Here is a 490,170-nt window from a genome sequence, read left to right as displayed (position 1 = left end):
TCAGGTGATCCACACACCTCGGCCTTCCAAAGTGCTGCGATTACAGGCCATTAGCCACCATGGCCAGCCTGAAAGTAGCCCTTTCTAAGGGATTCTTTTCACAGAAGTCCAATCCTTTATTTTATATTTTGGATTCTTCTTTTGTGTCCTTTAGTTTCAAGTATATGCCTGATAATTCTATCACCTGAAGTTTGGAGGCAGCTAATCCTATAGTTTGTTGTGTCTGCTGGTTCTCACTCATGGTGGGCTGTTTCCTTGGGTGTTGAAATTGTAGGTTGAGAGGCCAGGCGCGATGGCTCACGCCTGTAATTTCAGCACTTTGGGAGGTCAAGGCAGGTGGATCACTGGAGGCCAGGAGTTTAAGACCAGCCTGGCCAACATGGTGAAACCTCATCTCTACTAAAAAGCACAAAAATTAGCCTGGTGTGGTGGTAGGTGCCTGTAGTTCCAGCTACTTGGGAGGCTGAGGCAGGAGAATCTGTTAAACCCGGGAGGCGGAAGTTGTGGTGAGCCAAGATTGCACCATTGTACTCCAGCCTGGGCTACAAGAGCAAAATTCCCTCTCAAACAAACAAACAAAAATCTCTGCCAGCTTGGACAACATAGGGAGACCCTGTGTCGATCAAAAATAAAAAAATTAAGCCAGGTGTGTGGCTTACGCTTGTAATCCCAGCAATTTGGGAGGCTGAGGCAGATGGATCACCTGAGGTCAGGAGTTTGAGACCAGTCTGACCAATATGGTGAAACCCGGTGTCTACTAAAAATACAAAAATTAGCCCGCTGTGGTGGTGTGCACCTGTAGTCCCAGCTACTTGGGAGGCTGAGAAAGGAGAATCGCTTGAACCCGGGAGATGGAGGTTGCAGTAAACCGAGATCACGCTACTGCACTCCAGCCTGGGTGACAGAGCAAGACTCTGTCTGAAAAAAAAAAAAAAAAAAAAAAATTGCCGGGCGTGGTGCCTCACGCCTGTAATCCCAGCACTTTGGGAGGCCGAGGCAGGTGGATCACCTGAGGTCAGGAGTTCGAGACCAGCCTGACCAATATGATGAAACCCCGTCTCTACTAAAAATACAAAAATTAGCTGGGCGTGATGGCATGTGCCTGTAATCCCAGCTACTCAGGAAGCTGAGACAGGAGGATCACTGGAATCCAGGAGGCAGAGGTTGCAGTGAGCTGAGATAGCACCATTGCACTCCAGCCCGGGCAACAAGAGCGAAACTCCGTCACAAAAATATAATAAATAAATAAATAATTAGCTGAGCGTGGTAATGTACACCTGAGGTCCCAGCTACTCAGGAAGCCAAGGTGGAAGGATCGCTTGAGCTCGGGAGGTAGAAGCTGCAGTGAGCTGTGATCACGCCACTGCATTCCAGCCTCTGCCACAGAATAGACTTTGTCTCAAAATAATTTTTATTTATTTTATTATTTTTATTTTATTATTTTATTATTTTTATTTATTATTTATTATTATTTTTTTTTTTTTGCGACGGAGTCTCGCTGTTTCGCCCAGGCCGGACTGCATTGGCACTATCTCGGCTCACTGCAAGCTCCGCCTCCTGGGTTCATGCCATTCTCCTGCCTCAGCCTCCCGAGTAGCTGGGGCTACAGGCTCCCGCCATGGCGCCCGGCTAATTTTTTGTATTTTTAGTAGAGATGGGGTTTCACTGTATTAGCCAAGATGGTCTTGACCTCCTGACGTCGTGATCCGCCCGCCTTGGCCTCCCAAAGTGCTGGGATTACAGGCGTGAGCCACCGCGCCTGGCCTCAAAATAATTTTTAAAAATGAAAAATAAATAAAGACCAGGAGCCATAGCTCACGCCTGTAATCCCAACACTTTGGGAGGCCCAGGCAGGTGGATCATGAGGTCAGGAGTTCAAGACCAGCCTGGCCAAGATGGTGAAACCCCGTCTCTACTAAAAATACAAAAAATTAGCCGGGCATGGTGGTGGGCGTCTGTAATCTCAGCTACTCAGGAGGCTGAGGCAGGAGAATTGCTTGAACCTAGGAGGTGGAGGTTGCAGTGAGCTGAGATCGCGCCACTGCACTCCATCCTGGGTGACAGAGCGAGACTCCGTCTCAAAAAAAAAGAAAAAGAAAAATAATAAATAAAACCAAACCTCTGCACTCCGTGATTCATCATGAGAGAGATAATGATTCAAATGAAATATATTGCTATGATGACTGTTTCCAAATTGCTAACATAGTTTATGACCAATTTTTGGTTTGTCAAATTCATAATCTGTGAATGTGACCTTATATGGTAAAAGGGAGGTTGCGGTTGTGCTGACCTTGAGGATCTGAAAATGAGACGATAATCCTGGAGTATCTGAGTGAGCCCTAAACCTGGTCTCCAGTGTTCTTTTTTTTTTTTTTTTTTTTGAGATGGAGTCTTGCATTGTCACCCAGGCTGGAGTGCAGTGGCACAATCTCATCTCACTGCAACCTCTGCCTCCCAGGTTCAAGCGATTCTCCTGCCTCAGCCTCTCAAGTAGCTGGGATTACAGGCACCTGCCACCATGCCCGGCTACTTTTTTGTATTTTTTTAGTAGAGACGGGGTTTCACTGTGTTGGCCAGGCTGGTCTCGAACTCCTGACCTTGTGATCCGCCTGCCTCGGTCTCCCAAAGTGCTGGGATTACAGGCGTCAGCCACCATGCCTGGCTCCAATGTTCTTATAAGAGGAAGATTGGATAGGAAGACAGAGACAGGCCATGTGACACTTGAGCCAGAGGCTAGCTGCCAGCTTTGAAGGTTAGGGAAGGGGTTCCGAGCCAAGGAATGCAAGGTATGCAAAGAATTTGGCTCTAGAAACTGAAAAAGACAAGGAAATGATTCTCCCGTGGAGCCTCCCTGGAGATCATAGTGCAACCTAGCAGGAAGGGCCCTCCCACTCCCCCCAAACCCCACTTTAGTTTTTTTTTCCTCTAGTGATTTGCCTTTTTTTTTTTTTTTTTTTGAGATGAGTCTCACTCATGGTTCACTGCAACCTCAACGTCCCAGGCTTAAATGATCCTCCCGCCTCAGCCTCCCAAGTAGCTGGGACTATAGGCACCACATCCCACTAATCTCTCTCTCTTTTTTTTTTTAATTTTCCATAGAGACAGGATCTCACCGTGTTGCCGAGGCTGGCCTTGAATTCCTGGGCTCAAGTGATCCTCCTGCCTTGGCCTCCCAAAGTGCTGGGAATATAGACATGATTCACTGCACCCAACCAACATTGGATTGATATTCTCTTAAATTCTCCAACTTTTTCTCCCATTAAGGGACATAGTGCTGTTTATTAGATGGGTAATATCATAGATAATTCAACTTGGACCATGGAGTTCATTCAAATTGTGTATCTTGACAATTTTAGTATTGGCTGATGTAACATGACAATCTAGGAGCGTATTTCCTTGGTATTTAATTCATGTTCTGCTTGGTTTAGCAATTTTATAAACCAGCCTAGGCCTTGCACAGTGGCTTATGCCTGTAATCCCAGTGCTTTGGGAGGCCAAGGCAGGTGGATCACCTGAGGTCAGGAGTTCGAGACCAGCCTGGCCAACATGGTGAAACCCCGTCTCTACTAAAAATAAAAAAATAAAAAATAAAAATAGCCGAGCATGGTGGTGGGTGCCTGTAATCCCAGCTCCTGGGGAGGCTGAGGCAGGAGAATCGCTTGAAACCGGGAGGCAGAGGTTGTGGTGAGCCAAGATCGTGCCACTGCAATCCAGCTTGGGCAACAAGAGTGAAAATCCATCTCAAAAATAATAAAATAAAATAAAATAAAATAAAATAAAATATAAACCAGTCAGTTTCTTCATTAGAGTTCTGGAAATTCTTACCCAGTCCAAACAATATGATCCTAAAATTTATCAGAAACCTATACTCAGGCTGGGTACAGTGGCTCACGCTGGTAATCCCAGCACTTTGGGAGGCCATGGCGGGCAGATCCCTTAAGCCCAGGAGTTCAAGACCAGCCTGGGCAATGTGGCGGAACCATGTCTCTACTAAAAATAAAAAAAATTAGCTAGGCACGGTGGTGCGCACCTACAGTCCCAGCTACTCAGGAGGCTGAGGTGGCAGGATCACTTAAGCCTGGGAAGTTGAGGCTGCACTGAGCCATGTTCTCACCACTGCACTTCAGCTGGAGCAATAGAAGTGAGACCCTGTCTCAAAAAAAAAAAAAAAGAGAGAGAGAGAGAAAAGAAACTTTTATGCAACAGTGCTTGTCAGGGTCCTTCCATCCTTTCTCTCTTTCTCCCTTTCTCTCTCTCTCTCTGTCTCTTGCTCTCTTTCTCTCTTTCCTTCTTTCTTCCTTTCTGAGACGGAGTCTGTTGCCCAGGATGGAGAGCAATGGCGCGATCTTGGCTTACTGCTACCTCTACCTCCCAGGTTCAAGCCATTCTCCAGCCTCAGCCTCCCAAGTAGCTGGGACTACAGACATGTGTCACCACGCCCAGCTAATTTTTGTATTTTTAGTAGAGACGAGGTTTACACCATGTTGGCCAGGCTGGTCTCCAACTCCTGATCTCAAGTGATCCGCCCGCCTCGGCCTCACAAAGTGCTGGGATTATAGGCGTGAGCCATCACTCCTGCCATGGAGCTGACTTTTTTTTTTTTTCGAGACAGAGTTTCACTCTTGTTGCCCAGGCTGGAATGCAATGGCGCGATCTCGGCTCAGCGTTAACCTCTGCCTCCCGGGTTCAAGCGATTCTCCTGCTTCAGCCTCCTCAGTTGGGATTACAGGCATGCGACACCACACCCGGCTAATTTTTGCATTTTTAATAGAGATGAAGTTTCATTGTGTTGGTCAGGCTGGTCTGGAACTCCTGACCTCACATGATCCACCTGTTCCAGCCTCCCAAAGTGCTGGGATTACAGGCGTGAGCCCCCGTGCCCAGCCAGGAGCTTTCTAAACAAAATAAATAAGTAAAATATTCAGCATGTCACATGGTTAAATGAGCTCTCAAGAACAATAAAGCAGGGAAGGGGGATATAGTGTGTGTGTGTGTGCGTGTGTGTGTGTGTGTGTCTAGGAGGTAGATTTAATTTGGTGGTCAGGAAGCCCTCATTGAGAAGGAGACTTTTTTTTTTTTTTGAGACAGAGTCTTGCTTTGTCACCCAGGCTGGAGTACAGTGGCATGATCTTGGCTCACTGCAGCCTCTGCCTCCCGGGTTCCAGCAATTCTCCTGCCTCAGCCTCCCGGGTAGCTAGGATTACTGGTATGTGCCACCATGCTTTGCCAATTTTTGTATTTTTAGTAGAGACGGGAGTTCACCATCTTGGCCAGGCTGGTCTCGAACTCCTGATCTCAGGTGATCTGCCCACCTCAGCCTCCCAAAGTGGTAGGATTACAGGTGTGAGCCACCATGCCGGGCCGAGAAGTTGACAATTGAGCAAAGAGCTGAGGGAGGTGAGTGTGTCAGCCACATGGCTATCAGGGGAAACAGCATTCCAGGCAGACAAAATAGCCGGTGCAAAGGCCCTGAGATGGGATGTGCTTGTTATGTTTTAGAGACAGCAAGGAGACCAGCATAGCTGAAACAAAATGAGCTGGGGGAGAGAGAGGAGGAGATCAGAGCAGTAAGGTGGGTTGGTATGGGGATGATGAGCAGTAAGCTAGTTACAGAGGACTCTGTAGGTGACAGTAAAGATTTTGGATCTGGGCTGGATGCAGAGGCTCACGCTTGTAATCCCAGCACTTTGGGAGGCTGAGGGAACAGGATGGCTTGAGCCCAATACCAGCCTGAGCAACATAGCGAGACCCTGTCAGTAACAAAATATATTTTCTTCCTGTAGGAGATAGAAAAGTAAACATAAAAAAATTTATGTAAATAAATTAAGCTGGGCACAGTGGCTCACGTCTGTAATCCCACCACTTTGGGAGGCTGAGGTGGGAGAATTGCTTGAGCTCAGGAGTTCAACCAGCCTGGACAACATAGTGAGATACCCTCGTCTCTACAAAAAATTTTAAAAAATTAACCAGGCGTGGTGTCGTGTACCCGCAGTCCCAGCTACTCAGGAGGCTGAGGTGGGAGGATCACTTGAGCCCTGGAGGTTAAGGTGGCAATGAGCCAAATTCACACCACCATACTCCGGGCTGGGACAGAGCAAGACTCTGTCTTCAAAAATACAGCCGGGAAGGGTGGCTCACACCTGTAATCCCAGCACTTTGGGAGGCTGAAGTGGGTGGATCTTTTGAGGTCAGGAGTTTGAGGCCAGCCTGGCCAACATAGTGAAACCCCGTTTCTACTAAAAGTATAAAAATTAGCTGGGCGGTAGTGGTGCGCACCTGTAATCCCAGCTACTAGGGAGGCTGAGGCCAGAGAATTGCTTGAGCCTGGGTGGCAGAGGTTGCGGTGCGCTGAGATTGTGCCACTGTACTCCAGTCTGGGCGAAAGAGTGAGACCTTGTCTCAAAAATAAATAAATTAAGAATTAATTAATTTAAAAAAGAGATTTCGATCTGCCCCTGCCTTCCCCTCCAGCTGCCCTTTCTCTGCTCCCTGTGCTCAACTCAGAGCTCCACCCCCACAGGCTTCCTTGCAGCACTCACAGGCCTCAGCTTTCTTCTGGCCTAGAGCTTTTGTGTATGATGGTCTCTCTCCCTGGAACACCTTTCTCACTTCTCTCATCCATCCTCTCTTGCTGGTTGATCTCTTCTAATTATTTTCTGGCTCTACTCAAACCTCGCTTCTTCCACGAAGCCTTCTCTGATCACTTGGCCAACACTCACACCCCACAGTTGACAGTAGACATCCTGTCATGATAAGTCTTTTTTTTTTCTTTTTCTGGGACAGAGTCTTGCTCTGTCACGCAGGCTGGAGTGCAGTGGCGTGATCTTGGCTCACTTCTGCCTCCTGGGTTCAAGCAATTCTCCTGCCTTAGCCTCCCGAGTAGATGGGATTACAGATGCATGCCACTATGCCTGGCTTTTTTTTTTTTTTTTAGTAGAGATAGGGTTTCACCATGTTGACCAGGCTGGTCTTGAACTCCTGACCTCGTGATCCATCTGCCTTGGCCTCCCAAAGTGCTGGGATTACAGGCATGAGCCACTGCACCCAGCCCATAATCAATCTTTATGGTGACTTGAAGTTTTCCTTCACAGCACTTTTGTACTTGTGATTATACACGTGCGCACACGCACGCACACACACACACACACACACACACACACACACACATTTGAGATAGGGTTTCACTCCTGTTGCCCAGGCTGGAGTGCAGTGGCACAATCACTGCCCATTGCAACCTCTGCCTCCCAGGCCCAGGTGATTCTCCCACCTCAGCCTCCTGAGTATCTGGGACTACAGGTGCACGCCACCGCGCCCAGCTAATTTTTGCATTTTTTGTAGAGACGGGTTTTCACCATGTTGCCCAGGCTGGTCTCTAGCTCCTGAGCTCAAGCAATGTACTCGCCTTGGCCTTCCAAAGTGTTGGAACTACAGGCACGAGCCACCACTCCAGGCTGTAATCATATATTTATTTGTATATTTAATATCTGTTCTTTGAGGCCAGGCCTGGTGCCTCACCCCTGTAATCCCAACAATTTGAAAGGCTGAGGGGAGAGGATCACTTGAACCTGCGAGTTTAACCAGCCTGGGCAACGTGGTGAGACCTCGTCTCTAAAAAAATTAAAAAAATAAAACTTAGCTGGGCTTGGTGGTGCACACCTGTGGTCCCAGCTACTCGGGAAGCTGAGGTGGGAGGATCGCTTGAGCCCAAGAGGTGGAGGCTGCAGTGAGCTGTGACTGTGCCACTGCACTCCAGCCTTGGCGACAGAGAAAGATCCTGTCTCAAGGAAAAAAATCTGTTCTTTGAGGGCAGGTGCTGAGGCTGTCATGGTCACCTTTCTGTTCCCAGGGGCCAGCACAGGATCAGACACATGGTAGATGCCACATAGCTATTTGTTGAAGAAACAAACAAAAGCTGGCATTTATGTTTTATTAGTTATTATTATTAATATTTGAAATGGAGTTTCGCTTTTGTTGCCCAGGCTAGAGTGCGACGGTGCCATCTCTGCTCACTGCAACCTCTGCCTCCCAGGTTCAAGCAATTCTCCTGCTTCAGCCTCCCGAGTAGCTGGGATTACAAGCATGTGCCAGCACGCCCGGCTAATTTTGTATCTTTAGTAGAGACAGGGTTTCTCCATGTTGGTCAGGCTGGTCTTGAACTCCCGACCTCAGGTGATCCACCTGCCTCAGCCTCCCAAAGTGCTGGGATTACAGGCTTGAGCCACCGCGCCCGGCCTGCAAAGCCATTTCTAACTCTTGGGCCCAGAAAGGATCACCAATTTCCCTGTCATTCTCCGTTAGACTATTCGCTACTGAGACGATTTTTTTTTTTTTTTTTTTTTTTGAGACGAGGTGGAGGGGCGGGGGTTCTCGCTATCTTGCTCAAGCTGATCTGAAACTCCTGAATACTCAGACAATCTTGGCAGGCGCAGGAGGACCAAATTCTAGTGAATGAGATCGAGTCTCTCGGCTCTTTCCCTTCCATGTTTTCTTTTTGATTGGCCCTCGACGATCCTCAGTGACGCCTCCCGCACCGCCTCTCCCGAGAGTCAGCAGCCCTCGCTTTTCCGTGCGCACGCGCAGTATCCCGATTGGCTCTGCCCTAGCGGATTGACGGGCAGGTTAGCCAATGGTCTCGTAATGTAGGTGGAGCGAGCCCTCGAGGATGCCCACGACCCGGCCTCTCGCTGAATATTCATGAGGGAGGCGGGTCGACGCCGCTGCACAGTCCGGCCGGCGCCATGAAGTGAGAAGGGGGCTGGGGGTAGCGCTCGCTAGCGGGCGCGGGGGGTCTTGAAGATGGGGTCATCGGTGGGCGCGCCTGGGTCCCCAAGGGGGCGAGGGGAGGGTGAAGGGGTGGGACGGGGGCAGCCGCAGGGAGCAGCAGTGATAGCGAGGAGACGCTGAGGGGGCCCCGAGGTTCCTGAGGACCTGAGGGTTACCGGGGGCGCCGGGCCCGTCACCCTTCTCTGGGCTCGACGACCGGGCACTGTGGAGGCGGGAGAGGGGCTGAGGGGATGGGAACTGACCCAGCAGCCCCTGCCGCCAGGCTCAACGTGGACGGGCTCCTGGTCTACTTCCCGTACGACTACATCTACCCCGAGCAGTTCTCCTACATGCGGGAGCTCAAACGCACGCTGGACGCCAAGGTGGGTGGCCGGTGGGCCCGACCCGCCCACTCGACCGGTGGGGCTGCCACGCCTGGGCCTAAGACAGATTGCAGGACTTCTGGATTTTAGAAGTCCGAGGTCCCTGGGAATCCAGGACCCCATAATCTTCCGTTATCTAAAACAATAATGGTGAATAGGCTGGGCGCGGTGGCTCGCGCCTGTAATCCCAGAGCTTTGGGAGGACGAGGCGGGCGGATCACTTGAGGTTAGGAGTTGGAGACCAGCCTGGCCAACATGGTGAAACCCCGTCTGTACTAAAAATACAAAAATTAGCCAGGTGTGGTGGCGGGCGCCTGTAATCCCACCTACTCGGGAGGCTGAGGCAGGAGGATCGCTTGACGCCAGGAGTTGGAGGCTGCAGTGAGCCATGATTGTGCCACTGCATTCCAGCCTGGGCAATAGTGACACTTGTCTCTTAAAAAAGAAGGGAGAAAAGTTCACTATATATCAGCTACTGTGCCAAATATTTAACCTGCAATTTCTCACAATCCTCATAGTCATGTTATGAGGAAGGTTTTATTATTAGGCCCATTTTATTTTATTTATTTATTTTTGAGATTGAATTACAGGTGCGCGCCACCACATCTGGCTAATTTTTTGTATTTTTAGTAGAGACGGGGTTTCACCTTGTTGGCCCAGCTGGTCTTGAACTTCTGACCTCAGGTGGTCCACCTGCCTCAGCCTTCCAAAGTGCTGGGATTACAGGTGTGAGCCACCACGCCTGGCTTTAGGCTCATTTTAGAGATAGGGATACTGAGGTCTGGGGAGGTGAAGGTACTTGCCTAAGACCACTCAACAAGGAGGAGGCAGAAGTGAGGTTCAAACCCACTGCCCAATCTTAACTGCTGCTGTGTTATCCTGCTGTTCTGAGTTGGTGGCATTGGGGGCCGGGGAGAGTCCCCAGAGTTTGTGTGCCCAAGGTTCTGAGACCCTGTGTGTTGCCCCTCTGGTCCCCAACATGCAGGGTCATGGAGTCCTGGAGATGCCCTCAGGCACCGGGAAGACAGTGTCCCTGTTGGCCCTGATCATGGCATACCAGAGAGTGAGTGATGCGCTGAACCCGTAAAGGCAGACAAAGGAAGGGGCGGGACAGGGACTGAGTCCGCTTGTTATCGGCAGGCATATCCGCTGGAGGTGACCAAACTCATCTACTGCTCAAGAACTGTGCCAGAGATTGAGAAGGTAAGCTGGGACTCATCCTGGTGCTCCAGCCCCACTGTTCCCTAGGCGCTATTGGTCCCCCTGGCGGTGGCCGTCACCAGCTTTCGGGGGTGTTTGGGAAGCTGGGGAAGAGGCTGGGACCTGGCAGGGCAGGGGTTTGTGCCTCCAATGAACGCAAGCTCCCCCTGCCCCCCAACTTTGGAGTAGGTGATTGAAGAGCTTCGAAAGTTGCTCAACTTCTATGAGAAGCAGGAGGGCGAGAAGCTGCCGTTTCTGGGACTGGCTCTGAGCTCCCGCAAAAACTTGTGTATTCACCCTGAGGTGAGCACCTGTTCCTTCTCCTTGCCCTTAGCCCAGAGGTAGAGGAAACTCTTTCGTCCAACCACAAGTCCTGGATCCCCAGGCCATATCTCTTGCAAAGGCATGCAGTGGCTACACACAGAATTCCCGTCTCAGTGGTCAAATTCTCATTCATCGTGGCCCAGGCAAGCACACTTCCTCCAGGGAGTCTTCAAATTCTACCCAGGCCTAGGAGAGGTTAAAAAGGCAGCTCTTAGAGTCTCTGGCAGGCCTGGTTTCCTGGCTCTGAAACTTACTAGCCGGGTATTTATGGAGAGGCATTTTCTGCCACCTGGGCCTCAGTCTTCCTTTCTGTAAAATGGGGATAATTATGTAGCTGCTTCATAAGGTTGCTGATGATAAAATTGGGTGAAATGTTGCAGCCGATGCCCTTAGCATGTACAAAGAGCTAAAAGAATGTTAGAAATTCTCATGATAGGCCAGGTGCGGTGGTTCACGCCTGTAGTCCCAGCACTTTGGGAGTCTGAGGTGGGCAGATCATTTGAGGTCAGGAGTTCGAGACCATCCTGGCCAACACGGCGAAACCCCATTTCTACTAAAAATACAAAAATTAGCCGGGGGTGGTGGTGTACACGTCGGTAATGCCAATCGCTTGTACCCAGGAGGCAGAGGTTGCAGTGAGCTGAGGTCATGCCACTGCATTCCAGCCTGGATGACAGAGTGAGACTCTGTCTTAAAAAAAAAAAAAAAAAAAGAAATTGTCATGATATTTATATGCATAATGATATATGACAAATACAATATTAGTTATCATTAATTATGCTATAAAATCATTGTACTTGGCTGGGCATGGTGACTCACGACTATAATCCCAGCACTTTGGGAGGCCGAGGCGGGTGGACACCTGAGGTCGGGAGTTTGAGACCAGCCTGGCCAATATGGAGAAACCCCGTCTCTACTGAAAAAAAAATTGAAAAATTAGCTGGGCACATGCCTGTAATCCCAGCTACTTGGGAGGCTGAGACAGGAGAATCGCTCGAACCCCCGAGGGGGAGGTTGCAGTGAGCCGAGATCGCGCCACTGCACTCCAGCCTGGGCAACAAGAGTGAAACTCCGTCTCAAAAAAAAAAAAAAAATTGTACTCACTGTGTGCCAGGCACTGTTCTGAATACTTTACATGTGGTAACCAACAGAATGTATATATGTGTATATATTATACTTACATATATATGTGTGTGTATATATGTTTTTATATGTGTGTGTGTGTATATTTTTGTTTTGTTTTGTTTTTGAGATGGAGTCTCACTCTGTCACCCAGCCTGGAGTGCAGGGGAGTGATCTTGGCTTACTACAAGCTCCGCCTCCCGGGTTCAAGCAATTCTCCTGCCTCAGCCTCCTGAGTAGCTAGGATTACAGGTGCCCCACTACACCCGGCTAATTTGTGTGTTTTTAGTAGAGACAGTGTTTCACCATGTTGGTTAGGCTGGTCTCTAACTCCCGACCTTGTGATCCTCCTGCCTCAGCCTCCCAAAGTGCTGGGATTACAGGCATGAGTCATCGTGCCCAGCCTTATTTATTATTATTATTTTCGAGATGGAGTTTCACTCTTGTTGCCCAGGCTGGAGTGCAGTGGCGTGATCTCGGTTCACCACAACCTCCACCTCCGAGGTTCAAGTGATTCTTCTGCCTCAGCTTCCTGAGTAGCTGGGATTACAGGCACCCACCACCACGCCCGGCTAGTTTTTTGTATTTTTAGTAGAGATGGGGTTTCATCATGTTGGCCAGGCTGGTCTCAAACTCCCACACTGGGCCCACAGACTATATATTATATCACATTATTTGTAAGAATATGTGAGAAATAATACATCTAGTGGATGACAAAGAGCACAGGCCTCGGTGACTGATGAAAGGGGAAATGGAGAAGGAAGGGCTGGCTGCCTTGGAGCTTTCCTTTTGGCGTAGGAAAAGGATTTGTTCTTCAGAAAGAGCCTTAGGCTGTGATGGTGCCTTAGAGGGTACAGAGCAGGTCAGGGGTAAGGGGAGTCCCAGACTGTGTGGAACCTCCTTTGATTCTTAGGCCCTGCCAGGGTTCCATGTGTTTTGGCATTTCCAAGGATGAAGTAGTTAACTTCAACCTATATGCTAAAGATTTTTCAGGCTTATTGTTTTAAAATATTAGTTTTGGGCCGGGCATGGTGGCTCACACCTGTAATCCCAGCACTTTGGGAGGCTGAGGCGGGTGGATCACCTGAGATCAGGAGTTCGAGACCAGCTTGATCAACATGGAGAAACCCTGTCTCTACTAAAAAGACAAAATTAGCCGGGTGTGGTGGCACATGTCTGTAATCCCAGCTACTTGGGAGGCTGAGACAGGAGAATCGCTTGAACCTGGGAGGCGGAGGTTGTGGTGAGCCAAGATCGTGCCATTGCACTCCAGCCTGGGCAACAGAGCAAGACTCTGTCTCAAAAAATAAAATAAAATATTAGTTTTGGCTGGCTGGGTGCAGTGGCTCAGCCTGTAATCCCAGCACTTTGGGAGGCTGAGGTGGGAGGATTGCTTGAGACCAGGAGTTTGAGACCAGCCTGGGCAACATAGCAAGACCTCATCTCGACTAAGAAGACAAAAATTAGCCGGGCATGGTGGTGCACACCTGTGGCCGCAGCTACTCGGGAGGCTGAGTGGGGAAAGGATCACTTGAGCCTGGGAGGCCAAGGACGTAGTGAGCCGTGATTGGGCCACTGCATTCCAGCCTGAGTAGCAGAGGGACTTGTCTCCAAAAATATTTATGTATAACTTGTAGTTGTAAGAATGTAACAATTTTACTACTCTTTTTTTTTTGAGAGGGAGTCTGGCTCCGTGGCCCAGGGTGGAGTACAGTGGCATGATCTCGGCTCACTGCAACCTCTGCCTCCTGGGTTCAAGGGATTCTCCTGCCTCAGCCTCCCGAGTAGCTGGGATTCCAGGTGTGCACCACCACACCTGGCTCATTTTTGTATTTTTATTTTTACTTATTTTTTTGAGATGGTGTCTCACTCTGTCGCCCAGGCTGGAGTGCTATGGCACGATCTCTGCTCACTGCAACCTCCACCTCCCGGATACAAGCGATTCTCCTGCCTCAGCCTCCCGAGTAACTGGGATTACAGGCATGTGCCACCACGCCTGGCTAATGTATTTTTAGTGGAGACAGGGTTTCACCATGTTGGCCAGGCTGGTCTCGATCTCCTGACCTCGTGATCTCCCCACCTCAGCCTCACAAAGTGCTGGGATTACAGGCGTGAGCCACCGCGCCCAGCCCAATTTTACTACTCTTGTATCCCTGCATTAAGTTCCCACGCGTCTTAACTAATAATGCAACAGACTGAGGTTCAAGTTGTCCAAAACCCCAGCCAGCTGGGAGGTGTGGAGACCTGGGTTTGAAGAGTGGTTGGGTTTCCACCCTGTCTGGGTGCTAAGATGCCCCACACCCCCAGGTGACACCCCTGCGCTTTGGGAAGGACGTCGATGGGAAATGCCACAGCCTCACAGCCTCCTATGTGCGGGCGCAGTACCAACATGACAGCAGCCTGCCCCACTGCCGCTTCTATGAGGTTCCTGGAGGGCAGGGCTGAGGGAGGGAGGCAGGACAGGTAGCCTGGGGCAGGCAGCCTCCCTGACCCCTGGCACTCTTGTCCCAGGAATTTGACGCCCATGGGCGTGAGGTGCCCCTCCCCGCTGGCATCTACAACCTGGATGACCTGAAGGCCCTGGGGCGGCGCCAGGGCTGGTGCCCATACTTCCTTGCTCGATACTCAGTGAGGAGGCTGGTGGGATGGGCAGAGGGGCGAGTGTGAGGGTGTGGGCTGCCCGCCCGTCTCCTGTCTGCCCATGTCTGTCTGTTGCTTGCTGTGAGTCTGCCTGTCTGCATCTCCCTGTTGGTGGGTGCCCGTATCTGTTGGTCTGTCTCTAGCCATCTGCTCATACTTCTGCCTGGCCTGTGTCTGCCTGTGCAGGCCTGTGTGGGAGTGACGGGCCAGTGTGGCCAGGGGTAGGGGTAGGGGTTGGGGTGGCAGGGCCCTGGTAACCCTGCTCCCCGGCCCCCCAGATCCTGCATGCCAATGTGGTGGTTTATAGCTACCACTACCTCCTGGACCCCAAGATTGCAGACCTGGTGTCCAAGGAACTGGCCCGCAAGGCTGTCGTGGTCTTCGACGAGGCCCACAACATTGGTGAGGGGGGCGCCAGGGGCCAAAGGGATGCCAGCCCCTCTGAGTGAGGCCCCTGCAGGCCTGCCTGAGCCGGCTCTCTCCCCCTTCTCCAGACAACGTCTGCATCGACTCCATGAGCGTCAACCTCACCCGCCGGACCCTTGACCGGTGCCAGGGCAACCTGGAGACCCTGCAGAAGACGGTGCTCAGGTGGGGCCGGGGACGTCTGGCGGTGGTGCCCGCCCTGCCCCTGGGACCCTGGCCCCTGTCTGACTTGTCCCCAGGGTTGCCAGCCCCCTCCCAGCCCCAGCTCATCTCCCCGCAGGATCAAAGAGACAGACGAGCAGCGCCTGCGGGACGAGTACCGGCGTCTGGTGGAGGGGCTGCGGGAGGCCAGCGCCGCCCGGGAGACGGACGCCCACCTGGCCAACCCCGTGCTGCCCGACGAAGTGCTGCAGGGTGAGCCCCGACCCCCCGCTGCCCCCCAGTCCCTTTCCCGCCTCTCCGTGGCCGCTGATAGCGTCTCCTCGCAGAGGCAGTGCCTGGCTCCATCCGCACGGCCGAGCATTTCCTGGGCTTCCTGAGGCGGCTGCTGGAGTATGTGAAGTGGCGGCTGCGTGTGCAGCATGTGGTGCAGGAGAGCCCGCCCGCCTTCCTGAGCGGCCTGGCCCAGCGCGTGTGCATCCAGCGCAAGCCCCTCAGGTGCGGCCCCAGACAGCGCGCGGGGTGGGGGCCCGGCAGGTCCCGGTTATGCAGAGCCGTGTCCTCCACGCCTGTAGCCCCAGGTCACCATTGCAGCATCAGGAGTGAGTGAGCTGGGCGAGGCACGTGGGACCTTGTCTGGTCTAACCTGGGAGGTCCGGGAGCAAGGTTGGAGCTGATCCTGGGTCCGTGCGTCGGGCAGGGGCCTGGCAGGCAACACCTGGCTGGATTGGAGAATCTACCCCACCCAAGAGAGTGGGAGCACCATTTACAGAGGGGCGGGCTGGGGGAGGAGCCAAGGAGGGTGGGAGGTGAGAGCTGGGAGCTAAGCCAGGCCACAGCGGCAGGGAGGGAGTGTGTTGAGAATCAACTGGTGGGGGCCTGGACAGGGGCTTCTGCTGGGAGCAGAAACCAGTACCAGGGCCTCGCAGGCTGGGAGCTGGAGGAGGCGTCCCCGGCCCATGTCTCTTCCCACCGATGCCTCTAATCTTCCAAACCTGAGGGCAGGGGCGTCCCCATGGAGTAGTCTGGGCGCATTTTGGGGGAGTCAGTCTCTTGAGGCACAGGGCAGGCAGAGAATGACCAAGGGATACGAGGGGGCTTTTCCTTTGGGTAAGTCATGGGTCTTCTTTGAACTGCAGTTTCCTCCTTTGTAAAATGGCCAAGGAGTCGGGTCTTTACTTCACAGGGTTCTTTGGTGGGTTAATGAGAGAGCAGCGAAGCCAATCACCTACCCTGCCCTGAGCACTAAGGAGGAGCTAAGCCCTTTATGTTCCTTACCTCAGTTGCACCCCCAGTACAGCATCCCCACCCTGCAAACGAGGACACTGGGACTCCCAGAGGGGAAGCCTTTGCCCAGAGCCACACAGCACTGTGCCCGGTAGTTGGGGCTTGAAGCCAGGCCTGTGGGCTCCAAAGGCCCTGGCTGCCCTGCCTCTGTGGGTGAGGCCACCTTCCATGTGGGTTTGCCCATCTTCCCCAGGATTGGAGACTTGTGAGGGCAAAGAGGGGATCTCAGTCACTCAACACACATTCCCCAAGTGCCTGCTTCATGCTGGGGACACAGCCGTAGAGGCTCCATGGCCCAGTGGAGGGGACAGACTCATCCCCAGCTAGCGACCAGCCGGGGTAGGCGCCTAGGGTTAGAGGAGCCAGGCTGGGAGGGCTGACGTGTGGGAGGCAGGTTTGCAAGTGTGACTGCCCACCTGGCTTCAAAGCCAGCTGCTCCATGACCCTGCCTCGGCTCTGCCTGTGTGTGATTGTGGCCGAGTGGCCCCGCACATGCATGAGTGTGTGGACGCGGTATCCATGGGACTCTGTGGGATATGGGTGTTGACTGCATTCCTCTGTGAGCCCATGGGGTTCCGACACCGTGTGTGTCCCCATAGGTGCGTGAGAGACAGTGGGAGAGGCTCTGGGTGTGAATGCGTGACCATGTGGCCATGCGGGATTCATGCCATGACTGGGGGGTTCTGGGTGTGATTGTGCGTCTCTTGTTTTGATCAGAACCCACTTAGGGCCAGGTGCAGTGGCTCACACCTGTCATCCCAGCACTTTGGGAGGCTGAGGCAGGTGGATCATGAGGTCAGAAGTTCAAGACCAGCCTGGCCAACATAGTGAAAGTCCGTCTCTACTAAAAGTACAAAAATTAGCTGAGTGTGGTGGCAGGCACCTGTAATCCCAGCTATTTGGGAGGCTGAGGCAGGAGAATCATTTGAACCCAGGAGGCGGAGTCGAGATGGTACCAGTGCTCTCCAGCCTGGATGACAGGGCAAGACTCCGTCTGAACAAAGAAGAAAAAGAAAAAAAGAACCCACTTAGAAGGTCGTGCTAGCAGGTGTGACAAGTGACCACATGACTCTGGAGTGTCTGATTATTGCTCTGTCTGTGCCATTATGCGGCAATGGCTATTTGTGACATGCAGGTGTACAGCGTGGGGGTGCAAGTTTCCAAAACAGGCCCAGTGCCCACCCTCACTGAGTGCTCATTGTCTGGGGAGACAGGCACGTGACCGTCGTGATGGCGGAGGCAGGGCTGCTGGTCCTGCTCATGCTTCTGTCTGCCCCCCGACCCCGTCTCTCCTCCCTGCCAGATTCTGTGCTGAACGCCTCCGGTCCCTGCTGCATACTCTGGAGATCACCGACCTTGCTGACTTCTCCCCGCTCACCCTCCTTGCTAATTTTGCCACCCTTGTCAGCACCTATGCCAAAGGTAAGCTCACCTTTTTCTGTCCCTGCTGGGCCTCCTAGCAGCTGGAATCAGGGTCCCAGCAGGGTCTAGAGGGTTGTTGGCAGGAACTTGGACACACAGGGCTTTGTGGGGCTTGGCTTGGAAGTGTGGGCCCTATTTTGAAGGCAGTGGGGAGCCATACATAGTTCTTGAGTAAGCCTTGTGCTCAGATTTACATTTTCACAGACTTCCTCGGGCTGCAGAGTGGAGAAGGATGGCATGGGCAGTGGTAAGGGAGGAGGCCAGAGAAATTCTATGGGGTCAGCTCACACTAGAGGGCACGGTAATGAGTTGATCTTTGTGCTCCTGAGGGCACTGGGGAGTCATGGCAGATTCTAGCAAGCAAGGTGCCAGGTCAGATTTGTGCTTTTTTTTTTTTTTTTTGCTTTTTTTTTTTTTTTTTGAGACGGAGTCTTGCTCTATTGCCAGGCTGGAGTGCAGTGGTGTGATCTTGGCTCACTGCAGCCTCTGCCTCCTGGGTTCAAGCAATTCTCCTGCCTCAGCCTCCCGAGTATCTGGGACTACAGGCGCATGCCACTATACCCAGCTAATTTTTGTATTTTTAGTAGAGGTGGGGTTTCACCATGTTGGCCAGGACGGTCTCGATCTCCTGACCTCATGATCCACCGGCCTCGGCCTCCCAAAGTGCTGGGATTACAGGCGTGAGCCACCCTGCCCGGCCCAGAGTTGTGCTTTGGAAAGATTTCTTCTGGGTGCTGAACGCAGTGGCTCATGCCTGTAATCCCAGCACTTTGGGACGGTTAGGCAGGCAGATGACCTGAGGTCAGGAGTTCGAGACCGGCCTGGTGAACATGGCGAAACCCCATCTTTACTAAAAATACAAAAATTAGCTGGGGCCAGACATGGTGGCTCACGCCCGTAATCCCAGCAGTTTGGGGGGCCAAGGTGGGCAGATCACTTGAGGTCAGGAGTTTGAGACCAGCCTGACCAACATGGTGAAACCCTGTCTCTACTAAAAATACAACAATTTGCCAGGTGTGGTGGTGGGCTCCTGTAATCCCAGCTACTTGAGAGGTTGAGGCAGGAGAATTGCTTGAGCCCAGGAGGCAGAGGTTACAGTGAGCCAAGATTGTGGCACTGCACTCCAGCCTGGGCAACAGAGCAAGACTTCGTCTCAAAAAAAAAAAAGGCCGGGCGTGGTGGTTTACGCCTGTAATCCCAGTACTTTGGGAGGCCGAGGCGGGCGGATCTCGAGGTCAGGGGATCAAGACCATCCTGGCTAACATGGTGAAACTCCGTCTCTACTAAAAATACAAAAAAAGTTAGCTGGGCGTGGTGGCGGGCGCCTGTAGTCCCAGCTACTCAGGAGGCTGAGGCAGGAGAATGGCGTGAACCCAGGAGGCAGAGCTTGCAGTGAGCTGAGATCGTGCCACTGCACTCCAGCCTGGGCGACAGAGCGAAGACTCCGTCTCAAAAAAAAAAAAAAAAAAAAAAAAAATAGGCCTGGCATAGTGGCTCATGTCTGTAATCCCAACACTTTGGGAGGCTGAGGTGGGTGGATCACCTGAGGTCAGGAGTTCGAGACCAGCCTGACCAATATGGTGAAACCCCGTCTCTACTAAAAATACAAAAATTAGCTGGACGTGGTGGCGCGCACCTATAGTTCCAACTACTCATGAGCCTGAGACAGGAGAATTGCTTGAACCCGGGAGGCGGAGGTTGCAGTGAGCCGAGATCACACCAGCTGCACTCCAGCCTGGGTGAAAATGAGAGTCTGTCTCAAAAAAAAAAAGAGTTCTTCTGGCAGGGACTAGAGGCAGGAGACTGGGTGGCAGGCAGGGACCTGAGCAGGAGGGGAGGGGCCTTGGCCAGGATGTGGCCATGGGGAGAGAGAAAGGTATGGTTTGGAGAGAGATGTGGGAGGTAGAGAGGCTGGGATGTGGGGAGCGTGGTGCCTGGGTTTTGGGACCAGGGACAAGAGGAGTAGAGGCTGATCAGATTTTCATGTTACGAGAGAGGGACATCATTCTGGAGGCTTTATGGGCCGGTGTTCCCTCCCCATCCTCAGCGTGAAGCTGACCAGGGGCTCAGTCTGCCTCCTGGGGGTTTCTCCTGTACCCAGGAAACCAGATCGGGCCTCATGTCCTGCGGCAGGGCCTGACAGGAGGATGGAGATCTGGGCCCTTGCCCTGGGGCTGGGTAGCGAGGCCGGCTGGCTGCTGCTTCTGCCTCTGTCTCTCTGTCCTGCCCCATCTTCCATCCCTACCTTTGTCATTCTCTACCCACTATTTCCCATCTGCCAACACCTCATGTTCTTTCACCTGGATCATCCTTCCTCATCTTCCTCATCCCCCAACCACCTCCCCCTCATCCTTAGGTTCTCAGCTTAGTAGAGATGTCTTGTCCTCCAGGAAGCCCTCCCTGACCCCCAGACTGAGTCAGGCCCCTCCTCTGGGCACCTCTGTCCCAGCACTGCCCACTCTCAGTCATCACTATCTGAAGACAAGTCTGTCTCCTACTGGACTGCGAACCCATGCGAGCAGGGGCAAGGCTGGCTTGGTCACCACTGTGTCCCCAGCACAGAGGACTTGATTTTTTTTTCACTGTGTGAAACCGAATATGTAAATTCATTCATTCATTTATTTCTTCAACAAATAGGCCAGGCTCAGCACTGTGGAAGCAGCAGGAACCAAAAAAGATCTCATCCCTAACCCCCCAGAACTTATATTCCAGATGGGAAAACCAGTAGCAAAGATGCAGCCAAATAAACAAGGAAATAATTCCAGAAAGTGACAGTTATCATGAAAAAAAATACATTGTTGTGTTGGAATATGTCTGCGTAGAAAAGGTGGCTGGGGAGGGCCTCTCGGAGGGGCTGACTTTTGAGCAGTCTCAGATGACCAAATGGAGCCGCCTTGGGAGGTTTTCCAGGCCACATGGGACCAGCAAGTATAAAGGCCCTGGGGGGACTGAGCCTGCTGATTTTTGAAGGTCAGGCACCAGGCCACTGGAGGCATGTGGGGGCCATGGGAGGCTTCTTGGGGCGGGGAGGTGACATGGCTGGACTCAGGGACTCAGGTTTCCCTAGGGTCCCTCTGGCTGCCGTGAAGCGAGCAGGGGATGATGGGTCCAGGCAGGAGGTGATGGTGGCTGGCCCCGCGTGGGGTCGGGGGCAGTGGGCGAATTGCAGGTAGGTTTTGGAGGCAGAGCTGCCCGGCTTTGCTGATGGCTTAGGTAGAAAGGTCGTGGGAGGCCAGGCGCAGTGGCTCATACTTGTAATCCTGGCACTTTGGGAGCCTGAGGCGGGTGGACCACTGGAGGTCCCCCATCTCTACTAAAAACGCAGAAATTAGCTGGGTGTGTTGTAGGGGTTGTCCCTATAATCCCAGCTACTCAAGAGGCTGAGGCAGGAGAATCAATCACTTGAACCCAGGAGGCAGAGCTTGCAATGAGCCGAGATCATGCCACTGCACTTTAGCCTGGGCGACAGCGCGAGGCTGCATCTCAAAAAACAAAAACAAGAAAAAGTCATGGGAGAAAGCTTGAGGCTCTGGCTCCTGGCTTTGGCGTGGGTGCTGGGCGGCCCATGCGGTGCTGGGAGAGTGAGCAGTGGGCGGGGCTGTGGCGCTCTCTACTTGGGATCCTTCGTGAAAGTTTGCACAGGTGTGGGCCCGAAGCAGACAGGTTGGGGTGTATTTTGGACTCAGATGCCTGGTTTGGGGCTTAAGCAGTCATGTTTGGTCGCATTTACTCCCAGGCAGTATGGGGTGGAGAATGGGGTGAAGCGAGGGAGCAGGAGAGGGAATGACTGAGTGGGTACAGCTGTGGCTGTAGTGGGGTAATCTCACCCCTCCTTGCCTGCCCTCTGCAGGCTTCACCATCATCATCGAGCCCTTTGACGACAGAACCCCGACCATTGCCAACCCCATCCTGCACTTCAGGTGGGACCCTGCCCGGTGAGGGTGTGAATGCTCTGTGGGTCGGGGGCCCAGCCCCCCGGGCCCTCACTGCCCTCATCTCTCTCCAGCTGCATGGACGCCTCGCTGGCCATCAAACCCGTATTCGAGCGTTTCCAGTCTGTCATCATCACATCTGGGGTAAGGACCCTTCCCCGTCCCCTCCTAGTCCCTGACCTCCCTCCATGGGCCTCCTGGTCCCTGCCCAGTCCTGCTGAGATCCCTCCCACTGTCCCGCCACAGACACTGTCCCCGCTGGACATCTACCCCAAGATCCTGGACTTCCACCCCGTCACCATGGCAACCTTCACCATGACGCTGGCACGGGTCTGCCTCTGCCCTATGGTGAGTGGGAGAGGCTAGGGCTGGGGCCGGGAGGGGAGATGGGGGCAAGGGGCTGCCCTCCTTCCTTGGCTTCCCCCACTGCTCAGGCAGGAGAGCTTTACAGCGAAGAGGCTGGGTTCGGGATTCAGACAGACTTAGGCTTGATTCTGCTTCTCTGTGGGCTCGACTCTCAAGCCTCAGTTTTCTCATCTGTGAAATGGGAATGTATCCTCCCCGATCTCCCAGGGTGGTTGAGAGGATTGAGAGAGAGAACTGGGATAAACCACTTAGGTCGCCCAGGGCCTGGCACAGGTAGGCGCTTAGTCAGCATCTTAGCATCTTGCCGAGTACGTGGTCTGGCTGTGACCCAGGTAAGTGAGCCTTCCTCTCCGTCTCCGTCTCTGTAACACGTGCGTGTCCACATGAGCCCTCAGTCCCTTATCTGAAGTCCCCAGGCTGGATGTGGTTTTTTGTTTTTGTTTTTGTTTTGCGACGGAGTCTTGCTCTGTTGCCCAGGCTGGAGTGCAGTGGCACGGATCTCAGCTCACTGCAACCTCCGCCTCCTGGATTCAGGTGATTCTCATGCTTCAGCCTCCTGAGTAGCTGGTACAGGCATGTGCCACGATGCCCAGCTAATTTTTGTAATTTTAGTAGAGACGGGGTTTCACCATGTTGGCCAGGCTGGTCTGAAACTCCTGACCTCAAGTGATCCGCCCGCCTGGTCCTCCCAAAGTGCTGGGATTACAGGTGTGAGCCACTGCACGCAGCCATTTGTTTTGGAATTCAGAATTTTCCAGCCTTTAGAGACAAGGCATATGCTGTGTGGTGTGTGATGCCCACAGTGGGGTCTGGGCGGCTCCCCCGAGTCAAACTCCCATTTCGGCAGTAAAAGATTGGGAAGCATCACACTAAGGAGTAAGTCAGGCCTCTGGAGAGACTCGGGGCAGGGCAGGTTTTGCTACTTCATGAGTTTGTGCCAAACTTGAAAAAGAAATGTGTTCAGAGCTTTTGGCTTTTGGAGTTGCCTGTCAGAGGTTGTGGACCGGTAATGACCCCCACTGCATGGTGGTTGTGTGAGGTTGCCGGCTGGTGGGATGCCCGCCGGCATGGCGAGGGGTGTTCTTCGGGATCCGGCTGGCCCAGGGCCTGGGGCTGGCTAGAGTGTAGCTGCTGTTGGAGAGTGTGGACAGACTCGGGTCCGGTTCCATCTTTGCCACCTGTTTGCTGTGTGACCTTGGGCAGGCAACTCACCTTCTCTGAGCCCAGGTCATTTGTGCAATGCAGATAACAGGGTTGCTGAGGGTTCATTCAATGACATTGTGTTTATAAAAAGTTTAGAGCAGACTGGGTGTGGTGGCTCATGCTTGTAATCCCAGCACTCTGGGAGGCCAAGGCGGGATGGTCACTTGAGGCCAGGTGTTCAAGATCAGCCTGGGCAACATGGTGACACCCTGTCTCTCTTTAAAAAAAAAAAAAAAAAAAGCTTAGAACAGCACCAGCAGGTGGTCAGCACTCACGCTGGAGCAGTTGCTGCTGCCTCGCTTATCGTGACCTCTGTTGCTCTCTTCAGATCATCGGCCGTGGTAATGACCAGGTGGCCATCAGCTCCAAATTTGAGACCCGGGAGGATATTGGTATGCTGCCAGTGGGGATGGTTTCTGTGGGTTCCAAGAGGGGAGGTGTATCAGTCAGATGGGCTGAGTCATGCTGCTGTAACAAATATCCCTGGCCTTAGTTGCTCAGCCCAGAGCTTCCTTCTTGCCCGTGGTACACGTCCACTGTGAGCTGGTAGGGGCCTGCCCTGTGTCTCCTCACCTGGGAACCTCCACCGCTGGGTGTGTCAGAGGCAGCATGATGTGACAGGTGGGATCACAGTGGTCACAGTGAATTGTGCACTGGTTCCTAAGGGTGCTCCCCTGGAAGTGACACATGGCCTTTTTTTGAGACAGAGTCTTGCTCTGTTGCCTAGGCTGGAGTGCAGTGGCATGATCTCGGCTCACTGCAGTCTCTGCCTTGCGGGTTCAAGCGATTCTCATGCCTCAGCCTCCCGAGTAGCTGGGATTACAGGCCTCTGCCACCACGCTGGGCTAATTTTTGTATTTTTAGTAGAGATGGGGTTTCGCCATGTTGGCCAGGCTGATCTCAAACTCCTGACTTCAGATGATCCACCCGCCTCGGCCTCCCAAAGTGCTGGGATTACAGGCGTGAGCCACAGTGCCCGGCCCCTTCTGCACTCATGTCATTGGCCATGGCAAATCACATAGCCAGGTGTGACTTCAGGAAGTGGCAAGGAGGGTCCTCAGACACGCCCGGGAGGAGGAGGAGGGGGATATGTGTGAAAAGCCTGACAGGCAGCCTCAGTGGGGTTTCCAGAAACTCCTAGTTCTAAGACAGAGAAGGGAGGAGGACTTGGGCCAGGAGAGGGCCCAACCTCTGACCCCTTGCAGCTGTGATCCGGAACTATGGGAACCTCCTGCTGGAGATGTCCGCTGTGGTCCCTGATGGCATCGTGGCCTTCTTCACCAGCTACCAGTACATGGAGAGCACCGTGGCCTCCTGGTATGAGCAGGTACGCCTGGCCACCCCCTCCCTGCACCTGCTTTCCTCAGTCCCTGGCACTGCACCGCTATGTCAGCTTCATTCCTCTTACACTCTGATGGTGACAGGTTTCCTGTGTGACAGGAGAGTGCGTGCAGCATATAGGAATGGGGTGTAAGCAGCACACACCCCCATGCCCCGCCCCCAGTACATCAGGCTGAGAATGCAGATATAAGCCCCAATGTGGGCCCCTCCCTCAGAGGAGTACCCTGTGGCAGAGTCACCCCCACGTTCTAGGTTCCTTGCTTCTCTGCTGCTTTTGGGGTTACCCATCCCTGTTATCCTCCAGCACAGATGGCCTGGTGGGGAGGCCCAGGTAGCAGGCGTGGCTCTAGCTGGGTTAGAGGAATTCTAGAGAATTAAGGCTGGACCGAGACTCGGGGCGAGCCTCTCAAGGGTCTGCAGGAGCCCCTTCAGGGAAGCAGGTAGAGGAGGTTGTGGGGCATTCTGGAAACAGGGCTCACCACAGCCAGGCCCTGGGTGACCAGCAGGACATGGGTGGGAGGGGAGGCCACTCTGCACTTTGTGCCTCTGAGCACACCATGGCCGGGCTCTCAGGAGTGGGTGAAAGCACTTTGGGGTGAGGTGAGTGAACTTGGCTAATCCAGGTATTGGAAAGGCGCGCATGGGAGGCGGGAACGTCATCCTCACAGCCAGGACATTGGCCTTGTGCTTCAATAGGCGGCTTCCACGCGGCAGGAAAGGTGACCCAGTCCCCACAGCCCAGGTGCCTTTTGTGTCCTACTTAAGACACCTTTGCCTACCCCAAGGTCATAAAGAGAGGCTCCTTTGTTTCCTTCTAGGAGCTTGTGGTTTTAGCTTTCACATCCAGGTCTATGAGGTACCTCAAATTCATCTTTCTATGTGGTGTGAAGTAGGGGGTCAAGGTTCATTTTTTGGTTCCATTTGGAAATCCACTTGCTCCAGTAAAAGCTCTCCCCACTAAACTGCACAGGTGGCTGTGTGTTTCTGGACTCTCCATTCTGTCCCACTGGTCTGTCCTTGCATTGGTTCCACACTGTCTCTATTGTAGTGTCATATGGGAAGTCTCAGGGCAGCCTCTGATTGGCTCTGCCTGCCTCACAGTCAGCCCCTCCACCAATCGCTGGCAGGGGTTGGGGTGCCCTGATTGGCCACCCGCTTGGGCCACATGCCTGCCCCACTTATCCAGCAATGATTGGTTCCCCACCCAGATCACTGTTTCCCCAAAGAACTGAGGTTGGACAATTCCACCCTCCCTCACCACATCTCAGATGAACCAGCTGAGGCCCAGAGAAATGGTGATGTGGGAGTCCCCAGAAGAGTTGGATGTAACCAGGATGGCTGTGCCCTGAACCCACCCTCTGCCACCCCCACCCTGACCTCCCTGGGTCCTTCCCCAGGGGATCCTTGAGAACATCCAGAGGAACAAGCTGCTCTTTATTGAGACCCAGGATGGTGCCGAAACCAGTGTCGCCCTGGAGAAGTACCAGGAGGTGGGTGTGCGAGGCCAGTGTGGAGGGTGGGGGAGGTGGCTCCGAGGAGTGACCTAACTTGTGTCTCGGCCTCCCCACCTCAGGCCTGCGAGAACGGCCGTGGGGCCATCCTGCTGTCAGTGGCCCGGGGCAAAGTGTCCGAGGGAATCGACTTTGGTGAGTGGATTGGGCTCTTCCTCCCCAGGTGTCTTCCCAGAGCTCTCTGGAACACCTGCCCGCTCTGCTGTCTGCTCCCGCGGGGAACCACCCACCCACAGCCTAGGTGCACAGAGGGGCCCTCCCCTCTGTCCCTAGGCACCCGGCGGGAACACACCCTCTCCCCCCCACTCAGACACAGCATCCTGGGTCGCGTGAGGCTGTCCCTGTCCCACCAGCCACACTTGTAACCCCCCTCGCCCCCTCTCCTCTGCCCACCAGTGCACCACTACGGGCGGGCCGTCATCATGTTTGGCGTCCCCTACGTCTACACACAGAGCCGCATTCTCAAGGTGAGTAGCTCTGTCTCCCAGGGAGTCCCACATTGTTAGGATCAAGGGAGGAGTGGCTCCCCCACCTCCCCAGCTTCTCATCCTCCGTATCTGCAGGCGCGGCTGGAATACCTGCGGGACCAGTTCCAGATTCGTGAGAATGACTTTCTTACCTTCGATGCCATGCGCCACGCGGCCCAGTGTGTGGGTCGGGCCATCAGGGGCAAGACGGACTATGGCCTCATGGTCTTTGCCGACAAGGTGCAGCTTCAGGGGTGCCCCTGTGCTCCCATCCCAGGCTCCAAGAACCAGGCTGTTTCCCGTTCATTTCCCAGGTGGGGTGGGTCGCAGGGTGGAGAGTGGCCCAGGCTCCCCGAATGACCTTCTGTCCCTGGCCTGCGCTTCTGCCCACAGCGGTTTGCCCGTGGGGACAAGCGGGGGAAGCTGCCCCGCTGGATCCAGGAGCACCTCACAGATGCCAATCTCAACCTGACCGTGGACGAGGGTGTCCAGGTGGCCAAGTACTTCCTGCGGCAGATGGCACAGCCCTTCCACCGGGTGAGGCCTGCGTCCCCCTCCCGGCACCCTCCCAGGCTGAGCTTCTCCTCCAGAAAGTCCCCTTGGATTCTCCCCACTCCCCACCCTCAGCCTGCCTGTCCTCCTGCCCTCAGCAAAGAGAAGTTTATCGTGCATCTATGTGCCAGGCTCTGGGGGGTAGGGGGAGATTCGAGGGGCCACAGATGCCAGCAGGTGGCCCAGGCAAGGCAGGGTGAGAGAAGTTGGGGTGAGGAGGCATTGGGCGTTTTCAGGAGAGACGGTGCTGGCCTGGAGAAAGCCGGTCCTTCTCCGACTCCCTGGCTGGCTCCTCCCTCAGCCCCATCTTATGTTGACAGGGATGGCCCGCTCTGGATTATACGGACATCTCCAAATTCAAACATCCTGTCCCTACTGGCCATTCGGAGGGGGGTGGTTGGGGAAGTGCAGCAGCTGCCTGGGCCCCTGCCCAACAGTGCCCCCCTCTCCCTTTCCTCTGTTCTCTGCAGGAGGATCAGCTGGGCCTGTCCCTGCTCAGCCTGGAGCAGCTAGAATCAGAGGAGACGCTGCAGAGGATAGAGCAGATTGCTCAGCAGCTCTGAGTGGGGCGGGTGGGGCCATAAACAGTTCCTGGTGACTCCTGAGTCTTGCCTGGCTCCCAGCGGCGGCGGTGCTAGAAGGTCTTGTCAGGTGACATTTCTCACTGTCACGTCCACAGCCTTTAATCGCAGGAGAAGGCAGCTATCCACCAGGTACCCAGAGGCAAGGGGGGGCCAGGAGATGATAGACCCCTTCTCACCCCACCAGCCCATCCCTCCTGCACTGTTCCCAAGAAGCTGCGGCCAGTGCAGTTCACTGGACGTTAGTGGGGGCTCAGGTCCTGGGTGCTGGCGCTGAGGGTCCGAGGGGCCTTGTCCAGGTGCCAGCTGGGAAACTGGAGACAGGCACAGGGGATGGGTGGAGGGGAGGTGAGGGGCAAGTGTTACGTCCACCCTCCAGCTCCAGCCTGGCAGCCAACTATCCAACCCCCTCGCCTCTACCCCAAGTAAAACCCATCTTTGCTCCTGTCCTGGGTCTCTTCTGACACCAACCCACCACCTGCTGACTCCAACACTGGCCCGACCGCCCTGCCTTTACCTCATCTCTGCCCCTACCCCCAGGGCCCCCTCTATTTTTGACCCAGATGTCCCCCTCACCTGAGTCCCAGGAGCCCTTGGAGCATCCACGTTCAGTGTGTTGAGTGACATGGCTCTCTTCATTCTGCAAAGAGGGCAGCAGGGAGGAAATGAGTGAATCCAGGAGTGGCTCCCCTCCACGAGGGACCTTTCCAGCACAGGGTTTGATCTGTGTGTATCACAGGGGAGATGGGAGCCATGGAAGGTTCTTGAGCAGGATGGGGGTGGGCTGTGGATTCTGCTGATGTCAGGGCTCTTTTGCTGACCTGATCAACACTCACCCGGCTGCTCCTGCCGCCGCCTCGCCTCGGAGCCGGGAGACCAGCTTCTCACTTCCTCGCCTGATAGACTCACGGATCTTGGAGAGTGAGCTGCTGCGGCGAAGGGCCTGGGGAGGGGCCGGGGATGCTGCTCAGTCCCCCAGGCCCATGCAGTCCCCACGCCCACCCCAGGAGCCGAAGCACAGCCCATCCTCACCTGTTCTGCATCGCCAGCTGTGCCTGTGTTGGGGGCACCTAGCGGGAAAGATGGGGGATACTGAGATGGGGACATAGAGAAGCCACCAGGAGGGAAGACGGGCTAGGGGCTCACCGAGAGGGGCGGGTAGGTCCTCCTTGTGGAGGATTTCTTTGTACAGCTCTTCCGCTTGTTGATACTTGTTCTGTTTCAGGTAGGCTGAGGCCTGCGGAGAAGGGAGTGTCGGGTGATCTTGGCTGTAGTCTGGGAACTTTTCGGACCCCAGTTCCCAACACTGCATCCAGTCCCGCTTTTTTTTTTTTTTTTTGGTAGAGACAGGGTCTTGGTATGTTGCCCAGGCTGGTCTTGAACTCCTAGCCTCAAGTGATCCTCCTGCCTTGGCCTCCCAAAGTGTTGGGGTTACAAGCGTGAGCCACCACGTCTGGCCCCACTTTCTAATGTGCTGACCTGGCCATATCCTTCCCCTGCCTAAAGCCTTGCCCTGGGGCAGAGTGCGTTTGGAGCTCGGCCTTACTTCCTGCCCTGGGGATGGAGGACAGGCAGCCTCCTGTTTCTGAGCCTGTCTGCTGTACTTTGGGCTGGTGGCATGGCCTCTGTGCCTCAGTCTTCCCACACGCAAAGTGGAGCGACAGCTCCCACCTCATAGGGACGCTGTAAGAACTAGCGATGTGGGGACCGGGCTAAGAGGGGAGCCGGCCACAGTGAGCTCAATACTCAATAAATGTCTGCTGCTGCCATCTGTGCCTGCCAGCTTCCCCTTCACTGGCTGTCCTCTGGCTGCCGTGGACTTACGCGTTTCCTGATTCCGTGTTCTGTGCTGAGCCAGCTCCTGTGTCTGACACTTGCTCCAAGGGCCCGGCCTGGGGGGCCCCCCCACCCTCACATTGCTCACCCTGTATCCAACCAATGGGTGCCTCCCCAGGGCAGGACCCTCCACTCTTGGCCCACTCTGAGCCCCAGGGGCCTCACCAGGTTGTTCTTGGTCTTGGCCACGTTGGGGTCATGGGGCCCGCCCAGTGCCTCATAGATGCTCAGGGCCCGGGCATAGTGCCGCTCCACATCCTCAAACTTGCCCTGGTTCTGGCACAGCAGGGCCAGGTTGTTGAGCTGCTTGGCCACATCTGGGTGGTCAGCACCCAGGACCTGGGGGCCAGGGGTCACAAGTCAGAGGGATCATACAGGATTGGTGGGACACGTGACATCACTGCTGTATGGTGGTCATGAGTTGGGGATTACGGGGTCAAAGCAGAGAGTGACCTGAGAGGTTGGGGGCTGGGGACACAAGTTATACCATCTAACGGGATTACCAAGGTCAGAGGTCATGGTGGTCCAGAAACGTGGGGCACAGGGTGAGATGGGTAGGTCAGGGTTGGGCTTGTGCTGGTGGCCATGAGGGGTTGGAAAGGCTATGGGGGGACCCAATTGGAGGGTGATGTGTGAGGTAAGGCGAGAGGTCAGTTAGGGTCAAGACCAAACTGGGATCTCAGAAGGTCCAGGGTGATGGGTTGGGTGATCTAGGCTCCAATTGGGGTCTCCCAATACCAAACGCAAGGGGCCCGAGGGTCAGGGTCACGATGTAAGTGCTCAGGATCCATGGGGAGGGCTACATGGGACAAGGGGTTCCTCGGGGTTGGGTGAGGGGGATGGGACCTTCTCTCGGATCTCCAAAGCGCGCTGGCACAGGGGCTCTGCCTCCCGGTAACGCCCACGCTTCCCATAGAGGACGGCCAAGTTGTTGAGCGTGGCGGCCACCTGCGGGGTTGGGGGAGGCACAGGTCAGGGATGGGCAGGTATGGCCCCACTTTGACCCCACTTCGTCTCCCTGGGGCCCCACTCACCGCGGGGTGCTCAGGGCCCAGCGTCTGCTCCCGGATCTGCAGGGCATCATGGAGAAGGTCTGTGGCTTCTTTGTACTTGTTCTGGTCCCTGTGGGGGGCCCCAGGAATGGAGGGGGTTAGCCAAGGGTTGGGGCAGCTGCAGCCACAGGGGCTGGGCCAATCCTGACAGGCCCAGGGAACCTGGCTGAACCAAGCATGGGTGGCACACTTTGGGGGCCTTTTGTGGGCCCCTCCATATTTTGCAATTCTCTAACACTGGGCCCTGTACCCCCAGACCTCTGCCAAGCTTCTAGCCACCCCAGGTCTCCTGCCTGCTCTGTTGGGGTCCCTGGTGTCCGTGCTCTCTGACTCCTCTCTGCCTGGCTCAGTGGCCCCCCCAGATCCCTGTCCCACTCCCTCTTTGCCGTTCTCACAGCAGGAGCCTTCCCTTCCTTTCCCATTCTTGCTGTCCCCTCCCCTGACCTCCCTAGGTGCTCCATGGTGGCAGAGGGGGCACCAGGATCCTTCCACTTGCACCCAATGGGTCCCTGCCGTTCCTGCCCCCAGCCATGGCTGGCCGCAGTGCTCACCGGTACACCAGCGCCAGGATGTTGAGCATGGTGGCCACGTCAGGGTGGCAGTGGCCCGAGCTGCGCTCCAGGTCCTCCAAGGCCTGGCGGCACAGAGGCACCGCCACCTCATAGCGGCCCTGCCCCGCGTACTGGATCACAAGGTTATGCAGGGTCCGAAGGCGGGCAGGGATCTCATAGCCACCCTGCTGAGCAGCTGCTGCTCCTGCGGCCTCAGGACCTAGGTGGGGCGGGGTGGGCTCTGGGTCACTGCAAGCCTCCTAAGTCTCCTGCCGCTCCAGCCTCGCATGAGGGGACACCTGCCTCAGAACTGCCGGACTGCCTAACTGGCCCCTGGGACTATGGGCCCCCACCCTAACTTCTGAGATAGGAGTCACTAGCATCTAACCAGCTGGTGGGATGCATCCTGGCCTCCGGACAGAAACACGGCAGCCCACCTGCCCTGTGGGATGTGAATACGGGGCCTGCCAGGCTCATAGCGGCTACCCTGTCTTTGTGGCTCCCAGCCTCACCTGCACTGTCACATTCAGGGTCCTCCTCACCCTGCCCTCACCTCCCCATCCCCTGCTCAGAGACTTTGGGGTCCTGCAGCTCAGAGCCCCCTCCCCACCCTGGCCTGCCATCCTCTGTGGCATGTACTCCCAACACCCACCTTTCCTCTCCTCCTCCTCGCTGGGGAACAGGGAGGCCAGGCTGTCTCGGCGAGGCGGGGACTCAGACTGCTGCAGAGACAGGAAAGTGGGGGGCCGGGGTGGTGGGGGCTTGTTTCAGAGACTGGGGCCCTGGATCTATCTAAGGGTTTTTTTTGTTTTTTGTTTTTGAGACGGAGTTTCGCTCGTTGCACAGGCTGGAGTGCAATGGTGCGATCTTGGCTCACAGCAACCTCCACCTCCTGGGTTCAAGCCATTCTCCTGCCTCAGCTTCCGGAGTAGCTGGGATTACAGGCATGTGCCACCACACCCGGCTAATTTTGTATTTTTAGTAGAGACGGGGTTTCTCCATGTTGGTCATGCTGGTCTCGAAATCCGGACCTCAGGTGATCTGCTCGCCTCGGCCTCCCAAAGTGTTGGGATTACAAGCGTGAGCCACTGCACCCAGCCTATCTCAAGGTTTGAGGGAGGTGGTGGTCACGAGCGTCAGAGGCCCCCTGGGGGTCTGGCGAGGCTCGGGGGCTTCGTGGAGTAGCTAGTGGGGGTGTCTGTGGAAGTTCTGGTGGGTCTGGGGGCTCTGTGGAGGGTTGGGGGACTGTGGCATTCTAAGGAGGGTCTTGGGGACTGTGGCATTCTAAGGAGGGTCTGGGGGACTGTGGGATTCTAAGAAGGGTCTTGGGGACTGTGGGATTCTAAGGAGGGTCTGGGGGACTGTGGGGCTCTATGAAGGGCCCAGCACCCCCCGCCTCGCCCTGCCCGTGGCACCTGGCTCTCCGCCGGTGGGTCGTACTGTCGCAGCTGCCCCAGGAACTCCAGGTGGCGCTTCTCCTCCTCCAGCTGGGCCACGGACTCCTCGCTGGCCCGAAGCCGCCGCTGCGTCTCCTCCAGTTCCTCCCGCAGCCACACATTCTCCTGGGCCAGCCGCCGGGCCTGCGAGCGCAGCCGCTGCTTCTCTGCCTCCAGTGCACCCACATGTGCCGACAGGGCCAGCAGCACCTGCCCGGGGTGGGGGTCCCAAGTCGAGGTTGGTTCCTACCCTGCCAGACGGCCCCTGACCCAGCCCAGGCCTCGAGTCAGGCCGTAGCACCCCACTACTATGCACGACACCCCCAGATTCTGCAGAGACTCTGCCAACATGGCCCCAGTGCCCTCAGAGGCTCCCAGGGGCCCCTCTGATTTCACCCCCAAACTTGCCCTAGGACCCACAGTTTACTGAAGAATGCCATCTGGTTCAGGGGTCCCTGTCACACACAAGGACCCCCTAAAGCTGCCAAGGGACTCCATCTCTGACCTGGAGCCTCCCCTTCCCAGGCCTGGTTCCCCTAGGCCTCCCCCTGCCGCGGATGTGCCTCTCTGCCATACTTTTTTCTGTTGTTTTTTGGGACAGTCTCTCTCTGTCGCCCAGACTGGAGTGGAATGGCACGATCTCCACTCACTGCAACCTCCGCCTCCCAGGTTCAAGCGATTCTCATGCCTCAGCCTCCTGAGTAGCCGGGATTACAGGAGCCCTCATGCCCAGCTACTTTTTGTATTTTTAGTAGAGATGGGGTTTTCCCATGTTGGCCAGGCTGGTCTTGAACTCCTGACCTCAAGTGATCCGCCCACCTCGGCCTCCCAAAGTGTGCCCCTCTGCAATAGTGAACCCCTCTCCCAGTCCCCTACATACCTGTCCCCCTCATACCTGGCCCTCCCTCCGCCCTCAGCTGACCTTCCCCCAGCTCCCCACCTGGCCCCCTCATACCTGGGCCTCGCCCAGCCCCAGCTCGATGGCCTCCAGCGAGTGGCTCACCACCTGCTGCTTTTCCTCCAGCATCTCCAAGCCGGTTGCCGGGCCCTGTCCCGCCAGGGCCTCTGCCAGGTGCCCAGACAGGCCATGGTGCTCTGCCCGCAGCGCCTCCAGCCCCTGGACCACTTGCCGCGTCTGCCGCACCAGCTCCTCAGGGCTCAGGCGCTCTGGGCCCAGCCCTGCACTTCCAGGAGCGGCTACCTGCACAGACATTGCTGCTCCTGGGGAGCAATGGTGAGGAGTTTGGGGAATCATTGCCCGGGCCAGTCAGTTGGCCCCCAGCCTCTATTCGCATAATGGCCATCAGGACCCCTAACTTCTCCCCATCCTGGCTCTTCCCTGCTCCACCCATCCTGGCCAGCCCTCTGCCTCCACACCCTCTCCATCCCAGTCTCCACACCCATCCCAGCCAGCTCTCATCTGGAACAGTCTTGTCTACCTTCGTCTGTCCTCCCAACCCAGGGTTCTGCCCTGAGGACAGTTCCCAAATCCTACGTGTAATTAACCAAGAGAAAGCAAACAGCTAGCCTGGGGTCCCCCATCTGCCCTCAGCTCACCTGGCCAGACTTCCCCACCCCAAGGCCCTTGGATCCCCTGGCCCAGAGCTCCCGGTTGGCCGTGTGACCTGGGACCAGAGGCACCCTCCTCTGCCGGCAGAGTGAGGCGGGGCGTGTGGAGGCGGCAGCCTCTGCGTGAGCTCATTCTTAGGGTGTTTTTGTTGGGAACCAGTCAGACCACTGGGGGTGGGTGGGGTGGGAGGAGAGGGCTGAGGGGCCAGGGCCCCCAGAAGCCCAGGAGGCCTCTAGGTTTGGGGGAATGAGGATGGGGCCATGTGTTGGCTCCCAGGCAACAGATGGACCCTGGGGGAACAGGGGCTCCGCCCTCCTCCATCGGACAAGCTTAGCCAGCCCAGGGCCTGTCGGGACACACGTGTGATAGGTGTGGTCCAGGGATGTCACACTGGCCATGTGACAGCTGAGAGTCTGAAGCCCAGCTCATAGTGGGTGGGGGCCCCCCTCTATGGGACTTCATGTGGTTATATGTGGGTGACAAGGTCACAGAAACTTAGCTGGTGGTGCCTCTGGGGTCCTCATAGACACACAAACACACTCCTCAGAAACACCTCACACACCCGCACCCTCCCTTCTTAAAGACACAATGCAACATACACATTTTCCTCTCCGAAATACAATTTGACACACACACGCACTCTCCCTTCTCTCCAATACAACATGGGGCCAGGTGTAGTGGCTCATGCCTGTAATGCCAGCACTTTGGGAGGCCAAGGTGGGCAAATCACTTGAGGCCAAGAGTTCAAGACCAGCCTGGCCAACAGGGTGAAACCCTGTCTCTACTTAAAAAAAAAAAAAAAAAAAAAAAAAATTAGCAGAGCGTGGTGGCGCATACCTGTAGTCCCAGCTAGCTACTTGGGAGGCTGAGGCAGGAGAATTGCTTGAACCCGGGAGGCGGAGGTTGCAGTGAGCCAAGGTCGCACCACTGCAATCCAGCCTGGGCAACAGAGTGAGACTTCATTTAAAAAAAAAAAAAAAAACACGGTGCACACACGCACCCTCCCAGAAATACAGTTACACTTACACACACACACACACACACACACACACACACACACACACTCCCTCATTAGAAACACAATGTAGGCCGGGTGCGGTGGCTCACACCTGTACTCCGAGCACTTTGGGATTTTGGCTGAGGCAGGAGGATCACTTGAGCCCAGGAGTTCAAGACCACCCTGGGAAACATAGTGAGACCCCATCCCTACAAAAATAAAAATAAAAAAATTAGCCGGGTGTGGTGATGGTGTACCTGGAGGCTGAGGTAGAAGGATTGCTTGAACCCAGGAGGTTGAAGCTGCAGTGAGCCATGATAGTGCCACTGCACTCAGCCTGGGTGAAAGAGTAAGACCCAGTCAAAAAAGAAAGAAAAAAAGAAAGGACAGCATAATATACATTCTCCTCTTAGAACACGCACTCACTTTCTCCTATTAAATATACAACTCAGTAAAAACATTTACATTTTCCTTTTAGAAATACAACCTAAGACAACACACTGACTCAGGCACACACATATACTATTCTTTCAAAAACAATCTGTATACACTCCCAACACACAGGTATATTCTCTTAGAAATAAAAACCAAGCCTGGGCGCGGTGGCTCACGCCTGTAATCCCAGCACTTTGGGAGGCCGAGGTGGGTGGATCAGTTGAGGTCAGGAGTTTGAGACTGGCCTGGCCAACATGGTGAAACCCCAGCTCTACTAAAAATACAAAATTAGCCAGGCATGGTGGTATGCGCCTGTAGTCCCCAGCTACTCATGAGGCTGAAGCATGAGAATTGCTTGAACCTGAGAGGCGGAGGTTGCGGTGAGCCAAGATCACGCCACCGCACTCCAGCCTGGGTGACAAGAGCAAAACTCCGTGTCAAAAAGTGATAATATTATTTAAAAAAAAGAAAGAAAAGCCAACCCACGCAGAAACTAACTCTGTCTCTCCCACTCCCCAAATCATTCACATTCAGACCATCTCCTTGCACTTGACCATGACACTCGCTGTCCCCCGAACTCACACGGCTCCCAAGCAGCCAACTCCCCACAATGTGCCCAACGCACCTCCAGATGCACACACTCCCAAGATTCACTGTGGATCCCTCACCAGTTTCCCTACTTCCTCTCCCTCCCACTCCAGGCCTGGCCAGCAGGGACTCCCACACTTACACGCCATGCACACACAAGTACTCAGATTCAGCTCCACTGTCGGAACAGAGAGCTGTGAATACGCGTGGAGGGATGCCACGTTCTCGCACACTTCACTCAAGCCACTGCATCCACCATAAGCAGCCCAGCGGTTTTTGCACGTGTTGTACACGCACGATCACATACAGTAAGGGTCCTGTACGTTTTGTGCACCACAGACTTGATGGTCATTGATCTCTCCCTCTCTCTAGATATATGTATGTGTATATATGTGATGTATATATCAACCTTTTAAAAATTTAATTTTATTTTTTTGAGACTGAGTCTCACTCTGTTGCCCAGACTGGAGTGCAATGGCATGATGTTGGCTCACTGCGATCTCCACCTCCCCAGGTTCAAGCGATTCTCCTCCCTCACCCTCCCAAGTAGCTGGGATTACAGGTGCCCGCCACCACACCTGGCTAATTTTTGTATTTTTCTTAGAGACGGGGTTTCACCATGTTGGCCGGGCTGGTCTCAAACTCCTGACCTCAAATGATCCACCCGCTCCCCCCTTGGCCTCCCAAAGTGCTGGGATTACAGGCGTGAGCTACCGCGCCCAGCCAACCTTTTTTTAATTTTTAAAAAACTAAACTATGCCCAGCTAATTTTTGTTTTTTGTAGAGACGGGGTATCACCATATTGCCCAGGCTAGTCTAGGATTCCTGGGTTCAAGCAATCCCCGCCGCCTCAGCCTCCCAAAGTGTTGAGATTACAGGTATGAGCCACTGCACCCAGCCAATCTGTGTGCTTGTGTATATCACACCATACCTAGTCTCACACCTCACACACAAACATCATAAATGGTTGAACTCATAACCACACAGGTTCAAGAGTCATCCTGACAACCACAACCATTCTTCACACAATTTTGCCGATGTAAAACCTCCCTCTATAACCTCAGACACAGCCTTACACACACCACTCCACAGCCAGATTGACAACCACAGCAACAAACACGGCTCAACCACAGCCATCCAGCACTCGGGCTGTGTCCCAGACACACAGCAGCTCCCACACTCACACAGAACCCCGGGTGCACAACCGCACAGCTGATAATCATAGGCACAGTCCCACACACTGATCCCTGACGCGTACCCCCTTTTCCATCCTGTCACCCGCTTGGAGGAGCATCCCACTTAAATGTCCACATCTCCACTCCCATCTCCCACAAACTCTCCATTGCACACCACTGCCAGCCACGGTATCAATGCCGATCACACTCTCTAGTTCCTCTCTACACACACACACACACACGGCTTCACACACCTCCACACCTCACTCATCCAACCCCGAGGTTCCACGCGCACCGTCCCATGAAACAGCTCCACTTCTGGACACAGTTCCGCCCAGCCCCATGCACCATCACAGTGACACACAATCAAAAGTCAATCATAGTCACCTATCACTGATCCAGTGCCACACTGTCCACCACGCGCACGCACACACACACACACACACCAACAGGCAGAAAGACAACCACAGCCGCACAACCTCTTGGTCAACAACCACACCTAATCCTACAACCAGTTCCACTCCCTGCCATGAAGACAGCCACACACATGCACATCAGGCCAAGCAGAAAGTTGACTACAGTCGCACTAGCTCTTGGTCATAAAGTGCTACCAGCAATCCAATTCTACACACACACCATTCGAGTCAGAGGTCACCCACGTTTTCACATTGCTAAAAGTGTCACATCATACACACAGTCCCGTCATAGGGTTACACGGAGGACAGTCGCTTTCACCTTCATACCCACAGCCTGACACACTCTCTTACACGCAAAGCCACACACACACACACACACACAGGCAGGCAGGAGACTCCCATCGTGGCCCAGCCCCGCAAGCCGCACCAACTTACCCTGGCCTGCCCAGCCCCGCGCACCAGGCTCACCCGCCGTCACAAGGGCCCCCTCCCTCCCCCTCCCAGACCCCGCCCCGTCCTCGCTGTTTACCTGCGCTGGGGTGGGGGGCATGCGACCCCAGCCAGGCCTCCAGATCCCGGAGAGCCCCAGGACGGGGCAGGGGGCATCCGGGAGCCCCAAGGCCCTTCTCCGTCTCAGGGCGAGCGGGCCCAGGGTTGCTCCAGGCCCCATCCTCACCCTTTGCCCCCGCCCCCCATCATCGCGGCTCTCCGAGAGTCCCGCGCCCCACTCCCGGCACCCACCTGACCGCGGGCGGCTCCGGCCCCGCTTCGCCCCACTGCGATCAGTCGCGTCCCGCAGGCCAGGCACGCCCCGCCGCTCCTGCTGCGCCGGGCGTCTGGGACCTCGGGCGGCTCCTCCGAGGGGCGGGGCGGCCGGGAGCCACGCCCCCGCAGGTGAGCCGGCCACGCCCACCGCCCGTGGGAAGTTCAGCCTCGGGGCTCCAGCTCCGCGGGAATGGCAGAACTTCGCACGCGGAGCTGGTAACCTCCAGGACACCTCGAATCAGGGTGATTGTAGCGCAGGGGCCTTGGCCAAGCTAAAACCTTGGAAACTTTAGATCCCAGACCGGTGGCTTTCTTGCAGTGCCTGCCCCAGAGCCTTTTCCTTGGTTGTGTGGCCTGCTTCGATCTCTCTTCCCACAGATCTCATCGTCTTTAGGTCTCTTCTCAAAGGCCACCTCCTCCAGCAGGCCTTCCCTGATTGCCCCCTTCTAAATGGCACCCTTCCACCAAAACATTACATACTCCTCTTGATTTTGTTCACAAAACTTTTCAGGGCCTAAAATTATTTTATTTATTTATTTATTTATTGAGAGGGAGTCTCGCTCTGTCACCCAGGCTGGAGTGCAGTAGCGCGATCTCGGCTCACTGCAACCTCCACCTCCCAAGTTCAAGCGATTCTCCCATCTCAGTCTCCCGAGTAGCTGCGACTACAGGTGTCTGCCACCACGCCCGGCTGCTTTTTATATTCCTAGTAGAGACAGGGTTTCGCCAGGTCAGCCAGGCTGGCCTCAAACTCCTGACCTCAAGTGATCCTCCCGCCTCGGCCTCCCAAAGTTCTGGGATTACAGGAGTGAGCCACCGCCCCCGGCCCCTAAAGTTATTTTATATAACATATATCACATCATTATGTTATGTTTTATAATATATATTATGTTATTGGCAAGGGAATGTGATATCTAAGAATTGGGCTCAGGGTTCAAATTTGATTCCGGCACTTACTTGCTGTGCAGGCCTTGGGCAAGTAACTTAACCTTTCTGTGCCTGTTTCCCTAGTCAATAAAATAGAAATAGTCTAAGGCTTTGAGAATTGAATGTTAACTAATACAGGGACAGTACTTTTTTTTTTTTTGAGACACAGTCTCGCTCTGTTACCCAGGCTGGAGTACAATGGCGCTATCTTATCTTGGCTCACTGCAACTCCTGGGTTCAAGTCATTCTCCTGTCTCAGCCTCCCAAGTAGCTGGGATTACAGGCGCCCGCCACCATGCCCAGCTAATTTTTCCATTTTTAGTAGAGACGGGGTTTCGCCATGTTAGCCAGGCTGATCTCGAACTCCTGACCTTAGGTGATCTGCCCACCTCGGCCTCCCAAAGTGCTGGGATTACAGGCGTGAGCCACCGCGCCTGGCCAGGACAGTACTTTTATCAGGGCCTCGCACATAGAAAGTACTTAGTAAATACTCGCTACTGACTGTATATTATGGGTTCCTTTTTCTCCTCTACTATGTCAGCTCTGAGGGCAGGGCTGTATATTGTCAGCACTGTTATCTTCAGCAAGAGCCTGATGCAAAGTTGGTGCTCAATAAATTGTGACTGAATGAAGGAATCAAGTCCTAGAATAGTAAGCTGGCCAAAGCTGGGAGGACACGATTCTAATATAACTTGAGGACGGCGCAGTGGCTCACACCTGTAATCCCAGCACTTTGGGAGGCCGAGGGGACTGGATCACTTGAGGTCAGGAGTTCGAGACCAGCCTGGCCAACATGGTGAAACCCTATCTCTACTAAAAATACAAAATTAGCCGGGTGTGGTAGCGCACGCCTGTAATCCCAGCTACTTGGGAGGCTGAGGCAGGCGAATCGCTTGAACCCCAGAGGCAGAGGTTGCAGTGAGCCGAGATCACACCATTATACTCCTGCCTGGGCAACAAGAGCGAAACTCCATCTCAAAAATAAATAAATGCATACATACATACATGGCTCAATGCGCGCGGTACCCCGGTCACTGCACTATGAAATGCTTCCAGCAGAGGGCGCTGCTGGTCCGTGGACCAAACCCCAGACTCGGCACAGCTCCGCACTCCCTCCGAATTGCAGCCAACGTGCCCTCTCCTTCCCTGTTGTCTGAGCCCCAGTGCTGATGCTTCCTCCTCCAGGAAGCCCTTTCTTATTTCCCAGGTTTCCAGCCTCTTGGGCTCCCACATCCAGCCCTGCCAACTCTGGGTCATCAGTGTGGGGAGACAGGTCAGTCCCATATTAGACTATGAGCCCCAAGAAGGGAGGAGGAGGCCAGGGGCCATGTCAGTCTCCACTGTGTCCCCAGTGCCACCTAGCACAGGCCCAACGCAGAGAAGGCATTTGGGAGAATAGGTGCTGATTGAATCATGGAAATAAAAATTCAAACTCATATCCTAACTACTCCAGCATTTTTTTTTTTTTAAGACAGTCTTGCTCTGTTGCCCAGGCTGGAGTGCAGTGGCACGATCTTGGCTCACTGTGTAACCTCCGCTTCCCAGGTTCAAGCGATTCTCCCGCCCCAGCCTCCCAAGCAGCTGGGATTACAGGCACCCGCCATCATGCCTTGCTAATTTTTATATTTTTTTAGAAATGGGGTTTCCCATGTTGGCCAGGCTGGTCTTGAACTCTTGACCTCAGGTGATCCACCCGCTTTGGCCTCCCAGAGTGCTGGGATTATAGGCGTCAGCCACCATGCCCGGCCTACTCCAGCTTTTTTAAAATACAGAAGTCACTCTGTCACCCAGGCTGGAGTGCAGTGGCAGTCATAGCTCACTGCAGCCTTGATTTCCCGGGTTTAAGCAATGCTCCCTCTTCAGCCTCCCAAGTCCCAGGTAGCTGGGACTACAAATGCACCACCATACCCAGCTACTTTTTGTTGTTTTTTGTAAAGATGGGGGTCTCCCTATGTTGCCCAGGCTGGTCTTGAACTCCTGACCTCAAGCGATCCTCGTGCCTTGGCCTCCCAAAGTCCTGGGATTACAGGCATGAGCCACTGTGCCAAGCTCCAGCTATTTCTTTCTTTCTTTTTTTAATTAAGACAGCATCTCACTAGGAGTGGTGGCTCATGCCTATAATCCCAGCACTTTGGGAGGCCTAGGAGGGCGGATCACCTGAGATCAGGAGGGCGAGACCAGCCTGACCAATATGATGAAACCGTGTCTCTACTAAAATTACAAAAATTAGCCGGGCTTGGTGGCATGGGCCTGTAATTCCAGCTTGTCAGGAGGCTAAGACAGGAGAATCACTTGAACCAGGGAGGCGGAGGTTGCAGTGAGCCAAGATCGCGTCATTGCACTGCAGCCTGGGCAACAAGAGCAAAACTCCATCCCCACCCCCCCACCCCCCCAAAAAAAAAGACTGTCTCTGTTGCCCAGGCTGGAGTGCAATGGCGTGATCTCGGCTCACTGAAACCTCCATCTCCCAGGTTCAAGTGATTCTCCTGCCTCAGCCTCCAGAGTAGCTGGGATTACAGGTGTGCACCATCATGCCCAGCTAATTTTTATATTTTCAGTATAGACAGGGTTTCACCATGTTGGCCAGGCTGGTCTCGAACTCCTGACCTCAGGTGATCTACCCGCCTCGGCCTTCCAAAGTGCTAGCTCCAGCTATTTCAACAGCACAGGATCGAGGGGCAGCAGAGCCTTCCCCATGCCCCCCATTTTTTTGGCCTCACGACGCTGGACATTGGATCTGGATCTGCCACACGCTTACCACAGGCAGTGCAGGGACTGGAGCCAGGCAGCAGGGACAAATCTCAGCTGGGTCATTTGCTAGCTGTGTGACCCTCTGAGCCAAGAAGTAACCTCTCTGGACCTCAGATTTCTAGTCTGTCAAACGAGACTCACAGGATACCCTACTTTAAGGCTGTGGTGAGGATTAGTGTATAATCCCCCAGAAAAGGCTTAGAACAGGGTAGCACCCGGTAAATACTATGTGTGTTGGGGGAGGGCAGGGGATGGAGCCGGGCGGGGAGCCAGGCAGATCTAGGTTTAAATCCTGGCCCTGCCATTTCTAGTCCATGTAAACCGGGGGAACAATGATCTCTGGCTGAGCCTCTGTCTCCTCGTCTGTAAAATGGGGATGATCACACTCATCACACAGCATGGAGGTGAGACTTAAATGAGATAAAGATTGAAAGAAGAAGAAAGTGTTAACTAAGGAAAACCTTTCTTGCTTTTGTCGCTGCTGTTGTTTTTCTTTTTTTGAGACGGAGTCATGCTCTTTCTCCCCGGCTGGAGTGCAGTGGCACAATCTCGGCCCACTACAACTTCCGCCTCCCAGGTTCATACAATTCTCCTGCCTCAGCCTCCGGAGTAGCTGGGACTATAGGCGCGTGCCGCCATGCCCAGCTAATTTTTGTATTTTTAGTAGAGACGGGGTTTCACCATGTTAGCCAGAATGGTCTTGATCTCCTGACCTCGTGATCTGCCTGCCTCGGCCTCCCAAAGTGCTGGGATTACAGGCATGAGCCACCACACCTGGCCAGGAAAACCTTCCTTTAGGCCAGCCCTGTTCCAAGTACTTTTGCACAACGCCAACAATGGCTGATGTTTGAGTTCTTACCCCAGACTGGCCCTGTGCCAACTCCTGTACACAAATTGTTAATCTTCACACCAGCTGCGATGATTCACTCCATTCCACAGGTGAAAAACATGAGGCACAGAGAGGCTGAGTAACTTGTCTTAGGTCACACAGCCAAGGAGTAGCAGAGCCCCAGAATCTTTGTAGCTGACCCCCCAAGGTAGGCACTATTACCAGCCCCACCTAAAAAAGAGGAAACTGGCCGGATGTGGTAACTCATACCTGTAATCCCAGGGCTTCAGGAGGCCGAGGCAGGAGGATTGCTGGAGCCTAGGAGTTTGAGACCAACTTGGGGGACGTAGGGTGAACCTATCTCTACAAAAAAAAATTTTATTTATTTATTTTTTTTGAGATAGAGTCTTACTCTGTCGCCCAGGCTGGAGTGCAGTGGCGTGATCTTGGCTCACTGTAACCTCCGTGTCCTGGGCTAAAGCAATTCTCCTGCCTCAGCCACCTGAGTAGCTAGGATTACAGGAACCACACCTGGCTAATTTTTTTTGTATTTTTAGTAGACATGGGGTTTCACCATGTTGGCCAGGCTGGTCTCAAACTCCTGACCTCAAGTGATCTGCCCACCTCAGCCCCCCAAACTGCTGGGATTATGGGCGTGAGCCACCGGGCCCAGCCTGTTTATTTTTTTGAGATGGAGTCTTGCTCTGTCGCCCAGGCTGGAATGCAGTGGCACGATATCAGCTCACTGCAACCTCCGCCTCCCGGGTTTAAGCAATTCTCCTGCCGCAGCCTCCTGAGTAGCTGGGACTACAGACATGCGCCACCACCCCTGGCTAATTTTTGTGTATTTTTAGTATAGACAGGGTTTCACCATGTTGGTTAGGCTGGTCTCCAACTCCTGACCTTAAATGATCTGCCTGCCTTGGCCTCCCAAAGTGCTGGAATTACAGGCATCACCCACCTGCCAAAAAAATATTTTAAAAAAAATTAGCCATGTGTGATGTGTCACACGTGGTCTCAGCAACTCAGGAGGCTGAAGCAGGGGGATTGCTTGAGCCCAGGAGTCTGAGCCTGCAGTGAGCTATTATCATACCACTGCACTCCAGCCTGGGTGACAGAGTGACAGCCTGTCTCAAAAAATAAATAAAAAAGGAAACTGAGGCTCAGAGAGGAGAAATTGCTTGCATATCCAACAAATACTCCACCCTATCCCTTAAGGCCTTAGTTTGCCACGTCAGGAAAATGGGTACACAGGGTGGGAGCTTTTCTGTTTTCACCTTCTGGCCATTATTTTTTAATTTAAAAAATAATGGCCAGGAGTGGTGGCTCACGCCTGTCATCCCAGCACTTTGGGAGGCCAAGGCAGGTGGATCACTTGAGGTCAGGAGTTTGAGACCAGCCCGGCCAACATGGTGAAACCCCATCTCTACTAAAAATGCACACAAAGGCCGGGCGTGGTGGCTCAGGCCTGTAATCCCAGCACTTTGGGAGGCCGAGGCCGGCGGATCACGAGGTCAGGAGATCGAGACCACGGTGAAACCTCGTCTCTACTAAAAATACAAAAAATTAGCTGGGTGCAGTGGCAGGCGCCTGTAGCCCCAGCTACTCGGGAGGCTGAGGCAGGAGAATGGCATGAACCCGGAAGGTGGAGATTGCAGTGAGCCGAGATCACGCCACTGCACTCCAGCCTGGGGGACAGAGCAAGACTCCATCTCAAAAAAAAAAAAAAAAAAAAAAAGGCACACAAAAAATTAGCCGGGCATGGTGGCACGTGCTAGTAGTCCCAGCTACTCGGGTGGCTGAGGCAGGAGAATCACTTGAACCCGGGAGGCAGAGGTTCCAGTGAGTCAAGATCGCACCACTGCCCTCCAGCCTGGGCGAAAGAGTGAGACTCCATCTCAAAAAAAAAAAAAAAAAAAGGAATGCAGTCAGAAAAAACGTTCATAGACATAGAGAATAAAAGACCACAGAGTGAAAGTAAGCATTCTCTCTCCCTGATCCCCGGACACCCTTCGCACAAGTAAATCTGATGACCGTTTCCAATATACTTCCAGAGATATTCCATGAATATGATCGTGTGTGGATGTACGAGTGTGTGGGCCCATTTAAGAAAAGCACACCTGATATAATCCTTACCTGTGGAGGACGACAAAATGATGGGCCTTGAACTTTGGGTGTGGCCATGTGACTTGCTTTGGCCAATAGCAGAGGGGCACAAGTGACAGTCGTGTCAGTTCTGAGCTTAGGTCTCAAGAGACCTTGAACATTTCTTTTTGCATCTCAGCATCGCCATGAGACGGGCTTCCCCTGAGAGCTTCCTCTCCCCTCAGCCTGCACTCCACAAGGTTCCCATATGAAGCAGAACTTCCCATCCGAGCCCGGCCTGGATTGGCCAACTCTCAGCCAACCCCACATCCATTTTAGAGCTATTGACCAGGCATGGTGGCTCACACCTGTAATCCCAGCACTTTGAGAGGCCAAGGCAGGAGGATTGCTTGAGACCAGGAGTTTGAGACCAGCCTGGGTAATATAGCAAGATCCCCATCTCCACAAAAAAAAAAAAGTTAAAATGAGCCAAGTGTGGTGGTGCACACCTGTAGTTCCAGCTGCTCGGGAGGTTGAGGTGGGAGCCCCAGAGGTCAAGGTTGCAGTGAGCTATGATGGCACCACTGTATTCCAGCTTGGGTGAAAAAGAGTGGGGCAAGAGGTGAGAACCTGTCTCCAAAATAAAAATGTACCAAAATAAAATGTAAAAAACCATGAACCAAAAATAAAATGTAAAAAAATAAAAATAAAATGGCCAGGTGCAGTGGCTCATGCCTGTAATCCTGGCACTTTGGGAGACCGAGGTGGGTGGATCACCTGAGGTCAGGAGTTTGAGACCAGCCTGGCCAACGTGGTGAAACCCCGTCTCTACTAAAAATACAAAAATTAGCCGGGTATGGTGGCAGACGCCTGTAATCCCAGCTACTCAGGAGGCTGAGGCTGGAGAATCACTTGAACCGGGGAGGCGGAGGTTGCAGTGAGCCGAGATCACGCCATTGCACTCCGGCCTGGGCAACAAGGGCGAAACTCCCTCTCAAAAAAAAAAAAAATTAGCTTTTTTTTTCTGATTGCAGCGCCACGTGGTGAGGGTCTCTAGTTCACGCTCGCAGCCATGCGGTCCGAGGGCCAGCTGCAATCTGTGCAGGTCTTCGGTGGCAAGAAAACAGCCACAGCTGTGGTGGACTGCAAACGCGGCGATGGCCTCATCAAGGTGAATGGGCGGCTCCTGGAGATGATCAAGCTGCACACACTACAATAGAAGCTGCTGGAGCCAGTTCTCTTTCTCGGTCTCAGCAAGGAGCCATTTGCTGGTGTGGACATCCATGTCCCTGTGAAGGGTAGTGGTCACGTGGCCTAGATTTATGCTGTCAGTCCATCTCCAGAGCCCTGGTGGCCTATTACCAGAAATATGTGGATGAGTCTTCCAAGAAGGAGATCAAAGTCATCCTCATCCAGTATGACCAGACCCTGCTGGTAGCTGATCCCCGTCGCTCTGAGTCCAAAAAGTTTGGAGGCCCTGGTGCCCGTGCTTGTTACCAGAAATCCTACCAATAAGCCCATCATGACGATCAAAATTCACCTGTATAATAACGTTTTTGAGGGATTTTAAAATTTCAAGAAAAAAAAATAAGCTGGGTGTGGTGGTACACACCTGTAACCCAGCTACTCCGGAGGCTGAGGCAGGAGAAACGCTTGAACCTGGGAGGTGGAAATGGCAGTGCGCCAAGATCGCACCACCGCACTCCAGCCTGGGCCTCAGAGTGAGTCAAAAAAAGAAAACAAAAAAAGTTATTAGGCCGGGCACGGTGGCTCATGCCTGTAATCCCAGCACTTTGGGAAGCCGAGGCGGGCGGATCACGAGGTCAGGGGATGGAGACCATCCTGGCTAATGCAGTGAAACCCCGTCTCTACTAAAAATACAAAAAATTAGCCGGGCGTGGTGGCGGGCGCCTGTAGTCCCAGCTACTCGGGAGGCTGAGGCAGGAGAATGGCGTGAACCCGCGAGGCGGAGCTTGCAGTGAGCCGAGATTGCGCCACTGCACTCCAGCCTGGGTGACAGAGCGAGACTCCGTCTCAAAAACAAACAAACGAACAAAAAGTTATTGCATTTTGGGGTAGTCTGTTTCAATAAAAAGAAAAAGGAAAAAAGAACGAAGCAACAGAAGACAAAGCAGAGATTTATCCAAGACAATTCACAGAGTGGGAGCGGGCTGGAGCACCTCCCCAATTAGGGTTGTCTTTTTTTTTTTTTTTTGAGACGTAATCTCGCTCTGTTGACCAGGCTGGAGTGCAGTGACATGATCTCAGCTCACTGCAACCTCTACCTCCCGCGTTCAAGCGATTCTCCTACCTCAGCCTCCTGAGTAGCTGGGACTCCTAGCACGAGCCACCACGGATGCGCCACCACACCCGGCTAATTATTGTACTTTTAGTAGAGACAGGATTTCACCATGTCGGCCAGGCTGGTCTGAAACTCCTGATCTTGAGTGATTTGGCCGCCTTGACCTCCCAAAGTGCTGCGATTACAGGCGAGCCACCACGCCAGGCCTGCCAGTTAGGGTTTTTATTAAGATAAAAAGGACCCGGCAACACCCCTAGGTGCCCTTCAGAGGCCTCCAATTGGTTACACTCTATGAAGGATTGGCTCATGACCAATCAGAGCCCAAGTGGAGACCTGGCTTGCAGTCAATCAGAGGCTGGAGTGGCTTATTATCATGGGAGGGAGAATATAGCCTGTATGCACCTGTGGCTCTCCTGCCTCTATGAACTGACTGCACCTGCTATCCCGTTGCTTATGCAAACTGGCTGTACCTGATGAACCCCCAGTTACCCTAATTCCCTATTCTCCTGCCACACCAGCACTTTGGGAGGCTAAGCCTGGAGCCCTGGAATTGGAGGATGCAGGCTCACTTGAGGCTGGGAGTTCAAGACCAGCCTGGGCAACATAGCAAGACCCACCCCATCTGTACAAAAAGAAAAAAAGAAAGAAAAAAAGGAATCCGAAGAGAAAAAAAGTTGAGCAAAAGAAATCAGACAAATGGGCCGGGTGCGGTCACTCCTGCCTATAATCCCAGCACTTTTCAGGCTGAGGTGGGCAGATCACAAGGTCAGCAGTTCAAGACCAGCCTGACCAACATGGTGAAACCCTGTCTCTACTAAAAATACAAAAATTAGCCAGGCGTGGTGGCACGTGTTTGTAATCCCAGCTACTCAGGCAGCTGAGGCAGGAGAATCGCTTGAACCCAGGAGGCAGAGGGTGGCCCGGCCTTCTTCTTTTCTTTCTTTGAGATGGAATTTCACTGTTGTTGCCCAGACTGGAGTACAGTGGCACTATATCGGCTCACTGCAACCTCTATCTCCCGGGTTCAAGAGATTCTCCTGCCTCAGCCTCCCAAGTAGCTGGGATTACTGGCATGCATCACCACGCCTGGCTAATTTTTTGTATTTTTAGTAGAGATGGGGTTTCACCGTGTTGGTCAAGCTGGTCTCGAACTCCTGACCTCAAGTGATCCACCCACCTAGGCCTCCCACTGTGCTCAGCGAGAACATTTTCTTGGAGGAGAGAGAGACATTCACTGGGAGGGGACATGAGAGAGTTTCTTTGGGAGCTGGTAGTAGTCTCTATTTAGATCCTGGTGATGCTTATTCACATGTACACGAATATAAAAGTTCATTGATTTTAAGATTAGGGCACTTCACCCAATAGAAATTATGCCTCAATAGGCCGGGCACGGTGGCTCACACCTGTAATCCCAGCACTTTGGGAGGCCTGGGTGGGTGGATCACGAGGTCAGGAGTTCGAGACCAGCCTGGCCAACATGGTGAAACCCCGTTTCTACTAAAGATACAAAAAATGAGCCAGGTGTGGTGGTGTGCACCTGTAGTCCCAGCTACTCTGAAGGCTGAAGCAGGAGAATCGCTTGAACCCGGGAGGTAGAGGTTGCAGTGAGCCGAGATCGCGCCATTGCACTCTAGCCTGGGTGACAGGGTGAGACTCCGTCTCAAAAAAAAAAAAAAAAGGAGGGAGGGAGGAAGGAAGGAAGGAAGGAAAGAAAATAAATTATGCCTCAATAAAAAGAGTAAATTTGGCCGGGCGCAGTGGCTCATGCCTGTAATCCCAGTACTTTGGGAGGCCGAGGCAGGAGGATCAAGAAGTCAGGAGTTTGAGACCAGCCTGGCCAACGTGGTGAAACCCCGTCTCTACTAATAATACAAAAATTAGCCAGGCATGGTGGCACATGCCTGTAATCCCAGCTACTCGGGAGGCTGAGGCAGGAGAATCGCTTGAACCTGGGAGGCAGAGGTTGCGGTGAGCCGAGATCCGCCATTGCACTCCAGCCTGGGCAACAAGAGCCAAACTCGATCTCAAAAAAAAAAAAAAAAAGAGTAAATTTGAGAAAATAAAATATGAATAAGTGTGAACATCCATACACTCCAAATATAACAGTTCCAATAAAAATACATTTGAAATGATAATAGAATATAAAAACAGGCCAGGTATGGGCCGGGTGCGGTGGCTCACGCCTGTAATCCAAGCACTTTGCGAGGCCGAGGCAGGTGGATCACGAGGTCAGGAGATCGAGACCATCCAGACTAACACAGTGAAACCCTGTCTCTACTAAAAACACACAAAAAATTTAGCTGGGTGTGGTGGCAGGCACCTGCAGTCCCAGCTACTCGGGAGGCTGAGGCGGGAGAATGGCGTGAACCTGGGAGGCGGAGCTTGCAGTGAGCCGAGATCACACCACTGCACTCCAGCCTGGGCAACACAGCGAGACTCCGTCTCAAAAAAACAAAAACAAACAAAAACAAAAAACACACCAGGTATGGTGGCTTACACCTACAATCCCAGCACTTTGTGAGGCTGAGGCAGGAGGATTGCTTGAGGTCAGGAGTTCAAGACCAGGCTGGGCAACATAGCAAGACTGTGTCTTTACAAAAGATACAAAAATTAGCTGGGCGTGGTGGCACGCATCTGTGATCCCAGCTACTGAGGAGGCTGAGGTGGGAGGATCGCTGAGCTCAGGAGATGGAGGCTGCAATGAGCCAAGATCATACCACTGCATTCCAGCCTGGGAGACAGTGAGATCCTGTGTCTAAACAAACAAACAACATCAAGAAAAAAACAAAACAAAAAACAACCTGGGATAAAGCTAAAGCAGCACCTAGAGGGAAATGTATAGCTAATTTGATAAAATTGATTGATCTGGGGCTGGGTGCAGTGGCTCATGCCTGTAATCCCAGCACTTTGGGAGGCTGAGACGGGCGGATCACTTGAGGTCAGGAGTTGAAGACTAGCCTGGCCAACATGGTGAAACCCCATCTCTATTAAAAATACAAAAATTAGGCCAGGCGCAGTGGCTCCCGCCTGTAATCCTAGCACTTTGGGAGGCCAAGGAGGGCGGATCATTTGAGGTCAGGAGTTGGAAACCAGCCTGGCCAACATGGTGAAACCCTGTCTCTACTAAAAATACAAAAATTAGCCAAGCCTGGTGGATGGCAGCTGGAATCCCAGCCACTCAGGAGGCTGAGGCAGGATAACGGCTTGAACCCGGAAAGCAGAGGTTGCAGTGAGCCGAGATCGAATCAGTGCACTCCAGCCTGGGTGACAGAGCGAGACTCCATCTCAAAGAAAAAAAAAAAAGATTGATTGGTTTGGAGACTGGGGCAGGACAAGTTGGGAGCCATGAAAGACGTTATTTCATTCACCACCCACTACCCTATGGACCAGACCCTGGTCAGCTGATTATGGGGCTGCAGGCTGGCCTGGCTCTCCAGGAAGAGAAAGGTGGAATGGGCAGGGTCTCAACTCCCCAGCCCTGGGTCTGGCCTTGATTTACAACTTGTCTTCTATGAATCAAATGGCATGGTAAATGGCCCAGTTTGGGAAAGGGATTTGAGGAGTGCATGGGGGAGGGTATTGCAGGTGGTGGGCCATGGGGGTGGAGTGCTGCCCTCCCGGAGTCTCTCCTGGAGGTGGCAGCCTCTTCCTGAGGGTAGGGACAGAGACAGATGAGATGCTTAAGAGTAAGACGGGGTTTGAGGGCAGGGCTGCCTTGGGAATGCAGGGAGAAGAGTGTAGACTGTAATTCCAGTTATACTGGCTGTGACCTTAGGTAACTCTCTTGCCCTTTCTCGGCCCCAGCGTTCGTCCTCTGTGAAAAGGGGGTTCGACATGAAGAAGTGGGGATCAGGAAGAGATGAGGAAGACAAGCTCCAGGACTGACAGCTTAGTCCAGTCTTGTTCTGCTACTTCCCTGCTGTGTGACTTTCGATAAGTGTTGCAACCTCTCTGGGCCAGCCTTACTTTCCTGATTTGTAAAAACGGCAGTACCTTCTAGACTCCCAGAAGAAAAGTAAATTAAAAAAAAATTGGCAGTACTCACTTCATAGGACTGTTGGAAAATTAAACTAGTGAATACCCATTAAAGTGCTTGGACCCTGAAGTCAGATGGCTGGGGTGATGGGAGATGGGTTGGGGAAGTGGGTACACTAGAGCCTGATGACCTAGAAAGAGGCTGACAATACAGTCTGACATCGGGGAGAAGCCTGGAAGTTATTTCCACCAAAGCCTGAATCCATTCTTGGCAGCCTTGTACCTATTTGATTCCCAGTTCTGCCCCCTTCCAGCTATGTGACTTTGGGCAAGTCACTTAACCTCTCTGAGCCTTATTGTTGGGGACGTTAAATAAGTCAACATATGTAAAGCACTTACCACAGTACTTGACATATAGGTGTATTCAATAAAAGTTAACTGTCAGGGCCTGGAGTTGGTGGTGCGTGCCTGCAGTCCCAGCTACTCGGGAGGCTGAAGTGGGAGGATTGCTTGAGGCTTGGAATTGGAGGCTGCAGTGCACTATGATTGTGCCTGTGAATAACTACTGTGCTCCAGCCTGAGCAACATAGCGAGACCCCATGAAGAACCCATGTCTAAACAAACAAACAAACAAAAGCTTCTTTGTGGAGTGGCTGTTTAATGTCCATGATAACCTCCTTCTAGCACATTCTCCTGTCAATGAAGAGGCTGGAAAGCTAAAGACTAGATTTTCCAGAGGGAAAGTAGGAAAGTAGTTCTGGGGCCCGAGCAGTGTTCCTTCAGCCCTTCCAACGATTTTGTCAGTGCCTAATACATGATAGTACGTACAGTCCTTTTTTTTTTTTTTTTTTTTTTTTTGAGATGGAGTCTCGCTCTGTCGCCCAGGCTGAAGTGCAGTAGTGCGATCTCGGCTCACTGCAACTCCGCCTCCCGGGTTCACACCATTCTCCTGCCTCAGGCCCCGGAGTAGCTGGGACGACATGCGCCTGCCACCACGCACGGCTAATTTTTTTTTTTTTTTTGTATATTTTTGTAGTAGAGACAGGGTTTCACCGTGTTAGCCAGGATAGTCTCGATCTCCTGACCTCGTGATCCGCCCGCCTCGGCCTCTCAAAGTGCTGGGATTACAGGCGTGAGCCACTGCGCCCAGCCAATAGCAGAGTCCTTTCTATTTAAGCTGGGTAGTGGTTACTCTCGCCTACATCTGCCAGATACAGTTACTATTATTTATTTAGTCAACAAATACTCATTTACCTTGAGGGCACTGGGGAGCCATGGCAAGCTCTGAGGAGGGGAGGTCAGCAGGTAGGGTTTAGGTGGGAGTGGCACAGACTGGGACAGGAGTCCAGGGAGGAAGTTGGGTCAGGAGGAACAGCGGAGGGGGTCTTGAGCTAGAGTGGGCAGTGGAGGGGCAGCGGTCGGATTGACAGTCGGGCTCTGGGGGGTGGGATGAAGATACGTGATGAGGGTTGTAAAGCTCCCCAAGGCCAATTGTTTCTTTAAGACTCAAAGCAGAGGGAGCTCACGGCACAAGGTCCTGCTGGAGCGTTTGATTGGCTCAGCCCAGGTCACTGGCCTGGACCATTGCTGCAAGGGATTCTGGGAAATTGAGTTTCTGGCATCTTTGGCTTCTCCAAAGGAGGAGGGCTTACAGTGGGGAATCCCCGAACATAGAAAGGGCTTCTGGCACTGTGTGGCTAAAAAGAATGTGCAATGGGCCCGGCAGGGTGCCTCACGCCTGTAATCCCAGCACTTTGGGAGGCCGAGGCGGGTGGATCACCTGAGGTAGGAGTTTGAGACTAGCCTGGCCAACATGGCGAAACCCCTTCTCTACTAAAAATATAAAAGTTAGCAGAGCGTGGTGGCCCATGCCTGTAATCCCAGCTACTCGGGAGGCTGAGGCAGGAGAATCGCTTGAACCTGGGAGGCGGAGGTTGCAGTGAGCTGACATCGCACCATTGCACTCCTGCCTGGGTGATAGAGCAAGACTCCGTCTCAAAAAAAAAAAAAAAAAAAAAAAAACCCTCCCACAAGGTGTGGCTGGGCCGTGCCACCCAAAATGTGTGTGGCATGGATCCAGCCTCTTCCCTGCTTATGACCCTCAGTGCCTCCTGTCAATCTCACAGTGGGATGATGATGATGATTTTTTCCATTTAATATTTTAAAAAATTATTCTAAAAAATTTTTTGTAGGTATTTAGTAGGTGTGTATATTTATGGGGTATATGAAACGTTTTGTTCTTTTTTTTTTTTTTTTTTTTTTGAGATGGAGTTTCACTCTTTTTGCCCAGGCTAGAGTGCAATGGCGCGATTTCGGCCCGCGGAAACCTCTGCCTCCCGAGTTCAAGCAATTCTCCTGCCTCAGCCTACCGAGTAGCTGGGATTACAGGCATGTGCCACCACCCCGGCTAATTTTGTATTTTTAGTAGAGACAGGGTTTCTCCACGTTGATCAGGCTGGTCTTGAACTCCCGACCTCAGGTGATCTGCCCACCTCGGCCTCCCAAAGTGCTGGGATTACAGGCGTGAGCCACTGCACCCGGCCATGAAATGTTTTGATACAGGCATGCAACTTGTAATAATCACATCGTGGAGAATGGGGTATCCATCTTCTCAAGCATTTATCCTTTATATTACAAACAATCCAATTATACTCCTTTATTTTAATTAATTTTTGTGTGTGTGAGACAGGGTCTCACTCTCTTGCCCACGATGGAGTGCAGCAGTGGCTCGATCACAGCTCACTGCAGCCTCGACTGCCTGGGTTCAAGCAATCCTCCTGCCTCAGCCTCCTGAGTAGCTGGGACCACAGATGCACTCCACTACGCCCAGATAATTTTTGTAGTTTTTTTTATTTTTTGTGGAGACGGGGTTTAGCTATGTTGCCGAGGCTGGTCTCTAACTCCTGGGCTCAAGGAATCCTTCCTCCTTGGCCTCCCAAAGTGCTGGGATTACAGGTGTGAGCCACTGCACCTGGCCTATTACCCTTCTCAGGCTCTGGAGTCCATCCTTCTGCTCTGTCTCCCTGAGTTCAATTGTTTTTTGTTTTGTTTTTTTTTTTAGACACAGTCTCGCTCTGTCACCAAGGCTGGAGTGCAGCAGTGCGATCACAGCTCACTGCAGCCTCACCTCCCCAGGCTCAAGTGATCCTCCCATCTCGGCCTCCTGAGTAGCTGAGACTATAGGTGTGTCCCACCATGCCTGGCTAATTTTTGTATTTTTAGTAGAGACAGGGTTTCACCGCGTTGACCAGGGTGGTCTCGAACTCCTGAGCTCAAGCAATCCTCCTGCCTCAGCCTCCTTGTTTTGATTTTTAGATCCCACAAATAACTTGTGATGTTTGTCTTTCTATACCTGGTTCATTTAACATTTTCTTTTTCTTTTCTTTTCTTTCTTTTTTTTTTTTTTTTTGAGACTGAGTCTTGCTCTGTCACTCAGGCTAGAGGGCAATGGTGCCATCTCAGCTCACTGCAACCTCCACCTCCTAGGTTCAAGCAATTCTTATGCCTCAGCCTCCTGACTAGCTGGGATTACAGGCGTGTGTCACCATGCCAGGCTAATTTTTGTACTTTTAGTAGAGATGGGGTTTCACCATGTTGGCCAGGCTGGTCTTGAACTCCTGGCCTCAAGTGATCCACCCGCCTCTGCCTCTGCCTCCCAAAGTGCTGGGATTACGGGCCTGAGCCACTGTGCCCGGCCCATCTAACATTTTCACTGTCAATCACAATGGGATTAAAACTCCTCCCACAGCCCCTAGGGCACCATGGGTCTGCTCCTGTCTCCCCTCCAACCTCATCTTCTTCCTCCCACTCTCTCCTTGGCCCCATCTGCTCCAGCCCCCTGGCCTCCTTCCTGTCTGTCCTCAGATGTGCCCAGCCATTCTCACCTCAGCGCCTTTGCACCTGCTGTTCCTCCCAGAGCCGCACATGGCTGGCTCCCTGTTCTCCTTCAGGTCTCTGCTCAGATGTCATCTTCCCAAAGAGGCCTGCCTCGACCTCCCCTGCTGCTGTGCCGTCCCCTCATCTGTGACCCTCTTGCACTATCACCTCCAGGACGGCGGGGGTTTTGTGTTTTGTTGTAGCCTCAGGAAGTGCCTGATAGATCCCTGTTTCGAGACCAGTTCCATTTAGTTTTCTGGGCCTCAGTTTCCGTAACCGTGAAAGAGACCCTTGGCAATCTGAGCTTGCTGGGAAAGGGGGGAAAGGGCTGGGCCCCATGTAAATATTTCTAAAGCACCCCTCTCCCCTCCCCGCTCAGATCAGGAGTCTGAGGGAGAGGCACAGAGGCTCCCTTTCTCTAAGCCAGTCCTCACCTGCCTAAGAAGATGTGAAGGAGACCCAGGAGACCCTGGGATAGGGAGGAACCCAGAGGGAAGGGACATTCTTTTCTTCGTCGCAATCCTGGGAGCTCCCTGGAGGAGGAGACCCGATCAGCCTGCAATCCTGGCGCGTCCCAGGAGGAGAAAGCGGCTTCCTCTATACTGTACTCTCCTCCACAGAACCCCCTTCTCAGCCCTGGAAGTCCTTGCTCACAGCCGAGGCGCCGAGAGCGCTTGCTCTGCCCAGATCTGCGCGAGTCTGGCGCCCGCGCTCTGAACGGCGTCGCTGCCCAGCCCCCTTCCCCGGGAGGTGGGAGCGGCCACCCAGGGCCCCGTGGCTGCCCTTGTAAGGAGGCGAGGCCCGAGGACACCCGAGACGCCCGGTTATAATTAACCAGGACACGTGGCGAACCCCCCTCCAACACCTGCCCCCGAACCCCCCCATACCCAGCGCCTCGGGTCTCGGCCTTTGCGGCAGAGGAGACAGCAAAGCGCCCTCTAAAAATAACTCCTTTCCCGGCGACCGAGACCCTCCCTGTCCCCCGCACAGCGGAAATCTCCCAGTGGCACCGAGGGGGCGAGGGTTAAGTGGGGGGGAGGGTGACCACCGCCTCCCACCCTTGCCCTGAGTTTGAATCTCTCCAACTCAGCCAGCCTCAGTTTCCCCTCCACTCAGTCCCTAGGAGGAAGGGGCGCCCAAGCGCGGGTTTCTGGGGTTAGACTGCCCTCCATTGCAATTGGTCCTTCTCCCGGCCTCTGCTTCCTCCAGCTCACAGGGTATCTGCTCCTCCTGGAGCCACACCTTGGTTCCCCGAGGTGCCGCTGGGACTCGGGTAGGGGTGAGGGCCCAGGGGGCACAGGGGGAGCCGAGGGCCACAGGAAGGGCTGGTGGCTGAAGGAGACTCAGGGGCCAGGGGACGGTGGCTTCTACGTGCTTGGGACGTTCCCAGCCACCGTCCGATGTTCCCGGCGGGGGGCCAGCTGTCCCCACCGCCAGCCCAACTCAGCACTTGGTCAGGGTATCAGCTTGGTGGGGGGGCGTGAGCCCAGCCCCTGGGGCGGCTCAGCCCATACAAGGCCATGGGGCTGGGCGCAAAGCATGCCTGGGTTCAGGGTGGGCATGGTGCCCGAGCAGGGAGGTGAGAGGCTCAGCTGCCCTCCAGAACTCCTCCCTGGGGACAACCCCTCCCAGCCAATAGCACAGCCTAGGTCCCCCTATATAAGGCCACGGCTGCTGGCCCTTCCTTTGGGTCAGTGTCACCTCCAGGATACAGACAGCCCCCCTTCAGCCCAGCCCAGCCAGGTACTGCACGGGGCGGGAATCTGGGTGGGGGCCAGAGTAGGGGATTTCTGTGGGTGCTAGAGGCTTGGCTTGGGAAAGGGCCTGTGTGTCACCCCTTGCCCCACCAACATCCTCCTATACAAAGGCAGGTCGGTGCATGGGAAGGTTGACCCTTGTGTGTCTGGGAGGCCCCTCCATCTGTGAGGCTGCCTGAACCCCGCACTGGGACCTGTGATTTCTGCGGCACAAGTCTTGGGTTATGGGGAGGGATCCGAGATGAAAGGGGTCCTGACAGCTGCCAACTGTCACCCCCTGCAAGGGGCTGTTGAGCCAGGCCTGTGTTCATTACAGTTTGTCGCCAACACTGGCGCCACAAGCCGTGGGAGGTGTGTCTGTCGCCTAGCAGAGTCTGCAAGAGCAGGTGTCGCAGGCTTTCTTTGCGTTTGCTACTGTGTGGGTCCCTGTGACCTTGTATCTGACTTAGTAGTGGACACATGAGTGTCCTGGGCATGTCCTTGAGTTTGGAAGTGTGACTGTGTGACTCAGTTTACAGTGTGATCTGGGGAGTCTGCGGTGGTGGGGGTGTGTGGCTCTGGGGCTTTCTGCTTATGTCTCTTGTTGGGGGGGGGGTCACCACCTTGCCTCAGTGCCCTCTCCTGGGGTGTCCCTGGCAGGGATTAGGGGGGCATCCTCTGAAGGAGGGGGTCTGGGCTGCCATCCCAGGATGTCCTTGAGCCCCGAGGCCTGGACCCGTGTCCTCCCAGCCACCCTGGCCCACCTGTCTTGGGCCTGCTGACTTGGTGCAAGCCGAGCCCCGGAATGTGGGGGTAGGGCGGGGCAGCAGCTGGGGGTGGGATGGCAGGCAGTTGCCAGATTCTAAAAATAACCAACCACCCTGGACAGCAGCACCCAAGGTCTTTGGCGGGTCCCTGTTCCTCTTCCCTGGCTTCAGCTCACCGTGGTCCCAATCTCCCTCCCACAATCCCACCTGCTTCCCATCCCCGTCTCCCACCGCTGCTGGAGGCCCCTTCTCCTTTCTGGGTCCCTTCTCCTTTCTGGGTCCAGTGAATAAAATAACAATAGGACCTGGCGCAGTGGCTCACACGCATAATCCCAGCATCTTGGGAGGCCGATGCTGGAGGATCACTTGAGGCCAGGAGTCCCAGACCAGCCTGGGCAACATAGTGAGACCCCATCTCTGCAAAAAAGTAGTAATAACAAATAACAATAATAGCAGCCACCAGGGTTCCAGGCTCCAACTCCATGCCAGGGCCTGTGCTCAGCCAACCTCATGGCCAAGCTCAGAGGATCCTGGCAATCCTATGGGGCAGGCTCAGTTCACAGGAGACAGAGGTCCAGAGAGGCCTAGTGACTGGCCTGGGGTCACACAGCAGGGAAATGGCATAGGTGGGATTTGAACCTGCCTCTGACGACCCAGAGGCTGAGCTTTTCTTCCCTTCTGAGCCCTGTGGGAGAACTGTCAGCAGGCAGAGGTGGGGGCAGCCACCCAGCCCTCCCCCGACCCAGCCCTTTGTCTTTGGATTGATAATCCAAGAACCTGCTCACATACTCCCAGCAGCACCCTCACCTCCACCTTCTCACCAGCTCCTCACACGAACCTTTAAAATAACAACAACAGGCCAGGTGCCGTGACTCATGCCTGTAATCTCAGCACTTTGGGAGGCAGAGGTGGGCGGATCACTTGAGTACTTGAGTTCAGGAGTTCAAGACCAGCCTGGCCAACATGGCAAAACCCCATCTCTACTAAAAATACCAAAAAAAAAAAAAAAGCCAGGTGTGGCACACGCCTGTAGTTGCAGCTACTCAGGAGGCTGAAGCAGGATAGTTGCTTGAACCTGGGAGGTGGAGGTTGCAGTGAACTGAGATTACGCCACTGCACTCTAGCCTGGGCGACAGAGCGAGACTCTGTCTCAAACATAATAATAATAATAATAATAATAATAATAATAATAGCAGCTAAGTGAAATAATGCTTATTGTGTACCAGGCACTGTTCTGAGAGCTACACCTGTATTCACACATTTAATCCTTTCAACACTCCCATGCGGCGAGTGCTGTTAGGATCCTCATTTTCTAGATGAGTAAATTGAGGCACAGAGGTTAAGCAACTTGTCCCTGGTCACACAGCTGGTTGTAGGTAGCAGAGCTGGGAATCAAACCCTGGGCTGATTCCAGAACCTACACTCTTACCCACACAAAATATTTTTCCAGCCTCCGGGAGGGGCCCGTTTTCCACCTGGGGAAATTGAGTTTCCAGCAAGAATGACTAGTCCAGGCTCACCCAACTGGGATATGGCAGAGCCAGGCCCTTGATCTAAGACTCCAGATGCCTTCCTGCTGAGACACAGGGGCTCAGAGAGAGGATTTCTCTTGCTCCAAGTCACACAGCCTGCCTGACCCCACTGTGCTAGGCGGGGCACAGTGGCTCACGCCTGTAATCCCAGCACTTTGGGAGGCCGAGGCGGGTGGATCACTTGAGGCCAGGAGTTCGAGACCAGCCTGGCCAACCAGTAGAGATGGTGAAACCCCATCTCTACTAAAAATACAAAAAAATTAGCCGGGCATGGTGGTGTGCGCCTGTAATCCCAGCTACTCAGGAGGCTGAGACAGGAGAATCGCTTGAACCTGGGAGGTGGAGGCTGCAGTGAGCCGAGGTCTCGCCACTGCACTCCAACCTGGGTAACAGAGTGAGACTCCATCTCAAAAAAAAGAAGAAAAGGCCGGGTGCAGTGGCTCACGCCTGTAATCCCAGCACTTTGGGAGGCCGAGGTGGGCAGATCACAAGGTCAGGAGATCAAGACCAGCCTGGCTAACATGGTGAAACCCCGTCTCTACTAAAAATACAAAAAATGAGCCGGCGTGGTGGCGGGCGCCTGTAGTCCCAGCTTCTTGGGAGGCTGAGGCGGGAGAATGGTGTGAACCCAGGAGGTGGAGCTTGCAGTGAGCCGAGATCGTGCCACTGCACTCCAGCCTGGGTGACAGAGCGAGACTCCGTCTCAGAAAAAAAAAGAAAAAGAAGAAGAAAAAAGATGCCAGCTAATCTTCAATCTTCCCCTCCTGCCCTGCCCATCAGGTCTCCTACACCGCCACCATGCCATTCGGTAACACCCATAACAAGTTCAAGCTGAATTACAAGCCTGAGGAGGAGTACCCCGACCTCAGCAAACATAACAACCACATGGCCAAGGTACTGACCCTTGAACTCTACAAGAAGCTGCGGGACAAGGAGACTCCATCTGGCTTCACTGTAGATGATGTCATCCAGACAGGAGTGGACAACCCAGGTGAGCCTCCCCAGTGGAGCACTGAAGGGGCTACATGGGGGCTCTGGAGGCTGCCGGCCATGCCCCAATCCCACCTCCCTTGAAGCGGGGGGCCTCAGTTTTCTCATCTGTAAAATGGGGCTGTTGTGGGAATCAATGCATTAATATACGTAAAGGCTTGGGACAGTGCGAGGTACCCAGCAAACCACGCAATAAACATGCACGAGAATAATGTGAGATCCCCAAGGAGGTCGGTTCACCTCCTGAACCTCAGTCTCCTCATCTGAAAAATGGGCGCCCACGTTGTGAAAATACAAGTCAATGGCTGTGCGGTGCTTAGAGTGGCGCCTGGCACCAAGTGAGTGCTCAAGCTCTGACAGGGGGGCCAGGTGCAGTGGCTCATGCCTGTAATCTCAGCACTTTGGGAGGCCCAGGTGGGAGGATCACTTGAGGCCAGGAGTTTGAGACCAGCCTGAGCAACATAGCAAGACCCTGTCTCTACAAAAAATACAGAAAAATTAGCCAAGTGTGGTGATGAGAGCTTGTGGTCCAAGCTACTCAGGAGGCTGCGGTGGGAGGATCGCTTGAGCCTGGGAGGTGCAGGTTGCAGTAAGCCGAGATCGCGCCACTGTACTCCAGCCACAGAGTGAGACCCTGTCTCAAAAAAAAAAAAAAAAAGGAATCTGACAGGGGATGTTATTAATGTTATGGTTGTTTCTCAAAGGACATTGCAAGGCGAAGAGAGCTGGGAGTGGAGGGGAGGCTCTAGTGCCCCTCACGTCCAGCTCACTGTGTGATGCCGGGGAGAGGCCCCTCTCTCCTGGCCCCTGTTTTTCCACTGGGAAATAAGAGGGTCTTTCAAGTCTCTTACCCTCCTGACCCTCTGTGGTACGGTGGTAGCCTGAGATCCTAACATTTCAGGCTAAGATGTCATGACGTTGGATGCTAATGTTTCCGAGGTGCTGATGCTTTTAGCACCATGTACCCTCTGAAGCTCCCCTTTCTCCTTTGACCCCGCCCCCAGCATTCTTTCTTCTCTCCCACCTTGACCCCTCCCAGCCACCTTGACCTCTCCCAGCCTTCCCTCCCAGTTCCCACCAGTCCTGTCTTCTCTTTTTTTTTTTTTTTCCTTTGGAGACAGAGTCTTGCTCTGTCACCCAGGCTGGAGTGCAGTGGTGTGATCTTGGCTCACTGCAACCTCCACTCCCTTGGTTCAAGCAATTCTCATGCCTCAGCCTCCTGAGTAGCTGGGATTACAGGTGTGTGCCCCACACCCAGCTAATTTTTGTATTTTTAGCAGAGATGGGGTTTCACCCTGTTGGCCAGGCTGGTCTCAAACTCCTGACCTCAAGAGATTCACCCGCCTCACCCTCCCAAAGTGCTGGGATTGCAGGCATGAGCCATTGCGCCCAACCCTTATTATTCTCAATTCCCACCCAGAGGTATTGAATGTACCCGCCCCCATCCCGACACACATGTCCACACAGTCTCCACTGAGCCCACGAGCCCACGCCCTGTTTGCTGGGGACAAGCAGCTCTGACCTCACCCCCACCCCTCCAGGTCACCCCTTCATCATGACCGTGGGCTGCGTGGCTGGTGATGAGGAGTCCTATGAAGTTTTCAAGGAACTCTTTGACCCCATCATCTCGGATCGCCATGGGGGCTACAAACCCCCTGACAAGCACAAGACTGACCTCAACCATGAAAACCTCAAGGTCGGTGTCTGCGCAGGAGGAGAGGGCCGAGGGGTGAGGAGGAGAGAGATCACAGGAGAAATGGGGGGAGACAGAGAAATACAGAGACAGAGAGAGACACAGAGGTGTGGAGAAGCAGAGAGATGGAAAGAGAGAGGGACATTGGGAGGCTGAGGTGAGCGTATCACTTGAGGTCAGGAGTTCAAGACCAGCCTGGCCAACATGGCAAAACTCTGTCTTTAAAAAAAAAAAAAAAGGGCTGGGCACGGCGGTGGCTCACACCTGTAATCCCAGCACTTTGGGAGGCCAAGGCGGGCAGATCACCTTAGATTGAGAGTTTGAGACCAGCCTGACCAACATGGAGAAATCCCATCTCTACTAAAAATACAGAATTAGCTGGATGTGGTGGCACATGCCTGTAATCCCAGCTACGTGGGAGGCTGAGGCAGGAGAATCGCTTGAACCTGGAAGGCAGTGGTTGTGGTGAGCAGAGATCGTGCCATTGCACTCCAGCCTGGGCAACAAGGGCGAAACTCGTCTCAATAAATAAATAAATAAATAAATAAATAAAATAAATTAGCTGGGCATGGTGGCGCGTGCCTGTAATCCCAGCTACTCAGGAGGTGGAGGCAGGAAAATCTCTTGAACCCAGGAGACGGAGGCTGCAGTGAGCTGAGATCGTGCCACTGCACTCCAGCCTGGGTGACAGAGCAAGATTCTATCTCAGAAAAAAAAAAAAAAAAAGGAAAGAGAGAGGGACAGAGAGACACAGAGACAGCCAAGGAGACACAGACAGCCAAGGAGACAGAGAGACAAAGGAGAGGGAGAGGGAGAAGAAAGGCACAAAAGCATGTAGAAAAGGAAGAGGCATAGCCGGGCACAGTGGCCCACGCTTGTAATCCCAACACTTTGGGAGGCTGAGGTGGGCGGATCATAAGGTCAGGAGTTCGAGACCAGCCTGACCAACACGGTGAAACCCAGTCTCTACTAAAAATACAAAAATTAGCTAGGCATGCTAGTGTTCACCTATAATCCTAGCTACTCAGCCTGGGTGACAGAGCGAGACTCTGCCTAAAAAAAAAAAAGGGGGGGTAGAGGCAGAGACACAGAGGGAGACAGAAGGGAGCATCAGAGAAGGCAGGAGAGACAGGGAGAGAGAGACACACGCAGTTGCAGTCAGACACAGACAAGGAGAGTGGGAGAAAGGGAGACAGGAAGAGAAACAGAAATGGGCAGAAAGGCTGAGTGCAGTGGCTATACCTGTAATCCCAGCACTTACGGAGGCTGAGGTGTGAGGATCACTTGAGGCCAGGAGAGTTCACGACCAGTTTGGGCAACATAGCAAGAACCCGTCTCTGCCCCAAAAAAAGAAAAAAAAAAAGCCTAAAAATTTAGCTAGGCATGGTGGTTCATGCCTGTAATCCCACCACGTTGGGAGGCTGAGGCAGGAGGACTGCTTGAGCCCAGGAGTTTGAGACCAGCCTGGGCAACATAGTGACAACCTGTCTCTATTTTTTTTTTTTTTTTTTTGAGACAGAATCTCACACTGTCACCCAGGTTGGAGTGCAGTGGCTCGATCTCAGCTCACGGAAACCCTTGATCCCCAGGTTCAAGTGATTCTCGTGCCTTAGCCTCCTGAGTAGCTGGGATTACAGGTGCGCACCACCAGGCCCAGCTAATTTTTGTATTTTTAGTAGAAATGGGGTTTCATCATGTTGGCCAAGCTGGTTTCGAACTCCTGACCTCAGGTGATTGGCTCACCTCAGCTTCCCAAAGTGTTGGGATTACAGGTGTGAGCCACCGTGCCCAGCCCCTGTCTCTATTTATAAAAAATTTATTTTAAGTTAGCCGAACATGGTGGCACATACCTGTTAGTCCCAGCTACTTGGGAGGCTGAGGCAGGGGAATTGCTTGAGCCCAGGAGTTTGAGGTTGCAGTGAGCTATGATGGCACCACTGCACTCCACTCCAGCCTGGGCGACAGAGAGAGACCCTGTCTCGAAAAAAAAAAAAAAAAAAAAAAAAAGGAAAAGAAATATACGAAGATGGGGAGAGAGAGGTATAAAGAAAAACAGAGATAGGAGAGGGGAGAGAGACAGAGAAGGGAGAGACAGAGCCCAGGTATGGGTGGCGGGGAGAGGCTCCACACACCCAATCAGTGAGGACGCAGAGGGCAAAGGAAGCAACAGGGAGACTGAGGGGAGCATCTGGGGGAGACCTGGGCTTGCTGGAGAGGGCAGAGGATCTGCCTGGTCCTGATCTCCCACCCCCTCTCCAGGGTGGAGACGACCTGGACCCCAACTATGTGCTCAGCAGCCGCGTCCGCACTGGCCGCAGCATCAAGGGCTACACGTTGCCCCCACACTGCTCCCGTGGCGAGCGCCGGGCGGTGGAGAAGCTCTCTGTGGAAGGTGAGCGCCCCTACCCCGTCCACTGCTGGGGTCACCCAGCCCTGGCTCTGTTCCTCCATGGGCAGGTCCTCGGGTCTCTTTGGGCCTCCGCTTTCCAAAGTAGGGGAAGAGCTTGGTAAATCGTGGGGGCTTGGGGAATGGTGCGGGCTGTCAGCATTACCTGCTGTGTTGGAGATTCAGGGATGCTGTCCAGACTCGACGGCCCCTGAGAAGACCTACGCAGACACCTGGCTGCCCCCAGCGTCCTGCTGTCTGTTCATCCAGCACACATTTCCAGGGGTTCTTGCCCTGTGTGGGGAGATAGGGGTCCCTCACTGTTCTCACAGAGTGTTCAGCTGGTGGGGAGACAAGAGGAAATACAGAAACCCACAGATGAACAAGATAATTCAAAAGTGCCATGAAGCCAAGACATGGGTGTGGTGGAGAATGACCGAAGGGAGCCACCTCAGAAAGGAGGAGTTGAGGCCGGGCACAGTGGCTCCCACAGCAGTGTGGGAGGCCTAGGAGGGAGGGTCGCTTGAGCCCAGGAGTTCAAGACCAGACTGGGCAATACAGCAAGACCCTGTCTCTACAAAAAATACAAAAATGAGCCAGGAGTGGTGGCACACACCTGTCATCCCAGCTACTCAGGAGACTGAGGTGGGAGGATCACTTGAGCCCGGGAGGTTGAGGCTGCAGTGAATCGTGATTGTGCCACTGCACTCCAGCCAGGGTGACAGAGTGAGAACCTGCCTCAAAAACAAATAAAAAGAGGCCAGGCACAGTGGCTCACACATGTAATCCCAGCATTTTGGGAAGCTGAGGCAGGTGGATCATTTGAGGTCAGGAGTTTGAGACCAGCCTGGCCAACATGGTAAAACCCCATCTCTACTAAAAATACAAAAATCAGCTGGGTCTGGTGGCACACACCTGTAATCCCAGCTACTTGGGAGACTGAGGCAGGAGAATCGCTTGAACCTGGGAGGCAGAGGTTGCAGTGAGCTGAGATCACGCCACTGCACTCCAGCCTGGGGGACAGAGTGCGACTCCATCTCAAAAAAAAAAGTTATGTTTATCCTATACTGTAGTCTGTTAAGTGCACAATAGCATTATGTCTAGAAAAAAAAAAGTACATACCTTAATTTTAAAATCCTGCTAAAAATGTTGTGATCATTTGAGGACTCAGCAAGTTGGAACCTTTCTGTTGTGTAGGGCCTTGCCTTGATGTTGATGGGCTGCTGACTGATCAGGGCGGTTGTCGTTCAAGGTTGAGATGGCTGCGGCAATTCCTCCCTCCCTTCCTTCCCTTCCTTCCCTCCCTCCCTTCCTTCCCTTCCCTTCCCTTTTCTTCTCCGTCCTTCCTTCCTTCCTTCTTTCCTCCCTCCCTTCCTCCCTTCCTTCCTTCTTTCCTCCCTCCCTTCCTCCCTTCTTTCCTCCCTCCCTTCCTCCCTTCCTTCCTTCCTTCTCTTTCTCTCTCTCTTTTCAAGACAGGGTCTTGTTCTGTTGCCCAGCTGGAATGCAGTGGTGCAATCATGACTTACCATAACCTCCAACTCCTGGGCTTAAGTGATCCTCCCATGTTGGTCTCCCAAAGTGCTGGCATTACAGGTGTGAGCCACAGTGCCTGGCCAGCAGTAATAGTTTGAAAAGAATCTCTTTTTTGAGATGGAGCCACATTCTTGTCGCCCAGGCTGGAGTGCAGTGGTGCAATCTTGGCTTACTGTCACCTCCACCTCGTGGTTCAAGCAATTCTCGTGTCTCAGCCACCCAAGTAGCTGAGATCACCGGCATGCGCCACCATGCCTGGCTAATTTTTGTATTTTTAGTAGAATCGGGGTTTCGCCATCTTGGCCAGGCTGGTCTCAAACTCCTGATCTCAGGTGATCTGCCTGCCTCAGCCTCCCAAACCACTAGGATTACAGGCGTGAGCCGCCGCACCTGGCCTATGAAGCTTTTGATTTAAAGTGAAAAATGTTGACTCTTCCTTTCACTTGAACACCTCGAGGCCATTGTAAGGTTATGAATTGAACTGGCCTGATTTCAAAATCATGTGTCTCAGGGAATACGGAGGCTCAAGGAGATGGGGAGAGATGAGGGAATGGCTGGTCAGTGGGGCAGTCCGAACACACACATTTATCCATTAAGTTCACCCTTTTATATGGGCAAGGTCGGTGGCACCCCCCAAAATTAAAACAGTAACATCAGAGATCACTGATTACAGATTGCCATGACAGATATAGTAATAATGAGAAAGTCTGCAGTACTGTGAGAATTACCCACATGTGACACAGAGACACGAAGTGGCACATGCTGTAGGAAAAATGGCTCCAATAGACCTGCTGGACAAAGAGTTGCCACAAACCTCCAATTTGTAAAAAACACAGTATCTGCAAAATGCAACAAAACAAGGTATGTCTGTATATTATATGAATATGTATAAGATATATAAATATTATAGATTTATTGTACATATGCACAAACACAAATTCATTATACACATATTTTATATATGAATATACAAATAAAAACACAATTTTTTTTTTTTTTTTTTTTTTAGACAGAATCTCACTCTGTCACCCAGGCTGGAGTGCAGTGGCAAAATCTCAGCTCACTGCAACCTCCACCTCTTGGGTTCAAGTGATTCTCGTGCCTCAGCCTCTTGAGTAGCTGGGATTACAGGCGTGTGCCACCATGGCCGACTAATTTTTGTATTTTTAGTGGAGACGGGGTTTCACCATGTTGGCCAGGCTGGTCTCAAAATCCTGACCTCAAGTGATCTGCCTGCCTTGGCCTCCCAAAGTGCTGGGATTATAGGCATGAGCCACTGCGCCCGGCCTACAATTTTTTTTTTTTTTAAAGATTGGGGTCTTGGGCCGGGCGCCCAAGTGGAGAAACCCCGTCTCTACTAAAAATACAAAATTAGCCGGGCATGGTGGCGCATGCCTGTAATCCCAGGTACTTGAGAGGCTGAGGCAAGAGATTCGCTTGAACCCGGGAGACGGAGGTGGCAGTGAGCCAAGATCGCGCCATTGTGCTCCAGCCTGGGCAACAAGAGCAAAACTCCGTCTCATAAAAAAAAAAAAAAAAAGATGGGGGTCTTGCTATGTTACCCAGGCTAGACTCGAACTCCTGGGCTTAAGTGATCCTCCTGCCTCAGCCTCCCCAGTATCTGGACTACAGGCTCGTACCAGTGCACCTGGCTACCATTCTACTTTATAATAATTTTTACTAATGGCCTCTCAAAGTCCTGAGACTTCAGCCATCTGTCTTGCCAGCCATTAGGAGCAGGCACCAGCACACTGTGGCCTGCAGGTGGATTGGATGTGAGGGTCCCTCCGGGGAAGGGGTGGGTCTGTTTTCCAGATTGAGCACATGGGGTGGCCATTCCTGGGGGCCTGGACAGATGGCAGGAACAGATTTTGGGGAGCCGTCACAAGTGTGGGTTTAGACACAGGGTTCAGGTGCCTTTAGGACATCCAGGGGGCCAAGGCCCAGGCCCGTTAGGAGAAGCAGCAGGGGGAACCCTGGGCCTCCACACCCTGGTTGAAGTGGGACAGGCTGCTGACCACTCCCTCGTGTGTCCCCATAGCTCTCAACAGCCTGACGGGCGAGTTCAAAGGGAAATACTACCCTCTGAAGAGCATGACGGAGAAGGAGCAGCAGCAGCTCATCGATGACCACTTCCTGTTCGACAAGCCCGTGTCCCCGCTGCTGCTGGCCTCAGGCATGGCCCGCGACTGGCCCGACGCCCGTGGCATCTGGTGAGGCCCCTCCCCGCCCCCTGGCTTCCTCTTCCCCCAGCCTCCTCCAGTCCTGCAACGGCCCTCCTCACTCCTCCACCAAAACCAAGGCCATATACATAATTATTATCTTCTAAATGCCACAGAAAATGATCTTGCCTTCCGCCCCTGCCCATCCTGTGGTCTGTGTGTCAGATTTTGGGATATCTGGACCGGAGAAGTGGTAGTTAAAAACTTAGACTTGGCCGGGCACGGTGGCTCACACCTGTAATCCCAGCACTTTGGGAGGCTGCAGCAGGAGGGTCGCTTGTGCCCAGGAGTTCTAGACCAGCCTGGGCAACATAGGGAGACCACGTCGCTACAAAAATTAAACAAAAAAAAAGCCATGCGCGGTGGCTCACGCCTGTAATCCCAGCACTTTGGGAGGCCAAGGTGGGCGGATCACGAGGTCAGGAGATTGACACCATCCTGGCTAACATGGTGAAACCCCGTCTCTACTAAAACTACAAAAAAAAAAAAAATTAGCCTGGCGTCGTGGCAGGCGCCTGTAGTCCCAGCTACTTGGGAGGCTGAGGCAGGAGAATGGCCTGAACCCAAGAGGCGGAGCTTGCAGTGAGCTGAGATCGTGCCACTGCACTCCAGCCTGGGCGACAGGAGACTCCGTCTCAAAAAAAAAAAAAAAAAAAAAGCCAGGCGTGATGGCGTATACCTGTGGTCCCAGCTACTCGAGAGGCTGAGGATCAGTTGGGCCCAGAGGATTGAGGTTACTGTGAATCATGACCGAGGTACTGCACTCCAGCTACCCATCTCAAAAATAAGAACTCAGACTTGAACCATACTCCCTAGGTTCAAATCCCAGCTCTACCATTTACTAGCTTTACTAGCTTTGTGACCTTGGGCAACTTATTTTATTTTTCTCTACCCCAGTTTCCTAGCTATAGGATAGGGATCACAATAATTTGTAGTTTCTGGTGTTCTTGTGAGGATTAAATGAGTTAATTTATGTAAAGTATTAAAAGCAGTGCCTGGGCCGGGCGCGGTGGCTCACGCCTGTAATCCCAGCACTTTGGGAGGCCAAGGCGGGCGGATCACGAGGTCAGGAGATCGAGACCATCCTGGCTAACATGGTGAAACCCCGTCTCTACTAAAAATACAAAAAATTAGCCGGGCTTGGTGGCAGGCGCCTGTAGTCCTACTTACTCGTGAGGCTGAGGCAGGAGAATGGCGTGAACCCGGGAGGCGGAGCTTGAAGTGAGCCGAGATCGCATCACTGCACTCCAGCCTGGGCGACAGACCAAGACTCTGTCTCAAAAAAAAAAAAAAAAAAAGCAATGCCTGGTATACACTAAGTGTTCAGTACATCTTGGTTATTCGTCTTATCTTTATTATAAAGTATTATTTCTAGACTTGTTTTGACTCTTTGAATCCCTGATTCAGATAGTCAAAGATTTAGAGAACCTAGGTTTCAATCGATGACGGGAGCCTGGGTGCTAAGATATACAGATGGGATGATTCTAAGATTTCAAGATTTTAAATATTTTTAGGTTTTAAGATTCCACTCATTTATTTATTTATTTATTTTGAGATGGACTCTCACTCTGAGGCCCAGGCTGGAGTGCAGTGGGTCGATCTCGACTCACTGAAACCTCCATCTCCCGGGTTCAAACGATCCTCTCACCCTCCGCCTCCTTAGTAGCTAGGACTACAGGCATGTGCCACTGTGCCCAGCTAGTTTTCTTATTTTTGGTAGAGACAGCGTTCTGCCATGTTGCTCAGGCTGGTCTCGAACCCTTCACCTTAAGTGATCCGCCCACCTCAGCCTCCCAAAGTGCTGGGATTACAAGCGTGAGCCACCATGCCTGCCCTCAGGTTTTTTTTTTTTTTTTTTTTGAGACAGGGTCTTGCTCTGTTGCCCAGGCTGGAGCGCAGTGGTGGGATCATAGCTCGCTGCAGCCTGGACCTTTCAAGGTCAAGTGAGCCTCCCGCCTCAGCCTCCCCAGTGGCTTGGACTACAGGCATGTGTCCCACCATGCCTGCTAATTTTTTAAATTTTGTAGATATGTGGGTCTTGCCATGTTGCCCAGGGTAGTCTTGAACTCCTGGGCTCAAGCAATCCTCCGGCCTTGGCCTCCCAAAGTGCTGGGATTACAGGCATGAGCCACCACACCCAGCCATTTCCAGATCTTAATATTTTATGTTCTTTTTTTTTTTTTTTTTGAGATGGAGTCTCGCTCTGTCGCCCAGGCTGGAGTGCAGTAGCGCGATCTCGACTCACTGCAAGCTCCACCTCCCGGGTTCTCGCCATTCTCTTGCCTCAGCCTCCTGAGTAGCTGGGACTACAGATGCCCGCCACCATGCCCAGATTTTTTTTTGTATTTTTTAATAGAGACAGAGTTTCGACGTGTTAGCCAGGATGGTGTCGATCTCCTGACCTTGTGATCCGCCCGCCTCGGCCTCCCAAAGTGCTGGGATTACAGGCGTGAGCCACTGCACCCAGCCTTAATATTTTATGTTCTAGGATCCTGCTTCTGAGATGCTAGGATTGGGAGCTAACACACTACGATGGGAAGATTTTCTGGTCCTGAGACCAGATGTAGGATTTCCAAGTGTTATCAATTCTGATCCCAAGCTTCTGTTTGTCAAACATCCTGAGATCCCAAGGATCTATAATAATACTGTTCAAAGACTTAAGTCCCTAAAAGTCCTTGATCCCAGGATTCAACGTTTTGCAGATCCTGTGACATTAGAGTCTACAGGTTTAAGCTTCTGCGTTTTGAGGAGGCAGATGCCACCCACCTCCCACCCCTCAGGCCCTCTTCCCCCATCGGTGGGCAGATGTTTTGGGGGAGGGCTGGGAATGGGGTTCCCACGGGGCTGACACCTTGGCCTCTTGCTGCGGCACCTTACTCTAGGCACAATGACAACAAGAGCTTCCTGGTGTGGGTGAACGAGGAGGATCACCTCCGGGTCATCTCCATGGAGAAGGGGGGCAACATGAAGGAGGTTTTCCGCCGCTTCTGCGTAGGGCTGCAGAAGGTGGGTGTCTGCCCTTAGCTGCTGACTTCTGACTCCACCTTGAACGCCCCACCTGCTTTCCGAGGCCCCGCCCCTTCCCCTATACTAAGCCCTGCCCCACCCATTTTCCAGGGCCCTGCCCCCCGGACCTGGCTCCACCCCATGCCAAACCCCGCCCCCCAAAACTAGCCCCACCCGCTTTTCAGGGTCCCGCCCCTGGACCCAGCTCCACCCTATGCCCAAGCCCCGCCCGTAAGGATCCGCCTTCAGGCCGGGAGCGGTGGCTCACGCCTGTAATCCCAGCACTTTGGGAGGCTGAGGAGGGTCAGGAGTTCAAGACCAGCCTGGCCAACATGGTGAAACCCCGTCTCTATACTAAAAAATAAATAAATAAATAAATTATCCAGGCGTAGTGGCGCGCGCCTGTAGTCCCAGCTACTCGGGAGGCTGAGGCAGGAGAATCGCTTGAACCTGGGAGGCAGAGGTTGCAGTGAGACGAGATCACGCCATTGCACTCCAGCCTGGGTGACACAGAGAGACTCTGGAAAAAAAAAAAAAAACCGCCTTCAAAGCGTTCCTAGTCCCCGCCCCTCAAAATCCTGCCTTGGTCCCCATTGTCTAGCCAGCACCCTCGGAATCTCCTACCTCCCTGTTCCCCTCAGAATCCCACCTCCACCACGTTCCCACGCCCTGTCCCTCCGGACCCTGTCCATGTTGCGGGTGCATTTGGGGGTGCCTGCCGGCGCTGACCCCTGGTCCTCTCTCTGAACCTCAGATTGAGGAGATCTTTAAGAAAGCTGGCCACCCCTTCATGTGGAACCAGCACCTGGGCTACGTGCTCACCTGCCCATCCAACCTGGGCACTGGGCTGCGTGGAGGCGTGCATGTGAAGCTGGCGCACCTGAGCAAGCACCCCAAGTTCGAGGAGATCCTCACCCGCCTGCGTCTGCAGAAGAGGGGTACAGGTACGGCTCCCACATCCTTTGCACCACGACGGAGGGGGAGCGAGGGCCCTTTGCAGGGATGGAAGGAGAGGTGCGACATCCCTGCGAGTTCTGGGGATCCGGCAAGGGCTGACCCTCTGTGAGCTTGCATTTCTTCCTCTGTAAAATGGGTGTCAATATGCCTATGTGATAGGAGTCAATGTGGGATTTTCATGATTATATAATATGCATTGCACATGCCCTTGGACCTCCCTCGGGGCCTCAGTTTCCCCATTTATAAAGCGAGGAGTGGTCAGGATTCGACCCTAGGCCGCCTGGCTCCAGAACCCACTCTCTTACCCACTATACTATGTTTGATAACTGAGTGGCGTGGTACCCCATCTGAAGCCAGAGACTCGTGAGCTCACGAATGAACAGGCATTACCTGTGTGCAGGTAACCTGTTACACAGTAGGCACTCACTACATGCGGCTGTTGCATTTGGCACGGGGGCCACGTCCCAGCCCCTCTGCACCTTCGCTGCCTCTTCACGCCCCTGTCCCTTGCTCCCACAGGTGGCGTGGACACAGCTGCCGTGGGCTCAGTATTTGACGTGTCCAACGCTGATCGGCTGGGCTCGTCCGAAGTAGAACAGGTGCAGCTGGTGGTGGATGGTGTGAAGCTCATGGTGGAAATGGAGAAGAAGTTGGAGAAAGGCCAGTCCATCGACGACATGATCCCCGCCCAGAAGTAGGCGCCTGCCCACCTGCCACCGACTGCCGGAACCCAGGCAGTGGGAGGGCCTGGCCCACCAGAGTCCTGCTCCCTCACTCCTTGCCCCTGTCCCTGAGTCCCACCTGGGGGCTCTCTCCACCCTTCTCAGAGTTCCAGTTTCAACCAGAGTTCCAACCAATGGGTTCCATCCTCTGGATTCTGGCCAATGAAATATCTCCCTGGCAGGGTCCTCTTCTTTTCCTAGAGCTCCACCCCAACCAGGAGCTCTAGTTAATGGAGAGCTCCCAGCACACTCGGAGCTTGTGCTTTGTCTCCACGCAAAGCGATAAATAAAAGCATTGGTGGCCTTAGCTTTGTGCGATAGTTATTGAGGGAGGACGTGCAATTGGCCACTGTGTGGTCTCAGGGTGGTTTGTCCTGTCTAGGCATGTACTAAACATGTCTTATCCCGGGTCTAAAATGAGGCAAAGTTAGGTCACAGAATCTAGTCCAAAAATTAGAAGGCTCTATGGGGAATCTGAGACCCAGAGAAACACTGAGCCCAGTGTCACTCACCCAAAGCATGGGCCCTTTCCAACTATGGCTTTGAATTAGTCATGCTCAGATCTCAAACACGAGGTCCACGCTGGGGAGGAATGCAGCCAAAAGAAATGTCTGAAACTTGAATTTAGCCCAACGGTCTCCAGTTTTGAGACCTCCCATGCAGCTCATCACATCTACCTATATTCTGCTTCCCACTGGCCTCCTTCTGTCCCGTCTGACTTCATCCCTCTGTAGCTGCTGCCAGTCCCTTACTTTCTCAAGAACCTGCCATGGCTCCCCATTTCTCCTAGAAAGCTTTTCTGTTATTTGCAACTCAAGGCCACACTGAAATGCATACCATTTGCTGGAGGCTCACCTTTCCAGTTCTTTCCCCATTACTCCTCTGATTCTTTCACACCTGACACCCTCCAATTCCCACCTCAATGTCTTTGACCAAGCTGTTTCCCTCTCCAATCTGTGAGTCTGAGAATCCCCATGAAGTCTTTAGGGATAGGCCTTTTGGAGAACTCAGTCCCAGGAAGGAACAGGAAAGAGGCGTGGTAGAGCAATTGGTGGAGGGAGAAGAGTTAATAGAAGTCAAGCAGTATCTGAACATGCATTGGGTGTTGGACACGTCAATCACCTCCACCCAGTCAAACAGGCCAATGTCTACGTTAACAAGGACACAGTCGGTGGGCCCCAAAAGACAAACGTTTTAGGGAAAAAAAAAAAGAGTGAGGTGGGAGTAAATGGAAGAACCGACAAAGCCCTCAGGAACCTAAGGTGCTTTTTCAAACCTCAAGAGTCACAGAGATTAAGGGCCCTTGTAGTTCAATCTGCCCTCTGTTTTACAGAGGGGAAATTGAGGCCTAGGGATGTCCCCAAAAGTTCCCAGGGAGATTACTAGAAGGAAGGTTAGGAGAGATTCTAAACATTAAGGTATGCAGAACCTGTGAGATGCTGTGATGTTCTTTACTGTACTGTCCCCAGTTGAAGATCCCAGCTCCACACCCAGAGGCTACATAGACCACACACGCCAGTGGGGACCTTCTGGGCCAGCCAAAGCCACAGTCCAGACACCTGTTACCAGGTCCTGCCCACTTTGCCTCACAGGACTCTCTTAAATCTATCTGCGCTCTCCCCATCTGTCCAGCCCCGACCTCTTTCCTGATCTTCTGACCTGTCAACTTCCCTCCCTTCCACCCTGCACATAGCACAAACCCGCCCATCTCTACCCTGCCTACAACCTTGCCATGGCTCCCCCAGTGCCCTTGGAAGAAAGCCCAGGCCCCTGTCCATAACCTTCAAGGCCCTACTGACGCCCCTAGCCCCATACCTCACAGCAATTCTACACTTACCAAGTCACATGCCATTTGTTGAGGACCTGTCCTCTCTCTTGCTCCCTGGCCCTTGTACGTGCCATTTGCTGTGCCTAAAACGCACTCCTATCCATGTCTAGCTGGCTCCTTCTCCTCCAGAAAGCCCTCCCTGGCTGAGGCAGGCATCACCTCTGGACTCCCCTATACCAGCCCTGCCCAGTCGCTGCCTGAGGACACATCTGCCTCCTCCATTGGACTGTGAGCTCTATGAGGGCAGTGTTGGGGCTGTCTTGATTACCACTGTGTCCCCAGCACAGAGGATGCTCTCAGGAATTGACCAAGCCTCTTCCCTGAAGTTCCCTGAACTTCCATGGCTCCCCAGTGCCATGGGGAGAAAGTCCAGCTTATTCATTTTGGCCCCAAAGGTGCTGTGTGAATAAGCTCCGCCCTTCTGTACTGCACAGACTTCAACCACTATAATCTGTCCCGCTCCCATGCCTTTTCTCCTGCTCATGACACTTGACCTTCCTTTGAGGAACCCCTACTAAGTGCAGCTCTGAGTCTGGCCACTCTAGAGTCACAGTGATTGGTTTAGAGAAAATCACATGGCCCATTTGGGCCAATGAGAGTCTGCCCTGGGACTTTTGCTGGGAAACTGACAATGAGGGTCTTTCTGCTGCAGAAAGCTGGAGGGATAGAAACTTCTAACTGCTGAAGTCATCTGTGCCATCAGGAAAGGAGCACTTACTTGATAAAAATTACTAGAACTCAACTTATACTGAAAAAATAGATGCAATGGCCTGATGCCTGGATCAAACCTACCTGAAGCCAGGTGCCCCTGGACTATTAAGTAACATAAACCAACAAATACCTTTTTGCTTAAGCAGCGTAGATGGATTATTCGTCCTAATACAGCATTTCTCTTGCTGATTCTCCATCCATGCCCAACACAGCAGCCACACTGAAATTACCCAGTTCTCTGAAGATATACCACATACTCCCACTTCTGGGCTTTTGCCCAGGGCAAACTCAATGCCTAACTAACTCCTACTCATCCTTCAACACCCCATTTCAGCATTAATTCCTCTAGAGCATCTTCCCCAATGACCCCACCCTGCCCACTTTCTCTTCTGGGCTCCCCAAGACAATGGTTTGTCCAGTGTCTGTGTCAGAATCCCTGTCTCCCACAGACAGAGCTTCATGTCTCTGTGTCCAGCACTGGGCCTGGCATGGAGTAGGCATGGGTCAATGATTGTTTATTGAATAAATTTACTACTGGAGTAAGAAGTGGCTTAGAGTCCAGTGTAACATGGTGGCTGGGAGTGTGAGTGGATGAATGGGGGGCCCGATATAGGAACTGGGGCCTCGGGGATGAGGCCGAGTTCCATCCTGCCTTCTTCCACGACCATCCTTACCTTCCCACCCCCACCGCTCCCATTCTGCAGATGAGAAAACCGAGGCTCCGAAAGGAAAAACCACTGCCTGGATTCCCACGCCTCTTCTTTAACTCATTTGCAGGTGAGGGCAGGGAAGGAAAATCCTAGGGTCAGCATTGGGGAGGGGGGGACTCTCCTAAATTTATTGGGCAACAGGCTGCAGGTGAGGGGGCTGACAGGAGGAGGGTCGGGGTGTAATAACTTAAAAACCGTAGGTGACAGCGGCAGCTCCTCAAGAGACCTTTGCAGAGGGGAGGGTGTGGGGTATTTACAAGGATTTGTACAAAGTGCCCCGCGCCAGCCTGGGGCAGGAAGGGGGGGTTTGAGCGTGAGGGGAGGGGAGGGGAAGGAATCTGCCTCTCTGACCCCCACTCCCAGTCCCCCAGATTCTCCAGTCTTTAGGCTCAGCAGCTCTCCCTGCCCCTGCCCAAGGCCTAATTTTGAGCTGTTGGGAGGAATGGAAGATTTCCTCAGTTTCTCTCCCTGCCCCTGCCCTGTCCCCAAAGTCTCCTCAGGTGCCCTCTTGGTAGGGCGAGGGAGGACAGGACTGGCTGGAGGCTCCAGGAAGGTGCCAGCTCCCCCCGCTGAGCCCCCTCATCCTTCTTCTGTGCTGAGCGGCCCCAGAGAACAGCAGAGGGGACAATCTTTGCCCCCAAATATAATTCAGGGAAACTGAGGTGATGATAAAGGGAGAATCCCCTCCCTGGCCCCTTCTCCTCCTGTAGAAGTGAAGGGGACAAGGGAGAGGAAGAGTAAGGGCCCTGGGACCGTGGTGGCTCAGAGCTCGAGGTCGTTGGAGATGCGGGTGACGAGGGTGCGGAAGGCCAGGGCGGTGCCCGCCACACGGCGGAAGAGAACTCCCCGCAAGCCTGGCCGGGGCAGCTGGCAGACCTCCACTTCGAAGTGGGACAGGGGCTCGGGCCCGCCCGCACCCCCGTGCAGGCAGGCCAGCAGGAACGGCTGTGGCTGGCGGCAGCGGCAGCGGGCGGCTGCTGTGGCCTGGCGCAGAGCTGCCATCAGGGCCTCAGGAGGGCGCGAGCTGGTCAGCTTCACACTCCAGGGGAATCGGAGCAGCCGGGGGGCGGTTTCCGTTTGATCCCAAGGTAGATGGCAACTGAGGCGAGAAGATGTCAGGGGTCAGAGATGGGAGCGAAGAGGAATGTGGTGGAGGGCTGAAGGGACAACTCTTCCCAATTCGGGACAGATTCCTAGCCATCCCCTCAAAAAACATCTTCCCCTGTTACCCCAGCGACAGTTTCAACTGGATACAGAGCTGCCCAGCTAGAGACCACACTTTCCAGCCTCCCTTGCAACCAGGTGTGACCTTGTCTGTAAATTCTGGGACATGAGCAGAAGTGAGGTGTGCCATCCACATTAGTTCCTTCAAAGAACCTGCATGTGCCAGGCTCTCCTGTCCCACATCTCCCAGGAGCTGGACTTAGCAGTGGCACAGGCCAGCCTCAACTGTGAAGATGACAAGGGCTCCAGGGAATCGGGATGCAAGAACCTGGGGACCTGAATGACCGCATAGATCACAGTGGCCTTACCAGCCTGGCTTGGCCACATGGTTTGAATGTTTGAATGAGAAATTTCTTTTTTCTTTTCTTTTGTTTTTTGAGACGGAGTTTTGCTCTTGTTACCCAGGCTGGAGTGCAATGGAACGATCTCGGCTCACCACAACCTCCACCTCCTGGGTTGAAGCGATTCTCCTGCCAACTACTACAATCCTGAGTAGTTGGGATTACAGGCACGCGCCACCACGCCTGGCCCCAGCTAATTTTTTTATTTTTAGTAGAGACAGGGTTTCACCGTGTCAGCCAGGATGGTCTCGAGCTCCTGACCTTGTGATCTGCCCGCCTCGGCTTCCCAAAGTGCTGGGATTACAGGTGTGAGCCACTGCGCCCGGCCTTTTTTTTTTTTTTTTTTTTTTTTTTGCGACAGAGTTTCGCTCTTGTCGCCCAGGCTGGAGGGCAATGACACAATCTTGGCCCACTGCAACCTCTGCTTCCCGGGTTCAAGCAATTCTCCTGCCTCAGCTTCCCAAGTAGCTGGGAGAACAGGCACCACGGCCAGCTAATTTTTGTATTTTCAGTAGAGACGGAGTCTCACCATGTTGGGCAGGCAGGTCTTAAACTCCCGGCCTCAGGTGATCCACCTGCCTTGGCCTCCCAAAGTGCTGGGATTACAGGCGCGAGCCACAGTGCCCGGCCACTTCTTAGTTTTTTTGAGACAGGGTCTTGCAATGCAGTGGTGCAATCACAGCTCACTGCAGCCTCGACCTCCTGGGCTCAAGTGATCCTCCTGCCTTGGCCTCCTGAGTTGTTGGAATTACAGGCATAAGCCACTGTGCTCGGCCTCTGGGGGCTTTTTGATTGTCACATGTCTTAGGATGGGAGCACTGCTGGCACTGACTGGGTTGGGGATGGGGTAGGTCAGGGATGATAAACATTCTCCAATGTGCAAGAGGGCCCTGCACAACAAAGAAACGTCCCGCCTGAAGTACGAGAGTGCTGCTCTACATGAGCATCCCAGGGCTAGCCTCCCTTGTTCCGGTGGGGCCGCCCCTCAGCTTGGGTGAGCACGACTCAGCTCTGCCAATGAGAGCATTCTACTTCCCAGCCACTGTGCTTGGGTCAAGGGTGACCACATGACCAGGTCTGACCAACCAGAGTACTTCTCCTCTCTGGCTGCAGGCATTGGTTTAGGAATGAGCATGTGACCAAGTCCCAACCAATGAGAGTCAGCCCTGGCAGTTTGTTGCAGCTGCTGGGAAGGCTCCGGTTTCCACTTGGGTCTCTAAACCGGGAACTCAGACAAAACCAGGGCTTGGCAAACTCCAGTGCTGTCTACTTTTGTAAATGAAGTTTCATTGGAACACTGCCATACCCATTTGTTTTGTGTTGAATATGACTGCTTTTGCACTACAATGGCACAACTGAACAGGCGTGACACAGGGTGCCTGGCCCTCAAAGCCTAAAATCTTCATGATCTGGGTCCGTACAGATGTTTGCCTCCTGCTGGCCCTGAGCTGCCAGCAAACATTGTGCCATGACTGGATGAGAGGCAAAAGGAGGTGGGGGCATTGACCAGAAGAGGAGTTGAGTTGTGGATGGGATGAGGCTTTTTTTTTTTTTTTTTCAGACGGAGTTTCACTCTTGCTACCCAGGCTGGAGTGCGATGGCACAATCCAGCTCACCGCAACCTCTGCCTCCCGGGTTCAAGCGATTCTCCTGCCTCAGCCTCCCGAGTAGTTGGGATTACAGGCATGCGCCACTACGCCCGGCTAATTTTTGTATTTTTAGTAACGACGGGGTTTCTCCATCTTAGGCTGGTCTCAAACTCCCGACCTCAGGTGATCTGCCTCCCTTGGACTCCCAAAGTGCTGGGATTACAGGCGTGGGCCATGGCACCCAGCCGGAGGCTGAAGTTTAAGATGGTCAAGGGAAGGTGCTTGGGGTGGGGTGGGAATGAGAGGAGCTGGCAGAGAAGGCTGGGGCCACAGGGCATTTCAGGAAGTTGGCCTTGCAGGATGAGACTGGGGCCCCATCTAATGCCCTGGGGTAAGTGTCGGGAGGTGCTGAGGCAGGAGAGGGGAAGTGGCAGTCAGGGGTAGGCCCAAGCACTCACCTTGTGACCTCAGGTCCCCCGATTCTCTCAGGTTCGTCTGCGACCCTAGGGAAGGGGAGGGGGACAGAGTGTCTAATCTGGACATAGGGAACCCACCTCCCGCAACCCACTGCCTCTGGGACTCCAAGCAGCCCCTGCCTCAACCCCAGTCCCTCCGGGCTGGTGAGGGCCTGGAGTCAGGATTTGATCTCCTTGTCCATCCCCATAACGGGGCTCATTCTGAAATGGTTAGTGCAGGTCACAGGAAAGATACTGAAGAATGTGGAAGATGAAAGGGAGGGGAGTGGGCAGAGACACACTCTTACATAGAGAAGTGGCCACAGAGAGAAAGAGAGAGACACACGCATGTGTGCACACACACACACTCCCTCGCTCACATATACATTCATGCTTTGCTCAAACAACACCTCCTTCGTGAGGCCTGCCCTTTTTTCTTTCTTTTTTTGAGACAGAGTCTCACTCTGTCATGCAGGAGTGGCGTGATCTCAGCTCGCTGCAGCCTCAACCTCCCAGGCTCAAGCAATCTTCCTGCCTTGGCCCCTGAAGTAGCTGGGACTACAGGCGCGTGCCACATCTGCTGTTTGTTTTTTGTTTTGTTTTGTAGAGATGGGGCTTTGCCACATTGCCCAGACTGGTCTCAAACTCCTGGACTCAAGTCATCTGTCCAAAGTGCTGGGATTACTGGCCTGAGCCACCTCATCCAGAGGCCTGCCCATTTAATGCTGCACCCCATCCCTTCCCCACACCCCTTATTCCCCTCCCTGTTCAATTTTTTTTTTTTTTTTTTTTTTTTTTTTAGAGACAGGGTCTCCCTCTGTTGCCAAGACTGATGATCATAGCTCACAGCAGCCTTGACCTCCTGCGTTCAAGTGATCCTCCTGCCTCGGCCTCCCAAGTACATGGGAATACAGGTGCAGTCACCACGCCCGGCCAATTTATTTACTTTTTTGTAGAGATAGGATCTTGCTACGTTGTCCAGGCTGGTCTTGAACTTCTGGGCTCAAGTGATCCCCTCGCCTCAGCCTCCCAAAGTGCTGTGATTACAAGCATAAGCCACCAAATTTGGCTCCTACTCTATTTTTCTTCTTAGTTACTTCGCACTACCTAGCAGTCTATATAGTAAGTATATTTTACTTATTTCCTTGTTTTTTGTCTAGATCCCTTAGTAGAATGTTGGGTCTGCCAGGGCAGGAGTTTTGTACATTTTGCTCACCCTCTACTACAGGGCCTAGGACAGTGCCAGGCACACAGTAGGGGCTCAATGAATAATAGCAATTAATAACTAATACACATGTAAAGCACTTTCCAAGGCAATGTTCTACGCTCAGTCCATACATCACTTCATTTAGTCCTCACAATAACCCTAGGAGACAGGTATTGTTATTACTATACCCATTTTACAGAAGAGGAAAACGAGGCCCAGAGACCTTGAGTGACTTGCTCAAGGTCACTTGGCAGAGCTGCCATTTGAACCCCCGAGTCTGGCTCCATAGGCTGTGCTTCTGTGAGTAAATGAACAACCAGACCCCACGCACAGACCCTCACATCCACAGAGCCCCCTCCCAATGCCCGCACACACAGGTCAGACATGCAGGCAGGGAGGCAGAGCCAGCGAGAACAGGGCATGGACGGGACTTACTGATCTTGGATCCCTGGGGCAGAGAGGCGCCCGAAACACAGCGGTTAGAGTTCTGCCGTTTAGAGGGATCGAGGGTAACCCTGCAGTGTGAGGAGGGAGGTGAGGGGTGACAGGGGAGGAGGAAAGGAGGAGGAGGAGGAGGAGGAGGAGGAGGAAAGGAGGAGGAGGAGGAGGAGGAAGAGGAAATGTTGAGGTACAGGAGACAGAGCAGAGTAGAAGACAGGTTAGGTCCCATCAGCCCCCCGCCCCGCCCTGCCCCTGCCATCCCGCGGAGCTCACCTTCGGGTCAGTTTGGAGGTCAGCTTGGTGAAGAGGTTGGTGGTGGGGCGGGGCCGCCCGGCGGGCAGGGGTGCGGCCTCATGGGCCAGTGTGGGAGAGGCAGGGGGCCCATTCTGCACACCCCCACCACCCCCGCCCCCTGCCCGCCGGTCCCGGACCTGGCCACCATGGAAGGTGCTGCGGATGGTGGAACCGCGTGCCAGGCGGCTCCGCTCCCCTGATGGGGGTGCCAGGCTGTGACTGGAGGGGGAGGCAGGGGGCACCCGTGGGGTGCCTGAGCTGTGGGCAGAGACAGACAAGTCAGGGTGGGGGACTGAGGCAGGCCAGGGCCCCAGTCCCTTTGATTCTTCACATTCCTGTCCTGAGACCAGGGGCTGCAACCAGCCTGGAACTCAGAGACAGGGCTGCAACGTACAGTTGTGCAGGCTGTGCACTATACAATCCTAGCATTATTTTACTGACTCTCTCCTCTCCTATTACCCCTCCTTCAAACTGTCCCTTCTTCAAACTCTACCCGCTCCAAATCATCTCCTACCACAACTCTCCTCTCTCTAAACGCAGCAACTGAATAGATGCACAGACATTTTTGGGTGACTTCCTTGCTATTTGCCGAAACCTCAGGAACCAAATCAACTTGGCAAACACTTTGCTATCTGAACTCTCATCATCTAAAATCAGGAAAGGGATAGATGTAAAGGTCAAGGATACCTGTATTCACTATGGTAATCTGGGCAGTGGGGGTTCCACTGTCCCAGGACCCTCCTCCAGCCCCTCGGACCCTCCTAGTCAACAACAGGGGCCAGACCTCCATCTCCTGAGTTCAATTCTCCTGCCTCACCCTCCTGAGTAGCTGGGATTACAAGCGTGTGCCACCATGCCTGGCTAATTTTTTTTTTTTTTTTTTTTTTTTTTTTTGAGACAGTCTCTCACTCTGTCACCTAGGCTGAAGGGCCATGGGGCAATCTTGGCTACTGCAACCTCTGCCTCCTGGGTTCAAGTGATTCTCCTGCCTCAGCCTCCTGAGTAGCTGGGACTATAGGCATGCAGCACCACGCCTGGGTAGTTTATGTATTTTCAGGAGAGATGGGGTTTCACCATGTTGGCCAGGCTGGTCTCAAACTCCTCACCTCAGGTGATCCACTGGCCTTGGCCTCCCAAAGTGCTGGGATTCCAGGTGTGAGCCACTGCACCCAGCCCAGACCTCCAATTTCTATCCTCCCAGGGACTCCAGGCCCAGCCTGGATCTCAGAGAAGAATCCTGATTGTGGCAGAGGCTGTTACTTCTCCCTTAGAATCCATCCTCCCTGTTTCACTCTTGGTAACCAAACCCCTAAGAGTATGAGCACTGCACATGGCCACCCAGCCAGAGACTACATTTCCCAGATTCTCTTGCAGCTAGGGATGGTCATGTGACCATGCTGCGTCCAATGGGATATAAACAGAAGTGCTCTGTACCATCTCTGGGTGACACCTTTACAAAGAGTTGTTGCTTATCCCCTACTCTTTCCCCACTTCTTGCTGATTGGGAAATGATGGCTGCTGGTGCAGCGGCCTCAGTCCCAGAGCTGGAAACTCATGTTGGGGCTGGAAGAACTTACCTGGGTCCTTGGAGGACCCTCTGGACTAAACCTCCTTTTTATTTAAATTACTCTACCCTGGGATCTCTTTGTTTTTATTACAGCAGCTAGCTGAGTCTATACTTTTTATTTTTTGTTTTTAAATTTTTTTTTAATTTTTGATTTTTTTTGTCTCAGTCTGTAATTTAACTGTTCCACTGTCTCTTGAGCAGAACTGGAAGGCCATGTATTACAGTGATTACAAATAAGATTCTGGAGTCAAGTCTGGAATCTGCTTCTTGACTTACCAGCTGTGTGGCCTTGGACAAGTTACTTAACCTCTCTGTGCCTTATGTCCTCAGCTGTAAAATGGAGATATTAGGATCTACCTCACAGAGTTGTTAGGGGCACTGAGCCAGGCAACAGACATAGAACCCTGGCATGTAGCTGCTGCTTCATGAATATTCACTATTGTTATTTGATAACCACCAAAAAAAAGCACTCTCAGTCACTGAATGAAGGCCTCCTAAGCATCAGACCCAGTGCCAGGTACAGGACACACCTGATCTCTACTGCATCTCTATAATGGGGCCTGGAAGTGGACAGCATCAGCCCTTTTTTTTTTTTTTTTTTTTTTTTTTTTGAGACGGATTCTCGCTGTGTGGCCCAGGCTGGAGTACAGTGGCGCAATCCCAGCTCACTGCAACCTCTGCCTCCCAGGTTCAAGCGATTCTCCTGCCTCATTCAGCCTTCTGAGTAGCTGGGATTACATGCACATGACACCGTTCCTGGCTAATTTTTGTATTTTTAGTAGAGACAGGGTTTCACCATGTTGGCCAGGCTGGTCTCGAACTCCTGACCTCAGGTGATCTGCCCACCTCGGCCTCACAAAGTGCTGGGATTACAGGTGTGAGCCACCATGCCCAGCCAGCATCAAGCCCATTTTACCGAGGAGGAAACAGAGGCACAGAGATTTACCCGGTCATTCTGCTAGCAGTGTGAGCACAGAGGTAAGATTCGAACTCAGAACTGAGTATTCACAGAATCGTGACTTTTTTTTTTTGAGATGGAGTCTCGCTCTGTTGCCCAGGCTGGAGTGCAGTGGCGTGATCTCGGCTCACTGCAAACTCCGCCTTCCGGGTTCACGCCATTGTCCTGCCTCTGCCTCCAGAGTAGCTGGGACTACAGGTGCCCGCCACTGCACCCCGCTAATTTTTTTTTTTTTTTTTTTGGTATTTTTAGTAGAGATGGGGTGTCACCATGTTAGCCAGGATGGTCTCGATCTCCTGACTTCTTGATCCACCCGCCTCAGCCTCCCAAAGTGCTGGTATTACAGGCATGAGCCACCAAGCCTGGACAGATTTGTGACTGTTAACTACCCCATTCCTCTGCCCACACCCAGTGGGAACACCTGCACCCACTAATCAGGTGCATCCCAGAGTGTGCCCTGGTGTTGGCCATCAACCTGCCCTACAGCCCTGGTGGGCGGCAGTGTCCTCATCCTGGAGCTGGCCCCATTCTAGCTGGCCTTGACCTGTGATGTGAACCAATCCCTTCCCTCTCTCTGCTCCAGCCAGTCTGAACTGGTTTCTCTCCCTTGCCAGCTGGAAGAGACCTCACAGACTCAAGCCAACAAGCTGGAAAACCAGCCAACCAGATGATGCTGAAGCTGTGACATTCTGGGGCTTCTCTCGAGTTCTAAAAATGGATCATTCAAAAAATCAATTCAGGTTCCCAAGGTTTGTAGGCGGAGAACAGGGCCAACTGCTTTCCTGGTGCTTAAGACTAATTAATTAAGTGGGGAGGATTTTCAGGGGGGTACATGGGTCGATTCTGCCAAGGGCAGGGCAGATACACTCACTCTCTGGTCCCCATGGCACCAGCCTCCAATGCCTATCATCTCAGATCAAGGGAGGTCCTGTTCATCTACCCCCTACTTCCCACCCCTCACCCTGTTGCTGCCCCCTCCGTACCTGTTTTCTTTCCCATTTGGCAACAGTGACGGGCGCTCAGCCCCCGGGCGTTCTGTGCAAACGTAGGTGTTTCTGCGGGTCATCATGCTGGGAGGGAGGTTGTTCTGCAGGAGACACGGCCAGGAAGGGAGTGAGGGGGTGAAGACATGCCCCTGAGCTTCTCCCTCTTCCCTTCTCTGCCCTCCCCATCGATGAATAAGTCAGGGGCTTGTGTGGGAACCCAGGGTGAGTAGGAGATGGTGAAAGGTCCCAAAGATGTGAAAGGTTCATGAGTAATCCCAGCCACCGAGGCTGAGTCAAGGGAGACCCCTGGAGACCAGAGAAGAGGGGGGCACTGAGGGAAAACGAGGCAGGGAAGGTTTCCAGGGGGCATCCTTGTCCACCACTCTTCTCCCAGCAATGCCCACCTTCTTGAGGTCCAGCCCAGCCACACCAAACGTTTGCTAATGTACTTACTCATGCCACATTCTGTCACTGTGCCTAGCCTGTGCACTGACTGTCTCACCTGTTAGAACATTACTCCTACCTTTTCCTCTGACTCACTCCTACATATCTTTCAGGTGTCAGTTCATAATCTACCACCACCCCCGGCCCCAGGCTGAGTCACGTGCCTCCTCCATTGGGCTCCCACAGGCCCCTGGGCTCCCCACTGCAGCTTCAATCACTTTGCTGTCAATGTCTGTTCTCATATATGTCCCCATCCCATACTGGGCTGTGAGCTCTGGGAACACAGGGAATATCAGGATTATGCTGCCTCATAAACATGTTAGGAAGAGAGCCCTCTTTTTCTATTCTCTGGAAGTTTGTCTAAGGTTAGTGTTATTTCTTCTTTAAGTGTTTGGAAGAATTCCACTGGTGGGAGTCATCCAAGCCAGAAATTTTCTTTATAGGGAAGGTTTTCAGTTACGAATTCAATTTCTTTAACAAGAATATAAGACTGTTCAGGTTTTCTATTTCTTCTTGTGTCAGTTTTGATACAGTGTGTTTTTAAAGTAATGTGTCCATTTCATCTAAGCTGTTAAATTTATTGGCATAAAGTAGTTCCTAATATCATCTTACTATCTTTTAATGTTAGAACAAAGTTCCCCTTTTCATTGTGGATACTGGTGATTCATGTTTGCTGTCTTTTTTCCTTAATTGATTTTTACCAGGGGTCCATTCGATTTTATTTATTTATTTATTTATTTGGACAGAGTTTCACTCTTTTTGCCCAGGCTGGAGTGCAATGGCATGATCTCAGCTCACTGCAACCTCCACCTCCCAGGTTCAAGTGAACCTGCCTTAGTCTCCCGAGTAGCTGGGATTACAGGCGTGGACCACCACATCCAGCTAATTTTTTGTATTTTTGGTAGAGATGGGGTTTCACCATGCTGGCCAGGCTGGTCTCAAACTCCTGACCTCAAGTGATCCACCCACCTCAGCCTCCCAAAGTGCTGGGATTACAGGCATGAGCCACCACACCCAGACTGATTTTATTAATCTTTTCAAAAAACCAACTTTAGGTTTTGTTGCTTTATTGTACCTCTTCCTTCTCCTTCACTGATTTATTCTCTTTAATGCCTCCTCCCTTCTACTTTTTTTGAGATGGGGTCTTGTTCTGATGCCTAGGCTGGAGTGCAGTGGTGTGATCATAGCTCACTGCAGCCTCGACCTCCTGGCCTCAAGTGGATCCTTTCACCTCAGCCTCCCAAGTAGCTAGAACCTCAGGCATGTGCCACAACACTTAGCTAATTTTTATTTTTGGCAGAGACAGGGTCTATGTTGTCCAGGCTGGTCTTGAACTCCTGGGCTCAAGCAATCCTCCTGCCTCAGCCTCCCGAACTGCTGGGATTACAGGCATGAGCCACCACTTCTGGTCCCTTCTACTTTCTTTGAGGTTTATTTGCTTTTCCTTTTTTACCTTCTTAAGGTGTGGGTTTCGTTTAGCAATAACAATAGCTCTCATTCACTGAGTGCTTACTGTGCCGGTATGTGAAATACTTCACGTATGAGATCTTACAAGATCCTCACAATGACCCAGGTTCTTTAATGAGCCCATTTCACATAGTGAGATATTGAAGATCAGAGAGGTGAAGTTACTTGCCCAAGGTCACATGGCTCATTAATGTAATTCAAACTCTACGTGGCTTCAGAGTCCCGGCCACTTTCTCAAACTGCCTCCACCCTTTTTCTCTTTTTTAAGAGATAGGATCTCACCATGTTGCCCAGGCTGGTCTTGAACTCCTGGCCTCAAGCAATCCTCCCACCTCAGCCTCCCAAGTAGCTGGGACTACATGTGTGTGCCACCATGTCCAGCTCTGCCTCCACTCTCCTGTTCCTATGTTGAGGATATTTTCGTACTTTGCTGTTCTTGGGAACTCAGATGCAGAAAAGCCAAGTCCTACATTTCCCAGAATCCTTTGCAGCTCAGGTTCTGCATATAAGTTGGGTTCTGCCAATCTTTGCATTCATGAAGATTTGGAAGGTGGAAATGGGGCAGCAGCTGCTCTCCTGCCTGCTTTGACTTCAGCTCACACAGGCAAGGCTATGAGATGAAGGTCTTTGCTTCAGCAGGGCCCCAGTGCCTATTGTCCAGCCCTCTGGGCATCAAGAAGCTCTTCTGATGGAGGATGAAGTTTTTGAGTCTTGGGTTACAGCCATGACAATGTGGTTGTTTTTTTTTTTTTTTTTTTTTTTTTTTTTTTTGAGACAGAGTCCCACCCTGTCACCACCCAGGCTGGAGTGCAGTAGGGCAATCTCAGCTCACTGCAACCTCCGCCTCCTAGGTTCACGCCATTCTCCTGCCTCAGCCTCCCGAGTAGCTGGGACTACAGGCGCCCGCCACCACACCCAGCTAATTTTTTGTATTTTTAGTAGAGACGGGGTTTCACCGTGTTAGCCAGGATGGTCTCGATCTCCTGACCTCGTGATCCGCCCGCCTCAGCCTCCCAAAGTGCTGGGATTACAGGCGTAAGCCACCGCGCCTGGCCCTAATTTTTGTATTTTTAGTACAGACGGGATTTTGCCATGTTGGCCAGGTTGGTCTTGAACTCCTGACCTCAAGTGATTCACCGCCTCGGCCTCCCAAACTGTTGGGCTTACAGGCATGAGCCACCATGCCCAGCCTAACAATGCACTCTTGAATTCACCAGTGCTGGGGCAGCCTCAGAAGGAGCAGCTCCCTTGGTGGGTCAGTTCTGTGGTGTGGTTATGACTGTTGTTCCTACAAATCCCCCCCATTGTCCGCTCCTCCAGTCCTTCCTACAATTTTCTTTTCTTTTTTCTTTAACCACCTCATCCTCTCCTTCTTTGGCCCTGCCGCTCCCATCCATTCTCTGGGTTGTGGATCATTCTCTGACACATGGGCCTCAGAGGCTGCCATGTGAAGCTCCAGGTCTCGGGGCTGGGGAAGAGCCAAGGGGCATGAATTTGTACTTATCCGGAATACTCAGGACACACAGGCATCCCGGCCTCCCTCCTGTGCCACCTGCCTGAAGTTGAGCTGATGCCTTCAAGATCTGTTTCCCCAAGGAAACCTTCTGGTGTAAGGTAGCCAGTGAGCTGTCCTCAGGTGCACCCTCTCCTGGCCCATCCCCACGGGGTTCCCTCACAACATTCCACTCCCCTCCCTGTACTGACCCTGGGCTCTGCACAGCCCTGGAGTCCAGGGCCCTGAACCTGGGCTAGCAGTCCTCACAGGTGGTGGCAGGGTCACAGCTGGCCAAACCAAACACAGCCGGTCATTGCCAGTTGCTGCTGGCTACTGCTGGTCATGCCCAGACACTGCTGGTCAAAGCCTGTCACAGCCAGTTAAGGCTGGTCATGGCCAGTCACCAACAGTCAGGGACAGTTAAAGCTGGTCATAAGTGGTAATAGCCAGACACCACTGGTCACAGCCAGATACCGTTGGCCAAGGGTAGTCACAGCCAGTCAAGGCTGGTCAAAGCCGGTCACAGTCAGTTGCTGCTGGTTAATACTGGCCATGGCTGGACACTGCCAGTAAGCTGGCTGCCACTGGTAACGTGGACACTTGTGGTCAAAGCTTCAGTGAGGCCCTGTCAAGCATTGCCAGTGAAGGCCAGTCACAATCAGTCAAAGCCGGTCAAGGCTGGTGAATGCTGGTAACAGCCAGACACCACCAGCCACCACAGCTGGGTGCCTCCTGATGGTCAGGACCTCTGGAGAAACACCCCTACCTCGCAAACAGCCATGCAGTGAGACCTTAGTTTGCCTTGGGTGTTTAGAACCAAAATAAACTGGAAGTACCCAGGGGCACCAAGAGCACTAAGAAGAAGTTAAAAAGATGAATGTTCTCAAGAACGTACAAGAAAAATTAGTATTTAAACACTTTTTTTTTGTTTGTTTGAGACAAGGTCTCCCTCTGGAGACTCCCAGGCTGGAGTGCAGTGGCACGATCTTGGCTCACTGCAACCTCCGCCTCCTGGACTCAAGTGATCCTCCTCCCTCAGCCTCCCAAGTAGCTGGGACTACCAGCACATGCCACCACCACACCGGACTAATTTTTCTATTTTTTGTAGGGAAGGGGTCTCACCATTTTGCACAGGTTGGTCTCGAACTCCTGAGCTCAAGCAATCCACCCACCTCAGCCTCTCAAAGTGCTGGAATTACAGGCGTGAGCCACCATGTCCGACTAAAAACTTAATTTTTATGACTTTTTGTTTTGTTTTGTTTTGTTTTGAGACGGAGTCTTGCTCTGTCGCCCAGGCTGGAGTGCAGTGGCGTGATCTCGGCTTGCTGCAACTTCTGCCTCCTGGGTTCCAGCAATTCTCCTGCCTCAGCCTCCTGAGTAGCTGGGATTACAGGCGTGCACCACCACGCCTGGCTAAGTTTTGTATTTTTAGTAGAAATGGGGTTTCACCATGGTGACCAGGCTGGTCTCGAACTCCCGACCTCATGATCCGCCCACCTTGGGCCTCCCAAAGTGCTGAGATTACAGGCATGAGCCACTGCGCCCAGCCAACTTATTTGTTAAAGAGCAAAATCTTATGGTAAAGGATAACTACGAGTATTTTGTGTCTGTGTGGGTGGTGACCCATGCTTTTTTCTTTTTCTTTTTTTTTTTTGAAACAGAGTCTTGCTCTGTCGCCAGGCTGGAGTGCAGTGGCACGATCTTGGCTCACTGCAACCTCTGCCTCCGGGTTGAAGTGATTCTCCTGCCTCAGCCTCCCAAGTAGCTGGGACTACAGGCATGCGCCACCACAGCCAGCTAATTTTTGTATTTTTAGTATAGATGGGGTTTCACCATGTTGGCCAGGTGGTCTCGATCTCTTGACCTCATGATCCACCCTCCTCGGCCTCCCAAAGTGCTGGGATTATAGGCGTGAGCCACCGCGCCTGGCAGGTGACCCATACTTTTAGAAGTTTAGGCCCACAATTGGCTCAGACTCACACCTGTGTGCACCCTGGTCAAGGCTGGGACTTGACTGGTAGTAACCTGCCGTGACCAGCCTCGAAAGGCCAAGGGCACAGCCACGTGGGGCGGCTACTGAACATGTGCAGAGCAGAAGAGCAGGGAATGGGACCGAATGTAGATGCCGGAAGAGCTGAGGAGCTGGGGAAGCTGCTGCTGCTTCCCGAGGCTTTTTTTTTTTTTTTTTTTTTTTGAGACAGTCTTGCTCTGTCACCCAGACTGGAGTGCAGTGGTATGATCTTGGCTCACTGCAACTTCTGCCTCCTGGGTTCAAGTGATTCTCCTGCCTCAGCCTCCAGAGTAGCTGGGACTACAGGTGCATGCCACCATGCCCAGCTAATTTTTTGTATTTTTAGTAGAGATGAGGTTTCACTGTGTTAGCCATGACGGTCTCGATCTCCTGACCTCATGATCTGCCCGCCTTGGCCTCCCAAAGTGCTGGGATTACAGGCATGAGCCATTGCGCCTGGCTTTTTTTTTTTTTTTTTTGAAATGGAGTCTCACTCTGTCACCTATCCTGGAGTGCAGTAGCGCAATCTTAGCTCACTGTAGCCTCCGCCTCCTGGGTTCAAGCGATTCTCCTGCGTTCAAGCGATTCTCCTGCCTCAGCCTCCCAAGTAGTTGGGATTATAGGTGCCCACCACCACGCCCAGCTGATTTTTATATTTTTAGTAGAGACGGGGTTTCACCATATTGGCCAGGCAGGTCTCAAATTCCTGACCTCAAGTGATCCGCCCACCTCTGCCTCCCAAGGTGCTGGGATTACAAGCGTAAGCCACTGCGCCTGGCCTGATTTTTTAAATTACTATTAATATTTTATTTATTGATTGATTGAGACAGGATTTTGCTCTGTCACCCAGAATGGAGTGCAGTGGCGGGAACACAGCTCCCTGTAGCCTCAACCTCCTGGGCTCAAGTGATTCTCCCACCTTGGTCTTTCAAGTAGCTGGGACCACAGGTACATAACATGATGCCTGGCTAATTTTTTTGATTTTTAGTTGAGATGGCGTCTGCTATGCTTCTTGAACTCCTGGCCTCAAGTGATCCTCCCGCCTCGGCCTCCCAAAATGCCAGGATTACAAGCATGAGCCACTGTGCCTGGCCCTTCCCACATTTTTAAAAGCACTTAAGTTTCCTGTATTAAATCCTTTCTGCCAAGAGTACGTTCTGCACTTCTTTGACACAGAACACTAATTTATACGCTAACATCAAATGTTAGTGTATAAACTGAGCTCAGGCAAACAGAGGCACTCGATAAATGTTTGTTGAATGAATGAATGGGTAGAAGAAGGAGTTGGTAAGAAGGAGTTCCGTCTGGGGAATGAGATGAAGGCAGGGCCTGAGGAATGTGGCCCAGGTGGTGCCCCCAGCCCTGCCCCCCAGCCCTGGTCACTCACGGGGGTGCTCGTGCTGTCCTTCCGCCGCTCTGGGATCTCTGCCTTGTTGGGGTTGTGGGCGCTGCTGACCATGGGGCTGGAGGGGGGCAGCCCTCGACTCCCACTCCCCGCGGCGCTGCAGCTCGCCTTCCGGCCCGGCAGCCGCTCCTCCTTCAGCTCCGCCTCCCCCGTGCTCGTCGGGCTGCGTTTGGGGTGCAGGGGTGCAGGGGATGGGCCACCTGGGGGAGGGGGTACCGTTTAGAGCTGGCATCACCACGGAAACCCAGAACTGACTCTGGGGGATCGTTGGAACCTGAGAATTCCTCACGTGGGCTGCAATCTCTGTGTGGGCCATTCTGACAATATCTGTCAAAATTACCTCAAGATTACCAACGCACATATACTGACCTAGAAACTCCAAATCAATGACATCATGCACATACAGGCCATTCATTGCACCTTCTTTTTTTTTTTTTTTTGAGACAAAGTCTGGTTCTGTTGCCAGGCTGGAGTGCAGTGGTGCGATCTCCGCTCACTGCAACCTCCACCTCCCGGGTTCAAGCAATTCTCCTGCCTCAGCCTCCCAAGTAGCTGGAATTACAGGTGTGTGCCACCCCACCTGGCCTGCACCATTAGACTGGGAACAGCCTAAATGCCCCTTAGTAGAGGAATGACTAGATAAGTCAAGGTATTTCCACAGTGGAAAATTATGCAGCTATAAAAAAGAATAAGGAAGCACTTTATGCACCAGTACAGAATGATCTTCATGACGGACTGGAAAGTAGAAAAGGCAAGACAAGAGATGGGTCAACAATGTGTTATCATTTGTCTACAAAAGCAAAAAAGTGTGTATCTATATCTACTTGCTTATATATGAATATCTCCAAAGGACTATAACTTGTTTCAAAAGGGGAGAATTTATTGTTTTTATATATCTTTAGTTTCCTTCTTTTTTTTAATTTTTTTACTGAGACAGGATCTCACTCTGTTGCCCAAGCTGAAGTACAGTGGTGTGACCTCAGCTTGCTGCAACCTTGGCCTCCTAGGCTCAAGCCATCCTCCCACTTCAGCCTCCCAAGTAGCTGGGACTACAGGCACACACTACCATGCCCACCTAATTTTTGTATTTTTTTTTGTAGAGACAGGATTTCGCCATGTTTTCTAGGCTGGTCTCAAACTCCTGGACTCCAGTGATCCTCCCACCTTGGCCTCCCAAAGTGCTGGGATTACAGGCGTGAGCCACCGCACCCGGTCCCATATTTATCTCTTTACATGTTTGTTTATGAATAAAATCTCTCCAAAGGAATTCATATTAAAACCCATAACAGGGCCAGGCGCGGTGGCTCACGCCTGTAATCCCGGCACTTTGGGAGGCTAAGGTGGGTGGATCACAAGGTCAGGAGATTGAGACCAGCCTGGCTAACATGGCGAAACCCTGTCTCTACTAAAAATACAAAAATTAGCTGGGCGTGGTGGCGTGCGCCTGTAATCCCAGTTACTTGGGAGGCTGAGGCAGGAGAATCACTTGAACCTGGGAGGCAGAGGTTGCAGTGAGCAGAGATCACACCATTGCACTCCAGCCTAGCAACAGTGCGAGACTCCGTCAAAAAACAAAACAAAAACAACAACAAAAAACCGTAACAGTTGCTGTATTTGAGAAACTGGGAGCTGGGGATATGTGTTGGATGAAGACTTTTTCACTATCTATCCTTTCCAAACTAACACATTTTCAAGGATGTTATTGTATGAACAATTTCAAAAGCAACACAAAATAATTCTGGTCTCTTGGAACATCTTAGGAATCTACTGTTTTAGAACCCGGGGGTGAAAAGTGATCTCAAACTTGAGAGGGTCAGAAGGTCTGCTTGTTACATCCTCAGGAGCGATACATGCTCAAAAGTCCCAGAACCACAAGCTGAGAGCTCTACAATGACAATGACAGATACCTGGCACCTGCCAGCAATCCCTCTCTGAGAATCCCTGGAACTCAGGTCTCAGTGTGGGGAGTTCTGAAGGTTACCATGTTCTAACCATATGATACCAAAGTCACAAGCTCCTTAGGAACTTTCTGGGCACACCCTGTCATTTTACAGGTGGGAAAGACAAGACGCAGGGGCAGGGAATGGTTTGACCTCCAGCAATGGTGGGGGTAGGGCAGAAGCACCACTTCCCGTGTGGGGCTCATGCTGGGTCTCAGATTCCCTGACACCTCTCTCCTCCCTCACTTCAGTGTGGAGGGGTGGCCAGAGCGCAGGCTTTCAGCAGCCACTTTGTGCAATGTGTCCTCCTGTGCCCCCATTACAGCGGATTAATCCCAACTGGACTCGATATCAGAGCTCCATCCTGATCCTGATGAGTGGACCAAGGAGACTCTAGCTAACACTTGGGCTGGATTCTTTTTTTTTTTTTTTTTTTTTTTTTTTTTTTTTTTTTTTTTGAGACACGGCAGTCTGGCTCTATCGCCCAGGCTGGAGTGCAGTGGCACGATCTGGACTCATTGCAACCTTGGCCTCCCAGGCTCAAACCATCCTCCCACCTCAGCCTCTCAAGTAGCTGGGATTACAGGTGCACACCACCATGCCCAGCTAATTTGTTTTGTTTTTGAGACAGAGTCTTGCTGTTGTCGCCCAGGCTGAAGTGCAATGGCACAATCTCCGCTCACTGCAACCTCTGCCTCCCGGGTTCCAGCAATTCTCCTGCCTCAGCCTCCCAAGTAGCTGAGATTACAGGTGCTCACCACCACACCCAGCTAATTTTGATATTTTTAGTAGAGACAGGGTTTCACCATGTTGGCCAGGCTGCTCTCAAACTGCTGACCTCAGGTGATCCACCCAGCTCGGCCTCCCAAAGTGCTGGGATTACAAGGCAAGAGCCACTGCGCCCAGCCTAATTTTTGTATTTTTCTGTAGAGATGAGGTTTCATCGTGTTGCCCAGGCTGGTGTCGAACTTGAGAGCTCAAGTGATCCACCCAATTCAGCCTCCCAAAGTGCTGGGATTACAGGCGTAAGCCACTGCACTCAGCCCTGGGCTGGATTCTAAAACTGAGATGTAAGAAATCTAGGAGCAGGCCAGGCGCGGTGGCTCATGCCTGTAATCCCAGCACTTTGGGAAGCCAAAGCCAAAGCAGGTGGATCATGAGGTCAGGTGATCAAGACCATCCTGGCTAACACAGTGAAACCCCATCTCTACTAAAAATACAAAAAATTAGCTGGGCGTGGTGGTGGACACCTATAGTCCCAGCTACTCGGGAGGCTGAGGCAGGAGAATGGCATGAACCCGGGAGGTGGAGCTTGCAGTGAGCCAAGATTGCGCCACTGCACTCCAGCTTGGGCAACAGAGCGAGACTTTGTCTCCAACAAAAAAAAAAAAGAAAAGAAATCTAGGAGCGGCTGGGCACAGTGGCTCACGCCTGCAATCCCAGCACTTTGGGAGGCCGAGGCGGGTGGATCACCTCAGGTCAGGAATTCAAGACCAGCCAGGCCAACATGGTGAAACCCTGTCTCTACTAAAAATACAAAATTAGCTGGGCAAGGTGGCTTGTAATCCCAGCTCGGGGGCCTGAGGCAGGAGAATCAGTTGAACCTGGGAGACTGAGGTTTCAGTGAGCCAACATCGCACCACTGCACTCCAGCCTGGGCGACAGAGCGAGACTCTGTCTCAAAAAAAGAAAAAAAAAAAAAAGAAATCTAGGAGCTGAGAGATCTAGAAAAAGATAAGGTGAGATATGTAAGACAGAGAAAAAAAAGATTAGACAAGCAGACAGCCTAGTACCTGTCCCAGAGTAAGAACTTCACCCCTGCAGACAAGCAGGGCTGTAAAATGAACAGAGTTGGAAAACACTCTGAAAGTTCCTCAAACTATTATTAAACACACGGTTACCAGATGACTCAGCAATTCCACTCCCAGATATGTACCCAAGAGAAATGACGGCAAAACACAGCCACACAAAAACACGGATACAAATGTTCACAGCAGCATCATTCACAACAGCCAAAAAGTGGAGGCAATCCACGTGTTCATGAATGGATAAACAAAATGTGGTCTATCTATGCAATGGAATATTACTTGCCAACGAAAAGGAATGAAGTGCTGATACCCATATCATGGATAAACCTTGAAAACTTTCTGCTAAATGAAAGAAGCCAGTCACTGAAGGCCACACATCGTGTAATTCCATTTACCTGAAATGTCTAGAATAGCCAAATTCATCGACACAGAAAGTAGATTAGTAGCTGAGGGTGGAAGGGGGATTGGAAGTTGATTTTTTTTTTTTTTTTTTTTTGAGAAGAAGTCTCACTCTTATCACCAGGCTAGAGTGCAGTGGCGCGATCTCAGCTTACTGCAACCTCCGCCTCCCGGGTTCAAGCAATTCTCCTGCCTCAGACTCCTGAGTAGCTAGGATTACAGACGCCTGCCACTACGCCTGGCTAATTTTTGTATTTTATAGTGGAGATGGGGTTTCGCCATGTTGCCCAGTGGTCTCGAACTCCTGTGCTCAGGTGATCTGCCTGACTCAGTCTCCCAAAGTGCTAGGATTACGGGCATGAGCCACCATGCCCTGCCTGGAAGTTGATTGCTAAAGGTTGTGAATTTTCTTTTTGGGGTAATGAAAATGTTCTGAAATCAGTCATCATGATAGATGTACAATTCTATAAATATATTAAAGCCACTGAATTGTGCACTTTTTAATTTATTTTTTGAGATGAGGTCTCGCTCTGTCACCCAGGCTGGAGTGCAGTGGCGCGATCATGGCTCACCACGACCTCGATCTCCTGGGTTCAAGTGGTCTTCCTACCTCAGCCTCCCAAGTAGCTGGGACCACAGGCGTGTACTACCACACCTAATTTTTAATTTTTTTGGGGGGAGGGGCGGCGGAGTCTCGCTCTGTGGCCCAGGCTGGAGTGCAGTGGCATGATCTCGGCTCACTGCAACCTCCACCTCCCAGGTTCAAGCAATTCTCTGCCTCAGCCTCCCGAGTAGCTGGGATTACAGGCACCCGCCACCATGCCTGGCTTTTTTTGTATTTTTAGTAGAGACAGGGTTTCACCATCTTGGCCAGGCTGGTCTTGAACTCCTGACCTCGTGATCCGCCCACCTCGGCCTCCTAAAGTGCTGGGATTACAGGCGTGAGCCACTGTGCCTGGCCAATTTTTAATTTTTTTGTAGAGACGGGGTCTTGCTATGTTGCCTAGGCTGGTCTAGAACTCCTGGGCTCAAGCAATCCTCCTGCCCTCAGCCTCCCAAAGTGCTGGGATTACAGGCGTGAGCCACCATGCCCGGCCTGAATTGTGCACTTTAAATGGGTACGTTGTTTGGTATATGAATTTTAACCTTAATAAAGCCGTTAAAAAAAATAGCAGAGAGGGTTAAAATTTGATGAGTGTGTGGGTGAAGGGACCTCTCAGAAGTCTCCATGCCTAATGGGTGCTGATGGTGGTGTGTATCCATTTTTTTTTCTTTTTTTAATTTTTTTGAGATGAGTTCTCTCTGTTGCCCAGGCTGGAGTGCAATGGCATGATCTCGGCTCACTGCAACCTCCGCCTCCCAGTTTCAAGCAATTCTCCTGCTTCAGCCTCCCGATTAGCTGGGATTATAGGCACGCACCAACACGCCCAGCTAATCTTGTATTTTTAGTAGAGACAGGGTTTCACCATGTTGGCCAGGCCGGTCTCAAACTCCCAACCTCAGGTGATCCACTCACCTCGGCCTCCCAAAGGGATTACAGACATGAGCCACCGTGCCTGGCCCAGATTTAAACTCAGACTCTGTATTCATTTTCTGCAGCAGATGAGATGTCTGTCAGTTGCAGAATGTGGGGTATAATCAGCTGTCTGCCCAGCTCTCTTCCAGAGCCTCCTTTACTTCAGTGTGGAGGCAAAGCCAGAGGGCAGACTCTCAGCAGCCACTTTGTACAACGTGTCCTCTGTGCCCCAGTTACAATGGATTAATTCAAACTTGACTCTGATATCAGAGCTTCATCCTGGACCAGAGATTCCAGCTGCCATTTGGACTGGTCTCTAAGGTAAGAAATTGGGGGCCGGGTGCAATGGCTCACACCTGTAATCCCAGTACCTTGGGAGGCTGAGGTGGGTGGATCATGAGGTCAGGAGTATAAGAGCAGCCTGGCCAACATGGTGAAACCCTGTCTCTACTAAAAATACAAAAATTAGCCAGGTGTGGTGGCAGGTGCCTGTAATCCCGGCTACTCAGGAGGCTGAGGCACAAGAATAGCTTGAACCCAAGAGGTGGAGGTTGCAGTGAGCCAAGATCACGACACTGCACTCCAGCCTGGGATACAGAGTGAGACTCTGTCTCAAAAAAAAAAAAAAGAAAGAAAAGAAAAGGCTGGGCACAGTGGCTCACACCTGTAATGCCAGCACTTTGGGAGGCCGAGGGTGGATCACGAGGTCAGGAGTTCAAGACCAGCTTGGCCAACATGGTGAAACCCCGTCTCTACTGAAAATACAAAAATTAGCCGGGGGGTTATGGCAGGCAGCTGTAATCCCAGCTACTCGGGAGCCTAAGGCAGAAGAATCGCTTGAACCTGTGCGGCAGAGGTTGCCATCAGCCAAGATCACACCACTGCACTACAGCCTGAGGCACAGAGTGAGACTCCATCTCAAAAAAAAAAATCGGGGAGCTGGGACATCAGGAAAAAAGATAGGATGAGATAAGTGAGAGACAAAGGAAAAACCACACAAGCAGAGAGGAAGCAAGACAGAGAGTGTCTGCTCTGGGTCTGGCTGCTTTTCCGGTTTTAATCCCTTCCTGAGCCTGGCTGTGCATTCCTGCCTCCAAGTTCCATGCAATGCCCTGTGTCTTTATAAGACATTCCTCCCTCTCTGAGGTTAGCTCCAGTGGGTTTCTGTTGCTTGCCAATCAGAGAACCCTGACGTAACTGTAAGTCTGGGCCTTGGGGAGAAGGAGGGTGTGTGAGGGCGTGGGGTTGATACTCACAGAAATCGCTATGCCTGCGCTGGCGGTGGTAGGTGGAAGAGGAACTCCGCTGCCCTTTGCTGTGGCTGGTGCCTTTGCTGGAACTTGTTCCGTTGGTGGTGTCGCTGGGCGCCCGCACCCGTGCCAGGGCCAGCCCTGGGGCGCCCCGGTCCCCACCCTCCTGTGAGAGGATGACAGATGAGGCTCTTCTGCACCCCAAGTCCCTCCACCCAGGCATCACGCGTCCCCAAGGGCCCCTGGCGCCCCCTGACCTCAGTCTTCCTGCCCAGCAGGAGGTAGGTGGCGGTCACTTCGTTGTACTTCTGGCTGGTCAAGGACTCTTTGATTTCTTCCCGTGTGTAGCCCATACCCACCATCACCTCTGGGAGGGGGGGATGGAGAGAAGTTTCAGACTCCCAGAAACTTTAACTTCCATCCATTTCTCTTTTTTTTTTTTGAGACAGGGTGTCACTCTGTCACTCAGGCTGGAGTGCAGTGGCACGGTCACAGCTCACTGCAGCCTCGGCCTCCCCAGGCTCTGCTGATCCTCCCACCTCAGTTTTTGTATTTTCAGTAGAGACAGGGTTTTGCTATGTTGTCCAGGCTGGTTTGAAACTCCTGGGCACAAGCAATCCACCCACCTGGGCCTCCCAAAGTGCTGGGATTACAGGCATGAGCCACTGCACCTGGCCCACTTCCACTCATTTCTGTGTCATTCACCGGTGTCTGCTCTTTGACCTGTCCAGTACCCATCCTCCCTTCCCAACAGCACATTGATTTCCTTTGAAAGAACATTCTTTCCGCTCAGATCACGTGGATGGCTCCCCTGCTCCAACCCTAAGGCAGGCGAATAACCCAGGTCTGGCTAATTAGTGTGTTCTACACCCAAAGCCACACTGACTGCTTCATTGAAGGCATGTGACCCAGATCTGCTTGCCTCCTGGAGAGCAGCCTGGGAAAAAGCTACCACAGAAAACATTCCCAACAACTGTCTCTGAGCACCTGGATACAACTGTGCCTGAAGGCTGCCTACTCTATTCATTTTAGTTATGTGGCAGAATAAATCATCACTATTAGGTTAAACCATACAAAATTGGTGGTACTGACAATTTTAAACCAAAAAAAATGGCAATTTCATATGGTTCAACTTTTTGTTGTGTTCAACCTACTAATATAATTAGGTTGATGCAAAAGTAATTCCGGTTTTTGCCATTTAATGGTAAAAACCGTAATTATTATTATTTTAGATGGAATTTTGCTTGTCGCCCAGCGTGGAGTACAGTGGTGCAATCTCAGCTCACTGCAACTCTGCCTCCTAGATTCAAGCAATTCTCATGCCTCAGCCTCCAGAGGAGCTGGGATTACGGGTGCCTGCCACCACACTCGTCTAATTTTTGTATTCTTAGTAGAGACGAGGTTTCATCATGTTGGCCAGGCTGGTCTCGAACTCCTGACCTCAGGTGATCTGTCAGCCTCAGCCTCCCAAAGTGCTGAGATTATAGGCGTGAGCCACTGTGCCTGACCTTTTTTTCTTTTTTTGAGACACGGTCTCACCCTGTCGCCTGGAGTGCAGTGGCATGATCATAGCTCACTGCAGCCTCAAATTGTTGGGCTCAAGGGATCCTCCTACCTCAGCTTGCTGAGTAGCTGAGACTACAGGTGCACACAACCACAACTGGCTAATTTTTTATTTTTATTTTTTGTACAGACAGGGTCTCCCTATGTTGGCCAGGCTGGTCTCCAACTCCTGGGCTCAAGTGATTCTTCTACCTCGACCTCCCAAAGTGCTGGGATTACCAGCATGAACCACCTCGCCTGGTCTCTCTTTATGTCTTAATATCAAAGCGAACATGGGCCGGGTACAGTGGCTCACACCTGTGATCCTGGCAATTTGGGAAGCTGAGGCAGGCAGATCACCTGAGGTCAGGAGTTTGAGACCAGCATGGCCAACATGGCAAAACCCTGTCTCTACTAAAAATAACAAAAATTAGCCAGGCATGGCAGCAGGCGCCTGTGGTCCCAGCTACTTGGGAGGCTGAGGCACAAGAATCTCTTGATTCTGGGAGGCGGAGGTTGCAGTGAGCCGAGACTGCACCACTGCACTCCAACCAGGGTGACAGGATGGCTCTCCCTGACCCTCACCAATTCTCTTGGTGTCCCCGAAGTCCTCCTCGGGCTCTGTGTATGGCTTCAACTCCTCACCCTCATAGCCGATGTTGATCCATTTGTCTTTCATGATTTGCTGCAGGCATCAGGAGCAGGGAAGGGGGAAGACAGGTGTCAGAAGGAACCAGAAATCCTACAGCTTCTGCCCTGCCCCAAACCTCCGAGGCCTAACACCCAGAATTGCGGGCTTCCTAAGAGATAGCGCCTCCTGGGCCTCTCTCTCCCCCACGTCCCCTGCCGGAGCCTCCTGATGCCACCCTCCCTCCTCCGCATCATCTGGGTCCCTGGCACCCTGTAATCATCCTAGGAGCTCATTAGCTAATTACTGGCAAGGCAGGGAGTGGGTGAGCCTGTCGGGGGGGTGGCGTCAGGACAGGCCTGGGAGCTTTTCCCTGGACGGCCTGTCTACCCCCACTCACCAGCAGCAGATCTTCGGTGGGCACGGGAGAGGAAAAGTGTGTCAAGAAGGCTTTTGTGGGTGGGGGCAGGCAGAGTTTAGGGGAGTCAGGAGACGAGAAGGGCCCCCGCTGGCTGTGAGGCTGGGCTCACCTCGAGAGTACAGCGTTTAGCTGGGTTCAGCACCAAAAATCTCCGCAGGATGCTCTCACAGTCTGTTGACATGTAGAAAGGGACCCGGTACTTCCCTCTGAGGACTCGCTCCCGCAGCTCCTGCAGGGATGGGGTTACTGGAGGAGGGGGTCTGCTCCGCCCCCCACCTATTACACACACACACACACACACACACACACACAACCTTTGTCCCAACCCCTTTGATAGAAGTGACAGAAGCTCTGAGTCCCAGCCCTTGACGAGGTAAGCAAAACCCCATTCCTTTCTCCTGACCTCAGTTCCCTGCCCATAAAATGGGAACATCATACGGACGCTGCAATTAAAAAAAAAATTCTTGGCCAGGCGTGGAGGCCAAGACCGGAGGATCGCTTGAGCCCAGGAGTTCAAGAACAGCCTGGGCAACATACGGAGACCTCATCTCTACAAAAAATAAAAAATGACCTGAGCATGGTGGTGCACACCTGTAATCCAAACACTTTGGGAGGCCGAGGGAGGAGGATAGCTTGAACCCAGGAGTTCAAGACCAGCCTGAACAACCAGCCTGTCTCTACAAAAAAAAAAAAATTTAAGCTACATAACTTTTCATTCAGAGGAAAACTTGCAGAGAAAGTTTATTATCTGGCCAGGCACGGTGGCTCACACCTGTAATCCCAGCACTTTGGGAGGCCGAGACAGGCAGATCGCCTGAGGTCAGGAGTTCGAGACCAACCTGGCTAACATGGTGAAACCCCATCTCCACTAAAAATACAAAAATTAGCTGGGTGTGGTGGTGGCTGCCTGTAGTCCTAGCTACTTGGGAGGCTGAGGCACGAGAATCACTTAAACTCTCAGGAGGTGGAGGTTGCAGTGAGTTGAGATCACGCCACTGCACTCCAGCCTGGGTGACAGGGCGAGATTCTGTCTCAGAAAAAAAAGGAAGTTTATTCTCTAAGTCAGGTAAGAGGGAGGTAGGTAAGTGAGTCAGCCACTGGGGCCTCGGTCTCCTTATCCGTGAAAGGGATTACAGGACCCACTTCACATGCTTGCTACCAGGGTACAGGTGAGTTAATATCCATAAAAATGTGGCCGGGCGCGGTGGCTCACACCTGTAATTCCAGCACTTTGGGAGGGTGAGGCAGGCAGATCGCCTGAGGTCAGGAGATCAAAACCAGCCTGGCCAACATGGCGAAACCCCATCTCTACTAAAAAAAAAAAAAATACAAAAATTAGCTGGGTGTGGTAGCAGACCCCCGTAATCCCAGCTACTCGGGAGGCTGAGGCAGGAGAATCACTTGAACCCAGGAGGCGGAGGTTGCAGTGAGCCGAGATTGCGCCACTGCACTCTGGGCGGCAGAGCAAGACTCCATTTCAAAAAAAAAAAAAAAAAAAATCTGTAAAATGCTTACCACATGCCTGGCCCAGAGCCAGAGAGCGGTATGTAAATATGAGATTCACTCAAGGGGAAGGAGACCCTACTGCCTCTCCTGCCTTCTCGTCTCTCCCCTCCCCCAGCCATGCCTGCTGTCCAAAGAGACACACTCCTCAAGGCCATTCATGGATTTATCTGCTGGCTTTCTCTTTAAGGGCCTTTTATGAGAGGCCCTACCAAAGCTGCGAAAAATAAGATAAATCCATGGCTTGGCAGACCAGGGGGAGCTCTTTCCATCTGAATAAAAAACCGCAATAGGCCAGGCGTGGTGGCTTATGTCTATAATCCCAGCACTTCGGGAGGCCAAGGTGGGAAGACCGCTTGAGCCCGTGAGTTTGAGACCAGCCTGGGCAACACAGCAAGACTCTGTCTCTACAAAAAATACAAAAATTAGCCAGGTGTGGTGGCACATGCCTGTGGTCCCAGCTACTCGGGAGGCTGAAGCAGGAGGATTGCTTGAGCCCGGGAGGTTGAGGCTGCAGTGAGCTGTGACTGCACCACTGCCCTCCAGCCTGGGTGACTGAGACCTTGTCTCAAAAAACAAACAGACAACAAAAAAAACGAAGGGAGGCAGAAAACAGGTAGGAACGAATTGAGCGTGGAGGGTGAACAGGACTCCTTTAGGACAGAGTCCTCTGCTGCAGCATTCTCCTAAAAGGGCTGAAAGATGCCCATGCCTGGGGAGCCTCTGCAGATCATAAAGGGCTATTAATATTTAATTTGGATCACTTTCAGGACACTTACCCCTTAGCAGGCAGTGTTCTAAGTGCTTTATGCATATTACATCCATTTTCACAACGCCGCGAAGCCCGGTTATAACGCCCACTTTCCAGACGAGGAGGTTGAGGCCTGGAGGGGTTTGGTCACTTGCCCCAGGATTGCACAGCCAGAAAGTGGCAGGGCCTTGGCTCTGGGGCCTGTGCTGTGTGACCACCATGCCACACTGCCTATCACGTGATGGGGAAGAAGAAGCCATCAGGCCACCACTGCCACCTCCAGCGCAGCTCCCAAGCATGATGCTGTGGCCAGATGCCAAGCTCCAGCGAAGGGCTTAACATATGCAGACGGGCTGCAAGCAGATGCTTTTTTTTTTTTTTTTTTTTTAAAGAGACAGGCTCTTGTTCTGTCACCGAAGCTGGAGTGCAGTGGCGTGATCATAGTTCGCTGTAGCCTGGAACTCCTGGGCTAAAGCAATTCTCCCACCTCAGCATCCCAAGTAGCTGGGACTACAGGCATGCACCACAATGCCAGGCTAATTTAAAAGATATTTTTTGTAGAGATGTGGTCTTGAAATGTTGCCCAGGCTGGTGTCAAACTCTTTTTATTTTTTTGAGATGGAGTCTTGCTCTGTCGTCCAGGCTGGAGTGCAGGGGCGCAATCTTGGCTCACTGGAGCCTCTGCCTCCCAGGTTCAAGTGATTCTCCTGGATCAGTCTCCCGAGTAGCTGGGACTACAGGCACGCGCCACCACGCCTGGCTACTTTTTGTATTTTTAGTAGAGACAGGGTTTCACCATGTTGGCCAGGCTGGTCTCAAACTCTTGACCTCCAGTGATCTGCCCGCCTCGGCCACCCAAGGTGCTGGGATTACAGGCATGAGCCACGACACCTGTCCTGAATACTCTTAGTGTCTTCATCTTACAGGTGGGGAAACTGAGGTTCAGAAAAGGACATGTCCAAGGTCACTCAGAAAGGAAATGACAGAGCTAGAACCTGCCTCTTCTCAGCTGTGTGCCTCCTTTGCGCAGCAAGGCCTGGGGTGCCTGGTGGGGACACCAGGATGGCAGAAAGTGACAAGGACCTGGGGCAGGTAAGACACTGGCCTGGCCCTTCAAAAAGGTCTCTTAGCTTCATGCTTGAGGCTCAGAAAAATTATTCTGTGACAACACCTCCCCACCCCAGACTTCAGCTATGGCCGGAGTGTCAGAGGCTGTTTTGTTTGTTTGTTTTGTTTTGTTTTTTTGAGACAGAGTCTTGCTCTGTCATCCAGGCTGGAGTGCAGTGGTGTGATCTCGGCTCACTACAACCTCTGCCTCCCTGGTTCAAGCAATTCTCCTGCCTCAGCCTCCCGAGTAGCAGAGATTACAGGCGCATGCCACCAGGCACAGCTAATTTTTGTGTTTTTAGTAGAGACGGGGTTTTACCATGTTGGCCAGGCTGGTCTTGAACTCCTGACCTCAGGTGAACTGCCCACCTCAGCCTCCCAAAGTGCTGAGATTACAGGCCTGAGCCACCGTGCCCGGCCAGAAGGCTGTCTTGAATGAGCACTTTGCATCCCTGATCTCAGCCAGTCCTTAAAAATCACTGCCACAAGGTTGGTATCATCTTTTTTGTTTGTTTGTTTTGAGATGGAGTCTCGCTCTGTTGCCCAGGCTGGAGTACAGTGGCGAGATCTCCGCTCACTCCAAGCTCCACCTCCCGGGTTCATGCCATTCTCCTGCCTCAGCCTCCCGAGTGGCTGGGACTACAGGCGCCTGCCACCACGCCCGGCTAATTTTTTGTATTTTTAGAAGAGACGGGGTTTCAGTGTGTTAGCCAGGATGGTCTCGATCTCCTGACCTCGTGATCCGCCCGCCTCGGCCTCCCAAAGTGCTGGGATTACAGGCGTGAGCCACCACGCCTGGCCCACAGGGTTGGTACCTTTATGATCTTCATTGAACAGCAGGTGAGACTGAGGCTTAGAGGGGTTGGCTATTTGGCCAAGGCCACTGTGAAGAAGGGACTCCCTCCTCTTCATCACTCAGGGTTCCGCTTTGATGGTCTGTCCTCTGCAAGTATTTCCCTGACTTTACAATTTCAGATCACAGTACGTGCTCCTCACGGGCAACGCAGAGCAGGACAGAGAGTCCCAGCTGCAGAATTCCTGCCCCAATGCACCCCCGATTCCAATCGAGAGGAAACACCAGGCAACCCAAATTGAGGGACGTTCTGCAAAATTAACTGGCCTGAACTAATCGATAATGTCAATGTCATGAAAGACAAAAGAGAGGCTGAGAACTGTTCCGGATGAAAGGAGACACAAGAGATGGCGCAGCTAAATGCAACGCAGGGACCCGAGTGGATCCCCGACTGGGAAAAAAAAATAGCTGCCAAAGATATTCCTGGGATGATGGATGAAATCTGAGTATGGGCCATGGCGTAGAGGCCAGGATTATACCACTGCTGTATTTCCTGTATGTTACCGTCAACAGGAAAAAGCCCCTGGTCTCAGGAGATAACCCGCTGTCGCCTTTAGGGATAAAAGGACACAGCGTCTGCAACTAACTGTCAAATGCCCCATGAATGCCGATGAGGGCAGCAAAGATCACGTGCAAATACAGACAGATAGAGCAAATGTGGACACAGGCCAGCGATTGTGAAGCTCCTGAAACATACCATGTGTTATTTGCTCTACTGTTGCAACTTTTCCGTAGATTGGCAATCGTTCAAAATAAAAAGTTCAAAGGGGAAAAAAAAAAAAGCAAGCAACAACTCAGCCCACACCTCCCATCCCCTTACAGTATTTCCCCCGGCATAGCACAGGCCAGCATCTGATATCATATCTAGTTTGCTTATTGTTTTGTTAGCTGCCTGGCCCCAGTAGGAATGTTAGTCTGGGAAGACAGGAATTGTTTTGTTTGAAGCGAAGTGCACAATTCGATGGCTTTTAGTATATGCACGGAGTTGCACAATCATTACTACATTCAATTTTATTTATTTATTTATTTTTTGAGACAGAGTCTCGCTCTGTCACCCAGGCTGGAGTGCAGTGGCACAATCTTGACTCACTGCAACCTCTGCCTCCCAGGTTCAAGCGATTCTCCTGCCTCAGCCTCTCCAGTAGCTGGGATTACAGGTGCCTGCCACCACACCCGGTTAATTTTTGTATTTTTAGTAAAGACAGGGTTTCACCATGTTGGCCAGGCTGGTCTCGAACTCCTGACCTCAGGTGATCTGCCTGCCTCGGCCTCCCAAAGTGCCGGGAATATAGGTGTGAGCCATCAGGCCGGCCACTACATTGAATTTTAGAACATTTTTCATCACCTCAAAAGAAATTCAGTACCCTTTAGCAATCAACCTCCAACTTGCTCCTCCCCCCCCAGCCTCAGGCAACCAGTAATCCACTTTCTGTCTCTATGGATTTGCCTATTCTGGACATTTCACATTAATGGAATCATACACTCTGTGGCCTTATGTGACTGGCTTCTGTCACTTAGCACAATGTTTTCAAGGTTCACCCACAGCGTAGCATATACGAGGGCAGGGTTTGTTTTTTAATTTCTTTTTGGAGACAGGGTCTCCCTCTGTCACCCAGGTTGGAGTGCAGTGGCACGATCTCAGCTCACTGCAGTCTTGATCTCCCAGGTTCAAGTGATCCTCCCGCGTCAGCCTCCCAAGTAGCTGGGACTACAGGCGTGCGCCATTATGCCCGGTTAATTTTTGTATTTTTTGTAGAGACAGCGTCTCCCTATGTTGCCCAGGCTGGTCTTGAACTCCCACGCTCAAGTGAGCCTCCCGCCTCTGCCTCCCAAAGTGCTGGGATTATAGGCATGAGCCACCGCACCCGGCCAAGCAGGAGTTTTTGCCTCTCTTGTTCTCGCCTTACATGCAAAGCCCAAAACAGAGCCTGACACAGAGAAGTGGGCCATAAATATTAGCTCAGTGAACGGATGAGTCAGGATTTGAACTCAAGCCTATCGGCTGCAAAGATCATGCCCTTAACCCCAGCATGGCAGTCCATTCGGCTGGCCTCACTGCAGAGGGGACTTGAATCCTGCCCATCCCCCGTCTTCCCATGAGAACTCAGGCCAGTCCCACCACTGAGGCCCTCTGCAGGGGAGGTGTGGGGGGGATAGGGGCCTGACTGTGGGGAGGGGCTGATGCCCCTGCACCCAGCCCCTCCCGGTACCTTGAGGTTGTGCCCATCGAAGGGCAGGGAGCCGCTGACGAGGGTGTACAGGATGACTCCCAGGCTCCAGATGTCCACCTCCGGCCCGTCGTACTTCTTGCCCTGAAACAGCTCCGGGGCGGCATATGGGGGGCTCCCGCAGAACGTGTCCAGCTTCGATCCCAGCGTGAACTCGTTGCTGAAGCCAAAGTCAGCAATCTTGATGTTGGCCTCGGCATCCAGCAAGAGGTTCTCAGCCTGCAGGGAGAGAAGGAGAGGGCGGAAAGTGGGACTCAAGGCCAAAGCCCTTCATGGACGTGGGAGGCAGACAGGAGCACAGGCTCTAGGGCTGGCCCACAGGGATCAACTCTTGGGTCTGTCCTTTACTCTCTACCTGACCTTAGGTAGTAACTTTACCTCGCTGAGCCTCAGTTTCCTCATCCATAGAATGGGGATAATCTTAGTTCCTATTTCATAGCGTAGTTTGAGAATTATGAGTTAATCCACATAGAAAACCTAGCACAGGCCAGACATAGTGGCTCACGCCTATAATACCAGCACTTTGGGAGGCCAAGGCAGGTCGATCACCTGAGGTCAGGAGTTCAAGATCGGCCTGGCCAACATGGTGAATCCCCGTCTCTACTAAAAATACAAAAATTGGGCTGGGCACCGTGGCTCACGCCTGTAATCGCAGGACTTTGGGAAGCCGAGGTGGGCAGATCACCTGAGGTCGGGAGTTCGAGACCAGCCGGACCAACATGGAGAAACCCCGTCTCTACTAAAAATACAAAATTAGCTGGGCGTGGTGGCACATGCCTATAATCCCAGCTACTCGGGAGGCTGAGGCAGGAGAATTGCTTGAACCCAGGAGGTGGAGGTTGCAGTGAGCCGAGATCATGCCATTGCACTCCAGCCTGGGCAACAAGAGCGAAACTCCGTCTCAAAAAAACATAAAGATAAAAATTAGCCGGGCATGGTGGTGTGCGCCAGTAGTCCCAGGTACTCAGGAGGCTGAGGCACAAAAATTGCTTGAACCTGGGAGGCAGAGGTTGCACTGAGCTGAGACTGTGCCACTGCACTCCAGCCTGGGCAACAGAGTGAGAACTTGTCTCAAAAAAAAAGAAAAGCTAGAACAGTATTTCATACCCAGCGAGTACTATGTAATATCACTATTACCCCATGTGGTCTGCAGATCTAGGGGTCTTCAGGTAATCTCCTGCCCCTCTTGGAGCCTCAAGTTACCCAGCAGAAACAAAATAAGGCCTGATTGCTCAAGACCCAGGAAAACGAAAGCAATAATTTAATCCTGGTTGCATATCTACCATGCACTGGGCTCTGTGGACTATCAATTATAACAGTGTCCGTCTGCATAACGTGAAGGTGAAACGACAGACTCTCGGAGAATTCCAGCTGCAAATCCCAGCTCCACCACTCACTCGCTGTGTGAACTTTAGGTGGGTTACCAGACCTCTCTGTGCCTCAGTTTCCTTGTATGTAAACTGAGGGTGATCTCAACACCTGCCTCAAGCGTGGTTGTGGGTTTAAGCGTAAAGTGCTCACAGCGGCCCCTAGAACGCAGTCAGTGATCAGTAAACATTTCATGGCCGGGCGCGGTAGCTCACGCCTGTAATCTCAGCACTTTGGGAGGCCAAGGCAGGCAGATCTCCTGAGGTCAGGAGTTCGAGACTAGCTTGGGCAACATGGTAAAACCCTGTCTCTACTGAAAATACAAAAATTAGCCAGGCGTGGTGGCGGGTGCCTGTAATCCCAGCAACTTGGGAGGCTGAGGCAAGGAATCGCGTGAGCTGAGACTGCATCACTGTACTCCAGCCTGGGCAACACAGCGAGACTCCATCTCAAAAATAAGTGAATAAATAAATAAATAAACGTTTTGTATTGTTATAAAGTTTTGTCTATTTTTTTGCGGCATGCGGTCTTGCAATTGCCATTTCACAGGGGAGGAAACAGAAGCTGTGGGAGGCCACAACTCATGCCCATTGCAAGAAAGCAGCACAACTAGAATCTAAACAAGGCCACCCATTTCCACAGTGCACGGAGGAAGAAGCCTCCAGCCTTCTGACTACAAACAGAGGCACGGCTCCACCTTTCAAAATGTCACCCGCGTCTGGCCCATCCCAACTGCGGTCCTTCCCTCGCCCAGGTCACCAGCATCCCTGGCTTCCTCCCAGGTCTCCCTATGTCTCCTGGTTTATTTCTGGACCACTCTTCCCCAGCTCCTGCCCCAATAAAGGCCCAAACCCTACAAAGACACACCACAGAGCTCCTCCCTAAACCTGAATGTAATAGCATCTGGCTTGCTCAGGGCTTACTTTTTCTTATTTTTTATTTTTGAGATGGAGTCTCACTCTGTCACCCAGGTTGGAGTGCAGTGGCACGATCTCGGCTCACTGTAACCTCTTCCTCCTGGGTTCAAGCGATTCTCCAGCCTCAGCCTCCCGAGTACCTGGGACTACAGGCGCCCACAACCACATCTGGCTAATTTTTTTATTTTTAGTAGAGACGAGGTCTCGCCATGTTGGCCAGGCTGGTCTCGAACTCCTGACCTCAGGTGATCCGCCCACCTCGGCCTCCCAAAAAGTGCTGAGATTACAGGTGTGAGCCGCCACGCCAGGCCAGGGATTACATTTCTTTTCCTGCCATTTGAGGCTCCGCAATCCAGCCCCAAAGTCACATGGGTTGGTCTCCTTGGTTGGTACCCCTGGTGTACTAATACGACCCCAAAACTCGTGTTAGCTGCTTTGGGGACCCTCCACCAGGGGACGTACGACCTCCAGGTGAATCATGGAAGCCTCTAAGGTGCTGCCTCCAGGGCCGTGTGGAGGGACACCCTAGCCCAGTGGAAGGAAGTGAAGAGAGGGTTAGCACTTGAACCTCTACAGCAGTTTGTTTTTTGTTTTCATTTTGTATTATTTTTCTTTTTTTCAGATGCACTTTCTGCTTTTGTATTTTTTGTTGTTGTTTTTAGAGACAGGGTTTTGCTCTGTTACCCAGGTTGGAATGCAGTGGCGTGATCATGGCTCACTGCAGCCTCAACCTCCTGGGCTCAAGGGATCCTCCTGCCTCAGCCTCCTGAGTAGCTGAGACCACAGGCATACAAGCTAATTTTTTTTCTTTTTTTTTTTTTTTTGAGATGGAGTCTTGCTCTGTTGTCCAGGCTGGAGTGCACTGGCGCGATCTTGGCACACTGCAACCTCCACCTCCCAGGTTCAAGCAATTCTCATGCCTCAGCCTCTCAAGCAGCTCGAATTATAGGCACGCGCCACAACGACCACCTAATTTTTGTATTTTTAGTAGAGATGGAGTTTCACCATGTTGCCCAGGTTGGTCTTGAACTCCTGGCCTCCAGTGATCTGCCTGCCTAAGTGCTGGGACAGGTGAGAGCCACCGCGTCCAGCCAAGCTAATTTTTTACAATTATTTTTTGTAGAGATCAGGTCTTGGGTGTGTTGCCCAGGCTGTTCTCGAACTTCTGGGCTCAAGCAATCCTCCCACCACAGCCTCCCAAAGTGCTGGGATTATAGGTGTGAGACTGCGCCTAGTCCTCCATAGGAATTTGACTGTGGAATTTCTTTAGAATCTAATAATAGCTTTTAAAATGGGGTTTGTGGCTGGGCACAGTGGCTCACACCTGTAATCCCAGCACTTTGGGAGGCCAAGGCGGGCAGATCACCCGAGGTCAGGAGATTGAGACCAGCCTGGCCAACGTGGTGAAACCCCGTCTCTACTAAAAATACAAAAATTAGCCGGGCATGGTGGTGCCCACCTGTAATCCCAGCAACTCAGAAGGCTGAGGCAGGAGAATCTCTTGAGCCCAGGAGTTCGAGACCAGCCTGGACAACAGAGTGAGATCCCTTGTCTACAAAAAAATCAAAAATTAGCCAGGCTTCGTGGCTCACACCTGTGGTTCCAGCTACCCAGGAGGCTGAGGTGAGAGAACTATTTGAGCCCAAGAGGTTGAGGCTACAGTGAGCTGTGATGGAACCATCACACTTCAGTATGGGCAACAAAAAAACAAAACAAAACAACAAAACCAACCCAGTCCTTCCTCACAGATAGTTCCAGAAGCACTTCCTTAAAGCACCTAGGATGCCACCTAGCACACAGGTGCTCACAAAACGACAGTCAAGACAACCGGATTTGAGCCAACCAAACGGTCAGCCACCTGGTCTTGGAGCGCGAGGCCTGAGACATGCAGCGGAAGGTGTGGAATGCGGACCCTGGGGCCACAGGTACTCGAGGAGGCTGCCTGGCTCAGCTCCTACAGGTAGCTGGGCTGGAGCCCCGTTGAGTCCCTTCCTGCCTGGTACTGGCCAAGGTGGCTTTTCTCTCAAAGCCTCTTCTCAGACTGGACACGGTGGCTCACATCTGTAATCCCAGCACTCTAGGAGACCGAGGCAGGTGGATCATCTGAGGTCATGAGTTCAAGAGCAAGCCTGGCCAACATGGTGAAACTCCGTCTCTACTAAAAATACAAAAATAGCTGGGCATGGTGACAGGCGCCTGTGACCTCAGCTACTCGGGAGGCTGAGGCAGGAGAATCGCCTGAACCCGGGAGGCGGAGGTTGCAGCGAGCTGAGATGGGGCCACTACACTCCAGCCTGGGCAACAGTGTGAGACTCCATGTCAAAAATAAAAATAAAAACGAAGCCTTCTCAAGTTCTCAGATTCCCGGCCAGGTGCCGTGGCTCATGCCTGTAATCCCAGCACTTTGGGAGGCTGAGGCGGGCGGATCACAAGGTCAGGAGATCGAGACCATCCTGGCTAACACGGTGAAACCCCGTCATAAAAAATTAGCCGGGCTTGGTGGCGGGCGCCTGTAGTCCCAGCTACTTGGGAGGCTGAGGCAGGAGAATGGCGTGAACCTGGGAGGCGGAGCTTGCAGTGAGCGGAGATCGCGCCACTTCACTCCAGCCAGGGCGACAGAGTGAGACTCTGTCTCAAAAAAAAAAAAAAAAAAAAAAAAAGTTCTCAGATTCCTGTGACTCGGGGACCCTGTGGGCAGAGTGACTCTGGGGCTCTGCAACCTAAATCCTCAAGGAGTCCTGAACGTCCTAAGGTCGGAGAATGCCAAGGTCCGAAAGGCTCTGAGAGCGACAAACCCCTTATCATGTCCCAGCGTCCTTATCCAACAGCCCTGTAGCATCCAGGGCCATTTTGGGACACTTTGTTTCTCCCTGCTTTGTTCACTCCTCCTGTCCCCTCCTCCCCATCCGCTCCCCCATCTGCTGGCCTTGTTTCTGCCACAAAAGCTTGGGAAAGGGTCAAGGGGGTGCTGGGTGTGGAGGGAGGAGCAGGAGGAGAAAAGGGCTGGAGGAATTTGCTGGAGGCCACGGGAACCATGGAGGGGTGGGGGCAGGGAGAAGTCTGTGGGCTGAGCTGTGGTCCCTGAGATCACAGCGGGTCGGGGGCTTACCTTCAGGTCCCTGTGTACAATATTTTTCTGGTGACAATAGTGCACAGCTGAAACAATCTGGGAGGGAGGGGGAAGGTTGGTTATTTGTGGCTCCCAAAACCCTCAGCCTCCCTCAGTGGACTGTGAAACCACTCACAGCTGGGCCCCAGGCCTCCCCAAGGCACAGCCTGAGATCTGGGGCCTCACACCCTGATTCAGTCACAGCAAGAGGTGCCCGTGGAACCTGGGCAGACACACGCCTCCCCCAGGACACCCCCATGCCCAGGGACGTCGGAACCAAGGCATGGGGACCAGCCTCTCTTGACCTTCACATCTGGAAACTCCCATGAGGATATCCCATACCTGTAGATAGACAGGCCGCCCCAACTCACCAGGGCTCATGGCCCTTGAGTTCAGGACAGCAGCGTCAAGGCAGAAACACCCTCACACCTGCACATCTTCCTAGCCGACATGCCCGGCACACTCACACCTGCACATCTGCTTACCCCACATGCCCCGGCACCCTCACACCTGCATCTCCTCTTACCCCACACACCTGGCACCCTCACACACGCACATCTTCTTACCCCTCACGCCCCAGCACCCTCACACCCGCAACTCCTCTTACCCCACACCTGGGCACCCTCACACCTGCACATATTCTTACCCCACACCTGGCCCCCCCACACTCTTACACACCTGGGTGTCCTCACTACCACACACCTGGAAACCCATACATCTGGGCACTCGCACACCCGGGCACCCACATACCAGCATGCCCTAGTACCTACAAGCTTACACAACCACCCCTCAGCCCTCTCTTGCCCATCTACCTGGGGTGCCCTACACCCTCTTCCCCACACACCTACATACCTACATACCTGGGCACCCACATAGCTACTGCCCACACATCTTTTGAATCACACTCCGGCACACTCACACCTGGCACCCTGGCACCTTCGTGCCCCCATCACCCACACACCTACGTGCTGGGCACACCCACATGCCCTACACATGCAACACCTGCCCACCGGAGCGCCTTCATGCCCAAACATCCTCTCACCCACCCAACAGGGCACCTGCAAACCTACATCCGGATGCCCTCACATCTGGGCAACTATATGCCCAGCACACCCAGCTCTGCACCTTCACCCCTGCCCAGACTTAAGCCCCGCCCCCAGGTCACTGGACAGCCCAGACCATGCCCAGCTCTCAGACGCCCTCCCAGGGACCCAGGCACCCAGTCAGTCCCACCCTCAGCCCTGCCCCAACCTGTCGGAACTTGGCTCGAGCTTCCTTCTCCTTCATGCGGCCATGCGACACGAGGTAGTCAAACACTTCTCCTGCAGGGCAGAGGCCGAGCGGGGTCAGGGTCAGGTGCAGCGGCAGGGGGAGGTGGCACAGGGGCAGGGCGGAGAGGGTGGGCGGCTCACCAGCACTTGCGTACTCCATCACCAGGTACAGCGTCTTCTCAGTCTCAATCACCTCAAAGAGCTTCACTATAATGGTTGGGAACAGTGTAGGGCATTAGGGAGAAAGGGCCCCTCCTAACCTGTCCTCAGTAACTATGCAAATGTGCCAACCATAACACCCCCACCCCAACTCAACACTCAATGGCTCCCTACTGACAGCAAGATTTTCCAAACTCCTCAGCCCCCTCTACCACCCTTTCCACTTTCGTTTTTTTTTTTTTGAGACGGAGTTTTGCTCTTGTTGCCCAGGCTAGAGTGCAATGGCGCGATCTCTGCTCACCCTCCCAGGTTCAAGCGATTCTCCTGCCTCAGCCTCCCGAGTAGCTGGGATTACAAGCATGCGCCACCATATCCGGCTAATTTTGTATTTTTAATAGATAAGGGGTTTCTCCATGTTGGTCATGCTGATCTCGAACTCCCAACCTCAGGTGATCCACCCGCCTCGGCCTCCCAAAGTGCTGGGATTACAGACGTGAGCCACCGCGCCCAGCCACCCTTTCCATTTTCTCTCTCACAAGAATGTCAGCTCCATGAGGCCAGAGATTTGTGTCTTGTTGTCTTCCCTGTTGTGTCCCCAGGGTCTGGCACATAGCGGCCACTCAATCAATAATTACTGAGTAAATGAATGAATGAATGAACAAATGCTGCAGCCACATCCAGGCGGAGCTAAACTCCGCTTCTCTCACTAAAGACCCCTCACTCCCGCCTCTGCCCAATGATAATGACAGTGAGGATGTTGATGCTGGTGGAAATAATTGGATCAACTCCCATAGCTCAGCCCAAACTAAGCATTTTGGATGCATCATCTTTGTCAATCCTCACAATGACCTGGTAATAGGCCCTCTTATCACCCCTACTCCAGAAGAGAAAATAGAGGCTCAAAGAGGTTAAGTGACTTGCCCAAGGTCACACAGCAGTGATGCAACTATGAGAAACCAGGTCTCTAACTCTTTTTCTTTTTTTTTTTTTTTTGAGACGAAGTCTCGCTTTATTGCCCAGGCTGGGGTGCAGTGGTGCGATCTCAGCTCACTGCAACCTCTGGCTCCTGGGCTCAAGCAATTCTCCTGCCTCAGCCTCCCGAGTAGCTGGGATTACAGGCGCCCGCCACCATGCCCTGCTAATTTTTGTATTTTCAGTAGAGACAGGGTTTCACCATGTTGGTCAGACTGGTGTCGAACTCCTGACCTCAAGTGATCCACCCGCCTCAGCCTCCCTAAGTGCTGGGATTACAGGAGTGAGCCACTGCGCCTGGTGGGTCTCCAACTATTCTAACCACTGCCACCACCCCCAACTCCTTTGCAAGTGTTCCAGTTGGTGGCCTGCCCCTGCTCCCATACCCTCCTCACCGATGTTGGGGTGGTTTAGGCCCTTCATGATGCGGACTTCTCGGAACAGCTGGGCGTGGCCAGAAAGGAAGACAGAGGAGAGTGAGGGTGGGTGGCTTGGGGGATCCTTTCCCCAGCCGGGCCCCCGCAGGAGGGGTCAGGTGGGTCACCCGGCTGTGCCGGAAGCCTGGCTCCTGCTCTCCCCCGTCTCCCCAGCCTCACCTTCTGCAGGCTGCTGGGATTCAGCTGGGTTTTGTCGATGATCTTGATGGCAACCTAGAGGGGGAGGAAAGGAGGAGGGACGGTCAAGGTGCCACAAGCCCCACTGGATATGGTGGCTCAGGCCTGTAATCCCAGCATTTTGGGAAGACCAAGGCGGGAGGATCACTTGAGGCCAGGAGTTCGAGACCAGCCTGGTCAACACGACGAAACCCTGTCTTTACTAAAAATACAAAAATTAGCCAGGTGTGGTAGCAGGCACCTGTAATCCCAGCTACTCTGGAGGCCGAGTTAGAAGAATCGCTTGAGCCTGGGAGGCAGAGGTTGCAGTGAGCCAAGATGACGCCATTGCACTCCAGCTGGCCCAGCTCAGATCACCCTGGGATATCCTTCCTTTGCCCCCTCTCCCAGAAGAGCCCTCACTCTGGGCCATACCCTGTGGATGGGGAACTCAGGGCCTCAGGGCCTTTGCACAAGCTGTCCTCACTGTCTCCACTGCCACCCTCACTTCTGCAGAGAAATATCCTTATTCCACAGCAGGGCCTGGCTGACGCTGCTCCAGAGCTGCCTGAGTGGATGTGGGCATGGACGAGACCTTGAGGGGATCCCTTTGTGAGGGCAATGAAGATCACTGGCCCATCACATCTTTGTTTTGAACAAATGAACAGTGGAATAAATAACAACTGGTTAACATGCACTAAGCCCTCACTACAAGGACTATGCGCTTTACAAATGAGAACTCTTAATCCTCACAACAACCTGTGAGATAAGTGCTAGGATTATCCCTCCCATTCTCCGCACCCACCCCACCCCCCCGCCCCCTTTTCTTTTGGAGGCAGAGTCTCGCTGTGTCTCCCAGGCTAGAGTACAGTGGTGTTACAGTGGTGTGATCATAGCTCACTGCAACCTTGACCTCCTGGGCTCAAGTGATCCTCCCACCTCAGCCTCCCAAGTAGCTGGGACCACAGGCACATGCCACCAACATTTGGCTAACAGGATTATCATCATTTTACCAACAGGGAAACTGAGGCACAGAGCTGTTTAGTCATTTGGCCAAAGTTATATGGCCAGTAAATTGTAGTAAGTTGTGGGCCAGATTTGAACTTATGCAGCCTGATGGAATCTACCTCTTAAACACAACTTTTAAAACAGCTTTGAGATACATCATGGGGAGGAAATCAGAATGTCATTGAACTCTCCTTATACTTCTTTTGCAGTGAAACTTTTTTTTTTTTTTGAGACAGAGTTTCCCTCTTGTTGCTCAGGCTGGAGTGCAATGGCGCGATCTTGGCTCACCGCGACCTCCACCTCTCAGGTTCAAGGGATTCTCCTGCCTCAGCCTCCCGAATATCTGGGATTACAGGCATGCGTCACCACGCCTGGCTAATTTTGTATTTTTAGTAGACACGGGGTTTCTCCATGTTGGCCAAGCTGGTCTTGAACGCCGAACATCAGGTGATCTGCCTTCCTGAGCCTCCCAAGGTGCTGGGATTACAGGCGCTCGCTGAGCCATCGCACCCAGTCTGCAGTGAAACTTTTATTTTTAAAACAGAGATGAGGCCAGGTCCCTCTCAGAAACCCCTGGAACCAGATCCACATATAGGGAACCATGTGTTCTTCATGGAAGAGAGAGCCCCTTAGCTTTTCTCATATTCTCACGAATGTGTTTTTAAAAATTTTATCAAACACTTTTTATGCCAGTATTGAGACGATCATATGGTTTCTCTTCTTTAATCTGAGAATGTGGTGAAGTACATGAATAAATTGTCAAAGGGAAAAGAACTTTGCATTCCTGAGATAAAGCCAGTTTTGTTATCACACAGCTTTCTTTAATTGATTTGCCAGGTTCTGTTTGTTAATATTTTGTATAAGATTTTTGTACCTATGTTCACCAGATTGGCCTGTAATTTTGTTTCTTGTCTGGTTTTGCTCTTAAGGACAAACTAGCGCATAAAAACCAGTCAGGCAGTGGCAGTTCTTTCTTTAGTCTCTGGAAGAACTGGCATAAAATGTGAACATCTGGTAGGATTTGCCTGTAAGACCATCGGGGCCTGGTGTCTTTTGCGTGTATGGTGTAGACAGCGTGAGGGCAGGGGAGAGCCCATCCAAGACAGGATAATTCATTCCAATCATTTCTCTGAAGTTGAAGGAGGGGTGGGGAAATCATGAAATCACCCACCATTCCTTTTCCTCTAAGTGAGTTAGAGACCTCATATCTAGGCTGCAAAGCCTGTGTGGGCCCTTTTTGCAATAATGTCACCATACTCAGCACAGATGCCTGCTCTGGAAGAGGAGGTGGGGAGAGTGAGGCTGTGTGTAACTGAGAATACAACATAAATAAACCTGCTGTGTTCTCCAGATCACAGGAAGATTTCAACGAACCAAAGTCCACCCTTAAAACAGAGAGGCAGCTCAGGTTTATTTATTTTTTATTTATTTACTTTTTATTTATTTATTTATTATTTATTTTTTGAGATGGTCTTGCTCTGTCACCCAGGCTGGAGTGCAGTGGCACAATCTCGGCTCACTGCGGCCTTCGCCTCCTGGGTTCCAGTGATTCTCCTGCCTCAGCCTTCCAGGTAGCTGGGCTTACAGGCACCCACCACCACACCCAGCTAATTTTTGTATTTTTTTTTTTCAGTAAAGATGGGGTTTTGCCATGTTGGCCAGGCTGGTCTCGAACTCCTGACCTCAGGTGATCCACCTGCCTCAGCCTCCCAAAGCGCTGTGTTTGTAGGTATGAGCCACTGCACTCGGCCAATTTTTTTTTTTTTTTTTTTTTTTTTTGAGACAAAGTCTCGCTCTTATTGCCCAGGCGGAATACAGTGGCGCGATCTTGGCTCATTGCAACCTCCGCCTCCTGGGCTCAAGCAATTCTCCTGCCTCAGCCTCCCAAGTAGCTGAAATTACAGGTGCCTGCTATCACACCAAGCTAATCTTTATATTTTTAGTAGAGACGGGGTTTTACCATGTTGGCCAGGCTGGTCTTGAACTCCTGACCTCAGGTGATCCACTTGCCTTGGCCTCCCAAAATGCTGGGACTATAGGAGTGAGCCACCGCGCCCAGCCTTTCTATTTTTTTTTTTTTTTTTTTTTTTGAGACAGAGTCTCGCTCTGTCACCCAGGCTGGAGTGCAGTGGCATGATCTTGGCTCACTGAAACCTCTGCCTCCTGGGTTCAAGCGATTCTCCTGGCTCAGCCTCCTGAGCAGCTGGGATTATAGGCATGTGCCACCACGCCCAGCTAATTTTTGTATTTTTAGTAGAGACAGGGTTTCATCATGTTGGTCAGGCTGGTCTCGAACTCCTGACCTCAAGCAATCCACCTGCCTCAGCTTCCCAAAGTACTGGGATTACAGGCGTAAGCCACCGTGCCCAGCCCTCTTTTATTTTATTTTATTTTTATTTTTTGAGATAGGGTCTCACTCTGTTACCCAGGCTGGAGTGCAGTGGTGAGGTCACACCTCACCGCAGCCTCAAACTCCTGAGCTCAAGCGATCCTCCCGCCTCAGCCTCCCAAGTAGCTGGGACCACAGGCACACACCACCGCACCCAGCTAATTTTTTAAAAAAATTATTTATTTTTTAGTGGAGACAAAGTGTTGCTATGTTGCCCAGGCTGGTCTCAAACTCCTGAGCTCAAGGAATCCTCCTACCTTGGCCTTTCAAAGTGCTGGGATTACACGTGTGAGCCAACGCATCCGGCCACAGCTCAGGTTTATCTACAAAAGCCGCATGCATCCCTAGCAACGCACACATTGGACTGCCTGTGATCTGAGATTTCCCGGCAATTTCAGGGATACCTGAAATTAGTTCTCTTTTCCCATGGGGGTGGTTCTGGGAACATCGGAGATATTGTGACCTGTCCCATAGAGAGTCGAGAACTTACCTGAGGCCACAAAGCAAACCCAGGGCCAATCCTGACCTCTATCGACATACACCGAAGACCTGGTCCCACAGGGACCTGCCCCGAGCCCCACCCTGTGCCCATACTCACCTCCCGACCAGTGAGGATGTGCCGAGCCAGCTTGACTTTGGCAAAGTTGCCCTTCCCAATGGTCCTCAGCAGGCGGTAGTTGCCCACGTGGGGCTGCTCCTCGGGACAGGAGGCGATGGAGTTCCGGCAACGGGCACCCAGTGAGCGGCTGGACCAGGACGGGCCTTTGTCCGAGGAGCGGCCACTGCCCAAGGTGCCATGCTGGGCGGGGGAGATGGAGCATGAGCTATCCAATCCCACCTTCTGTGGAACCCGTGGGCTAGTGCACTTAACTTGAGGCCTGGCTACCGGCCCCTCTGTGGCCCTTTTCAAACTCAGGCCCCAGAGAGCCAAGCATCCTTCATCTTTCTCTACAAAAAGACGCCTCCAGGAACAAAAGCCCCCATGTCCCCCAAAGCTGCAACATCCAGGGCCCCAGGCATCACACCCCTTCTTCAACCCTCACTGCAGTCTGACTACCCCCAACCTCCTTGTCTTTTTTTTTTTCCTTGGGATGGAGTCTTGCTCTGTCACCCAGGCTGGAGTGCAGTGGCACGATCTCAGCTCACTGCAACCTCTGCCTCCCGGGTTCAAGCCATTTTCCTGCCTCAGCCTCCCGAGCAGCTGGGATTACAGGCGTGCACCATCATGCCTGGCTAATTTCTGTATTTTTAGTAGAGACGGGGTTTCACCATGTTGACTAAGCTGGTCTCGAACTCCTGACTCAGGTGACCCACCTGCCTCGGCTGTACAGATTACAGATGTGAGCCACCGCATCCAGCCCCAACCTCCTTTTCTAATTACACACATACCTCAGAGATATCGCAAGTTTGGTTCCAGACCACCACAATAAAGCAAATACTGCAAAAAAGCAATGCACATGAATCTTTTGGATTCCCAGTGCATATAAAAATTATGGGCCAGGTGGCCAGGTGCAGTGGCTCAGGCCTGTAATCCCAGCACTTTGGGAAGCTGAGGTGGGTGGATCATGAGGTCAGGAGTTCGAGACCAGCCTGGCCAATATGGTGAAACCCCATCTCTACTAAAAAAATACAAAAATTAGCCAGGCATTGGCACACGCCTGTAATCCCAGCTACTCTGGAGGCTGAGGCAGGAGAATCACTTGAACCTGGGAGGCAGAGGTTGTAGTGAGCCGAGATCGCTCTACTGCACTCTAGCCAGAGTGATAGAGTGAGACTTGGTCTTAAAAAAAAAAAAGGCCAGGCATGGTGGCTCACACTTGTAATTCCAGCACTTTGGGAGGCCGAGGCGGGCAGATCACGAGGTCAGGAGATTGAGACCATCCTGGCTAACACGGTGAAACCCCATCTCTACTAAAAATACAAAAAATTAGCCAGGCGTGGCAGTATGCGCCTGTAGTCCCAGCTACTTGGGAGGCTGAGGCAGGAGAATGGCGTGAACCCAGGAGGCGGAGCTTGCAGTGAGCCGAGATCGCGCCACTGCACTCCAGCCTGGGTGACAGAGCGAGACTCTGTCTCAAAAAAAAAAAGAAAAAAAATATTATGGGCCAGGCAAGGTGGCTCACGCCTGTAATCCCAGCACTTTGGGAGGCCAAGGCAGGTGGATCACCTGAGGTCAGGAGTGTGAAACTTGCCTGGCCAACACGGGGAAACCCCGTCTCTACTAAAAATACAAAAATTAGCCGGACATGGTGACGCGCACCTGTAATCCCAGCTACTCAGGAGGCTGAGGCAGGAGAATCGCTTGAACCAGGGAGGCAGAGGTTGCAGTGAGCTGAGATCGCGCCACTGCACTCCAGTCTGGGTGACAGAGTGGGACTCCATCTCAAAAAAAAAAAAAAAAGAGAGAAAGAAAAATTGTGTTTACATCATACTGTAGTCTACTGAGTGTGCAATAATAGCATTACAGCTATAAAAACAATGTACATACTTTAATTTTATAATACTTTCTTGTTAAAAGATGCTAACAATCATCTGAACCTTCAGTGAATCACAATAAAACAAAATCATTGACAAGGCAGGAGGATTGCTTGAAGCCAGGGAGTTTGAGACCAACCTGGGCAATGAAGCGAGACACCCGTCTCTAGAAAAACTTAAAAAAAAAAAAATTAGCTAGGCATGGTGGCATATGCCTATAGTCCCAGCTACTCAGGGGGCTGAGATGGGAAGATCGCTTGAGCCCCAGGAGGTTGAGGCTGCAGTGAGCTATGATCATGCCACTGCACTCCAGCCTGGGCAACAGAGCAAGACCCTGTCTCTAAAAAAAAAAAAAAAGGAAAAACATCACTGATATCAGATCACCATAACAGCTATTATAATAATGATGAAAAAGTTTGAAATACTGTGTGAATTACCGAAATGTGACAGAGACACAAATTGTGCACAGGCTGTTGGAAAAATGGAGCCTACAGGCTTGCTCAACACAGGGTCGTCAGAAACCTTCAATTTGTAGAAAACACAGTATCTGTGAAGCTCAATAAGGCAAAGTGCGAAAAAGCAGGATATGCCTGTCCTGGAGCCTGGATCAACTCCACAATATTTTGCTCTAAATGAGGCTGCCCTCAACCCCAATCAACGCTGACCTCAATCTGGACTCGAGGCTCCTCCTCCACCACCACTGGTCCTGACATGCTATTTTACCCATCAACCGTCCCCTCTCCAGCCCCCAAATTCTACTTCAAACCCAAATGTCAACATTTGATTCCCAGTGGAATGCCCCTAACATTTGATTCCAATCACTGTTACCCCAGATTGGACTCCAAACATTGTAACCAAGTCTTATTTTTTTTCTTTTTGACACCGAGTTTCACTCTTGTTGCCCAAGCTGGAGTGCAGTGGCCCAACCTGGCTCACTGCAACCTCTACCTCCTGGGTTCAAGCGATTCTCCTGCCTCAGGTTTCCCGAGTAGCTGGGATTACAGGCATGTGCCACCACACCTGGCTAATTTTGTATTTTTAGTAGAGACGAGGTTTCATCATGTTGGCCAGGTTGGTCTTGAACTCCTGATCTCAGGTGATCCACCCACCTCGGCCTCCCAAAGTGCTGGGAATACAGGCCTGAGCCACCATCCCCTGCAGGGTAACCAAGTCAACCTGAGACCTGGTTGAATCCCTGTTATCCTCCTTCCATGGGAAACATTGTTGCTTCTGCCACCCCCTGAAACACCCAGGGCTTGAGAAGCGCCCTGACTTGCTGTCTCCCACACCATGGCTTCTCTCCTCCTGATGTTCTGTTCCTACTGTCCTGTCCCTCCCTGGCCTCTCTCCCCCGCAGGTCACCTGCCTGCTCTGAGCTGCCCTGGCCTGATTGGAAGCCCCAGGGACTGTGTCTCCCTTTCAGGGCTGGGGCTCAGGGTGCCTGAGGCCTCCCGCCAAGGCAGTTCTGCCTGTGCCCTTCCGGCTGGGAGTGGGAAGCAGGAGGACAACAGGAGGGGAGGAAGAAAGGCCAAGAGGCTGATGGGCTGGGGGCCCAAGTCTCTGAGAAAGACACTGCCGGGCCACTTGATAGCAACGAAAACTAACATTTAATTAATGCTGGTCATTGATGCAATATGAGGCCATTACCACACTATCATCTCCATTTTACAGGTGGGGAAACTGAGACCCGGACCCACGATCTGAACCCAAACAGTTTCCACCAGTATTTTTTTTTTTTCTTTGGCAGAGTTTCACTCTTGTTGCCCAGGCTGGAGTGCAATGGCACGATCTCAACTCACTGCAACCTCCACCTCCTGGGTTCAAGCAATTCTCCTGCCTCAGCCTCCCGAGTGGCTGGGATTACAGACGCCCGCCACCACGACCGTCTAATTTTTGTATTTTTAGTAAAGAGGGGGTTTCACCATGTTGGCCAGGCTGGTCTTGAACTCCTGACCGCAGGTGATCCGCCCACCTCGGCCTCCCAAAGTGCCGGGATTACAGGCATGAGCCACCGCGCCCAATAGTTTCCACCAGACTTGATGCTCTTCTCTGTCACAATACCACACTGCCTCTCACACCGGAACCTTTTTTTTTTTTTTTTTTTTGAGACAGGGTCTTGCTCTGTTACCCAGGCTGAAGTGCAGTGGTGTAATCAAGGCTCACTGGAGCCTCAACTGCCTGGGTTCAAGCAAATCCTCCCACCTCAGGCTCCTGAGTAGCTGGGACCACAGGAGTGCACCACCACACACAGCTGATTTTAAAATTTTTTTGTAGAGATGGAGTCTTGCTATGTTGTCCGGGCTAGTCTTCAGCTCCCAGGCTCAAGCCATCCTCCTGCCTGGGTCTCCTAAAGTTCTGGGATTATAGGTGTGAGCTACCACGCTGGGTCATGAACCGTTTCTACAAAGCAGCTCATGCTATGGACCAAGTCCTGTGTAAACAGGTAACTCGCCTACACTTAATTCCTGCAGTAGCCCAGGGAACGACTCCATGTTCCAGCAGAGAAACTGAGCCTTGGAGAGGGAAGGTGCCATGTGAAGGTCACACAGTCCATTCACAGGGGCAGAAAGACAACCTCCCCACGGCTGGGCAGTTCCAACCACCACGGCCAGGGCTCTAACCACGCGTCCGCCACTGCCTGCCGTGCCCTCACCCTGGCCTCCAATGTGGGTCCAATTATGATCTGCAGTCTTCAGACGGGGACACCCAGGCTCAGGCAGGGGGAGTCCCTCCCCCAAGGTCACAGGGCAGATGGAGCAGAGTGCTGGGATGCGAACCCTGGCCTGCTGATTCCTCCTGAGTGCTGAGCCAGGCTTCCCCACAGGCCCAGGCTTCTTCCCAGGAGAGACCAGGAAGGCAGGTGGAGATCCTGGAGATAAGGCCTCCGATCCCCACCGAGATAAGGACCTGGAGAAGAACCCCTGTCAGGTGGCGCCAGGGCAGCCAGCTGGAGGTGGGATGGCACCACGCTGAAGGCAGCATGGCTGAGGGACCCCTGCGAGGGGCAGCTGGGGCAGTGGGTGACAAAGCCCCTGGGGGCCGGGGGTGGGAGCTAAAATTGGCCTGCACCACCAGCTGGCCTGGCTCCCTCCCGCCCGGCTGGCGCCCCAACACCCGGGCCTGTTGCTAGGGAACCTGGGGAGGCTGGCCCCCTGGTGGGGGGCCCTGGAACTTGGGGTGGGGGAGCATGACCCCACGTGGCTGTAGCCATGGTAACCAGGTAACAGGAGAGGGGGCTGCAACCTCCCATTCCAGAGGCAGGCAAGTGACTCCCCACCAGGACTGACAGGCAGGTCTTAGTGACAAGAGTTGGAGGAGAGAAAAGGGGATTAGCCATCCTCAAATCCGCACCATGCACGCATCTTAACAACCCAGGGAACAGCAAGTCGTCATTAGGCGTTCCACTTAACAGACAAGGAAACCAAGGCTCAGAGAGGTAAGGTTACTTGCCCGAGGTCACACAGCTAGGGAGGGACAGAAACAGGATGTGAACCCAAGTTTATCTGAACAATTAAAGTAGCACTAATAACCACAACAGCCACGACACATGCCAGGCCCTGTGCACCTTAGTCACATCACATCGCTGGCTCCTGCAAACATCCCTAACAGTGGGGGGCCATCATCAACCCGATTTAGAGATAAGGAAACTGAGGCTGCAAGCTGGGAGTGAATCTGCAGGCTCACTCAACAACTAATAACAGCCCTGAGCTGAGAATCCACGGGCTGTCTGACTCATACCCACAGCCACAATAGCAGCTGGCATTTGTGGAGTGCTTCCTAGGTGCCAGCCTTCGCCTGAATCGAGTAAGCCTTGGAGGCACTCAAGCGGTCACCCCTATTTTCCAGGGCAGGAAACTGAGGCTCAGAAAGGGAGAACTGGTTGTCTGAGGACACAAGGCAAACCAGCTGGCCATGTCAGCATTGGAACCCAGGACTGTGGAGCCCCTGGCACCTCACTGTAGATTGTAGTGACCAACGAACAGAGGTGGTAGGCATTTCATTAGACTCCAAATTGGAGTTCTGGCCCATAGTGATGATGCGGGGTGGTCTCTGTGAGGGAGGGATCTGCAAGATGAGGAAGGGACAGATATAAATCTCTCTGATGGTGTGTGTGTGGGGTGGGGGGGGGTCTGTCGGAGGTGAGGGAAACAGGGGGAAGGGGAACAGGGACCTGGCAGAAGGATTTGGAGAAAGGCACAAAGATCCCAGGTGGGGAGAAGTCTAGGATTGGGTGGTGGGCAGGTCTTTGGAAGTGATCAGTGATCAGAGACACAGGAGATGGGGAGGGGCCTCTCTGGGAAGCAGTGTAGGGGCGGGGGCACCTGGGAATGGTGGAAAGTGACAAAGCCATGGGGGCAGTGGAAGTCAGAGGCCAGGAATCCCTGGGTCTTGGGGAAGCTCCTAGGAATCAGAGAAGGGGGTTTCTAGGAGAAGTCCTTGAAACCAGAGAAGGGTCTGAGGGGCCTGGAAGTATGGGGTAGGAACTTCTTGGGCAAGGAGCAGCCCAGATGAATAAAGGCTGAGCCCTGGGGAAGGTCAAGGGGTCTAGAAATTTGGGGAGAAAGCTTCCAGCAGATTGACCCAAGGGAAAAGGGCTTGAAGCCAGGGCAAGATGAGAGGCTTCAGGTCCAGTTTTCTGGAAGAAGGATCTGGGGCCAGGCCCTGTAGCTGAGGAAGGCCTCTGAAGCTGAGGAGGGGGCTTCCTTGGAAGGCCAGACTCCCAGCAAGGAAGGGGGAGGCCCTGGGGCAGGAGAAAGGACGGTGGTTTGTGGGGAAGGGGTCTGAGTTTGGCCTAGTAGGGGGTCCAGAGGTTGGGGGTTGGGGAAGGGGCTGCCTGAAGCTGAGAAGTTGATAGAGGGCGGATGAGGCCTGGAGTCAGACTGGTCCAGGGCCTAGAAATACCAGCCTGGGTGAGGTGAGGGCCTGGAAGTTGGAGGCCAAGGCTTCCTGGGAGAGGAAGAGACCAGAAAGGGTCCAGGTGGCATCTGGGGGCCCCGGGGTGCTGGGATCTAGGGACAGGGCTGCTTGGAAGATGGGGACCAGGCCTGGGACGGGAGAGACCTTGAAGAAGCCAGAAAAGGGCCGGGGCCCAGGAGAGGTGGAAACCAGCTTCCTGCCAGGGGCTGCCCACAGGCGCCCTGGGTGCGTCCTGGAGGGGCAGAGGGCTGGGAATAAGAGGAGGGGGGCTCCTGGGGAGCCGGCACCCAGCTCCAGACAGGGAAGGCCGGAGCCAGAGGCAGGACTGGGCCAGGCCCTGCTGAGAGTGCCAGGGCCGGGCCTTGGGGGGTCAGGGGCCCTGCAAATCCGGGAGGGGGCGAGGTGTCGGACGCGGACGGCCTGGAGGGGAAAGGGCTTAGCACAGGCAAGAGAAGGGAGGGGCTCCTGGAAGCAGGGGAGGGGGCTTCCTGGAGGGAACAGACCCGAGCGGAAGCGGTCTGCACGGGGACAAGAGAGGGGTCCCGAGAGAGGGGCGCCCCCAGGGGTCGGGCTGGGCTGGAAAAGGTGGGGAGGGTGGAGAGGCCTGGAAGTCCGGGAGGGGTCGAGAGGTGACGAGCCGGGTCGGGCCCAGGAAACGAGGGTAGGGGCCCGCGGGGCGAGGGGTACAACGGGGAGAAGGGTTTGGCGGCTGGACCCAGCCAGGGCTCCCCAAGGGGCCGGGCCCCACTCACCGTGTCCGAGTTCCGATCGTTGCCCGGGGCCAGCACCGTCCGCGAAGACATCTTCTCCGGGTCCCGGGGGGCAGGGGCGGCCGGGTGGGGGGGGCGGGGGTCCCAGGGTCCCCTCTCTTCCCCTCCCCCCCCGCCGGCCTGGGGACGCGAGCTCAAAAGCTGGACGCCGAGAACGCCCGGGTCCGCGCGGCGGGAGAGGGAGCAGGGCGGGGGAGGGGAAGGGACGCCGAGGGTCCTAGTGGCCCCGTGCAGCGGGGACCCCGGGCGCCATGGGGGCGGCGGGCAGGCGGGCGGGCGGGGGCCGCGGAGGGGGCGCGGAGCCGGCCCAGGCGGCGGCGGAGGGAGGCGGTGGAGGGGCTGGGGAGGGAGGAAGGGACGTCAGGGGGAGGGGCGGGCAGGGCGGGGCGCCGGGACCCCGCCCCCCGCCGCCGGCCCTTAAAGGCGCAGGCCCGGGCTGGTCCGGGGCGCCGGGGGCTCCGGGGGCGGAGGCGGGTCTGGGCGCGCCGGCGGGGAGCGTGTTCTCGCCCGAGACGAGAGGCGGACTGGAGAGGAGAGAAGGGGAGAGAGAGGCCGGGGCAGAGCGCCAGAGACGCAGAGAGAGAGATCGAGAGACGTAGAGATAGAGAGACACAAAGAGAGAGAGACGAGTTACAAAAGGGTGGAGAGAGAGGCGCAAGGAGATGAAGGAAGAGCCAGATGACAGAGAGAGAGACGCAGGGAGACAGAGACAGAGAGACCCAGAGACGCAGAGGGACAAAGACTGAGAGAGACCCCCCACACACACACACAGGGAGAGACAAAGAGGTACAGAGACGCAGAGATCTGTGAAGAGATGGAGATAAAGGGACTGAGCCAGAGAAGACCCCAGAAGCGCTGCCCACATTGTCCCTCCCCCTGGCCCATTCTCTCCCCAGTTGGCGGGGGTGGGGAGCGGGGGAAGCTCTCCCCTCGGAGGCCTAAGGGTGGGGTGGGTGAAGGGGATGGTGTGCGGGGCTTGGCCACTGCTGAGGGCTCAGTGACCTCCCTAGTCAGGCTGCCTCCACTCACCCACATAGCTCCAGACCCCCAGGTTGGGGCTGCAGCATCCACTCCTTTGCACCCCAGCTGGGGTGTGGGGACCCTCTCTGTCCACCTGTATGACCCGGGGCAAGCACTTGCCCTTTCTGGGCTTCACTTTCCCAGTTTGTAAAGTGAGAGGAAGAATCCGTGTGTTGCTCACTGGCAGGTGCGAAGGAACCCTGTGCAGGTATTCGCCTGCAGGGCACAGCCACTCCCCATGCGGGCAGGCTGAGACCAGAGAGGACAAGAGCCTCTCGGAGGCCACACAGCGCTGTGGGGACCATCCATGCTCTGTGGACCAGGGTGGGATGAAAGAAAGACAGGCATTACATAGTCTTGGCCTGGGAGTCACATGGTTTTGGGAAGGGGTCTGTGCCCTGCCTTCTTCTATCTGAGGCTTATTTTCCTGAGCCTCAGTTTCCCCTTCTAAAACAGCAGTGTGCTGGATCTGGCTGGAGCGAGCTGATTGTTATGTCTCAGGAATTTTGGAACTGGTTGTTAAACACAGCCATTATTAAAAATTAAATTATGCAAACATACAATTAAATTACATTAAAGGTACAAGTAATACATACTCATCACGTCCTAATTATCTTACTACATTTGCCATTATCTGTGATCTTGAGGTTACTTACGTCTATTGTAGCTGCACAGTAAAATTACTATATAATGGGGGGCAAAAATGCCATGTGATATCACCTTGGTAGCTTGAAATTAGCCACAGTGGGAATATTTACACCATGGAAATTGGCAAATGCTACAAATTAAGGCTCCACACCCCCACCTGCAGAGAGCTGGGGGTGTTTTGTTTTGCTTTGCTTTGTTTTGTTTTTGAGACAGGGTCTCACTGCATTACCCAGGCTAGAGTGCAGTGGCACGATTATGGCTCACCGCAGCCTGGACATCCCCGGCTCAAGCAATCCTCCCAGCTCAGCCCCACCAAGTCACTGGGACTACAGGTGTGCACCACCACGCCCAGCTAATTTTTTGTAGCCATATTGCCCAGGCTGATCTCCAACTCTCAGGCTCAGGCAATCCTCCCACTTCGGCCTCCTAAAGTGCTGGGACTACCCTGCACTCAGCCAAAAGCTGGTTGTGAAAGCACAGCACTGCTTGATACTATGAGCAACACAGACTCATGGCAGTTGCCCTTGTGCCAGGCTCTGAGCAGTTTCTCCTTTCTGCCACCCCAGGAGGTAGGGAGCATCTTTATCAATCCCATTTACAGATGAGGAAACAGAGGCCCAAGGAAGGGAGAAACGTCACACGCTGAAGGTCACACGGCAAATTAGTGGCAGGGCTACAATTTGAATCCAAGTGCTCCCAAGTTCCAGAACTTGGACCCTCTCTCAACCACTGTGGTTTCCTGTCGCCGAAAAATAATAGCAGCAACCTCAGGCTGCTACTATTTTTATTTGTCAATTTGTTTATATTTATTTGTTATTTTAATTTGTTACTGCTAACAAATAAATGAGAATCTTTGAGTAAAGTGCTTCACAGGGGACCAGATTCAAAATTCATATGTGGGGACATTATTATTACTATTTGGCAAATATGGCCCGAGGAGCCTCAGGGACAGTGGCAGAGAGGGTGGAGTTCCGGGGTAGTGTTCTAGACGTACTGTGATCCCAAGGACGCCGCAGGGTGAAAGTGGGGGTCTTGGGGGTAGGCTAGAGGGGCTGAGCGCCCCCAACCCGTTCCCTGCATTGGCGCTGAGAGCTGCAGTTCTACCGTGCACCACACGGGGGCAGCCGATCACCTCCCTACACGCGCCCCACACACTCCAGGGTCCACCCCTGCCCTCCCTTCCCCAACAGCGTCCCCACCCCATTTCCCAGATGTGGGGGGACTGAGGCTTACAGAGAGGGAGGCTGCAAAGTGGATGAACCTTGAAAACAGCATGTGGCCAGGCGCGGTGGCTCACGCCTGTAATCCCAGCACTTTGGGAGGCCGAGGCGGGCGGATCACGAGGTCAGGAGATCGAGACCACGGTGAAACCCCGTCTCTACTAAAAATACAAAAAATTAGCCGGGCGCGGTGGCGGGCGCCTGTAGTCCCAGCTACTCAGGAGGCTGAGGCAGGAGAATGGCGTGAACCCGGGAAGCGGAGCTGGCAGTGAGCTGAGATCACGCCACTGCACTCCAGCCTGGGCGGCAGAGTGAGAATCCGTCTCAAAAAAGAAAAAAGAAAACAGCATGTTTAGCGAAAGAAGTCAGACGCAAAAGACCACTTACTGTATGCTTCCATTCATATGAAATATTCAGAGTTGGCAAATCCATAGACAGAAAGTAGATTAATGGTTGCCAGGGGTTGGAGGCTGGGGAATGAGAAATGACTGCTGATGGGTACCAGGTTTCTTTTTGGGGTGATGAGAATGTTCTGGAATTAAATAGTGGTGACGCTTGCTGCAACCTTGTGAATATACTAAAACCTACCGGACTCTGTTTGAAAAGGGTGAATCTTACGTATGTGAATTGTATTTCCATAAAAAATAATAATAAATTTTAAAAAGGGGGCTGGACGCGGTGACTCACACCTGTAATCCCAGTACTTTGGGAGGCCAGAACGGGAGGATCACTTGAGCCAGGAGTTCGAGACCAGCCTGGGCAACATAGTGAGACCCTGTCTCTAAATTAAAATTAAAAAAATAATTTTTAAAAAGGAGGGGGACGGGCACGGTGGCTCACGCCTGTAATCCCAGCCCTTTGGGAGGCTGAGGCGGGCAGATCACGAGGTCAAGAGATCGAGATCATCCTGGCTAACACAGTGAAACTCTGTCACTACTAAAAAAAATACAAAAAATTAGCCGGGCGCTTGCAGGTGGCAAGCGCCTGCAGTCCCAGCTACTCGGGAGGCTGAGGCAGAAGAATTGCTTGAACCCAGGAGGCGGAGGTTGCAGTGAGCAGAGATCACGCCACTGCACTCCAGCCTGGCGACAGAGCAAGACTCCGTCTCTAAATAAATAAATAAATAAGGCGGGGTGGAAATCCTGCACGATCCCAGCACATGATGGGCCACTGCTGACCATGGGTCCACGGTGCAGAGGCCGAGCTGGGGGGCAAGGCCTGTTCCTCCGCCTCCCGACCTGGTCATCCAGCTAGCCCTTCCTCCACAACCTATGTCTGGTGAATTCATTCCTTCAGCTGGGGCATTCAGACCTTTGAATCTTAACCCTTGGATCCAGGAGGGAGCTGTGATCCCTAAGCCCAGCCCCCGATCCTAATGTTGACCCCAACCCTGATCCCCGCCTGGACTTTGCCTAGGCCAGTGATCACGCATCCCCCTCAGGCTGTGCCTGAGCACTTGAACACAGTTTATCTTATTTATTTATTTATTTATTTGTTTGTTTGTTTGAGATGGAGTCTCACTCTGTCTCACAGGCCGGAGTGCAGTGGCACAATCTCGGCTCACTGCAACCTCTGCCTCCTGGGTTCAATCGATTTCTTCCCTCTCAGCCTCCCGAGTAGCTGGGATTACAGGTATGCACCACCACACCTGGCTAATTTTTGTGTTTTTAGTAGAGGCAGGGTTTCATCAGCTTGGCCAGGCTGGTCTCAAACTTCTGACCTCAAGCGATCCACCCACCTTGGCCTCCCAAAGTGCTGGGATTATAGGCATAAGCCACGGCAAGCAGCCCAGTTTTATTTATTTAAAAAAAATTTTTTTTTCCTTAATTTTTGAGACAGGGTCTCTCTCTGTCACCCAGGCTGGAGCGCAGTGGCGAGATCATGGCTCACTGCAGCCTCCACCTCCCAGGATCAAGTGATCCTCCCACTTCAGCTCCCTTAGTAGCTAGGACTACAGTGTGCCACCACACTTGGCTAATTAAAAAAAATTTTTTTTTGTAGAGACGGGGTCTTGCTATATTATCAGGCTGGTCTTGATCTCCTGGGCTCAAGCAATCCCCCTGCCTTGGCTCCCAAAGTGCTGGAATTACAGGCATGAGCCACCACTCATGGCCCTAGCCTTTTAAAGTAACCCTGACTCTCATACCCAACCCCACCCAGCACCAGCTCCAGCCCCAGCCGTCACTTCACTTGGCATCCCAACTCTAGCAGGAAGTCCATCTCCAAACCCACTTCCAACCCTCAGCTTCATTTAAATTCATTTAAATCTTGACTACTGAGGGCCAGGCACGCAGCTAGGCTTATAAAGATGAACAGGATCAACAAAGTGAGCTTTGCTGAGTTTATCTGCAAGGAATCCAGTTGCATCTGATAATTTCAGATTGTAGAAGGTGCAATAAAGAAACTGACAGTCTGGGCACGGTGGCTCACGCCTGTAATCCCAGCACTTTGGGAAGCCGAGGCAGGAGGATGGCTTGAGGCCAGGAGTTTGAGACCAGCCTGGAGAACCTAATGATACCCGTGTCTCTACAAAAAATACAAAAATTAGCTGGGCATGGTGGCGCATGCCTGTAGTCCCAGCTACTCAGGAGGCTGAGGTGGGAGGATCTCTTGAGTCTGGAAGATCCAGGCTGCAGTAAGCTATTGTTACGCCACTGCACTCCAGCCTGGGCAACAGAACGAGACTCTGTCTCAGGAAAAAAAAAAAAAGAAAAATAAATTGACAAAGCAGAGTGACGACTCTGTGAGACGGGACAGTGGAGAACAGAGGAAGAGACGTGGGGCTGGAACTGGGATGATGAAAAGGAGGGCCTCATGCAGAGACCTGGGTACAGGGGCTTCTAGACAAAGAGAACCACAATTCCAAAGCCACTTCCAGTGCCCTCCTCCGTAGGTCCCCCTCCCCAGCCCCTGGGCCCAGCAAAACTTCCCTCCTGGTCTTCATCCCGTGGCAGGGAACTCTAGAGAGATGCGTGCCTGCCCCCCGGTTCTCACTCTAAGGCCTCGGGGCTTGCCCATGCTGGAGAGCAGCTCTGGGCTGGCGGCCAGCTTGGGGTGTCTCCCCGGGGCGCCCAGGATGGTGTTGTCACCTTGGGAGGCGTGAAGAGCATGCAGGCGTGGGCGGATTCCGGCCTGGAGCGGGGGTGAGGGTGGGGGCCCGGCTGTGGGCCTCGGCCTTCCCAGCCCAACCGCAGCCTGGCCTAAAAGGGCAGACAGATAATGAGTCCTTCCCGCCCCTGGCCCCAGAGAGGGAGGGGTTTCCTGACAGGAAATTGTCCTCCTCCGAGCACCCCCCCAACTCAGATCCAAGCTCTCAGCAGTCCTGGCTGAAGTAGCCTGGGGACAGGACAGCAGCGGGAACAGAAGGACGGGCAGGAGGACAGAGGTGAGTGTGCTGGGGACAGGGGGAAGGGGTCCCCCTTCCCCAGGGCAACTGGGAAAACAGTTGCCCTTAGTTGCACTGGACCAGAGCTGATGAGAACCTGTACCTTGAACCCAGCAGAGGCTGGGGGCAAAGAGAGAATCTGGGGCCTGACTCCAGGGGGGTGCTGGCGAGAAGGCAGAAAGGAGATGAAAATGAGAGGAGGGTGCAGGGGAGAATTTGAGGACTGGCGGGGTCCAGAAAGGGTGCAAGGGAGCATTGGAAACCTTGGTGCCACCAAAGGAGAAGAGAGATGAGATGACATTGGGTTGAATGTCCTGCGAGTCTGGGTGGGAAGACTGAGGCCAGGAAGGATTGAGTATTTGTTCTATCCCAAGAGATGGGGTCTCGGAGATGGGAGACAGGGACCAGGTGGGGATTGAGATCAAGCAGGAGAGACCGAGATCAGGTTGGGATTGGAGATGTGGATGAGCTTGCAGTGGTCTGGGCTGATGACAGGATTGTGTTTGGGGTCAAGGACTAGATTGGGGTTGCACTGGTTGGGGTTGGGCTTGGGGACATGCCATATAGAAAGACCGTTCTCTAATACAGACGCTGAGCGTTGGAGGTGATGGATTCCGCAAACCGAGGTCAGGGCCGCTGCAGAAGGTTAGGGACTCCAGGGAAAAGGCTGGCAGTGAGGAAGAGGAGGAGGGGCTCAAAGAGGGAAGCTCTGGTGGCCAAGACATCCTGCGGGCCTGAGAGGCTGGGGGCTTGAGGGATGCCTCGGAAGTGAGTCAGGGGCTGGGCACTGGGAGGCAGACAGAGGGTTGGAGGGGGCAGGATGTCAGCACCAGTTTGCAGAGGCGGGTGTTGGAGCCAGGAAGGGGAAAGACGTCGGAGACAGTTTTGGGAAAATGTTGCAGCCAGGTTTGGGGATGTTGGATCCAGTTTGGAGGCGATATTGAAGCCAGGTGGGGGAAAGTCAGATGTAGTCTGGGCAAGGTTGACTTCAATTGGAGGGAAATTCGAGCCTGAAATTTTGAGAGGAAGATGGAGACAGTTATGGGGTGGAGGGGGGATGATGGAGCCATTTTGGGATGAGGCATGTGGATGCCAGTTCAGAGGATGAAAGAGAAATCAAGGCTGGGTGTGGTGGCTCATGACTGTAATCCCAGCACTTTGGGAGGCTGGGGCAGGTGGATCGCTTGAACTCAGGAGTTGACCAGCCTGGGCAACAGGGCGAAACCTCATCTCTACTAAAAATACAAAAATTAGCCAGGTGTGGTGACTTGCACTTGTACTCCCAGCTACTTGGGAGGTTGAGGTGGGAGGATTGCTTGAGCCTGGGAAGCAGAGGTTGCAGTGAGCCGAGACCATGCCACTGCACTCCAACCTGGGTGACACAGTAAGACTGTCTAAAAAATAAAAGAGAAGGACAGAGTGCGGTGGCTCACACCTGTAATCCCAGCACTTTGGGAGGCTGAAACAGGCGGATCACAAGGTCAGGAGTTCCAGACCAGCCTGGCCAATACGGTGAAACCCCATCTGTACTAAAAATACAAAAATTAGCCAGGCGTGGTGGTGGGCACCTGTAGTCCCAGCTACTTGGGAGGCTGAGGCAGGAGAAATCGCTTGAACCCTAGAGGTGGAGGTGCAGTGAGCTGAAATCGCGCTATTGCACTCCAGCCTGGGTGACAGAGCGAGACTCCATCTGAAAAAATAAAATAAAATAGAAGAGAAATGAGTGCGCAAATAATGTGTGTGCATGGGGGAGTATCTATTGCACACAGCCATGGGGGCTCCAGGCAAGGGGTCGTCATGGTGACTGCCTCCTGTGGGGGCGGGGGCCCATGGAGACTGGAAGGAGGTCCGAGAGCGTTTCTAGGAACTGGAGGGTTGAGAAGCAGCAGCTCAGGGGTTGAAACAGGGAAAGAAAGAAGGGGCCTCCCCATCATGGAAAGGGGTGCTCTTACTCATAGCCTAGGCAACCCAGGCCTTTTGCACACCACCCTCTTCCCAGGCCTCCTGTCCACCCCCGCACGTCTGCATAATCCTGACCCTGTCCTGACTTGCTCAGAACCCTGTCGTGGTGACAAACAAGCTACAGGTCCAGCAATAGAAGAACAAGTGAACATCTGACCCTTTACACAATTCATACAGTGGAATATTACAAAGCACTTAAATGAACTGGAGCTGTATGGCTAGACATGGATAAATTCTCACAAGTTCATAATGTGAGCAAAAAAATAAATTTTAAAGCAAGTTGCAAGATACAAATAGTATGATACCATTTATAGAGAGTTTGAAACCATGTAGAACAGTATATTATTTCTGGATACAAGTCTATGGAGCATGGGATAAAAATCTACTTGGACGGGTAAACAGCACATTCACTCTGGATGCTGGATTCCTTAAGAGAAGGCCAGAGTGAGTGGGACCAGGAGAGGTGGCAGGAGGAGGCTGCACGCATTTTTTTTTTTTTTTTTTTTTTTGAGATGGAGTTTCGCTCTGTTGCCTAGGCTGGAGTGCAGTGGCACAGTCTGGGCTCACTGCAGCATCCGCCTCCTGGGTTCAAGTGATTCTCCTGCCTCAACCTCCCAAGTAGCTAGGACTACAGGCACCCGCCACCACACCCAGCTAATTTTTGTGTTTTTAGTAGAGGCAGGGTTTCACCATGTTTGCCAGGCTTGTCTCGAACTCCTGACCTCAGGTGATCCTCCCTCCTTGGCCTCCCAAAGTGCTGGGATTATAGGCGTGAGCCACTGCGCCTGGCTTGTTCTTTAAAACAAAAATCAGGGCAGTGGACGGTGGCTCACGCCTATAATTCTAGCACTTTGGGAGGCCGAGGAGGGAGGATTGCTTGAGGTCAGGAGCAGGAGTTCCAGACCAGCATGGGCAATATAGCGAGACCCCATCTATAACAAAAAATTAAACAATAAAATTAGCAGGATGTCCCCGTTGCTTGGGAGGCTGAGGTGGGAGGATCGCTTGAGCCCAGGAGTTCGAGGCTGCAGCCAGCCATGATCACGCCTCTGCATTCCAGCCTGGGCAACAGAGTGAGATCCTGTCTCTAAAGACAAAAGCAACAACAAAAACCTGAACTAAGAGAGCAAATGATTGTGTGAGCTGTGGCTAGGATTGTAGGCACAGAAGTGTTTATTAAGCTTGTCTTGTGTACTTTTCCGAATGTTTGAACTATTTCATTGTTTTAAAAAGCACCTATCTGTGGCTCTGCAGGGCTCTTGGAAGAAAGCCTGTCCCTTATCAAGGAACTTAAAGCCCTGCGTGGCCTGCTCCCTAGTAACCTCTTCCAGCTCAACTCACCCTCCTCCTCCCCACACAAGGAATGAACTGTCTTGCCACTTTCCTTCCTTCATTTCCTGTTTAGCACCCATTCCCTGAGTGTCTGCCCTGTGCTGGGAGCTGGGTACACAGTGGTGACTGAGACAGCCCCAGCCCTGTCCTGCTGAGGTTTGCAGTCCAGTAAGGGACACAGATCTGTCCCCAGACAGGGATGACCCAGAGCAGGCAGAGGTGAGGTGTGGGAACCCAGGGACTGTGGGAGCCTGAGGGTCACAGAGGGCTTCCTGGAGGAGGGGGCATGGGGCTGAGTCCTGAAGCGTGAGTCCTGAAGTCCTGACTGGAGCATGGAGAACAGGCGTCTATGTAGAAGCACCAGCAGATGCTGAAACCTGGAGGTTCCTGGGGTAAGGAGGAGGCTACAGGACAGCACTAGTGATGTGTGCAGCTGCCAGAGCATGAAGGCTGTGGCGAGAGGCCTCAGCTTTGTCCTGAAGATACTAGGGAGCCATGGAAGGCTTAGGAGATGGAGAAGAGCAGGTTTGTGCTTTTTCTTTTCTTTTCTTTTCTTCTTTTTTTTTGAGATGGAGTCTTGCTCTATCGCCCAGGCTGGAGTGCAGTGGCGCCATCTCGGCTCACTGCAATCTCCGCCTTCCGGGTTCATGCCATTCTCCTGCCTCAGCCTCCCGAGTATCTGGGGCTATAGGCGCCTGCCACTGCACCCAGCTAATTTTTTGTATTTTTAGTAGAGACGAGGTTTCACCGTGATCTCGATTTCCTGACCTCGTGATCCGCCTGCCTCGGCCTCCCAAAGTGCTGGGATTACAGGCGTGAGCCACTGCACCCGGCCTGGTTTGAGCTTTTTCAAGGTCCTCAAAGGTGGACTGGAGGTGCCAAGACTAGAGGCTGGGGACCAGGGAGGAGGCCAGGGCAGGGAAGTGGGCAAGGGTTCCGCTTGGGGTAGGGGCTATGGGAAGGGAGTGAAAGGAGGGAGCGCAGACTGAAGAGAGGCTTAGGAGATGGAATGGGCAGGACTCAGGAAGCTGTAATGGCAGGGATGGGGGCTGCCCTGGCCACTGCTGTGTCCCTAACGCCTGCACAGGGCTGGGCTCATGGCAAATACCTAGTAAGTTGTTTTGTTTTGTTTTGTTTTGTTTTGTTTTTTGAGACTGAGTCTTGCTCTATTGCCCAGGCCAGAATGCGGTGGTGTGATCTCAGCTCACCGCGACTTCTGCCTCCTGGGTTCAAACAATTCTCCTGCCTCAGCCTCCCGAGTAGCTGGGATTACAGGTGCGTGCCACCACGCCCAGCTAATTTTTTTATTTTTTTATTTTTAGTAGAGATGGGGTTTCACCATGTTGGCCAAGCTGGTCTCGAACTCCTGACCTCAGGTGATCTGCCTGCCTCCACCTCCCAAAGTGCTGGGATTACAGGCATGAGCGACCACGCCTGGCCTTAAGCCATTTTAAAAGCATACAATTAAGTGGCACTTAATGCATTCACAGTGTTGTACAACCATCACCTTTATCTAGTTCCAGAGTGTCTTCCTTTCCCCAAAAGGAAACCCTGCATCCATTAGCAGCCACTCGCCATTCCCCGTTCTCTCCAGTCCTATTGTCAGTCTCCTTTCTGTCTCTAAGGATTTGCCTAGAGACCTGCGAGGTGATTTGCACCTGTAATCCCAGCACTTTGGGAGGCAGAAGTGGGTAGATCCCTTGAGGCCAGGAGTTTGAGACCAGCCTGGGCAACATAGCAAGACCCTGTCTCAATTAATTAATTAATTAATTAATTAAGTGGGCATGGTGGTGCACACCTGTAGTCCCAGCTGCTGAGGAGGCTGAGGTACGAGGATCATTTGAGCCCAGGAGTTTCAGGCTGCAGTGAACTATGATGGGGCCATTGCACTCCAGCCTGGGTGACAGGGTGAGTCCCAGTCTCAAAAAAAAAAAAAAAAAAAAAAATTAGGCTTTGCCTATTCTAGACATTTCCCAATAAGTTTTTGCTGAAGAGATGAATGAGGGAGAGATGACAAGGGTACAAATCAAACGGGAGAAATGAAGGGGATGAGGGGGTGTAGGCAGGTGCTCAGGAGTCTGCCCTGGACGTCTGGGTGGATGGTAGGGCCTGAGTCCCCATATCATCTTTGCCCTTGACTGACTGTGTCATCTTGGGAGGGAGCCTTCCCCTCTCTCAGCCTGTTTCTCCACGGAGTAGGAGGATCAACTTAAGATAGAGAATATTCCAGGCCAGCAGAGGTGGCTCACGCTTGTAATCCCAGCACTTTGGGAGGCTGAAGTAGGTGGATCGCCTGAGTCAGGAGTTCAAGACCAGCCTGGCCAACATGGTGAAACCACGTATCTACTAAAAATATAAAACTTAGCCTTGTGTGGTGGCACGCGCCTGTAGTCCCAGCTACTCCGGAGGCTGAGGCAGGAGACTTGCTTGAACCTGGGAGGCAGAGGTTGCAGTGAGCCGAGATTGTGCCACTGCACTCCAGCCTGGGTGACAGAGTGAGTGAGACTCCATCTCAAAAAAAAAAAAAAAAAAGAGGCAAGGCGCAGTGGCTCACGCCTGTAATCCCAGCACTTTGGGAGGCCGAGGCAGGTGGATCACAAAGTCAGGCAATCGAGACCATCTTGGCTCACACAGTGAAACCCCGTCTCTACTAAAAATACAAAAGTTAGCCGGGCGTGGTGGCGGGCGCCTGTAGTCCCAGCTACTCAGGAGGCTGAGGCAGGAGAATGGCGTGAACCAGGGAGGCGGAGCTTGCAGTGAGCTGAGATCGTGCCACTGCACTCCAGCCTGGGCGACAGAGCGAGACCCTGTCCCAAAAAAAAAAAAAAAAAGGCCCCATCTTATAAGCTTGTGCAGATCAAGGGCTTATTAAGTGCTCAGGCAAGTGTCTGGTACGCTCACCCCAAAATGCTCGGTACACAGAGGCACCGTCATCCACACCACCATTGTCATCACCATCGCCCATGGTCATTATTTTTTTCCCCAGGTCCCCACCTGTCAAAATGCCTATCCTGAAGAATCTGGGAGTGTCAGACCCTAAGGTGCCCCGGGCGGGGACCCTGCCCCTGAGGTCCTCTCGGAACCCCTTTGAAGAAGTTTCAGGGCTGGAGGAAGAAGAGGCCGGGGAGCTGGGGTCCCTCCCCAATGGAACATCTTGTCGCCGCCGCGCCACCCTGGAGAAGCTTGCGGGCCTGGCCCCCTTCCGGCTGGGCTGGGCCCCGGGCCGGCGGGCAGGCAGCCCTGGGGATGGGCAGCCCCGCTCTTTCTTGGGCCGTGTGCTGGTACCAGGGATACGCAGGAGCTCAGCAGATTTTGGCCTCCTGGCCCGGCTGCATGGGACCCGAGCCCACGGCGACGAGGAGGCAGCGGGGGAGGCTGCCCGGAGACTGGCCTTCCTGAGACTGGGGCGTGGATCCAAGCCCCAGCGTGCGTCCCTGGCTGAGAGAGTGGTGCCTGCAGGCGAGGCAGCTCCAGAGCCCCCACCCAAGGTCCCAGAGCCCCCAAAGATGAAGGAGCCATTGTCAGGTGAGTCCAGAGCCCTGACCCTGTCCTGGGAGAATCCCAGTGCCCATGTCCATCCCCAGCCCTGGTGGTCCCAGGCTTCATACTTAAGCCCATCCCAGCTACCACCTGTGACCCCGACCTGCAATTCACATGTCTAACTCACATCTCCCACCTCCACGCCAGCTCCAGCCCGTTACCACTGCAGTCCTAATCCCTGTCGTCAACCTTTCTCTTCAGTGCCACCTGTTAATATATGCCCACCCTCAATCTTTGCCTCCTCCACCTGCCGTCTTCAGCCCTACTCCCATGTCTAAAGCCAAGGGAATACCTGATTTTGGTCCCATCTCTCCCCCTTCTCTTTCTATCCCCAATTTCTTCAATTTCTTTATTTTATTTATTTTATTATTATTATTTTTTTGCCTCTGTCGCCCAGGCTGGAGTGCAGTGGCGCAATCTTGGCTCACTGCAACCTCTGCCTCTGGGGTTCAAACAATTCTCCTGCCTCAGCCTCCCGAGTAGCTGATATTACAGGCATGTGCCACCTGGATAATTTTTGTATTTTAGTAGAGATAAGGTTTCATCATGTTGGCCAGGCTGGTCTCAAACTCCTGACCTCAAGTGATCTGCCTGCCTCGTCCTCCTAAAATGTTGGGATTACAGGCTTGAGCCACGGCGTGTGGCCAATTTCTCCTTTTTATGAGGACACCACTCACATGGGATTCGGGTCTGCCCTGTGATCTCACTTTAATTTGATTGCCTCTGTAAAGACCCTATTTCCAAATCAGGTGACATTCTGATGTACTGGGGTGAAGACTTCACATATCTTTTTTTTTTCCCTGGGGGGACGTAATTCAATCCCTAACACCACCCTGTCTTCATCCTCAGTCCCCATTCCTACTCCAAGCCCCAGTGTCTTCCTCAGTGCCTTTTCTGTTCTCACCCCACACTTATTCCAAGCCCACCATCAGTCTCTATCTGAGACACATCCGTATGCTTCTCGTACAGCTCATCCTTTCCTCCAAATGCCATCTAATTTTGGAGACAAGGTCTCGCTCTATCACTCAGGCTGGAGGCTAGAGTGCAGTGGTGCAATCATGGCTCTCTGCAGCCCTGACCTCCTGGGCTCAAGCAATCCTCCCACCTTAGCCACCAGAGTAGCTGGGACTACAGGCACACACGATCACACCTGGCTAATTTTCACATTTTTTCTAGAGATGGGGGTCTTGCTATGTTGCTCAAGTTGGTCTTGAACTCCTGGCTTCAAGTGATCCTCCTGCCTCAGCTTCTCAAAGTGCTGGAATGACAGGCATGAGCCACTGCGCCTGGCCTAAACGCCATCTTTAATGTCATTGTCTATGTCCAACACCATGGCAACCCCCAACTGGTCCAGCCCCGTTTCATCTCCCATTCTTCCCCATGTTCACCTTCCACCCTTTTAAACTCTTTTGGTCTCACTCTTAACCCCCAACCCCAGGCCCCTCTCAGCACCCACCTTCCACCCATTTCCCTCTGGCGACCTCCTTTTTTTTTTTTTTTCCTTTGAGACAGGGTCTCACTCTGTTGCCCAGGCTAGAGTGCAATGGTACAATCTCAGCTCACTGCAACCTCCACTTCCTGGGTTCAAGCGATTCTCCTGTCTCAACCTCCTGAGTAGCTGGGATTACAGGCATGCATCACCATCTACGCCTGGCTAAATTTTTTTTGTATTTTTCGTAGAGATGGGGTTTTGCCATGTTGGCCAGGCTGGTCTCGAACTCCTGATCTCAGGTGATCCACCCGCCTCAGCCTCCCAAAGTGCTGGGATTACAAGCATGAGTCACCGCACCTGGCCATCAACCTCCTTATTCAGTCCTATTTGAGTTCCTAGTTCTTCCTCAGCCCCCAGTTTCAATTCCAACTCCAAACGCAACCTCCTCTTCATCCCTAATCTATCTTCACCCCCTATCCTGAGTCCCAGTCCTAAACCCCCATCCCCAACCTCCATTTTCAGTTCCATCCATGTTCCTATTCCCAAGCCCAACTCACTTCCACAATTCATCTTCAAACTCACATCAATCTTTTTTTTTTTTTTTTTTTTTTTGAGATGGAGTCTAGCTCTGTCATCCAGGCTGGAGTGCAATGGCAAGATCTCAGTTCATTGCAGCCTTCGCCGCCTGGGTTCAAGCAATTCTCCTGTCTCAGCCTCCTGAGTAGCTGGGACTACAGGAATGCACCACCATGCCTGGCTAATTTTTGTATTTTTAGTAGAGACCAGGTTTCACCATATTGGTCAGTCTGGTCTTGAACTCCTGACCTCAGGTGATCCGCCCACCTTCCAAAGTGCTAGGAGTACAGGCGTGAGCCACCGCACCCGGCCTTCACATCAATCTTTATGTCCTTTCCATCCTCAGCTTTCACCTACATTCCCCTCCCCCACCTCTCCAACCTCATCCCTACCCAGACCCCAATGTCATTCTTGCCTCTTTCCCATTTCTGTCCAGACTCCCACCTGACCTCATCCTAACCCTAAACTCCCTCATCCCAACCCCCACCTTCACCCCATCCTCACCTCTGGCCCTATCCCCATCCGTGTCCCAATCCCCATCTTAATTCACCGCCACCCCCAACCCTGCCTTTATCTCTGCTCTCGTGCCTGAGCCCTGCTTTTAGCCCCGAGGCCCGAACTGCTCCAGGGCTGGGGACCTCAGGAGAGCCTCTTCTGTCCTCTGATGCCCTCCACGTTCTGGCCAGAGGCTATTTCAGCCCCAGCTCCCTGGGGACTGGGAGGGCACTGGAGGGAGGTGAGGAGGGGGTGACTAGAGCCCCGCCTTCTGGAAACGGATGGGCAGAAATAGCGCTGGCCAGGAAATAGTTTCTCTGCCAGGGAGGAAGTGGAGGGGGGTGGAGGTGTCGAGGGTAACCCTGGGCTGCCAGGACCCTCCTTCAGCCTCAGAGGCCTTCCAGCCCCACGACTCCCCTTTCTCGAGGCAGTCTGAACTCATCAGAGGGCCAGATCAGCCCACAGCCATCCCCACCCCAAAAAGACCCCATCAGTGGTCCCATATCCTCTCCCCATCTCCAAGCCACCACCCTGCCCCTCCTACTCCCACCGGCTGCCTCCATCTCTCTCCCCCTTACGTGGCTCCTCTCTCAACCCTCTCGCCTCCTCCGACCCCTCCTCCATTTTTCCGCCCTGCAACCTCCCCAGATCCCTTCCTCAGTCACAGGCATTTTTCTTTTCCCTCTCTCTATTTTTTATTTATTTATTTTTGAGATAGAGTCTCGCTCAACATGTTGCCCAGGCTGGGGTGCAGTGGCGCGATCTCGGCTCACTGCAACCTCTGCCTTCCGGGTTCAAGCGATTCTCCTGCCTCTCGAGTAGCTGGGATTATAGGTGTACGCCACTACGCCTGGCTAATTTTTGTATTTTTAGTAGAGACGAGGTTTTGCCATGTTGGCCAGGCTGGTCTTGAACTCCTGACCTCAAGTGATCCGCCGGCCTCGGCCTCCCAAAGTGCTAGGATTACAAGCATGAGCCCCTCACCCTGACCCCTCCCCTACATCCTTCACTCAACATCCTTCTTTCTTGCTCTTCTCCGGGCTCTTCTCTGCCCCCACACTTTCCGGCCTCCTGTAACCCTTTTCCCCTCATCTCTCTCCCCTTCCTAAGCACCCCCAACCCCGCGTCCGGCATCGCCCTCCTCCCCCCGCGCACTGCTGACCTCCCGCTTTGCTCCCGCAGTGCTGGAGATCCTGAGCCTGATCCAGCAGCGCGAACTAGCGCGTGCGGACGAGCACATCCTGGAGCTAGAGGCCGAGGAGCTGGCGCCGTCGAGGGGCGGCGCGCCTGGGCCTCCCAAGGCCGAGGGCGCTGGCGGGGGCCGCCGGGCGCGGGACGTGGCGCTGCTGTACGAGGCCCTGCAGCGCGAGCTGTGGGCGCTGGTGCGCGAGACGCTGGCGGGCCCCGGGCCGGGAGCGTGCGCCGGGGCGGGCGCGGTGGCGCAGCTGGGCCAGGTGCTGGTACAGGAGGAGGCGGCCGACGGGCGTCGGGGGCCCGGGGCGGCCCGCAAACTGCGCGCACGCTGGGCCGAAGCCGTGGCGCGCGCGGCCCGGGAGCGCCTAGAGGCAGCGGCTCCCGGGGCGCCCGGGGGCCTGGCCGGGCAGCTGGAGGCGCTGCGGGCGCGGCTGCTGGAGGATATGGCCGTGGTGCGGGGCCGACTGGCGCCCGCCTACCCCGCCGGCCTGGGCGCCTTCGGCGTCTACCTGCGCGGCTACCACGGGGCCCTGGCCGAGTGGCTGGGGGCCTCCGCCCGTCGCAGGCTGCCGCTGGCCGACCGCTACGCGCTGCTGCACTGGCACAATCAGGTCTACCCCAGGTGAGCTGGACTCAGTTGCCCAAGGTCACGTGAAACCCTCAGCCCTACCCCCTAGCACTGGCTTCTTCAGACCTTAAGGACCTTGGGACAGCTGACCCTACAGTTCTAGCACTTTAACACCATTAACCCATCCAGTCGTCAGCACCGCTGACAGTTACAATCCTAGACTCTCACTGCTACCGAGGCTTCCGGTTCCAGCACCTTAGTACCATGGACGCTTGCAGTCCTAGAAGAAGAGCTCCGGCACCACTGTGGTCCAAGAACCTCAGCGCTCTGTCGACACTTACACTCTAGATCGCCTCGCTGTCCACCCTTCCAGTCCCCGAATCTTAGCACCATTGATTCCTCTAGTCCTAGAACCTTCGCGTTGCTACTTTTCCGTTCCTAAAATCTCAACACCATTCATTCTTCTAGACCTACATACAACCTTAGCATCATCGACAGTTACACTCCTAGCATCTAAGTAACACTGATGCTTCCAGTCTTAGAATCCTAGCATTCCCACCCTTTCAGACCTAGAACCTATTGGCACCATTGACTCTTCCAGTTCTACAATTTTAGCACTATCGACAGTTTCAATCCTAGTAGCTCAGCACGGTGGGCCCACCAGTCCAAGAACCTGGGCTTCATGACACTTACGCTACTAGAATCTTAGCTGTTCACCCTTCCAGTCTTAGAGTTTTAGCACTGTTGACCATTCCTTCCTAGAACCATAGCCCCACTGACCCTTCACCTTAATACAATGACACTTAGAATTCTAGAATCCTACACTGCTTTCTCTTTAGAGCCTAGGGCATTAGTACTGTTGACGTTTCCAATCTTAGAACTTAGAATGTATGGCGCAACCATAGAAGCTTAGTACCAATGAAGCTTTGAATCCTAAACCTTAGCCTCATTCCCTCTTTTGGTCTTAGAACCTCAACACTGTTGATCCTTCTAGTTTTAGGACTTTATTTATTTATTTATTTATTTTGAGACGGAGTCTTGCTCTGTCGCCCAAGCTGGAGTGCAGTGCTGCAATCTCTGCCAACTGCAACCTCCGCCTCCCGGGTTCAAGTGATTCTCCTGCCTCAGCCTCCCGAGTAGCTGGGATTACAGGCGCCCACCATCATGCACACCTAATTTCTGTATTTTTAGTAGAGACGGGGTTTCACCATGTTGGCCAGGCTGGTCTTGAACTCCTAACCTCAGGTGATCCACTTGCCTCGAACTCCCAAAGTGTTGGGATTACACGCATGAGCCACTGTGCCCGGCCTAATTTTTTTGTATTTTTAGCAGAGGCGGGGTTTTACCATGTTGGCCAGGCTGGTGTCGAACTCCTGACCTCAAGTGATCCACCCACCTTGGCCTCCCAAAGTGCTTCGATTACAGGTGTGAGCCACCACGCCCAGGCCAGTTTTAGGACTTGAGTGCTGTTTGCCCCTTGAATTCTATAAGGGTAGCGCCCAGAACCTCAGTACCATGGTCCCTCTCAGTCCTAGAATCTTATTACTGTTGAGCCTTTGTGTCCTAAAACATACCCATTCTTGTGGCCGGGGGATGGACTATGGTGATTAGCCACCTCCAGGTCACCTGTCTACCCCAGAGAAAAGGGAGTTAGCCACATCCAAGCCACACGTTGGACAGTGAAGGGGGTGGGTGGTTCTTCCAACAAAATCAGGATGCTGTCACTGGAAGACTGGGAAGGCAACAGATACCCACATTGACCACATAGATCTCATTTGGGAATGTATGTCAATAATGCTCTCATGTTATCTGTAAGGGATGGAGGCAGGATAGGGAGTCCGGAAAGCTTCCTAAAGTGGTGGGAACTGGGTTTGGTCCAATTCGTAGGGCGATGGTGTTTATAATTGAAAGGATGCCATGAGCCCAAGTCTGGGGTGTTTGGGGGTGGATATTGATGATATCACATAGCTCCAGGCATGTAAGCTCGTAGAAGGTGGGGAGAGAGGGCTGGACTGGGGAAGCCTCCAAGGCCAGGTAAGGCAGCAGGGCCTCAGAGCATAGGTGCAAAGGGAACTTCTGTCTGGTGAAATGGATCATGGGTGAAGCCTTGCATGTCAGATCTTCAAGCCTGGACTTGACCCCTAAATATCATGCCGGGACACCATCCATCAGGGAGCTGACTCAGAGAGCTGGAGCCGGGGAAGCAACAATTCCAAAGACTTCCTCTGAGGGATGAGCAGAGACGACTTAGAGAGAGGAAAGGAGTGGCCCAGGGTCACAGAAACAGTGGGTAGGAGGGTGTGGGGAAGGTTCCAACTGCCCAGCCCCACTTTTCACAGACCTCCTTTTCTCTCACCCCCATCCCCAGAGAGGTCCTAGGGCTGGTGGACATGGCCGCCCTGGAGAATGGGGAGCTGGGGCCCCTTCTCTCCCCTGGCACCCTGCGGGGTTTGGAGGATGAATGCGTCACAGATGTTAAGGTACCTGGAACTTTGCATTTTGGAAGCGGGAGGTGCTGTGGAGGGAGGGGGTCACAGTGGGCTTGGGAAGCCTGTCCCCTCCACCTTTCACTCTTTCCAACTCCCTTTTCCCTTTACGAACTTCTGAGTTCTGTCCATGTGCCATAGACACAAAGGCCGCTGTACAGAGACACTTGGTAAAGGTTCAGTATATCTGGACACTTCAAACCTTAGAGTACAAGAAAGTTAGTCACAGAACTACAGCTCACAGGCCCAAAGACTCACAGAAGTATAGCATCAAAGATTTTTTTTTTTTTTTTTGAGGCAGGGTCTCGCTCTGTTGCCAGGCTGGAGCATTGACCTCCTGGACTCAAGCGATCCTCCTGCCTCAGCCTCTCCAGTAGCTGGGACCATAGGCACGTGCCATCAGGCCTGGCTGACAAAGATCTTCACATATAAGCAGGGCTGGTAATAAACATGGTTAATTACTGAACCTGCACAGACACCGCTGAGCAGAATGGCCCAGCCATGCACGCCCTCCCCGGCTACAGTGATGTTTGCTGTCTCAATTCCAGTCTTACTTCCAGCCACAGAAATCAGTCAATGCTACTTAAGAGCCTAGAACCATAGAAAAGAGATCTGGATCCTTAAACTCATCGAATTGAGGATTATACTTTTTTATTTTTTTAATTACAGATGTCTCCCTCTTTTGCCCAGGCTGGAGTGCAGTGGCATGATTACAGCTCACTACAGCCTCGAACTCCTGGGTTCAAGGGATCTTCCCACCTCAGCCTCCTGAGTAGCTGGGATTACAGGCACACACCACCATGCCTGGATAATTAAAAAAAAAAATTTTTGCAGAGACAGGGTCTTGCCATTTTGCCCAGGCTAGTCTCAAAATCCTGGCCTCAAGTGATCCTCCAGCCTCAGCCTTCCAAAGCTCTAGGAGTATAAGCATGAGTCACCCCAGCCGAGACAACACATTTGATCAGAGAATCAGAGATGTGAGAACCTTTGCAGCCCAGCCTTTGGAGTTCTTGAAACACAGAATCTGAGAATCTTAAACTAACTGTTTGGCAGAACCTGAGAGCAGAGTCTTGGGACCAAAAGACAATAAAACATAGACCCTTGGCCGGGCGCGGTGGCTCACACCTGTAATCCCAGCACTTTGGGAGGCTGAGGTGGGAGGATTTCTTGAGGCCAGGAGTTCAAGACCAGCCTGGACAACATAGCAAGACTGTCTCTGTTTTAAAAGTTTTGTGGCCGGGCACAGTGGCTCACGCCTGTAATCCCAGCACTTTGGGAGGCCGAGGCGGGTGGATCACGAGGTCAGGAGATTGAGACCATCCTGGCTAACACGGTGAAACCCCATCTCTACTAAAAATACAAAAAATTAGCCGGGCATGGTGGCGGGTGCCTATAGTCCCAGCTACTCTGGAGGCTGAGGCAGGAGAATGGCGTGAACCCGGGAGACGGAGCTTGAAGTGAGCCGAGATCGCACCACTGCACTCCAGCCTGGGCGACAGAGCGAGACTCCATCTCAAAAACAAAACAAAACAAAACAAAACAAAACAAAAATGTTTTGTAAAACATTTTAAAAGTTAGCTGGGTGTGGTGGCACGTGCCTGTAGTCTCAGCTACTCAAGAATCTGAGGCGGGAGGATTGAGTCCAGGAGTGTGAGGCCGCAGGGAGCCATGATGGCACCACTGCACACCAGCCTGGGGGACAGGCAAGACGCGGCCTCTAAAGAAAAACAATATTTAATATAAATAATACTTCATACATATCATAATATGTAATAATAGGATTTATATTTAATATAAATATTAAATATACATTATTTATGTATACATATTAACATATAAATGTGTATATTATAAATAACACACAATAATATATTATATTATAGCTTTATTTATAATGTACACATGTGTACATTAATGTACATATATATATATATATTTTGAGACGGAGTTTCACTCTTGTTGCCTAGGCTGGAGTGCAGTGGCACAAACTCGGCTCACCGCAACCTCCTCCTCCCGGGTTCAAGTGATTGTCCTGCCTCAGCCTCCCAAGTAGCTGGGATTACAGGCATGCACCACCATGCCCGGCTAATTTTGTATTTTTAGTAGAAAAGGGGTTTCTACATGTTGTTCAGGCTGGTCTTGAACTCCCAACCTCAGGTGATCTGCCCATCTTGGCCTCCCAAAGTGCTGGGATTACAGGCATGAGCCACCGCACCTGGTCACATGTATCTATATTATTTATAATATATTATTTATAATATGTATTATTGATTTCTATTTAATATTTATATGTTAACATAGATTACATATTTCATGTACTATAGTATATAATACATACTAATTATTAATATATAAATAACATATGAATTATTAATATATACATTATATAGCTTATACTAATATTTAATATATAAATATATTACATATATAACATATATTTAATACATAAATATATGTATATATTTAATTATACACACACATACGTGCACACACACACAATTAAGCCCTTGCTTAGTAGATGGAGGAAGCTTAAAACCATGGACTAATTTTATTTTATCTATTTATTTATTATTTTTTAATTTATTTTTTTGAGATGGAGTCTCACTCTGTCGCCCAGGCTGGAGTGCAGTGGCATGATCTCGGCTCACTGCAAGCTCCGCCTCCCGGGTTCATGCCATTCCCCTGCCTCAGCCTCCTGAGTAGCTGGGACTACAGGCGCCCACCACCACGCCCGGCTAATTTTTTGTATTTTTAGTGGAGACGGGGTTTCACCGTGTTAGCCAGGATGGTCTCCATCTCCTGACCTCGTGATCCACCCGCCTCGACCTCCCAAAGTGCTGGGATTACAGGCGTGAGCCACCGCGCCCAGCCTATTTTATTTTTATTTTTGAGTTGGAGTCTCACCCTGTTGCCCAGGCGGGAGTGCAATGGCATGATCTCCACTCACTGCAACCTCTGTCTCCCAGGTTGAAGCAATTCTCCTGCCTCTGCCTCCTGAGTAGCTGGGATTACAGACAGGCACCACCACGCCCAGCTAATTTTTGTATTTTTAGTAGAGACGGGGTTTCTCCATGTTGGCCAGGCTGGTCTTGAACTGTTGACCTTAGGTGATCCGCCAACCTCAGCCTCCCAAAGAGATTACATGCGTGAGCCATCGCGCTTGGCCAAACCACAGACTTTTAATATGAAGTTCCAAACCACAGAGTTAGGAGTGGGAAGGGCTGCAGAAGTTTTCTGGCTCAGCCTCCCTCCCCAGCATCACCTTGACAAGCTCATAGGTAGAATCCAGAACTGCTTGGGGTTAAGGGCTAGGGGATTGTGGTGGGAGAAAGAGATTAAAAAAAGACCTCCAGGCCGCCCCCAACTCCTGCCTGTCTCCCCTCTCCCTACTGTAGGCTCAGACCCGGGCTGCCCTTCTCCGTGTGCTGCAGGAGGACGAAGAGCACTGGGGGAGCCTGGAGGACCAGTCCAGCAGCCTGGCCCAGGATGTGTGTGAGGTAGGAGGTGGAGGGAGGCTGGGGGATGGGCTGGATGGAAAGTGGGACCTTGCCCCTCCTCACCTCTTCTTGTCGCCTGGACCTCGCAGCTGCTGGAAGAGCACACAGAGCGAGCACCCCGCATCAGCCAGGAGTTTGGGGAGCGGATGGCCCACTGCTGCCTAGGCGGGCTGGCAGAGTTCCTGCAGAGGTAGGGGAACCTGGGAGCACAGGTTAGCTCTGCTGGGGGTTGGGCATCACGGCCTGGGATCCAATAGAGAGAGGAGAGATGAGAGGAAATCACCTGAGGACAGGTAGAGTGCCACCGCAGGGATGGTGGCTTTGGCAGGCTGGGTGCCCACGAGGGACCCTGACCCAGTGGCGCCCTATCTGTCCCCTTTCCTCCCACCAGCTTCCAGCAGCGCGTGGAGCGATTCCATGAGAACCCAGCAGTCCGGGAGATGCTACCTGACACCTATATCAGCAAGACCATCGCCCTGGTCAACTGCGGCCCCCCACTGAGGTGAGGGCATCCATGGTGTGATGGAGGGAGGACCAATCCAAGGTGGAAGCTGACCTGGGATGCCCGGATCCTGGGTGGGGATTGCAGAACTGACTCAGGGGAGTCTGAGCATGGGACCTTAGATGCATAAAATCTGGGAGTCCTTGAAACAGCCATAGCACCACAGAGCATCCGAAGATTGGAGTGTTCGAATTACAGAAACCTAGACGCCGGACTCAAGACTCTAAGAATGACAGATTTTGGCTGGGCGCAGTGGCTCATGCCTGTAATCCCAGCACTTTGGGAGGCCGAGGCAGGCGGGTCACGAGGTCAGGAGATCGAGACCATCCTGGCTAACACGGTGAAACCCCGTCTCTACTAAAAAATACAAAAAAAATTAGCCGGGCATGGTGGCGGGCGCCTGTAGTCCCAGCTACTCGGGAGGCTGAGGCAGGAGAATGGCGTGAACCTGGGAGGCGGAGCTTGCAGTGAGCTGAGATCGCGCCACTACACTCCAGCCTGGGCGTCAGAGCGAGACTCCGTCTCAAAAAAAAAAAAAAAAAAAAAAAAAGAGAGATGGGAGTCAGCTGGGCACGGTGGCTCACACCTGTAATCCCAGCACTTTGGGAGGCCGAGGCGGGCAGTTCATCTCAGGTCAGGAGTTCAAGACCAGCCTGGTCAACATGGTGAAACCCCATCTCTAAAAAAATACAAAAATTAGCTGGGCATGATGGCAGGTGCCTGTAATCCCAGCTACTCAGGAGGCTGAGGCAGGAGAATCGCTTGAACCTGGGAGGTGGAGGTTGCAGTGAGCCGAGATCCCGTCACTGCACTGCAGCCTGGGTGACAGAGCGAGACTCCATCTCAAAAAAAAGAAAATAAAAGAGATGGAGGTCTCTCTATGTCGCCCAGGCTGGTCTCGGACTCCCAGGCTCAAGTGATGCTCCTGCATCAGCTTCCCAAAATGCTGGCATTACAAGCATGAGCCACTGCGCCTGGCCATTCCCATTTCCTATCATTGTAGCAGTCTGTGTTCTTCCATTGCTGAATGGAGAACAGTCTGGACCAAGCACTTTCTGCCTAAATCACAAACACTGGGCGCTTGACCCAGCAGATCCTCTAGGAATGCACCCTTCAGAGGCCAAAAGCTCATGGGATATGACATATGTGCAGGGTTCCTCCCTGGAAAAAATGGAACCAACTGTCCATCTATCGAGGGCCAGTTAAATAAATGATAGGACAGCTAAGCAGTGGAATCCAGTTCAGATGTTAAAAAGGAGCGTGAGAACTCTTCATGCCCTAACGGAAAAGTCTCCAAGCTGTTGAAGGAAAGGGCAGAAGTGGGTATACTATTCTACCATTTGTATTACAAATAATAATAATCATAATAAATGGCCGGGGCAGGATGCAGTGGCCCATGCCTATAATCCCACACTTTGGGAGGCCAAGGTGGGCGGATCTCTTGAGGCCAGGAGTTCAAGACCAGCCTGACCAACATGGTGAAAACCTGTCTCTACTAAAAATACAAAAATTAGCCAGGTGTGGTGGCAGGTGCCTGTAGTCTCAGCTACTTGGGAGACTGAGGCAGGAGAATCACTTGAACCTGGGAGGTGGAGGTTGCAATGAGCCGAGATCGCGCCACTGCGCTCCAGCCTGGGCAACAAGAGCAAAACTGTGTCTCAAAAAAAAAAAAAAAAAGAGAAGAGTAAGGGTACAGTTTCAGAGCTGTAGACCATTAGAACCCCAGACTTGGCTGGGTGCGGCAGCTCACGCCTGTAATCCCAGCACTTTGGGAGGCCAAGGCAGGTGGATCACAAGCTCAGGAGATCAAGACCATCCTGGCTAACACGGTGAAACCCCATCTCTACTAAAAATACAAAAAATTAGCTGGGTGTGGTGGTGGGCGCCTGTAGTCCCAGCTACCCGGAAGGCCGAGGCAGGAGAATGGCATGAACCTGGGAGGCGGAGCTTACAGTGAGCCGAGATGGCGCCACTGCACTCCAGCCTGGGTGACAGAGCAAGACTCTGTCTCAAAAAAAAAAAAAGAACCACAGATTTTTAGAATGGAGGCCTCCACACTCTCACCCAGAAAGCACCAAGAGAAACTGAGACCCGAAGACACAGAGACCCCCTTCCCTCCCCCAATATACCCTAGACCTCCTAGCCATCCCTCAGCCCCCCAACATCCATGAGTCCCCTGACATCCCCAGACACCCCCAATCCCCAGACACCCCCAACCTGTCAAGCATCCCCTGACCCCTCTCCAGAGTCCCTGACCTTTCTCAGCCCCCCATCTGACCTGTCACCCCTGTGCCCCTCTGATCTACCTAAGGGAAGACAGGTCTAGGCAGTTGGGCTGAGATGTTGGGGTCCCTCAGTTTTGGCTCTGTTGATCCCCACAGAGCTCTGGCCGAGCGCCTGGCCCGGGTGGGGCCCCCAGAAAGCGAGCCGGCCCGGGAAGCATCTGCTAGTGCTCTGGACCATGTGACCCGGCTCTGCCACCGTGTCGTGGCCGACCTGCTGTTCCAGGAGCTGCAGGTGAGTGAGGTGGGAGGCCAGGGTTGGGGCCCATGCCAGGACAGGGAAGCGCTGCCCCCCACCATCCTCCAGTTCCTTTTAGCCCATGGCTCAGTGTTTGGGAAGCAGACAGGGGCGGGGGGCAGGGGCAGTCAAGGCCATGCCTGGGCTGTTGGTGGAGTGGAGAGGGTGCACCCACCGGGATAACAGAGGGCCATCAGCAGGAGGGGGCTTGAGGTTTGGATGGAGCCCCTCCCCACTGAGGTCCCCCAGATCCCTGCTCAGGCTCTCCTAGACCCCAGAGCCCCATACACCCATCTCCTGGTCCTCGTGCCCGCCCTATAGGGGTTCGGTGCAAAGGTGGGTGAGTGAATGTGGTAGGGGGGTGGGAGCACTGAGGAGAGAGACTGCAGGGGGAGTGTGTTCCTGGCCGTAACACAAGCTCAACCCATGTTATACAGTGGAACACTCCCCTTCTCTCTGCTCAGAATCCTCCCACAACTCCCAGCTCACGCAGAGCAAATGCCAAAATCCCACTGTAGCCCCCACAACCCGGCACAATCAGCCCCTTCCCTCACTACTCTCCTTCTCAGACCTCATCTCCTGCCCCTGCCCGCCACCCTCCCCCCACTCCTGGCTCTCCCACTAATCCCACTCCAGCCACGCCAGCCCCCTTGCTGTCTCTTAACCCAGCAGGTACATTCCTGCCTCAGGGCCTTTGCACTTGCCCTTCCCTCTGCCTGGAATGCTCTCCCTCTCACAGCCACATAGCTGCCTCTCACACCTCTTTCAAGTCTTGTTTTGTTTTGAGACAGTCTCCCTGTGTCGCCCAGGCTGGAGTGGAATGGCACAATCTCAGCTCACTGCAACCTCTGCCTCCCAGGTTCAAGCGATTTTCCTGCCTCAGCCTCCCTAGTAGCTGGGATTACAGGAATGCACCACCACGCCCAGCTAACTTTTTTGTATTTTTAGTAGAGATGGTGTTTTACCATGTTGGCCAGGCTGGTCTCAAACTCCTGGCCTCATGTGATCTGCCCACCTCGGCCTCCCAAAGTGCTGGGATTACAGGTGTGAGCCACCACGCCCTGCCTCAAGTCTTGACTCAAATGTCACCTCAGTGCGACCTTCGCTGATTGCCCCATTTAAAACAGAAGCTCTGACTGGGTGCGGTGGCTCACGCCTGTAATCCCAGCACTTGGGAGGCCAAGGTGGGCGGATCACTTGAGGTCAGGAGTTCGAGACCAGCCTGGCCAATATGGCAAAACCCCGTCTCTACTAAAATTACAAAAATTAGCCAGGCGTGGCAGCACACGCCTGTACTCCCAGCTACTCTGGAGGCTGAGGCAGGAGAATTGCCTGTACCCAGGGGGCTGAGGTTGCAGTGAGCCAAGATCGCACCATTGCACTACAGCCTGGGTGACAGAGCGAGACTCCCTCTCAAAAAACAAAAAAACAGAAGCCCCTAGACCAAACCCCCCTCCCGACTCCCTGCTGTTTTTCTCCAAAGCACTTACTGCCACCTGCCATGCTATAGCGGTTGCCACCACGCCACCACGCTAATTTGTGTATTTTTAGTAGAGATGGGGTTTCACCATGTCGGCCAGGATAGTCTCGATCTCTTGACCTCGTGATCTGCCCACCTTGGCCTCCCAAAGTGCTGGGATTATAGGTGTGAGCTACCTCGCCCTGCCTATTTATTTGTATTTCTGGTAGAGACAGGGTCTCACTATGTTGCCCAGGCTGATCTTGAACTCCTGGGCTCAAGCGATCCTCCTGACTTGGCCTCCCAAAGTGTTGGGATTACAGATGTAAGCCACCACACCCAGCTTGCTATCTTAAATATACAGACTTTATAGCAACAGCAAACACATTCTCAGGACTCACTGTGCCAGGTGCTTAAGAGTATCGGCTCGTTTAATTCTCACTGCAGTCCTATGAGATGGGTTGTAGGTTCATTTTACAGGTGAGGAAGATGAGACCAGCAAGTGGCAAAGCCCTTTGCGAATCTACGGTCTTAGTCTATAAACCACTATGTATGTTTGCTTTTTTGTTTTTGTTTAATTGTTTTTGAGACAGAGTCTCGCTCTGTCACCCAGGCTGGGATTACAGGCATGAGCCACTGTGCCTGGCCTTATAAACCACTATGTATGTTTTGAGGGAGAGAGAGACACAGACAGAGAGAGCAGAAGCAAAAGAAACAGGGAGAGACTGAGAAAACAAGATAGGTGAGGGAGGAAGGAAAGGAGAGAGACTGGGACAGAGGGACAGAGGGAGAGACATCAGAACCAGCTAGAGATAGACTGTGCGTGGTGGCTCACGCCTGTAATCTTAGCACTTTGGGAAGCCAAGGCGGGCAGATCACTTGAGGTCAAGAGTTTGAGACCAGCCTGGCCAACATGGTGAAACCCCGTCTCTACTAAAAATACAAAAAATTAGCCAGGCGTGGTGGCAAGTGCCTGTAATTCCAGCTACTCGGGAGGCTGAGGCAGGAGAATCGCTTGAACGTGGGAGGCAGAGGTTGCAATGAAATGAGATTATGCCACTGTACTTCAGCCTGGGCGACAGAGTGAGACTCCGTCTCAAAAAAAAAAAAAAAAAAAAAGGAAAGATAAAGAACCAGCTAGAGACATGAAGAGACAGGACACAATGCTGTGCTCGCATGCCTGTGTGAGTGTGTGAACGGCTGTAGGCTTTTGAGGGAGTGTTTGTGTGTGTGTGTGCGCCGTGTGCATGAGTGTGCATGTGTATGTGAGCATCAGCCAGGGTGGGGACCCTGGGAGAATCACCAGGGCCCAGGCATTATGTGGGTTCCCTCATGCCTTGCTCCATTTTTGGAGGTTCAGAAAACAGAGCTGGCCGGGCGTGGTGGCTCACACCTGTAATCCCAGCACTTTTGAAGGCTGAGGCAGGAGGATCGATTGAGCCCAGGAGTTCGAGACCAGCCTGGGCAACATAATGAGGCCTCTTCTCTACAAAAAATAAAAAACAATAAGCTGGGTGTGGTGGTGGGTGCCTGTAGTCCCAGGTACTTGGGAGGCTGAAGTGGGAGGATTGCTTGATCCCAGGAAGTTGAGGATGTAGTGAGCTGTGTTCACACCATCGCACTCCAGCCTGGGAGACAGTGCAAGACCCTGTCTCAAAAAAAAAAAAAAAAAAAGCCCTGCTGGGCACAGTGGCTCACACCTATAATCCCAGCACTTTGGGAGGCCAAGGCAGGCAGATCACAAGGTCAAGAGACCATCCTGGCCAACAGGGTGAAACCCCATCTCTACTAAAAATGCAAAAATTAGCCGGGCATGGTGGCACGTGCCTGTAGTCCCAGCTACTCAGGAGAGTAGGCAGGAGAATCACTTGACTGGGAGGCAGAGGTTGCAGTGAGCCGAGATCGCGCCACTGCACCCCAGCCTGGCGACAGAGCGAGATTCCGTCTCAAAACAAACAAACAAAACCCAGCAACACATTAGATATGGTGGCTCTCACCTGTAATCCCAGCACTTTGGGAGGCTGTGAGGTGGGAGGATTGCTTGAGTTCAGCAGTTCAACACCAGCCTGGGCAATATAGTGAGACCCTATCTTTCAAAAAAAAAAAACAAAAAAAAACAAAAAAGAAAACTGGGCTGCTGTCAGGGTGAGAGAGCAGGTGCTGAGGCTGAGCTGAAGAGGGAATTAGATGCCCTCCCATGGATACCATCTTGGGGATATCTCCGAACTTCACATGCCCTGTGTCTACCCAGACTGCAGCCTCTCCCCTGACCCTCCCCCCGCCCCTGTCTCAGGGAGAGACCCACGGCCTGCCCATCTCCAGGGTCTCTGGTGTCCTCCAGATACCTCCCTTCCCTCCCCACAGGTGGTGGTCACTCACTTCATCCTATGAATTCTACCACTTGGATTCTCCTCTTCCCCTTCCTCACCCCCTTTCATCCCCTCCCTATCTCCACTTTCCCCTTTTTTCCAGCCTCCTCCATCATTTCTACCTCAGTCTCGTCTCCTCCCATCTCGGTAAAGCACAAATCTGACCCTCTCCCTCCCCAGCTCAAACTGGCCATGGCTGCCTAGTGCCCTCAGGAGAAAGCTAGGGCTTCTCCCCAAGCCCAGGAGGCCATGTGCAATCCAGCCCTGCCCCAGCCTCACCTCTCCCCTCCCTGTCTTATGCCTGGAATAAACCCCAATGCCAGCTTCAGGGTCGCACAGCTTCCCTCACCCCCAAAACACACACTTCGAAAGGCCCAATCTTGGTTTAATGCTCTTCTGTCACTGTCTTAAAGTTATTATTATTTTTTGTTTTGGGCAGGGGGAAAAAGAGTTTTGTTTTTGTTTCTGTTTGTCTTTTTGAGATAGAATCTTGCTCTGTCACCCAGGCTGGAGTGCAATGGCATGATCATAGCTCATTGCAGCCTCAACCACCTGGGCTTACATGATCCTCTCACATCAGCCTCCTAAGTAGCTAGGACCACAGTGTGGGCCACCATGCCCAGCTAATTAAACAAAAAAAAAAAAATTATAGAGAGGGAGTCTTACTATGTTGCCCTTGGCTCAAGCAATTCTCGAGCCTCAGCCTCCCAAAGTGCTGAGATTACAGGCATGAGCCACTGTGCCCAGCCCTTAATTAATTAATTTATTTATTTTTGAGACGGAGTTTTGCTCTTGTTGCTGAGGCTGGAGTGCAATGGCTTGATCTCGGCTCACTGCAACCTCCGCCTCCCAGGTTCAAGAGATTCTACTGCCTCAGCCTCCCGAGTAGCTGGGATTACAGGCGCCCACCATCACGCCTAGCTAATTTTTTGTATTTTTAGTAGAGATGGGGTTTCACCATGCTGGCCAGGCTGGTCTCGAACTCCTGACCTCAAGTGATCCACCCGCCTCAGCCTCCCAAAGTGCTGGAATTACAGGTGTAAGCCACCATGCCTGGCCCCTTAATAATTTTCCAATGAGATCCGCCTGGCCAAAAGACGGTTTTTAAAATGGTGAACTCAATTCATTTGGTGCATTTGCAAGGTGCAATACTTTCCTTCATTTACCAGTGGAAGAAGTTAGAAATTAACTTCCCCCCAAAATCAGCAAATGGCAAACACATTTCCTTGAAAGTCACAGTCGCATATACAGCGCATTCTAGAAAAGAGGGGGCAAGACAGGTTCCACCCACTTTCACAAGTTTCGTCAAATACCGGATCTACTCAAGGGTGGAGAGAAAAGGCAACTTTCAAAAAGGAGGATGTTATTAACTGAGGCATTTACTATACTCCTTCCTAAGAGCTCCAGATGGGGAACATGTTTTCTCAACCAGATCTAGGAAGTGGAATGTGGAAGCAATCCGTCCTCCTTCCCTTAAGGGCTGTGCATAGTTAATGAATTTTAAAAATATGTCTTAAAGTTCTTATTTTTCTCTTTTTTTTTTTTTTTTTTTTTTTTGAGACGGGGCCTCCCTCTGTTACCCAGGCTGGAGTGCAGTATCATGATCATATTTCACTGCAGCCTGAACTCCTGGGCTCAAGCCATCCTCCCACCTCAGCCTTCTGAGTAGCTGGGACTACAGGCACATGACACCATACCCAGCTAATTTTTATTTTTTTAAATTGATTTACTTATTTTTGAGACGGAGTCTTACTCTGTCGCCCAGGCTGGAGTGCAGTGGTGTGATCTCGGCTCACTGCAACCTCCACCTTCTAGGTTCAAGCAATTCTGCTGTCTCAGCATCCAGAGTAGCTGGAACTACAGTTGCACGCCACCGCGCCCGGCTAATTTTTGTATTTTGGTAGAGACAGGGTTGAACTCCTGACCTTAGGTGATCCACCCGCCGCAGCCTCCCAAAGTGCTAGGATTACAGGCGTGAGCCACTGCGCGCAGTCCCAGCTAACTTTTAAATGTTTTGTAGAGATGGGGTCTCGCAATGTTGCCCAGGCTGGTCTCAAACTCTTGGGCTCAAGAGTTTGACTTACCCTCCTGCCTTGGCCTACCAAAGTGCTGGGATTACAGGTGTGAACCACTGTGCCCGGCCCTTAATAATTTTTAAATGAAGTCCCCTGTTTTCATCAACCACACTGACCTTTTCGCTGGTCCTCTCCCTGACATGCCCATCTGAAATCTGAACTTTCTTAATACTCACTATTTTCTCCCATTGAGCCACTCCCCCTCCCCCATCCCTCACTTGGCTAAGGAAGATCATCACCAGGGCCTCAGTTCCGGTGTCCCCTCCTCCAGGAAGCCCTCCATGGCTCCAAGCTGAGTCAGGCATCCCCTCTGGGCTTCCTAAACCCCTGGGTTCCCGAGTCCCAGCCTTACCAGCTTTGGGTCATCACTACCTGGGGACCAGTCTCTCTCCCCTTCTGGACTGTGAGTCCCAGGATGCCAGGGCTGGGGCTATCTCTTCCCCTTGTGTTCCCAGCACCACACAGCCCTGGTTCAACACGGAGCAGGGTTGCAGGAACTTATTCCTAAGTGAAGAGGGAGGGTGGGAGGGAGGAGAGCGTGACCCCCTACTCTGTCCCTGCCAGCCACACTTCAACAAGCTGATGCGCCGGAAGTGGCTGAGCAGCCCGGAGGCCCTGGATGGCATCGTGGGCACGCTGGGTGCCCAGGCCCTGGCCCTGCGCAGAATGCAGGACGAGCCTTACCAGGTGCACCTGCCTGAGGGGAGGGGAGGTGGGGGTGGGGGAAAAGAGGGGAGGAGGAAAGGGGAAAGGGACGGGAAGAGGGGAGATTGGGAGGTTGGGAGAGCCAAGAACGCTCCTGCTGGAGGAAACCCCTCTAAGGTGGGGAGCGGCTCCCTGTGGATGGGAGAGGTGGCCCCTGCCCGGGGTCTGCGGGGAGGCATGTGCGTGGAACTGGGGTGTAAGGCGGGGTGCAGACTGAGTCAGGGCCCCTGAGAGTGGAGCTTTGGGAATGGGGAGAGGCTGGGATGGACCACCCTTTGGGGACCGGCAGAGGCTGTCCGCGGGCTAATTAGGGGGCCAGGGAAGGCATCCTAGGATAGCTCAGGGGCTGGGGACTGGGGCGTGGGCACGGGAAGGGTGCCCATGGGTGCCCGGAGTGGATGTGGGCGAGTGGGGCGGGGGTGGCCTTCAGACTGGCGGGATGGGAGTCCGTGGGGCATGGCTCACACCCCTCGGGTTTCCCTCCTCCGCCTCCAGGCGCTGGTAGCCGAGCTACACCGGCGGGCGCTGGTCGAGTACGTGCGGCCCCTGCTCCGTGGGCGCCTGCGCTGCAGCTCGGCGCGGACCCGCAGCCGCGTGGCCGGCAGGCTCCGGGAGGACGCGGCGCAACTGCAGAGGCTGTTCCGGCGGCTGGTCAGTGTCGGGACGCGGTTGGGGGTGTTTCAGAAACCAGGACAAGGCTTGGCTTCCGAGAATCTCAGGTCCCAAAAGCCAGGGGGAGAGGGGCAGAGCTCAGGACAGAAACTCTCACCCAACTTCGGGTCAATAGCAACCAGTAACTTTGACCCACACCCTTTGCACTTAAAACCTGGCTTTCTTGCTCTGAGAACTCGCCTCTGGGCGCTTTCCTCGGCTGTTAAATAAGGCGAATAATGGTCCCTATCCATTGTTTTGAGGATCAGATTGGTTAATTCCTGTTAAGTGCTTTGGACAGTGCCTGGCTCAGAGTTAAAACTCGTTGCATTACCAAAATTATCCGGGTGTGGTGGCTCACGCCTGTAATCCCAGCTACTTGGGAGGTTGAGGCAGGAGAATCGCTTGAACTAAGAGGCGGAGGTTGCAGTGAGCCGAGATCCTGCCACCGCACTCCAGCCTGGAGGACAGAGTGAGACTCTGTCTCAAAAAAAAAAAAGAAAAAAAAGACTCCATGAACGTGCAGAGAAACTACATGCAACAGAAACACAGAAATCCTAACATTTCTAAACCCTGGAATTAAAAACCGCCAGATCTTATTTGTACCCAGTTGTATTCAGCTGGGCTGGAAGGGCCTCATTCAGTCGCTCTTCTTGGAGTTCCAAGCCCGGAGTCCTTGGAATGTTTTCTTTGGAAAATTTTTGAGATAATTGTAGATTCACATGCAGATGTAAGAAAGAATGCAGGGAGCTTCCTTGTACACTTTATCCAGTCTCCATCCCCGCAAAGGCAAGATTTTGCAGACGTGGAAGAGGTTTGGAGATGTTTCCCAGAGTTCCAAATTACCTGCAAAACTGGGAGGAGATTATATTATGGATTTTTCTCAAATGTGGCCATAGTATGTCTTCTGCTACATTTTATTTTTTATTTTTATTTTTATTCTTTATTTTTGAGACAGAGTCTCGCTCCGTCACCCAGGCTGGAGTGCAGTGGTGCAATCTCCGCTCACTGTAACCTCTGCCTCTCGATTTCAAGTGATTCTCCTGCTTCAGCCTCCTGAGTAGTTGGGATTACAGGTGTGCACCATCACGCCTGGCTAATTTTTGTATTTTTAGTAGAGATGGGGTTTCACCATACTGGCCAGGTTGGTCTTGATGTCCTGACCTCTAGTGATCCATCCGCCTCGGCCTCCTCCCAAAGTGCTGGGATTACAGGCTTGAACCACCACCCCTGGTTTCTGCTACGTTTTAGAGATGGTATAACAAGCCAGGAGGGGCAGGAATTGGCAGGGTCAATCTTGGGAGGGTGTGAGCCCCGCGCCCTCCCTCCCCTGCAGGAGTCCCAGGCCTCGTGGCTGGACGCCGTGGTGCCCCATTTGGCTGAAGTCATGCAGCTGGAAGACACGCCCAGCATCCAGGTGGAGGTGGGAGTGTTGGTGCGCGACTACCCAGACATCAGGTGAGACACCCCGCCTGGGCCAGGGCTCGCCGTGCCTGGCCGAGGTCTCCTGGCGGCCTTGGCATCCGTCCCTGTGTTTCCTGCCTCCTGGGCGAGGGAGGGAGCCGGCGAGCGTGTCTGACGGCCGTTTCCTGCTGGAACCAGGGCATTATTAATAAGATTTCCCTCCTTCTCCTGCCGCCGCTGCTGCCTCCGCCGCCACCGCCACCAGGGCTCACAAACAAACAGGCGGTCACAGGAAGCCCAGGGCAGGGGGGCGCAGGGCTGCCCGGAGGCAGGAAGGGCCGGCCCGCAGGGGAGCCGCGGGGGACTCAGGGACACACAGGGCACACGGGCGCACACGCACTGGGACAGCGGCAGGCGCAGGCGGCATTCAACTCCTGCCAGGTCACTTCCTTTGTAGGTGACCTTCTCGGAGCCTCAGTTTCCTCATCCGTTCCATGGGGATAATAGTATTCTCGTCATAGGGTTATTAGGGAAATTTATCATCATCATCATCATCATCATCATCATCATCATCATCATCCATGACTATAGTAACAATTCCAGTTCTCACTCAATGAGTTCTTGTTTCAGACCTAAATAAGCATCTTACATGCCAACTTTTTTTCTTTTTTTTTTGAGACAGGGTCTCACTCTGTTTCCCTGGCTGGAGTGCAGTGGCACAATCACGGTTCACTGCAGCCTTGACCTCCTGGGCTCAAGCAGCCCTCCCACCTCAGCCTCCTGAGTAGCTGGGACCACAGGCATGCACCACAATGCCCAGCTAATTTTTTGTATTTTTTGCAGAGATGGGTTTCACCATGTTGCCCAGGCTGGTCTCGAACTTCTGGGCTCAAGTGATCTGCCTGTCTCGGCTTCCCACGAATGGGGAAGTGTGAGCCACCGTTGCCCAGCCCATGCCAACTTTATAAGGGGTATTTTGTTGTTGTTTGTTTTGTTTTGTTTTTTGAGACAGAGTCTCACTTTGTCGCCCAGGCTGAAGTGCAGTGATCTCAGCTCACGGCAACCTCTGCCTCCCGGGTTCAAGAGATTATTCTGCCTCAGCCTCCCAAGTATAGGCATGTGCCACCATGCCCGGCTAATTTTTGTATTTTTAGTAGAGATGGGATTTCACCAAGTTGACCACACTGGTCTTGAGCTCCTGACTTCAGGTGATCCGCCTGCCTCTGCCTCCCAAAGTGCTGAGATTACAGGCGTGAGCCACTGCGCTTGGCCTATAAGTAAGGGGTATAATTAAAGCTATTGAAATATCACGCCTAGCAAGTGGCAAAGGTGGAACTTGAACCCAGGCAGTAGACTGGCTCTAAAACTAGTACACCAGATCGGCCGGGCATGGTGGCTCACGCTTGTAATCCCAGCACTTTGGGAGGCCGAGGTAGGTGGATCACCTGAGGTCAGGAGTTCGAGACCAGCCTGGCCAACATAGTGAAACACCGTCTCTACTAAAAATACAAAAATTAGCCAGGTGTGATGGCACACTCCTGTAATCCCAGCTACTCGGGAGGCTGAGGCAGGAGAATTGCTTGAGCCCAGGAGGCGGAGGTTGCAGTGAGCTGAGATCGCGCCACTGCACTCCAGCCTGGCCAACAGAGCAAGACTCTGTCTCAAAACAAACAAACAAACAAACAAACACACAAAAAAACTAGTGTACCAGATCAGCACACCACACCACCATGTGACAGTGCTGGATGGTGGTGGCAGTGGTGGTGGCTGCCGGAGCAACGCCAGTCCCTGCAGTGCTATTTGGGCAGACACATTCTCAGACATACTCAGAGAAACAGAACCCCAGAAAAACAAGGAGTGAGGCATGAGCGGGTTTCAGTTTCAGCACTGAGGGTGAGGGTCCTGGAATTGATTCAGGGTGGTCAGTTCTGATTCTGGGGGATAAGGTCATGTCCTTGGGAAGGCACATATTCCTGGAGTCCCATGGGGTCCCAAGAAGTCCCAGTATTCTTGCTGATGTGGAGTTTCTGAACTTGAATATTGGATCATGAGTCAGAACTTGAATCTGTAGCTAAGTTTGAGAGTTTGCTAGCTGGGTTGGGTTTAGGGGGTTGAGCTTGAAATTAGGAGGTACCTAGGGCTGAGGATTTAGGGGGAGTGGGGTACAAGGTTTCTTTCTTTTTTTTTACTTTTGAAATGGAGTCTCGCTGTGTCGCCCAGGCTGGACTGCAGTGGCGCGATCTCAGCTCACTGCAACCTCTGCCTCCCAGGTTCAAGGGATTCTCTTGCCTCAGACTCCTGAGTAGCTAGGATTACAAGCGCCTGCCACCACACCCAACTTTTTTTTTTTTTTTTAATGTATTTTTAGTAGAGAGAGGGTTTCGCCATGTTGGCCAGGCTGGTCTCGAACTCCTGACCTCAGGTGATCCACCTGCCTTGGCCCCCCAAAGTGCTGGGATTACAGGCATGAGCCACGGCACCCAGCTGAGAAGGTGAATTTTAATCACGAGCTGAGGCTTGGGGTGAAAAGGAAGATCCCAGGGCTGGTTCTGGGGTTGGTTGTAAGGGGGATTTGGAGATGGTTGGAAGTGAAGTTCTGGAGGGAGCTGGTATGAGGTGAGGGCCTGGGCAAGGGAGCTGATTGGAGGGAAGGCTCTGGAGGGGACACAGAGGCCCCAGAACTCAGGCAGTTTCTGGGATAGGTGAGGAGGTCAGGTGGGGTCCACGGGTGGGTTGGGTGTGTGTCTAGAGCTGGGGATCTGCATGCACCTGTCTGTTCCTCTCCCCACAGGCAGAAGCACGTGGCAGCCCTCCTCGACATCCGTGGCCTGCGCAACACAGCCGCCCGCCAGGAGATCCTGGCCGTGGCCCGGGACCTGGAACTCTCTGAGGAGGGAGCCCTGTCACCCCCTCGGGACCGTGCCTTCTTTGCAGACATCCCTGTGCCCCGCCCATCTTTCTGTCTCAGCCTCCCTCTCTTCCTGGGCCGCCTCCCCCTCTCCCGGCTGGCCAGGCCCAGTTTGGCCTGTCTGCCTCGGCCCCGGCCTCCGTCTCTAGCGCGACCTCGGGCCCAGCGCTGAGGGTCACCCAACCGCCTGCCTTAGTGACCCCATCTATGCTGCTGACAAGCCAACCTCCCGTACGGCGCCCCTCCTGACTCCCTGCCTGGGACCACACACCCCTGGGATAGAAAGACCCTTAGATGTCTTCTCACCCAACCCCAAACTCCCTGTACAGAAGGGAAACAAAGGCCAGGCACGGTGGCTCATGCCTGTAATCCCAACACTTTGGGAGGCTGAGGCCGGAGGATTGCTTGAGCCCAGGAGTTCAAGACCAGCCTAGGCAACATAGTGAGACCTGCCCCCTATCTCTACAAAAAATAAAAAATTAGCTAGGCACGGTGGTGTGTGCCTGTAGTCCCAGCTACTGGGAAGGCTGAGGCTGGAGGATTGCTGGAGTTCGAGGCTGCAGTGAGCTATGACTGTGCCACTGCACTCCAGCCTGGGCAACAAAGCAAGACCCTTTCTCAAAAAAAAAAAAAAAAAAAAAAAAAGGTAGGAGGAAACAGAGGCCAAAGAGACAAAGCATTTTCCCAAGGCCATGAAGCCTGTTCCCAGCACCTCCCCTCCTGCCATAGCCCAGAGTGGTGAGTGTCGTTCTGGAAGTCTCTACAGAAATATCCCAGCTCCCCCGCCCCTTTCCCTCACCTCAAGGTCTGGCCCCAATCCAATGTATTAAGGAACGTTCGATACTTAGAATAAAGAGGTTTCTATTTAACACAAGGAAGGGCTGAGTCCTGAGTGTGTTGTGGGGAGGAAGGACCGGGGAAGCAGGGCCCCGGGCCAGTGGCTTCTCACACACCCAAGGCCGGGCTGGGCTCCAGCTCCTGGGCAGGGCAGTGGAGGTAGAGGGAGGCTGCGTGTGCTGGGAGCGACGCCAACCCATGTACACCTCCTGGCTGTGTGGCTCTGAGGCCAGGCCTTCGCCACTCTGAGCCAGGGTCCCTCGTCTGGTCAATCTCAAAGTGCCTGTCCATTCCTGGTCCTGGTGGCTCCATCTTGGCACACCCTCCCCATCCATCCTTAGCCGGGAAGCTGCCCTGTCAGGAGAGGAAGGAGGTTGGGGGCAGGGCTGGCGGCATCCAGGGCGCCCTCCTGGGTTGACGCAGGAAAGTCTCGGGGTGGGAAAATTTCCAGCCTCTCACCCCCAGCCCCGCCGGATCCTAGTCCCCACGGAGACCTTGAGGTCACCTCCCTGCTGACTCCTGCCCCTCTGGCCTGGGCTGGACAGCCCGTGATGGATGTTTCCTGACTTGTGGGATTTTTTGTGTGTATCTGGTTTTTTTTTTTTTTCCCTGAGAAGTCAGAAAGAGGAGGCAGCCAGGGGTTAGCACTGGGGCTGGGTTTGGAACTTCACGCATGCACATTTGAACTTGGGGAGGTAGAGACGAGGGACTGTCGGAGCCCAAGGCTGTGCGACCCGAGGCAGGAAGTTGCCCCTCTCTGGGCTGAGGTTCCTGTGCCTTTCTGGGGGAATTGCTTAAACTCTCTTTCCCTAGGCTGAGGCAAGAATGTCCTGAGGGTGCACCTTCCTCACTTTGCCCTCTGAAAACGATATTTTCTTTTTTTTTTTTTTTTCAGTCAGAGTCTTGTTCTGTCGCCCAGGCTAGAGTGCAATGGCGCGATCTCAGCTCACTGCAACCTCTACCTCCCAGGTTCAAGCAATTTATTCTCCTGCCTCAGGCTCCTGAGTAGCTGGGATTCCAGGTGCCCCCCCTCCACCACCACCATACCCAGCTAATTTTTGTATTTTTAGTAGAGACGGGGTTTCACCATGTTGGCCAGGCTGCTCTCCAACTCCTGACCTCAAGTGATCTACCTGCCTCAGCCTCCCAAAGTGCTGGGATTACAGGCATGAGCCACTGTGCCCAGCCCGAAAATGACACTTTTTATGTTGCCAATATGCAAAAGAGCAAGAGAGGAGTTGAGGAATCAACAATATTGTGCAGTCCATAGACATTTATTATTTATTTTTTAGAGACAGGGTCTTGCTCTGTTGTCCAGGCTGGAGTGCAATGACACGATCATAGCTCACTGCAGCCTCTACCTCCTAGCCCAAGTGATCCTCCCGCCTCAGCCTTCTGAGTAGCTGGGACTACAGGCTCGTGCCAGCACACCCAGCTAATATTTTATTTGTTTTGTGAAGACAGAGTCTCACTATGTTGACCAGGTTGGCCTCAAGCCATCCTCCTGCCTCATCCTCCCAAAGTGCTGGGATTACAGGCATGAGCCACTGCCACTGCCCTGTAGGCGTTGAATTAAACATACAAGAGCCTCAGTTTGTCAATGTACTTTTCAGATGTTGGTCCTCCATTGAAAAACAGCTTTTGGCTGGGCACAGTGGCTCACACAGCAGTTTGGGACACAGAGGTGGGAGGATCGCCTGAAGCCAGGTGTTCAAGGTTGCAGTTGGCTGTGATTGTGCCTCTGCGTTGTAGCCTAGATGATAGGTGAGACCTTGTCTCATTAAAAAAGAAAAAAAAAAAAAAGTGGCCAAGTGAGGTGGCTCACACCTGTAATCCCAGCGCTTTGGGAGGCCGAGGTGGGCGGATCATGTGAGGTCAGGAGTTCGAGACCAGCCTGGCCAACGTGGAGAAACCACATCTCTACTAAAAATACAAAACTTAGCCAGGCGTGGTGGCGCATCTATAATCCCAGCTACTCCAGGAGGCTCAGGCAAGAGAATCACTTGAGCCCAGGAGGCAGAGGTTGAAGTGAGCCGAGATCATGCCCCTGCACTCCAGCCTAAGAGACAGAGCAAGACTCCATCTCAAAAAAAAAAAAAAAAAAAAGTTAAAATAGTAAATTTTATGTATATTTCAGCGCAATAAAAAAATTTTAAATAAAGAAACCTCATACTCATTTGTAGTTAATATCCAATCTCCCTAGTAACTTTCTAGCCCTAAGCAGACACTAATCTCTCTGTCTCTATTAATCTACCTATTTTGGACTTTTCACATTTGGAAATACATAACGTAGTCTTTTGTGACTGATGTTTTTCATGTGCATAATTTTGTTTTGTTTTGTTTTGTTTTGTTTTTGAGACGGAGTTCTGGCCAGGCACAATGGCTCACGCCTGTAATCCCAGCACTTTGGGAGGTGGCTGAGGTGGGCGGATCACGAGGTCAGGAGATGGAGACCATCCTGGCTAACACAGTGAAACCCCATCTCTACTAAAAATACAAAAATTAGCCGGGCGTGGTGGCGCATGCCTATAATCACAGCTACTTGGAAGGCTGAGTCAGGAGAATCACTTGAACCCAGGAGGCAGAGGTTGCGGTGAGCCAAGATGGTGCCACTGCACTCCAGCCTGGGCAACAAGGGCGAAACTCCGCCTCAAAAAAAATAAAATAGGCCGGGCATGGTGGCTCACGCCTGTAATCCCAGCACTTTGGGAGGCCGAGGCGGGCGGATCACGAGGTCAGGAGATCGAGACCATCCTGGCTAACACGGTGAAACCTCGTCTCTACTAAAAATACAAAAAATTAGCCGGGCGTAGTGGCGGGCGCCTGTAGTCCCAGCTACTCGGGAGGCTGAGGCAGGAGAATGGAGTGAAACCAGGAGGCGGAGCTTGCAGTGAGCCGAGATTGCATTACTGCACTCCAACCTGGGCGACAGAGCAAGACACTGTCTCAGAAAAAAATAATAATAATAAAATAAAGAAATAGAACTACTCTCTTCGAAATTTTCAAGTATACAATACATTGTTATTAACTGTAGTTGGTCAGGCGCAGTGGCTTATGCGTGTAATCCCAGCACTTTGGGAGGCCAAGGTGGGCGGATCACTTGAGGTCAGGAGTTCAAGACCAGCCTGGCCAACATGGTGAAACCCCATCTCTACTAAAAATATAAAAATTAGCCGGGCATGGTGGTGCTCGCCTGTAATCCCAGTTACTCAGGAGGCTGAGGCAGGAGAATGGTTTGAACCTGGGAGGCAGAGGTTGCAATGAGCCGAGGTAGCACCATTGCACTCCAGCCTGGGCGACAGAGAAAGACTCCATCTCAAACAACAACAAAAAACAAAACTGTAGTCACCATGTTGTGCAATAGATCTTCTGAACTTACTCCTCCTAACTGAAATTTGTATCCTTTGAGCACCGTCTCCCCAGTCCTCCTTTTCCTCTTTTCTAATTAAGCATTTAAAAATCTATCAATGTCTTTCTAAGCATTACTTTATCTCATGTCATGTATTTTGATATGTTATTTTTTTTTCATTGAGTTTTATGTAGTTTATACTTTCTCTTTTGATTTCTTTTTCGACTTCTGGGTTATTTACTTTCCAAATACTTGTGGGCTTTTTTTTTTTCTTTCCGAGATAGAGTTTCACTCTTGTTGCCCAGGCTGGAGTGCAATGGCACAGCCTCAGCTCACTGCAACCTCAGCCTCCTGGATTCAAGTGATTCTCCTGCCTCAGCCTCCCAAGTAGCTGGGATTACAGGCACCCGCCACCACACCCAGCTAATTTTTGTATTTTTAGTAGAGATGGTGTTTCACCCTGTTGGTCAGGCTGGTCTCGAACTCCTGACCTCATCAGGTGATCTGCCCACCTGGGCCTCAAAGTGCTGGGATTACAGGCGTGAGCCACCACGCCCGGCCAAGGGTTTTTATTTTTTTGGAGATATCTTTATATTACTGATTTCTGTTATGGTCACAAAACATATTTCATAATATTTTAACCTTCTAGCTAGATCTTGCCTTTTTATTTATTTATTTATTTATTTATTTACTTATTTATTTATTTAATTAATTTATTTTTTGAGACAGAGTCTCTTCTGTGGCCCATCCTGGAGTATAGTGGCACAATCTCAGCTCACTGCGACCTCTGTCTCCTGGGTTCAACCAGTTCTCATGCCTCAGCCTCCTGAGTAGCTGGGATTACAGGCACCTGCCACCAAGACAGGCTAATTTTTGTATTTTCAGTAGAGATGGGGTTTTACCATGTTGGCCAGGCTGGTCTTGAACTCCTGACCTCCAGTGATCTGCCCACCTCAGCCTCCCAAAGTGCTGGGATTACAGGAATGAGCCACCACACCCGGCCTAGATCTTGCCTTTTTATCCAATCCCTACCTTTTAATGGGAGTGTTGAATTTCTTTACATTTATTTGTAATTATGGAAATAATTGGGCATAAGTTTACCATCTGGCATTTCGTTTGTCCCTTCTGTTTTTTTTGTTGTTGTTGTTTTTCTCTAGTTACCTTTTTCCTGCCTTCTTTTAACTTAATTCAATACAATTTTAATATTCCATCTATCTGCTTTATTCTTTTGTAATTTTTATGATTACTAAACTGATCATTTTGTATTTGTATTCTTTTTATTACAAAGTTGTAATCATAAAAATAATACAAATACAAAATTATTATTTTTATTTTATTTATTATTTATTTTTAATTGAGACAGAGTCTCACTCTGTTACCCAAGCTGGAGTGCAGTGGCGGGATCTTGGCTCACTGCAACCTCTGCCTCCCAGGTTTGAGCCATTCTCCTGCCTCAGCCTCCTGAGTAGCTGGGATTGCAGACGCCCGACACCACGCCCAGCTAATTTTTGTATTTTTAGCAGAGACAGCATTTTGCCATGTTGGCTAGGCTGGTCTCAAAGTCTTGACTTCAAATGATCCACCCGCCTCGGCCTCCCAAAGTACTGAGATTACAGGTATGAGCGATGGCACCTGACTGATTATTTTTATTTCTAAGAGATTATAGATTCATAAGAAGTTACAAAAAGAGAGGCTGGGTGTGGTGGCTCACGCCTGTAATCCCAGCACTTTGGGAGGTCAAGGCGGGCAGATCACGAGATCAGGAGTTCGAGACCAGCTTGGCCAACATGGCAAAACCCGTCTCTACTAAAAATACAAAACTTAGCTGGGCGTGGTGGCAGATGCCTATAATCCCAGCTACTTGGAAGGCTGAGGCAGAAGAATCGCTTGAACCCAGGAGGTAGAGGTTGCGATGAGCCAAGATCTCGCCACTGCACTCCAGCCTGGGTGACACAGCAAGACTCCATCTCAAAAAAAAAAAAAAGTACATGGTGGTCTTGTTTGCCCTTCATCCACTTACCTGATGCTAACATCTTATATAACTGTAATACAACATCAAAACAGGACATTGACATTAGTTCAATTCTAAGACCTTAATCTTCCAATTTCACTGGTTTTACTCACTCCTATGTGTACCTGTGCACACGTATGTGTATGCAGGTGTATGCGTGTGCACCTGCACATTCCTATGTGTAGCACTAGGCAAAAATTTTTTTTAATTTTTTGAGATGGAGTCTCGCTCTGTCTCCCAGGCTGGGGTGCGGTGGTGTGATCTCAGCTCTCTGCAACCTCCACCTCCTGGGTTCAAGCAATTCTCGTGACTCAGCCTCCCGAGTAGGTGAGACTATAGGTGTGCGCTACCATGCCCAGCTAGTTTTGTTTTTTTTTTTTTTTTTGAGACAGAGTCTTGCTCTGTCACCCACACTGGAGTGTGGAGTGCAGTAGCACTTGAATGTAGACTGCGAGAAGTTAAAGATGTGGACTATAAACTCTACAGTGACCATTAAGAAAACAAGGCAGGCAAGGCGCGGTGGCTCACGCCTGTAATCCCAGCACTTTGGGAGGTCGAGGCGGGTGGATCACCTTAGGTCAGGAGTTTGAGACCAGCCTGGCCAACATGGTGAAACCCCATCTCTACTAAAAATACAAAAATTAGTCGGGCTTGGTGTCGGGCACCTGTAGTCCCAGCTACTCAGGAGGCTGAGGCAGGAAAATCACTTGAACCCGGGAGGCAGAGATTGCACTGAGCCGATATCGTGCCACTGCATTCCAGCCTGGGCGACAGAGTGAGACTCTGTCTCAAAAAAAATAAAATAGCTGGGCGCGGTGGCTTACACCTGTCATCCCAGCACTTTGGAAGGCTGAGGAGGGTGGATCACTTGAGGTCAGGAGTTCAAGACCAGCCTGGCCAACATGGTGAAACCCTATCTCTACTAAAACAAATTAGCTGGGCATGGTGGCAGGCGCCTATAATCCCAGCTACTCTGGAGGCTGAGTGAGGCAGGGGAATCACTTGAACCCAGGCGGCAGAGGTTGTAGTGAGCCTAGGTCGTGCCACTGCTCTCCAGCTTGGGTGACAAGAGTGAAACTCTCAAATAAATAAATAAATAAAATAATAAAACAAAGAGCTATAGCTAATAAGCCTACAAAAGAGATAAAATAGAATCATAAAAAAATTACTTGATTAATCCAGCCAGGCATAGTGGCTCACGCCTATAATCCCAGCCCTTTGGGAGGCCAAGGTGGGAGGAATCACTTGAGCCCAGGAGTTCAAGTCCAGCCTGGGCAGCACATGAGACACCATCTCTATTAAAAAGAAAAAAATTAACTAGGTGTGGAGGCACACGCCTATAGTCTCAGCTACTGGAGAGGCTGTGGTAGGAGGATCACTTTTGTCCAGGAGTTTGAGGCAGAAGTGAGCCATGATCACACCACTGCACTCCAGCCTGGGCAAAAGAGTGAGATCCTTGCTCAAAAAAAAAAAAAAAAAAAAAAAAAAAACTTGATTAATCCAAAAGAAGGTGGAAAAAGAGAACAATGACCAGATGAATCAGGAAAAACCATGAAAATAATAGATTTTTTTTTTCTTTTTTTTTTGAGAGTTTCACTCTTGTCATCATGGCTGGAGTGCAATGACGGGATTTCAACTCACTGCAACCTCCACCTCTGGGGTTCAAGCAATTCTCCTGCCTCAGCCTCCCAAATAGCTGGAATTACAGGCATACACCACCATGCCTGGCTAATTTTTGGTATATATTTTTTTTTACTAGATACGGGGTTTAACCGTGTTGGCCAGGCTGGTCTTGAACTGCTGACCTCAGGTGATCCGCCCGCCTCGGCCTCCCAAAGTGCTGGAATTACAGGCGTGAGTCACTGTGCCTGGCCCCTAATTTTTATGTTTGTAGAGACGGTATCTCAGTATGTTGCCCAAGCTGGTCTCAAACTCCTGGCCTCAAGCAATCACTCTGCCTCTTTTCTCCATGATAACCACTCTAATACGTGGAGAGTGACCTTGTGGTTTTCATTTGCATTTCCCTAAGGACTGAGGATGTCGAGCAGCTTTTTGTGTACTTGTTTGTCATCTGCATATCTTCGTTAGTGAAGTGTTTATTCAAATCATTTGCCCTTTTTAAATAATTGGGTTGTTTTCTAGCTATTGACTTTTAAGAGTTCTTAAAATATTTGGATACTAGTTGTTTATCAAGTATGTAATTTGCAAATATTTTCTCCCACTGTTTGGCTTATCTTTTCATTCTCTTAATAATGTTTGTTGAAGAGCAGAAGTTTTTAATTTTGATGGAATCTAATTTATCAAGGTTTTCTCTTATGATCATGCTTGTACATAATGAACTTTTGCATCATCTAGGGTCACAAAGATTTTCTCCTATGTTTCCTTGTAGAAATGCTAAGTTTTGCATTTAGTGATGTGGTCCATTTTGAGTTAACTTTTGTACAGAACGTCTTTCTATTTAAAGTGTATTTTGGCCAGGTACAGGGCTCATGCCTGTAATCCCTGCACTTTGGGAGGCTGAAGCGGGTAGATCACAAGGTCAGGTGTTTGAGACCAGCCTGGCCAACATAGTGAAACCTCATCTCTACTAGAAATACAAAAAATTAGCTGGGTGTGGTGGTGGGCACCTGTAATCCCAGCTACTTGGGAGGCTGAGGCAGGAGAATTGCTTGAACCCGGGAAGTGGAGGTTGCAGTGAGCTGAGATCATGCCACTGTACTCCAGTCTGGGCGACAGTGCAAGAGTCCGTCTCACACACACACAAAAAATTTCTTGTGGGCAGCATAGAGTTGGGTCATGCTTTTTCATTTAGTCTGAAATCTCTGTCTTATAATTGGATGTTTACATAATTTAGAGTCAATGCAATTATTAGTATGGTTAGGTATAAATCTATTATTTTCAGCCAGGCATGGCAGCTCACACATGTAATCCTAGCACTTTGGGAGGCCAAGGCGGGGGGACTACGTGAGGTCAGGAGTTTGAGACCAGCCTAGCAAACATGGAGAAACCCTGTCTCTACTAAAAATACAAAAAAATTAACCGGGCATGGTGGTGCATGCCTGTAATCCCAGCTACTCAGGAGGCTGAGGCACGAGAATCGCTTGAACCCTGGAGGTGGAGGTTGCAGTGAGCCAAGATCATGCCACTGCACTCTAGCCTTGGTGGCAGAGTGAGATTCCATCTGGGAAAAAAAAAATTCTGAATATCTTGAGACTGCCATGCTATGCAGAAGCTGAAGCTGGGCATGGCAAGAGGCTGCATGGAGAGAGAGATAGATAACTGGTCAGCCGCAGCTGATCTAGCCATCCCAACTGAGATGTCAGACATGTAAGACGCCATCTTGGATTTCCAGCCCAGCTGAGCCTTTGGATGACTCCAGCCCCAGCTGCCATCTGAATGCAACTAGTTGAGAAACTCCACCCAATCATTGGCTCATTTGGCAGGGTGCAGTGGCTCACACCTGTAATCCCAGCATTTTGGGAGGCTGAGGCACATGGATCACCTGAGGTCAGGGGTTCAAGACCAGCCTGGCCAACATGGTGAAACCCTCTCTACTGAAAATACAAAAAAATTAGCTGGGGCGTGGTGGTGGGTGCCTGTCATCCCAGCTACTCGGGAGGCTGAGGCAGGAGAATTGCTTGAACCCAGGAGGTGGAGGTTTGCAGTAAACCGAGATCACATCATTGCACTCCAGCCTGGACAACAAGAGCAAAACTCCATCTCAGAAAAAAAAAAAAAAGGCAAAACAAAAATCAGCCGGGTGTGGTAGCCAGCACCTGTAATCCCAGCTACTCGGGAGGCTGAGGCAGGAGAATTGCTTGAACCGGGGAGGCAGAGATTGCAGTGAACCGAGATCGCGCCACTGCACTCCAACCTGGGCGACATAGTGAGACTCCATCTCAAAAAAAAAAAAAAAAAAAAAAAGAATCGACTGGTTAAACCCACTTAACCCACTGAACCATGAGATGTCATATTTGACTGCTATTTTAAGCCAATGAGCTTTTGGGGTGGTTTGAGATTTTGGGATGGGACTGCTATTTTAAGCCAATGGGCTTTTGGGGTGAGGTGCTACCCCAAAATGCCACCCCTCCCACATCTCCTGGCAGCAGTCAGATGGCAAGGAGAGAGAATCTGTGCATTTGGGGTAGGGAGAGCTCAGTGACTGATTGAGGCTTTGCATTGGAACTCAGCGCTGTTCTATTACAGTGGAAAGCACCATGGGGCAGAAATCAGACACCACCCACGGAGGGAGCATTTAAATGATCATTAGACAGAGGGAAATCATCCATTCTAGTGGTGAGAACCTGAGTTATGGCATGCCTAGCCACTGCGGGCCAAAGTGCTCTGGGACCCTAAATCAACTTGAGGCTGGGCGCGGTGGCTCATGCCTGTAATCCCAGCACTTTGGGAAGCTTAGGCAGGCGGATCACGAGGTCAGGAGTTCGAGACCAGCCTCACCAACATGGTGAAACCCCGTCTCTACTAAAAATACAAAAATTAGCCGGGAATGGTGGCGCACGCCTGTAATCCCAGCTACTCAGGAGGCTGAGGCAGGAGAATCGCTTGAACCCAGGAGGCAGAGATTGCAGTGAGCCGAGAGCACGTCATTGCACTCCAGCCCGGACAACAGCAAGACTCCATCTCAAATAAATAAATAAATAAATAAATAAACTTGAAAGGCAGTCAGGCCACAAGGACTGCAATTTCTGGGCAAGTCCTGGTGCCTTGCTGGGCTCAGAACAAGTGGACCTGGAGGGCATGAGGCCCACTGAGACATTGGCTGAGGCAGCCAAGGGAGTGCTTGAGCTCCCAAGCCCCAAACCCCAGGCAGTATAGCTTGCAATTCCGGGAGAGACTCCTTCCTTCTGCTTGAGAAGAGGAGACGAAAAGTCAAGAGGTCTTTGTTTTGCAACTTGGATACCAGCTCAGCCATAGGAGGATAGGGCACCAGGCAGAGTCCTGAGGCCCCCATTCCAGGCCCTAACTCCTGGATGACATTTTTGGACACACCCTGGACCAGAAGGGAAGCCACTGCCTTGAAAGGAAGGACCCAGTCCTGGCAGGATTCATTACTTGCTGACTAAAGATCTCTTGGGCCTTGAATAAACATCAGTGGTTGCCAGAGAGTGCTCACCGCAGGCCTTGGGTGAGACCCAGTGCCGTGCTGATTTCAGGTGTGACCCAGCGCATTCCCAGCTGTGGTGGCCCTGGGGAAAGACTCCTGCTTGAGGAAAGGAGAGGAAAGAGTAAAGGAGACTTTGTCTTGCATCTTGGACACCAGCTTGGCCACAGTGGGGTAGAGCACCCAGCGGCTGCTGGCATCCCCAATTGAGGTCTTGGCTCTTGCACAGCATTTCTGGACCTGCCCTGGGCCAGAGGGGAGCTGTCTTCCCTGAAGGAAAAGACCCAGGCCTGGCAGCACTCACCACAAACTGACTGAAGAGGGCCTGGGCCTTGAGTGAACATCAGCAGTAGCCAGGCAGTACCCGCCATGGGCCTGGAGCAGTGGTGGCCACAGAGAGAGACTCCTGTGTGAGGAAAAGTGAGGGAAGAGTGGTGTATTAGTCTGTTTTCATGCTGCTGATAAAGACATACCTGAGACTGGGTAATTTATAAAGAAAAAGAGGCTTAATGAACTCCCAGTTCCACGTGGCTGGGGAGGCCTCACAATCATGGCAGAAGCTGAAAGGCACGTCTTTTTTTTTTTTTTTTTTTTTTTTTAGATGGAGTCTCACTCTGTCGCCCAGGCTGGAGTGCAGTGGCACAGTCTGGGCTAACTGCAAGCTCTGCCTCCCAGGTTCACGCCATTCTCCTGCCTCAGCCTCCAGAGTAGCTGGGATTACAGGCACCCGCCACCACGCCCAGCTAATTTTTTGTGTTTTTTAGTAGAGACGGGGTTTCACCATGTTAGCCAGGATGGTCTCGATCTCCTGACCTCATGATCCACCCGCCTCGGCCTCCCAAAGTGCTGGGATTACAGGCGTGAGCTGCCATGCCTGGCCAAAAGGCACGTCTTACATGGTGGCAGGCAAGACAGAATGAGAACCAAGCCAAAGGGGTTTCCCCTTATAAAGCCATCAGATCTCATGAGACTTATTCAATACCACAAGAACAGTATGGGGGAAACTGCCCCCATGACTCACTTATCTCCCACTGGGTCCCCCCCATAACATAGGGGAATTATGGGAGCTACAAATCAAGATGAGATTTGGGTGGGGACACAGCCAAACCATATCAAGTAGAAAAGACTTTTTCTTGTGGCTTGGGTGCCAGCTCAGCCACAGTAGAATAGAGCACCAGGTAGATTCCTAAGGTTTCTGTCTCCAGGCCCTGGCTCCCAGATGGCATTTCTGGACCTGCCCTGGGCCAGGAGGGAACTCACCATCCTGAAGGGAAGGACACAAGCCCGGCAGGCTTCACCACCTGCTGGCCGAAGAGCCCTTGGGCCTTGTGTGAACATTGGTGGAAGCCAGGTAGTGGTTGCCACGGGCCCTGGGTGAGACCTAGTGGTGTGTTGGCTTTGGGTCTGACCCAGTGCAGTCCCAGTGGTGGTGGCCACAAGGGTACTTGTGTCACCCCTCCAGCAGCCCCAGGCAGCTCCGTACAGAGATAGAGAGACTGCGTTTGTTTGGAGAAAGTAAGGGAAGAGAAGAAGAGTTTCTGCCTGGTAATTTAGGGAATTCTCCTGAATCTTAACCAAGACCACTGAGGCAGTACCTCTAAGATTCCTTTTTTTTTTTTTGAGACAGGGTCTTACTCTGTCGCCCAGGCTGGAATGCAGTGCTGCAATCTCCACTCAGTGCAACCTCCACCTCCCATGCGCAAGTGATTCTCCCGCCTCAGCCTCCCAAGTAGCTGGGACTACAGGCGCCCACCCCTACGCCTGGCAAATTTTTGTATTTTTTGGATAGAGACAGGGTTTCACCATGTTGGCCAGGCTGGTCTCAAACTCCCGACCTCAGATGATCCGCCTGCCTAGGCTGCCCAATGTGCTGGGATTACAGGCGTGAGCCACTGCGCCTGGCCAGCACCTCTAAGATGCTGCAAGAATCACAGCATTACTGAGCCTGGGGTGCCCCCTAATGCAGATACAGCTGCAGTGACCAAAAGTTTAGTTCACAACACTCAATTTCCTGGCAAGCCTTCCCAAAAAGGATGGGTTCAAATAAGCTCAGACTACAAAGACTACAATAAACACTGAACTCATCAATTCCCAGGCATTGACGAACATCCACAAGCATTGACACCATCCAGGAAAACATGACCTCACCAAGTGAACTAAACAAGGCTCCAGTGACCAACCCCATTGTGACAGAGCTATGTGACCTTTCAGACGGAGAATTCAAAACAGCTGTTTTGAGGAAGCTCAGTGAAATTCAAGACAACACAGAGAAGGGATTCAGAATCCTATCGGATAAATTAACCAAAGAGATTGAAATAATTTTTAAAAATTAAGCAGAAAGGGGCCGGGCATGGTGTCTCACACCTGTAATCCCAGCATTTCAGGAGGCCGAGGCAGGTGGATCATGGGGTCATGAGATCAAGACCATCCTGGCTAACACGGTGAAACCCCATCTCTACTAAAAATACAAAAAAATTAGCCGGGCATGGTGGTAGGCGCCTGTAGTCCCAGCTACTCGGAAGGCTGAGGCAGGAGGATGGCATGAACTCGGGAGGCGGAGCTTGCAGTGAGCAGAGATCGTGTCACTGCACCCCAGCCTGGGCGACAGAGCGAGACTCCGTCTCAAAAAAAAAAAAAAAAAATTAAGTAGAAAAAATTCAACTGACACACTGAAGAATGCATCAGTCTCTGAACAGTAGAATTGATCAACCTGAAGAATTGGTGAGCTCAAAGACAGGCTATTTGAAAATATGCAGTCAGGCCGGGCACAGTGGCTCATACCTGTAATCCCAGCACTTTGAAAGGCTGAAGTGGTCGGATCACCTGAGGTCAGGAGTTTGAGACCAGTTTGGCCAACATAGTGAAATCCTGTCTCTACTAAAAATAGAAAAATTAGCTGGGCATGGTGGTGCATGCCTGTAATCCCAGCTACTCAGGAGGCTGAGGCTCCAGAATTGATTGAACGCAGGAAGTGGAGGTTGTAGTGAGCCAAGATTGCACCACTGCACTCCAGCCTGGTCGACAAAGTGAGACTCTGTCTCAAAAAGAGAAGAGAGGAGAGGAGAGGAGAGGAGGAGAAGAGAAGAGGAGAGGAGAGGAGAGGAGAGGACAGGAGAGGAGAGGAGAGGAGAAGAGAAGAGAACAAAAGAGAAGAGAAAAGAGATGAGACAGGACAAGACACAGCCAGAGGAGACAAAAGAAAAAATAAAAAAGAATAAAGGCCAGGCGCAGTGGCTCACACCTGTAATCCCAGCACTTTGGGAGGCCGAGGCAAGCGGATCACGAGGTCAGGAGTTTGAGACCATCCTGGCCAACATGGTGAAACCCCATCTCTACCAAAATACAAAAAATTAGCCAGGTGTAGTGGCAGGCACCTGTAATCCCAGCTACTCGGGAGGCTGAGGCAGGGGAATTGCTTGAACCTGGGAGGCGGAGGTTGCAGTGAGCCAAGATCGTGCCACTGTGCTCCAGCCTGGTGACAGAGCAAGACTCCATCTCAAAAAAAAAAAAAAAAAAAGAATAAGGCACACCTACAAGATCTAGAAAATAGCCACAAAAAGGAAAAATCTGAGTTTTATTGGCCATAAAGAGAAAGTAGAGAGATTGGAATAGAAAGTGTATTAAGTGGGATAATAACAGAGAACTTTCCAAACCTAGAAAAAGATATCAATATTCAAATACGAGAAGGTTATAGAACACTAGGCAGATTTAACCCAAAGACTACCTTCAAGGCATTTAATAGTCAAACTCCCAAAGATCAGGGATAAAGAAAGGGTCCTAAAAGCAGCAAGAGAAAAGTAACAAATAACTTACAATGGAGGCCGTGTGCAGTGGTTCACGTCTGTAATCCCCAGCATTTAGGGAGGCTGAGGCGGGTGAATCACTTGAGGCCAGGAGTTACAGACCAGTCTGGGCAACATGGTGAAATCCCGTCTCGACTAAAAATACAAAAAAAATTAGCCAGGCATGAGGCCAGGCGCAGTGGCTCACGCCTGTAATCCCAGCTACTCAGGAGGCTGAGGCAGGAGAATCGCTTGAACCTGGGAGGTGCAAGTTGCAGTGAGCCGAGATTTCGTCACTGTACTCCAGCCTGGGTGACTGAGTGAGACTCTGTCTCAAAAACAAAAACAAAAACAAACATACAATGGAGCTCCAATACGTCTTGCAGCAGACTTCAGTGGAAACCTCACAGGCTAGGATAGAGTGGCACGACATATTGAAAGTGATGAAGTTGGCTGGGTGCGGCAGCTCATGCCTGTAATCCCAGCACTTTGGGAGGCTGAGACAGGTGGATCACCTGAGGTCAGGAGTTCAAGACCAGCCTGGTCAACATGGCGAAACCCTGTCTCTACTAAAATACAAAAAAGTTAGCTGAGCGTGGTGGCAGGTGCCTGTAATCCCAGCTACTTGGGAGGCTGAGGCAGGAGAATTGCTTGAACCTGGGAGGCGGAGGTTGCAGTGAGCCGAGCTCGCACCACTGCACTCCAGAACCTGGGCAACAAAGCAAGACTCTGAAAACGAAACAAAACAAACAAACAAAAAAACCCCTTCCCCATATGGTTCTAAGTTAGAGTTGGCCAAAGGAGAAAATTGCATGAAAACTGGAAGAAAGAAGTTTAGTACAGTATTTTTCTTGGACGGTTGCTCTATTTAGATGGGGGAAGAGACAGACGTAGATGCATTAGGGGGTTCCCATTTGCTCTCGCTCTGCCCTGCAGGGTGAGACAGATGCAAATGTTCGGGACCTTGTTTCCCCCACACTCCTGTTTATCTCTTCTTAATTTTCTGCCCTGCTAACCACCAGTGACCTCGGGCTCAACACCAGATGCAGAGGCAACAGCCTTCCATGACTCTGATAGTTGGATATGCCTGACTTCCCAGATTTTCCTGCAAACTCTGACTTGTTCCCCTGTCTAGTGCTTCAGGAGGGCTGGCTAGAGATTTTTCATGGACTCCCTAACTCTCCTTTCTAGATCTCTTTTTTTTTTTTTTGAGACGGAGTCTCGCTCAGCCACCCAGGCTGGAGTGCAGTGGTGCAATCTTGGGTCACTGCAACCACCGTCTCCCAGGTTCAAGCAATTCTCCTGTTTCAGCCTCCTGAGTAGCTGGGATTACAGGCACCAAACATCATGCCTGGCTAATTTTTGTATTTTAGTAGAGACGGGGTTCCACCATGTTGGCCAGGCTGGTCTTGAACTCCTGACCTCAGGTGATCCACCCGCCTCGGCCTCCCAAAGTGCTAGGATTACAGGGGGAGCCACCACACCCAGCCTCTAAATCTTCTTTTTTATTCTTTTTCTTCTTCTTCTTTTTTTTTTTTTTTTTTTTTTTTTTTTTTTGGTGGTGGTTGTTGTTGAGACAGAGTCTCACTCCATTGCCCAGGCTGGAGTGCAGTGGCATAATCTCAGCTCACTGCAACCTCCACCTCCCGGGTTCAAGTGATTCTCATGCCTCAGCCTCCCGGGTAGCTGGAATTACAGGCACCTGCCACCGCACCCAGCTAATTTTTGTTTACTTTGTAGAGACAGGGTTTCGCCATGTTGCCCAGGCTGGTCTTGAACTCCTGAGCTCTAGCAAATCTTCCCACCTTGGTCTCCCAAAGTGCTAGGATTACAGGTGTGAGCCACCGCACCTGGACTTCTTTTTCTTTTTTTGAGATAAGGTCTCACTGTGTCACCCAGGCTGGAGTGCAGTGGCACGATCATAGCTCACTGCAGCCATAAGGGTGTAAAGGAAAGAACACCCCTCAGCCCCCTCCACTCCCAGCATCCCACCCACCTGCTGAGGTCCCACTTGGGTCCCTGTGCCCAGGAAACCCCGTGGGCCCCTGTGGGACCATGCCCCCTGCAAGAAGCCATGGCTTCCGAGCACTTCCCCACTCAAACTCTTCTGAGTCACTGATCTCTCTCAGACACTTTCCTAAAATTGATTTCTTTTTTTTTTTTGAGACAGTCTCGCTCTGTCGCCCAGGCTGGAGTGCAGTGGCCCCATCTCGGCTCACTGCAAGCTCTGCCTCCCAGGTTCACGCCATTCTCCTGCCTCAGCCTCCCAAGTAGCTGGGACTACAGGCGCCCGCCACCATGCCTGGCTAATTTTTTGTATTTTTAGTAGAGACAGGGTTTCACCGTGTTAGCCAGGATGGTCTCGATCTCCTGACCTTGTGATCCACCCGCCTCAGCCTCCCAAAGTGCTAGGATTACAGGCGTGAGCCACCGTGCCCGGCTAAGAGTTTTTTCCTTTTCAATTCTCTCACTTACCCAAAGACCCCTGCCTCCTGCTCATCAAATTCACTCCCATTTCCCTAAATTCCCTCAGGAATATTCCCCTAGCACCTCCTCCATGGCAGGTTCAGTGCTGTGGGACACTGAGGACGACCCAGAGGGGTCAGACCTACCCTGACCTCAGACCTCCTAGCTCAGCCTCACCTGGACCATGGACACCATGTTGCATTATATTTGAGACAGAGTCTCGCTATGTCACCCAGGCTAGACTGCACTGGTGCGATCTCAGCTCACTGCAACCTCCATCTCCTGGGCTCAAGCAATTCTCGAGCTTCAGCCACCCAAGTAGCTGGGATCATAGGCATGTGCCACCATGCCTGGGCAACAGAATGAGATCCTGTCTCAAAAAAAATTAAAAATTAAAAAATAAAGTAGCACCTAACAGAATTTAAAATGTACTCACCCTTTGACCCAACAACTCCACATCTGGAAATGTGTTTCTTTCCAAGATACCCATACATGTGGGAAATGAATATATTCAAAGATATTCTTTGCCACACCATATGTAGTCACAAACAATAGGGAACACCCTGAATGATCATCAATAGGGGAATGACTAGCAGATGGCTGGGTCACCGTATAAGTAAACAGAATGGCTCAGCTGTTTTTCATTCTGATTAGAATGCTCTCCAAGACATATGACTACTTGAAAAAGGCAGGCTGGGCACGGTGGCTCACGCCCGTAATCCCACCACTTTGGCAGGCCAAGGCGGGTGGATCACCTGAAGTTGGGAGGTTGAGATCAGCCTGGCCAACATGGTGAAACCTCGTCTCTACTAAAAACACAAAAATTAGCCAAGCGTGGTGGTGCACACCTGTAGTCCCAGCTACTCGGGAGGCTGAGGCAGGAGAATCACTTGAAGCCAGGCGGCGGAGATTGCAGTGCACTGAGGTCATGCCATTGCACTCCAGCCTGGCCAACAAGAGAGAAACTCTGAGGAAGGAAGGAAGGAGGGAGGAAGGGAGAGAGGGAGGGAGGGAGGGAAGGAGGGAGGGAGGAGAACAGTAGGCTTCCATGTAAATTAAATATACATTTGTGGCTGGGCCCTGTGGTTCATGCCTATAATCCCAACACTTTGGGAGGCCGAAGTGGGCGGATCACTTGAGTGCAGGAGTTCAAGACCAGCCTGGGCAACATTCCAAAACCCCGTCTCTGGTAAAATTACAAAAAGTAACTGGGCATGGTGGTGTGAACCTGTAGTCCCAGCTACTCGGGTGGCTGAGGTGGGAGGACTGCCTGAGCCCAGGAGGTCTAGGCTACAGTTAGCCATGACCGTGCCACCGCACCTTAGGAAGGTGGCAGAGTGAGACCCTGCCTCAAAAAGAATAAAAAATTGGCCAGGCGCGGTGGCTCACACCTGTAATCCCAGCACTTTGGGAGGCAGAGGTGGGTGGATCACCTGAGGTCAGGAGTTCAAGCCCAGCCTGACCAACATGCAGAAACCCCATCTCTACTACGTGCTGGCACATGCCTGTAATCCCATCTACCGGGAGGCTGGGGCAGGAGACTCGCTTGAACTGGGAGGCGGAGATTGCGGTGAGCTGAGATCATGTCATTGCACTCCAGCCTGGGCAACAAGAGAGAAACTCCATCTCAAAAAAAAAAAAAAAAAGTATAACACACATACCAGAGTGCACAAATTTTTAGTGTGAACACAAATCTTTAATTTCCACTCCTATGAAGAAATACAATATTGACAGTGGCTCAGATGCAACCCCTCATGCAGTCATTACCCCTTGCCTCCTCCCCAGTTAACTGCTGTCCTGACCTTCAACACCCCTAGCATGGTTTTGCCTGGTTCTGACTGGAGATAAGTGGAATCATACGGTATGTGCTCTGGCTTTGTTGGTGGAACATTATGCTTGTGAGATACATTCATGTTGTGTACAGCAGAAGGTCATTCGTGTTCATTGCTATAATGTCTGTTGTATGAATGTAGCATGCTTTACTTACCCAGTCACCAATGGATTAACATTTAGATTGTGTCTAGTTTGAAGGTACAAACAATTTATCTAAGCACACTGTCTTTTGGAACACCTATGTGCTCATAATAAACAAGAGGGAAATAAATGGAACGATCGCGGGTGTATTAGTCTGTTTTTATACTGCTATAAATAAATACTTGAGAAATTGGCTGGGCGCGGTGGCTCATGCCTGTAATCCCAGCACTTTGGGAGGCTGAGGCAGGTGGATCACCTGAGGTTAGGAGTTCGAGACCAGCCTGACCAATATGGTGAAACCCCATCTCTACTAAAAATACAAAAATTAGGCAGACATGGTGGCACAGGCCTAAAATCCCAGCTACTTGGGAGGCTGAGGCAGGAGAATTGCTTGAACCTGGGAGGCAGAGGTTGCAGTGAGCTGAGATCGTGCCACTGCACTCTAGCCTGGGTGACAAAGTGAGACTCCATCTCACTAAAAAAAAAAAAAAAAAAAAAAAAAAAAGGCCAGGCGCGGTGGCTCACACCTGTAATCCCAGCACTTTGGGAGGCCAAGGAGGGCAGATCACGAGGTCAGGAGATCAAGACCATCCTGGCTAACACGGTGAAATCCCTTCTCTACTAAAAATACAAAAAAATTAGCTGGGCGTGGTGGCGGGTGCCTGTAGTCCCGGCTACTCGGGAGGCTGAGGCAGGAGAATGGCGTGAACCTGGGAGGAGGAGCTTGCAGTGAGCCGAGATCGCGCCACTGCACTCCAGCCTGGGCGACAGAGCAAGACTCCATCTCAAAAAAAAAAAAAAGACCCCATCAGCTCTCGTGAGAACTCACTCACCATCACGAAAACAGCATGGGGGAAACCACCCCTATAATCCAGTCACCTCTGACCAGGTCCCTCCCTTGACATGTGGGGATTACAATTCCAGGTGAGATTTGGGTGGGGACACACAACCAAACCGTATCAACGGGGTATGCATATTTCTAATCTTAGGAAGTACTGCTAAACAGTGTCTCCAAATTGTCCAAATTTTTATGTCCTCCTGATGGAGAGCAGGATGCTATCCCCATACCCACAATGGGGCTGAGGAATGGGGGTGCTAGCTGATACTGTCCATACCACTCACACTTACATAAGATTATCAGCCTCTCCATGAAGCTCTCCCCTGATTATTATAAATGTCCAATCAGGCTCAGACTTCTGAAATAGTTTATTTCAATTGCTCTTTCCAGTTCAATGGTGGCTTCAGTGGAGGAAGTGACCCTTACAGCTTCTTGTGTGATGCTTATATATATACATATATATATGTATATATGTGTGTGTATATATGTGTATATGTGTGTATATATGTGTATATGTGTGTATATGTGTGTATATATGTGTATATATGTATATATGTATATATGTGTGTATATATGTGTGTATATATATGTGTATATATATGTGTGCGTATATATATATATATATACAGTTTGTTTGCGTGTTGTTTCGTTTCTGTTTTTTTTTTTTCTTTTGAGATGGAGTCCTGCTCTGTTGCCCAGGCTGGAGTGCAGTGGTGCGATCTCTCCTCACTGCAAACTTTGCCTTCTGGGTTCAAGCGATTCTCCTGCCTCAGCCTCCAGAGTAGCTGGACTACAGGCGTGCGCCACCACGCCCGGCTAATTTTTGTATTTTTAGTAGAGACGGGGTTTCACTATGCTGGCCAGGCTGGTCTCAAACTCCTGACCTCAAATGATCCACCCACCTTGGCTGCCCAATCAACATATATATTTAAATAACTATGATTAATATAGTCAACATATTAAAAAATCCCAATTGACAATTTACTCAGTAAATGGAGATTTTAAAAATTCAAATTCTAGGGACTTTGGAGTTCCTAGCTAGTACCAGGGAGGGCAGTGGTAACCTTGCCTTCCAAAACTTTGGAGCTGTGCATTTGGATTGGTCTGGTGGTGCCCAAGCGATGGGTGAAGACACTTACCTTAGTTTTAGCCATCTCAGCAGAAGTGGCTTCCCCTGGTAGTATACATCAGAAGATTTAAAAAGGCAAGAAAGACACTCCCTGTTCCCCTTTTTGGAGTCAGACATTAAAAAAAAATCTTTTCCAGGTCACTGGCTGATCACAGAAAAAATGGAATAGGCCAGGCACAGTGGCTCACACATGTAATCCCAACACTTTGGGAGGTCAAGATGGGCGGATCACTTGAGGTCGGGAGTTCAAGACCAGCCTGGCCAACACAGTGAAACCCTGTCTCTACTAAAAATATAAAAATTGTCTGGGGGTAGTGGTAGGTGCCTGTAATCCCAGCTACAAGGGAGGCTGAGGCAGGAGAATTGCTTGAACCCAGGAGGCACAGGTTGCAGTGAGCTGAGATCACACCACTGCACTCCAGCCTGGGCGACAGGGCAAGACTCCATCTCAAAAAACAACAACAACAACAACAAAAAAAAAAACAGAAAAAATGGAATAGAAACTTCAGTGACTACACAGGAAAAGGAATACACATTTTGCAAAAACAGTTTTAAAAAGTCAAACGGATGGCTCTAGCCCTTGACAAGCAAAACCCAGCAATCTCCAAGGAAAGGGTGAATCCAATTTCAATAATTAACATATTATAATACTCCAAAAGTCCAATTTTCAACAAAAATATTACAAAACATACAAAGAAACGGGCAAGTATGGCTTATTTATAGTAAAAAAAAGTTCTTTTGACAGAGACCATCTCTGAGGAAGCACAGACATTGGAATTACTAGTCACAGACATCATCGACTGTCTTAAATATGCTTTATGAGCTAAAGGAAACCATAGACAAAGAATAAATGGAAATCAGGAAAATGATATACAACCAATATACAAACAACATGAGAAAATCAATAAAGAGATAGCAATTATGAGGAGGCAGGGGAAGATGGCTGAATAGAAGCCTCCAGTAATCATCTCCTTCAGAAGAACAACCAGCTGAACAACTATCCACACAAAAAAGCACTTCATAAGAACCAAAATCAGGTGAGCGAACATAGTACCTGGTTTTAACTTCATATCACTGAAAGAGCCACTGAACGGGGTAGCAAAGATAGTCTCTTTTTTTTTTTTTTTTTTTTTTGAGACGGAGTTTTGCTCTTGTTGCCCAGGCTGGAGTGCAATGGAGTGATCTCGGCTCACAGCAACCTCCGCCTCCTGGGTTCAAGTATTCTCCTGCCTCAGCCTCCTGAGTAGCTGGGATTACACGCGTGTGCCACAACACCCGGCTAATTTTGTATGTTTAGTAGACACGGGGTTTCACCATGTTGGTCAGGCTGGTCTCGAACTCCTGACCTCAGGTGATCTGCCTGCCTCAGCCTCCCAGAGTGCTGGGATTACAGGCGTGAGCCACCGAGCCTGGCTTGAAATGTCTTCCTCACACTGGAGGAGATAAGCGGGAAGAATAAAGAGGTCTTTGTTTTGCACCTTGGATATCAGCTCAGCCACCGTAGGATAGCGCACCAAGCAGGGTCCTGAGGGCCCCATTCCAGGCTCTAGCTTCAAGGTGATTTCTAGAAACATCTGGGCCAGAAAGGAAACTGCTGCCTTGAAGGAAATAGCCCAGTCCAGGCAGGATTCATTACCTGCTGACTAAAGGACCCTTGAATAATCAGCAGCAGTACCCAGGCAGTACTCCGTGTGGGCCTTGAGTGAGACTCAGAGACACACTGACTTCAGATATGACCCAGCATATTCCCTGACGTGGTGACTACGGGGAGAGGCTCCTACTGCTTGAGGAAGCGGGAGGGAAGAGTAAAGGGGCCTTTGTCTGGCAGCTTAGTTACCAGCTCGGCCACAGTGGAGTAGAGCACCAAGTTGGCTCTTGGGGGTCCCTGATTCCAGGCCTTGGCTCTTGGATGGCATTTCTGGACCTACCTTTGGCCAGAGGGGAGCCCACTGCCCTGAAGGGAGAGACCCAGGCCTAGCAGCCTTCACACAAGCTGACTGAAGAGACCTTGGTCCTTAAATGAACACCAGAAGTAGCCAAGCAGTAGCTGCCATGGTCCTGGGGCAGTGGTGGCCACAGGGAGAGGCTCCCCTGCTTGCAGAAAAAAGAGTGGGGAAGATTTTGTCTTGTGGCTTGTGTGCCAGCTCAGCCACAGTAGAACAGAGTACCAGGTAGAGTCCCTAAGGTTTCCAACTCCAGGCCCTGGCTCCCAGATGGCATCTCTGGGCGCACCTTTGATGGGGGGCTCACACCACACTGAAAGGATGAACACAAGCCTGGCTGGATTTGCCGTCTGCTCCTTACAGAGCCCTAGGGCCTTCAGTGGACATAGGTGGTACCCAGGCAGTGCTGACCACGGGCCTTGGGGGAGACCCCGTGTTGGGCTGGCTACACGTCTGACCCAGCACAGTCCCAGCACTGGTGGCCACAGCAGTGCTTGTATCACCCTTCCCCCAGCTCCAGGCAGCTCAGCACAGAGAGACTCCATTTGTTTGGGAGAAAAGGAAGAAGACAAGAATCTCTGCCTGATAATCCAGAGAATTCTTCCAGATCTTATCCAAGACCACCAAGGCAGTGTCTCTACAAGTCTCCAAGGGCCACGGCATTCCTGGGCTTGGGGTGCCCCCTAATGCAGATACAGCTGCAGTGACTAAAGACTTAGATCGCAACACACAAGTCTTTTCAATACCTGGAAAGCCTTCCCAAGAAGGATGAGTACAGACAAGCCCAGACTGTGAAGACTATAATAAATACCTAACTCTTCAGTGCCCAGAAATGTATGAACATCCTCAGGTAACAAAACCATCCAGGAAAACATGACCTCACCACAGAAACTAAATAAAGCCGGCCGGGCACAGTGGCTCATGCCTGTAATACCAGCACTTTGGGAGGCCGAGGCAGGCAGATCACCTGAGGTTGGGAGTTCAAGACCAGCCTGACCAACATGGAGAAACCCTATCTCACTAAAAATACAAAATTAGCTGGGCGTGGTGGTGCATGCCTGTAATCCCAGCTACTCGGGAGGCTGAGGCATGAGAATCGCTTCAACCAGGGAGGCAGAGGTTGTGGTGAGCCGAGATCGTGCCATTGCACTCCAGCCTGGGCAACAAGAGCAAAACTCTGTCTCAAAAAAAATTAAAAAATAAAATAAAAAATAAACTAGGCTGGGTGCGGTGGCTCACGCCTGTAATCCCAGCACTTTGGGAGGCCGAGGCGGGCGGATTGTGAGGTCAGGAGATCGAGACCATCCTGACTAACATGGTGAAACCCTGTCTCTACTAAAAAAACAAAAAATTAGCCAGGCGTGGTGGTGGGTGCCTGTGGTCCCAGCTACTCGGGAGGCTGAGGCAGGAGAATGGCGTGAACCTGGGAGGCAGAGCTTGCAGTGAGCCGAGATTGCGCCACTGCACTCCAGCCTGGGCGACAGAGCAAGACTCTCTCTCAAAAAATAAAATAAAATAAAATAAAATAAAATAAAATAAAATAAAATAAAAGCATCAGTGACCAATCAGAGAGAGACAGAGATACATGACCTTTCAGACAGATAATTGATTAGCTGTTCTGGGGTTGGGTGCAGTGGCTGGCGCCTGTAATCCCAGCATTTTGGGAGGCTGAGGTGGGCAGATCACTTGAGCTCAAGAGTTCGAGACCAGCCTGGGCAACATGGCAAAACCCCGTTTCTACAAAAAAATACAAAAATTGGCCAGGCATGGTAGTGTGCACCTGTGGTCCCAGCTACTCAGGAGGCTAAGGTGAGAGGATGGTTAGAGCGCAGGAGGTGGAGGTTGCAGTAAGCCAAGACTGTGGCACTGCACTCCAGCCTGGGTGATAGAGCCAGATCTTGTCTCAACAAGAAACAAACAAAAACTATATATATGGGTGGGGGAGAGAGAGAGAGAGAGAGAAGGAGGGGTCTGTTTTGAGGAAACTCAACAAAATTCAAGATAACACAGAGAAGAAATTCAGAATTCTATCAGATAAATTAAACAAAGAGATTGAAATAATTAAAAGAATCAGGCAGAAGTTCTGGAGTTGAAAAATTCAATTGACAAACTGAAGAATGCATCAGAGTCTCTCACCAGCAGAATTAATCAAGCAGAAGAAAAAATTAGTGGCTGCGCATGGTGACTGATGCCTGTAATCCCAGTACTTTGGGAGGCCAAGGCAGGAGGGTCACTGGAGCCTAGGAGTTTGAGACGAGGCCAGGTTACATAGCAAGATCCCCTTCTCTATCTTAGAAAAAGAAAAAAAAAGAAATAATTAGTGAACTTGAAGAAAGGCTATTTGAAAATACACAGAGGAGACAAAAGATAAAAGAATAACGCATACCTACAAAATCTAGAAAATAGCCTCAAAAGGACAAATCTAAGAATTACTGGACTTAAAGAGGAGGTAGAGAGAGACAGAGGTAGAAGGTTTATCTAAAGGAATAATAACACAGAACTTCCCAAATCTAGAGAAGGATATCGGTATTCAAATGTAAGAAGGTTATAGAACACCAAGCAGATTTAACCCAAAGAAGACTACCTGCCGGGCGCGGTGGCTCATGCCTGTAATCCCAGCACTTTGGGAGGCCCAGGCGGGCGGATCACCTGAGATCGGGAGTTTGAGACCAGCCTGGCCAACGTGGAGAAACCCCATCTCTACTAAAAAATACCAAAAAAAAAAAAAAAAAAAAAGCCAGGCATGGTGGCACATGTCTATAATCTCAGCTATTCGGGAGGCTTAGGCAGGAGAATCACTTGAACCCGGGAGGTAGAGGTTGTGGTGAGCTGAGATCGCACCATTACACTCCAGCCTGGGCAACAAGAGCGAAACTCCGTCTCAAAAAAAGAAAAAAAAAAAAAAAAGAAGACTACCTCAAGTCCTTTAATAATCAAACTCCCAAAGGTCAAGGATAAAGAAAGAATCTTAAAAGCAGCAAGAGAGAAGTAACAAATAACATTCAATGGCGCTCTGGCTGGGTGCAGTGGCACATACTTGTAATCCCAGCACTTTGGGAGGCCAAGGTGTGTGGATCACTTGAGGTCAGGAGTTTGAGACAAGGCTGGCCAACATGGTGAAACCTTATCTCTGTTAAAAATATAAAAATTAGCCAGTGGGGTTGGGGAGGTGGCAGAGGAGGGGATGGATGGTTAATGGGTACAAAAATAATAATTAGAAAGAACAGCCGGGCACAGTGACTCATGCCTGTAATCCCAGCACTTTGGGAGCCCAAGGCGGGAGGATCACCTGAGGTCAGGAGTTTGAGACTAGCCAGGCCACCATGGTGAAACCCCATCTCTACTACAAATACAAAAATTAGCTGGGCAGAGGCAGAGGTTGCAGTGAGCAGAGATCACGCCACTGAACCCCAGCCTGGGCAACAGAGCAAGACTCTGCCTCAAAATAGTAATAATAATAATAGGCTGGGAGTGTTGGCTCATGCCTGTAATCCCAGCACCTTGGGAGGCCAAGGTGGGTGGATCACCTGAGGTCAGGAGTTCGAGACCAGTCTGACCAACGTGGTGAAACCCCGTCTCTACTAAATACAAAAATTTAGCCAGGCATGGTGGCGCGTGCCTGTAATCCCAGCTACTTGGGAGGCTGAGGCAGGAGAATTGCTTGAACAAGGGAGTCACAGGTTGCAATGAGCCAAGAATGCACCATTGCACTCCAGCCTGGGCAACAAGAGTGAAACTCTGTCTCAAAAAATAATAATAATAATAATTAGAAAGAATGAATAAGATCTACTATTTGACAGCACATCAGGGTGACTAGTTGTACATTTTAAAGTAACTAAAAGAAGCCGGGCGCCGTGGCTCACACCTGTAATCCCAGCACTTTGGGAGGCTGAGATGGGGGACTGCTTGAGGCCAAGAGTTCTGTACAAGCCTGGTCAACATGGCAGAGACTATCTCTATTAAAAAGAAAAAAAATAATGAAAAGGGTGTAATTGACCAGTTGCGGTGGCTCATGCCTATAATCCCAGCACTCTGGGAGGCTGAGGCAGGCAGATCACCTGAGGTTGGGAGTTCGAGACCAGCCTGGCCAACATGGTGAAACCTTGACTCTACTAAAAATACAAAAATTAGTCGGACATAGTGGCACACACTTGTAATCCCAGCTACTCGGGAGGCCGAGGCAGGAGAATTGCTTGAACCCAGGAGGCAGAGGTTGCAGTGAGCTGAGATCGCGCTGCTGCACTCCAGCCTGGGCGACAGAGTGAGGCTCTGTCTCAAAAAAAAAAAAAAAGTGTAATTGGATTGTAACATAGAGTAAGTGCTTGAGGGAGTGGATACCCCATTTTCTATGTTGTAATCATTACATATTGCATGCCTGTATCAAAACATCTCATAATATACCCCATAAATATATACATCTACTATGTACCCACAAAAAATTAAAAAATTAAAATAAAGTGCACGGGAGGGTATGCATAGGTTATGTGCACATACTAGGCCATTTTGTATTAGGGTCTGGGGCATCAGTGGGGGTCCTGGAAGGAATCCCCCACAGGTACCCAAGTGAGGACTTTACCTTTGTATATTACGCGAGTTTTCCAACAGAGGGCAGTAAAGAGTTGGAGGAAGAGGTGCCAGGTGGGCTAGGACTCTGTTTCACTCTGGCGACATTCTCACAGTCGAGCGGCTTCCTCAAGCGTCCCTGCGCATACAGCATGCCACATTGTTCACTGGGCGAGAGGGAACAGGCTGTGTCACCCCAACAGTCCCAAGGAGACCAGATGGGGCCAGGTGAAGGGCGATCACAAAGGGCCCTGGGTCAGTGTGCGATGCCTGCAGCTTGGCGGGGCTCCCCAAGCAGGTGTGGGGACATACCCAGCATCTCAATCTCTAGGCCCTGCAGCTCTGCCTTAATGGCCCCAAAGATCTCCAAGCCTCCAGCGAAGTTGGCCACAATGACTCCTGTGGTCCTGCTGTGAAGCCGCTCTGGAAAGAGAGGTGTTGGGGAGTCAGGCCCTTAACCGAGGTCACCCCCAATCGTGTCCCCTCCCTAGCCCCTGGCCCTGTCCCTCCCATGGCCCCAGCCCCCATCCCTGTCCCAGTTCCATTCTAGATTCTGCTCTTGGCTGGACATCAGCTCCAGCCCCTGACCCTGACCCTGACCCCTGCCCCAGTCCCTATCCTGGAATTCTCCCAGCCTGGTCCTCCTGGCCTCCACCCATCTCCTTTGCCTCCTGCTCCAACTAGCTCAGGTTTCTACTGATGAGGATGATGTTCAGACCTCTCCAGTGGAGCTGCAGGGGATTCATTCATTAAGTCAACAAATAGTGACTGCCTGCTGACTGCCTGTTATACAATGTTGCTATAGGCACTGCCCATACAGAGCTGAGTGCGAGAGAGAAAAACAAAATTGCAAAGGCTCTGTCTGGCAGCTTAGAGGACAGCCCAGAGTCCAGTATTACTCGGTGAAGTGGCCAGTTGTCTAAGAGCTCAGCGAGATGGACCCAGGACCAGATCATAGGGCCTCCAATGTCCCAGTAAAGACTGTGGTGTTGAGGCTGGGTGTGGTGGCTCATGCCTGTAACCCTAGCACTTTTTTGTTGTTGTTGTTGTTGTTGAGACGGAGTCTCACTCTATCGCCCAGGCCGGAGTGCAGTTGCATGATCTCTGCTCACTGCAACCTCCACATCCCAGGTTCAAGTGATCATTCTGCCTCAGCCTCCTGAGTAGCTGGGATTACAGGTGCGTGCCACCACACTGGACTAATTTTTGTATTTTTAGTAGAGACAGGGTTTCACCATGTTGGCCAGGCTGGTTTCAAACTACTGACCTCAGGTGATCTGCCCGCCTCAGCCTCCCAAAGTACTGGGATTACAGGCTGGGCATGGTGGCTCACTTTAGGAGGCCGAGGTAGGAGGATTGCTTGAGCCCAGGAGTTCAAGACCAGCCTGAGCAACGTAGTGAGATCCCATCTCTAAAATAATAATAATAATAATATACGATTTGGCTTTTATTCTCAGTGACAACAGAAGTCCAATAATTCAAGTGTTTGCCACTTCCTTCATTCATATCTTCATTCAAAATGTGTTTACTGTGCACCTGCTCTTTGCTAGTGGTGCTGGGGACACAGAGTGACCAGGACAGACCCAGTCTCACCCCCTCCCATGCACCCTCCACTCAGTAGCCAGAGGTTTCTTTTTTTTAATTTTGAGACAGAGTCTTGCTGTGTTGCCCAGGCTGGAGTGCAGTGGCGCAATCTTGGCTCACTGCAATGTCTGCCTCCCAGGTTTAAGTGATTCTCCCGCCTCAGCCTCCTGAGTAGCTGGAATTACAGGTGCACACCACCACGCCCAGAATGATTTTTGTATTTTCAGTAGAGACGGGGGTTTCACCATGTTGGCCAGGCTGGTCTCGAACTTCTGACCTCAGGTGATCCATCTGCCTTGGCCTCCAAAGGCCTGGGGTTACAGGCATGAGCCACCGCACCTGACCCATCTAGGTATCTCTTGCTAAAGCACAAACTTGTCCCTGCCTCTCTCCTGCTTGGAACTTGCCTTGGCTCCCCAGGGCCCTTGGGACAAAGCCCTGCTCCTCATTCTGGCCCTGTGTGGCCTGGCTCTTGACTGAGTCTTCAGCTCTCCCTCCTGCCAAAGGCCCCTCTATAGCAGTCCATGCACAACAGACAATTCATCTCGCCCAAACAAGCACCCCCAGGATTTTCCTGCCTCTGGTTCTTTGCACATGCTATTCTTTCTGCCTTGAATGCCTTTCCCCTTGAAATGTGGTTAGCAAATATTTGTGGAGTGGGTGTTATTAGCATGTTGGTGCATGTCTGACCCTCTCATCCTGCACATCTGAGGGTGATGTGTTATGTGGGACCGAGTGCCCATCATCTTTGGAGGGAGGCTGTGCCCGAACGTCTCAACAGCTCCATGCATCTGAGAGGCTGATGCCGTGTGATGGTGTGAAGGCCATTCATTCATTCAACAAACAATTTGCCCAGTATCTACTCTGTGGTTTCCCTGGGTTAGCTGGCCCTGGCCAAGACAGCCTCAGCCCCGTCCTCATGGGGCCAACAGTCCAGTGGGGGTGACAGACCAGTTCCCAGGCAGTGATGACCAGAGTGGTCATCACTACCCAGTGACTTGCAACTAGCCACAAATAGTCTCTCTTACCCCAGTGTTGCCCTTCCCCTTGGGGGCTATCTCCTCCTCCCTTCTTACCTGCTGCAGGACAATGGTCTGGCTTTTCTCCCACCTTTCCCCTGCATCACGACTTCTCCCTCTTCTGAAATACTCCCAGCAGCATACAAACATGCCATGACCCCTCCTATCTTCCCCATCTAGGTACTTCCCCAGTCGGTCCCTCCTTCCCTCCCTCCCTCCCTTCGTTCCTTTTTTTTTTTTTTTTTTTTGAGACAGAGTCTCGCTCTTTCACCCAGGCCAGACTGCAGTGGCGCTATCTTGGCTCACCGCACGCTCCACCTCCCGGGTTCACGCCATTCTCCTGCCTCCGCCTCCCGAGTAGCTTGGACCACAAGCGCCCGCCACCGTGCCCAGCTAATTTTTTGTATTTTTAGTACAGATGGGGTTTCACCGTGTTAGCCAGGATGGTCTTGATCTCCTGACCTCGTGATCCACCCACCTCGGCCTCCCAAAGTGCTGGGATTACAGGCGTGAGCCACCGCACCCGGCCCCTTTTTTATTTTGAGACAAGGTCTCACTCTGTTGCCCAGGCTCGAGTGCAATGGCACAATCATGGCTCACTGCAGCCTCGACCTCCTGGGCTCAAGCGATTCTTCCATCTCAGCCTCACGAGTAGCTGGGACCACAGGCACACACCACCACGCTCAGCTAGTTTTTGTATTTTTTGTAGAGATGGGGTCTCGCTATATTGCCCAGGCTGGTCTCAAACTCCTGGGCTCAATCAGTGCTTTCACCTTGGCTTCCCAAATTGCTGGGATTACAGGTGTAAGCCACCATGCACTGCCACTTCCCCATTTCTTACCATCCCACCCCTTCACTCAACATTGCAAAGAGGATGGTCTCTGGCTCTCCTTCCACACCCTCTTGTACCCTCTCCAATCAGATTCCCATCCCTGCCATGCCAAGGTGGGAAGATCCATTGAGGCCAGGAGTTCAAGACCAGCCTGTGCAAAATAGTGAGACCCCACCGAAAGGAAGGAAGGAAGGAAGGAAGGAAGGAAGGAAGGAAGGAAGGAAGGAAGGAAGGAAGGGAGGGAAAAAGAAAGGGGCTGAAAGCCAGGCCTGGCTAGTGAGCTGGAGTTTAAGGAGTGAGGGAAGCTGTGTGCTCCAGGGCTGGAAGTCCACCATGAGACCACTAAGCTGCCACTCTCCCAGGCAGCTCAGCTCCTCAGGGACTCTCGCTAAACTCATTGAAAAGGGAAGTCCTGACCAGGCGTGGTGGCTCACACCTGTAATCCCAGCACTTTGGGAGGCAGAGGCAGGCAGATCACAAGGTCAGGAGTTTGAGACCAGCCTGGCCAATATGGTGAAACCTCATCTCTACTAAAAAGAAAAAAAAAAATAGAAAAACTAGCTGGGCATGGTGGCACGTGCCTATAATCCCAGCTACTCAGGAGGCTGAGGCAGGAGAATCGCTTAAACCTGGGAGGTGGAGGTTGCAGTGAGCTGAGATCTCGCCACTGCACTCCAGCCTGGACGACAGAGTGAGACTCCATATCAAAAAAAAAAAAAAAAGAAAAAAAGAAAAGAAAAGAAAAAGAAAAGGGAAGTTCTGGGAGATCATCCTCTTTGAATTGTGATCCACTCGCCCTAGGTGTGGAAGGGGAGCTGGAGGCAGTGCTCAGGAGGGAGGAGATGCTGGTTGATCCGCACCTACTTTTTTTTTTTTTTGAGACAGAGTCTTGCTCTGTCCCCTGGGCTGGAGTGCAGTGGCGCAATCTTGGCTCACTGCAACTGCTGCCTCCCGGGTTCAAGCGATTCTCCTGCCTCAGCCTCCCGAGTAGCTGGGATTACAGGCATGTGCCACCATGCCTAATTTTTATATTTTCAGTAGAGACAGGGTTTCACCACGTTGGCCAGGCTGGTCTCGAACTCCTGACTTCAGGTGATCTGCCCGCCTCGACCTCCCAAAGTGCTGGAATTACAGGCGTGAGCCACTGCACACAGCCAATAATACAATTTTTTTTTAAAGTTCACCTTTATCTGGCCCCTTCTGGTACTGCACTCAGCACCCCCCTGCCCCACAACCACCCCACACTTCTCCACTCTAGGTGGAGAGCAGAAATCATCTTCTTCTGTTAAACAGGTTATGGTCCCTTTCCCTTCTGCCTCAGGGCCGTTGCATATGCTGTTCTGCCTGTCTGCAACTCTTCACCCTACTCCCATTTCACCTACTTCCACCTTCCGGGCTCAGCTCCAGCACCACTCATCACTTCCTCTCTCCTGCCCAGATTAGGTCAGGTGGATCCCGCTCCACCTTCGTAAAGCTCCTTTACTTCTTCATTGCTCTAATCATGGTGCCAAGAAAATTGTATCTAAATTATAAATTATGGCTGGGTGCAGTGGCTCATGCCTGTAATCCTAGCCCTTTGGGAGGTCAAGACAGGAGAATCCCTTGAGCTCAGAAGTTCAAGACCAACCTGGGCAACATTGTGAGAGCTCGTCTCTATTTTATTTTTTAAAATTAATTATTTTTTATTTATTTTTGAGATGGAGTCTCACTCTCACCCAGGATGGAGTGCAGTGGCATGATCTCGGCTCACTGTAACCTCCACCTCCTGGGCTCAAGCGATTCTCCTGCCTCAGCCTCCCGAGTAGCTGGGATTACAGGCATGTGCCACCACGCCTGGCTAATGTATTTTTAGTGGAGATAGAGTTTCACCATGTTGGCCAGGCTGGTCTAGAACTCCTGACCTCAGGTGATCTGCCTACCTCGATCTCCCAAAGTGCTGGGATTAAAGACATGCGTAACCGCGCCTGGCCTATTTATTTTTGAGACAGAGTCCTGCTCTGTCGCTCGGGCTGGAGTGCAGTGGCACGATCTTGGGTCACTTCAACCTCTGCCTCCAGGGTTCAAGCGATTCTCATGCCCCAGCTCCCTGAGTAGCTGGGATTACTAGCACGTGCCTCGGCCTCCCAAAGTGCTAGGATTACAGGCGTGATACATCGCCCAAAATTTTTGTATTTTTAATAACTACAGGGTTTCACCATGTTGGCCAGGCTATCATCTCTATTTTTAAAAATTAAACTATAAATTATGATTACTAGAACTATCTGTGAGAACATCTTATTACTGTTTCTCCCACTGGACTGCGACCTCTGTGAGGGCAGGGACTGGGTGCTATACCCCTAGCCCCAGCACAGGTCAGGTACCCAAAACGTGTGTGTTGAATTAATAAAATACGAGTAAATACAGAATGAGGGCAAAAATCTAGGGCCCCTGATTTCCCAACTACAGCTTCACCTTCCATAAGCCAGGCATGGAGGTCTCGGGACCCCCATTCTCAGAGAAATCAACCAACTCACCCTTAGCTTAGATAGGGAAACAAAAGGAACTAACCATAAGGGTAAATGCTTAAGAGTTTTAATCAGTCCGCCATAAAAAGCTCCTCCCCATTCTCCATCTTGGGGGCTCAGATCTTGGCTTCGGGTTGAGATAAGGGACAGGGATATCAGGCTGGGAGAGGAGAGTAAATATGAATGCGGCTGAGGGACCAGAGCTGGGATCGGAAGAAAACACAGGTGAAAAGGAGCAGAAAGAGACTGCTAACCCCAGTCCCTGAGCCAAGTCAGAAATCTAAGTCCTTTTATAGCATCCAGGAGCCAAATGTAGTGAAATCCACACATCATATCGTTCTTATCTACAAAGTGCTGTCATCTGGCACCAAAAGCACCAGGACTGGGCTGAATTGGGCCCGAAGTGCCTGAAGGGTGTCACTTTAGGTCTGGAGAGTCAAGAGGAGATGCCACCTTGGCCTACAGAGTTAAGAGCGAGCATCATCTTGGCCTGGAGGGGTGTGCAGGAAATGCCACCTTGGTCCAGGGAGTTGGGAGGAAGATCCCCTGCCTTGGGTTAAGAGGGGCCATCATTTTGGGCCTGCAGAAGGAAGGAAACCATGGGGAGTCCCCAGACCCCAGGATCAGGGAGGTGTAAGTAGGATGGAGACAGTAAAAGAAAGCAAAACCTATCCCACGACACTGCTGGACTTGGGAAACAGAAATCAGGCCGAGAGGGCGGGGCTAAGCTCAAAGGGGAGGAGGCAGGAGGCAGATGGGAGAACAAAAAGTGGAACCAGCACACGGAACCAGGGCCAAGCTTGGGCAGCAGAACAAGGACCCAGCTGGCTAGGCGCAGTGGCCCACGCCTGTAATCCCAGCATTTTAGGAGGTGAGGCGGGTGGATCACCTGAGGCCAGGAGTTCGAGACCAGCCTGGCCAACAAGGTGAAACCTCATCTCTACTAAAAATATAAAAATTAGCCAGGCGTGGTGGTGCATGCCTGTAATCCTAGCTACTCGGGAGGCTGAGGCAGGAGAATCGCTTGAACTCGGGAGGTGGAGGTGGCAGTGAGCCGAGATCACGCCACTGTACTCCAGCCTGGGAGACAGTGAGACCCTGTCTCTAAAAACAAAACAAGGACCCAGCCTAGGGTGAAGGCAGTTCTGGAAGTGGAGCTAGGATGGGAGGCGTAGCCAACTGAGTGAAGGAAGATGGCAGGGAAGCTGTGCCACATCCTGGGTTCTTGTGGGAAGAACGGGAACAAGCTCCCCACCATAAGCAGAAACCAAACTCAGAAAGGCAGAGCAGAGCCCAGTGTGTGGTGGCTCACACCTGTAACCCCAGCACTTTGGGACGCCACAGTGGGAGGATTGCTTGAGCCCGGGAGTTTGAGACAAGCCTGGGCAACATAGTGAGACCTTCTCCCCTCTTCAAACCGACAGAAAAAAATTAACCGGGCAACTGGACGTGGTGGTGCAGGTCTGCAGTCCCAGCTACTCTTGAAGGCTGAGCTGGGAGGATCACTTGAGCCCAGGAGGTCGAGGTTGCAGTGAGCAGTAATCCTGCCACTGCACTCTAGCCTGGGTGACAGATAAACACCCTGTCTCAAAAAAAAAAAAAAAAAAAAAAAAATGGTGAGCCCCCAGGGTGGAAACAGATTAAGGAGCAACTATGTATCAAAGGCTGGAGCCAAGCCCCAGGGGAAGGCTCAGAACCAGGCGGCAGGGTTAGGATCGGGGGAGGAACCAGATCTAAGGGTAGTGGGGCCCTGGTCTCCACAGTAGGGGTTGAACTATATCCAATATAAAGCATTATCCAAGGGGACCGGATTAGCCCCCATGGGTGACACCAAGATGGGAGCAGGGGTGGGGGGTGATAAGAGACACAGGAGACAGAGTCAGGTCCCAGAGGCAGCAAGGCCTACCCCCAAATTGCAGTCAGGTTGGGAAGTAGAATCATGGCTAGGCCCGCGGCCCCGGGTCTTGCTCAGGCTCGGTCCCTGGCACGCCGCGGATGTCCGGCAGCAGGCGGCAGCCAGCCACGATGTCCAGACGCTCGGCCAGCGCACAAAGGTCCCCGCGCGCCAGGCGCACGCTGTGGGCCGCCGCCAGCCCCGCCGCCTGGGCTGCCGCCAGCCTACTAGCCAGGGCGGCCACGTCGCGGCCTGCACGGCGGTAGACACCGCTCACGGCGGCCGCCACGTCGTGGTCCAGCCGCGCCTGGCTCTCCGCCAGCCGAAGTTGCAGGAGCGAGCGCGCGGGGGCGGGCGCCGGGGCCTCCTCCGTGCCCCAGGCCTCCTCCGCCGATTCCCGCTGCACCACGAGTGGAGGCAGGTCCCTCGGCGCGGCCGTCGGTTCCGGCTCCGGCTCCGAGTCGGTCTCCGCGGCTTCCCCAGCCACCCGCAGCCCTGTGGGGCGGCCGCGCGTCGGGCCCGAAGGACCCAGGTACAGCTCCTCCTCCTCCGACGAGGACGCAGAGCGCTCGGAATCCGTCTCGGTCGCCTCCCCCGGCACCACCGTCTCCGGCCTCCGCAGGGGCCTCCGCCGACGACCCTGGGACGCCATGGCACCGAGCTAGGGGAGAAGAGCGAAGGGACTGCACGTGAGACCGGCGCCGCGGTGGGTAAAAGGCGCAGGTCCTGGATTCCCAGCCCCTTCGCTGATTCTCTTAACGACTTGGTGTCAGCTGCTCCCCGTCTGGGCCTCAGTTTCCTCTTCTGTAAACTGGGTGATGATGGGGGTTACTGGACCCCAGGCTCTTCAGCGTACAGATGGGGAAACTGAAGACCAGCTCGAACAAGGATCTGGGGCCCGAGTTCCCGGAGTCCCAAGCCGAGCTCTTTACGAATTTGCCTCCTAGTAGAGGCCACACCCTCCACCTGGTCCACCATGCCAATCTCAGACCCGGAAGCACACGGGCCCGTGAGGTGCTCGGGACCAGCGCCAGAGTCGCAGAAAGGATGACAGTCCGACTGGACTCTGCTGGGGGCACTCATGGGATGGGAGAAGCGCTAACGCCAAAGACCGTACCCGGCAGCTGACGCTCGGAGCTTGCAAGATCCGCTTCCTAGCCCGAGTGCTGCGTTCTCACCGTGGCAGCTGAAGGGCTGCGATTTCAACCAATAGGGGAGCGGATTGGGCGGGCATTAGCGGCCAAGTCACGTGGATTCGCCCGGCTACCAATCAGGAAGCAAGTTCTCAGCATCAGCTTTGAGTGAGCGTGTAGAAGAGTCACATGAATGGAGGAACCGCCAATAGAGAAGCAGCTGGGCCGGCTCTTCCAGGTTGTGCGACGAGGAAAGTCTGGAGTGGACAAATAGGGATTTTAAAAGCCGAGTATGTCACGTGTAACCAGTAATTTGGCCAATAGGAATGCTCGAGAACCCGGAAATAGGGAAGGGACGGCAGTAAGTGCAGAAGATGTTGCCACCTGTGGCCAGAGAAGGCGTAGGCCCGCCCCCTAGTGTCCCAGGCTCACGCGCACACTGCTTGAGTCCGGGCGGGGAGGCGGGGCTAGTCTAAAACACCAATGGAAGCGGGAGTAGGAGGGCTCGCGCCGTGACGCAAGAGGCGTGGCTTACCAAGCCTGGCCAATGAGAGCTGGAAGCGCTGGGCGCATCTTTAGGCGCGCGAGGAGGGGGCATGGCGGATACTGTGTTGTTTGAGTTTCTTCACACGGAGATGGTGGCTGAGCTGTGGGCTCACGACCCCGACCCCGGCCCGGGGGTGAGCGCCGGGCTCCGTGGGGAGGAAGCGGGGGCCACCAAGGTAACGCCTCTGGGAGAACGGAGGGCGCGTCAGGCGTCCGGGTTCGAACCCGGCCCAGCCCCGGCCTTGCAGGGCAACGTCTGGCCCTGGCTTCCTCCTTTGGAAAGTGGCGTTCGCGACGGTGCCGGCTCGGGGTTATTGCTAAATTGAGCGCGATGATTCAGGGTAAAGCACTTAGCTCAAGGCCTGAGTAAGCGGCTAGTAATCAAAATAATGCTGTTATTGGGCGTGTGCTGAGGACTCGCCTCCCCCACTTACTAGGTGTGCGACCCAATGACTTAATCTTTGTGTGTCCTAGTTTTCTCTTTTGTAAAATGAGTATCATAACGTACCTAAGCCTCAGCGTGGGACATTTATTTATTCGACACCCACTTATTGAGCGTCTGTTGTATTCCAGGCACCGTTCTAAGAATCCCTTCCTTGTGAAGCTTACATTTCACTAGGGGAGTCAAATAATAAAATGAAATATGCCGGCTGGGCGCTGTAGCTCCCAGCACTTTGGGAGGCCGAGGCCGTCGGATCACCTGAGGTCAGGAGTTCAAGACCAGCCTGGCCATGGTGAAATCCCGTGTCTACAAAAATTAGCCGAGCATGATGGCGGGTACCTGTAAGTAATCCCAGCTACTCGGGAGGCTGAGACAGGAGAATGGCTTGAACCTGGGAGGCGGAGGTTGCAGTGAGCCAAGATTGTGCCATTGCACTCCAGCCTAGGCGACAGAGCGAGACTTGTCTCAGGAAAAAAAAAAAAAAAGAGAGATAATGGGGTTTTGCCATGTTGCCTAGGCTGGTCTTGAACCCCTAGGCTCAAGTGATTCTCCCGCGTGGGCCTCCCAAAGTGCTAGGATTACAGGCGTGAACTACCGTGACTGGCCCGGGACTCGTGTGTGTGTATGTGTGTGTGCACGCGCATCCTGCTCGGTCGCCCAGGCTGGCTGGAGTGCAGTGATGCAGTCATGGCTCACTGCTGCCTCGACCTCCTGGGCTCAAGCGATCATCCCACTTCTCAGCCTCCCAAGTAGCTGGGACCACAAGCGCTGCTGGCGCCACCACACCTGGCTAATTTTTTGTATTATTATTATTTTTTTTAGTAGAGACGGGTTTTCACTGTTAGCCAGGATGGTCTCCATCTTCTGATCTCGTGATCTGCCCATCTTGGCCTCCCAAAGTGCTAGGATTACAGGCGTGAGCCACTGCACCCGGCCAATTTTTTTTTTTTTTTTTTTTTTTTAGTAGATACGGGGTTTCACCATTTTGGCCAGGCTGGTGTCGAACTCCTGACCTCGTGATCCACCCGCCTCGGCCTCCCAAAGTGCTGGGATTACAGGCGTGAGCCACCGCGCCTGGCCATGTAAGACATTTTTATTGGCTCTGGTTTCCTTCCAGGGTTAGAAGCCCCAGGGAGGATGTTGCTTGTTACCATCTTGATGTACAGATATAAACCTGTCATAAGTTTAAAACATCATAAATCAAAAATGCATTTAGCCAGATGTGGCGACTTGCACCTGTAATCCCAGGTACTCAGGAAGCAGAGGTGGGAGGATCACTTGAGGCCCAGCATTCAAGACTAGCCTGGGCAACATAGCAAGACCTCACCTCTAAAAGAAATTTTTATTTTTATTTTTATTTATTTATTTATTTATTTATTTATTTATTTATTTATTTATTTTTGAGACAGAGTCTTGCTCTGTTGCCCAGGCTGGAGTGCAGTGGCGCAATCTTGGCTCACTGCAAGCTCCGCCTCCTGGGTTCACGCCATTCTCCCGCCGCAGCCTCCTGAGTAGTTGGGACTACAGGTGCCTGCCACCACACCCGGCTAATTTTTTTTTTTTTTTTTTTTTTTGTATTTTTAGTAGAGATGGGGTTTCACCATGTTAGCCAGGATGGTTTTGATCTGACCTCGTGATCTGCCCGCCTCGGGCTCCCAAAGTGCTGGGATTACAGGTGTGAGCCACTGTGCCTGGCCAAGAAATTTTTAAAATTAGCTGGGCGTGATGACACATGCCTATACTACTAAGAACTCGGGAGGCTGAGGTGGGAGGATTGCCTGGGCCCAGGAGTTCAAGGCTGCAGTGAGCTATGATCATGCCACTGCACTCCAGCCTGGGTGATAGAGTGAGACCCTGTCTCTAAAAAAAAAGGGGATTACTCAGTGAACCATCAAAAATTTTTGCCCTCTTGGAGCTTTGTCATCATTGGAGGAGACAGACAAGTAAATGAGTAAAGTATCTGGTACATTGTGTAACTGCTATGAGGAAGATACAGCATGGCCCAGGGAGTATGCATCAGCCTGGGGGTGGGTAATAATGTCCCAACACTCCATATCCTTCCTGGCTTTCAAACGAGAAACCCTGGAGTCCCAACACCTGCCTTGTCTCCCTCACCTGCAGCCCTCCCCCAGGCTCTGCCCAGTCGGTCTAAATACCTTTCTCACGTGGCCCCTCCTCTGCCCTGGTCCAGTGCTTTCCGCTCTCCTGTGAAATGAGCCTCCTCCCTTCTCCCAGCCCATTCCACCTGTCACATCTTCACCATGCTAACAACTATTAATCCTTCAGATCTTAGCGTAACAATCCCTTCCTCAGGGATGCCTTCCCTGAGCCCCCAGTCAAATTTGGATCTCCTTTATACATTCTCCTGGTCTCCCTCTCGCACTTTTTTCTTGGTAGGATTCATCATAATAAGGATGTATTTGATTTTTTTTTTTTTTTTTTGAGACGGAGTCTCGCTCTGTCGCCCAGGCTGGAGTGCAGTGGCGTGATCTCGGCTCACTGCAAGCTCCGCCCCGGGTTCATGCCATTCTCCTGCCTCAGCCTCCCGAGTAGCTGGGACCACAGGCGCCCGACACCACACCCGGCTAATTTTTTTTTTTTTTTTTTTTTTGAGACAGAGTCTCGGTCTGTCCCCCAGGCTGGAGTGCAGTGGCGCGATCTGGGCTCACCGCAAGCTCTGCCTCCTGGGTTCACGCCATTCTTCTGCCTCAGCCTCCCGAGTAGCTGGGACTACAGGTGACTGCCACCACGCCCGGCTAATTTTTTGTATTTTTAGTAGAGACAGTTTCACTGTGTTAGCCATGATGGTCTCGATCTCCTGACCTTGTGATCTGCCTGCCTCGGCCTCCCAAAGTGCTGGGATTACAGGTGTGAGCCACCGCGCCTGGCAATTTTTTTTTTTTTTTTGTATTTTTAGTAGAGACGGGGTTTCAATGTGTTAGGCAGGATGGTCTCGATCTCCTGACCTCATGATCTGCCCACCTCGGCCTCCCAAAGTGCTGGGATTACAGGCGTGAGCCACCGCGCCCGGCTGATTTTTTTTTAAAGAGAGTCTTGCTCTGTCACCCAAGCTGGAGTGCAGTAGCATGATCATAGTTCACTGTAGCCTCACACTCCTGGGCTCAAGTGATCCTCCCACCTCAGCCTCCTGAGTAGCTAGGAGTACAGGTGCACACAACCATACCCTGCTAATTTTTAAATTTTTTGTAGAGATAGGTTTTCACAATGTTGCCCAGGCTGACCTTGAACTCCTGGGCCCAAGTGATCCTCTGGCCTCAGCCTCCCAAAAACTCACACCTGGGATTACAGGTGTGAGCCAGCACGCCCTGCCAGGATGCGTCTGAATTGTGTATCTGTATGATCTTTGATTCACATGCATCTCCCCCAGCTGGAGTGTACTTTGTGCGGGATGGGCCTGGGTGTGTATTGATGACCACTGGACGTCCTGGCTCGTAGTGGGTCCTCAGCGTGGACGTGTTGAGGAGGTGAATGCAGAGCCTGTGCTGTGGCAGGTGGGGATGGGTGGGGACTGGGATTCATTTGGCTCATGAGCAGTGCTAGCTCTTCCCTCCCTCCCCTCATATGAGTGCTTCCTGTGTGCACTCATGGCTTCTCACTCTTGATTTCATTTGATCTTCTGATGACCCAGAGAGGTTGGCATGGTCCTCCCCGATTTACAGATGAGGCAGCGGAGGCTTTGATGGACGGAGTTCCTTGCTCTCAAGTGGCAGAGTCAGGAGCGCGACCAGGCCTCCCACTTCCAAAGCCTGTGCTGTAAACTCTCACTTGCATTTCCCAGCATTTGCCCTGGGAGGGATTTTAATGGGTTTCTGTGGTCAAGCGAGTGTGGGAAACTGGCTTACTCAGCTCTGCTCACCACCAGCCTTTCAGAGCACACGAATGTGCCTGGGACCTTGGGCAGGGGTTCCCTACCCAGCTGCCACTACATTCCGATGCTGGAGTCCCACACCAGAGACTCTGACGAACCCGGTTGGGGTGAGGCCTGAGTGTCAGGCCTCAGAAAGCTCCCAGGTGGCTCTCGGTGCAGCTAGGGGTGAGAACTGCATCGTTTCCCCTCACTCCTTCCTCCTGGGGAGCCCCGTTTTTCAGGGGGCCTGTCATGAGAAATGGCTTCCTCAGTCCTTTCTCTTTATTGGCCCCACCTCCTCTCTCCATTCCTTCTCTTTGGCCCAAAAGGGTTCCTCTGAACCAGACAGGCCTCCCGTTTCCTGAGGGCGTCTGTGCAGTACTTGCACAGTGTTGACTGCATTTAGTCCTCAGGACAGCCCTCCCGATTCACAGAGGAGGGACCCTGTGCTTGGGAGAGGAAGGGATTTCGAGGTGGTTCAGCAAGACTCAAAGGCAAAATTAGAACTCAGGCTTCTGGCCCCAGGGCTTCTGGGTAGCGCAGGCCGCCTTTCCCACCAGCTTCAGAGCTCCTTGAGGACAGGGATGGTGGCTCCTTCATCTCTGTCCCCACAGCACAGGTGCCCAGGAGCCACAGCCAGTGTGTAGGGCTTTTGTGACCTCCTATCCTGCCTGGTATGGTGGTTATTTGTGGCCATTCTCCTGGGCTGTCACAGGTTGTGAACTGGAGGACCGGCCAGAGGGGCCAGGAAGGCCTTTGTTCTCTAAGCAGGAGAAGCCCTTGGAGGAAGCAGCGTGGCTTTTCTACCTCAGAGGCTTTGAAGACAAGAGAAGCCTTTGGGCAAAGAGAGGATTCCCCTGAGTGCATGTAGTAAAGAGCTAAGGCGCTGTCACCCATTGTCTGAGACCAGGCCCGAGGCGCCCTGAGAACAGCCCTGCTGTGCCAGGCCTCCATCCACCACACCCCGAGAGTGCACTTGGGCAGCCCCTTATCTGAGGAGGGTGTGGGGCAGGCGGAGCAGCTGTCAGATAGGTCCCTGCCCGGAACACCGTCCTGAGCATCTGCGGCTGGGAGCTCCAGCAAGGCCCTCCTGGGAACTGGGGCTCCATCCCGAAGGCAGTGGGAGCCATAGCCGGGTTTAAACTGAGGTGCGCCTGGCTCAGATTTACATTGTAGAAATGTCTCCCTGGCCACAGGAATGGACTGGATGGAGATTGGCCTGGGAAGGGCCCCGCTGTTGCAGGAGCTTAAGGCAGTGGCTGTGGTGGGCTCAACCTTCCGGGCTGGGCCAGGGGACAGGATGGGGAGTTCTGAGTGGGCAGAGGCAGGATCTGGACTTGCTCAGGACGCCTTGCTGGACCAGGGAGGAGAGTTGAGGGCGACAGCGGGGAAGTCCTGCAGGCTTCTCGCACCCACCCCTCACTCACCCGTCTTGTGTGCCAGCACTTCTCTCTGCGTGCTTTTCTTAACCAGGGCTGCTCCTTCCCTGGGTTCCCCACCACACCCCTGGGCCTGGCACAGAGTGGCTCAGCAGGTGGGGGTTGAACAGGGTCAGCCTCTGCCCAGGAGCTAGCAGGTGCCTAGAGAACAATCGAGGGGTAGGGCAGACACAAGAGACAGGAAGGGATGGAGCACACGGCCCCCACCTGCCTCCCTCCCAGTTCAGGGCAGAATGTTCTCTTAAACGTTCCCAAGTGTCTAAAGGGGCTTTGGTTTGCGTTTTCCATTCATCCTCCTTGGAGCTCACCCCTTGGCTTCAGTCTGGACGTGTGGATCTTCCTTTAGCTCAGGACATTTTTCTCCTGTGATCTCTCTGATGATTTCTTCTCCTGCATCGTTCCCTGTATGTCCTGTAGGCACCGCAGGGAATATTAGACTTCCTGCATCTCTTCCAAGCATCCTGTAGCTTTTCTCTCATTTTTTCCTCCCTCCTGTTTTTCTTCTGGGAGGTGTTATCTGTCTTACAGGTTTCTCTGTTATTCAGTTCCCTTGTTAAAAAGTGTTGATTTTGGCCACCATATTTGTTCATTTCCAGGAACTCTGCTTTGTGTCTGATTGATCCTTCCTGTGTGGTGGATGTCATTAGCACCAACACTGATAAGACTTCCCTTCCACCTTTCCTTTCATCCGGTCTGTGTGTAAACTCAGCAGAGGCAGGCGTGGGGAGCCCCAGAAATGCACCGGCTCTGGGCTGGGCTCTGGCAGATTCATATGAATGGGAGAGTCTCTGTCTGGCCAGCCCTTCTGTTTTGTTTTGTTTTGTTTTGTTTTTTTTGAGACTGAGTCTTGCTCTGTCACCCAGTCTGGAATGCGGTGGTGTGATCTCAGCTCACTGAAACCTCTGCCTCCCGGGTTCAAGCGATCCTGGTGGCTCAGCCTCCTGAATAGCTGGGATTATAGGCGTGCGCCACCACACCCGGCTAATTTTTGTATTTTCAGTAGAGACAGGGTTTTGCCATGTTGGCCAGGCTGGTCTCAGACTCCTAACCTCAAGTGATCCTCCCGCCTTGGCTTCCCAAAGTGCTGGGATTACAGGCAAGAGCCCCCGTGCCCAGCCCCTTCTGTTTTTAAGAAAGATAAACCCCTAACCTCTGAAGAGCTTTTGCAGTGACATGGGTATGGACACCACCAGGTCTCGCTGTGATGAGGTGGGTGGAGGCTTCTCCCTTCCTCCTCCGCCCTTTCTTCCCTGTCTCCTGCTCCTCCTCGGCCCCTCCCTTTTGCTGTGATTCCCCACAGCCCTTTTCAGTTCAGCAGGGATCTGAATGGCCCCTGTCCAGGGCTGGGTACAGTGGGGCCAGCAGTCACACAGCCGTGTATCCAGCTGTTGCCACCTGCCAGTCACACCACCACTGTGAGCAGGTACTGCCATTAGCCCCATGGCACATGTGGGGAAACTGAGGCATGGGATGGTTGGCTAATCTGCCCAAGGTCACAGAGCCAGTGAGTGGCGGGGCCGAGATTCACGCCCAGGCAGTGTGAAGTTCATGAAGGGAAAAGCTGAACTTGCTGGAACCCCTTCAGACTCCACGCTCCTGGCCTGGCTGAAGGACCCTGCTGACTCTCTCCCCCAGCTCACCCCTCCGGGGGCTGCCGTCCTGGCTGTGACCTGGGCCTGGTGTGCCTTCACAGCCCACTCCTGCTGTTGAACTCCTCCTCTTCCCTCAGGCTCAACACAGTCGGGGTGCTTCCTAGGGGTGGGAATGCACCCTCGCAGCACACCTGCCTCCCTCTTGGCAGTCGCTATGAGCATAGTGAAGCCGGCCATTGCACCTTTGCCCATTCCCCGGGTGAAATGCCAGCTCCAGCAGGGCAGGGACTGAGTCTGTGGCCCACTGTGGCTGGCATTCAGGCAGCGTGGCCTGCGTTGACCCTCAGGTTGGCTGCACTTGCCTGCAGGGGAAAATGCCCCCTCTGCAGCCCACTCTGAGGGCCCCTTCCCTTCCCCGCCTCTCACCCCTGCCTTGGCACATGCCCTTTGCTTGGAATACCTGCCATCTCCGGCCCCCTCCTGGAGGGCAGGCTCTGCACTGCACTGCCCGGGCCCCTTGCACTCAGTCTCCCAGCCCTTCCCAGATTGTCAGTTGGCATCATTTGGGCACCTGTCAACCCCGCCAGGCAAGGTAGGTGAGCTCCTGGAGGACACTAGGAAATGTCTGTGGCATGAACGAGGGAGGGACATAAAGGAGCCCTTAGCGAGCGGGGACACAGACGTGTTCCACCAGAGTGCAGCCTGGCCTTGCCTCTGGGAGCTTTGCTGTGGACACAGACGTGTTCCCTCAGAGTGCAGCCTGGGCCCTGCCTCCAGGAGCTTCGCTGTGGGAGGAGGTGACACGGGAGCCGCAGCTACCAGGCAGCGAGCTCTCGCCCGGGCTGTTCTAGGTGCTGGCTACAGGAGCCCACAGAACAGACCCCCTTCCTTCCTGGGGTTCTCCTCCAGCCAAGGGCTTCATCCCTCATTGGCTGGGGCCATCTCCTTGTTTGACAGACGTGGAGGCTGTGAATGCAATAAGTAAGGCTCCCAGAACTGCCTTGAAGTACTCAGGTTGCCTTTACCAACCCTTACTCCTTGTGAGGATCCCGGAGGTAGCTGCCATTAATATTCCCCTCCTTTGGGCTGGACGCAGTGGCTCACACCTGTAGTCCCAGCTACTTGGGAGGCAGAGGTAGGAGGATCACCTGCACCCAGGAGGTAGAGGCTGCAGTGAGCCAAGATCGTGCCATTGCACTCCAGCCTGGGTGACAGAATGAGACCCTATCTCAAAAACAAACAAAATGACCCTCTTTTTTACATGAGGAAACTGAGGCACAGATATTCAGCCATTGGCCCAGGTCCCACACCTGGTAAGTGCTGGGGCGGATCTGGACCCAGGCGGTGGCTCTGCGCCTGCGCCGCTGGTAGTGCTGCCATGAAGGACCCACGGGCAGGGGTCTCTTCCCACTCTGTCTGTCACACACACCTGCCCGTCTCCTGCAGTCATCGGCCCCTTCCCTGAGCCTCTGCTGTGTGGCCGGCCCTGCTGTACCTGAGGACACTGGAGGAAAGCAGATGGTGACACCAGAGGGAGACAGTGCAACAGGAAGCCGTGTCGTTGTCACCCACGAGGGCGAGGCCTGGCAAGGGGCCAGGCAGAGGAAGGGCCACCTTGGCTTCAGATATGGGCGACCTCAACTCAGGCCCCCCCGCCATTCCCAGCGCTCCTCACCTCCATGAGGCCCTCAACAGCTATGGCTGTCACCCCACCCACCCTCCTATCTGGACCTGCTGGGGTGTGAAAGACAGTCCCGTGCTGAGGGTGCCTTGGATGGGTTCTTCTTAACCTCAGAGCCCCAGTTTCCACCTGGAATTACAGCCTCCTGTGAGGCTGGAAAGGTGAAACAAGAAGGCTGTAGAAAATGCCTGCCACACAGTATGCCGGTCCTGGAATAACATTTTGTTGTGACATTGATGAGGAAAAAATATTGATTCCCGGGACCACTGTCTGGGTGATGGTTGTGGGTTCTCCCTGTGCTGGTGCAAGTTCCTCTGGGCTCTCCTTTCCTTGTGCATCCTTGGGATGTGTCCGCTGGGTGAGCTCCCGGGTCTCCGTGGGCCCAGTGTGAGTGAGTGTGGGCCCGTGTGCGCCCTGTGATGGGATGGCGTCCTGTCCAGGGTCCATTCCTGCTTTTGGCCCTGCCAGGACGGGCTCTGGCCACCCAGGACCCTGAGCTGGAGGAAGCGAGTAAATGTCTTACTGGTTTTTTGTTTTCTATTTATTTTTTAAGACAGGGTCAGGGCCGGGCACGGTGGCTCACGCCCATAATCCCAGCACTTTGGGAGGCCGAGGCGGGTGAATCACGAGGTCAGGAGATCAAGACCATCCTGGCTAACATGGTGAAACCCCGTCCCTGCTAAAAATACAAAAAAATTAGCTGGGCGTGGTGGCGGGTGCCTATAGTGCCAGCTACTCAGGAGGCTGAGGCAGGAGAATGGCGTGAACCCGGGAGGCGGAGCTTGCAGTGAGCCGAGATTGCGCCACTGCACTCCAGCCTGGGCGACAGGGCGAGACTCTGTCTCAAAAACAAAACAAAACAAAAAAAAAAGACAGGGTCTTGCTCTGTTGCCTGGGCTGCAGTACAGTGGCATGATCATGGCTCACTGCAGTAGCGACCTCCTGGGCTCAGACGATCCTCCTGCCTCAGCTTCCCAAGTAGCTGGGACACGGGTGCATGCCACCACACCTGGCTAACTTTTGTATTTTTTGTAGAGAAGGGGTTTCGCCATGTCGACCAGGCTGGACTCGAACTCCTGGACTCAGCTGGGCGCGATGGCCCACGCCTGTAATCCCAGCACTTTGGGAGGCCGAGGTGGGCAGATCACCTGAGGTTGGGAGTTCGAGACCAGCCTGGCCAAAAGAGAAGAAACCCTGTCTCTACTAAAAATACAAAATTAACCGGGCGTGGTGGGTCATGCCTGTAATCCCAGCTACTGGGGAGGCTGAGGCAGGAGATTCACTTGAACCCGGGAGGCAGAGGTTGCGGTGAGCTGAGATCGTGCCGTTGCACTCCAGCCTGGGCAACAAGAGCGAAACTCCGACCTCCCAAAGTGCTGGAATTACAGGAGTGAGCCACTGCGCCCGGCCTAATCTTTCTTAAACGTATGTATAGCTCACATTTATTTCAGTGTTTAATATTTCAAGTGTTTTCATCCTTATTTAGAAGTTTGGTGATGTGTTTGTACCAGAAATATGGCATTGGAACTTCACTCTTGTTTATGTTAATTAACCTGCGTGAAATTGGTTTCATCATATGTCATTTTGCTTAAAGCCGTAGTTTCCAAGAGCCTGTTGACAGCATTAGGTAAGGACTTACGGTGTCCTTTGTTGATGCACGTTGTCTCATCAGCCAGTCTGTTAAGCACCACCCACATGCCAAGCCCTGTTTTGGCTGCTGAAGGCCGGATGTGAATTGGTCAGCCTGGGTCCCCACCTTCACAGAGCTGTGTCCTCATCCAGTGACAGTGGGCAGGGCTGGGGACGCAAGCTGGGAGGGAGGAAGGGAAGGAAGTCAGTACAAAGGCTCAGAAGTCTGAGTGAATGTCCTGAGGGGGCAGAGGAGAGGGTGAGGGAGGGATGGAGGCAGCTGGGCCCGCAGGCTGCAAGAAGCCTTCCTCGGACACGCTCTCCAGGCTGGGAGACCTGCTCCAGGGCTGGAGCCAAGCAGAGAATTCGCATCCCCATTCGGATGGCTGCGCTGATGGTGCAGCCCTGGAGGGAGGAGGCGCGGTAGCTGCCATTCCCAAGGGAAGGTGGGGGTCAAGGGCAGGAGAGGGAGGGCTGCAGGGCTCAGGCCTGGTGACTGCAGGCTCCTGAGAGCAGCCAGCAGGAGGGTGAGCTTCCTTCAGCTCAGGGCTGCACACCTGCCGCCTCTGTTCCCCCACTTCTGCTCTGCCAGGCTTTCTCTGAAAAACCTGGCGCCTCACGCTCCAGCCGTCCTGGGATTTCTGGTGCCCCCCAGTCTGGGCCTCCTCCCTTCCTCTGCTTGCAGCAAAACACCCGAGTGAAAAAAAAAAAAGATCCATGGCCAGGTGCAGTGGCTTTTGCCTGTAATCCCAGCACTTTGGGAGGCCAAGGCGGGCGGATCACTTGAGGCTAGGAGTTTGAGACCAGCCTGGCCAACATGGTGAAACCCCATCTCTACCAAAAATACAAAAATTAGCTGGGTGTGGTGGCACACAGGCCTGTAATCCCAGCTACTCGGGAGGCTGAGGCAGGAGAATTGTTTGAACCCGGGAGGCGGAGGTTGCAGTGAGCCAGCATCGCACCACTGCACTCTAGCCTAGGCAACAGAGTGAGACTCTGTCTCCAAAAAAGAAAACTCGCCAGGCGCGGTGGCTCACGCCTGTAATCCCAGCACTTTGGAAGGCCAAGGCAGGCAGATTGCCTGAGCTGAGGAGTTCGAGACCAGCCTGGGCAACACAGTGAGACCCTGTCTCTAATGAAATACAAAAAATTAGTAGGGTGTGGTGGCGTATCCCTCTGTAGTCCCAGCTACTCTGGAGGCTGAGGCAGGAGAATTGCTAGAACCCGGGAGGCGGAGGTTGCAGTGAGTCAGAGATTGGGCCACTGCATTTCAGCCTGGGCAATGAAGCTAGACTCCATCTCTTAAAAAAAAAAAAATCCATGAGCATCTCCTCTCCTCCAGCCATGCCCTCCACACACACAGGCACGTGGACAGACACCGAGTGCAGCCCTCCTACCTGGGGCCTGCCTCCGCCAGCACAGTCCCCTCCTGTATGGACCCTGGCCTACCCTCCAGACACTACATGGCAGCCACTGTCCTTTGCGAGCACCCAAACGAAGATCTGCCTGTCCCGAGCTTCCACGTGTTCCCCAGGGATCTTGGCCAATATTATAAGGCATGATGATCATGGTTGACCTCCACAGCCCCCTTTCCTGTGGCCCAGCCTCCAGCCCTTGGGCAGGTCACCTGGAGCATCTTGGTGGAGTCGCAGCGCCCACTTCCCAGGGCATTGTGAGGGTTCGCGCTGAAAGCACGTGCAGCCTGTCATGGGGGTTATCAGGAAAAGTCATGGAGGAGGAAGGGAGCCTGGGGAAGACCCCCATTGTTTCTGAGGGAAGGGGGAGCTGGTTCTTGGGGGCTGATGATCTGGGGATCCAGAGAGCCTGCAAGGTCTGCAGAGGTGGGTGAGGGAGCCCCAGCACCCTAGAGGCCTGCCCCTGCCCTGGCCGGGCTGTGCCAGAGCCCCTCCCTGCTCACCCCTGAACTGACGAGCACCAGCAAGTTGGTCTTCGGGTCCCCTGGCAGGTCCCCCCCTGGGTGGCCCCGGGTTCGAGGTGGCTAAGGGCCCCTGAGCATCTCTCCCCTGGCCTTCTAGGGACAGAAGATGAGCCTGTCGGTCCTGGAGGGTATGGGGTTCCGTGTGGGCCAGGCTCTAGGCGAGAGGTGAGCGCGGCCCCTCCTGCTCTCCCCCAGCCTGGCTGGCAGGGCTGGGCAGGCCCCGGGCGGGGAGGGTTGCATTGCTCCATGCGGGAGTCGGGCCTGTCTTCCTCCCTCTTCCTGGCCTGGCCCCACGGCCTCAGCTTGGTACTGCCCCACCAGGCTGCCCCGGGAGACGCTGGCCTTCAGGGAGGAGCTGGATGTCCTCAAGTTCTTGTGCAAAGACCTGTGGGTGGCCGTGTTCCAGAAGCAGATGGACAGCCTGCGCACCAATCACCAGGTGGGAGCACCCCGGCCTGCCCGTCCAGCTCCCTCCTGAGGGCAAGACCAAGAGAGTGGGAGGGGAATCCCCGGCGCCAGAGCAGCGGCTGCCGGGACCCGCCCAGAGCTTTCCCACAGGCGGCCGCAGCTCTTGCTCTGTCTGATCCTCTAAGGGAAGCCAGGAGGCTGCGCTGGGGCATAGGGGGTGTTTCCGGAACTTCTCCAGCCTACCAGGAGTGAGCCATGCATGGGCAGAAAGCCCCTGGTGGCTGCCTGCCCTCCCTGCAGTGTGATGCTGCTTGTCCCAAGCTGGTCTAGTCCCCCAGTGACACCCAGGCTGTACCTGCCCTTCTGCATCTTCCTGGGCCGGGTCCCCAGCTTTTCTGCACAACCCTGGGAGGCGAGGGCAGGACCCACACTCCCCAGGGCACAGGCACCCACTCCAAGTTTGGAAGCCCTGGGCCCTACCAGAGCACGGGAGGCCAAGGCTGTGACTCCAGTGGTTCTCAGGAAGGGGGCCTTCCCAACCTCAGCCCAATCTAAGACCTGGGTTCCTGCTTACCCTCCCTGCGCTTCAAATGTACAGGCCCCGCCCCCACCCACCAGCCTCTCCTCTCCCCCAGGGGACCTACGTCCTGCAAGACAACAGCTTCCCCCTCCTCCTCCCGATGGCCTCTGGCCTGCAGTATCTGGAGGAAGCGCCCAAGGTATGGGGGGAGCTGGGGCCTTGTCCACACCTCCCTTCCTCCTGTTTACCCAGCCCCATCCCACATCAGGCCTTTCCCCAGGCCTAAGGGGTGCCCCAGACCTCGGGTGCCGGCCTCCCCTCTCTTCCCATGCTGGTCTGTGTTCCCTCCCCAGTTCCTGGCCTTCACCTGCGGCCTCCTGCGCGGCGCCCTCTATACCCTGGGCATTGAGAGCGTGGTCACCGCCTCTGTGGCAGCCCTGCCCGTCTGTGAGTCATGGGGGCTGGGGGGATTCTTCTCATCCCTTGAGTTGCTGGGGGCTTCAGAGTTCCAGCCCCACTCCTGTGTGTGTGCCTGGGAGGCAGGCCCAGGTTTAAGTCACCTGCTCAGCCACACGGCCGGTGCAGGCCCATCTGTGCCCCTGGCTCCGTGACGTCACCAGCCCTGCAGAGAGAACTGTCTGGCGGTTTTGAACATCGTTTCCCAGCATGGGAGCCGAGGTGGACGCAATAGAAATTATCCTCACTGATCCTTCGATGGGGGGGACGGCAGGCTCCAGGGAACTTGCAGCCTGCCTGACTGGGTGTCCTCTGTCAGACAAGCTGGAGCCCCATTCCTGCCTGGGGACAGCCTGCCCCACCACCTCCCCCACCTTCAGTTATTTTGCCTCTGCCGGTTCCCCAGGCCCACTCATGGGGGCCCCCGGGGCCCCCGTGGGGTAGGACCGAGCAATGCATACCACAGAAGCCCGTGCCGGGCGCTTCCCTGGGGCCACATCCGTGGCCCTCATGCTCCTGGTTACTCACACAGCTCAGGGATGCGGCCCCGTGGGCAGGAGGAAACAGCCCAACCTAGCCACTGGGGTGTCAGTGCAGGACGGGGGTGAGCGCCTAAGAGCCGTCCAGGTGCCCTCTGCCTCCCCCATCCCATCCTCAAGCCTAAGCCAGGCCTTCTCTTCCAGGTAAGTTCCAGGTGGTGATTCCGAAATCCTAAGCCCGCCTCGCACCCGCTGAGCCGCACTGCCGCCCCTGGCCTCACCGGCCTCAGGAGACGGTGGGGCCGCTGCATTTCGGGGTGGTCTTGGGAATCCCAGGCCCTAGGGGTCACATTTGCTCAGGAAGTGGGTATCAAATTGAGGTGGGGGTGTCAGAGGAGGCAAAGGGGTCCCAGCTGCGGTCAGGACTGTGGTGGGATTCCCGCCTCGGCAGCGTCACTGCCCAGCAGCTGCTCAATAAAGGCTGTGTGTGTGGAATCTGACTCAGCAGTGGGGGAGGATCTGTGGACCGACTGTCACAGGTCCTGCAGGGGAGTGGGTACCCTCTCTGGTTCCCATGCCCCTCAGACCTTCCCTCCCCTGCCACATCCCCCTCCGCTCCCTCCCTCCCCGTGCTCCTGGCAGAGGGATGCTGGCCTCCGGCACGGGCGGCCTTACTGGCACCTCTGCCAAGTCAACAAGTCTGGGGCTGCCCTCTGCCCGGCGATGTGCACGGAACGGAGCATCTTCCTGGGGAGCAGGGCTGGGAGTGCCCGGAGTGTAGGCCAGGGCGGGCTGGGGCTGCCAGGGCTGGGGATGCATGGGGTAGGGGGAGGCCAGACACCCCCATGGACACACGCGGCCCCTACGCACTCCTGCTGCCCGTCCCTGGGCAGAGTGGCCCTTATGCTGCCCCCTCCCACCCCGCTCGCATCTGTAGCATCTGGGGACTCCTGGGCTTCGCCGCCCGCTGCCTGACATGGGTAAGTGCCCCAGGCTCAGAGCTGCCCACCGAGGCTGGGGGTGAACCCCAAATGGGATGAGAAAGGGGCCCCTTGCTAAAGAACCTCCCCTGTAGAGTGGGGTCCAGTCATCCCATCAGGCCCTGCCTGGGTCACCCCTTCCTATTCCACCTGGCTGAGTGTAGCTGTGTCCTGTGTCTGCCTCTGCAGTGCTGCCCGCCTGGCCCACTCCCCAAACGCCTGCTCCCCCTAGTGTCCAGCAGCCTCCTGGCCACTGTGCTCCCAGCCCGGGGCAACCTCGTCCTGCGGAGACGGCTCGTTTACATTGGGCCACACTTCATGATCGGGCCGGGGGTGTGGGGGGTTGGCACGGAGGCCCACTGCAGATGCCCACGCTCAGATGCCAGCCCCGCCTCCCTGGTGGGCCAGGGAGGAACCTTCCCAGAGCAACCGGCTTGAAGGGTGGGGGAGGAGACAGGGGGTCCCAGGTCACAGGAAGGGCCCTGGCTCTGGCCATAGGGAGCAGTGTTTGGTCACCTGGGCAGAACCCAGGGCTGGGTGGGTTCCCTTTATCTTGTCCTGGGCACTGTTCTGGGGCTGCCTCCCCCATCCCCATCGGAGCACCCCGTCTGTCAGGGAAGCAACTGTTGACCCCGTTACGCCAGCAGCCACAGGGAGCCAGGGCCCCAGAGAGCCGAGGGGCCTTCAGGGCATCTCCTGCCCAGCCTTACCCCGGCCCTCACCCCTCAGAGGGCATCTGTGGGGAGGCAGTCACTGAGTGCTGGCCCCGAGGGCAGGAGACAGAGCCTTGGCGAGCCTGGGAGTAGCAACCACTGTCTGCTTCCAAATCCCCGCTCTGCCTCTGTGTGCCCTGGGGCCGAGGACTTCACTTCTCTGGGCCTCAGTGTCCTCATCTGTGAAGCGGGCATCACACCTGGCCCCCTGGGTGGTGGAGAGGAAGATGGGGCTAGGGTGTAGCGAGCCTTGATGTGTGTGCTGTTGCCCTCGTCCTATGGACATCCATTTAGAACAGCGCCAGGTAAATGGGTCAGCACAGCCCCGGGTCAGGCGCGCCAGGCCCTGAGCTGAGGGGACTCCCACCCAGTGCCTCCCTCGCGACAGCCACGAGAGGCAGGTGCCCACTCAGCAATGAGGAAGCCAAGGCTCGGAGAGTGAAGTCACCTGCCCAAGGTCACATACCTGGGCCACGGAGGAGCTGGCATCCCAGCTCCCTGTCCCCCCCACACCAGCAGAAGTGCCTGGGCCTGTGGCTGCCTTAAGGAGATTGAGGCAGTGCTGCGGGATGCATCTCCGTTCCTTACCAGGGATGGGGACACAAGACTGAGTCCAGTCGGAGTCCCAGTCCTCGAGAGCAGAGAGCACTGGGACAGGCAGGCGCTGGGGAAGGGGCGGGGACAGGCAGGCAAACCGGTCAGGCGGGCACTGGGCTGAGGCCTCCATCTGGATGGGCCTGCGCTGACAGTCCGGGCTGGTGTGGCAGCTGCTCGCGGGGCAGGCAGCTGGGGCTGTGAGGCCACCGTCAGGTACGAGTGGGACTGGGACGGGGGGTTGGGGAGTGGTGGGCAGGCTACCAACCCTCAGCACCCCAGTTTCCTCTGCCCCTCAGCCTTTCCCTATCCCTGTCCCCCACACAGCATCCTTCCCTGTCCTGCTTTCGGCTCTTCACATTGGAAACGCGGTACACCCATCTTGCCTGAGTTTGCTGAGCCTCTCCCCAAATTGGACCACCGCGATTTCATTGCTCCCTCACAATTCCCCCTCCACCGTATCATTCAATGCCCACAGGTACCCAGCTCTGATTTTCACTCACCCTGCTTCTCATCTGCTCTCCAGCTCACCTCACTAGCTCCATGTCCTTCCAAAGCGTGCCAGCCTCCCACAGCGCCCACACCTTAATGACCCCTTGGTCACTCAGCCACCACACCGGACCCCCTATTTCCCCAGCCCATGTCTGCTCAGCACTCCCCAATGTCCTAGCCTCTTGGAAACTCCCAGGAGCTTCCCAACACCCAGCCTCAAATTAACCCCTAGCCACCCCCAGCGGTTCTCCGTTCCCTCCTCTGGCCATCCCTCCTTATCCTGCCCCTCACTGTACCCTGAAGGCCACCTCTACCCCCTTCTCCCAAGTGACCTAGGAACCCAGCATCTGGGACTTGGCCTTTCCCCTGTCCAAGCTGTCGGGCAGGGCAGGGACCCTGACCTCAGCTCTCTGCTGTTCGTGCCCCAGAGGCTACGCCAAGCCTGTGTGCTCCCTCCTGCCTCAGGAGCAGGCCCCCAGCACCCAGCTGCCCGGCTGCCATGCACAAACATTACAAAGTCCACTTCGCCAAGGATGCCCAGAGCCCCAACGGGCACTACTTCTGGGACCCAGAGTTGGGGCACCGAAAAGGTACGGGTTCAGTTTGGGGGCGGGTGATGGCCGACAGAGGCCTGTGAGGAAGCCAGAGTGAATGGAGGAACAGAAGGGGAGCTGTCATCCCCAGGAGAGAAAAGCCACTTGCACTCCACCCAGAGGCATCTGTGTAGCAGCAGGGCCGGGACCCAGGACCGGGACCACAGGGCCTGCGGGCCCAAAGATAGGAGCCTGGGCTGGAGTTGGAAGCAGGGGTCGCCTGGCCTGCCCTTCCCCGTCTCCAAACCCTGAGGCCTGTGTGGATGGCCCCCAGCCTGGAGGGGAGCAGTGTGCTGGGAGTGAGGGGTAGGAGAGGGAGCCCCCCCACTGAACATGTCTGGATGAGGCTGGGCCCAGTTTCTGGTGGTGACCACAGGTGATCTTGTTCAGGGTGGGGAGGGGGCAGCGCCCTCCCACTGGGGCTGATTCAGCTTCCTCAGGGCTAGGGCGAGGGCTGGAGCTTCCCAGGTCACCACCCTTCCTGCCACCCTGGCCCGAGCTGGGGACAAGGTCCACCCCCCACCCAAATCCCTGGCCTACCCCTCTCCACGCCACCACCCATCACTCCGGCCTCCCTGGGCCAGCCAGGGCCAGCTCCCAATGGATCTTCTCAGTTTCCCTAACCCCTGCACTGGCGGCACCCCCCAGGGATCCAGGAATCTGCTGTGGCAGGCACCAGCCTCCATTGAAGCCCCAACCTCAGGCGTCCTCTCTCTGCCCCCAGCTGAAGTCCAAGCCTGCACCTTCCCTGCTCCCCCGCCATGGGACAGCACAGACCCTGGGTCCCTCCCCTGCCCATACCTCCCCCGCACATAATCTGACTTTTTGAGGGGTTTCTGGGGCTCCCAAGAATACTCTGGCCCCCAGGTTCTACCTGAAGACTTGGTCTGGCTTGTGCCGGTGCCCCCGGGGGTCGGGGACACAGGCCCAGTCACCCCCACTTCCTTCCTTCCAGGATGCTGTCATCAGTGGCGCCAGGACTCAGCGGCCCTCCGAGCCCATGGGCCCTGTCGACCTTCCCCCCAGTCACACTGGCAGCTGGCCTACCACAGCCACCAAGTGGGTGGCAGTGGCTGGCGCCGGGGCCTCCTGCCCTCCGTCCTGCAGCAGCAGCGGCAGCCCCAGTCCCAGCCCTCACCTCCCAGCCCCCTGCGGCAGCGGCTCTGCCCCATTCACGAAGCCCAGAAGGGGCTGCCTGCAACCTCCACTGTCCCCAAGGAACCTGCCAGCGCCCCTCAGGCGCCCACCTTACCCACCACGGCACCGGCCATGGCCAGGAGTGGCCCAGCTCTACCCTCCGCGGCTGGCGTCCTCCTGAAGCCCAGCGAGCCCACTGATGCCCGGCCCCTGCCCGCCCCAGCGGCCTGTGGCTCCTTCACTGCCTACAGCTCCGGTGCTCACCCTGGCCTTCTTGGGGGCCCTGTCCCCACTCCTGCCGCCTCACTTCCCACCTGCTCTCCTTGCTCCCTGCCTAGCATCTTGCACCTGCCCTCTTCATCCACACCCTGTTCCCTATCTAGGAGGGGTGCGTCCCTGGCCATGGGGCTCAGGCTGGCTGCCTCAGCTTTGCCTGTTGGGGTCCAAGGCTTCCAGGCCAGGCCTGCCCCGTGCCTCCATCCTGCGCCAGGCAGTGAAGGCCTCCCTCTCCTTCCCCCTTTCCCTCTGCTGACACCCTGGCTCTGCTCTGGTCTCTTCTCAGCTCCCTCCTCTGGCTCAGCAGGCTACAGGGTACATGGGGCAGGGATGGTGAGCCCTGGGTTGTTGGCCGGCTCTGGCGTTGGGGAAGACAGAGCTAGGGAGTAGCCTGGGGAATGGAGAGCAAAGGTCAGCAATGGGAGGACCCACTTGCTTGCTCTCTCCCTCCCTCATTCACTCCACGACTAGGTATCCAGCACCCTGAGCGTGCCAGACCCTGTTCTAGGGGCACAGTGGGGAGTGGGATCAACAGACATCTCTTGTCTTCATGGGGCTCACATTGCATTGCAGCTGGGGGCAGGTACAGGAAACATGGAAATTTAAAAGTGGCTGGGAGGCCAGGTGCAGTGGCTCATGCCTGTAATCCCAGCACTTTGGGAGGCTGAAGCTGGTGGATCACCTGAGGTCAGGGGTTTGAGACCAGCCTGGCCAATATGGTACAACCCTATCTCTACTAAAAGTACAAACATTAGCCAGGCGTGGTGGCTGGCGCGTGTAATCCCAGTTACTCAGGAGGCTGAGGCACGAGAATCACTTGAAACCGGGAGGTAGAGGTTGCAATGAGCCGAGATGACACCACTGCACTCCAGCCTGGGTGACAGAGCAAGACTCTGTCTCAAAAAAAAAAAAAAAAAAAAAAAAAAAGTATGGCTGGGTGCACTGGCTCATGCCTGTAATCCCAGTAGTTTGGAAGGCTGAGGCAGGAGGATCGCTTGAGGCCAGGAGTTCCAGACCAGCCTGGGCAGCATAGTTATGCCCTGTATCTACAAAAGATAAAATAAAAAATTAGCCCAGCATGGTGATGCACGCCTGTGGTCCCAGCCACATGGGAGGCTGAAGAAGGAGGATCCCTTGAGCCCCAGAGTTCGGGGCTGCAGTGACTTATAGTTGTGCCACTGCACTCCAGCCTGGGTGACAGAGCAAGACCTTGCCTCGAAAAGTATGCCACTCGGTAACAACCACACTAGGTAAAAATAAAGCAGGGACAGGAGATGGGGGATGTCAGGGTTTGCAGATTTAAATCGGGTTGTCAGACTGGGCCTCATTAAGGCAGCGTTTGAGCAGAGGCCCTGGGGAGGCATGTTCCCGGGCCAGCAAGGAGCCAGTACTTCGGCTTTTGCCCAAAGGAGGCAGGAGCCGAGGATGGATGTGAGCTGACAGGATCTCCAGGAGAATGGGCTATGGGAGGAGGACGGAAGCAGGTGGCCGAGGGAGCAGGAGATTGCAAAAATCCAGGCGAGAGGTGCTGGCAGCCTGGCCGGGGTGGCGGCAGCAGAGGTGGAGACGGCTGGGTTTCCAGGTCTGGATTGAAAGTAGAGCAACAGGGACTTTAGGTCGGGCACAGCCCTGTCACCGGAGCCTCAGGGCTACGATGTCTATTTCACACACAGGGAAGTAGAGGGTGGATGAGGTGGGGCCACCCAGTGATCTGGCAGAGCTGGAATTAGACCCGCCTGCCCACACCTCAGTAGACCTACTCCTGAGTCTGCTTCCTGGCCTCCTGGCTCTGCCGCCAGGCGTGGCCCATTTCCTACAGCCCACCAGGCCTCTCTGAAAGTGGCTGTATTACCCCCACTGTGCACCACAAGGCTGGCCCCATGTGTCCCCCCAAGACTGAACCCTACCTTTTTGATACCCCATTTCCAGGTCCAAGAAGCAACCCTCACTGGGGGACAGGGTGCCCTCTGCAGAGTGGATGCTGTAGTGCCAGTGCCTGGTCCCCAGGGCCCTAAATGGCCACTGGAGACCATGACATTGACCAAGGGCCCGGTGCTGGCCAGACCCTTTGGCATTCCTGCTCCCTGGTGTCTCTGCTGCCCCACTCTTCAGAGGGAACTGAGCCTCTCAGAGGTGGCTCTCCCTGGGGTCTGCAGACAAAGGCGGTGGGGCTGGGACTGGAGCTCCAGTCTGGTCATCTCTCTCCCAAACCTGGGCTCAGGTGGGATTAGTGACTTGCCAGCATGATGGACAGGAAGGTGGGAGGAGCCTGCGGTCCAGGGCCTCTCCGTGCTCTGGCCGGGCCAGCAGAGCAGGCAGGAGTGGCCTGGAGTCCTGCTGATGGTGGAAAGTGGTGTCTTGGCATCTGAGGGCCTCGTATCCCAAATAAAGGCCTTTGGGATTTTCCCGGGGGAATCACGGGCTAGTGACCAAGCAAGCCTGGTGACCTAGGGCCAGGAAAGCTGACTTCCCGCAGCCTCAGCCTCTGGTGTGTGGCTGGGGGGATTCCAGCCTCCCAGCCTCAGCCTGGTGGGACCCAAAGGGGCACAGCTCGCCCTGGAGGTGAGGGCCACTGATGGCCACAGAAACCTCCACTGCAGGGTTTGACCTGAGTCCCCTTTGCACAGGGTGCCAGGGAGGGGCTGATAGCGGGGGCCATGGAGGGCAGATGGGAGGAGGGTGGTGCCTGGCCAGTGGCCCTGACTCAGTGTCCCCACTCCCAACCACCAGACATCCTGACAGAGGATGACGTCTACTGCAGCTGCCTGGCCAAGACACTCTGCCACGTGCCGGTCCCTGTGACCGTGGGTTTCTATGCCCCTTTCGGCTGCCGCCTGCACATGATGCTGGACAAGATCACGGGTGAGGAGCTGTGTGTGTTTGTTGCGGGGAGGATGAGAAACAGGGCCTCTGGTCCCCGCCCAGCTCCAGGCTTCCCCCAGATCCCCCCACCCCTGTGGCCAGCCTGCCCCAGCCCAGGCCCTCCCCAAGCCCACGCCTCTACCCCGGGCTCTGCTTCTCTGGCCTCCTGGCTGCCCCCAAGTTTTACCCTTCCCTGCTTCTGCCACCAAATCCATTCCAAGGACTCTTTCTGAAGGACAGATCTGACCCTGTCCCTTCTGTGCTTGGTGCCTTCCATGCTCCCCAGCACCTGAGGCAGAAAACCCAGGCTCTTTATTGAGGCTGCAGGCTCCTGCCAAGCCCCTACTGGCCTCTGTGCCACCCAGACCCACCTCTTAAGGCTTGGTGGTCACAAAGTACCTGATACATAGATGCCAGCTGAAGACATGAACTGGAACCCGCCAGGTTCCCCAGCAGCTTTTTTTTTTTTTTTTTTTTTGAGACGGAATCTTGCTCTGTCTCCAGGCTGGAGTGCAATGGTGCGATCTTGGCTCACTGCAACCTCTGCCTCCCGGCTTCAAGTGACTCTCCTGCCTCAGCCTCCCAAGTAGCTGGGATTACAGGTGCTCGCCACCAAGCCCAGCTAATTTTTTGTATTTTTAGTAGACGGGGTTTTACCATGTTGGCCAGATGGTCTCGATCTCTTGACCTCATGTGATCCGCCTCAGCCTCCCAAAGTGCTGGGATTACACATGAGCCACTGCACCTGGCCTTTTTTTTTTTTTTTTTAAATGGAGTCTCACTCTGTCGCCCAGGCTGTACTGCAGTGGCGCAGTCTCAACTCAATGCAGCCTCCACCTCCCGGGTTCAAGTGATTCTCCTGCCTCAGCCTCCCAAGTAGCTGGGACTACAGGTGCCCACCACCAAGCCCGGCTAATTTTTGTATTTTTAGTAGCGATGGGGTTTCACCGTGTTGGCCAGGCTGGTCTTGAACTCCTGACCTCATGTGATCCGCCCACCTCGGCCTCCCAAAAAGTGCTGAGATTACAGGCGTGACTCACCGCGACTGGCCTCCCCAGCAGCTTTGATCTGGATCAAGCCCTGCTGGAGCTCAGACCTCAGCCCCACGTGGGGCCAGAGGGGCTGGGACTGACGTTCCTCCTCCGTGTGCCCAGCCCTGGTGCAGGCCCAACAGCCTTTCCTTCCTGTACTGACTGTCTATTGAGCACTCACTGTCCTGTCCTGTGTTGTCACAGGGTCCCGGGAGGAGAAAAGATGAGGATATAAAGAACAGAGAATCCCTACTCCTCCTGCTGGGTGCTGTAGACACTCCTGCTCATTCACTCTGTGACCTCAGATTTCTCATGATCTATTGTTCAGGCATTCCCTAAGCACCTTCTGGTGCCCAGGGGACACGTTGACCAAGACAAGCAGGACCCTGCCCTTCCGGCGCACAGTCCAGCAGGGGAGAGAGACTTGTCCTCAGACAGTGATGACCCAGAGTAGGAATGGCTGAGGGCCCCCGACCCAGCCTGGCGATCAGGGAGGGCTTCCTGCAGGAGGAGCAGTAAGTCAACAAGATAAGACCAAGGCTGTATCCTGCTGCCTAGCATAGCTCCTCCTCGGCATTTCATTCATTCATCCCTTACACCGACCACTTGTCCCCTGCCCCACTCTCAGAACCTTCCCGGTGCCCTCCACACCCTCGCTCCGCCTCCAGCCTCTTGCCCATCCCTGGCTCTTCCTCGTATCTCTTTTTGCCTCCTCCCATCTCTCCTCTGCCGGCTCTACCTCTGCCCATCCCGACCCCACAGCCTGGCCTTCAGACCGCTTCCGGTCCAAGCCCTGCTCCAGGCCTCTCCACGCCCCCGCTTCTGCACCGGCTTCCAGCTCTTTAAGGAGCGGCCGCGGCTCGCTTCCAGCCCCTCGCCTCTGTTGGGCGCCCCTCGCCTCTCCAGGAGCGCTCCGCCCTGCCCGTACTAGGCCCCGCCCGCCCCGGCGGGTCTACGGCTCACGCGGCTCCCGGGCTCCCTTCCCGCAGCGCTGATGCAGCAGGAGGCCGCGCAGCGCGAGAGCGAGGAGCTGCAGCACGTGCAGTGGCGGCCGCGTGCGGTGAGCGGCTGGGGCGTCCCGCAGCTACTGTGGTACCTGGTGTTCCTGCAGCCCATCATCACCGAGGTGCACCTGCGGCGCAGGAACGTGCAGTTCCTTTTCATCCGCTTTAGCGCCTGGCAGTACGCGGGCACCGACAAGCTGTGGGCCGGCCTGGTGACCACGTTGTGCGAGGGCATCCGCCACCACTATGGCGCACTGCCCTTCAGCGTGTACTCGGTGCTGGGCAACAAGCCGGCCACCAGGCAGGACTGCTGCCAGAGCGAGTGGCATTGTCGGCGCCGCGTGTGCCTGGGGCTGCTGGCGCTGCTGGCGGCGCTGGGCCTGGGTGTGGGGCTGCTCTACTTGTCGCTGGGCGGCCACGCGCTGGGCCACGGCAGCCCGAGCGGCAGCCTGCTCAAGGTGTTTGGCGGCGCGGCCACCACACTATCGGGCTCGGGGCTGCTCATGGCCGTGTACTCAGTGGGCAAGCACCTGTTCGTAAGCCAGCGCAAGAAGATCGAGCGGCTGGTGTCGCGTGAAAAGTTCGGCAGCCAGCTGGGCTTCATGTGCGAGGTGAAGAAGGAGGTGGAGCTGCTCACCGACTTCCTGTGCTTCCTGGAGATCTACCAGCGGCGCAGGCTGCGCGTGGTGCTGGAGGTCACCGGGCTGGACACGTGCTACCCGGAGCGCGTGGTGGGCGTGCTCAACGCCATCAACACGCTGCTGTCCGACAGCCACGCGCCCTTCATCTTCATCCTGGTCGTGGACCCCAGCATCCTGGCCGCGTGCCTAGAGAGCGCGGGCAACATGAAGGGCACGGCCGACAACGGCTACCTCTTCCTCAACCGCACTGTCACGCTGCCCTTCTCTGTGCCCATTATGGGCCGCCGCACCAAGCTGCAGTTCCTGCACGATGCGGTGCAGAGCCGCGACGACCTGTTGTACCGCGAGATGACGCGCAAGCCGTGGCTGCCGGGGGACGCCGGGGGCGAGAGCGCGCAGCTGCTGGCGGTGCAGGCGCAGGCGGGGACGGAGCGCGGGCAGGGCCGCATCGACGCCGAGGCGGCGCGGCGAATCCAGGAGGCGCTCTTCTGCCTTCACGACGAGCGCGACTGCCTCTACGAGTACGTGCCCGACAACGTGGTGTCCATGCGGCGCATCGTCAACACCGTGCCCATCACCGTGCGCCTGCTGCAGCTGCAGCAGCAGCAGCAGCAGGGGGACTTTGGGGGCCCCACGCCGCGCCAGGCGGTGGCGTGGGTGGTGCTCGCCAACCAGTGGCCGTGCCGCCTGAGCTGGGCGCTGCAGTGCCTGGAGGACCGGCAGCAGACCGGGGGCGCGCCCGAGGGCCGCGCGCGCCTCTGGGACGTTTTCCGCGACAACAGCCGCGAGCTGCACACCATGACCAAGGCGTTGCAGAACGTGCTCGACCTGGACGGCGACCCCGAGCTCTTCGAGCGCTTCCTGGGCGCCGACTTCCCCTTCACCGTGGCCGAGGCGCAGAGCCTGCTGCGCTGCACGGTCAACCTGGACCACTCCATCCGCCGGCGCATGGGTCTCATCCGAGCCGTCAGCGCGCTCAAGCCGCCCAGCCCGCCCAAGTCCCCTACCCGCGATACCCCCCACGCTGCCCACCGGGCCAACAGCGCCTCCAGGGCGCCCCTGTCGGGCCGTGCCTCAGGGCAAGCCGGCGAAGGCCACCACGCTGGGGACTTGGCCCACAGGGGCAAGCTATGGCCGGTGGCCTGTGCGCTCTTCCGTCCAGGGCAATCCAGCCCAGGTGGGCCTTAAATGGAGGACTTGGCGGGCAGCAGGAGGCAAGGGTTCCTCCATCTGCCCAGATGGGAGAATAGGGGGCTGGACTGGGGCCGCAACCCAGGGTCCGAATGAGCCCTGTGAGGCCCACACCCCCAGGTGAACCTGAGCCAGAGCCGTGGACATAGCTTCCAAGGAGTGCGGCCACGAGCCGGTGCCAGCATGAGAGCAGGCACAGAAGGACCAGTGAGGAAGTCAGGGTATACATGCAATAAATGGAGGTGTTGAGAGCCCGGAGTTGCTCTCCGCATCCTGATCTGACCAGGGACCAGGCCTGCCCCATCTTGCCACAGGGCCTGCCCCATCCTGCTAAGCCCACTTACTCCTCTGCACCATGCTGGCCTCCTCATCTGGCATCTCTGTGGCAGGAGAGGCTGCGGGGGTGGTGGGTGAGGCTGCAGAGATGACAGGTGGATGGGCCGGGTTGACTCAGGCAACATGGAGCGCCCAGGCCTCAGGGAATCCCAGTCCTTGTCCCCATGCCCTAGCTTGCCCCTCTGTGAGTAGGGCAGGGGCTGGCATTTCTGAGGATGACCTCGGTGACCTCAGCAAGCTGCTCCACCCCTAGGGTGGCTCCATTCTCAACGTAATGGGTCAATTAGACCTCGCTGGCACCTCAGCCAGCTGGAGTGGGTGGCACTAACCTCCCCCAGACAAATAACTGTCCACAGGGTACCTGCCTTACGAGTCACTCCAGGGCCACTGGTTAGTCACTGACACTGAAGCCACTGCATCAGCCCCCTGATGAGGACAGGGAAGTTGGGCAGAGATGGGGACATACAGGGCCCAAGCCACAGCCATCCAGGAGGGGTTACACTAGGGCTCCCCACCTTCCCTCTGGGCAGAGCCCTGGGCTGGGGGTGGGTGTCACTCCTCTGGGCAGTTCCTGATTCCTCACTGGTCAAATGTTCAGCCACACGCTCAGGCCCTGGGGTGCCTGGCCCAGTTCCAAGTGTGTGCCGGCAGGGGCCACAAGGGCCAACACTGAACATACCCTGGGATGAGGCTGAGGGTGTGGCTTCTGAGCCAGGGCCCTGAGGCTGGTGGAGGGGACAGCCCCCGAGGAACCTGAGAGCTCTGCAAAGGCACCCACCCTCAGGCCATGGGACTGGGTCACTGACCTCACAGTTCTTTAGTTCCAAGGCTGGGCATAGCATCCAGGTCTGGCTGCAGCACCGGAGTTCTCTGGCCACAGCAATTGTCACAGGTGCATGCAGGTCAGTGGGAGCCCTCCAGGATCTTCCCTGGGGCTGGGCAAGCAGAGGTGCTGTTTCCCATTCCTGGACTAAGCTGGTAGGATACGCCTGGATCTCCTGGGAGCTGTTTCCCAGCAGTCAGGGAGAGCTGGCCTCAGAGGGAGAAGGATGGGGCCTCGTGACACCGTTAAGTCTGTTTCTGTAGATGTGTGGTTGGGGTCAATATATCCCTGTAGCCTCCCTTAAGCCAGTTTCAGTTGGGTTTGTTTCTTACCACCTGGAATCCAAGCTGAAAATAAATTTTCACTCCTGTTACCAGGAGTGGGGTGCTGTGAGAGATGCTAACGTGTAGACTTGGCTGGAGGTGGGGGCAGGACTGAAGCCCCCCATGCCTCAGTAAGAAGCTGCATCAGCCTGGCCAACATGGTGAAGCCCTGTCTCTAATAAAAATACAAAAAGATTAGCTGGGCATGGTGGTGCATGCCTGTAATCCCAGCTACTCAGGAGGCTGAGGTGGGAGGATCACTTGAACCCGGGAGGTGGTGGCTGGAGTGAGCCAAGATGGTGCCACTGCACTCCAGCCTGGGTGACAGAGCAAGACTCCGACTGATTAAAAAAAAAGCCGCAGCCTCTGTTACGTGGTACAAGCTGTGGCCAAACTGTTGGTCACTGTATCTTCACGTGGAGCTGCTATGAGAACTTGCACCTGTGTAAAGCCACGGGACCGTTGTCACGAACAAAAAGGGAGCACGGCTGACCTGTGCGCCTTTCCCAGCAATGAGTTAGGGAGCAGGTTTCCCTTCTCCACTCCCTTCCCCCATCTGCCCACTTGATCCGGGATCCTTGAGGCCCTGGGGAGCAACAGAGCCCTAAGAGCTTCAAAGGGGCCTGGGTCCAGGAATAACTTGGTGAAGAGCTGCCTGCCACTCTGAACATCCACATGTGACAATAAACATCTCCTGTGTTAGGACATTGAGATCTTGCATGAAACAGACCCCCTACGTCTTCAGCAAAGGCTACCAAAACGTGACAAGCTCGGGTGACACTTGGGTGGCTGAAGGGAAGGGGAAGACAAGATGGCAAGGGGGATCCTCTCAGCCTCCAGCCCTCGATCTGGGACCCTTCAGAAAATCCGGAGCGCGGCAGGCGGGGGTGTTGTGGTAATGGCTGTGGTTTCTAGAGCTGCTGTAACACAGCCTAACAGACCACGTGCCTTTGAAGGACAAATGTATGTCTCTCGCTTCTGGAGGCTAAAAGTTCCAGATGAAGGAGGGGCTCTCTGTGCCTGCTCCCCACTCCTGGTGCATTGCTGGCCATCTCCGCACTCCCTGGCTTGCAAAGGCATCACCCCATCCTCTGTCTTCACGTGGCAGTCTCCCTGTGCCCAAATGCCCCTTTTAATAAGGACACCAATCAGACTGCAGCAGGGCCCACCCGAGTGACCTCATTAAAATGAGTTAAAACTTGATTACCTTTGTAAAAACCCTATTTCTAAGTGAGCTCACATTCTGGGGTACTGGAGGTAAGGACTTTAAACATCTTTTTTTGGCCAGGCACGGTGGCTTACGCCTGTAATCCCAGCACTTCGGGAGGCCGAGGTGGGCAGATCACGAGGTCAAGAGATTGAGACCATTCTGGCCAACATGTTGAAACCCTGTCTCTACTAAAAGTACAAAAATTAGCTGGGCGTGGTGGTGCACGCCTGTACTCCCAGCTACTCGGGAGGCTGAGGCAGCAGAATTGCTTGAACCCGGGAGGCGGAGGTTGCAGTGAGCCGAGATTGCGCCACTGCACTCCAGCCTGGCAACAGAGCGAGACTCCAGCTCAATAAATAAATGAATAAATAAATAAACAAACATCTTTTTTTGTGGGAGACACAATTCAACCCCCAACAGGAGGAAAGGCCCAGTTCCTCACTCCAAGCTCAATTTAGTGAAAGCAAATCAAGGGACAGGCTGGGAAGAGGATCCCTGTCCCTCCCCTAGCATACCCCACATGGGGTGGGGAGGCAGACGGCCAGTGGGCTGGGTGAGACCCCAACACAGCTGCCTCCACAGAGGCTGAGACCATGAGCAATGGCTAATATCGACCAAGGGCCTCTGAAGATCTTTGGGGCACTGTGCTGACCCAAACCAGGCGAAGGACAGAGGTCTCTCGGTACCTTGATGCAAACACCTCACATGCCCCGGCCCCTCACCAAGACGGGCTGGATCCACAGTGGCCAGGAGGGGGCCCCTTCTTCCCTTCACCCATGGCCACATCGCACATTAGCAGAGCTGGGGACAAGCTGGCTGTGCAGGGATGGGAAGAGTGCTGCGGGCTGCTGGCGGCTGTTCTGTGTAGCTTCCCTAAGTCCCTCGCCCAAATAAGAGTCCTAGCCGTGGCTGACCTGGGGAGCAGTTAGGACACTTACAGCTGCAAGGGACCAAACAGCAAACCAGCAGTGGGTTCCTAAGGTGTTCCTCCCAGAGGCCAGGGTGGCTGGGGGCAGGGGACTCCCTGGTGTGTGCAGGAGCTGAATGACACCAGGGCTCCAGCCTGCGACTGTGGTTCTCGTGATGTCACCACAACGCCTCCATCCATGTCAGCCTCCCACACGGGAAACAAGGGGATGGGTGGCCCAGAAATGCTCGTTTAGTAATTTTTTTTTTTTTTTGAGACAGGATCTCACTCTGTTGCCCAGGCTGAAGTGCAGTGGTGCAATCACACCTCACTGCAGCCTCAACCTCCTGGGTTCAAGCGATCCTCCCAACTCAGCTTCCTGAGTAGCTGGGACTACAGGCACACGCCACCACACCCAGCTAATTTTTGTATTTTCTATGGAGATGGGGTTTCACCATATTGCCCAGGCTGGTGTCAAATTCCTGGGTTCAAGCAATCCTCCCACCTCAGCCTCCCAAAGTGCTGGGATTACAGGTGTGGGCCACCACGCCCGGCCTGCTCCCCCCTTTCCTAAAGGGAAAAACAGACCTCTCAGAAATCCGCAACAGCCCCCCCATGGCCCCCCAGGCCCCTGCTGGCAAAGGGGAACAAGCCGCCCACCAGGCTCCTGCAGTGCTGGCTGGGCCCGGGGCATACTCCCACCTGCACAACACCCGGGGCTGCCAGGGACAGGCTGGGATCTGTTCCTGTTGAGCGATGGGCGACTGGGCAGAGCCACTCCATATCCAGCATCCTGAGACCCTAGACCTGAAGCCAGGAGGTATCTGGGGCCTGTCTCACCCTGCAGAAAGGATGGGTGTAAACTGGCCTGGCTGGGAGGTGGCCGTACGAGACACCAGAGCATGGACGCAGAATAGACGGGACTGTGGGGGAAGACGCAGTAATGCCTGACCAGTGCCCTGGCAGATGCTCTGTAACCAGGAGCTGTGATGGCCTCCACCCAGCCCACCCCCAGCAACCACCTCCAGGATCCGCACGAAGCAGACGTTGGGCAAAGTGAACCCAGCCCCAGTTTATTAGAAAAGGTGTGAACAGAGTTGCACCGACAGGAGTAGCCCCAGCCCTCTGCCCACCCTCACCCACACCCGTGCCACTCGCCCCCAAAGGGCTGTAGTGCCTCTCAGGGCGCAGCCTCCAGTGGCCTGGACAGCAGGGTCCCGGAGTGCCGGCTGCTCCCGCCCCAGCTCCCTGATAGATTTATTGCACTTGAGAAAAAGAAAGCTCTGATCCTCTGCTCCCATCCCCCCACCCTGCCCGGCCTGCGCTGTCTGGGGCTGTTCTGCGCATCTCAACCACCACCAGCACGCACCGCCCCTCCGGCACCAGGCTGCCTGCCTGGCCCTGTGCCCGGGGCCACAGGGGACCATCCCACCACCACCCAGGACGCCTGCCCTCCGCAGGGCAAGCCTGGCCCCTCCAGAACAGGCGCCTGATGTCCTTGGAGACCTCCTCCTCCTCCTGCTCCCCCTCCTCCCATTCACCCCCAGAGTCTTCCAGTGGTGGGCTCATAAATAGAAGTGCTTGAGTCACGCGCGGAGGGCCACTCCCTGTAGCTCCTGCACCCCTTGTAGTGTTGCTGTGGGGGGAGGGGGGCCCCAGAATGGCCCCCACCCCTGGCATCCTGGGCCTCAGGAAGGCTGGGGGGAAGGTGAGCAGATTCTCATGGCTCTGGCCTCAGCTCATCGCAGACCGACCGGAAAAAGGGAACTTGGGAAGGAGAGATTGGGGGAGAGACTGTCAGAGCCAGAGGCTCTCTCAGCTCCTCCCGAGTGCTGTGGGCCCCGGGCCTGGCCTCACCTAAAGTGTCACAGTGTCTCCTGCCCGGATTCCTGACTGGCTTCCAGAAGCAGCTCCTCGAGCTCCTTCTCGTTCTTGGAGCAGCTCAGTTCTGTGTGGGAGGACGGGCCAGCAACCCCGTCAGGCGGGTGGGGCAAATACAACCTGTCCCCAGCCCGGCCCCAGCCAGACCCTCAGGGCCTGCAGAGTGCCCAGAGACCGCTGAGATGGTCAGGCTCAAGGCAGCACACTTTACATGCCCCACCCCAGGAAGAGCTCCCAGGACCCAAGGGAAGCAGGGTGGAGATGAGAACTAAGCCCCACTTTGCTGGCCCCTGCGAGAACCATTTTAAAGAGGGGGAAACTGAGGCCCACAGCAGGCAGGGGCTTGCCTGGGGTCACATACAGCACCCAGGGCCCCTCATCACCTGCCCTAGGGCCCCTCTCACCGTGCTCCAGGCCGCAGCTGCCCCCCTTGACCTCAGGCCCCGGGGGCGGCTCAGGGGGCAGTGCCAGGGCGAACTCAGGCTTCAGGCCGTTGGGCAGTGGTGGCCCTGACCGAGGCGGCTCCGGTGGTGGCTGAGGCTCAGAGGACCCTGTGTCCCGGGTGTCAATGGCCCCGGCTGGTGGTAGGGAAGGTGAGGCGGGTGGGGAGGGAGGGGGTGGGGGAGAGGGAGGGGTGGGGGACGCAGGGGGCTCTGCCCTCTCGGGTGGGCTCTCCACCCGGGTCACCACAAACACCTTGTGGCCCCGGCCCGGGCTGGACACGGAAATCCGCTGCTCAGTGGGTGTGGAGGGGCTGCCTGGGGGACTCCTGTCCCCAGGGCCCAGGGAGTCCGTGGGGGGCACCAGGGCAGGACAGGGGGTCTCGTCCCTCTCCCCTTCCTCTTCCTCCTCTTCCTCCCCATCCGAGTCCGAGTCTGAGTCTGAGTCCGGGCTGGGTGCGGGGCTGGGGGCCCCGTTCTGCACCCCAGCGGCGGGCTCGTCGTCGGGCTGGGGCTCGGTGGCGGTGGTCTCAGGCATGGAGGCCGACAGCTGTGGCGGCTGCTCCTTCTCCTCCCTCTCCCGCGCCAGCACCAAGTTGCGCTTGCAGCCGTTCTGGATCTCGGCCAGCAGCGCCTTCTGCGTCTCGATGAAGCTCTTCACCTGTGGCGGGAGGGCCTGGCTAGGGCTCTCAGGCCGGCCCCACCACCCGGCCTTCCGCCCGCCCTCCCGCCCGCCCCAGGGCTGCAGGACCGTCCCCTGCTCACCGCCTCCTTCTTGGGCTCACGGTCAAGGTCCAGGCGCAGCAGTGAGTGGTTCACCTTGAGGGCCAACGACAGTGCCATGAGCCCGCCTGTCTTGATCTCGTTCTCCCGAAGGTCCAGTCTCAGGAGGCGGGGGCTCTCAGCGATGAACTCCGCCACCGCCACCGCGCCTGGGGGGGCACCGCAGGGGCTGGCCACGGGCCCCACACCCGGCTGGCCGCCCGGCTGAGCCCACCAGCCCGCACCCTGGCCCGGCCCCGTACCCTACCCTCGCACGTGAGCTTGGTGGAGGCCAGCCCGAGGCGCAGCACGCTGCGGTTGCTGATGAGCCCGTTCTTGAGGTGCCGCACACCCTCGTTCCCGATGGGGTTGTGGCCCAGGTTCAGCGTCTCCAGGCTCTGAGTGTGCGGCTGGAGGGAGGGGGTGTGAGGGTGAGGAGGAGGCCGTGATGGCGGAGGAGACCCAGGAGGCCAAGTCAAGAAAGAAGCCGGGAAGAGAGCCAGGCCCGGGCGCTCCTTTTCCTTCGCGCGCCTGCGTGAACACCGGCGCCATCCTGCCCTGCTTCAGGCCTGGCCTGAAGTCCCTCCTGTGCCTGAAGTCTCCCCAAATGCCAGGTCCCCCGTCCACTCCCAGCTCCCCAGGCACCCAGTCAGTCCCTACCCCCCACAGCCTGAGCCCCTGGCCAGGGCCTGGACCTTGAGCGCCCTGAAGCCCCCAAGGAGGGCGGCTCTTATCCCGGGGTTTGAGCACACGAGTGCTCGCCCTGAGAGTCTCTGTACCTGAGTGGCTTGCTTTAAGCACCACGTAAAAACTGAAAACCAGGCACGGTGACTCACTCATAATCCCAATACTTTCGGAGGCCGAGGTGGGGGGATCACTTGAGGTCAGGAGTTCAAGACCGGCCTGGCCAACATGGTGAAACCCCGTCTGTACTAAAAATACAAAAATTAGGCCGGGCGCGGTGGCTCACGCGTGTAATCCCAGCACTTTGGGAGGCCGAGGAGGGTGGATCACAAGGTCAGATTGCGACCATCCTGGCTAACATGGTGAAACCCCCTCTCTACTAAAAAAATACAAAAAAATTAGCTGGGTGTGGTGGTGGGTGCCTGTAGTTCCAACTACTCGGGAGGCTGAGGCAGGAGAATGGTGTGAACCCAGGAGGTGGGGCTTGCAGTGAGCGGAGATCGAGCCACTGCACTCCAGCCTGGGCGACTGAGACTCCGTCTCAAAAAAATAAAAACAAAAAATAAAAAAATTGGCTAGGCGGGGTGGCGGGCACCTGTAGTCCCAGCTACTTGGGAGGCTGAGGCAGAAGAATGGCTTGAACCCAGGAGGCGGGGGCTGGAGTGGCTGCAGTGAGCCTAGAGGGCGCCACTGCACTCCAGCCTGGGTGACAGGATGAGACTCGGTCTCAAAAAAAAAAAGGAGAAAATGAAAGAAGGGCTCCTCCTCAGGGAAAACAGGCACAGAAGCTGAATGAGGAAGCAGGTGGGGCTGACTTTAAATCGTCTTGAACCTGCAGGATGGGCAGGACAGGAGCCGTCAGCTAGAGGCAACTGTGCTGAGAGCTGGAGTGGGAGGTGGCAGCGGGGACCGAGGTGCCTCCCTTCCCTGCCAGCCTGACTCACCAGTGTCATGCCCAGGAAGGCCATGCCTGTGTGCGTGAGCTGGTTGTTCCACAGCACCAGGGTCACCAGCCCCTTCCTCTGCTCCTTGAGGCCCTCGCAGATGTAGGCCAGACCTGGAGGAGGCCGGCAGTCAGAGCCCCGTCTGGGGTCCGGGTGCTTCCTGGGGAGGGGACTGCAGGGTAGGAGCAACCCCCTCTGCTTAGGACCTCCATGGAGGCCCCGCAGGCCCAGGCCTTGCCCTGCAGCCCTGCCTCGGCCTGGCACCCCTGGGCACACATCTGTGACCCCTGGGCCTGGGTGCCTGGATGACAGCCTACCCCAGATGCTTCTGATCTTTGCTCAAATGTGACCACCTCTGGCCCACCTCACCTCACAGCCAGCTCACTCCCACCCACAGTCACCACTGTCTCCCTCCAATGCAGATCCCACCATCTGACAGGCTGGAGATTTCACTCATCTTATCTTTGTCTCTCTAGACTGGAGTACAAACTCCCAAGGGCAGAGCCCTGTGTCTCCCTCCAAGCTGAGCCCAGGGGCCGACAGCCATGGCCCTTGGCAGGTGCTCAGTAGAGTGGGGTCTGGGCCTGCCACCTGGGGACACAGTGACCCACCCCACCCCTCCAGGATGCAACAGGAACGCCTCCTTTGACGGCTCCCCATTCTCTGCTCAACCCCCCAGCATCAAACACCAGAGCTCCTCCCACTGCACTCACTGCTCCCGCGGTCTGGACCCTTTCCCAGGCTTCTCACAAGGCTGGTTCTGCTCCCAGCCTCCGGATGGAAGCCCAGAGGCCCCGCCCCACGGTGGTCTTCCCTCCTCTCCCATCTGAAAGCAGCCTCTAGCTGACCCTGTTATGGCAGCAACACTGCTTTCTTTTCAGATTGTAATTATTCACTTCGCCTCATCCTGCGGCTGTCAGCTGAGCTGTCCCCTCCTCCTGGAAGCCCTCCCTGGCCCCCAGACTGATCGGACCCCGCCTCTGGGCTCCATCAGCCCAGTCCTGCCCACTCTAGGTTGTCACTGTCTAGGGCGGGTCTGTCTTCCTCCTGGGAGCCCCAGCAGGACAGCGTTGGGGTGGTCTTGGCCATGTCTGTGTCCCCAGCACCACCTAGCGCAGGGCCGGGCAGAGTGGGTGCTGGGTGACGGGTGTGGGTGGGGTGGGCCACTGCACCCACCCGAGTCCAGCACATGGTTGTTCCGGAGGTCCAGGATCTGCAGGGAGCAGTTGAACTTGAGCAGGTTACCCAGCTGGGCTGAGTCCTGCAGGCCGTTGAGCTTGTTGTCCGCCAGGTACAGCTCCCGCAGGTTCATGTTCATCTTCAGGGCTGTGGCTGGGGACGGGGAGGGGGCACGGTGACTGGGCAGGCCCCTGCCCCCCCACAGGCTGCACATCCTGCTCACCCTCCCGGGCTTGGGGCTCACCGAGCAGCATGAGGGGCCGCCCCGACAGGCTGGCGTTCTCCAAGTGCAGCACTGCCAGGCTGCTGCGGATGCGCAGGGCACGGGCCACGAAGGGCGCCGAGTGGTCCAGCAGGGGCGTGTTGCGGGCGTCCAGGTACTGCAGGCAGCTCGTCTGCAGGGGCAAGAGGACAGGGGTGAGGCACTGGCTCAGGCCTGCCCCAGCACTCCCTGGCCCCAGGACCTGTGCCCCCATGTCTCAATGAGCAACGAAGCCACAGCTGTCGTCTGGCTATGTCACCTTGTTTTACAATGGGGGTAACTGTGGCTGGGGAGGGAAGGCTCAGCCTGGGGTCCTGTGGGTGAGCGAGGCAGGGCTGGTGGCAGCCAGGATCTCCAACTCCTGTGTGGCTGGGAGGTTACCAGATAGCCCCGTCCCCTCCCTCCACCCAGCCTTCACACAGGAGTGACGTGGGGATGGCGACCATGGCCACCTCCAAGGGGATGACATTACAGAAGGATGACATTACGGAAGGGAGAAGTTGGAGGTCATGAAATGCCTCGCAAGGAGAGAAGGGGCCAGGGGGCCTGGGGGCCAGGACACCTCTCGGCCCTGTTCTCCTGGCCTGAGGGCCAGGCCCAGCATCCCCACAACAGCCCACACTCAAGAGCTCATGCAGTCAGAGCCTACGGGCCATGCCCTTAGAAAGTGCCTCCCCGTGCTGGGAGCCTGAGCTGCCTCTTCCTGGAAGCCGAGAGGCGCCCACCTTGCGCATCATGTGGGCGGCCGCCTGCCAGCCCCGGGTGCCGATGTGCTTGTTGAAGGAGATGTTGAGGTGGGTGGCCGACTCGTAGTACTCGATCATGTCGAAGAGGGCCGAGGCACCCTGCGCATAGAGATTCGGGGGCTCAGCCTCAGCTCTGGGCTGCCCTGGAGGAGAGGCGTGGGCCCTGACACCGGGCCCCACCGAGAGACGATGGGTCCAGGGTCTGGAGAGAGCCACACAGGAGAGGAGGACAAGCACGGACAGGGCCCCGTGAGCCACGGGGACAAACCCTTTCCTTCTCTGCTGTAGTCAGTTTTGTTTTCTGTCACTTGCCCTCCAAAGTCCTTGACTGACGTGCTGAGTGACCAGGACAGGCCTTGGTGTTCCTGAGCCTGGGCCTCAGTTCTCCAGGTCCCCTGCCCCTGGATCCCGACACCTGGGGTGCCTGGGGACTCCCAAGGCTGAGGAGGTGAGGGCCCTTGGGCCTTGATGGGAGGCTGCTCTCAGAATGCTTCCCAAGCCCACCCCGTAGGAGCTGGACCCTCCAGCGTGGTTCCTGAAAGGGCTCCTGGGGGCCACACGCCTGCCCCTCAGCCCAGCTCCCTAAGGCTCTCCTTGCTTATGAGGGTGGGCCATAGGTGCCCCAACGCGCCCTCCACATCCACTCTGGTCATATTGGATGTCTCCTTCTTGCCCTGCAAGAGGCCCCGCCCTTGCACCACCCCTCAGCCTTTGTCTAGGGGACCCCCTCCTCCTGCAGTGTCCTCTCCCCACCCAAACCTCGAAGGGGCCCGGGAGCTCAGGGAGCCGAGTGGGCGGTGGCAGGGCCGCTCACATCTTCATCCAGGTTTGTCTGCTCCAGGTCCACGACCTTGAACTGCAGCCTCTTGAAGACCTCTTCCAGGGCCTCACAGGTCTTGTAGTCAAGCTTCTCACCTGGGGGGAGACAGCAGCCGTGCGCATGTCTAAGACAGTGCACCTTTGCATGGCTGGAAGGGCCCTCTGCCCCCAACCTCCCACCCCCCACCAGGCCCAGCCCCTGCCCTGGCTGAGCTCAGCTCCAGAAGCCGCTAACCCCAGGCAGGTCCTCAGACCCAGCTCTAGGGAGCCCCTGACCTGCCCATGACCCAAGGGCTCTCAACCCCTAGCCAGACACACACCTTTCAGGTCCAGACAGTCGAGGCGGTGCCCGAGGTCTGTGAATTCCTGAGAAAGTAGAGTGGGGTTAAGGCAGGAAGACACTTGAACAGGGGGGCAGCCGAGGCCCCCAATAGCTGCTATGCCTGAGGTCAGGCAGGGTTCTGGGGTGGGGTTTGGGCGAAGGCACTGAACAGAGGCTCAGAGGCCGCCCACCAGCTGGAACCTGGGGCACAGGGCCTTAGACAGCGAGAGAACTCTGCACCCACACAACTGAGGACCAGCCAGCACTGCAGCCAGGCAGGCCTGGGTGAAGCCCCTTGCCCCAGCAGGACGGAGTGAGGGAGTGGGCCCAGCATCTCTGGGTATGTACCAGCAGAGGAGGGAGTCTGTGCAAAGGCTGTGAGGCAGGAAATGAGCCTGGGAAGATGGCAAGGCTGGGCACAGGAGGCTTCTTGGTGAAGGCAGGGCCTGGAGCCCATCACCCAGTCAGAGCCCACCGCCCCGCAGATGCCAGCACCCGCGCTCTGAGCTTACACACATCACCTGCAGGGTGGGTGCTGCAGGGCTGGTCTGAACCAGGCCGATGGGGTCCAAGGACCCACCCTCTCAGCCACCACACTGAGCAGCCACCCTTCCTGGGACCTGGCAAGCCCCTCTTCTGGAATGTTCCAGAGAACCTACCCTAACCCCAGTGAACACTGATGGACAAGGAGCGTGGTTGCTACCAGCACAGCTGAGGGTACAACAGCCCGAGGACAGGCAACCCTGGAACCCTCGGAACGAGCGGTGCTTCACTGACTAGGCGCCAGGCCAGGGCCCACAGGAGAGGTGCCGAGGGAGGGGGCTGGGGGACCGGCAGGGTGGGAGAGCGACCAAATGGAAAACCAGCAGGTGCCCCTCAATAGCCATCTTGCCAACGCACAGAAAAGGCCAGGAAATGCCGAGTGGCCAGCAACGGGGGTTCCCGAGGAGGGGGCCTTGGGGCAGGAGATAAGAGGTGGATTTGGCTTTTCAGATCTGTAGTATTTTTATTTTTTTAAATCTGAGGATATGTGTTATTCCTGTAATTCTGACTTTTATGAATATGCTGGGCATGGTGGCTCATGCCTGTAATCTCAGCATTTTAGGAGGCTGAGGTGGGCAGATCACCTGAGGTCAGGAGTTTGAGACCAGTCTGGCCAACATGGCGAAACCCCGTCTCTACTAAAAATACAAAAAAAATTAGCTGGGCATGGTGGCGTGCACATGTAATCCCAGCTACTCGGGAGGCTGAGGCAGGAGAATCACTTGAACCCAGGAGGCAGAGGTTGCAGTGAGCCGAAATGGCGCCACTGTACTCCAGCCTGGGAGACAAAAGCGAGACTCCATCTCAAAAAAAAAAAAAAAAAAAAGAATACATAAATTTTGTAATTCAGACTCACAAGAATCATAGATATGCCTCTTCCCCAGGGAACAGCGTTTCTTTTGGGGCTGACAGACCTGAATGTCTTACTTTATAGAATTCTGTGCTCTTCAAATTTATGAAGAAACTGATTCATTCTCTAGCTGAGCAGCAGGCTTTCAAAGATGTATTCACGAACACCTGGGGCTGGGGAGTGGGAGGCCCTCTCCTGCTGGGGTGGTTCCACCCTAGGGCCCCCCTTGACACCCACACCGGACGCACCCACCCTGTCCCGCCCATACCTGCAGCTGCCTGAGGAGCTTGGGGATCTGCCTGCAGTTCAGCTTCTGGCAGGCCTGCTTGTAGGCGCCGATGACCTCGTCCACGGTCACATTCTGGGCTGCAGGCACAGGGGACCCAGGCCTGTGACTGTCCACACCCCAAGTCCTTCATGGGGCTCCACCCACTCCCGCCCTAAGGCCTCTGCCCATACTGCCCTCTTCAGCCCTCCCCCAACAACAGGCTGCCTGAGCTCTGTCCTCCCTTTCAGGCCCCCCGCTGGTCACTGCCCGAGGTAAGGTGCCCTTGGGCACCCCCACCCCAAGTCAGCACTGCCCTCCACGCCTCACCTCCGCTCCAAGCACCTTCACACAAATACACAATGAACAGCACACAATCTTTCTACACATCAGCCACCTCCCCTACTAGCCCGGGAGCCCAGGAGGACAGGACTGGGGCTGTCTTGGTCACCACCATGTCTCCAACACTGTCTCGGTGTTTTGTTTGTTTTTGAGACAGGGTCTCACTCTGTCGCTCAGGCTGGAGTAAAGTGGTGAGAACACGGCTCACTGCAGCCTTGACCTCCCAGGCTCAAGCATCCTCCCGAGCAGCAGAGACCAAACGCTTGCACTGTCATGCCCAGGTCATTTTTATTTCTGGTGGAGATGGGGTGTCACTATGTTGCCCAGGCTGGTCTCGAACTCCTGGGCTTCAGCAATCCTTCTGCCTCAGCCTCCCAAAGTGCTGGGATTACAGGTATGAGCCACTGTACTTGGTCCTTGGTTTGTTTGTTTTTTTGTTTGTTTTTTGTATTTTTGGGTGAAAGAATGAATCCTCACTTCAACCCTATGAGGAAACCAAGCTCAGAGAAACAACCTTGCCCAAGATCACACAGCTGGTATATATGCGAGTTGGGCTTTGAACTCAGCTCTCAACTACAATGCCACGTGCCTCTCAGGATCCCCACTCCCAAAACACTCTCAACAGCTAAACATCGCCGTACGCTATTCAGGGCCCGGCCCCTTAACGCAGGACGCAGAAGCAGTTGGAAGAGACAGGCCTGGTCCCGGGTGTTCCCAGGCTAACAGGCAGTGGCTCCCAGCATGAATGAAGGGACGTAGCCCAAACCCAACAGCTGCAGCCCCGGTCCCTGGAGGGCCACAGCCGCCACCACGCGGAAGGGAGGGCTGGGCTTTCTATCTACACAGATTTGCCTTTTCTGGACATTTCATTAAAATGGAATTGAAACTGTGTGGCCTTCTGCAGTTGGCTTCTCTTACTGAGCATAATGAGCGTGAGTTTCAGTCCCTTTATACCGCTGAAGAGTAATTATAGGATGTGCTGCGTTGTGTTTGCCCATTCACCAGCTGACAGGAATTTGTACTGTTTCCAGTTTTTGGCTATTAGAGCTTGGATTTTACCTCAGGGTGACCAGCGGAGAAGGAAGGAAAGGCTAGGAGCAGAAGAGGGAGAGGTCAGGCCTGGCCGTTAGATCTTCGGGCCAGCAGATATTGGGCATGGAGATGCCACAATGGGCAGGGAAGGGGGCCAGGAAGAGGGCTTGCTGGCAGCTTCTTGGGGGGGGCCCCAAGAAGCCATTCCGCTGCTGCTGGACGCAGTGGGAGTCCCCGAGAGAGCTCCCAGTCCAGTAATATCTCCGTGTGGACTCCTCCTCCTGCCACCCTGCTAGGCCAGGGGCTCTGGACCCCTGGCCTCATCAAGCACTGCCCCATTTTCTAGGGGAAGAAACTGAGGTCCAGGTAAAGTATGGTGTCTCCCTGGGACTAGGTGGCTGGTCCAGAGCAGAGTCTAACATCAGACCCTGGGACTCCTCTCTGGCCACTGTGCTGGGTGGCGGTGGGTTGCTGAACTGCGGTGCTGGAGGAAAGAAGCCGACAGAGGCCAGCCGCCAGCCTCCCCAGAGGTCAGGCCTGGTCCCTGCCTGGGCACTTCCTCCTCCTTGGGGGTGGAGGCCTGGGAGGAGCTGCAGGGGATCAGCTGATGGCAGGTGCCCCTCTTGCAGACAGAAAGGGAGCTGTCTGACAAAGGCCCATGTGCTTGGTGACCCTGGAGCTCTAGTGGGGACTGGAGCTTGCCTTGCCTGGGAAGGCAGCCCCCAGGACTGCAGCAGCTACCCCAAGCCATGGACAAGCCCATGCATGCCCCGGTCTTAACCATTTGACCCCCAAAGGGCCCACGAACTTGAGGGGAGACACTTATCTCTTTATTTTCATGAATGGAACTGAAATTTAGCATTTCCTTCTTATTAACAGAGGCCAAAAGAGAGAGAGAAAAGAAACAGTGTTTAGCAGACCTTGAGACTGACATGAAAAGAAACGACAGATATTTTCCCATTGCATCAAGTTACTGCAGATTCTGAATGCCCATCACTACTCTGAGACTGAAGGCCTTATTACAGCTGCTGCTACATCCTATCGCTTCACACGTCAATTCAGTGAGGAATAGCATTTAGCTAATGATATTCCAACTGGCATCCTTTGCAATCCTATTTAATGTTTCGCCTTAAAAATCATCATTCCGGTCTCCCTCTCCCGTCTCCCTCTCCCTCTCCCGTCTCCCTCTCCCTCTCCTTTCCATGGTCTCCCTCTCATGCCGGGCCAAAGGTGGACTGTACTGCTGCCATCTCGGCCCGCTGCAGCCTCCCTGCCTGATTCTCCTGCCTCAGCCTGCCGAGTGCCTGCGATTGCAGGCGCGTGCCGCCACACCTGACTGGTTTTCATGTTTTTTTGATGGGGACGGGGTTTCGCTGTGTTGGCCGGACTGGTCTCCAGCTCCTAGCTGCGAGTGATCCGCCAGCCTCGGCCTCCCGAGGTGCCGGAATTGCAGACGGAGTCTCATTCACTCAGTGCTCAATGGTGCCCAGGCTGCAGTGCAGTGGCGTGATCTCGGCTCGCTACGGCCTCCACCTCCCAGCCGCCTGCCTTGGCCCCCCAAAGTGCCGAGATTGCAGCCTCTGCTCGGCCGCCACCCCGTCTGGGAAGTGAGGAGCGTCTCTGCCTGGCTGCCCATCGTCTGGGATGTGAGGAGCCCCTCTGCCTGGCTGCCCAGTCTGGAAAGTGAGGAGCGTCTCTGCCCGGCCGCCATCCCACCTGGGAAGTGAGGAGCGCCTTGTCCCGGCCGCCATCCCATCTAGGAAGTGAGGAGCGTCTCTGCCCGGCAGCCCATCGTCTGAGATGTGGGGAGCGCCTCTGCCCCGCCGCCCCATCTGGGATGTGAGGAGCGCCTCGGCCCGGCCGCGACCCTGTCTGGGAGGTGAGGAGCGTCTCTGCCCGGCCACCCCATCTGAGAAGTGAGGAGACCCTCCGCCTGGCAACCGCCCTGTCTGAGAAGTGAGGAGCCCCTCCGCCTGGCTGCCACCCAGTCTGGGAAGTGAGGAGCGTCTCCGCCCGGCAGCCACCCCGTCCGGGAGGGAGGTGGGGGTCAGCCCCCCGCCCAGCCAGCCGCCCCGTCCGGGAGGGAGGTGGGGGGCTCAGCCCCCCGCCCGGCCAGCCGCCCCGTCCGGGAGGTGAGGGGCGCCTCTGCCCGGCCGCCCCTACTGGGAAGTGAGGAGCCCCTCTGCCCAGCCAGGAGCCCCTCTGCCCAGCCAGCCGCCCCGTCCGGGAGGGAGGTGGGGGAGTCAGCCCCCCACCCGGCCAGCCGTCCCGTCCGGGAGGGAGGTTGGGGGGGTCAGCCCCCCGCCCGGCCAGCCGTCCCGTCCAGGAGGGAGGTGGGGGGCTCAGCCCCCCGCCCGGCCAGCCGCCCCGTCCGGGAGGGAGGTGGGGGGCTCAGCCCCCCGCCCGGCCAGCCGCCCCATCTGGGAGGGAGATGGGGGGGTCAGCCCCCTGCCTGGCCAGCCACTGGGTCTGGGAGCTGAGGGGCGCCTCTGCCCGGCCGCCCCTACTGGGAAGTGAGGAGCCCCTCTGCCCAGCCAGGAGCCCCTCTGCCCAGCCAGCCGCCCCGTCCGGGAGGGAGGTGGGGGGGTCAGCCCCCCGCCCGGCCAGCCACCGGGTCTGGGAGCTGAGGGGCGCCTCTGCCCGGCCGCCCCTACTGGGAAGTGAGGAGCCCCTCTGCCCAGCCAGGAGCCCCTCTGCCCAGCCAGCCGCCCCGTCCGGGAGGGAGGTGGGGGGGTCAGCCCCCCGCCCGGCCAGCCGCTCTGTCCGGGAGGGAGGTGGGGGGGGGTCAGCCCCCCCGCCCGGCCAGCCGCTCCGTCCGGGAGGGAGGTGGGGGGGGTCAGCGCCCCCTCCCGGCCAGCCGCCCCATCCGGGAGGGAGGTGGGGGGGGTCAGCCCCACGCCCGGCCAGCCGCCCCGTCCGGGAGGGAGGTGGGGGACTCAGCCCCACGCCCGGCCAGCCGCCCCGTCTGGGAGGGAGGTGGGGGCGTCAGCCCCACGCCCGGCCAGCCGCCCCGTCCGGGAGGGAGATGGGGGGGTCAGCCCCCTGCCTGGCCAGCCACCCGGTCCGGGAGCTGAGGGGCGCCTCTGCCCTGCCGCCCCTACTGGGAAGTGAGGAGCCCCTCTGCCCGGCCACCACCCCGTCTGGGAGGTGTACCCAACAGCTCATTGAGAATGGGCCATGATGACGATGGCGGTTTTCTGGAGTAGAAAGGGGGGCAAGGTGGGGAAAAGATTGAGAAATCGGATGGTTGCCGTGTCTGTGTAGAAATAAGTAGACATGGGAGACTTTTCATTTTGTTCTGTACTAAGAAAAATTCTTCTGCCTTGGGATCCTGTTGATCTATGACCTTACCCCCAACCCTGTGCTCTCTGAAACATGTGCTGTGTCCACTCAGGGTTAAATGGATTAAGGGCGGTGCAAGATGTGCTTTGTTAAACAGATGCTTGAAGGCAGCATGCTCATTAAGAGTCATCACCACTCCCTAATCTCAAGTACCCAGGGACACAAACACTCTGCCTAGGAAAACCAGAGACCTTTGTTCACTTGTTTGTCTGCTGACCTTCCCTCCACTAGTGTCCTATGACCCTGCCAAATCCCCCTCTGTGAGAAACACCCAAGAATGATCAATAAAAATAAAATAAATAAATAAATAAATAAATAAATCATCATTCCAGGCCAGGCATGGTGGCTCATGCCTGTAATCCCAGCACTTTGGAAGGCTGAGGTGGACGGATCACTTGAGGTCAGGATTTCAAGACCAGCTGGGGCAACATGGTGAAACTCAGCCTCTACTAAAAATACAAAAATTAGCTGGGTGTGGTGGCACGCTCCTGTAGTCTCAGTTACTCGGGAGGCTGAGGCAGGAGAATCACTTGAACCTGGGAGGCAGAAGTTACAGTGAGCCAAGATCGCGCCATTGCACTCCAGCCTGGGTGACAAGAGCCAAACTCCATCTCAAAAAAAAAAAAAAGGAAATGCAAAATTGGAGGAACTATCAGAAGCATAAGAAGAATTCACAAGACACACAGAGCAGCGCCGCCCATGGACTTTGTGCCAGGCGCTTCATCCAGGAACGAGCGCATCGACTCTGTGAAGCAGGGAGCCAGGCCAGGCCCACCCTAAGCTGTCCTCTGTGGCAGCTGAAGCCAGGGTTCAAGTCCTAGCCCCTGGCTCAGGAGCTCTGCAGCCACTCTCAACTCTCCACATTTCAGCTTCCTCAAGCTTTAAACGGGGAAGAGAAGCGTAGCTGTTTTACAGGGCGGGTGAACTAACGGAACTAAATCGTTTGTGGAGGAAGTCCAGCCCGGGCCTAGCACTGCAAACGCTTAGCAGCAGCTCATGTCACAGCATCGCCAGGGTCCAGGATCAAGCTGGGGGTGGACACTGCTGGGGCGAGGAGGCTGGCCCAGAGCTGGCTGTGGCATCAGGGTGGATACCACCATAACCCCTGACACAATGGCAGCTGGTCTCATGCACAAAAGTGCTTGGGATGGCACCTCTTCTTTTTTTTTTGAGACAGAGTTTCACTCTGTCGCCCAGGCTGGAGTTCAGTGGCATGATCTCAGCCCACTGCAACCTCTACCTCCCTGGTTCAAGTGATTCTCCTGCCTCAGCCTCCCGAGTAGCTGGAATTACAGGCACATGCCACCACACCTGGCTAATTTTTGCATTTTTAGTAGAGATGGGGTTTCACCATGTTGGTCAGGCTGGTCTCGAACTCCTGACCTCATGATCCGCCCACCTCGGCCTCCCAAAGTGCTGGGATTACAGGCGTGAGCCACCGCGCCCAGCCAAGATGGTGCCTCTTCTTTGTTCCAAGAGCCTCTGGGTGAGCTTGAGGCCCAGTTTCTAGGCTGGCAACCTTCACTCCCCACACAGCAATCAGACCACACCTTCAGCTGGGCACCTACAGGGTCTGGAACCAGGTCCGGCCTTGCAGGAGTCACCACCAGAGCCAGAGACCGAGGAGGTCACATCCGCCCAAGTGCTTACAGAAGCGCCGTAGAAATGCACTTCTACTAAAAATACAAAAATTAGCCGGGCGTGGTGGTGGGTTCCTGTAGTTCCACGTACTCAGGAGGCTGAGGCACTCTCAAGTAGAACCGCTTGAACCTGGGAAGTGAAGGATGCAGTGAGCCGAGATCGTGCCACTGTACTCCAGCCTGGGCGACAGAGTGACTCTGTCTCAAGAAAAAAAAAAAAAAAAGGAATGAGCACACCAAAACTAAGATTTTACAAACACTATTGCTTAGAAATGAGGCCAAATGTATTCAAATAAAAAAGAAACCAATCTGTTAATAAGAAAAAGAAAGAGCAGCATGGGCAGATCAGAGAGGAAGTTCGCGATGACAGCACTCATACCCGCCAGGCCCATCCCCAGCACTTCCAATGCAAATAAACACAGTTTCAATTCCCTGATCACTTCCATCACGGGAGTATTAGTATCCTTCCACTTTAGAGAGAAGACTGGGCACATGGCTCACGCCTGCAATCCCAGCACTATGTGAGGCCAAGACAGGAGGATTGCTTTAGGCCAAGAGTTTGAGACCAGCCTTGCCAACAAAGCCAGTCTCTACAAAAAAATTTCAGAAAAAAAAAGAGAGGAGAAAACTGCGGCATGGGGCAGAGGTGCGATAACTTGTCCAAAGTTGCAGGGAGAGCAGCTGGCTGGCCCAGGACGGGCCCCTACACACACCTGTCCATTTAAAATGGTGTGAGGAGGTGGCTAAGTAAGAAGAAAACGGCAGCGTGAAACAGTTCATGAGCAGGCATGGGTCAAAATAACTGACTCTGGCGTACTGAGCACTAACCACATGAGAGATGCTACCCGAGGCATTTCACACCCAGTTCCTCCGTATCTGCACTCAATGCGGACTCACGAGGGGAGGTGATGGGTCCACCACGTCTGACCACAGGGCCAGCTTGGACCCATCTGACTCTGCCATGTCACAGCCCACATGACCCCACGATGGACATGGAAAAGGTCACGTGATGCCCAGTGTCTCCTTTAAGGCGGCAGGAAGCAGGTGATCTTTGTCAGTCACTGCTTCCCGGCAGAGTGACTGAAGTCTCATAAAGGGGTGGGTCCCCAGGATCCAGGGGAGCATAGCCACAGGACCCCTATTCCACAGGCAGGGCCAAACAGCCATGGCAGGACTGTAGTTCATTCAAAGGCTTTGGTGTAGGGCCTGGGCTGGAGCTCAGAGCCAGGTTCCAAAGGGAAGGGCTACGCAGTGGTTAGGGCATAGCTGTGGCCCTCAGGGATGGGGCTGGGATCTTGGCTGTCTCTCTCACACACTCAGTGACCTTAGGTGGGCTTCACAGCATCTCACAGGTCCCACCTGAGATATAGAGTCTTGCAATATGGTTAAGAACGTGAATTCTGGGCCGGGCGCGGTGTCTCACGCCTGTAATCCCAGCACTTTGGGAGGCTGAGGAGGGCAGATCATCTGAGGCCAGGAGTTCGAGACAAGCCTGGCCAACATGGTGAAACCCCGTCTCTACTAGAAATACAAAAATTAGCCGGGTGTCGTGGCGCATGCCTGTAACCCCAGCTACTCAGGAGGCTGAGGCAGGAGAATCACTTGAACCCGGGAGGTGGAGGTGGAGGTTGTGGTGAGCTGAGATCACACCACTGCACTCCAGCCTGGGCAACAAGAGTGAAACTCCTTCTCACAGACACACAAAAAGAACATGAGTTCTGGGGCGAGACTGACTGGAGTCAAATCCTAGTGCCCAACTCAAACTCTTGAGCAAAGCAATGTGACCCGTGCCTCAACTGTTTTATCCCTAAAATGGGGATGAGTGTAACTAACTCCCAGGGTCGTGTGGCGAGTGAGTGAGTTAGTAGGGTCCCTCCCTGGAACCAGTGCTTAGCACACACATATACATGCTCACTTGGTCCAGGGGTAGTGGCTCATGCCTGCAATCCCAGCACTTTGGGAAGCCAAGGCAGGAAGTTCCTTTGAGCCCAGGAATTCGAGACCAGCCTGGGCAACATGGGGAGACCTTGTCTCTACAAAAAACTAAAAAATCAGTTGGGCATGGTGGTGTGTGCCTGTAGTCCCAGCTACTTGGGAGGCTGAGGCAAGAGAATCACTTGAGGCCAGGAGTTCGAGACCAGCCTAGGCAACATGGTGATACCATCTCTGCCAAAAATTTAAAAATTAGCCAGGCGTGGTAGTGTGTGCCTGTAATCCCAGCTACTCGGGAGGCTGAGGCGAGAGGATCACTTGAAACCAGGAGTTCAAGACCAGCCGAGCAACAAAGTGAGACCCTGTCTCTACAAAACAAACAAAAAATACAAAAATTAGCACATGCCTGTGGTCGCAGTGACTTGGGAGGCTGAGATGGGAGGATAGCTTGAGCCTGGGAGTTTGAGGCTGCAGTGAGCTGTGATTGTGTCGCTGTACTCCAGCCTGGGCAATAGAGTTAGACTCTCTTAAAAAAAAAAAAAGAAAAAATACGTAACTGCTCCTTAGCTTTTACATTCCTGTTGTTTTTCCAGCATGCAGTAAATCCACCATGTGCACACAAGTATGTGGGGGTGGGCACGTGTGTGAGTGTGGGTCTCCAGGTCAGGGCTCAGATGAATTTGCTCAAGTTCAAGGCTCTGAAGGCCCATTAAGCAGGGACCAGAATTCAAGTGGCTGTCAGAGAGGAGGACAGGTGTGTTCAAAACACATGTGTTTGGGTGTGTGTGTATTTTCTACAAAGCAGGCATGTGTTGGGGATGGATCTGCAGAGGTAACGGCTTGGAATAAGAAGACCTGAGTTCCATCCCTGGCCTGCCGAGGCTGTGTTAAATGACCACAGCAACCTCTTTCCCTCCCTGAAAGGGACACCTGTGGGGTCGCAGGCAACAAGGGACGTGAGAGCACCCATGAAGTAGCTGGCACCAGTGTCACAGTGTGGCTTAGTCAGCAGGAGACACAAATGGAGAAAAAGATGATGATGGTGGTGGTGATGGTGGCAGCCACTTCCCGGTATCAGAAACTTACTCTGTGTAATGCATAGTGCTAAGCACTTTCTAAAAAACAAAGGGGTCAAGGTCTTGCTATATTGCCCAGGCTGGTCTTGAACTCCCAGGCTCCAGCAATCCTCCTGCCTCAGCCTCCCAAAGTGCTGGAATTACAGGCGTGAGCCGCCTCACCCAGCTCCTAAGTACTTTCCATGCACAATTTCACTTGGCCAGCTCAGCACCCCTATGATGCTGGCATAACTAGACCTCCATCTTATCAGGGAAGCAATCTGGGAGAAGAAAAGACACCTGCCCAAGGGATGGAACCTGGAAGTGGCAGGACTGGAACACACCCCAGGACTGTCTTGACCTGAAACCAGAGCACAGCTTAACTCTCGGCTCCCTTGTCTGGCCTGAGGAGGGGGAAGGGCCGGGGCGGAGGCAGGGTGTGGGCAGCCCTGGGTGGGATGGTGAAAGGCATGAGCTCCAGGGAGAGATGATGCTGTGCAGCAGCTGGCGGGCAGGGCCTTGCTGCTGCAGGGATGGGGCTCTGCCGCTCGCCCAGCAGGAGGCAGCCAGCTCCCCAGGGAGAGGATGAAGGGCAAACAGAGCTTGCCTCCCACTCCCGCCGGCTGTGGCCCTCACAAAGGGACAGAGAGAAACCTGACGCCGGGCATCAGGTGACAGGCAGAGAGATGTCTGTCTGGCATTTGCACACAGGTGCAATGGTACCCACGAGATGCAAGGACAGGTTGGGCATCAGGGGGCGGTGATGACTCACACCATCCGTGCCAGCCTGGAGCAGGGCGGGGGAAACAGACACAGTCATCCAAGTGGGAGTCAAAACACCAGGAAGCAACACTGTGCGGGCTGGGGGACACAGTGGGAGGGTGTCAACTCTCAGAGGAGGGATGGGGAGGGAGGAAGTCCAGACAAGCCTGGAGCAGGAATATTTAGGGCTGCTCCGTAACAACCATGCTACCTCTGGCTGGAAATGACCTTCCCATGCCCCAGTGTCCACCACATGAAATCGGGACGTCTGCAAGCCAGGTTCACAGAGCACCAGAGTCAGGAGGTCCTAGCTAGGGCCCAGGGGCCCAGATTTTAACAGGCCCCCATATGACTGTGATGGCAACCAGGCTCAGAATAACCACGATTTGCAATGCAGGCGTTATTTTGTTATTTTGGAATGAACAGAAAGGAGCCAGGGTGAGCTGGCCTTGAAAGGAGTGTTCCCAGAGGCCCCACCGGGCTCAGGTCTGGGTCTTCATTCAGGAGGCCCACTGCGCAGTCCCTGTGCAAACCCGTGGCAGGCAGCAACCACTGGGGCAGGCTTAAGTGTGACGGTGGGAGCAGGCTCGGCGCCAAAGCACACCGGGAGGGGAGCACTGGGGATGATGTGGGACGGTGACCCCGTGGACCCTGGTGAGGACTTCGCTCTCATTCTGCAGGAGACCGGAGCCACTGGGGGCGAGGGGCAGAGCAGCGACAGGATGGATTCAGGCTCATGGGAAGATTGTATTCTGCAGGAGTGGGGTCCCCTGTAGTATTCACGGGGAGGGGACCTGATCGTGCAGGTTGGCAGCCAGGAATGGCACACCAGATTGCCTGTAAGTGCTCTTCCATCTTGGATGGTGACAGCCTCACCTGTCCCTGGGTTTTGGCAGCTGAGCCCCCGCTAGTGCTCCAGCTCCAAGAGGGGTTGCGGGACACAGGTGAGTCAATGCCTGCAGCCCAGGCATCCCCCTGCTTGGCACCCTGCTGGTTAGGTCCTGTGCTGCCTGGACCCCACAGAAGCCCCCCAGCCACCCCGAGACATCCTTTTACTATCCCCTTTTCAGAGTCAAGGCTCACAGAGGCAAGAGTACAGACTAAAAGGCCCAGGTCTGCCTTGACTATTATTGTTTTTTTCCATATTAAACTTGTAGTTTTATTCAGGTTTGATTTTAACAAATGTGTTGGGGAGAGAGACCGCAGGGAAGGGTAAAGCCCATGGGGGCAGGACCCCTCCCCCCTCCTCCTTTTCCCTCCCCATCTAAAGGGGTTTGGGGAGAGGCACAGGTACGGCAGGGGGCTGGCCTTAGTCTGCGGGGGTGGTGCTTAGGGTATAGGACCATGGGGAACAGGGGACCAGACCAGGGGTAAGTGGGGAGGGCACAAGGACCATGTGCCAGAATCCACCGCTTTCTGATTCCAGATTGAGTTCTCAGAATGTGTCATCATTAAGTGATACAGGACCGTATTACTACACAACTCACACATTAAGGTGAAAGAAACCAACATCACCAGCCCCTGAGCAGCCTGGCCACAGGCTGTGCTCCTGGTGACTGTGCTGACTCAGAAGGCTCCCATTCTTGAGGCTTCCGGCAGATAATCAGATAATCGATAGGACCTGGTCACTGCTACATGCACAGAGATGGGCAGGGTGGAGAGAGAAGCTGGGAAGAACCTGGCTTCAAGCCTGGGTGACTGGATAGCTGGTGGGGTCCCAAACCAGTAAACACCGCAACACATGGAAATAGAGATGTCATTTTCTTTTAAGAGCATGGAGGCAAGTATTATTTACATAATCTCAAAAGAGAAAAGAAACACTTATTGTGGTATTTTCCAGAATTCTCAAGCCGGGGAGGTAGGGCGAGGGTGCAATAAAGTCACACCTGGAAACCAGGCCTGAGCTCTTGTTCACGACAATAAATAACCACCAACATGGCAGAGCCCCATTCCCCCACAGCATGGGGGCCTCGAAGCCAGGCGCCTGGGTTCCAATACCTGCTCCGTCGCCAACAGCACAGAGCAGTGACTGCCCTGGGCCTCTCTGCTGCATCAACAGCACCTTCCCAGGGAGGGCTTGGTGAGCTCACCCAGCCTGGCACTCAGCACCCCAGGGCACACAGGAAGGGCCCCTGTCCCTGCCCTCCAGAACCGTATGTTACAGTTGCTGCCACCACTCTGTGCCTGCCACATGCACCTACCCCACAAGGGGGCACCATCACCATTGTTCCACCTCGCAGGCTCCGCAGGGAAGGTCCCAGTTGGGAGTCTCATGGCGGGTGGGTGACCGGCCCATGTGGGACAGCGTCTCAAGGAGCAGCCTGGGAATCCGGTGCTGGGCCTCTCTGCAGGACTCTCCATGCTTGTCAGCCCCCATGACTTGGGCACCATCCACCCCTATCTGGATGGTGGGCTGCACACCCTTGGGAAGGAGCCTGGGGCACAGGGGATGTGGTCCACCTTTCCTGAAGCCTGTGCACTTGCAGCAGCCCCACAAGTAGAGATTTCAGGTCAAGTGAGAAACTCATCCCACAGGGAGCTCTGCCTTGGCGTGGGGTCTGGGAAAGGACGAAGAGGTCTGAGGCCAGAATGGCCCACTTCTCTTCCTGTCTTCCCCTGGGTGGACCAGCCTTGGTCACCCAATCTCTCTCACCCCAGGACCCTGGATAGGCCTCTTCACGTTACCTTGACTCCCCGCTGTCCTCCCCAAAGGTTCTAGGAGTGGATAGGTGCCCCGTCCCACAACCTCTGTTACAGTGATCGGTCAGGGACAGGAAGGTTACAGAGCCAGCCACAGCCGGTCCTACGCCCTAGGGTGGTTAAGACTGCATCCCATTTCTAGAGCTACTGGCAGCCATCCCTGCACCCATCAGGAGGGAACAGCCTTCCGCGAATGAAGCCAGCTCAGAGGAAAGCCAAGCATGGTAGGGCGTGCCTGTAGTCTCAGCTACTTGGGAGGTTGAGGTGGGAGGGTCACTTGAGCCCAGGAGTGCAAGGCTGCAGTGAGCTATGATTGAGCCGCTGAACTCCAGCCTGGGCGACAGATGGGGACCCCCCCAAAAAATAGGTTTTGGGAAATGTTTACCAGATGAGAGGCAAGATGGAATTCTCCTAAATTCGAAGCCTGAAGCAGAATGGTTGAAGCAAAAAGAGGAGATTTGTTGTCTTATGGATCTGAAGGGTCCTGAATAGTGTGGTGTCAGGCACAATATCTCTTTATCAAACAATATCTCTTTAATCTCTGAGCTTGGCCGGGCACAGTGGCTCACGTCTGTAATCCCAGCACTTTGGGAGGCCGAGGTGGGCGGATCACAAGGTCAGGAGTTCAAGACCAGCCTGGCCAACATAGTGAAACCCTGTCTCTACTAAAAATACAAAAATTAGCCAGGCATGGTGGCACGTGCCTGTAATCCCAGCTACTCGGGAGGCTGAGGCAGGAGAACTGCTTAACCCAAGAGGTGGAGGTTGCAGTAAGCCGAGATGGTGCCCCGTGCACTCCAGCTTGGGCAACAGAGTGAGACTCTGTCTCAAATAAATAAACCACAAGCATCGCCCACCCTCTCCCCCCAACCAGGGCTGTAGTGCGAGCAGGGAAAAGGATGGCAGCTTCACCAAGGCCAGCCTCAGCTTGTTCCTGGCCAAGGGAGCTAGGTGAAGGGCAGGGGCTCCCCGACAGATTGAGGGGGTGGGAAAAAACAAAATAAAACATCAAATACATTGTGTAGGAAGAGTCCAGCCTACAGAAGCCTCTACCACGCTACAGAGGGAATGGTCTTCTGAGGCCACACCTGTGGGAGCGGACAGAGGGAGGTTTGAACCAGAGCTGTCTGTCCTGCATCAGTACCCTGAAGCCCTCAGGCCCCGGCTTCAAACCGGACAGACAGGTTGTGGGAGCCTAGAAATGCAGCCTTCTCGAACTTCAAGACAGGGAGGCTGCCAGAGAGACTGTCTTTCTCTGTTGGGTTTCCAGGACGTGGAGAGCGGGTCCTGCCCTCAGCAAGGATGCGCTCGTAGGTTTCTTCCTGGTGCCTGCAGGAAGACCCAGCCTCCAGAGGCCCTTCACAGGTGCCAGTGCTGGGCGGGAGAGGTGTGGGCACCCGGTCCAGCCTGGGGTGCACTCACCCCTGGGACAGCCCCCAAATGCCTCCAATAGGCAGTGGCCCAATCCCCCACAAGCCAGCTCTGTCCCAGAGCCTTCTGCACAATCAGTGAGGCAAATCCAGGGGCAGTGGCAGAACAGCATCAAGGCTATGATGGAGGGAGGGAGGGAGGGAGGGGACATGGAGGCGGGGAGGATGGCCAGGCTGGGATCAGCTGCAGCGGGAGGCATCTGGAAAAGTCTCAGAGATGACAAAGATGCAAAAGGCGTCTCTGGCAGGGGGAACTTTGTGAAGAAAGTGCAGGTGCAGGCGGCTGCCTGATGCATCTGGCAGTGAGCTGCACAGATCGGGACCTGGAGTGTGAGACGAGAGGGGTCAGCAAGGAGGCTGGAGGGGTCAAGGTCCTGCTTATGGAGCACGGGAGGCAAAGCATGCACATGGGAGAGCTGCATGGCCAGACCTCACTTGGGGGTGCTGGGGAGGGGCTGCTACAGTCATTGAGGTCCTCATCCTTGCCAGTGGCAGAGCCATCTGGACACAGTGCCTCAGGGTCTTTGCACCTGTTACCCCCTGCCCAGAGCACCCCTCTTCCTCACACCCCAATGGCTCCTTCCCTCCCTGCCTGCAGGTCTTCACTCCCAAGTCACCTCCTCAAAGGCCTTCCCTGGCCACCCTCCAAAAAGTCAGCCCCTTTATCACTGTGAATCCCTGCTTCCTTCTCTAGGTGGCACTTCTCATGACCCAGCAGGAAGCGTACTGATCTGTGCATTTATGCTATAATGAGGGGAGAACTCTTACCCCTTTTGTTCACTGAAATATCCCCAGAAGGGTCTTTACTGGGCACACAGTAAGTGCTCAATAAATATGTGTTGACTGAAGGAACAGGAAGGTGGGGCTGGGGTGGGTCTCTGGAGTCAGCACAGGTGTGAGTCCCCAACTCAGACAGGGCCAGCTGGGTGAACTCAGGGAAGGTCCCTTCTTGTCTATGGCAGGCTTTTGGGTGCCCTGCACTCAGGCAGCGAAGGTGTGCACGTGATGAGGTCACCAATGGGTGTGCTCAGCCCAGAGCCAGCCTGGGGCAAATGCCTTCTACGCACCTTCACTAGGTGTCCAGTTCCGTCCTCTGCTCCCACAATGCCACAGCCTCAGTTGGGGGGCAGGGGAGGGACAGAACCACACAAGGCTTCCTGGGGCCTGAAATAGGGAGGAGGAGGCAGAAGAGCACCCACAGAGCTTTCTGTGGGAACCCCACACCCCCAAGGCCTCGCTACCTCTGCGGATGCGCTGCTGCACGTCTCTATCCCTGCAAAACCACACGTTTACACTGCCCACATGGAGACCATCCTCACTCCCGCCTCCAAGCCCTTCCCCAGGCTGCTCCACACAGAATCAGAGTCTGATCAGTCATGTAAGCCCAATGCAGTGGGCTTCCCAAGGGCAGGTATTTCTTAGGGGAGTATCTTTACTGAAGGGGGCCCCAGGGCAGCCTGATATGTAGTCAAACCCAGATCTCTAAGTCCAATCCTGGAGCAACCACAGAATGACGCCCGTGGAGGCCCCAGCACCCCACCGCGGGCATCCAGAGGCCCCTCAAGAGCAGGGCTCACACCAGCCCCTGGACTCCCTGTATACACTGCACACAGCTGCCTACACACCTCTCAGGTCCTTGCGTGAGGACCCTGTATATTCACTGCGTGGCACTGGTCAGGTTTCCTGGGTAGAAAAGGCTCTTCCTGCCTCTAACCTTCTTCCTGTATTTGGGGAGCTCCCTACCTAGGGAATCCAGTGGCCTCAATCCCGCCCATGCGAGGGCCCAGCTGTCCTCCTGCCTGGTGACATCCTCCCCACACATTCCCTTGCTACAAATCCTGCAGGGGTCTGTTTCTGGGCTTACAGCCGAGGGCCATGGCTGACACACGCACTGCCTCCCATGGCAGGGAGACAGACGCCCTGAGGAGGAAAGTCCCTCATCCCAGAGTGTGAGTGTGAACGCAGGTCTGTGCTTCTGACCCCCTCTTCCAGCCACTGCCATGCATTTCCCAACAGTAATCATCCCCACGCTCTCCCACCACTCCTACAATCCCCAGTGGCACTCAGCAGAGAGGCATGCGGGAAGAGAACAAACACTGCTTGGGGCCCTTCTACCGTGCTTTACCAGTGGAGCCGTAACTTTGCGCCCACTCCCAAAACTAAGCGATTGACAAACTCCATCTCGTTTCCACTTCCTAATGGCCCTGAGAAATAGAAATTATCTCCCCAACTTTCCAGAGGAGGCTTAGAGATGAGAAAGGACCTGACCAAGGACATGGTTCCCTCTCAAAGGCAATTTGGCAAGACCAGTCAAAAGTACAAATGTGCGGGGCACAGTGGGTCACGCCTGTAATCCCAACACTTTGAGAGGCCAAGGCTGAGGCAAGTGGATCACCTGAGGTCAGGAGTTGGAGACCAGCCTGGCCAACATGGTGAAACCCCCGTCTCCACTAAAAATACAAAAATTAGCCAGGTGTGGTAGCGGGTGCCTATAATCCCAGCTACTTGGGAGGAGAATCGCTTGAACCTGGGAGGCGGATGTTGCAATGAGACAGCGCCACTGCACTCCAGCCTGGGCAACAGAGCAAGACTCCATCTCAAAAAAAAGTATACATGCATATACCCTTTGATTAGCAATTACACACCTGGAGATTAATCCTACAGACATACTTGCAAAGATGAAAAATCATACATGTAAGGACAGTCACTGCAGCAGCTTGCGAATGCAGAACCGGAACCAACCACAATATCCACCAGCAGGGACCGGCTAGCTCCCCAGAGTTCATCCACGCAGTGGAGCCCTGCTGCCACAGAGAATGAGTGTGCGCTCTCTTAGCCAACAGGGAACAGGTTTCAAGACACAAATGAAAAAAGCAAGGTGTAGAACGGTATGCTCATGAATGCTACCCCTTATGCAAGAAGCGGGGAAAGTCGGGTGCGGTGGCTCACGCCTCTAATCCCAGCACTTTGGGAGGCTGAGGTGGGCGGATCACAAGGTCAGGAGATCGAGACCATCCTGGCTAACACAGTGAAACCTTGTCTCTACTAAAAATACAAAACATTAGTCGGGCGTGGTGGCGGGCGCCTGTAGTCCCAGCTACTTGGGAGGCTGAGGCAGGAGAATGCAGTGAACCTGGGAGGAGGAGTTTGCAGTGAGTGGAGATCGCGCCACTGCACTCCAGCCTGAGCGACAGAGCGAGACTCCGTCTCAAAAAAAAAAAAAAAAAAAAAAAAAAAAAAAAAAAAAAAAAGAAGGGGGGAAAATAAAAAATCTGTGCTCATCATTTAAAAGCAAATGAACACAGAGATGGAGTAGCCAGTGAAGCAGCCGGGAACCAGGAACAAAGAGGGACCCCAGGCCCTTCTCCGGGCTTCCTGGCAGCCCCTAAAGCCCCTCCTGGGGCGGCGGCCTCCTCAAACAGGAAGGTTGTGCGGGGTGCTGGGGGGTGGAGCTGGCTCTTCTCTGAGCACCACACCCAGCCACCTCTCATGTGCGCAGAGCCACAAGAGAGCACAGCCCTACCTGGCCACTTTCCCAGTGGTCTGATCCTGGGCCTGGGGCAGATGACAGGGGAGGACAGAGGGTGCCGGCTTGGGGCTGAGTGTTCCCACTGTTTCACAAGCAATGTATAGGTAAAATGATAGCTATCTTAGAGCTGCTGCAAAATAATGCAGGTGAGAGTGGCATGGAGATAGGCGGGAACAGATTGGCCATGTAGTCATCAATTCTGAAGCCAGAAAGTGGGTCGGTCCATCAGACTCATTATACTCCTACTTTCTTGTGTCTGAAAATGTCCATCAAAACACAGTTAAACGGGCCAGGCACCGTGGCTCATGCCTGTGATCCCAGCACTTTGGGAGGCCAAGGTGGGCAGATCACCTGAGGTCAGGAGTTCGACACCAGCCGGGCCAACAGGGCAAAACCCCGTCTCTACAAAATACAAAAATTAGCCAGGTATGGTGACACATGCCTGTAATCCCAGCTACTCAGGAGGCTGAGGCAGGAGAATCGCTTGAACCTGGGAAGCAGAGGCTGCAGTGAGCTGAGATCGTGTCACTGCACTCCAGCCTGGGTGACAGAGAGCAAGACTCTGTCTCAAAAAAAAAAAAAAAAATTAGACGGGTGTTGTGGCACGTGCCTGTAATCCCAGCTACTCGGGAGGCTGGGGCAGGAGAATCGCTTGAACCCAGGAGGTGGAGGCTGCAGTGAGTGAGATCACACCACTGCACTCCAGCATGAGTGACAGAGAATGAGACTCCGTCTCAAAAACCAAAAAACAAAACAATAAGTTAAATGAGAAAAAAAAAAAGCAGCAGCTGCTCAGAGGCGGTGGCCCACAAGGAGCCCAGAGGCGGCAGGTGGGCCGGGAGGGAGGTCTGGCACCAAGGCCGGTCTCTCACGACAGAATTAATTATAAAGCCCAGCCCAGCTGTGGAGGCAGCCACCTGGGTGGCTCCCTGGGGCCCGGCCAGCAGGTGCTCAGTGAACGTGGGCTAAAGGAAGGAAGGAACTTGGACCTCATGCCCACCCCTGAGGGACAGGACAGCCAGATGGAGGGTTGTCAAAGGAGAACTCTGAGGCACACGGTGAGGGGTGGCAGGAAGCTGGGGCTCCTGGCACAAGTCCGTAACTGTGGTGTCCCAACGTTCGGCAGGGAGTCCACCGACAGCTGTCATTTACTACGCAGTTATCTCAGGCAAGCCCCTTTATGTACCCGAGCTCCCTGAAACCTTAGCACATCCCTGGGAAGGGGATATGGCCGGGACCCCCAACCCAAGACAAAGAAGAGGAGGGTCAGAGAGGTCACATCCCTGAGTGACCACACAGGCCACACACTGTGGGGATCCTCCTCTTTCACTGCTGAGCCACTGTGACCTTCAGAGTCAGCCTCCTAAATGAGAGCCCAAAGTCAGCTCCGTGGCCACACACTTGCCTTCCAGGAACAACATCCTCAGATGCCCTGTGACACAGGTCACAGGCCCCGGGCTTCCCACCCACTCTGCACTGGGGAACCCTCTCCCCCTGCTAAACTGGGAGCTCCCCTGGGCACTCATGGGGACAGCGGCTGGGTGCCGGGAGGCCTGGACATAGAATAGGGCAGTGACACAGGCCAGCCTGAGGGGAGGGCTGCAGCTACCTCTGCAGGCAGTTGGAAGCCCAGGCGGGGACTTCTGGCTGCTGAGCCTGTGCGGAAAAACCTCTGCCTGTGACTCCTTGGGAAAAATGAAGGGACGCTGGTGGTGAGTTCTTCTTCCCAGGGAACAACCGCCGGGCACCTCCACCCCCAACAGCCTCTCAGTAACCCAGAGGCCTGAGAAACGCGGATCACGCGGGGGCTGGAGCTGTAAGGCTGAGGAGGACACCTTCCCCAGCAGCCTCGGGCTCATCAGCTGAGCCACTGAGTCAACAATGCCAAGGACGAGCACTGGCTTACGGAGCCAGCCTCCTGCCAGGTGCTGCTCTAAGACTAACTCCACGGCCTCATTCTTGCAGCCCGGTCTACCAGCTGCCCTAAGCCTTTGCTCGGGTAGCCCCACTGGCCTGTCCCTGCCTTGGGTGGGACGGCTGGGACAATCTCCAGGCTAGGTTTCCCACCGCCAGTCAGCGCTTCAGAACTGCATGCCCATGGTAGGCACACAGAAGACCTGGTGGGGACCTGCAGGGAGACTCCCTGAGATCACCTCCCACCGTAGAAGGAAAACCCACGTCCTGTGCAGTCCCCGCCATTCAGACCCAAAGCAGGCGCACAATTAGCTTAGGAGACCGTGCCGAGGAGCGGGCTGGTTGCTGCCACAGACTTTCACTCGGCACCGCCTGTCCCTGCACTGAGAGTAAAACCTCAATTCCTCAGCCCAGGACAAGGCCCCCTGATGCCAGCCCTCCGCCGGGGCTCACCCTCGGCTCGCCCACGCCTCCTCAGCCACTCTACAGGCTTTGTGGTTTGTTCCCGCCTCCCGGTCTGCAACTGCTCTTCCCTCCCTCTGACAGCTTCCCTCCCCTCCTGCAGCTTAACCCGCAGCTGACTTGCCATTCAGATCTCAACTCGAAAGTCACCTCCTGGCCAGGCGCGATGGCTCACACCTGTAATCCCAGCACTTTGGGAGGCTGAGGCGGGCGCATCACTTGAGGTCAGGAGTTCGAGACCAGCCTGACCAATATGGTGAAACCCCATCTGTACTAAAAATACAAAAATTAGCCGGGTGTGGTGACACGTGCCTGTAGTCCCAGATACTTGGGAGGCTGAGACAGGAGAATCGCTTGAGCTGGGAGATGGAGGCTGCAGTGAGCCAAGATCGTGCCACTGCACTCCAGCCTGGGCAAAAAGAGCGAAACTCTGTCTCAAAAAAAAAAAAAAAAAGTCACCTCCTCTGAGAAGCCTCTCCTGACCCCTTTCTGTAGCAGCAGCCCCATCCCCATCCCCCACACCACGCCCAGGCAACACTCTGCCTCCTCACTGGACACATCCCAATCTCTAAGGATCTACTTGCTCGTTTTCTGTCCTAGACCAAGGGCTCCCTGAGTCTAGGGACGTCACTGTGGTGTCTGTCGCTGTAACTCTATGAATGAACGAATGCACCGACTCACTCTGGGAAATGAAGACAACGTCCACCCTTCCCTTCTCCCCAGAGAACCACGGGCTGGAGGGAAGGGAGCCCGCAATGCGTCCTGGAAAGTTAGCCTGCTCAGGGGAGGCTGGGATGGCCGGTCCTTCCCTCTCAGACCCCCGTGCCCTCCTCAGGCCTGCTGAGAGGCCGTGAGTCCTGCAGTTTCCTGGGTGAGAGGGGCTCTTCTCTGCCCTTCCCGGCAGGGAGGCACCACCATTCAGCCAGCGGGTACCGTGGCCACATGCTGCAGGATGGCCAGCTGCAGGGGGCGGGCTGGGCTTACATAACCAACAAGGAGCCAGGCCTCCAGACCCCAGGCCTCAGGCAGGGATGTGGGCAAGGCCTGCCCACTCCAGTGAAGGGCGCAGATGGCAGGTGCCACAGGCCTGCCTTCCCTTCCCCTCGTCCTGACCTTCCCAGCTGCCTGCCGCAGCTGAAGATCCTGTTACAGAAACAGATGCGGTCAGAACACACTCCTGGCTTTCCAAGTCTCTTGGGACGGAAGGAACAAGGCAGATTGGGCGCACCTTCCCTTATGCCACAGCGCCTCACACACAGCAGCTGCATGTAAAGTCAATGGCAGGCTTGGATGAAAGGGAAAGTCAAGGCCTTAATCCCTGGGTCCCCAGTCAAACAGTGTGCTAAGCACCCGAGTCCCCCCATGTGACACACAACTTTTTTTCTTTTTGAGACAGAGTCTCACTCTTGTCACCCAGGCTGGAGTGCAGTGGCACAATCTCAGCTCACTGCAACTTCCGCTTCCTGGGTTCACGCAATTCTCCTCCCTCAGCCTCCCGAGTAGTTGGGATTATAGGCACCCGCCACCACACCAGGCTAATTTTGTATTTTTAGCAGAGACGGGGTTTCACCATGTTGGCCAGGCTGGTCTGAACTCCTGACCTCAGATGATCCACCCGCCTCGGCCTCCCAAAGTGTTGGGATTATAGATGTGAGCCCCTGCGCCTGGCTGCAACTTTTAACGATAAATAATTATTACGAGCAATGGCAAGCACTTACATATACTACCTCATTTACTGTCTTCAACAACCCTAAGATAGGTAGGGTTTATTATCCCCATTTCAAATGGGGAAACTGAGGCCACAGAATCAGTAAAAGTCAGAGCTGGGATTCGAGCCTGAGCAGTCTATGGCTCCACAATCCTCACTCTTAGCCAAACCCTTGACCTTTCTGTTCATGCCACAGTTTGGGGTACAGCTATCCCTCCCCCATCCTTTCCAAAGGAGGAAACTGAGGCGCAGGGAGATGGAGCATGTGCCAAGGACACACGGCACAGGCAGGCCTGACTTCAAAGCCCACTTCATCTGGTTGGTGGACCCCATGCCTCACCCAAGAGTTTAAGGCGTTCAATATCCTGACCCAAGCCAGGTACTTACCCACCAGCCTCGCCACTGTCTCCTCTGTTCCAGCCTTGGTTTATTTCCTTCCAGACCCTTCTCTCAATCTGCAGTGGTGCTGTCTGCTGGTTGGCCAACTTGTTTCCCACACCTCCCTCTCTCTGGACAATAAGCCTGGAAGGCAGGGCCGGGCTTGCCTTGCCACTGCTGTGTCCCCAGTACAGGACTGTGCACTGAGCTCAATACTCGCTGAATGCATGCCTGAACCACTAAGAAAACACAACCAATCCTGTGGTGGAGACTAATAACACTCTCAGAACACAAGTGCCCAAGACTGTCCCCTAGCCCAGGGCTTTCTGCTGGGATGTGTAGGGGGAGTTAGGGGGTTCCTTTATGGCCTCCATAAGCCCCCCAGCTGGAAGGAGCTTCCCAAAGGGATGTACACATCTGAGGACACTAGTGACTTTCTGCCTTGTGATGTGAATGCACCTTCTGAAAATTTAATTTTTTATATTTTGTGGAGATGGGGGGGTCTCACTTGTTGCCCAGGGTGATCTTGAACTCCTGGCCTCAAGTGATCCTCCTGCCTCGGCCTCCCAAAGTGCTGGAATTATAGGTGTGAGCCACTATGCCCAGCCTGTGAATGCACCTTCTAAACACATGTAACAGCAACCTAGTGAGGGCGTGGCCTTTGCAGTCAGACCTTGTATTTGGGGGTGCCTATTTGGGGTGTCTGCAGAGCCTCCTTCTCTAAAAACTGCCCTCCACCCCAACAAGTGTGGGCTGGCCCTCTACCGCCCATTTGACAGGGAGGATGTGGGGTCCTAGCTAAGCCTGCATGAGCTGCCCGGGTCAGGGGGCTGGACTGGGTGGTCCTGTTCCAGACACCAGGAGGGCTGGGCTTGTGTGGCCCATGGCCAGCCTAGTGGTAGAAGTTCTGAAGAGAGAAAGAGGAACAAGGAGTGCATGTGTTCCAGAGAGCAGGTGGCAGACCTGGTTCCTGCCAGCTTTCAGGACCCCTGGGAACAGGCAAAGCCTGGCCTCCATCCAATGAACACCCTCATTCACCTCCTGTGGCCCCAGGTGGATTCTGGCCCTGATAACTCAACAGACCCCAGTTGACACAGGCAATGGCTCTCGACCCTTCATGGCTGAGTCTCCTCATCTGCAAAATGGAGCCAATGAGACTGAGACTGACACACAAAGACTTCTAAAAGCAGCCACTGAACTCTCTTGTGTAAAGCGTCTAGTGTGGGGCTGGCGCGTGGCAAACGGAAGCCCCGGTTATTGCAGAGGCCAACGCCTCAGCAGCCCCCGGGAGAGTGGATGCTGGATGAGCAAAGAGCAAGCAGAGCCACCAGCTCCAGCCAGGGGCCCCCAGTCACCACCCCACCTGCTGCCTCCACCTGCCCCTGGGCTCTGAAACGCTGACCACGCCCACTCCTGTCTGCCCTGAGACAAATATTTACCCAGGGCTGGGCACCTCATGGTGCCGAAGTGAAGAGCTGGGGATAAATAATCACCAAGAGTGGTGAGGCGGCGGAGAGAACTCTCTGAGGGAGCTCACAGGGTGGAGGGGAACGCAGACTCAGGGACAAAGGCAGCGATGGCCCACGGCTGACCCTGCCTCCTCAAATCAGAGGCAGCACTGGGGCCAAGTAACTCTGTTCCTCAGTCTCCCCATTTCCAGCTTTGCCATGAAGAGTCAAGAGGACAGGAGGCAAAGCTCTCTGAATGCCTGGTGCCTGCAGACAGGCTCTGCTACCATCGTGCAGGGCAGGGGCTGGGCTCTGGCTGCCAGGAGTGAAGTTCAGATTTGCCACTGACTAGCTGTGAGGAGCTGGATCTCTCCTTCATTGGTAAAATGGGGCAGCAATTCCACCTACCTCGTGGGATATGGATGGGATAAAACCAGCTGATGCACGGAGGGCTCAACGCCATGCGTGGCACCCAGTGGGTGTTCCACCAACGCGAGCTATTATGATTCCTGTTACGAATCTACAGGCCCACGGTGGCCCCCATACAGCCCTAACTGCTCTGGCACTGCATGAGAAGGCTGGCCTTTTCTACTTTTTTTCTAAGGGTAATGCCCATCTTCCTGCCCTCACCCTCTTCAGAAAAGACATGCCAACACTTGAGCTCCCAGAGGGCCGGGTGGGCCTCACATTTCTCTGTGAGGGCCCTGCCGGCCGCACATCCCCAGCCCTGCACACTATGGAAGGGGTGTGTAGTTAGGCACTGACTCTTCTCTAAGTTGTCGAGGGCAGGAGCTGTGACCCCTCCCTCTGCCACAGAGCCCAGCACAGGTAAAGGAACCTTGAACACTCAGGCATTAGGGAAAGTATGAGGCTTTGGGCTCACATGGCCTTGGGGTCCAGGTCCTACTCCAGAAAGTCCTGGATACCAGAATCCATTTCTTCCTCTTAACCCCAACTGCCTCAAGCTCATCAGTACCTGCTTCACCCAGCACCTGCTTCACCCAGCACCTGCTCTGTGCCCCGGGCAGGGTCATGCTGGAAACAGCGTCCAAGACAACCCTAATCCTGGTCTCTGTCCACACAGGAGTCCTGGTCCAGTCGGGAAGGCAGACCCATCCCTAGACAGTGACAAGCCAGAGTAGGTAGAGCTGGGGCAAAGGAAACCCCTAACCCAGACTTGGGGTTGGGGGCATCCTGAAAGAGGGACCATCTAACACCACTGGCCACTGGAGGGCAGGGACTGTGAGTCTTGTTCGCATTGCCCCCCAGAACATAACTACACTAGGCACACAGCTGCTGCTCCCCTAAGCAGGTGCTGAAGGAAAGACAGCCAGGAAGGAGACTCTTGGAGAACAAGCAGGAGTCAGTCAGGTAAAAGGTGGCGAGAGCCACTTCAGAAAGATTGGCATTACCTTGAGAAGCCAAATGTACTCATCAACTATGACCAGCCATTCTGCTCCTAGCTCCAGACTCTAGCGAAAGTCTTGCTCACGCCCCAGGTGAAATGTATCAGAAGGTAATCCCACGCCTGTAATCCCAGCACTCCAGGTGAAATGTATCAGAAGGAATCCATGCCTGTAATCCCAGCACTTTGGGAGGCCGAGGCGGGCGGATCACTTGAGGTCAGGAGTTTGAGACCAGCCTGACCGACATGGTGAAACCCTGTCTCTACTAAAAATACAAAAAAGTTAGCCAGGTGTGGTGGCGGGAGCCTGTAATCCCAGCTATTTGGGAGGCTGAGGCAGGAGAATCGCCTGAATTCAGGATGCAGAGGTTGTAGTGAGCCAAGATTATGCCACTGCACTCCAGCCTGGACGACAGAGCGAGACTGTCTCAAAAGAAAAAAAAAAAGAAAGAAAAGAAAAACCAAGACCCAGGAATTTCCTCACAATACCATGTTTATGAAACTCAAAAACAGGCAGAACGAAACACCATGCTTTTCAGCATGCAGACATGGTTGATAAAACTTTTAAAAAGGCCACCTGATGACCCTTTCCCTTTTTATTGAACCTGACACACCTGTCCCTCACCCATCCACCCCCTCCCCCGGCAAAAAATAAAAAACACAGAATGACAATGACAACAGTCAGGACAGTGGGCTCCCTCCACCCACCCAGAGGCAGAGGTGAGTTAATGGCAATGTTCTCACTCTGAAATTAGGAGGGAGGCTCACAGGTCTTCAACATATTACACTTCAACAACTTACATGTACATTACACATACATATTCCATATGCCAAGAAGATAAATGGGCTGGGCAAGGTGGCCCATGCCTGTAATCCCAGTACTTTGGGAGATCGAGGCAGGCAGATCACCTGAGGTAGGGATTCGAGACCAGCCTGGCCAACAAGGCAAAACCTTGTCTCTACTAAAAAAATACAAAAGTTAGCTGGGCGTGGTGGTGCGCACTTGTAATCCCAGCTACTCAGGAGGCTGTGGCTGGAGAATTGCTTGAACCCGGGAGGCAGAAGTTGTGGTGAGCCAAGATTGCACCACTGCACTCCAGCCTGGGTGACAGAGTAAGACTCTATCTCAATTAAAAATAATAATAATAATAATAATTAAAAAGCAGAAGGGAGGGAGAAGAGTGTTGCAACAGACAGAACAGCATGTGCAAAGGCTCAGAGGAGACAGAGCTCTTGGAGCCTCGGGGAACTGAAGATCACTGTCAGGGTCAAATGAAGCATACAGGCAAGACAATCCGGCAGAGGACTCAGCAGAGCTGGGGGCACCGAGGTGCTTGACAAGGGTTTGCTGAGTCATTTAGTGGCTCAATGCTTCCTAGCGCTGCCACCCACCCAAGTCCTCAGTAGGTGACAGGGCCAGGCTCAGGAAAGGGGGCCTCTGAGGAATGCCCAGCGCTCATCGGTAGACATTCAGTCCTGCCAGAACCAGGCAGGCTATTTCGGGCCACCTGCCTCAGGCTTCTGGTCATGGGTACCAGATGGCCATCTGAATTCAGAGGCTTTAGGAGTGCTTTAGTTTGGAATTTTAGAAACTGTAAGCCGTTTACTGGTCCAGCAAAGGCTCCAGTGATGGAAACCAGGTGCTTGGAATTTCTTACTGCCCACCCTCACCTTCCTCCTTCATAACAAAAGGGTAATGCCACCAACCCTCAGAGGTCTGTTTGGGAACTAATGAACATATTTTCATTCATTCATTCTTTATGCAACAACCTGGGCTAGGCAGACAGCCATGAACAAAACAGGGCTGGTCCCTGCCCTCAAGGACTGTGAGGAAGGCAAACAAATCACCTAAAAATTTACCAGTTATAAGAAGAAAATGCATATTATAGGGAAAAACACAGGGGATACAAATTCAGATTTGGAGGAATAGTTAGAAAAGACCCATAAGAGAAAAGTACATTTCGACTGAGACCTAAAAGATGAGTAAAAGTAAGAAATGTGGCCAGGTGCAATGGCTCATGGCTGTAATCCCAGCACTCTGGGAGGCCAAGGCAGGAGGATCACTTGAGCCCAGGAATTTAAGACTAGCCTGGGCAACACAGGGAAACCCCGTCTCTACAAAAAATCCAAAAATTAGCCAGGTGTGGTGGTACGTGCCTGTGGTCCCTGCTACTCAGAAGGCTGAGGCGGGAGGATCACCTGGGCCCAGGAGATCTAGACTGCAGTGAGCCATGACCACGCCACAGCACTGCAACCTGGGAGACAGAGCAAGACTCTGTCTCAACAAAAAAAAAAAAAAAGAAAAAGAAAAAGGGAATTCATTAATTCCTTCAAATATTTATTGTTGTCTATTCTATGCCAGGCACTATTCTAGGTGCCAGGCTACACTGGTGAACAAAACAGCCAGACATCCCATCTCAAGAAGCTTACACTGGAGGGGGACAGGAGGCCATAAGCCAACAGGAGCCACACAAAAGTCCAGGCCATCCTTCCAGACAGAGGGAAGAGTCGGTTCTGAGGACCCTCCAACAGGGCAGAGGGGCAGCAGAGCTGAGGCTGCAGATGCAGGTGGGCGACAGATCCTCAGGGCAAAGAACAGTATTCCTGAAGAGTCAGGAAGCTACTGGAAGGAAACAGCACATGACATACAGGACCCTCATACAGAGGGTGCTGACGACGTGGTGGCCATGGCTGTGGGAGACGAGGGAGTCCAGGCTCCTGCTGAAACTTGAGGCTCCTGGGACTTGCTGAGCCTCCATAGCTGTGGTGGGCTGGATGTGTCCAGGGACCCAGGCAGGGCTGCCCTGGCTTCTGCCATCTTCAGCAAGTGACCAATGACCCCAAGTAGCAGTTTCTTATCTGCAAAAATGTGGGGCACCAGCGGGTTCACCGAGTCACTCAGCCTGGTGCTCAGCAAATGGGGCTGGAGTTGTGGTTACAGTGGACCTTCTGTAACCTGCTAACCCTTTTCCCAGGCCGGGCCTCCACTAAAGCACCCTCTCTCCTACACTGCAGGGCCTCCAAGGCCTGGGCTGCCACTGCCTCCTCTGCCCTCTCTGAGGGCCCCAGCCCTGTGTTTCTCCATCCCAAGCTGTTCACACTGAGATGGGGCTTTGCTATGATGACTCAGTGAAATAGCAGAGGAGAAAGTGCTTCTCTTTAGTGTCCTGCACCCCTGTCCCCCACCTTTCCTGCAAGGCAAATGATAAATGAGGACAAATATATCTACACAATGAAATTACATCTATCTTCAATAGAGGAGTCCTTATAAAGGTCCCAAAATAAAAATAGGCAAAGGGCATGAAGAACCAATTCCCAGAACCATGTAACATGTTAACAATAAACAGGTTAGGTCGGGCGCAGTGGCTCATGCCTGTAATCCCAGCACTTTGGGAGGCCAAGACAGGAGGATCACTTGAGGCCAGGAGTTCGAGACCATTCTGGGCAACATAGCGAGACCTCATCTCTACAAAAAACAAAAAAGGCCAGGCACGGTAGTTCACGCCTGTCATCCCAGACTTTGGGAGGCCAAGGCGGGTGGATCACCTGAGGTCGGGAGTTACAGACCAGCCTGACCAACATGGAGAAATCCTGTCTCTACAAAACATACAAAATTAGCCGGGTGTGGTGGTGCATGCCTGTAATCCCAGCAACTCGGGAGGCTGTGGCAGAATCGCTTGAACCTGGGAGGCGGAAGTTGTGATGACCTGAGATCGCGCCATTGCACTCCAGCCTGGGCAACAAGAGTGAAACTCCATTAAAAAAACAAAAAACCCACAAAAATACAAAACAAACAAACAAAACCGAAGTTAACTAGTAGTCAAAAGAACGCTCGCTAAAACAAGGCACCATCTTAACATCAAGGCACCCACATGCAAATAGTATTCATTCAATCATTAAAAAAAAAATCTGGCCAGGCGCAGTAACTCACGCCTGCAATTCCAGCACTTTGGGATGCTGAGGCAGGCAGATCACCTGAGATCAGGAGTTTGAGACCAGCCTGGCCAACAGTGAAACCCCGTCTCTACTAAAAATACGAAAATTAGCCGGGCGTGGTAGTGCGCGCCTATAATCCCAGCTACTCGGGAGGCTGAGGCAGGAGAATGGCTTGAGCCTAGGAGGTGGAGTTTGCAGTCAGCCAAGATCACGCCACTGCACTCCAGCTTGAAGGACAGATCGAGACCCTGTCTCTGGCCATGGTTTAAACCTCAAAAGCAGAAAAAAAGAGAGAGACCCTCTCTCAGAAAAAAATCTAAAGCTACAGTGGTGACTATGACGACAGAACCCTAGCCCTCAACACTCACTGTCCAATGTGGGCACAGCCAGTATCTGAGACTTCCAATGTTCCTTCCCTTTGACCTGGTAAAATCACCTTCTAAGAATTTTTTCTAAGAAGGCTACCCGTGGGATGAGCATGAAGATTTATGGACAAGGACGAACATCACTGCATTATTTATGCAACTGAAAACTGGAAAGGACCTAAACGCTCAGCAATGCGGAAATGGCTAGAATGAATTACAACAGCCCAGTGATGTACTTTAAATCATGCTTTCTAAAAAAACGGAAAAATGAAGTGCAGAAGCAGGATATTCAACTGTATCTACAGTATCCTCACAGCTTTATTTTTATCTAGCTGTGGCTGTGAATCTAGCCAGAGAGAAGAGACGGGAAGGAAATGCACTGGCATTACACGCTGAAAACATCCCAGGTGGTGCAAATCGCTCAGCTGAGAAGTCCTGCATCCGGGATATACGTATATAGAACTCTCACAACTCAATAATGAAGGGACAAACAATTCATTTACTTATTTTTTATTTATTTATTTATTTTTGAGACAGGGTCTCCCTCTGTCACCTAGGCTGGAGTTCAATGGCAAGACCACAGCTCATTGCAGCCTCGACCTCCCGGGCTCAAGCAATCCTCCCACATTAGCCTCCCAGGTAGCTGGGACTACAGGCATGAGCCACCAGGCTTGGTTAATTTTTTACATTTTTTATAGAGATGGGGTCTCACCATGTCGTCCAGGCTGGTCTCGAACTCCTGGGCTCAAATGATCTGCCCACCTTGGCTTCCCAAAGTGCCGGGATTACAATTGTGAGCCACTGCGCCTGGCTCCCCTTTTTTTTAATAGAGACTGGGTCTTGCTATGTTGCCCAGGCTGGTCGCGAACTCTTCGGCCTCCCAAAGTGCTGGGATTATAGGCATGAATCACTGTGCCCGGCCAGCTCAATTTAAAAATGGGCAAAAGAACTAAAAAGACATTTCTCCAAAGAAGATACACAAGTGTTCAGCAAGCACATAAAAAGATGCTCAACATCAGCTGGGCACGGTGGCTCATGCCTCTAATCCCAGCACTTTGGGAGGCCAAGGTGGGCGGATCACGAGTTCAGGAGATTGAGACCATCCTGGCTAACATGGTGAAATCCCATCTCTACTAAAAACACAAAAAATTAGCTGGGCGTGGTGGCGGGCGCCTGTAGTCTCAGCAACTTGGGAGGCTGAGGCAGGAGAATGGCGTGAACCTGGGAGGCGGAGCGTGCAGTGAGCCGAGATCACGCCACTGCACTCCAGCCTGGGTAACAGAGCAAGACTCCATCTCAAAAAAAAAAAAAGCTCAACATCATCAGCCATAAGGAAATGCAAATCAAAAGCACAACGAAGCCTGAGCAACACGGTGCAAACCCATCTCTACAAAACAATTAAAAATAAGAAAATCAGCCAGGCACGGTGGCTTGTGCTTGTTTCTAGCTAATCTGGAGGCTGAGGCAAGAGGATCACTTGAGCCTGGGAGGTGGAGGCTGCAGTGAGCTAGGATTGCACTACTGCACTCCAGCCTGGGCGACAGAGGAAGACCTCATCTCAAAACAAACAGGCCAGGCGCGGTGGCTCACGCCTGTAATCCCAGAGCTTTGGGAGGCCGAGGCGGGTGGATCATTTGAGGTCAGGAGTTCAAGATCAGCCCAGCCAACATGGTGAAACCCTGTCTCTACTAAAAATACAAAAAAATTAGCTGGGCATGGTGGCGCATGCCTGTAATCCCAGCTACTTGGGAGGCTGAGGCAGGAGAATCGCTTAAACTTGGGAGGCAAAGGTTTCAGTAAGCCAAGATCCTGCCACTGTACTCCAGCCTGGGCAACAAGAGCGAAACTCCATCTCAAAAAAAAAAAAAAAAAAAAAAAAAAAAACAGCTGGAGGGGTGGCCAAGGAGAGCAGCAGGAGCCTGGACCCAAGTGCCAGGGCATCCTTGGGTAAGTGCCGCCCCTCTCTGGTTACCCCTCTACCCCTGAGATGAGGAAGGGGCTGGTGCCAGCCCTGGATTCTTTTGACTGCGCTGGAAGGCAGTAAGCACAAGCACCTGGACCTAACAGCTGGTGGGAGGACATTCAGTCAGATGGGCCCGCCTGTTGGTGTCTGCTCCACCCCAGGACCAGACAGGATCAGGCCACTGTCAGACTTGGGCACTCTAAGCCGGGCTCCATGAGGGCGCTGTCCGTGGGCTCTGCCAGCACCAGCCCCAACTCCATTTTAATGGAACAACATTTACTGAACACCTGCTCTGTGCCTGGAGCTGTGCAGGAGACACAGCAGGGACCGAGAAAGCCCCGGCCCTGACCCCCTGGGACTTGTCCAGCGGGGAACACAGGTCCAGGCACAGCAAGGAAGGCAGCCCTCCAGGGAAACGGGAACACTGACTGTTCATTGTGATCACAGTAGGCAGAACCGGGCCAGGAAGCAAGGATCCCAAGCCCGAGACAGAAGGGGATTACAGAACACGGAGTGAGAACAGAGTCATGGAAGCTTGGCGGGGTGGCCGGTCGCCCCTGACACCTGTGACACATGGGTCACAGGGAATGGGGAATTAGGTCACCTGCCACAAAGGTACAAGGCAGATCAATTATCAGAACCTTGCCTGCCACCCCGTGACAGGGAGGAGGTCCTGGGATCCAATCACTCCCTAAATGGTGCGGTGTCCTACATGGAGAGATGGGAAACACTGACGCGCAGTGGGAAAGGACCCTGGGCACCATCCTGCCCCACAGAGAGGGCAAGCATCATGGCCTATGACCCCCAGCAAGTCAACAGCAAAGACGGGCCTGTTTGCCAGTCCTGCGCTGCCATTCCCACCAGGCTGGCAGGGGGGATACCAGAGGCAGGCTTGGTACTCCCCTCCCTAAAGCTCCTCCTCCTCTCTGCCCACTTCCTTTTCTGGACCAGGGACTATGCGAGGGTAGGGACTGTCTGAGCTGCTCATGGCAAGGACTAAGACCCAGCATTGCATGCCACTTCCTTCTCCACCTGCCATATTGCGCTCCTGCCCAGAGCCAGGCCCAGTGCCCCGTGGTCTGGGGCACTGGGGAATACAGTGGCACCAAACCCAACCCACCACTGCCTAGTGATGCTTCCAGTCCAGGGCAAGAGTATCAGCAGGCCCGCAGATAAGCAGATCGCTGGCCACCTGACCGGGAGCCCATTAGGAGGGCCAGGAAGGAAGGGTTTGCTGGCACCTGAAAGATTAGTGAGAGCCACCTGTGTGGGTGGGTGGGGCCGGTCTTCCAGGACAGGATGTGGGGAGCTGCCTACGTGTTCTAGGACTGAAAGGAAGCCACGATGGCTTGAACCCAGCAAGAGCATGGAAAGGTGATCTCGGTCGTGGCCGGCGATGGTGGCAGGAGCCAGTATACCTGGGCTTCATAACCTGTTGCAGGGACACTAGATCAGAGGGAAAGGCAGCAGGGAGGTCACAAAGTGTGATGTGAAACAGGAATAGCAAAGTCTGCTTTTTCAAGAATGCTGTGGCTGCTAGGTGGGGAGCGGGTTGGAGAGGGAGCAGGAGAGCCATTGGGAGGCCCCTCCACCTGGCATGGCGGGGACAGCAAAGTGGAGGCAAAACAGACGCTGGTTGGCAAGGAATGAAGGAATGAATGCAGGAAAAAAGGACTCAGTGAACGAAATCTTCCTTCCCCACACCCCATGCTCCCTGACTGTCCTGAGCCCCAGTGCCTGGGTTACAAAGGCTTTGCGGCACCCGGCCTGGGTGCTCATAAGCAACCCCACTTTGCCCGGAGTCCTTAAGGTTCCTGGAGGCGTTCAGTGGTTCCACCCCTCACAGGAGCCAGATGGACAGGATGCAGCCCTCTGCAGCACTGGTCTAGGGAGGGGAGATGGGCCCGAACAAATAACAACAGAGCGAGGAGGCGCCATGGGAACCCAGACGAGTGGAGCAGAGCTTTGTCCGGGGATTAGAGAAGGCCTTGCCCAGAAGGCAGCACGGGAGGGGTAACGGGAGTTGGTCAGGAAGGGCAGGGGACTACTGAGGGGTGTGCAGGGCAGAGGCGCCTGCGTCTAGGCGTGGGAGGGGTAACGGGAATTGGTCAGGAAGGGCAGGGGACTAGCGAGGGGCGTGCTAGGCAGAGGCGCCTGTGTCTAGGAGGCTGGGCGTTCTTTGGGAAAGGCCTCCCACACCAGGCCCACAGGTGTGGACTTTGTCCTGTAGTTACAGTGGAGCCCTGGGGGCTTTCTGAAACAGGACAGAGGATCAGAACCATTCAAGCTGCCGGGCTATAACCCAGCTCCTCCTCTACTACCTGTGTGGCCTTGGCACCTCTGTGAGCCTGTTTCCTCCTCCAAGATTAACGATGCATGTAAAGAGCTTAGCCCTGTTAAGCGCTCCATAAATGGGAGCTTTGAGTACCATCACCTCCATCACTACCACCAGGAGGCATGACCCCTGCAGAGTGTCACTTCCCTGCGGCTCGCTTTCACCTTTCGGCAGCCCCACTCTCCCACCCTCCCTCCCTGTTGTCCTGGGGAACCAAGCGAGTTCAGCTGTGACAGTGCTTTGCTTTGCAAAAGGGAAGACTGCACAGGACGCGAGCAGTTCTCCACTACATCGCTGACAGCAGCTGGTGAGAGCCTCGGAGACCGTGGAGAGAGGGAGGGGTGGGTGTGAAGGTGGCACACGAGTCCGACCCCGGCAGGTCCCAAGCGCCAGCTTGCTAGAGGAGCCCGCCCACCTAACCAGGGAACACATTCCCAGCTGGAACCCAACCAGCCCTGAGGGGAGCATCCGACTGCAGGGCTCCCGACCCAGGCTTCCGCTGCGAAGTGAGATGGGCGCTGGGCAAGTCACATGAGCTGTGCGGATGTCAGCAGACACTTCCAAACCTCCCCCCCCACCTTGAGGCAACCGCTCAGTACCAGCTGCCTAGAGGAAGGGAAGGGGTGAGAACAACTTCTGAATGCCTACTGTGTACCTCCATCCACCACCAATTCATCCAGTGTGAGACCCTGCGGAGGGCCAGGCACCATGAAGGGTGCTGGGGACACAGGTGAGCCAAGACAAAGATGGGTCCTGCCTTCATGGACCTTCCTACTTAATGTACGAAACATAGCCAAGCATGATGGATCTCTCGAATTCCTTTTGGCACCCAGCCTCTGAACCACCTTCTTGCAATTAGGGAAGCCCCTCCACATCTCCCACCTCCTCTTAGCTGAAACAGCAGACCCCAGCCTCCTGTGTGGCTCCAGCCCAGGAGCCTGACGTGGGCTCAGCCCTGGAGGTGCTGCGGCGGCTATGTAACAGGAGCGGCATCAGCTCCACACTGGATGCAGGGTGTGCTCCTGCTGGCGTGGGCCCCAGGCCTGGCTCTCTGGTCTTCCCAGAGAGTCTAAAAACTTTGAGAGAGTCCTCATCTGGCAAAATGGCTTCACAAATGGGGAAAATGGTCCAGGGAGGTCAAGGGACTTGCCCAAGGCCACATAGACCAAGTGTGGAGGAGCCGAAATCACACTCAGGCAGATGATCCTACCCGCTGGTCATCTAGCCCCACCTGCCTAACCCTTAACAGCCGGGGGAGGCAGGAACCAGTCAAGTTCAAGGCAGTGACCACCTCACTCAACTTTCCCATGTCCTCATGAGCACCTGCAACAGCCAGCTACTGTTCCAGCTGCTTTCCAAGTAGAGGCTAATTTAATCCTCAATCCCCATACAAATGGAGACACTGAGGCAAAGAAGCTGGGTGATTTGCCCAAGGGCAGAGCTGGGACTGGCACCCAGGGGGCTCCCGTGCTGCCTCTCAGGTTACTGCCATTTCACAAATATGGAACGAGGCCCGCTGCAGGCTCCAGAGTCTCCTCCTGGAACCCTTGGGCCAGATGTGTTTTAGAATCAGAATTTTCTGGATTTTATAAGACTGATCGGACACCGATATTGCGCTAAGCCACCAGAGGGGTTTGGGATGGTCTGTAGTGTTTTCTGGATCTGGGTACTGTGAGACCTGAAGGGACTGTGGAGGTGAAGTCACTGGAGAGGTCACCGGACTTCACAGCCCACACGCCTCCCACAGCCCACGCAGGGGCAGGATGTCCCAAGCAGGCCAAGGACACGCTGGCTGGGGGAGCACGAGGGAAGGGACTCAGATCCAAGGAGAGAAGGGAAGGGGAATAACAGTCACCTCAGAGGTGCTATGGGAAACAGTGGCATCGGCAAACCTGCTGGTGGAGGGAGGGCTCCGAGGAATCTGATGAAGAAGTCAATGAAGTCAAGTGTCAGCTATCAGCCAATATGAGGCTATGCCAAGCCTACAGCCTCCGGGCTCCTGGCTCACGGCCCCTCCCTGGCCTCCCTGTCTCAGTCTCACCCTATTCATGTCACCCCCACCCAGGGTTCTGTTAAAAACACCCACCATGCCCCTCCTTTTTTATTTTGAGACAGGGTCTCACTCTGTCACATAGGCTGGAGGGCAGTGGTGTGATCACAGCTCACTAAAGCCTCGACCTCCTGGGCTCAAGTGATCCTTCCACCTCAGCCTCCTGAGTAGCTGGGACTATAGGCACATGCCACCATGCCCGGCTGATTTTTGTATTTTTTGTAGAGACAAGGGCTCGTCATGTTGCCAAGGCTGGTCTTAAAACTCCTGGGCTTGAGTGATCTTCCCGCCTGGAGCTCCCGAAGTGCTGGGATGACAGGCGTGAGCCCCCCATGCCCAGCCCAGGCCCCTTCTTAAGCCCTCTGGGGCTCTCTGCTAGCACAGCCCATAAGGCCCCACACAGCAGTCTCTCCTGCCTCCTCCAGCCTCACCTCTGACCAGCCTGCCTCTACCTCAACTAAGTATGGCTTTTTTCTGTTCTTCAGACATACCAGGCTGGTTCTCTCTGCCTTCCACCCCTGGTGCACTCCTCCCACTGCTCCTCACCTGGCTAACTGCTGGATTTCCTTGTTGATGTCCTTTCTAGGAAGCTGCCTCTGCCCTGCCCTCCTGCACACCCTGTGGACCCACCCTAATCTGAGTCCTCAGAAGCCTGGTTTGCTGAGAATTCTTTACTGTGTGTCTCCCTCACTTGACTGTGACCCCCACAGAAGCATGGACTGGGCCTGTCTTCTGCCCTGACTCGTAACACGTGGCACGGCCACACCATGCTGAATGCATGACTGGTTACGGGGTCACCAAGTCACTCACGCAGCAAGAATATACTGAGCGCCTATCACATACCAGACACTGAGTAGCACAGGAAGAACACGTCCCAGAGGCCAAGGGTCAGAACAGCAGGCAATGCTGAGGACAGAGGAGCAGCACAAATCTCCAGGGACTCAAGCTGTCCACGAACCACAGTGACCCCCTCCTGCGTGCCCACCAGGCTGGGCCCTTACCCCACCTGTTTCTGTTTCTCATCCCTGCCACAACACCGCAAAGCCAGCACTGTCGCCTCTATTTTATAAACGATTCTGGGTTATAGATGAAGAGACTGTATGGCACGTTGCACCAAATGCGGCCACTTGCGTCCAAGCACTCAGCCGCCACACAGGGGTTATTACTGCGCAGGCTTCGGCGCCAGGCTGGCTGCCTGGATTTGAATCCCAGCTCCACCACTTACCCACTGTGTGACCTCAGGAAAATTACTTTACCTCTATGGGCTCCATTTCCTCATCTACAAATTGGGGCAAACGGCACCTACCTCCTGGGGTGGCTGTGATATCTAAATGCGATAATACACAAAAGGCACTGAGACCAGTGCCTGGTACAGGCACATGGAAGGCAATGACTGGTGATGACTAAGGTCAGCCAGAAGGCAAGAATTTAACCCACCCTGCCCCCATGCCCCACTGCAGCAGGCGGCCGGCCCAGCTTGAATTTCTGCAGTTACCTTAAGGCAGGCATTTCAATGCTCACCTGTTAATTTGCTCCAAAAAAGGCTTTGAGGTCAATGCCAGCCACCCCTGAACTGAGGTCTGAAGGCAGGCTTGGGACTGAGTGATGGATGGCGGAGCAAAGCACACAGACAGCCAAGCGAGGTTTTCAGAACCACCTGGGGAGCTTTTGTAAAAACAGGTTTCTGGCCTCCGTGCTCAGTGACTGCTCCAGCTGCAGTCCGTCCAACACAGGGCATTTGGCCCCACAGTTCTTAATCCTCTTGGAGCCGGATGCCTGTGAAGGTTCGCAGAGCCCCAGTACTCGCTCCCAGAAACAAGCGCACACGCTCTCCCGCTGACGCACTCAAGGCTGGTTACCGAGTGCCAGCTGGGGGCCAGCTTCGCGCTCTTCCGGGAGTCAGAATGGGTGCTAAAGCCTGTCTGTAGGTCCCTGAGGAAGAGCTCTCGTCCTGGCACCAACTGGATTAACTACCACAAAAAAGTTTCCTGTAAATCCCACCATGCGGTGTTTGATCCCAGGAAAACACCCCAGTCCTTCGGACATGTGTCCCATGCCCGAGCCCTCCTGTGTGCTAGACTAGGGTCACAGAGGTGACTCATACACAGTCTTTGCCCTTGAAGGGGGAAATAGATGCGAGCACAGATAATCACAGGCACAAAGAATCAGGCAGCCCAACTGCATGTACAGGCACAGAGAGCGGCGAGTCACAGTGTGCAAAGGGCCTGAGAGGGCAGAGGACAGGCACCAGCACAATACCACCACTAACCTGATCGTGCTCCAACAGGGCAGGGGGCTGGGGTGGTGGAGCCCCTGCTCCAGAGGAGACTCAGGCTCAGGGAGGAGCTGCAACTTGTCCAAAGTCATCAGCCAGTGTAGGCAGAAGCTGGAACTAACATGGCCAGTTAGTTAGTTCTAACATGGAATCTTGGTACCCCTGCTGCCTCTCCTACTAGTGGGCTGAGACATGCTGATTTAGTTTTAGCTCAGAGAGATTGGACAAATTGTCCACGGTCACACAACTTGGCAGAGACAAAGTCAGGCCTGGAGGTCAGGGACTGCTGGGGCACCCAGCCTGGAGGAGTGGGCCTCTGAGGGAAAGCAGGGACGCTGACGTGGGACACTATAGGGGAAAGAGGAGTACAAATACACAACACGGGCAGGAAACAGAAACAAAATGTTAGGGCTATAGGTGGGGGCAGAGGAGTGGTGATGACAGGAATAACAAGGGAGGCATTTGCTGGGCATTTACTATGGATCAGGCACTGTGTTATCTCACTTAATCCTCCCAATCACCCTATGAGGACATACTTCTGTCAGCTGCATTTTAGACACAGAAAAATCGAGGCAGAGAGAACAATCGCCAAAGTCACGTGGCTGCTCAGTGGCAGGGTCTACTTGCCAACTCCAGCAGCAGGAGGTGGAGCTGGGCCCAGACGGAAATCTGAGCAGATGCATCAAAGCACCCGCCTCGACCCTGTTCCCTACTCCCCAGCAGCTCCACCACGAATGCTAAAGCAAGCTGATTCTCTAACCTGGGGCCTCTTTCCACCACTGACAGATGCATGTCTACCTGTCCAGCCTGCTTTTAGGACTGAATCTGCAGCACGGGTTTCAATAGCCAACAGTATGGCATTTCCATGCCCTAGGATCCGCATTTAAGAACACCCTGCCCCTACCCCTCCCGCCGCCTTCCAAAGCTCAGGTGGCCAGAGATGGTAGCATGCTTGGGCCCCCTCACCCTGCCCTGCAGACACCTTGACTTCATGCAAGTTGCTTCCTAGTGGGCAAACCCCCAACGCACACACACTGGAGGACTGACGGTCAGGGAGCAGGGAGTGAGTCACCGGCAGGACTGGAGGAGGGGAGATGAGTCTCCCGGACTGTGGCTGGTGTCATGTGCTCTCATCACAAGTCCCTCTCACATGCCTATCTTTCCAACCCCACAGAGTTCAGCTGGGACTGAGGAGACCAGCCGAGCCTCAGGTCATTCCTGCAGTTTGGCCTGATGGGTTCCTTGTGTAAGTCTGGCCTTGGCCTTCAGAAGAGCTGAAGGGTCTGCCACAACATGATGGGGTGCAGTGCAGCCGGCTAGCTCGCTCCCCACGGGCACCCACGTGCCCAGCCTGGCAGTGCTGAAGTGGCCTCTTTCACTCACGATTCCCAGCCTGCCTCCTCCCCGAGCTTCCCTGCCCATCTACACACACCTGGCTGTGGCTTGCTGAGGAGACCTGCCCCTAGCAGGTTCACCCTATCCTCTGACATCCTGGTGGTCTGCAGGGCAGGGATCACTGGCCCTGTTTCACAGGTGAGGAAACACAATGCTCTGCAAGAACCCATGCTTGCCAGAGGCCACAGAGCACACTGCCGCCCCACTGGCATCCCCACGCCAGGCTGCTCAGGCCCCTGACATTCAGCTACATGTCACTCTGCTAGGTGGCTCTCAGACACCACCAGGCCTCACAGGCCCACAGGCGCTCATTCAACAACTGAGTGTCCTTGAGGAAAGCGGAGAAGAGGATGGACTCGGCCTCTGCTCTCCCATTCCAGCGCAGGAGAGAGACCACCACCAAGAAAACAAGCACGCAACAGAAGAACATCAGACGGCCATTCACGTAATGAGGAAACAGCAGCCCCAGCAGGCGGAACCCCACTGTGGGAGATGGGAATCCGGATAAGCCTGGGCAGGCTCGAGACCCTCCCTCACAATCCCCCTCCTCCAGATCACCTCATCTCCAGGAATCCCCACACCCTGGGCCCCTGCAGGGCCTGAGGGAGCGCTCACCCTCAGGTAGACACCCCCCACAGCTCCCACCCGGCTGGGCCACCACTCTAGCCCCAGGGGTGAGGCTCTGCTGAAGGAGACCCCTGCACTGGGGTGCCCCCAGTGCTGCTTCCTCCTCACCCAGGGGCGCTCTTCCACCCCCTGGCCTAGGCAGCGCTCCAGCTCTAGCACGGCACAACAGCTTCCGGATAACTGAATCTCCCCCATTCAGACCTGTCAGCTCTTCTGTCACCCCTTGGCCTTGGGGTCACGCCACCCTTCCACTAGATCCACAGCTCAAATGACACCCCCTGTCCCTCCCCACAGCTTATGAGATTGATGCCAACAAATCTCCTACCTCTGTTCCAAGACCAAGCAACCCCTCCCTGCAGTCCTCCAGCCCCAGACCCTCTGGGCCTCTCACTTGGGCCTCCCCTTAGGCCCACTTTCTGTACCATGATTCCTCTTCACCCTGGCGAACCCTCCACCTCCCACAGCCCCATGGCCAGTGAACCACTCCACTGTCCTCCCCAGCACGGAGCCTATCCCCTGCTCCTTGCTGTTTCCAGGCCCTTGGGTTTTCTGTCCTGCAAATCCCTTTGTCCAAACTCACCAACTTCACCAATGACCCCTCCCCTGCCCAGGCCCAAGATCATCCAACTCCTCACTGCCAAGCCAACTCCTCAAGCCCTCTTCCCAAACAGGATGGACCAATTCTTCCAGTCCAGTCCATGTCATCACCTCTGCAGCTCAGACGCACGGACTCCTCTAGAGTGTGAGTCCCAACCAGGCCTTACTGCCCCTCTCTCAACCGCTGGAATGAGAGACTCCCCCAGCCTGGAGAGTGTTACCCACTCTACCCCTTACCCAGGACAGACCAACCGGCACCCCTCCTCTAAACTCCTCCCAGCCAGGCTCCAACTGCCCCTCTTTTCTTGACAGATAGCCTTCTGCCTCTCCAGTTCTTTCACTGCCTCTTCAAGACTGCACGTGAAAACAAACAAACAAAAAACAAATCTGCCTGGATGACAGCTGCTATTTATGTGGCAGAAATTTATGAGGACTATCTTACTTCATCTTCACAACTACCCCATGGTAAAAAATTAGCACCTCCATTTGCACAGAAAGAAAGAGAGGCTTGGAGAGGAAAAGTGGCTTACTGAATGAAAGCCAAACCTGTTCTGGGAATCTGCAGACCAGAAACTTTACCCCCTAACGCCCAATCTGTGCCAGACTCTCTTGCTGCCCTCACCCTGACCCTTCAGCCCACAAACTGACCATCTTCCCCCTCGCACCTCACTCCAGGCCCACGCATTGACTGCCATCTCTCCCCTCTCCTGGAAGCCTCTGAAGCAGCCACATCCAGGCCCCACCCCATGCATGAACTCCTCCACACCAGCCCAAGATGACCAACACTGTCTTAATAACAATGACTGCCATCGAGAACACTCACCCTGGCCGATTCCTTTCCATATGTGACTTCATCCAGTCCTCTCCTAAATTCCATGGCAAGAGTATTGCCACCTACTTCACAGATGGGAAGACTGAGGCTCAGGAGTTAGGTAACCAGCCCCAGGTCTCAAACGATCTGACCTGGAGCCTCTGCTCTTGAAACACCCTGCTCTGCCTCTCCAGGTCTTTCCCCTTCCTGCTCTGGACTGGATATCACGCAATAGCCAGGGGGCATTCTGACTGTGCCCCGGTCCCGAACTAACCACCTATCCCTGGGGCCTAGAGCCCAAGGACTTGGCTGGCTCCTAGTGCCAAAACTCATTTTTTTTTTTTTTTAAGACCGGGTCTCTGTCACCCAAGCTGGAGTTCAGTGGCGCAATCACAGTTCACTGCACTATCGACCTCCTGGGCTCAAATGATCCTCCCACTTCAGCCTCCTGAGTTGCTGGGACTACAGGCGTGCACCATCACACCTGGCTAATTTTCGTATATTTTGCAGAGACACGGTTTCACCTTGTTGCCCAAGCTGGTCTTGAACTCCTGGGCTCAGGTGATCTGCCCACCTTGGCCTGACAAAGTGCTGGGGTTACAGGCATGAACCATGGCATCCGGCCCAAAAGTCTTAATTTAACCACTGCCTCTTTAAGAATAACTAGCCAGCCGGGCACGGTGGCTCATGCCGGTAATCCCAGCACTTTGGAAGGCTTAAATGGGCAGATCACCTGAGGTCAGGAGTTCGAGACCAGCCTGGCCAACATGGTGAAACCCCAACTCTACTAAAAATACAAACATTTTTAGCCAGGTGTGATGACAGGTGCCTGTAATCCCAGATACTCAGGAGGCTGAGGCAGGAGAATTGGCCTGGGCAACAGAGGGAGACTCCGTCTAAAAAATTATAATAAGTAGCCAAACTGTCATTCATGATGGACTCCCTGTGTGTTCAGTTTCCAGTTACCATGTTTCCCACCCTCACATCAAAGCCACCAATTCCTCCATTGTCCACAGACTGGCAATAGTTTCTCCCCTTGCCCAGGGCCGGCAGATCAGCTTCTACAGAACCACGGCCACCACAGCCAGTCTGATCCCTCACTTCATGGGCTCCACCCAAGGGGGACTGACAGACTTCTCCAGCACAAAATGGACTCAACACTACCCTGCATGTCCCAAGCGACTTTCCACCTTCCCAGCCCTATGGCTCCAACACACTCCTTTCAGCTCCAACACTGACCTGACCCTCTCCAGTGGGCTGGCCCTCTCTCCCAACACTTCAAGTAGCCAAACTTTTTCATCTCTCTCACCTGCTACTGGCCAGCAAATCCAATTCCTGACTTGATAACATCCCCTAATTCTTTTTTTTTCTTTGAGCCGGAGTTTTGCTCTTGTCACCCAGGCTGGAGTACAATGTCGTGATCTTAGCTCATTGCAACCTCCACCTCCCGGGTTCAAACGATTCTCCCTGCCTCAGCCTCTTGAGTAGATGGGATTACAGGTGTGCACCACCATGCCCAGCCAATTTCTGTATTTTTAGTAGAAACGGGGTTTCCCCATGTTGGCCAGGCTGCTTTTAAACTCCTGACCTCAGGTGATCCACCCACCTTGGCCTCCCAAAGTGCTGGCATTACACGCCTGAGCCAATGCACCCGGCCATCCCCCAATTCTTTCTCAGGAAGGAACAAGAGGACCCTTCCGTAGCCATGTCCCAAACATCCTCTGCTCCTGAATGACTGACAGCCTTCCTTTTGCTTCTCTTTTTTTTGGAGGAGGAGGCGGCGGTAGGCGTTGGCTTTTCTTCTTAATACCACATTGCAGCAGGCGGCGGTGGCTCACACCTGTAATCCCAACACTCTGGGAGGCCAAGGAGGGAGGACAGCTTGAACCCAGAAGTCCGAGACCAGCCTGGGCAATGTAGTGAGACCTTGTCTCAATAAAAAAGAAAACATAAAAACCACACTGCCTCTTTCTCCCTCACCCAACCACAAATTGACCACCACCTCTGCTCCTCTTCTGGGACCTTATCTTGACTCCTTTTTACCAAGTCCTCTATAGCCACAGTCCAAGTTTATAGTCTCCCTCTTTCCAGCCAAGAAAGTGGCCAACACGACCACTCCTTGCCCCAAGGCTTGCAGACCAGCAACTTAACCTCTTTTTACCCCCATAGACCCATCAAACTCTTTCAACTGCCCTTTCAGGCCCAGTGTTGACCCGCTCCTCCTCCCAACTGCTCCTTCTCTCCTTCTCTGGTGGAACTACGAACGCAAAGGCTGCCACACTCTACATCTGACAAAACACCAAACTTTCTTTAATTGCTCATCGTTTTAAACCCTAAAACGATCACCATCTTTGTCTCGGGTGGGTGGGGTGCGGCAGAAACCAGATACTTTTAACCTTCCCAACTCGATAGCCACCCCCTTTCTAACAGATCCGGTTCTAAACTGACGACTGTCCCCTTATTCACCATTAGGTGCAATCTATTGAACGCCACCTCGAGCCGGGCCCTGCACCGATCCCTCCCGACTCCCGGGTCCCTCTCGAGCCCGCCCCCGCTTCACCCGCGGTAGCTACCATGTCTCCAGGGGTCTTTGGGCTCCACTGCTCCAGACACGATATCCTCGTCGGACGGGAATGTGACGCGCTTGGCTGCAGCCTTGAGGCGCCCATCGGCGGGGGGCGACGCGGGGCTGGGAGACCCGGCCTCAGCTGGGGCCTCTTCAATGTCGCCGTCCGCGCCCGGCACGGGCGGCGCCTCCTGCGGCGCGATCTCCATAGCCGCCGCCGCCTCCTCACGGGGGCCCCGGGGACATGCCCCGGGCCCCGGATTTGTCTCTCCGGGCCCGCCCGCCGTCCCGGGGCATGGGCTCCGCCGCCGCTTCAGGCGCCGCCTCCGTCCGCTCTCCTAGTGGTCGTAGTCGTCGCCGCCGGGAGCCCAAGCGCGCCTCCGCCGAGCCCCGCGCGCGCCTGCCCGTTCGCAGTCACACTTTCGCTCGAGGCTGGCGAGCCCGCCGCTTACTATAAGAAGCAGAAAATCGATTTCAGCGACTTGCAGGTAGAGTTGTCCCGCGGGTGACATGAAGAGAGAAACAAAGGGCAGGAAGGGCCACGGAAAAAAGAAACGTGAGCAGCGAATCTGCAGAGCCGGAACCGCAGACTATGAGGGGCGGGGCGAAGTAGACGCCGTCTCCAAGAGCAGCGCGCAAGCGCGAAGCTGAGCCCACGCCTTCCTTCCGGAGTCCAAATAACGAATATTCAGCTCCCGCACATTCGTCAAGAGCCCAGGGTATGGAGTACATAGAACTGAAAACACCTGGCGGGGCGCGGCGGCACACGCCTATAATCCCAGCACTTTGGAAGGCTGAGGCGGGAAGATCGCTTGAGTCCAGAAGTTCGAGACCAGCCTGGGCAACATAGCAAGGCCCCGTCTTTACAAAAAAATTAAAAATTAGCAAGGTCTGGTTACAGGAGCCTGTAGTTCCAGCTACTTGGGAGGTGGGAAGATCGCTTGAGCCCGGTAGGTTGAGGCTGCGCTGAGCTATGATCGCGCCCCTGCACTCCGACCTGGTAGACAGAGCCAGACCTTGTCTCAACGAAAGGAAAGAAATGGGCCGGGCGCGGTGGCTCACGCCTGTAATCCCAGCACTTTGGGAGGCCGACACGGGCGGATCACGAGGTTAGGAGATCGAGACCATCCTGGCTAACACGGTGAAACCCCGTCTCTACTAAAAATACAAAAAATTAGCCGGGCGTGGTGGCGGGCGCCTGTAGTCCCAGCTACTCGGGAGCCTGAGGCACGAGAATGGTGTGAACCCGGGAGGCGGAGCTTGTAGTGAGCCGAGATCGTGCCACTGCACTCCAGCCTGGGCGACAGAGCAAGACTCCGTCCCCCCTCCCCCCCAAAAAACGAAGGAAATAAATTAAAACATTGAGGCTAGACTAACTGATGAAGAGTGGTAACGGCATGAAGAAGTCGAAAAGAAAGGCGGATAGGAGCTGCATTCAATATATGAGTGCAGTTGATGGATGCTGACAGGGATACTCTGGAGACGAAGTCTCGGCCCCTTCGCTAGTCTCTAGTCTTCCATTTGCTCGCTGCAGTTACATCAACAGCTCTCTGTATCGGGGTAGAGTTGCATAAAATACAACTTAAATTACAATGCTAAAATAAATATGAGCCCATGAGCGGTATCATAGGCCTGATTTTAAAAAACAAAACCTAGGAGAAGGTAGAAATTCCAAAGGCGAGAGACGAATCTGCCAATCTAAATCCTGGGTGACAAGGCTGGTGGATCACCGAGGCAAGAAAGAACCAGCGTGAGCTCAAGCCACACCCCTAGGCTCAGACCCAACGCTTGACATTCGCCGCCGCACTTTCGCCACGCTTGCCGAAGCGCACCCGGCAAACTAGAGGAGGCGGAGCTGAAACCATAAAAGGGAACTAGGGCGGAGCGAGCCGCGTCGTCGCCAAGGCAACTCGGGAGCTAGGTCCGGGCCTCCGCGGAGCCGGCGCTGCGAATGGACTGATGGCCGCTGACGCTGCTCCTGGCGCGGTTCATCATCGGCCGCCGCACTTTCGCGACTGAGACGAAACGACACTCACCTTTACTTAATGGAAGGCTTCGCTTACATCCTGAACTTAAAGGAACTACAGAAAGGGACAGAAACTGCTTTCTTTTTAAACAATGCGCTGAAAGGTTACTAGTGACAGGAGGCTTAGTGAAGCGCGTGATGTGAACGGCCACGCTGCAAGGCTGGAGAGAAAAGAGGAGGGAGTGAAGTTGCACCCTGATCGCGAATCCTCGGCCTTTTATCAGGGGCGCCGCCACTCGGGGTCCGACCATTCGCCTCCAACGAGAGGACAGCGAATCTGCTGTCGTGTGCAGTCCGCAGCAACCACAGGTGGGGCAACAGGAGGAGCGCTTGGGCACGACCACGTGACCCAGCACGAGCCACCGCCCGCCCCAAAATGAAATCAAATCCTAATCTCCCAATCCCGGCATGCCGGTCACTCCAGCCTTTCCAGGAGACTTGCGGCCGTGCAGCCCCTACACCTTTATCTGGACTCCTGTCCTACTTGGCCCAGCTCCACTGGATTCAGCCCTTGGATAACCACCCTACCAGCCCCTAAAGATGACTCCATCCCCGTCGGTATAGTTAATTAAAGAAAAACAGGAGTCGAATTTTCCTGGGGTAACTGGTTCTTTAGCAGGAGGGGAGCACTGGGGAGTATCTTCAGGGTGGCTGGACTTTGCAGCCTCTTTAATAACTTCCCCCTGTGCAGGTTGTATCCTTTATCACCCCACCCCGATGCCCCGGTCTTCAGGAAATGGCAGCAGGCCCGTATTTCTGTAGGGTTCAGAGTTCTGTGAGGTAGAGCATTCCTTCCAATGGGATCTTAGAATTCCTAGAGTTGCAGAGTTTTACTGACTAGACCCAGGAGGTCTCAGGAGTCCAGACTTGCTTAAGGCTTGGCTCAAAATTCCAAGGGAGCTCATAACTCCATGGTGCCCAGAGTTCCTGGCTCGGGAACATTGGGAGGCCTGGGATACAGTCCCTTAGCCTCAAGCAGAAAAGTGAACACAATATCTTTATGGCTTGAAGGTATATGAAATAATGTCACTACATCGGAGTAGCGCCTCTGCTTGCACACCTATGGGAGTCTGCAGCTGTGACACGTAGAAGTTGGCCACATCCAGGTCGGTGGCTCCAAAGTGGGCGGCCACACGCACACCCTCGTGCAACGTGAAGCTCACCTGATGACCCACCATGGCCAGCAGGCTGCGGAGGTAACGCTCCCGAAGGGCGGCTCGTGCCCGCTGCTCCTGGGATTCCAGGGATTCTTGAGCTATGGGACACTCCTGGATTTCAGGAACCTCTGGCCTCAAGGGGGCTCTGCGTCCGTCAGGGGCAAAGCCACGGCAGAAGCCATCAGGGCCCCGGGGCAGCCGGAGCACAGGCACGGGAATGTTCACTGGAGTTTGCATTGTCTTGGCTGTTGAGTGAAGAAAAAAAGCAGGAAGTCATTACATGGTAAGCATGGGGCTAATGGAGGAGGCAGGAGTGGAAGCAGAGGCTGGTCTACCAGGCAGCTCCACTTCACCTGTCCCAGACCGATCCACCCTCCTCAAATCTGTGCCATCGTCCCCCAGTGGCTTGGATCAGAAACAAAAGTGTCACATCCACAAAAACATGAGCCCCATGAAGGCAAGGACCTTTGTCTGCTTTTATAATGGCTTTATCTCAACTTATAGGCAATAAATATTTGCCAAAAGATGAACCTGGCCAGGCATGGTGGCTCATGCTTGTAATCTCAGCACTTTGGGAGGCCAAAGCAGGAGGATCACTTTGAAGCCAGGAGTTTGAGACCAGCCTGGGCAATATAGCGAGACCCCATTTCTAAAAATATATATATATTTTACATTAGCTGGTCTACTCAGGAGGCTGAGGGAGAAGGATTAGTTGAGCCCAGGAGATGGAGGCTGCAGTGAGCTGTAATTGTGCAACTGCACTCCAGCTTGGGTGACAGAGTGAGACACTGTCTCTAAAAAAAAGAATAAACCCCAGCTTTCTCTCACACACAACCCACCCAATCCATCAGGAAATTCTATCTTCTAGATAGATTCCCACTCACACATGAGCTAGCTTGAAAGGGCTCCCAGTGGCCAAATCTGGAATTATTTGAACAATACAATAATGATAGTTACAGATTATAACCCACTGGATAAAACAGAAATCCAGAATCCATACCGATAATAAATAAATGAATAAATAAGGAAGAGAAGGAAAATATAATCCTTACTGTAGACTGGCAAGTAAATAAATATAAAAGGAATAGATGCAAAAATGTGTGGATAGGGCCGGGTGCGGTGGCTCACACCTGTAATCCCAACACTTTGGGAGGCCAAGGTGGGCGAATCACTTGAGGTCAGGAATTCGAGACCAGCCTGGCCAACATGGCGAAACCCCGCCTCTACCAAAAATACAAAAATTAGCCGGGTGTGGTGTCATGCGCCTGTAGTCCCAGCTACTCGGGAGGTTAAGGCAGGAGAATCATTTGAACCCAAAAGGCGGAGGCTGCAGTGAGCAGAGATCGCACCACAGCACTCTAGCCTGGGCGACAGAGTGAGACTCTGTGTCAAAAAAAAAAAAAAAGAAAAAAAAAAAAGCATGGATGGGAGTTTGATGAAGTATAAGGTATCTACATAGTCTTAACAGACTTATAAGATATTCATTCACTGTAAAGGGCAAACACAAATTTATATTGGAGGAACCTGGTATGCACCCCCTTAACTTAGTGATCAAAGCCAACATCTCCAGGAATGGGACACTAAGAAGGCAGGGCACCACTTCTGTGCTATTCCTTTTCTTTTTTTTTTTAAATTTTAAAGAGACAGGGTCTCACTATGTTGCCAAGGCTGGTCTTGAACTTCTGGCCTCAAGTGATCTTCCAGCCTCTGGGCCAAACAAGGACAACAGGGATAGGCATGGTGGCTCATGCCTATAATCCCAGCACCTCAGGAGGCCAAGGTGAGAGGATTGCTTGCGTTCAGGAGTTCAAGAGCAGCCTGGGCAACATGGTAAGACCTCGTCTCTACTAAAAATAAAAAACACTAGCCAGGCATGACAATGTACTCGTGGAAGTCCCAGCTACTCAGAAGATTGAGGTAAGAGAATCACTGGAGCCCTGGAAGGTTGAAGCTGCAGTGAGCTATGATCGCGCCACTGCACTCCAGCCTGGGCAAGAGTGAGACTTTGTCTTAGAAAAAACAAAAACAAAAACAGCACAACTAACCTGGGCTCTTCAAAAATATTAAAGTCATAAAAGACAAAGAAAGGCTGAGAAAAAAATTGTATAAGGCTGGGAGCAGTGGCTCACACCTGTAATCCCAGCACTTTGGGAGGCCAAGGTGGGCAGATCACTTGAGCCAGCCTGGCCAACATGGTGAAACCCCGTCTCTACGAAAAATACAAAAATTAGCCAAGCATGGTGGCGGGCACCTGTAATCCCAGCTACTCAGGAGGCTGAGGCGGGAGAGTCACTTGAACTTGGGAGGCAGAGGTTGCAGTGAGCCGAGATTGCGCCACGGTACTCCAGCCTGGGCGACAGAGCAAGACTCTGTCTCAAAAAAAAAAAAAAAAATTATATATCTATATATACACACACACACATATTTATTTATTCACAACCTAACACTTCTCACCTCCTCCACTGCCAGCATCCTGCTGCAGCCACAGACACTTCCTGCCTGGAGTACTGTAGTCAACTCCTCACTGGGTCCCCGGCTTCCACCTTCACCCCCCGCCGTCTGCACCCCAACACCCTGTTAATGCCTGAGTCAGATCATATCCCTCCTCTGCTCGGAGCCCTCTTGTGGCTTCTGTCTTAGCTCTGGATCCTGCCGGCACCCTCGTGGTGTACCACGCTTGCTCTCCCCACCCCAGCCACACAAGCCTCCTCGCTGATCCTCAGGCGCGATGCCTGGCAATCCCTCCTTGGGCCCTTGCACTTTCGGTTCCCTGTATCTGCCTGTATCTCCTTTCCCTCCGTGAGTTTCAAGGTGGCCACCTTGCTTTTCCCACTGCTGGATCTCCAGCCCCCAGAAAACTGCCTGCCATAGAGACCAATGAGAATTCATGAATGAGCTGGGCATGGTGGCTCATGCCTGTAATCCTAGCACTTTAGGGGCTGAGGCTGGAGGATCACTAGAGGTCAGGAGTTCGAGAGCAGCCTGGCCAACATAGTAAAACCCCGTCTCTACTAAAATACAAAAATTAGCCGGACGTGGTGGCGCGTGCCTGTAATCCCAGCTACTTGGGGTGCCTGAGGCATGAGAATCACTTGAACCCGGGAGGCAGAGGTTGCAGTGAGCAGAGATTGTGCCACTGTACTCCAGCCTGGGCAACAGAGCAATACTCTGTCTCAAAAACAAACAAACATTGGCTGGGCGCGGTGACTCACGCCTGTAATCCCAGCACTTTGGGAGGCCAAAGCAGGTGGATCACGAGATCAAGAGTTCAAGACCAGCCTGATCAACATGGTGAAACCCCGTCTCTACTAAGAATACAAAAATTAGCTGGGCATGGTGGCATGTGCCTGTAATTCCAGCTACTCATGAGGCTGAGGCAGGAGAATCGCTTGAACCAGGGAGGCAGGGGTTGCAGTAAGCGGAGATCTCGCCACTGCACTCCAGCCTGGGCGACAGAGCAAGACTCATCTCGAAGAAAACCAACAAACAAACAAAAAACAAAATGAATGAAGAGTGGAGATCCCAGGCCGGTTTAGCTGTGTGACATCAGTAAGAGACAGTTTTCTCTTCCATTGTATGGAAAAATAGCCCCAATTGCTGCCTATGCTGTTATCAGGATTCAACAGGCTCCTGCCAGACAGGGCCTGGCACATTCTAGGTTCTCCATAATAGTGAACTGCTCTTATTGTTAGTATTGCTGTGTGACCTGGGATAAATGGCTTGACTAATCTGTGCCTCTGTTTCCCCATCTGTAAAACAGAGCCCTAACTCACAGGGCGGGCATGGGGACTAAATTACCTAACTAACCTACCATGTTTGGCACATGTCTGGGACATATGAAGCGCTATGCTATGATGTTGAATGTATATAGGGAAATGCTGGCCTTGTGGGTGCAGACCTGAGAGAGGAGGACCTAGGTTTTAGCAGCTGCACCACTCCCTGTGGCTTGGTCCTCTCCTCTCTAAACCTAGTGAGGACTAACTGAGCTGAGTGACAAGTGTTGGGTACCCAAGACCCTGGGGCCAGGCACAGAAGGGAGGTGATTGAAATTGTCCTGTTTCTTTTTTTTCCTTTTTTGGAGACAGAGTCTCACTCTGTCACCCAGGCCGGAGTGCAGTGGTGCCACCTCGGCTCACTGCAACCTCCGCCTCTCAGGTTCAAGAGATTCTTGTGTGGCCGGGTGCGGTGGCTCACGCCTGTAATACCAGCACTTTGGGAGGCCAAGGCAGGCGGATCACGAGGTCAGGAGATCGAGACCATCCTGGCTAACAAGGTGAAACCCCATCTCTATTAAAAATGCAAAAAATTAGCCGGGCGTGGTGGCAGTCGCCTGTAGTCCCAGCTACTTGGGAGGCTGAGGCAGGAGAATGGCGTGAACCCGGGAGGCGGAGCTTGCAGTGAGCCAAGACCACGCCACTGCACTCCAGCCTGGGCGACAGAGTGAGACTCCGTCTCAAAAAAAAAAAAAAAAAAAAAAAAAGAGATTCTTGTGCCTCAGTCTTCCGAGAAGCTGCGACTACAGACACACACCACCATGCCCAGCTACTTTTTGTATTTTTAGTAGAGACGGGGTTTCACCATGTTGGTCAGGCTGGTCTCGAACTCCTGACCGCAAGTGATCCCCCCCACCTCAGCCTCCCAAAGTGGTGGGATTACAGGCGTGAGCCACTGTGCCTGGACTAACTTGTCCTTTTTCTTATTAGGCTCTTCCTGTTTCTGCACCTGAACTGTGAGCCCCTTGCAAGACAGGACCCTGCAGATAGACCAAGGATGTGAACCAGGGCTACTCAGTCTGGACACTATTGACATTTGGGGCTGGATAATTATCTGCTGTGTTGTGGGGGCTGTCCAACGCATAGGTGTAGGGTTTGAGCAGCATCCTAGCCTCTGCCTCCTATTAATAGATGCCAGTAGCATCCCATCTTCAAGTTGTGACAGCCAAAAATGTCACCACTGGTGAACAGTGAATTGGTGAATGTGAATTGCATCTCAATACAGTTTTTTTTTAAAGTCTCCATGAATTGCCAAACGTCTCCTGATGGCCCCAAATGAAACACTGATGCAGACAAACAGGTCACAAAGAGGGAGGAAGGAATAAAGATGGCTATAGAAGACATGAACATAGGCTGGGCACAGTGGCTCTCGCCTGTAAACCCAGAACTTTGGGAGGCCGAGGCAGGCGGATCACCTGAGGTCAGGAGTTGGAGACCAACCTGGTCAACACGGTGAAACCCTGTCTGTACTAAGAAATACAAAAATTAGCCGGGTGTTGGCCGAGACCCTGTCTCTACTAAAAATACAAAATTAGCCTGATGGTGCATTTCTGTAATTAGTGGTGGTGCATGCCTGTAATCCCAGCTACTCGGAAGGCTGAAGCAGGAGAATCACTTGAACTCAGGAGGCAGAGGTTGCAGTGAGCCAAGACTGCGCCATTGCGCTCCAGCCTAGGCAACAAGAGTGAAACTCTGTCTCAAAAAATAAATAAATAAATAAAATTAGCTGGGCCGGGCATGGTGGCAGGCTCCTGTAATCCCGCCTACTCAGGAGACTGAGGCAGGAGACTCTCTTGAACCCGGGAGGCAGAGGTTGCAGTGAGCTGAGATATTGTGCCACTGCACTCCAGTCTGGGTGACAGACTGGGACTCCATCTCAAAAACAAACAAACTCCCCAAAAATTAGCCAGGCATGGTGGCACACGCCTGTAATCCCAACTACTCAGGAGGCTGAGGCATAAGAATCGTTTGAACCCATGAGCCAGAGGCTGCAGTGAGCTGAGGTCATGCCACTGCACTCCAGCCTGGACAACAGAGCGAGACTCTGTCTCAAAATAAATAAACAAATAAATAAATAAAATTTTTAATTAATTAATTTTATTTTATTTTATAGAGATGAAGTCCTACTATATTGCCCAGGCTGGTCTCCAACCTGGGCTCAAGTGATCCTCTTACCTCAGCCTCCCAAAGTGCTGGGATTACAGGTCTAAGCCACCATGCCCAGCCACTAAATTTTAATTTCTTTTTTTTGTGAGATGGAGTCTCGCTCTTGTCGCCCAGGCAGGAGTGCAGTGGCGCGATCTTGGCTCACTACAACGTCCGCCTCCTGGGTTCAAGCGGTTCTCGTCACTCAGCCTCCCAAGTAGCTGGGATTACAGGCGCCCACGACCACGCCCAGCTGATATTTTTATTTTCAGTAGAGACGGGGTTTCCCCATGTTGGCCAGGCCAGTCTCGAACTCCTTACCTCAGGTGATCCACCCGCCTCGGCCTCCCAAAGTGCTAGGATTACAGGCGTGAGCCACCGTGCCCGGCCTAAATTTTAATTTCAGAAAGCAAGAAGCAGCTGGGCACGAGGTGGCTCACACCTGTAATTCCAGCACTTTGGGAGGCTGAGGCAGGTGGATCACTTGAGCCCAGGAATTTGAGACCAGCTTGGGCAACATAGCAAAATCCCGTCTCTAGAAAAATAGAAAAATTAGCTGGGCAAAGGGTGCGCTCCTGTAGTCCCAGCTACTCAGGAGGCTGAGGTGGGAGGATCTAGTGAGCCCGAGGAGGCTGAGGCTGCAGTGAGATGTGATTGCACCACTGCACTCCAGCCTGGGAAGAGTGAGACCCTGTCTCAAACAAAAAAAGAAAAAAAAAAGAAGAAGAAGAATTGGAAAAGAAAATGTGAAAAAGAGCTCTCCCTGGGAGGCATCTAAACCTCATCACCCACTCTGCATAATTAGCTGCCAAATCTTACTGATCTCACATGCCCATAGGTGGCCCAAATAGAATCCTCCTTGGCAAAATTGTTCTGGGGATGGGGTCTCACTCTATCCCCCAGGCTGGAGTGCAGTGGTGCAATCTTGGCTCATTGCAACCTCTGCCTCCTGGGTTCAAGCAATTCTCCTGCCTCAGCCTCCTGAGTAGCTGGGATTACAGGTGCGCGCCACCATGCCTGGCTAATTTTTGTATTTTAGTAGAGACAGGGTTTCACCATGTTGGCCAGGCTGGTCTACATCTCCTGGTCTCAGGTGACCCACCCCCAGCTCAGCTTCCCAAAGTGCCGGGATTACAGGCGTGAGCTACCGCGCCCAGCGGGCAAAATATTTTCAATTTTAACTTTATTTTATTTTTCTTCTTGGCAAAATACGTAGCAGAGGTCTGCGAACCTTCTCTGTAAAGTATTTTACTGTCACTGCTCAACTCTGCCACAGTAGCACAACAGCAGCCATAGACAATATGGAAACAAATGAAAATGGCTGTTCTTCAACAAAACCTTACTTACTGGGACACTGAAATTTGAATTTTATATCATTTTTATGCACCAAAGAAAAGTTTTCTAGCCAGGTGCGGTGGCTCACAACTATAATCCCAGCACCTTGGGAGACTGAGGCTGGAGAATTGCTTTAGCGTAGGAGTTCAAGACCAGCCTGGGCAATATAGCAAAACCCCATCTCTACAAAAAAAAAAGAAAAAATTAGCTGGGCATGGGTAGTGTGCGACTAGAGTCCCAGCTACTAAGGAGACCGAGGTGAGGGGATCGCTTGAGCCTGGTAGGTGGAGGCTGCAGTGAGCCATAACTGTGCCACTGTACTCCAGCCTGGGTGACAGAGTGTGAGACCCTGTCTCAAAAAAAAAAAAATTCACTCATCCACATTATCTAGCATTGTTAGCACATCATCTGAGTGCCTGCTCTGTGCATGACCCACATTGGGCGGTCTTGGAAACACGTCTAGGACTGAGAGCCCAGTTCCGCCTTTGTGGGCTCACAGTCCAGTAGGGGATACAGACCTGTCCTTAGGCAGTGATGACCCAGAGTGAGTAGGGCTGGAATGAAGGAGTCCAGAGGAGACACCTGACCCAGCCTGGGGGATAGAGGGTAGTTTCAAGGGAGCCCAGGAAAGATCCCTATGATAAGATTACGTTTGAGCATAGACCTGAATGAAATTAGGAATGGAGCCATGTGGAGATTCCAGTCAGAAGAAGAGCAAAATGCAAAGATCGTGGAAAGGGTGGCTTTGGGGCGTAGCAAGGCCAGTGTGGAGGAGGTGGGGGCAGGGACAGAGAGAGTGCCTTGTGGGCTATGACAATTTGGGTCTCTACTCTGAGACTGAAGCCGCTGGACAGTTCTGAGTGAAGGATGGGCAGAATCTGGCTTAAGGTCCTTAGGATCCTCTGCCTGCTGCATGGACAATAAACGAGATTGAAGAGAGACACTAGGAGCGCAATGAGGAGGTCACTGTAGTGGTCCAGGTGGAAGAAGATGGTGTCTAGTATGGGCTGGGGACAATGGTAATGGGGAGAAGTGGTCAGATTAGGCTATGTTTGAAAGGTCGAGGCTGGGCGCAGTGGGTCACGCCTGTAATCCCAGCACTTTTGAAGGCTGAGGTGGGTAGATTGCCTGAGGTCAGGATGAGACCAGCCTGGTCAACATGGTGAAACCTCTCTCTACTAAAAATACAAAAGTTAGCTGGGTGTGGTGGTGCGTGCCTGTAATCCCAGCTACTCGGGAGGCTGAGGCAGAAGAATCGCTTGAACCCAGGAAGCGGAGGTTGAAGTGAGCGGAGATCGTGCCATTGCATTCCAGCATGGATGACAGAGTGAGACTCCATCTCAAAACAACAAAAACAAACAAAAAAAAGAAAGGTCAAGAGCCCTCGGTGATGGACAGGATAAGGGATATATAATTTGAGGGAAAGAGCAGCCAAGGGAGACTCCAAGGTTTTTTTTTTTTTTTCCTGACAGGGAAGACCACGTGAATGGAATTAAGGGATAGTTGCATTTTCTAATTTTTTTTTTTTTTTTTTTTTTTTAAGACGGAGTCTCGCTCTTGTCGCCCAGGCTGGAGTGCAGTGGCATGATCTCAACTCACTGCAACCTCCGCCTCCCGGGTTCAAGCAATTCTCCTGCCTCAGCCTCCCAAGTAACTAGGACTACAGGCGCGCACCATTGCACATGGCTAATTTTGTATTTTTAGTAGAGACGGGGTTTGGCCACATTGGCCAGGCTGGTCTCAAACTCCTGATCTGCCTGCTTCAGCCTCCCAAAGTGCTGGGATTACAGGCATGAGCCACCGTGCCCGGCCTTGCATTTTCTAATTTTTTAAAAAGCACATTTACTTATTTATTTACTTTGAGGTGAGGTCTCGCTGTATTGCCCACGCTAATCTTGAACTCCTGGACTCAAGATATCCTCCCACCTCAGCCTTCCGAGAAGCTGGGATCACAGGCCCACGCCAACACGCCCTACTTGCATTTTTTATTTTCTCTGACCACTGTCACTCCAATTTAGTCAGGCCTCACCAGCCCCCAGGGTCTTTCCTGAGCCTAGATTAACACTTGAGTTTCAAGAGAAACCCCCTAGTCTCTAGGGTGAGTACTTACTAAATGACTTAGATAGGATTAGAGTGGCCAAAGAATTCTGTTAAATCCCTGGATAAAATGAAATTAAGGGAGGGCCAGTATAGGGCCTTGTTTTCTCCATCAGGAAAAAAACAAAACAAAACAAGGGAGATTTGGTCATATTGATGCAATCCCCATTTTTGTAAAGTGGCCAGTGAAGCTGGCAGGTCAAATCTTTCCTCGGGCTGGGTGCAGTGGTTCACACCTGTAATCCCAGCACTTTGGGAGACTGAGGGAGGCAGATCACCTGATGTCAGGAGTTTAAGACCAGCCTGGCTAACATGGTGAAACCCTATCTCTACTAAAAATACAAAAAAAATTAGCTGGATGTGGTGGCACGCGTCTGTAATCCCAGCTACGCAGGAGGCTGAGGCAGGAGAATCGCTTGAACCAGGGAGACGGAGGTTGCAGTGAGCAGAGATCACGCCTCTGCACCCCAGCCTGGGCCACAGAGTGAGACTCTGTTTCAAAAAAAAAAAATCATTTCCTTGGTGCGAGCTGGAGGGTGGAGGAAGAGGGAGCAAACTCAGGCCCTCACCCGTGCCCCATGTAGAAAGACAGACTGTGGAGCCAAGGTGTGACCTGATAAGAAACTGGTTTAAGAAAGGTCACACAGGGTGTGCCCAGGAGGGCAGAGGCAGGCGTTATCCATTGTCCCTGGTGACCTGGCCCCAGAGGCCTTTATCCTTTCAGTCTCCAAGGCAAGGATTCCCGAAGGTTTCAGGGAAAAATGCCCAAGCCCATCCCCCACGACTTGAAAAACTAGTCTGTTAGATTCAAGAGCCCAACACTTAGGTCAATGGCAGGGGCAGGGGTTTCACAGACCTCCCTCCTGGTGGCCTCGGTGCTCCAGAGAAGAGATCAGCTCAGTGGACAAACATTTGCCCAACTCTTCACAATTGCCAGGGTGTGGAACCAGCTGAGTTGTCAACAGAGAAGCCGCCAGACCTAATTAATTAACCAAGGTGTTGACGTGTCCACAGACACACACACACATACAGACATCATCGGCTGCTGAATCTTGATGCAAATTAGCTAAATGGGGCCACCCGAGAGGGTCAGAACCCCAAGCACAGAATCTCTCCCCTCCCCTTCTCCCCTGGGGCCGGTCAGTTTCCTTTCAATTCCGCCCTGACCACCCATTGCTCTCCTTTTCTTATACTAAGTAGGTCCTCCCGGCCCCCAGGCGTCCACTCCCCACACCGCCCTGGGCGTTCGGACTGGACCTTCTTCCCACCTCCAGGCTCAGACTGAGCGAGCGATTCCGCTCCAGGTAAAGCGGGATGACTGCCACCGATGCTTCTGTTATCGTGGCCATTTATTATTTTCCGGAAGGGAAGTTTTTCTCCTTTTCCCTTCTCCTCACCCTACCCGCGTGGGGCATTCCCGCTGCCGGCGATCGGGATCAAACAGTCCCTGATAGGGGCGTCTGGGCCTCCAGCCGGCGCTGCAGGCGCGGTCCTGCCTCTTTCCGTCACTCAGGGCGTTGCACTGGGGTGAGCGTCCAGAGCTGGGGCCGGGGAGAGGGAACCTGATGGCGACCCCCCACCACCTTGTACTCACCGAGGTCCGCGTCTACTGGTGTCCCCACTTCCGCCGGCGCCCCCGCTGCAGAGGCCCGGGCAGGCCGCAAGCCGCGGAGCCTGGGTTCCGCCCGCGCCGCCGCCACTGCCCCACGTGGTCGCGGGCTGGCTCGCAGGCTTGGAAGCCAGCACAGCCCGGGTCGCCACCTGGCCCGCGGCTTTGCGGGGCACTTGGGACCGATCTTCCTGCCTGCGAGTTGGGGGCGTCTGGGATGCCCATTTTAGGCAGGAAGAAATTGAGGTTCAGAGAGGGGAAGACTTCCTCCCTGCTGGGTTAAGGGCAGAGCTCGGTCTTTGCATCCCCATCCCCCTACACATACCCACTCCTAACCCTTGCTTCCAGTGGGAACCCCCGCTCCTCTACAGGAAACCTGGAGATCATGGTTTCAGATGCCGCATACCAAGAAAGTAGCTGGGCTGGATCAGAGGTGGTCATTTTTCCCTCCAGCTCTCCCTGCAGTCCCATTTTACAAAGGGGGAAACTGAGGCCTTGAATGGAGAATATGAACCTCCCTATTCCAGGCCCAGTCAGAATTCACTTTCTCCTTGCGGGGTCCTATTTACGCAGGGATCCTGTGGGCCTTTGCTTTCCACTAGATCACCAAGGCCTAGTGCCAGGTACACAATTTGGTGCTCTGCAAATATCTGTTGAAAGAATATCATCAGACACATAGTAGGTGCGCAATAAATATTTGTTGACTTAACTATGAACGAGTAGGGGTTGTATTTATGAACAAGACAGACTCCCATCCTGCCTCCTAGAACCTACGTTCTAGTGGGGGTAGAAGGGACAGAATAGGGTAAAATGAGCAAATATGTAAGCAAGATCCTTCAGGTTTTGATCGAAGTGATATATAAAGAATAAAATAGGCCGGGCACGGTGGCTCACGCCTGTAATTCCAGCACTTTGGGAGGCTGAGGCGGGTGGATCACCTGAGGTCAGGAGTTCAAGACCAGCCTGGCCAACATGGTGAAACCCTGTCTCTACTAAAAATAGAAAAATTAGCCGGGCATCTGTAATCCCAGCTACTCCGGAGGCTCAGGCAGGAGAATCACTTGAACCCGGGAGGCGGAGGTTGCAGTGAGCTGAGGTCGTGCCACTGCACTCCAGCCTGGGCAACAAGAGTGAAACTCCATCTCAAAAAAAAAAAAAAAAAAAGAGTAAAATAAGGGCAATGGGATAGTGGGTGGCTGGGTTGCCATGGAACTTAAAATTGGGTGGTCTGAGGCTGAGTGCAGTGTCTCACACCTGTAATCTCAGCACTTTGGGATGCTGAAGCAGGAGGAGCGCGTCAAGCCAAGAGTTTCAGACCAACCAGGGCAACAAAGCGAGTCCCTGTCTCTATTTAAAAATAATTTTTTTTGAAAAATTAAAAATTACAAAAAAAAAAAAAGGGTGATCAGAGGAGGCGGCAGTGAAGAAGAAACCACCTCAGATAACCCTCTAGTTCCAACCTGCCCTACCTCCTTTGACAGATGGAGAAAGTGAGATCCAAGAGGGAACTGGGGACAGATGGAGGTCATGGAGTGTAATTTGCAAGGCCTTCAGCAGGGTGGGGCTACTTTAGATACTGTTGGTCAGGGCCCTCTGCTCTCAGGAGGACAATGGAACCCAGACCTGAATAACAATGTGCAGAACTCCAAGAGATCAGCATCTGAAATCAGCATCTGGGCTGAGGACAGCTGGGGGAGGACAGGTTCTTGCCCTGACCTCAGGGGGCTTGCATTGGGTGGGGGAGAGGACAGTCCACAAGCCGTTCTATACTGTCATGCAGTCGGTGCCAGGAAGAAAAGAATACTCATCAGGGATTGAGGGTGGGGCAGGGTGTCGATGCCACTTCAAACAGTGAGCAGACAGAACTGCTTAGGGGAGGGAAGTTCAAGGAGGCGGAGTGGAGGCAGGTGAGCTGCTTGGCCATTTGGTTTTAATGGCAACTTCTGGTCTAGGAACAGAGTCGATGTGTATGATTACAGTCCTCCTCTGCTCAAAACCCTCCTAAGGCTCCGGTCTCAGGAAAACCAAAAGACCTTAAAGCGATCAAAAGATTGCTTGGATCTGCCCCCATATTTTCACTGAACTCAATCCCCAACCAGTATTGCCTCTCCCTTTCCTTGTAATTTCTCAATGCCCAGGCCCACTGGCTGGGCTTCCTTCCCTCCAGCCTCAGCTCCACCATGCCCTTTCCCATCATAGGGGAGAAAATTGAATCCCTCAACCCCAGTAACCCTCTCCGTCTTTCCAGCTTTCTTTTGCTCCATGGCACTGGTCATCATGAAGGGCCATCTATATTTTAAGTAATTATGTTTATAGTGTCTTCCCCCACCGTCTAAACTCCGTGCAGACAAAGATTATCGTGTTTATTCCCTCCTGTATTCTCAGTGCTTCAAACAGAGCCTGGCGCACAGGAGGCACTCAGTGAATGCTTGCAAAATGAATTTTTATTGTAATGCATTTAATGAAATAGCCCAGATTACTATCAGGCACCTAATAAGAAACGTGACCGACTATTTTTCTCGCTTGGGGGTGCGTGTGGGCATGCCGTGTCTCAGTTTCACCCGCCCTAAAATGGGATCAGGGATAGCTGTTTCAATGCCTTGTGGGAACTCGGTGTGATTAAATTTGGTCACTAAGCCAAACGCACGGGACACTGCCTAGATTGAGTTAGGCCGCCGTCAGGGCCCCAGCAGGGCGGCTCGGTCCCCTCCCATGAGCCCCGCCCTGGTAGGCGGAGCCACGGGCCCGGCCAGCACGTGTAAGAGTTCGCGGCGGGTCGCCGCAGTCACTCACCTGAGCGCGCACGGTCCGCGCGTCCTCCGCTCGTGCGTCCTCCGCCCGCCCGCCCGCCTGCCTGCCCGCTCGCTCGCCCGGCCCGCGACTCATGTCCCGCCGCAAGGCCGGCAGCGCGCCCCGCCGAGTAGAGCCCGCGCCCGCCGCCAACCCAGACGACGAGATGGAAATGCAGGACCTCGTCATCGAACTCAAGCCCGAGCCAGACGCGCAGCCCCAACAGGCCCCAAGGCTGGGGCCCTTCTCCCCGAAGGAGGTGTCCTCGGCGGGGCGGTTCGGCGGCGAACCCCACCACTCCTCTGGCCCCATGCCCGCCGGGGCCGCCCTCCTCGCCCTCGGCCCGCGGAACCCGTGGACCCTGTGGACGCCGTTGACCCCGAACTATCCCGGTGAGCACCCCGGGCCCTGGGCCCAGCCTCCCTTACCTTTGACCCTCGGGTGGGACCCTTCCCTTTGGGCATGGGCCCCTCGCCCTGCCTTATCTCCTTCGCCCCGTCCTGCCCCTCAGGCCCCCTTCTGACCTTCGGTTTCCCCTCTCCTTCAGCACCCTCAGCCCCCATCCTGGCCCCACCCCACGCTCACCACCCGCTTCCTCCCTGCAGACCGCCAGCCCTGGACCGACAAACACCCAGATCTGTTGACCTGCGGCCGCTGCCTGCAGACCTTCCCGTTGGAGGCCATCACTGCCTTCATGGACCACAAGAAGCTGGGCTGTCAGCTCTTCAGAGGCCCCAGCCGCGGCCAGGGCTCAGGTGAGTAAAGCCGGGTGCAGTCCCCCTCTCAAGTTCAAGGGCTGGGCTTCCTGCTGGAAAGGGGCTGGGCTGGACGGCAGGGCACTGAGCACTACTTCCCCTTTCTCGCTTCCCATCGAGTGCAGCCTAGGCGTGGCCAGGGCCTGCCCGTCCCTAGGGCAGGGACCAGTGGTGGCGGTGGAGGGGGGGGGGGCGGGGGGGGACTGGGCAGGGAAGGAGGGCCGCCTACAGGGTGTGGCCAGCCCCAGAAGACTAGCCCGGGATTTTGCCCCCCACACACACACCCCAACCTGGTTTCACTTCTCCTTCCCCTTGGCCAGAAATAACTGGCCAGGTGGCTGGACCAGGGTGGCAGTAGGAGGGGACCTCTAGGGAGGGCAGCGGCCGGGGGGAGGGGGAGTGGAGGCCAGCTGGAATGGGGAGGTTGCCACCCCCTCCTGTCTCTCTCTGTCAATTCTGATTGAGGTGCTGGTACAGCTGAGTGTTCAGAGCCAAGGAAGGGGCTTCTGGCTTCCCTCGGTGATGGAATCTCCCAGCCCCGCGTGCTGGGAATCCCCTGGTTTGAGCGAGCTCCTGGGTGCTGGACACCTGGGTTCCTTCTCTTGGGAGGGAATTAAAATCCTTCACATGGCGCTTGACCCTCGGTGAGCTTTTGGTCAGTGTTGGCTGCAGGGCTTAATCCAAACCTAGTTTCCAGCCCCCTGGCCCTTGCCCTTCTGAGACTTTTGAGAAGTGGAATTATTTAGGGTTGGGCCAGGGAGGGTCTGGTGGTGGGAGAGAGGAGGGGCTTGTGACTGATTGGATCAGCTTTAGAGCTGGAGCATGGAGAGTGGCCTGGAGGAGCGAGCGAGGGGCTGTGATGGAATCGCTGGAACAAAACACTGCAGGGCTTGGAGAATCATGGGCACCTTGGTTTCACAGGCTCTGCTGTTTGAGCGCTTATGTGGACCAAAGCTCTCAACCATTCCCCAAGCGAGGTCACAACCACCCTTGAAAGGGAGGGGATCTCTAGGGTCCCTGAATTCTAGCAACTGAGGCACACAGAGGACTATGTCTTGCCCAAGGTCACACAATTAGGGAGCAGAGAAGTCTGAATTTGAATGCAGGCCTGTGCTCTTGACCCAGGACTGGTTGTATCACAAAGGTTGTCCCATCCAAGACTCTAGAATTTGAAAAATGGAAAGGCTAGTTCACCTAGGAAGTGTCCACTGAGAGTACCCCGAAGGTCCAGATAGAAATCCAAATTCAGGTTTGGGGGCTCAATTTGAGATCCATGCAGAGGGTGGGGGACCCAGGTCACTACCACCTCTTTACTAGGTGGCCGCTAAGCTTTCTTTGTAGCTACCCCATTATTTTGAGGTGGAGTCTTACTCTGTCACCCAGGCTGGAGTGCTGTGGTGCAATCTCAGCTCACTGCAACCTCCGCCTCCCAGGTTCAAGTGATTCTCCTGCCTCAGCCCTCCAAGTAGCTGGGACTACAGGCGTGCACCACCATGGCCAGCTAATTTTTGTATTTTTGGTAGAGACAGGGTTTCACCATGTTGACCAGGCTGGTGTCTCAAACTCCTGACCTCAGGTGGTCCACCTGCCTTGGCCTCCTGAAGTGCTGGGATTACAGGCATGAGCCACCATGCCCAGATATCTCAATTACTTTAAAAATTATTTTTATTAAACCAAAAAATTTTTTTTTTTTTTGAAACAGAGTCTCGCTTTTGTCACCCAGGCTGGAGTGCAGTGGTGGGATCTCAGCTCACTGCAACCTCTGCCTCCTGGGTTCAAGCGATTCTCCTGCCTTAACCTCCCAAGTGGCCGGGATTACAGGCGCGCACCACCACACCCGGCTATTTTTTATTTTTACTAGAGACAGGGTTTCATCATGTTGGCCAGGCTGGTCTCAAATCCCTGACCTCAAGAGATCAACCCGCCTCAGCCTCCCAAAGTGCTGGGATGACAAGTGTGAGCCACCGTGCCCGGCCTAAACCAAAAATCTTATTCAAAAGCCTCTGCTCCCAGCCAGATATGGTGGCTCACGCCTATAATCCCAGCACTTTGAGGGGCTGAGGCGGAAGGATTACTTGAGGCCATTAAGTTAAAGAATAGCCTGGGCGGCCGGGTGCGGTGGCTCAAACCTGTAATCCCAGCACTTTGGGAGGCTGAGGCGGGCAGATCATGAGGTCAGGAGATCGCGACCATCCTGGCTAACACGGTGAAACCCCGTGGCGTGGTGGCTGAGGCAGGAGAATGGCGTGAACCCCGGAGGCGGAGCTTGCAGTGAGCCGAGATCGCGCCACTGCACTGCAGCCTGGGCGACAGAGCAAGGCTCCGTCTCAAAAAAAAAAAAAAAAAAAAGCCTGGGCAACATAGCAGGGCCCCGTCTCTTTAAAAAATACTAAATTAAAAATTTAAAGCAAAAAAAAAAAAGCAAGCAAGCCTCTGTTCTGCCCTCTCCCCCTCCCCCAGTAGTCTGGATTGAAATCCCAGCTTCACCCCTTACAAGCTGTGCAACCCTGGGGAAATGCCTCTCTGTGCCTCAGTTCTCCTGTCTGGAAAATGGAGATCTTATTTTCCTGTCCTGAGGGAAAGCTGGGCTATGAGCCATGGCTCAGCACCTAGCATGTAGGAAGCGCTTACTGAGTTAACATAACTTTTTAAAAGATTTTCAAACACATGGCCCAGCACAGTGGCTCATGCCTATAATCTCAGCACTTTGGGAGGCCGAGGTGGGTGGATCACTTGAGGCCAAGAGTTCGAGACCAGCCTGGCCAACACGGTGAAACCCCCATCTCTACTAATTAGCCAGGCATGGTGGCGGGCGCCTGTAATCCCAGCTACTCTAGAGGCTGAGGCATGAGAATAGCTTGAATCCGGGAGGTGGAGGTTGCAGTGAGCTGAGATCGTGCCACTGCACCCCAGCCTGGGCGACAGTGAGACTGTCTAAAAAAAAATGGTTTTCAAACACAAAGCCTCAGGTACTTAGCACCCACTCCACAGATTTTTCGTGTCCACCCCTCCTGAGCATCAGCTTCCTGGTCCTTCCAGGGTGTGTGTGTCTTGTTACTGCCAAGTCCTTGGCCCCTGCAGGAGTGCCTATCCCACAGAAGGTGTCCAGCTGGCAGCTGTGAACTGCAATCCCCGTGACTCCTTCCTCTCCACACTAACACTCTGCCTCTTTTTCTTACCAGAACGAGAGGAGCTGAAGGCCTTGAGCTGCCTGCGCTGTGGCAGACAGTTCACAGTGGCCTGGAAGCTGCTGCGTCACGCCCAGTGGGACCACGGACTGTCCATCTACCAGACAGAATCAGAGGCCCCGGAGGCCCCGCTCCTGGGCCTGGCCGAGGTGGCTGCAGCCGTGTCGGCAGTGGTGGGGCCAGCAGCTGAGGCCAAGAGCCCCCGTGCAAGTGGCAGCGGCCTCACCCGGCGGAGCCCCACCTGTCCTGTGTGCAAGAAGACCCTCAGCTCCTTCAGCAACCTCAAAGTGCACATGCGCTCACACACAGGTGAGCGGCCCTATGCTTGCGACCAGTGTCCCTACGCCTGCGCCCAGAGCAGCAAGCTCAACCGCCACAAGAAGACCCACCGGCAGGTGCCGCCCCAGAGCCCCCTCATGGCCGACACCAGCCAGGAGCAGGCCTCTGCGGCCCCTCCGGAGCCGGCTGTCCATGCTGCTGCCCCCACCAGCACCCTCCCGTGCAGCGGTGGTGAGGGGGCTGGAGCCGCCGCCACAGCAGGTGTCCAGGAACCCGGGGCTCCTGGCAGTGGGGCTCAAGCCGGCCCTGGTGGAGACACTTGGGGAGCCATCACCACGGAACGAAGAACTGACCCTGCAAACAGCCAGAAGGCATCACCCAAAAAGATGCCCAAGTCAGGGGGCAAGAGCCGCGGGCCCGGGGGCAGCTGTGAGTTCTGCGGGAAGCATTTTACCAACAGCAGCAACCTGACGGTGCACCGGCGCTCACACACCGGGGAGCGCCCCTACACCTGTGAGTTCTGCAACTACGCCTGCGCCCAGAGCAGTAAGCTCAACCGCCACCGCCGCATGCACGGCATGACGCCTGGCAGCACCCGCTTCGAGTGCCCCCACTGCCATGTGCCCTTCGGCCTGCGAGCCACCCTGGACAAACACCTGCGGCAGAAGCACCCTGAGGCGGCCGGCGAGGCCTGAGCCCAGGAAAGCCCCCCTCACTGTCCCTGGTACCGCTGCCAACACCCATTGACCTCCTCGTTTTTGCCCGCCTTCTCCAAGTAAATTTTCCCTTTTATTTACACCCGTCTGGACTCTGGCTTTCTTGGGGTGCATAAGGTGGGGCAGGAGGCTTCCCCTCCGTGGGGTGGACGGCTGGACAGACCGGTTTGGAGTGAGGGGGTGAGGGAACGGCCAGCCCCCAGTGCCTGGGGCGCAGCAGGATTGGCACAGAAAGCTGCGCTCCCAGTTCCTAGTGCGGGCGAGGCCAGGGCAGGGGCTGAGGCGAGGGCGGGGAGAGGCCCGGACCTGTCGCCAGAGGCCCTGGGCAAAGGGGCCCATGTGGGACATGCTGGGCCGACACCCTATGTCCACATCTGCGGGCAGGTCTGGGCCCTCTCCCTTGGGACTGTGCCCTGGCCTCCTGAGCAGGCCTCACTGAGCCATGGCAGGTTCTGATGAACAGGGGCCTGCCACTTAGCCATCAGATGGGGGCAAGATGTCCCACACAGGCAGCACTGGCATCTGGCCTGTAAACCCAAGCGCCCTCCCAGCTGGCTCTGCTGGCCCATGGGCCCTGGGGTGGGAGAGCCCTGCACCAACCACACAGATGACACTGAGACAGGTGATGGGAATTAAATAACTTTTGACTTTATTTCACTAGAGATAAAACCAGCAGCATCACAGCTTGAGCCCCTTACCCACCCCCTTGTCCTCCCCACCCCCCACTCTTCTGCCTAATGTCGGTAATGGGGGCTTCGGGATCGGGACCTTGAGCGCCTGGAAAGAGAAAGGGAGGGGCCGTGAGGATGGGGCATACACACATCCACACACCTGGGGCCATGGATGCTTCAGTGGTCGGGGCACTTGTCTGTGGAGGGAAGGATGTTCCCCAAGGGATGAGACCAGCCCCTCCAACTGGAGGTGGGTACAGGGTGAGGCTGGAGGAATGACAGCCAGGACCTCCCATCAAAGGACAAGTGTTACTTCCAAGAAAGTGGAGGGTCATGGGCTTCCTTACCTTCGAGAAGAGCTGTATTCTCGACCTGGAAAGAAAAGAACAGGTGAAGAGCGAGCAAACATCCAGGGCCAGGGCCTCTTCCTTGACCTGGGGTGAGGTCCTCAAAACTGAACTTCAGGGGTTGTCTCCAAATGAGGGGACATTTCCAGAGAGTCCAGTGGCTGCTATCTGTGCCCCTCACCAGCCCACGCCGGAATGAGCACTTCTAATTGCTGCAATCACCTTGTGACTAAAGCAATGTGTGTGTGTGTGTGTACGTATGTGTGTCACCATGTTGGTCAGGCTGGTCTCGAACTCCTGACCTCAGGTGATTGATCCACCCACCTCAGCCTCCCAAAGTGCTGGGATTACAGGCGTGAGCCACTGCGCCCGGCTGTACTATGGTTTTTTTTGGTAACCCTGCTTGACACTTTTCTTTAAAGCCCCAGAGCCCTGCAGCCTGGTGGGGACACTCACTGTATCGGGGGGAGGGTGAGCGGCTCTGCCGGCTGTACTGGCGTTCCCACTCTTCTCTCTCCTTCTCTCGGCGTTCCCGCTCCCTGCAAAGGCATGGCATGAGCATCTGGCTGGGAACACTGGACACACTGAACTCAGGGAGGGCAGGTGCTTCCAACACCCTACTCCGAGGAAGACAGTAAACCAAGGGGGCCGGTACTGCCACCAATCCCCACTTGGAAAGGGAGCCCCAGGTTCAGAGGGACCCCAGCTGGCGGGGCTGACTGGAATCCCAGCCCCTTCCTAGGAAAGCCTGGGGAACAGAGGGAGGCAGGATAGTCCCATCATTTCCTGCCGCACTGGGGCACCTGCACACATTGAGTGTTGAAATGGTCTCCGTCACAGTGGCCAGGCTTGGCAACCCAATGGCTACGTCTACTGGGTGCCTCCTCCGTGCCTGGCCTTGAACTTGTCAAATCCTCCCAACAGCCTGTGAGGTGGGACAATGACTGTATCTCCATTTAGGAGACAAGCAAACTGAGGCTGGGACAGGAGAAAGACCCATGGCGGTGGGTGAGTGGGGAAGGGGTATCAGGAACAGCTTGCCAGGCCAAAAAAACAGCAAAGGTGACTGGCACCTGGAGGCTGGAAGAGCTGGGAGGAGGTCGCGGTGGCGGGAGGCAGGTCGAAATGGAGGGAGGAAATTCAGGGAGAGGAGCAAGAGAGGCGGCTGGGCACAGCCCCGAGGCCCAGGCAGGGATCTCTGCCTTTCATCCACCCACAGGGAGCTGGGCAGGGCTTGAGCCAGCAGCCCATGGTGGGAAGGCCAGGCAGGCCAGGAGGTGTGGCCATGGGACAGGGAGGGGCAAGGTCTTACTTCATGCGGATCTTGCGGGCCATGGCTCGAAGCTCGTCTTCCCGCTCCTGCAGCAGACAGGGCTATGAGGACATGGCCAGGCCAGCACCCACCCACCACCCCAGCCCTCCCTTTCCCACTTCACCTGCCGCTCATGCTCCTGCTGGATCATCTTTTCTTGTGCTGCCTTCTTATCCGCCTTGACTGTAGAGAGAAAGAACAGGGTGGCTGAGGGGTTCCCTTAAGAGCCCCACTCTCTTTTTTCTTTTTTTTTTTTTTGAGACAGAGTCTCGCTCTGTCGCCCAGGCTGAAGTGCAGTGGCGTGATCTCGGCTCACTGCAGGCTCCGCCCCCCGGGTTCGCGCCATCTCCTGCCTCAGCCTCCTGAGTAGCTGGGACTACAGGCGCCCACCAACATGCCCGGCTAATTTTTTGTATTTTTAGAGAGACGGGGTTTCACCGTGTTAATGGTCTCAATCTCCTGACCTCGTGATCCGCCCACCTCGGCCTCCCAAAGTGCTGGGATTACAGGTGCGAGCCACCGTGCCCGCTAAGAGCCCCACTCTCTAAAATGAGGAAGCTGAGCTCAGACAGGTCAACCTGACTGCAGAGGCCCCAGCATAGCGGCAGCGGAGCTGATGCAAACCCATTCCTCCCCAGAGCACCTCCGTGCCTGCGTGGCCTCTCTAGGGAAGGGCCAGGCCTCCCAAAGTGGTGCTGGGTCTCCTTGCTCCCACTGCCAAGGGGAAGAAGAGCTGTGAAACCCTGGAGGGACGGGGCAGAACATACACTGCCTGTTCAGCGCCTTCTGCATCCTCAGTTTCAGCTTCTCCTGAGGCGTCAGCTTGGGCTGGGGAGGGGGGAGAAGAGGCGGGAGAGGGGGTGGGTGTCCCAGAGCTCCCACAACCCACCTCAGCCAAAAGCCTTGGGCTTTGTGCGGGGGGCGGGGGGAGAATGACGTGGGGAGGAGGGGCAGGCTGTGGACAGCCCTGAGGCTCCCAGAGGTTCAGTGACAGGTGGAGCCCCAGTGTACAGTGAGGAGGGGAGAGGGACATGGTTCTCACAGGGGCAGACCCTTCCCCTCCCCTCCCTGTCCCTGGGGCTGGATCTCCCAGCCCACCCGGGCCCCCCTGCAGGCCCACCGGGCCCAGCTCTTGGGCACTGCTGCTGACGGGAATTAGACGGGCGAGTTCCAAATTCTTACTGACTTTGGCAGCTCCTGTCTCTTTACCAGCGGCAGGTTCGGTCCTGGGTGGGGGCAGGGCCAGAGGACATGGTTGGGAGGGGGAAACGGCAGCTGCCACCTCTGACCCCAGCCTCAGCACTGCCCTCAGACCAGGCAGCCAAGGCATGGGCCTCAGATGCCCCAGGGTGCAACCATGTCCCTCTCAGACCCCACAGAACCTGTAAGACAGGGACCTGTCCCCCTCTGACCCTCACCCAGGACAAGGTTCTAATTGTGCAGATCCTCCAGGATTTGGTGTGTCCTCCTCAGACCCCCCAGGCCAGGGCTGTGTCCCCCTGAAATCCACCCTCCCAGGCCAGGGCCATACACCACCCCCCAGACCTCCCAGGGTAGGGCTAAGTTCCCCTCAAAAAGGAAACAGTGATGTTCACCCTCCCCACCCGAAATTGGCAGCCCTCTTCCTCCAAACCCGCCCCGCTCACTTTTTCAGCTTCTCGCCCACAGCAGGGGACGCGGCCGGCCTGGTCAGCTTCTCTCTTGCGGGTGATGGCGAGGGGCTCTGGCTGCGGCTGCGGCTGCGGCTGCGGCTCTGGCTGGGGCTGGGGCTATGGCTGCGGCTGCGAGTCAGGCTGCGACTGCGGGACGGGCTGAGGGACCAGCTGCTGCGGCTGCGGCTACTGCTGTGGTGCCTGAGGCCCCGGCCGCCCCGCCTGTAGCGGTCCCCTGAGTGGGAGCGGCTCCTGGGGATGCAGCAGGGCGGGAGGAGGACTGTGAGGCTCCAGGGACCCCAACCGCACCCCACCCTGGGTCCGGATCCACAGTCCTCCTTCCTGCAAGGCCCAGGGTGACAGGCTCGACTCTCCTCTCCTGCTACTCTCCCTCCAAAATGTCCCAGAGCGGCATTCCGGCCTCCCTCCAGCTACAGAGATGGCGCTCTAGATACACTCAGCCTAAGGGCAGTCCTGCCATCATGAGCCCTGCCTGGCCCACGTCACCTCTCCCTCACTAGACACCCGCTTGCTAACTTCCCGGGAGGTGAGCTCTGGGAGGGATGGCTGGCTCCCCCTTTATGAGACGTGTCCAGCTCAGGCACAACAGTGTTCCACGGTGACCTCATCTACACCCTCACCCACCACCTCATCCTGCTTGTGTCCAGGATCTCGACAATAGTGGGGACCACCCCTTGTCCTCCACCAGTCTCAGCACAGACCTACAAGTTCCAGTCTGGGGATGCGGAACCCCATCCTCTCCCTGCTCAGGACACTGGTGGGACTCTCCACCCAGTGCCCACTCTCAGGCTGGCATGCAAGATGTGCCCAGGTCCCACCTGTCCCCCAAGCCTTTCTCCTGTCATTGCTCTGGGTAAGCTACAAGGAATATATGACCTGGAAGCCAATTCTGGGCCACACGCTGACTCTGCTTGGGCTCTTTTTTTTTTTTTTTTTGAGACAGAGTCTCTCTCTGTCGCCCAGGCTGGAGTGCAGTGGTGCAATAGCTGGGCTCACTGCAACCTCTGCCTCCTGGGTTCAAGCAATTCTCCTGCCTCAGCCTCCTGAGTAGCTGGGATTACAGATGTGCACAACCACGCCCGGCTAATTTTTGAATTGCGTTTTTATAAAATAAAAATTTGTTGTCATTATTAAGAAAACAAGGGCCAGGCGCGGTGGCTCACACCTGTCATCCCAGCACTTTGGGAGGCCAAGGTGGGTGGATCATGAGGTCAGGAGTTCAAGACCAGCCTGGCCAACATAGTGAAACCCCGTCTCTACTAGAAATACAAAAATTAGCCAGGTGTGGTGGCGCATGCCTGTAATCCCAGCTACTTGGGAGGCTGCGGCAGGAGAATCACTTGAACCCAGGAGGAGGAGGTGCAGTGAGCCGAGATTGTGCCACTGCACTCCAGCCTGGGTGACACAGTGAGACTCTGTCTCAAAAAAAAAGTAAAGGAAACAAGAGCTATCCTCTAAAAATCCAGACCCTCAACTTCTCCTGAGAACTAGAAAGACTGGGTGACACTAGACCTGCTGCTGAGCGGTCAACGCCCCGACTGGAGGGAACATGTGCTTGCCAGGTCAGCAGGATCTCTACCTGGCCCCTCTACTTTACCTGCCAGACCCTGAAGGCAGCTGACATGGTGATCAGTGCCACAATAACGCAGGTAATGATGCTGACGATATTAACGGCACTTAGCCAGCACCAGCCCTGTCCTAAGCACCTTACATGGGTTTACCTGTTACACCTCTAACAGCTCAGAGAAGCGGATGCTATTACCACGATTTTACAGAATTAGAGGCCCAGGGACTCTACACTCAGGCAGGTGCCCTGCAGTCTATGCTCCTACCAACCCAGCGTCGCTGCCCTTCCCAGGGCAGCCCTGACCTCAACAGGCAAGGGGACCGGAAGGGGGTGGACCAGTCCCCAGGTGGCTTTATTTTCTAAACCATCCCTAGAGCTAGCCTCTCACCGTGTCGTCTCCAAAATGAAATGTCTTTTTTTTTTTTTCTTGAGACGCAGTCTCACTCTGTAGCCCAAGCTGGGGTGCAGTGGCACAATCTCGGCTCACTGCAACCTCCGCCTGCAGGGCTGAAACGATTCTCGTGCCTCAGCCTCCTGCATAGCTGGGACTACATGCACGTGCCACCACGCCCAGCTAATTTTTTTTTTTTTTTTTTGAGACGGAATCTCACTCTGTCACCAGGCTAGAGTGCGGTGGCACGATTTCAGCTCATTGCAACCTCTGCTTCCCGGTTTCAAGCGATTCTCCTGCCTCAGCCTCTCAAGTAGCTGGGACTATAGGCGTGTGCCACCACACCCAGCTAATTTTTTTTTCAGTAGAGACGGGGTTTCACCATGTTGCCCAGGGTGGTCTCGAACTCCTGAGCTCAGGAGATCCGCCTGCCTCGGCCTCCCAAAGTGCTGGGATTACAGGTGTGAGCCACCACGCCAGGCCAAAGAGCTGTCTTGATTTTTTCCACCCGCTTCGCTTCCCCATCCGCTCCTGGCCACACAGGGACGCGCCCCTCCCCCTCCGCAAGGGGTTTCCCAGCCCTCAAGGCCCGGACCCGTCCCTTCAAGCTACAGAAAACCCTGGAGCGTCCATGCGCTTTCTACTCCCCTCCACCTGGAACCCCTGACAGCAAAAACAGTCTCCTGAGGAGAGAGAGATGCACAGTCTCCTCTCCACACCCTGTCGTGGAAAACAGCGGCTGGGATCCACCTCCACTGCCACCAGAACGCGCACGCAAACACCCATGCCTTGCCCTTTCCAACCAAGGGCTTCCTGCCGAAGAGCAGTGGCCTGTGCCTGTCCCCTTAGATGGGGTGTTCTCTGAGCTGGACGGCCAGGTTTCCTCCCTCTGAGCACCTTCTCCCCAAGATCGGAGACCGCGCCCCCCCCCGCCCCTCCCACCTCCACGCCCAGCCACACACACCTGCTTCTGCGCCGGGGCCCGTAACCACCACGCCGGGCGGGCGAGCGGGAGTACCGGTGTCCGTCTCGGGAGCCCCCACCTGAGTGCCGCCGGCCACGGCTACGGGACCGGGAATATCGCCGGGAGCGGGAGCGGGAGCGGGACCAGGAGCGGGACCGGGAGCGGGCGTGGCGGCCGGAACGGTAGTAGCCCCCACCACGGCGAGAGCGGGAGCTGGAGCGAGAGCTGGAGCGGGAACTGGAGGTCCTCGAGGCAGAAGAGGAGGAGGAGGAGGAGGAGGAGCGGCGGCTGCAGGCGGGGCACGGAGGGCCGGTCAGCGCAGGCCTGAGCCGCGGCCCCCCTCTGCCCCGGGTACCCCCCATGGTGACCGGGGCGTAGGGCGGGCGGCGTGAGCGTTACCGACCGGGCGCTGGCATTACGTCCCGGGGCGGGGCCGCCAGGCTGGGGAGGTGCGGGGGGCTTCCCTGTGGTGACTCCTGATGCTGCTGCGGCAGCAGCGGCTGCGGCTGCCTCCTCATCGCTGCCCCCAAAACTGGTGATGAACGTGATCTTCTCCTCGCGGCCCGGGGTCGGGGAGCGGGAGCGGGAGCGGGACTCTGAGCTGGACTCCGAGGGTGACCTGCGGGTAGGGAGGAGGAGGCTCACTAGCTCAGGCTCCCGGAGCCTCTTCGGGAACAGCACACACAGCAGATCAACAGCAGCGCCAGCGCGGGCCACAGCGACCCGGGAAACCAGGCGGGTGGATGGAGCCTGGAGGGCAGTGGAGACCCAGCTCTGGACAAAGACTTGACTCACAACCATGAAGCCTTCGCTAAATAACCAGGAAGGACAATGACACACAACTGCTCTGATTTTATGTGGCTATGAAAAATGGATGAGCAGGCCGGGCGCGGTGGCTCACACCTGTAATCCCAGCACTGTGGGAGGCCGAGGCAGGCCGATCACTTGAGACCAGGAGTTTGAGACCAGCCTGGCCAACAAAGCAAAACCCTGTCTCTACAAAAAATACAAAAAAAATTAGCCGGGCATGGTGGCGCGCACCTGTAATTCCAGCTACTCAGGAGGCTGAGGGCACGAGAACTGCTTGAACCTGGGAGGCAGAGGTTGCAGTGAGTCCAGGTCACGCCACTGCACACCAGCCTGGGCAACAGAGTGAGACTCCATCTCAAAAAAAAAAAAAAAAAAAAAAAAAAAAAAAAAAAGATAAGCAGATCTCTGTACAAAACACAGAAAAGTTTTACTCAAAAGATACATGGATAATCTGGGAGGAAAAAGCAAGTTCTAAAACACTGAGTGTGGTGCAATTCTATTTTAGTAAAATAAAAACAAAGTGGCCAGGTGTGATGGCTCATGCCTGTAATCCCAGCACTTTGGGAGGCCCAGGTGGGAAGACTGCTTGAGGCCAGAACTTCAAAACCAGCCTGGTCAACATGGTGAGCCCCATCTCAATATTTTAAAGAAAAAAAAAAAAAACCTGTTTTTTAATATATAAAATTTTAAAAATAAAAAGAAAGTATCTGATATTCCTGACACTCCCATGTGTGGAGCACTAACCTACACCTTTTATTTCCCCAGAAGCCATTCACACCTTATCTCATCTAACCTCGACCCACAGCCCCATGAGGAAGATCCCATTCCCACCCCCATTCCGAAGAGGGAACTGGGCTTCAGAGAGCTATGGAGCTTGGATGAGGGGGAATGGGATCAGACTGAGCTTGGTCCCTCACAAAATCCCTTCTCCAACCACTCTTTCATCCACGAGACAACGACCTGTGCCCAGCGGTGCTACTGAGTGCCCGTTATTTCCCACTGGCCACTTCTGGAAATTGAGATTAAAGTGACTTGATTTCTCAGTCACACTGTTTTGCCATATTTGGTCATTTTTACCACAAGGCTGCACTGTATTTAAATCAGAAAAATAAAATAAAGAAGCTTCAAAGATAAAGAAAATTTTATTGGCCGGGTGCGGTGGCTCACGCCTGTAATCCCAGCACTTTGGGAGGCTGAGGTGGGTGGATCACGAGGTCAGGAGATTGAGACCATCCTGGCTAACACGGTGAAACCCTACTAAACTCTACTAAAAATACAAAAAATTAGCCAGGCCTGGTGGCGGGCACCTGTAGTCCCAGCTACTCGGGAGGCTGAGGCAGGAGAATGGCGTGAACCTGGGAGGCGGAGCTTGTAGTAAGCCAAGATCGTGCCACTGCACTCTAGCCTGGGCGACATAGCGAGACTCCGTCTCAAAAAAAAATTTTTATTTAAAACTGGGAAAACAAGACAGTGATCTGGAAAACACAAAAATGATTCAGACCCAGAACATATCATGCAGTCTGTGATCTTGGGGTGGCCTAGCAGGGTGAACCTCCCATCCCCTCCTCAGCACCCCTGTCCCCATCAGGAGGCTCCCTGTCTGCTATTCCCTGGTCCTCCAGAGCAACTTACCGCTTATAGGGGTCATAGGTGGGGCTGTCTCGGCGGGCATAGCTACAGAGAAAAGAATGGGGTGGGACAAATTAGGGCTTAAGATCTCAGCGGTCATGAATTTGGGATAAGCCCGCCAACCTGAGGACCCAAAGCTAGGTACCTGGCACAGTGAGGGGGCTGCTGACCAGGTTGGGGGCCTTCCCTTGATTCCTCCACCCACCCCCACCTCAGATCTGTCCAAAGCATGAACTTAAGCCCCACTCCACAATGTCCTAGGCCCATCATGACTCTGAGGAACTTGGACTTCAGCAGCTCTGGTTCTGCTTGGCCTCCTGACCCTAGAATGAAAGCATCCCTCCTCCCAATCCTTGTCTCTGGCTCTCACTGGGTCCGGGCTTACTAATGATGATGATGATGATGATAAGATTAAAATAGGCTGGGTGCGGTGGCTCACGCCTGTAATCCCAGCACTCTGGGAGGCTGAGGTGGGAGGATCACTTGAACCCAGGAGTTTGAGACCAGCCTGGGCAACACCGCAAAACCCCGTCTCTACTAAGTATTTTTTATTTTAATTAGCTGGGCGTGGTGATGCATACCAGTAATCTCAGCTACTAAGGAGACTGAGGTAGGAGGATCGCCTAAGCCTAGGAATTTGAGGCTGCAGTGAGTCGTGATTACACCACTGCACTCCAGCCTGGGTGACAGAATAAGACCCTGTCTCTGGGGGAAGAAAAAAAAAAGAGAGACTATCACAGCTGAGGAAACTGAGGCCCAGAGAGGTGAAGTCACTTGTCCAGCATTACGTAGCTCATAAAGGAGGAAACTGGGATCCAAACCCAGGCCCTATGGCCACCCAGCCTGGGCATTCCTGCACTACCCTCTGTGTGCCTCTGTGCCACCGCTGACAGCAATGACGATTGGTGCTATTCTTTAAGGAATGTTTCCCATACCAACCGCTGAACCTACAAGTTGTTTAAGCCTCACAGGAACTCTCAATCACTCTCCTTTAAGAGATGTGGCAAAAAGAGGCATGGGTTTGCACAGGGCCTCTCCTCAAGGCCTCCTGACCCAGGCTGGGCTTTCCTCTCCAAGCCAGCCTGCCTCATCCAAACCTGTCCCAAGACCTCCCTGTGGGGACTGCCCAGCCCTCTCTCCAGGTAGGTGGTAATGCCTTGTTTTCCAAAGGAAAAAATTGAAGCTCAGAGAGTTCGGGAAGTCACTTGTCCAAACTCCGACACAGGAAGAAGCCAAGCAGCAGAACTGGGTGAGAGTCCAGGGCAAAGCCTGTGCCCTCTCTGCCGCCTTGGTGAGAGCCTTATGCCGCCTGTGCATGGGCTCCTGGGAGTCTGGCAAGGGCCCCCAGTCCAGTAGGGTGAGGGGAGGGGCTGGCAAGGAAAGGAGTCCACATGGCCCTCAAGGCCGTTCCTACCTCTAAACCTTCACAATGGCCATGCATCGCCCCACTAGAAAGACTCCTTTCTCAAGTCAAATGCCTGCCTCCAAAGAGCTTTCTCAGGCCCTAAGCCCCCGCTCTCCTCCCCCAGATGCCAGCAGGGTGGGGGTTCAGGGAGAAGCCCTACCTGGGTGGGCTGATCTTGCGACCCCTCAGCCGCTTCTCCCGAAACTCTCTGCGCTGGCGTCGAGAGCGGCGTCCCTGGAGTAGGGTGGGTGCCAGGTTGGTGAGGGGGTGCCCTCCCTGTGACACACCCCTGTCCCCTTCCACTCCAGCCCAGACCTCACCGAGTACATGGCCTTCTCCTCCTCAAGAGCCTTGGCATGCTTGATGGCCTCTGCCTCCTCCTTGTCTTTCCGGAGCATCCTATAGAGGTGGGTGAGAATTAGGGTGGAGGATGCGGCAGGCCACAGGGTAAGGAGGACACAGACTGAGTCATCAGAGAAAGTGAGGGACCTGAGTCACCCCATGCCAGCCTGAGTTATCTTTCATTCAATGCCACTTATCAAGCACCCTCTGTGTGCCAGGTGCTATCTTAGGTATCAAGAACTCAGCACTGAAAAAAAAAACAGAAATCCTCACCTGCACGGGCTTACATTCTAGGAGAGAAGATAATGAGCAAGGGAATAAAATGTGTGGTCCATTAGATGGTAGAGCAAAGGCAGAGGAAGCTGCAGTTTTCAAGAGGGAGCTCAGGGAAGCCACACAAAACAGGGTATCTAGAGAAAAACCTGGGGGAGCAAGCTGCAGACGTCCGAAGCGAACAGCAGACAGAGTGGCCCAGGGGCTGGCCCAGGCCTCTGCACTTGAGGAGCAAGGAGACCGTGCAGGCTGGGCAGCGGGGGATGGTGGCGGTCGAGAGGACCAGATGGGTAAGACCTTTCGGCCATGGTGAGGACACTGGATGTTCCTGAGGGAGGTGGGAGCCACAAAGGGCTCTGGGCAGAGGGTGCCGTGCTCAGGCTCCGTTTCTGGTTCACTGCCCAGTGAGCTGGGACCATTCTGTGTGGTCTTGTGAGCTCAGCAGGGGGTGTGGCTCAGGGTAGAGGTACAACCAGCAACTGCCAGGATAAATAACCAGGGAATGAAGCCTCTCCACTAGAGGGCACTGTCCCCCAGCCTAGGAATCCCCAGAGCTTCAAAGAGTCAGATTCGCCCCAGGTCGCACTAAGTAGGGCAGGCTGGGTGACTTGGGTGCAGCCTGTTTCTGCACAGATGAAGTGGGGCCACGACCACCATAGGCTCAGGGACCTGCATGTGTAAAGTCCTGGGCCCAGGGCCAGGCACACAAATGCTCACAAACAGGATGGCTGTCAATACCGGGAGTAATAGTGAAATGCCAGGGTGGGGCCCACAGAATGGGTAGGGGTGTCAGCAGGCAGGCCTCACCTGACGAAGTCACCGTCGGCCATGCCATAAGTCGTGGCCTGTTTGTTGAGATCTGCCACCTGCTCCTGGTTCAATTCATCCACGTCCACCTCCACGTCTGCACCAAGAGAAGGGCTGTCAGGAGCCACGGCCGAGCGAGAGGACAGGGAAGAAGGGGCAGTGCTCCAGGAGGCGGGGATGATGGGGCGCCTGCCAGACTGAAGGACTCTTCAGGAAGGGATGGCATCAAGTCTGGCTCATCTTGGCATCCCCTAGGCTGGCACTGGGCTTGCCAGAGGTGAGCACAACACACAGTGGACAGAGGCAGCTCGGGGACAGGGCTTGAAGGGGCAGATGAACGGAGGAAGGGAAAGAGAAGGGAGAGATGGACGGATGGGTGGAGGGATGGATGAAGGGATGCAGGGATGGATGGATGGATGAATGGAATGGAGGCAAGGAAGGAAAGAGGGATGGGTGGATGGAGGGAGGGAGGAATGGATGAGTGAGACGTGTGGTGGGGTTGACGTGAGAGGGAGGACTGAACAGGGGCGGAAAGATGGCGGCTGGAGATCACGGTGGGTGGCAGGCAGGGTGTGGGTCACAGGTGTTTGGAAGCAGGGCGTGTGATAAGCCAGAGGAAGGAGGGCTGGGCGGAGGTCAATGTGTGGCTCTACAGAGTGTGAATAAAGAGCCAGCTACTGGGCTGAGCGCGGTGGCTCACGTCTGTAATCCCAGCACTTTGGGAGGCCGAGGCAAGTGGATCACGAGGTCAGGAGTTCAAGACCAGCCTGACCAATATGGTGAAACCCCCGTCTCTACTAAAAGTACAAAAATTAGCTGGGCGTGGTGGCGTGTGCCTTTAGTCTCAGCTACTTGGGAAGCTGAGGCAGGAGAATCACTTGAACCCAGGAGGTGGAGGTTGCAGTGAGCCAAGATCATGCCACTGCACTCCAGCCTGGTAACAGAGCAAGACTCCATCTCAAAAATAAATAAATAAATAAAAAGAGCCGGTTGCTGGAGTAAGAAAGAACCAGGATGAGAAAAACAGAGAGACTTGGGGGTGGTTTGATCAGTGGGAATCCAGAGGGGAGGTGAATGGCAGAGAGGAGGGTGAACAGATGCCTGGCGGATGGGGGCTGACTCTGTAAGAGGATGAATACTTCTTTTCCAGAGGAGGGAAGAGAGCAGGAGAGAGGGGCAAAGGCAGAGAGAGGCCGGCCCAAGTGGAGGAGAATGGAGCCAACACCTAGGAGGGGAAAAGATCATAGAAATAGCAGCCTAGAAATGAGAGATGAGTGAGGCAGAGGAAGGCCGGAACGGAGGAGGATAGGAGTGAGACAGGGGCAGCAGGAGGCTGGTGTGCCCTGGGGCCGGGGAGGGAGAGAGACACGGTTCGTAAGCACGGGGTGCCCCACAGAGGGTGAGGGACGAGACACAGAAACGATGCCCAGGGACTGCAGGTGGGGAGGGCAGAGAGGGGACCCCACCGATGTCGGGGATGACCTCATCTTCGTCCGAGTTGCTCTCCTCCTCGGCTGCTGACTCCTCCTCCTCTGGCTTTTCTGCCGCCTTCTCTACCTCGGCCACCGTGCTGTCCTCGTAGGTATAACCGATGGAAGCCTTCTTCTCTGCCAGCCTGAGAAAGGGGAGCTGGTGAGCCAGGGCCGTGCCCAGTGGAGATGAGGGCCCCAGGCTAGCCCCACACACCAGCCTCGAGTGCCACGGCCTCCTCCCCTCAGGCTCTCCCTCAGCCTAGGACCCTCTGCTCCTGCCCACACCCAGCTCCTCCCTCTTCCTCCACATCTGAGCTCTAGGGCCCCACCTGCCAAGAAGTCCTTGACTGGTACCCTAGGGTGGGTCAGCACTGTCCTGAGCTCCCCAGCCCTGCCTTTGTTGGGTCATCTCTGTTGGGGAAGGTCTGTCTCCCACCTAGACCATGAGTCCCACAAGGGCGCAGCCCAGAGTCCTCCTGAGCAGCCAGGTGCCCCAGCTTTGCCCTGAACAGAACAGGGCCTGAGCAGGATCCTGAGGCTGGGGCCGTGGACAAGGGCTGAAGTCTCCAAGAAGCTCCCAGTACAGTCCCATGGGACCCCTCCCAGTGGAGGAAGGCGGCAAGCAGTCAGGGGTAGCAGGAGGGAAGGTGTCACTGAGGGAGCTGCCCAGCCCCGAGCCAGGGCTCCAGGCTACCGTGCACCAGGGCAACAGCAGCTGGCCTGGAGGAGAGCTAAGCCCTGCAGAGGGAATAGCGTGTGTGAGGGCAGGAGGCCTGCGCTCATCAGACTGAGGTGGAGAAGAGAGAAGTGAGACTGCTTGGCCACTGCTCCTCAGAGGCAGCTGCTCCAGGATAAGGCCCGGGTCTCCCCAGCTACTCCTTGAGGGACGCGGCTTTAAGAAGCCTCTCTCCAGAGTGACATCAGCTAGGGCTGACTGCAAGCTCACTACATGGCAGGTGCTGGAATAGGTACTTCACAAGCCCCATCTCCTGCATGCCTCCCAACTCCAGGCAGTAGGGCCTCCTGCCAGCCCCATTTTACAGGGAAGCACAGCAAGGCTCAGACAATTCCCACTCAGGGCCTCACAGCCAGGACTCAAACCCAGGGCTGTCTCACCACAGGGCCTGCACCTCCCACCACTTCCCAAGCTGAAAATGCAACGCAGAGCCCTCGGCAAGCCGGGGCCCCCTGACAGGGCTTCTTCCTCTACACAGTTATTAATTGAGCACTGACTGTGTGCTGAACACCATCCTTGGTTTCGGGGAGACCCTGGTGAACAGGATGGAAGAGGCCATGCCTGGCTGGGGCTCCCAGCCCTCCTGCCTCAACCCCCTGCACCCCAGACCCCGACTCACTTCTTCTTCTCATCTTCGCTGGGTCTCTGGAGGCCTCCGTACAACTCGTCAATGTAGATCTGGTACAGGCACTGCTCCTCTGAGACTGCAGCAAACAAGAGACCCCAGGTCAGAGTGGGTTGGGGACACTAGGAATTCAGTGGGGGAACACAAGGGTGCGGTGGGGCAGGAAGACAGGTGCAACCCCAGTGCACCTTGGGGGGCAGTCACCACTTCCAGATAATCAAACTATGTCTGGTGGGACACAAGCAACTGCAGCAGAGCCTTGGACACACGACCTTGGTCAAGGGACTTAACACATCTGTGCCTCAGTTTCCTTTTCCGTAAAATGGGACCACGGGCAGAGTGAGTGCCTGGCCTGGTACTTGGGCACTCTACCACCATTCTCACTGTTTCTGGAGGCCTCTGGCTGGACCCTTCAGAACCATAACCTGCTCCTGAGTGCCACACGCCATTCTGACTGCACAGGTCACTCCACTGCATGCCTCTCTGTGGCTCATTTTAAGTTAGGTGTGGGCTGGGATGACCTGGGCTCTCCTGCACCCCCAACACCCAGCCTGGGGGACTCAACAATGTACCAGAGCCTTCCTGATCTTCCCTGCAGTGAGACACGTGTCCCTGACTCGCTGTGGGACAGTGGGTTGTAAGTCCCCTTCCTTCCTTCCCTCCCTAGGCCTCAGTTTTTCTTTTCTTATTTTTTTAAGACAGAGTTTCACTCTTGTTGCACAGGCTGGAGTGCAATGGCGCGATCTTGGCTCACTGCAACCTCCGCCTCCCGGGTTCAAGCGATTCTCCTGCCTCAGCCTCCCCAGTAGCTGGGATTACAGGCAGGCGCCACCGTGCCCGGCTAATTTTGTACTTTTAGTACAGACAGGGTTTCTCCATATTGGTCAGGCTGGTCTCGAACTCCCGACCTCAGGTGATCCACCGCCTCAACCTCCCAAAGTGCTGAGATTATAGGCATGAGCCACCATGCCCGGCTGGCCTCAGCTTTTCTATCTGAACAAGAGGTGGGCAGGCTGGCAGGCCAGAAGGGGATGTAGCACGGCCCTTCCTTGTTCTAGCAGATACCCCAATTTCTACTTGTTGTCTCCAAAGCCCAAAAGAGGCCCTGCTGACCCTGTCTTGCACAAGCGCCCTCGCTTTCCCTGCTCCAGCCACACGGGCCTTCTCTCTGCCCCTCCAGTGTGCCCACAGTCCTGGCTGACACAGGGCTTTGCACAGGCTGCTCTCAGCCTGGAATCCTGTGGCCTATCCGTGCCTCCCAGGGAGCTTCTATCCAGGACTTCTGTCCTATTTTTCTCAGAGAATGGCACACTGTCTGTCACATCACCTTGGTTTGCAATTGGCATCACTGACATTGAGTATGGAGCTGCTGCCCTCTCCCCTACCATTGCCACACCGCAGGTGTTCAATGACTGTTTGTGGAAGTGAATGAATAAATGCAGAGTGAGGCGAAACTAAGGGGAACCCTGGCTCTACCACCAGGAAGCCATGTGGCCTGGAATGATGGCAAAAACAGTATCAATTATAACACATGTCCCTGATTCTAAGGCCTCAGTGATCACTAGAATTTTGGCAGCCTCTGATTTTAGAAAATCAAAAAAGCATCTATCTTAGAAATAAACAAATACTGGACTAGCAAACCCACATGGAGGGCTGACTGTGCCAGGCTCGGTGCTGGGGTTTTATACACATCATCTCACTCAACTCTTACAACCACCCCATGCAACAAAATCAACACCACCACCCTTCTCGAGGAGGAAGCCGAGACCTGCCAGGTGGTAAGGGACAAACCCAGCAGAGAACTCCATCCTTCCCTTAACTCCACGGGGAATCCCAAGAAAGGGAATCTCAAGTCCTTCTTGGTAGGTGAGTTAGGAGCTTTCCATCAACAGGGAGCAGTGGTTAAGGACACGTGGAGAATCCCAGCTCCTTGGACAGGGTGTTCCCCCTCGACATTCTTGTCTGTAAAATGGGGTGACGGCCAGGCGTGGTGGCTCACGCCTGTAATCCCAGCACTTTGGGAGGCTGAGGCGGGTGGATCACGAGGTCAGGAGTTCAAGACCAGCCTGGCCAAGATGGTGAAACCCCCGTCTCTACTAAAACTACAAAACTTAGCCGGGCATGGTGGCATGCGCCGGTAATCCCAGCTACTTGGGAGGCTGAGGCAGGAGAATCACTTGAACCCAGGAGGCGGAGGTTGCAGTGAGCTGAGATTGCGCCACTGCATGCCAGCCTGGGCAACAGAGTAAGACTCAATCTCAAAAAAAAACAAAAAACCCCAAAACGGGGTGTCACCCCTACCTTGCTAGGTGGTTGTGCAGATGTAATGATAATACAGACAAAAAAGCCCAAGTCTGTTGGGGTCCAAACCTCCCTGGGCAAGCCCAGAGCAGCGAGAAGTTTCCCTGAGCCTCTGTTTCCTCATTTGGAAAATGACAATGGTGATAAGGCTGGGCTGGGAGAAAATTCCTGGACATACATGAACACTTGGCAAATTGTCAAATGCTGGCAAATATTCATTTAAATCAAGGAGAAATTTCCTTTTTAGAGCTCACAATCTGATCTGTGCGGGCAGAGTAAAATACACAGAGGTAAAAAATCTGTTCCTGGCTGGGCATAGTGGTTCATGTCTATAATCCCAGCAATTTGGGAGGCCAAGGCAGGAGGATCACTTGAGCCCAGGAGTTCAGACCAGCCTGGACAACACAGTGAGACCCCATCTTTCTAAATGCTTTTAAAAACGTATTCTTGGCTGGGGGTGGTGGCTCACACCTGTAATCCAGCACTTTGGGAGGCCAAGGTGAGCAGATCACCTGAGGTCAAGAGTTCGAGACCAGCCTGGCCAATATGGCGAAACCCCGTCTCTACTAAAAATACAAAAAACTAACTGGGGGTGGTGGCGGGCACCTGTAATCCCAGCTACTCAGGAGGCTGAGGCAGGATAATCACTTGAACCCAGGAGGCAGAGGTTGCAGTGAGCTGAGATCACACCACTGCACTCCAGCCTGGGCAACAAGAATGAAACTCCGCCTCAAATAAATAAATAAATATAAATAAAATAAAAAAATAAAAATAAAAACATATTCTTGCTATTTTCTCTATTTTTTAAAGAAAAACGGACCACAGAGTCAGAAGGCATGGTATATGGACGTGACTCTGCTGGGAACAACCCATTCGGCAGACATCCCCTATACCAAATCTAGAAGGGGAAAGAGATGCAGGCAAAGTGAGTCTATCGTAGAGCTGGAGCCGGAACCCAAGGCCCTTTAGTAGAAAGTATGTGGATAAAACTTTTCTTCCCAAACCTATCTAGGTCTTCGAGGCTCCAGGCTCAAACCCCACACCCCACTTCCCCCTACAGATCACTCACTGCCGGCAAAGTCGTTCTGCACCAGGCCTCTGTAGCGCTCGTAGTTACACTTCCGTTCGTCCGACTCCTGTTCTGGGGAGCTTTAGGGAAGGGCGAGACCTTGAAATCAGAGAGAAGGAGTGGATCCCACCCCAAGCCAGCAGGAAGGGAAATGAGGCATCCCCCTCAGGCTCAGGGCGGTACCAAATAGGATCGGCTCCTAGGAAGGTGACAGGCAGGCTGGGAAAAGAACAGGGGCTCCTGGGTATGACACTGTGCCTGGCAACCCCCTGGGAGGTGGCTTACATGGTGGTGAGCAGAGGGGGGGCGTAGTCGGGGATGTGGTCCAGGTGGGCACGGACATCGAATCTGTCAATCATGTTGTTGGTGTCCCCCTGCCAGGGCATCCTGAAGTGGGAGGGGAGCAAGAAAGCAAGAACCTCAGGGTCCATACTGCCCAGGACACAAAGCACCTGCTCCCTGCCAGCTGAGGCTTAGAAGCCTGGCCCTCAGCCTGCTTTGGTCCCCATGCCATGACCCTCACCTCAACCCCCAGCTCTCAGTCCCTTCTGTTGCAAGCCTCCCTGAATCCACATTCAGGCTCCTGGGACCTGAAACAGGCCAGTCATCTGACTGCCCCTGGGGACACCAGGGCCCCATTTCTCAGAACCAAGCAATGGTGGGGAACTTGAACCAGGTCCTAGTGGGTATTTGAGGGGCGGGCCCCAGGCACCCTGAGACAGCTCGGGTCTGGCAACCTACTCTCTGCTTCCTCTGGGCCTCTGGCCCTGGCTCCACCCATTTCTAAGTCCTCCAACCATGACTGCTACTCTGGGGCCTCCACCCCAACCCCTGCTCATTGTTCTTACACCCTGTGACTATCACCTTCATATGCGGGTCACACCTTCCCTGCCTCTGAGTCCCCAAAGGTCTGTCCATACTTCAGTCTCTGCTCCACACTCTACACCACCCCAGGTCCATTTTGACTCCCAGACTTCAGACACTCCCCTGCCTTCCATATCAGTCTTACATATTAACAGGGCTCTCAGCGGCCAGGGCGACTGCAGAATCCAGGTGCACCTTGCAAGCTCGGCCATGTACCTGCAGGAACTGGGCTGGGTCCTTCTTCTGCAGGGGTAAACAGGACTGAGGTCACCACCCAACAGAGCTCCAAACCCCACCCCCTCACACACAACCGAGCTTAGCAGCAAGCTCACTTCTTTTTTTTTTTGAGATGGAGCCTCACTCTGTCGCCCAGGCTGGAGTGCAGTGGTGCTGTCTCGGCTCACTGCAAGCTCTGCTTCCCAGGTTCACGCCATTCTCCTGCCTCAGCTTTCTGAGTAGCTGGGACTACAGGCGCCCGCCACCATGCCCGGCTAATTTTTTGTGTTTTTAGTAGAGACAGGGTTTCACTGTGTTAGCCAGGATGGTCTTGATCTCCTTACCTTGTGATCCACCCGCCTCAGCCTCCCAAAGTGCTGGGATTACAGGCATGAGTCACCGCGCCCGGCCTGCAGCAAGCTCACTTCTAAGGTCAAGTGGGCCATACCTCAGAGGTGAACCAACCTGCTAACCTTTAGAAATAAGGGAATTGGCTAGGCATGGTGGCTCACGCCTGTAATCTCAACACTTTGGGAGGCCAAGGCAGGCAGGTCATCTGAAGTCAGGAGTTCCAGACCAACATGGCGAAACCCAGGCTCTACTAAAAACACAAAAAATTAGCTGGGCGTGGTGACACATGCCTGTAATCCCAGCTACTTGGGAGCCTGAGGCAGGAGAATCGCTTGAACCTGGGAGGCAGAAGTTGCAGTGAGCTGAGATTGTGTCACCGCACTCTAGCCTGGGCAACAGAGCAAGACTCCATCTCAAAAAGAGAAAAAAAAAGAAACTGAAGAAATAAGCTATTGGTTCCTCTCGAGGTGGTGGCCCAATCTTCTGCATAGCCAGTACGAAGACCTCGCTCTCTAAAATATCAGCCCCCTTAACTCTTCACCTCCCATCCTCAGGGCCGTTCATTTAGAGACTGGTGTGGACACTTCAGCCTGGACCAGACTGCATCCGCACATGGAGAGATGACCAACATCATTAGCCATCAGGGAAATGCCAATCAGAACCACAAGATACCACTTCACCCGTACTAGGCTGGCTGACATGGAAAGGACAGACTGTAACAAGCAGTGGGTCGGGCACAGGGGCTCACGCCGGTAATCCCAGCACTTTGGGAGGCCGAGGCAGGTGGATCACCTGAGGTCAGGAGTTCGAGACCAGCCTGGCCAACATGGTGAAACCCTGTCTCTACTAAAAATACAAAAAAATTAGCCAGCCATGGTGGCAGGCGCCTGTAATCCCAGCTATTTGGGAGGCTGAGGCAAGAGAATCGCTTGAACCCAGGAGGTGGAGGTAGGTTGCAATAAGCAGAGATCACACTGGTGCACTCCAGCCCAGGGGACAAGAGCGAGACTCCATCTCCAAAAACAAAAAATAAAACAAAACAAAACACAAGTAGTGACAAGAATATAGAGAAATCAGGATCTTCAACTGGAGTGCAATGGTGCGATATCAGCTCACTGCAACCTCCACCTCCCAGGTTCAAGCGATTCTCCTGCCTCAGCCTCCTGAGTAGCTGGGATTACAGGCATGCGCCACCATGCCCAGCTAATTTTGTATTTTTAGTAGAGATGGGGTTTCTCCATGTTGGTCTGGCTGGTCTTGAACTCTCGACCTCAGGTGATCCGCCTGCCTTGGCCTCCCAAAGTGCTGGGATTACAGGCATGAGCCACTATGCCTGACCTACTACTTGTTATAGTCTGTCCTTTCCATGTCAGCCAGCCTAGTGTGGGTGAAGTGGTATCTTGTGGTTCTGACTGGCATTTCCCTGATGGCTAATGATGTTGGTCATCTTTCAATGTGTGGATGCAGTCTGGTCCAGGCTGGGCTCTGCCTCCAGGAGATTTGCTGACACATGTTGGGCCGCACCCCACCCCCCACCCCACTCCCAAACACTCAGCCCTCACAGGTGCTGGCCTGTCCCTCTCTGACTTCTTCCCTCCCCTACTCTGCTCCAGGCACACAGGCCCTCACCTCACGCCATTCCTTGGGCATTCCAGATGTGCCCCGTGCTTCTGCTCGGACCTCTGCGCTTCTGCTCCCCCGTTTATTTCAGATCTCCTCCTAAAAGCCGTCCTCAGTGACTCTATCTAAATAGCTCCCCACTTATCTACCCCAGCTCCTTCACTCTGTGGCTTTATTGAGAAGTAATTCATATACCACACAATTCACTCACTTAACTCCACTTGTTTTCTTTTGAGCACCCGCTACCACCTCCCACTGGACCTAATATTCATTCATCACCTTTCTCCCATGTTAGAACGTAATTCCCAGGAGGCAGGGCTCTGTTTTGGCTGCTATATCCCTAAAGCCTAGAACAGGGCCTGGCCCACAGCAGGCGCTTGAGAACACCCAATGAAGGAGACAGGAATAATCCTTACTAACAGATGAAGACTCTGAGCCCCTTCAGGAAAAAAACACCAGCTCCAAGTTTCCAAGCTCCTGCACATCCTCACTCTGTCTCCATCTCAGCCCTCAGCCGGCAGATGAAAAGGTGCAGTCCGGGCTGAAGGAGCTGAGTCACTCACTAGGACCACAGCTAATACCTGGCTAGTTTCAACCCCGCACTCACTATGTGCCAGGTGCTGGGCTGCTGTGACTCTCATTTCACACCTAAAGAAACTGAGTCTAAGGAACACTCAAGACCACAGGCCCAGCGAGGTGGCGCTGCTGGAGTCCAGCTACTCATGCTGCACCTCGCCTGCCTCCCTCGATTCCTTAGCTGATTCCTCAGCTGGGGCCACACAGCGCACCCAGCTCCCTCTGCCCTGGGACAAGCCAGCCAAGTCCAAGGCCAAGATCCCATCATACTCCTGAGGCTGCTCCAGGCCAAATGCCCAGTTCCCACAGCCAGGACTCATGGGACACTGTTTGCAGGACAGAATTTGGCAGGTACAGGGAAGCTACTGGCAGGGTCAGCTTCACAGAAAGGAATAAGCACTGAGCCAGGAGTAAACACCTGGAGTCCAGAGCCTGGTTCTGTTGGGAGATTCTGGAAAAGTCAATGAACCCTACTAAAAACCAGGCACTGTTTTATGTGCACTGTCTCACTCGAATGTCCCAACCATGGAAGAAACATACTATTCTTTTTCTTTTTTTGAAACAGAGTCTTCGCTCTGTCACCCAGGCTGGAGTGCAATGGCGCAATCTCGGCTCACTGCAACCTCTGCCTCCCAAGTTCAAGGGATTCTCCTGCCTCAGCTTCCCGAGTAGCTGGGATTACAGGTGCCCGCCACCACGCTCGGCTAATTTTGGTATTTTTAGTAGAGACGGGGTTTCACCATGTTGGCCAGGCTGGTCTCGAACTCCTGACCTCGTGATCCGCCCGCCTTGGCCTCCCAAAGTGCTGGGATTACAGGCATGAGCCACCACGCCCAGCTGGTACTATTCTTATGCCCATGTTACAGATGAGTAAACTGAGGCTCAAAGCCATGGGGTCCACCTGCCTGACATTAGGAATAAGCAGAACTAGGATTTAAACCCAGATGGGCCTGACTACAAAATCTGCTTCTTTTTATTTATTTGCTTTTTAAGAGTAATTTTTTGTTTGTCTGTTTTGAGACAAGAGTTTCACTCTTGTTGCCCAGGCTGGAGTGCAATGGCATGATCTCGGCTCACTGCAACCTCCGCCTCCCGGGTTCAAGCAATTCTCCTGCCTCAGCCTCCCGAGTACAGGCATGCACCAAAATGCCTGGCTAATTTTTTGTATTTTTAGTAGAGACGGGATTTCACCATGTTGGCCAGGCTGGTCTCGAACTCCTGACCTCGTGATCCACCCGCCTCGGCCTCCCAAAGTGCTGGGATTACAGGCATGAGCCACCATGCCCAGCAGGTACTATTCTTATGCCCATGTTACAGATGAGTAAACTGAGGCTCAAAGCCATGGGGTCCACCTGCCTGACATTAGGAATAAGCAGAACTAGGATTTGAACCCAGATGGGCCTGACTACAAAATCTGCTTCTTTTTATTTATTTGCTTTTTAAGAGTAATTTTTTGTTTGTTTGTTTTGAGACAAGAGTTTCACTCTTGTTGCCCAGGCTGGAGTGCAATGGCATCATCTCGGCTCACTGCAACCTCCGCCTCCCGGGTTCAAGTGATTCTCCTGCCTCAGCCTCCCGAGTACAGGCATGCACCAACCTGCCTGGCTAATTTTTTGTATTTTTAGTAGAGATGGGATTTCACCACGTTGGCCAGGCTGGTCTTCAACTCCTGACCTCAGGTGATCTGCCTGCCTCTGCCACCCAAAACGCTGGGATTACAGGTGTGAGCCACCACATCTGGCCAAGAATAATTTTTTTATTGTGGTAGAAAACATTTACCATCTTAACATTTTTAAGTGTACAGTACAGTAGTAGTAACTACATCCACCCTGGGGTGCAACAGAGCTTTAGAACTTTTTAAATCTTACAAAACTGAAACAAAACTGAACTTCCCCTTTCCTCCTCCCCCCATCCCTGTCAACCTGCACTGTATTTTCTTTTTCTGAGGGTTTGACTTTTCTTTTAGGTTTTTTTTTCTTTACCAAAAATACAGAAGGTTTCACGAATTTTTGTGTCATCCTTGCACAGCGGCCATGCTAATCCCTGTATCGTTCCAATTTTAGTATATGTGCTGCCGAAGTGAGCTCCCTTCCTCCCTTCCTCTCTCTCTCTGTTTTTTTTTTTTTTTTTGAGATGGAGTCTTGCTCTGTCACCCAGGCTGGAGTACAGTGGTGTGATCACAGTTCACTGCAGCCTGGAACTCCTGGGCTCAAGCAAGGTTTAACTATTTTAGATACTTATCAGCGGATCATACAATACTGTCTTTTTGCGACTGGCTTATTTCACTTAGCATAACATCTTCAGGGCTCATCGATATTGTAGCATAGGACAGGGTTTCTTTCTTTTTTAAGATTGAATAATATTGCATTATGTGTAGAGACCACATTTTCTTTCTCAATGTATCCCTCAATGGACATTTAGCTTGCGTCCACCTCTTGGCTATTGCTAATAATGCTGTAATGAACATAAGTGTATAAGTACCTCTTCAAGATCCAAAATCCACTTTTTTTTTTTGGAGACAGAGTTTCGCTCTTGTTGTCCAGGCTGGGCTGCAATGGCGTGATCTAGGCTAACCACAATCTCTGCCTCCCGGGTTCAAGCCATTCTCCTGCCTCAGCCTCCCAGGTAGCTGGAACTGCAGGCATGTGCCACAACGCCCAGCTAATTTTGTATTTTTAGTAGAGATGACGTTTCTCCATGTTGGTCAGGCTGGTCTCGAACTCCTGACCTCAGGTGATCTGCTTGCCTCAGCCTCCCAAAGTGTTGGGATTACAGGCGTGAGCTACCGCGCCCGGCCCAAAACCAACTCTTAACCACTGGATTATCCTGTCTCTAGGATCAGATTGTGTCAGAGGAGTTCATGAAGTTATTCATTCATTCATTTAACTGTTAAGCAGACCTTGTGCTAGGGTATGGCAGTAACTAAGATAGCCCTGGCCCTGCCCTCATGGGCTCACAGTCCAGTGTGGGACACAGACTTGTCCCCATACAAGGACAACCTAGAGTGGACAGCGCTGAGATGGGGGCCCACAGGGGGAACACCTGACCCAGACTTGGGGGTCAGTCTGGAGCTTCCTGGAGGAGGCGACGCCTGAGCTGCGACCTGTTTACTTCTTATTTCCGTATCAACAGAGGATTCTGTTTCTTTATCCAAACCACTGATTAAAAAGGAGAGTTGACAAGGACAGAAGCAATGACAGAACCAGAGTCTGCTTGGGACTGAAGACAGGGAGAGAAAGCAGGCACCAACGACAAATCAGGAAGACAGAAACCAACTGCATCTGGACATACTCATTCAGCCTGCCACAATCTACTGCAGCTTCACTGACACTCGCTCCACAGCCTCTGCTCTCGGCCCAAGACTGAGATGAGAGTCCCCTCCTCAAAGCAGCCATCAGCCACGGCCCAGCCATACTCCACAGCTTGGCAGCCCAGATCGGAATGCAGGTCACGTTCACATACAGGGACAAAGGCCGCTTGTACAGGCCTGCACCACAAAGCACCCATAGACATTGGTTCTTTGAGCTCTTCCCCATTACCCAGTGAGAGGGGTTGGTCGTCACCACTGTCCTGAGGGGGAATACAATGCAGCAAGCTCCCCTGCTAACAGGGAGGGGGCCTGGAGTCTCAGCTCCAGCCTTCCTTCCTCTGCACCATCCCTCCACCTGGATCCAAACTCCAGCTCTATCAGCAACAGTAATGTCAATAACAAGAGCTAATATTTACTGAGCGATAGCGACGCTGGCCAGGCTGCTCTCAGTGGTCCATGTGTCCAACACTCCAACAACATCGAAGGACATGCTCTTGTCTCCACTGTTAGTGGCAAACCATTAATTGGCAACCAACATCTATTCCCTTTGCTACAACAGTAACAGAACTCCAAATATATCTGGTCAGGGCGACCCAAAATAAAGTCTACACCTCTTAGCCTTCCTCACAGCTGTTCATAAGACTACTTCCTGGTCAGCAGGGGAGGAGTGGAAATGTTACGGGAAAACATCCAGAAACTTTTTTTTTAAAGACAGGGTCTTATTTTCCCACTCAGGCTGGAGTGCAGTGGTACAATCACAGCTCACTGCAGCCTCCACCTCCTGGGTTCAAGAGATTCTCCCACCTCAGCCTCTTGAGGAGCTGGGACCACAGATGCACGCCACCATGCCCGGCTAATTTTTGTATATTTTGGTATAGACAGGGTTTCACCATGTTGTCCAGGCTGTTCTCGAACTCCTGGGCTCAAGCAGTCCTCCTGCCTCGGCCTCCCGAAGTGCTGGGATTACAGGCGTGAGCCACCGCACCTGGCCTAGAAACTTTCTCAACAAATGGCATGAGCGCTTTGCCCCTTTTCCTCCCTTTTTCCTCCCTGCTGGATAGAATGAAGACATGATGGCCAGAGCCTCTTAGACCTTGATGCAACACTAGGAAGAGAAGCTGTGCCCAGGAGAACAAAACAGAAGCGGCTTAGGTCCCCGAGCTAACTGGCTACCTCTTGGCTTTTCTGTGCTAAGAAATAAACATCTATCTTGTTTAAGCCACTGATGGATGCTCTAGGTTTGTTAGAGCCAAAGCTGATTGTCCATGTGACATCCTTTCACATGTGGAAGAGGAAATGGGCTCAGGGAGGCAGTCACTTGCCCACGTCACACTATAGATAAGTGGGATCGCTAGAATTTGAACCCAGAGCCCCATGACTCCCAAATTCTAAGGACTAACCATGATGGGATCTCACCTCCTGGCTGTGTTGCCTTGGGCAAGTCACCTCACCTTTCTTTTTTGAGACAGGGTCTCACTCTGTCACCCAGGTTCCAGTACAGTGGTGCAATCACAGCTCACTGTAGCCCCACCCTCCCAGGTCTCATCTTGCCTCAGCCTCCCAAGTAGCTGGGACCACAGGCGCATGCCACCAAACCTGGCTAATTTTTTTTTATTATTTTTTGCAGAGATGGGGTCTTGCTATGCCTCATCTTTTTGAACCTCTATTTCTGCATGATAAGGCGCAGGTGAAAAGCTTAGAGAGGTTAAGGGTCAGAGACTGGGTTATAGTGCCAGCTCTGCCCTCATGCTATGTGACTGTAAGCCACGTATCTCTGTGCTCCAGTTTTGTCCTCTGTAAAATGGAAATAGTAAGAACCACCTCCTAGTCTTGGGTGTGGCTTTGATGAAGCGGAGACACAAGCCAAGTAGTTAGCACAGTGGTTACCAGAGAACTGCTCAACAGCGTTAGCTGTTATCGTGGCATCACCTTTAACACAGGCATGATCAATACCTACCTCGCAGGCCTGTTCAGAGGACTACTATGCCAAGCTGGTGAGCACTGGGTCTGGCGCACCATGGGCCCTTAATAAATGGCAGCTAGGCTGGGTGTGGTGGCTCACACCTATAATCCCAGCGCTTTGGGAAGCCAAGGCAGGCGGATCACTTGCAGTCAGGAGTTTGAGACCAGCCTGGCCAATATGGTGAAACCCTGTCTCTATTAAAAATGCAAAAATTAGCCGGGCGTGGTGGTGGGCACCTATAGTCCCAGCTGCTTGGGAGGCTAAGGCAGGAGAATTGCTTGAACCCGGAAGGCGGAGGTTGCACTGAGCCGAGATCGTGCCACTGCACTCCAGTCTGGGCGACAGAGCCAGACTCCATCTCAAAAAAAAAAAGGTAGCTATTCATTCCTGAGTGCTGTGTTCCTAGGCCACTTCTGGGGCCTCAACTATGATCAACAGAGACCCAGGCCTTGCCTTCATGATCACATCTTTCTGACACTATCGGAGATGAGTTCTCCGTTTAGCCCCGTGGTTCCTTCCTGGGTGGCAGAGGTAAGCAAGGAGCTCTCAGAGCTTCCTCTTCTCTGCTGAGTGGAAGTAAGAGCGGTCTCTGTCTCACAGGTGACTGTGGGGATTCAAAAAAAATCCTGCATCTCTCACATGGCCTGGGGGTGCCTGCGAAGGATCAATTAAATGGTTAATTACTATTGTTAATATTGTTTTATTCATCTATTCTTTCAAACCATATTTGATGGACCCAACCCTAGGGTACAAACGTGACCCAAATATAATTAGTCCCCAGTCTCACAGAGCTGGGTATGTGCATATACGTATGAATGGATAAAATTTTTTTTTTTTTTTTTTTTTTTTTGGGACGGAGTCTCGCTCTGTCGCTCAGGCTGGAGTGCAGTGGCGCTATCTCGGCTCACTGCAAGCTCTGTCTCCCGGGTTCATGCCATTCTCCTGCCTCAGCCTCCTGAGTAGCTGGGTGTACAGGTGCCCACCACCACGCTCAGCTAATTTTTTGTATTTGTAGTAGAGACGGGACACACACACACACACACACACACACACACACACACACACAAAGTATTCCTTATCTGAAGTGCTTGGGATCAGAAGTGCTTCAGATTTTTTCAGATTTTGGAATATTTGTCTATTCATAATGAGATATCTTAGGGATGGCACCCAAGTCCAAAGACCAAATTCATTTATACTTTATAAGCACAGCCTGAAGGTAACTGTATACAATATTTTAAATAATTTTGTGCATGAAACAAAGTTTGTGTAAAGTACTTATATGTGAAACTTTCCACTTATAGTGGGGCATCATGTCAGTATGCAGAAAGTTTCAGATTTTGGAGCTAGCCGGGCGTGGTGGCTCACGCCTGTAATCCCAGCACTTTGGGAGGCCGAGGCAAGCAAATCACTTGAGGTCGGGAGTTCAAGACTAGCCTGACCAACATGGTGAAACCCTGTCTCTACCAAAAGTGCAAAAATTAGCCAGGCATAGTGGCACATGCCTGTAATTCCAGCTACTCAGGAGGTTGAGTGAGGCAGGAGAATAGCTTGAACCTGGGGGGTGGACGTTACAGTGAGCTGACATCATGCCACTGCACTCCAGCCTGGGCGACTAAGCAAGACTCTGCCTCAAAAAAAAAAAAAAGATTTTGGAGCATTTTGGATTTTGAATTAGGGATGTTCAACCTGTGTATGCGTATGCGTGTGCGTGTGTGTATACATACATACATATATATATATATACATTTTTTTTTTGAGATGGAGTCTCACTCTGTTGCCCAGGCTGGAGAGCAATGCAACCTATGCCTCCCGGGTTCAAGCAATTCTCCTGCCTCAGCCTCCCGAGTAGCTGGGATTACCATATACTCCTGTATTACTGCCCCAGCCTCTTCCCTGGTCTGCTGGCCTCCAGTCCTGGCTCCTCCAGTCTGTCTTCCCTAGAACAGTCCAAGAGGCCTTTCTAAAGCACAAAACTGACCCTGTCCCTTCATTGCTCAGAGCACCTCTATGGCTCCTAAGTGCCCTTGAGAGAAAGCCCAGGCTCCTCACCACCTCCAGCTAATTTTTGTATTTTTAGTAGAGACGAGGTTTCATCATGTTAGCCAGGCTGGTCTCAAACTCTTGACCTGAGGTGATCCACCTGCCTTGGCCCCCAAAATGCTGGGATTACAGGCGTGAGCCACCACACCAGGCCCATGTATGTGTATCTTAAGTGTGTTAAATTCCACAAAGGGGAAGGAAAGGGAGCTATGATTATGGCATTTTTAGAGGACACCTGACTGAGCTTGGGAAACAAGACTTCTCTGAGGACTGAGATCTGACAGATAAGCAGTAGTTAACCAGGTATGGGAAGAGCTCATACAAAGGTCCTGTGGCTGGGGAGCGCTTGGGTCAGTGGAGGAATAGCAAGGAGGCCAAAATGACTTGTGCAAAGGAACAAGGCAGAGTGTGGGATGGTGTGAGTCTGGAGGAAGGGCAAAGGCCAGGCCATGCAGGACCCTAAAGGCCACAGTGAGGAGCCTGGGCTTTCTCTCAAGGGCACTTAGGAGCCATAGAGGTGCTCTGAGCAACGAAGGGACAGGGTCAGTTTTGTGCTTTAGAAAGGCCTCTTGGACTCTTCTAGGAAGGACAGACTGGAGGAGCCAGGACTGGAGGCCAGCAGACCAGGGAGGAGGCTGGGGCAGTAATACAGGAATAACTGGGAAAGGTCTATATAAATGTCATCTGACAGGAACACTGAACCTAGAAAACAGGTGCCATTTCAAGCTGGGATCCCAAGGATACACAGGAGTTAAACAGGTGAGGGGGGGTAATACAGGCCAAAGCCCTGTGGTGGCAGAAATAGAAAGCCAGTGGAGCTGTCCAAGTATGAAGCTGAGTGGTCAGACCACAAGGGTCTTTTAGGCCAGGGATAGTTTGGTCTTCCCCGCAAAAACAACTGAAGCATCAGACAGGAGAGGGAAGTGGTCAGGTTTCACTTAATATTCACTCCTTTTTTTTTGAGACAGTCTTTTTTTTTTTTTTTTGAGACAGAGTCTCGCTGTCGCCCAGGCTGGAGTGCAATGGTGCTATCTCAGCTCACTGCAGGCTCCGCTCCGCCCCCCTCCCCGGTTCACACCATTCTCCTGCCTCAGCCTCCCGAGTAGCTGGGACTACAGGCGCCCACCACCTCACCTGGCTAATTTTTTGTATTTTAATAGAGATGGGGTTTCACCGTGTTAGCCAGGACGGTCTCGATCTCCTGACCTTGTGATCTGCCCACCTCGGCCTCCCAAAGTGCTGGGATTACAGGCGTTGAGTCTTGCTCTGTCACCCAGGCTGGAGTTCAGTGGCACAATCTCCATGCACTACAGCCTCCTCCTCCCAGGCTCAAGCAATTCTCGTGCGTCAGCCTCCCAAGTAGCTGGGACTACATGCACACACCACTAAGCCTGGCTAATTTTTGTATCTTTAGTAGAGATGGGGTTTCACCCTTTTGGCCAGGCTGGTCTCGAACTCGTGACCTCAGGTGATCCACTTGGGATTACAGGCGTGAGCCACTGTGCCAGGCCAACTTAATACTCACTCCTATTGTGTGCCAAGCCAAATCTCAAGAGTGACTGAGCTCTTCTGGGAATGGGGAACACAGCAATAGGCGAAACAGACATTCTGGAGGTGGCCAGTCTAACGTCAGGACTGCTCTGAGGGTTACAGAGACTTCCCTTTTTCTTGCTAACACCGGATCGGCACTGGGAGGCCACATCAAACGACACAGTATGCTACAACAAACGGAAGCCCTTGGGATCCCACCAATGATTATCCTCAAGAAAAGATTAATGAATATACTCCTGAGGAAATGAGCCTCTTGTCTTGACATACTTCCAAGCCCAGATTTTACCAGGATGACCAGCTGTGCCCCCCAACCCAGCGTCCCTCACCCCAGACAAAAGGCCAGTTACTCACGATCTTTTCATAATACTCCCGTCTCCGCTCCGCCCTCTTCTTGTAGTCGACCATCATGCCTCGAAGCTTCCGCTCATGCTTCCGAGCCTCGTGCCACATTGTGGTGAGGCCAAGCCTGGGGCCTCAACCTGAGGGATGAAGGGACCAGGAAAGTCAGATGGTCTGTGAAACCCGTATGGGCAGAATCAAAGTCATCTAACAAGTTGGTGGCAGAGTCGATCCCAAACAACACATCTCTTAGCTTCAGGGAGCAGAAGTGAAGCTGCAGAACAGTATGCCAGATGTTCAAGTCCATCCCTAACAACTTCGATCTAGAAGCTTGGGCATTCTGAAAAACCCTTAGGTGATTCTGAGGTGAGCATCACTGGGAAAGGGGTGTCCTAGATTCCACGCGCTGGAGTCGGGAATGAAAGGTTTTGAAACATCAGCAGTGTTTGAAGTAGGGTCAGAAGGCAAACCCTGAGCACTTAAGGCTGGAGCTCAAGAGAAAGAGAAGAACTGAAAAGGCTCCCACTAGGGGCCATGCGTGGGGTTGGGTATGAGTCTGGGTGGTAGAGGGATAAGGCGAATAAGGATGAAGGCAGGTGGAGGAAATCGGAGAAAGCTTTTAAGGGAACAGTGCAGTTGTATGAAGGTGGAGGTCGAGGACAGGTGAAGGGCGTGGCGGAAGATGAAGATGCTAGAGGGAGTGGGAACACGGGGAGGGAGTGTTGCAAAGAGACCAGAGTGAAGCTGAGGTCTAAAGATGGGATCTAGATGGCGGGGTGGGGAGAGCATCCAAAGAAAAAGAGCGTAGAGCCTGAGAGAGGCGGAGCTGGCTGACAGGAGGGCGTGGGCTGAGCTTGGGGGCAGGGCTTGCGGGAAAGGGCGGAGACCGAAGGTTTGGACGGGGCTTGTGGATCGCGTCGCGGCCTGAGGATTTGGGCTGGGTTTTTTTTTTTTTTTTTTTTTGACAAGGGGGCGGGGCCTGTGATAAGCTGCTGGGCCGAAGGCCGAGTTCGACGCGGCAACTTCTGGCCCACAGCCGGGACACGGGCTCGGCCTGAGGCCCGTCAGGCCGAATGGGGTGAGGGACGAGCGATCCTCGGGGCCGGGACGCAGCAGAAGCCCACAGCAGCATGGGGAGAGCCTGAGGAAAGGGAGAAGCTGGGCTGAGGCCTGCCCGAAAACCGGGAGGTCGAGCCGCAGCCTGCACTCACCGGCTGGTCGCCGCCTCCCACCGCTGCGCTCGCGCGCGGCCCGCACCGGAAGCGGAAATGAAAGGCCGCGCTGGGGGGAGGGGGCGGAGCATGGTGGAGGGCCGCGCAGCGCACTTCCGCCGACGAGAGAGGCGGGTCCTAGAGTCGAGAGGGGCGGGATCCCGAGGAAGAAGTGGGAGAACGGAGAAGGGAAGAGCTTGGATGCTTTATCTTTTTATCTTTTTTATTTTATTTATTTATTTAATTTTATTTTTTTGAGACGGAGTCTCTCTTTGTCTCCCAGGCTAGAAGGCAGTGGCGCGATCTAGGCTCACTGCAACCTTTGCCTCCTGGGTTTCAGCTATTCTCCCACCTCAGCCTCCCGAGTAGCTGGGACTACAAGCGCGCGCCACCAAGCCCGGCTAATTTTTGTATTTTTAGTAGAGACGGGGTTTCACCATTTTGGTTAGGCTGGTCTCAAACTCCTGACCTCAGGTGATCCACCTGCCTCGGCCTCCCAAAGTGCTGGGATTACAGCCATGAGCCACCATGCCCAGTCTTATTTTTTATTTTCATTTTCATTTTTTATTTTTTTGAGACGCAGCCTCGCGCTGTCGCCCAAGCTGGAGTGCAGTGGTGCGGTCTTGGCTCACTGCAACGTCCACCTCCTGGGCTCAAGCGATCCTCCCACCTCAGCCTCTAGAGTAGCTGGGATTACAGGCGCGCAGCACCACGCCTGGCTAATTTTTGTATTTTTTGTAGAGACTAGGTTTCGTCATGTTGCCCAGGCTGGTCTCAAACTCGTGAGCTCAAGCGATCCTCCTGCTTTGGCCTCCCAAAGTGCTGGGATGACAGGCCTGAGCCCCCAGCCTGGAGGCTTTCTTTGCTACTAAGGGACTAGGGCGTTTCCCAAGCGCGGAACAGACGAAACCCCGGAGGCTCAAAAACTCATCTTTATTGGGAAGACTCTGAACAACCAACCTACCCCCCACCTTCAGGTCTGGGCAGGGAGGGCCAGGAATCTGCCCCCTCCTCCCATATGTACAATCTTTTCCGAATCCTACTGGAGAAGGTGCCCCCACATGTGGGGACAGAGGCAGCTGTAACAAGCTAGTGCACGGGAGCCATGTCCCTTTTCCTCTCCGGACTCAGTTTCCTCATCTGTAAAATGGGCTCAAGGGGAAACCCGTGCAACGGAGCTTCTCGCCAAGGCTGAATATGTCCACTTCAGAAGCATGAGGAAGGGCCAAGGGGATGGGGGTGCTAGACATCTCCACCTCCCTCCCCACCCAGTGCCCCTCCTCTGGCATCGCGGGGCTACGTGGCTTCAGGCCCCGGGGATAGGAGGCCGCCCCCAAAGGCCGCCTCGCGGTACTGATTGGGGAACATGTTGCTGCCCACAAGGCTGGCGGTGCCTCCATCCCCGGGGCCCGGGGCCTGGTACGAGTCCAGTGTCAGTGGTTCAGGGCCGGGGGTCTCCCCAACCACGGCCCCGGCACCTCCGCTGCACACAACAGCGCTAGCGTGTGGCGGTGCCGGGGGCAGCAGGTCCAGCATGGTGAAGAGTGTGGGGGCCGTAGGGTCGTAGGCAAAGCCATCGTCCAGGAGGTCAGGCCCGCCAGGGGGCTCCAGGCCGGGCAGGGACACGGTGCCAGAGAAGAAGTCAGGGTCTGGCAGCAGGGCTGACGGCGGGAGGAACGGGCCTACGGGGATGAAGACAGAGAAGTGTAGTGTGATTTAGGGCCAACTTCTGATCAGGCCCTAAATCAAATGCCCTACTCCCTGCAAAATGTGATAGCAAGGTGGCCTTTTTTTTTTTTTTTTTCCTGAGATGGAGTCTCATTCTGTCACCCTGGCTGGAGTGCAGTGACGTGCTCTTGGCTCACTGCAACCTCTGCCTTCCCAGTTCAAGTTGATTCCCCTGCCTCAGTCTCCTGAGTAGCTGGAACTACAGGCCAGGCATGTGCCATGCCCAGCTAATTCTTATCTTTTTAGTAGAGACGGGGTTTCACCATGTTTGCCAGGCTGGTCTCGAACTCCTGACCTCAGGTGATCCACCTGCCTCGGCCTCCCAAAGTGCTGGGATTACAGGTGTGAGCCACCAAGCCTGGCCTTAGGTGCCCTCTTAATCCCAAGGAGAATCCGTGTGGGACTATCACCATTCTCAGATAATAAGTAAATTGAAGGCCAAGCGTGGTGGTTCACACCTGTAATCCCAGCACAACGTGACGAGACCCTGTCTCTACAAAAAAATTATTTAAAAGTTAGCTGGGTGTGGTGGTGCCCGCCTGTAGTCCCAGCTACTTGGCAGTCTGAGGCAGGAGGATTGCTTGAGCCCAGTTTGAGGCTGCAGCGAAGTATGATCACACCACTGCACTCCAGCCTGGGCAACAGAGCAAGACCTTATCTCTAAAAATAATTAATAATAAGTAAACTAAGGCACTGAGGGAAAGTAAATGGAAGGCTCACACAGCTGTTGTGGAACTGGGGTTGAAACCATGCTCCTACACAGCTGTGGAGAGTTTTCCCTGAGAGTGAGAAAGGAGAAGAGGTTCCAAAGCCCCCCAACATACAGAGACAACCCAAAAAGTGAAATCTCCAGACCATGGGAGACACAAGTTGGGAAGTCACCAGTCCCAAAATTGTCAGAAAAAATAAATGTCATTCTCAGGCATAATGGGGACTTAAGAAAAAATAACAATCAAATCAAAAAGTTTCATTATAAGAGGGATTCTCAGGCCAGGCATGGTGGCTCACGCCTGTAATCCCAGCACTTTGGCAGGCCGAGGCAGGCAGATTACCTGAGGTCAGAAGTTCAAGACCAGCCCAGCCAACATGGCGAAACCCCTTCTCTCCCAAAAATACAAAAATTAGCCGGGCATGGTGGTGGCCACCTGTAATCCCAGCTACTCAGGAGGCTGAGGCAGGAGAATCACTTGAACCTAGGAGGTGGACATTGCAGTGAGCCGAGATTGTGCCACTGCACTCCAGCCTAGGCAACAGGGCAAGACTATCTCAAAAAAAAAGAGGGACTCTCTTTTTGGAACAAGACAAACCTTAGAGACACAAGGGACCATTTTCTAGCCTTCCTTGCAGCCTGATGTGATCATGTGACTAAGGTCTGCTAACTGGAACGTGGGCGTAATGGCTGGAGCTACAACAGCCACCTTGCACCATGAGTTGGCGAACTGAAAATGGCAGAAGCCTCGGTCTCTCGATGATCATGCAGTCACCAGACCATCCCTGGAACACCTACCTATGGACTGTTTTTTGTTTCTTGTTTTTGAGACGGAGTCTTGCTCTGTTGACAGGCTGGAACACAGTGGCACCATCTTGGCTCACTGCAGCCTCCACCTTTTGGGTTCAAATGATTCTCCTGCCTCAGCCTCCCAAGTAGCTGGGACTACAGGCATGTGCCACCACATCCAGCTAATTTTTGTGTTTTTAGTAGAGATGGAGTTTCACCATGTTGGCCAGGATGGTCTCTCTCTCTTCACCTCGTGATCTACCTGCCTTGGCCTCCCAAAGTGCTGGGATTACAGGCGTAAGCCACAGTGCCAGGCCTGTTTTGTTGTTGTTGTTGTTGTTTTGAGAAGGGTCTCATTTTGTTGCTCAGGCTAAAGTGCAGTGGTGCAATCTTGGCTCACTGCAACCTTCACCTCCTGGGTTCAAGTGATTTGTCTGCCTCAGCCTCCGAGTAGCTGGGACTACAGGTGTGCACCACCACACTCGGCTAATTTTTGTATTTTTAGTAGAAACAGGGTTTTACCACGTTGGCCAGGCTGGTCTCAAACTCCTGGACTGAAGCAGTCCACCTGCCTCAGCCTCCCAAAGTGCTGAGATTACAGGCATGAGCCACTTTCAGTCCCTACAGACTATGTATGTGAGACAAGAAATAACGTTCTATCCTGTTGAAGCCCCTGTTATTTTGGGTTTTGCTGTAAATGCAGTTAAATGTGATCATAGGTGGGATGCAGTGGCTCATGCCTGTAATCCCAGCACTTTGGGAGGCTGAGGCAAGCAGCTCACCTGAGGTCAGGAGTTCAGGACCAGCCTGGCCAATGTGGTAAAACCCCGTCTCTACTAAAAAATACAAAAATTAGCCAGGTGTGGTGGTGCATGCCTTTAGTCCCAGCTACTTGGGAGCCTGAAGCAGGAGAATCGCTTGAACTCAGGAGGCAGAGGTTGCAGTGAGCTGAGATCATGCCACTGCACTGCAGTCTGGGCGACAGAGCGAGACTCCATCTCCAAAAAAAAAAAAAAAGAAAAAAGAAATAGATCAAATTTTAAAACACCACTGAGCTAAGTATGTACTGGGCCTTTTTAAAGGAGTCCCTGAGGCTCTGAGAGGTAGAACAACTTAATGAAGTTCACATAGCAAGGAAATGGCCCAGAAGAGATCAGAACTTTCATTCTGTCTCCAGAGCCCTCATTCTTTCTACTCTATGTTGCTGGCTAAGTGCTGAGTGACTCGCCTTGTGGCTGCTCTTGGAGGGCGTGAAGAGGCCAGAAAAGCAGGGCTGCCACGTACCCTCTGCCCACCCAGGGGACAGGGGCTTATGTGTAGCTGGGACCCACCTGAGCCGTGGTTGGGCAGGAAGTGGTCCAGGATGGCCGGCTTTTTCTTCCGCCGTTTGCTCTCGATGCCATGGGGGTCTGAGGGAAGGCAGAGATGAGGACCCCTGTTCCCCGACAGCCCTTCCTCCCCAGCCTGGGGTGGGACAGGGCAGTGGGGTCAGCTGTCCCCTCCCCAGAACCTGGGGATGGGGGTGGAAAGGGGCAGAGGGCACACACCAGAGCTGTTCAGCTCCCCAAGGACGTCGGGCATCCCCCGTTTCCGCTTCTTGTCCACGCCGTAGCTGTCTGTTAAGGAGATACCAGGGACACACAAGAAGTAATTCATCAATAATAATTAATTCCTTTATTTATTTATTTATTTTTAGAGACAGTCTTGCTCTGTTGACCAGGCTGGAATGCAGTGGCACGGTCTCGGCTCACTGCAACCTCTGCCTGCCAGGTTCAAGTGATTCTCCTGCCTCAGCTTCCCAAGTAGAAGGGATTACAGGTGTGCGCCACCACGCCCAGCTAATTTTTGTATTTTTTTAGTAGAGATGTGATTTCACTATATGTTGGCCAGTCTGGTCTTGAACTCCTGACCTCAAGTGATCTGCCTGCCTTGGCCTCCCGAAGTGTTGGGATTACAGGTGTGAGCTGCTGTGCCAGGCCTATTTTTTTTTTTTTTTTAAAGATGGAATCTTGGCTGGGCGTGGTGGCTCACTCCTGCAATCCCAGCACTTTGGGAGGCTGAAGTGGGCGGATCACCTGAGGTCAGGAGTCCGAGACCAGCCTGACCAACACGGCGAAACCCGGTCTCTACTAAAAATACTAAAATTAGCCGGGCACGGTGGCGGGTGCCTGTAGTGAGTCTTGCTCTGTTGCCCAGGCTGGAGTGCAATGGCACAATCTTGGCTCACTGCAACCTCTGCCTCCCGGGTTCAAGCAATTCTCCTGCCTCAGCCTCCCGAGTAGCTGGGACTATAGGCGCCCACCACCACGCCTGGCTAATTTTTGTATTTTTAGTAGAGACGGGGTTTCGCCATGTTGTTCAGGCTGGTCTCGAACTCCTAACCTCAGGTGATCCGCCTGCTTCAGCCTCCCACAGTGCTGTGATTACAGGCATGAGCCACTGCGCCCGGCCTACACACTGGCCTCTTTGTTGTTCCTGGAGCACCCCAGGCACAATCCGGCCTCAGGACCTTTGCACCTGCTGTTCCAGCTGTTTAAAACACTCTTCCTCCACTCTCAGTATTTCCCTAGAAAACTTCCCTGCTTAGTCATCCTCCTGTCCTCAGCTCAGCTGTCCCCTCCTCCAAGAAGCATTCCCTGACACCTACAGCTGGGTCAGGTACCCCCTCTGGGCAATGCGAGCCCTTGAGCACTTCATTCCAGTCCTGCCCACTCTGGTCATCACTCTGTAGGGACAGGCTGTCCCCTATCCTCAGGACTATAAGCCTCATGAGGACACAGCTAGGGGCCGTGCTGGTCACTGCTGTGTCTCTAGCAATACCGAGCACAGGCCCGGGCATGTGCAGGATGCTGAGGGGAGGAAAGATTAAATACTCTCCAAATGTCACAGGACAGCTACTATTATTTCCATTTTGCACAGAAGAATGAGGCTCAGAGAGGCCAAGGTCACACAACCAGTAAGCAGCAGAGCCAGGATCTGAACACTGTCTTTGTAGCTCTGAGCCTGCATTCTAGTTCTGCCTCTTTCCCATCCCCACTGGGGTCTCCCCAAGGCCAAAGACCTAGTCTCCGAGGTGGTGGGTCACCCTGGGTTGCTGTAGTTACCATGGTCGCGAGGCAGGTACGTGAAAGGCAATGGCTCGCTGCAGACCCCATCGGTGAGCCGCTGCAGGAAGACGTTGACTGTCACGGGCTCGACAATCTCCAGGTCCTCGTAGGGCGGCGTCTTGAACACAATGGCAATCTGGCGGTGCACGTCGGCCTGGGAGAAGTCAGCCCGACCTTCCCAGGAGGCCCTGCTGAACACCACTGATATGTCCTCTGGCAGGAAACGGGGGACATCAGCTAAGCCAGGACATCTGGGCCACTGTGCTCCCAACTTGCCCAGCCTCCCCTAAAATCAAGACTAATATTCCCCCTTTTTTAAATTTTTTTTTTTGAGAGTCTTGCTCTGTTGCCCAGGCTGGAGTGCAATGGCACGATCTCGGCTCACTGCAACCTCTGCCTCCCAGGTTCAAGAGATTCTCCTGCCTCAGCCTCCTGAGTAGCTGGGATTACAGGCGCCCGCCACCACGTCTGGCTAATTATTTGTTGTTGTTTTTTTTTTTTGTGACAGAGTCTCGCTCTGTCACCCAGGCTGCAGTGCAGTGGTGCGATCTCGGCTCACTGCAGGCTCCGCCTCCCGGGTTGACGCCATTCTCCTGCCTCAGCCTCCCGAGTAGCTGGGACTACAGGCGCCTGCCACCACACCTGGCTAATTTTTTTATTTTTAGTAGAGATGGGGTTTCACCATGTTAGCCAGGATGGTCTTGATCTCCTGACCTCGTGATCCACCTGCCTTGGCCTCCCAAAGTGCTGGGATTGCAGGTGTGAGCCACTGCACCCGGCTAATTTTTTGTATTTTTAGTAGAGACGGGGTTTCACCATGTTGGCCAGGCTGGTTTAGAACTCCTGACCTCAGGTGATCCGCCCACCTCGGCCTCCCAAAGTGCTGGGATTACAAGCATGAACCACTGCGCCCAGCCTTGTTTTTGTTTTTTTTTTTTTTTGAGACAGGGTATTACTCTGTTACCCAGGCTGGAGTGCAATGCCATGATCTTGGCTCACTGCAACCTCTGCCTCTGGGCCTTGAGATCTTCCTACCTCAGCCTCCCAAGTAGCTAGGATTACAGGCATGCACCACCACACCCGGCTGATTTTTCTGTATTTTTTGTAGGGAAGGGGTTTCGCCATGTTGCCCAGGCTGGTCTCAAAGTCCTGGATACAAGCAATCCTCCCACTTTGACATCCCAAAGTGCTGGGATAACAGGCGTGAGCCACCGTGCCCGGCCTCTAATATTCCTAAAAATAAAACTAATCACCAGGCACGGTGGCTCACGCCTGTAATCCCAGCGCTTTGGAAGGCTGAGGTGGGTGGATCACTTGAGGTCAGGAGTTCGAGACTAGCCTGACCAACATGGTGAAACTCCATCTCTACTAAGAACACAAAATTAGGCCGGGCATGGTGGCTCACACCTGTAATCCCAGCACTTTGGGAGGCCGAGGAGGGTGGATCACCTGAGGTCAGGAGTTCAAGGCCAGGCTGACCAACATGGTGAAACCCCGTGTCTACGAAAAATACAAAAATTAGCCTGGCGTGGTGGTGTGCGCCTGTAATACCAGCTACTCAGGAGGCTGAGGCGGGAGAACCACTTGAACCCGGGAGGCAGAGGCTTCAGTGAACCGAGATCGTGCCACTGCACTCCAGCCTGGGTGACAGAGTGACGCTCCATCTAAAAAAAAAAAAAAAAAAATTAGCCGGGTGTGGTAGCACACATCTGTAGTCCCAGCTGCTTGGGAGGCTAAGGCAGGAGAATCACTTGAACCAAGGAGGGAGAGGTTGCAGTGAGCCGAGATTGTGCCATTGCACTCCAGCCTGGACCACAAGAGCAAAACTCCGTCTCAAAAAAAAAACCAAAAAACAAAAAACGAATCATAGTGGCAGCTAACTTTCTATTGAGTACCTATTATGTGCCAGTCACTGTTTTATCTATATATGTGTGTGTGTGTGTGTGTGTGTGTGTGTATATATATATATATATATATTTTTTTTTTTTTTTTTTTTTTTTTTTTGAGACGGAGTCTCGCTCTGTCTCCCAGGCTGGCGTGCAGTGGCACGATCTCAGCTCACTGCAAGCCCCGCCTCCTGGGTTCATGCCATTCTCCTGCCCCAGCCTCCTGAATAGCTGGGACTATAGGTGCCCGCCACCATGCCCGGCTAATTTTTTGTATTTTTAGTAGAGACAGGGTTTCACCATGTTAGCCAGGATGGTCTCAATCTCCTGACCTTGTGATCTGCCTGCTTCAGCCTCCCAAAGTGCTAGGATTACAGGTGTGAGCCACAGCGTCCAGCTTTTTTTTTTTTTTTTTTTTTGAGACGGAGTTTCACTCTTGTTGCCCAAGCTGGAGTGCAGTGGCACGATCTCGGCTCACCGCAACCTCTGCCTCCCGGGTTCAAGCAATTCTCCTGCCTCAGCCTCCAGAGTAGCTGGGATTACAGGCATATGCCACCACGCCCGGCTAATTTTATTTTTGTTTTTTTTTGTTTGTGTGTTTTTGAGATGGAGTCTCACTCTGCCTCCAGGCTGAAGTGCAGTGGCATGATCTCGGCTCACTGTAACCTCCAAGTCCCTGGTTCAAGTAATTCTCCTGCCTCAGTCTCCCGAGTAGCTGGGATTATAGGCATGTGCAACCACGCCCAGCTAATGTTTGTATTTTTAATAGAGACGGGGTTTCACCACGTTGGCCAGGATGGTCTCGATCTCCTGACCTCGTGATCTGCCCGCCTCGGCCTCCCAAAGTGCTGGGATTACAGATGTAAGCCACCGAACCCGGCCTTGTTTTATGTATTTTTATATATATTATCTCATTTAATCCTTATAACAATTTAAGAGGTAGGTAGAATTAATATCCCCCTTGCCAGGCACGGTGGCTCACGCCCATAATCCCAGCACTTTGGGAGGCCGAGGCAGGCGGATCACGAGGTCAGGAGATCGAGACCACCCCGGCTAACATGGTGAAACCCCGTCTCTACTAAAAATACAAAAAAATTAGCCGGGCATGGTGGCAGGCGCCTGTAGTCCCAGCTACTCAGGAGGCTGAGGCAGGAGAATGGCGTGAACCCGGGAGGCGGAGCTTGCAGTGAGCCAAGATCGCACCACTGCACTCCAGCCTGGGGGACAGAGCAAGACTCCGTCTCAAACAAACAAACAAACAAAAGAATTAATATCCCCCTCATGTCCAGGGATCCTCAAGATCACCCTCAGGTGGTTCAGTAAGAAGACTCACAAGACAGCATACAGTCATACTCACAGCTATGATCTGTTATGGCAAAAGGATACCAGGCACAGTCAGCAGAGAAAAAAGGTGCCTGTCCAGGCGTAGTGGCCCACACCTGTAATCCCAGCCCTTTGGGAGGCTAAGGCTGGCAGATCACTTGAGGCCAGGAGTTCAAGACCAGACTGGCCAACACAGCAAGACCTTGTCTCTACAAGAAAATTAAAAAATTAGCCAGGCATGGTGGCGCACGCCTGTGGTCCCAGCTATTTAAGAGACAGAGTGAGAGCCTGGTTCTTAAAAAAAAAAAAAAAAAAAAAAAAAAAAAAAAAAACAGAAACTGAGGCTTGAAAGTGTTGAGACATCACACAACTGGTAGCAGAAGAGTCAGGATTCATGATGCTACTCTGCCTGCTATTTATTTTTCTTGTCTTACTGCATCGCCTGTCATCACAGTACCTCCATGTACTGAGGCTTTATATGTGTCAGTTACATATAGATTGCCTCTAAGTCACACAACAACTCTATGAAGAAGGTACTATTAGGTACCTTATTGTATAAAGGCGAAAATGAAGGCACAGAGAGGTGAAGTCACTTGTCCAAGGTCACACAGCCGGCAAGTGTTAGAGCCAAGATGGAAACCCAGGAAGGCTAGAACTCTTCACTACCAACTCTGTTATAACTTGGGGAAGTTACTAGATATCTCTGGAACCAGTTTCTTCACTTTATTTTATTCTATTTTGAGACAGAGTCTCGCTCTATTGCCCAGGCTGCAGTGGCACCATCATAGCTCACTGTAACCTCCAACTCCTGCACTTAAGCAATCCTCCTACCTCAGCCTCCCAAGTAGCTGGGACTACAGGCACATGCCCCAACATGCCTGGCTATTTTATTTCATTTTTTGAGACAGAGTCTCACTGTGTTGCCCAGGCTGGTGTGCAATGGCATGATCTCGGCTCACTGCAACCTCTGCCTCCCAGGTTCAAGTGATTCTCGTGCCTCAGCCTCCCAAGTAGCTGGAATTACAGGTGTGTTCCACCACACCCAGCTAATTTTTGTATTTTTAGTAGAGACAGGGTTTCACCATGTTGGCCATGCTGGTTTTGAACTCCTGACCATAAGTGATTCGCCCACCTTGGCCTCCCAAAGTATTGGGATTACAGGTGTGAGCCACCACAGCCGGCCTAATGCCTGGCTATTTTTTAATTAAAAAGAATTTTTTTTTGTAGAGATGGGGGCTTGCTATGTTGCCCAGACTGGACTCAAACTCCTGGGCTGAAGTGATCCTCCCACCTCAGCCTCCCAAAGTGCTAGAATTACAGGCATGAGCCACCAGCCCAGCCGGTTTGTTTTTGGTTTTGATTTTTTGAGACAGGGTCTGTCTCTGTCGCCCTGGCTGGAGAGCAGTGGTGCAATCTTGGCTCACTGCAGCCTCCGCCTCCTGGGCTCAAGTGATCCTCCCACCTCAGCCTCTCAAGTAACTGGGACTACAGGTGCACACTACCACACTTGCTAAATTTTTTATTTTTTGTAGAGACGGGGTTTCACCATGTTGCCCAGGCTGGTCTCGAACTCCTGAGTTCAAGTGATCTGCCCGCCTCAGCCTGCAAAACTGTGCTAGGATTACAGGCATGAGCTGCTGTGCCCAGCTGTCTGTTTTCTTTTCTTTCTTTTTTTCTTTTTTTTGAGACAGAGCTTTGCTCTGTGGCCCAGGCTGGAGTGCAGAGGCGTGATCTCGGCTCACTGAAACCTCTGCCTCCCAGGTTCAAGTGATTCTCTTGCCTCAGCCTCCCGAGTAGCTGGGATTACAGGTGTATGCCACCACAACCAGCTCATTTTTGTGTTTTTTAGTAGAGATGGGGTTTCACCATGTTGGGAGGCTGGTGTCGAACTCCTGACCTCAGGTGATCCGCCCACCTTGGCCTCCCAAAGTGCTGGGATTGCAGGCATGAGCCACTGCGCCCAGCCCTCATTTTTGTATTTTTAGTAGATATGGGTTTTCACCATGTTGCCCAGACTGGTCTCAAACTCCTGAGCTCAAGTGATCCACCCACCTCAGCCTCCCAAATTGCTGGGATTACAGGCTTGAGCCACGGTGACCAGCTGTCTTTTTTTTTTTAAAAGCCTGTTTGAGGAAGGGCCATTTGAACAGAGATGAATGAAGTGGAGTTGCTTCTCCTGTCCTGTTTGCTTTACCCATAGCGCTTATCAGAACCACCGTAAAGCGTTCATTTATGCAATTCCACCCTTAACATCAGAGTCCTCTGGACATGTCGTGAGCTCTGTGATGGCACCGCCTAGCTTGCAGCATGGGTCACCACAGACGAGTCTCTGTCGTCCTACGCAGACGGGTGAGAAGGCGACTCAGGGAGTGAATGAACCCATCAGCTGTGTCTGACTGCAAAGACAGCGTTCTGGACCCTTGCACTCTGGTGCCCTGGTTAACCAGCTCTTTCTCATCCTTTCATCTTCCCGGGCTCCCTGGCTACCCCTCCAAGTTGCCAGACCCCGCTCTGCCCAAGCTTGCTGCCCCAGGCCCCTCACCTTTCTGCACCTTGTCGCAGAGCAAGTAGAGCTCCTCGCCACCGGTGCACGGCCCGCTTTCCTTGTTAATTCGGCAAATCCGCAGCTCTGACGTGTTTGTGGATTCTGGGAAGGAGCAAGAGGAAGAAGTGTATTAAAAAAAATCCCGAGAATTCAGTCACCAAAGCCTTACTGGGCACCCAGTGGGTGCCATCCCCGGGGCCCTGGAGACGTGGGGAATTGAAAAGGCAGGGCATCTGATCCTCATGGAACCCATAGTCCAGGTGGAGAAAGAAGTCACTCGGACAGGAGGGGTTAACGAACAGTCGCCGGCCCTCAAGCGGAAGCCCGGTGAGTGTCTGTCCAAAACGAAGATCTTTTGCCGGGCATGGTGGCTCACGCCTGTAATCCCAGCTCTTTGGGAGGCCGAGGCAGGTGGATCACTTGAGGTCAGGAGTTTGAGACCAGCCTGGCCAACATGGTGAAACCCTGACTCTACTAAAAATACAAAAATTAGCTGGGTGTGGTCCCAGTTACTCAGGAGGCTGAGGCACAAGAATCACTTGAACCCAGGAGACAGGGGTTGCAGGGAGCTGAGATTGCACCACTGCACTCCATCGTGACAGAGGAAAACTCCGTCTCAAAACAAAAAACAAACAAACAAACAAACAAATAACAAAACAAAAGAAGATCCTTTGCTAGGCAAGGTAGCTCACACCTGTAATCCCAGCACTTTTGGGGGCCCAGCCAGGAAGATCACGTGAGGCCAGAAGTTCAAGACCAGCCTGGGCAACATAGCAGACCCCCACCTCTCTCAAAAAAGAAAAAAAAAAAATTGCCAGGCATGATGGCTCACACCTGTAATGCCAGCACTTGAGGGGCCGAGGAGGGAGGATCGTTTGAGCCTAGGAGTTCCGGACCAGCCTGGGTAACATGGTGAGACTCTAGCTCTACAAAGTTTTAAAAATAAAACTTAGCCAGGTGTGGTGGCACATGCCTGTAGTCTCAGCTACTTGTGAGGCTGAACTGGGAGGATCACTTGAGCCCAGGAGTTCAGGCTGCAGTAAGCTATGACTGCACCACTGCATGACTGCCTAGGCAACAGAGTGAGACCCTATCTCTAAAAAAAAATAATAAAAATAATTTTTAAAAAATGTTTAAGGGAGACCCTCAGACCTCAGGGAGAGTTGATGGGGTCCCAGGTGAGAGAAGGTTCCTTGAGGAGAGTTTGATAGACTGTAATCATGTAGTGGACACCTGTTGTTTTCCCCATCTAGTAGTCCTGGCCCCTCTTCTTTTAACAGCCTCCAATTTTCCCTCAAGGGACCACCCCTCATCTTAGTAACTGGGATTGGGCAGGGCTGAGCCCACTTCCTAGCTCAGCAGTAATTGAGCGCATGCCCCAGACCTGGCCAATCAGAGCAGTGCATCCCTCTGGCCAAAGCTGATTTGTCAAAAAGGAGCAAATGACCAAAACCAGGCCAATGAGAGATAGACCTGAGACTTTAAGCAAAGCTATTAGGTAAGAGAAGCTAAAAGCAGCTTTGGGAGTCGGGGAGAGGTGCCAGGCAGGTAGGATATAAGCATGGATTCTAACATGGAGGAAGAACAGCTGAGAGACAGAAAGAGACAGATCTCTAATGACATCACTGAGGCCCTGGATGCAGCCAGACCTGAAGCACTATGCTACATCTGCATTTTTTCTCGTTAATAGAACAAATAGAACAACTTATTCTCTTTTTTCCCCCTTAAGCCTATTTAAGTAAGGATTCTTTTTTTTTTTTTTTTTTTTTTTTGAGAAGGAGTCTTGCTCTGTTGCCCAGGCTGGAGTGCAGTGGTGCGATCTCGGCTCACTGCAAGCTCCGCCTCCAGGGTTCACGCCATTCTCCTGCCTCAGCCTCCCGAGTAGCTGGGACTACAGGCGCCCGCCACGATGGCCGGCTAATTTTTTTTTTTTGATTTTTAGTAGAGACGGGGTTTCGCCATGTTAGCCAGATGGTCTCGATCTCCTGACCTCGTGATCTGCCCGCCTCGTCCTCCCAAAGTGCTGGGATTACAGGCGTAAGCCACCGCGCCCGGCTAAGTTGGGATTCTATCACTTGCATCCATAAATGCCCTGACTGAATTAATATCCCATTTTGATGCTTACAGCAGTCACTATGGGTTGGCTAAAACCTACCAGTTATTCCCAGTCCCCTCTTCTATGCCTGTATCCCTCTATAGAGGGTGAAAAATCTAAGCACTTGCTTTCCCAGACCACCCTGCAACTAGGAGTGGCCATGGGACCAAGCTCTGGCCACTGAGAAGTAAGCAGAAGTCTACCAGGGTGATTCTGTGGAATATAATGCACTCTCTCAGAAAGGGAGAGAGATTATTACTTATGCTGCCTCTTCCCTTGGGCTGCCTGGTATAGTTGTACAGATTGTTCATTCTACAACACTAGAAGATTCCATTTTGGGTTTGATGTTTTTTTTTCTTGTTTTTTGAGACGGAGTCCCTCTCCATTGCCCAGGCTGGAGTGCAGTGGTGCAATCTCAGCTCACTGCAACCTCCGCCTCCCAGGTAGCAGGGATTACAGACGTGTGCCACCATGCCCAGCTAATTTTTGCATTTTTAGTAGAGACAGGATTTCACCACTTGCTCTGTTGCCCAGGCTGGACTGCAGTGGCATGATCACAGCTCACTGCAGCCTCAACCTCCTGGGCTCAAGCAATCTTCCCACCTCAGCCTCCAAAGTAGCTGGGACTACAGGTGCATGTCACCATGCCCAACTAATTTTTTTTTTTTCGAGATGCAATCTCACTCTGTTGCACAGGCTGGAGCGCAGTGACGCGATCTCGGCTCACTGCAACCTCCGCCTCCCGGGTTCAAGCAATTCTTCTGCCTCAGCCTCCTGAGTAGCTGGGATTATAGTTGCCTGCCACTGCGCCCGGCTAATTTTTGTATTTTTAGTAGAGACAGGGTTTTGGCATGTTGGCCAGGCTGGTCTCAAACTCCTGACTTCTCAGGTGACCTGCCCGCCTTGGCCTCCCAAAGTGCTGGGATTACCGGCATGAGCCACCGTGCCTGGCCACCCAGCTAATTTTTAAATTTTTTATAGAGACAGGGTTTTGCCAAGTTGCCCAGGCTGGTCTTGAACTCCTGGGCTCAAGCAATCCTCCCACCTCGACCTCCCAAAGTGTTGGGATTACAGGCGTGAGCCACAGCGCCTGAGCCATTCATGCCTCTGTAAGCGGGACATTCTGACACCTGCAGCCAAAGGCAATCCTAACGGCCACAGCACTCTCAACTCACTCTTGTCGTAGACGGGCTCGGAAAGCACGGGATCCATCCGGCGCATCTGTCCCTGCTGGTCCCGATATGAGGCCTGGAAGCAGATCCTCACCACATTCATGTCTACTTCCTGATGGTTCTTCAGGGACCCAGCTGTCGGGGGAGATATGGGGAGGCTGAGGGTGGGAAGTGGAGACCCTCTCTGGGGTACAGGGGAACGGGGAAGGGATGGGGCTGGAGGAGACGGTGGGGCCTGGAGTGGTGAGGGGACCAGGGTGAGCACGGAAGGCAAGGGGTTTGGGAGGATGGGATGGTCAGGTCAGGCAGGGGGTGCTCACCGTTGTAGGGGTCAATGCCCAGTTGAATCTTCCGCTCAATGGCAGCCTCAATCTCCTTCTTCCTCACACACTGGATGCCCAGGTTGTTAAAACTGAGGAGGTGACGGGGGAGGGAGAGGAGTGCTCGTGAGCAGGCAAGTGTGGCCCTAACCTGCAGGAGGGCTCTGGCAGATGCTGCTGTGGGGCTCAGGCTCTCAGGGGCTGACATCCCAGGCCCAGGGGTCCCAGCATTAGAAACGGTCTGGGGTTTAAACCTCTCAGAAGGCCAGCGCGGTGGCTCACACCTGTAATCCCAGCACTTTGGGAGGCCGAGGCAGGAGGATCACTTGAGGTCAGTAGTTCAAGACCAGCATGGCCAACATGGTGAAACCCTGTCTCTACTAAAAATACAAAAATTAGCAGACATAGTAGTGCATGCCTGTAATCCCAGCTACTCGGGAGGCTGAGGCAAAAGAATCACTTGAACCCGGGAGGCAGAGGTTGCAGTGAGCCGAGATCGTGCCACTGCACTCCAGCCTGGGCAACAGAGTTAGACACCATCTCAAACAATAAAAAATAAAATAAACCTTTTGGCCAGACGTGGTGGCTCACATCTGTAGAATCCCAGCACTTTGGGAGGCCAACGTGGGCAGATCACGAGGTCAAGAGAGGGACACCATCCTGGCCAGCATGGTGAAGCCCCATCTCTACTAAAAATACAAAAATTAGCTGGGTGTGGTGGTGCACACCTGTAATCCCAGCTACTCAGGAGGCTGAAGCAGGAGAATTGCTTGAGCCCGGGAGGTAGAGGTTGCAGAGAGATGAGATCATGCCACTGCACTTCAGCCTGGCGACAGAGTAAGAATCTGTCTCAAAAAATAAAAATAAGCATGTCAAGGGTTCTTGAGAAGATCCAGAACATGCCTTATCTTTACCACGTGAGAACACTGGCCATCTTCATCTTTAATAAGAAAACTTCAGGCCGGGCGCGGTGGCTCACGCCTGTAATCCCATCACTTTGGGAGGCCGATACCGGCAGATCACGAGGTCAGGAGATCGAGACCACCTTGGCTAACACGGTGAAACCCCGTCTCTACTAAAAATACAAAAAAATTAGCCAGGCATGGTGGCGGGTGCCTGTAGTCCCAGCTACTCGGGAGGCTGAGGCAGGACAATGGCGTGAGCCTGGGAGGCGGAGCTTGCAGTGAGCCGAGATCGCGCCACTGCACTCCAGCCTGGGCGACAAAGCGAGACTCCGCCTCAAAATAAATAAATAAATAAATAAAATAAGAAAACTTCAGGGCCGGGTGCGGTGGCTCACACCTGTAATCCCAGCACTTTGGGGAGGCCGAGGCGGGTGGGTCACAAGGTCAGAAGTTTGAGATCAGCCTGACCAACGTGGTGAAACCCCGTCTCTACTAAAAATACAAAAATTAGCCAGGTGTGGTGGCTGGCGCCTGTAATCCCAGCTACCTGGGAGGCTGAGGCAGGAGAATCGTTTGAATCCAGGAGGCAGAGATTGCAGTGAGCAGAGATCATGCCATTGCACTCCAGCCTGGGTGACAGAGTGAGACTCGGTCTCAAAAAAAAAAAAAAAAAAAAAAAAAGAGGCTGGGCACAGTGGCTCATGCCTGTAATCCCAGCACTTTGGGAGGCCGAGGCGGGCGGATCACGAGGTCAGGAGATGGTAACCATCCTGGCTAACACGGCGAAACCCTGTCTGTACTAAAAATACAAAAAAAAATAGCCGGGCGTGGTGGCGGGCGCCTGTAGTCCCAGCTACTTGCGAGGCTGAGGCAGGAGAATCACTTGAACCCAGGAGGCAGAGCTTGCAGTGAGCCGAGATCGCGCCACTGCATTCCAGCCTGGGCGACAGAGCAAGACTCTGTCTGAAAGAAAGAAGGAAGGAAGGAAGGAAGGAAGGAAAGAAAACTGCAAATTAAACACCAATGAAGATGCCTTTGTTTTGGGGCACTCATCAAAATAGCAAAAATCAAAATGTTTCATAATACCCGGTGCTGGTGAGGTTGTGGAGAATCAGGTGCTCTCACCCATTACTGATGGGTCTGTAAATTGCATAACATGGCAGTATTCATTCATTCCACAAATATTTCCTGAGCACCTACTATGTGCCAGTTACTATGCCAGACACTCGGAATACAGCAGGGAATGTAAGAGACAAGATCTCTGCTCTCGGAACTTATATTTTCACTAAGTTTAAAAATTTCTAAAATTAAATCTTCCAGACCTGAGTGTGAGCAATACTCAGCCCTATCTCTGAAGTGCGTGCTGCCTTTAGGGCTCTACCCAAAGTCAGTGTAACACAGTGAAGTGTGTCACTACCTTTCTGTCTCTTTGCACTATGAAAAAATGCTCAAAGTTTTAGATGTAGCCACTGTATGTTGTGTAAGCATTTGTGGACATATGCAAAATAAAAGTTATACAGTGCTTCTGTTTTAAAAAGAAAGAAAAGGCCAGCATGGTGGCTCATGCCTGTAATCCCAGCACTTTGGGAGGCCAAGCTGGGAGGATCACCTAAGGTCAGCAGTTCGAGACCAGCCTGGTCAACATGGTGAAACCCCATTTCTACTAAAAATCCAAAAAATTCGCTGGGTGTAGTGTCGCATGCCTGTAATCTCAGCTACTCGGGAGTCCGGGGCAGGAGAATCACTTGAATCCGGGAGGTGGAGGTTGGAGTGAGCTGAGATCGAACCATTGCACTCCAGCTTGGGCAACAAGAGCAAAACTCCGTCCCCCCCAAAAAAAAAAAAAGATGAATTGTAAAGTAAGAGAAAGAACAGACCTTGCAGTTAAGTCAGGTCTGCAGTCAAATCCCAGCTCTGTCATCAATTATCTGTGCTCCTTACCCTCTCTGAGCCTCAGTTTCTTCCTCTACAAAATAGGCATAAAATGTATGTGAATATGTGTGTGGCAAGGCTCCAGGCCTAAGTGAGGCCCTCCACTGTCCCCAGGCCTGTCTCCCACCTAGAAGAGGCAGTGGGGAGGGTTTACCCAAGCTGCCCTCTGCTCTAAGGTTTCATGGGTGGCCTCCAGTCGCTTAGAATCTCCATGATCAAGGATGAGAGGTCGGAGGTCAGGGGGTGGGTACCTGTGCCGGGGGCTGACGTGAGGCCGCAGCCGCACCCTGCAGATGCCGTCGGTGCAGTCTTTCCCCACGAGGCTGTGGGGGTGGACTCGGTGAGGCCAGTCCTTCCACACCAGGCAGGCAGTCACCTCCACCTCCCGCAGCCCTCCACAATCCCGGAGCTGCAGGAAGAGAAGTCCTCTTTGGGGGTCCCATCACCGATGCCTGCGTCCATCCAAACTCCTTGGGGCCTTCCTTGGCAGCTCCCCAATCCTCTCCCCACTAGGGTCCTCTGTTGGGAGCTCCCCAACCTTCTCCCGCGACCAGGATGATGGAATGTGTTTGCTTAAGACCACTTTGGGCCGGGCGAGGTGGCTCACGCCTGCAATCCCAGCACGTTGGAAGGCCGAGGTGGGCGGATCACCTGAGGTCGGGAGTTCCAGACCAGCCTGGCTAACATGGTGAAACCCAGTCTCTACTGAAAATACAAAAATTAGCCTGGCATGGTGGCGCATGCCTGTAATCCCACCTGCTCGGGAGGCTGAGGCAGGAGAATCGCCTGAACCTGGGAGGCGGAGGATGCAGTGAGCCGAGTTCTTGACACTGCACTCCAGCCTGGGTGACAGAATAAGATGGTCTCAAAAAAAAAAAAAAAAAAAGGCCACTTTGATATCCTAAACCAGAAGCTTCCAACTGATGAACTGGGGGGCCTCATATAATATCTGCCCTACAGGCTGCTTTTTTAGGCCACCCAGGCTTTTTTTTTTTTTTTTTTTTTTTTTTGAGATGGAGTCTCGCTCCGTCGCCCAGGCTGGATCTGCTCACTGCAAGCTCTGCCTGCGGGTTCACGCCATTCTCCTGCCTCAGCCTCCCAAATAGCTGAGACTACAAGTGCCCGCCACCATGCCCGGCTAATTTTTTTTTTTCTTTAGTAGAGATGGGGTTTCACCGTGTTCGCCAGGATGGTCTCGATCTCCTGACCTCATGATCCGCCCACCTCAGCCTCCCAAAGTGCTGGGATTACAGGCGTGAGCCACCGTGCCCAGCCTTTTTAAAATTTTTTTGTGACAGGGTCTCGCTGTATCACCTAAGCTAGAGTGCGGTGGCGGGAGATCTCAGCTCACTGCAACCTCCGCCTCCGGGCTCAAGGGATTCTCCTGCCGCAGCCTCCTGAGTAGCTGGGACTACAGGCGCACACTACCATGCCTGGCTAATTTTTGTGTTTTCAGTAGACACGGAGTTTCGCTACATTGCCCAAGCTGGTCTCAAACTCCTGAACTCAAGCGATCTGCCTGCCTTGGCCTCCTAAAGCGCTGGGATGACAGGCATGAGCCACCACGTGAAAATTTCAGTGTCATGGAAGACTATAAAGATGGGTGCCATGGCCGGGTGAGGTGGCTAACGCCTGTAATCCCAGCACTTTGGGAGGCTGAGACGGGCAGATCATGAGGTCAGGAGATCGAGACCATCCTGGCTAACATGGTGAAACCCTGTCTCTACTAAAAATACAAAAAATTAGCTGGGCGTGGTGGCAGGCACCTGTAGTCCCAGCTACTTGGGAGGCTGAGGCAGAAGAATGGCATGAACCCAGGAGGCGGAGCTTGCAGTGAGCCGAGATCACGCCACTGCACTCCAGCCTGGGCGACAGAGTGAGACTCCGTCTCAAAAAAAAAAAAAAAAAAAAGATGGGTGCCACATTTGGGGTTAAAAGACAACAAATGATGGGCCAGGCACAGTGGCTCACGCCTGTAATCCCAGTACTTTGGGAGGTTGAGGTGGGAGGACTGCTTGAGACCAGGAGTTCAAGACCAGCCTGGGTAACCCCGTCTCTATAAAAAATACAAAAATTAGCCAGGTGTGGTGACAGGCATCTATAATCCCAGCTACTCTGGAAGCTGAGGTGGGAGGATCACTTAAGCCTGAGACGTGGAAGTTGCAATGAGCCCAGATTGCGTCACTGCACTCCAGCCTGGGTGACAAAGACCCTGTCTCAAAAAAGAAAAAAAACAAAAGAGAGAGAGAGAAAGAGAATAAATTATGTATTGTGACCTGGGTGCCTGGGTGGTAGGTAGTTACACTGTGTAAACTACATATGTATACATTATATGTAAAAATTCAGAGCTTTAATCTTAACTATATATGATCAATTATATCTTAATTTTTTTACAAAAGGAGAGAAGGGCTGGGCGCAGTGGCTCACGCCTGTAATCCTGACGCTTTGGGAGGCCGAGGTGGGGGATCACCTGAGGTCGGGAGTTTGAGGAGGCCGAGGTGGGTGGATCACCTGAGGTCGGGAGTTTGAGACCAGGCTGACCAACATGGAGAAACACCATCTCTACTAAAAATACAAAATTAGCCGCACGTGGTGGCACATGCCTGTAGTCCCAGCTACTCGGGAGGCTGAGGCAGGAGAATCACTTGAACCCTGGAGATGGAGGTTGCGGTGGGCCCAGATCGTGCCATTGCACTCCAGCCTGGGTGACAAAGCAAGACTCCTTCTCAAAAAATAAATAAATACATAAATACATAAATAAAGAGAGAAGGAGAGAGACTAATGAGATAGGACAACCAAATGCAACATGATCCTTGGTTAGATCCTGGATTAAGGAGGAAGAAACAACTATAAAACACATTTTGGAAACAATTGGGAAATTGAAATATGGACTGTATATTACATGATTTGATGGGATTACTAATTTTCCTAGAGGTGATTAATGAGATTGTAGCTACAGAGGAGCTTATTATTAGGAGATACATCCTGAAGGAATTAGGGGTGAAGTAGCATGATGGCTACAATTCATTTGTAAATGAGTCATCAAAAAAACAATGTGTTGGCCAGGCGTGGTGGCTCACACCTGTAATCCCAGCACTTTTTGGAGGCCAGGGAAGGTGGGTTGCTTCAGCACAGGAGTTCAAGACCAGCCTGGGCAACATGTGCAGACCCCATCTCTACAAAAAACACAAAAATCAGCCAGGTGTGGTGGAATGCACCTGTAGTCCCAGGTACTCAGGAGGCTAAGATGGGAAAACTGCTTGAACCCTGGAGATCCGGGCTTCAGTGAGCTGTGATGGCGTCACTGTATTCCAGCCTGGGCAATAGAGCAAGACCCTGTCTCAAAACAAAACAAAAATGTATGTATCTGTGTGTGTGTATGTTTGCCTGTGCAGAGACAGAATGAGAGACACAGCAGATGTGGCAAAATATCAACTGGTGAATATAGATGAAAGGCACTAGCTTTCAGCTGAGCGCGGTGGCTCACGCCTGTAATCTGGTGGGCGGATCACCTGAGGTCAGGAATTCGAGACCAGCCTGACCGACATGGAGAAACCCCGTCTCTACTAAAAATACAAAATTAGCAGGGCGTGGTGGCACATGTCTGTAATCCCAGCTACTCGGGAGGCTGAGGCAGGAGAATCGCTTGAACCTGGGAGGCACAAGTTGCAGTGAGCCGAGATCGCGCCATTGCACTACAGCCTGGGCAACAAGAGCGAAACTCTGTCTCAAAAAAAAATTAAAAAAAAAAAAAAAAGGCACTCACCTTTCAAAGATACTCAGTGTATTATTTTTTAACTTTTCTGTAGGTTTAAATTCTTATTTATTTATTTTTTTGAGATGGAGTCTTGCTCTGTTGCCCAGGCTGGAGTGCAATGGCATGATCTCAGCTCACTGCAACCTCTGCCTCCCAGGTTCAAGCCATTCTCCTGTCTCTACCTTCTAAGTAGCTAAGATTACAGGTGCCTGCCACCATGCCTGGCTAATTTTTGTATTTTTATTTTATTTTACTTTTTTGAGATGGAGTCTCGCTCTGTTGGCCAGGCTGGGGTGCAGTGGCACGATCTCAGCTCACTGTACGCTCCACCTCCTGGGTTCACGCCATTCTCCTGCCTCAGCCTCTCGAGTAGCTGGGACTATAGGCGCCCGCCACCACACCCGGCTAATTTTTTGTATTTTTAGTAGAGACGGGGTTTCACCATGTTAGCCAGGATGGTCTCCATCTCCTGACCTCGTGATCTGCCCGCCTTAGCCTCCCAAAGTGCTGGGATTACAGGCGTGAGCCACCACGCTCGGCCAAGAATTTTTGTATTTTTAGTATAGATGGGGTTTCTCCATGTTGGCCAGGCTGGTCTCGAACTCCTGACCTCAGGTGATCCACCTGCCTCGGCCTCCCAAAATGCTGGGATTACAGGCGTGAGCCACCGCGCCTGGTCTCTAGGTTTAAATTCTTTTATCATCCAAACTAATCAAAAGGGCTGGGCACGGTGGTTAGTGCCTGCAATCCCAGCACTTTGGGAGGCTGAGGCGGGTGGATCACCTGAGGCCAGGAGTTCGAGACCAGCCTGGGCAACATGGCAAAACCCCCTCTCTACTAAAAATACAAAATTAGCCAGGCATGATGGTACAGGCCTGTAATCCTACCAACTCAGGAGGCTGAGGCAAGAGGATTGCTTGAACCTGAGAGGCAGAGATCGCACCATTGCACTCCAGCCTGGGCAACAAGAGCAAAACTCTGTCTCAAAAAAAAAAAAGGAATAATAACAAATTCATCAAAATGTATACATTAAGTATGTGCAATTTTTCTTACATCAATTATACCTCAATAAAACTTAAGAAGAAAAACTAGACAGGAAAGAAACTAAAACTTTTTTTCCCAACTAAAAGATTAGGAAAAACTTGGAGCCCACAATTAAAATTATAAGACTTCACATTATTTCAGATTTCCAGAATTTTTTTTTTTTTTTTTTTTTTTTTTTTTTTTTTTTTTTAGACAGATTCTCTCTGTTGCCCAGGCTGGAGTGCAGTGGTGCGATCCCAGCCTCCAGGGCCTCGAACTCCTAACCTCAGGTGGTCCGCCCACCTCGGCCTCCCCAGATTTTTCTTTTTTAAAAAAGGAAGATATAGCAAGTGAAGCCAGAATTTTTGCTCAGCAGCCGCAGGCAGCAGCAAATAAAAACCAGCCCCGTTAGGCAGGGCCAGTCCCACTTGGCAGCTTTGAGTCACGGGCTCAGCCCTGCTGGCATTAAATACCTTCTGAAGCCTGCTCTGAACTTCTAAAGCCCAAGCCTATAAAATACCATTAACCATTGGTCTCAGTGGGGGAGTGCTGCCCCCTAGGGGAAAAATGGGATTTGGGGGGTGGCTGGTTGACACTGATGTGGACCCTACCGCAAGTAGACAGGACCAGATATGCCGGACAGTTTATAATACCAGGGACAGTCCCGCACAGCCATCCCACAGCCAGCAAGCCTTCTGAACATCCTGCCAAAGATTCGAGTCAATAAGAAACCTGTTTAAAATGACCAGATCCCAGAAACTTGCTCTATTGTTGCTGAGTGGATTTGTTTGTTTGTTTGTTTTTGAGACAGGATCTCGCACAGGCTGGAGTGCAATGGCACGATCTCAGCTCACTGCAACCTCCGCCTCCCAGACTCAAGCAATACTTCCACTTTAGTCTCCCAAACATCTGGGCTTACAGGCATGCATCACACCTGGCCCTTGCTCTGTTTGACACCAATAATATTCTTTCCCATAATTGTTTTTCCTTTTTCTTTTTTGAGACGAGGTCTAACTCTGTCACCCAGGCTGGAGTTTCCCATAACTGTAATACCCACTGAATTTTCAAAGATTGCAACCAGCACACTAATTGTTTAGACCAAGAGTTGTTCGCCACTTTGGAAAATCCCCTCACCAACCGCAACCCTGCACGTGTGACATATAAGTCACTAAGTCTGCGCAGCTGGGTCAGGCTGCATTTGTGGCCACGGCATTAACAAGGAGCCTATATATAGTCACAAACAACTGCCACCTTCCTCATATATCCTGTGGGGCATTTACATATTGAAATAAATGTGATTATATATGCTGTATTAATTTCCTTTTCTTTCTCTTTTATACTACAGTTTGGTGTAAAATACGGAGTTTTGGCCAGGCACGGTGGCTCACGCCTGTAATCCCAGCACTGTGGGAGGCCGAGGCAGGCAGATCACTTGAGGTCAGGAGTTCGAGACCAGCCTGGCCAACATGGTGAAACCCCGTCTCTACTAAAAACACAAATATTAGCCGGGCCTGCTGGCAGGTGCCTGTAATCTCAGCTACCCGGGAGGCTGAGGCAGGAGAATCACTTGAACTCAGGAGGCGGAGGTTGCATGCCACTGCACTCCAGCCTGGGTGACAGAGCGAGACTCCATCTCAAAAAAATAATAATAATAAAATAAAATAAAATATGGACTTTGGGAGTGACTGTGAATAGAGGTAGGTAATATTGTCTACAAATCTCACTGGGTCAGATAGGGTTAAAACCATTCATTTAACCAGCTCCCCGCTGTAATAGTAGGAGATTCTGAAAAGCTTAGAGTCAACAGTCTCAGACTCATGCAGACTCCAGGGCTGAAAGCTTTTCATCCTTGAGATGTCAGTTGGGACTGTGGAAAAAACATTAGACTTTCGTTGTTTTTGTTTTTTGTTTTTTTTTGTTTTTTTGAGACAGCATCTTTCTCTGTCACCCAGACTGGAGTGCAGTGGTGTGACCATGGCTCACTGCAGCCTCCACTTCCCAGGCTCAAGCAATCCTCCCCGTTCAGCCTCCCACGGTGCTGGGACCCCAGGCGCATGCCACCACGCCTGGCTAATTTTTTTATTTTTATAGAGATGGGCATCTTGCCATGTCACCTGGGCTGGTCTTGAACTCCTGGCCTCAAGTGATCCTCCTGCCTTAGTCTCCCAAGGTGCTGGGATCACAGGCATGAGCCACCATGCCTGGCCCATTAGGCTTTAGAATAAGTCCGACCTGGCACCAAATCCAGGCTCTACCACTGGCCATCTACAGGATAAACCTCCCGGGTCTTACTGTCTTTATGTGTAAAATAGGTATGCAAAGTACCTGGTACATGGAAGCACTCAGTAAATGGCGGTAATTACGATAGTAAACTTGCTGTGTGCCCTGTGCAGGTAACTGCCCCTCTTTTGACCTCAGTTTCCTACTCTGAAGATGGGGATAAACATCCTGAATCCAAGCCAGGCATGCTGGCTCATGCCTGTAATCCCAGCACTTTGGGAGGCCGAGGCAGGTGGATTACCTGAGGGCAGGAGTTTGACATCAGCCTGGCCAATGTGGTGAAACCCTGTCTCTACTAAAAATACAAAAATTAGCTGGGCATGGTGGTGCACACCTGTAATCCCAGCTACTTGGGAGGCTAAGACAGGAGAATCACTTGAACCCGGGAGGTGGAAGTTGCAGTGAGCTGAGATTGCACCACTGCACTCCAGCCTGGGCAACAGAGCAAGACTCCGTCTCAAAAAAAAAAAAAAATCCTGAGTCCAGATTTGGAGACAGGTCATTCCCTATGGTTAGGCATTTACCATTCTAAATCTTGGAAATCAAAACCAACTCTGGGGTCCGAGCACGGTGGTTCACACCTGTAATCCCAGCACTTTGGGAGGCCGAGGCAGACAGATCACTTGGGGTCAGAAGTTCAAGACCAGCCTGGCCAACATGGTGAAACCCCATCTCTACTAAAAGTACAAAATATTAGCCGGACATCATGGCGCGTCCCTGTAATCCCAGCTACTTGGGAGGCTGAGGCAGGAGAATCGCTTGAACCCGGGAGGCGGAGGTTGCTGTCAGCTGAGATTGCACCATTGCACTCCAGCCTGGGTGACAGAGCAAGATTCCATCAAAAAAAAAAAAACCCAAAAAACAAAAAAAAACTCTGAGCCAGAATAACTGCCTGGGAAGACTTAGAAATTAGGCCGGTGCGGTGGCTCACACATGTAATTCCAGCACTTTGGGAGGCCAAAGTGGGAGGATTGCTTGAGGCCAGAAGTTCAAGACCAGCCTGGACAACATGGTGAGATGCCAACTCTTCAAAAAAATACAAAAATTAGCCAGGCATGGTGGCATGCACCTGTAGTCCCAGCAACTCAGGAGGCTGAGGTGGGAGGGTCTCTTGAGCCTGGGAGGTGGAGGCTGCAGTGAGCCTTGCTTGTGCCACTTTACTCCAGCCACTGTGACAGAGAGAGACCCTGTCTCCAAAAAAAAAAAAAAAAAAAAAGCCTTAGAAATTAGAAGTTGGGGATTACAGTTAAACATAGGATGATACATCTCAGTATATCATCCCATAGATAACTTACTAATTCATTACAAAGGGAAAGTTGTATCTTTGTCATGGAGAGACCTGATAGTCACCACATTAGCTGCAGGATCCAACTCAGCATCACCAATATTGGGAATAACGACATCCCATGTCCCTTGATGTAAGACACTGAGAAGGCCACAGCATCACTGCTGGAGTGTTTCTGCCAAAAATGCATAACCTGACCTAATCTGGAAACAGCCAACAAACCCAGAATGTGGGATATTCTTTTTTTCTTTTTCTTTTTCTTTTTTTTAGAAGGAGTTTTGCTCTTGTCGCTCAGGCCGGAGAGCAATGGCACGATCTTGGCTCACCGCAGCCTCTGCCTCCCGGATTCAAGTGATTCTCCTGCCTCAGCCTCCCGAGTAGCTGGGATTACAGGCATGCACCACCATGCCGCACTAATTTTGTATTTTCAGTAGACATGGGGTTTCTCCATGTTGGTCAGGGTGGTCTTGAACTCCCGACCTCAGGTGATCCGCCTGCCTCGGCCTCCCAAAGTGCTAGGATTACAGGCATGAGCCACCACGACCAGCTTCAGAATGTGGGACATTCTACAAAACATCCGTCCTGTTCTGCACAAATGTTCAACTCACGAAACACAAAGACAGATTGAAGAACAGATCCAGATTAACAGACACCAAAGAGGCCAGGCACGGTGGCTCACACCTGTAATCCCAGCACTCCGGAAGGCCAAGGCATGCGGATCACTTGAGGTCAGGGGTTTGAGACCAGCCTGGCCAACATGGCAAAACCCCATCTCTACTAAGAAATACAAAAATTAGCCAGGCGTGGTGGTGGACCTGTAATCCCAGCTACTCGGGAGGCTGAGGCAGGAGAATCGCTTGAACCCGGGAGGTGGAGGTTGCAGTGAGGCGAGATCACACCACTGCACTCCAGCCTGGGCAATAGAGCAAGACTCCGTCTCAAAAAAATAAAACTTACCTGTACCTTATTAATACATTAATACCCTGCCCAAAGTAATCACCTTTGCTTTTTTTACTTCCAGTGTTATATATATTTGTTTGTTTTTTAATGGAGGCAGAGTCTTGCTCTGTTGCTCAGGCTGGAGTGCAGTGGTGCGATCTTGGCTCACTGTAGCCTTGACCTCCTAGGCTCAAGCGATCCTCCCACCTCAGCCCTACCATGTAGCTAGGACTACAGCCATGTGCCACCACACCTGGCTAATTTTTGTATTTTTTGTAGAGATGGGGTTTTGCCGTCTTGCCCAGGCTCATCTAGAACTCCTGAGCTCGAGTGATCCGCTCGCCTCGACCTCCCAAAGTGCTAGAATTACAAGCCTGAGCCACCGCACCACGACCTGCCTTCTTTTTTTTTTTTTTTTTTTTTTTTGAGACAAGGTCTCACTCTGTTACCCAGACTGCTATGCAGTGGTGCAATCTCAGCTCACAGCAGCCTGCACCTCCCTGGGCTCAGCTAATCCTCCCACCTCGGCCTCCTAAATAGCTGGGATTGTGCCACCACACTCGGCTAATTTGTGTACTTTTAGTACAGATGGGGTTTCACCATGTTGGCCAGGCTGGTCTCGAACTCCTGACATCAAGGGATCCGCCCGCCTCGGCCTCCCAAAGTACTGGGATTACAGGCGCGAGTCACCGTGCCCAGCCAAATGTCCGACCCCTCCTTTTTTCTGAACCTTTTGGATTCCAGGCCAGGTGATAGTATAATTAATATCTGGTCCAACAATAACAACAATAGCCACCATCAAATAAACGTATAAATGCATGTGGATGGCTCCGGGGTGCAGGGGAAGCCCCAGTCCCACCCGCCCGGGGCCGCTCGCCGGGCCCACCTCGATGGCGGGCAGCGTCTTGCTGGCCTCGGTGCTGCTCTCCCCAAGGATGCTGCCGGCCGAGCGGCCCTCGCACTCGTAGCGGAAGCGCATGCCGCGCTGCTTGGGCTGCTCCGTGATGACCAGGTGCGGCTGCGGGCCCGGGCCCGGCGCTGGGGGCACTAGTCGGCCCAGGGGGCAGCCCCAAGGCGGCGGCGTGGCTGGGGGCGCCACGGGGCCCAGGGTGACCGTGCTCAGGGACGCCGCCCCGCGAGACACCAGGCGTGGCAGCCCCTCGCCCGGGCCCGGCTGTCCCCCGTCCAGGCCGAAGCCGTTCTCCTTGATGTACTCGTCGATGATCTCTGCGGGAGAAGAAAAAACGGGTGGTGACGCCCATTCCTTAAAAAATTAAAAAAAAAAAAAAAAAAAAAAGGCTTGATTACCCCCGAGACGTTTTCCATCCCATTTATCTCTCTCTCTCTCTCTCTCTCTCTCTCACACACACACACACACACACACACACACACACACACACACACAGAGTCAGGGAGGCCAGGTGCGGTGGCTCACGCCTGTAATCCCAACACCTTGGGAGGCCAAGGTGGGTGAATCAATTGAGGTCAGGAGTTCGAGACCAGCCTGGCCAACATAGTGAAACCCCGACTCTACAAAAATTAGCCCGAATGGTCTCCCACGTCTGTAATCCCAGCTACTCAGGAGGCTGAGGCAGGAGAACAGCTTGAACCCAGGAGGCGGACACTGCAGTAAGTCAAGATCGTGACACTGCACTCCAGCCTGGGCGACAGAGTGAGACTCCATCTCTCAATAAATAATAGGCTGGGCGCGGTGGCTCATGCCTGTAATCCCAGCATTTCGGGAGGCCGAGGCAGGCGGATCATGAGGTCAGGAGATCGAGACCATCCTGGTTAACACAGTGAAACCCTGTCTCTACTAAAAATACAAAAAATTAGCCAGGCATGGTGGCAAGTGCCTGTAGTCCCAGCGACTCAGGAGGCTGAGGCAGGAGAATCGCTTGAAACCGTCAGGCGGAGGTTGCAGTGAGCCGAGATTGTGTCACTGCACTCCATCCTGCGCAACAGAGCAAGGCTCCATCTCAAAAAATAATAATAATAAATAAATAAATAGGCTGGGCATGGTGGCTCACGCCTGTAATCCCAGCACTTTGGGAGGCCGAGGCAGGCGGATCACCTGAGGTCAGGAGTTTGAGACCTGCCTGGCGAACATGGTGAAACCCCATCTCCACTAAAAATATAAAAATTGGGCATGGTGATGTGTGCCTGCAGTTCCAGCTACTCGGGAGGCAGAGGCAGGAGAATCACTTAAACCTGGGAGGTGGAGGTTGCAGTGAGCCAAGATCATGCCATTGCACTCCAGCCTGGGCAACAAGAGCGAAATTCCATCTCTAAATAAATAGATAAATAAATACAAAAATGAGCCAGGTATGTTGGTGCACGCCTGTACTCCCAGCTACTCGGGAGGCTGAGGCAGGAGAATTGCTTGAACCTGGGAGGTGGAGGTTGCAGTGAGCTGAGACAGCACCACTGCACTCCAGCCTGGGCGACAGAGCGAGACTCTGTCTCAAAAAATAACTTAAATAAATAAATAAGAAAGAACTTGCTCCTCCAACTGCCTGTTCCACACGGTCCCCCATTCAACCCATGCTGGCTGCTTCTCCTCCTGGTCTCAGCTCGTATGTTATCTCTTCAGAAAAGCCTAACCTAATGTGTCTTCTCCAGGCCATCTCTCCCTCGTCCTGTTTATTTCTTTCACAGCTCTTAGCCCAGGCTAACATTATCTTGCTCATCTGTTCATTTTCCTCTATCTCCCACACCGGGCTATCAGCTCTGCGAGGGCAGGGACTTAGTTTTGTTCATGGCTAAATCCCCAGGGCCTAAAACAGTGTCTGTCTGTACTCACTAGGGGATTAATAACATTATTTTATTTTAATTGGTTTTCTTTTTGAGACACGGTCTTGCTCTGCTGCCCAGGCTGCAGTGCAGTGGTGCAATCATAGCTCACTGCAGCCTCGGCTTCCCAGGCGACCTCCCAGGCTCAGGTGATCCTCCTACTTCAGCCTCCTGAGCAGCTGGGACTACAGGTGCGCACCACCATGCCCGGCTAATTTTTAAAAATTTTGTGTAGAGATGGGGGTCTCACTATGTTACCCAGGCTAGTCCTGAACTCCTGGCCTCAAGCAGTCCTCCTGCCTCTGCCTCCCAAAGTGCCAGGATTACAGGTGTGAGTCGCACAGCCCCTGGCGTGCTGAGTGTTTTCCAAGTGTCAAGCACTGCTAAGTACCTTAGGAGCATGACTTCATTCAAATCCCTCCACAGTCCTGGAAGTCACACAGTGACACCTCTCCCCCACCCCCCGCTGAACAAGGAAGGCCAAGACCCCCTTCTGCAGGCACTTGGGTCCCTCAGCCTCCCCGCAAACCTGCCCTGTGATACTCACCCAATTCATCTGTGGAAGGAAGAGAAAGAGAAAGAGAAAGGTAAGGTCCAGAAAGTGGTCACAACTTTTCATCTTTTAAGGCAGATTCCCCAACCCTGTCCCTCCTGTGACCCTTCCGTCTTCCTCCGTCCTGGGAAACCCTGGGCTCTGACTTGCTGGGGCACTAAACCCCAAACCTCATCTTCTCCTCTGGGCTACCATCCTTTCAACCTCTAATGTTGGGGTCCCAGCATCAGGGTATCCTCCAACTAAGCCAAATGCCTCCCGAAAAACATTTAGACCAGGGATTATGAAGTCTTTTTGGGAACCCATTAGAAAGGGGTCTTAGCACCAGGAAAAAGTGGATGCCCAAATTTCCAAACAAACTGGGGTGTGTTCCCTCCCTGAAGTCCACCCCAGGGTCCTGGAGGTCACTGGCTGGCGTTTAAAGATACAAAGAGGTGGCCAGGCCTGGTGGCTCACGCCTGTAATCCCAGCACTTTGGGAGGCTGAGGTGGGCAGATCACTTGAGGTCAGGAGTTCGAGATCAGCCTGGCCAACATGGCGAAACCCCGTCTCTACTAAAAATACAAAAATTAGCTGGGTATCGTGGTGGGCACCTGTAATCCCAGCTACTTGGGAGGCTGAGGCAGGAGAATCGCTTGAACTCAGGAGGCAGAGGTTGCAGTGAGCTGAGATTGCGTCACTGCACTCCAGCCTGGACAACAGAGCGAGACTGTCTCAAAAACAAACAACAACAACAACAAAAAGATGCAAAGAGGCTGATCTGAACCCAGGCAGCCTCTTGCTCTGTACCCCAGCCCTGTCCTCCCACAGTGACCACCTGAAATCCCAGATTCACCCCTGCTTCCTGAGTGAGGAGGTACAGTAATGCTGGGTCCTCAGGGAAGCCCCTTTTCACCTCCCCAGGAAAGCTCAGCCCTTCACAGAATCGTGGAGGAATCGAAACCAACCTCCCGTCATTCCATAGACAGGACAAGGGGAAGCCCAGAGGCCGCCAGTGAGCCTTAGAATCACACAGCAACGGAAGGCAGCTGCAGCCAGGTGTCCCACCCAGGGCTGCCTGCGCTGGTCTCTGGCTGGGGATTTATAGACGCGAACCTGTTCCGCTGCTAGATCTGTCCTCCTCTGTTCTCAGGGAGTGGCTCCTGGCAGCCAGACCTTTGCCCCTTGAAAGGTAGTTTTCCTGCACCCCTTATCTCATGGGATCTGTGAAGCCAGTAGGGTGCCAAGGTCCCCCCAATTTGGCAGATGGGGATACTGAGGCTGGCAGAGAGGAAGGGACACGCTCTAGGTCAGTGGCAGGGCCAACCTCAAGTCACTTGAACTGGGAAAATCCTTCTTAGGCATCTGTGCTGGATGAACCTGGGGACCCAAAGACAGAGTTAGACTTTGGACCCTCCAGAGGCTCCCGGGCTGTAGGGGGAGACTGAGTCCTGGGCGGCTGTGGCTGGAGCTCTGGGTTCACTGCCTCTGTTCAAATCCTGGCTCTGCAACTTGCTAGTTGTGGGGCCATAAGCCTATTACTTCACCTTTTTGTGCCTTGGCTTCTTCATCTGTAAAATGGGCACAATAATAATGCCTACCTTGTTGGGCTAAGATACTTTTATTTAATATTTTATTTTATTTTATTTATTTTTATTTTTTTGAGACGGAGTCTTGCTCTGTCACCCAGGCTAGGGTGCAGTGGCACAATCTTGGCTCACTGCAACCTCTGCCTCCTGGGTTCAAGTGATTCTCCTGTCTCAGCCTCCCGAGTAGCTGGGATTACAGGTGCACACCACCACACCCGGCTTTTTTTTTTTTTTTTTTTTTGTATTTTTAGTAGAGACGGGGTTTTACTATGTTAGTCAGGCTAGTCTCGATCTCCTGACCTCATGATCCACGCACCTCGGCCTCCTAAAGTGCTGGGATTACAGGCGTGAGCCACCACGCCCGGCCTATTTTCTATTTTTTGAGATGGAGTCTTGCTCTGTCACCCAGGCTGGAGTACAGTGGTGCATTCTTGGCTCACTGCAACCTCTGCCTCCCGGGTTCTAGCGATTCTCCTGCCTCAGCCTCCTGAGTAGCTGGGATTACAGTCTCGTACCACCATGCCCGGCTAATTTTTGTACTTTTAGTAGAGACGGGGTTTCACCATGTTGGCCAGGCTGGTCTCGAACTCCTGGCCTCAAGTGGCCCACCCACCCCAGCCTCCCAAAGTGCTGGGATTACAGGTGTGAGCCACCACACCTGGCCATGGGCATGATTTTAGAGCATGGAGTGTAGAGTCACATAGAGTTGATTTGAATCTCAGCTGTTACTCACTGGCTGTGCAGCCTTGGGCAAGTCACTTACCGTCTCTGAGCTTCCTCTACAAAATGAGGTCTGAGCTCCTACCTCAGGAAGTAACATGAGGATTCAGAATCACACAGGTAAACTACTTAGTGCAGGTTCTGACCACGCGACATCTTCCAGAAAGCTTAGTTAATATTATCTCAAGTCCTCTATTAGCCAGGAAATTATTCAAGTTTCTGCTCAAATAGCAGTTCCTCCCTTACCCCCAACGTGGACTTGCCACCATTCAGGGGCAGCCAGGATGGGCCATGTGAGAGCAGATGTGAGAGCAGGAAATTGACTATGTATGTGCTGCCTCAGCCTTTGCACAGGCTGGTCTCTGCCTGAATGCTCTTCCCCCAGTTCTTTGCATGGCGTGAGTTCCTCCTCCTCCATCTTCAGTTCCTTGGTCAAACGTCACATCCTAGACAGCTCTTCCCTGACCATTTTATCCAAGAGAGTCCCCTTATCCCCCACTCCAGTCCCTCAAAGTCAGGTGCCTTTGTTTTATCATTTTTTTTTTTTTTCAGATGGAGTTTTGCTGTTGTCACCCAGGCTGGAGTGCAATGATGCAATCTCAGCTCACCACAACCTCCGCCTCGCAGGTTCAAGTGATTCTCCTGCCTCAGCCTCCTGAGTAGCTGGGATTACAGGCCACCACACCCAGCTAATTTTCGTATTTTTAGTAGAGATGAGGTTTTGCCACGTTGGCCAGGCTGGTCTTGAACTCCTGACCTCAGGTGATCCACCCACCTCGGCCTCCCAAAGTGCTGGGATTACAGGCATGAGCCACCACACCCAGCCTGTTTTATCATTTTCATGGCACTGATGAAGATGTCACATGACCTCACATTACACTGACTCATACCTGTCTCCTATAGACTGGGAGCATTGAAGAGTGGGAATAATGTCTGTTTCTCCTCGTTTTATCCCCAGGGTCCAGCATATGTCTGGCCCTTCACAATGAAGGGGATTTTCTCGCTGGGCACAGTGGCTCATGCCTGTAATCCCAGCACTTTGAGAGGCCGAGGTGGCTGGATCAGTGGAGGTCAGGATTTTGAGACAAGCCTGGCCAACGTGGTGAAACCCCGTTTCTCTAAAAGTACAAAAATCAGCTGCGTGTGGTGGCACACGCCTGGAATCCCAGCTGTTTGAGAGGCTGAGGCAGGAGGATGGCTTGAACCCGGGAGTCGGAGGTTGCAGTAAGCCTAGATCACGCCACCGCACTCCAGTGTAGGCGACAGAATGAGACTCTGCCTCCAAAAACAAAACGGGAATTTTCCTTCCCCTTCTATCTCACTAGTTCTCGTATCCCCACCCTGCTGTTAAATATCATTGACCCCAAGGTTTCTTCATAGCCCTTATCACATTTTATAATCCCATATTTAACTTATTGTTTACGTGTCTGCCTCCTCATCTAGGTAGGGAACCCCAGGGCCAGGCCTGTCCTCAGCACTGCTCGGCACAAGGCCAGGTACAGAACAGGCGCATAATAAATATTTATTGAATGGATGACATCAGAAATAACTCTCATTTGAAACCAAAGATCTAGGTCTTGGACCAGAAAAGTCTCAGCCTTGGCCGGGCGCGGTGGCTCATGCCTGTAATCCTAGCACTTTGGGAGGCCAAGGCAGGCAGATTGCTTGAGGCCAGGAGTTCCAGACCGGCCTGGCCAACATGGCAAAACCCCGTCTCTACTAAAAATACAAAAATTAGTTGGACATGGTGGCACACGCCTATAATCTCAGCTACTCGGGAGGCTGAGGCAGGAGAATCACTTGAACCTGGGAGGCGGAGGTTGCAGTGAGCCGAGATTGTGACACTACACTCCAGGCTGGGTGACAGAGCGAGACTCTGTCTCAAAAAAAAGAAAAGTCTCAGCCTTGTTCCTGCCCAGGACCACCGCTTGGGCAGTGTCTGTCACTGATGCCATCCTCCCTAAACTCGCAGACCTGTTGGGGAACCGGCCTCACTTCTTCAATGGCCAAGCCAGAACTTGGGTCCATCCCAAGATTATATCTCCAGAGAAAGGCCCAGACCCAGCTAACTGGAGCCACTGAGTATTCATAACAACAGGACTATCCCTGCCCTCCAAATCCCGGCAAATGTATATAAGAAAAAATGTCATAATTTGGTTGAGATTCTGCATTTCCTTGGGCAGCACTGAATTTTGGCTGGGGGACTTTATAGACTAGTAGTTCTAGGCATCTCTTGGGAGCTTGCTAAAAATGCAAATAATTTCTCATCCCAAACCTACTGAATCAGAAACTCGAGAGGTGGGGCCTGACATTATGGTTTTTTGTTTTTTTCCTGAGACGGAGGCTCTTGCTCTGTCACCCAGGCTGGAGTGCAGTGGCACGATCCCGGCTCACTGCACCTTCCGCCTCCTGGGTTCGAGTGATTCTCCTGCCTCAGCCTCCCAAGTAGCTGGGATTACAGGTGCCCGCCACCACGCCTGGCTAATTTTTTTGTATTTTTAGTAGAGATGGGGTTTCAACATATTGGCCAGGCTGGTCTTGAACTCCTGACCTTGTGATCTGCCTGTCTCGACCTCCCAAAGTGCTGGGATTACAGGAGTGAGCCACCACGGCCGGCTGTTTTTTTGTTTGTTTGTTTGTTTGAGACGGAGTTTCACTCTTGTTGCCCAGGCTGGAGTGCAATGCCATGATCTCGGCTCACGGCAACCTCCACCTCCCAGGTTCAAGTGATTCTCCTGCCTCAGCCTCCTGAATATTTGGGATTACAGGCATGCGCCACCACGCCCAGCTAATTTTGTATTTTTAGTAGAGACGGTGTTTCTCCATGTTGGTCAGCCTGGTCTCGAACTCCCGACCTCAGGTGATGAGCCTACCTCGGCCTCCCAAAGTGCCGGGATTACAGGCATGAGCCACCACATCAGGCGACATTATGTTTTAACTAGCGCTATGGATGATTCTGATGCACATGGTTTAAGAACCACTGTCTGGCCGGGCACGGTGGCTCGCGCCTGTAATCCCAGCACTTTGGGAGGCCGAGGAGGGCGGATCATTTGAGGTCAGGAGTTCGAGACCAGCCTGACCAACATGGAGAAACCCCGTCTCTACTAAAAATACAAAAAATTAGCTGAGCGTGGTGGCACATGACTGTAATCCCAGCTACTTGGGAGGCTGAGGCAGGAGAATTGCTTGAACCTGAGAGGCGGAGGTTGCAGTGAGCCGAGATCGCGCCATTGTACTCCAGCCTGGGCAACAGGAATGAAACTCCGTCTCAAAAAAAAAAGAACCACTGTCTGGCCAGGCGAGGTGGCTCACACCTGTAATCCCAGCACTTTGGGAGGCTGAGGCGGGCGGATTACCTGAGGTCAGGAGTTCAAGACCAGCCTGGCCAACATGGTGAAACCCCATCTCTACTAAAGACACAAAGTGGGGTGTGGTGGCGGGTGCCTGTAATCCCAGCTACTCAGGAGGCTGAGGCAGGAGAATTGCTGAACCCGGGAGGTGGAGATTGCAGTGAGTCAAAATCGCATCAATGTACTCCAGCCTGGGTGACACAGCGAGACTCTGTCTCAAAAAAAAAAAAAGAAAGAAAAAACACAAAAAACAAACAAACAAAAAACCACACACACACCAAAAATGAACCACTGTTATAGACTGTCTAGTAATAATAATTATTATCGTTATTATTATTATACCACTAACAGTTAACACTTACTGAACCCTTACTGTGTGCCAGATACTGCTTGGAAAGTGTACCTGTATCAATTCATTGAATACTCTCAATTTCCCTGAAAGAGAGGCACTGTTATTCTGTCCATCTTACAGATGAGGAAAACTGAGGCCTGAACTGGGGAACTGACTTGCAGACATTCACACAGGGAGGGGCGATGACAGCAGTATGTAAACCCCAGCTCCAAAGCCCGGGATGGCAGTGATTACCTTCTGCTAAGCCACAGTGAATCTCTAAAGAAGCCTTTGCGCATGGATAGGTGGTTAGTTTTACCTGTCACGCTTTTTTTTTTTTTTTTTTGAGTCGGAGTCTCGCTCTGTCTCCCAGGCTGGAGTGCAGTGGTGCGATCTCGGCTCACTGCAAGCTCCGCCTCCCGGGTTCACGCCATTCTCCTGCCTCAGCCTCCCGAGTAGCTGGGACTACAGGAGCCCGCCACCACGCCCGGCTAATTTTGTTTTTTATTTTTAGTAGAGACGGGGTTTCACCGTGTTAGCCAGGATGGTCTCGATCTCCTGACCTCGTGATCCGTCCGCCTCGGCCTCCCAAAGTGCTGGGACTACAGGCGTGAGCCACCGCGCCCGGCCACCTGTCACGCTCTTAACAGTCCAAGAGGTAAGAAAACCTAGGGGGCCCATCTCAACTGGCAGGGAGGGATGCACCCTGTCAGGGGAAAGCTGAGGTGGACCTCGTGAACCCCCAAACAGAGACATCTCTGTGGGGTCCTCCCAACCTCATCCTGCATGAGCGAGTGGGCAGGAACTGTGGAGGGCTGCTCACCTGTGCTCCTGGAAACGGCGAGCGAGAGTGAGGAGAGGTCGGGGGACCCTGCAGAGAAGGAGAAACGTCTCAGGAGGTGATGGGGGGCAGCCAGAGGACCAGAGAATATCCCAAGGAAGCCCCACCCCTTCCTCTTCTAGCCCTTCCCCTCTGGATCAGGCCCCCCTGCATCTGGCCAGGCTTACCAGCTAAATCATGGACAGGTCCTGGCCTTTAGTTTCTGTGGTTCGCCCCACCCTTCATCACATTCAGGGCCCGCTCCTTTTCTCCCTTAAAGTTGGGCCTGGAGGGGACCCCATCTCAATCTCAGTTTAAAAAGTCCCCATCCCGCTGGGCACAGGGGCTCACACGTGTAATCCCAGCACTTTGGGAGGCCGAGGCCTGCGGATCACCTGAGGTCAGAAGTTCGAGGCCAGTCTGACCAGCAATGGTGAAACCCCGTCTCTACTAAAAATACAAAAATTAGCCGGGTGTGGTGGCGGGCACCTGTAATTCCAGCTACTCGGGGGGCTGAGGCAGGAGAATTGCTTGAGCCCGGGAGGAAGAGGTTGCAGTGAGCCTAGATCGTGCCACTGCACTCCAGCCTGGGCGACAGAGCGAGACTCCATCTCAAAAGAAAAAAACAAAAAACAAACAAAAAAAAACATCCTCCTGTCAGGGTCAGACCACTTTTTATTTTTTCAATGTCAAGGCCCCGCTTCTCCGTCTGGAGGCAAGCCCCACCCCCTCCTCATTCTCTGTGTCGGGCCCCGCCCTGCTTTTTTGGGTAACAGGCCCTTCCCCTCCACTCGGCCAGAGTCAGGCCCCGCCCCTTCCCCTTCTTTCGGCCAACTCAGGCCCCGCCCCCTTCCTGCCCTCACGGCCAGGCCCCGCCCCCTCACCCCTCAGCGTAGAGCCCTGCTTCCTTTTTTGAGTCAGGCCCGGCCCTCTTCTCATAGTCCCGGTCGGATCCCGCCCCTCTTCTCCCTCTCTGGGCCCGGCCCCGCCCCGATACCGCCCAAGAGCAGCTTTCGCTCCGCCTTCTCTGAGTCAGGCCACGCCCCCTTCTTTGCCTCAGGGTCAGGCCCCGCCCCCTCTCACTCTACAGCGGGACGCCTCGCTCGAACCTCGCGCCGTACCCCCTCATCACCCTCTGCCTCCTTCCTACGCCCTAATACAGTGTCTCAGGAACCCTCACTCTGCCCCCGCGAAACCCTTAGACTCCCATAGGAACCCCCAGACTACTCCGGGACCGCCAGAATCCCCGCATCTCCAGTCCCGCCCCAGACCCCTCTCCTGAACCCCAGCCCCGCTTACCTAAGGCCCCCAGCTCCGGCGCAGCCGGCGGTCTGGCGACGCGGCGACTCGGCATGGCCCGGCCAGTGGGGACGGACGGCCCAGAGGCTGGCCCAGACCGAAGCATGCACGCGGGCAGGCCGGGCGGCCGGGAGGCAAGGTCTGGTGGACGATCGCGGGTCGGACGAGCGGCGCAAGGGCTGGGGCCGCAGGCCGGGCAGGACGCGCGGCGCCCGGGGCTGCGCGGGGCGCGGGGCCGGGCCGGGCGGGCGGCGGGCGGGGGCGGGGCGGCGGAATTCCCCGGCGCCGCCGGCCTGCGCGCCCATTGGTCTGCACCCCGCCGTGACGTCACGCCTGGGGAACGGGAAAACCCCCACGCGTCACGTGATCGCGGGGGCGGGGCCGGCCGGGAAAGGGAGGCTGGGCGCTCAAGAGGGGTTGGGCAGGCGTCGCTGCCCATTGCTCTGGACGAGACAACTGAGGCCTGCTTAGAGCCATCACGCCTTACGCATTGAGCAAGCCGGCAAACTGAGCCGCTCCCCGCTTTGGTCTCCCAGTGGGACTTGAACCTGCCGTTTCTCAGGCTGGAAGGGGAGCTTCAGGATCGAGAGGTTGCCAGGGCTCTACACCTGCCATCCATAATAATATTTCGGAAACCTCCAAGGTCTCGCTACACCTCAGTTTCCTCAACCGTAAATTGAGGATAAAGATATTTAAGGAACGTTTAAAGCTAGCGTGTCAGCTTCAGAATTTATGTTTTGTGCATTGTTGTAACCCCAACGCCTAGACCAGCGCCTGGAACACCGTAGGTGCCCAATAAATGTTTATTGGAGGCCGGGCGCGGTGGTTCATGCCTGTAATCTCAGCACTTTGGGAGGCCGAGGCAGGCATATCACGAGGTCAGGATTTCGAGACCAGCCTGACCAACATGGTGAAATCCCATCTCTACTAAAAATACAAAAATTAGCTGGGCGTGTTGGTGTGCGCCTGTAATGCCAGCTACTCCGGAGGCTGAGGCAGGAGAATCGCTTGAACCTGGGAGGCGGAGGTTGCAGTGAGCCGAGATCGTGCCACTGCACTCCAGCTTGGGCAACAGAGCGAGACTCCCATCTCAAAAAAAAAAAAGAAGTTTATTGGATGAATGCATGGATGTTTTATTTATTGGTTTGTTCCTCCCTGCAGCCCCTGAAAGTTACCCATAAATAGCCCAGACCACTTTGAGCTCAAAAGCTCAGTTATTCAGTCTGCGAATGGCAGCAGTGTAGCCTCCGTATACATCCTGAGCTGTGTGCCTAAACCCTGAGCTCATCCCTCGCACCAGCGCCAGAAGCATATGATAGGATTATTGCAGAAGAGACTCAGGCTGAAAGAGGGGCAGCCATTTGGCTAGATCACATTCCTAAGCCTCTCATATTCCTGAGAACGACTAGGTGATCTATTAGGTTCTAAGTTGGATGCCAGGCACTCTCAGACCACAGATGCAGGGTTTGTTGTCTTTCCTTTGCTTGTATAAAATTTGGGTGTTCTGGCTAGGCACGGTGGCTCACACCTGTAACCCCAATACTTTGGGAGGCCGAGGAAGGAGGATTGCTTGAGCCTGGGAGGTTGAGGCTGCAGCGAGCTGTGATGACGCTATTGCACTCCAGCCTGGGTGACAGAGTGAGACCTTGTCTCAAAAAGAAAAAGAAATAACTCTGTAAGTTGAATGTTCACAACAATTGTGTGAAGTATACGGTGTTATTGATCCCCACATAGCAGATGAGAAAACTGAAACCCGGCAAAATTAATTTCTCCAAGGTCACACAAATTAATATGACACAAATATTTAAAACACAAAATTCTTAGAACAGGGCCTGGCACATGTGGGTGCTATATACAAATGTGAACTTTTTTTTTTTTTGAGGCAGGGTGTCACTCTGTCACCGAGGTTGGAGTGCAGTGGCAGGAACATGGTTCACCACAGCCTCAACCTCCTGGACTAAGGGGATCCTCTCACCTCAGCCTCCAGAGTAGCTGGGACTACAGGCACACACCACCGCATCCGGCTAATGTTTTCTTTTCTTTTCTTTCTTCTTTTTTTTGAGAGATGGAGTCTCGCTCTGTCACCCAGGCTGCAGTGCAGTGGTGCGATCTCAGCTCACTGCAATCTCTGCCTCCCGGGTTCAAGCGATTCTCCTGCCTCAGCTTCCCAAGTAGCTGGGACTACAGGCATGAGCCACTGCGCCCAGCCTGTTTTCTATTTTTGTAGAGAGAGGATCTGTTGCTCAGGCTGAGCCAGTGCACCTGGCCAAAGGGCAACTAACTATTAACATCATCTTATTTAATACTCATGACTGTCCTATTATTAGATCCACTTTACAGATGGGAAACTGAAGCTCAGAGAGATGAAGTCAGTTGCCTGAGGCCACACAGCTGGTGAGCTGGGACCACAGGTGTGCGCCACCATGCCTGGCCTAATTTTTGTGTTTTTAGCAGAGATGAGGTTTCACCATGTTGCCCAAGCTGGTCTCAAACTCCTGGGTTCAAGCGAGCTGCCTACCTCAGCCTCCCAAAGTGCTGGGACTACATTTCTTTCTTTCTTTTTTTTTTTAGTAGAGATGGGGTTTCACCATGTTGGCCAGGCTGGTCTTGAACTCCTGACCTCAGGTGATCCACCTGTCTTGGCCTCCCAAAGTGCTGGGATTACAGTCGTGAGCCACTGTGCCCAGCCCTATTTCTTTCTTTTTTTTTTTTTGTTGAGACGGAGTCTTCCTCTGCCACCCAGGCTGGAGTGCAGTGGCGCAATCTCGGCTCACTGCAAGCTCCTACTCCCGGGTTCACGCCATTCTGCTCCTCAGCCTCCCGAGTAGCTAGGACTACAGGCGCCCGCCACCACGCCTGGCTAATTTTTTGTAGTTTTAGTAGAGACGGGGTTTCACCGTGTTAGCCAGGATGGTTTCGATCTCCTGACCTCGTGATCTGCCTGCCTCGGCCTCCCAAAGTGCTGGGATTACAGTCGTGAGCCACCACACCCGGTCTTCTTTCTTGTATTTAAGACATGGGATTTTGCTGTTGCCCAGGCTGATCTTGACCTCCTAGCCTCAAGTGATCCTTCTGCCCGAACCTCCCAAAGCGCTGGGATTACAGGCGTGAGCCACTGTGCCTGGCTCTTCAATTTACAGTTATTACACACAGCATAACAGTGTCAGGCACTGCTCTAAAAGCTAGGGACATAGCAAGGCACACAGCAGACAAAAAGCCCTTGCCATCAAGGAAATCCAAGTGAGGAGACAGATGGAAAACAGATAAGCAAATATTATGTCTGATGGTGATGGCAGTATTACAGCATAGAGCAGGATAACGAGAAGGAGTTCGGAGGATAGTTTGGGTTAGGAAGATCAGGGTCTGAGAGGTGCCATTTGAACAGGGAGTCAAAGGAGGTGAGGGATTTATGTGGATATCTGGGGGAGAGTGTTCAAAGCACAGGGGCTAGCACGTGCAAAGGCCCTGTGGTAGGAACATGCATGGCATGCTTAAGGAATAGCAAGAAGGCTGGTGCAGAGTGACTGACAGGAAAGGGGTAGAGATGAGGGCAGAGTGATGGACCAGTAAGGTGACGAGGACACTGAATAATATTAAATGTAATGGATGAAGCCAACCACATGCACCACTTACACTAGTGCTTGGCTTATGATAAGGATGACAAATAGCAGCTCCAATTGTTATAGGACAAGAAGCTCTCCTGATTCCTCTCTGCCTCTTGCCAATGCCAGGCCTCAAAAATGTTTGTTGAGGCTGGGTGCAGTGGCTCATGCCTGTAATCCCAGCACTTTGGGAGGCCAAGGCAGGTGGATCACCTGAGGTCAGGAGTTCAAGACCAGCCTGGCCAACGTGGTGAAACCCCATCTCTACTAAAAATACAAAACTAGCTGGGTGTGGTGGCATGTGCCTGTAGTCCCAGCTACTAGGGAGGCTGAGGCAGGACGATCGCTTGAACCCAGGAAGCGGAGGCTGCAGTGAGCTGAGATCACACCACTGCACTCCAGCCTAGGTGACAGAGTGAGACTGTCTCAAAAAAAAAAAAAAAAAAAAAAGTTTGCTGAATGACTAAAAGGACATGTCAGGGCCAGGCACGGTGGCTCATGTCTGTAATCCCAATACTTTGGGAGGCTGAGGCAGGCAGATCACCTGAGGTCAGGAGTTCAAGACCAGCCTGGCCAACATGGTGAAACCCCATGTCTACTAAAAATACAAAAATTAGCTGGTGTGGTGGCAGGCACCTATAATCCCAGCTATTCAGGAGGCTGAGGCAGGAGAATCACTTGAACCCAGGAGGCAGAGGTTGCAGTGAAGTGAGATCGTGCCACTGCACTCACTCCAGCCTGGGTGACAGTGACTCCATCTCAAAAAAAACACAAATAAATAAAAAGGGGCCAGGCACAGTGGCTCACGTCTGTAATCCCAGCACTTTGTGAGGCTGAGGCGGGTGGATCATGAGGTCAGGAGTTTGAGACCAGCCTGACCAACATGGTAAAACACCATCTCTACTAAAAATACAAAAATTAGCTGGACGTGGTGGTGCACTCCTGTAATCCCAGCTATTCAGGAGGCTGAGGTAGAAGAATTGCTTGAACCTGGGAGGCAGAGCTTACAGTGAGCCGAGATCGCGCCACTGCACTCCAGCCTGGGCGACAGAGCAAGACTTTGTCTCAATAAATAAATAAATAAATAAATAAATAAATAAATAAATAAATAAATAAAGGATAGCCAGGTGCTGTGGCTCATGCCTGTAATCTCAGCACTGTGGGAGGCCGAGGCAGGCAGATCACTTGAGGTCAGGAGTTCGAGACCAGCCTGACCAATATGGTGAAATGTGAAACTCTGTCTCTACTAAAAATACAAAAGTTAGCTGGGCTTGGTAGCAGGTGCCTGTAGTCCCAGCTACTCAGGAGGCTGAGACAGGAGAATTGCTTGAACTCGACAGGCGAAGGCTGCAGTGAGCCGAGATCGTGCCACTGCACTCCAGCCTGAGCAACAGAGTGAGACTCCATCTCAAAAAAAAAAGTAAATAAATAAAAATTAAAATTAAAAAGGACATGTCAGATATCCTCAGCGCTCAGGATTTCTGCTGGGCTGTGAGCCCCATGACGGCAGGTCTGGGTCTGTCTTGGTCCTGGCTGTATACACAAAACACCCTAGCACATGGCACTACCCAGGGGCAGGGTTCAGCTGTTACATTTGTTGACTGCTTGTCACAGTCTCCAGTGTCTGAATATGAGCCCCACCGAGGTCCACACTTCTGGATGTGTCCATGTGTCTGGGAAAGTGAATGTTGGGGTTGTTCAACATGCACACATTAAATATTCCTGGCGTGGCTTCTCTGTGTTTGGCCCTATGCTGGGGACACAGCAGTGATCAAGACAGGTCTGGCTATGTCCTCATGGGGCTCCATCCAGTGGAAGAGACCAACCTGTCCCCAGTGATGACTCACAGTGGGCAGGGCTGCCATGAGAGACCCCAGAGAACTTGGCAGTCAGGGAGGGCTTCCTACAGGAGTGAGCATTGGAGCCACAGCTTGGAGGACACATGGGTAAGATAAAGAAGGGATGAGCCAGCTGTGATGGCTCAGGCCTGTAATCCCAGCACTTTGGGAGGCCCAGCTGGGAGGACTGCTTGAGGCCAGGAGTTTGAAACCAGCTTTGGCAACATCGAGAGACCCCAACTCTACAAAAAATTTAAAAATTACGCAGGCGGCCAGGTGCGGTGGCTCACACTTGTAATCCCAGCACTTTGGGAGGCCGAGGCAGGTGGATCACAAGGTCAGGAGTTCGAGACCAGACTGGCCAAGATGGTGAAACCCTGTCTCTACTAAAAATACAAACATTAGCCGGGTGTGGTGGTGGGTGCCTGTAATCCCAGCTACTCAGGAGGCTGAGGCAGAAGAATCGCTTGAACCCGGGAGGTGGAGGTTGCAGTGAGCCAAGATCGTGCCACTGCACTCCAGCCTGGGCAACAAGAGTGAGACTCCATCTCAAAAAATAATAATAATAATAAATAAAAATACTAAATAAATAAATAAATAATTACGCAGGCGTAGTGGCACTTGCCTGTGGTCCTAGGTAGTTGGGAGGCTGAGGCAGGAGGATCGCTTGAGCCAGCAGGTCAAGGCTGCAGGGCTGTGATTGTGCCACTGCACTCCAGCCTGGGGGACAACGCAAGACTCTCTCAAAGAAAAAAAGAAGTGGACAGGGGTTGTGTGCCTGGGGGCAGGATCCAGGTAGGGGGAAGACCAGGCTGGATGCAGGGGTTAATAAGTGTCCCCATCACCAAGGTCTCAGTCCGCAGTAAGGAGCCTGGGCTTTCTCCTGAGGTCACTGTGCACCCACAGTAGGTTCTGAGCAAGGGCTGGGCAGGGTCAGGTTTGTGCTTTAGTAGAATAAACTATAAAGTTTCCTCTAGCTGGGCCGGGCATGGTGGTTCATGTCTGTAATCCCAGCACTTTGGGAGGCTGAGGTGGGCAGATTGCTTGAGGTCGAGACCAGCCTGGCCAACATGGCGAAATCCCACCTCTATTAAAAATACAAAAAATTAGCCAAGCGTGGTGGTGCATGTCTGTAATCCTAGCTACTCAGGAGGCTGAGACAGGAGAATCACTTGAACCCAGGAGGCAGAGGTTGCAGTGAGCTGAGATCCTACCACTACACTACAGCCTGGGCAACAGAGCAAGATTCTGTCTCAAAGAAAAAAAAGAGTTTCCTCTAGCTGCTAGCTAGAGTGTGAATGGGATGTGGGGAGGGCAGGACCGGGACAGGGGACCAGACACAACACTGAGCAAGAACACCACAGGGTAAGGGGGGCATGGAGCAGGTGGAGCAGGTGGTCCCAATGAAGAGGTGAGACCCCCAGGGAGTTGTGGGGGTAGCTGATGGGCCTTGTCAAAGGCTTGGGCGTGGAGCTGTGAGAGGAGGAAGAGCCAGGGGTGACGAGGCCAGGGAGTCCAGGTGGCTGGAGAGCCCACCAGTCTCAAGGGGCTGCAGAGCCCTGTACCTCCGGGGTTCCTAGGAGCCTGTCAGTCAGGCCATGGTGCAGAGCCTGGGGTTCCTCCAAGGGCACCGGGGATCCATGGAATGGTATAGAGTTGGGGGGCGGGTAATGGAGACCCATGGCTGCCCTGAGGGATGGGAGACTGCCATGGCCTGTGGACCTGTGGTATGGGGCTCCGAGGGTGCCATCGTCTCCCTGGGGCCTCATGGATCCTCTGACTGGCTCTGCAATATGGGGTGGCAGCTGGAGCCTGAAGGAACCTGGTGTGGTCCTCAGCGTTGGGCCCCCTATCCCAGAAGTGTTGCTGAGACCACCCCCCAAAACAGTAAACCTGGGAATGTAGGGTCCCCACCCCTCAGAACACAGAGGCCTCGCTCAGCTCACCTATCCAGTGGGCGAAGAGTCCCAGCACCAGGGGCTGGGATGGGAAATCCAACTCATGCCACCTCTGTTGTCAGCACAGGCAGCCCTGGGGATGTGATATGACACCCCAACACTCACAGAGTGCTACAGCCAGCCAGCCAGGTGCCACTCAGGCCGGCTGAGCCTTCACCCCCATGCTCCCCAAAATTGGGAGTGGGTGTCAGCGCAAAAAGCCAAGAGCACACATTTAGCGTGCCCCAACTGCTGTGCTGAGGCCTCAGGGTGGCAGGTGCTCATGGCGACCCGGCTGAAAGCTGTACTTGGCCCTGCCTGGTGGTGTCGGGTTAGGAGACATTCAGCGGGCACATGGGAGGCTCCAGCCTGCACCCAGCAGGGGCAGCTGGCAGGAAAGGGTATAGGGCAGCAAGCTCCCTGCAAGCAGCTTCCCCAGCAATCTGAAATGAGGCCAGTTAATGAAATCTCAGAGGGCTGGTGGGAGGGCGAGAAGTGAGGAAGAGGCCTGGCCTGGCGGGTATGGCTTTTTTTTTTTGAGATGGAATCTTGCTCTGTTGTCCAGGCTGGAGTGCAGTGTGTGATCTGGGCTCACTGCAACCTCCGCCTCCCGAGTTCAAATGATTCTCCTGCCTCAGCCTCTCGAGTATCTGTGATTACAGGTGCCTGCCAGCATTCCCAATTAATTTTGGTATTTTTAGTAGAGACAGGGTTTCACTATGTTGGCCAGGCTGGTCCCAAACTCCTGACCTCAAGTGATCCATCCACTTCAGCCTCCCAAAGTGTTGGGATTATAGGTGTGAGCCACCGCACCCGGCCAGGTATGGCTCTTGACACAAGGTCACAATCCCCACCTTTACACATCCCGTACCCTGCAGGTCACTCTCCCAGACCCAGGAAAGCCACCTCATCCCTGCTTGAAGCTGTTCTGCAAGGCAACAGCGGAAGGAAGGCACGAGGAGGAGGGGCAGTGCTGAGTTTAAGTTAAACACCCATATGAATTTATTAAATCCAGACTGTGTTAAAGGGCGGCGGTCTAGGAGGGGGAGTGTGGTAGGGGGACGAGGGACAAGATGATGAACGGCCGTGGGCATCCCGTAGGGGGGCCCGGCCCCACCCCCGCCCAACCTACCCCCTCGGCAACGCTGCATCGGCTTCACCATGATTCCCAGTGGTGCTGGGTTGGCAGGGCGAGATGGCTGGAAACACAGAGGGACAGAGGGACAGACAGCGCCTCCACAAACAAGCCCTGGCCTGCCCCGGCCCCTACGTCACACGCTGGGCCCTGACCTGAGGCGGGCCTCCCACCGCCCCGGCCTGATCTGTCCAGGGAAAGGGCGACAGGGAGGGGAGGCGAGGGGGCCGGGACGCAGGGGTAGTGGTCGCCAGGAGCCGGAGCAGGTGAGGACCAGTCTCGACTAATCGTTTTTCTTGTCCTCTGCTGGCTTTGGAGGGGCTTCCTGGGGCTCGCTGGCAGAGCTGGCCCCCTGGGTGGGCTTGGTGGGCAGGGACATGGAGGCCTCCTCCCTGGTGGCGGTGGTCATGGTGGGTGCAGGTGTGGGCGTGAGGGCCCCTGCTGCTGTGGGAACCTCGGCCACGGGGGCGGCAGCTGTGGGGTCTTCTCCACTCATGCCAAACTCGTTGACTCGGGTGGGGTCGACGCGGTAGATCCACCGTTGGTAGAGGTAGATGAAGAAAACCACATCTGGAGAGGGGTGGGAGGCAGTGTGAGGTCGGGCTGGCCCGTCCACAGCCAGGTGGGCCTGGGTGGAGAGGGCGTGATGCAAGGGCGGGGCCGAGCCCCCTCAGACTGAGCACCCCATCTGGGGCCGTGGCACCCCCTCAGGCCTGGGCCCTAAAGACTGCCTCAGGGCCCTGTTCCTGCCCACCGGGCCTCACCGTCCCGCAGGCAGCCGATCCGGTACATAACGGGCATCTTGATGACAAAGGCGAACAGGTCGTCGATGAATGTGTTGAGGGCCTTATAGGTGAGCATGCGCCAGGGAAGGTGGGCCACAGACTTGAGCTTGTAGTTGATGAAGAGCTGGGGCGTCATGGTGATGAAGCCTGCAGTGAGAACACCCATGAGCAGAGGGACGGCCTCTCCCACCTCTCCCCTGTGCACTCTGCACTGGCCATACCAGCCCCCTCACCACTTCCTACACCTGGGCACACTCTACCACCTCCTATACCTGGGCACACTCTACCAGCGGCCTCTGCACTGGTGGGGCCTTCTGTCACATCCGCACAGCTCTCTCCCTGGATATCTGAGGCCTCGGTTTAAATGTCCTGTCCTCAGAGGGGCCCCCGGACCCCTATTAATGTGCATCCTCCCACCACTCTGCCCTTCACAGTACTCACTATTGGCTGTGATTCACCTGGTCTTTTGTTTTTTGAGACAGGGTCTCACTCTGTCACCCAGGCTGGAGTGCAGTGGCGTAATCATGGCTCACTGCAGCTTCAACCTCCTGGACTCAAGGGATCCTCCCACCTCAGCCTCCCAGGTAGCTGGGACTACAGGCACGCACCACCACTCCCCAATAATTTCTGTGTTTTTTTGTAGAGATCGGGTCTTGCCAAGTTGCCCAGGCTGGTCACGAATTCCTGGGCTCAAGTGATCCTCCTGCCTCAGCCTCCCAAAGCATTGGGTAACAGGTGTGAGCCACTGCACCTGGCCCTACTTGTTTACTTGTTCCCAAGACACAAAGGCCCCCTGAGAATGAGGACTGAAGCGTACTGTTCATGTCCTCCCTGAAGTCCTCTCTGACCCCAGATGGGGCCATGTGTGCCCTCGGGCCTCCCTATATCCCAGCTCTGCCCACCCTAGGTTGTCCCTGTCTGGGGATGGGTCTGTCTCCTACACTGGGGCTGTGAGCCCTGCCCAGCATGGGGCCGGCTCTCTCCTGGGGCGGCCAGACCGCTCACCGAAGGTCAGCAGGAAGCCGTAGAGCATGCTGAGCACCCAGGAGTACCAGCCCTTGTGCTCCAGGTACAGAAGACTGTAGACGGCATAGCAGCCCAGGAGCGGGAAGAGGATCCAGGACAGGTACCGGAATGCCATCTGTGGGGCCACAGGGTGGGGCTGTCAGCCAGCTCCTCGGCCCTGCCTGGCAGCCCTGCTCCCCGCCCTCACCCACCACACCTGGTCTGGCAAGCCGGGCAGGGGGAATTTCCAGGTAGCCCTGGGGACTCTGGACTCGCCCAGGAAGCAGTTATGGCAGATGGGGGACACAGAGGATGTGGCACAGGCTGTAAAGCATGGGTCCAGCAGACAGATGGCCGGCCCCGGGTGCCTCAGGGATACGTGGGTACCTGGAGACCACCCCCAGGGGCCCACTGTGCAGGACACTCACATCATCATACACTTTGGTCGAGGACTCGATATACGTGGACTTGTCCTTGAAGGATAGGCGGGGGAAGATTCCTGCCACCCTGTGCTCTCGGTCCAGCTGTGGATGAGGTGGGTGCCATGGTCAGTTGCTACGCTGGCTCCCACCCCACAAGCCAGAACCAGCCCCTGCCCTTCCCCACCGTTCCCAGTTCCCCTGCCCCATGTGTGACCCAAAAAATCCCCTGGTGAGAAAATCCCCTCAGTCCTGGGAGTGAGGCACTTGCTGGGAATCCCCCGGGGGCCAGCTCCAGGGTCCAGCTGGGCCACACTACCCCCTCCCAACCCCTGCAGCTCCCGAGACAGCATGGCGCCCCAGCCTTACCCGGACGTCCATGACCTTGGTGATCTTCCAGAGGTCGATGAGGACCCCAATGAAGACGCTGACCTGGACCACGAAGTTGGTCTCGTTGTCCAGGATGTAGAGGAGGACCACGAATGACTGGAAAACGCCAAAGAAGACGGAGCGCACGGACAGGCCCTCCAGGGACTGCCGGCTGTTCCAGAACTGGATATCTGTGCGCAGGGGGTAGGGGGGAACCAGGAGGCTGAGGAGGTGCTGAGACCCTACTGCAGCTCCCTCAGGCCCCCTTGGCCTGCATCCTCACACCCTGGGGTGGGGCTGGGTCCTCAGGAGGGGTGCTGAACGAGACCCCTCTCTCCCAGGAAGGCTCTCTCATTCATCGGGTGACCCCCAGAGCACCAGACAGGCGGCACCCCTGGAGCCCTCCCATAGGACGTCAGCACCCAGCACCCCAAGGTGCAGTCCCTTGACTGATGGTGACGGTGACTGGTGCCATGGACAGGGCTCACCACGTGCCAGGTGCTAAGGACTGGTGAGGGAAGCTGCTTCCCTGAGGCCAAACAGCCTGGCATGGCAGAATCTGAAGGGACGCAGGGTCTGTGCCACACCATGGTGCCAGCTCGCCCTCCCTGGGAAGGAAGATCTGTGGCATGCACTTCAAGACCATCTCCTCCAGTCCCCTGCCCTGACACTGGGAAGGAACTGGCTCACAGCCATGCTCAGGAAACTGACAAGGGCCCTGGGCTCCAGTCTGGAGCTCCTTCCAGTGCTCCGCCTAGATGCTGCCAAGGATCCATGTCAGCGTGCTCCTCTCTGAGCCCTGGTCTCACCACGGACACCCCTCTCTTGACCCTGCCCGGCTGAGCATCTAACCGCAGCCACAGGAGGCTGAGCCACCACGTCTGTAGCACAGTGGTGGAGCCAGGTCTGCAGTCCTGCAGAGTCAGGGCCAGCTCTGCACTCAGGGAGTGAGGGCTGTGAATTCTGGTCCATCTGCACCCTACCCCATCCCAGAGCTCCCCCACATCCCAGAGCTCTGGCACACTCCATAGCCTCACCCCACCCACCCCTGCCCATCAGAATGACCCCTGTCCCAACTGAGAAGAATGGGTCTGGAGACAAGGTTCTGGTGGGTTCTAGTGGGAGCAGTTGGGCCCAAGCCTCTCCTTAGACCAGGGAGGCCACACAGCACTGGTGCCAAGTGAGGCCTGCGCCCCCTGCTGCATGACACTGGGGAGGACAGCCTTCTTGTGCCTCATTTCTCACTGGACCCCAGCCAAGCCAGCTCCCAGGCAGAAGGGTCCCGTCTCCCAGCGACAGCTGGTAGATGGCTGGCTGGGGTCGGCACCAGCTCCTGTGCCCGTATGACACTGCATTCTTCCAGATGGTAGTTCTCAATAATGGCAAGAGCGTCCTTTTTTTTGGAACAGGGTCTCACTCTGTTGCCTAGGCTGGAGTTCAGTGGTGTGATCATGGCTCACGGCAGCCTTGACCTTTCAGGCCCAAGCCTCCCGAGTAGCTGAGACCATAGGCACGCGCTGCCATGCCCAGCTAATTCTTAAAAAAAATTGTGTAGAAACGAATCTCGCTTTGTTGCCCAGGCTGGTCTCAAACTCCGGGGCTTAGGCGATCCTCCCACCTTGGCCTCCCAAAGTGCTGGGATTACAGGCGAGAGCCACCACCAGGCCGGCAATAGCATCTTAATACCAGGAATACTACTACTCATTCCTCTTGCCGCCTGCGGGAGCTACAGGGCTGCAGGCCACTCCTTCAGACTGGGGTGCTCTGGGCAAGGAAGAAGTGGCCTGCAGGGCCTAGAAGATGAGAGTTGGGGCTGGAACCATCTGCCCCTTAGGAACCGTGTGACTGGGCAAGTGACATCCCTGAGCCTCTGGCTCCCATGGGGCTCAAGGAGCTACTGGGGAGGGTACCCAGGACAGTGCCTGGCATGTGGCTGCTTCTCCTCAAACGTTGGCCATCAGTATGGTCAGCCTTAGAACCTAGGGACCTTTGGGGGACAGTGCTCCTCCTTCCCACTTGGGCAGGCCCCGTCCACTCAGCCCTAAGTGGCCTCCCGCAGCAGGCAGCCTGCCGGGCAGGGTGGCGGGAGCAGCTCCGGGGCTTCCCTGCTCTTGGCTCTGGAGTTCCCCAGCCCTGCTTCCTGGCAGTATTGGCCTGGCCTCTGCCCCACCAGCGGGCCAGCCCCTCCCTCAGCTCCACACCCGGTGGGTGGGAATTTCTGGGTTGGGAGTTTTGGGGCCACTGCCCCTCCCCAGCTCACTAGGCCTCTGGAGAGTGGGGCTGAGAGACCCCAGGCAGGGGGAGGACATGTGGGGAGGGAGGGGAGGAGGAAGGGGGCAGGTCCTGTCCCCCACCCTGCACAGCCTCTCACTAGCCCTGGGGTCCCGTTCCTACCATTCTTGAAGGCCAGGAACTCGAAGACACTGTGAACGATAGACACGATGATGGTGAGCGCCAGCAGGTAGGGGTTGGTCTCCAGCAGGGCCACCTGCAGGGGACACTTGTGAGCACAGCCTGTCCCCACCCAGGAGCACCTTCACTAGCTTTTGTCCCGAGGGCTGCCCCTGGGGCCGCCTGTAGAGGGAGGCTGAAGGTGGGCCAGCCAGGAGGAGACTGGGTCAGAGATGGGCAGATGGGGAGAGAGAGGAGGGTGACTCACAAAGACAGAAGAGACGGGGAGATGGCACTAGGGGAAGAGGCAGAGGCCAAGGGAGTGCTGCGGGGAGTGGGTGAAGGGACACTGGGAGCCAGGAGCAGAGACCCAACAGTGACGACAGCCCAGGAGGCAAAGCCTAGCCTCACGCCACAGACACAGGCTGACATTTCAGGACCCAGTGAGATGGCAGAGACACGGAGTTGGAGCCAGGGCCAGGGACACAAGGTCTGGGACAGAAGGAGGAAGGGACAGGTCTGGACCCAAAGGGTCCAACAGAACAGCCTGGGGAGAGGACCCCCAGTCATCTAGGGCTGGAGGGCTGGGTGCCCACTTCCTTTCACTGTGGAGAAGGGACCTGGGAGGTTGTGAAACTGTGGGCAGAGGAGCACCAGGCGGGAGGTCCCACAGCCCAGGCCTGGCGCACTTCCTCTTGGCCTCTTGCGCCCAGGAAGGCACCGGGAAGTCCCGCCCACCCCGGCGGCACTCACCTTCACCGAGTCCTGCTCCTCATCTGACTGCTCGTACAACTCATCGCCCAGGAAGTTCCAGGGCGACTTGGTGCTCTGGGCAGCATAGAGCTGCCAGCGCCAAAGCGAGAGCGGGCAGAAGGAGACGCGGAGCGGCAGGCTGGCCAGGCTCTCGTTGATGGGGTAGTAGTCCTTCTGCAGGTTCCAGTAGTCATTGAAGTAGATGATGGGATAGTAGTCACCGCTCACGGCGTCGAACTTCACATCTGCAGCACGTGGGGCAGGGGCACCATTTGGCCCGGGCAGGAGGCCAGGGTACCCGCAGGCCTCAGATGTCTGGAGAGACCCAACAGGGCCCCTCTACAGAGACTGGAGGACAGGGGACATTTCTAGGCCACACCATGAGGAGCTAAAGGGCGCCTTGACCTCAGCAGAGGGGACTGGGGCAAAGGGCAGGCAGGTCCCCACTGAAGGGGGCAGCTGTGGCTCAGCTCCAGCCCACGGCTGCCCCGTGGGTGACCATGTAACCCAGTTTTATAAAATAAGCCAGAAATTGTGGCTTTTAAGTGATACTGCCTCAATTTCAAAAGCTGGCAAGTGATAGACATTTTTTGAAAACAGTTTGTGGGCTGGATGGCACTTGATTACGGACCGATGCTGGCGTGTAGAAGTCAGTCCTTGGGTCCCCAGGGGTGGTGGTGTGGGAGAGGGAGAGGACATGGGAAGGGGATAGGACAGGGTGGGAGCTTGGGAGGGTGGAGCCCTGGAAAGCTCTCTCAGGGGGACAGGGCCAGGAGAAGACAAGGAGATGGACCCCGAGCACCCTCTCAAAGGCTCTGCAGGCAGCTGGCAGGGCTGGGGAGCTTACATTGATCCAGGGGAGGGGGCACACTGCCCTTCACCCACGGCGTGTGGTCGTCCACGATGTTGATGGTGATGTTGGGGTGCCAATGGGAGATCACCTCCACAGGCCCATAGTCCTCAGCCCTCTGAGGCAACATGGGGGGAAGGACCTCAGAGGCAGGTGGAAGTGCTCGGGGACTATCACTCTCTGTACACTTCCTCCCCAGGTTTCCCGTGAAAATCTTAATCTTTGCTTTCTTTTTTTTTCTGAGATGGGGTCTCACTATGCTGCCCAAGCTGGTCTCGAATTCCTGGGCTCAAGCACGATCCTCCCACCTCGGCCTCCCAAAGTGCTGGGATTAGAGGCGTGAGCCACCATGGACAGCTTCTTTTCTTTCTTTCTTTTTTCTCTTTTTTGGAAGAGATGGGGTCTCACTATGCTGCCTGGGCTGATCTTGAACTTCTGGGTTCAAGTGATCCTTCTGCTTCGGCCTCCCAAAATGCTGGGAAAACAGGCATGAGCCATCTCCCCTGACAACCCTGGCAGCAGAATATCAGCCACCACAGCAACTGCTGGCAGAAGGCTCTCCTCCCTAGGCTTAGAGATTGCGCCACCCAGGACCCTTCCGGCCACCGACAGGATCCTCCCACCCTACATGTAGAAAACCGAGGTAGAGGTAGAGGCAGGGCTGGCATCCTAGGCCAGGCTGCGAAGCCCAGCCTCATGACAGCAGGCTCCACACGCTCTTGCACGGTGGCCTCAGCTCCATGAGCAGGGAGCACCCCCCCAACACAGGACCACCCGCAGAGAGAGGAAGTCTCTTAGTGCCCACTGCAGGTTAACCACAGATTAACTGCCTGGATCCCCAGCCCACCGGGAGTGACAGCAACTATGAATCCTGCAGTTCCTACTAAAGCCATATTCTCGTGTGTGTGCTTGGAGCCAGGCTGAGCTTGGGCTCTGGGGCCTGGCTGTGTGGGTGAGAGTCCCTGGCCTGCCACTTCCGGCTGAGACTGAGCAAGTGTCCTCATGTGAGAATGGGACTGTGATGTAGACCCCTCCCAGGCTGGTGAGAGGCTCAGGTAACCTTGTCTGGGATCCTCCTCACTCCCTGAGAGACAGCTGCCTCCTGACCCCATTTCCCAGAGGAGGAGCCCAGTGCTCAGGGAGGGGAGGTGGCGTGACCGAGCCGGCATGGTGGTTCAGTGGTGGTGACAGATGACAGCCCCAGTGGTCTGGGATGAGCTGTGAATGGCCTGGCTTGGTCCCTATAGGCCCTGACAACCCTGCCCGTTTACCTTGATCATTTCTGGGTCCGCTTCTGTCTCTCCTGTCAGCAGGTTCTTGGTTTTCTGAAATCGTCTGCGCTTGTATTTGTTGATCACTGTGGTTGGGAAGTGGGAAAGGAGGGGACGTGAGACCTGCCGGCACCTGCAGCCTCCAGAGCCCGGACCCCTGCCCACCAGCAACGGCTCACGGTCTCCTGGCATCCACCTTGCACTCACCTGCTGAGGTCAATGTGACCTGGAATGCCAGAACTGCCTCCCCAAATCTCAACGAATCCCAGTTCCTCATGATCATGGGGACGCCACCATCACCAAATGCCCCAGGCAGAAACCCCAGCTCAGTAGGGCACTGTAATCCCAGCACTTTGGGAGGCTGGGGCGGGCAGATCCCCTGAGGTCAGGAGTTAGAGACCAGCCTGGCCAGCATGGTGAAACCCCCCGTCTCTAATAAAAATACAAAAATCAGCCGGATGTGGTGGTGGGTGCCTGTAATCCCAGCTACTCGGAAGGCTGAGGCAGGAGAATCGCTTGAACTAGGGAGGTGGAGGTTACAGGAAGCTGAGATCGCACTGTTGCACTCCAGCCTGGGCAACAAGAGCGAAACTCCGTTTCAAAAAGAAAAAGAAAACAAACAAACAAATAAATAAATAAAAACAAGTGACTGATCATGGCATCCCACAGCTTTGGAACCCCAGACACTCACCGTAGCCCCGGTGACCTCTCAACCCTCACCACCTTCCACTTCTCAAACATGCCAACCCGGGGCCTTCAGGCGTGCTGCCCCGTGTCCCAGGAACCTATGCCCTGACACAATCTTCGTGGCCTGGCTCCTCCGTGGCATTCAAGTCCCTGGCAGAATGTCCTTCTTCCACAGGGCTTCCCTGGCCACCCCACTGAATGAGCCTATGCAGTCATTCTCCTGCCAGCTTGTTTCCTTCACAACATTTCACCACTATCCAAAACCACTTAGCCAGTGGTTTACCTGCCTGCTGTCTGTCCCTGCAACCAGTCTGCAAACTCTGTGCGGAAATGCGGGTAGGGGCAGGGCCTGTTTGAACACACATGGGGCGCCTGCACAGGCTCGGTGATGACCAGTTGAATACATGACTATAAAGAGGCAGCAGACAGTTCCAAAAAAGGCCTGAAGCCACCAACATGAGAAACCAAGATGAGAAACACTTTGAGGCTGTGAATCCCCAGCCAGGAGTTGGCCTCACTTCCTCTCGCAGAGGCCCAGTTGGCCACAGGCCCCCTGCCATGTTGTCCCGAATGCTGCCGGGGAGGAAGGGGCTTGTGCGTGCCCACGCTCCATCTCCCAACCTCTGCCCTGGCCTGGGGACGTTTCTGTTTTTTTTCTGGAGACAGAGTCTCGCTCTGTCACCCAGGCTGGAGTGCAGTGGCACAATCTCGGCTCACTGCAACCTCCGCCTCCTGGGTTCAAGCAATTCTCCTGCCTCAGCCTCCCAAGTAGCTGGGATTACAGGCGTGTGCCACCACGCTCTGCTAATTTTTTGTATTTTTAGTAAAGACAGGGTTTCACTGTGTTAGCCAGGATTGTCTCAATCTCCTGATCTCGTGATCTGCCCACCTTGGCCTCCCAAAGTGCTGGGATTACAGGTGTGAGCTGCCGCACCTGGCCCAAAAAGAAGCTAAGTATTTTTCTTTTTTCTTTTCTTTTCTTTTTTCTTTCTTTCTTTCTTTCTTTCTTTTTTTTTTTTTGAGACAGAGTCTTGCTCTGTCATCCAAGCTGCAGTGCAGTGGTGGGATCTTGGCTCACTGCAACCTCCGACTCCCAGGTTCCAGCTATTCTCCCACCTCAGCCTCCTGGGTAGCTGGGACTACAGGCGTGCACCACCACACCCGGCTAATTTTGTATTTTTAGTAGAGACAGGGTGTCACCATGTTGCCCAGGCTGGTCTCAATCTCCTGGCCTCGTGATCTGCCCACCTCAGTCTCCCAAAGTGCTGGGATGACAGGCGTGAGCCACTGAGCCCGGGGACTTTTCAGCTCTTCCGTATGCTATGAAGGAAAACTCAGTCTGCCCTCCCTCAACTCTCTATTCTGTCCCCTGGGGCCAGGGAGAGACAGGGAAAGGGGAAAGAGACCTGGCCAACAGCGGGGGCTCTGGGGGCAATCTTGGCTCTGAATCCTACAAGCTAAGGGATGCTGGTGAGTGATGTCACCTCCCTAAAGAAGGAAGAAAAGCCTCACCACTTCTTGGCCCAGGGCCTACTGCTTATTAGCAGAAACGTCATCCTCATTTTTTTTTTTTTTTTTTTTGAGATGGAGTCTCACTCTGTTGCCCAGGCTAGAGAGCAGTGGCATGACTTCAGCTCACTGTAACCTCTGCCTCCTAGGTTCAAGCAATTCTCCTGCCTCAGCCTCCTGAGTAGCCGGGATTACAGGCATCCACCACCATGACCAGCAATTTTTGTATTTTTAGTAGACACGGAGTTTAACCATGTTGGCCAGGCTGGTCTCAAATTCTAACCTCAAGTGATCCACCTGCCTCGGCCTCTCAAATTGCTGGGACTACAGGCTTGAGCCACCTGGACAATCCTCATCATTTCTATGATTATTAAATCATTGGGGATCTTCCTCCTGTGTCCAGGGGGAGAAACCAACACTCAAGGGTTGACTTGGAGAAAATTCCAGGGGGACATGCCCCAATCGTGTCCACACCTGACAGAGACTGTCCAGGGAAGGGAGAGCCCCAGAGGGCAGCGCTGGCTGGTGGAGGGGGAGGCACAGGGGAGAGAGGCTTTGGCTCAGGCAAAGAACACATTCTGCAGCTTGGAGGCATCCAGACCAGATGGACCTGGCTCCTGTGGGGAGGAAAAAGCCCCCCTTTCTTGGAGGAAAATCTTCTAGAGCTGCACCATCCAGTATCAGGGTTGCTGGCCACATGCAGCTACTGGGCACTGCAAATATGGCTGGTCCAAACCAAGAAGTGCTATGATATAAAACACACGCTAGACCCTTTTTTTTTTTTTTTGACATAGTCTCGCTCTGTCGCCCAGACTAGAGTGCAGTGGCACGATTTCAGCTCACTGCAACCTCTGCCTTCTGGGTTCAAGTGATTCTCCTGCCTCAGCCTCCTGAGTAGATGGAATTACAAGCGTTAGCCACCATGCCCGCCTAATTTTTGTATTTTTAGTATAGCTGGGGTTTCATTATGTTGGCCAGGCTGGTCTCAAACTCCTGGCCTCAAGTGATCCACCTGCCTCAACCTCCCAAAGTGCTGGGATTACAGACGTGAGCCACCGTGCCCAGTCACACACACTAGATTCTGAAAACTGACACAAGGGGAAACAAAAATGTAAAATATCTCACTTTTTATACTGATCATATGTTGAAACGAGAATATGTTGAGCTCAATTAAACTATTATTGATATTAATCTCATGGTTTTTCTTTACCTTTTTATTTATTTGTGAGACAGGGTCTCCTTTTGTTATCCAGGCTAGAGTGCAGTGGTGTGATCACTGCAGCCTTAACCTCCTGGGCTTGGGTGATCCTCCTACCTCAGGCTCCCGAGTAGCTGGGATTACAGGCATGTGCCACCATGCCTGGCTAATTTTTGTATTTTTATTAGGGGGGGGGGGGTTTGCCATGTTGCCCAGGCTGGTCTCGAACTCCTAGGCTCAAGCAATCCTCTAGCCTTGGCCTCCCAAAGTGCTGGGATTACAGGTGTGAGCCATCACGGCCCTGGCCTTACCTTTTTATTATTTTATTTATATTTCTTTTTGAGACAGGGTCTCGCTTTGTTGCTTAGGCTGAAGTGCAGTGGCCTGATCACAGCTCACTGCAGCCTTGACCTCCTGGACTCAAATGATCCTTCTACCTGAGCCTCCTGAGTCGGAGGACACTACAGGTTGCGCACCACCATATCTGGCTAATTTAAAAAAATTTTTTGGCTCACGCCTGTAATCCCAACACTTTGGGAGGCCAAGGCAGGTGGGTCCCCTGAGGTCGGGAGTTCGAGACCTCATGGGGTCGAGCCTGACCAACATGGAGAAACCCTATCTCTACTATAAATACAAAATTAGCTGGGCGTCGTGACACATGACTGTAATCCCAGCTACTCGGGAGGCTGAGGCAGAATTGCTTGAACCTGGGAGGTGGAGGCTGTGGCGAGCCAAGATCATGCCACTGCACTCCAGCCTGGGCAACAAGAGTGAAACTCTGTCTCAAAAAAAAATAAAATAAAATAGGCCAGGCGTGCTGGCTCATGCCTGTAATCCCAGTGCTTTGGGAGGCCAAGGCGGGTGGATCACGAGGTCAGGAGATCGAGACCATCCTGGCTAACACGGTGAAACCTGGTCTCTACTAAAAATACAAAAAAACCATTAGCCGGGCGTGGTGGCGGGCGCCTGTAGTCCCAGCTACTCAGGAGGCTGAGGCAGGAGAATGGCGTGAACCCGGGAGGCAGAGCTTGCAGTGAGCCGAGATTGCACCACTGCACTCCAGCCTGGGCAACAGAGCAAGACTCCATCTCAAAAAAAAAAAATAATAATAAATAAATATAATGAAATAAAATAAATAAAATAAAAATTTTTTTTTGTAGAGATGAAGTCTCCCTATGTTGCCAGGGCTGGCCTCAAACTCCTGGGCTCAAGCGATCCTCTGACTTTGGCCTTCCAAAGTGCTGGGACTACAGGCATGAGCCACCGTGCCTGGCCTCTCTTTACCTTTTTACTCTTTAGTATTTTTCTATTGGAAAAATTTTAATGCCTTCTCTGGCTCACATCCTATCTCCATGGGATGGAGCTGCTCTAGAATACTGATTATTGGCCTCTTGGGGAGAAAAGGGGCTTTTCTTTTTTTTTTTTTTTTTTTTTTGAGATGGAGTCTTGCTCTGTCGCCCAGGCTAGAGTACAGTGGCACGATCTCGGCTCACTGCAATCTCCGCCTCCGGGGTCCAAGAGATTCTCCCACCTCAGCTTCCCGAGTAGCTGGGATTACAGGCATGTGCCACCATGCCCAGCTAAGTTTTGTATTTTTAGTAGAGACAGGGTTTCACCGTGTTGGCCAGGCTGGTCTCGAAGTCCTGACCTCAAGTGATCTGCTTGCCTTGGCTTCCCAAAGTGCTGGGTTTCCAGGCATGAGCCACCACAACCAGCCAAAAGGGGGCTTTTCTGAACTCACACTCTCCTTCACCCTGGAGTTGGTGAGTGGCTCACTCCAAGTCCTTCTATGTCCCTGCTTTGAGGGTCCCAGCTCCAAGGCTGGGGAGGGAGGCCTGGATGATCCTAGTATGCTTTTCAGGTTCACTGTCTGCAGATTCTATTTTACAGACCAGACTGACTGTGAATAAACCTCGCCACACAGTGACATGGATCACACTCACCAAAGACAAAACTGCAGAAAATACTGGCATCGATTTGGGTCAACGGGATGATTAGGTGATCGTCAAACGGGGTACAAGAATAGGGTGAAGAGCCACCCACCTGGGTCACCTTCAGAGCGACCTCTGAAGCATCGGGCATTTTAGCCCAGACCCCTGACGTATCCCCCTGCAGGGAAACATCTGTGAGACCAACCCTGTAGGTCACACCCCCTCAAGCCACTTCTGCCTGGTTCTCCAAAGATCTCACCACATGGACGTCAGCCGGGTGGGACATACCAACGCAGCACATTCTGCAGACACACTCACTCAGAAAGGGGCTCAAGTAACTCCAGAAGACCTTTCCAAGTCATTTCTAGGGATCCACATAGAGTCAACTTTTCATTTCATCCAGTATAGGTGATAAAAAAAAATTACCATCCTTTAGGATATTTTTGTACTAAAAGAAGTAGATAAGACCTAACTCATACAAATAGAATTCCGTCTGTTGCTGCGCCACCCAAAACCAGCCAGATGGATCTTAACCAAATCCACAGGGAATGTCTGGAATAGTCCTCAATAAAGCGAAAGCTAGGTGGAGTACACAGAACTCCCGTTAGAAGAATGGGGGGCTTTCTGAGGAAGCCATTCTCCAGCTCCGCTCAAACAGGTACAGCAAGAGATTTCTACGGCTGCCCATCAGGAGACAGAGGACTCAGGGAAAAAGCTCACAGAGAACCAAGCAAGGCTGGGTGTGGCAGCTCACACCTGTAATCCCAGCACTTTGGGAGGCCGAGGCAGACGGATCACTTGAGGTCAGGAGTTTGAGACCAGCCTGGCCAACATGGCGAAACCCCATCTCTACTAAAAATACAAAAACTAGCCGGGCGTAGTGGCGTGTGCCTGTAGTCCCAGCTATTTTGGAGGCTAAGGTGGGAGAATCGCTTGAACTTGGGAGGTGGAAATTGTGGTGAGCTGAGATAGTCCACTGCACTCCAGCCTGGGCGACATAGTGAGACCCTGTCTCAAAAAAAAAAAAAGAGCCAGGCAAGCAGAAAGATGACAACAATTATTAACCTCTCGAAAACAAGAGGACGGACAATGCTATGGTTTGAATGTTTGTCCTGGCCAAAACTCATGCTGATTCTCCCACCTCAGCCTCCCAAGTAGCTGGGACTACTGATGTACTCTAGTACTCCCCACTCCCAGTGAAACTTAATCCCCAATGTGCCAGTACTGAGAGATGAGGCTTTTAAGAGGTGACTGGGTCATGAGGACCCTCCCCTCAGGAACTGATTAACCCATTCATGGATTAGTGGTTTAATGGATTAATGAGTTATCATGGGAGTAGAAGTGGTAGTCTTATTTTTTATTACGATTGTTTTTTCAGAGACGTGGACTTGCTCTGTCGCCCAGGCTGGAAAGCTGTAGTGCAATCACAGCTCACTGCATCCTCGACCTCCCAGGTTCAAGCGATCCTCCCACCTCAGCCTCCCATGTAGCTGGAACCACAGGTGCTCACCACCGTACCTGGCTATTAATTTTTGTAGCGACGAAGTCTCATTATGTTGCCCACACTGTTCTTTGAATTTTATCTATTTTTTTTTTTTTTGAGACGGAGTCTTGCTCTGTCGCCAGGCTGGAGTGCAATGGCGTGATCTCAGCTCAATGCAACCTCCGCCTCCTGGATTCAAGCGATTCTCCTGCCTCAGCCTCCCGAGTAGCTGTGACTACAGGAGCATGCTACTACACCCAGCTAATTTTTGTATTTTTAGTAGAGACGGGGTTTCACCGTGTTGGCCAGGATGGTCTCTATCTCTTGACCTTGTGATCCACCCGCCTCGGCCTCCCAAAGTCCTGGGATTACAGGCGTGAGCCACTGTGCCCGGCCTCTATCTATCTTTTTGAGACAGGTTCTCAGTCTGTCACCCAGGCTGGAGTGCAGTGGTGTGATTCTGGCTCACTGCAACCTCCACCTCCTGGGCTCAAGCGATCCTCCCACCTCAGCCTCCTGAGCAGCTGGGACTACAGGCACACGCCCAGCTAGTTTTTGTGTCTTTTTTGGTAGAGACAGGGTTTTGTCATGTTTCCCAGGCTGGTCTCAAACTCCTGGGCTCAAGCAATCTGCCCACCTTGTCTCCCAAAGTGCTAGGATTACAGGCATGAACCACTGCACCCAGCCCACAAATTATTTTTGAGTGTCTACTTCTATCAGGCCCCTACTGTGCAAAAGTCAACCCTGGCCCTTCCCCCTTGGTGAAGGACGTCTCCTCCTCTCCAAGAGTCCCTGTCTCCAGCTGCTTTTTCTGGCCAATTTCTCTCTGGTCCCTGAGCCTCCGTGGGTCTCCCTTCCTCCGTGGGTATCCCTGCTTAGTGTCCACAGGGCTCATTCAGGCTGGGTGGGGCTTGAGCCTGCCCTGCCAATCCCACCCTCTTTGAGCACAGGCTTCCTGCCTGCCCTCCTGGACTTGGGATTTGTCCGCCACATTAGCCTGGGGGCTCCCAGGATGCTGGCCCCCTGGACAGTGGGTCCTGGCTGCAGGGGAGCGACTTACTCCGGGACATGTGGACTGTGGCAAGCCGGCGGTACAGGGCCTTCTGCCGGGGGTCTGGGTGGAAGCCACTCTTGGTGAAGTAAACGTGGATGTAGATGGAGCCGTTCTGCTGGACGCTCTGCAAAAGACAGAAGGTCAGGTGGGCAGGCTGGGCAACTGGGGTGAGGGAAACGTTAAAGCCCTGCCTGGCACCCATCTGCAGCAGTTTCCTCCCCCTCAACTCTCTGGCCATTTACTGAGTACTCAGGGTGGGACATGTAGCTGGGTGGCAGAGAGGTAAATGCTGGAGTCAGACAGACTCAGACGCCCGCTCTACCTGCCATGGCCGTGTGAGCTCAGCTTCTCTCTGAGCCTCAGGGCCCCACCTAGAGGATGCGAAGTTCCCACAGCACTGACCCGAGGGCACCACTGCAGGGACTACCTGGAGCACTGGCACACAGCTCAGTCAACGAGCTCTCGTTAAGCTCACTCAACAGGAAGAAGCAGCTGACAGACATGGAGCTCCTACTACGGGCCAGACCCTGCCCTGGGCACTTCAGACAATAGCTTCCTAATCTAACGAGTTAACACACATATAACATGTCAACCTTATGCAATGGGTCATGTTACCACCCCATTTTGCAGATGAGGCAAACGGGGCTCATGCCAAGGGGTCACATAGTGTGTGGCAAGTACGCAGATGGAAACCCAGTCTGTGGGCTCCTGGGTGCTACTCCCTGCTACCTCCAGCTGGCCCCTCTCTGCCCAAGTCTTCCTCATTATCTCATCAAGTCTCCTTGCCTCCCAGGGAAGGGGGACTATTCTCACTTGATCCAGATGAGGAAACTGAGGCTTCAAGAAGGGAGGCAAGTTGTCCAGGGGCACTGGGTGGAGACAAAGGCGAGCACTGAACCTCTCTGATCCTTGTGCAGAGCTCGAATTCAGTTGGCCACATTGTGTTCTCCTCACTCTCCCTATCTTTTTTAGAGATGGGGTCTTCCTGTGTTGCCCAGGCTGGAGTGCACTGGCTATTTGCAGTTGCGATCATGGCACACTACAGTCTTAAACTCCTGGGCTCTAGCCATTCTCCCACCTCAGCCTCCTGAGTAGCTGTGCCTACAGGCACATGCCACTGTGCCCAGCTCTCCTGCCTTTTAAGTCCACTCAGACCCCACCCTGAAGCTTCGACTTAGATCCAAGCCCTTGGAAGCAGATCCCCCTGCTGGGCCTGCCAGGCCCTGGTCCTTCCTTGGATCTCGTGGCAAGGCCTGGGGGCTGCGCTTGAGGTCTCTGTGGGAGTCACCTCTCAGTGCAGGTCAGAAAGTCCAGCCAGGTGGGGTGGTTCATGCCTGTAATTCCAGCACTTTGAGAGGCTGAGGTGAGAGGATCGCTTGAGCAGAGGAGTTTGAGACCAGCCTGGGAAACATGTTGAGACCCCATCTCTACAAAAAATTAGCTGGGCATGGTGGTGCATGCCTGTTGTCCCAGCTACTTGGGAGGCTGAGGTGAAAAGATTGCTTGAGCCCAGGATGTTGAGGCTGCAGTGAGCTGTAATTGCACCACTGCACTTCAGCCTAGGCAACAGAGCAAGACCCCATCTCAAAAAGAAAAGAATGATGGCTGGGCGCGGTGTCTCACGCCTGTAATCCCAGCACTTTGGGAGACCAAGGTAGGTGGATCACTTGAGGTCAGGAGTTCAAGGCCAACCTGGCCAACATAGTGAAACCTTGTCTCTACTAAAAAATAAAAAAATTAGCTGGGTGTGATCATGTGTGCCTTAGTCCCAGCTACACAGGAGGCTGGCACATGAGAATCGCTTGAACCTGGGAGGTGAAGTTGCAGTGAGCCAAGGTTGCACCACTGCCCTCCAGACTGGGTGACAGAGCGAGACGCTGTCTCAAAAAAAAACAAAAAACAAAAAACAAAAACAGAATGACTGTGTCCACATTCTGCTTCTAGCTACCCAGACAGAAATAGAACAGAAATGTGCCCTCCACCCCAAAGCTGAGAAGGCCTGCTGGGGAGAAAGGAATGAGGGCAGCTGTCTTGGACTCAGCCAAAGAAGGCCCCAAAGAGAGATGTCCCTTTCACTTGTTCAATACTTGTTGATTCTGCACCCAGCCCCACGTTGGGCAGTGCTGGGGACATGGAAGTGATCTAGGCAGCCCCAGCCTTATTATCACAAGGCTCACAGTCCCATGCAGGAGTCCCAATGAGGCCCCAGAATGGGCTGGGATGGGGAAGCCCAGCAGGTGTGAGAACCCAGAGAGGGTGCTTAACCAAGCCTGAGTGCTCTGTGAGTCAGGGAGGGCTTCCTGGAGGAGGCTGGATTTGAGCCTAGGGCTGCGAGAGTCCACAGCCGTACAGCCTGAGTCTGAATCACTCATGCGATGTGGCCTTGGGTAAATCACTTTCCTTCTCTCTGTCTCAGTTTCCTCACATGTTAAATGAGAATAATAACAGTTCCTGCTTCACAGGGTTGCCGGGAAATTTCCATGAGTCAGCCTAGCTTAGTACCCTGCACTTAGCTCAATCAACATTAACTAATATTATTTTGAAACGGGGCTGCCTGATAAACTGGTGATAGGTAAACATCCCCAAGGACAATTACTAATCTTTCACCAGTTTAAAGTGGAGGACTGCACAACCTTAGAGGTAGCTGGGAGGGTCCCAGGCCAATTCCACCCCTATCTACCTTTTTCAGGTAGGGGAAAGTGAAGCCCAGAGATCTCAGGGACTGGCTTGTGGTCGCAAACCATGTGAGCCCAGGGAAGGGCCAAGCCTGGAGCCTGAACTCCACATGCTCTCAGCAAGGAGCGGACTGGAGGAAAGGTCCTTCAGTGCCAGTCAAGCAGCCATGGGGCCAGAAACCGAGAGCTGCCCCCACCTGTGGGATATCGAGCTCAGCAAAGTGCTCGTAGCAGCCGTCTGAGTTCTCGCCGCTAGTCCAGTCGCCATACACAAGATCGTGCTGTTCCCAGAAGAGTGCCGATGTGGCGTTGAAGTCTGTAAAGTGCTCGTGCTCTGAGATGTACACATGCAGGTTCTGTTGGGACAGGAAGGGAACAGAGCTCAGGCCTGCTCTTCAGAGCCTCTGCAGGCTGGCTAAAGAGCTATGGCAGCGGTCAGCACACTCAGGGGAACAGTAATTATGGAGGGCAGGGGAGAGGAGAGAGGAAGAGCAGCAGAGAGGACATATTTTCTCTTTTCTCATACCACCATGTTTGTCCTGGTCTGAGCCTGTGAAGTCAACGAACAAAGAACACTTGGAGACTGGCCAGCCTGCCAATTAGAATTTAGGGGTAGGAAGGGGCAGGAGCTCCCTGAATGATCTCCTGCCCTGGTGGCTGCTGGGCCTTCCTGGTCAGAGCTCTGCAGGCTTATGGACGAAGCAGTCCAGAGCTACAAAAGCACTGTGAGCCACCGGGCACGGTGGCTCATGCCTGTGATCCCAGCACGTTGGGAGGCCAAGGCAGGTAGACCACTTGAGGTCAGGAGTTCGAGACCAGCCTAGCCAAAAAGGTAAAACCCCATCTCTACTAAAAATACAAAAAATTAGCTGGACGTGGTGGCACATGCCTGTAATCCCAGCTAGTCGTGAGGCTGAGGCAGGAGGATCACTGGAGCCCGGGAGGCAGAGATGGCAGTGAGCTAAGATTATGCCACTGCACTCTAGCCTGGGCGACAGAGTGAGACTCCATCTCAAAAAAAAAAAAAAAAAAAAAACCCACTGTGACCCAACAAGAACTTCCTCCTTTCTCAAGCCCCAATGGCCATGTTTGCTCAGAAAAGCCTAGACTGACAGGTCTAAATGCTTTTGCTCTGGAGGCTCCTGAAGCCCTGCCCTGCCTGTGCCCAAGCCCACTGTGGAAGTGCAGGTCTCCTCTCCTTCCGGGCCCACCTCCTGTCAGCCTCTGCTGGCTCCCTGCCCTCCCCACCTCTCACACTCTCTCCCTTGCACATCTCCCTCTGCAACCCTGAAAGGCTGAACATACTTTTGAAATATAACATCCAAAGACCCTGATTTAACCTATTTTAACCAAATGAATTTGCTTTTTCTTTTGGGTGACACAGGTTTCATGTGCTGGGGATGGACCCAGGTGACAGAGGTCTCACGTGTTGGGGATGGGCCCAGAGTTCCTCAACCCTGGACCTGTCTTCCTAGACCTGCCAGTGAGCAAGGAGCTGGTCTGTCCCGACTGCTGACATCACTCCTCCACATTCCACCCCTCCACACCCCATCACCTCCCAAGTCTGCCCTACCACCCGGCAGTTACCATTAAAGTGTCTTTGGGGAACAGGTTGCGGCTGGCGACGCGTGGGGCTCCTCCAGGGCCCGCCTGGTCCTGAGGGGCCGGCCCTCGGCGGAACCAACTGCTGATGGCCCAGATGATGAAGATCCTGAGGAGAGAAGCAGCAAGGTGGTGAGTCCCCAAGCCTTGGCTCTCCGCCATAGACCCGCCTGACTTCCTTCTGACTTAGCACATGCTGGCACCTGACCTGGGGCTAGTGACCAAGTCAGGGAGGCCCTGTGAAGGTAGTCACAGGGCTGGCAAGGAGATAAGATGTCCCTAAAGACCACATCTGGGGAGGGAGCCCAGATGCTACCGTTTGCCAGTGTGTGGGGGTAGCTGGCACTGCCCTGGTCTGCATGCAGACCCTTGACTTTAAATCCTCCAGGAGCTCCTGGTGACCACAGGGCTGCAGGGGCTGATTCTTGACTCAGACTGGGAAACCTGCCATCCAGCCCCCTGGGATCCCCCGAGAGGAGACTAAGAATCTGGAACCCCTTCAGTGTGCAGATGGGTGAATTAAAAGAAAAAAGAAATAAAGAAAAAAAAATAAACATAAAATTTTTAAAAGAAAGAATCTGGAATCCTAGCGCTTCAAAAGCACAGAACCGGGGATGGTTAATGGCTACAAAAAATAGAATGAATGAGGCCGGGCGCGGTGGCTCATGCCTGTAATCCCAGCACTTTGGGAGGCCAAGGCGGGCGGATCACGAGGTCAGGAGATTGAGACCATCCTGGCTAACATGGTGAAACCCTGTCTCTACTAAAAAATACAAAAAAATTAGCTGGGCATGGTGGCGGGCGCCTGTAGTCCCAGCTACTCCGGAGACTGAGGCAGGAGAATGGTGTGAACCCAGGAGGCAGAGGTTGCAGTGAGCCAAGACCGCGCCACTGCACTCCAGCCTGGACAACAGAGCGAGACTCCATCTCAAAAAAAAAAGAATGAATGAGATCTAGTATTTGGTAGCAAAACACGGCAACTCTAGTCAATAGTAATTTAATTACACATTTTAAAATAACTTAAGAAGTATAGAGGCCAGGCACAGTGGCTCATGCCTGTAACTTTGGGAGGCTGAAGTGGGCAAATCACGAGGTCAAGAAATCGAGATCATCGTGGCCAACATGGCGAAACCCTGTCTCTACTAAAAATACAAAAATTAACTGGGCCTGGTGGTGCGTGCCTCTAGTCCCATCTACTTGGGAGGCTGAGGCAGGAGAATCACTTGAACCCGGGAGGCGTAGGTTGCAGTGAGCCGAGATTGCGCCACTGCCCTCCAGCCTTGCAACAGAGTGAGACTCCATCTCAAAAAAAAAAAAAAAAAAAAAAAAGTCTAATTGGGTCAGGTGTAGCAGCTCACGCTTGTAATCCCAGCACTTTGGGAAGCTGAGGCAGGCGGATTGCTTGAGCTCAAAAGTTTGAGACCAGCCTGGGCAACATGATGAAATCCAGTCTCTACAAAAAATATAAAAATTAGCTGGGCATGGTGGCCCATGCCTGTAGTCCCAGCTACTTGGGGGACTGAGGTGAGAGAGTCACTTGAGCCCTGACGGTCAAGGCTGCAGTGAGACGTGATTGCGCCACTGCACTCCAGCCTGGGAGATAGAGAGCTTGTCTCAAAAAAATTAATCAATTAATTAATTAAATTTTTTAAAAAAGAAAAGGAAAAGAACCGAAGGCACAGAAGCTTAGAAAGAGCAACATTTCTGAACTTCAGCAGAATTTTTGGAGAAGCAGATAGTAAGTGATACGTTAGTTCCAATTTTAGTAACAGTGGGCTTAATTATTCAGACCAACCCTCTCACTGGAAAAAATTGGAAAAGCTTGATAAAATTAATACACTAAGAAAATATCAATATATTTTATATTTGTAATTATACATATTGATAGAATAAAAATATATGCTGCTCACGTATTCTCGTATTTGTTCTCATGCATGTAATTTTTATCAAGTTTACATATGAATATATATAAATAGATAGCTCTGAAGAATGGACACGACTGTAGGTTACCAAACCTGCAGGCAAAAACTGAAGGGAAAGTGGGAATCCTAAAGTAGTAAAGGATCGGCCGGGCGCGGTGGCTCAAGCCTGTAATCCCAGCACTTTGGGAGGCCGAGGTGGGTGGATCACCTGAGGTCAGGAGTTCAAGACCAGCCTGGCCAACATGGTGAAACCCCGTCTCTACTAAAAATACAAAAATTAGCCAGGAGTGGTGGTGCCTGCCTGTAATCCCAGCTATTCAGGAAGTTGGGGCAGGAGAATCGCTTGAACCCAGGAGAAGGAGGTTGCAGTGAACCGAGATCGCGCCATGGCACTCCAGCCTGGGCAACAAGAGCAAAAAGTCCATCTCAAGGAAAAAAAAAAAGAAGTAAAGGATCTTGGATTTGCAGGTCTAGGGGAAAAAAAAAAAAAAAGAATAAGTAAAGGAGCCCTATAAGCTTCTTCATGTGTCCGAGGACATCTGCTAGGTGTTTTGGTGGGTGACAAAAATGCTGGCCTAGGCTGGGCGCGGTGGCTCACACCTGTAACCCCAGCACGCTGGGAGGCTGAGGTAGGTGGATTGCTTGAGCCCAGGAGTTTGAGACCAGCCTGGGCAACACACAGTTTCTACAAAAAATACAAAAATTAGCCAGGCATGGCAGCACGCACCATGCCTATATTCCCAGCTACTCAGGAGGCTGAGGTGGGAGAATCACCTGAGCCCAGGAGGTCGAGGCTGCAGTGAACCACGATCATGCCACTGCACTCCAGCCTGGGCAACAGAGTGAGACCCTGTCTCAAAAAAAAAAAAAAAAAAAAAAAATGCTAGCCCAGGGCACATACAACATATGAGGTAACCAGAGACCTACCCTATAGGAAACTAAGACCCCACAAGGTGCAAGCCTCCACCCCTGAGAAGGAAGGAACCAGGTGGCCTACCCATTCCCAGGAGTTGCACACCAGGTATGCAGGGCGAAGTATGCAAGGCCACTCGTGGGATAAGGAGTCACGCAGGGCAGCTCAAGCCCTGAACCTGGTGCAAGGAAACCTAGGACTTGGTAATGCCCCCAGGCAGAAGCAAAGGCAATCCTCTCTGTAGGAAAATATGCTCACCCTAGCCCTGAAATTCCTACAAATAACTTTTCAAGTATAATGACTAGGACACAGACAGAGATAAGCCAGGCACAAAAGGAAACGACATTATGAGCAAGAATCAGCAGCAACAACAGATACCAAAACCAAAACGAGGCTGGGCGTGGTGGCTTACACCTATAATCCCAGCACTTTGGGAAGCCAACACTTGAGGTCAGGAGTTCGAGACCAACCTGGCCAACATGGTGAAACCCCATCTCTACTAAAAATACAAAAATTAGCCGGGCGTGGTGGCGGGCGCCTGTAATCCCAGCTACTTGGGAGGCAGAGGCAAAAGAATCGCTTGAACCTGGGAGGTGGAGGTCGCAGTGAGCCGAGATCACGCCACTGGACTCCAGTCTGGGTGACAGAGTAAGACTCCATCTCCAAAAAAAAAAAAAAAAAAAAAAAAAGTGTCCTTAAAGAGAAGAAATATTCCTTCTTGATTTATTCTTCTCTCCTGTTGCCTGGAGTGTGGATGTGATGGCTGGATCTTCAGCAGCTGTCTTGGGCTATGAGGATAAAGGGAAAAACCTAGCAATGGCAGAACAAACAGCAAGGAGTCTGGGTCACTGAAGACTGCAGAATCCTAGTCTGCCTCCATCCAGACTGGTATATCAGAGAGAAATGAACCTGTACTGTGTTAATGGAGGTTTCTCAGCTGCATGCAGCCATGTGATTAAATGATTCAAGTACTTATTAATTATAGGTATGATAACCATATAGCAGAAGAGGTTACGAGCCCAGCCTCTAAACTACAGTATCTTCATCTGAAGCCCAGCTCTGCTACTTACTGTGACCTCAGTGGTCAACTTCAATGGTTGAAATGGGGATAATAACAGTGCCTACTCTCATAGGGTAGTTTATAAGCATTAAACACATTAAATTATATATATGTTTCTATAGTGTGTATATACATCTGACACACACACACTTACCTCAGAATGGAGCCTGGTGCATACCCAGTAAGTGATTGAGAAGTGTTAGCTACTACTGTTATTTTAATCATAGGAAAAAGGCATACAAAAAACTTTGGAGCAGAAAAACACTATGAGTGAATTCTAGTGTAGGTGGGGTGCCTCCCTGCTGAGCCTGATCAGGGGCAGGATCAGGCACAGGAACTTGCCTCTGCCTGTAGAAGCCACAAGGCCCTGGGGTCCAGGGTCTTAGGGGCCACGGTCCAGCTGAGCCATCGCTACCTCCCCATGAAGTCCCTGATATGCACGTCTGGGGAAGGTCTGGACCTGGCAATCTCTGGGGATACCGATGCCTCCAGCAGAGGCTCTCATTTTAGTAAACACACCAGGGGAGAGTGTAGAAGCAGTGATGCCCCCAGGCAGCTCTGCCCCTGGCTTAGTGTGTGGCCTGTGGGGGTCCTAACTCCTCTGGGCTTCTAGATCCCCATGTATAAAACAGGGCCAGGCCTTTTTGGATTCCAGATCCCCAGTGCCCCGAAGAACGTCTGTGTGTATCCACACGCCCACAGTTCTGTGGACCCTCTCAGAGGGCTCACGGCCATGGCCCCTCATCCATGCACCCAGGCCTGCAGGAGACTGGACCTTTCTAATGCTTCCTGATGTACTTGAGTAAGCAAAGAAAACAGACATTAAATCCTTTCTCCCACCCAAATAGGTATTCTACAGTCACAGGTTCAGAACATTTTTAAATATATGAAAAGACGTATAATCAAAACTCTCCCTCCCACCCCATTCCTTTATATACCCAGTTCCTGCTCCACCTCCCACTCCAGGTAACCACGTGTGCTCAAAAACACAGACGCCACCCGCTATCTAGAAAGGCTATTCCCACATAATCAGCTTCAAGCTACAAGGAGTTCATGGGCCCCTGAAAACAAACCCTGGATCCCATTTTAAGAACTGCAGCCAAGATGGTCTCTGAGCACCCACCCGAACTGATGTTTGATGCTGCCTAGTTCTAAGAAAGGAAATTAGCCTACAGTGTGACTTGTATTAAAAATGTCTCTCTGAAGGAAGCTCCCTATGCACTGACGTGGAAAGATTTCAAAGATATATTGTTAATGAAAAAAATCAAGGAGCAGAACAGTGTGTAAAACAGGCTACCTCTTATGTAAAAATGAAGGGAAAGATAAAAATAATTTTCATGCAGAGCTGCTTGCAGCATGAAAAAAAAGAAGGTGATATATAAGAAAATCTGAAGTCTTTACGTGGCCATGGGGAGGGGAGGTGAAGTGGAGAGGATAAGGGACAGGGGCGCATGACTGAGAAGCGTAGGGCACATGGCAGGAATTTTTGAGGCACACATGTCAGTTTTGCAACTTAACAGAGTGGGGAGGTTTCTTTCCTGCACAGTTTCTCAGTGTCCTGTGTGACACTCTTGGAGGACACCAGGCAGGCAGTTCTGCTCTAGTCTAGAATGTGATCAGTGACTACATCAGGGATCATGAGTTGTTTTTTTTTTTTTGAGACAGAGTTTCGCTCTTGTTGCCCAGGCTGGAGTAAAATGGCATGATCTCGGCTCACTGCAACCTCCGCCTCCCGGGTTCAAGCGATTCTCCTGCCTCAGCCTCCTGAATAGCTGGGATTACAGGCATAAGCCGCCATGCCCGGCTAATTTTGTATTTTTTGCAGAGATGAGTTTCTCCATGTTGGTCAGGCTGGTCTGGAACTCCCGACCTCAGGTGATTCACCTACCTTGGCCTCCCAAAGTGCTGGGATTACAGGCGTGAGCCACTGCACCCGGCCTCATGAACTTTTTTTTTCACTGTTTCACTATATATTTCCTAAGGTTTTTGTTTGTTTGAGATACAGTCTCACTCTGTTGCCTAGGCTGGAGTGCAGTAGTATCATCATGGCCCATTGCAGCCTTGACCTCCTGGGCTCAAGCGATCCTCCCTCTTCGGCCTCCCTAATAGCTGGGACTACGGGTGTGCACCATCACACCCAGCTAATTTTTTAGTTTTTTACAGAGATGGGGTCAGGATAGGCGCGGTGGCTCACGCCTGTAATCCCAGCACTTTGGGAGCCCAAGGTGCGTGGATAGCGAGGTCAGGAGATCGAGACTATCCTGGCTAACACGGTGAAACCCCATCTCTACTAAAAATACAAAAAATTAGCCGGGCGCTGTGGCGGGCGCCTGTAGTCCCAGCTACTCGGGAGGCTGAGGCAGGAGAATGGCGTGAACCCTAGAGGCGGAGCTTGCAGTGAGCCGAGATCGCGCCACTGCACTCCAGCCTGGGCGACGGAACGAGATTCTGTCTCCCAAAAAAAAGAGAGAGAGAGAGATGGGGGTCTTACTGTGTTGCTCAGGCTTTTTTTTTTTTTTCCACGTTGAACAACAAAAGGAATCATGGCCAACATTGTCTGTGTGTGTGCCAGCTCCTGCACCCCTCAGTTGACATGAATTCTCTTGGAATCCTTCTGATGCACCCTGAGCTAATTGTCAAGATTCCTGTCTGTGAGGTGGAAAATGAGGCTCAAGAAGGGTGATAACCTGACCAGGCCACAGAGCTCAGAGGTGGCAGGGCTGAGATGTCAGCAGGGCTGTGCTCTTACACGCTATCTGACACTACCTGCCCCCCGCCTCCTAACTTTTCTCTATTTTAAACAACTCTATCTGTGAGCATCTATATATAATCCCATTTAGGGCCAATTACAAGAGTGTGTGCCTATGGGATGGCCACCAACACATTACACTTTTTTTTTTATTTTTTATTTTTGAGACTGTGTCTCACTCTGTCACCCAGGCTGGAGTGCAGTGGTGGCATCTCGGCTCACTGCAAGCTCCGCCTCCTAGGTTCACGCCATTCTCCTGCCTCAGCCTCCCGAGTAGCTAGGACTATAGGCGCCTGCCACCATGCCCGGCTAATTTTTTATATTTTTAGTAGAGATGCAGTTTCACTGTGTTAGCCAGGATGGTCTCGATCCCCTGACCTCGTGATCCACCCACCTCGGCCTCCCAAAGTGCTGGGATTACAGGCATGAGCCACCGCGCCCGGCCCACATTACACTTTTTCATTAGCTTTTTCTTTTCACTCTTCTGTATTGTTTGAACTACTTAATTTTGTAAAATAAACACTCATAATTTATAAGCTAAGGGAAACCAGTAATAAGATTTTATGGAAGAGATAAGTAGCTGCCCCCCATAACCACTCTCCTCTTCTTCCTCAGTAATAGGAGCCCTGCTTTCCAGCAGGGTGCTCAGTTTCCCAGATTAAAGACCACATTTCCCAGCCTCCCGTGCAGCTGGCCATGGCCATGTGAAGACATTCTAGCCAAGGGAATGATTGTTTTATTTTTTTATTTTTGTTTTATTTTTTGAGACGGAGTCTCACTGTCGCCCAGGCTGGAGTGCAGTGGCACCACCTGGGCTCACTGTAAGCTCCGCCTCCTGGGTTCACACCATTCTCTTGCCTCAGCCTCCTGAGTAGCTCGGACTACAGGCGCCCGCCACCACACCTGGCTAATTTTTTTGTATTTTCAGTAGAGACGGGGTTTCACTGTGTTAGCCAGGATGGTCTCGATCTCCTGACCTCGTGATCTGCCTGCCTTGGCCTCCCAAAGTGCTGGGATTACAGGCGTGAGCCACCGCGCCCAGCCATGATTGTTTTATTTTTATTTTCTCTTTTTTTTTTGAGACTCAGTCTTGCTCTGTCGCCAGGCTTGAGTGCAGTGGCACGATCTTGGCTCACTGCAACCTCTACCTCCCAGGTTCAAGTGATTCTCCTGCCTCAGCCTCCCGAGTAGCTGGGACTACAGGTGTGTGCCACCACACCCAGCTAATTTTTGTATTTTTAGTAGAGATGGGATTTCACCATATTGGCCAGGATGGTCTCGATCTCTTGACCTCATGATCTGCCTGCCTTGGTCTCCCAAAGTGCTGGGATTGCAGGCGTGAGCCACCGCACTTGGCGGGATGATTGTTGTAAACATCTCTGCTGTGCAATTCCTTCTATCTCATAAGTAGGGGAGCTGATTGCATAATTGCATGGTGTGGTCTCTTATTTTGCTAAAATACATCTCCAAAAAGCAAAAAATAAAAAATAAAAGGAATATCTATTTTGCAGAGGAGTAAACAAAGGCTCAGAGCAAAGAAGGTGACTGTCACTAGGTCTAGGCAGGAAGGATAGAACCCAGTGCCAAGCATATTCCCCCGCCACCACCCAGCATCTCCCCAGGGCCTCAAACAGAAGCTGGGCTTTGAAAAAACAGGCCCTGGGGTCCCACTGCCCAGGAATAGCATGTGAACCCACAGGTAAAAGGGTCACCACCAGGCAGTCACAGAAGGACAAATGCTGTCTGATTCCACATACAGGAGCTAACTAGAGTAGTGAAAGAGAGACAGGAAATAGAAAAGTGGCTGCCAGGTGTTGCAAGGAGGAAGAAATGGGAAGCTTGTGTCTGATGGGTATGGAATTTCAGTTTGGGAAGAGTAAATTCTCGGGATGGAAAATGGTGATGGGGCACAACAGTGGAGATGTACTTAATGCCACAGGACTACATACTTAAAAATGGTTAAAATGGGCCAAGCGTGGTGGCTCACGCCTATAATCCCAGGACTTTAGGAGGCTGAGGTGGGTGGATCACCTGAGGTCAGGAGTTAGAGACCAGCCTGGCCAACACGGCAAAACCCCATCTCCACTAAAAATACAAAAATTAGCCAGGCGTGGTGGCAGGTGCCTGTAGTCCCAGCTACTCAGGTGGCTGAGGCAGGAGAATCGCTTGAACCCAGGAGGCAGAGACTGCAGTGAGCCGAGATTGCACTACTGCACTCCAGCCTGGGTGACAAAGTGAGACGCTGTCTCAAAAAAAAAAAAAAAGGTTAAAATGAAAACATAGGTTAAAATGGTAAATTTGATGTTATGTGCAGATGTGGGCTGAATCATGTCTCCCAAAATTCATATGTTAAAGTCTCAACCTTCAGTACCACCGTGACTAGATTTAGAGACAGGGTCCCCCCAACTTTTTTTTGCGATAAGGTCTCACTCTGATGCCCAGACTGGAGTACAGTGGTGTGATCTCGGCTCACTGCAGCTTCAACTTCTGAGGGTCAGGCAGGGCCCAGTGGCTCACGCCTGTAATCCCAGCACTTTGGGAGGCTGAGGCGGGTGGATCATGAGGTCAGGAGTTCGAGACCAGCCTGGTCAACATAGTGAAACCCCATCTCTACTAAAAAAAAAAAAAAGCAAAAATTAGCTAGGCACTGGGTGCAGTGGCTCACGCCTGTAATCCCAACACTTTGGGAGGCCAAGGCGGGCGGATTGCCTGAGGTTGGGAGTTCGAGACCAGCCTGACCAACATGGAGAAACCCCATCTCTACTAAAAATACAAAATTAGCTGGGCATGGTGGCACATACCTTAATTCCAGCTGCTCAGGAGGCTGAGGCAGGAGAATCGCTTGAACCCAGGAGGTGGAGGTTGCAGTGAGCTGAGATCGCGCCACTGTACTCCAGCCTGGGAAACAGAGCGAGACTCCATTACAAAAATAAAAATAGGCTGGGTGCGGTGGCTCACACCTGTAATCGCAGCACTTTGAGAGGCCAAGGCAGGCGGATCATGAGGTCAGGAGATAAGAGACCATCCTGGCTAACACGGTGAAACCCCATCTCTACTGAAAATACAAAAAATTAGCCAGGTGTGGTGGCGGGTGCCTGTAGTCCCAGCTACTCGGGAGGCTGAGGCAGGAGAATGGCATGAACCCGGGAGGCGGAGCTTGCAGTGAGCCGAGATTGTGCCACTGCACTCCAGCCTGGGCGACAGAGCGAGACTCCGTCTCAAAAAAAATAAATAAATACATAAAATAAAAATAAAAAAATTTCCAAGGCTCAAGTGATCCTCCTACCTCAGCCTCTTGAATAGCTGAGACTACAGGTACGTGTCACCATACCTGGCTTTTTTTTTTTTTTTTTTTTTTTGAGATGGAGTCTCACTCTGTCCCCAGGCTGGAATGCAGTGGCACGATCTCAGCTCACCGCAACCTCTGCCCTCCTGGGTTCAAACGATTCTCCTGCCCTCAGCCTCCTGAGTAGCTGGGACTACAGGCACGTGCCACCACGTCCAGCTAATTTTTGTATTTTTTTGGTATTTTTTATTTTTTTTGAGACGGAGTCTTTCTCTGTTGCCCAGGCTGGAGTGCAGTAGCGCGATCTCAGCTCTCTGCAAGCTCCGCCTCCCGGATTCACGCCATTCTCCTGCCTCAGCCTCCGGAATTTTTGTATTTTTAGTAGAGATGGGGTGTCACTATGTTGGCCAGGATGGTCTCGATCTCTTGACCTCGTGATCCACCCGCCTCGGCCTCCCAAAGTGCTGGGATTGTAGGTGTGAGCCACCATGCCCAGCCAGATTTTTTTATTTTTAGTAGAGACAGGGTCTTACTATGTTGCCCAGGCTGGTCTCAAACTCCTGGGCTCAAGCAGTCCTTCCAACCTGGCCTCCCAAAATGCTGGGATTATGAGGGTGAGTCATTGTGCCTGGCCCAGATAGGGTCTGTAAAAAAGTAAGGTTCAGTGAGGTCATTATGGTGGGTACTAAGCCAGTATGACTAGTGTCCCCATAAGAGGAGCTTAGGACACAGACACACACAGAGGAAAGACCACATGAAGACACAGGGAGAAGACGGCCTTCTGCAAGCCCAGGAGAGAAGCCACAGAAGAAACTGCCCCTGCCCACAGCTGGATCCTGGACTTCCAGCCTTCAGAACTGTAAGACAATGAATTTCCTATTTCAGTTGTTTAAGCTACTCCGTCTATATTACTTGATACAAGGGCCCTAGCAAACTACTTCAGTATTCTTTGTGTTTTTATTTTTTCACAAATCAGGTAGCCCCCCCAAAACCAGAACAGGTTCAGGGAGACCCCCTACTTCAGTATGTTTTATCAGAGTAAAAAAAAGGTTTAGAAAACATTCCATCATACAAAAAAAAAAAGAAAAAAAGCAACTCTACCATACAGTAATGATCACCATGCTCAGCTGATCAGCTGACTTTTCCTTTCTTCCTTATTTTTATTTGAATGTTTTTGGTGAACAAACCCAAGTCCCATCTGCTCACCTAAACAGCACACCTTTGATGACCTGCCAGGCATTGGGTGCCGGCTGGGCCGGTGGGTTCTGAGGCTGGGTCTCCGCTGGCGGGTCCCTCCCGATGCTGCCATTGCTGGTCACCTGTGGGGGACAGAGGCCAGGGTAAGGAGGGAGAATGGACACGGGGGCTGTCTTAGACACCATCATGCATGAAGGCCAGGCACAGGCTGGGCAAAGAGTGGGTGCTTATCAATAACTGGAGAATGAATCAGTGAAAACACCTGGGAAGGTGCGGTCCTCTTCTTTTAGTAGGAAAACACTCGCAGAGCACCTCTGTGACCTAGGGACAGTGGTGACCTAGAGAGTCTTTTGCTGTCCTCCTGGGGGTTAACAGCCCGGTGGGGGAGAAAGATTCATCTCTAGACAGTGACTGTCCAGAACGGGGCTGGAATGCAGGAGCCCTGAGAGGCACCTGGTCCAGTCTAGGGTTCGGGGCAACTTCCTGGAGAAGGGGGCATTGAAGCTGAGACCTAAAACATAGAAAGTTGGTGGCACAAAGGAGGAAGTGAGAGAAGCAGCAGGTGCAGAAACAGAAGATTAGAGGCACAGTCTGATTCTGATGACTGTCCACTGTTCCCTGGGGCTGGAGCCAGGATGCAAGGAGGTGGCTATTGGGGACAACAACAGAAGGAGTCTTATGGCAGGTGCCAGATTCTTCAAGGCTGGGGCTTCGCTGAAAGAGCCTTCCCTGGGCAAACCATTCCTGAGGCCCCTTCTGTGGCCAACCCTGCCCTCCAAGGGCCCCTGGTCCAGCAGGTGGGACAGACACAGAAAAACACAACCAGACTATCAGCCGCTACCATAAGCCACGGCCACAAGACATGTCTGTGACGGCACACAGCACACTAATCCTGAGGCCAAAACTATGACCAGCTCCATCCGGCTGCTGAGCAAAGGGAGGCTCAGAGAGGTGAAGCCACTTGTCTGGTCACTCAGGAAGGACCGCAGAAGCAGAATGACAGAAGGGAAGGGGGGCAGGCAAGGGAGCCAGGCACGGCTTCCCAGAGGAGGACTCTTCACTCAGACACAGAAGGTCACAATCAGAGACTCTCTGAATGCCAGGTTTGGAAGGGGATGTTCTGCTCACCCTTCATGCACCCTGCTAGCTCCCCAGTCCTGTTCTCATTCACCCCTCCTCCCAGCTGTCCCCTCAGCCATCAGCCTTCAAGAGGCAGGACCAGGGCTATCACAGTCACAGTTAGCTCAAGAGCACCAGTGGCACAGAGCAAGGGTGTGATAAACACCTGTGTAGCCACTGCTGCCTGAAGGACTCACCCTGGACGCTCAGGTCACCCAAACCCACTTCCCTCTGAGGCTCCAGTGTCTGGCCCTCTCCTCCACAGCCCCTAGTCCACTCCTCTGCAATGTTTTCTCCATTCACCTTACCCACCAGATAGCAAATGTCCCAGGAGCATGGTTAGAGGGGCTACATGTGTTAAATGTGTCACTTGTCACCTCCTGTCCCCTTCACCAGCAAGAGCTCTTTCCTGTAATCTCCCAAAGCACAGCACACCATTGGAGGGGCTCCAGGGTCAAACAGACCTCAGCTATAGTCCTGGTCCCACCGTTCTTGGCTGTGACACCTTGGGCACATCACTTCACCTCTCTGACCTGTGGACCAGGTTGTGAAAATAGTGGAACATTTTAGACAGAAATCTCGGCCCTGCTTACCCAGAGCTGGGGATCTAGAAGGAAACACACTAGAACGGTAAACAGGATAATTAAAAATGGTACATGGAAAGCAAGCAGGGGGAAGTGACAGCAACTGAGTTGGGAACAGGGATCCACTTTGGAGTGGGTGGTCAGAGAGGCCTCCCTGAGGAGCTCCCTTTGACGTCTGGGTCGTCTGGGTGAGACCCTTAGGCTGAGACAGAGGAAGCCACATTCTGATGAGGAGATCTATGGGGCAGGGGTTGGCTGGGGAAGGGAAATCAGACAGGCACAAGGCCCCCTCCTCAAGGCCAGCCTAGCTATTGGGAAATTTAGGGGTCCAAGTATGGGTTTCAATGGGTCTGAGCTGATTCGGGGTCAGGAAAGGACACTTGATGCCAAGTCAGGATTTGAAGCTGCATCTGACTGACTCCCAGGTCTCTTCGCTTACCCGTTAGTGATGGGCAATCTGGCTGGGAACCTTCCCACGGAAAGGCAAGTTAAAACCACAATGAGATGTCACTTCACACCTATTAGGATGGCTATCAGCAGAAAGACAATCACAAGTGCTGGCAGGGATGTGGAAAAACAGGAACCCTCGTACACTGCTGGGGGGAAAGTAAAAGTAAAGCTACTTCGGAAAATATGGCACTTATTGAACAAGTCATATGTGCACCTACTACACAATCCAGCAAACCCATCCTGAATGGCTACCCAGGAGGCAGAAAACATGAAGCCAGACCAGGCGCAGTGGCTCACGCCTATAATCCCAGAACTTCAGGAGGCCAAGGCAGGAAGACTGCTTGAGCCCAGGAGTTCAAGACCAGCCTGGGCAACACAGCAAGACCTCATCTCTATAAAAAATACAAAAATTAGCCAGGTGTGGTAGTGCATGCCTGTGGTCCCAGCTACTCAGGAGGCTGAGACGGGAGGATCAATTGAGCCTTGGAGAATGAGGCTACAGTGAACCAGGATCACACCACTGCACTCCAGCCTAGGCGACAGAGCATGACTCTGTCTCAAAAACAAACAGTGGCCAGGTGTGGTGGCTCATGCCTATAATCCTAGCACTTTGGGAGGCCAAGGCAGGAGGATCCATTGAGCCCAGGAGTTCGAGACCAGCCTGAGCAACACAGGGAGACCCTGTCTCTCTTACTTAGAAAAAAAAAAAAAAAAAGAAACAAAATACAGCCACAGAAAAGCCTGTACATGAATGTTCATAGCAGCATTATTGGCAACAGACAAAAACTAAAAACAACCCAAATATCCTTCAAGGACTGAAAGAATAAACTGTGTCATGTCTGCAGACTACCACTCAGCAGTGAAAAGGAACAACTGTGAGCACGTACTTTAGGATTTCCCCAAAGGCCAAATTTCCCTGATCCTAGGTTGTAAAAAATAAAATAAAAATGAACAACTGCAGATCTATGTAACAACATGAACCTCAAACCCATTATGCCCAATGAAAGAAGCTGGACACAAAAGACTGGATGTTGTTTAGATCCTTGTTTAAGAAATTTTTAGAAAATTACAGAGATAGCACCTCTGTGGCTGCCTAGGACTGGGAGCAGCAGAGACTGTAAAAGGGAACTTTCTGAGGGGACAGAAGCTTTCTCAGACCAGACTGTGGTGATGGCTGCACCACACAACTGCATAAATGGACCAGGAGCCAATGGACTCTATCCTAAGAACAGGTGAACGTTATACCATCTAAATTATACCACAAGGCTGGACGTGGTGGCTCACGCCTGAAATCCCAGCACTTTGGGAGGCCGAGGTGGGCAGATCACCTGAGGTCAGGAGTTCAAGACCAGCCTGGCCAACCTGGTGAAACCCTGTCTCTACTAAAAATACAAAAATTAGCTGGGTGTGGTGGCAGGTGCTTGTAATCCCAGCTACTTGAGAGGCTGAGGTAGAATTGCCTGAACCCAGGAGACGGAGGTTGCAGTGAGCCGAGATTGTGGTGAGAAAGCGAGACTCCGTCTCAGAAAAAAGAAAAAAAAAAAAAAGAGTCACTCTTTTCAGCTCCTATTTCCCTCAGAGTAAAGGCCAAGTCCTCCCCATGGCCTCCAAAGCTTGGCATAATCTGCATCTGTCCCCAGCCACCCCTCTCCCCTCACCCGCTCCAGCCTCCTCGCCCTTCCTTCATCACACCAGGCACCTCCCACTTTAGGGCCTTCGCACTGGCTGCTCCTTTGCCTGAAAAGCTTTTCCCTCGTGTATCTTTGGGACTCCCTCTCTCACTTCCTTCAGGTCTTTGTTCAAGCGTCACCTCCTCAGAGAGGCCTTCTAGACTACCCTATTTAATTGCAACTCTTCTACCCACCCCTCACTTCCTATCCCCATCCCAGCTTTATTTCTGTCCATGGCACGCAGAGCCATCTGAACTGCTGTTTTTCTTATTTATCTTGTTCACTGTGTGTCCCCGTCTGTGCTTCCCCTATAAATTCAGCTCCAACTAGAACATAAGTGTAAGGGCCTTCAAGAGGGCAGCACCTATTTTATTCACAGCTGTATCTCCAGCATCAGCAAAGGCCTAGCATGGAGTAGACTCAATTCGCATTCGCTGAAGGAATGAATGGCAAAGCTGTGGGTTCTGTGTCCGAGTTCCTGGCTACAGGAGCAGGCTAGCTAAAGCAGCAGACTGCGCCGAGGGTGTGCCTGCTGTGCACTAGGCCCTGGGCATGGGAGAAGGGTGGCAGTGGCTGTGGACACATCAGTGACTAAGACACAGTTCCTGCTCTCGGATCTGCACGTCCACGCACACACACAATCCCCAGCAACATCTGCTAAAGGGTCCAAGAAGTAGCTGAGACCACCAGGGCTAGGCAAGAGCAGGAGGAAGCTAGGTTTTGCGGCATGTCTTCACTGATTACCTGGATCCACCATGGCATCAGGGAATTCCACCTCAGCCCAGCCTCTGTTTCAAGATCCGCTCATTCCACAAACACTGAGCACCTCCTCTGTGCCTGGCGCTGAGCTGAGTGGTGCTAAGGAAGCAGTGGTGATCAAGGCAGTCCTGGCTCTGCCCTCCTGGGGTTCCCAGTCCCCAGAGAGTGAAACCCAGTAGGGCAGGGCTGGGACAGGGGAGCCCAGACAGTCAAAGAGGGCTTTCTGCAGGAAGGGACATCTGAAATCTGTAGGACTAATACACATCAACTAGCTAAAGAGGGGAGAGACCTGTGCATAGACTATGAGGAAAGAGACTGAGAGGCAATAAAAGAGGTTTAGAAATAAAATAGGTTCAGAGCAGCGGATCCCCTTTAGCGCAGTTGTTCTCACGCAGGGATGACTTTGCCCCCCTGCTCTTGGAACATTTGGCAATGTCTGGAGACATATATGGTTGTCACAACTGGGGAGGGGCGTGGATCCTACTGACGTCTAGTGCGTAGAGGCCACGGATGCTGCTAAACATCCTAAAATGCACAGGGCAGCCCCCCAAACAAAGCATTATCCAATTCAAAATGTTGATAGTGCCGAGCTCGAGAAATCCTAGTCTAGTCTGAAGAAAAGTGTCGGATCGTGCAAGACTGTGATTTATTAAAGAATTTGTACTTTGTCCTAAAGGCAAAGGGGGTAACTCTTGATTGTTTTTAAGCAGAGTTGGTACAAGAGAAGATCAGAGTGCCATCTGGAAGCTCAGGGCAATGAGAACAACCTGGGCCCTGGTCTCTCAAGCCACCATCAACCCAATAATCAACAGAAACCCAGAGGGGAAACGACCTCCTTTCGAAAAGCAAGACTGGGAAACCCTTGAAGACAGGAACTGAGCCTTCATTCCAGCACTAACTCAACAAACATTTCCTGGGCTGTCCCTGAAGCCAGGCCCTGGTTGAGAATGCTGAAAAGATTCAGAGCAGATACAGTGGGCTCTATCACACAAATTTCATCCATGTGTCCTCCCCAAGTGATACCACTTGCTCTTTCTCTGGGCTCCCCCAGTCCCTGACACAGACTTTTGTCACCAACCTAATCATTCAGGATTATAACTGTTTACATGTCAGTCTCCTCTCTTCGTCCCCTGACAGCAGGGATATGGCTGGCCTTCCTGTCCAACCTCTGCATTTAACACGGGAGAGATAAAGGCCTAAAGAGGGAAAGGAACTTGCCCAAGGTCACACAGAGAGTCAGCTTCATTCTCCCCTCTCAACCCGCACTCCTTTCCCCTGAGCTGCCTCCCACATGTCAGTGACATCCCAGTGGGTGGGTCGACAGCACCTTCATGTCTCCATCTATTCCCCAAATGCCTGAACGGTAGCTGCCTGAAATGGTATGCTCTGCAGTGTGTTAAGACAGCAGTGGGGCAGAAGTCATCCGCACCAGGACTAATTAACCCATAGAACTATTTTACATTAAAACCACATCCATACCAGTCCCTGTGTCAGCAGTGTCTTGTAACTTCTACATAAAGTTACAAACCTAACCAGGATGACCTTCTGGAAGCGCCTTAGTCTCACTGTTCCTTGAATTCCCGTCTGTAAAATGGGTCTGCCGGCCGTGCCCTGCTAATCCTGACTTCCCCACAGCTACAAAACTCCCAATTAATCACTGCGCACACCTCAAGCACTACAACGAGACCTGAACGCCAGACCACTCTAGGAACGGCCTCAGAGCATGGAATCGCGGAGTTGAGAACCCAGCGCGCCAAGGTACAAGCCTGCGCCCCTCCGAGCCACTGTCTCCCCGGATCGAGCAATGAGCCTGGTGGCCGCCCGGCTCGAGCGTGCAGGGGAACCGACCGGCAACAGGGCCCTGTTCCCGGCACCGTCCGGCCTCCCGGGCGGTCCGGCCCTGCCTGGGCCGGGTATTCAAGGTCCCTCTGGCCAAGGAGCCCCCAGTGCACGGGATTCCGTGACAAGAGGTAGGACACGCCCCGTGGGAGGCCCCCCGGCTGGGGAAGAACCCCCTCAGTCCCCTCTCGGCCTCCGTACCTGACCGGAGCTGCCTCCCCCGGCCGCCACCACGGCGCTGCGGGCCCCGTCCGCCTCCTGCGCCGCCGCCATCTTCCCGCTCCGGGTCCCCGCCCCCGCCGCCAGCCCCGCCCCGTCCCCGACTTCGCAGCGCAATCGCGCGAGATTTCACGCTTTCCTAGCCCCGCCGGGCCACCCTATCCGGCAAGAGTGCCGCAGCCACGCCTCTCAGTAAGGCCACTTCCGGCTATGGAAGGACCAACCTGGCCACCGTACTCGTCTTTCTCCCAGCAAGTTTGTTTCCACCTAATAAAAACACTGTATGCTCCGAACTCCAGGACTTTCTCGGCCAGCATGTGCCTCCCGCAAGTTCTGTCCCTTCCGTCCCTTCACATTAACCCGCCTTTTCGGTTATATGAGCCTTTCGGGACATCCTGTCCGCTTCTCCCTGCCGATTCTTCGCGTCCTTTTCGTTCCATGTTTCTTGAGCTTTACCGGCCACTGTACGGCTTCGAACCACGCCCCTCTTTCGTCAGAGGAACCTTTCTGGCCACCGTATTCTGATTCGAAGAACTAGCCTTTTGCCCAGCACCCTTGTCTTCTGACCCCTCTTCCTAAGACAACTCTTTCGTTCAAGTCTCCTGAGCTCATATCCTTTCTGTGTTTTTAGAGTTCCAATTCCAGGGGTCTTACGGCCAACAAACCTCCGATGAGACCCTATGATACACCCCCAAGCCTTCGGACTGCCCTGCCTAGCACGCATGCGCGTTCCCTCAGTGGTCCAAACCTCGCATCCGTGGGCTAGGCTTCACGGGCTCTGAGAATTCCACAATTTTTCATTAGCTGTGTGTCTTCGTACAGCTCTAAACCCGGCCATCTGCTGAGAGACCCTTAGTTTGGAGAGGGTGTTACGGAGGCCCAGAGAGGACAAGACTCTCAGAGGCTGTTAAGTGTTCACCCGTGAAATTGGGTGGATGTCTGGCCAGGGTTCTAACCCTTGTGGTGCTACTGACTGGATAAGATATCCTGGACAAGTGACGTCTCTCTCTCTCTCTTTTTTTCTTTTTTAGACGGAGCCTCACTCTCCCCCAGGCTGGAGTGCAATGGCGCGATCTCGGCTCACTGCAACCTCGGCTCACTGCATCCTCGGCCTCCTGAGTAGCCGGGATTACAGGAGCACGCCACCACTCCTGGCTAATTTTTTTTTTTTTTTTTTTTTTTTTTTTGAGACGGAGTCTCGCTCTGTCACCCAGGCTGGAGTGCAGTGGCGCGATCTCGGCTCACTGCAACCTCTGCCTCCCGGATTCAAGCAATTCTCCTGCGTCAGCCTCCCGTTTTTTTGTTTTTTTTTTGTAAGTAGAGACGGAGTTTCACCGTGTTGGCCAGGCTGGTGACAAGTGACATCTATGTTTGAGCCTCAGTTTCTCCCCTTTTATAAACCAGGGATATAATCGTACTCGTTCTTCGTCTTCCCGTTTTGCCCCGCTGTGTTATTGGGAAGACGTAGTTAGATGGCGAATGGAAAACATCAGGCCCTGGGCCTCATGCTTAAGTGGTCAATATTTGGAGCGCTGTGATTATGAACCTTATATATTACCTGGAAAAAGAGTAAGCTTTGCATTGGGATATTCTGAATATATAATTATCATTGTATTATCGGTTTCCTCCACTTTCCTCTAGGTCTCAGCTCTGTAACAGTAGCTCTCGCTCTAGGAAACTCTCTCTGAGCCCTTTTCCTATCCTCCCTTGCCCCCTCAGCTCCTCCACCCCATCCCTGCTCACTTTGTGTCATCACTGTCAGGGATGGGTGTGTCTCCCCAACTGGGCAGGCTGACCTGGGACTGTTGTGGTCACTGCTGTATCTCCAGCACTGCCCTGGGGATGATTGCCCTGGGGATGAGGCTCTCTAGGTGCAGAAGGTGAGTGACTTACCTCTCTGAGGGCTAACACAGGACAAGAAGGAACCTTAGAAAACTTCCCTCCTCAGCCAGGGGCGGTGGCTCACGGCTGTAATCCCAGCACTTTGGGAGGCCGAGGCAGGCGGATCACCTGAGGTCGGGAGTTCGAGACCAGCCTGGCCAACATTGTGAAACCCCGTCTCTACTAAAAATACAAAAATTAGCCGGGCATGGTGGCGGACGTCTGTAACTCCAGCTACTCGGGAGGCTGAGGCAGGAGAATTGCTTGAACCCGGGAGGCAGAGGTTGCAGTGAGCCAAGATCATGCCACTGAATTCCGGCCTGGGCAACAGAGCAAGACTCCGCCTCCAAAAAAGAAGAAAGAAAAGAAAAAGAAAACTCAGTGCCTCATCCTCACTGTTACAGACAATAATGGTGTTAATAACGATTCTTTGAATGTGTAGGCCCAGTCTTTTAAGTCCAGGGATGAAGTGAATAGACTAAGACAGGGATTGAGGAGAGACCTTGTGGGGTCTGAAGCTTATGTGTTTTGTGGGCCTCTTTTTTTTTTTTTTTTGAGACCGAGTCTTGCTCTGTCACCCAGGCTGGAGTGCAGTGGCATGATCTCAGCTCAATGCAAGCTCCGCCTCCTGGGTTCACACCATTCTCCTGTCTCAGCCTCCGGAGTAGCTGGGACTACAGGCGCCCACCACCACGCCCAGCTAATTTTTTGTATTTTTAGTAGAGACGGGGTTTCACCGTGTTAGCCAGGATGGTCTTGATCTCCTGACCTCGTGATCCGCCTGCCTCTGTCTCCCAAAGTGCTGGGAGTACAGGCATGAGCCACCGCGCCTGGCCTGGCCTCTTTTAAAAAGTACAAAATTGGCTGGGTGTGGTGGCTCACACTGTAATCCCAGCACTTTGGGAGGCAGAGGCTGGCGGATCACCTGAGGTCGGGAGTTCGAGACCAGCCTGACCAAAATGGAGAAACCCCATCTCTACTAAAAGTACAAAATTAGCTGGGCATGGTGGTACATGCCTGTAATCCCAGCTACTTGGGAGGCCAAGGCAGGAGAATCGCTTGAACCTGGGAAACGGAGGTTGTGGTGAGCCGAGATCATGCCATCGCACTCCAGCCTGGGCAACAAAAGGGAAACTCTGTCTTGAAAAAAAAAAAAGTACAAAATGACTTGTACAAATTTAGGTAGAGGACCATGGAAAGCCCAGGCAAGTGAGGGGCTTTGAAACTTTCTCCAGCCTCACTGCAACCCCAACTGCGCTCTCAGCTATAAATACAAACTGCTGCAATCTGCTCTCCAAGTCTCATACACTGCAAGGGCCAATGTGTTGGAGCATGATGAGGTCTAAGCTTCTCATGAGAAGTGTGACCTTGGACAGGGCTCCTGTGGAGGCAGGTTCCCTGCAGAGCCTCCCTACGCTCTGTGGAGTGACCAAATAAATTCTGCCATTCCGTCCAGGCTTCGTGGCTCATGCCTGTAATCCTAGCACTCTGGGAGGCTGAGGCAGAAGGATCGCTTGAGCCTAGGAGTTTAAGACCAGCCTTGGTGACATAGCGAGATCCTAGCTCTACTAAAAATTAACAAAATTAGGTGGTGTGGTGGCATCCACCTGTGGTCCAGCTACTCCGAGGCTGAGGTGGGAGGGATGCCGGAGCCCAGGAGTTTGTTCGAGGTTGCAATTAGCTGTGATCACACTACTGCACTCCAGCCTGGGTGACAGAGTGAGACCCTGTCTCTAAAGAAATTAAAAATCATAATAAGTAAAAAATTCTGCCATTCCTGCTGTAAGTCAGTCACAGGACAGACCCACTCTTCTCTCCACTAGGGGGCACAAAATACTGATCAAGGGCTGTGATTTCAGGTTCTAAGGGAGAAAGGGGGCTGGGGATCCAACCTTCTAGGTCCTGAGGAGAAGGGATTGGGGGGTCCCAGACTCCTGAGTTCTAGGGGAAGAAGAATCTAGGGGCCTGGACTCTGGGGGCCCTGAGGGGAATGGGGTTCTGAGAAAGAAAGGAGGAGTCTGAGGCCAGCACCAGGATTGGTTGGAAGCCGAACTGGTCCGGGCAGTGCTTTGGTTTGGCTCGAGTCCGTGGGAACCAAGGGGACAGAGCAGGGATTGTTACTCCAGGGTCTTCCCCTCCCCACCACCCCCTGCGCTTGGCAGCCTCTGTTCTTCCCAGGCCCCGGGGACTCGGGGGCATTGCCCACAGTCCCTCTCCAGGGCCCCTGTTTTTTACTGGACTCAGCTGCCCAGCCTCAGGACCTGGGAAAACTGCCACAAGGGTGTTGAAAGCCTGGCAGGAGGTTAATGCCAAGCAGATTAGGAGAAATACAAGCAGTGGATCCCCAGAGACCAATAGCCCCACCCATGGGACTTGGGGAGCAGTACCACCCTGGACTCCCTCAGGATACAGGAATCTTGGCCCCCAGCCCCCTTCATTCATGGTCCCAGCACTGGCTTCCTTCAGACCATGGAGCCTCTGCTTATTTGCACCTTCTGCCTTCTGTGCTTTTTGCTTGCAATTTTTTTTTAATAAGTTTTTCTTTTTTTTTTTAGAGACGGAGTCTCACTCTGCTGCCCAGGCTGGAGTGCAGTGGCACTATCTCCGCCTCCAGGGTACAAGCAATTCTCCTGCCTCAGCCTCCAGGTAACTGGGATTACAGGCGCGGGCCACCCCTAGCTAATTTTTGTGTTTTTATTAGAGACAAGGTTTCACCATGTTGGCCAGGCTGGTCTTGAACTCCTGACCTCAGATGATCTGCCCACCTCAGCCAACCAAAGTGCTGGGATTACAGGCGTGCGCCACCACGCCGGCCCTAGAGGTTTGTCTTCTTGGGTCCCAGCCAAGAAGTACTGACTTGGGCACCATTCTCCCTCTGCCACGGGACCATTATACACTGATTGCAATGGCACGTTTAAAGTGTCAGCCCAGGCCTGGTGCGGTGGTTCACACCCGTAATCCCAACACTTTGGAAGGGCAAGGTGGGCAGATCGCTTGAGCCCAGGAATTGGAGACTAGCCTAGGCAACTTGACGAAACCCCGTCTCTACTAAAAATACAAAAAATTAGCCAGGTGTGGCAGTGGGCATCCCTAGTCCCAACTACTTGGGAGGCTGAGATGGGAGGATCTCTTGAGCCCAAAAGGTCAAGGCTACAGTAAGCCAAGATCTCACCACTGCACTTCAGCCTGGGCGACAGAGCAAGACCTTATCTCAAAACAAAATAAATAAAATAAAAAATGTGTCAGTCCAGCAACTGTAAGGCAGGAAAATAGGGAGGCAGGGAACATAAGGCCAATTCACTTCAGCTATAACAGGAAACATCCTCTCCGGTAGGCCATAAATGACTTTGTAACTTTTCTTCATCCTCTCCATTTACATAGGGTGTACCAGAAGTAACCAGTGGAAGGGGAATCCTCTAGGGGGAGTTTAAACTCCCAAAAATTCTGTAACAGGGCTTTTGAACCCATATGCTTGGGCCCGCTCCCACTCTGTTTGGTGTATGTTTCTTTTCAATAAATCCCTTCATTCCTTCCTTGCTTTGTTTGTGCGTTTTGTCCAGTTCTTTGTTCAGGACGCCAAAAACCTGGACACCATTCACCGTTAACAACTGGAGACTGTCAGAGGCCACTGTGGACTAGCTGTATCTATGATTTGTCATTTTACAAATGAGAAAGCTGGATTTTGGCCTGGCGCGGTGGCTCATGCCTGTCACCCCAGTACTTTGGGAGGCTGAGGCGGGTGGATCACTTGAGGTCAGAAGTTTGAGACCAGCCTAGCCAACTGGCAAAACCCTACTAAAAATACAAACATTAGCCGTGCACAGTGGCACATGCCCATAATCCCAGCTACTCCAGAGGCTGAGGCACACAGAATCGCTGGAACCTGGGAGGCGGAGGGTGCAGTGAGCCGAGATTGCACCACTGCTGTCCAGCCTGGGTGACAGAGTGAAACCCTGTCTCAAAAAATAAAAAAAGAGAGAAAGCCGGACTTCAATAAAGATTAGTCTCTAATTGCTGTTACGATTATTTATTGTTACTATTCACTGCTTTATTCCCATGGACCCATGGGTTAGGGCTCCATACATAAAGTAGGTGCTCATTAAATGTTGGCTGGACTGAGTCAGCCCCTCCATCTTGGCCCTTGAGTCCTCAGAAAAGCAGTGCCATCCATGAGAAGCAACTTGAATTGTATTTTTTATTGAAAAGAATTCAGGCTAGAGTTGGGAGGAGGATGCAAGAGCTACTGGGAAGGGGGAGCTCAGTCTGAACCTGGGGGATCAGGGGAGTGAGGGACTCTCCCCTTGTCCACTGATGGGGGGTCTGGCTGTTACTCCTCTCCCTTCAGCACAGAAAGAACTTGGTCAGTAAAAATGCCTGTGTAAGTGCTCATGGCTGCTGTGCTTTTGCTGTACAAGTCCCTGGGGAGAAAGCACAGATGGTTAGAGGGAGGAGGGGCTGGGGGTCTGGACCCCTGGGTCTGAGGGAGGAGGGTCTGGGGGCCTGGACTCCTGGGTCTGAGGGAGGAGGGGCTGGGGGCCTGGACTCCTGGGTCTGAGGGAGGAGGGGCTGGGGGCCTGGACTCCTGGGTCTGAGGGAGGAGGGGCTGGGGGCCTGGACTCCTGAGTCTGAGGGAGGAGGGGCTGAGGCCTGGACTCCTGGGTCTGAGGGAGGAGGGGCTGGGGCCTCAACTTCTGGGTCCTGGATGCAGTCGGTGGTATGGGCCAGACCCCATTTCTCCAGGGGCAGGTGCTACCTGAGTTTCTCATCTACAGCGGGCAGGTATGTCTTCTCGTACAGGTTCTGGGCGGCTGTCTTTGCTGACTCCCAGTAACTGGAGAGAGATTCCTTCACCTGGGTGAGGAAGGTCGGGCTAGGCGTCTCATCTTGCTGGGGCTGTTGGGTCCCCTGGACCTCTGCAGGGGGAGAGTGTGTCAGGAGAGCCCGTGGGGCTGCAGCAGGGGGAAAGGAGGAAGGAAGAAGAGGAGAGGGCAGAGGCAGAGGTAAGAAGGGCCTGGGCTGGGAAGATGCTTGGAGCTCATTCCCCTCCCCAAGGCTTCCCTCCCCGGAAGCCCACACTCACCAAATCCCAATACCAGGAGCACAAGAAACAGAGCCGGGAGGAGTCGTGTGCCCATAGTGTCCAGAGACCTGGAACATTGAGGGGGTGACATGTGGCAGGCTGACTGGAGGTGGCTGTTCCTGTGGTCACGCCCCACTCTGGTGGGGGGGAACTGAGATCCTGCCCTGTGTGTGCTCGGTGTCCCAGTCAAGTTTCCCATGCATGGACTTGGACACAGCCCCCTTCTTGGGCCTCACTTTCCAACATTCTGTGATTCTACTCCTGATTTTAACATTTTAATTATTATTTTTTTCTTTTTTGAGATGGAATCTCACTCTGTTGCCCAGGCTGGAGTGCAGTGGTGCAATCTCGGCTCACTGCAACCCCCACCTCCCAGGTTCAAGCAATTCTCCTGCCTCAGCCTCCCCAGTAGCTGGGATTACAGGCACCCGCCACCACCCGGCTGATTTTTGTTTTTGTATTTTTTGAGATGGAGTCTCGCTCTGTCACCCAGGCTGGAGTGCAGTGGCGTGTTCTCGGCTCACTGCAACCTCTGCCTCCAGGGTTCTAGCAATTCTTCTGCCTCAGCCTCCCAAGGAGCTGGAATCACAAGCACCTGCCACCATGCCCGGCTAATATTTTGTATTTTTAGTAGAGATGGGGTTTCACCATGCTGGCCAGGCTGGTCTCGAACTTCTGACCTCGTGATCCGCCCACCTTGGCCTCCCGAAGTGCTAGGATTACAGGCTTGAGCCACTGTGCCCCACCTGATTTTTGTATTTTTAGTAGAGATGGGGTTTCACCATGTTGGCCAGGCTGGTCTTGAACTCCTAACCTCAAGTGATTTGCCTGCCTTGGCCTCCCAAAGTGCTGGAATTACAGGCATGAGCCACCATGCCCAGCTGCTAATTTTTATTCTTTTGTAGAGATGGGAGACTTGCTTTGTTGCCCAGGCTGGTCTGGAACTCCTGGGCTCAAGCGATCCTCCCATCTCGGCCTCCCCAGGGTGCTGGGAGTACAGGTGTGAGCCACTGAGCCCAGCCTAGAAGGCTTTCTTGAGCACCTAAACAGTTCTGGGCCCAGCAGGGAACACAGCAAAGCCTCTGCCCTTTGCTAAGGCTGAGTCAGTGCAGGGAGGTGCTCTGCAGACACCATTAAGGACCTACAGTAGATCAAATGTGTTACCTTAGGGCTCTGCCCTAAGTCAGACCTCATGTCCCTGCATCTCCTCACTGAGTTCTCACCTGCTCTATGAGAGAGGCACTTTTGGTGACGAAGAACATGCACAGGGCACAATATCATCATCCACACGTAGGAGATGAGGAAGTACGGCAGAAAGAGGGTGAGATCTGATCCCCGGAGAAAGAACACAAGCAAATGGTCTACAATTCTTTTTTTTTTTCCGAGACAAGGTCTTGTTCTCTTGCCCAGGCTGGAGTGCGATGGCGCAATTTTGGCTCACCGCAACCTCTGTCTTCCGGGTTCGAGCGATTCTCCTGCCTCAGCCTCCTGAGTAACTGGAAATACAAGCATGCACCACCATGCCTGTCTAATTTTTGTATTTTTAGTAGAGACGGGGTTTCACCATGTTGGCCAGGCTGGTCTCCAACTCCTGACATCAAGTGATCCGTCTGCCTTGGCCTCCCAAAGCGTTTGGATTACAAGTGTAAGCCACCACGCCCAGCCTCCAGTTCTTTTTTAGTTTTTTAAATTTTTTCATTCTTTTTTTCCCCCAAGACTGAGTCTTGCTCTGTCACCCAGGCTAGAGTACAGTGGCACGATCTGGGCTCACTACAACCTCCGCTTCCTGGGTTCAAGCAATTCTCCTGTCTCAGCCTCTGGAATAGCTGGGATTACAGGCATATGCTACCACACCCGGCTAATTTTTGTATTTTTAGTATAGATGTGGTTTCATCATGCTGGTAAGGCTGGTGTCGAACTCCTGACCTCAAGTGATCCACCCGCCTCGGCCTCCCAGAGTGCTGGGATTACAGGCATGAGCCATTGTACCTAGCCCTTTTTCTTTCTCTTTTTTAGAAATGGGGTTTCTCTGTCACCCAGGCTGGAACACGGTGGCAAGATCACAGCTCACTGCATCCTCAAACTCCTGGGCTCAAGGGATCCTCCCCACCTCAGCCACCCCAACTCTAAGCAGAAGCTCAAATAGTCTACAGTTCTAAATTCTGTGATTTGTGGAATGTGGTGGTGTACCTGTAGTCCCAGCTACTGGGGAGGCTGAGGCAGGAGGATTGCTTGAGCCCAGGAGTTTGAGTCTAGCCTGGGCTACATAGCAAGACTCCATCTCTCTCTCTGTCTCACACACACACACACACACACACACACACACACACACACACACACAGTCATGGTTCCAACACGGGCTTCTAACATTGTGCCTCTTAAAATTCCTGCTTTATCGATCTTTGCCCTCTCCCTGCTGACGCCCCCCTGTCCCCGCACCCTGAGTCCCTTTCTTACCAGACTCTGGCAGGCTGTCCTCACCAGCTCCGGACGGGCACAGAGAGGCTTTATAGCGGTTGAGACCCACTTCCGCTCCACAGCCACAACCCCCATCCTTTGTCTAGGCCAAAGTCCTGGCCAACAGAACTGCCGAGGGGGTGGGTGGGGACAGAAAGGGCAATGACCTCCCCCAAGGTCACGTCACAGGGAACCCTCACTCTGAGAATTCGCCTCCGACAGAGGCTGGGTTGGGGGCTGTGGAGGGGTTGGAGGTGCTGGGTGCCCACTGGGAATGGAGTCAGAGCTTGTAGGAGACAAGGGCGAAGCTCTCAGTGAGGGCCATCTTGGGGACCTGCTGACTCCACCCGCGCTCCTGCCCTCACCCTCCTGAAACTGACATGCCTTGAAGTCCCCCATTCTCCGCAAGCCCACAATAGGGTGTTATTCCTTGATACCCTTCCCGACCTCCCTACTCTTCCTTCCCCATCAGGTGTCACCTCTTCTACTCATTGATTCCTGGGAGGCAGTGGGGTGGGTTTTTTTCTGGCCACACTGGGGAAGGATCCAGACAGGGACACAGGTGAGACTTTATTTATTGGAGAAGTATGAACTTTTTTTTTTTCTTTTTGTTTTACCCCCCAAGAGATCTCGCTGTGTTGCCCAGGCTGGTCTCGAACTCCTGGGCTCAAGCCATCCTCCTACCTCAGCCTCCTGAGTAGCTGGGACTACAGGCACCTGCCACAACCACACCTGGCTTTTATGAACATTTTAACCCTGGTCCTTGTCCCCACAGACAAGCCTGGGGCACAGGCTGTGGGTCTTCTTCAAGAGGCTGTCTTTGGATTCGAGGAGCCAGGCCTTGGTGCGCGGACCCAGGTCCCTCAGGTGGTCGTCATAGTAGGTCTGCATGAAGCCCCAGAAGGTGCTCGGGCTCCTACAGGAGAGAGGACATCACAGTGGAGGCCCCAGCTCTCCCCAGGTGTTCTCTGCCCCATTTATCCGCTCCTCTCTGTGACCTAGGAGTTCCTGCTCTCAGCTCTAACCCTCCACTCCTCCCAGACCTAGGGGTCACAGCCCCACTCCCACCCTTTCCTCCTCCCTGAGACCCAGGGGTCCAGGCCCCAGCCCCTCCTCCCTCAGACCCAGGAGTCCCCTCCCACCACCCAGCCCAGCACACCCTCACCAGAACCATTGCCACCCGTCTCTGGTCCTGTTCACCACTGGCTCCAGCAGCTCCTTCATCCTGCCCCTCACCAGGCTCCAGCGACTCATCTTTAGCTTTGGCGGGGTGCTCGGGGTTCCTTCCTGGGCCTCTGGCTGGCATGCTAGGTGGAACCAGAGGGCAACTTGGGTGGGCTGGGACCCTAGAATCCCCTTCTCCCTTTCCCTCCATGCTCATCCTGTGTCGCTCCCGGTGGCCCAGGGGCAGCCCCCTGCCAGTCCTCTCGCCTCCTGCCTTTACCCTTATGTGTCCCCTGACCGCTAACCCCTCTTTAACCATCAGCCATCTCTTTTTTTTTTTTTTTTCTTTTTTTTTATGAGACAGAGTCAGTCTCTTGCTCTGTTGCCCAGGGTGGAGTGCAGTGTCATGATCTCGTCTCATTGCAACCTCCACCTCCTGGATTCAAGCAATTTTCCTGCCTCAGCCTCCCGAGTAGCAGGGATTACAGGCATCTGCCATCATGCCCGGCTAATTTTTGTATTTTTAGTAGAGATGGGGTTTTGCCATGTTGGGGCCTCGAACTCCTGACCTCAAGTGATCCACCCACCTCGGGCTCCCAAAACGCTGGGATTACAGATGTGAGCCACCCTGTCCGGCTGGGCCATCTCTTCACCTTGTGTCAGTAGTCCCTCCTGTCACCCTGTCTGCCTGTGGTTCCCCTCTAATGGCCTCTCTAATTGCCATCCTCTGATGCCTCCTTTCACCACCTGATTTTGCTGCCCAGGAACTACCCCCTTCCCCCTTCGTTCTCCTGTGACCCCCACCCTGTCTGAGCTACCTCTGTGGACAGTGGAGGGAGAGCAGGAGGTGACTTTCTGCCCCCAGGGGCAGACATTGGCTTAGCCTTGCTGTCAGTTCCTCTTTCCGGGCCAGACCTTCTACCCACGCATCTGGACAAAGCCTCGCCTACAGAGACCAGCCGTCACGCGGGGGCCACATGTAGCTGGCTGTGTGCCTTGGCCGGTGACTTATCCTGTCTCCCCAGGACTGTTTCTCCTTTTGTAGAATGGGATAATAATATCTACCTCAGGGTTATCGTGAGAATTAAGAGTTACTACATACGATGCACATGGAATGGTGCCTTGCACATTGTCTACATACGTGTTAAATTTTTTTTTTTTTCAGACGGAGTCTTGCTCTGTCACCCAGGTTGGAATGCAGTGGCGCGATCTCGGCTCACTGCAACCTCTGCCTCCCGGGTTCAAGTGATTCTCTGGCCTCAGCCTCCCGAGTAGCTGGGACTACAGGCGCATGCCACCATGCATGGCTAATTTTTTGTATTTTTAGTAGAGATGGGTTTTTACCCATCTGTTAGCCAGGATGATCTCAAATCTCCTGACCTTGCGATCTGCCCGCCTCGGCCTCCGAAAGTGCTGGGATTACAGGCATGAGCCACCGTGCCTGGCCCCGTATTAAAAATTTAAATTTCTACTGGATAATGCTGATCTAGAATATGATCCCATTTTAAAATAAAGTACATGGCCGGGCGTGGTGGCTCATGCCTGTAATCCCAGCACTTTGGGAGGCCAAGGCGGGCGGATCACCTGAGGTCAGGAGTTCAAGACCAGCCTGGGCAACATGGCAAAACCCTGTCTCTACCAAAAATATAAAAAATTAGCCAGGCATTGGCCAGGCGCAGTGGCTCACGCCTGTAATCCTAGCACTTTCGAAGGCCGAGGCAGGCGGATCATGAGGTCAGGAGATGGAGACCATCCTGGCTAACATGGCGAAACCCCGTCTCTAGTAAAAATACAAAAAATTAGCCAGGCGTGGTGGTGGGCTCCTGTAGTCCCAGCTACTCGGGAGGCTGAGGCAGGAGAATGGCGTGAACCCGGGAGGCAGAGCTTGCAGTGAGCCAAGATCACGCCACTGCACTCCAGTCTGGGTAACAGAGCGAGGCTCCGTCTCAAAAAAAAAAAAAATTAGCCAGGCATGGTGGCATGTGTCTGTAGTCCCAAATACTCTGAAGACTGAGGCAGGAGAATCCCTTGAACCGGGTAGGCGGATGATGCAGTGAGCCAAGATCGCACCACTGCTACCACTGCACTCCAGCCTGGGTGACAGAGTGAGACTCCGTCTCAAAAAAAAAAAAAAAAAATGCATATGCAAAACACAGACGTACACACCAGCACACACTCACAGACCCCCTCACACGTGTCCACACACTCAAATATTTTGCACACACATACCCCACAGAGAGATAGGTGCACACAAATACACATATGCACACAGACATGCACTTTTTACCACGACTGCATACTCCCACTTCCACGCACGCACGTGCACACACACAGATGATCCTAGTTTGTACCAATGTGACATTCACACTTCACTCTCAGCCACCGACACACACACTCCCCGACACGCACATGCATACGCACGCCATGAAACGCACACACTCCGTACTCATGTCTCACGTGGCTATAGAGCCACAGGACACACAGCCACACTCACACCCACCAGGTGTGGGCCCCACATCCCTCCACCCACTTCTTCTCACCCCCAATGCAGGCCAGGACCAGCACGCAGAGGCACAGGGCAGGCAGGGCCTGGAGCCTGTTTCTGAGGAGGGACATTTCTGGGGGTTCCGTGCCTCTGTCCCTCTGTGCTCAACTCTGCGGGCCGGGGGAGGGGAGGCTGCACAGAGCAGGGCCCTCCCCCGGCCACCTCCCCGCTTGGCAGAGACTTCAGAGAGCAGGGCCCAGGTGACAGTGGCAATCAGAGGTCATGCCTCTGTGGGCCTCCCTCCTTCTCACCCTCCCACACCGTGCCCTGAGAGAAGACAGAGGATCTTGAGCCTCCTGCACTGAGGCAGTTTCAAATCCTGTCTCCACCTCCCATGACAGCCTCATTTGCTGGCCTCAGTTTCCTCCTCCATAAAGTGGGAGGCACAGTACATATTTCAGTATATTACTTGAACAAATACAAAGAAAGGCGCAGTGGCTCACGCCTGTAATCCCAGCACTTTGGGAGGCCGAGGTGGGCGGATCATATGAGGCCAGGAGTTTGAGACCAACCTGGCCAACATGGTGAAAAACCCTGTCTCTACTAAAAATACAAAAATTAGCCAGACGTAGTGATGCGTGCCTGTAATCCCAGCTACTCGGGAGGCTGAGGCAGGAGAATGGCTTGAACCCAGGAAGTGAAGGCTACAGTGAGCCGCGATCACACCACTGCACTCCAGCCTGGGTGACAGAGCAAGACTCTGTCTTGAAACAAAACAAAACAAAAAATGAAGAAAGCTCTTACCGTGGAGCCTGGCAATATAGGTGCTCAAAGATCATCGCTGTTGGCCAGGCGTGGTGGCTCATGCCTGTAACCCCAACACTTTGGGAGGCCGAAGCAGGTGGATCACGAGGTCAGGAGATCGAGACCATCTTGGCTAACACGGTGAAACCCCATCTCTACTAAAAATATGAAAAATTAGCCAGGCGTGGTGGCAGGCGCCTGTAGTCCTAGCTACTTGGGAGGCTGAGGCAGGAGAATGGCGTGAACCTGGGAGGTGGAGCGTGCATTGAGCCGAGATCGCACCACTGCAGTCCGGCCTGGGCGAAAAAGCAAGACTTCGTCTCAAAAAAAAAAAAAAAAGATCATTGCTGTTATTATTATTTTGTGTCTAATTTCTCCTAGTCACTGGGCTGCAGGGCCAGGCTTGTGGTAGGGCCTCAATAGGGCCCAAGGGTTGATGGCAGGAAATAGCAACACAGTCTCATGTCTCCAGCCTCTGTTTCTTCCTAGGTGGGCTGGAGCCCAATCACTTCCAAGCATTCCTTGAGTTCTCAATTCCAACTCTTTCTCCTCTGGGTGACTCTGGCTTCAGACGGACCTGGGCTTCGAATCCCTCACTTCTTCACCGTGTGACCTGGGCAAATACGTTTTCTTTTCTGGGGCTCAATTTGTTCAACTGTAACACGGGGTTGATAGGGAGCACCTGCCTCCCAGTGTCCTCATGCAGGACGGCTGAGGCCTATGCAGGAGAGCTGCAGGTGCACATAGTAGGAGGTCATCAACATCAGGCCCAGGGCCAGGGCGGTGGCTCCCACCTGTAATCCCAGCACTTTGGGAGGCCGAGGCAGGCGGCTCACTTGAGGTCAGGAGTTCAAGACCAGCCTGGCCAATGTAGTGAAACCCCGTCTCTACTAAAAATACAAAAATTAGCCGGGTGTGGTGGAGCGAGACCTTGTCTCAAAAACAAGACAATAACAACAACAAAAACCCAAAAAAACCCACATCAGGCTCGGTCCCGGTGCCAGAAATAGAGCATTTTTCTCCTGAAGGACCCAGCTGTACCCCAGGGCACATGGCTCAGGGGACTATGGACTGGATTTTTTTTTTTTTTTTGAGACAGAGTCTGGCTCTGTCGCCCAGGCTGGAGTGCTGTGGCGCGATCTTGGCTCACTGCAAGCTCCGCCTCCCAGGTTCACGCCATTCTCCTGCCTCAGCCTCCCGAGTAGCTGGGACTACAGGCACCCGCCACCACGCCCAGCTAATTTTTTGTATTTTTAGTAGAGACGGGGTTTCACCGTGTTAGCCAGGATGGTCTCGATCTCCTGACCTCGTGATCCGCCCGCCTCGGCCTCCCAAAGTGCTGGGATTACAGGCTTGAGCCACTGCGCCTGGCCTGGATTCTTTTGTCTACGCTTGCCAGACGAAATAGAGGAGGCCCAATTACATTTGAATTTCAAATCAACAGTGCATGACGTTTTAGTATAAATATGTCCCATGAAATATTTCAGAATTATACCAAAAAGTTTTTTTTTGCTATTAATCTGAAATTCAAATGTAACTGAGCATCCTGTATTTTTACATGGCAAATCTGCAAACGCAACCTTGGCCACAACCTGAACAACTGTGCAGGACTGTCTTGACCCAGATGTCTGCCTTGGCAGAATCCTGTCCATCCCAGAGGCCCCACCGTGAGCACAGTAGGTGCGCAACAGATGTCCCCTGGAGTTCCTCTGTAGCAATCATCAGCAGATTGAAAACACCCAGAGTTTCTGTTTGGGATGACGAAGACATTCTGGAAATAGTGGGGATGGTTTCACAACAGTGTGAATGTACTTAATGCCACTGAACTGTACACCTAAAAATGGCTGCAATGGTTAAGTTTTTTTTTTTTTTTTTTTTTTTTTGAGGCAGAGTCTCACTCTGTCACCCAGGATAGAGTGCAATGGTGTGATCTTGGCTCACTGCAACCTCTGCCTCCCGGGTTCCAGCGATTCTCCTGCTTCAGCCTCCCGCGTAGCTGGGATTACAGGTGTGCGGCAACCACACCCGGCTAATTTTTTGTATGTATGTATGTATGTATGTATGTATGTATGTATGTATTTGAGACATAGTTTTGCTCTTGTTGCCCAGGCTGGAGTGCAATGGTGCGATCTTGACTCACTGCAACCTCCGCCTCCCGGGTTCAAGCGATTCTCCGGCCTCAGCCTCCTTAGTAGCTGGAATTATAAGCGCCTGCCACCATGCCCAGCTAACTTTTTGTATTTTTAGTAGAGACGGGGTTTCACAATGTTGGTCAGGTTGGTCTTGAACTCCTGACCTCAGGTGATCCACCTGCCTTGGCCTCCCAAAGTGCTGGGATTACAGGCGTGAGCCACCATGCCTGGCTCAATTTTTTGTATTTTTAAAGAGACAGGTTTTCACCATGTTGGCCAGGGTGGTCTCAAACTCCTGACCTCTCAGGTGATCCATCCACCTCAGCCTCCCAAAGTGCTGGGATTGCAGGCATGAGCCACTGCGCCCGGCTGCCCAGCTAATATTTTTATTTTTTGTAGAAACACGGTTTTGCCAAGTTGCCCAGACTGGTCTTGAACTCCTGGGTTCAAGTAATCCTTCCACCTCAACCTCCCAGAGTGTTGAGATTACAGGCGTGAGCCACGGCACCCGGCCATGTTGTTTATATTTTACCACAATTATAAAAAAACAAAAACAGCCAGGTACTGTGGCAGGGGCTTGTAGCCCCAGCTACTCAGAAAGCTGTGGTAGAAGGATTCCTTGAGCCCAGGAGTTTGAGAGTCCAGCCTGGGCAACATAGTAAGACCCCGTCTCTTAAAAAAAAAAAAAAAAAAAGCTGGGCACGGTGGCTCACGCCTGTAATCCCATCACTTTGGGAGGCCAAGGTGGGCGGATCACGAGGTCAGGAGTTCGAGACCAGCCTGACCAACATGGTGAAACCCCCGTCTCTACTAAAAATACCAAAAAAAAAAAAAAAGTTAGCTGGGCATGGTGGTGGTCACCTGTAATCTCAGCTACTCAGGAGGCTGAGGCAGGAGAATTGCTTGAACCTGGAAGGTGGAGGTTGCAGTGAGCCGAGATCGCGCCACTGCACTCCAGCCTGGGCGACAGTGCGAGACTCAGTCTCAAAAAAAAAAAACAAAAAACAAGGGCCAGCATGGTGGCTCGTGCCTGTAATCCCTGGTGGCAGGATCACCTGAGCCCAGGAGTTAGACACTAATCTGGGCAACATAGGGAGACCTCATCTCTACTAAAAATAAAAAAAAAAAAAATTTAGCTAGGCGTGGTGGCATGCCCCTGTAGTCCCAGCTACTTAGGAGGCCGAGGTGGGAGGATTGTTTGAGTCTAGGAGTTCAAGGCTACAGTGAGCTATGATTGTACCATTGCATTACAGCCTGGGTGACGCTGTCTCAACAACAAACAAAAGCCCAAAATAAAAAACAAAAACAAACCTACTGTGTGTTGTGTTATGATTGGTGTGGGGTTCAGAGCCTGACTCTACCTGTTGCTTCCTTTCCTTTCTTTCCTTCCCTCCCTCCCTTCTTTGTTTTTTGAGATGGAGTCTTGCTCTATTGCCCATGTTGGAGTGCAGTGGCGCGATCTCGGCTCACTGCAACCTCCATCTCCTGGGTTCAAGCAATTCTCCTACCTGAGCCTCCCGAGTAGCTGGGACAACAGGCGCCTGCCACCACACCCAGCTAATTTTTGCATTTTTAGTATAGACAGGGTTTCACCACGTTGGCCAGGCTGGTCTTGAACTCCTGACCTCAGGCAATCCACACGCCTTGGCCTCCCAAAGTGCTGAGATTACAGGTGTAAGCCACTGCACCTGGCCTGTTTTTTTTTTCTTTTTGAGATGGAGTCTTGCTCAGTCACCCAGGCTGGAGTGCAGTGACGTGATCTCAGCTCACTGCAACCTCTGTCTCCCGGGTTCAAGCAATTCTTCTGCCTCAGCCTCCTGAGTAGCTGGGATTACAGGCGTCCGCCACCACGCCCAGCTAATTTTTGTATTTTTAGTAGAGACGGGGTTTCACCATGTTGGCCAGGCTGGTTACGAACTCCTGACCTCAAGTGATCATCCCGCCTCAGCCTCTGAAAGTGCTGGGATTATAGGCATGAGCCACCGCGCGTGGCTGACTCTACATCTTTCTAGCGGTATGACCTGGTACAAGTTGCTTTACCTGTGTGGGCCTGTTTCTTCATCCATGAATGGGAGTCATGGACTATCTACCTCATAGGGTTGCCAGGGAGAGTAAAGATCGTGCACAGAAAATGCCGCATAGGTGCTCCGTCAACGCCCGCTACTGTTTAATTCGTGCGCGCTTCCCCAGCACACACTGTGTGGCAGGAACCATGGCAGGGCTTTTAGATGATTACTTTACTTAATTGCGGTGGGGCATGGTGGCTCATGCCTGTAATCACAGCACTTTGGGAGGCTGACACGGGCAGATCACTTGAGGTCAGGAGTTCGAGATCAGCCTGGCCAATATAGTGAAACTCTGTCTCCACTAAAAATACAAAAATTAGCCAGGCATGGTGGTGGGCGCCTGTAATCCCAGCTACTTGGGAGCCTGAGGCAGGGGAATTGCTTGAACCCGGGAGGCAGAAGTTGCAGAGAGCCAAGACGGCGCAATGCACTCTAGCCTGGGTGACAGAGCTTTCCATCTCAAAAAAAAAAAAAGGTGGGGGGGGGGGGCTGGGTGTGGTGGCTCATGCCTGTAATCCCAGCACTTTGGGAGGCCGAGGCAGGTGGATCACAAGGTCAAGAGATTGAGACCATCCTGGCCAACATGGTGAAACCCCGTCTCTACTAAAAATGCAAAAATTAGCTGGGTGTGGTGGCGGGCGCCTGTAGTCCTAGCTACTCAGAGGCTGAGGCAGAAGAATTGCTTGAACCCGGGAGACAGAGGTTGCAGTGAGCTGAGATCACGTCACTGCACTCCAGCCTGGGTGACTGAGCAAGACTCCATCTCAAAAAGAAAAAAAAACAGGCCAGGTGCAGTGGCTTACACCTGTAATCTCAGCACTTTGGGAGGCCAAGGCGTGTGGATTGCCTGAGGTCAGGAGTTCAAGACCAGCCTGGCCAACGTGGTGAAACCCCGTCTCTACTAAAAATGCAAAAATTAGCTGGGTGTGGTGGCGGGCGCCTGTAGTCCTAGCTACTCAGAGGCTGAGGCAGGAGAATTGCTTGAACCCGGGAGGTGGAGTTGGCAGTGAGCTGAGATCACGCCACTGCGCTCCAGCCTGGTGACAGAGTGAGACTCCATCTCAAAAAAAAAAAAAAAAAGAAAAACAAAAAAACCACTTACTTATTTGCCACAAAAACCCTATCAGGTGGGCATCTTCATCATTTCCATTGTACAGATGGAGAAACAGGCCTCAGGGTGGGGGCGCAGCCACTTACTGACGACTCCTCAACCAGCAAGTGGTGGTTTTGAACCGGGACCCTCTCACACTACCTAACCAGGCCAGGACAACCTCTGCCCCTCTCCATCAAAATCCAAGAGATCAAGGGGATGTTGGAAGTGGTATGGGCCCTGAGAGGTCTCTGACCTCTGCCGCAGCTCCAAGGTCAGCACGCAGGGAGGGCTATGTGTTTGCTGTTTGCTGCTTGCAATGTTTGCCCATCTCAGGGACGGGAACAGGCTGAAGGTCATTCAGGGTGGACTTCAGAGGCAGCACACAAACAGCTGCTGGAGGATACGAACTAAGAGGTCGGAAGGGGGCAGGGTGGGCCCAAAAACAGAGCCTGCAACTCTGTTCTCTAAGTCACCAAGCCCCAAAACCACTCTCAAATCTTTCTCTCTACCCCTGGATCCTTACCCTGGTCTGAATCCCATCCCCTCATCCCCCGAAACCCTGCACCCTCCTCCCTGCTAATCTTCTGGTGTCTCTAGCCACTCCCCTCCTGGCTGGATACTCTGGGTGATTGCAGGGAAGGCTGGGGTAAAAAAGAGTTTGAAATGTCCCTCCTAATGGATGTTGAAAAATTGAGTTATAATTCACATTCCATAAAATTTACCCTTTTTTCTTTTTCTTTTTTTTTTTTTTTTTGAGATGGAGTCTCACTCTCTTGCCCAGGCTGGAGTGCAGTGGGGCAATCTCAGCTCACTGTAGCTCACTGTAGCTCACTCTGCCCCGCAGGTTCAAGAAATTCTCCTGCCTCAGCGTCCCAAGTAGCTGAGACTACAGGCACCTGCCACCACGCCTGACTAATTTTTTAATTTTTCGTAAAGATGGAGTTTCACCATGTTGGTCAGGTTGGTTTCGAACTCTTGAGCTCAAGTGATCTGCCTGCCTCGGACTCCCAAAGTGCTGGGATTACAGGCGTGAGCCACCGAGTCCTGCTAAATTTACCCTTTTAAAGTGTACAGTTCAATGGTTTTTCCTATATTGGCAAGGTTGCACAATCACCACTATCTAATTTGGAACATGGCTCACTGCAGCCTCAACCTCCCTGATTCAAAGCCATCCTCCTACCTCAGCCTCCCAAGTGGCTGGAACCACAGGTGTGCACCACCATGCCCAGCTAATTTTTTTTAGGAGGGATGGGGTCTTGCTATGTTGCCCAGGCTGGTCTTGAACCTCTGAGCTGAAGCAATCCTCCCATCTTGGCCTCTCAAAGGTTAGGATTACAGGCGTGTGCCACTATGTCTGGCAGGGGATGATTTTGGAAGAGAACTGGAGGAAGCGAGGAGGGAGCCAGGCAGATATCTGGACCCCTGGGGAAGAACACTCCAGGCAAGAGGAACAGTAACTACAAGGGCCCTGAGGTGGGAACCTGCCCAGTACATTGGAGGAATAGCAAGGAGTTGCTTGTGAGTGATGGAGAGAGAGGGATGAGGCGATCGTGAACCGGGTAGTTTCCTGTTTGTAGGCCTTTGGTAAGTTCTTCTGGGTTTACTCTGAGAGAATTAGGAGAGTTCTGAGCAGAGGAAGAGCATAATCTGACTTGAGGCTGGGCACGGTGGCTCATGCCTGTAACCCCAGCACTTTGGGAGGCCGAGGAGGGTAGATCGCTAGAGCTGGGCAGTTTGAGACCAGCCTGGGCAACATGGTGAAACCCCGTCTCTACTGCAAATACAAAAATTAGCTGGGTGTGGTGACACACACACACCTGTAGTCCCAGCTAATTGGGAGGCTGAGCAGGAGAATCGCTTGAACCTGGGAGGCAGAGGTTGCAGTGGACTGAGATGGTGCCACTGTACTCCAGCCTGGGCAACAGAGTGAGACTCCGCCTCAAAAAACAAAAAAACAAAAAATCTGACTTGAGTTCTAACAGGCTGCTGAGTGAGAAGAAAGGAGAGTATAGGAGTTTGGAGGGTTGATTTTGGGGGAGAAGGGAATGCATTAACCCCAGAGAGTAATATTTATAATTTATTTATTCTCTTTCTTTCTTCTTTTTTTGGTAGAGATGGTGTCTCACCATGTTACCCAGGCTGGTCTCGAACTCCTGACCTCAACTGATCCTCCCATCTCAGCCTTCCAAAGTGCTGGGATTACAGGCATAAGACACTATGCCCAGGTTCAGGATTTTCTTTTTTTTTTTTTTTTTCTCCTGAGACACAGTCTCACTCTGTCATCCAGGCTGGAATGCATGGCGCAATATTGGCTCACTGCAAGCTCTGCCTCCCGGGTTCACGCCATTCTCCTGCCTCAGCCTCCCGAATAGCTGGGACTATAGGCACCCGCCACCATGCCCGGCTAATTTTTTGTATTTTTAGTAGAGACAGTGTTTCACCATGTTAGCCAGGATGGTCTCGATCTCCTGACCTTGTGATCCACCTGCCTCGGCCTCCCAAAGTGCTGGGATTACAGGCGTGAGTCACTGCGCTCGGCCCAGGATTTCCTTTTATGTTTTGAGATGGAGTCTTGCTCTGACGCCCAGGCTGGAGTGCAGTGGCATGATCTCAGCTCACTGCAGTCTCTACCTCCTGGTTCAAGCGATTCTCACGCCTCAGCCTCCCAAGTAGCTGGGATTACAGGCACACGCCACCATGCCTGGCTAATGTTTGCATTTTTAGTAGAGATAGGGTTTCACCATGTTGGACAGGATAGTCTCCAACTCCTGGCCTCGAGTGATCCTCCTGCCTTGGCATCCCAAAGTGCTGGGATTACAGGTGGGAGCCACGGAGCCTGGCTTCAGGAGTTCCTTTTTTTATTTTTTGAGATGGAGTTTTGTTCTTGTCGCCCAGGCTGGAGTGCAACGGCACGATCTCTGCTCAGTGCAGCCTCCGCCTCCTGGGTTCCAGTGATTCTCCTGCCTCAGCCTCTTGAGTAGCTGGGTTTACAGGCACCCGCCACCATGCCTGGCTGATTTTTTTTGTATTTTTAGTAGATACGGGGTTTCACCATGTTGGCCAGGATGGTCTCCGACTCCTGGCCTCAAGTGATCCTCCTGCCTTGACCTCCGAAAGTGCTGGGATAACATGTGTGAGCCACAGAGCCCGGCCTCAGGGTTTCCTTTTTAAGGATGCATTACATTCTATTGCATGTAAAGACCACATTTCCTTGACCCATTCATCTGTTGATAAACATTTAGGTTGTTTCCATATCTTGGGTATTAAGCAGACCTGCAGTGAACATGGGAGGGCAGGTATCTCTTCAAGGTCCTGATTTCAATTCTTTTGAATAAATACCCAGAAATGAGATTGCAGGATCATTTGGTAGTTCTATTTTTAATGTTTTGAGGAACTGCCATACTGTTTTCCACAGTGGCTGCAGTGTTTGGTGTTCCCACTCGCATTGTAGGAGTCCCTTATATATTTTGAATATTAACCCCTTATTAGATATATGGCTTTCAAATATTGTTCTTATGCAATCTTAAGCTGGGCGCAGTGGCTCACACCTGTAGTCCCAACACTTTGGGATGCCAAGGCGGGCGGATCACTTGATGTCAGGAGTTCGAGACTAGCCTGGCCAACATGGCGAAACTCTGTCTTTACTAAAAATACAACAAAAGTAGCCAGGTGTGGTGGCACATGCCTGTAATCCCAGCTACTTAGGAGGCTAAGGCAAAAAAATCACTTGAATTTGGGAGGCAGAGGTTGCAGTGAGTGGAGATCGCATCATTGCACTTCAGCCTGGGTGACAGAGCCAGACTCCATCTCAAAAAAATTTTTTTTTTTTTACATAGGGTTGTTTTGCATGTGCATGTGGTTTAATTTTACGTAAGAGCTGGGCACAGTGGCTCACGCCTGTAATCCCACCACTTTGGGAGGCCAAGGCAGGAGGACTGCTTGAATCCAGGAGTTGGAGACCAGCCTGGCCAGCATGATGAAATGCTGTCTCTACTAAAAATACAAAAATTAGCTGGGTGTGGTGGCACACACCTGTAATCCCAGATACTAGGGAGGCTAAGGCAGGAGAATCTGTTGAACCCAGGAGGCGGAGGTTGCAGTGAGCCGAGATCATGCCCCTGCACTCCAGCCTGGGGGACAGAGTGAGACTCTGTCTCAAGAAAAAAAAAAAAAGGCCAGGCGAGGTGGCTCATGCCTGTAATCCCAGCACTTTGGGAGGCCATGGCAGGCAGATCATGTGAAGTCAGGAGTTCAAGACCAGCCTGATCAACATGGAGAAACCTCGTCTCTACTAAAAATACAAAAATTAACCAGGCATGGTGGCACGCGCCTGCAATCCCAGCTACTTGGGAGGCTGAGGCAGGAGACTCCCTTGAACCTGGGAGGCGGAGGTTGCAGTGAACTGAGATTGTGCCATTGTACTCCAGCCTGGGCAAGAGGAGCGAAACTCTGTTTCAAAACAAAACAAAACAAAAAACCTCAGCCCCTCATCTCGGGTAGACCACACTAGGAAAAGTGTAGCACAGTGACATTGCCTGGCTGAGGGTTCAATCTAGTTCCAGTTCTCCACTTCCTGGCTGTGTGACCTTATACAAGTAGCCTCACCTCTCTGGGCCTCAATGCCCTTATGGGATTATTAAGTCCCAGTTTGCAAGGTTCTTAGGAAGATTCTTTTGAGACCATGGAGTTAAAACATCCTTAGCACAGGGCAAGTAGATGGGGCATTGGAGGGCTTGTGAGGAGTCCGTAAGGTTCAGCCCCTGCCCTCTCCCACAGCCCCTACCCTCTCCGGCATCCCTGCCCCACAGTGAAGAAGCAGTCAGACAGAATTTTCTTTTCTTTTTTTTTTTTGACGCGGAGTCTGGCTCTTGTCACCCAGGCTGCAGTGCAGTGGCACGATCTCAGCTCACTGCAAGCTCCACCTCCCGGTTTCAAGCGATTCTCCTGCCTCAGCCTCCCGAATAGCTGGGACTACAGGCGCCTGCCACCACGCTCGGCTAATTTTTTTGTATTTTTAGTAGAGACGGGGTTTCACCGTGTTAGCCAGGATGGGCTCAATCTCCTGACCTTGTGATCCGCCCGCCTCAGCCTCCCAAAGTGCTGGGATTACAGGCGTCAGCCACCATGCCTGGCCAGAGAGAATTTTCCATAGGATTTTTATTGGTCACACCTGGGCGTGTGACCACATTGGACACACATGGAGGGCGTCCTCAGTACAGGCGCTGGGGTGTTGGAAATTTCAGAGGCCCCTCCTGGGATGTCACCCTTCAGGTCCTCATGAGTCAATCTTGAGTTTCTCCTTCACTTTCCGAAATGTCTCTGAAAACCAATCCCTGTGGGGAGGAATAAGGAAGGGGGTTACTGTGTGCAGCTACCTCCCAGGCTGTTCAAATTCTACCTGCTACCTGACTCCCACCTCTTCCCCTTGCTGAATCTCCATCCCCACTGTCTGTGGGATTAGGAGGACCGCTGGGCTGGGTGGGCCAACTTCTGTGCCTCAGTTTCCCAGATGGACCAAAGCACGTTGAAGTCTAAACACTTTACCCTTGGCTGGGCATTTGGCTCACGCCTGTAATCCCAACACTTTGGGAAGCCGAGGCAGGCAGATCACTGGAGGTCAGGAGTTCGAGACCAGCCTGGCCAACATGGCAAAACCCCGTCTCTACTAAATTACAAAAATTAGCCACCCGTGGTGGTGCACGCCTGTAATCCCAGCTACTCAGGAGGCTGAGGCAGGAGAATTGCTTGAACCTGGGAGGTGGAGATTGCAATGAGCTGAGATCACACCACCGTGTTCCAGCCTAGGCAACAGAGCGTGACTCCGTCTCAAAAAAAAAAAAAAAAGAAAGAAAGAAAAGAAAAGAAAAGAAAACTTCACTCTGGCCTGGCTTTCAAGGCCTGCCATCTCTTGCTACCAACTCTTTCTTCCAGCCTGCCCTTGCCCTATCTGTTCCCCTACTCATTCAAAGGTACTTTCCAGCCTCCCTGCGTATGCCCAGGCTGTTCCCCTGCCTGGGATGCCACCCGCTCTTGATTATTGATCGACCTTCTTGACTTAGGACCTTTGCCTCTCCCTCCAAACAATCAATCTTTCTTTCTTTCTTTCTTTCTTTTTTTGAGACGGAGTTATGCCCTTGTTGCCCACGCTGGAGTGCAATGGCGCGATCTCAGCTCACCGCAACCTCCAGCTCCCAGGTTCAAGCAATTCTCCTGCCTCATCATCCTGAGTAGCTGGGATTACAGGCATGCACCACCATGCCTGGCTAATTTTTTGTATTTTTTTTTTAGAAGAGACAGGGTTTCTCCTTGTTGGTCAGGCTGGTCTCAAACTCCTGACCTCAGGTGATCTGCCCGCCTCAGCCTGCCAAAGTGCTGCGATTACAGGCATGAGCCACTGTGCCTGGCCTAATTTTGTATTTTTAGTAGAGGCAGGGGTTTCTCCATGTTGGTCAGGCTGGTCTCGAACTCCCGACCTCAGGCGATCCGCCTGCCTTGGCCTCCCAACGTGCTGGAATTACAGGCATGAGCCACTGCACCTGGCCTCCAAACAATCTTTCTAAGTTTAGGCCTGACTAGATTTTCCCTCCCTCCCTCCCTTCTTTCTTTCTTTCTTTTTTTTTTTTTTTTTGGATGAGACAGGGTCTCATTCTGTTACCCAGGCTGGAATGCAGTGGCACAAACATAGCTCACTGCAGCCTCAACCTCCTGGGCTCAAGTGATCCTCTTGCCTCCGTCTCCCAAGTAGCTGGGACTACAGGTGTGTGCCATCACGCCTGGGTAATTTTTTGTATTTCTAGTAGAGATGGGGTTCTCGAACTCCTGACCTCAAGTGATCCACTCACCTCAGCCTTCCAAAGTGCTGGGATTACAGGTGTGAGCCACCGTGCTCGGCATGTTCTTCACTGTTTTATTCCCCACATTGAAACAGTTTCCAGCACTTAGCAGACGCTCAATAAATATGTGTTAAGGAACGAATGACTCTCTAACTTGCCAAAGGGAGCAAGTGTGGATTTGAAGATGTACTGAGCATTTACAATGTGCCAGACACCCTATAGGCCTTCTCCTTTACTTCCCCCCAGAACCACCATTTCACAGGAAAGGAAACTGAGGCTCACAGTAATGCCTCTCTCTTAAGATCACACAGGGAGTAAGGGGCTCTATGCCAGCCTGGGGACCCAGGTCCGACCAAGCTTGTGTCCTTCATTACCCCACAAGACCATCTTTTTTTTTTTCAATTTTTTTTTTTTTTGAGACGTGGATTCGCTCTTGTTGCCCAGGCTGGAGTGCAATGGCATTATCTCAGCTCACTGCTACCTCCGCCTCCCAGGTTCAAGTGATTCTCCTGCCTCAGCCTCCCAAGTAGCTGGGAATAGAGGCATGCACCACCATGCCTGACTAATTTTGTATTTTTAATAGAGACGGAGTTTCTCCATGTTGGTCAGGCTGGTCTCAAACTCCCGACCTCAGGTGATCTGCCCAACTTGGCCTCGAACTCCCGATCTCAGGTAATCTGCCCGACTCAGCCTCCCAAAGTGCTGGGATTACAGGCATGAGCTATCGCACCGGGGCTGGCTTGCTTTGCTTTTTGTTTTGTTTTGTTTTTTGAATAGAGACAGGATAACCGGGCATGGTGGCTCATGCCCAGCACTTTGGGAGGCTGAAGCGGGTGGATCACAAGGTCAGGAGTTCAAGACCAGCCTGGCCAAGATGGTGAAACCCCCATCTCTACTAAAAATACAAAAAAATTAGCCGGGCATGGTGGTGGGCGCCTGTAATCCTAGCTACTCAGGAGACTGAGGCAGAGAATTGCTTGAACTGGGGAGGTAGAGGTTGCAGTGAGCCGAGATGGCGGCACTGCACTCCAGCCTGGGCAACAGAGCGAGACTCTGTCTCCAAAAAAAAAAAAAAAAAAATTAGAGACAGGATCTCTCCATGTTAGCCAGGCTGGTCTCAAACTCCTAGGCTCCAGCAATCCTCCCACAGTGCTGGGATTACAGGTGTGAGCCACCGTACCTAAGCAAAACCATCTTTTTTTTTTCTTTTGTGACGGTATGTTGCTTTGTCGCCCAGGCTGGAGTGCAGTGGCGCAATCTTGGCTCACTGTAACCCCTACTTTACTGGTGCAAGCAATTCCCCTGCCTCAGCCTCCCGAGTAGCTGGGATTACAGGTGCACACCACCATGTCAGGCTAATTTTTTGTGCTTTTAGTAGAGACAGGGTTTCACCATGTTGGCCAGGCTGGTCTTGAACTCCTGATCTCAGGCAATCCGCCCGCCTAGACCTCCCAAAGTGTTAGGATTATAGGTGTGAGCCACGGCGCCCAGTCCAAGACCATCTTTTAAAATGTGGCCTGGATGGGAGTCCGGGAAACTGTCCCTGACGTCTGAGATCCTTGAGATCTAGCTGTGTGACCAGAAGGATGCTGTCAGCCTCTCTGGGACTTGTTTTTTTTTCAATCTGTTCATCTTGGACATCCTCCAGGGCTCCACACAAACACACCCCAGCCCTCCCGTGCCCTGGGAAGGGTTCTAACCACATCTTGGCAGGAAGTTCACTCTGTGTGATGCGGTTGATGAATTCCCGAGTGTTGTCCTCCAGGGTCTTTCCTAACTCCTCCAGGCCATCAAAGGGGTTGGAGACTTCTGGAGCCCCCTGGGCTGGGGCTGGGCCTGCCAGGAAGATGGGGCAGGGGTGCAAAATTTGGTTGTTGTTGTTGTTGTTGTTGTTTTGAGACGGAGACTTGCTGTGTCAAATGGTGCGATCTCGGCTCACTGCAACCTCCACCTCCTAGGTTCAAGCAGTTCTCCTGTCTCAGCCTCCCAAGTAGCCAAGCGCGCACCACAACGCCTGGCTGTTTTGTATTTTTAGTAGAGATGGGGTTTCACCATGTAGGCCAGGCTGGTTTCGAACTCCTGACCTCAAGTGATCTGCCCGCCTCGGCTTCCCAAAGTGCTGGGATTACAGGCATTAGCCGCCACGCCCCACCAAAAATTTGTTATTGGAACCCCCTTTGGGTGGGATCCCGGGGATAGATAAGGAGATCCTTGGGGATCATGTGGTTAGAATGGGGAGGATACTGAAGTGACCGCGTGGGGCTCAAGCCGCTGGGAATTGCCTTACTCAGCACTGACCTCCTCCCACAGCCCATCGCCCCATCACCCACTTTCAAGGCTATAAAAGGAGGACAGCCAATCCTAGAGGTGTGGGGATCCATACGTCATCGGTTACTAGGGCTCTCCTGGGCAGATTTGGCGCCTGCCGGACCGAGCCTGGGCGAACCTGGAGACCCACTCGACCACAATGGGGCAACCACGACCCAGAAGGGGCCCCAGAGCTCTCAGAGGTCCTCTAAGCCGGGACCCCAGGCCTGTAGCCACCTTCACTCTTCCAAATCTCCAACTCCGCAATTCTCCCATCCCACTTTTACCTTCCAAGACCATCGACAGAACCACCACCAGGACCGGGAGCGACAGGAAGAGCCTCATGGCGAGGCCGGAGGGGCACCCTGGAGGCGGAGGCAGGGGTTCAGGGGATCAGTGGCACCCTCCTCCCTCCCTCCCTCCCTCCCACGATCCCCTCATCTCCCTTTATGAGTTCTTGCAGAGTGGAGGCGGGTGTCCCTCCCAAGCACTCAACAACCTGAATCCTTGCTGGAGGGCTTGGTGGGGAGGTCCTGTCCTGCCCGCAGGACCTTTATCAGGCTGGGGAGGGGGCGGGGCAGGTTGATGTTGATCTCCCTCCTCCTGAGCCTTCCCCTGGAAGATTGCCTCCTTCTGCCCACCCAGGTTTTTCTCCTCTGCCCCTGGCCCGTGGGCGTTGGGGTCAGGTGGGGTCCTGAGCATTTCCCTTAGCTCCGAAGCCCTTTACCATTCAGCACCCTCACCTCCCAATCTCCCTGACTCTGGGGGGTCCTCAGACTACCATAGCCCCTTTCCCCACTCAGAGGACAGCCTCGTCCTGTCCCTGTGGCCATCTTCCCTCAGGGGTCTCCCAGTAATAACCCTGTGATCTCATCCCCCCCTCATTCACACCGTGTCCCTAGATCACCTCTTTCCCTCACTTCCCCTCTCTCAGCAAGCCTCCTCAGCCCCAACAACTTTTCCTTTATGTTGCTGGGGCCTCCCAGTTGGCCCCGCAACCCTGCCCTGCGTGCCACCTCCAATTTCTTTCAGACCAGCCCTTGAAACATCCCAGACCACCCTGATATTCTCTGGGCTCTTAACTTGATGATTTTCAGTCTCCCTTTTTTGCAAAGGGAAGGGGTCGCCTTAGCTGGACACTAAAAACCTCACCTGCATTGGCCAGGCATGGTGGCTCATGCCTGTAATCCCAGTGCTTTGGGAAGCTGAGGAAGGAGGATCGCTTGAGCCCAGGAGTTAAGAGACCAGCCTGGGCAATATAGGGAGACCTCATCTCTACAAAAAAGTTCAAAAATTAGCTGAGCGTGGTGGCGCAAGCCTGTAGTCCCAGCTACTCAAGAGGCTGAGGTAGAAAGATTGCTTGAGCCCAGGAGTTCGAGGCTGCAGTGAGCTGTGATTGCGCCACTGCACTCCAGCCTGGTGGGACAGAGTGAGACCCCATCTCAAAAAATTAAAACCCTCAGCTGCAAAGCTCTGAGAGTATGCCCCTTCTTCCCTTCCACCGGGCCTCACCCCCTTTGGCTGGCTACCTCCCCCAAACACTCTATCTGCTCTTATTCACCCTCTGACGCCCCTCCTGGCATCAAGCCTGCTTCCCACCATCACCACATCCGTCCCCCAGGGCTGGAGTCCAATTCCTTCCCCACCAGCTGCCTTTGACCGCCAGTGACCCTGGCAGCTGATGGGGAGGGTGTCCTCAGCCCAGCCTCAGACTCTAGTTCGGCTGGCCTTGTGCCCCCACAACCACGTGTCAGCCTGGCGGCAGGGGGATGGTTGTGAAAGGGACAGCATAGACAAGACCCTGGCAGGATTGCAACATCCCTCTGGCCAGCTCAGAGCTTCCAGTCCCTGTAAGCCCCAGGGGCCCCCCTACTTCCTCAACTGAGCCCAGCATTCCCCAAACATCCACCCAGATGTCTGCTTCCCAGACCCCACAAGAATGGAATAACAATGCTCCTGATTTTCCAACCTCATCCTCCCCTCTGCTATAGGGGTTTCTGTTTAATAGATGGGGAAACTGTCACACAACCAAGAACATCCAGTAGGGCTCAGCGAGGGGCAAAGAGGGGGCTACTGACTGGGCGCAGTGGCTCACGCCTATAATCCCACCACTTTGGGAAGCTGAGGCAGGAGGATCTGCTTGAGCCCAGGAGTTTGACACCAGCCTGGGCAACACAGTAAGACCCTATCTCTAGAAAAAAATCAAAAATTTGGCCAGGTGCGGTGGCCCACGCCTGTAATCTGTGCACTTTGGGAGGCCTAGGTGGGTGGATGATTTGAGGTCAGGAGTTCTAGACCAGCCTGACCAACATGGTGAAACCCCGTCCCTGTCAAAAATAGAAAAAATTAGCCGGGTGTGGTGGCACAGGCCTGTAATCCCAGTTACTTGGGAGGCTGAGGCTGACCAACATGGAGAAACCCTGTCTCTACTAAAAATAGAAAATTAGCCAGGTGTGGTGGCACATGCTTGTAATCCCAGCTACTTGGGAGGCTGAGGCAGGGGGAGGTTGTGGTGAGATGAGATTGTGTCACTGCACTCCAGCCTGGGCGACAGAGCAAACCTCCATCTCAAAAAACAAAACAAAACAAAACAAAAAAACCAAATGTTTATTTGCCACAAAAACCCTATCAGATGGGCGTCTTTATCATTTCCATTGTACAGATGGGGAAACAGGCTTCGGGGTGGGGGCATAGCCACTTACTGACGACTCCCCACCCAGCAAGTGGTTTTGAACCCGGACCCTCTCACACTACCTAAACCACGCCAGGACAACCTCTGCTCCTCTCCACCGAAATTCCAAGAGGTCGAGTGGATGTTGGAGGTGGCATGGGCCCAGGGAGGTCTCTGACCTCTGCCCCAGCTCCAAGGTCAGCAGGCAGGGAGGGCTGTGTGTTTGCTGTTTGCTGCTTGCAATGTTTGCCCATTTTAGGGACATGAGTAGGCTGAAGTTTGTTCAGTGTGGACTTCAGAGGCAGCACACAAACAGCTGCTGGAGGATGGGAACTGAGGGGTTGGAAGGGGGCAGGGTGAGCCCAGAAACTCCTGTGTGCCTCTGAGCCTGCAGCTCTGTTCTCTAAGTCACCAAGCCCCCAAACCACTCTCATCTCTTTCTCTCCATCCCTGGGGCCTGGCCCTGGTCTGAATCCCATCCCTTCATTCCCCCAATCCCTACGCCCTCCTCCCTGCTAAACTTCTGGTGTCTCTAGCCCCTCCCCTCCTGGCTGGATACTCTGGGTGATGGTAGGAAAGTCTGGGGTAAAAAAGAGTTTGAAATGTCCCTCCTAACGCATGTTGAAAAATTGAATTATGATTCACATTCCATAAAATTTACCCTTTTATTTATTTTTTTGAGATGGAGTCTCACTCAGTTGCCCAGGCTGGAGTGCGGTGGTGGAATCTAGGCTCACTGTAGCCTCCACCCCTCGGGTTTAAGCGATTCTCATGCCTCAGCCTCCCAAGTAGCTGAGACTACAGGCACCCACCACCACGCCTGGCTAATTTCTTAATTAATTTTTTTTTTTTGAGACGGAGTTTCGCTCTTGTTGCCCAGGCTGGAGTACGATGGTGTGATGTCGGCTCACCACAACCTCTGCCTCCCGGGTTCAAACAATTCTCCTGCCTCAACCTCCGGAGTAGCTGGGATTACAGGCATGTGCCACCATACCTGGCTAATTTTTTGTATTTTTAGTAGAGACGGGGTTTCTCCATGTTGGTCAGGCTGGTCTTGAACTCCCAGCCTCAGATGATCTGCCCGCCTCGGACTCCAAAAGTGCTGGGATTACAGACATGAGCCACCGTGTCCGGCTAAATTTACCCTTTGAAAATGTACAGTTCAGTGGTTTTTCCTATATTGGCAAGGTTGCACGATCATCACCAGTATCTAATTCAGAACATGGCTCATTGCAGCCTCAACCTCCCTGATTCAAAGCCATCCTCCTACCTCAGCCTGCCACGTGGCTGGAACCCCAAGGTGTCCACTACCATGCTCAGCTAATTTTTATTTTTTATTTATTTTTATTTTTAGAATGGATGGGGTCTTGCTATTGCCCAGGCTGATCTTGAACTCCTGAGCTGAAGCAATCCTCTCACCTTGGCATCTCAAAGAGTTAGGATTACAGGCGTGTGCCACCACGTCTGGCAGGGGATGATTTTGGGAAGAGAACTGGAGGAAGTGAGGAGGGAGCCAGGCAGATATCTGGACCCCTGGGGAAGAACATTCCAGGCAAGAGGAACAGTAACTGCAAGGGCCCTGAGGTGGGAACCTGCCCAGTACATTGGAGGAATAGCAAAGAGTTGCTTGTGAGTGATGGAGAGAGAGACGGGGATGAGGCGATTGTGGACGGCGTAGTGTCCCGTTTGTAGGCCTTAGTAAGTGCTTCTGGGTTTACTCTGAGAGAATCAGGAGAGTTCTGAGCAGAGGAAGAGCATAATCTGACTTGAGGCCGGCCATGGTGGCTCATGCCTGTAACCCCAGCACTTTGGGAGGCCAAGGAGGGCTAATTGCTAGAGCTCAGGAGTTCGAGACCAACCTGGGCAACATGGTGAAACCCCGTCTCTACTACAAATACAAAAATTAGCTGGGTGTGGTGGCACACACACGCCTGTAGTCCCAGCTACTCAGGAGGCTGAGCAGGACAATCGGTTGAACCTGGGAGGCAGAGGTTGCAGTGAGCTGGGATGGTACCACTGCACAGGCTGGGCAATAGAGTGAGACTCCATCTCAAAAAACAAAAAACAAAAAATCTGACTTGAGTTCTAACAGGCTGCTGAGTGAGAAGACAGGAGAGTATAGGAGTTTGGAGGGTTGATTTGGGGGAGAAGGGGATGCATTAACCCCAGAGAGTAATATTTATACATTTATTTATTCTCTTTCTTCTTTTTTTGGTAGAGATGGTGTCTCACCATGTTACCCAGGCTGGTCTCGAACTCCTGACCTCAAGCAATCCTCCCACCTCAGCCTTCCAAAGTGCTGGGATTACACGCATAAGCCACTGTGCCCAGTTTCAGGATTTCCTTTTATGTTTTGAGATTGAGTCTTGCTCTGATGCCCCGGCTGGAGTGCAGTGGCATGATCTCGGCTCACTGCAGCCTCCACCTCCTGGGTTCAAGCGATTCCCACGCCTCAGCCTACTGAGTGGCTGGGATTACAGGCGCACGCCTGGCTAATTTTTTGTATTTTTAGTAGAGACGGGGTTTCACCATGTTGGCCAAGATGGTCTCCAACTCCTGGCCTCAAGTGATCCTCCTGCCTTGACCTCCGAAAGTGCTGGGATAACATGCGTGAGCCACAGAGCCCGGCCTCAGGGTTTCCTTTTTAAGGATGTGTTACATTCCATTGCATGTAAAGACCACATATCCTTGACCCATTCATCTGTTGATAAACATTTAGGTTGTTTCCATATCTTGGGTATTGAGCAGACCTGCAGTGAACATGGGAGGGCAGGTATCTCTTCAAGGTCCTGATTTCAATTCTTTTGAATAAATACCCAGAAGTGGGATTGCAGGATCATTTGGGAGTTCTATCTTTAATGTTTTGAGGAAACCCCATACTGTTTTCCACAGTGGCTGCAGTGTTTGATGTCCCAACTAGGATTGTATATTATACATTTTGAATTTTTTTTTTTTTTGAGATGGAGTCCCACTCTGTCTCCCAGGCTGGAGGGCAGTGGCGCCATCTTGGCTCACTGCAACCTTCGACTCCTGGGTTCAAGGGATTCTCTTGCCTCAGCCTCCCAAGCAGCTGGGATTACAGGCATGTGCCACCCCACCCGGCTAATTTTTTTGTATTTTTAGTAGAGACAGGGTTTCACCATGTTGGCCAGGCAGGTCTCAAACTTTTGACTTCAGGTGATCCACCCTGCCTTGTCTTCCCAAAGTGCTGGGATTACAGGCATGAGCCACTTCACCCAGCCTGAATATTAACCCGTTATTAGATATGTGGCTTACAAATATTTTTCTTATGAAATCTTAAGCTGGGTGCAGTGGCTCACACCTGTAATCCCAGCACTTTGGGAGGCCGTGACGGGTGGATCACTTAAGGCCAGGAGTTTGAGACCAGCCTGGCCAACATGGGGAAATTCCGTCTCTACTAAAAATACAAAAAAATTAGCTGGGCGTAGTGGCACATGCCTATAATCCCAGCTACTCAGGAGGCTGAGGCAGGAGAATCCCTTGAACTCAGGTGGTGGAGGTTGCAAGGCTGCAGTGAATGGAGATTGTGCAACTGCACTCCAGCCTGGGTGACTCCATCTCTTAAAAAAAAAAAAAAAAAAAAACTTAATTACATAGGGTTGTTTCTCATGTGTATGTGGTTTAATTTTACATAAGAGCCAGGCACAGTGGCTCACGCCTGTAATTCTAATACTTTGGGAGGCCAAGGCAGGAGGATTGCTTAAGCCCAGGAGTTGGAGACCAGCCTGGCCAACATGATGAAAACCTGTCTCTACTAGAAATACAAAAATTAGCTGGGTGTGGTGGCGCACACCTGTAAATCCCAGCTACTTGGGACGCTGAGGCAGTATAATCTCTTGAACCTGGGAGGTGGAGGTTGCAGTGAGCTGAGATCACACCACTGTACTCCATCCTGGGGGAGAGAGTGAGTCTGCCTCAAAACAGAAACAAAAACAAAAAAAAACCTCAGCCCCTCATCTCGGGTAGACCACACCAGGAAAAGTGTAGCATAGTGACATTGCTAGGCTGAGGGTTCAATCTAGTTCCAGTTCTCCACTTCCTGGCTGTGTGACCTTATACAAGTAACTTCACCTCTCTGGGCCTCAATGCCCTTATGGGATTAATAAGGCCCAGTTTGCAAGGTTCTTAGGAAGATTCTTTTGAGATCATGGAGTTAAAACATCCTCAGCACAGGGCAAGTAGATAGGGCATTGGAGGGCTTGTGAGGAGTACCTAAGGTTTAGCCCCTGCCCTCTCCTGCAGCCCCTGCCCTCTCTGGAAGCCCCTACCCTCTCCCGCAGCCCCTTCCCCAGAGTAAAGAAGCACTCAGGAGAGACTTTTCTGTAGGATTTTTATTGGTGGCACCTGGGGCCACATGGAGGGAGTCCTCAGCACAGGCGCTGGGGTGTGGGAAATTTCAGAGGCCCCTCCTGGGATGTCACCCTTCAGGTCCTCATGAGTCAATCTTGAGTTTCTCCTTCACTTTCTGAAATGTCTCTGAAAACCACTCCCTGTGGGGAGGAATAAAGAAGGGGGTCACTGTGTGCAGCTACCTCCCAGGCTGTCCAAATTCTACCTGCTACCTGACTCCCACCTCTTCCCCTTGCTGAATCTCCATCCCCACTGTCTGTGGGATTAGGAGGACCGCTGGGCTGGGTGGGCCAACTTCTGTGCCTCAGTTTCCCAGATGGACCAAAGCACGTTGAAGTCTAAACACTTTACCCTTGGCTGGGCATTTGGCTCACGCCTGTAATCCCAACACTTTGGGAGGCCGAGGTAGGCGGATCACTTGAGGTCAGGAGTTCGAGACCAACCTGGGCAACATGGTGAAATCTCGTCTTTACTAAAAATACAAAAAATACCATGTGAGGTGTCGCACACCTGTAGTTCCAGGTACTCATGAGGCTGAGGCAGGAGAATTGCCTGAACCCGGGAGGTGGAGGTTCCAGTAAGCCGAGATCGCACCACTGTACTCCAGTCTGGGTAACAGAGGGAGACTCCATCTCAAAAAAGAAAAAATAAGGCCGGGCGCCGTGGCTCACGCCTGTAATCCCAGCACGTCGGGAGGCCGAGGCGGGCGGATCACCAGGTCAGGAGATCGAGACCATGCTGGCTAAGAATACAAAAAATTCTACTAAGTAAATTCTACATTCTACTAAGAATACAAAAAATTAGCTGGTGTGGTGGCAGGTGCCTGTAGTCCCAGCTACTCGGGAGGGTGAGGCAGGAGAATGGCATGAACCCGGGAGGCGGAACTTGCAGTGAGCCGAGATCAGGCCACTGCAATCCAGCCTGGGTGACAGAGCGAGACTCCGTCTCAAAAAAAAAAAAATTAAAAAAAAAGAAAAAAAAAGAAAAAAAAGAAACACTTCACCCTGGCCTGGCTTTCAAGGCCTGCCATCTCTTGCTACCAATGCCTTCCTTTTTTTTTGAGATGGAGTTTCGCTTTGTCACCCGGACTGGAGTGCAATGGCACTGTCTCGGCTCACTGCAACCTCTGCCTCCCAGGTTCAAGCGATTCTCCTGCCTCAGACTCCCGAGTAGCTAGGACTACAGGTGCCTGGCACCACACCCAGCTAATTTTTGTATTTTTAGTACAGAGAGGGTTTCATTATGTTGAGCAGGCTAGTCTCGAACTCCTGACCTCGTGATCCACCTGCTCAGCCTCCCACAGTGCTGGGATTACTGGCGAGAGCCACCGCGCCAGGAGTTTTTTTTCTTTTTTGGCATGGAGTCTCGCCTTGTCGCCCAGGCTGGAGTGCAGTGGCATGATCTCGGCTCACTGCAACCTCCGCCTCCCGGGTTCAAGTGATTCTCCTGCCTCAGGCTCCCGAGTAGCTAGGACTACAGGAATGCACCACCACGCCCGGCTAATTTTGTATTTTCAGTAGAGACAGGGTTTCTCCATGTTAGGCTGGTCTCGAACTCCTGACCTCAGGTGATCTGCTTGCCTTGGCCTCCCAAAGTGCTGGGATTACAGGTGTGAGCCATTGTGCCTGGCCTCCAAACGATCTTTCTAAGTTTATGCCTGGCTCTATTTTCCCTGCCTCCCTCCCTCCCTTCCTCCCTCCCTCCCTGTCTTTCTTTTCTCTTTTCTTTTCTTTTTTTGTTGAGACAGGGTCTCATTCTGTTACCCAGGCTGGAATGCAGTGGCACAAACATGGTGCACTGCAGCCTAGATCTCCTGGGCTCAAGCAATCCTCTCGCCTCAGCCTCCCGAGGAGCTGGGACTACAGGCATGGGCCACCACGCCCAGCTAATTTTTTTTGTATTTCTAGTAGGGACGGGGTTCTCGCACTCCTGACCTCAAGTGATCCACCCACCTCGGCCTTCTGAAGTGCTGGGATTACAGGTGTGAGCCACCGTGCTCGGCACGTTCTTCACTGTTTTATTCCCCACATTGAAACAGTTTCCAGCACTTAGCAGATGCTCAATAAATATTTTTGAAGGAATGAATGACTCTCTAACTTGCCAAAGGGAGCAAGGGTGGGTTTCATGATATACTGAGCATCTACATGTACCAGACACCCTGTAGGCCTTCTCCTTTACTTCCCTGTAGAACCACCAGTTTATAGGAGAGGAAACTGAGGCTCACAGTAATGCCCCTCTGTCAAGATCACACAGGAAGTAGGGGGTGCTACTCCAGCCTGGGGACCCAGGTCTGGCCAAGCTTGGGGCCTTCATTTTCATTACCTCACAAAACCATCTTTTTTTTTTTTTAAATGGAGACAGGATCTCGCCATGTTGGTCAGGCTGGTCTCGAACTCCTGGGCTCAAGCAATCCTCCCATCTCAGCCTCCCATAGTGCTGGAATTACAGGTGTGAGCCACCGTACCTGGGCAAGACAATCTTTTTTTTTTTTTTTTTTTTTTGAGACAGAGTCTCCTTCCGTCACCCAGGCTGGCACAATGTTGGCTCACTGTAACTCCCACCTTCCTGGTTCAAGCAATTCCCCTGCCTTCCCCTGCCTCAGCCTCCCGACTAGCTGGGATTACAGGTGCACGCCACCATGCCTGCCTAATTTTTTTGTATTTTCAGTAGAGACAAGGTTTCACCATGTTGGTCAGACTGGTCTCGAACTCCTGACCTCAGGCAATCAGCCCACCTCGGCCTCCCTAAGTGCTGGGATTACAAGCATGAGCCACCGTGCCCAGCCCAAGACCATCTTTTAAAATATGGCCTGGATGGGAGTCAGGGAAACTGTCCTTGAAGTCTGAGCACCTTGAGATCTAGCTGTGTGACCAGCGGGACGTTGTCAGCCTCTCCAGGACTTGTTTTTTTTTCAATCTGTTCATCTTGGACCATCTGCCAGGGCTCCACCCAAAAACACACCCCAGCTCTCCCGTGCCCTGGGAAGGGTTCTAACCGCATCTTGGCAGAAAGTTCATTCTGTTTGATGCGGCTGATGAGTTCCCGAGCCTTGTCCTCCAGTGTGTTTCCAAACTCCTTCAGCTTATCCAAGGCACTGGAGACGTCTGGGGTCCCCTGGGCTGGGGCTGGGCCTGCCAGGAAGATGGGCAGGGGTTCAAAATTTGTTTTTTTTTTTTTTTTTTTTTTTGGAGATGGAGTCTTGCTCTGTAGCCCAAGCTGGAGTGCAGTGGCATGATCTCGGCCTACTGCAACCACCACCTCCCGGGTTCAAGCAGTTCTCCTGCCTCAGCCTCCCAAGTAGCTGGGATTACAGGTGTGCACCACCACACCCAGCTATTTTTGTTTTGTTTTGTTTTGTTTTGAGATGGAGTCTTGCTGTGTCAGCCAGGCTGGAGTGCAGTGGTATGATCTCGGCTCACTGCAACCTCTGCCTCCCGGGTTCAAGTGATTCTCCTGCCTCAGCCTCCCGAGTAGCTGGGACTACAGGCGCGTGCCTCCACGCCTGGCTAATTTTTTTGTATTTTTAGTAGAGACGAAGTTTCACCATGTTGGCCAGGCTGGTTTCGAACTCCTGACCTCAAGTGATCTGCCCGCCTCGGCCTCCCAAAGTGCTGGGATTACAGGCGTGAGCCACCCTGCCGGGCCAAAAATTTGTTATTGGAACCCCCTTAGGTTGGGATCCCGGGATGGATAGAGATCCTTGGGGATCATGTGGTTAGAATGGGGAGGAATGGCCGGACGCGGTGGCTCACGCCTGTAATCCCAGCACTTTGGGAGGCCGAGGCAGGCGGATCACGAAGTCAGGAGATCGAGACCACGGTGAAACCCTGTCTCTACTGAAAATACAAAAAATTAGCCGGGCGCGGTGGCGGGCGCCTGTAGTCCTGCTGAGGCAGGAGAATGGCGTGAACCAGGGAGGCGGAGCTTGCAGTGAGCCGAGATCGCGCCACTGCACTCCAGCCTGGGCGACAGAGCGAGACTCCGTCTCAAGAGAAAAAAAAAAAAAAAGAAGAATGGGGAGGAATACTGGAGTGACCTGGTGGGGCTCAAGCTGCTGGGAATTGCCTTACTCAGCACTGACCTCTCCCAGAGCCCCCCACCCAGCTCACCCACTTTCAAGGCTGTCGAAGCAGGACAGCCAATCCCAGAGGTGTGGGCGTCAATACGTCATCGGTTGCTAGGGCTCTCCTGGGCAGATTTGGCGCCTGCGGGACTGAGCCTGGGAGAACCTGGAAACCCACCCGACCACGATGAGGCAACCACGACCCAGAAGAGGCCCCGGAGCTCTCAGAGGTCCTCTAAGCCGGGACCCCAGGCCTGTAGCCACCTTCACTCTTCCAAATCTCCAACTCCGCAATTCTCCCATCCCACTTTTACCTTCCAAGACCATCGACAGAACCACCACCAGGACCGGGAGCGACAGGAAGAGCCTCATGGCGAGGCCGGAGGGGCACTCTGGAGGCAGAGGCAGGGGTTCAGGGGATCAGTGGCACCCTCCTCCCTCCCTCCCACGATCCCCTCATCTCCCTTTTTGAGTTCTTGCAGAGTGTAGGCGGGTGTCCCTCCCAGGCACTCAGCACCAACCTGAATCCTTGCTGGAGGGCTTGGTTGGGAGGTCCTGTCCTGCCCGCAGGACCTTTATCAGGCTGGGGAGGGGGCGGGGCAGGTTGATGTTGATCTCCCTCCTCCTGAGCCTTCCCCTGACCGCCTGCCTCCCTCTGTCCACCCACGTGTTTCTCCTCTGCCCCTGGCCCGTGAGCGTTGGGGTCAGGTGGGGTCCCGGGCACTTCCCTTAGCCCCAAAGCCCCTCACCGTTCAGCACTCTCACCTCTCAATCTTCCTGACTCTGTGGGGTCCTCAGACTACCTTAGTCCCTTTCCCCACTCAGAATGTAGCAGGAGGAGCCGCAGACAAAATTCCTCAGACGCTGAGTTAACGAAGGAAGGGGTTTATTCGGTCGGGGAATGGGCAAGATTCCCGTCTCAAGAGCCGAGCTCCCCGAGTGAGCAATTCCTGTTCCTTTTAAGGGCTCACAACTCTAAGTGGGTGCACGTGAGAGGGTCGTGATCGATTGAACAAGCAGGTGATGCGTGACTGGGGGCTGCATGCACCGGTAATTAGATCGGAACAAAACAGAATAGGGATTTTCACAGTGCTTTTCTATACAATGTCTGTAATCTATAGATAACCTAACGGATTAGGTCAGGGGTCAATCTTTAACCACCAGGCCCAGGGTGTGGCGCGGGCTGTCTGCTTGTGGATTTCATTTCTGCCTTTTAGTTTTTACTTTTTCTTTCTTTGGAGGCAGAAATTGGGCATAAGACAATATGAGGGGTGGTCTCCTCCCTTAAGAAGACAGCCTCGTCCTGTCCCTGTGGCCATCTTCCCTCAGGGGTCTCCCAGTAATAACCCTGTGATCTCATCCCCCCCTCATTCACACCGTGTCCCTAGATCACCTCTTTCCCTCACTTCCCCTCTCTCAGCAAGCCTCCTCAGCCCCAACAACTTTTCCTTTATGTTGCTGGGTCTCCCAGTTGGCCCGGCGCTCCTATCCTGCGTGCCACCTCCAATTTATTCCAAACCAACCCTTGAAGCACCCCAGACCACCGTGATATTCTCTGGGCTCTTAACTTCATGGTTCTCAGTCTCCCTTTTTTGAGAGGGGAACGGGTCGCCTTAGCTGGACGACACTGCAAAAACCTCACCTGCATTAGCCAGGCATGGTGGCTCATGCCTGTAATCCCAGCGCTTTGGGAAGCTGAAGAGGGAGGATCACTTGAGCCTGGGAGTTCGAGACCAGCCTGGGCAATATAGGGAGCCCTCATCTCTACAAAAAAATTCAAAAATTAGCTGAGCGTGGTGGCGCACGCCTGTAGTCCCAGCTACTCAAGAGGCTGAGGTAGGAAGATTGCTTGAGCCCAGGAGTTCGAGGCTGCAGTGAGCTGTGATTGTGCCACTGCACTCCAGCCTGGTGGGACAGAGACCCCATCTCAAAAAATTAAAACCCTCAGCTGCAAAGCTCTGCGTGTATGCCCCTTCTTCCCTTCCACCGGGCCTCACCCCCTTTGGCTGGCTACCTCCCCCAAACACTCTATCTGCTCTTATTCACCCTCTGACGCCCCTCCTGGCACCAAGCCTGTTTCCCACCATCACCACATCCGTCCCCCAGGGCTGGAGTCCAATTCCTTCCCCACCAGCTGCCTTTGACCGCCAGTGACCCTGGCAGCTGATGGGGAGGGTGTCCTCAGCCCAGCCTCAGACTCTAGGTTGCTGGCCTTGTGCCCCCACAACCACGTGTCAGCCTGGCGGTAGGGGGATGGTTGTGAAAAGGACAGCATAGACAAGACCCTGGCAGGATTGCAACATCCCTCTGGCCAGCTCAGAGCTTCCAGTCCCTGTCAGCCCCAGGGGCCCCCCTACTTCCCCAACTAAGCCCAGCACCCCCCAAACATCCACCCAGATGTCTGCTTCCCAGACCCCACAAGAATAGAATAACAATACTCCTGATTTTCCAACCTCATCCTCCCCTCTGCTATAGGGGTTTCTGTTTAATAGATGGGGAAACTGTCGCATAACCAAGAACATCCAGTAGGGCTCAGCGAGGGGCAAAGATGGGGGCTACTGGCTGGTCGCAGTGGCTCATGCCTGTATTCCCAGAACTTTGGGAGGCCAAGGTGGGCGGAGCACTTGAGGTCAGGAGTTCGAGACCTGCCTGGCCAACATGGTGAAACTCCGTCTCTACCAAAAATTCAAAAATTATCCAGGCATGGTGGTGTGCACCTGTGGTCCCAGCTACTCAGGAGGCTGAGGCAGGAGAGTCGTTTGAACCCATGAGGTGGAGGTGGCAGTGAGCCAAGATTGTGCCACTGCACTCCAGCTTGGGTGACAGAGTGAGACTCCGTCTCAAAAACATAAAAAAATTAAAAAAAGGGGGCTCTTTGTCCTTCTCCTTCCCAGGTTCCAGGATGTCTCTGTGGATGGTTGCTGGGTCAGCTCCTGTCCCATACGACTCCCTGCCAGCCTTTGTTCTGGAACCTCCTTCCCATCCTTGTCCCACCTCTGGATCTGACTGGGGATGTGGTGAGATAGGGCACCCTGTCTGCTTAGACATCTTCATAGGTTGGCGGGGCGTGATGGCTCACACCTGTAATCTAACCACTTTGGGAAGCTGAGGCAGGAGGATCTGCTTGAGCCCAGGAGTTTGAGACCAGCCTGGGCAACATAGTAAGACCCCATCTCTACAAAAAAGTTTAAAATATGGCCAGGCATGGTGGCTCACTCTTGTAATCCCAGTGCTTTGGGAGGCCGAGGCGGGTGGATCACCTGATGTCAGGAGTTCGAGACCAACCTGACCAACGTAGTGAAACCTCGTTTCTACTAAAAATACAAAAATTAGCCTGGTGTGGTGGCGCGCGCCTGTAATTCCAGCTACTCAGGAGGCTGAGGTAGGAGAATTGCTTGAACCCGGGGGGCAGAGGTTGCGGTGAGCCAAGATCGTGCCACTGCACTCCAGCCTGGGCGACAGATTGAGACTCCATCTCAAAAAAGAAAGAATTAGCCAGGCATGGTGGTGGGTGCCTGTGGCCCCAGCTACTCAGGAGGTTGAGGCAGGAGGGTTGCTTGAGTTGGAGGCTGCAGTGATTGATGATCGTGCTACTGCACTCCAGCGTGGTCGACTGAGCAAGGCACTGTCTCAAAAAAAAAAAAATTCTTAAAGGTGAGAACTCAAGGTTCGACTCTTCAGGTGGGAGATGTGGCTGATGCTGATTCTCTCATTGACATCTGGGGAAACTGAGGCTCTGAGAGGGTGCTGCTCCAGCCCCTGGACATACGGTGAATCAGCAGCAGGCCCAGCAGACCAGGCCCCCTGCCTGTGAGCACACTGACCCTTCCCCTCCTCACTCAGCCTTGGTGAGTCATCTCCAGGGGAGGGGTGCTGCCTCCACGTGGGTGATCAGAGCAGTGCCAGGGAAAGCACCAAGTTCAGGGTGTGCAGGAGCCAAGACGGGCAGAGGGACAAGCAGATGTTGCAGCTGGCCCAGGAGATACAAGCTCAAGTCTCAGCCTGTCCCCTGTTGGTGGGAACCCTCCTCCCTGTCTCTGAGAACTGAGGGGGTGGGAGGGGAAGAGAGTGCCGGCGGCTCCTAGGCTTCCATCCAAGCTTCCCCTCTCTGAGCGCCAGCTCTCATCTCAGCATGGGCCTGGTGCAGACTCCAACAGAAGAGCCGCTCCCTTCTCTTCCCAGCCTGGATTCAGCACCCACTAGGCTTGTTGGGAAACATGAGGGGTAGACATCACAACTGGAGGAAAGGATGGAGAATGAGGGATGGTCCGGGTGAGGTGGCTCATGCCTATAATCCCAGCACTTTGGGAGGGTGAGGCAGGCAGATTACTTGAGGTCAGGAGTTCAAGACCTGCCTGGCCAACAATGCTGAAGCCTTGTCTCTACCAAAAATACAAAAATTAGTCGGGCGTGGTGGGACACGCCTGTAATCCCAGCTACTCTGGAGGCTGAGGCAGGAGAATTGCTTGAATCTGGGAAGTGGAGGTTGCAGTGAACCAAGATTGCACCACTGCACTCCAGCCTGGGCAACAGAGCAAGACTCTGTCTCAAAAAAAAAAAAAAAAAAAAAGAAAGAAAGAAAGAAAGAGAATGAGGGTTGGGCAGGGAAACCCAGTTCACAGTGGGTGAAGGGACAGCTAGCTCAGAGGGAACCGGAGAAGCAGAGAGCTCAAACCAAACCGAATGGCAGAGGAAGAAATCCAGATGAAGGGGGTGGGGGGAGAAACAAGCAGGCCGGGGAGAAAGAAAAGAAACCGTAGGAGGGAGAGATAAAAGATAGAGGTGGAGGAAAACAGGAAGCCAGAGTCTCTTGAGGAGAACAGGGAGAGACAGAGGGGTGGGATGGGGTGCGGGGTGGGTGGGAAGGAGGCAGATATCAGATAAGACTGGAGGAGAGAAGGGGGAGAATAATGACAGCAGAAAAAAAATAAAAATAGCTTAGAATAAAGGCACCAATCTCAGTCATTTGGAGTTGCAACTCTGAGGAACAGGTATTATTAAATTGGGCAGGCCGGGCTTGGAGCCCCATGCCTGGAATCCCAGCACTTTGGGAGGCCGATGGGGGAGGATCTCTTGAGCCCAGGGGTTTGAGACTAGCCTGGGCAACATATTGAGACCTTGTCTCTACAAATAATAATAATAAAAAGCTGGGTGTGGTGGTGCTAGCCAGTAGTCTCAGCTACTCAAGAGGCCAAGGTGGGAGTATTGCTTGAGCCCAGGAGTTCCACATCAGCCTGGCCAACAAAGCCAGACCCCATCTCCACACCCCCCACCCCCCCCGCACAAATTAATCCTAGTGGTATGCGCCTGTAGTCTCAGCTACTGGAAAGGCTGAGGCGGGAGGATCACTTATCACTTGAGCCCAGGAGGTGGAGGCTGCAGTGAGCTGTGATGGCGGGTGACAGGGTGAGACCTTTCCCTGCCCCCTAAAAAAGAAAGAGGGGCAGAGGCCGGGCATGGTGGCTCAGGCCTGTAATCTCAGCACTTTGGGAGGCTGGCGGGTGGATCACTTGGTCAGGAGTTTGAGACCCGCCTGGCCAACATGGTGAAAGCTTGTCTCTACTAAAAATACAAAAATTAGCCAGGTGTGGTGGCGTGAGCCTGTAATCCCAGCTACTGAGGCAGCAGAATCGCTTGAACCGAAGAGGCAGAGGTTGCAGTGAGCCAAGATCGCGCCACTGCACTCTAGCCTGGGTGACAGAGCCAGACTCCGTCTAAAAAAAAAAAAAAAAAAAAGGGCAGAGAGAAAGATACACACAGACACAGATGGAGAGGAGGGGGCTGAGAATTGTGTGGCCAGTATGTGGGCAGAAAGAGAAACTGAGGCTGGGGCTTAGAGGAAATCACAGGGGGAGGCCAGCAGATGCGGTGAAACTTGGTGAATCTTTATTAAACTAGGGCCCACCCCAGCAGGACGGCTGGGGCGGGGACAGGGTCTCCCGCTGCAGGCTGCGCGGAGGCAGGAGGCACGGGGTGGCGTGGGGTCGCATGGCTGCAGGCTTCGGCGTTCAGTGATTGTCGCTGGGCACAGGGGCGGCGCTGGTGCCCATGGCAGCCTGCACCTTCTCCACCAGCCCGGCCCACTGGCGCTGCATGTCTTCCACCAGGGGCTCGAACCAGCTCTTGAGGCGGGCCTGGAAGGCCTCGGCCTGCAGGCGTATCTGCTGGGCCTGCTCCTCCAGCTTGGCGCGCACCTCCGCCACCTGCTCCTTCACCTCGTCCAGGCGGTCGCGGGTCCGGCTGCCCATCTCCTCCATCCGCGCGCGCAGCCGCTCGCCCCAGGCCTGGGCCCGCTCCTGCAGCGGCTGGCCGGCCAGGGAGCCCACAGTGGCGGCCCGCACGCGGCCCTGTTCCACCAGGGGCCCCAGGCGCTCGCGGATGGCGCTGACGCCGCGCTCGGCGCCCTCGCGGGCCCCGGCCTGGTACACTGCCAGGCGCTTCTGCAGGTCATCGGCATCGCGGAGCAGCCGCTTGCGCAGCTTGCGCAGGTGGGAGGCGAGGCGCGCCCGCAGCTCCTCGGTGCTCTGGCCGAGCATGGCCTGCACCTCGCCGCGGTACTGCACCAGGCGGCCGCGCACGTCCTCCATGTCCGCGCCCAGCCGGGCCTGCGCCGCCTGCAGCTCCTTGGACAGCCGGGCCCGCGTCTCCTCCGCCACCGGGGTCAGTTGTTCCTCCAGTTCCGATTTGTAGGCCTTCAACTCCTTCATGGTCTCGTCCATCAGCGCCCTGCGGCCGAGAGGGCGGCAGGGTGTCGCACAGTGGGAGGCGGGGAGAAGGGCTGGGATGGGGGCGGGCGAGATGGGGATGAGCCAGAGAGACCCAAGAGGGAGAGAAGGAACGGGGCAGAGGCCGAGAGAAGGAGACAGAGACAGATGCAGAGAGCAGAGGCAGAGACGAAGAAGGAGCTAGGAGGCCGGGCAAGGTGGCTCATGCCTCTAATCCCAGCACTTTGGGAGGCCGAGGCGGGAGGATCGCTTGAGCCCAGAAGTTCAAGACCAGCCTGGGCAACACAGTGAGACCCCATCTCTCTGTCTCTATATAAAAGAGCTAGGGAAGGACAGAGACAGAGCCAGGACGAGTGTGAGAGACTGAGTCAGAAGGGAAGAGGGAGAGACAAAGCTGAGAGAGAATTCCAGAGAGCTAAAGCCAGGAGTCAGAAATGGGAAGAGGAAGCTAGAACCAGCAGAGACCCAGGCCCCCCAAGACTTAGCGACAGGGGCAGAATGAAACCTGGACCTGGGGAGGTATAGCCGCCCACCAGGAGGGTCAAGGGCCAGGATGGGGACACTCACGTCAGTTCCTGGGTGACCTGGGAGCTGAGCAGCTCCTCCTGCACCTGCTCAGACAGTGTCTGCACCCAGCGCAGGTAATCCCAAAAGTGACCCAGCGCCAGTTCCCAGCGCTGGCCGCTCTGCCACTCGGCCTGCTGGTGCAGCTCGGGCTCCGGCTCTGTCTCCACCACTTGCTCCACCTTGGCCTGGCATCCTGTGTGGAACAAGTTCAAGGTGGGTCAGGGTCCTTCTGACCCCGTCCAGGCATCTAGTACCTAGGGGCACACAGAAGGTGCTCCACAAATGCTTCTTTGGAGCCATGGTGGGCAGGGTGAGGGGGGAGTCGGTTTAATCACTTGACAAGCGTTATGTATTTATAGACAGGGTCTTGCTCTGTCACCCAGGCTGGAGTGCAGCGGCCTGAACATAGTTCACTGCAACCTTGACCTTCTGGGCTCAAGCGATCCTCCTGCCTCGGCCTCCTGAGTAGCTGAGACCACAGGTGTGTGGCACCATGCCTGGCTAATTTTTGTATTTTTAGTAGAGACAGGGTCTCACTATGTTGCCCAGGCTGGTGTTGAACTCCTGGGCTCAAGTGATCCTCCCACCTTGGCCTCCCGAAGTGCTGGGATTACAGGGGTGAGCCACCGCGCCCAGCGGAAAAGCATGTATTGAGTGTCCTTGTGTGCCCCAGGCAGGGCTGTGTGGGGTGATGGAGAATAAAGATCACAGCTGCCCCGTGTCTGGTATTCACTACCTGCCTGCAATGCATTAGAAACCTCTAACTCCCAGCCAGGCGCGGTGGCTCACGCCTGTAATCCCAGCACTTTGGGAGATCGAAACGGGCAGATCACCTGAGGTCAGGAGTTCCAGACCAGCCTGGCCAACATGGTGAAACCCCGTCTCTACTAAAAATACAAAAAAGTTAGTCGGGTGTGGTGGCATGTGCCTGTAGTCCCAGCTACTTGGGAGGCTGAGGCAGGAGAATGGCGTGGACCTGGGAGGCGGAGCTTGCAGTGAGCCGAGATCCCGCCACTGCACTCCAGCCTGGGAGCCACTGCACTCCAGCCTGGGCGACAGAGCGAGACTTCATCTCAAAAAAACAAAACAACAACAAACAACAACAACAAAACAACTTCTAACTCCTGTCTCAAGGATGGGGGAAACCGAGGCCCAGAGAGCGTCAAATCGCTGTTCAGAGCCAGGAAGCAGCACAGAAGCCTCAGACCTGGGCCTTCCTCTCAAGGGGAAGACAGACCAGCAGAAGAAGAGGGGGCCCAGGGTCTGCCTGAATGGGGCCAGGAGGTTGAGGTGAGGATGAGAGGGGGAGGAGCGGGGGGAACCGAGCAAGCCCCGCCCCCATACCTGCCAGGAATGTGACCAGCAACGCAGCCCACAGAACCTTCATCTTCCTGCCTGTGATTGGCCAGTCTGGGGAGGGAGAAACTGTCAATCAACCGCCAGTGAGGACTCCTCCCACCCCCAGCCCGGCCCCAACCCGGCCTCACCCCAGGTTAGCCTTCCAAGCCTTGTTCCATTATCTGCAACAGCCTAATCCCAGCACAAACATTTACCATGCCGCCCCCAACCCATTCCCTATTTAACTCCCTCCTGGTCTTCTCTTATCTCCCCATCCCGAGGTCGGCCTCCATAGAAAATTCCATCTTCCTCTCCCGGGGTTCAAATTCCATCCCCCCACCCCCTCCCCACCGCCGGTTCCATCTCAGTCCCAGTCTCGCATTCCTCATTCTCCCTTCACATTCTAAGCTCCAACCTCACATTTAAGCGCCGTGTTCCATTTATGAGCTAATTCAGTCCTCATTTTAAAGTTCTCCAATCGACGGCTAGCTACCGTGTCGCTGCCCCTGGCTCCCCAGTTATGGAGATCTGAGGACACTGGGGACACCCAGTAGGTGCTCGATAAATGATAGTGACAACTCGTGGAGTCCTGCTATGGCTTAGATCCCAGTCCAGCTGCTCTCCCCACCCCACCTTCTAGCGGGTCGGGTCGTCTCTGCTGCCCAGCCCTTCCCAGGTCCAGTCCCCTGCTGCTTGCCTCACCCCCGCTCCTCCTCTCCCCAAGCCCGACCCCGAGTAGCTCTCCTGAGACTACCTGGAGGCCAGGGCTTCCCAAGGTCCCAGCTACATCTTTCTAGAGGCCCCTGAGCTCATCCCCGTGCCCCCGACTGCGCTTCTCACCGGCTCCTGGGGAAGGACGTCCTTCACCTCCGCTGGGGCTGAGTAGGACTCAAGGATCCCAGACTCGTCCAATTATAGGGCTCCCCCTGTCCCGCCCCCTCCCCCAGGGATAGGGCGGGCTGGGCCAGCCCCCAGTCACGAGGTGGGCTGTTCTCCCCCTGCCCCAGGCACAGCAGGGCAGAGGGAGGAAGGAGGTGGGGCATAGAGGCCTTTTGACCACCCCCCACAGTCCCCAGGAAGGGAGGACACCTCGCCCAGTAATCCAGACACCCTCCTCCATTCTGGGGGCCAAGCGTGGAAGGGGAATGTGGAGGCTGCCGCCCAGAGTCCTCCTTCCCTGACCCTGTCCTTTCCTGTGCCTGGATGAATGTAATCTGGAGAGGGGGCTGGGGATCTGGACTCCTGGATCCCAGAAAGAAAGTAGGGCTGGGGGGCTGGACAGAAGTGGGATGGGAGGGGCTGGGGGCGGTAGCTCATGCCTGTAATCCCAGCACTTTGGGAGGCCACAGTGGGCGAAGCACTTAAGGTCAGGAGTTTGAGACCAGCCTGGCCAACATGGTGAAACCCCATCTCTACTAAAAGTACAAAAGTTAGCCAGGTGTGGTGGCGGGCGCCTGTAATCCTAGCTACTTGGGAGGCTGAGGCAGGAGAATCGCTTGAACCCGGGAGGCGGAGGTTACAGTGAGCCGAGATCTCGCCACTGCACTCCAGCCTCAGCAAGAGGGAGACTGTCTCAAAAAAAGAAAAAAAAGAAAGTGGGGCTAGGCGGCTGGACAGAAGTGGGATGGGAGGGGTGGGAACAGTATGATGCATCTGCTACAAGTCGAGGCTTTGCAAATGGGACCTGGGTTTTAATCACAGCTTCCTCTTTGGTTGTGACCTTGAGCACAGGGGAGCCCCCTCCCCACATGTGAAATGAGATTCCAGCACCTCCCCCTGGCTGCCACAGGCATTGTGGTTTCCAGGGGCTTGAAGCCGTGCTTCTGGGTTAAGGTTAGGATTCTAGAGTCAAATTGCCAGGGCGTGAATCCTGGCTCTGCCAGTTGCCAGCTGTGTGACCTTGGGCAAATGACTTGTCCTCTCTGAGCATCAAGTTCCTTTGCTCATCAGACTGGGAGCAGCGGCACGGATATGTTTGGTGACAAGCTAACGTGTATTGAGCATGGAGGACAGCCCTGGCACACAGCGGTCCTATGTTAGGGCTAGCAATGGACAGGCCACAGTGAACGCTCAGACGCTGTCACTTTCCTAAGCCCTGTTATAAATCCCAGATGTTTCAGAGGAGAAACCCGTGGTTCAGCAGCAAGACGAATGGCAAAACCACACAGCGAGAACTGGGAGGGGCTGGGATTCATTCCTGGCTCCTGGAGCGGGTGGGATCAGAAGATTCTGCGGGTCAGGGGAGGCTGAACTCCTGGTTCGAGAAGGAACCCCCAGTGCCGGGCCGGGCCTGTTTGCTTTGGCTGGCAAGGGGTGGCTGAGGTGGGGTTGGTAACCTGGGGTTGGTTCTACTCAGCAGCCTCCTTCCCCAGACCCTGGGGGCAGACAGGGTTTCAGTTCCTGTAGGCTCGGGAGTCGTGGTGGGCATCAGCTGACCCCAGCCCTAGGGTGGCAAAATCCAGACAGCACCAAGTCCTCAGACACAGGTGACCCAACTCCCATGGCTGGCCTAGGCCCCTCCTCCAAGGCCTACGAGTCCTTGAGCCCCTTCTCCCTGACACAGCAGTTCCTAGTACCCTAGTTGTTCTGAAGCTGTTCCAGTAGCTTGAACCCTCTCCCAGCTCCCTGCCCCCATCTCTGCACTCAGAGACAGTGTCATCTCTGCTGCTGCAGTCTGCAGGGACAAAGTCCTCTATAGCCACTCCGGCCAGGTCAAGCTGGGGGCAAGTGACCTTGAGACCCTACCCTCAGGCAAGGGAAGGCCCGTGGTGTCCCCCAGCAGGGCAGATGTTCCGGATGGGGAGACAGCGACCCCAGGCCACGCTGCGCCCCTCTGAGCCGGACTTAAGGTAGCATCAAGGATCCGCTGCTTTCCGTGCTCCGGCCCTCTGGCGCCCCCTGCAGGCGGCTGGGGGAAGGTCAGGGCGGCCAGACTCCGGATGAAATGCTCAAAACAGGCCAGACACACTTGAGAAAACGGAGGCCTCCCATCGTTTTTTTTCCCACGTATATTTTTTGTTGTTTTTTGTTTTTTTTCTGTAAAATGTCCTGGTTCTTCCATAACTTATAAACATGATTTATACCGAGGAGATGGGAAAGTGGACGGGGCAGGGTGGACTGACCAGGGATGGGGAAGCTCCTCTCGCTGCCCCCTCGGGGCGGGCCCAGGCCCTTTGGAGGATGGGGACGCCAGGACACTCCTCCCTGAGGTTGTCTGGCCGCCTCTGCCCCTGGTGCTCAGAATCCTGCGTGCCCCTCAATTCCGGAATCCCTCCCGGGACCCCAGGCCCACTGGGCACGCTGCCCCTGCTACTCAGAATCCCGAAGCGCCATTCGGTTCCAGAATCCCCTCCTCAGCTGCTGGGGTGGCGGGGTCCCTCCTTTCCGATGTCCCCCCCGACCCCCAAGGGGGGAGGGAAGGGAGGGGGGCTCAGGTCTCCCCTCTGTGGCAGGGGGAGGTGGAGGTGGAGGTGGAATCGGAAGGGCGTGGAAGGCGGGGGCCAGGAGGGCTCAGCCGATGGTGAGGCCAAAGCCACACTGGAACTTGTTCTTGCGGTGATTCAGGAAGGCCCCAAGGGCCAGTGTCAGGGGCAGGGGCGGGAGCTTCTTCTCCAGCGTGGCACCCACGATCCAGTTGCTATCCACAGAGCCTGCAGGGAAGAGCTGAGGTGAGAGGCGTGCCAGCTTCCCACCATATCCATGCAGAGTTCCTGGCCACCTTGGATACCAGCCACATGCCGACAGCTTCCAGACCTCTAACCACACTGCTCCTGCCACCCTGAAACCCCATCACACCAACAACTTCACGCTGGAGCAAATGGCTCCCTCCTCCTCTGCTCTCCGCTCAGTGACCCCTGCCCTCTGAAAAGCCCTCCAGACCCCTGGGTTCCCCCAACCTAGTCCTGCCCACTCTGCGGATGAATCTGTTCCTCTCACTGAGTCCCGTGAAGACAGGGCTGGTCACCGCTGTGTCCCCAGCAGTGCTCAGCAGGAGGCTCAAACACCCAAAATCTGTGAGCCACAGATATCCAAGAAGACTTAAGACTGGACATTGGGACTACGACCAGTGTGCCTGAGATGAGGTTCTGGATTTAGTTGTGACCTTGAAACCTCTGGAAGCCTCAGTTTCCACTAACGTAAGATGAATGGGGCAGGCTCCATGCTTCCAAAGTGCCTTCTACCCTGGCTGGGTGTGGTGGCTCACACCTATAATCCCAGCACTTTGGGAGGCCAAGGCTTGAGTCCAGGAGTTCGAGACCAGCCTGGGCAACATGGTGAAACCCCTGTCTCTCCCAAAACTATCAAAAAAATTAACTGGGCCTGGTGGCATACACCTGTGGTCCTAGCTACTCAGGAGGCTGAGGTGGGAAGGCTGCTTGAGCCTGGGAGGTGGAGGCTGCAGTGAGCCGCAGTTGCACTGCTGCACTCTAGCCTGGGCGACAGAGGGAGACCAGTCTCAGAAAAATAAGAGAGTCAAGTGCAGAAAAATAAGAGGGGATGGACAAAGCTCCAGCTTGGCCCAAACACCCATCAGATGCTCCACCAGATTTTTTTTAACATTTATTTATTTATTTCATTTTATTTTTTTTGGAGATGGAGTCTCACTCTGTCACCCAGGCTGGAGTGCAGTGGTGCAGTCTCAACTCCCTGCAACCTCCGCCTCCCAGGTTCAAGTGATTCTTGTGCCTCAGCCTCCTAAGTAGCGGGGACTACAGTTGCAGCACGCTACCACACCCGGCTAATGTTTGTACTTTTAGTAGAGAGGGGATTTCACCACGTTGGCCAGGCTGGTCTCCAACTCCTGGCCTTAAGTATTCTACCTGGCTTGGCCTCCCAAAATGCTGGGATTACAGGCGTGAGTCACCACGCCTGGCCGCTCTACCTACTTTTTTTTTCCAAGCATAAAACATAGTAGAGGGTTGTCCACCTACTTTTTTTTTTTTGAGACGAAGTCGCTCTGTCGCCCAGGCTGGAGTGCGGTGGCACGATCTCGGCTCACCGCAAGCTCCGCCTCCTGGGTTCATACCATTTTCCCGCCTCAGCCTCAGTAGTTGGGACTATAGGCACCCGCAACCACACCCGGCTAATTTTGTTTTTGTATTTTTAGTAGAGACGGGGTTTCACCGTGTTAGCCAGGATGGTCTCAATCTCCTTACCTCGGCCCGCCTTGGCCTCCCAAAGTGCTGGGATTACAGGCATGAGCCACCGTACCCGGCCCCACCTACTTTTTAACAAGTGTTCCCCGGTAATGTGGAGGCCCACAGGGTGGCAGCACACTGTCCTCCAGCACCTGTGGTGGCCCACACATCCACTCAGAGTTGAGTCACCTCTTGCCTGTTTCCCGCGTAGGGGAACCGAGACCTTTACCTTTGAAGAGGAGGTTGGCCTTGGGCAGGTCCAGCTGGTACCCGAAGGAGACGCTGGTGTCCTGCATCCTTGTGCTGGCCTCAAACTCCACACCCACCTGCAGCTGGAGGGGCCGGAGCAACACATGAGAATTAGCGAGTGGCCCCACCTGGACTTCCAGGCCCAGCAGCCCCTGGCAGCACCAGCTAGTCCCTGCACCCACTCACCTGGTCACTGGCTTTGTGGTAGTATGTTGCGTGCATGCCCGCCTGGCCCAACGTTACCGTTGCCAACCAGTTGTTCACTGTCAGAGAGCGGGGTGGAGGCGGGGTCTCATTACCAAGGGGATTTGGGCATCTGGGAACCCAGGCCTCCTCCCTCAGACCTGAGTGTCCAGGGCCCCAGCCCGTCCTCCCTCAGACCCAGGAGGAGTCCAGGGGCCCAGCCCCTCCACCCTCGGACCCAGGCGCCAGGCTCACATGTGTATTTCCCAGCTAGAGACATGACAGTGCCCTCCTCTCCAGGCCGCCGGTGGTAGACCAGCTCTCCACCCAGGGCCAGGCAAGGCGTGATGCTCTGGAGGTAGTGGGCTACGAGGATTCCTGTGGGCAAAATGACGATCAGTTTCCACCCACCCTGGGTGCCAGGCTAGACTCCACCTCCAGGAAGCCCTCTAGGCTCACCCCGGCTGGAGGCTTGGGCTTGCTCTCAGGCCTCCCTCAAGGGCTCCTTTCTCCTAACCCATCGCCCAGGGGTTCCCTACCGCTGAGGTCAGCGTCCCAGGCCCTGCTATGACTGCATTACCTGAAGGACCTCATCTGGTCGACACAAGCCCATGTGGTCAGCATTTATCCACCCCCACTTACAGAGGGGGTCACCACCACTTATAGAAGCTTACAGGGTAAGTCGCTCACTCATGCTCACAAAATGTGTCAGGGGCAGAATCCAAGCCTCCACACCTCCCAAACCCAGGCTCTGAGCCACTCTGCTGCTGAGAGGCCTTTGGGTAGAGTGGGTAAGTATGCACAGCCTGGGTTCGAATCCCAGCCCTGCCACAGGCTGGCTGGTGACCATGGATGCTGGCATCATCTCTCTGTGAACCTAACTACCTCTTGGGGTTGTGAGGAATCGAGTGCTCAGCTGTGGCTGGGACTTGCTGCACTGAGGTCCAAGTCTGCGTTCCTGTGTCCCTCCACCGTAGGGAGTGCTTGCTGAACAAGAGAACTGCCACCTTTGGGCTGCCTTTTCAAGCCTCAGGATGGAGATGGATTCACTTTGGTGTCTTTCGAGCCTAGCAGGGTACAGGCCACAAATGTGATTTTATAGGGCCAGAAGAATTGGGGAGGAAGAGAGTGGGAAATAGAGAGGGAGGGACAGGGAAAGAAAACAAGCCTGGCGTGGTGGCACGTGCCTGTAATCCCAGCTATTTGGGAGGCTGAGGAGGGAGGATTGCTTGAGCCTAGGCATTCGAAGCCAGCCCGGGCAACATGGTGAGACCCCATCTCAAAAAAAAAAAAAAAAAAAAAGCCAGATGCAGTGGCTCATGCCAGTAATCCCAATGCTTTGGAGGGCTGGGGCAAGAGGACAGCTTGAGGTCAGCAGTTGGAGACAAGCCTAGGTGACATAGTGAGACCCCATCTCTACAAAAAATTTAAAAACTTCATCTAACTACAGATTATCATAAAAAAAAAAAAAAATCAAGGCCAGGCACAGTGGCTCATGCTTGTTGTAATCCCAGCAGTTTGGGAGGCCAAAGTGGGTTCATTTGAGCCCAGGAATTCGAAACCAGCTTGGGAAACATAGCGAATACAAAAATTAGTTGGGTGAGGTGGTGCACACCTGTAGTCCCAGGTACTAAGGGGGTGGACGTGGGAGGATTGCTTGAGCCCAGGAGGTGGAGGCTGCAGTGAGCCATGATAGTGCCACTGCACTCCAGCCTGAGTGACAGAGTGAGAATCTGTCCCAATAAACAAACAAACAACAAATAAATAAATTTTAAAATGTAGCCAGGCATGATGGCACATGCTTGTAGTCCCAGCTACTTGGGAGGCTGAGGCAGGAGGATCACTTGAGCTCAGAAGGTCAAGGTTACACTGAGCTATGATCACGCCACTGCACTCCAACGTGGGCAACAGAGATCCTGTCTCAAAAAATAAGAAATTTAATTTTTTTTTTTTTTTTGAGATGGAGTCTCGCTCTGTCGCCCAGGCTGGAGTGCAGTGGCACTATCTCGGCTCACTGTAAGCTCCACCTCCCGGGTTCACGCCATTCTCCTGCCTCAGCCTCTCCGAGTAGCTGGGACTACAGGAGCCCGCCACCATGCCTGGCTAATTTTTTGTATTTTTAGTAGAGAAGGGGTTTCACCGTGGTCTCGATCTCCTGACCTCGTGATCCGCCTGCCTCGGCCTCCCAAAGTGCTGGGATTACAAGCATGAGCCACTGCGCCTGGCCTAAAAAATTTTTAAAGAAAAAAAGAGGCTGGGCACGGTGGCTCACACCTGTAATTCCAGCACTTTGGGAGGCTGAGGTGGGTGGATCGCCTGAGGTCGGAGGTTTGAGACCAGACTGGCCAACATGATGAAACCCTGTCTCTACTAAGAATACAAACATTAGCTGAGTGTGGTGGTGCACACCTGTAGTCCCAGCTACTCAGGAGGCTGAGGCAGGAGAATCGCTTGAACCCGGGAGGCGGAAGTTGCAGTAAGCTGAGATTGTGATTGTGCCACTGCACTCCAGCCTGGGAGACAGTGCAAGACTCCATCTCAAAAAGACAAAAAGAAAAAAAAAAAGAAACAACACATCTGCAGAGACAGAAATGAAGGGGGAAGAGGGACTGAAGATTCACAGTTGAGAAATCCACCACGATCGAGCAATCTCCTAGGGTGCAGCCCTGGAGAGGAAGACACGTGGAGAAGGGAAGGGAGGTTGGGGGCCACGAGACTGAGGGCACACAGAGAAGCTGAGACAGCACAGAGCAAGGCAGGTGCGAAGATGCTTCCCAGACCAAGATGACCAGAGGGGCAGACTTGGGGCCCCACAGGGGGAGCAGGCTGGCCTGCTAGCATGGAGCCAGCCTGGAGCCAGCTCTCTGGAGCTGCAGGAATAGGGGCCTTTCATACCTGCAGGCATGGCTGGGTGGAGCTCTCAGAGGGGCTGAGTGTTAGGCGGCAACCCCCAAGATGAGCCTGGTGGGTGTGAGAGAGGCCATGAGTTCATGGCCAGTGCCCTGGTGGCATCTTCTGGGGAGGCTGAGATCAGAAGTGGGCTGCAGCCGGTCCCCATGGGCTCAGGCAAGCGACTGTGTGACTCCCCTTCCCAGAGGAGATGAAGCAAATGAATCCCCGAACCCCCCACTGGTTGTTAAATCACCATCACACGGGCGGGGCACAGTAGCTCACGCCTGTAATCCTAGCACTTTGGGAGGCTGAGGCAGGAGGGTTGTTTGAGCCCAGGAGTCTGAGACCAGCTGGGGCAACATGGCGAGACCCCCATCTCTCCCTCTCTCTCTCTCTTTTTTTTTTTTTGAGATGGGGCGTTTTGCTCTTGTTGCCCAGGCTGGAGTGCAAAGGCGTCATCTCGGCTCACTGCAACCTCTGCCTCCCGGGTTCAAGTGATTCTCCTGCCTCAGCCTCCCGAGTACCTGGGATTACACGCATGTGCCACGACGCAAAAATACAAAAATTAGCCGGGTGTGGCAGTGCGTGCCTGTAATCCCAGCTACTTGGGAGGCTGAGACAGGAGAATCACTTGAACCCAGAAGGTGGAGGTTGAGGTGAGCTGACACTGTGCCACTGCACTCCGGCCTGGGCAACAGAGACTGCGTCTCAGGGCAGACGTGGGTGAGGTGGGGCAGGGGAAGAAAAGAAAAAAAATCACTACCATTACCACTCTGGTCAGTGTTATCCCCTCATTCAATCAAGGGGGAGACTGAAGCCCAGAGGGAAAAGCAGCCATCTAGAGTGAGTGACTTAGAATCTCTGGCCTCTGAGTTCCAGGGACTGTTGGAACTGAGGCCATGAGACCCTCAAGTATCTTTCTAACCATCCTTCCCATCTCCTGGGCCACCCCCCAAGTTTCTCTACCCACAGCCTCCTCTCTAGTCTCATGCCCCAACTTCAAGTGACCTCACAGACAGCAGACAGAGGCATCATGTTAAAGCACAAACCTGACCCTGTTGACCCCCTGCCCAGAACCTGCCATGGCTCCCTTGTGCCCTGAGAAGATATGGGTTCCTCAGCACACCTGCAAGGCCTTGGATGGCTTGGCCTCAGCTTCAGAATAGAACCACTCCCCCTTCCCAGGCCCCCAAGTAGCTGGGACTATAGGCATGTGCCCTGCCAGCTCAGTGTCCCCAGTAGTTGGGACTACAGGCATGTACCACCATATGCCTAATTTCTAATTTTTTTTGTAGAGACAGGGTATTGCTGTGTTGCCCAGGCTGATCTTGAACTCCCGATCTCAAGCGATCCGCCCACCTCAGCCTCCCAAAGTGCTGGGATTACAGGTGTGAGCCACTGTGCCTGACCTGGGACCCCCATGAGGGCAGGAATGGGCTGTCTCGGTCACTGCTGTGTCCCAGCCCAGGGCTGGGCACACATGAGGTGCTCAGAGTGAAGCAGAAAAGGAGCTGTCACCATTGGGAGGGGCTGGGGAGGCTCACGGGCTCCTGAATTAAGCTTCCATTCAAATCCCAGCTCCTCTGCTTCCTGGCTGTGTCACCCTGGGCAACTGATTTCACCCCTGGGCCTCGCTTTCCTTATCTGTGAAATGGGGGTGCCTGCGGGCATTGTGCCCATGGAGATGCCAGAGTGGAGCAAGTGGTGACTGTGCATGTGGCCCAGTGCTGAGGCCGAGAAGTCGGGCCCTCTCATGGACTCCTTCACTGGGAGGTAGTTGCTTCTATTGTGCCCAAGTGACAGATGAGGAGACTGAAGCCCAGAAGGGCTGGAACCACTTGCCGGAGGTCACAGAGCCGCCTGGAGGTAGAGACACCCTGGGTCAAGTCGGAGCTGTTGGTGGCAAGAGACTCGAGAGCTCAGCCCTGACCGGCACACGGCAGGCCCTGTTCTCACTGGTGTCTGGGGTAAGGAAGAGGCACTGGAAAGGACTAGAGACCAAAGCGTCACTGGTGGCCCTGGGCTCCAGGAGGCCAGTGCTGGGGAGCACGAAAGGACCAGGCGAGCGAGGCGGCACAGGGAACGGGGTTGCTGGCGCCGTGAAGAGCAGGGACGCTGGAGTCCCACTGGCGCCGTGAAGAGCAGGGACACTGGAGTCCCACTGGCGCCGTGAAGAGCAGGGACGCTGGAGTCCCACTGGCGCCGTGAAGAGCAGGGACGCTGGAGTCCCACTGGCCACGTGCCCTTAGTGGAGAACCTCCTCTCGGCCTCGCAAGATGGGGACAATGGTGGACGACAGAGGGCGACATGCGCACGCAAGCCTTCCCAGTCATGTCACGACCAGAGGGAAGAATTCCATGCAGCAGGGACAGAGTGTGCATCGGTCCTGGGGTAGAACCAGCTCGGTGGTTTCAGGAACCGTCAGGAAAGCTTGCATGGTCGGCCGGGCGCGGTGGCTCACGCCTGTCATCCCAGCACTTTGGGAGGCCGGGGCGGGTGGATCACTTGAGGTAAGAAGTTCGAGATCAGCCTGGCTGACATGGCGAAAACCTGTCTCTACTAAAAATACAAAAATTAGCCAGACATGGTGGCGCGCGCCTGTAGTCCCAGCTACTAGGGATACTAGGGAGCCTGAGGCAGGAGAATCACTTGAACCAGGGAGGCAGAGGTTGCAGTGAGCCGAGATTGCACCACAGCACTCCAGCCTGGGCAATAGAGCAAGACTCCGTCTCAAAAACAAAAACAAACAAACAAAAAAGGCTCATGTGGTTCAACTGTAGTGTATGAGAAGATGGGGTGATGTCACCAGGTGAGTTGGGGACAGGAAAGGTTTCTTCCTCATGGGGCCCCTACAGATCAGCCTCACCTAGGAGGCCTCTCTGCACCTGCTGCACCTCCAGCTTCCCTGTCTCCTGGGTTTTCTGCCACGGCCCTTCCCTTCCCTTCACCCCTGTTCCTACTTCTCCCTGCCTGGAATCTTGTTGCTCCTGTCCCCCAGCCGGGGTAGCCCCTTCTCCTCCTCTGGCAGCTCAAAAGTCAACACTTTTGAGTCTCCCTGGGCTCCTGCAGCGAGAAGTGGTGACTCTCCCTAGGCAATCCCAGGGGTCCAAGGCCAACCCTAGCTCCCCTCCCCGCCTACACGAGTCATTCACTCAGGACTCAGCGCTCAAGAGCCTGCTCTCCACGACACAGTGGATGGCTGCACAAAGACACAAAGCTGGCAATCTGAAACTCCATCCTTCCAGTTCCAGCCAAAAACTACAGAGTCATCGCCTCCATCCAGTCTCAACAAATCCTGGCAGCTCTGCCTTCAAACAACATCCAGAATCCAACCTCCTCTCCCCGTCCACTCCCTCCCAGTGGTACCCCCTTTGGAGTCTGCTCTCTACGCCAGCTGCAGGGTCCTGTGAGAAGCTATGCCTTGGTTTCCGAAAGCCCCAGACTCACTCAGAGCGAAGGCCAAGGCTCTGCAAAGCCTTATGCAACCAGGGGACCATCCTCCCTCAAGTTCCTTTCACGAGTCCCGACTGCACTACTTGCAGGCTGAAAAGCTGTTTCCCTGGCCAGGCGAGGTGGCTCACGCCTGTCATCCCAGCACTTTGGAAGGTCAAGGTGGGAGGATTGCTTGAAGCCAGGAGTTCCAAGACCAGCCTGGCCAATACAGCAAGACCCCATCTTAAAACATTTTTTAATACAAAAGAAAATCTCAGTTAAAATTGCGCTGACTGGCTGGGCGTGGTGGCTCACACCTGTAATCCCAGCACTTTGGGAGGCTGAGGTGGGTGGATCCCTTGAGGTCAGGAGTTCAAGACCAGCCTGACCAATATGGTGAAACCCTGTCTCTACTAAAAATACAAAAATTAGCCAGGCGTGGTAGCGCATGCCTGTAATCCCAGCTACTCGGGAGGCTGAGGCAGGAGAATTGCATGAACCCAGGAGATGGAGGTTGCAGTGAGCCAAGATCGCGCCACGGCACTCCAACCTGGGTGATAAAGCAAGACTCCATCTCAAAAAAAAAAAAAAAAAGACCGTGCTGACTCACCCACTCATGGTCAGTGGGTGACCGTCTCACCCACTGTAGTATGTTGCCTGATGTTTCAAAATCACTCCTGCTGAACCACTTCTCCAGTGGCAGAAAAGGAGGTTCACAAATGGGGTGGATTTGCTGGCAAAGCCAGAACTGCAGTTTTGTGACCACCCTCCAAGCCCTCCGCCTCTTACCTGAACCCACGAGGACGTCTGGGTTCCCCAGGGTGACGGCTGCTGTGAAGTCAGAGCCCCGATACTCCCCGTCCACCTGCCAGTTCACAAACTTCGACTGCTGGGTCTGTGGAGAGGAGGGGGTGTGAGGGTGACTCCCTGCTCATGGTGGCCGAGGGGAGCAGCAGCCTCCGTGCCCCACTCACCTGGATGGCCATCTTGGACCTGAGACCGGGGCCCAGCTGGTGAATGACCTGAGCGTTGAGACTGCCACTGTTGTCCATGTCACCCACCAGTACAGGGAACGCCTGTGAGGCAGAGAGAACGGAAGGGGTCAGAGGTGGTGCACTGTGCAAGCATGTGAGATGGGCCGGGGTGAGAAGCCTAGGGTCAGAAAGCCTCGGATGGGGGTCCCCTCCTCCATGAAGTGCTCTCTGACCACCTAGGCTGAGTTAGGCTCCCCGACCTTTGGGTTCCCCCATGTCAGCCTTGCCCATCCTGGCCTGTTACTCTCTGGGAACAGGTCTGTCCCCTGCCCCACGGGTGAGTCCCATGCTGTTTCAGTCATGTGTGCCAGCACAGGGCTGGGCACAGAATGTGTTGTGCAATGAAGGTTTGCAGAATAAACACATTTGCTGAAGGGAAATGACAGAAGCAGAGACCTCATTCAGTACCCCCAACCCTGTCTGGGCCTCCAGTTTTGCCCTTCCTAATAACTAGCCCCCACGTGGCCACCCCAGAGATGCCCCAGAGATTTCTACAGCGGGAACCTGTGGACCACGTCTTTCCCTTGACCAAACCATGCCATGACTCTCCACAACCCCCTAGAGAAAGTCCAAAGCCTAGTCTGGCATTCAAAGTTCTGCATGATCTACAGTCCAGCCCTTTCCACCCTGGGTCATCGCTGTCTGGTGACAGGGTGGCTGTGGCCACATCCCCAGCACTGCTCAGCATGGGGCCAGGCAGAGAGCAGGGGTTTGGCGGATGTTTGCTGGATGAAGGAATTACTTGTGTCCCAGTGCACCTCGGAGAGATGCAATCCCCATCTCCAGGCTCTCGGTAGCTGTGACCTTTTCCTGATGAGGCCGTCTTAGCTTGACATTTGGCTACAAATTTGTTATTAGAAAGATACAATGAATGGATGAAAAAGGAAGCTCACCTCTGTGGGACTCAGCTGCTTTGTCCCCACATATGTGACCCCGAAGTGGTAGTTGGACTCCCCGATTGTGCTGAGGGCTACTGTGTGGTTCACCTGGAAGGAAAGCGAGAGCTGTGACGATACTGGACAGATAGGCTTGCCCACTGAAGAGGGCAAGGACAAGGTCTCTGGGCTGGGCAGGGGATGAAGACTGGGAGGCACGGCCTGACTAAGAGACTCAGAGAAAGGAGGTGCTGCCGGTAGGCCCACATACCTGTTCCTTCACTCCAGCCTAGCTGCTATGGGGAGACAGTACCTCTGGATTCTAGGTCCCCAAACTGAGTAGTCAGTCTGGCACTGTATCTCCGAGTCTTTTCAAGTATCAGGGAGCCCAGCTCTTGAGGGAGAAGTAATTGGGCCGAGTGTGCAGATGCAGGGAGGGGGACGGCGGGGACGATCTCTGGTGGGTAAGGACACCAGGAAGGCTCACCTGGAAATGGTTACTCAACCCTTTGTTGACTGTGAGCTTGACACCCTCCATCTGAATGGGAAACAGCTCTGGAGAAGAGAAACGCTGTCACACTCCACCCCAACCCCACACCAACTCTCATCTCTTCCTTCCCTACCACCCCCAGCTCTCTCCAGAGACCCACAGCAGAACATCTCACAAAGGATTCCACCTGTAAAGAGGCAGTACAGCCTAGTTAGACAGGGCCAGGGCCTTTGCTTGCTCAAATCTCACTGCCACCAAGCTGAGCAACTTTAGGTCAAACTCATCATCTGAAAGATGGGACCCTCACCACACAGAATTGTCCCAAGGATCTAATGAGTTAACGTATAATGAACACCAGAACAGAACTCCATAAATCTCCACCACTACTACTACTCTAATTGCTCCAGGCTGGGATCCGGAGGCTTTGGGTCCCACACCCAAGGAACCTTGCTGACACCTTGCTGACACCGTGACCTTGGGCCTCAGTTGCCTTCCCGATCACAAGAGAAGTCTGGCTTGGCTGATCCCGGGGCTCCTGAGGTCCCTAAGGCTTTTCTCTACTGCTATGACATTCCATCCCGTTTCCAGCATTTGATTCCACCATTCTAAGCCCCAAGTCCAACGTTCCACCATTCGATCCCAACGTCACCTCCTAGTGCTGTTAAATAATTCCAATGGTGCGCGCCAAATCCCAGAGTCCCCAGTGTCCTCCCCCTTCCCCCGAGATCTAGGCCATCGCAGCCCCGCGGGGGCCCCTCGCCCCTCACCCTTGCACTTCCGGTGGCACTCCTCGAATGTGCCCGGGTTGGGCAGGCAGCCGCATGCCCCATCCTCGGCGGCCCCTGAGGCGCTGGCGGTTGCAGCCCCGGGGGTCCGTTCCGAACCTCGACTCGTACTGGTGCCGGCGCCCAGGCTGCCTCCCAGCGGCGGCAGCGTGAAGCCCGGCGGCGAGGGCGGAGGTGGCGGCAGCCCCACGAGGGCCGGCGCAGGCGGCGGTGGCGGTCCTGCGGGCGGCGAGCTGGCAGCCAACACGTTCCCCATGGTCGCCTGCTAGGGGAGAGGTCAGAGGGCAGCGGTCAGGGCCCGCGCGCCCCCGACTCAGCCCCAGCAAATCCGCACCCGGCTCCGGCCCCGGTTCTCACTGGCGGCGGCGCCTGCTCCCGGCCTGGGCTCCGCTCCCACCCCGTGCGCCACGCGCAACCGAACCCGCTGCCGCCGCCGCCACCACCGTCGCCCCGCCCCACCTAGCCCATTGGTTTAGTGTGCCCTGAGGCCCGCCCACCAGCGTCAAGACTCGGTCTTCCCATTGGACTTGTGCATAAAGTCCCGCCCACTTTCCCTGAAATGTCCTTTTGTATTGGTTCTCACTCGCAGGGTGGTCACGGCGCCCCTCCCACCCTTCCCATTGGCTCGCAGCGCATACGCCTATTGGCTCGCGTCGCCGCGGGTTCCGGTGCTAACCCGCCATTGGTCTGTGCGGAGCATTTTGCCAC

The 490,170-nt window shown here is 53.4% G+C and overlaps 20 protein-coding genes, 2 long non-coding RNA genes, 1 other non-coding gene and 1 pseudogene across 67 annotated transcripts; 9 read left to right on the top strand and 15 right to left on the bottom strand.

Moving 5' to 3' along the window:
- Window positions 1-8,661: 8,661 nt before the first annotated feature.
- Window positions 8,662-27,696, top strand: ERCC2 (ERCC excision repair 2, TFIIH core complex helicase subunit). Of its 7 annotated transcripts, none has more exons than XM_063800256.1 (23): window positions 8,722-8,808; window positions 9,047-9,146; window positions 10,132-10,209; window positions 10,287-10,349; window positions 10,536-10,649; window positions 14,100-14,216; window positions 14,304-14,420; window positions 14,711-14,834; window positions 14,927-15,023; window positions 15,139-15,272; window positions 15,347-15,515; window positions 17,608-17,726; window positions 21,577-21,646; window positions 21,733-21,802; window positions 21,905-22,006; window positions 23,556-23,619; window positions 24,433-24,554; window positions 25,966-26,058; window positions 26,142-26,214; window positions 26,476-26,546; window positions 26,643-26,786; window positions 26,940-27,083; window positions 27,569-27,696. In XM_063800256.1, the coding sequence occupies exons 2-23, from the start codon at window positions 9,114-9,116 to the stop codon at window positions 27,659-27,661; spliced, it is 2,211 nt and encodes a 736-aa protein (XP_063656326.1). In that variant the 5' UTR covers window positions 8,722-8,808; window positions 9,047-9,113; the 3' UTR covers window positions 27,662-27,696. The 7 variants fall into 7 exon arrangements, with proteins under 7 accessions (XP_054528420.1, XP_054528421.1, XP_063656326.1 ...); NM_001246590.1 differs by having other exon boundaries at window positions 8,724-8,743; XM_054672445.2 differs by lacking the exon at window positions 10,132-10,209 and having other exon boundaries at window positions 8,662-8,743.
- A 59-nt stretch (window positions 27,697-27,755) lies between these two features.
- KLC3 (kinesin light chain 3) lies at window positions 27,756-38,675 on the bottom strand. 8 transcript variants are annotated; one of them, XM_063801900.1, is made up of 14 exons: window positions 38,477-38,579; window positions 34,962-35,063; window positions 33,510-33,775; window positions 32,534-32,764; window positions 31,771-31,840; window positions 31,119-31,338; window positions 30,550-30,637; window positions 30,362-30,463; window positions 29,681-29,854; window positions 28,826-28,916; window positions 28,712-28,749; window positions 28,516-28,622; window positions 28,256-28,319; window positions 27,756-27,993 (listed from the first exon to the last, which is right to left on the bottom strand). In XM_063801900.1, exons 3-14 carry the CDS (start codon window positions 33,765-33,767, stop codon window positions 27,922-27,924), a joined length of 1,515 nt encoding a protein of 504 aa, XP_063657970.1. In that variant the 5' UTR covers window positions 33,768-33,775; window positions 34,962-35,063; window positions 38,477-38,579; the 3' UTR covers window positions 27,756-27,921. The 8 variants fall into 8 exon arrangements, with proteins under 8 accessions (XP_063657970.1, XP_063657969.1, XP_063657971.1 ...); XM_063801899.1 differs by lacking the exon at window positions 38,477-38,579 and adding an exon at window positions 38,171-38,208; XM_063801901.1 differs by lacking the exon at window positions 38,477-38,579 and adding an exon at window positions 38,171-38,201 and having other exon boundaries at window positions 34,962-35,081.
- Window positions 38,676-46,083: 7,408 nt separating this feature from the next.
- Window positions 46,084-46,658, top strand: LOC744294 (small ribosomal subunit protein uS9-like; annotated as a pseudogene).
- A 9,253-nt stretch (window positions 46,659-55,911) lies between these two features.
- On the top strand, window positions 55,912-73,096 carry CKM (creatine kinase, M-type). Its single transcript, XM_001163660.6, has 8 exons — window positions 55,912-56,988; window positions 60,061-60,271; window positions 61,812-61,966; window positions 64,223-64,355; window positions 67,924-68,095; window positions 70,987-71,110; window positions 71,865-72,054; window positions 72,587-73,096. Exons 1-8 carry the CDS (start codon window positions 56,785-56,787, stop codon window positions 72,763-72,765), a joined length of 1,368 nt encoding a protein of 455 aa, XP_001163660.3. The 5' UTR covers window positions 55,912-56,784; the 3' UTR covers window positions 72,766-73,096.
- A 2,743-nt stretch (window positions 73,097-75,839) lies between these two features.
- MARK4 (microtubule affinity regulating kinase 4) lies at window positions 75,840-128,167 on the bottom strand. Of its 3 annotated transcripts, XM_003316450.5 has the most exons (18): window positions 127,799-128,167; window positions 120,253-120,453; window positions 116,261-116,314; window positions 116,060-116,108; window positions 114,675-114,740; window positions 114,514-114,584; window positions 113,263-113,319; window positions 107,851-108,087; window positions 101,536-101,655; window positions 100,963-101,062; window positions 99,093-99,202; window positions 98,842-99,001; window positions 91,905-92,122; window positions 85,098-85,201; window positions 81,569-81,847; window positions 81,290-81,369; window positions 79,651-79,695; window positions 75,840-77,137 (listed from the first exon to the last, which is right to left on the bottom strand). In XM_003316450.5, the coding sequence occupies exons 1-18, from the start codon at window positions 127,847-127,849 to the stop codon at window positions 77,073-77,075; spliced, it is 2,067 nt and encodes a 688-aa protein (XP_003316498.1). In that variant the 5' UTR covers window positions 127,850-128,167; the 3' UTR covers window positions 75,840-77,072. The 3 variants fall into 3 exon arrangements, with proteins under 3 accessions (XP_003316498.1, XP_512745.3, XP_016791696.1); XM_512745.7 differs by lacking the exon at window positions 81,290-81,369; XM_016936207.4 differs by lacking the exons at window positions 81,290-81,369; window positions 120,253-120,453 and having other exon boundaries at window positions 127,799-127,981.
- A 5,835-nt stretch (window positions 128,168-134,002) lies between these two features.
- EXOC3L2 (exocyst complex component 3 like 2) lies at window positions 134,003-166,638 on the top strand. 2 transcript variants are annotated; one of them, XM_512744.9, is made up of 12 exons: window positions 134,003-134,089; window positions 140,370-140,908; window positions 144,609-145,242; window positions 147,557-147,668; window positions 151,070-151,171; window positions 151,261-151,361; window positions 151,563-151,673; window positions 154,055-154,190; window positions 160,661-160,783; window positions 161,297-161,452; window positions 162,789-162,910; window positions 165,648-166,638. In XM_512744.9, exons 2-12 carry the CDS (start codon window positions 140,386-140,388, stop codon window positions 165,934-165,936), a joined length of 2,409 nt encoding a protein of 802 aa, XP_512744.6. In that variant the 5' UTR covers window positions 134,003-134,089; window positions 140,370-140,385; the 3' UTR covers window positions 165,937-166,638. The 2 variants fall into 2 exon arrangements, with proteins under 2 accessions (XP_512744.6, XP_063656846.1); XM_063800776.1 differs by lacking the exon at window positions 160,661-160,783 and having other exon boundaries at window positions 165,648-166,038.
- Window positions 166,639-176,142: 9,504 nt separating this feature from the next.
- On the bottom strand, window positions 176,143-202,818 carry BLOC1S3 (biogenesis of lysosomal organelles complex 1 subunit 3). Of its 3 annotated transcripts, none has more exons than XR_008540933.2 (5): window positions 202,729-202,818; window positions 201,624-202,272; window positions 194,091-194,201; window positions 193,792-193,945; window positions 176,143-177,489 (listed from the first exon to the last, which is right to left on the bottom strand). XR_008540933.2 is itself a non-coding variant. In XM_016936205.3 (2 exons), exon 2 carries the CDS (start codon window positions 202,261-202,263, stop codon window positions 201,661-201,663), a length of 603 nt encoding a protein of 200 aa, XP_016791694.3. In that variant the 5' UTR covers window positions 202,264-202,272; window positions 202,729-202,818; the 3' UTR covers window positions 199,769-201,660. The 3 variants fall into 3 exon arrangements, 1 of the variants encoding a protein (XP_016791694.3); XR_008540937.2 differs by having other exon boundaries at window positions 193,792-193,917; XM_016936205.3 differs by lacking the exons at window positions 176,143-177,489; window positions 193,792-193,945; window positions 194,091-194,201 and having other exon boundaries at window positions 199,769-202,272.
- A 440-nt stretch (window positions 202,819-203,258) lies between these two features.
- On the top strand, window positions 203,259-218,238 carry TRAPPC6A (trafficking protein particle complex subunit 6A). 4 transcript variants are annotated; one of them, XM_016936195.4, is made up of 6 exons: window positions 203,261-203,466; window positions 215,978-216,045; window positions 216,202-216,319; window positions 216,924-217,007; window positions 217,162-217,255; window positions 217,948-218,238. In XM_016936195.4, the coding sequence occupies exons 1-6, from the start codon at window positions 203,341-203,343 to the stop codon at window positions 217,977-217,979; spliced, it is 522 nt and encodes a 173-aa protein (XP_016791684.1). In that variant the 5' UTR covers window positions 203,261-203,340; the 3' UTR covers window positions 217,980-218,238. The 4 variants fall into 4 exon arrangements, with proteins under 4 accessions (XP_016791686.1, XP_016791684.1, XP_063656852.1 ...); XM_016936196.4 differs by having other exon boundaries at window positions 203,262-203,424; XM_016936197.4 differs by lacking the exon at window positions 215,978-216,045 and having other exon boundaries at window positions 203,259-203,466.
- A 2,144-nt stretch (window positions 218,239-220,382) lies between these two features.
- NKPD1 (NTPase KAP family P-loop domain containing 1) lies at window positions 220,383-230,809 on the top strand. Its single transcript, XM_054672952.2, has 5 exons — window positions 220,383-220,508; window positions 220,951-221,112; window positions 222,071-222,508; window positions 225,259-225,390; window positions 227,411-230,809. The coding sequence occupies exons 1-5, from the start codon at window positions 220,499-220,501 to the stop codon at window positions 229,252-229,254; spliced, it is 2,586 nt and encodes an 861-aa protein (XP_054528927.1). The 5' UTR covers window positions 220,383-220,498; the 3' UTR covers window positions 229,255-230,809.
- A 3,099-nt stretch (window positions 230,810-233,908) lies between these two features.
- On the bottom strand, window positions 233,909-286,962 carry PPP1R37 (protein phosphatase 1 regulatory subunit 37). 6 transcript variants are annotated; one of them, XM_016936189.4, is made up of 13 exons: window positions 286,560-286,962; window positions 242,557-242,654; window positions 240,894-240,939; window positions 240,569-240,669; window positions 239,734-239,853; window positions 238,991-239,141; window positions 238,744-238,899; window positions 237,568-237,680; window positions 236,208-236,349; window positions 235,943-236,109; window positions 235,142-235,838; window positions 234,714-234,804; window positions 233,909-234,623 (listed from the first exon to the last, which is right to left on the bottom strand). In XM_016936189.4, exons 1-12 carry the CDS (start codon window positions 286,759-286,761, stop codon window positions 234,722-234,724), a joined length of 2,076 nt encoding a protein of 691 aa, XP_016791678.3. In that variant the 5' UTR covers window positions 286,762-286,962; the 3' UTR covers window positions 233,909-234,623; window positions 234,714-234,721. The 6 variants fall into 6 exon arrangements, with proteins under 6 accessions (XP_016791678.3, XP_054528929.1, XP_054528928.1 ...); XM_054672954.2 differs by lacking the exon at window positions 242,557-242,654 and having other exon boundaries at window positions 286,560-286,958; XM_054672953.2 differs by lacking the exons at window positions 240,894-240,939; window positions 242,557-242,654 and having other exon boundaries at window positions 286,560-286,928.
- Window positions 286,963-289,168: 2,206 nt separating this feature from the next.
- On the bottom strand, window positions 289,169-304,267 carry GEMIN7 (gem nuclear organelle associated protein 7). 8 transcript variants are annotated; one of them, XM_063800779.1, is made up of 3 exons: window positions 304,130-304,267; window positions 299,942-300,064; window positions 289,169-289,980 (listed from the first exon to the last, which is right to left on the bottom strand). In XM_063800779.1, exon 3 carries the CDS (start codon window positions 289,970-289,972, stop codon window positions 289,577-289,579), a length of 396 nt encoding a protein of 131 aa, XP_063656849.1. In that variant the 5' UTR covers window positions 289,973-289,980; window positions 299,942-300,064; window positions 304,130-304,267; the 3' UTR covers window positions 289,169-289,576. The 8 variants fall into 8 exon arrangements, with proteins under 8 accessions (XP_063656849.1, XP_001163399.1, XP_009434096.1 ...); XM_001163399.8 differs by lacking the exon at window positions 304,130-304,267 and adding an exon at window positions 300,680-300,900; XM_009435821.4 differs by lacking the exon at window positions 304,130-304,267 and adding an exon at window positions 300,488-300,696.
- LOC104003393 (uncharacterized) lies at window positions 289,696-294,750 on the top strand. Its single transcript, XR_675974.4, has 2 exons — window positions 289,696-290,018; window positions 294,439-294,750. It is a non-coding gene; the product is annotated as an uncharacterized LOC104003393 (long non-coding RNA).
- ZNF296 (zinc finger protein 296) lies at window positions 301,808-308,502 on the top strand. The gene is made up of 3 exons (XM_016936184.4): window positions 301,808-303,876; window positions 304,090-304,239; window positions 307,422-308,502. The coding sequence occupies exons 1-3, from the start codon at window positions 303,579-303,581 to the stop codon at window positions 308,399-308,401; spliced, it is 1,428 nt and encodes a 475-aa protein (XP_016791673.1). The 5' UTR covers window positions 301,808-303,578; the 3' UTR covers window positions 308,402-308,502.
- A 546-nt stretch (window positions 308,503-309,048) lies between these two features.
- CLASRP (CLK4 associating serine/arginine rich protein) lies at window positions 309,049-340,938 on the bottom strand. Of its 4 annotated transcripts, none has more exons than XR_001711846.3 (21): window positions 340,858-340,938; window positions 339,659-339,786; window positions 327,826-327,923; window positions 327,102-327,203; window positions 326,817-326,896; window positions 323,441-323,525; window positions 322,080-322,228; window positions 320,614-320,710; window positions 319,512-319,590; window positions 319,352-319,425; window positions 317,790-317,831; window positions 315,751-315,966; window positions 315,348-315,635; window positions 312,399-312,656; window positions 311,935-311,978; window positions 311,520-311,580; window positions 310,877-310,935; window positions 310,753-310,799; window positions 309,897-309,979; window positions 309,441-309,465; window positions 309,049-309,199 (listed from the first exon to the last, which is right to left on the bottom strand). XR_001711846.3 is itself a non-coding variant. In XM_016936183.3 (21 exons), exons 2-21 carry the CDS (start codon window positions 339,755-339,757, stop codon window positions 309,157-309,159), a joined length of 2,025 nt encoding a protein of 674 aa, XP_016791672.2. In that variant the 5' UTR covers window positions 339,758-339,786; window positions 340,858-340,938; the 3' UTR covers window positions 309,049-309,156. The 4 variants fall into 4 exon arrangements, 1 of the variants encoding a protein (XP_016791672.2); XM_016936183.3 differs by having other exon boundaries at window positions 311,939-311,978; XR_010153588.1 differs by having other exon boundaries at window positions 311,520-311,978.
- On the bottom strand, window positions 332,427-332,530 carry LOC112206473 (U6 spliceosomal RNA). Its single transcript, XR_002940837.1, has one exon. It is a non-coding gene; the product is annotated as a U6 spliceosomal RNA (small nuclear RNA).
- Window positions 340,939-341,771: 833 nt separating the features above from the next.
- Window positions 341,772-380,330, bottom strand: RELB (RELB proto-oncogene, NF-kB subunit). The gene is made up of 11 exons (XM_024351459.3): window positions 380,087-380,330; window positions 378,791-378,838; window positions 369,539-369,879; window positions 359,620-359,777; window positions 356,532-356,623; window positions 356,215-356,346; window positions 352,942-353,046; window positions 347,188-347,403; window positions 345,631-345,699; window positions 345,415-345,492; window positions 341,772-342,539 (listed from the first exon to the last, which is right to left on the bottom strand). The coding sequence occupies exons 1-11, from the start codon at window positions 380,190-380,192 to the stop codon at window positions 342,154-342,156; spliced, it is 1,731 nt and encodes a 576-aa protein (XP_024207227.2). The 5' UTR covers window positions 380,193-380,330; the 3' UTR covers window positions 341,772-342,153.
- An 8,107-nt stretch (window positions 380,331-388,437) lies between these two features.
- Window positions 388,438-427,215, bottom strand: CLPTM1 (CLPTM1 regulator of GABA type A receptor forward trafficking). Of its 3 annotated transcripts, none has more exons than XM_054673838.2 (14): window positions 426,572-427,215; window positions 419,717-419,829; window positions 408,566-408,689; window positions 407,176-407,334; window positions 404,310-404,427; window positions 396,442-396,527; window positions 395,168-395,288; window positions 394,321-394,565; window positions 393,571-393,664; window positions 391,177-391,367; window positions 390,817-390,912; window positions 390,389-390,524; window positions 389,363-389,530; window positions 388,438-389,168 (listed from the first exon to the last, which is right to left on the bottom strand). In XM_054673838.2, the coding sequence occupies exons 1-14, from the start codon at window positions 426,662-426,664 to the stop codon at window positions 388,882-388,884; spliced, it is 2,031 nt and encodes a 676-aa protein (XP_054529813.1). In that variant the 5' UTR covers window positions 426,665-427,215; the 3' UTR covers window positions 388,438-388,881. The 3 variants fall into 3 exon arrangements, with proteins under 3 accessions (XP_054529813.1, XP_001162446.3, XP_001162487.3); XM_001162446.7 differs by having other exon boundaries at window positions 427,096-427,215; XM_001162487.7 differs by lacking the exon at window positions 426,572-427,215 and adding an exon at window positions 426,330-426,447.
- Window positions 427,216-427,332: 117 nt separating this feature from the next.
- LOC129138105 (uncharacterized) lies at window positions 427,333-431,761 on the top strand. Its single transcript, XR_008541082.1, has 2 exons — window positions 427,333-428,227; window positions 430,784-431,761. It is a non-coding gene; the product is annotated as an uncharacterized LOC129138105 (long non-coding RNA).
- Window positions 431,762-432,409: 648 nt separating this feature from the next.
- On the bottom strand, window positions 432,410-435,881 carry APOC2 (apolipoprotein C2). 3 transcript variants are annotated; one of them, XM_024351113.3, is made up of 4 exons: window positions 435,766-435,881; window positions 433,309-433,376; window positions 432,982-433,141; window positions 432,410-432,646 (listed from the first exon to the last, which is right to left on the bottom strand). In XM_024351113.3, exons 2-4 carry the CDS (start codon window positions 433,361-433,363, stop codon window positions 432,556-432,558), a joined length of 306 nt encoding a protein of 101 aa, XP_024206881.1. In that variant the 5' UTR covers window positions 433,364-433,376; window positions 435,766-435,881; the 3' UTR covers window positions 432,410-432,555. The 3 variants fall into 3 exon arrangements, with proteins under 3 accessions (XP_024206881.1, XP_024206882.1, NP_001230828.1); XM_024351114.3 differs by lacking the exon at window positions 435,766-435,881 and adding an exon at window positions 434,532-434,634; NM_001243899.1 differs by lacking the exon at window positions 435,766-435,881 and having other exon boundaries at window positions 432,556-432,646; window positions 433,309-433,363.
- A 441-nt stretch (window positions 435,882-436,322) lies between these two features.
- APOC4 (apolipoprotein C4) lies at window positions 436,323-439,597 on the bottom strand. Of its 2 annotated transcripts, none has more exons than XM_003316446.7 (3): window positions 439,470-439,597; window positions 436,931-437,072; window positions 436,323-436,681 (listed from the first exon to the last, which is right to left on the bottom strand). In XM_003316446.7, exons 1-3 carry the CDS (start codon window positions 439,543-439,545, stop codon window positions 436,516-436,518), a joined length of 384 nt encoding a protein of 127 aa, XP_003316494.1. In that variant the 5' UTR covers window positions 439,546-439,597; the 3' UTR covers window positions 436,323-436,515. The 2 variants fall into 2 exon arrangements, with proteins under 2 accessions (XP_003316494.1, XP_016791670.1); XM_016936181.4 differs by lacking the exon at window positions 439,470-439,597 and adding an exon at window positions 437,517-437,647.
- An 11,051-nt stretch (window positions 439,598-450,648) lies between these two features.
- On the bottom strand, window positions 450,649-456,138 carry APOC1A (Apolipoprotein C-I, acidic form). 2 transcript variants are annotated; one of them, XM_016936180.4, is made up of 4 exons: window positions 455,802-456,138; window positions 454,937-455,014; window positions 454,043-454,178; window positions 450,649-450,842 (listed from the first exon to the last, which is right to left on the bottom strand). In XM_016936180.4, exons 1-4 carry the CDS (start codon window positions 455,920-455,922, stop codon window positions 450,785-450,787), a joined length of 393 nt encoding a protein of 130 aa, XP_016791669.3. In that variant the 5' UTR covers window positions 455,923-456,138; the 3' UTR covers window positions 450,649-450,784. The 2 variants fall into 2 exon arrangements, with proteins under 2 accessions (XP_016791669.3, XP_024207225.2); XM_024351457.3 differs by lacking the exon at window positions 455,802-456,138 and adding an exon at window positions 455,149-455,263.
- A 5,516-nt stretch (window positions 456,139-461,654) lies between these two features.
- On the bottom strand, window positions 461,655-466,146 carry APOC1 (apolipoprotein C1). Of its 2 annotated transcripts, none has more exons than XM_054673561.1 (3): window positions 466,069-466,146; window positions 464,542-464,822; window positions 461,655-461,831 (listed from the first exon to the last, which is right to left on the bottom strand). In XM_054673561.1, exons 1-3 carry the CDS (start codon window positions 466,124-466,126, stop codon window positions 461,781-461,783), a joined length of 390 nt encoding a protein of 129 aa, XP_054529536.1. In that variant the 5' UTR covers window positions 466,127-466,146; the 3' UTR covers window positions 461,655-461,780. The 2 variants fall into 2 exon arrangements, with proteins under 2 accessions (XP_054529536.1, XP_003316492.2); XM_003316444.4 differs by having other exon boundaries at window positions 464,687-464,822.
- Window positions 466,147-471,762: 5,616 nt separating this feature from the next.
- On the bottom strand, window positions 471,763-475,259 carry APOE (apolipoprotein E). Its single transcript, NM_001009007.1, is given in 4 exon segments — window positions 471,763-472,480; window positions 473,047-473,239; window positions 474,391-474,456; window positions 475,225-475,259. Coding segments are annotated over 3 exon segments (954 nt in total). The 5' UTR covers window positions 474,434-474,456; window positions 475,225-475,259.
- Window positions 475,260-477,374: 2,115 nt separating this feature from the next.
- TOMM40 (translocase of outer mitochondrial membrane 40) lies at window positions 477,375-489,927 on the bottom strand. 2 transcript variants are annotated; one of them, XM_016936178.4, is made up of 10 exons: window positions 489,820-489,927; window positions 489,445-489,724; window positions 488,675-488,742; window positions 488,206-488,298; window positions 487,253-487,354; window positions 487,068-487,173; window positions 480,210-480,332; window positions 479,958-480,034; window positions 479,752-479,854; window positions 477,375-478,034 (listed from the first exon to the last, which is right to left on the bottom strand). In XM_016936178.4, the coding sequence occupies exons 2-10, from the start codon at window positions 489,716-489,718 to the stop codon at window positions 477,895-477,897; spliced, it is 1,086 nt and encodes a 361-aa protein (XP_016791667.1). In that variant the 5' UTR covers window positions 489,719-489,724; window positions 489,820-489,927; the 3' UTR covers window positions 477,375-477,894. The 2 variants fall into 2 exon arrangements, with proteins under 2 accessions (XP_016791667.1, XP_016791666.1); XM_016936177.3 differs by having other exon boundaries at window positions 489,445-489,727; window positions 489,820-489,926.
- Between the last annotated feature and the right edge of the window lie 243 nt (window positions 489,928-490,170).

Source organism: Pan troglodytes, chromosome 20 (genome assembly GCF_028858775.2).
Source record: "Pan troglodytes isolate AG18354 chromosome 20, NHGRI_mPanTro3-v2.0_pri, whole genome shotgun sequence".
Taxonomy (NCBI): domain Eukaryota; kingdom Metazoa; phylum Chordata; class Mammalia; order Primates; family Hominidae; genus Pan; species Pan troglodytes.
This window is presented reverse-complemented; position numbering and strand designations above follow the sequence as displayed.

Bases quoted from the DNA above. Each gene is read 5' to 3' on its own strand.
- ERCC2 (XM_016934073.4), top strand. From the start codon at position 9,015: ATGGGAACTGACCCAGCAGCCCCTGCCGCCAGGCTCAACGTGGACGGG. The intron at 10,210-10,286 runs GTGAGTGATGCG...TGTTATCGGCAG, and splicing joins TGATCATGGCATACCAGAGA to GCATATCCGCTGGAGGTGAC. The intron at 24,555-25,965 runs GTACGCCTGGCC...GTCCTTCCCCAG, and splicing joins TGGCCTCCTGGTATGAGCAG to GGGATCCTTGAGAACATCCA.
- KLC3 (XM_054672888.2), bottom strand. From the start codon at position 34,256: ATGAGCTCACGCAGAGGCTGCCGCCTCCACACGCCCCGCCTCACTCTG. The intron at 32,765-33,509 runs GTATGAGGGGGC...CACCCCGGGCAG, and splicing joins TGGGGCTGGGCGAGGCCCAG to GTGCTGCTGGCCCTGTCGGC. The intron at 31,339-31,770 runs GTGGGTGTTGGG...CGCCCCACCTAG, and splicing joins CGAGGAGGAGGAGAGGAAAG to GTCCTGAGGCCGCAGGAGCA.
- CKM (XM_001163660.6), top strand. From the start codon at position 56,785: ATGCCTGGGTTCAGGGTGGGCATGGTGCCCGAGCAGGGAGGTGAGAGG. The intron at 64,356-67,923 runs GTGAGCGCCCCT...GTGTCCCCATAG, and splicing joins GGAGAAGCTCTCTGTGGAAG to CTCTCAACAGCCTGACGGGC. The intron at 72,055-72,586 runs GTACGGCTCCCA...TTGCTCCCACAG, and splicing joins TCTGCAGAAGAGGGGTACAG to GTGGCGTGGACACAGCTGCC.
- MARK4 (XM_512745.7), bottom strand. From the start codon at position 127,849: ATGTCTTCGCGGACGGTGCTGGCCCCGGGCAACGATCGGAACTCGGAC. The intron at 81,848-85,097 runs GTACGGAGGGGG...CTCTGCCCACAG, and splicing joins CCAAATGGGAAAGAAAACAG to CTCAGGCACCCCACGGGTGC. The intron at 79,696-81,568 runs GTGAGCTCCGCG...CCCCTTCCCTAG, and splicing joins ACCTCCAAACTGACCCGAAG to GGTCGCAGACGAACCTGAGA.
- EXOC3L2 (XM_512744.9), top strand. From the start codon at position 140,386: ATGCCTATCCTGAAGAATCTGGGAGTGTCAGACCCTAAGGTGCCCCGG. The intron at 145,243-147,556 runs GTGAGCTGGACT...CCCCATCCCCAG, and splicing joins CACAATCAGGTCTACCCCAG to AGAGGTCCTAGGGCTGGTGG. The intron at 147,669-151,069 runs GTACCTGGAACT...TCCCTACTGTAG, and splicing joins AATGCGTCACAGATGTTAAG to GCTCAGACCCGGGCTGCCCT.
- BLOC1S3 (XM_016936205.3), bottom strand. From the start codon at position 202,263: ATGGCGTCCCAGGGTCGTCGGCGGAGGCCCCTGCGGAGGCCGGAGACG.
- TRAPPC6A (XM_016936195.4), top strand. From the start codon at position 203,341: ATGGCGGATACTGTGTTGTTTGAGTTTCTTCACACGGAGATGGTGGCT. The intron at 203,467-215,977 runs GTAACGCCTCTG...CTGGCCTTCTAG, and splicing joins AGGAAGCGGGGGCCACCAAG to GGACAGAAGATGAGCCTGTC. The intron at 217,256-217,947 runs GTGAGTCATGGG...CTTCTCTTCCAG, and splicing joins TGTGGCAGCCCTGCCCGTCT to GTAAGTTCCAGGTGGTGATT.
- NKPD1 (XM_054672952.2), top strand. The intron at 222,509-225,258 runs GTGCTCACCCTG...CCCAACCACCAG, and splicing joins CTTCACTGCCTACAGCTCCG to ACATCCTGACAGAGGATGAC. The intron at 225,391-227,410 runs GTGAGGAGCTGT...CCCTTCCCGCAG, and splicing joins GATGCTGGACAAGATCACGG to CGCTGATGCAGCAGGAGGCC.
- PPP1R37 (XM_016936188.4), bottom strand. From the start codon at position 286,761: ATGGAGATCGCGCCGCAGGAGGCGCCGCCCGTGCCGGGCGCGGACGGC. The intron at 238,900-238,990 runs GTGAGCCCCAAG...CCCCGTCCCCAG, and splicing joins GCGGCCCCTCATGCTGCTCG to CCACAGCCCTGAAGATGAAC. The intron at 235,839-235,942 runs GTGAGCAGGGGA...CTCCCGCCACAG, and splicing joins GTGAGCCCAAGAAGGAGGCG to GTGAAGAGCTTCATCGAGAC.
- GEMIN7 (XM_009435821.4), bottom strand. The intron at 289,981-299,941 runs GTCTGTGAAACC...TTCACTCAACAG, and splicing joins CCGAGGCCACCAGGAGGGAG to CCAAGACAATGCAAACTCCA.
- ZNF296 (XM_016936184.4), top strand. From the start codon at position 303,579: ATGTCCCGCCGCAAGGCCGGCAGCGCGCCCCGCCGAGTAGAGCCCGCG. The intron at 303,877-304,089 runs GTGAGCACCCCG...TCCTCCCTGCAG, and splicing joins GTTGACCCCGAACTATCCCG to ACCGCCAGCCCTGGACCGAC. The intron at 304,240-307,421 runs GTGAGTAAAGCC...TTTTCTTACCAG, and splicing joins CAGCCGCGGCCAGGGCTCAG to AACGAGAGGAGCTGAAGGCC.
- CLASRP (XM_016936183.3), bottom strand. From the start codon at position 339,757: ATGTGGCACGAGGCTCGGAAGCATGAGCGGAAGCTTCGAGGCATGATG. The intron at 322,229-323,440 runs GTGAGTCGGGGT...CCCCTTTCTCAG, and splicing joins AGCGAAGATGAGAAGAAGAA to GCTGGCAGAGAAGAAGGCTT. The intron at 311,979-312,398 runs GTGAGCGGGGCG...GCCCCCACCCAG, and splicing joins GTGGGCGAGAAGCTGAAAAA to GACCGAACCTGCCGCTGGTA.
- RELB (XM_024351459.3), bottom strand. From the start codon at position 380,192: ATGCTTCGGTCTGGGCCAGCCTCTGGGCCGTCCGTCCCCACTGGCCGG. The intron at 369,880-378,790 runs GTGAGCAGCCCT...CTTCTCCCGCAG, and splicing joins CGCCGTTTCCAGGAGCACAG to AGATCATCGACGAGTACATC. The intron at 347,404-352,941 runs GTGAGGGGCCTG...GTTTCCTGCCAG, and splicing joins CTGCGACAAGGTGCAGAAAG to AGGACATATCAGTGGTGTTC.
- CLPTM1 (XM_054673838.2), bottom strand. From the start codon at position 426,664: ATGCTGGCCGAGAAAGTCCTGGAGTTCGGAGCATACAGTGTTTTTATT. The intron at 404,428-407,175 runs GTGGGGGCAGCT...TGTCTTTTGCAG, and splicing joins CTGAGCTCGATATCCCACAG to AGCGTCCAGCAGAACGGCTC. The intron at 395,289-396,441 runs GTAAACGGGCAG...ATGTTGCCTCAG, and splicing joins CGGACCCAGAAATGATCAAG to AGGGCTGAGGACTATGGGCC.
- APOC2 (XM_024351113.3), bottom strand. From the start codon at position 433,363: ATGGGCACACGACTCCTCCCGGCTCTGTTTCTTGTGCTCCTGGTATTG. The intron at 433,142-433,308 runs GTGAGTGTGGGC...CTCCCCCTGCAG, and splicing joins GCTCCTGGTATTGGGATTTG to AGGTCCAGGGGACCCAACAG. The intron at 432,647-432,981 runs GTAGCACCTGCC...CTTTCTCCCCAG, and splicing joins GCTGTAGATGAGAAACTCAG to GGACTTGTACAGCAAAAGCA.
- APOC4 (XM_003316446.7), bottom strand. From the start codon at position 439,545: ATGTCCCTCCTCAGAAACAGGCTCCAGGCCCTGCCTGCCCTGTGCCTC. The intron at 437,073-439,469 runs GTGAGAAGAAGT...GGTTCCACCTAG, and splicing joins GGTCCTGGCCTGCATTGGGG to CATGCCAGCCAGAGGCCCAG. The intron at 436,682-436,930 runs GTGAGGGTGTGC...TCTCTCCTGTAG, and splicing joins GACGGGTGGCAATGGTTCTG to GAGCCCGAGCACCTTCTGGG.
- APOC1A (XM_016936180.4), bottom strand. From the start codon at position 455,922: ATGAGGTCTCCCTATATTGCCCAGGCTGGTCTCTTAACTCCTGGGCTC. The intron at 455,015-455,801 runs GTGAGGTTTTTA...CTCCGCCTCCAG, and splicing joins ACCATGCCTGGCCAATGCAG to GGTGCCCCTCCGGCCTCGCC. The intron at 450,843-454,042 runs GTTAGAACCCTT...TCCTCCCCACAG, and splicing joins GAACTTCCTGCCAAGATGTG to GGATTGGTTTTCAGAGACAT.
- APOC1 (XM_054673561.1), bottom strand. From the start codon at position 466,126: ATGAGGCTCTTCCTGTCGCTCCCGGTCCTGGTGGTGGTTCTGTCGATG. The intron at 464,823-466,068 runs GTAAAAGTGGGA...TCTTCCTGGCAG, and splicing joins TCTGTCGATGGTCTTGGAAG to GCCCAGCCCCAGCCCAGGGG. The intron at 461,832-464,541 runs GTGCTCAGACTT...TCCTCCCCACAG, and splicing joins TCACACAGCTAGATCTCAAG to GGAGTGGTTTTCAGAGACAT.
- TOMM40 (XM_016936178.4), bottom strand. From the start codon at position 489,718: ATGGGGAACGTGTTGGCTGCCAGCTCGCCGCCCGCAGGACCGCCACCG. The intron at 488,743-489,444 runs GTGAGGGGCGAG...TCTCTTCTCCAG, and splicing joins GTGCCACCGGAAGTGCAAGG to AGCTGTTTCCCATTCAGATG. The intron at 487,355-488,205 runs GTGAGCTTCCTT...TCTGCCTCACAG, and splicing joins AGCAGCTGAGTCCCACAGAG to GCGTTCCCTGTACTGGTGGG.